At 37.5% G+C, this 569862-nt stretch overlaps 2 protein-coding genes across 2 annotated transcripts; one reads left to right on the top strand and one right to left on the bottom strand.

The window, feature by feature from the left end:
* The first annotated feature begins 84022 nt into the window (after positions 1–84022).
* On the top strand, positions 84023–562767 carry CACNA2D3 (calcium voltage-gated channel auxiliary subunit alpha2delta 3). Its single transcript, XM_072876518.1, has 38 exons — positions 84023–85535; positions 86155–86236; positions 187949–188065; positions 231118–231177; positions 269720–269882; positions 292912–293043; positions 294463–294523; positions 294615–294765; positions 304105–304179; positions 320186–320275; positions 327775–327888; positions 390862–390940; positions 398352–398485; positions 424026–424043; positions 437130–437201; positions 437996–438076; positions 442258–442332; positions 456341–456424; positions 462570–462641; positions 462873–462934; positions 464830–464897; positions 466729–466774; positions 466928–467025; positions 467842–467935; positions 469642–469737; positions 471047–471168; positions 471741–471821; positions 514799–514860; positions 515823–515867; positions 521920–521982; positions 525300–525370; positions 534438–534513; positions 538232–538284; positions 539889–539944; positions 543818–543929; positions 560583–560698; positions 561512–561591; positions 562437–562767. The coding sequence occupies exons 1-38, from the start codon at positions 85417–85419 to the stop codon at positions 562524–562526; spliced, it is 3270 nt and encodes a 1089-aa protein (XP_072732619.1). The 5' UTR covers positions 84023–85416; the 3' UTR covers positions 562527–562767.
* On the bottom strand, positions 485073–491926 carry LRTM1 (leucine rich repeats and transmembrane domains 1). The gene is made up of 4 exons (XM_072876379.1): positions 491864–491926; positions 489677–489695; positions 488471–489067; positions 485073–485506 (listed from the first exon to the last, which is right to left on the bottom strand). Exons 1-4 carry the CDS (start codon positions 491924–491926, stop codon positions 485073–485075), a joined length of 1113 nt encoding a protein of 370 aa, XP_072732480.1.
* Positions 562768–569862: the final 7095 nt, after the last annotated feature.

Raw genomic sequence — 569862 nt, 5'->3', positions numbered from 1 at the left:
CCTATTTCTCAATTTCAAAAAAGACGCATTCACAGAGTCTTCTCCATCCTTTATGTTACGAGATTTTCTTCCAGACTGTCAGCCAGGTACATGAATCACTGTAGTCCTGATCAGAGAAATGAAAACTAAAATGGTATGAGGGAAGCTTCCAAATAATTTAACTCACAATAGATTACACTGGCTAATAGACTTTAGAAAGTGCTTGTTTACAGAGTCTCCTCTTAAAGCTGTTCAAAACATGCTCCTGAGAGCAAGTTTTGTTTTTTTTAAAGTCAATAGAGTGGTTTTGGCCATCACCTGCTCTTCTGCTGCAATGTGACTGGTCTCATCAGGCTTCACTTGTTTAATGCTGAGAGGCAGAATCTAAGTTCTGGAACCAGGGCGCTGTATTTTGTCAGGTTGCTTTCTTTTGTCAATTACAGCTGTTCTGAAGAGACAGAAACTTCATTAATAGCTTCTTAAAGTTTCTTCTGTTACTTTGGGTTAGTAGCTTCCCATGCATAGAAAAGTGACACTGTTGCCTTCAAATTTCACATATGTTTCATTGCCTGACAGCTTCACGTGTTGATTTTGCATTTTTTGCCTACAGCTTGTTTTCTACAGCTGTTTTGCAGATGACACCTGACTACACTAATAAATTTTTAAAAATAAAAATTTAATAGTAGCTTACGCAATCTATGTTTTTGCATGGAAATGGCATAATTTTGTAGTAAGTTACCTAATTTGCATAGCCAATAGTAGATTCCTGATATGCTAATGAAAAGCATGTGTCCTTTGGGGACGCAAATGTAGAGGTCTCTTCTGAGTGTTTTCTTACCAACAATATAAAATCTGAGGGTCTCTTTCTTTGGGTAAATTGCTGTTATGGTTGTGTATCTTTCTTGAACCTTAGCTTCAGCAGATTCTGATACATTTACAAATACTACAATGATAACATATCCGGTGTCTGAATATATATAGTATTTGGGTACCCACAAAGTAATGTTTCCGCAAAGAGGAATTAAACACAGAAGAGTAATTTATTATTAGACTGATATAAAAGAAAAACTGGAAGACAGCTTATTCCTTTCACTCTCTGAAGCCATTATTTGAATCTCTTAGTGTTGAATATATCCGTCTTTTTCTAGCCATTCTTCCTTTTGATGGTCTTGAGGCAACTCTTAACATTTTTACAGACAGAAGCAGTGACAGTGTATGGATTATCAGCATTTAAAGATCTGAGGTTTTGAGCACAGCATCCTTCCCTCTTTTTCCATTAATTTTCTAATTAAGTTAATATTGTATTTTTCATTATTGCTATCATTGAAATACTTATAGTCAGCACAAGCTATGTATAAAATAAAGACAGAATATTTAACTACACTGCATATTTCATTTTAAGGATGAAACTGAATAAACTTGATACTTCTGGCAAAACCAGTTTCCTTAATAAGAATAATCAATTACATTTTCCTCTCTGCCACATGACCAGGCATGCAGAGCATATCTTTCCACCTGGATTCCTCATGTCATTTGAAAAGCCAGAATTAAAAGGGACAGAACAGGGATTGCAGTCCTCTCCATTTCATCACATAAGCTTTCCCTCTGTGCAGCTGGTACACTGAAAACATAACTGCTTCAGAACAGACTCAATAAATATTAACTGTGAGAACAAAAGAACTTTAATTCTATAGTGTGATTTTTGTCGTAGAGAATTTTGTATTAATGATATTGTGAGGATCCATAATCGTCTCAGTACTTCAACATAAAATCATAAAATGAGCTTCCTTATGTCTTTCTGTAAGTTTTGTTTCCTCCACCTTGCTGGCCTTCCTAAAACTTCTGTCCCCTGACTGTGAAGTATAGATCTCCTTTGCAATATGTCATCTGTAGTAATGGATACCCTTCACCTCAGCAGTTAATTCCTTCAGTATTTTATGGCATCTGTGTATAGCCACTGGCAAGTACAAAATAGTTGGGATAAGCAGAAACTAGAGGAAGCACATAAATAAGAAATAAAATATAGAAACAAGGGAGAAGAAAAGTGTTTTCTGTGCAAGTGGTTATTTATCTATGTGCTGCAGCTACTTATGTCTCCTTGCTGGTATGGATGGCGCTGAAAACTCAGGTCATCTTCAGAGTTATTTCTCTGAAGTCTGCAGACCCTCTGTTTGAACTACCTGTCTTTGTGGCTCTTTGAGGCTCCATCAGTAACTGAATTTGTTTCTATAAGACTATGTTGTGGCTTCTACTGGCTAATACAAGTCAAAAGTATATCTCTCTTGGCTGAAGAGGTTACTGCATGTGTTATATAGAGACAATTTTCGCAACCTGTATTGTGAAGTCCGAACTGATTTTTCTAATTCATAATTCTTCAGATAGGGTCTTCACGGGGTCTTTACAGAGTTCTTAAGCTTGATCACTGCTTCATCAGAATATATTAGTATGGGAAATCATAAGGGTCTTTGAGCTCCTAGGCCTGCTGTGACTCTGTGGAACTCCTATAAATCGTGGCTAATATTTTTGCAGGAGCTTTCCTACTCTTTGCATATTGATATATTGTGCTCAACTCTCATATAACTAGTGCAGCATTTTGTTGTAAAATGTTGTTGTAAATCACTTTTATGTTTTCAAATGTCTTTGCAAGGTGGTGGAATGACTTAGCAGAAAATACTGCAGTTGCTGACAGCAGATTCTTTCCCTTAAGAGATAATGCTTGCAAAAAGAAAACATAATATGATAGTGTAAGCAGAAAAAAATCTGGAAGACACGTTGCCCACTTCAGTTCCATGACCTTGGATGTAATTAAAAGACATCCGATCTTTGTTGCTCAAGCAATGTGTAGATAGTCCTATACACAAACTTGACTGATTTTATGAAGAAAGAGGAAAAATGAGCTAAAGTCTAGGAACTTGACATGAAAGGTAACTATATGTTTTTTTTTCCTAAGATAATTTTATTAGAAATTGTGCTCTCTGAGATCTGAACAAATACAGATTTTTCTACTTTTTTATATCTGTTAGTTCCATCTAATGCAGCAAATCTACAAAGGAAAAAGAAAATTAAATAAGCTTTTTGGTTTTATTTTTGTTTTCCATGCAAACCTTTATGTATTTAAAAAGGCATGAGTATTGACTTTGTTCTACAAAGTTATCTGACTAATTATATTATCTATTTCATTAGTGAGTATGTGTCCTTAGACCCACTTTAATGAAAATAGGACTTTTAAATCTGACCATGTTCATTCTATCATGGGAAATCCTATTCCAATTATTTCCTCTTTTTCTTTTGTCAAGGATCCTATTTTAAACATCTGACGGTTGTGATAGCAGTCAATTTATGTGAAGTCTGATTCATACTCTCCTAGCACATATCCTGTTTTACATATCTTTATTTTATTATTGTTAACCAAATCAGATCTAAGTGCCATCAGCCATGATGTGTTTTTGTTTTACAGCATTCTGACTTAGTTCAGTGCTACCATGTCTTTCTTTTCCTGTGATTGCACAGAGGTTAGCAAGACAGTGCTATTTATCTTTTTTTTTCTTTAGTCTACTCATTGTTTCTGGGCCTCTGATGGAATTATGGGAACTCTCATGCATTGCTTGAGCTCCCAGGAGAGCTAGATAGTCTTGGGGGAGGAATGTCTGAGGGTCAGTGAATTTACTGAGACTGTAGGGAGAAAAAAAACCAACCCAAAAACCAAACCACCACAGGCTTTTCAGATGGCTATGGGTAGCATGAGACTGCAGTGGTACTCAGTGATAGGCTGCTCTAGGACCACAGTGCAACTACTCTAAATCATCTTGAAACTTCACATTAAAAAAGACTCTGTAAACTTCCCAGACTGTCTTGACCATGGCAGGACTGAGGTATGTGTGGTTACTTTTGGGGGAATGGCTGCTGGTGCTTTCTGTCAAAGCTAGTTCCTTCATGATGAAATTTTTTTAAAAAGGGAAGAGTTCATACATTTTAAGATGAGTGCCAGTAATCTTAGGGCAGTAGCACTAGATGACATCTCTCTCTCTCCTGTTCTTACCATCTTATCCCAAAATCAGTAATAGTCTTTGACCAGTATTGCTATGATTAAGAAAAGAGACAGATTGCCTTGTTAAAGGTACTTCACAGAGTATGAAAAAAATAATTTGAGGACTGCTTAGGTTAATAATTCATGATGTAGCTGGACAAACAAAGTACACTCAAAGTTCCAGTTACCTGAAGATCATCAATGTCACTGCATCCTTAAGATAATGGACAACATGCTGCTTCAGGACTTTCAGGGACAATGTATTCATTCTTCTTCAGTTTGTCCAATGTAGCAATTAATGTGATTAAGCTAGTGCCAAATCTGTTTTAAATACTATTGCACTGGGTCGTTAACTTCAACACTGTCATCACGTTCTCCCTACTGCATTAACCTTATTTAGGGAAGATACTAATGCTTAGCATTCACTTGGATCAAGAATATATTAATGCTTCTCTGGTTCTCAAGATATTACTCAAACTGTTCGTGTATTAGGAATTATATTGGACCAATAGGAGAAAAAAATTCAGCCTTATATCCCTTAGCCTCTTGAAACTCCCACTGAAACAACAGCAAGTGTCTCTAGATCCATAATTTGCAAACCTATTGGTGTTTAGCCAGTTGTGTGTGTGGTTTTTATCTTGATGGATGCTCTGTTAGGTTACCTTCAAGGTTGCCTAGAATAAAAAAAAGATAGAGCTGTTCATAGGTCCTGTAAAGGATATGATGCAAAGTAGTTCAGAAGAAATCATCAGATAATTCTGAAGCAGTTCTTTTTATTCAAAAGATACGTCAAGGCATGCTGGATTTTCTAGTGAGAACTATTGGGACTGGATGGAGGCAGCTATAAGGGGTACCTGAAGGTGAGTCAGCAGTGTGTAGTAGGTCTAGACACAGGTGAAATGCTTTTTAGAAATAATTTAAATAGTGGCAAAAAGTGCAGAGAAAGGTGGTTTGCTTTGAAAAATTACTCTTGTTTAAAAGCATCCTGATGATCCATGTAACTGAAGTTTGTTCTACAGAGACTTGGGGAAAGGTTCTGATCTCAGTTATGCAGCCATGAACCTACAGAAACAGTTATTCAGGTAGAAGTTGATGCAGGTGGCTTCTAGTCTTTATCAAATATACCTCATATACTTGAAACAAGGAAGTGAATTAGTATCATGTATAAAAATATCTATGCTAGAAACTTACATGTAAGAAAATAAGAAAAAAGGATGTGTTGATTTTTGTTGTTACAGACGTCAATCTGGCACCGCTCTCATTTTTTGCATGTGGGAACAAGAGTAAGAAAAATGTCTAAAATAAATTAATAGTTTAGAATTTGCATATATTTGATCTTAGGGGAGCAAGTCCTTGGACTTGAACTTAAGATGAAGAGGAAATATACTCATGTGGCTCCATATCTGAAGAAATTCCTAGAAAAGCATTGAGTAAGCACATATATCTTCTAGTGGATTTCAGGCATGAGCTTCAAATGTTCATGTTAGTTTACTTCTAAAACTCTCCCAACTAAAGACAGGTACTAAAAGCTCAAGGATGTTTGGTCCACCCACCATGACAGGTGAAAAAGTCTGTTAGGAACTAGTGTGGAAACTAATCTGTGAACTCATTTCCACTAAGATTAGAATACATTCACAGCTCTGAGATGGGAGATGGGAGTTCTTGACCAAATGATGCAAGAGTGCAAGCTCAAAAAAAACCCCACGGTATCAGTCTCATCTGAAAGAAATAGAGAAATTAAGAATAGTGTCTGGTAGATAAGCAGAAGTTTATCATGCAGATTATAGGGTGCCCTTGCAATGTGAAGAGGAGAGGAAAAAAGAGTAGTAGAAGTCAACAGGAATATGGGAAAGGACACACAAAGCTTCTAGCATATGGGGGCACAGACCGTTTCCAGCCTAGGGAGATTGTGCGTAGGGACTTTGTGGGTGAAAAAGGACATATGTAAATATGCCACCATGTGTGCAATCTGCCGTGCCTATGGAACAACAAAATGTATAACCTGAGTAACTGGGGGATTGGTCAGATGTGCCTGGAATGATTTTCGGGGGGAGATAATAGAAAAGAATTTTGGTTGTGAAGTTACAGTCTGTTGACTTTCCATTAAATCCTTATAAATACTCTTACAGAAATCAGAGTAGGCTGTTTTGTGCATAGTGAATGGTAAAAGAGTGCCCAAAAAGGGAGTTAGGATGGACTGGTGAGTGCACTGTGAAGTCCTCCCTAGCTTTTAGTGTACTGTTCCATGTGTAGAAAAGCATGTAGATGTCTAAGGGCTTGTATACATAGGAACAGTCATCACAGTTAAAGTAGCTTTACTGAAGAAAGGTAAGACCTCAATAAGTGAGATTTGTACCATATTAAAGACAATGAGAGGGGCTTTCATCAAAATGTAAAGTGATTGTGAAAACATTTATTTTTACTTTTGATACTTTTTTAAAAAAATGTGTACCTTCTACGAAGCGCATAAAGCAATTGGATCTCTTTCTGGAACAGACAGTGTTGTATTTTTATGTACTAGTCTATATGAAAATCTACATGTCAATAATTATGCTTGCTTTCAACCTCTTCCTGCTCCCCCCATCCCCCAAAGTTCTCGTAGTTTTCAAAGAAATTCCCTATGTTTTGCAATTGGACCTGGAGGGTCGGAATGAAATGTATACAAAACTGTTCCTATAGAGCTGGTGAAGACTATAGTGGATTCTATCTTCCTGGTGTAGAGCAGGAGACATGTTGTGTTAATTAACTTTTTTCATAGCTGCATCATTCCTTAAAATACATTCTGGAGAAATGGTTGTAGTTCTGGATAGAGGTTAGCTTTTTCACTTTCAGCCTTGGTGCATACCATAAACTGAATTACTTCTAATAGCCCTTCTGTTCTAAAATTGTTGCATTTTTTGTCTAGGCAGCCTTTGAAAGCATATGTCTGCATTACTTTGTGTCTTGAAAAAAAGTGAGAGAACTTTCACATTTCTGTAGAATCATCTGACTTGATAAGTACCAAAGAAGATGGAGTTTTTCTTGTGCACTAGCCAGATGGATTCGAAAGATTCCATATTGCAGTCTGTTCTATAGTCTTGGCAATAGTTAGTTTCTAATGTACAGCTTAGCTTCAGTTTTTAATTTGTGATGACCTTCAGTTCATTAGTTAGTGATTTTAAAGTGTGCAATCCATCAGCTGTTTGTTTGATCCAGTAGCCCTGTAGTTCTAGAAATTGCTTCCCAATAGATTCTCTTAGCGTTTTATGTTTTTGGAGGGAGGGTGGGAAGGAGGAGAATTTCTTACTTCTTGGACATTTCCAACCTTTTACAAAATTGGGATCAAGAATATATAATGCTTAAGAAAATTTACTTTTAATGAGCTAGTCCACTTCCTTGTGAGAAAATTGGACCTCTTCTGGGCAAAATCCTCCACAAAATAAACTTGGCAGAGAAGGTATATCTTCTTTTCTATCCTTTGCATCTTCCTCAAATACTAACAAAATTTTCTATATTTAAAATGATGAAACATAGTGAATGTTCTTTGGAGATTCCCTTTTCCAGGTACTTGGGAAAATATGCACTTGTTTATCAGAAATTCTAAGTGTCTATCGCTCCTGCAAAACTTAATGAGAACTGCAGATGTTTGGCCCCTTTCACTGTAGTGTTCACTGTATAACGGGCTGGGGAATCAATACTGGTGACTGTCAAAATCACACCTTTGTTTTAAAACTGACTCAGGTGCATAGCAAACTGGTTGATTCAGACAATTAGTATTTTAATCTTTTTGAAACAGTATGATGCCTTTTAAGGAAACAAAGGCTTTCCCATGCAGCAGTCAACTGAAAGAAGTTAGAAATGCCTCACAGTTCCTCAGAGGACTCTCTTTTTCTGTGAACCTGAAATTTTCTTTATGGCGTGTGTCTGTCATGAGTAATGTAGAGGGCAGGTGGGAAGTGAGAAGATACTTGTCTAAATAAGGGACCCTATGAAATCCTCATCTGAGACAAGAAGAGAAAGAAAGACTTGTGTGAAGGTACCATGCACTTCATTTATGGATAAAAAGAGACAAATGATTTTATGATGTATCCCTCCAAGATAAAGTGGTAGCAGCCTGCTTTGATTTAATTCCAAAGGATCTGTGGCACATAAAACAAATTCAGGGAGGTAGGAAGCATTATGCAGTGATCCCAAGACCTTTAGATGTTCTTTTCTGTAGGTTCAGGAAAAAAGTATCCACATTTTGTGTATATATTTTTTTCATATATGATGAACTCACTAGTTCCTCAGAGAACACAGAGCTATCTGAGGATAAGAAACTTCAGGTCCCAGACTAGTGAGAAATTATCCCCAGGATCAATTTTGCAAATATTTCAGATGGAAATCATGCAAACTGAAAAAAAGGCACATTTCAGAGTTAAAAGAGATTATTGTAATGAGATAAATATACAAAAAATGCATAAATTATGTTTTACAGACGAAGCCTTTTAAACTATTATTCTTACTAGTGTTGCATTCCGTATTTATAATATAGAATCTAGGGAGTTCTGTCTGTTGTTAACCTAGACATTTGGAAGAACAGTTAACTCTATTTGCAGACAACCACTGTTATTTAATAATATTAAGGTCAGTGTGGCATAGCAAGGAGTTTGTGGGCATCTCTTGGCTGATATCCTGGTGCTAATTCATTACTGATGCACTAGTTTCACTCACTGCACCAACTTTAAGAACCTCTGTAATCAGCAGCATAGGTCAAAGAGACTGTTCTGCATTGACTGATGTATTCATCATTAATATGTAGCCACTTTATGATAGATTTTTCCTTGGGGTAAAAATAAATAAATTACAGATGTATCCAATTAAAAATATGACACTAAAGGAAAACCTAAGTTTTATAAATTAAGTGACAGTGCTTTGGTTCTTGTTTCTATAAATTGCTTTTATTGGCTCCTTAGAAAAAATGACTTGAAGCAGCTGTATTTAAATTAAGGTGGAGTAATTTATAAGCAGAATAAAATGGTCATAATGTTTCAAATTAACAACAAGTAAAATAAAATAACTGTACCATAAAAGTGAACAAAAGAGACATAAAATCTACATTGTGTGCATTGTCCCTTCATTGTGAAGACCATCTCTTCTTAGGGAATTTGCTTAGTTCACAAGTATTGCTAGCACTTCAAACTGCGTTTTGACTTTGGTTCTAAATATATTGGAATGTTTGGAGCTTAGTGGCCATGTCATGTAAAACCTACATTCAGTAAATGGCATGCAAGAACAGTATAAATATCAGTGCATATGTATAGATAATGAACAGATAATTACCAGTAGCTGTCATCATGCATGCAAAGTTATGGTGATTCTGGGTACAGAAAATAACTACCTTTGTGCCTCTCTTTTTAATGCTAGTACTTATTCTCATGTGAAAACCACAAGTTCTTTTCCAGGTCACTTCTGCATGTGCAGTTCCTTTCTGTGAAAAACTTGGGGAAAAAAAGTCTGAAAAATGGAGACTTTTCAGGCCCTCATAGACAATCCATATTTGACCTTTTCCAGCAAGTTAATCTCCTTTGCAAAGCAAGTTCATTATAGATCAGATAGTTTTAGGCATAAAAACCAATAAAGCCAGTGCAGTGTCTGCAATAGGTTTCTAGCAAATTAGCAAGAGTGGGGTAGCATGAAACAAATCAAGTATCACAAGTATACCTTGTGATAGTTTGTTGCTTTTCCAATTAAGAAATAGATCTTTTTCATGCAGTAATGGAAACTTCTCCCATGGCATGGCTTGCCCAGTATGTGTTTCCAGTGGGTGTCATTACAAATAATGGACTTCGGTTTGCATCTTGGGATTTCAGAATTTTGCAGAGCAACAAAATTTGATTGTCATGTTCTTGCTGCATCATTGCAAACTCAATGGCAGAAGCAATATGAAAACTGTCAAAAGACCCAAGCAAACAAAACCTGGCAACAACTGTTAAAAGGCAAAGCATATATTCATGTAAGTAATACTGAACTTCAAGAGTACATCTACGAAAGACCCTGCTATTTGTGGGCTCTATTGTAAAATAACAATTATGGAGAAAATTATAGAATGAATAGTCAATAAGGTAAGGTAAAAATGTTTAGCCCTTAGTGTTATTTGAAGAGGTCCATTGTAGCGATGCTCTTTCATGAAAGCATTTTAGATGTAGTGTGAGGCACTTATAAGATGTTAGATATACATTTCAAACATGAATATCCTCTTTCTTCACTGAAATGACCTTTCACACTATCCTCCTCTCATCAGTCTCTTTGCCAAAAAAAATTGCAGCTTGCACCTCTCTGTTCATTTCAGTCTGTGGTTAATGCATATGCATTCACTGATTTGGCAGGTGCAGATGCACTTCATTTCATAATCTCAAGGATAGTGATCCAGTTGTTCACTAAATGTGCAGAGTGTCTGTGGCATTTATCTAACTGTATCCTGGTGGATTCTGTACAACAGGTTTTCATTGCAGGGATCATCTCCAAATTACTGACTGATAATTTGTATGTAGTGCATGCTGTAATAGTACCATTAATAGTTCCATTACTGGAAGTAACTCCAGTCAGTTTCATCCACTTTGGCACAGAAGAGAGGCAAGTGGCAGGTTTACAAAAAACTGTGTGGTTCTCACCATACAATTAGGCTGTGGAACCCTTCTATCATGTTGTGGATTTTATGTGAATTCAAAAAGTGGCTATGCAAATTTGTGAAAGAAGAATTCTTGAAGGATGGGGAAGCACAAAGATATCACCTCTGGGTCAAGAAGTCTGATCTGCAAACTGGTGGAGGTTGCTTCCAACGAAAGTATACTTTGGAATTATCATTCCAAGTTATTTTTCAGTTTTTTTCCTTTACATCCACTCTTGGTATCTCTTGGAGGTGGGGTCCTGAGTTGGCTGGCTGGCTTAATGCAGAGATTCTTATGCTAAGTTCTTGCAATACTTTAAGGATTTTCACTAGAAAATTTAAAATTGTTCAGTATCGAATTCTTTTTCAAATGTTGTATGGGTGCTTCAGCACTTAGGACCAAGCCCGCCTTATCTGCTAGCCTCTGAACTGAGGGTAAATATGTTTGTATCTTCTTGAATCTAAGTATCTTTGTTGCTCTCTCCTTGATTGCTGGACCTACTGGAGTTCTACCAGCAAGCTTACTCTACCTGATTACAACTGACATTCCCCTCTTTTCAAGAAGGTCAGTGGTGGCTGAGTTGCTAACCTGGTGGGGAATGGGGAGTAATGTTAATAATTTAGTTTATGATGTGGAAAAGCCAAATAATTGTAGCACAGATGGAATTCAACTGTATCATTCCATCTCCTTCGCTATAGGTGCTTGGACTTGTCTCAGCATATTGCCTGGTTTCAACAGTGTAACAAATCCAAAAAACTGTCAGGTTTCCATTACCACCATCTCTTTGGCACATAAAGTAGGTTTTAAGTAGATGATTCATGAGAATGTGTTGTTGGAAAGGACTGCGCTGAAATGTGTGTGACAGATGTAAAAGAAATATTGCTGATATATTTTAAGTGCTGCTTCCAATCGGGGCATCCTTGGAAGTGTAAATATCCTATAGCAACAAGGAAAAAATTCCTTCTGTGCTCATCAAGAAATGTTTTGTATATAGTTTGGAGCTAGGCTGAACATTTATGAGACTGACAATAGACATTCTTCTGATAATAGACAGGTAGAATAACAATATTAATGTCATCCTTCTGGGTAGCATTCTGAAATACATTGCTGTGCTTCTATGCTACTTTGCAGCTTTTGTGTAAAGGTAATATCCTCTTCACTGCCTTTTGTCATTACTTAGCACTGTAAATGGGATGCTTATTTTTCAGCTTGCAAAAAGGTTTGTGTAAAATGCACAAAAATTCACAAGCGTCTTGTAAATGACAGTTATAATAGCAGATATGCAGGTGGAACTCCTGTTGTGTCAGCCAAATTTCCTTGTATATATGCGTGTGAGTGGGACCAGCTTGTAAAAGTTCATCAGATGGAAAAGTTGTCACAGATACAAGACTCAATTAAACCATACGTATCACTATGATGGAGGTTCTTCAAAAATATGGTAAAACAATAAACAAAGCCCAAACCCCAAAAATATTTTAGAAATTCCAGATGGAGTAGTAGGATAGCAAGGAGTAAAACCAGTTCACGTAGATGAGAGTAAAGGGATATGCATGCCAAGCCTAGGACGAGGACCCTTTTGCTCTTGTGGCTGTTCTGTAAGAACCATGAAAGGAAACAGGTGAAATGAATGAGTTTGACCAGAAAGAGAAACTTGTGAATGGCTGTGAGACCACTGTGTGTGGCAAGGATGTTGCCAGGAAATGGAACAGTACCTAAGGATAGTGGCAATAGAAGGGAGAGAGCTACTGAAACTCTGCCAAGACTGCATGATTTAGTAGGTGACTGAGTATGTTCAGTTTCTGTTTTTATTGAAGAAATTCTTGCAAGATAACAGATCTGAGATGTCTTTATACTTAACAATGTTTAACAATTAATATGGCTGTAAATGGCACTGAAATTAACTTTTTTGGTTTTCTGAGCCCAATAAATTTTTTTTTTTCCCTGCAAAATACTGAGGGAGTTTAGTGGACCAAAATAGAATACAGTATTTACAATTGCAGTGATACTGAAGAGCAAATATGAATAAAGATATGTGTTAAAGTGAAAATAAACAAAATATCCAGTTATTGAAAAAATGACTAAATATACAGTTAAAACACACTTTAAATTTTAAAAAGTATTTTTCCTGATCATAATTTCATGTTAACAGCTTGATAGCTTTAGTCCTTGCTACAGGATCAGATTTGTTTCAGGACAACAAGCAAAAGAAAAGTCTCTGTAGATCAGGTGTGTAAGTCCCCTTCCTAAGGTAACAAGCAAATCTTTGGGATTTTTCTCTTGTGGAGGCCAGAAGGATACTAGTGGTATTCTTCCAAACATTGGCATAAAGATTTTCTGCTAGTATAAAATTTGTCAGTATAAATATGACAGATGATTATTTGCATAAGCTGCTCAGCCTTTTTGTTTCAAGTGTCTCTTTGGATTCCAGTGGGGAAAAATCAGTTTGTATTATCAGTCCATAAAAATTAAAACTCCATTTACTACTCCAACTGGTATAGAGTGTGCTCATGAGCAGATCGTAAGTGGTAGAGTTGGAGATATGACTGCAGTCAAGGCTAGTTATAGCAGCAGCAGAGATAGAGTAGACCAAGTATCTATTTGCCTTGGGTCCAACCTACATCTGCTGAAGGCAGTGGCAAAGCTTCCAATCAAGTCTCTTACTTCTGGCTTTAACCAGAGAAATACACTTAAAAAAATGTTTAGAAAATGCAAGAAATTATCTGTAGCTGAGATGTACTAGTTGCCAGCTTTGGGCACATTTTGTAGTTAGGTTACATACATCGCTATAAAGGGTTTCAGTGGAAATGCTGACATCTGTAACTGTAGGAAAAAAACGCACTGCTTATTGTAGTTTAATTAAAGCAAAAGATTTTACTTACTGGTCTTTGGCATGGAACATACACTTGTGGCTGCAATAGCAGCAATTTTCTCCTTGCAATAAACCACACATACATTAAAAAGTGAAATATTTTTGTTTTTCTGTAATTAGGAATCAACTTTTGTAAGAAATCAGGTAAACACTGTTTCAGATTCCTCTCATTCATCAGAATGGTCCCAAATGCTGATCACAATAAAGCCTGATGCATTCAAATTTGGTGAAATATTCACTGGCAAGTTTACTGAGTCAAGGCATTCATTTTTAAATGTATGTTCCCTCTCAGAGTCTTGTCCTGGGAGTTGAAGAAATGTGTTCTCAATAGTATAACTCCAATGGTAATTTCTATATTATGTTTTCTTCAGGAACAGACTTTTTAAAATTATTTTTATTTACAGATAAGATTGTCTGGTCCATCTCTGTACATAAATAAGACAAGTATACCAGGTCCAAATGTGCATAGGGAATTCAGAAAGGTGGCTTTGTCATCTAAAGTTTCCACCTTACGAAGAAAATTATAAAAGATATAAAGAAATATATGCTAGGAACTTAAGCATATAATAAAGTCAGAATCAATTATTTCTGTCTAGAGAAGTGACCTTTTATGTAGCAGCCAGTGTTTTGTTTTGTAAATGTTTGATGAAACACGTAGACTGAGCTGTTTTTTAACAGACTGGATAAATGAGTATAAGTATACTGTGCTTGCCTGAGGCTTACTGAGCATTGTTGTCCATACCAGCTGCTGTGTCTTTTAGAAGGCTGTGTGGAGAGTTGCCATTGTGAATTTTGTTTAGGCACCTTCCTGTTTGCAGTGAAATGAAATTTTAGAGAAGTCAGGATCATGATTTATGATACCGTACATATATATGTATATATATGAGTGTGTGTGTGTGTTTTTTGTGTGTGTGTATGTATTTCTATTTAAAAGGCTTAATTTTTGCTTTGTGTCTGATTATATAATTATGGAGTTAAAAATCTGTTTCTGTGTTTTTATACTGTATAGGCCATGCTCCAAGCAATGGCCATATAAATAATCTTTCCTCTTGGTTTCTGTCTGCAAGTTAAAATGAATTCCATGATGTGACACTGTCAGCTACTTTGGCGCTTTCATGTATTTGCTCAAAAAGAAGCGCACTTTTGATGTTGTTCTACTTATGTCTCATCAAAGGTTTTGTAGCAGCTGCATTTCATGGTTCTCTGCAAAACCACCTGGAAAACATCCATCATCTGAAAGTGATATTCTTAAGAGTGCCTTGCAGACTCAGATTTGCAGGTTGCTGAATGCTGCTAAATTGAAAACGACCTTATTTGAAAGGAAATGGATGCCGTCAATCCTTTAAGAATATCAAAAGCTACAGTACAAACAGCTCACAAAATGTAATGGGTGTCTAGAGATCCAGCTGTAAAGCTGCAGTGCTAGTGTAATCTGTTGAATTTTAGTCATATAGAGTAAGTTTTTGCATATCTCTCTTAAAATGATTTTATATTGAATGGCTATTTTAAAAGTTTACTGAATATGTGATTACCTGTGCTAATTGAAAGAGACAAGACCTGTATTTAATGGAATTGTAGTTAAATACTCCTGTTACCTTTGTGTTTTCCCCTATCAAGTTGTCAAAGAGAAAACCATATGCATTAAGATTTAGATCTGCTTTTTCCAAATGTACATACATTTAAAGGATCATTGAAAAAGAGTCATTGCTGCTGTTCAACAATGGTTAGAAGAGTATTTGAAATAGTTTGTTTTTTTTTTTTAAGAGAGATAAGGAATAAATTATTCGTGTTCATGATGAAGTTACTCATGAAGTCTCACAAGGATCTGTTCATAGACCTGTGCTGTTCTATATAATTCTATACATTCATAAATTATTAACAAAAAGGGTAAATAATATGTATCAACAACAAATTTTGTTTCCTCAATTATTTTAAACAGCGAAAACTTAATTTGACTGCAGAGAGTTTGAGAAGGATCTTTTAGTACTGTATGATGCAGTAATATAATAAGAAATTTTTAAAAAGTGCCAGGTAATATGAAGAGGAAAACCAAATATAATTCTACGCAGTGATCTCTAAATTGGCTATTGTTATTCAGGAAAAAAAAAAAGATCTCTGAACTATCCTGGATGGTTGTCCAAAGATGTCAGCTGAAGGTTTACACTGGATTATTCCAAGTGGCTTTAGAAAATACTCATTTTGATGAAATGTGTATGCTTTTTTAACAAATATGTCCATCTTGTTCCTTTAAAGTAAGTCAAAGAAAGTTAAGATAGTTATATATCCAAAATTAACAGAAAATATCAAGTAAAATGAGAAGCTCTATTGTCTTTGTTTGTTTGTGTTGTTTTATATTAATCTGCTATTCCTTTCCATCAATCATTTCTAGTGGCACTTAATGCTGTGATTCATACCATTAATTTATTCAAAGAGTTACATAGATAGTATGTAATAATTAACTGCTACATCCTGTAGCATTGGTTTCACTAACTACTACATGAAAGGACAGATATCTCCACACTGATCTGACATCTTTTACTGTTCAGGTGATATAAAGGAGCCAGATGCTGTCTGTAATTAATCAGTAGAGAATTGTTCTGTTGATGGAAAGCTCTCAGCTGGAATAAAGTACACAGAACTGACTTCTGCTCCAAACACTTCTGCCTCTCTGACATCAGAAGAGGGACAAAATTTTGATCTGTTAATCCAGCTGATGTGTAATGTCTTACAAAAAACATGTGTTGCCAGGACATTAGGTTGGTGTTGGATTGCCCACGGAATTGTGGAGCTGTTCCTTGTTTTTCATCTGCTGCACTGATCAGATGAAGAATGCAGGGGATAACATAATGCACGAAGAATTTGGACTCTCCCATTTTTCTGAGTAATTGTTGTCCAATTAAAAAAAAATTCTAAAAAGTATTAGGGAGGTGTGAAACTAATTCTTTTAAACTACTTCTCCTGCTACATCTACAAAGATTTGTGAGGATCTCATTAGTCACAAGACGTACAATAAAGGAGTACTTACTTTAAGCAAAATTTTCTTTAAATAGGAAATTTGTTGTTTTGATTTCTACACAGAAGAGCAGCTAGTAAGTTGCCCTTCTCTCTGGGTCACCCAAGTAAGTAGCATGCATATGTTTTCTGTTAAACTATTTCCCCTGTTTCTGCATTATAGTACATTTTAAGGAGAGGAAGATAAAATCAGATCAGAAAATAGAATGAAAAATGAAATCTTTATTCAAAATATAAAACTAAAATATTTTGTGGGTATTTTTAAGATTGTTAAAAAAGGAAAAGTATGAGGTTTAATTCTTCTGTAGTTTTATATAATCTTCTATTCCTTCCAAGTCACCAAAAAAAAAAAAGAAATCTCAAAGCAGAAATTGCTGTTGGGAAGGTTAAAATGTATTGTTTATTTCAGGTATTCATTGTGGAGGTTTTTAAATGAGAACTTCTTAGTCTCACAATTGATAGCCAAGAAACGACACTCAAATTGTTGGAAATCGCAGCATAAGTAGGAGATACAGATGATTTTTCGTAGCAGCTTGAGTTACCAGTCATTTAATTCCTGTGCTGCTTTGTTTTTTCCACTGGGTGTCTCCACACTACATAGGAAGGACACGCAGTGTTTCTTTTCAAAGCAAATACACGAAAGCAGAGGGAAAGTGTGAATACTAAAAAGCATGTTTTGAAATACAGTTCAACAGTAGATTACAGAAAATGGGCGTGTCTAAACGAACCCTGTCTTCCAGATCTGAAGCCTTGAGTCGCAGCTGACTTTTCTTCCATTCAGCAAAGAATTTAGAAATGCATGCTGATAAAGTTATTCTTTCTATGTTTATCTAACTTTGAGGAATTCCTGTCCCAGTGTAGTATCAAAGTGGAAATGGGTGTCCAATGGAAAGAGAAATTCCCAAATCCTGCTATCTTCCTTTTTTTTTGTTCTCTGTACATTACTTACAGAACTCTGATCCAGACCTTTCTTTTGAGTTAGACATTTGCTAGGACTTTCTAAATTTGTTTCACCTTTGGCTGCAGACAGCCCTTCCTATTTCACACTGTAATGACAACGACTGATAGCTTTGAAATGAACTAACCACCACGTAAAACCTGGAGCCCATTTCTCCTAGGTGTGGGTTCTCAGCCACACTCTTAACTGCAGTCATAATGGCCATATCTGCATTGCTCTTTAGTGTGCTCCAGAGTGCCATGACAGAGACACTCTTCTGTGCTGATGTTTTTCTCTCAGCATCCGCACCGCCAGGCTTTACAGCATCCTTATGCTGGCTATAGAGATGTGCAAAAGCACCTACCAGGTTATCCATCCACTTTTGCTTTTGGTTTGGGATTACAAAAAGTTGGCATTGCTGCTTTCTGGAGATGTGATGAAACCAAAGTGCGTCTGCATGGTAGACAGGATACACGTTGCAATCCAGTTTCTGTCTGGGGTGATCAATAATTCTGATAGTCAGAAGAGGTATCATTTCATCATAGTAGCTAAACTTTGTGCAATTCTTACAGGCCTTTGAGGTAGGTTTGGGTCCAGCATCAGCCATACCATTTGGATTACTGTTGATATAATGCATTTCACAGTTAGTGAAATACTTCATACCTGGGAGTCCCTCCAGCCATGTGACTGAAGGGGGAAGCTGTACCCTGGAAGGCCTCTTAATGCAATGTCAATCCTAAGTGCACCTTGAGAACCTCACCTGTGTATGATTTCTGGGCAAAAGAACCCATGCAAGACACCAGTATGGCTAAGAAGCTTATGAAAAACATCTCCAAGGGAAGTAAAGCTTTCCATGTCTTGATGTCTTCATGTTAATACTGGATGCTTTTTTGGGATTTCTTTTTAGCCTGAGCTATACTTGACTTAGAGCTCATTAAAGAGCTAACTGGATGAAAATCTATGGCATATGATACAGTAAAAGACCATTTTTGTGGTAGCCTAAGAGTCCATATTCAGTCCTTGACAATGCAGATTCCTGGCAGTTTCTGTGCTTTCACTCCCACTTGCTATAAATATACAATGGAAAAATCTAGGTGTTAAAAATTTCAAAGTGTTTCCTAGGCCGCTGTTGTGATGAACTGAATGGGCCAAAGTGAGTCATAGGTGAGCGGGCAGAATGGGATCTGCTGTTCCATAATCTTATTACCTTGTAGTAATATTAATGGTAAATTGCTGTGATAGTGATATTGTACATCCTGACAGGTCAACTAAGTGAGACCAGTGTAAAGAAAAAAAATATGTAAAATAATTGAGATTAAAAAATTATTAAATCTAGGTTTTTTTTCTGAATGTAAAGTGAAACATTTTTGAACTGCCTCTGTAGATCTTTCAGTTTTGTTTTATACATTTAACTAGCTGTTAAGCAGCTCATAGATGTAGGGGCACAGCTGGGTAGCATGGTTAGTTTTACGTCTGAGGAAAGTCTGTCTTAGGGCTGGTAAACTAGTAAGTCCTTGAATGGATATTGAACATCTTGAACTTCTAATGCTGAGCAAAGGAATCTTTCAGTTCAGCAGGAACCATTAGCTTCTTCATTCATAGTTTTTCTCTGGATTTTCATGTTTAAAAAAAAAAAAAGTCTACAAGGAAGTGGATATTATTTCTAAATTCTAACATGAACCCATGTAGGAAGAACACCAGATTGCTGATGTAGGCATTTTCCTCATCCCTCATAGACCGGTTTTCATCAGTTTCTTTTCTAATAAAAATACAATCTACTGCCTGTTTACTTCCCTTCAGGGTCTGCCATCTTTTTCCCTCTCTATTGCAAGTACAAACCTAATGTATAGAGGTATTGCTGCAGTTCAATGGAAGTTGCAACAGAGTTAGTATTAAGAAATGTGGAACTCTCTCTTTTACAAGTGTACATCATGTGTTTTTAATTATATATTTTTGCAAGGATAGTAAAATACAGCTTATAAATCACTTGCTCAGTTCAAAGTCACATCCCTATTGATTTGGTTACCTTCTTGCTGCTTTTGCCATGCAGGCCAGCAAGCAGTGTTGTTTCCTTTTGTAAACTTTATCAATTAGGAGAGAGAGAACATGGAAGAAAATATGGTTGTTTATATCAAAACATTTCTCCATGTGTTTCAGCAACGTTCATACCAAAACAATTACTCTTGTGTTTCATTAATATTCCTGTAAGAAAAAACAGTTTTCAACTAAGCATCGTTATTCATTTTCCCCAGGAGAGCATGGAATGCACTCATTAAAAATATACAGACAGATGCAACTGGTGGTACTTTTGTGTACCATTGGGAAGCCTTTAATGATGGGTTCCTGAGACATTCTTCTCTCTATGTGCTATGAATTGGCATGTGTGAGAATAATTATTAGTTTCAGTACAATCTGTACCAGTGCCCTTTTTAACAGAAAGTTCAGGCTGCAGTGTCTAATTGCTAGATAGATGGATTTATAGTAAGTTGTGGTCTACAGGGCATAACCTTCAGTGGATACACCATGCCTGCTTCTGCACAGTTCTGCAGCTGCGTGCTTCCAACTTTATTTTTACAGATGGACACTGTCATTTGTGGTCTCCCCGAATGAATCAATAAGGAAACAAAATCTTGCCATTAGTACCATCATTCGCTTATAGTTTCTGGCCCTTGTATTCAACTACACTGGAATTAATTGAAGCATATTTTTTTGCAAATGCTTTTGTGCCCGTATTCCATTGGGTATCCCACGAGACACATTGAATGCAAAAACTCAGTTGTAACCTACCTTCTTGTATTAGTTATACTAAATATGGCTGTATTTATTAAACTTAGTGTATAATTTTGTTATCTCACCAACAGTGTGTTATGGCATTTCATATGTCCGGTATTTTCTAAAAATGTGGAAATATATCTGAAGAACATTTTTTATTCCCATTTTATAGATAGGAAAGCTGAAGCATAAAAACTGAAAGGTTCACTCAGAGTCCACAAAAAGTCTGTCATATAGCTAGAAATAACCTGAAGTCTGGACTCTTATGCTCCTACTTTAGTATTCATAACTGTATTCATATCATCTCCTCTTTGAAATATAAGGGAATCGAGATTTTATTTTCCCCTACATTTGTTTAAATAGAAAATGTTCCTGCTAATAGAGGACCCTGTGCTAAATACAAATGAGTGTAAGTTACTGAATCCACAATATGAAGATTGAGTTCTCTCCTTGTTTGGAAGAAATTGCTCATTTTTTTGTGCCTTGAAGTTACAACGAGAAAGATGTATTATTTTTACTCAGTGCTGATTTTGCTCTTGTGCAAAATCTCCAATTCCCATTCCCTCTGCTGAGAAGCTTAGAGCACAGAGGAGAGAGAGACTGTACATAAGAAACTTTTTGATTGGATGATGATTTCATCATAGCAGGACTACAAGTGTTTTTCCTCTGTTTCCCATGTATTATTAAATGGTAAATACAAATAATTGTCTTTTTTTTTAATTGGATGGAATGTATTTTCCTGATACTCAGCAAACGACACTGTATCAATGAAACTAATTCAGCCACAGAAAATAATACCTGGATTCAGACAAAGAAATGCTCTTTTTTCTTTATTTTCTTTATGTCCCTGTTACTTTATTCTGAGTACTATTTGTAGTACTAGAAAGGATGAAGAAAAATTTTGTTTTAGTGTGTCCATGTCTAAGTGATATATTTTGGGAAATGATCAAAAGAATGAAATGAATATGCTGTAAGAATCCATGATATTTGCATCAGAAGGCAACCTCCTGGGAGCTGCTATCTGTTACAGAAGCACATTGTTTTTAAAGGAATACATACTGCTTTACTCTACAAGGTATCTTAGCTCATTAACATTTATTTCTATGAGCAATCATAGAAATAAATCATGGCAATCATAAATCATTCTTTCAATATACCCCTTGCCTGGGTTATTAAGATATGAGACATTTATGCCTAGGAGTCCGCTTGTATAGAGGAATACTGTCCATTTCCATTCAAGAAAGGACACTATCAAAAGTAAATGTGGACGCATGCAGACTTGTCTGCCTTTCAGTGTTTGCTCTCTTCTCAAGGCAAATAGATGATCTGGGTTGGAATTCCACAGTCCTGGTGCTATTAAGCTTCTTGAATTAGTCCGCTTCTGATATTCTCTCCTTTTGACTTTGCCTCTTCTTACCATAAGGATATGACCAAAAATGAATGTATATTAGGCATACAAAAACGTCACCAACATGTAGTGTGTTAAAGAAATTAATTTTAGTTTTAATAAATACACCCAATCATTTTTAATAAAAGCCAGGCCATGATTTGAGGCAAAGAAAGTATAAAATAAGAGTCAAGGAAAGATCCTTCAGTTGTGAAATTGGTACAGGACTAATAAGTATGTCTGGTAAAGTATAGTTCTAACATTTCAAAGGACTGGTGGTCCACAGGAATGTGTTGGTATTAAGATGTGTACCACAACATGAAACATTGTTGTGCAACGTGTGTTAAAAATATGCTTCAAAGAAAATCTCTGCAATTTGATTTAATTAAATTCATTAATAGACATTCACACAGCTTCCTGATTGTAACTGGTTAGCCAACACAGAGCCTGAGCACATTCTTACTAAAGCCATGGAAAGCTGTGCCTTATATATGCACGTGCATAGGAAATATGCAATTATACTCTGTGGTGCAAATAGCTTTGCTTCAGCTCAAAAAATGACCTTACCAAAAAGGCTTTGCATTTAAATATGTATATACACACATGCATACACATAGATGGATATATACATATATATTCATAAAAAAGAATTCTGCATAAAATAATTCTTGCTTGTATTTCACTATTAATTAATGTGAAATGCTTGTGTTACTATTTAAACAGCTGCTTCCTCCAGTCTTTTTAGTGTATTTCCAAATTTTCATAATGTTCTTAAAAGGTTCTTGAGGTTACAGGTGACTATGGTATTAGGTTTTGAATCTTCAATTTCTGAAAGCACTGTGAAGTCAGCTGCCAGTTTTTATTCATTGTTTCCATTTACTCTTCCCTTAATATTTCAGCTTTCTCAGTTTGCAGTTCAAACTTCTGAAAAAGGTTGGTTTGCAACTCCAGCAAGTTCTTCAACAGCTGCTGCTGGTTAGTCAGCATTTTATAGATGATTGTCATTGTATAGTATGGCAGTAAAAACACTGTACTGAATAATGTCATATATATTTAATAAACGTAGAACTTTTGCAAGCAACATAAACCTTAAAATGCTTCCTAAAATAAAGAGCTTTCTAAATATCTTTTCATCTGTTATACCTACAAAAGATAGACATGATATTTTCTGAGGCTTCTTTCAGAAATTTCTGTAGTCAACAGCCATAACCTTGATGTTTTCCAGTCCTGCTTTGCTTTGCTGAGGTGAGAATGCTTTCATTTGCAGCTTTTATCATGGGGAAGGGTTTTATTTTATGAGAAGGTTATGTACGTGGTGCTTTTGCAATGAGCTGTGAAAGTAACTCTAAAATTTATCTAATAGAGCATTCCCCAACCTTAGGATCAGAACTGACAACACCTTGGCCCTAGTCCTCAGCTGCACTGCAGGCTCTTTGCACCATGCCAAAAGTGCAAGGTGACTCTAAAGCCAGTTTAATTGGCCATGGAGGGATGTGCTCAACATAAGGATTCTCCCTGGAGGCTGTACAGTGTGTGGTTGGGCCTTCCTTATAGAACTGCCAAGCTGGCTAGTGCAGAAGCCTTTGGGAACATTGGCAGCCAGTGTAAATCCGATTAGACTTTGGACAGCTATGATTTATGTGAAAAGACTAGACCAATGAATGTGCAGCCAGCCCACTCCTCAGCCAGTGTTTGTGGAGAAGTATTTACAGTCTACTCATGGTACATAGATTGGTTTGCATTTTTATTGTATATGCAATCTGTACGATATTAAATGCATGATAGTTTCAGCTAAAATTCTAGGAAAAATAATTTACTCAATGTATTTCTGGTTTTTTGCTGCATAATTATAATTGTGATAGAAATATCCCAGTCTGTGAATTTAACTTCAAGGCTATTCATGCCTAGGGTTATATACAACCCAGTGTAGAGAGCTCCTCATTCCACTGGAAAGGGTTAACAGGAGATGAAGAACAAGGGATGTGCAGTTAAGATATTTGCATGAAATTGTTAGGGGAGTTGTGGGAAGCATTTTAATTTTATAATTTTTCATAAATTATTCATTCTTTAAACAACGTCACAAATTTGAACACAGCTAAAAGATACCAGGCTTTACAGTATATCACAGCTTTTGCAATCACAATGGAAAATGTGCCCTTTCAGATTCTTATGTTTTCTTCAGCCATTTCTTCACTGAGAAAGAGACTAAAGGGAAAAAATATTCAAGCTTTTCTCTTTTCTTTCTCCTCCTCCTACCTAGAAAATTATGGCACTGAGTCAGGTGGCTAACTCAGAATAAAAAGAATAGCTTTTGTTTACATTCTTTTATCTAGTTTTCGGAGCTCTTTTTATATTTCAAAATTATTTTCTCTGGTGGTTCTGAGTGTATATTTTACAGACTGCTCACACTGCATTTATTGATGATTCAATACCATTTGTTCTTCTCTGAGAAGGTAGTAATGATTTTTTTCCTGTTTTTCTTTCTTTCCTTCTTTCTTTCGTGGTGTTTTGTTTTTGTTTTTTTTTTTAAGGCTCAGATCCTGGCAATAATTGACTCATTCCTCCACTAAATTTTGAAAAATACTCATTAACATAAGGGTACTATAGTTTAGAATCCCTTTGTGAGTCTTTATATTAGAAGTGTACAAAAACAATAGGGCTACACACACATGGGAAAGACTATGTACATGCTTTTTATGTGTCCTAGAGTTTGAACAGATGGAGTATCAGAACTGAATGGATTGTTAGCTTCCCCACTACTGTGTCAAAATGGTGACAATGGAATTGTTGGAGTGGCAATAGGATAAAGAGCTTGCCACTAATTCAACTGCTTTTACTTCGGCCTGAGTTGGACACTGGTTCACCGGACTGTCACATAATAACTGAGTTGGTGGTATTGATCCACACTGTGGCAAACAGATCAAATCCTTGGGATTACCAAACCCTCTTCAGAATAGGCAAATTACATGTTTGTTTCAGCAGAAAGACCAAGGGCTAAATAGGCACAGAGGGAGAGTTACCCTAGGATAGGTACATCCAGACAATGACTGAGGTATATTGGCAGGTCAGTGTTAAAGCCTCTAGGGCTATTTACTTATGTTGGACCTGTCCTCTCAAACGTAACTTTAAATTTCCAATGGTACCCAAAAAGTACTTCTAGTAGCATTTAAATTATGTTTATATTTTAAAAAACATATTTTTAATTGAGAAAAAGAAAATTGTTATACATAGCATATTTATAAAAATAAAGCCATAACCTAGCTGGAATATTTGCTAATCATCAAGTGGTCAGCATTTTACATTCCTTCTCAAATAAAGACGTGAAATACTCTTCCAACAAGAGGTGCAAAGGCAGACATGAGGTGGAGATGCAGGTCATATTTAAAAAAGCAAGTTCTTAAAGAGGGGACTGAGAATAGCCTATTTGCATAATAAGATATCTAAAATTTCAGAGCAAAGTGATATAGGTCTTTGCTTTGTAATTTTATGAAGAGCCCTGTCAAAAACTTTGTTTCAGAACTCTGTGTTTCAGCTATGTGTTTGTGTTTGTATTTTGCAATTTTACAATTTGAATGACACAACATGAAAGATTATTTCTGTAATTGCATTCATGGCACTACATCCCTTTGGTATTTCTGCTGTCGCTGTAACTTTTTAAAGCAGTCTTTTCTGTATGTTTTGTCATTTGTATATGAAAACATAACATATTACTGGAAATTTTGATAATATGTGTTAAACCACATATTTTGTTGATTTCTGTGTATTGAATATATAGCATATTTTACCATTTTATTTTGTTTTCGACTTCTGCCAAAAATAGTTTTGTAGAGGTTTCTATCATGCATCTACCATGTGCCTTCTTTTATAGTCCAGTTCAGAAAAAACATTTATCTCCTGGACATAAAATGAACCATGGTAGCAATGGTGCTTAGCATTATGAGAGGATAAAAAACAATCTCCAGTTAAAGTTTACCATTCAAACAGCTTGGCTAACATTTTCCCTCTAATCTCAAATGCTAATTGTGACTTTAAATTGGAGCAAATAGTCCAGCAAAACAATGTAACGTCACCTGAAAAATATGCCCCTGCAACATCTCACAGTGGGGGATGCAGCTATGTATGGCATGTGAAATTAAAGGTATGTCACACACTGGCATATCAGTTGTGTCATTTTACCCACGCTGTAGCATTGCAGACTTTAGGTGACATGCCACAGTTGAAAAGCCAGCATATGACAAGCTCTTAATTTAACTGAGTATGCCAGATGCTAGGAAATTCTGCAGTCTCCACTCATGTTTTGTATAATCAGTTTCCATGCTGTTGTGCTCTCTCAAATGTGGTGTTTTGAAACACCAGTTAGGCAGAACAATGATTATCTATACTTAAGGTATGCATCTGGAATAAAAAATGAAACTAACCCTCTCCCCCACTATCCTACCCCTACATCTGTAAATCGTTTAAATCTAGCCATTTATTTCAGGACCCTACATTTGCCAAGGAATATCAGAAATCCACATGATGTCCCAAGTGCTAGATTTTGTATTTGGATCTCTGATTTAGATGAATAATGTGTAAAAGTTCATGAGGTGTGAAACTGCATATAGATAGCTCCTCACTGGTTTATGCACATGAGGACATGAAAGTTTCTTCCAAGGTCAGTTCAATTTATGCTCACCAAATACTATTAGAAATGTCACTTGCCTTCAGAGATAGCAAATGACGAAGCATTTTGTTAATATTAATTTACTATCCCACTATGCTCATTTTTTAAACCCCCATATTAAAATACAAAGGATGTGAAGGCTCATACTTTCTTGAAGATGTCATGATATATTGTTATTGTAATTTAAAAATAAGGACTGCTAGCTACTGTGGCAGTCTTGATCTTCCATATGCTTAAGAGTTATTAACTAGATTTAATATTAAGTTTGGTTCTAAGATTGGTTTAAAAAATAATCACAATGGCTGAAGATATACCTCTGCAGTTTTTTTATGGTTGTTTCAAATGTACTCATCCATTCTTTATTTGGACTCACCCATCCCATTACTGTAAATCATGTTTATAACAAAAATGTATTTTATTTTCCTGTTCAAAACAATGAGTTGACCACGTAAATTGGCAAGTGACATTTTTCACGAAAAAACTATATCGCAATTAATAGTACTGTCAGTCTTTGTAACTGTGAATAGTTGATAACTGCAGGCTATTGCAAATGCTGCAACCAAGAGTTGTTTTTAAAGCATGCAACTATATAATAAAGAACTTACTGAATGGATTTGATTAAATTGGTTTGGATAAAAGTGTTGGCTCACACAAAGTGAAAGTTGACCAAAGGATGCAAAGAAAATGAAGTGGTTGTGAATAACACAAGATAAAGGAAACTATCTCTTGGAGGAGTCCAAGGAGAGTCTCATACCCTTTATTTAATTTTAGTTTATTATTTATTATACTTAATTTTATACTTCACTGGTTTGAATATGTTCCAGAAACAGAAGCTTATTGACATTTGAAAAATTTTGAGCTATTCAATGCAAAATTATGCCTATGTTCAGTGCTTTGTGTCATAATAGCTTGCACATTTAAGTTTTAGATCCCTCACTGATGACTCATCAAAAAGTGTAAGGATTAGCATGAATAATAAAGATTTATGTCTACCTTGATCCAGGAGTGTTCTTTTGTGGAAGAGGATAAGACGCGTTATGTCCTGCCTTCCAGCAAAGCTGTGTAGGGAAGCTTTTCTCTGTAACCAATCAGGTGTGTGTGTCACTGAGTCTGAATACTACCAAGGATTCTGCAATGATACTCTTAACATTTAGTCGGCGTTCTTCTTTGTGACTGCTAGTAAGTTGCAAAAGTAAATGTTGGTCTTCACTGGTTTTCCATATTTTTTTTTTCATAATCTCTGGGAAGCTGTTGATGAGAACAAATGCTTCTGAAATTGTGTTTATGAATTTTTTACTATATCGTATTTTGGAGACTAGGACTTGAGGATTAAATCAGTAGCTAGTATAACATAAAGAATGACTAAATGTGGCATTCTTTCTGTCTCATGTTGTCTAGAAGATAAGCTGCTGCATACTGTACTAATTCTGCACTGGAGTTTCTGCAGGCATTTACTTTCAAACCTACACTAAAATGAGTAGCCATAGTTAGATACAATTCTGCAAGAATGTTTTCTTTTAAGTCCAAACTCTATCCATGATGTGATAATGAGTACTGCTGCAGTGTTTCAACTTTAGAGTAAGACAAAAAATAATCATCAGGGTGGAGAGACAAATATTCTTCAGTTCTAGTGCTATTTGGATAGCCAAGGAATACTAAGTTGCATAAATTCCTAATAGTCAGAAGGCAAAATTGGTTTGAGAGAACTTTCCTCCAGATTTGGCATTTTGACATGATATTCATTGTCATGGCCCATCACTTATATGCAATAGTTTTGAGCGAGGTACGTATGTCAGGCACACTTAAAGAAAAACAGGAACTTCTTCACATATCAATGATCCTGATTTTTCAGATTTACCTATATATTTGTATAGATATAGTATCTCCTTTCACTTCCATTATTTGCTTTAGAACATTTGATCTTCAATCACTCTGTCTTCAGGTATGCTCCTACCGATGGGGATATTGATACTTAGCTTTCCTTAGGCACTGTGAGGCTAAATTTATAAATGCCTGGGGCTCTGTTAAGCTCTTCATATTGTAGCTGATATATTACTGTGGTAGCTAAACCCAAAGGAAACACAGAGGTAGTGAGGCACAGCAAAATAGATACAGGTTTGCAGAACTGTGTGCAGCAAGAGCAAAAACCCCTCCAGATATGTAGAGCCTGAGCCAGATGATGATAGAAGATCACATCACTAAGCTACATAGTACATATTCTTAAAATAATTTTCTGGTCAGGCATTGATCCTACCTCATACTATCCCTGTTTTGTTTACTGAATAGTAAAAGATGTATTATGAGAATTGCATAATTTCTGAACTGTTAGTGCTTGAAAATGTATGTAAGAAAATTAGGGATAGTTACATGGCCGTTATTTATAACAAAGTTGAACAGCTTTATATTCACTTCAGTGCTTGCAACTGTTCCACGCTTGTTTGCTTTCTCCTTACTCTCTCTATGGTATGGATGGTTTAAGTGGAAGTACTGAAGAACTTTGTTTTTCACTGGAGCAACAGAAGGTCCAGCATTTTTGCCCAACTGCATTCTTTAGTCCAGCCTTAGTAAAGGATCAGATCTTGAAAAATGCTTTACATTCATGATTGCACTGCCTTCAGCACTTTCTCAGGTAAAAAGCTACCTTCATTACCTGCAGCCATTCTTTGGCATCTTCTCCTAGCATCTTTTAGAATAAGATCCTAATCTATTGATGATTCTTGAGAAAGGTACCTACATCATTATCCTGAAATAGAATGTTTATTGAATTTAAAGTCACAGCCTATTAAAAATTTGGTCTAGATTATTTTGGTCATGAAGCTGCGATATATTTTGCATAATTTTAATACCTAGACATACAGAACTCACCTCTGTCACTTAGTTTTACTAGTTATTCAATCTGATGTTAATGCCTTTTTTAATAGATGATGCTGATGACATATAACACACATATACATGTATTTCTCAATTTTTGAAAAAGTGAAGTACTGGATTATATCTTATAATTATACTCCCAAGACACTGATTAATTTAAAATAAATTATAATAAACACTTTGAAATGCTTTCATGCATGGAGAATTCCATAGAAATTTCAAATAGTAAGCAATCAAGATAGCCGATTCCTTCCATGTAAACAAAGTAATTGGAAAACATTTGTAGTCTTGTAACTATTTACACATTTACAATTATTTTAATATAAACTACTGTAGTTAAATTAAAAATAGTGGGGGGGGTCAGCATTGGTTTGCACACCATTACTATTTTTCCAACTGCTTTTTTCCTAAAAACTCTTCACTACTATATTGGTCAGAGGTCAGGTTAAAGTATGACCCATGTTCAGCTTTTGATGGTCTTGGCGATTTTAGTGAGGGTGCCATACCACTGACTATGAGCAGAAGAGGGATTCTTTCTTGGACTTTTTTTTTTTTCATGAAAGTGTGTTTGTATTTGCTAAGCACAAAGATACTATATTTCTAGTGAGGAGATTAAAAATGTAAATATGTTGTTCCCTGAAATTTTCACATCCTTTTGTGGGTTTACTGGAGGGGAGAAAAGTTGGCTAGAGTTTTAAGAAATATTTATGTATGTAGGTTGGAATGTTGTGAACTGCACAAGGAAAGACTCTGTGTCCAGCTTACAAGAGGCATTTTCAATGCCAGCTTTAATTAAGGTTTGCAAATCATGCTACAAGACTAAGGACCATGAGGTTCCAATAAGAAGAAAAATTTTTGTAATACTAGAATTATTCCTTAAACTCTTTGTTCAGTATTCAAATAATTAGTGAAACATATTACAAAACAAGTATCAGTGTTGTCCCTTTGAAAATCGCAAAAAGAAATGTCTTCAAATTCCTGCAGAAGTAAAACACATTTTTTTTTGCATGACAGAAAACACGTATGTTGACTTTGTTTAAGAAATAATACCTGAAGTCATGTATAAAGTTGCTGTTGCTGATGGTTTAATCCTTATGTGCTAACTACAGTGCATTTAAAACTGTATCAGAATTTTTGCAAAAAAGAATAAATGATTGCTTCACTTGCTTGGCCATCTGAATAGAATTTCAGTTACATATTTCCTGTTATAGTTGTATAGGATGTAAACTTTTTCTGGTTTGCCTTTTTAACTCAGTCAAATTATACAAGAGTGAGCTTTGCATGTCTAATGAAGAACAGCTCAAAAGATTAGGAACAAAGCATTTTTGTAGAACTAACATGCACTTCAGATATGTGAGTGCAGAAACTGTTGCTTAGCCACAAATGGTTTCTGTCAGATTCAGCTTTTATCTTGGATGTTCCTGATGGAATCTGGATTAACATAATGAGAATGTTCCTGAACCATCTCATTATAATTTTAGAAATTTCAGTGCTGAATAATACACTAGGCTTTATTATCAAGCTTCATGACTGAGCCTTTTTATTTAGTAAAATATATTTGCCATATATAGTTTTGTTTGCATGCACTTTTTTAGTCTGAAATTTGAAAAAAAGGAGATAAAATATCAGTAAAATTCTGAGCATCATCATATCATCCAAAATATCAGGCAACTACAGGTTCCCTATATTTTCTAGTGCCCTTTGTACTGGCCATGGCTAAGGGGATGTTCATTATATATTGCTGTGAATTCCAAGTAATTACAATTAATTCCAAATTAACCCAGACTTGAAAATATATAATCCTTCATCTGGATTTTATGGTAGGATGAGGCATTGCATGTCACTTCTAAAACAAATTTGACATTCAAGAGAGATGAATCATAAAGGAGTAAGTATGTATAATATGGTTGTTATGCTGCATTAGTCTTGCATGAAACTATCTGGATGGAAAATTTTTTGAAATATAAAATATTTGCAGTAATACCAAAGAATTTGCAAAGATTTTTCTTAAACAGGGTTTTCTTCTTTCCCACATCACAAACATAGAGCAAATGTGATATAGTGGAAGAACTGATGATGAAGGGGGTTTTCTGTTTCACTCAAGTTATTGACAGCTTTTATTACAGCTTTATATCACTACATGAGTGTGTAGCATTTTTTTTCTTTCTTCTTGCTACTGTTCCAGCTTTTAAGCTATTTTCCTTCATGAAGTGGATGATTCCACTACTCTTTTATTAAAGATGGAGAGTTCTTTACAAGGGAAGCAGGGTTGCCATCAGGGATGACACCACAATTTCTTTAAATGCTTCTGCCCATAATATGAAAAATATTTGGTATAAAAAAGTTTATTTTGGAAAAGAGCTATCTTGGAAGTTCAGCTGCTCTCCAGTCCAAATATATTCTTACCTCCTTTTCTTATTTATAGATGAAGCATAATCAACCTTTCTCTAGACCTAACATGAAGTGGACAAAAGTAGCATTACTTGTTGTGGATGGTGTAGATTTAAAAAAAAGTCTGCCTGAAATCTTTAAGAGTCTATAGAGCATGGAGAATTTTTAACTCTTACCTTGATTTGTATATCTCAGACCCAATAATATATTTAATGAAGTCTTGCACCTGCTTTGCACAGGTGACTGTGAAGTGAACAGAGATTCTTCCCATTGTGAAATTGATAGCAAGTATGTCCTCCTTCCTGTCCCCTGCAAATTACTCCCCATGCCTAAACCCTTGCTTCAGGAAGTCCTCCCTGCTGTAAGAAATTTATCAGGTTAGTTACCTGATACTTCTTATTTAGTGAAATGGATAAAAGCTGCATGGAAGTCAGGAGGAGGTGTAGGTGAGTTCACCTATCACAGACATGGCAGGAAGAGACAGGGAGCCTCTGGGAAAGTAGAGTATGCTGTAAGGCAGACATCTTTTAGTGTTCACTGCTTAGAAGCATCTCAGGACAATCCAGAGTGCTGTAAGCTTTTTTTTAATTTTTTTTGACCTGTGCTCTCATTTGGGTTTGCCAAAGCTTTCTGACAGCAAAAAACATGAGCCATGACTAGACCTATGGGAAGTTAATTTGGGGCCATTCTCAGCAATTGTACATTCAATGACATTCTCAGTCTCTGCCAGGGAGTTATGACTGCCTGTTGCGTTAAAAGTTACTGTTGCGTAGGAGTCTGAGGAGTGGCGGGGGCGGGGGGGAATCCTCTCCTTGAGTCACGAGGTTCAGACAGGACCCCCTTGCTTTCTAAACTTCTCAGACAGGAGTCTAGGTGCTGCTAAGTCCAGTCTTAGTCTCAGACTTGGTCAATGGTTTATTTTCTAAGGACTGTATATGTAGCCACTCATTAGAGTCAATGTTTGCCTGTCAGAGCCCTCTCAGGGCTTTCAGTGAAACAGCTTTGCAAAGTTGATTAACGCGACAGCATTAATTTACAATGTTGTAAGTCTGGTCGTGTTCAGCCTACTGAACTTCACGATTACGGATTCACAAGTAACGCGATGCACCCCTAGTCTAATCGTGTTGCATGAGCTATCACAGCCACACTTAAAGAGTCTGGTCGTGTTCAATGAGAACTACCACGGCTAGATTAATGAAGAGTGCGGTTTATTTGAGCAAGAGACACACAGATTCTTTGGATTACCGATGATAAATTTACTGTCTGCAAAGCACGTGCAAATACCAAGAGTATGAGTGACACTGCCAGCTACAAACGCGTTAAAAGATAATAAAGCAACTCGAGAGAGATTTCTAAGTTTCCCGGGGAGGCACTTGGAATAACCAAGTGTTCAAATCTTACCCAAAGGCGTCCCGATGGGGAGGAAGAGAGGCTCAGCCCATCAACTGATCCCAGAGGTCAGAGTGGTACGCGATGGTGTCTTCCCTAACATTCTCTTTCTCTTAAGCCATTTTATACTATCTTTCAACTTTTGGGTGGAGCTTGAGTGACTCTAGTCATACATACCTTTGTTTAGGATTGGTGTAAAGTTTTCTCGCTTCGTTTTTAAAGGTATAGGCTAGGAAAAATTCAAAGCGCAGGCTCAGTGAGGGGTGGTCGCACCTTGGAGGCGGGTAGCTTTTGGGATGGAGGTGTGTTTTGGTATAATAATGATGTTATAATGAGCAAAGTTCACCAAAAGGACAGCATTTTGTCAAAAACATGACAGACTGTTGGCCCAGGGTAGCAAATATGCAGCTTATCAGTTCTACAATACCTTTAAGTTCCCATTTAATCGCAGAGCATGGCCGCGGTATCTCCACACTGCTTCACCCTCCGAGCAGTACCTCTTAGAGTCAGTACACCAAGCTCCCCTGGCGTTACCGACATCTAAGGTTACAGGCCTGGGGAACTTCCATGGAATGGCCTTGCATGTCAGCTGCATTCCACCTGGGAAGCTTCTTCAATGCTGTACCTTACCTAAAAGTGTGAATATAAGTTTAATTTCTAAGTCACCTCCAGCAATTATCCCACACTGCCTTCTCTGCAAATACTCATAGACTGTGGTACTTAAATTTTGGAGGGCGGGTTAGTACAGAGAATGATACTTATATTAACTCCTCATATATAGTTTTTGCATGCTGTCAACAATATGCCATATATATATTGCCAGACACATAGCATTACTAGCAGGGCTAGCTTTTAATTTGATTGGTCCTAACTGTAGTAAAATCATATATTTAAACATATTAGTATATAAGCATATGGTCCATCTTATACTAAGCCTACTGTGTTCATAATAGTGTACTTGTGGAAAACAGAACTGTTGGCTTTCTGTGCAATTTCATTTTTGGATTTATTAAGTTAATAGCATCTGCTGAGGAAGCTGTGCCATGTTAATATTCTTATCATTCTGTATTCTGAAAGACTTATATTTGAGCTACGGTGACGTGAGCATGATTTGATGATTCAGTGAAGCATTCAGATGCATGTTTCTGTAAAGACAGAGCACATTCTTTATTGCTTGGTTTTCTTTTGGTTTTCTTGTGCATGTTTTTTATCTCTTACCATAATCTTTATTGTCAAAATGACTAAACCTGTATATTTCAAAGCATACGGTAAAATGAATAAAATATCCATATGGTCAATGCTAGAAGGGAAGCCAAAGTCCTATTATGTGCATTACATATTTGTTATACCTCTGGTTGAAAATATGTCCTTAGGATATTGAAAGTATATGTAGACTGAAATTTCAAATTTCTCTAGTCATCTTATTAGTTGCCAAGAATATCGAGTGGATTTCTGTGAATGTTGAGGTAAATTTTCAATTTGGAAGTCTGAAATCAGATTCCAAGTCCATGGTTTGGTGCCTAAGTATAACTGGCCTGATTTTCAGAAGGTTGAATATCAGTCAGTCATACTGAAGCAATGGAAACTATTTCCATAGTATAGACACCAGAGATTGGTTTTAGGTGTCAGAGTTTGGAAAACTTGGACTTTTGGCTTTAAATTCTATAATGTATTCAAATTTTTTTTTTTTTCTTTTTGGCACATCTGCATTTTTCTGTTGATCTTTGTTAAACATTGTGAATGAAAAGTTGTTTATGAACTTCTTACATAGTTTTGAATTTTGTAACTGAAATTCATGTACTCAGATGACTAGGTGTTTAAATCCAGATGCTCTGTAAGTGCCCCTTTACTGAATATTCATGAACTTTTCGATTGTAAACTGAACTAAATGGAATAAATGTCAGTTTGAGTTAACATAGAAGTAGACCTGGACAGGAATTATCTCATAAAACACTGTTCTGTTGGAAAATGGTACATTTAATGAAAACTTTTGCTGTAGTCCATTTTCCTCTGATCGGTCAGGTTTGTCACAGAGGTGGAGACTGAACAGATCCAAGACTTGTCCTCATCTGTATGTTCCCACTGTTGCCCTCGCGCCAGCACTAATGATCACGTGGCCAGAGTGGTAGCATTTGTGAAAATGGCAGGTTGAGCTGACATGTCACAGGGACATATAATATCTAATGTCTGCACCAGGTAAGGAGACAGAATCATGTGGTGGTGAATAGTAGCAAGGACTGGACTTGCACTTTTGGCTGTAATGTGCTTAATCCAATAGTGAAATGAGAGTTTAGACTCCATAATTTACTGCTTTAATATTATTACTGTTATTGTGCAAACAGTTAAAATGTTAACCATTGTTGTGGTTCCATATTTTAGTAACAGAACATTAAACACAGTAATGCTACACTAGTTTGTATCCATCTATTTGCATCTAGACTCTTTTCTAGGTTTTTTAACCAAGATTTTGGAATCAAAGAAAAGATGATACACAGAAAATCCTTTCTGAATTTTAAGTTAGTTTAATGGATCTTGAAAGAAAGCTTTGAGAGGTTAGTGAGGGTCCTGTGAGCATTCACAGAGCGATGGCCATTAAAAAGATGACAACTGATGTGGTAATTATATCTTTTGGTGGAAAAAATCTCTCTGCTTATCTGATCATTACAGAATTCATAGTGAGTTTCTGAGCCACAACTCAAGGAGGTTTTAGAAACCGAGGACCCATTGCTTAGGACCAGATTGTGAATGCCATACTCCTGTTGTTGACTGTTTAAGCCTATTGTCTTCAATGCTTACATTTTTCAGTGAGTAACTGCACAGCAATGGAAAAGATATTACTGTTTTAGTCACCGAATCACAGAATCACAGAATCGTATAGGTTGGAAAAGACCTTTAAGATCATCAAGTCCAACTGTAAACCTAACACTACCAAGACCACCACTACACCATGTCCCTAAGCACCTCATCCGAATGTCTTTTAAATCCCTCCAGGGATGGTGACTCAACCACTTCCCTGGGCAGGCTGTCCCAATGCTTGACAACCCCTTCAGTGAAGTAAAATTTCCTCATATCCAGTCTAAACCTCCCCTGGCACAACTTGAGGCCATTTCCTCTCGTCCCATCACTTATTACCTAGGAGAAGAAGAGCCTGACCCCCACCACTCTACAACCTCCTTTCAGGTAGTTGTAGAGAGCGAGAAGGTCTCCCCTCAGCCTCCTTTTCTCCAGGCTAAACAACCCCAGTTCCCTCAGCTGCTCCTCATCAGACTTGTGCTCTAGACCCTTCACCAGCTTTGTTGCCCTTCTTTGGATGCGCTCCAGCCCCTCAATGTCTTTCTTGTAGTGAGGGGCCCAACACTGAACACAGTAGTCAAGGTGTGGCCTCACCTGTGCCGAGTACAGGGGGACGATCACTTGCCCTAGTCCTGCTGGCCACACTATTTCTGATACAAGCCAGGATGCTATTGGCCTTCTTGACCACCTGGCCACACTGCCGGCTCATATTCAGGTGGCTGTCAACCAACACCCCTGGTCCTTTTCAGCTGGGCAGCTTTCCAGCCACTCTTCCCCAGGCCTGCAGCATTGCCTGGGGTTGTTGTGACCCAATTGCAGCATCCGGCCCTGAGCATTGTTGAAACTCATACAGTTGGCCTCGGCCCATCGATCCAGCCTGTCCAGATCCTTCTGTAGAGCCTTCCTACCCTCCAGCAGATCAACACTCCCGCACAGCTTGGTGTGGTCTGCAAACTTACTGAGGGTGCACTCGATATACTCTTTAATAGTTGTTTCCTCAGCAATTTGTGTGAGCTGGGAGGATACTAATTTGATGTATATTTAGGCATATGCAAGGCAGCTCTGTGTAAGTTTGTGAGGCTATGGGAAAATAGAAACAATGGAAAACAAGAGATTTAAAAATACTGTGAGTACAACACATGGAGATTTTCCCCCCTTTTGTTTTTTTTTTTTCCCAAAATATGTTTTCCTGTACAAGTTTTAAAATACCTGAATGCATATTCTGTAAATCACCTCTTCAGTATATGGCTGCATTTTTCTCCTTGCAGTTGTGAAACAGCCACGTATACTGAAACCTTGCCAAACAGCATAGGGAATTTGTTAGAAAATGGAGGTTCTTTACATAAGTAACATATGTAGATGAATATATAATTAATTATAATTGTATGAGAGGGAACTTCTTTTTGGTGGGTACATCCTCTGTAAACCTACAATGTATTATTCATGTTTCTTTGCCTTTTCAGTAGTTAACCTATGATTGTAATTATCACTCATCTTTTGTGGCAAGCTTTTTTGATCCGAAATAATTGCTCTTAAACTAATGCACTCCCCTAAAATATTCAGATCATCTAAGATGAATTCTTTTGTGGTGATGCAACCTGATATACCTTGGTGAAAATTTGTAGATGCAGCATTTTATACATTAGGGAAAAACAGGCTGACTGCATGAGAAAAGGAGTGGTGAGTCAGGAGAGGGAGAGATGAGTGACCTTTTCCTTTTTTGTTCTTTATGTTCATCTTCTACTTGTGATACATTGTCATCATTTTCAGAGGAGATAAAACCCTCAGCTAATTAATTCAGTATAATGTATAAATGCTTTCTGAAGTGAATAAACAGTATTAGATTATTTTTAAAGTAATTGGGATGTAAGATCTCTAATGATAACTGTATGCACATTATCAACAAATAATGTTTGTAAGTCAGGTAAGCATTACTCTTAGGGTCTGTCAATCAGTCATCTCAGGTTTTCAGCCAAAAAGTTGTCTGATGTTCTTCGACATGAGAGTTTATGCATTACCCGAATATTAAGAACAAAACCTAAGTGAATGCAGAGTGTGCTCTGAAATTTCTTCTCAAATGTCTTTGTAAAGGTATAATTTTGTGCCCCCAACCACAAGTTAGAGTAATTATGACATCCCAGAATGGATTTAGAGGTGAAAAAGCAAATCCAGTCAAACTAATTATAACAAGGGACTGAAGAGTCTCTATCACTTTCTTTTGTGTTAACGGCTTCAGAAACTGGTATGTGTGAATCTGAGCCGTAGCTTGAGAGATCAACTTTGCAATATTCACACCATCATTTGCAAACACCCGGAGTACTTGTGACGACAGAAATAGTTTACATGGAAAAATATTAGAAGGAAATTATTTTGAACCATACAAAGTGATATCTTTATGCATGATGAATAATCCTGGCGAGCGGGGTGTCATCCAAGCGTCCTTTTCCATTGCTGAAGCTTCAGACAAAGGAAAGACTGTGACAGGGCTCACATTAGGTGTAGCCTCCAGAAATATTCTTTAAGATTGGTTTTCCAGCCGTTTTCCCTGTGGGAGGTAACGTTATCTAAGTCCCTCATTCAATAATGAAATGTTATGTGAGACTGGGTCAAAATCTTTGATAAATGAAGATCTATCACATTTACAACTCTCAAATCCAACAGATGGCAGTTTCCCTGCAGAGGAAGAAGCATGGCCAACCTCTGGTCTTGTATCAAAGGTGCCATCAACAAGCTAATTGTCTAATTCTGAGATTAATATTTTCATCATGTTTGTTCGTGCTAGCTTTTATGTTTAGCCAGAAATAAGACACTTGTCCTTTTTCAAGTTTCTCTGAAAAGATCAGCAGTTAACAATGTCTGATTGCAGCTCCTGTTGCATTTAGTCTTATTTTTAAGAATAGGGCAGGACATTTCCCATATGTCTTGCCACAGTAGCTCCCAGTCTGTTGGCCTGCAGACACAAACGCTATATAAAAGTATAAGTAATGAATGCAAATAGTGAAAATGGCTCTCTGATTTGCCTTTATATCAATCATTCAAAGATCAAACACCTCAATGAAAATTGCAAAGTGACAGATTTTTTTAAATTCCTCTGTGTGATGACTAACATGTTAGAAGAATTTATTTAGTTTCAGAGATTGAATTCCCTGGTAGTTTCAGTGGTACTTGCCTTGGTAAATCTTGCATATTCAACATTAGGAATAACTTAGAGAAAGTATTTGGTATGAGCAAGTCAATCTGTAGGAAAAAATGCAAGACATTTGGGGTATCAGACAGCTCAAGGTAAATTAATGAAGCCTTTCATCTGTCTATGTTTCAGTAGGAATCCAGAGTGGTAGATTTTCAGTAGTATGCATTAAATGAATTTTTGGCCTTAGTGCAATGCAGGATTGTTATTCAAATCATTGCTAATAAAACCTCTGTCCCTGTCTATCTGTAAATATTTTGGTCATGGAATCTTTTGCCATATCATCTGGTGCTTGCAATATCATCTTGCTGCATTGTTTGATGATCATGACAGAACTCCTGTCTTCACTCATGCTTCTGGTCTCTTTGGCACTACTTTGTATCCAAATTCATCATCAAAATATGTCTGTCCTGTGTCTCTCATTGACCTAATCAATCTGACTGATTTTGACCATGGAAGGCAGGCTATTTCTTCTTAATATTTGTGAACATCCTTTTTCCTAGAAGAGAATGTAGCTACCTGATACTAGTTTTGCTTTAAATGGATATATGAGGAGTATAGTTCAGACATATGGCCCCTGGAAGTTTTGACTTATTTTAAAATCACATGGACTTCCAAAATGGAATTTCTTCCCATTCAGACACATCTTCCAGCATAAGAGATGAAATAAAAAACTACGTGAGAAAGAGCAAATGTTGATAGGGGATTTGATGTACTCTGTCCCTTGCTTAGGGACAAAAAGCAAAAGGAAGGAAATAAAAGTTATCATTTATGATGTCTCAGGAAAAGGAAGCATTTCATATTCACCTATTCACAGACTCATCTACAGTACTATTTTTCAGTGTGTGAAAGGTGCTTGGAGACCTATTTCTATGAAGTGCGCTTGCTTTTACTACATGCTAGTGAAGAGGCAGGTAATGAGAAGAGAAGAAAGTTTGGAACAATTAAATGAACTGCAGCCCCTTGTTCCCTTATCCATTAAGGAAAGAGCATTACAGGAAGCAGCTATGGTGAATAATAACTCTGGAAAACTATAAAGAGAGCTGACATTAGTGATAATGCACTTTCTGCCTCTGGAAGGTAATACATCTGCAAAGCAAACAATTTGAAATACACTCAAAAGCAGAGAATAAATACTAAGAGTGAAAATGCTGGGTAGCAGGCTGAAGCAAAATACAAGTTTGAAATGCAGTGATTGACAGTAGGAAAAGACATTAATTGGTATATAAGTGCTACTGGGATTTACATATAACATTTAAAAGTTTGGGAAAAGCAAATCAATGTAGCTCATACATCAAAATCATTGGAAACAATTTACAGAAGAAATCAACATAGGTATTGATGCGCCAAAATGCCTCATAAAAGTTGAGAGTATTGGAAATTGAATCAGGGCATGTGATTATGTATGCTGGATTTTAGCTTGCATTCAGTTACTTGGGGTTTATAGTCAATCCTAAGCTTACATATAGGTTAGGTTAAATCTTGCTACAGTTCTGACATTCGCTTATGTAAAATTAAAGTTACAAGTGAGGAATGACAGAATGGCTGCATGCAAATGACCGAAATGCCACACTTGAATGGTCTACTGAAGGAAAGCAGGTTCTGCTGAATATATTTATGTTCCGATCATGAAGATTAGATTATTTTCCCCTTAACTTTTTTTTTTTTTTGAGTGATGTGGATTTTTGATTTTATATTCATTTAATACACCAGGAATACAAAGATGACCAAAACAAACCTTAGAAAATAAAACTTAGATACTTCAAAGAAGTATTTTTGCTTAATAGTTGCATGCTCTAATTAATTATAAATCTAGCTTAAAAACAATTCACATTGATACTCTCTGCATGGTAATTTATTCCTATTGATTTTACAGTTTTTCAAAAGACTCCAAATGGAGAAAGGAAATGGCTATCACAATGTTGCCTATATTCTGTTAGTATTATTTCTCAAGCTACCATAAGACTATATTGTTTAAATAACTCGTGGAATTCTGAATTCCTGGAGATGCAGCCGATATAGATTCATAGAATCATTAAGGTTGGAAAAGACCTCTAGGATCATCTAGTCCAACAGTCAATGCAACACCTCCATGCCTACTAAGTATATATACATATATAAGTATACATAAGTGTGTGTACATAACTGTATATACATAAGTATATATATATATATGATATATACATAAGTGTGTGTGTGTTTATGTACACCTATACACGCCCACACAGTACACACTGAGACATCCAAAGTGGCATCTGAAATATGTCTGAATAAGTTATTAGATCTTTCAAACAGTATAGCTGCTTTATTCTGACTAGCTTGAATGTTTCATTTAGAAACAACTGATGAATTTGTCATATTGATAAAGGCGTTCTCCTTTTAAGTGGATGTTCTGTATCCATAGGGAAATACATGAAGTTGCCAGGGTAACCGTGAATTTTCTTGAAGTCCTAGGATGATTAAATACCTACAGTTCAATAGGTATGTGCTCTGTATGGGGTGAAAAGGATTGGTCGTTTTGACAAAGTCCAGGATAAATGGCATCCAGTATCCCATGGAAGCCTGTAGCTAGATATATACTGACTAGCTCATAGGATCTCATCAGACAGGTGAAGGTGTTACGAGGAAAGTGCTTAACATAGTCATCTGATGGAGTCTGCCTGGATTTGCTTTCCCTCAACTAATCTAATTTGCTCGTACTTCATTCTACTGCAGCCAGGACAAATGTGATCGTCTTTGCAAGGTAGAGCAGCCCCAAGAACTGCTATTGTGCTTTGCAAGGGTGCAGATTTGCTGTGATGAGCACCTTGTGATTTCTTTTGCAAGCTTGTATTACACACATAGAAACCACTTTCATATATTGTAGTATTCTGTTGCTTCTAGGCAAAAAGTAAAGACAACACTGAAGGTGCCTAGGTGGTGAAGACTGAAAGCCAGAAATTGTGAACCTTAAATGTGTCTTGTCATGGGAGCAGTAAGTCAGTCTCACAACTCTCCCTGAGTGGGAGTTAATGGGAAAGCTGTTGCTGTGCAAACATGTTTGTGAATTCAGGGAGTAGCTGCTACCAATAAATACAAGCTCAACTGCTGCAGTAGATCTTACTAAGATACTTAATTCCACAGAGATGATGAGACTTTCCAGATTTCAAAAGATTTTGTTTCTCAAAACCATATAAAGATTAGCCTTGCAACATTTACATATGGACATACGAAGGAAGACTGGGCGTAACTGCACTCACACTTTCAGTCTAAAAAACATAGACCTAGCAATTTTAAAGTTAAATGTTATGACATATAATCACGAAAAATGTTCCACAGTAGTGAAAATTCAGGCTAAGAAAAATCATATTTAATATATTATAAAAATTTGCCTTAATTTTTTGTGGTTTTAACACAAACTACTGTTGCAGGGCCATTGCCTAAATATACATCACAATAGTCACTCACATGTACTCTCAATAGCTTTATGCTAATGAGAGTACATGTGAGTGACTGTGTGTTCTCATTACCTTTCTCTTTGATGCAATAATATTGCAAGTTGGAGGTATAGACCCAAGCTCACTTTTTAAATAGTAATATCAGTTACTTAAAAAAATGTGGTTAGACTCAAGTAAGATGAGATTCAAGGATCTAGGCAAAGTTAAGTATTTTGTTTTAGTGAAAAATTTAGAAGGCTCTCTTGAGCTGAAGTGAATTCTATTTAAGTTGGCAGAGACTTTTGTCTAATTTTCTTCAAATAGCTTAGTTCTGCACAGGTTAGAAACTAATGTACTGTTCTGTCCAAACCTAAAACTGCAATGGTGCTGTTTCCTATGTTCTTTTCCTTGCTGTTTTTCTCTCTTCTTTCTTTTGAGGGATGGAAATCTTTTTGGCTGCTGCAAAGCAATGAATGACACTGATAAAACTTGGCCATTTTCAATGAAACAGAACAAGGTCAATTTGAATAAGGAATATCTTATGCTAGTCAAAATGCTTAGGGACAGAGGAGAAGAAGGAGAAAGGAGAGAGAGACTGGGTGTTGGAAGGACTTCAGATATTTTGTTTTCAGGGGAAGTTCAATAGCTCTGTAAGTCTAAAATTAGAAATGTGTGCTATATTGAGAAATTAGCAGTAAGGAAGGTGGGCAATCTTTCTGAGACATCTAACAAAACTATAGTAAAATGATTTGCCAAGGTCAAATGCCTCAATTTAATGCTATTTGAAATATCTCTAAAATACTCTAGTGAAGCTGTGTGCAAATCTGAAATCACTTCAGTCCTATAGTGAAGGTTTTACAGTGAAATAGAAGATGATAAATCAGTAGGAGAAAGCACATCACAAAGAATGTCTATAGATCCTAGTAATGGATTTTTAAGGCTGGAACATCTAGTAAGTACTAGAAGGACTTGATGAAAAGGAACCTTGTCAATAAATGTTCACAGTTTCCGAGCTGGTTTTGCATGATTAGCTCCAATGGCTATTACTTTCAAATGATTTAAAATGTTTTGGACTGAACCTGAAATACACTGATGCAGCACTTAACTGAATTCTGTTGTGGGTGTTCATGCGTTTAAATGCAGGCTTCTACCAAATAGCTTCCACCTGTATTCACTCCTGGGTCAGACATTCTCTTGCTGTCTTTCTGTTTGTACAAAAGCTTAATGCTGTTTATGTGTGTTTTACTGTAATATAAATATGAAATAGTAAGTATTTTGCACTGTCATAGGATCTTGCTCCCAAGAAACTTCATAATAATGTATTAATATCGGTGTAAAGGTATGTCTACACTCAGCAGGGAACCCCAAACAGGCTGATAACTCTTCATAGAGCAGGACAGAGTCAAGGTTTAGCTTCCATTAATAAGGTAATAATCTGAACTCTTTATCAAGAGCAATTAACTTGCAGGATGTCGATATAACTGTGCTGCTTGAAAGACCTAGGAGAGAAGATCTTAGATGGTACGTTTGTGAGTTGTTTCTCTCCCTGTCTGGCACTGAGCATCAGTCCCGTAGGCTTACTCTGAGTATGCTTTGGACATGTGTGTCTCTCTTGAGCAGTCCAGTCATTAAAGCACAGTTGTGATGTGAGTAAGTAGATGCAAATTCCTATTTTGCCTAATTTGATGACAAGAAGTTGAAATGAGGTCTTGACACCCCAGTGCAGAAATGGTAGACTGCAGTGTGTGCATTTTCCTTCAGGATTTCTTTGCAAACAGAGGTAAGCTGTGTAAGTGAAAGGGAGGTTTTGTGGCTTTGTATCCGAGGTAGAGGAAGGTGTTTGTCTTTGGATACCTCAGTGCATAAACCTCATATGGATTCCTTTGCTTTAGTTTAGGGAGCTCACAACAATGATACTTGTGGTCATCAGAAGCCAAGGGAAATTTCTCCGCCACTTGCTCCTGGCTGGAGAGATGCTAGTTTGCTCACAGTACAAAAAGCTTCTTTCCCCAGGCTGGCGCCTGTTACCACGACCATGTTTGGAAACCAGCTGAAGACATCTGTGCTAAATGTATCCTAGTCCTCAGGTCCTTCAAGACCATCTAAGCAATTTTATTTGGATTCATTACTTCAGTGAAGACAGTGCCCTATAACTTTGCTAATGTAATCTTGGTTTGCAACAGCATGGGAGATTAGTAGTAAAACATAGCAATGTCCATTTAGCTGTGTTTTAGTACAGGGTTTTAGTTAGAAGTGTGAAAAAAGAAAAGTGAAATAAGTATAAAATATACTTCTGTTATCTATTTAACAAACATTACCAGTTGTTCTGTGTCACTCACCTGGAGTACCTTTGGCATATCTTAGCTTCAGAGTCTAGAGTTTGTAGAAATAATGAAATGGAAGCTGAAATGACTCTAAAGATCTGGTTGAGTCTATTCCCATTTATGTTATCATTTATTCCTCAAGGAGTTAGGTTTTGAATACAAATGTGCTTGCTACTATGCCTGGCCAGATGCAGAAGGCAAACTAGAATTAGAACTCATTAAAAAAGAATGAAGGATTTCCAGGATCTTCCCCCAAAAAAGGATTTACTGGGGAGAAGGAGAAGAAACATGGGGCACTTACTTCTTCATCAACTTCTGTCTCTGCCTTCTCTCCTATGACATTTGGTAGGTGTAGGCTTCTAATACTACAGTCTGTGTTATCTCCTGAGGAACCAAACACTACATAACCTTGTGTAAGAGAGTGATCTAGTGTAGCGTGTGCACCCCTTTCATCTGGCTCAGATCAATCCCTCACTCATCTCAGAGTGTGTCTACCTCTGCCTTGGTCAAATCTTTTATCAGTGTTTATATCAAAGTACCTGAATATCATAATCTTTTTATAAATATTTTCCAAGGATAGGTTTAAATTACAACCACTGATATTATAGGTCTGTTGTGTTTCAAGTGAGTGAGACTAACTGTGATTAATCAGATTTTCCTTTCCTAATGCATCAGTTTGCACAGAGATAGTTCCCATCTGTGCATCTTTTCTTTTTGCCTTGAGGAATTTAGCAGGAAACCTAGTACATGTTGAAACAGTACTAGAGCTGAATAGTTTAGTGATTTCTATTCTGGTCACGTCATAAATAATCCTCTGAATGCTTGTTCCAATATATAGTAAAGGCGTTTGGGAAAAATACACACAAGCTGTGTTGAGTGGAGTTGATTTGGGATCACTAAAGTACTATTAAACCAGCATGTTTGTAGTTCCTTCTTATTCTTAAAAATTTGCCATTAGCTATAACCATGTGGGAGAGGGAGGTTTCTAAAACTGACGTGTAATAATGAACACTCATATTTCTTTGCATTGAATAGCCATTTGCTTTTCTGGATCTTACAGACATAAATTAATTTTATCTCTTACCTCTGTGCCTTGCAAGCACATACAGAAGCCATAAACTGAAACACCAAAGGAGAATTAAATGCTTGAATACATTGAGAAAAGACAAACACCTTGTTCATAAGGAGAGCCAGAACCAAAGAGCAGAACAATGAAAGTCTGAGTACCTTTGAAAGGCGAGGGTGTCAACAATGAATTTAAAATTTGTTTTCAGTGGGATTATTTAGAGGTAGTATTCTTTTTATGTCAAACACATTAGCAGCTGTTCCATGAGTTGAGCCAAGAGGAAAGTAAGTCAAAGGTGGTAAAGTTTGTAGCAAAGATTCCTTATGCTATCATGGACCCAGCCAGCTAAATGGCTGAAGTGTCCATACCTGAACATCTTGAGAGAAACGTGAAAGCCACTGTAACCTCAAATTCCTTTGTGTCTTTCACGTCCTGCTCCAGATACAAAACTTATTTCTGTATTTCCAATACTATTTACTTTTTACCAGTACAATGTGGCTTCCAGTCTACTCACTTGTGCTGGACATTGTTTTACAATTTTTCCTCTGAATATCTCGATTAATGAGGAATTTGCAAGGGTGTGAAATCCCTGAACTGCCAAAGGTGTTTTTCAATTGCTGAAGGCTGATTAGGCTCTTAGAAAGTAACTTCTTGCTTTAGTTACATTAAAAAAAGATGGAAAAAAGTCCATTACCTCAAATAGATGTTACAATTATTTGTCATATATGGTGAGTATTTTAATGCTTAATAAAACATAGAACATGTAAGTTAATGTGTGAAGAAAACTAGACAGCATTGGGCAGACAGCAAGGCAGCTGCTAGAACAAGCAGTCCTGAATTCAAATAGAGAGTGGCTTGAACCTCATCATTGTATAGACAAAACTCATTTTTTGAGTCAGAACCTTACAAAAAGTCTCATCTATAGATCTGTTCAGTAAATGAACAGTGTTTTTGCACAGTCATTTTTAATATTTAAACTGCATTGGAAGTACTTCAGTGCAGATTAGGTCTGTTGTAAAGTCCACGTCGAAATTGTTGAAAAAGCCCCCAAAGAATCTTTAGAGCAAATATATGTTGTTCTAAAACCAGACATCCAGAGATATGTTCCATTTCTGATTAACTGACTTTTCATTAATGAAAGTTCCTCTAGCCTCTTTTACTGTTTTTACATGTTTAATTATTTGTTTGCAGAATTATTTCATTTCTTCATTGTGCTACTTTAGCTTTGGTGAAAAGTTCTGAACTGACCATTACCTATGGAGTCCGAAGTCCCTTTATTTATCCTTCCAGCAGATAACGCACAACCAATACTCATGCAAGTTTCCTATAAATTGTTCTTTGAAATGTCTCAGCCTGGAGAAACACTGACTTGGTATTAGAGTTTACATTTCTACTGAGAGTGTAAGGATAGGAACAGTGATTTTGATGTGAAAACCTATCCTACAGGACTCGGATTGGGATAAACAGTCACATCACACAGAGCCATGAACAAGAGCCAGGGATAACAACTGCATCGAGTCTCTGCTTGCTTAGCTGCATTTAAACTGCAAATGCCAGCCTTTTTCCCCAAGCAGCTCCATAGCTTCAGTTAAGGCTTTTCTCTATAGAATTGTCTGCTTATGTGGAGCAGATTCCAGGGATGAGTTTTCAGACTACATATTCAGGTAACCTCACTAACCCATCTTATCTGCCTAGTTTGCCCCACAGAATTATTTTTCTGATGTGAAATTTAAAAATTACTGAAGAGCTCTTTGTTCAGGCACTCTGTTAAGAACATATATGATTTCTTTTTCTGGGTCTTACCAAGGACTAAGCTGTAAACAATAATATATACTCATTTTAAGATGGCCATTACTGCTATGAAAGTTGACATAATTTTGAATTTTATTTGGTTGGTTGGGAAAATAAAAGGAGAACAAGGAAGAAGAAGCAAAGAATCTCAGACTTGAATAACTCCAAATACCTCTTGGGGATGCCAGCTGAAATATTCAAGCATATAATAGAGTCATAGAATGGTTTGGGTTGGAAGGGACCTTTAAAGATCACCTAGTCCAACACCCCTGCCATGGGCAGGGACAGCTTTCAGTAGATCAGGTTGATAGATGCAAATACTTTTTGATGTTTAAGCTCTTGCTTTAATGATTCTGGCAGTTGCATTTGGGAGACTGAGCCTTGTTTTATTAAGGGTCATAGCAGTGGCTTTGGTTAGGTGCTTGTTCTCTGACTTTTTCCTCATAGGCATGCATCTTGCTAGATCTAAATATAAACTAGATAACTCCTGCATTTTCTTTTACAGTAAGCCTCAGAACAAAATAAAACATTTATGCTTTAAGGAGACCAGCATTCACTAATACAATAAGGAAAGCTTGTTTTAATGCGGTAATACTAAGGATAGAATTATGGAAGATTTAGGGTAATGCACCCATGTAAGCTTGTACTTAGGCAACTTGTAAAGTTGCTTAATTTGCACATGTTGTTCACCAAGGTTTTTTATTCAAGTCAGGAGACCTGAACACAGCTGAAATATTAGGATACGTGTATTGGGCGTTTAGACATGGGGTTCAGTGCTGCCATACAGCAATAATGGCTTCAGATATTTTAATTAGAACACTTGCATCTGAAAAATACTTTTAATTTATTCAGTTTATTTGGCCCCAAATTATATCTATTATGCATTTTTAGCACATCCTATTATCAGCAGCACATGTCGAGATAATCCACATTCTTGAGCTCAGATTACTCATGTTCATTACAGTAGTGCCTAGGGACCAACACAAATCAGTGATAATGGTAGAGATAATGTATTTTGATATTTTATCACACATAACAGTTGTCTCTCTCTGCCGCCACAGTGCCTCAGCTGGCTCTTCTGTTAGAGGTAAAGATTTTTTCTGCCTGTAAAGAAATAGGAATCCTCTAATTCTTCAGTACATTCAAATTGCACCTCTCTAGAGTAGTAAAATAAATTACTATTACAAACAAAATCTTCATCTAAAGAAAACATCATAATAAAAAGTGTTTTCAACAATAAAATTTCTTCATTGTTATAGATCACGGATCCAGTAATTCCTGAACGTTAATGGGGTATTTCTAAAGCATTCACAATAGCACGTTCACTTGATAAGGAGAAACTTAAATTAAGTTCAAATTCACCCTACAGGATGAATTGCAGAGATAAAATTTGTAGTAAATAACTCTAGAAAGGTATAAGCTAGTAAAGATCTTTAAACAAATTCTGTGTGGTTGCTTTAAAAAATACCACCACACACATGTGGACCTCATTGAGTGCCTCATTAGCTTCCCCGGTTGGGACCAATCAATCCATTAGATTGAGGTGCTCTAGAAACAACAGCCGGGGTAATCAGAGATGATGTTGGTTGTAGAGAAAGAGGTGTAGTGAAGAAAAAGCTGGAAAGTAGAGTGTAACGCTACGGGATGGTTGAAGTTTGTCCTGTTGAGTCTTCTTATTGTAAGAAGAATGTATTCTTGTGATTTGTGTAGAGGGCATATGTGAGGCCTGCATGTGGGTGAGTATGGGTTCCTATCCTCATCTACTGTGTGGGTGTACAGAATGCCTGACTTCTGTTAATCCTGGTTTTGGTGGGTCTGTTTGTGAAGTTAAGTATGTGCAGTTTGCAGTCTTCTAGTAGCCTTCATAGTACATGTATGCAGTTAGCAGTATTTCTAGTATTAGACCTGCTTGTTGAAGTACTGCTTTTTATTTAAAAATAAAATGTAGTAAGATGATGTAGAACTCCTAGTTTTGCAACAAAACAATAGTGGTTGTGACTTTTCTACCTTGGGTGGGGGGAAAATGACAATGTGTGATTATATTGTGAGAGAGCTCTCTGACAAACTGTAAGTCTTCTCAGTAGGCTCTCCTTCTCTATTCTGACTCTGGGTTATCTAACTTCTCTTGTTTTCTTCTTCTAATACTTAAAAGACCTTCAAAGCTTCTGTTACAGTCTTTAATACCCTTTATCCCCTCCCCCCTTTTTTTAAACTTCCAAATCTTTGGGGCTCATAATTTTAAACTGAAAATGGGTAGACCCATTGGTCATCCTTCAAGGCATCTTGATTTTGCTTCATTAAATGTCAATTCTAAGTGAATAAACTTTGTTGTAAAAATAAGAAATTTTCATGTAGTAACTAGTGAAAAACACAACAGTATGTCTTTTCTTCATATTTGCATAAAGCCTCCAGTTGCCCCTTCAAGCTAACTTGGTATATCAAGCTGTAGCTTTAACTTATTCTTGGGCAAGGTATGCTTAAACTGAATGTTAAAGACTGTATATAGCTCACTTCCAAATGTTTTCACTTGAATGCTATGGGTCAAAGCCGTTGCATCATCTTCTGTCCACGGTGTCAGGAGGCAAGTTTTTTAGTACATCATATCTCAACCTGCAGTATCCTGGCAATATAAGCATGACTGGATAGCCAGCTTGTGTTTTCATGTTTGGACATACTATCAAGAACTGAAAGCTATTTGAATTATTAGCATAATTCTTTAAAATACTTCTCTGAAGTAGCTACTGCTGTGTCAATTTTTCTAGTAAAACAACTTTTCTTAGGGTTTATTTGTCTTTCTCACGTGTGCCCTGATGTTCTTTACTATCTCTAATATGTTTTGGAACAGCATAGATATGTGTCGTACCCGTCATTTCCCCACAAAGCTGTACAAAAAATCGTGTTTCTTGCTTATACCATTATCATGCATAACAGAAATGTCTGAGGTCCATTTGGCTCACAAAACTTGTCTGAGTTATCATGCAGCCCTCAGTAGTTTCTGTTTATAATGGTGCAACATGGTAGTATCGCCGGCTGTTCATATTGCTCTGAGTTTTAAGGGTCTGCTTAACACTGCCTAGTAATTAAGGCATAGAGCACTAATGTTTCAAGATGTGCTGCTTCTAGACCATAAGTATCATACTATGAAGAGCAAATATGCTTTCTGTGGGGTTTTTGTGTCCCTATAAAATTAAAGCTCAGCAGTGTAAAAAAAAAAAAAAAAAAAAAAAACACCAAACAAAACACCAACAATAAAATGTGATCCCGTGGTAGAGGAAGGTGTACTGTAGTGTGAGCAAGTTAGAAGAGAGGTTAATAATCTTTATCCCCTAATATTTCCTTTCTGGTACAGAAATTAATCTTTCTAAGTTGAGCAGACTGGATGTTACTGTGTGCTATGAGAAATTTCCAGTAATGCATCATTGCCTTCCTAAGTGCTGCTTATAATGATTTGCATTTAAGCAGAACAGAAGTGTAAAACTAGTGACAAGATCAGGCATGGAAAAACATTCTGAGATTTCATAAGTACATGGAAATGGAGGCTTGTCACTTTGGCCACAAGTCAGACGTTACCCCACAGACTACTTCTCCTCTTTCTCCTCCCCCCCCCAATATTTTTTGCTTGTGGCTAGATATCGTGTTCAACTGCTCATGTGCTTGTCCTGCAGGGAACTGTAACTTGAAAGGCACTTATTCCAAACTATCAGTGTAAGGGGAGGACTATGCTGCATGAATGAAGTAGTGTTGAGTGTCCCAATCTGCTGTTACTCAAATTTTTATAGGGAGCAATGGTCTCAAGAGCTAGGTCTCGGCTAACCAATTTTTAGCTCTTGGGCTGGTGGTGAGATGTTGCTCACACTGGTACAAATGCTGTGCCTGTCTGGACGGGCTATCTTGAGAGTTTCTATGTTGTGCTCAATGCCTTATTATTCTCTAACTGTGGACACATGCTGCACATCAGACTTTCTCAAAGGTTGTTAGAGGAGCATTAAGGCTGATGATACAACCCTTCTCACTTTTTGCATCTTTTATTAACCATACTAGATTTTCCATCCACATCACGTATCTCTGTGTACTGGCACTGCGTGGGAACTGCACCTAATTACTTAGTTGCCCCTTAGACCTCATGTCATAAAGCACTAGAATTATGCATAGACTGGTGATGTTGGGGGTGTGTGGGCTACTTTTTAACGGGTGATTGAAAGGTAACTGAGGAAAAAGTAGCTACTGTAAGTAGACTTGTTTTTGCCATATGGGGAGTCAGCTGAAAACAGCTGAAAATGACTTATCTAGACAATAAGGCACCTGCATGAACTTCCTTGTTGCAGTTTCTTTGTAACTCCTCAAAAGCTGTTTGGCTTAGATCAGAATCCCCTGGGGGTATCTTGTCCTTCCTCTCCTGCCTCTAATTTTCCTGCTGAATCATGTAAGGGCTTATTCTCTGACTTAGCAGTCAATGCCCTTCTGCTCTCTAAAATGACCCGAGAGACCTTTTTGCTCTTACAAGTGATAGTTTCCTTCCCAAAGCTTTCATACAGTATGTTTGCTCTGAAGATCTAAGTCCCCATCCAGGTGGTTATGTAGTTACTCCCTTGGAGTTCTGATATGAAAAGCTTGTCTTGCAATTAGTAGTAATTACTTTTGCACAGTGGCATCTTGTTGGAATCCATAACCGTTAAGATTTAAGAACTGAAATTAGCCTTCTGTTGTTTACAGGAATCTCTCTTGTGTCAGTATGGACATAAGTGTTTTTCACTCACTTTTGTGATGTTTCTTAAGTTTACAGTCTGACATAGACATATCTGAATTGTAAGTGTTAGAAAATTTTAATGGTATAACGTTAATTTCAAGTTCATCACAAGCCATCCAGTTTAGTTGGTGCAGTAAGCTTCTTTCTTCACCCCTGCTAATTATGTCTCCTCCTAGAAAGATCTATTATGGTTTGGGTCCTACTGAGGTGGCAATTCAGCCTGGATTCCTGCATAATTGTTCAGTTGTTATTCTCTAACTCCTTGTACTGCTGAATCATCCCGTCTCATCTACTGGTGTCTTTGCTTGTGATCAGGTGGTCCAGTGACCTTGGTATCTATGAGAATTTTGCTTCAGGTTGCTGTAGGAAATATGAAGTTAAAGCTTCTTTAGAACAAAGCTGTGATTTGCTTACTGAGCAATACAGACTGGACAAAGAAAAGGATTTGAAAACAAAGAAGATCTAACGATACCTTGCTTATGCCTGGCATTTCACTTCAGTCCTTAGATAAATATGACTTAACTTCAGCATCCCTTGCCCTGTTCTCTTGGGGACCAAATGACAATCTGCTTGCTGCAGACTCTGACTCTTAGATTGCTGCAGTTGACAGCTGCAGAACTCGGGACTGGCCATCAAGCCAACAGCAGTGAGTTTGCAGACATGCTTATGCTCTGTATGTCTTATGCAATCTTAAAATCTGTGGGCAGATGACACTGGTGGTGACTGAGTTTACATGTAGCTGCTTTTAGTACATCAGCTAACCTGTATGCACTTTATTAATCTATTTAAAAAAAAAAAAAAGTGGTGCTGGTTTTGTCTTGTTTTCCCTAGCCCTTGCAGTGTCATCTTTTTATTTCCTATTAAATGAAAGAACGACTTGGGGTGTGGGGGGGGAAGGCAAACATGAAAAGCATGATTTTTTTTTAAATTATGAAAATTACTTTAGGAGTACATGCCAACATATGTCACTGTCTTAACATCAACAAAGGAAATGCCATCTACTGGCACTTCTGCCAGGACAGTAATTTATGGTACAGAGAGGACTGTACCATACACTAAATTGTAAGAATAAAAATAAAACTATGAATATTTTTAATTCATTAATGAAACTGTCCAGTTCTGTTCAACAATTAGGAAGTTACTGATGAAAGATCATCTTTATGACTTTTCAAGTACACAAACTTCATGGCTACTATGTACAAGTGCTTATAAACATCTGTGCTAGTAAAAACATAATTTCATAATATAACTTGTGCTTTTTCATAAATGTCATCATATCACTAGCAATTTGGGGAAAAAAGCATTAGTCTAGGATATGGTAAGGTGAAACTACCAGTGGGACTCTAGTTTGTATTTAGAACAGTTGCTTCCAGTTCTGGCTAAAACTGAGAAGGAAGCTGGTACGTGAAGAATTTATAGAAACAAAAATGAGCAAGTTTCGATGTATACAACTTGTAGATTTGCTTTGATAACTTTGAACATTCCAGTTAGATTCTCCCTCTCTAAAGCCTGTAGGCTTTCTCCCTTGAATGTAGCAGGGTAATAAATTCATGTTCTGCTACCTGGAACACTATGGTGCAGGTACTCGCTATATGAAGAACAATAGTAGCAGCAGTAGGTCATTTCCAGTGAACGTGTTGTCACTTACTAGCTTCAATAGCCACTTCATTAAGCAGCTGATATAATAGCAATATTGAGCCACAATATTGCCTGGGGCAGTAACAATACTCTGTATGCCCATGTAGAAGGTCCTTGAAGGGTCGTGGGTAGGTTTCTGGAACCAGAGAATATCTACTGCTTTACAGAGCAAGGAAAAGCTGATTTCCATGTGACTTGGAAACCAGCACTTAAACTTTGCAGATAATGTGCTTCTGTATCTACTTACCTCTCCTTTTAATATGTATACTTCAAATCTGCTTACTTTCTTTTTTCTAAAACATAATTGTTTTTTCCTTTCTAATGTACCTTAATTTTTTTGCTTTCTATGCAAACTGTAGAGACAACATGATTGAAGATAGTTTAAGTGAATATGTTTTGATGAAATTTCATTTCTTAGAATGAAAGATCCCTTTAAAAACAGGATTGGTTTAAGGAAGCCTTTCAGTGGTGCCAAAATATGCATAAACTATATTTAAATATTGAAAGTCAAGGCTTACTCATCTTCTTCTACCCCTCTTCATCACTGTAGTATTTTCACCTAAAATGAGAAATGGATGTGTGTCTCTTGATCTGATAGCTTTGTAGGTATTAGATTAGAAGAATACCTGTTCAAATACTTACTTTTATCTTTGGTGAATCTGGCTGTATATTCCTCAAAGCTTTGTTCGTTATTCTTCTAAATTACTCAGTAGTGTGTTATTTCTTTGTTTAGCATAGCTTGTAGTAAAATGTCTATTAATTTCAGTCTAGAGTCTGTTTTTGACCCTGTTTATTCTAACTTTGAAAGCTCTATGCATTTTGTATGATACCGACTCTTCTTTGGTGTACTGACTCCTGTCCTACTTGCAGCTTTTCCTTTCCTCTGTTGGTTAGACAAGCTATACTGATGAATGGTTTCAATCTTTCATTTAAAAATAAGTAATTTCCTGTCTATTGCCTGTGTTTGGGTTTTTCTGGACTGTCTATGTAATTTGTGGATATATTTCTATTATATTGGAATTCTGTACTCAGTTCTAGTTAAGTACAGAAAAACATAAAGTATAAAACAATTGAGTTTGAAAGAAAAACATTCTTCACAGTGATCAGTAAAGCACAAAGGTGATGCTTATCTGTAGGAACACCAGATGCATGTGTAGTACTCATCAGCTTTCAGGATCTTTCATGCTTTTTTGAAATATCATCACCTTTTTATAAACATTTTACTACTCAGGAAAGAAAATTTGAATATTTAGCCAGAAGTCAACTGTGACATCGTACATATCTAAAACAGTAGATAAAAGCCCATTTGGAGCACAACCAGCCATTCCAATTGGATTTAATAATATGTTTCAAACCCATGGATTTTCTTGGATGACTGTCATGGAGAATTTATCAAGTCCCTCTTTTCTAAGGGTGATCTCCAGTGCCTGTGATTCTGGAAACCTGTAAACCACAGGTATCACTGACTTTTCAATTATGAAGTAGTAAGATACTTTTGTTCTGCTTCAGGGCTTGAGTAGTTGTGTGTGTGCTTAAAGTATGGTGAGCTGTCTCATTGAAGGGATTTTTTTGTTTGTTTGTCTGAAAAGAAAACAGGAAATACCAATGATGGATTGTAACTTGACAGGCTGAACCTTTATATTTAAAAATAACACAGTAAGTCCTGTAGTAGTGGAACCATTAGCTAGCCTTTTCATGAAACAACACATATCGTGGAGAAGGATAATGCTTTTCCAGGTGCAGAAATGATTTGCTGGTTTTGTTCCATTGCTTCCATTTTTCTGCTACCTATAAAACACACTTCAATCTTTTTTTCCTTTTTTGATAAGTGAAGGTCTATGGACCAACACTAACCAGAGCTGAAAAAACAAGATTTTTTTTTCTTAAAGTGCAAGAGGGAAAAAGTGTTATGGGCTGTAATTTTCTTTGAAAAGAAAGTAGGTTAAAAAGGTTACAATGTGCTCTTCTATTGTCACCCATAAAAGCTAAGCTGTTACTGGGAGTTATGTGGAAAATCATGTTTTAGTTTGGCAAACAGCATTATCAATTTGCCTAGGTATTGCAGGTTTTTTTCCTGTATCATAATTAACATCTTGGAGACCTTACATATAGCTAGCTTAATTTTTATTTACATGCATATTTAAAAAAAAAGAAGTCCTCTGCAATGCTAGTAGCTTGCATAGCTTTAATATACCTGGGAGAGACACACACACATATATCCATATGCTTCATTGGTGGGTAGGCATCTTTGTTCTACAGTACTCATGAGAAATCTTGGCTTGTTAGAATTCTGTGAATAAAAATTGGGGTTTAATTCCTTAGCAAGGACATGTAAAAAAGAATTAAGACAAAGAAAGACTGGAAAAAAATTAAGGTATGTCATCAAATACATTCTGGCATTTTCTTAAGACTGATATGTGAAGATCAAATATAATAAATAGTAGCTTTTGTAAAGCTGTATGCTCTTGGACCTGCAAGTATCAGCGTGGGCATGTTTTCCACTTAGTTAAGCAACCTGTGTACTTGAAACCATTTTTAATGTAAGGAAGGGAGCAATGGCCAATAACTGTAATACATTACTTCAAAGGTCCCACAGCTGCTGATATTGATAACTTTTAAAAATTCTGTTATGTATGCAACATTAAATTATTAACATCAAGTCTACTCAATATTCCTATTTATAGTTTGCATACTATATGGTGTGATAGGTAATAATAGGCCTGTGTCTCCTCACAGAAAGAACTGTGGGTTTTGGGGGTGTTTTTTGTGGGTTGGGTGGTTTTTTGTTTTGTTTTTTTTTTTTTGGAGTTCCACATAATTTCTGTGATTGGTTAATGTATGGAAACTACAATCTTATATCAAGTTGAGTTTGATATAAGTTGAATTATGCAAGACCTGTGATAGTTAAAGAAGATAGAGTCAGAAGATCTAAACGTTAAATGGCTAGTATAAAACAAACAAAAATCCGCAAACAACAAGTGTTGTAGTATTCTATGCTAACTCCTTGGAAATGATGACAGTGAAAACAGAGTTTGCAGATGGTGCTGGAATAGAAAGAACAAATATTGAGCAATGCAGCTAGACCTGGGGAGGTTTCAGTTTGTAAGTACCATGTGTGAAGTGGACTGTTCATTTGACACAAATGCAATAGCAGATGCTGAAAATGTCTCTCTATTATGGCCTTATCACAATGAACTCATAGTTTTATTCTTGGTGTGTGCAACTGACTTGCATTTAAAAATTGTTATAACCATAATTTATATCATGGTGAGGTATTAGAATACGCAATCCTCAAGTTCTTGCAGTACCCACAAGCTTTCAATTTAATTGATATAAATATATTAATAATGCTTGAACTCTTACAGCAGAGCAATAAACCCCTTACTGTCATCCTGAAAAAATATTCTAATTTGCACATATTCTGTTCCTTGGTTCCACATGTTACTCGTCAGTATTTTGAACTTGTGTTCCTCAAAAGCATAAAGACAAAGAAATGATGGAACATCATTTCAGCCAACCATAATTGTTTTTTGTATGTTTTGTTTTTAATGCAGTAAACAGTCTAATTTGTGGTTAAGTGACTGGTGATGTTGTGTTTGTGACTGGTGATAAGAAAATCCTTGACCCACACTAAGTATTTTCATGTGTTTTATTTCAGTAGCATCATGCAGATCTTCTGTTTGGTGGCTTTTTTGTTTAACTGCCTGATATAAGATACCCATTTCTAGACTAACAGCTTCTGGAGCTGTTGCTTGCTCACGTCTGACTTCTTGAAGCTTGCCTATGTTTAAGTCCTTGTCTTCCTGTAACTCACAAAAATAACAACAGAACAAATGTTATCTATAAATGTTCTATTTTATATATACTATTACATATAATATAAATATTATATATACATTTTCCATTGTTTATAGGACAAGTGTTCTATAAATAGCTTTTTGTTCTTTGACTGGAATAGGTGCTGTTCCAAACTTTGCCAGTTCATTTGAGGTATACAGCAGAGCTTTAAGGGAAACTGGATGACATTTTGAAATGCATTACTGATTTCTATCTTAAATGTGCAGGCAATATTAAAACAAGAGCCGGGACCTTCTGACCTCCCTTATGCAGCTGAATTAACAGTTTAAATGAAATAGATTTGCCATTAGCATCAGCCTTTGAGCTGGAGGCACTGGCTCATGGTACCCTGTATCTGCCCTGAGGAAAGAGAGAGAGGAAAAACATTGATATTGAAGAACTGCTTTTAAATTCCTGCATCTTGATGGAGGCAGTCTGAAAAGAAATCTAAAATAACCAAACACAGGTATAAGAGCTATGGGACTAAGATTACTGAAGTGATATATTTTGTCCATTACTTACACAGAAAATGAAGCCAAGGGAATTGGATCCTTGCCTTGTTTTTCTCTTCCAATAGCAGTTTCTAGTTCCTCTTATCCCGGCCTTTGTCTTGTGCTCTGTGGAGATTCTTCCCAGATGAAATGGGTCCGAGTTTTGAATAGGTCTTGTTTTTTCTTCTGTCCAAACCAAGTACAGTTCAGAAATGAATGCACATGGTAATTTTTATCAGGGCTCTCTCTAATTTGAACTCAAAGGTAACTGCTCTGTAATATTGCACTTAAATTAGTAATGCCACTGCAAACTTGAAGAGTCTTTTTGAAGATGTGAATAAGTGAAAATAGGAGGAAATCAAGTGTGGGTTTGTTTTTATGAGAGCAGCACTAGCTGTATTTCTTGTGCTTCCAGGTTTTCAGGTCCTTGCTCATAAAACCTAAGTTTCTATTTTGTGCAAATTGCTATACCTCAGTTTTGAGGTATACAAAGCTGATGATAAAAATTTCTGCCTGAATAAGGAATCACGGTATTTTAAAGATTCCCCCCCCCCCGAGTGCTATATGAATGTAAATAAGTGCTATTAAAATAAATTAGATCATATTTTTGATTGAAGTTTCTGTTTTGAAAACCCATATACTCAACAACTCCAATGTCCCTTTGAATGATTACAGAAGCTGCATATTTTGATGTTCCAAAATGTGTGGTTCTTCATTCAGATGTTTTTTCAGTGGTATCAGCTGTGGGGAACAAATCAAGATTAATCTCAACCAACTCTCCTTGATCTAGAAAGGGGCACTAAGCCACCGTTTGGATGGAGAAATGGAGGTTGTTCAGTTATGCAGCTGTTCTGTAACAACTAGAAGCACGTGCTACTTCAGATATTACTTAGGTGTGAAGGGCTGTGACTTCTGCTGCCTGTCTGTGCCTCTCCCTCCTCGCTTCTTTTGATTTCCTCTTGACTGTTATGGGCATGCACTAGTTCTTGGTTTAGTGTCCTCTAGTAGCTTTTTGGTTTAGTGGTCCTATTTAAAATTAAGAAACCAAGTTTCAAAATATGGTCAGATTACAAATGGAAAGTAGTGAGTTGTTTCTATCTCTTCTCAATGTTCTTTGTAATAAGAGTGCTGAAATACGTTAAAAAATCTTCAGTGACAAGCACATGTTAACAATACAGCGACTCACTAAGCTTTTTCTAATGGTACAGATTGTCAGTGAGTGACTGAATTTTCTGGCTCCTGCTGCTTTGGATGATTCCTGCTTTCTCTGTGTTATCAAGGGTTAGGAGAAAATTATAGTGTCTTTTCTTGTGTTGCTGAATAGAATGCCATGATCCTTGACTTCTGAAATTAAACCATTTTGAATTTGGTTTCCATTTTTGGATTTGGGGGGGAGAAAAATAAGAAAAACAAAAAATTGCTTCAGAGAGTTCCTTGCTTGATTGAGTTGGGGTGAAAAAGTGACTTCAGGCTTTGATCCTTCCATCAAATGAAACAACATGAAGGTGAGGGAAATGTGTGGCTTTGCAGAGTAATGCTATGCTGTCTGCAAGTACCACTGAAGATGTTTATTGGCTCCAGCAGACTGTATCATAATACACAAGAGTTTTCAGTCACTGGAGGGCTACCCATTTTTTTGTATTAAATTTTTGGTGGTAGAATGTTAATAAATAAGTAGTAGTTATCTAACCAACGCTCACTAGGTGAGTGGTGATGGATTTGGCATTACTTTGCAAAGAATCAGGACTGTCAACTATGCAATGCTTATTCCCAGTATAAGCAAACATAAACATGTTTGCCTAAATATGCTGTAAATTTCTTATGCATAGCTCTTACTGGGGAGGGACAAGAATCAATCGAACAGACCTACAGTCTGTGAACTTCATCAAAGAAAAATGCTTCCATTTCCGTATCTGTCTCCGCGTTTGAACTTTGCTTTAGGGTGAATAAATGGGGGGAAAGGGTTGGACTTGAGCATCTCGGACTGATGTTTTAGATCCTCTACTTATCATTCATGATGTGCATAAAAACAATTGAGGACTTTGAGGAAGGACAGGGCGTAGAAAGAACAGCAATATATATTGGTTGGTAGAGGAACCCATTTCTGATGAGTGGCATTAGAGGCCTGCACCTGTTAGGGGAGAGGAGTCAGTGCAGAGTGCGCAAATGCGCAGAGCTGTCAGGAAAGAAGCATGGGCAACGAGCGAGGAAACCGCTTCCTGTTGCTTAGTTCTTGCTGTGTTCAGGGAAATGGGACTCTGTACTGTCTCACTAAAGATGGGCAGGATTGCATCAAGCAATATTTGGCTCTGTCTTCAGTTTTGCCTAAAAACAATCATCTCCAGGATCCTGTACTCCTTCTCTGGCTCAGGAAGAGTTATTTCTGTTCTCTGGTGGTGTGATTGTGAATTGCTTTTGAAGCCAAGCTTTGCAGCTGACCTTTCAAATTTGAAGTGCTATCTCTTGTAGCAGAATACAACACTCCATTTTCCAAGTAATACTAGAGCATTCAAGGTCTGCTTTTTTTTATTTTGAGACTTCATTTTTCTAACCTTCTTTTAGTCTTCCATAAAGAGGATAGAAAAGGAGGAAAAACAGAATAGTAGCAAATGCCTGTAAAGATCCAAATAAACAGCGATGCAAAACTATTTTTAATGTTTAGTCAACTCTAGTCACAATTGCTTTCTTGTCATCTTTATTGTAAGCCTGTAATAAATAATTAACCTGTATTAAATAATAAATAATTAGGTGCACTACTTCTGTACACGTTGGTGTTATGTATAAACAGCTGCTGTCTGGTATTTGGATCTCATTTGACTTACTCCCTTTAGTGAAAATGCTAACCTAGAAACTGTCATCTCTGACTGGAGCAGTGGTGGTTCTGCTCCACTACCTGCATCTGACAGTGATCAGTGGCAGCTGTTTTGGAAAACAGTAGCATAAAAAAAAGTCTATAGTGGGAATATATAGAATAACTCTCACATTTGGGGAGCATTTCTAGTATATATGATGGTGTGGTAGAAAACAAAAGATGACCCTAGGGAGTTCAGTAGCAAAGATGTGTTCTCTTGCCAAACAATAAAGCATTGATTAAAAAAGTAAAACAATAGAATTTGTAAAAGATAAGCTTCTTGGATCATAATAAACTTCTTTTTACAAACAAGTTAATTTTCAACTAAAACTAATTCTGTAATTGGTAAAACTTCCAATTAAAATTACAGTATAAAATCAAGAACAGAATCTCCAGCACTTTCTCAGAGGTAGGTCCTGTTAACGTACAAATTTGACTCGCTGTAAAGTAAGCTAATAGTTCTGTCATTACATGCTCTGGAAACAGTTCACTAACTCAAAGTTACTTGTCTAAAAGACACAAGACACAAATGTGTTTTTCTGGGTTATGTGGGTGCAGGATGTGTGCCTGTCAGTGTTGGCTAGTACAGTTTGTGGTTAGTGCTATTCAGATGTGTTTTGAACATACACTGGTATTAATGAAAGCGGTTTGTATTGCTTTGAAAATGTATGTCGATGTTGCAGCCTGTTAGTGTTTTTGTGTAACACTTAAGATGAATAAGAATTATTACCCTGGGTGGGAAATGCTGGCTGCTGTTTTTGAGTGGAAAGCGATTGTAGTCAATTCTCACCAAGTAAGGCATCAGAAGTGCTAGATGCTTTTGAAAATTCTAGCAGATGTCTAACTCTCTATTTTTAGGTGCTTGAACAACATTTCAGAATCTGGTCTGAAAAAGCTAAAAACCCCCTGAAGATACCATTAGAATTTTCATGGTAAATTAATGCAGGTAGACAGATTATCTGTTTTATTAACTTGTTTTCTGTAAATGCTGTGAGTGTTTTGCAAGACTTGCAGGATCTGTTACTTTGAAACAATGCAATATCACCAGAAACTTACTCTTCACTGAAAGTGTAACAAAGGTGCTTCTTCGTGGTATTATTTGAATACAAACGCTCATAAAAGTGATTTCTGATTTTACTCTTAGTTTTACTTATGGTACCACCATCAACAGCTCTTGCTCCTTCTGTATGTTTCCTGTCTAGGCTATGTGTACCTTCTTTGAGTGAGGAGTAGATCTCTGTTGTGGTCATGACAGGAGTGCGTACCTTAAAGCCTGAGGCTATTTTGTTCTGTTGTCGTCTCTTCCCAGAAGCCTTCTTTCTGTGAGGCTATTTGCATTCTTCTTTCTTCAAGGAAAAGAATTAGATAAACCTTTCTGAATATACCCTATTTTTTAAATTTAGGTAAAACACACTTAAATCTAGGTTTCCTTAATTTCCTGGAAATTTCAGATAGATCATCCAGTCTTCTTTGTCCAGTACCAGAAAGGGTGTGATCAGGTGGGCTTATTCAGTGAGCATGTCCGCTATCTGTATTTTGGTTTGCGGAGATTGGAATAGAAATTCTGGAATGAGGGTAGAAGCATCAAGCATCCACAATGTAATCTAAATATAAAGTAATGAGTATTTTAAACTGTAGCTGATGAAGATGTAAGTCCTAAGCCTTTTTACTTACCTCTATTCTCCTTTCTCCTATTGAGGGTTTCTCAAATGATTCTGTATTTGATATTCCCATAGATGGCATCAGTTATATTTGATGAGGACTAAGAGTCGGTTAGGTGGCTGCTGTGAGATTCTGGTGCTGGGGTGTTTTTTTCCCTAAATACACCCAGAGATTGGTAAGCAATATAGCTGGGGGATACTTAAATTGTAATTTGAGATGGTGGTTTGGCGGATACCTTCTCTTTTGCCTCCTTTGGTTGAAACTCCTTTTTGGGATGTAAAAGAAGGCTCATCAGTGACATGGAAAATTTCTGGGTCTTGGTACGTGGTGCCTCTGACCTTTATGATGACATTGACTGATGTTCTGGATGACACTGTCCAGAACTCCCTGCCAAGCAACCTTGGCTATTGTTCCCCAGGGGGAAAAAAAAAAAGTAAAGCATGGGGATGGGGTTGAAGCAGCAGGCTTGCTAACCTAAGAGAAAATCCTGAAGCTACTGCTTGCCTGACCATTGTGGGCTCAAAGCTTTGGGACCTCAGTGATGTCTGTACTAGAATAAGTATTCTTTGTTTTAAGCTCTTTTGCTGAGAGAATAACAAAATAATCATCTATGTAACTAGACAGATAAATTGGGCATCCTTTGGGGGATGATGCCTTCAAGCAAGCTGCTGTTAAACATCTGTTGCCATCTCATTGGCCCTACACCATTCACTTGTGAAGTTGTTCAACAGAAATGGTGGGATAGAATTTAGCCATTCAGATGCTGTACTGCCACCTGGCCTGCTGGTTCTTAGTAGAATAAGTGGTTTACCCATGAGGAATAAAGTCTATCTGATAATTTTATTCTTAATGGCTATGAATGGGTGGGAAGCAACAGCTGCTTAACAGTGAAACAAAATTCTGATGGATGTGAGAAGAAGTCATTAAAATTACCATGAAAGTGGTAGAAATTAGGGAACCTTGAAGGCTTTAAAGGGTGCTATTAATGTATTCAAGATCTACTTTGCAAGGTGAATTACTACAGAGAAATTGTTCTCGTATCTCATTTTTACGTGGCAGCAGGCATCCAGAATAATTGTGTGTATGGGTTTTGTTCAAATGTGGCATAGGAGAATGGAAGTATTCCTTAACTTGTCTCTGAGAATGGACATAAAACTTGCAGTGTTATGATGTGCTGTTGCTAGCACCACATGCCATGATACTGAAACAGTTACTCCCAGAAGAACCTGATGGGCTGAGGAAATAAATGTTTAAAACTTGCATGAATTTGCATGCAATGAAGTATAATTATTATACATATTGGGCCTTCAAGAAGGAAACTGTTCTTAATTACAATTACATTCATGGTAGCAGAAAAGAAGTGATATATATTTATTATTTTTCACAGATCTATTATTTTATCTTATAACTTAGAATTGTCTTTATCTGCTAGATGTTTCTCCCTTTTTTGCAAAATTTTCAACAAAGACAGAGTCTGCTTCTTGTGTGGAGTAGTACACGAGAGGTCTTAGTTGTCAAATAACACAGCGAGGAGAAAACAGAAATTGTGGAGCAACGTATGAAATGACCAGATGAGAGACTTGTCCAATTAGCTTGTTTTTCTGTGTATACTAAGTAAAATAAGATCTTTTAGTAAGTTTATTGTATACTCTGTGAAAAATATATTATAAGAGAGTACTTTTGAAGATTATACTGCAAGCTACTAGTCACATGACAGAAGTACTGCTTGTCATCAGCACTTGAACAGTTTTCCTCTGAGCAAATTTTACAGAATTTGATCAGTCTAAGAGTCTGTAAAGTCTAAATCTAAATGAAACATGCCATAATCAGAGTTGAAAGCTGTAACTGACCTTTGGTGAAAGGATGGTATCGTTCTTCACTAACCATCTGTTTGTAGCTATTGTTGGACATAGACCATGGGATTACAGAAACTCTCAGCCTGAACCAGAACAGCCAGATTTACATTGTTATGGATGATGCAATGTATATAGATGGGCTACAATTTTCTTCAGAAATACATGTATGTGTGAAAGATCTCAAATCTCAAAGGATAGTTCCTGGTTTAGCATGAAACTGAGCTTCCTCTGCTGCTGCTGGAGGATACCAAGTCCCCCTAGATCCTCTCTAGGACTGTAGCAGGCAGGGATAGTCCTAGCTCTGCAGATCCGTCTGTGGGCTTCTTTTCTCCAAAGCTGAAGATTTCCCAAGTCCCCCCAATACTCAGTTTTCTCTGTCATTTGGTAGAATAGCTTGTGGGATTTTTTTTGTTTGTTTTAAATTTCTCTTGCTTCTAAGGGATGATATTTGTCCAATTAAATATTCTGGGCTATGTCACCAGATGCATGTATGTACACTATAGCTAAATCTCATCGTATGCTTCATCTGACCGGTCATGAATCCAGCCTTCTAACTCATTTAGCCACTTTAACGGCTCCAACTAACTTTTTTGTTGCCATCCATATATTATAACTATGCTGCTCCACATACCAGGCAGCAAAAACGGTGGCTTTTAAGTAGGTTTTTTTAATGACAATATAAAATTTGAAGATACAGCATCATGCTTGCCTAGCAGCAATGCTAGCCAGATGGAATGGATTTCTGACTAGCAAGTATAGGGTAACCAGTCACCTTTTGATATTGATTCTAGAACACGGAAATCTCAGAGCTATTTTTTCCAGGTGAGAACAGGATTTGAAGTAGTGCAACTTGTCTTCAGACCGCAGGAATGGCATGAGCTGGTTGCTGCCATGCTGCTCTTACCACATCACCATCAAACCACGCTTCTAGTAGTATGCCTAGCTGCCATTCCCCTCGGGTATCCTGCAAACCTGATGCACAATTGCATGGCCGGAAGTTTGATGCCTTCCTCAAAAGGAAGAGCAGAGTTATTTGTGTGGTGTGGAAAAGGCGTAGGGATAAAAATAAGGCAAATTACTTAGCTGATATTTATTTCAATGTTGAACTGCTGACAGATGCCAGCCTGTTGTTCTTTAGCAGAAGTGGAGAGTTGGTGATTGCATTGCGCACAGGTCTGTGCTATAAAGGCCTAAAAATAAATCTAGAACTCTGTTAGGAAGATATTTCCTTAACTGTAAAAGATTCTTTATTAAAAGTAGCACAGATTCTTGTTGTGTTTTGTTCTCCATTTCTTCTGGGTTTCTGTGTGGTGTTTGAAGCATTGCCTTGCTTAACTTCACTGTGGAGACAGTTTAATGATTAAATTGTATTTCGGTTCTGTGAAAATGTGGGAGGCTGGGGAATGGAAAAGTCATTTCGTCCTGTTAAAAGTGCGTTTTCAATAAATATGTACCTTCTTGTACAAAGGTTACCTCATCTAGTATGAGACTAAGGCTTTCCTCTTCCTTTATTACTAATAAAGCAAGGGGCATGTTGAGGCAGGTGTCATAAATACAAATGGATTATGTGATACAGTAGAGGCTCGAGTATCCTTTGGTCAGCACCTTCTAATAATGTGGAGGACATAGTTTATAGTTCTGGTTTTGGGGTTTTCATAGAACTTCTGTCATTATATAGGTTAATAAAGCTAAATTAGAGTCCACAAAACGCTAAGTTTTGGAATGAACACTGTATGTAGAATTGTATGTATAAACCCCTTAAAACCCAAACTGGCTATATATCCTTAAAACCAAACCAAGCTGGTTTGCTTTGATTTTAAGGATATATAGCTTGTACTATAGTCCTGTACTCCCCCTACTGCTGCTCAACCCCCACCCCCGGTTTGCTCATTATGTAGGAAGAATGGGATGAACAAGCTACACTTACATGTAGCTGATTTGTAAATGTCTTTAAGTGTAATGACTTATGCTTGCGATTGCGACCGTTTGCAAGAATCTCCAAACTTACAGTGAATGAGAATCTTCACAGGATGTTAAAAGCATATAATGGATTTTGTAAGTGTTTTATATTTTAGGAGGAATTTTTGCAATATGGCACATGAAACTAACAGCTTGTTAGTTTAAAATTCTGTAAGGAACTTGGTGTGTGGTGTGTGGTGGTTTGGGGGGGGGAGTTGTAGCTATAGTAAACAAAAAAGATCTGAAACAAATTGAAGTGGGGAGGAGCATGCAAATGATAATAGATCAAAGCTTTTGCAAAATACTGTTTTATTTTCCAAATGGATTCTCTGCATACATCATCTAAGCAGAAAAAGGAAAAATGTATGGAACACTTACAGCAGAAAAGGTGAACAGAGATGGAGGTAAGGGGCAGATTATTTGGTGAAGAAGTAAAGTAGCACATGGGAAAGGCACAGAAGAATCTTGGGCCAAAAGATCAATGATGGATCCAGGGGTTAAAAAAACCAACCTGGTTCTGTAAAGTGGGAAGTCGGATAGGAACAATGTAGTTAGCTTAGTTAAAAACAAGGCTTTGAGCATGTCTTGTGTGGTACGCTGGGCCAGAAGATGATATGGGCTTAACCTGACAGAGAACACAAACGAAGTTTAGCTGTTGATACTTGATCTTCAGAACTGCTGTCGCTCTGGGTATCAATAAATTTCCCTTGATATTGACAGTTTTGGTTCTCTGCACACTAGGAATTGTGCTGGTGAAGGGTTGAACTATGAACCTCTTCCATGCCCACAGTGGTGGGAATTTTGTTTGGGGAACCAGTCTAGTGAGTGTTTCTTAATCTGCCCAGTATACACTAGCAGGAAAGACTTCCATGAAAACAGGCCACACCTACCTCCTTTAAAATAAACAAACCAGCCTATAGCACAGGTGGACACTTGGCATGGAGGCAGTGATGTTTGATTGCGAAATGGTTTAGAGAGCAAATTCAAAACCTGGACACCTGAATGCCCTTTCTCAAAAGGTTTGTATGGTAAAATTTTCTCCCCCCCCCACCCCGCCATGGGTGAGGAGTGGTCAGGGACTAGGCTGTGGTGACTCCTTGAGGGACTGCATGCTGCTGTTTCTCCTGATGCATTACTAGATCTACTGTGCAGTAGGATGGGTGCTTTCCTGAAGATGTATGTGCATAGATGCGATTGCACTGTTTCTGTGTTTAACAGGATTGTCCTACTTGTATATACTTTGTATAGCATTTCCTTTTTCTAATCCACTCCCAGACTAGGTGTGAAAACATATACTAAAAAGCATATGTGTTCTTTCTCTTTTGAGTCTTCAGGCTCGAAAGAATTTGAAATAAAAGACAGGTAATGTGAGGAAAGAACAAGTTGTCTTTCTTGAACAAGTTGTCAAGTCCAGAGTGGCTGTACTAATGTCTCTGTAATTGTTACAGAAAAAGCATAGTGATAGGGGACAAAATAAAAGCTGAAATCGGTGAAAAGAATCAGAAATCTTTTTAGTGTGCTGTTTTGCTTGGATTGGTACCTTGTAATGGCAAGTTTTTCAGAAGTAAAGATCTTTTCAGTTGGTGGGTTCAAAGCCTTGCAAATTTTAACTAATATTTCCTTTTTATTGATACTGTGAACTCCTGCTTAAGCAATAATAATTTACCCTAACTATGTCTGTATTGATCTGGCACTGTTACTCCTTCTACATCCTGGTTCACATATTTAACTGGTATGTTATTCTGTGTTTTCTATAGTTTCATTCTAGAATAATTCCCTGTCCTGATTTCAGCTGAGATAAGAGTTAATTTTCTTTATAGTGGCTGGTATGGGGCTACGTTTTGGATTTGTGCTGAACACAGTGTTGATAATACAGAGATGTTTTAGTTGTTGCTGCACCAGTCAAGGACTCTTCAGCTTCCCATGCTCTGCCAGGAGCAGAAGAAGCTGGGAGGGGCACAGCCAGGACAGTTGATCCAAACTGCCCAAAGGGACATTCCACACCATATGGCGTCATGCTCAGCATATAAAGCTGGGGAAGAAGAAGGAAGGGGGGGGGGGGACGCTGGGAGTGATGGCGTTTGTCTTCCCAAGTCACCGTTACGCGTGATTGAGCCCTGCTGTCCTGGAGATGGCTGCACACCTGCCTGCCCGTGGGAAGGAGTGAATGAATTCCTTGCTTTGCTTTGCTTGCGTGCGCGGCTTTTGCTTTCCCTATGAAACTGTCTTTATCTCAGCCCAGGAGTTTTCTCACTTTTACTCTTCTGATTCTCTCCCCCATCCCACTGGGGCGGAGTGAGTGAGCGGCTGGGGGGGCTGAGTTGCTGGCTGGGGCTAAACCACAACATTCCCTCCTGAAGGGAATCTGCTGTCAGAAGTAGAAAGTACTGTGTATTTCCCGCTAATAAGTAATAGCCTTTTCTCGATCTGAAGCTTTACCAGCCTGTTTCTTAGAGAATGACACATTTGATTCACCTCCTGTGGGTATATAACTATTACTAGTATCACCGTTTGCCACTTTACAATTTAATTAACGCAAAGTCACCAAGTTTTTTTGAAGTAGCCTAAGGCTTCAGCTAAGAAGAATCATCTTAAATATGCTCTGCTAATGCCACCTGCTGATGCTGAGAGTACATATCTGCCTGCAGTTTTGTCTTATGCAAAGTTTTTATATGCAATCCTGTATCCATTCAATGAATAACTTTTCACATGCTTTGTCCTAGTGTCATTTTAGATCTGTAGTAATGAATTAGTTCCAGCTCTTATTCCAGTGTGTAGTAATTTCATTTTAGCTGTAGTCCAATTCTTAAAGTGTAATTCTGGTTGTTAAAAATAAATCCAACTTAGTCCTTGTTCTCACTGTTGTGTACTAGTTCCATGCATTGTTAAACAGCAGACTTACAATTGCTTACAGTTTTATAAAACCTGTTTATTGTATCTTACTGTCTCATAAAACCTTACTTTGTGTGTCTGTAAGCATGAAAACCTGTGTGTAAACTCTTGGACTTGCATGTGACACAGTGCAGTTAAACTCAGTTTCATCTTTGTGACCCAACATTTCGCTTTCTTTCTCAGTTGCAGAGTACCCATGTACAACATGTCCCTGGTGATCAGGATCACAGAGGTGGTAATAAATTCTAATTTTTTTACTGGGAGTAGTCTTAACTTTACCGACTGATGGCAGGCATGCCTGCCAATAGCACTGTAAGTCATGATGCAGTTGCACTTTTTTTTTTTTTTCCTCTTCTTTAGGATGTATTCAGCAGTGGATTGTTTTTGTTTTAAACCTTGTGTTTGAGTTTCTCTGCTTGCACAGTTCAATGTGATGTAAACAGCCAAAATAGTCAAGTCCTAGAATTACATTGTATCAACCTGTAGATGAACAGTAATTGAGTGGGTCTGAAGGAGACTGTACAGAATGGGGGGAACATTTTGGAAGTTTTGTTACCGAAAGTCTGCTTTTCAAATTAGCCTCCACTAAAGGCATAGTTTGCGGGGTGGGAAGGGAGAATAGTGATAGACCAGAACATGTCAGGCATGAGCTTAAACTGCTGAAAAAGAACTAATACCATTTTGGGGAGGGGAAGCTGAGCTATTAGCACTGTTAATTTACTCATACAGTAGCATCTCCTCATGCTTGACAGAGCTGGCCCCTTAAGGGGTGAGGATTCTGTTTGTCTTTCACATCTGCCTGTCTCAGCCAGGATCATATCCTTCACCTTTATGGTTAAGGACATAGTAGCTGAAACAAGAGCTGCTTCTTGGCTTTGGTGGGTTTTTTAAAGTATTTAATTGCTATTTATGACAAAGCTTTTCATTGGTCACTCTTAAATGTGTACTTTGCTGTTCCTCTCATAGGACCCCTATCTTTAGCTCATCTGATTCAAATAGCCGCTGTCAAAATACTCCAGAAGTTTTATGTTTATATACCTTATTCAAATCAATTTTATTTCTTTTTCACTCTGTGTTTTTACGCTGACTTAGTTGCAAATGTCCCAAAGTAACCATATTTCCCTTTACTCATAAGGGAAGAACTGATCTCTCTCTCTCTGTTCCTCTTGTGGATGTTGGGGCAGATATCTTTCGTCTGCCCTCAGGCACTGTGCTTCATTCTTGCGTGGTAGTGCGTTTGTTTTAGCATCCTACCGCCTATTTCCCACAACTGTGACTGAATTCTGTTCTTGTAGAATATAATTCTTTTCTGTTGCCCTTCATTGTTCTTGCTCTATGTTGTTTTTCACTAATTTACAGTAAGAGGAAAATATTTGGACTCCTGACTTTTCTTATGCTTTATCTCAGAAATACTTATCTTGTGGTTTAAAGTACGAAACAGTCACGGCCTCTGCTGACTGGCACAGTGCAAACCCCTTTGTCAAATGCAATAGTCTCTCACTGTGTTGGTCTTCCTATGTGGGAAGATGAGTTTAACAGGGATGTTGAATTTGCTTTAGAGTATTCTTGGAGTACTTATTATGAAAGTGAAAAATATTGTTGACAAAAAATGCAATATGAGCTTGATATTTTTTTTCTTATATAGAATTGCAATTTACCTTTGGTTTTTGAGGAAAATGGATTTTTTTAAACTGAAGGTATTAAGATGAAAAATTAACTTTTATTTCAGTAGGTAATTGCTTATCCATAAGTTTAAATTTTAGTAATCTCTTAATCCTTGAAAGAGGAGTGGCTGAGGGAAGGAAGAGACAACTGAATAGTTTTATTTCTTTTAAGCACCTTGAAGCTGTTTCTGTTGTGTTTGCAGATCCTGGATTTGAGAAGGTGATTCTGCTGCGCTTTAATTTTTTGAAGCCATAGGTAAAATTAGAATGGCTTTTGCTTGCCAGTTCCCAACTGTCGTCCTCTTTTCTGCTTGACCACTTCTCTGCTGTCTAAATGTCTGCTGCCAGTCAATACTTATAGAATGCAGAAATTTACTGTGAAGACAAACTCTCACACTGAAAATTTAGGACTGTTGGGGGAACGAAATATGTCACTAATTTGAAATCTTGTATTGTATTTCAGTAGAGTATGGGGTCTGTGGTACAGTAAACTGGCATTCCTATTAATATCAAGTGGATGTTACATAGGTAATTTCAATACATTTTAATTAATCTTTTAAATTCTCAAATTGAGGTAGCTGAAGATACATAATCATAGAGAAAAGAGATGGGTAAGGCATAGCTGAAAGTGGAGTTCCTGCCCTTGCTGATGAGAAGGTATCTGAGAACCCTATTGTTGGGGAAAGGACCTGCTTGACATGTCACATGCTGATGAGAGCCAACCCACTGAATTTTCTCAGCTGTGGTGTGGAGTGTGGAAAGAGAAACTAAAGACCACTGAAAAGGGAAAAGGTGCTTGCTGTAGTAATATTTTTCTATTTTAGTTTTGGTTTTGGCTGATATATGGATATACATGCATTTTGGCTGATATGTGCATAGAACTAACAGTATGAGTTTCTGAATTTAAAGACTCCTGGTTACAGCTGCTTGAACTGCACTTTGCTTTGGACTAGAACATGTGCTTAACTTGTATATCTGCCTCTTCTCCCCTCTTCCATCCCACAGCATGCCTCTCTGGAAGTGGACTGTGCCTAAATGCTGTAATAGGAGTTCAATATAGTTGTTAAAGGAAATGTGAGGAGAGAAACTCTCACTTTAACAAGGTGTGAGAGTCTTTATATGTGTGGAGACCTGCTGCACCCACACAGGTACCATGCAAAGATCATGTCATTTTAAAACACCATCACAGAAGAAAATTAGTGCTAAATGATGGTCTTTGTTAGTACTTAAGAACAGAATTAAGAAATGCTACAGAAGGTCTAAACATACCTGGTTCTTGCTTTTCACTCTAACAGTGGCTTGATTATTGTTGTATCGAAGCACTTAAGTGCAGTCTCGTTCTGACAAGTAAAATGAAGGGGTTTCATAGTCTCCTAATATTCTCTTTTGAGGAGAAAGGCTCAAAGATGTGGTACAGAGGAAACTGCATCTGATCTGCATGTACTCCCTAGTGAATGATACTTTATGAATGTACTATTAGAAGTCCAAGGTAGAGTAAAAATGTGCATACCTAACTGACAATGTTTAGATGCATGCAAAAATTGATGAAAATCCTTCTAATCCAGAAATCAAGATCCAGCTTGCTGGTAGATTTTGTATGGATTTTTGAATGTTGCATGCACACTAACAAAAGGCTCACCCAACTTACTTAGTCTGTGAACTTTGAACTAAGTAAGAAGAGCAGACTTTTTCACTGTCAAGTTTTCATTAAATTTTAAAATACATATGCAGGTTTTTGGTGTCGGAAAAAAAAAGAGTTTCTCCTGGAAGGATTCAGATTCAGGACTTTAGTATCTGCGTTGGTGGATCGCTGCTCCAACTATCACTGTGGTGCTATTCATGTATCATAATACCTATTAGCCAGGAGCTGAGGGCTCTGCTCTGGTGGAGGCATATTTACAGTGCGTGCATAGTCTTTACAGCTTATGATGATCATTGTTACAGCGCTTTCAATAGAAAGAGTTTCCCTGCTCACAACAAACAACTCGCAAGCTCACTGCACATCTCTTCCTAACCTCTTGCTGAGCCTTGACAGTCTGGCACAACTGCAGATTCTGCAGCTGTTTTTCTTTAATGAACTGGAAATGGCATTATACGGGTGCACGCTTAGTGTTAACCTGTGATTGATGTGCTATTTCACTAGGTAACTTACTATGTGCGCGTATTAGTGCAGAACAGATATGTTTCACTGCACACAATAGGTTCATTCTTCACCAGATAAATATAATGTGAGTAATTGCAGTTCATTATGTAAATATCTCTGTATGAGACTTTTATGGAGTAGTAATGGATTTTGCAGAATATTTTTTTTCTCCTACATAGAATACTGTTTTTTAAAGCAAGGTAACAGTGTCCATGAGGAGGAGGGCTTCTAAGCCTGCAACTTAGAATGTTTTATTATAACTTGGTCTGACTTGATTTGAATTGGAGAGAACAATCTTGACTATTCAAACATCTAACCATCTGCTACTGGGGAGAGAGGGGGGAAGGGTCCTTTCATCATAGGCTTCCCAATTTTTTTCAAGCAGCTCAGTGGTTCAATAGAAAAATTCTTAGACACTGAAAGGAGATGATGCTTTTAAATATTTGGAAATGCTGATTCAGCAGTGATGGCAGGCCAGAAGACCAAGTGAAAGGCTATTTGTTGTGATAGGCTGTATTGTTGTTTTTCTCTTTTTTTTTTTTTTTAATTTTTTTAAATCATCTAGATCATGGAAGGTGAACAGGGGTGGAATTTAAAAGAAGAGAAGCATACTCCCCTAAACAAAGGGAAAGAGAAAGGAAGGTTAAGAGGATGTGATGGAGAAGAGGAGAAATTAAGGTCTAAAGGCACAATAGTTTGTGGTAGTACCAGAAAAATGTCTAAAACATAGGAAGCCTCCTCCTAAATCCTAAACTTTATAGGGTTTATTTCAAGTATTTCTTTCCTTATCTGTGTATATGTTAGTATCGCTACAGAGATAAGAACAAATATTTCAATATAATAATAGAAGTGCATTCCAGTTTGAAAAATATGAGGAGGTCTTCTGTTGGTGAAGGGATCACTAAGAATGAAATATTAAAGAACTAAAAAGATATCCCTGTTAACCTCAGATTTTTTTTTTTTGTCTGACAACATGGTTTTAAATCCCATCTTCTCATATTTAACTGCATCTTTCTGCCTAAGTTTTGCATGCTGGCACGCAGAAAAACCCTAGCCAAATGAAAAAACACCTGGCAACACTTATTCCTCAGATTGCAGTGTTTTCATGAAGCTTTTCTACTTGGATAATGTAGCATGCCCCTTGTTTCTGGGCGCTAAAAACTAAATGTGTGAATTTGCTTTTTCATTACTGTTGGATTATTCTGCTTTGCAAATAAAGGATAGTGTCTTTCCTCCTTACATTGTCCGATAATGCCAAGATGCACAACGAAGTAATGTTAGTCAGCTCTGTGAAAAGGGAGATTGCAAGTGTTTGCAAAGACAGATCTTTCTGTTGTGTCGTGGTGAATTCCAGCCAATACTGTAATGTATCTGGAGAACCCTAACAGGCTTCCCATTTAACAATGTCTCTAAAATATTGACATATACAGAATGGAAGCCTTTGTTTTTTTGCTATAGCTAAGTTCCTTGCATATTGAACAAAAACCTGTAATGAGGAAAATAGTTTCAACTGACTTAAAAAAAACAGCTCAAGTCTATAAACGAATGAAAGAAAAAGCCAGATAACACAGCTGCTTTATGTAATGGCTAGCCAGTCTTCAAACAACTCGGCTGTGAAATCACGCAAGCCTTGAGATTATTACTTTTCCCCATTGGCAATATGTATTCTTGAAGACTGTGTGCGCTACTGTATTTCAGTCTCATGGTGGAGGTGGCAGTATGCTGGGTGGTGCATGTTGTGCCAGTTGTGGTAAATAAGGTCAATTAGGACACTAGTTTTTCTAAATAAATCCCCAGTCACTTCATCTACAATTCTTAAAAATGTGAAAAGCCAGTTCTCTTGGTAATACAGTTAAGGCAAGATGCCCAGAAAGATGACGTGTTGTTTTCAACTACTACAGTTCTCTGGTCTTACATATTTCTTGAAGCAGTAACTGATGCTCTAAGAAGTGCTGCTTGAAGTGTCTGCTGTTGTGGAGTGCTGCCTTTCCCTGACAACGCAACTGTGTTATCAGATGCTACCCCAGGGTAGTATGAAAGAGTTGTTCAGCTTTGCTGAAGGATTGTATTGACTGTATGCATCAGTAGGTTAAAGGCTGGGCATGTACTGATTATATCCAGAATAACTTTAAACATTGTATCAGGAAAGTGTTAGAAGCTTTTTGTTTACTTGATTTTTGGAGAACTTACCTCTTCAGAGATCTGCAGCTTCTCAGCTGTGTGTTATGGCTACCTTTCTTTGCCTAGGAGTAATTAGTTTGGTTAAGCAATAGAGACCAGACTAGGTCCACTAGCTTTACAACAAATGCAATACCATAATTTCCAGTTATGGTTTTATTGATGTGAGTAACTTGTGTTGCACAAAAGTAAATGTCCAGAAAAGGCGTTTAGTCATAACTTTTTATTCTCCCCAGTCTCTTACAGTCGGTGCTGTGTGGATGTACACAGATATACAGACAGGTCAGTCGGTCTGTGTCTGTCTGTCTCTCTCTGTATTTCTAACCTTTCCTAAAACTTGGGTTTAGTCACTTCTTGTGCAGGGTAGGTGCAAGAATAGGGGAGCTAGCAATTCCAACTATTACTCACTCTTACATGTAGCAAGCACAGTTTGGATGGGGGGAAGCTGTCTTAGGAGTGCAGTGTTTGCATTGGGACTGAGTAGTTTGGAAACTCATTATCTGGAAGTGAGAGAATGGCACCAGCTTCGCAGGGCATGGTGCAGCATCCTGATAAAACACACCAGCAAGAATGCTTGACTGATCAATGATTTCTAATGTTCAACCATTATATAAACTTGTATAGAACATGGATGTCTTGTGCTTCTTTAATCTCCTTATGGGTTTTCTTTTTCTGAATCTAGGAAGCAATAAACAATCAAATCATTACTGTGATTACAAAAGTATCTGCAATATAAATGCACTGAAGTATGCGTATTGGCTAACACATTCACTGAAAATATGGAGATAGCTGCATTTCTGGAGATGCTTCCTATCTTCTATGTCTGATTACTACCACAAACCTGTTAACAAGAAGTGCTATTGAAGTCTTGCAGTGATAATTACAAATTATTTTCCTTAATAACAAAAGGCTCACAGTATTTTCTTTGGCAACTAAAAAGATCTGACTTTAGATCTTAAAGCTTGAAACGAAGTAAGGAGTTTCCTAGAACAGCTGCTTGGGAGGAGAATTTTAAATGGTGTCAGTAGATGACACCTCGGGTGGAGATTCCCCGATGAGAAATAAAACCAAGGTGAATTAGCAGTGCGCTGATGAGTGGGTCAGTGATCTCGATCGGTCATGGATGATAATAGGTACTCTTATGAGCTTGCAGCTTTAACACTTGATTACCAGGCAAGTGTCACATGAGCACAGTGCATCTTAGAAGGAAGGCTCTTCGTGAATTTCTGATGCCTCCTGTTCTGGAGGCTGAGCAGCTCCTGCAGTTTGGATTTATGGTAATTTTAGATAGGCTTGAGCATAGGCTGTGATTTCAATGGCTTTCTCTTCTCCCATAGCAAGACTATGGGCAGCAGTCTGTATGACTCAGAAGGGTATGTAGGATGAAACAGCCTTTATTACATTTATAAAGAAGGACGGGAGTATTGAATTTAGGGATCAAAGAAGTCAGAAAACTGTTTAGGGAATCTTATGTGCTTTTGTGAGAAAATGGGCAGTACCATTCTTGCTTGGAAGAGTGAGACTTGCAATAGGCAAAGGTGCGAACTGAAAGTAGAGACACATAGCAATGGGTTTGCAGGAAAAAAAAGATGGTGGGGGGATAAATGTATTAGAGGAAAAGTAGGGAGCCTTAGTTTTCAAGGACCAAATTATGTATCAGGTGTCATAATGCTCAGGAGAAGCTCTTGGGGTCTGATATCTTTCTTAAGCTTTTCTGTGAAACATTGACAAGATGTCCTGTTGCTTTTTTCCAGCAGCCCTCAGCTAATTCAAAAAATACCAGTTTGGGGAAAGTTAAGTTCATTCTCCATTAAAATGGAGACAGTTATTTCTAGTAATGTCTGAGAGATGGAGGGCTGAGAACTGTCCAAACCTTTTTTTACGCTTATTTGAGAGGTCCTTGATAAATGGCATATATTATTTATTAACAAAACATCACCTTTGGGTTAAGGGGTGGTGTCACTGCCCTTTGATCAAATACCATATTGAATCCATTATCTAAATTTAGTGTATTAGTCCCCATTTTATTAACAAATTGAAGAGTAAGCAAAAGTGTTTTCATGACACAAAAAAAAACCAAACTGAAAAAAAACCTAACCCAAGACATTGGGGTGGGATAACGCCCAATAATCAACTTTGGCTCAGAATTTTGCTGCTTTTTCTGTATTTTCTACAGTTTATCTAATATTGGTTGCTTATAAGTAGAATCATAGTGTAAACTGGCATTTGTGGGTGGGTTTTTTTGTTGTTGGTTTGTTGGGTTTGGGTTTTGGTTTTGTTTTTTGGGGGGTTTTTTGTGTTGTGTTTTTGGTGTGTTTTTTTTTTTTTACAGTCATAGGAAGGATGGCTATATTATGGCCTGAACTTGTTAGTCTTATTGTTTAAAATGCAGTGATACATTAAAAAGTAATGAGCATAGCAGTCTGAGTGTGTCTCTTGCAATGTTAGTGACACTATGATGGATTAACAGCCTGTAAAATAGAAATGCATGCTCTGGCAAATATTTTACCTAACACTTATTAGTATATTTATGGGTATCAATTTTGCTTTTACTTTGCATCTTTTAAGCGTAATTGTGCTTTAATGTATTTTAAAAAAACACAACAACCTAATAAATCTGCTGTTCTTCAGCAGGTGAAGCCTGAGCTTTTCATGGCATGTAATGTCAAGCTATATTTTTAAAATAGAAGTAGAATTGGACCACTATAGACAAGTCAGAATTTGAAACCCCAGACTAAGAGACTATCTTGTATTTTTTCTGTGATAGGGTATCATTCTGTGTGATGCCTGAATTACTCATTATGCCCAAATCCACTTTTTCCACTGACAGGGTATTATAGGAGTGCCCTAATAATAGATTGTTTCATCTGCTTACAGGCAGCAAGGTTTCAACTAATGTTCACTAGAACAAGTAGCTACTTGTGTTGGTGCTAAAAAATGCAATCTTAAATTTAGTTCTTACCCAGAGTAACAGTAACTGCTGAAGAAGAGAAACTTGATTTGCATAAAGCAGCAAGTCTTAAATAGGTTTTATCAGGTTGCTATTGTGACCTTAAGACAATTATGAATTGCCTACGGTCTTTTTGAAGTTAAATCAATTTTAAACTCTGAAAAGTTAAGAAATGTATTTAATGCTTCCTAGTATTATTTTAGTCTTATTGAAACCTGTTTGCCTTTTGATAATCCTTGGTGGTCTTACTCTGCAATTGTGATCATATATTTAAGACAGTCTAATATCCTTACGCTTCAAGACTTTTTCTTATGTTGATGTATATTTTTTTATGTAACAAGTTACTCGAATTCATTACCATAATGTGCTTACTTTTTAATACATGCTATTTCCAGTAGCCTTTTGAGATAACTTTGATTTTCAGGATCAGTCAATGTTCATGATAAATAAGACTCACCAAAGTGATAAAGCAGAAGTAGATCACAGGTTAGCAACTGCTGCCATAGAATTATACAAAATTCATTTTCTGTAACATCTCATAAGAGCACTGTATTGACTAAACTACCAGTTTCTTGATCTGATATTCAAGACTTCAGAAAAGCCACATTTCCACCTCAAAATTCATACTTGTGATGCAGGAATTAATTGGAGAGTGACAGAATTATAGGCCTCCAAAGTACCTAATGGCTTTACGTAATTACTTGACATAGCACTGTTTCTTGGATCAAAAGCTGTGTTACATTTTCAACTTTGCAATAAGGACAGTATTTTGAAAATAATTAAATGTTAGACTAAAAGTTTGCAGGTTGGTTTCAGCTGAGTGGTGAGAAACTTAACCTCACTGATGACAATGGGTCAATAGATGACACATCATCCGTTGGTGCCAAAAGAGGTCTGTTTTGAAAGAGTCTGCTCAGTACCACTTCCCCTCTTTCTCCCCCCTCGAATACATCATTTGTGGTACCCAGTGTTTATGTGTCACTAATCCTGCCAAGATCTGAAGTGAAAGCAATGCTTTTCCTAACCTTTGAAGTCCGTATTTTGGGCTTCAACAAGGGTCCCTTAAAGTGGCTCTGAGGAATTTGCACGGTTTGGGTGAACTGTTCAGACCACCATAGATATGACTAGGGGTTTCATTCTGGTGTGTAGACAGTAATAGATTAGCACTTAAGTATGTTGTGACCTTTGGTCTTCACTTGTATCATCAGAGAAAGAATGCTAGGTTTGTTTGTTTCCATAGTATTCTGTCCATTAGAGCTCTCAATTACAGTTTTTCATTTTTAAGTCCTATCTTCGGTTTTCAAGTGTTTTGAATGCATTGAAAGCATTAACATTTACAATCTAGCACTAGCCTTGGGAGTAAAAAGGTAATTTATGTTACAGAAGAGTTCATTTCCTAGCGTGACACTTGAAAGAAACCAAATGCGGACTTTGTCTTAATAGTTGAAAATTCAAAATAAATGAAGCTTATGTACAATGGCACTAACAGACTAGAGCTACAGTGGACTGCTGAAATTAGATTTGGTTAGCTATAAACATCATTAGCTTAAAGCATTCTAGCTTATCATGCAGTGTGAGCTCTCATAGGCTGGGATGTGATAATGCTTTGCTCTTTTACATTTTAACTCCTTGTGGAGATGCTAAAGCCAGCTGAACATAGGCTTTGTAGAAGCTAAATTAACCATGCGTTCCTTGGAGGTTTATGGCAAACTGTGAGGTTTATTTGGTGTTGAAGTGTGCTAAAGATAATGTGACAGTAACCTAAAATGCTGTACTTGCAACATATTGTGAGTGTATATTAATACTTTTAAAAATCTTTAGAGATTGTATTTATTCTCGGGTAACTGATTTTGAGTATATGTAAACATAGGTTGCATATACCCTTAATATACTCAAGAACTGAAATACTAGTGTTTGATTTGACCTGAACAGTGTACACAAACAAGATGATAGTATTACAAAATTGCATACAAATACTGACATGGTTTAGAATTCTTGCAGTATTTTTATTTCTACAAGTCACTAGCTCATGCCCATTATGTGAAATTGTGTTCATTTAATCCAATGAGTAATGTTACTTGACCTCAATCTTCGTTGTAAGTGGGTTGGAATAACTAGGCATTCTCGTACCAATGAAACACTTAGATTTATACACATGGGACCTTCATAAAATTCAAAGAATACATGTATGTATGTTAAGTCTCTACAGAATAGGTCTAATGTGCAGTCTCTTGCTCTTTCTCAGATGTACAGCTCACTTGAAACAAGTAAGCCTGTGTTCTCACAGCATGCAAACACTACTTGATGAATCCTTCCACCATTGGGTTGTTTCCAAATAATAAATCCCGAAAGTTCAGATTTTGCCTTTCATCTGGCAATCTCAGTGCTTTGTGAAGCTGAGATGACTTGTTATCCCTCTGCTTCTCCTGTGTTCATTTCCCATGTGTAAGTGTATGTGAAACATACTTGCAGAGAAGTAAGGGAAAAGTTGCATACAGTTGTTAAAGGCTAGTACAGGACATTAAATATAATTGGTTATTGCATGAGGTGGCTATAGCCCTTCACTTCCTCCCTTTTTTTCCCCCTCCCACTGCCTTTATTTAAGGGATCACTTCTTAAGAGAAGTATCTCGGAGAAGGGAAAAGGGGAGGAAGGGACATCTTAATCTCTTGAATCAAACAAAAAAATGCAATGTAGAGAACACATCTGAGTATTATAATCTCAGTATTTAGAACTGCTGAGGAATATACTACAAAGCAAGTATTAACATCACATCATGCCGTGTAGTTAGGACTTGTCTATTTTTGAAGTATCTGAATCTTCTAATATATGTGGAATATAGATAAACTGATGTATTTCCTTTTTTGTGGGTTTTTTTTTTTTTATTAATTTGCAGTGGAGGTGGCTTGCATCTTCGGCAAGGCTTTTAGCACTTTAGCCTTCTGCATTTATTCCTCTCTGTTTAGAACTCATTGTAGATAAGCATCTGAAAAAAGAAATACAATAAGCATTTGTGTTAATTATATCATTTCCTCCTACTCTTCTCCCCTGCACCGTATGTTCTCTTTTCTCCATGCCTCTCAATTTTTTTATTTTTTTTTTTTTTAATTAGGGCTTGATACGTGTCTAATCAGAAGACCTCAAAGTATGCTCTGATGATGCAAATGTGACCCTGTTCCTGCACCTTTTATAAGTGTAAATATATCTGGAGGTAGACAGAAGAAAGAACAATGGGATTAATTTGTCAGGTAAAGTTGCTATACATATTTATGTACAGGACTTTCCCTTAGTCTGTGTTCTCTACTTCAGCCTTTGTGTCAAATCTCCTATTACCCTTTGCCCTCAACCTGGTTGGGTTTTTTTTTTGGTTAGTTGTTTTTTTGGGGTGTTTTGTTTTTCCCCCAATCCCTCAGTTATTTTCCTGAATGTGGTCCACTGCAAAAGCTTTGGGGATTCATCAGCTTTCTCTGACTGTGCCTGTGACTTTCTGTTACAACACTTGATGATTTACATGTCCAAATTTTATTTCTGCTTTCATGGGGAAAACAGCTTCTTTCATTTTCTGTGGGATACTAAAATGTGCCATTTGTACTTGATCATCAAAGACACAGCAGATTAGATGCCATTTTTATCCCTTAAAAATCGGGGGCTGGGAGCAGGGCGATCCAACTTAATACACTTGTATGGGGAGCTCTGCTTCTGAGACCACTGGCATGTAAGTAACTTACCTGCACTTACTGCTGAGATGCCCTTTGGTTTTAGAACGTAAATTTGCTAAGCGCATAAACATCCTCCTTCTCTGATCAGTTATCTGTACATACATTTTCCTAGTGGGACCAGCGCTTAAAGATTCTTCCAGATTCGGCAGTTATAGATAACAGCATAAGGACTGATGAAATGCCACATTACTTCCAAAATACAAATTCATTACTATGCTGCTTTGAAACTTGGCTTTCTTCTGACTTTGCTCCAGGACATCACAAGGCTGTACCAAATAATGAAGCACACTGCTATATCCCCAGTAGAACAGACTCAAACCTTTCAGCAGAACTTACTACTTTTTTTTTTTTTTTCCTATTTTATTTTCCTTGGTCCTTTTGCAAACCCACTTAGGGAAAGTTTCTGCATCCTCCTCATGAGGACAACGACGGGGGAAATGGTAATGTTAGTTTTGAACCTGGTGTCTTGACTGCAGTAACCTGCATACCAGCAATAGTCAGTAGTGGTCAGGCCAGGGTACAATAGCTTGACAAAGTATTGTTATTTCCAGTGGTTTATATGTATGGTTTGTATGTGTTAAATCACTGTTACAGCATAGGTTTGCTTTCTGTTCACTGAATTATCGAGAGGAACTAACTGCCTGAACATAACCCGTGTGCATTAATGAAAGATGTTGAAAGCGCTCTATGGTATAATGCATACAAACGTTTGTTAACACGAAAGGAGGTGGCCATGCTTGTACTGTCAAGTATAAGTTTCTTTCTCAAGTGAATCTTTTTCTGAGACTAGCAATAGTAGAAATAGGATTTCTATACTAAACAAGTGCGAGTGTCCAGTTACACATGCGAAATGCATAAAGTGTAGATCTGACATGGTATTGAACATATAAATGTAAATAAAGTCAAGGTTTGACAAGTTACTTTATCATCTTCTCTTGACAATAATTAGTGGTAGATTTAATACATGTTAAATTTCTCAGGCCTATTGAACACCGGCACGTTGTATATGCTTTCAGAAAGTTTCTAGGGCTTCCAGTAATTCTCTGAAGAATTGAAGCTAGCTGTTACTTGTCACCCGTGCACTGTGTTGACTTAAAGCAGATAAGGATCTGTGTTAATGTAAAAACAAAATCTGAGTCCCACAAATTAGCCTTATGAATTTCCTTCCTGACACTGTTTAGCATGCAAAAAGCTAAACAGCACAAGTAGTGAGGCAGTCCACCATTCCTGTTTCATTCCTAGTTTTGAAAAGATGCTATTGTTTATATAATATGTTCAAAGGGGCACATAATTCATTATATACGGTTAGTCAGCCATGTGCATTTTTACATCTCTGCCTGTAGGTAGGCTGAACACCTGGTGTCATGGCAGCATATTTAAAATGCTGCTTAGAAAATCCACAGTGACAGCACAGATAATGGGACTTTCAAAATGGTTGATTAATACACAAAACAAGTGTCCCTTTTGACAAAACTTTCATTATTCCCTTCATATGACGGTAATAGCACAGACAGAAGTATGATCTATTTACTGTTCCTGGTGGGGATGGCCAGCGGGTGGTGAAAGTGGCAGTGTACCATGCTACTCTCTTCTCTACAGTTTCCCTAAGGTAGTCTTTCTATCTTTAAACTTCTCGTTTCTTCTGAGAAAGCAGAAAGCTGTTATCAGCCAGGTGTTGAATAGAGGTTTTGATATTTAAACCAAGCTGTTCAGTGCTCTTAGAAATGTTAATGTGGAAAAAAATACAGGTACGACATATCTAGCTTCAAGACAGAAAGTGTTAAACAAGACAAGAACAGTACACAAAAGCAGAGTGAGTACTTTGGGATGTTAATTCTAACTCCAGAGGGAAGAAACGAGAGTTCTGGAGTGGACACTGGAGCTGTATGGTATGATGCAAGGATGACTCAGCCCACGCACAGACCATCTCCAGGTCTTGCCGTGGTTATTTACATTAAAGTTCAATTGCTATTTTAAGTCTGTGCATTTAGTGGAGAAGAAGGTGGGAAACGAGGAGGGAGAGGAAGAAAAGCGAAAGGAGGGAGGGTGGATTTTAAAATGCAACAACAACAAGAATACCTGGACCAATCCCTCCTGCTCCCCGCGCTGCTCTCTCCGTGGAGGAGCCTGCAATCCTGTGTTTGCTACACCGAGGGGGTTCTTCTAGAGCGCGAATTAGTCATTTATTCATAGGCTCGAGCCGGTTAGCCCGCACCGACCTACTCGTGCTGCGTGGCTTTTCGGTGGCGGGCCTGTGCTATCCCGCTCTCCCGGGGAGCGGCTCGCCGCCGCGCTCGGCCGCGGCAGGAACCAGCGGACGCGCCTCCGCGCCGGGCCGCGCTCCCCTGAGGGCCGAAGCCGGGGCTCGCTCCGGGAAGCGGCGGCTCCGGGAAGCCGCCGCCCGCTCCGGCTCGCCGGCGATGCTCCCTCGGCGGCGACCGCTCCTCTCCTCCCGCCGCCTGCCGGGGCGGCTCCGCGGCCGCGCTGCCGGGCGCTCTCGGCGCAAAGGGCTGAGCTCCCTCCATCCGTCGCCTCTCCGGGCTGTGCGACAGATGCTTGTCATGCGGCCGTGCCCTGCCTGAATTGGCCGGGCCTCCGGTGGGTGTGCACGGCCCGCCGCCCCCGCCCTCCCTGGCTCAGCCCCCGGCAGCGTGCAGCGCTCTCGGCGCCTTCCTGCAAGGGCTCAACTGCACTTTCGGCTCCTCCAGACTTTCTCTGCTTTTGCCGCCCAGAGGCACCCTCCCTCTGGTCCAGCTCCTCCTGCGCCTGCCTCTCTGTCTCCGCGCTATCCCGTTAAAAGGCTGCCGCTCCTGCTCCGCTGAACCAGTGCATTGGCTGACTTGAGCTGGGATGAAGGCTGGAGGCTACCGGCGAGGAAAAGGAGAACTCTAGGCAGCTTTCCATTTGCAAAGTGAGCAGTAATTGCAAGAAGACAGCCTCCCCACTTGGAATCAATAGTCTGCTTTCTTGCTGCTAAGGGCACTTTGGAGCAGCAGTAGGTCACTGAAGTAACTCCAGCACACTGCTGTCTGCGGAGTTGTAAAGAACTACATGCAAGTGGCTGCAGTAGTGCTGGAAAACGCTTTGCTGTTACCAGGGACACAATAGTTTTCAAGTCATTAGAGCTTCGCTTTTGGTCCCCTCCTTCCGTTACACAGAGAAGGGTCATTCTTTGGAGGGATGAGGATGGAGCTGTGACTTCTTCCAGTGCTGTTCTAGTGGAGGGGGTAAGGGTGGGGAAAGAGGCTTTAGAAGCAAAACCCCACTGCTGCTGAATTCACCTCTACTTGAATTTCCGCAAATCTTTCCGGGCACAGAGAGGCACAATGCCAGAGAATCTGAATCTTCTTCGGGCTTTTTGGGGGTTTTTCTTTATCTTCTGGACAGCTTTTAACACAGCCTTAGTGGATGTGGTTGGATCGGAGCAGCAGATCCCCTTGTCTGTGTAAGTGCTTTCATGCTATTGCTCTCAGGACTATGCTCAAGGATGAGAACTTGACTGCTCAAGTTCTTATCTTTTTATATTGCAGATATTTAACTGTTCGAGGTACCTTTGCTCTTCCATCAGCTGTGTTTAAAGTGGTAGTCTCTAATGTGCTCAGCACTACTTTAATTTTATTGTAGGAGCGTGTGTTGGTGGAGTATGTGGCCGCAGTCTTAACTTAAGCGCTTGTATTTACTGAAGTTGATGCTGTTATGTTAACTCCTTCTCATGTGAGAATTTATCATTTAGAACTGTTCTGCTATTTTATCTGCTTCTTTCCTTTCAATGGATATATGTTATATTGTGCCAAAGCATGTTTCTGTACAAGGTGATTCTTTAAATTTAAACAGTGCAGATTGGGTAGTTTCATATCAGAGGCCTTACTTTAGCACAGCCTCTAGTTTGTGCTAATACTCAAACAGCTTCACTAATCTTTTGCTGTGCTTAGGTTCCTTAGTGAGCTCTTTAATGCAAAATTGCTAGGATCCTTCTGAGTGCAGCTGAAGCTGTTACAGTCTGTGTTGCTTGCTATGACATATATATTACATTTCTTCCTGTCTCTCATTTTTTTTCTTCACAGTGTAAAGCTCTGGGCCTCGGCGTTTGGTGGGGAGATCAAATCTATTGCAGCCAAGTACTCAGGTTCCCAGCTCCTGCAGAAGGTAAGGATCTCTTCAGTTGCAATAAGGAAGGTCTTAACAGAGAAAATGGAGGCAGATTTAATTTTTTTAATGAATAGGAAAGCAGTGCTGTACATGCTTTGGTCTAAGATCTATTTTTGTATTGTATACTAGTCCCTGATGACTCTTTGCATTGCACTGCACTGTTTGGAGAGTCCTTGATTAAACTGATATTTTTCTTTTTGGATGATTTTTTTGTTGTCATTAGAAAGTAAACTCCAACACTTTTATTTCTTGAAGTCTAGGCTTCAGCCTCAATTGCGGGTATTTAATCTGGTTCTGCATTGTGATGATGATGTTTCTGTGTAGAAACAGCTGCTGCTTATGAAAAATGTTAACTTCATTCAAGGAGCAGAATTAGTGCATATTGTATTATTTTCACCCTGTGCTGTATGTACGCGATTCACTGTATCAGGAGAAGGCGGCTGCACTGTTGTTTGTCATCTCTGCAGTTTTTACAATCCCATTATTCCCCCAATCATCTCAACCCAGTGCTGGGATGTATTACATCATTACAGATAAGAGGAATGAATGTGGTTATCTTCTTGCTCAGCTGCACAGCTGGGTAATAAGCTAGTGAAGTATTGCAAAAACTTGAGAAATTGGTATAAGTCTCCATAATTGGGGCAGAGGGTAATGAGAAAGCGGATTTGAGTATTAGGTATATCGAGGACTGTCTACTCTAATTTAAATATGCAACCTATAGTAAAGTTCTGTATTGTAGACAATTTATTTTTACAGCAGTTGCTGAAAAAAATATAATAAGAGACTAAGAGGAATATGTTAAAGAGTTTAAGACTGTGATTTTGTGGTATTTAATATGTGATCCTCAAAATGCAATATGGAAATGGAAAAATATTGAGATATTAACTGACTACAGAGACACTCATTCAACCCAGATGATAAATTTCTGCTGTTTTTTTAGACATGATTTTTAGTTCCGAGTAACGCATTAATTTTTTTTGCCTGGTTATGAAGGAAATTATTCCTTGAGCTTGTAGCACTTGTTTTGAAAGGCTTGTATATATGTGAAATTATGTAACAGGCAGTACACGTAACAGTTCAAATAAAAAGCTTATACTATCCATGTAAAATGAAAGCAACTGACCTAATGATTACTGAAGGCATATGAGTTCCTTAGCAGTCTTTTTTGTGTTGTGTATCTGTCTTTTCAGTGTTGTATACCCAGGACTGCAAAAGATGAACTTCACTAAGCTAAAATACAGAACTATTAAGAACAAAAACATTTGACGTCTCTTACTCTTTTGAGGCCATTTAAATGGCTTCATTTCAATATATTGGGCAAACTTTTAATCTGAAAGTCTGGACATTCAGTATTTATTATACTTCTGGCTCACATTCTTTAAAGTCTGTGTCTTATCACATTTTTGTATGAACTCCTTAAATTTATAAAGCAGATGGACCTTTCAGTTTTGATTAGTATATAATGAAGTATTATTAAAAGGCTTTAATTTTTTTTATTGGACCATAACAAACAGGTATCTTTATTTAACTTTGGAACCGTTCCATGCGCAGCCATTTTTGTGCTAAAATGGCTTTAAAAATTAAATCTACCAAATGCAGGTATTCCAACATTTCCTAGAAAAATACGGAATATACTGTGTTTCGCAACCGTGCTGAAATCCACAAAGAATCAGTATGAGATCCTTAGTCATTCTTTTCTTCCTCCATAGTAGATACTGCTGTCATCCCATCTGTAATGTATCTTTTCCCTCTGAAGTGGCAAGATTTCTTCCTATTGGTTGTTATAATTGTAGGTAATTGGAAGCTATTCATTTTACCTTTTCATCATCATCCTTTCTATTTCACTAACAAATGTGTGCTCCTGTTTTTGAAGGTGGACAGTGTATGTTCATTCCAAGCTATTTTGGTTTTGTTTCTTGCTTTTGTTATATTTCTTTATAGAATGAAAGAGGAAAGACAAAATGCAGATTTGACAGGTATTTAGAACATTTTTATTCCTTTACCACATCCCCTATTCCTTTTTTTTTTTTTTCTTTTCATGTTAGGGTAGTTTTAGGAAACCTCTGGTGCTTTTTATTTTTATTTAAAATTCCAAGTGTCTCTGTACTTTTAAGCTTGCTATTCCTTGCTGTTGATCGTGGCAAATGAGCCTGGATGACAGAGTTTAACATGTATATTTTTGTATTGTTATAAGGTATATTAAGCTTGTGTGAATAAAAGCATACACACTTCAAGATCTGCAAGTATTTTCAGCATGCAAAGTCAGTGGCAGAAGTTGTCATAACAATTAAGGAAGCGACAGCGCAGTAGGGCTCTAAATGCAAACGCTTCCCCCCCCCCCCCCCCGTCCCCCCCCCTCGGCATCATGAATCCATTTGGTATTTCCTGTGAGCTCTGGGTGATCAGAGTCAATCTCTTTTTAAAGTCAAGATTCCACTTCTAGAAGCAGTGCATCTTCTAATATTCTAATATTACTGGAGGAATCCACATTTTCTGATGATTAATTAAGCATTCTTAAACAAATGTATCTGGGCAGTATAGATTTCTCAATTACCAACTGCTTTGTAGTGCCGTTAGTTTAATAAAGGCTTACTGAATGAAAAATTAATGTAAAGGTTACTTGACTCATTTTGTTAGCATATATAGTGAGCACTACTTTCAAAGGAATGAGTTTGAAATCAAGGCATGATTGACACTCTCTACTGCCTAAATGTTTTACATATTAAGAGTCATTTGACCCATACTAAAATTTCATTGAGCAAATGAGGTTATGCGAGATACTCAGTAAAGCAGAACTTTACCAGGTTATAGCTGTGAATATTGATTCAGTTATTACAATTCTTAAGTCTTGCTGTACTGTGAACATCAAATGACTAACCAGCATTGCTGTCCTCTTGAGTTTCAAAAAGGTGCGCAAGAATTTTTGAAACCATTTTTTTGAAAAAACACTGCTTACCTTATCTTAATTGAATGTTTTATTATTTTATTGCATTATGATAATCTTATCCAAGTACGTTGTTATGCATCCTAAGAGTATATGGGATGTGTGGTTTTTCCTGAAATTGACTTTAGATGAAATACACTGTAAATAGCTCAGAAAATAATAATAATAGTTCAGTAAATAATTTAAGAAATGATGATGAGCTTTTAAGCAAAATTAGCACTTAAAAATGTAGCATTTTAATGTTCTACTACTTGCTTTCAAAGTGAAGGCAGACCATTCAGTGTTCAAAAAACCATACAGAAGAAAATAGGACAATATTATTCCTAAGTTATCTGATTTATGGCGGTTTTACAGTTGTCATACAGATTTGGCAGCATACGAGAAGCTGCTTGGTGCTGTAGAGACATGCACCCTTCACCTAGGTAGCAAATACTGCTGGGGCCTAAGAATTGATTGAAATGTTAATTGTCTCTTAAGTGCTTATATTTTTTCCTTAGACTTTCAAAAGACATCTGCCTTGTTTGAATCTTGATACTTCTCTAAACTTTTTTTTTAAATACTCTGATTATGTTTAGTGACTACTTTAGTAAATACAGTAGCCCACTGGCAAAGCCAGACTTTAAGAAGTATAGGATGCAAAGCAAGGGTTAGGTGCCAGGAAGATACCTGCTTCAGCTGCTATGATTAGAATTTTGGAGGAACAGACTTTGGGGAACGCTACTGTTCACATACAGTGTCCATGACAGTAATGTGTTTTCAGTTCCATGCTGTTGCAAAATAATAGTAGTAATAAAATGGAAGCAAAAAATGCAGGTAATGTGCTTTCTGTTAATGTTAAATATAGTTGTTATTACACAGTAAAGCTTTTCTAATATCAACGAGTGTCTGATTCTCTAAAAATGCAGTGTGGTCTATGCTTTCTCAGATTTCTTTTGGAGAGACTTTTTTTTTTTAAAAAAAAAAAAAACCTCTGAGCTCTGATAATTCTCGATTTGGTCCTAAATAGTTGATATTATTTTATTGTAAATGTAGGAACAGTTTCTAACTGAAAAGAAACTTTTATTTATCAGTTCTGCCATAAAGGTTTCTTACTGAAGACAAGCTTGTTTTAAGGCTATCTCAGATTTTCTTACATAAGTCGTCTAACGGAGTCTTCCCTGTTATGTAAGCGCTGAGTGCCATGGTCTCAAGCAGTCTGTAGTCTGCATCTGCCTACTCCTTTCAATAAATTCTTCATTGTGTTAGGAGTTCTCAAATCATTGTGTTTTCTCAAAGCAGGTTTTTCAATCAGTATAGCATTCCTATTTTTAAAGGTCCAGAATTACATTTTGTGTTACTGACTAGATTTGGTGCTGTATCTCGTTAGTTTCTTACAACTATGGAAACATCAGTGCAAAACTAATATAACCGGGTGATTTAGATCAATTAGCATTCAGCTGGTATATCTGATTCATGCAGTACATCTATCTTTAGTTTTAAATTGTATAATAGTGACTTCAATTCTTAGAGAAGTTTAGTCCAATCATCTTGACATTAATTGCTTTTCTTTTATTCAGCCATATGTTGGTTTTGGTTTTTGTAGGCTGTTTCTTTTTTGCTCGAGACACTGCAACTACTGCTTTGAAGGAAGGGTCAGTAAGACTGAGACGTGCAGTTTAAGATATAGATGTGGATCGGCTTCTTGGATATCAATTTAAACTTTTGCAAGCTGAGCAATTTTAAAACTGCAAAAATAATACTATTTTTTTTTCCTATCAAAAATAGGAGAAAAAATGATCAAAAAACTGTAGACACGTGACTGATTTTTAAAAAAAACCCACCACCACCGCCTGCAAAAACCCCAAACCAGCAGCACCCCCCCAAAAAAAACCCCAACAACAACAACAAAAAAACCAAAAAAAAAACCAAACCCCAAAACCCAACCACCAGCCAGGTAAATGGTATAGAGCTTACCAAAAGCTCTACTCAGAGTTAATTCATTATAATTCAAACTCCTGAAGTCTGGATTATGTAAAATGTGTCTCCTAGCACTGAATTAAAATCAAGCATTAGAAAATAAAAGAAATATGCATCTAAGAATCTTAAATCACTTTAATTCTGATGATTAATGCAAATGATGTTTTGGAACTTGCAGAGCTCCAACCTCCATTCCCTTTAAATCTTATGGATCTTTGGGCTATGTGGATTACAAGGTTGTTTTCTGTGCCAAACTAGTTACAGAGCATTTCAGAGTGTTTGGTGAAGTATTTAATGTTGTTATCTGCAGGCAAAAAGGTAAATTCTTTTGGATAGATATTGTAATTTTTCTTTGTTCAAGAAAAAAATAATCAAACACATTCATATGCTACTAATGTGTTAGGTGGAAAAACCTGCTGGGTCCAGTACTAATTTTCAGGTAGCATATTGATCTGTAGAGGAAAATGACAGTGCTATCAAACTTCCAATAGCGTGGTCTCTTTTTCTCTGTAACAGAGAATAATTTTTCGTTCTTTCTTGTAATGAAGTTCTGCCTTCTCTGAAGGTATTGGAAAATTTTCTTTGCCTTCAGTGAAGTTAGAACTGCATCTTGAATCATCTATGGTCTTACTCTCATCTCCTGTTTGAATGTTATGGCAGGAGTAATAATTTCTTGGTGTTGGTAATGTTTTTAAAATGTAGTCTAAACCAGCCTGAATATCAATCATTATGTTTTATATTTCTCTCTATCTAAAAGGAAAGCCCTGTTTTAAGCCACAGTGAATTCATGCTCTTCTGCTATCAGCACTCTATTTTGCGGTATTTTCTGTGTCTTTCTGGGTTTTGCGAGCACAGCATGATCCTCTACTTGTGTTACTGAAAGCAAATATGTTCTATTGTTAATACGTAACAGAAATATGAGATGGCTTCAGTAAGTTTGATACGTGGATTACACTTTCAATAATGTCTTTTAATATGGCAATTATTGAGTGGACAATCCAACTGGAAAACATCAGATCTTCAACGGAAATGAATGCTAATTTCCTTGCTTAATGCATTTATGGCTGTTTGTTTTCACATCCTGTATTGGAAAATGCTTACATTTCAAGGTTAAAAGAGCCAGTCTCCATGCAAATTATCTTGACAGTGAAGGTATGTAGAGCCATGAATAGATGCTGCATTGTAGTGGTGATTCACTTTTAAGCAACTGCTAATCAATACTCTACACTTCCAAATGTCATTACTGTTCTGTAGAGTACAATTTTTTGTTGCTGATAATAAGTGGTTACACGTTGTACAATGCAAATCATATATTGATAGGATAGACTGTATTTTAGGTTGTAGAAGCTTCAACAAAAGGTCTTCATGAAATACTTTGATTAATATGTTGTTCTCATGATGTTCTATTTTGCTTTTTCTACATATAATGATTTTGCAAAATTGCATGTAGGTTTTTGTGAGCCTATTTAACATCTGCCCAGTTAATTTGTAAAGCTTAAGTACTTTTTTAGAGTGAATGACAAAATCATTGCAAGATTTGTATTTAAAAAGGAAGTCTGTGCAAAAATGCCCCCCCCCTTTTTTCCCCTTTTTTTTTTTTTTTTTTTTTTTAAATCATAGTTGGAGAGAAGTTGGGAAGGGTCTTGGAAGCCTTTCCAGAGCTGATGCATTCCAGGGACAGGTACTTGCTGGAAGTATCCTGCCCTCAGATCTCCTAGGATTTTACAGATGGAGTTACCCATCTTTTATAGTTGATAACGACTATGCTGTTTCTGAGGGTGATGATATAAGACGTGAGGAGATTGTGATTGGTCAAGAGAGACAGACTTGTTGACATAGAATTGTACAAATATTACAACCAGCATATTGAATTTAATCTGGGAATAAAATATTAGACAGTAGAATACAGAGCACAGGAATTAAGCTGTCATAAATCCCTCCTGCATAAGAGAGTTGGCTTCATGCAGTCTTGGCAGTAGCTAGGGCATCTTGAATTGCTTTAACGAGCTAGAGTTGAGTTCACAGTAGATAAGTCAAGTTTAGAAGAAAATAATTTGTTTAGCTAGACAAAGGTAAAATGAGGCCATTTCATCAATGGTGCTCTTTGAGAATGAAGGGAGGAAGAGACTTGAATTTATAGTGAAGTTAGTGTTAGGTGCATAACTGTATGTTTGAAATGATCTGGATTCAAAGCTTGGACAAGCCTATTGGTGGGGTGTGTGTTTTAATTGTATCTTCAAAGTAGGAATGCCTTAACAACACCCAGTGCAAGGCAGTTTTCAGGAAGGAGATGGCAGTTGAGGAGGCGAAGATGACTGCTGTAGTGGAAGACAGAAATACTTAATATGCTTTGCTGGGTGCTTTGTCTAGGAATATGATTTTCATTTCATGCACATGAGGTTCAAGTTTATTTCCTGGAAGATCCCTAACACAGGAAAAATGCATTTTTTCCAGAAGACTTTTTCCAAACCCTATGAGAAAGCACATTACTTTAGCAAGAGTTTTGGGGGCAGAGATGGGCAGAATTGTTGCTTCTGCTCCTAAACTAATTTATGTAAGTAGGCATTCGTAATCTTGTATAGATGCCCTCAGAGAGACTGAACTCTTGCACTAGCTTCCTGCTATACTTGAGGTTTCCTGTTTGCTAGGAGCACAAATTAGTTTTCTCTTGTGTTGCTTTTCACACTGATTCCTTTTGCACTTATTACAAGCAAGGGTTATTCTCTCTCCTCTCTCTATTGACTCTCTTTCCCCCCCATCCACTCCACCCATCGTAACCCATTATGGATGTGTCAAGGCACTGATTTACAGAAGTTGTCAGCAGAAGTCACAGACTCCAGGTGTTCTTGCTGCTTTTGTTATCTGTGGCTGTTGTGAATATATTGAGGGGATGAGGAATGTTTTACCCTCAAAGATTCATCTGATCTGATACATTTTACCTGCTCCCCATTTCTGCCATTTTTTCTGGTAAAATGGCTGATGTGGCTATCTTCAGTCTCTGTAGAGAGCCGAGAATTGACTGGGAACCTCATGTATGATAAAGCATATGTCAAATCCGTATTTATGAGACTAGAAATGTTCTAAACTGTAGAAACTCTTAAAGGCAAGATACTTGTGTTGCATAAACAGAGGGGGAGAACCAGTCCTGAATTCCAAAAAACCTTTCAATGTCTGATGCAGACCGGTATGCTGTGTGAAAGAGACAATAACATTCAAATAAGCTAGAAAACTGGAGGGGGAAAAACCCCCTAAATTAAAAAAAGTGTATTTCCTTTTGTACTGAGGAAGAGAGTATGGAGAAATGTAAATGGGGACGGGGAGAGGGAAGGGAGGAAGAACTAGGTCTATTTGACTAGGCAGTGATTTAGTGCCATGGGCCAAGCTGTGCCTGAGCAAAACTTGAGAGGAAATATGGCAACAGTCTTCACATGCAGAAAACCAGAAAAAAGAATAAATGTGTTCTCTATACCCAGGGTAGATGAACAAGAACTGGTCTTCAAACACAAGAATTAGTTTTTACTACTCTCAAAAACTTTTTTTTTTTTACTGAAAGAAAACACTGGAATACTGTGGAACTCTTGCAGAGTGGCTTTTTCAGAACAGGTTACCTGCCATTATGTAGATCGCATTGAACTGCCTTATGTTAGGAAGATGAGCTACATAATCCTTTCTTTTGGAGTGTTTTTTAAATTTTGGACTATAAGCAATGAAAGTAATTGTATTTCTTCTTTGATGTCCATATCTATGCACTTAAGCTTTGTGCCTTTATCTCCTTAAGAAACAGCTGGGGAGTCCTTCAACTTTCAGAGCAGAAACAGGTTATAAAACACTGTCTTTTTTGCTGTACAGGTTGGCTGAACACTTGCTTTTTTTCCCCCTCCCCTTTATAAGCATACAATCAAATGATCTTATTAAAATATATGGCTTTTTACTACAGAAGGGTAAATATATTAAGTATAACAGATTAAACTTGTGAGCAGTCTTCATCTATTTGACTTGAAGTCCAACAACCACATGGTAAGACTTCAGCAGGGTTAGCTTTTCAAGATGTCACAACATGTTCTTGTGTTAGGTGTGACTATGAACTACGTAGGTAATAGAGCTTCACTAGGACTTATTAGAACATCACACTGTCTTACGAGAGAGAAGGAAATGGTTGATTAGATGTAAACACCTGGTGTTTATTCCTTATGAACCTCCCACATGTTCTAGTGCTTTGCTATCAGCAATTGTTGGTATTCAGTAAAGTTTGTTCTTAACTCTTCTTACTCTTGAGAAGAATTCTTCCTAAGCACTACTTATGCTGAATTTTTGCTTTTTTAGGTAGAGCCTGTTTGGTTGGTTTGATAGGTCATCAAGGCATATAAGTTCTGGCAATGACTCTTAATCAGAAAAGTGTTTGACAGGTGGTTGTTTCTAGCCATTTGTTCTATCTGTCAAGATTCCTGAAAGAACCATAAAGAGTTAAACCAATGCATTTCATTAAGGTGACCAAGGCAATTTCTAAAATACTGGAAGGCATTATCTTTGTCAGAGCACTTGATCCTACTCCTGTGTCTTGCTTTTGCCTTCCTTAATTTGACATGTTTTTTTAAATTGTTGTCTTTGTCTCTCTCTCCCTGTCCTCCTCTTTCTGAACCACCTTATTTATCTTATATTTGAATTTTTCTGTTTTAAAATGGGCAGATGTTCTAGAGAGAAATGCTTTCTTCTGAGACTGGTGCCAAATGTTTTGCATAAATCCGTTTGCAGTACAGGAGGCAGTTAAAAAGATAGCTATTACTATTTATCCTTCAAACTAGATTATGAGATCTTAGAGCACCCAAGTTAAGGAAGTAAAAGATGCAAGAAGTTGTTCTCGGGTCCATTAACAAAAGAAATCATATGGGGACCTAATCTAGTTCGCAAGATTGGGGATATAATGTGAGAAGTATGTGTGTATAATTCATTCAGTGTATCAGGGCTTAACATGTGGATCCTGTCAATTGTTCATTAGTTAGCTTGCTTTGTATGTATGACTGACAGTAGTTTCCTTATTTAAGCTTTGTTCTTAGTTTTTAGGAAAGGGTGGAAATTACTTCTGAGCTTCTAATAGCCTCATGAAATGTTTTCCTTTGTTGTACTCAAAATGGGGAGTTGACAGGCTTCCCTGAATTTTGTGCAGGTGGCGGATTATATATAATGTTAACACTGTTCCTCTATAATGTGCAAGTTGAGATCTCCTCTGATTACTGTTCTTCTGAATACAGTGATACTGAATTTAAAAATTCTAATTGTAGTCATATAACTGAGAGTTTTGTGTTTGGCACTTAATGACTCAGCAGAACTGGTTCTGGATAAAACCCCTCATCTTCCCCCTTTGCACAACTGTCTTACTCTCTTCCACTATGGAACTCTGTTTTTAATAATTTCTGGAATCATAGAATAATTCATTCTGGAAGAAGATTTAGAAGGTCTTTTAACTCAACTTCATGCTCAAAGTGAGGTCAATGCTGAAATCAGCCCAGACTTCTTGGGACTTTATTGAGTCTGATCTTCAGAACCTTCAAGGACAGAGATACCACAACCTCTTTTGTTCCAATGCTTGACTCTACTCTGGATGAAAAGTTTCTTACTTAAGCTGGAACTTCCCATTTCAATTTATGACTGCTGTCTGTCACTTCTCCTGCTGTGCGCCTCCATAAATAGCCTTGGTTCATCTTCTCCGTAACCTCCTCGGAGGTATTGAAAGGCATGACACTTTGTCATGGCAGGCCTCTCTTAGGCCCCAGTCATAGGCAATATTATGCCATCTTTTAGTTGCTTCGTCAGGTCTCAACACTTTCCTTTTTGACCCATTCTTTTCAAATAGTTTGCACTAACATTACAGGCTCTTGAACTGAACTCTCTGCTGTTTAACATTCAGGTGGGCTTTTTTCCACAAACACTCCTGTTCTCACAATAGGCGTATGTAACTGTTCCCATAATTACGAAGTCTCAAGTGTAATTTCCACTAAGTTGATTGCATGATTTGGAGAAGTTTTTTTAATTTGTCGTGGAAACACAGGAATTTCCCTTCTAATTTAGGGATAAACCAAACCCTTTAGCTCCCAGTTGCTTCACTAGCCATTTTATTTTACTCTCTTTATCAGCCACAGTATCTTAAGTGAACTTAGTGTTGTACAGAAATAATTTGTCAGCTGGTAAAGGTTTTATGTCTTATCATCTGTTTTTACTTTGAATTATTCTACAGTAGCAGGCAAGGAGCTTCTTCATGCTTTTATACACAAAGAAGGATTTGACTTGCTTTCCTAAAAAGCAGGAGTCAAAATTATGCAGTCATAGTATCTCTAGCCTGTTAGATAAAAGCACTGTGAAAATGCTGTTCGGAAGGCATTATGAAAACTTTGGTCAGGGCCACAGCATATAGTGTTCCTATTGTTCCTCTAGGTCATATTTTAATGTTTGGCTATTCAATATACTCCCAAGATTTTGTGTCAAGCTATCTAAGTCGCTAACTTTCAAGACACAAAAAAAGGATCCACATACTATGGGTATTAAAATTTGATGTGTTGGGAACACATCATTGGTCACAAAATTAGATAATTATCTTCTAAAGTGACAAACTTCAAAGATGAAAAGCAGGAATATTCAAACTTCAGCTTTACCTTGAAGCTAAATGACTATCATTTTGACAGCTGTGCAAAATGTATGACTGCCGAGCTGTTTGTACATGATGCTATCGTATTACATTAATAGAAATTTTCACTGATAATGAAAACTGGTAGGAGGCTAAGAGTAAAGCTTTATGTTATGACTTGCAGCCATTGACTATCTGCATCCAACAGATTTATTACCCCCTACACATATTGTGCCTTTTACAATATCTTCTGCTATTTCTTCAACAAAGTACAACAAGAAAGATGATGATATAGATGGCATGATACAAAAAAAAAAAAATAAAAAATCTGAGTACTCACTTCACACTTCAGACTTCCACCTATCGTTACCAACTGCAATGCAATTTCATAGTAAAAGTAGAGATGAGTTCTGACATCCCCCTGTAACTTTCCATGAAAAACATTGCGGGGGGAGGAGAGGGGAGGAATATGAAAGAAAACTGGAGGATTTCTCTTGTCCAACTCAGATTTTAATTTTCCTATTAAAATCAAGGCAGCAGACTGAGACTCAGATATATCTGGCAGCTTATCCTAGGTCTGTGATAACTTTCTTGATGGTCTGCTTAGGCCACGTAATCTTGGTGGCCAAAATTCAGTGAAACCCTTAAGCGTGATATTAACTTAACCCGTACTGTCACACATACAAATCTGGCACAGGATTTCATCCAGAATGCCAGAAGCCTTGAATTGAAAGTTAAAACCGTGAGCAGGATTCCCACCCCTGCCCCCCCCAAACAGAGGCATCTTTGCCTAACTTTTCCATGTAAAATGGGCCTAGCAATACTGCTTTTTTCCTTACATTTCTAAACTTTGAAATTGTTTGGATCAGGAGCAACACTTTTTGTAGAGTGTTTAGCATATGGAGAGGATGAGGTGGTGAAGAACAGCACTAGCATATGGATATGGAGGTAAAGCAAAGTACATGAAATGGATCAGCTCCGAGAGCTACAAAGCATTAATTTTAACACACTTTTGAAATAAAACTTCTTTCACTACGGAAAAGATAAATGGTTTCCTCTAACAGTCCTGAATAACTCCAAAATTGATAGAAACCCTCTTATTTCTGCTGTTGATATTTGGTATCTGTTGTCGGCAATAAATCTCCATATGGCATTGTGCTGGCAAGTGAAATTGAACCCTTTCTTGTCAGAGGATTAATTCTTCCTATGCTTTGAATACTAAGTGATATGCTATGCTGATACTAGAAAGTAATTTGCAACTTTGCAAACATTTTCTTCTTATACGTTTGTTTTTTTCCTACCCTGGTACTTCTTTCTTATTATCTATTTTCCACATAACTACAGTTCAGCGCTATTTTTTTTTTATCTAGATCCTTCAGACTGACCTTTTCTGATTTTTTCTTCCAAGTGAGATCCAACCAGTAAGACTAGTTACAGAGTCAAATTCACAAATGTCAAATGCAGTTAAAATGAGAATCAAACAACTTTCTTTATCCTTTTATGGGTAGCTGATTATTTCTGTCTGTATTATGATTACTGTAGAAACTTATTTTCTATGTGTACTTTCTCACTCCGTCCTTCTCTATGCTCCTACTTGTTTATAGCCATTGATTTTTTCCTCTGGAAATTTTTGCCATTAATTTATTTTTTCAGTGCCCTGAGCGGATGTGGTCATAATGCTGCAGTGAGGATCTGGTCAGCTGGAGAAAAATATGCAGAAATAAAATGAGTAGTAGCTTAATAACACTTTAATACATAAGAATGGGGGAAGGTTATGCAAATACAAGTGTTGTTCTCAAAATTATCTTTTCATTAAGTTATGATGTTTGAACCTTTAAAAGGAAGAATAAATACTTTAGGATCTACTGGTGCACCTTACATGTTGTGGATGTTATTGGAAAGAGAAGGTCGTTATTTCCCCAGTAACAGCCGATATACTTGTACCTTGGATGGTGTGTTCAGGAGTGGGGTGGGGGGAAGGGAGACAGGATTCCTTCCAAAATTAAATGGAAATCTTCTGTCATAGCAGGGGAGGCAAGTTTACAGCATCTTTCTGACAATACAATTTGCAGGGAGGAGTCAGTATCAGGAAGCTACTGCAGTCTGTTTATAAACAGCTAAAGGTGAGAACAGGGACAGGTAAAGGTAGTAAGATGAAGAGGAATGGAATGCACTGGGAGCAAAGAAGCAGAATGACTGAAGAAAGTGTTATTTTTTTTCTCTGTGGTTTAATACAAGTGGAGAATACATTTGCATGGAATTCAGTCAATATCTGTATTCTGGTGATTATTTTTGACAAATCTATTAAATGAATAATTTTCATATTGAAAATATACAAGCCACAGTCAAAGTCAAGTTTGCTACTTTTGAAATGCATGAGTACCACATGATTTCAAAACATTTGCCAAGAACTAAAATTAAGAGGAAATTATATGCTAAGAAATGTAACTTTCAAATCAGGAAAGGCATGTGAAATTAAACTGAGTATTAGTAATGAGATAATTCTGACTTTTGTATTTGGCTTCTCAGATGCTTAAAATCTGAATGCTTTAACACTTTTTAAAATTTGATGTTTGCTCTGCTGAAGTCCTTTATTGTCTACAGCCCCAGTGTAATGGGAATAGAGTTCAACTACATTCATAACTTGGCACTAATCCTGTCCGGTCCACCTTAAGCATGTTATTAATGTAAATATATGTTCGCTCAGTAGAACTTCCTCAGCATTACAAGTTGTCTGGGGAACTTTGTCTGAAAAAGGATGGTGGAGAATGGCTTTATATGTGGGATTGGGACCTATACTTATGTGTTGGAATAATTCAAATGTTAGTGTGTAGAATTATTCATGTATGGCCATATTTATCTGATTGCACACTGTTTGTTTATCTTGGTTTATAAATACACAGGAGTCATATAACTGAAAACTCAAATTATTCTGAACATAATTTTCAGACAAAACCAGCTGCTAACTCAGCTTTTCTCAAGAATCTTCAGTAAAATGCACAACCTAAAAAATAATGTCTTGGAAAGTACAAAATTCCCATTCTTCAAACAAATCCTCTGTGCTTATCGGATATCTTCCTCTCAAGAGTCTAGTAAAAACCTATGGCTTTCTGGTGTGACTAGAAGGACTACAAATCTGGGCAGACTGTACTGTGGCTTGCATTGCTTGACCTTCACTTACTTAAAGTTTTTGGTATTACAGGACAACTCTGTAATTAGGCAGAGATGATCCTTTCACATCTTAGTTACTGGTTGAAATGTCAATATGTTTGTTGGCTAGTCGGTGCAATCATTACATTGAATGAAATAATGCTCCTTCTGCTTTAGAGGCCTCCAAAAAAACCTATAGTCCTGGTTTTGCCCCTGACCTGTTGATTGACCTTCTGCAGATCAATTCTGATATATGTCTGATTCCATATTTGTAAAGATGTGGAAAATTATGCTTACTGTCTGCAGTTTAAAAAAGAAGTTTTGATGACAGCTTGTGTCTAAAATTTGCTTTTGTGGGGTGGTTTATTTGGTGTGGTGTTTTTAGTTTTGTGGTTTTGTTGTTGTGGTTTTGGTTGTGGTTTTTTTTTTTAAATAAAATGATATCAAATATCACTTACTAGTATGTATTGATGAATGATTGATCTAGTTGACTGAACAGCTCAATTTTCTGTAACTTCTCATATAGTAGCAGTGCTGTCAAAAAAGAACAGTCTTGGAGCCTGGGTAATATAGCATCTGTTTCCAAAGGCTTAGGAACTTGAATGGAAACAAGGTGCATGCAGGATTAATGTTATTATTTCAATCTCATTTAAGAGTAAACTAATTACCACAGCATTCGAATTCACATCAGTTCAGCAGTTGAGGCAGTTGAGCAGTTGAGGCAAATGCAGATGGGAGTTACTTTGTTTGTTGATATGAATAGCACCTTTGTAATAGTCTTGTACCTGAAATAAGGTCATTTTTGGTAACAGTATGCATGCTTTTAATGAAAAGTACTTGCTTCAAGTGTCGATTAGCTCAAACATTGTAAAAGAATAGGTGATTCTGCATTGACTGTCTAGGGCTAAAATCATGACTGCTGATGAGAAATGATGTAAAGAAGAAAACCGAGGAAAATAATTGCTGCTGGACTGGCAGCTAGTTAAGGTACATGCAAGTAAAAGAATAATTTCCACATATATCTAGGATATATGAGTAGGTCTGTGTCTACTATGATTGTATGCCACCTTGCAAGCCTTTAAACCAGTACTTAGAATGCTGACTACTGTATAAATTGCAAAAGGATTGGATCTGCAATCTGGAAGTTTTCTTTTATATTCACAATAGTCATGCACAGTAATGAGACTGTTATCTGTAATGAGACTGTATTCTGTTGGAAAAGAGGTGTAGAATGTTTGAAGGTGCAATGTTCTTTAGACTGGGAAAATGTTACAGTTTAAATATGAAGAGTAATTATAAATCTCCTTGATGGCTTCACATTAAGTCAAGCTGTAATTTATTTTAACTGCAAAAGTGTATGTACTTTGCCGATTTTCACTTTTTCTCCTTGGTGAGTAGGAGATTAGAATTGAAAGATGGCTTTTGTTTCCTTGTTTAATTGCCTAAAAAGAGAAGTAACTGGCATAGAATCCCACTTCTTGTAGGTGAACAATAAAATAAGATTCTGTCACCTAGTGATTTCAACATACGCACTCCCTAATTCTTCATTCATTCCCTTCCAGAGGAGCTGGCAATCCTGTGGCACTAGCTCTTCTCCTTCATTATGTCATGTATGAGGAATTGTTTTTTTCCTTTTGAATATGAGTGGCTTGATATACAGCATATCTTCTGCCTTAAGCATTTATTTTTCTTCTCCCCCCACCCCTGCCCCATTCTCACTTCAGATTTCTGGTATTACTTGATAATTGGCTTTTTCAGAATACAGTTTCCTTAATTCTGATTTCAGATTTACTCCTATGTATGAACTTAAAAAAAATTATATATACATACATATGTGTAGTAAAGCCATATTGATGAGTTCTGTTCCATTAGTACCTTCTCAGCTCTGTGAAATATCCCAATATCTATCTCTTAAGAAATATAATATCTAACCTTGATGTACATGGACCTCTCTATCTCTACCAGTCTTATTCCACTTCTTAAATGTCTCTTGCTTTTGACTACATTTAATCTAGAACAACTCCTTGGTTGTAGAATGTGATCTCGCTTGCAAAGTGTAAATGATTCTCTGTTTGTTCATAGTGAATCTTTTTCTGCGCTGTTGCCCTAAATTCATTCTATAATCTCTAGTGCTCCACTGATACTTCCAGACAAAGGAAATTGTGGAAAAAGTAGTAAAACATGAGAATGTGTTTTTCATTTACCACTCTTTAAGCTTTCCAAAGCTGGAAGAATTGTTCAGGATAAAGGAGGGTGGGCAGGGGGGAGCAGGAAGAGAAGAAACATTTAATTAAAAGAAAATTCTGAAAACCTTCATAACATTCTTTATTTCTCATACTGTTTCTCTCACTACCAGCTTCTTAGTGGTGGCTTCTTTAACTTGATGATAAGGAAATGGGATGCCAGAGACCTGAGTCCTGTTACTATGTGTGTCATCAGGGCTGCTGGGTGATCTTGAGCAAATGATTCTGTCCTTCATACATTCTGTCTGGTAGCAATGTCTTTGAGTCAGTCTATCTTATGTTTTAATAGCTATCTGGTACTCTACATCTACTGAACAGTAGCAAAGGTGCTATCTGAAATTTGTTCTTGACTTGCCATTGTACCTACAGCTCTGTTACCAGGAGGATTGCAGCCCAGTCCTCCAGCATGATTCATTCAGAATATTCCTGGCACCTGTTGCCACTTGCTGAAAACCCACAATTACACTGCACTAGTTTCAGGTTACTCCAGGTAGTTCAGAGACCAGTTCAAAATATATTTTCTTTTTCTAATTCAATTTGCTTTTCTCAAGAGTTCTTCATAGGCCTTGCTTTGTTTTATTCTTACTCCTCTCTATGCATATAGGTCGTATTGTGTGACCACACACTTGGTTAAGCATAGAAGTATTTGCATGTATAGTAGTGTGATTTTGGAGATTTAAATAAAGCAATTTGTTATATGTAGGAAAGATGGGTTTCTTACTAAAATAATTTTATTTTTTCTCCCATTTTATAATTTCATCTATTCCCTCCCCTGCCCCCACAAGAACCAGTTTTTCTGGATCTCATCTGCAATAGTTATGCTTGTGTTTGGATAAAACTTTGAAGTGAGAAAGGGTAACCATCATTATTTATTCAGGATGAGTGTTAAAAGCAATTAAAATACCCTTACACAACAGAAGCAGAATAGGATTGTCACGTTACAATATCATTTTTCAGGATCAGTTAAGAACCTAGGTTGTGCTTGTGGAAGGGTTTTCTGGGTTTTCTTTCTGCTATTTGAAATAGCATTATTGAAATAGCATGTATGTGTTTGGGTAAGAAACAACACAGAATTCCATGGAAAAGGGAAGAGAGGATGCATGAAACAGCCTGCAACTGTAAAGCCCTATAACAAGTGTCTCTTTCTTTAAATGAACATGGTTGCCATTAAAAAAACAGGTAATTTGATTGGTTTCTTTATGCAACTATAACAAATCATATGACCGTGAGCTAACTACTGTGCTTAAAAAGGGCTAAATAGCTTTTGTATAGTTTTATGCCTTTTCTTATTCCATGTTTAAAATTCAATTTTTGAAACTATTTACATGTCCCGTGTACATCTTAAATTTTCTCTCATTTGTACTGACTGAAAGATTTTACAAGATATGTCATATGGTGGCCTTATGCCATCCTTAAAAAAAACCACAACCAAACTGTATTATTGTCTGTATTATGTAACTGGATAAAGCATTATGAGGTTAGATAAAAGAAGATATAAAAAGTTATAGAGGCATTTTAATGCACCTTATTGTCTGAGATGGTGAAATTTATCACTAATGAGTGTTGCCTACTGTGTTGTCTATACTTTGTTTCCTCCATCTAAATAGTCCTTAAAAATCAAATAATAGAACTGTGATATGATTCCAACTTTGGCTAAGGATTACAGGACAAACTTTTTATTTATTTTTGTAGCCTGGATAACCATGTTATTGGAGAACAAGTAAAAAGCTGATAGAAAAAAAACCTGTACAGATTCCCCACCCTCCTATGTATTCATTGTACATTGAAGGATAGCTCTACCTCTGCAGGGATAAAAAGACCCAAGTACTGTAGCAAGATGTTGTATTGCAGGTGGTGTTTGTCCAGGCATGAAAAAAAATCTCCCTTACTCTGGTCTTTCTGGAATGTGGAGAAATTGTGAAGAAAGATTGCTCTGTTGTGCTGTATAAGTATTAACGTAGTCCATTATGAAACATAGAAGTAAAGGAAAAGGCAGTAGGTGAAACTGGATACTATGGTTCACTGTACTAGACAAGCCAAGGCTCTTGTTGTCTGACCTTCTCAGAGCAGGATTTTTGGCTTTTATAAGGTATCTTCTGTATCCTTTGTTGACCTTTTGAAGGAAAATTCCTTTGCATATAAAAAATATCCTTTGCAACTCCCTTACCAAAAAGGTGTTGCATACTTGTAAAAAAAAACAAAAACAAAAAACAAACGAAACAAACAAACGATTCTTGAGTTAAGCTGTTTGAAAAATTGTTTTCCAAACAGCTGGAAAAATTTTCTTTTTGTTTCTGTTTCTTGACACTGAAATTTTGTAAGGTTTTTCAGCAAAAGTAGCAATGATACAAGAAAAAAAATCATAAACCAAGAAACATTCTAGGTATTAAAATAGACTGAAAAGGTTTTAATCAGATGGATATAAGTATTTTGACTTCCTTTTAAAAGAAAAATATTGAATCAATTATTTAGAACTCAGTCTACCCTTTAGCTCATTCAAGGTGTTCCATTTGGGAGATAAAGTTAATTTGTTTTAATATGTATTATTTTAAACTAATAACAATGGCTATTTAGCTTTATTTTCTTGAATGGCCCTATTAGCTTAAAATGTGTTGAGCCAGGCTTCCATTTTTTAAAATGTAGATACTCAATATTAATATGGTTTCAAAACTAGAATTTGAAATTTGTTGAGCTGAAGGAGAAGACAAAATCCATAATGTCTGACTTCTGTAAGCAAAGTTGCTCAGAGAAGCGTTTTGAGGTTTGATATGACTTGTCATGGTTTGTAGAGGTAGTGTTACCAATACAGTGTCATGTTATCAATACAGTGTCATCTGACCTTTTTTCTTGCCTGGAGACAGTGGAAGAATATTAGAGCGCTTTAACTATATATGCTTTTCTAATCCGTATGCTTTCTGATGAAAGGTCTCAAGCCTGCATGATTTGCCACACCAGCATTGTTGAAAGTACGTAGATAACAGCAGGTGAAGGAATGGTGTGGTCAGTGCCACGTTTGGCTGACACTGACTCCCTGGCCAGAGTGATGATTTGACCAGTCTGGGGATGAGCCTGGAGCATGGCTTAGCTTCACGGTGGCCTTGCTGTCTGGTGAAGGTTACCTCTAGAGTTCCCTTCCAACCTATGTGATTCTGTATTCTCTGCTGAGCTGCTGTGGCTCATGTATAAAACACTTACTCAATGACAATTAAAATTAAAATGAACTATGCTAAATCATAAAAGTTTAAAAAAAACAAACAAAAAAACCCCTGGGGCAACTTATTTCCCCAGAGCACGCTGTGAAAGAGATCTTAGTTTTACTTAGTTGTTTTTGTTGTTTGTTTTTTTTTTTTCCCCAAAGTTTTTTAAGCTGTTGAACATAGTAGCAATTAGGTACTTAAAACATGCGCATTAAGTACTATGTAGAAGTGGTATTTTGGTAGTGCCTGGCTGCTGTCTAGGGAATTGCATAGCCTGGAGCTGCTACTATGTCACATGTTCAGGAGTAAATAGTACTAAAAAACCTAAATGCTAAAAATACTAAAAAATGTGTGAGGGAGGTGAGAGGGCTCCCTTAGTCTACCCCTCACCAGTATATTTTTGTGGGGTATAGGTATATAAAGTTTTCATTTTGCTTGGTACACAGTTTAAACAAATTCAAACTAAAACAGAAAATTGTAAAGAAAACTTGACTTGTGGAATTGTCTTCTTACTAAGGTTTGCTGTGTAGCTGACCTCGGAGAGAAAACACTGGAAAAGGAAACAGTTATAAACTAAGGAGTTTTCAGGTTGTAAGGTTGGCATTGTAGCCAAGTGCAGAGGCAGATGTATCGTGGGTGGCCATGTGTGTCTCTCGGTGAGTCTACTGGGATTGCTTCTGAGGAGTCTTTTTGCCCCAAATGCTATTGAATCAGAATGTACAGCAAAAGCTCAAAGGGAAACAATTTTTTTGATTGAAACTTTAATCAAATTAAGATTAAAGTTTTAATCAAAGGCTGATTATTAAAGACTTATCACATATTTTTTGATGTACGCTGTGCGTCAGACATATAGGCAAATGTGTTTCTGGAGATCAGAGTGTTGCTTGGGTACTCATTTCTCATTCCCTCAGCTTTCCTGTTCTGAAACTGGGAATGGCAGCACAGTAACGCTTAAGCTGTGGTGTTACCACATTTCTGTACAGGTTTGGAGTCAAACCGTGTGAGAAAAGACTGTCTCGTGGAATTGCCAGACTAGTTGAAAGCTATAACGTGTTGAGTTATTTTGATTTCTTTCAGATAAGCCGAAACCTTTGGACACTTTATGTTCTTGACTCTGCGTCCTTAGCTCTTGAAGTTGACCTAGTTGTAGGTCATTTTGTGATCCTTGTTAAGTTAATTTTGTTCCTACTCTGAAAAATTGTAGCACAGTTTTTTTTGTGTGCTACAAAAAACTGTCACTTCTTTTTTTGTGTGTCTGTGTTGCTTGTGGTTGTTTTTTCATTTCCACCCCCCACCCTCACTTTCACGTCATTACATCTCTGTAAGAGGAACCCTGTGTGTGTTATAATAATCAATTAGTAGCTGGACTGTTCATGCCTATCTCAGTAGGCCTCTTCTAAGATTTGTTTTCAGTACCAAAATATTCTGAAGAGAAATGACCACAAGAGGAATAGGTAAAAGAAATAAAAATTCATAATATTTTTAGCCTTCAAACACTTTTGTTCTGGGTAGGTGAAAACCAGGTAAATGTAAGTTTTGGAGAAACTGGATTAATATAAAATACTGTACTAATATATGGCTTAAGAAATTTACGGATCTTTTGCTGCTAAAAATGCAAATCACATTTTTCTGTGGCTAGCCCATCCACTTAATGATACTTGTCAATATCTACCTATATACAGGTATCTGAATAAAAAAACATTATATTTTGTATGAAACACCTTTTTACTTGTCAGGTGGTTTTTTTCCTCTCAAATTACTTGTCTTCATTACGAATTTGAGGCTTTAATTTTAGAACTTTGTGGGGAGTGTGGAGAATTTTCTCTAACAGTAGGTGTTTGTCTAGGTGTGGTTCTTTCCCTTTTTTTTCCTCTCTCCAAAGGAAAATGTATTCCTCTTGTAAATGGTTGGCTTTTAGTTAATCGGCTGATACGAAAAGATAAACTGTGGAAGTGCCAGGACTTAAGTCACCCTGGGAATCTTAGTTGCACTGACTGTGGTAAGACTAATAGCCTCAGCAATGAATCATTGGTGTACAGCTCTCAATCCAGCCCACACTTTGTCTATGAGCAGGTTCTTACCTGGACATGATTAAGTTTAAGCCTTCATACCTGGAATCAAATTAATGACAAAAAAAAAAAGCTTCAGCCCTTCTTCTTTCTGGGTGAACTGCTCACAAAGTTCCTGTATTCAGATTCCACTGTCTTACGTGTTTTTATACTGAACCTTTTTCACCTGGGTGGAGTAATAAGCAGTAGATAGTTAATGAACATGCAAATTACAACATTTGCGAACACGCAAAATATCTTTTTGTGTAAAATGATCAATATTCAATTTTCTAACATTTTATTAATCTATTTTGGTTACTCAAGATAATTCACCCTCCTCCTCCTGCTAAGAGGATGCAAATTTTCAGGCAGATGATTCTATCTTTCAGGAGGTTCTACTTAACCAGTGCCATGTGCAAGCCAGACTTTTTAGCTAATCGATCTTGTCTCAACTTTTAAAAATAAACTGTTCAGCATTTCTGCAGTTGCCTGAGCATCTTCTGTCTATAATCTGTGCTTCCCCCCCCCGCTTCTTTTTTTAGTCCTGGCTAGTGGCTGCAGAATTTGACAATTTCTATCTTCAGTACAAGTGAAAATACCTACAGACTGTTTCAGTCTGCTTTGACTCCACTAGGCTAACTGCCAATCTTTCTTCTCAAATAAGGCTGTACCAGCCTTATGACAGGCAGCCATAAGAGCGGCTGTGAGAACAGCATGGTCTGCGATCTGTTCGTTTTCCATTGGTGTGACCGCTTTGGAAAGCGGACTGCCTGCAGCCTGCCAGTCTGAAAATCCTGGGCAGCGTATTAAGCTACTGAACTGTGCTGTGTATGGAGCTGCCAGGCACTCTCAGGCAGGTGACATCCTCTGTGGTCCCAAAGGCACTCTCCAGCTGTGTTTTCAGGTTGCCTGTCTAGAGCTCTGGTCCGAAGGCTTGTCACCTCCCAAGAGAACATGCTCAGCAAGTGTCTGGCATCATGACCTCCGTAAGACAAGGTGGGTGCTTGTCACTTTTTGTCCAGATGTTCCCCAAAAAATTGTTGCCTGTATTTTTTTTTTTTTCTCTAAGCCCAGATCCCCTTTCAGCCACTGAAGATTCTGATGACTTTGTAGGGTGTAGACAAAACCTGATACACAGTTTGAGTCTCTTATACCACTTGTCCCTTTCCTTCTGTTTTAGTATCACTGTGAATGTGCTGATACCTGAAGGTAACCTGCATTGCTATCGAGTCGTGTTTCAGACGATAAACTTGGTACTTTGTCAACACAGGAAAAAAATCTAAATCCTGTGAAACTCTCTTACCTTTCTAGGATTTATCACCATTAGGAATAATTAAAACACCTTAAGAATATTCAGTTAAACTCTGACTTGAAGTAACTGCTTGTATGCTTCTCTCTTCAGGAGTGCTCAGCTTAATGTGTAGATTTTCCTTAGAGCTCAGTTCCATCTCATCTCATGTGTTATGGGTACTTTATTTCACCAAGTCAGGAGAAGCATTTTAATCTTCTGACACTCCGCCACAAGGCAAAGTATTTCAAGAAAATGTTACCTGTTACACTGTTATAGCAGACAAAAAAAAAAAAAAAAGAAATCACACTGGATCCATAATAAGCTTTTATTAGCTTGACCTATTTAGTAGTTTTTCTTCCTTTTGTGACAATTTCTGTAATACAGATTAGGAGAAGTGTCAGTTTATCACTGTGAAAATAATAAAGCAATTACAATACCTTAAAGGGCTGTGTATTTTGAAGTTTTATGTTTAATGCAAGACTTCCTTCTAAGCCTAAAAAATGGGAAGGAATTTCAGAAGTATTTTGATAATGGTTTGGGGTTTTTCTGTGGAACTTTTTTCTTGCATTTACTGTGTTTTGTCACAGGATGGCAGCATGAGTAAGACCCTAAGATGGTATAGCGGTGAGTCCTCTGACATGTTTTAAAGATTTGTATAGGGTTAGCTTTGCTCTTCAAGGGGGGTCAGATACAATTTTGCATCCTAAAGACTGTGAATATCTAAGTTTCCAATGCTTGTACATCGTCATATAATCTGAATAGTAAATTATGAAGGGATGAAGTAATTTGAAAGATGAGGTTTCCATTCAGTTCAGGCTTTTTAAATAGTATTAACTTAATTTTCATATATTGGCCTTTTATTTTCCTGATTAGAATCCAGGGTTCATTTTGAGCATGCTTCTACATTATTTGGAAATCTTTCTTTTGTAACCAGGGTTATAAACTTCTGGCTCGTGAGTGTATTTTGTAAAACCTATACCTGAACCTGAACCAAATGTCCGGATCCCTAAACTCTGGGGAAGCTCAGCTCTTCTTAGAACTTTGTAGGCCAAACCCATTTTTTAAATGAGTTATTTGATCATTGGTTTAACCAGGTCCTGGGGAAGAGCTCTCACAGAATCACTAGTTTGTGTAGGATAGCTACTACTGCTAGACATCCCCATGTCAGGTGCAGTGATTGTATGTCAAAAATACACCATCTTTCTAAAAATATACATGAGCCTGTAAATCTTCTCAGCTGAAAAAGCACCAGTTTTTCAAATTAAGTTGTTCTTGAACATGTACATATGTGTTCTGATTCGTACAAAATTATGGATCAGCTTTTCTTGCCACCCATTGCCTTAATCCTTGAAACTGTTGGCTTAAGGTAGAATACGAATGGAGGGAAGCCACTTTCTCTTCATGACCTAATACTTCTAGATTTTACTTCTGTTACTTAGATCTAAACTCTCCAAGTTTGACAGCCTTAGTTTCCTCTGAATTGTATTCTCTGCTGTTTTTGTGTCCTGCTTGACCGTTATATTTAGGAGCTTTGTAACTGAAGATTCAGACTCTCCACACTTGTTCCAGCTTTGACAGATATGAAGAAAAATCTTTTCCTCCTGCCTCCTGAAAACTCTCTGCACTGTGGACTGAATTCTTCTCCCTGTTTCCATAGGTGAATTCAATACAAAGATCCTAGGACGCATCTTCATGGCACAATGCTATGCCTTATGGAGGTTCATGGCTTGGGTATAGAGAGCGGTCTGGGTTCATCAGTGCCTGCAGGAAGCAATTTCAGTCTGAAATAAAAACAGCATTTGCCATCGTAGTTATACAACTTCTAGAATAGCTGTGGCAGTTACCAATTAAGCAAGTGAGTGTTTTCAATGTTATGTCCACAAATAGGAAAAACAGACTTGTCTTCTTGTGCAATCTTTTCCCTTCCCATGATGTTTTTAATCAGAGGTGAACGAAGCAGATCTCCCTCTTTTTCTGAGAAGCTTGGAGGCATCTTTTAAAAAAAACAAACAAACCAACAACTTATTTTATTCCTTTCTGCTTTGGGTTGGGGGCAAAACCTGTTGTTATAACTTTGGAATGGGGTTACTGTAAGCAAAACAAAGAGTCAATTGTGCAGAATTTTGGTGCATGATATGAACAAGCAACTCTGTTCATGTAGTTCCTAGTATTTATTTATTTATGCAAAATAACTGTTTTCCCAGGTAGCTATTAGTAAAAGGAGAACGGTGTGATGCAATAGATGGAGATCTATTTCTTTTCTTTTTCGTAGGAATAAGAGTTGTTATTATAGTGCATTGTCAACAGAAGGGGGGAATTGGTGAGGGGATGTTAGACTTCCCATGAGTTTTGGGTGATTCATGTGCTAATGTATCACCTAGTGTGATTCTGACTGTGATCTCTCTTTCCTTACAGACTTCTTTCATATCAGATCTTCATTTGCCCCTGCAGATAACTCTGCTATAAACCACTTAGAGTTGTCATATCCTCTCGCATAAAGCTACATTAACCACAAAGCTAACAATGTCTTTGATTGATTCTGTGATGTTTATTAGTCGCTTTCCTTTTGGGCGTTGCTCGGCCCTTTTGAAAGCATCAAAGAATTCTACGATAATCTCCAGTCCTGCATCAAACCAAGACACCCCTCAGCTGAAGAGGGCTCTGCATTATCCCTCCAGATGCCATCGGTGCTGGTTCTGAGTCTACTGGAGAGTTCATCAAACAGCAGTATAGTGCTTTTCTGCTACTGCTAGGGATCTAAGGAGACTTGCTCTGCAGTGCTCCCAGCTGCCAGTAATTTTTGGAGGCTTTAACTGTATTGCTCACTATGCAGATTTACATTTACAAACTCTATTACTTTGTCCATTTTATTCTGGGAGTGGTTCATGTCCTTCCTATTCATTTTCTGTGTAGCGAGTGTTATTTCAGCTCTACTAGCAAGAACGTCAAACAAATTAGTATATTTGTATTCACAGAAAAACATGTGAACAATTTCATCTATTGATGCCGTACAATGTGCCTATTAGATATACAAGTAGCAGTTGAGTATATCCCCCAACCATTGTTAGGCCTCTTCAAATGATAATGTGGCCATGTTCCTCTGTGAGGCTGATACAGCATAAAAATGAGTCTACAGTCTTCAAGGACCTGTATGTTGTGCTAGCAGTGACCAGAAATTGAAAGTAATTACTTCCATTACTTACGCAGTGAATAGCAGAGAATATGTGTGGTTTCATTATGTTCATTAGTTTTACTTGTAGATCACAGCCATTAGCAAATCACACCATTGCAGTTCAACAGGCTATGTTGGGGAGCTCATCCCTTTTCCCCATGATGGTATCATGAGCAGAAACAGAGCGAAAAGTATTTGGCCATTCTCCAGACATTTCTATGTGAAGAAGTGTGGAATCAACCAGAGAGTGAGTTTTAAAATCTCTAGTTATTCTATACCAGCTCCTTCACTAAAAATGGCTTTGTACAGTGCAACTTATTATGCAATGATAAAAATACATACACACATCTTCTTACTGGCCTCTTTTTTTACAGAGCTATTTCTGCATATTTGAAAGAAGTACGAGCACAAGGAGACTTGCTTTCAATATCCCAGGAATGAGAAATTATGCTTATTTTTGTCCTTTTTGGTTAAAGGTTCTAACAGTAATAAGTGATATTACATAAAAGGATCTCAGTGTAGCATAACTAGAGAGCTGCAAAGTCCATGTTCTAAGATCCCCTTGAAGGCAAGAACTAAGAATGACAACTTGTTAACGTTTATTTCCTGAGCTGAATTTTAGGCAAGTCTGCGTCTTTTACAGAAGCAACTGTATGGAACAGCGAGCATGTGGGAGTCCTCGGCAGGATCACAGTGTGCTGCTACCAGTAATATCACTAAAAAATAGTAATGAAACAAGAAGGAAAACAAGTATCTGCTAGTAACGTGTACGCTAGTGAATGAGCTACTTGATATAAATAGTTCAAATACATCACAGCTGCAAAATGGAACAAGATCAACTTAAGTGGAATATTAATTGGGCATCTTCTTTAGGCTTGTGCAGCTTCTCACTCTTCAGAGAGAACTGGGGAAATTTATGATGCAGAGTTCTGGAAATGTTTGCCTTGATGTGATTCTGGCTCAGTGAAGTCAATTCAATTATTGCACAAACTCCTGAAGGCACTTAAATTTTAAATTTACAAGGTTAAAAATAGTAACACATTAAGTAGAGAAGATAAACTTATGGGTGGCTGAATATTGAACTTCATCACGCTATTTTGACTACAAACAAAAATTAAAATTGGTATTGCAAAACATCTGAATATTGCATTTTTTCACATCAGCTGACAACTGTAAAAGTCTGCTTGAGTTGCTTAGTTCTTTGCCTTAGAGTGGGATGTTGAGCTGTAAAGTGGACTGTGCAGGAGAGCAGTAGAACTGACAGCTTTTGTCTTTTCAACAAAAAGCTACCAAACGTTGTCTTCAACAGTCTGCTCCAGGCAGCTTCCATCCACAAGTACTTTGACTAGAATATGTAATTTTAAACATTCTATAGGATTCCAAAGAAAATTATTGACTTTGAACTTGGAGTACAGCGTTTTCATTTCAGTTAATGGAGATGAATTCCGTAATATCTGCTCTGTAGTCGGTGGTGTCTGAGACGCATACTGTTGCTGGTTGGCACATAGAGAGAGCAAGGCTTTACTCCAGGTTAGCAATTAATATCTAACTGCAGCGTGACTACCAGGTTTATCCTTGCTTTGGCCCATAGCTCTTTGCTTCTTTACTTTCCTCCATTGACATGTTGAGGTTTTGTTTTTCTGATGTCCTTGTGTACTGAATACCCAGATAATGCGTACCCTATGCTCTTTTTAGAAATAGATCCCTCTGTAAGAAAGTAACTTAAAACATTTGAAATACTTTCCACTGTGGGAAGGGACATGAAAATTATTTGTGTGAGTAATTCAGCATTTTGCAGTAGTGGGAACTGGATGGGGAAGGGGATGGAGAAGGAAAAGAATGGATTTTTAAAAACACTTAAGCTGCTGGGGGATGGAAACCACAACAGTATCTCCTCTGCTTTGAGACTTACGATTGAGAAGCAAGACTTACTTGCAAATTCCCAACTACATCTAGACCTGTTATTCTGGCATTCCTACTGGGGACAGTTATTAGTGAATAAGGAGACATGTAGTATTCTAGCAGAAAATCAGTGGCAGACAATTTTACAGTCAGTTTAACTTATGGAAAAGGTGAGGAAGAGTTCCTTCTTGTACAGAGAGAAACAGTGGACTCTTGCTAGTTGACAGTCCAGTGAAGGTGAATTACTGTTGCTGATTTAAGAACTGATATTTCATAATGAACCTGAAAAGGAAGCAAACAAAGGACATAAAGTGGCAAGTTGTGACAGACTTATGCAGGGGATTATAAAAACAACAACAAAAAAACAAAACAAGGAAAAGGGGACTCAGAAGGAAGAAATGAGAAAGTCAAACGAAGAGAGGACATATACATGGACTAAAAACCACGGCAGTGTTCGGGTGGCAAAAGTGGGTGTATGTAAGAACAAATCGTATTTGGGAGGCCAGTTCTTTGATCCCCTGACTTTTAAGCCCCAGAAGTCTCCGCTGCTCTCCTTCCTCTGCAAACTAAGTTCCGTATGAAGATGAGTATACATTTCTTCCTGCAGTTTCCAAACTCGAGAAACAGTCCAGTACCAATAGCTGAGCATTTATCAGTGTGGATAAATGACAACGCAGAGGAGGGGGGTGTTGCAGCTTGTTCACAGGTGAGGTTGTGACCAGCTGGTGAATGCTCTTTAAGTGTTCTTGCTGCTGTTTCCCCAAATAGCTTTACAAGCCCTAAAGCTGAAATGAGTAAAAGGTACTTGTTACCTATTACCTCTTATTTTTACTTTTTAAAAGAAAAAAATGAAAATTGGCTCCCTGGAGGACAGAGGAAAATGAAGCTCAATACCTAGTGGAATTTATGTTCAGGTTAACCTTAAAAAGTAAATGAAATACCTTAGAAGTGCTATCGTGTCTTTCCAGCAGCAGTTAGCTGCTACAAATAAGGGATTCTCTTTTGATATGTATGTATCTCTCTTCCAGGGCTGCATTGATTTCTGCACTCCAGTTAAAGATGTCTTGAACATTCTTCCTGAAATATATGAAAAAATATTTCATGTTAGAGAGTATTCATATCTGTTATAAAGTGGAAAATAGGATCATCTGTTCAAAGAGAATTATTAGTGAAAATGCTGTGAAAAATGTATGCAAAGCAGATTTAATGTGTCATTATGCCAAGTTTTTTCATATTGAAAAATATTGGAGGTGAGAAATGACACAGTGAAAATTCCAAAATTTCTTTGCAAATTTCTAAAAAAAAAAAATTATGTTGAAATGTATAGTAGAAATTTAAATCTTTGGTATGAAGTAATCTGAAAACTATGAATGCTGCTTCTAATACTTATATTCCTAAATGGAGTTTTGTTTTATTAATATCTATGATGATGTTTATCGGTGACTGGCTTTTTGTTTGCCTAAGATTATCTCCTTATTTTACCAGATTTTTTTTTATGTAATCTCATTAGAGAGATAAATGAATTTCATAAATTTAGAAATACAGAATTCAAATATTCTTGAATTTCAATTTGAAGAATATTTTAAAAGGATAGAATTCTAGTTCTGTATATACTGGAGTAGCTGAATGCAAATCAAGTGTTTAAACTTGCTGGAGTTTATTGCTGAACATCAAAAAAAAGATTAACATTCTGCAGATTTTAGATACAAGGACATTATATTTATTTTGTCTGTAATTTGTGTACAGCTTTGTTTAACCTTTCACAGTCAAACACAGCATTTTTGTTGTATATGACTTGATGTATGAGAACACTTATACAGGCTGAAAAAGAGTATGTTTCACTTTTTTCTTTCAATATTAGAAGTGCTGTAAGGTGGGCTATTACTGTGCAGTAGGGTAGATTACATGAAGTGGGATACTTGGCACAAATTCTAGTGCTTGCTGTTCCTTCTACACCAGGTCCAGACACAACGATGACTTTCATGAATAGTAAATTTTTTGCAAATGAGACTTTAGAGGATGCAGAATGCTAATGATGCCATTAAAGCATTTATGGACTTCATCCAAGGATCCTGAAGTCAGTAAAAATCACGTGATTTCACTGGACTTTGCATGAAATTCTTTAATTTTCTGTCAAGTTCAAAATTTGCTTGATCAAAACGTCATTTGATTTGAATTACTGAAATAGCATGCTCAGCTTGTCATAAAAAAAAATAATTATAATTAAGAATGGTGGTATTTAGGGTAGTAGCACTGAATTGCCATCTCTGGATGGATATGGTCCACAGCTGTTAACTACTAGATAGGTGATCTAAAGCGCAGAAGCGAATGCAAGTTCTGTGTGTGAATATATTCTGTACTGACATCTTTTATTCCAAAGACCAAGCCCAAGGTTGAAAAAGTAACTTCTTGGTACCATGTGTGTCTGTGTGTCCCAAGGACCATTGGCAGGTTTCTTTTATCTTGTTCATTCACCCATATATCCTATGAAGGATTACAGCACTAAGTTGTTATACTCTACACTCAATACCATTAAACTTTAGTGGGTAATTTAACTTATTGTAGGTTATTAGCTGTTCACATTGAAAACCTGTGAATAAAAATGAAAAGTATTCTAATGTGTAGCATTATATATTAAAAATGCAGTGGCTAAATTCAGTAATTGTCATTAACAACAGAAAGGAGACAATGCTAGTTGAAGTATTATTTTAGATTAGCTGTTACATAGTAACTGAAGTAAATCATAAAATCATACACTTTGGTAGCTTGAAGATCTTCCCCACTTTTTTTTCTTCTTCACCCCACACACCAAGACATTTTAGGGTTTGTTTAGCATGTGGACAGCACCCCTGCGTCCCCCATTCTCTTTAGTTTATCATAGTACTGTATGTTGGATTCTAGAAAGTAAAATGCTTACTGAATTCATCAGGCTGCTAGGAAAAGACTTACTGACTCTTATGTGTATTGCTTTGTTGTGGGTACTGGAAGAATTTAGCGTCATCATTATCAACCTTCAAAATTTTCTTAGGAAAGAGTAAATTAGGATTATGTACAGCTGATATGCCTATTGATTCAAAGCATGAAGAGGGCATTCTGATAATTTGTTAATATGACTGATAATTAAAAAAGGGAACTCTTCTGAGAAAGATGGCCTTTGTATTTAAAAAAAAAAAAGTATTTTACAATCTATATTTTTAATTATTTTACAGTTAAATCTTTTCAAACTCAATTTTTTTTGAGGTATTTATTAGGATCTAGAAGTTGCTTTTTTTTAAAGATAATTTAAATTTGGAGTTATAATTCTTTTGGTTCTAAATTAAAATCTTGAATTAACTGGTCTCTCTTTCTCTTTTTGCAGTTTAATTTCTGTCAAACCATGTAACGTCTTTCACATAATTTAAATTAATGAGTTCTGATACTCATGATTGTACAATGTCTTTCATGTACATGTAGGGTATGGTGTTTTATTGTACTGGAATAACTCCATAATGGAATAGCAACTCTGAGTTTACAGTCATTTTTTCAATATGTAAGGGAAAAGTAATGTTTGCTTTGAAGGGTGGGGGTTTTTGTTTTGGTGTTTGTTTTCTTTTGTGGAGGAGGGGGAAAGGTGGTACCTATGAAGGAGGTATGGCCTGGTGTTACCCCCTCTCCGTGATTTCTCTCTCTCCCCTCCTAGGCATGCACTTTCTTGACTGCTTCTTGTCATGAAGTATTCTGTCTTGATACAGAAAAACAGCAAATCTCTTGGCTGATGTTATGGCAATGATTGCAGTTAGTGGATACCAGCTTCAACCAGAAGGATTTTGTAAAAGTTATTTATTTTGGGTTATTAAATTTTTTCCTTGTCTTGTGGATATGGGCACATTAATATTTGTAAAGTACTTTCTGAAAATTGAGGGAAGGCGTTTGAAATGTATAAAGCATAGCCATTCTCGCATTCTCTGCCATAGTCTTAGAAAGGGATTAAACTTAAAAGTGGTCTGTTAGGATCAGTTCTGAGAAAGTAGCAAAGGGTTTCAGCTCATTTCACATGGTTCAAAATTTGGAAGAGGCTTTTCAAATCAATTGTATTTGCAAAGCTAGACTTAGCCATATTTGTTTGCTGTCTTTTGTACTAGGCCATAAAGTTTTTTTTTCACCATAGATAGTTGACATACCATTTCATATTTTGGAGTGTACGGAAGGGTCTGTTATCACTAATAACTAAAACTCAACTTCTTGCAAAATGTTGTTATTCTGAAAAGCTGTTGTCTCTAACGGATACCATTCTATTTCTGTAAAGGTTTTGTTGTTTGGGGTTTTTTGTTTATTTTTGGGTTGGTTTTTTTTTTTACGATTCTGAATACATTCTGACCTTTCCCCACTGAAACGCCTCACTAGGGGAGGATGAGAAGCACCCCAGGTTTGCCTGGGAGTTATTGCTGTTTTGCCCTCTTTGGAAATAAGTTAGTGGTTATTAGAGACAGGCAGTGATTTTGGTGTGCTCCAAGCCTAGTCTTGAGTACATTATAGATCAAGATAGTGTTTTAAGTTTTTTCAAGAAACATAGTGGGACTAAATTTAGAGAACATTTTATGTAGAATATTATGGGAAGAAAACTGATTTTGCAGCACAGTGTTGGGATTTCCAAAATAATTGCCCCCATTCAGTGAGTGTTATGGGTCCACTGTAAGGTGGCTTCTGTTGTAAGGTGGGGACTACTAATGCTCAGAAAAACTTTACCCTTCAGAATTCGTACTTGCTGTGAAATCAGAGCCCTTACAGAACAGATGCTACAGGATGAAAAGCCGTTTTTACTTAACAGGTATTGGAGAACCCAAGGAAACATGACTGTGCTGTTGGCATTGACGATGGGTAGTTGCAGAATATAGGAAATGTAACTTGAAATTGCAGGGCAGAATACAGACTCTTCATTTGGATTATTTCATTTGTTAGTGTTCATCACTTGCTAATGGAATTTTAGTCTTTCTGAAAATAAATATTTATGTATTTCTAAGAAAGGCCCGTGATACGGTGGTTGAGCTAAGTTGTTATAGCAACTGAAATAGCTGGGACATCTGAGGATAGCGTTGTTACATTAGAGATATATTAGAGATCATGTTGAGCAAACTTCAATGGAAACAATCTTTTGTAAGGTACAGACAGCTCTGCCAGGGGTAACAGTTCTCAAAATGGTATTTCCATGGTTCCAGGATGATTCAAGTTGGAAAGAGCTTCTAAGGCTGCTCTTTAGTAGGACTTCCTAAAACTCATCTTGACTCAATTAGTAATTTCCGCCTAAATATCATTCTTCTCCAAAATGTATTTACACCATTTTATCCTATTTTTTTTCTCTGTGTTGTGTATCAGAAACTGATAAAGCTTGCAGTGTTTGTTTTAAAATTAACAAATCTTTGCTAGGGCAAAAGCTTTTTAAACATTTAATGCTACACGTGCAGAGAATGCCGCTGAAAAATCTGAGGACTCAGTCCTCTTCTTTTAGAAGTCTAGCACAATTTTAATAGTTCCTAGGACAATCAGTGATTACTTTGTTCTTGCCCTTAAAACTCAAACCAAACTGTTTTCCTTTAAAAAAGAAAATATGTTTGTGTATATGAATCCCCCCCCCCTGCAATTGCTTGATTTAATATTACTATTGTTTCTTCCTAAATTTTAACATCCAATCTCTGGAAAAAGGCAGGGAAGTGTACATGCTATTGTAACAGCAATACAACTTAAAGCGGCACTTACCAAGAACTACTGTCTGTTTTCAGACTTTCTCACTTATCTCTTGTTGTATCAGCCCTTGAATTTGAGTTGTAGCATGGAAGATACAGTACTGCTTGTGCATGTCAGATGTTCTGTATTTGGTCATAATGAGTGCTTTTTTTCCTGTTCCAGTCTTGGGTTAATATTTTCTGTTGTCCTTATTTCTTCTTTACTGTCCATTTTAGAAGTGGGATCCATTCAGATGTTGACCACGTGCAGAAAAAGAATTATGCTTATTTTATGTAATATTTTAAATTCTTTGCTATTTGTTTCTGGATTCAAGATACGCCTCTATAGAAATGGAAATAAGTCTTAGACACTCAGTTGTATTGTGGACTGAGTTTCATCAGCTGCATGAGTTAGTGAATGAAAAGATGAAAGAATTTCAAATGAGCTTAAAAATATCTCTTCATATTACTTCTGCCCTTCTAATTTTTGAAATCTGTCATATTTTATATTTAAAAATTAAATTGAAACAGTACTCTTCCTTAGGATGGCATATTTTAGTACATTCTTAAATTTGAAAGGTTTAAAAAGCAGATGGTTTTCTTTTGTGAGCTTAAGATTACTGCTGAAAGCAGTAACTCCTTCAAGGCATATGGTTAAATGGGATAATATTCATGTGACCAAGAGCAATTTTAAATGTGCAGTTGGCTATATACAGAAATTGTGCAATCCACCAGTATATCCTAATATATTCAGTGTGACCTAGTTCATGGATCTACTCCTTTAGACTTACAGAGCCCAGGAGTTTGATGAAAAACCAGAATGGTGAAGTGCTACACTACAGCTATGTTCTGCTAAATTGCAGTGTTTGCTTTATAACAGTGAATTGATGCTTGCAGGCTTTGTAATACAAACACTGGTCAGGTCAACAAATTACATGGTCTGTCTTGATCTCTGCCTTTTAATAAAAATTCCACACAGTTAGGTCTCAGGTGAGGAAAACTTCTGTCTCTGGGGAAATTGTCTCGTAAGGGGACCCACTACTACTAATGTCAGAAAGGGAGAAGGTACTATCTTCTCATCTCTCTTTGGTCGCTCTAATTCCCTTTGCTACCTATGATCGTACAGCAAAAGAGCAAGTTTGGTGCAACTGAGACCTATAGAATCATGCTTTATGCAGAGCGGAAGTCAGAGGTGGCAAAGAGAACAGTAGGAATTGCTGGGGACGGAACAGAGAACAAAAATTATTATGCTGTGCTATTAATCCATGTTGGACTCAAATCTTGAGTAAAATATGCAGTGTTGATTTTCTATCTCAATAAGGTTACAGTAGGAAGAGAAAAGGTAGAGGCAAGTCTTTAATATGATGAGATGAACAGGACACCTTTGCAGGGTGAAATTGAGTAGCATACAAAAGAAATGGGAGGAAAGGGTAGTCTGAAAGCTGTGTAAAATCACTGGTGACAGGAAAGAAGTGATCAAGAATTATTCACAGTTTCTCTTAACAGAAGAGTTGAAGAGCGTCATATGAATTTCATATAAAAGTTTTGGTATAAAGGAGATGCTGTTTCCATTAGACATAATTAATCTATGTAATTCATTGTCATGGGATATTACCAATGACAAAGTACAAGTAAGTTCAAAAAGCAATTAGACAAGTGCACAGAGGAAAGGTTTACCAAAGAGCATTAAAAATTAAATGGATGCAGATGCTAGTGAAGTTCTTAAATCCCAGATTATCGATGCCTAGGAGAATTGGGAGAATATTTAACACATCCTTCTTTCATCTTTATAGCATGTTATTTAAGCATCTGCTGCTGGACGCTATCGGTGACTACTGTGTTCATCCAGTATGACTATTGTGTTCATAGTGATTATTCATAGGCTATATAAAGAATACCTTGTTTGTTTATGCTAATTATGGGTAACAACATAAATCGTGGTTGCTTCAGGGCAATGAGCAATTCAGGAGTCTAGGCATAACTTCCTGTGCCGAACAGAAACAAATCCACTGTGCATCTTTATATCTCTTATTTATAACTTGACTGTTTTGCTTTTTGTTATAAGTGTCTTTTATGTGTGTGTTAGCTTGTCAAGTGTATGACTTAAGCATTGCATTGTAAGTTTTAGCAACATTCTAGTATAAGTAGTCTTTGATCGCTGCACCCTTGGCTAGAGGAATGATTTATTTGTGTTGCTTATCCCTTGAACTGTATGTGGCACCTGTAACACACATAAAAGGAAGAAACTGAAATAGGTATTGCTTTTTTGCTGTCAGCTATCAACTGCACCAAACTATTTCTTCTTCTGCTCCTACTTCAAGTAATTTGCCTTGTCGTTGTGGATTATATTTATTATTTCAATTACTTTTAAATTCCTTGATAAAATAATTTGTTAGTGTGACTACTTGGAAAGGTCAATTAAAATTACTTAGCCACAGAGAAATCAATTGACATCTGAAAAACTGTTTCAAGACAGCATTAAGCACCTGATCACCAACAAAACTGGTTATGCAGTTAGACTTGGAACTCCATCTGCAAGAGCCTCCATCTACAATGAACTTGCATGGGAAACCTGCACTTGTCAGTTATGTATGCTGAAGCACTGTGAAAGGCATGATGAGTTGAGTTCCATGTCTGAATGTTTCTTCTTGTGTCATTTCCCATCAGTTCCTTACTATATATTGTTTGCAATTATTTTTTTGGTTGTAGAACAACAAAAAAGAAAATCAGAAATATAAGCCGACATGGTAAATCTTTGATACATAGTCAACGTAGTTTGTAGTCTGTTGCTCTAAATGGACTATTTAAAGCCATACCATTTTACTGGTTAGATATCAGTAGCTTCTTTATGTTTTTTCTTTATAGCTAAAATAGCAGAACTGGGTACAGCTAAAATTAATTTTAAAGGAACACTTTACAGTATGTACACCTCTTTCACCTCTTTTACCCTTTGTTAATGGTGAAGAGCAGTAAATCGACTTGAAACTGGGCAGAACAACTGACACTTACAATACTTACACCATTGTGTGAGTTGTGCTTATTGTGTGAGAAACTAACTGTGTAGCATCATTAATCAAGCTGTCAGGTACAATGTGAAGGTCCCATATTTACTACATAAAGAGGAACTCCATGAAGAAATGGAACCCCTATGATGAATAGACACTGGACACCAATTACTGTGATGCTATTAATCATTATAACCATAGTTAACATAGGCTAGGGTCTGTGAACTTAAACTTCTGTGGCAAAGAAATGCGCGTATGTTCACATTCATATATATGATTTTGTGAACTTTATAATCTTAAACATTCATTTGATGAGATGACAACTAGAAGCAAATGTTGCCAAGTTAACTTAGAAACACTTATAATGGAAAGTATGATGGATGAGAAATTTTTTTGCCATGCATGCTCTGGGAACACATGCATCACACTGACTTTCACTGTCTCTTGCTGTCTTCCTTGGGAGTTCTAATGTTATATTTTAAAGAGAGATTTCTAGTATTTGTTCTTAAGATGATTCTCTTGTTTCTGGAGTTGGAAAACTTCTCATTGTGTACTATCAATATGAAAAGGATATACTTGCAAATGACAAGAGTGGGGTGTAATATGTAAAGAATGTATGTTCTAACTGATTAAGGAAGTCTTTGCAGATCTATTTAATGATATAATATAAATTTATATAAACATTTATATTAATATAAATGATATAAATGTAATATAAATTTGTAACAAATTGTTTTCCTTGTATGGTAGGCATCATCATGACTTGCAGTTTTTCAACATAAGTTTACAGAATTTTTCTGTAAATAGTTCTGTGGCAGATACTTTTTTTGGGTCTTATTCATATTTTCTGTAATTCCTGGAGCTTTCTATACGAAATCTGAGTGGCTTAATGAATTTGACAACGGTAAAAAAAAAAAAAGGCAGTGGATCTCAGAGTACTTTATTGCTGTGTAGCACCACTGCAAGGCAGTCACTATTGTCCAAATGATGTGCAACATGAAAAGTGTACTTTCCACTTGAGACTGCAAAAAATAATGCACAGGTAAATTGCAGATTTTTCAGAAAATGCTGTGAAATCATTAATGTTTGTGGAAAAGAAAACTTTCCTCTTGCATAGGAACTGTACAAAATGGTTTAGATCTTATACCCATTTGAAAGATCTGCATAACATTATTTAATCTCCAAAATAATATGTATTTTAGCCTTACATCTTTTGCTCCAACATTAACTTTTGAAAGCCATTCTCTTGTGTTAATTTATCTGTCTGAATTAATTCTCATTCATTTCACGTATTTTGAATATTACACAAATATAGTTATTTGGATGACCATAAACCAAATATAGCGAGATTTAAACTCTCTCCAGTTTGGTTGCTTCATACTTCTCTAGTATTTTCATAGATAACTCTCTGAGCTGTGGCAGAAATCTAAAGTTCAATCTTACCCTGATATATACAGAACTGTATTCTACTATCCTCTTTTTTTTTTAACAGGATTTGAGTAGAAACCCTGTCTGCTGCTTTGCTTGTGCTTTTCAAGTTATCACTTGCAATCCTAAAGAGTGTTCAGGATTTCTTGTCCTTTTTTCAGGCTGCTGAAAGCAAACGTTGCCATCTGAATGTTTCACTGCAGAGAGGAAACGAATCACACGAGGCCACTTTCTGAACAATCAACCATGGAACATTCAGTCAGAGCTGAGCAAAGCCCCAGTCAGAATTAATTGCTAAAACTATATAATTACACCTGCACTGAATGAGATGAGACCACAGCATCTGTTCCAGCCTCAACTGCATTTATTCTTGCTTTTGGGGAAAAAGTACAAAGCAGGATATATTATTTTCTGTGCCATTTTATGAATTGCTGAATGAAATAGTGGTTTATTTAACAGGGTGTTCTCAAGTGATATAGATATTTTAAAAACACCATATGGTGTTAACGTTACCAAAGGAAGAGAAGAATTATCAGTTAAATTATCACTTAAATCCTGAAGAGTTTTTAGGTTGGTTTTATTTTCTTGTGTAACAGTAAGTTATCTGAAGATTGAGCTTACTTTTATGCAATCATCATAAAAGAAAGCAGTAATTTAAAAATGAAAGTTCCCTGCATCCTGAGTCCAAACAAATTAATATTGTTTTTATGCATGCATGAGAAACAGTAAGTTTTCCTCTAAATAGCAAGTGAAATAGAGCGGAGTAGAATGCTTTGAATCTACAAAGAGAGCATGAAGAAACAACTAATACTACCAATAGCAAAACTCTAATTTTCTCAGTGGCTGCATTTTCGTAATCTACAATTGGATTATTTTCATGCGATTAAAGTGTATGAAGGGCAGTTTATAGTTATAACATCAACATCGGTAAGTAAGTAGGCTGAGCCCTCTCTCCTAGGATGTAAATGCCAAACTGCAAGATATTGATGTGCTCTGCTCATCAGTTATCTAATGGTTTTGCTTGCCTGGAACCAAGTCATGGCAGAATTGGCACTCTGAAAACTACCATGGATCGTGTGCTCAGGAGGGAGAGATTTACTGTTTTTGAAAAAGCAGCAAGAGGAATTGAAGCTTCAAAATACAGTGAGAAAGGCAAAAGCTGCATTTGAGTTCATTGTTTGTGTGATCAGTCTTGCTGTCCTACCCATTGGACCTATTTCTATGCTATCAAGCAAGCAATAAGGAAATACGTCCTTCTTGCCTAATATTACCAGTCCTAAGCAATCAAAAATTGTGAGACAGTCCCCTTAACACAAGAGATGAGCTTGAGTACTAGAGACAGAACTGGTACATCACACCTACTCGCTCTGCTAGTTTTTAATCTTGAGGTTGACCAGTTTTCAGGATTTACTCTAAAATCATGAAATTGGTATATATACTTTTCAATTAGAACTCAATTTATATGTAATATAAATTATTTCTTTTCCCCCAGAAAATGAGCCTTTAAAAAGGCTTCAAACAGCTTAAGATTTGCCATGATGAATAAGAAAACTTGGCAGATACTGTTCTGCTATGGAAGCTCTAAGCGTTCAGTGTTATAACACAACATTTATTAAAGCTAATTTACTGTCAAACATTTCTGAAAACTTAGCTATATCAAACATAATGAATATAAGAGTTATGTTCCAAACTAAAAAGTATCTGTCGGCGTATTTCATGAACATTTAATTCATAAATTGTGTTCCTTGAAATCCTGTTCTAAGATATTTAGTAGCATGTCTCTACTGAATCCTTGTTGCTCCCCTTGTTTGTTATGTTAACATCACTAGTTTTGAGCGTGTTTTTTTGCACCTATTAGATTTGTTAATACAGTCCGATTTAAATGCTGTCTTTCCTAAAACAAGCAGGCAGAATGCATGAGGCTCTCGTTTAATGCAAAATATCAACTAAGAACTGCAGCATCCGTTCTGTAATTTCATTTACTGCCCTGTCTTGGTAAGAAGGCAGTTTTTTATTTCACATGTATAATAAATGTTAACAATATTTGTCAAAAACTTGTCATTAAATGGGACAAAGAGATAAAATTGGATTTCCTAATAAAAAGAGCACTTAGACAATCTCATTTAGAATGTATAGTCTTTCTTGCAGTGCCACTATGCAGAGCTGTTTGAATGGTGATGCGTTCTGGTTACATGAACGAGGTATTTTACTGACTGAATTGGTAATATGCTTAATTTTCAGCAGCCTTTGTAGATGCATGGAGGCATATTGTGGGTTATAGCTAAGATCTTATGCATTTATGATAGTTGCTAAAATTGCATTTTAACATACTTTCTTGTTCCAAAACTCTCTTTATATTCAAGTGTTAACTTCTCTCTCCACACTAAGTTGTGTGAGACCACATTTATTTATGACCTGCTGCTGTTATACAATGGTTAACAGAATTTTAACTGAAGTCAGAAAACAGTAATTATGATTAAGAATAAACAATAGTTTTAATATAGTAATAATACTCCTACAGATTTCCCTCCTTTCATGTCCTAACAAGTATATGTATGCATGGTTTGCATGTGAGGGGTAAAATGAGAGGTTATCAGTCCATTAGTTACAAGCATTTACCTCCTTACTATAGTTTACTTCATGTTTTAGAAACTCTGCATATTTGTTATGAGGCAAAAGACCACATGGTCTTACGATTTTCTTTCTGCTCCTATCTGACACTTACTGTTTGTATTGCAAGATCGTAATCTAAGACAGAACTTCGTGAGTAGCTCACGGAGAACTGATAAAAGGTGAAGGCACGTATGTGACAGACTTGAGATTAAACCTTTAGGGCATTTCCATTTTCTTCAGAGTGTTTGTATGTATCTGTGTGTGTAACTTGTCACTTACATGTTCCATGAAAGAGATCTTCAGTTCATGCTTCAATCTAGTTGTATAGCACTTTGCAATTCTGGATTAATAAAATGAAATATACTCCTTGCTTTCCAGCTGTAATTATTTACAGTGGAGTACTCAAATTACTCTGATATTTTGGCAGATAGAGAACATTTTTTTTGGCCTCAATTCTAATTCTGATATTACTATTTGTTTTAAGGTGGCTGAAGACAGATTGGCAAATGTGGCTTGGTGCCCAGGATATACAGGGGACAATAAAGGAGTTATGGTGCTGCAGGAGACCTTAGTTTAGGAAAAGGGAAGTCCAGAGATGACATAAACATTGTTTGACCTTTGAATGTCACTTCAGTTTTCAAGATGCATACTTCTCATTGAAGGAGGTTAAACAGCCGTGAACTACGTTTTGGCAATGTGTGGCATGTGTATGATGCTGAAAAGCAGCAGTGCAATCAGTGTCTTGGAGAGTTATGAGGATTAAACAAAAGGTGGTTTTTTTCAGTCTTCAGGACCTAACAGTCTTACAACTCACAGATTTTAGGATGCTATTTTTTTTCCCAAATGTTTTCTGTTGCTGTTGTCTTATGTCTGTAACTGTGTTCTCAACTTTTGAATTAGTGACTTCATCTCTCTTTAATGTAGTTTGCATAAATGAATATCATTAGGTTTTTATATTTTGAATCTATTGGTTTTTGTTGCACTGTACTTTTTATTATAAATCAATATTTAAGCATAAAAGCTTTCAGAATAGTAAAATAGGCATATTTTTAAAAAATTACATGATACTATGTGAGCTCAATCAAGAGTCTGCGTTAGAGTTGCAATTATTTTCAAAATAGAATCTTTTTCCTAAAAATTTAATTCAGAGAAACCAGTATTTTTCCTAAAAAGGAAGAAAGGTCTTAGAAATACAATGAGGAACTTTGGGTTTGAGTTTAGTCTTTTATGGTATAGGTGGACTGTTATTTTATAGTAGCTGTATGAATTGATTCTGATATGGACCATATTATTATAGGTGAGCTGGGGGGGCATTCCTGCTTTTCTTTAGTTTGGATTGTCTTTTAAAATAAATTTTTACTGTACAGTAACTTCCATATAAGTATCGGTGTGACTACCCTGGCAGAGACTATTTCAGGAGCGTGTTCCTATCTAAAGGAAGATGCAAATAGATTTGACAAATAGGTAGCAAGTATCTGGAATTTGGAGGAAGCAGCTGCTGTGTGTGAATTAGCTATTAAGTAATTTGATGGTTTACACACTGGAGGAAAAAAATCCCCAACTGTTTGAAGACTCCAGTTCTAAATCTTCTACTGATCTGCCTGCCCTCATAAGGATTTGAAGGACGATCACAGCTCCTTCAAGTCTTTGCGCCTTTCCGTGCAGGCGTACATAGAGGGTTGTCTTAGATTTACTCTGTTCCTGTGAGTGTGAGGGTACAAAGGATGTTTTAGAGGTGTTGTAGTGTTGCATGAATAGGTATGCTCTTTGTGCAATATGGGATAAAGATCAGTTGTAATACAATGATAAGAATCTAAAAATAATCTGTAATTATAAAACTACAAAATAAGCTGTCTACCATGCATCTGTTGTCTAAAATTAAAGTATTTAAAGACAACTATAAGGATGACAACTGACTATTCAAGTGGATTTCTTGCCTGACTTTTATTTTACTTTTCTTGTCCACCAAAATGGTGCTATTGATGATCAATCCTACATCCTACTGTTTCTGGCTTTCAGAGGCTTCAGCACCCATTTATTTACTAGTTGAGTCTTACTGACAGAATGCCATGGTGGTGGGAAGTCTATCAGTGAAAGGACCCTCTCATCACTAATTCCTTTATGGCCTGTTTAGACAGCAGAATAGTTGGCTGCTGTCTTTCTGTTTGCAAATATGGCAATAGCTCAGACATATCAGCAGTCTACATCATGAAGTTTTCATGGACACGCTTATTTAGTGCCTGACATTTGTCCTGATAGTATAGTTTTCTGTTGTTAGGTTCCTGCTTTGTTTTTCCTTTTCTTCATGGATTATGAAATTAGGTTTTATTTGGACTTGACAAATTGACAGTAGGCATTTCTACTGTGAAAGGGATTCCTTTTTTGATCAGAAGGCTGAAGCTGGAGATAGGTCTTAGTTTGACTTTATAAAATGCCATGATGAACAAATGTAATTTGGATTCTATTCTACATGTAGTAATTTAGGTGTTTGCAGTTTTACTTGGTTCATACATAGCAGCTTCAGATGAAATACATATATATGTATTACAGGAAGTATTTTCTGCACTGTTAATATTTAGTAGTTGAGCTCTGTATGGAGCTTCTCAATCATCATTGACAATTAAAAGAGAAATTAAATAAGTAAGGGTTAAGAAACTTCTTGGAACTAACTGGGATTTTTGTGCTGGTTGAGATTAATGACTGAAAGATATTTTGACAGAAGCCTTGTTATGGCCTTATGTGTGATTGAATTATATAGTGTCATCCAAACTGTACTGGCTTCGATAATGTCTCTGTAAATTATCCTTATGCTTTTTGCTCTTTGACTGAGTCTTTGGAGCATGTGTATTTATATGTTTCTGTCTGTTCTCAAGGGCCCTTCTTTCATAACGAGGGTGCATCTCTCCCCACATGGTATTTAATGCAGGTGTGATTGCAGACAAGATGCAGAAAGTTTCACCTAATTACCTCTATTTATTCTACTGCTGAAGATACTTATTTCCATTTTTAAAAATATCCTTCTGTGATTTCTTTATGGAGACCTAAAGATTTCAGTAAGCAAGTGTAATTAGAATTTCTTCCCAATTTAAACAGTGGTTTTCGTGTCGGTGGGAGGCTTCATTCAACAGGTGTCTGTCTGGTGGTTATTACATGCCAACATTCTGATGTTTCTATTTGACCTAGTTGAATTCAGTTCTCACTGATCTCGTGTGTTAGCCCACTGGAGACATTGGCTTTGGTCCTACAAAACTTTACTACCTTGGTGTCAAAAAGACAATTTATGATGTTAATGTTGAGCAGCAGAAAAAATAGCGTGGGATTGTAAGGATAACTAGCAGGCTGTCTTCTTTCATGCATACTTTTTGTAAGTCAAACAGGCCGAGTAATGCAGGCTGCCTCTATCCTGCTGAGCTGTCACTGAGACTTTGCCTTCCATTGAGTTGCTGGGGTGTTTCATGAGGTGGTGAGCTGAGCAACGCCCTGGCGCTCTGCTCCTTGCGGTCCGAGTCATGTTAACGTGACCTGTTTCCACCTAAGCTTTAAAGAAACTGAGACAGGTGGAAATCACAGGTATTCCACTTTTTCCTGGTCTCTCAGTATGCATATGAAAAGAAAAGGTTATTCTGCCAATTTGTACTTGCTTTTTAAACTAATTTCAGTGGTCTAGTCATGTAAAATAACGTGAAAGAAACAACAGTTCTTGAAATATTTCAATGTTTTCTATCTTTTGGAATGCCTTTTATGTAATTCACTATCATAGGCTGGTTCATTTCATAGGAGATATGTAAAGTGCTACTATTTGGAAAATGAGTCTCAACAAAAGGATCGTACAAGAATGTATGCTGTAATTAAAGTGAAACATTCTAACTACTTCTTACAACTAAACCCTTTCTTTTAATGGCAAAATAAGCCTAGGAGATGAGTGGGCAAATACATGGCTGTGGTGTGTATTGGTCTTTATTATATATGCATAAGGAGTAAAGGTAATCGAAACACATTAACATAAATGTGCTTGAAAAATACAGAAAATCCTGCTGAAGGTACTCCATGGCATGCTTAATGTAGGCTTCTCAGAGATCTCAAGGATAGCGCTTGTTAATGTCTGTGAAATTTTATTAGGCTACTTAATTTAGCTGCCTGGTTTCCTCGATTTACGTGAGAAAGTATGCTCTTGATTTCACTTGAGTCATTAACATAAAACTCTATACTTGGGCACATATTTTCCAGAATGTGAGAAATGTATTACAGAGTCCTGGGTATGTACGACACAATCACGTGAAGAGTTTTGGAAGCTTCTGCTTACATTATATTGAATATCTGTTAGACACATTGCAAAAAGCTGGAAAAAATTAATAAAACAGGGAAGTGAGCTTTTAACAGAACGGTAATCCTTGGTTTATGTGCAGATTGTATACTGTGTTCTGTATTCTTACCAATAGGTAAGGCACAAACTAAAGATGTGGCTGATCAATTTGAGTGTAGTTGCATTAGAGGATTCCTTTATTCTGGGGAGATGTATTTGTGATGAATTCAAGTTCTCTGATATTTTAAAATGTGTAAATTCCAGAAGAGATTAAGTAAATTGCAGACTTAACAGGAAAAAATAGGAAATAATAAAAAACTAAGAGGAAAACCTTAAACCCTGGTTGTGGTTGCGTGTATGCTATCATTTATTAGGAATTGGGACCTGCCAATGTAGAGGGAAGGAGCTGGAACAGTGGTGCTTTAAGCAAACAAAAGCACCCTGAGTCTGGACGACACTAGAACTCACATTTCTGTTGTGCCAAGGTAGCTGCAGTGGTTTCAGTGTAATGGTGGGTGATTTCTTGAAAATGCTAGCAAAGACAAGGCTTTTGAGATGTTAATTTGCTCTTATGCAAATGAACCTGTCAGTGGCACAGTGAATGTGGAAGACCCAACTCTTTTCCTAGAGTGGTTCCTATGGTTTCTGAGGTATGCTTTGTCAATTTGGAAGCTATGAATATTTATGGTATACAGAAAACCTCATCTGTGTTGCAGTTTCTATAATTTTTATTTAATTTTACATTAAAAGATGTCATTTCTATCCATTGCGTAGGTAAATGGCTTCATCAGCAATCATTTTATGCATGCAAGAGCTGGCCTGATTTACAGAATGCTACACACAGATGCGTTTGTTCCTAATGCTCTCTAGTAGTTACTGTAGGAAATAGTGCACAGTATATGCCTAATACATTATTTACTGAAGATAAATGCCAGACGTGATTATGGTAAATTAGACCCTTTGAATTATTTATGAGAGTCAGTGCTAAATGTTTTTCTCCTACTTGTGTTACTATAAAAGCTGTTATATAATTGTTGGTAAACACTTTTTTTGTTAATTATTCAAGATACAGGAAATAAAACGTTTGGTTAAGTGAATCTGTTATTCACTTGGAGCCATCTGGGTTTTTTAAAATGTATTTCAACATATTTCTCTGCTTTCTGAGGTAAAAAATTAGTGCATTATTAGATAACATTCCTCATAGTCTGGTCATCACCTAGATGGAGAAACTGAAAAGCAGAGTGCTATATGGGAAAACCTTTTTCTTTTTTTTTTTTTTTGAACCATCACACTCTCTTTCTAATACTTCCATAATACATGAGTGGAAATATTTCCCATGTATGCATGACTATTCTTCATTGAGTGGATTTGTGGCCAAAATTCGGTACTTTAGCCTGTGCCCTGACTTGCACAATGATTGCCCTCATTTCCATTGAAATACTTGAGGTTTTGAGGAGAACAGGTCTGTGCGGTACTGGCATAATATTTTGTATGTTCCAGTCTCTAGCTGCCTCACTGGTTTCCAGTAAAATACCAAATAAAAATTCCATTCCTGAATTAAGTATTCTATACAAGGTATGCCTCCTCCAGCCATTTTAATGTTTCTGGTTTTTTTTTTTTCTTTTTCTAATTATGTTTTGAAATTGAAATTCTAAGATTCCACCATTCCCAAAGGCCAAATGAACATAATCTATTTGACGGCAGACTGGCTTTTGGCAGCAAGGAACATGCTGACAATGTGGGCATATACATCTTTTGTCAGTTTTTATTTAGCATGCAAAATATATTTCCCATGCTGTGATAGTACTTCTGCACCAGTTTTAAAGCTATGCTAGCAATTATGTGTTAAAGTCTCACTCCGCATTTTTCACAGAGAGCATGCCCGCTTATTTATTCAAACTGAAGCATCTTTAAAGCTCTACATAACCAATCACATTTATTTCCATACATTTTCCATATTCCTTTTTTCACTCGGTTGGGATAGCAAAGTTGACGTGTTCGTCGTGGTTTGGGCATCACATTTGAATCTACTGTAAAACCCTTGCAGTGCCGAGATGCACACATGACATGTGGCTTTGGGAGAATCAAGTCCAGGAAAATTCTCTCCACACTTAGTTGAACAAGGTATTTCATAAAGCACACAAAAAGAGGTATGAATGGAGAACTGCTGTAAGCATATTCAAGATTGTTTTGTAATATTCGCCCAGCTCACGGTCACCATGTTTCTGAGTGATGTCTAGAAGAAAAAAAAAATAAAATTGGTGAAAGGTGGAAAAAGTTTAGGTAGAAAATTTTAGGGATAACACGTCTGCCACCAGATATTTATGATCAGTCTTTCTTGCCAAATTAAGAATTAGACAACTTTCTTATCAGCTAGGCTATTTTGGAAGGCTGTTACTCTTTCTTCTTTCAGTTGATTAACTTTCTTTTTCCCCCCTTCTGTTTCCTGGATTCAGCAAGAAAAAGGAAGTGTTTGAAAACCCTTTCATGTATTCTTTCTCTGACAAGTATTTTTGGAAGGGTTTTATTTTTCCATATTTATAAAGCATTATGAAAACTGGTGTTTTTTCTGGGAAGTTTTTTCTTTAGTTCTGTAAAAGATGAATATACAATTCAGGTCCAGATCCAAGCTATGTATTTATTTCAGGAAAGCTTTTGTAAGTAATGTTAATATATGCATTTTATTCAATTAAAGTAGTAGAGGGCTAAATGCTTAGCACTTAAATCTGCGAGGAAAAATGAAAAAGAGCAGCCTTAATTTAAATTCAATTTTAAGATAAGTTTCTGCATAGGTCCAACGTCTGGTTTTCTTACCCTTTAAACTGACAAGTTAAATGAAACAGCCATAGTATGGTTTGGTGTGTAATAGTCTAATTTCTGTACGCACACTTGTTCAGACAGTGGTGTTCTGTTACTCTGAGTAGGAGTCAAGAGGAGCTAGCTGAATATACACTGAGCAATGATTTATGTTTCTCCTCTACCCACTTACCAAAAGAATAAGAGAAGACCAGATAATGATTTGTCCATGCATATTCACATCACTTGGCCTATTCAAATTTTTTCATTCCGTGTTCTTTTCATAAATGCAGGAACTTGGCTGGCTTGAATTTCAGATGTGATTAAAAAGAATAGTTATGAAACCTGAACTAATATACACTAGAGAACAAAATACCTGCTAGACTATAGAAAGCATTTCATATCAATCCCAAAAAGCAAATTCAGCCAGCCAGGGTTAAAAGTTGGTGCTACCGAGGTGCTAATCAGTGTTAGTATAAAAATGAATACACTGTAATGGATAGTATGCTGAATTTCAGTTTCAAATGGTGTGACGGCCTGTTAATCATCACTTATACTACTGGTTTAGGTATTAAAGTGTGAAGTATTTTGTGCCAGTCATTAGTTTTTTACAGCATTGTATTTAAGCCCATTTTTGGAGCTTGATTACAGAAGAAAGAAGTGGAGCAGTGCTTTAGAGGACACTAGTTATCTTTTTCCTAGTTAGTCATTTTGTTCATGCAATTTATTAAGTTCTTTTTTCAAAGTACGTGTAATTGGGGGGTGGGGGGTGGGGGGGGAAGTGGTGAAGTGGGTGTTAGCTTTATAGATTTGCAATGATGACCGTTGAAGTAGGTGTACTAAAATGTTGCTATAGTATAAAAAATGCTGTAGAATACTATTGCCACAAGTTTCTCTGAATTTCATGTCAGACATGCTAAATTTACTGGGGAAAAAAAAACCAAGGGGGTGGGGTTGTTTACTTTCCTCAGTTTGTGGCCTGCCTTTCTCCTTTGGAAGTCATAACAATCAAGTAAGACATCCTCATCAGTAAAAGTCACTGTGGTTATAATTTTATTAATAGTTTCATAAAAGCTATGAATTCAAATGATTTCTAGATCTTCACTCCAGTTAGCTGCAGGAAAAAGCAAAAAAACCCTTTCTGTTGTAAACTGAATATTCTGAGCATAAGTCAGTTTTGTATCCATACTGTATTTTAAGGGAATTGGTTACATTTCACACTTTGCTTATTAGGCTTTGTATTTTGTCAAGAAAATTATTTTAGAAAGTGTCCGTATTTATTCTGTTTAAATTTGATCCTGTGAAGAGAATGTAACTTCTAGTCTTGAATCTTTAAATTTTTTTCCCCTTTGAGTTCTATCAGATAGAATTAAATATGGCCCCTCCATTTTCTCCTAATACAGTGGCAGCCTGCAGTTTTCTGATAAACAATTAGTGTAATGATTTATCTAGGGGGAAAACGAAAATGTTCAGAAGGTACTTTATCTGGAAAATTATTTTAAAACTAAATGGTGAAGTAATGGACCCAGGGGGCATGGTGATTTAAAACAGCACCAAGTAATAATTACAGTAAGGTTTGTAAACTAAACAGCCATCAATATTTACAGGTTCAGACAAATGGTGATTTATCGTGCATGGTTAATTTGTGCTTTAACAGAAGCCCAGTTGCAAAGACAAAAAGTAATTGCACGCGCTGTTTGTTTGAAATAGGACAAATGAGATTTTTGTGGCTGAAAATAACAGAAATGTCTGCAAGGGGTGTGATATGTTGTTCTTCCTTTTCTGTTAAAAAAAAAAACAAACCCAAAAACAAACCACATGCCAGAAAACAAAAAATAAAACAAAACAAAAGCCAACCAATTAGCCAAAAAACCAACAACCCCAAAACACCAAAACCCAGGAACTGCATGTGGTGAGATACTGAGGATCACTTATGAGATGCTGATTATGCTCAACTTTCATTTACTTAAAAAGATATTGAAGGCACCCAGCATCATGTGTGTTTGGAAACATGCATGTTAATGGCCAGCAATGAAAAATATGTTAAATGGAAAAAATCATCATAGCTTAGTGGTATACTAATCACTTGGTATTACACTTGTGCTTACCACAAAGGGTTAACTTCTCTCTACACCCCCCCACCCCCCCCAAGAGTACATCAATAATGCATTTAAAATTCCTTACTGGTAATTTTATCATTGGTAGCCGTTTACTGTGCTTTAATGGAAGTGTTGATAAGAGTCTGTCTGGAGACGATAACAGCCTTTTCCCTTCCCTGTTCCCATGGCCATAATCACGGATGTGTTTGTTTACTCTCATTGCTCAAGGAATCTTAGCTGTATTAAGGGGATGGCTGTGGCGTGCTCCTGCAGCCAGGGAGTGGGTCTCGCCTGCATCCCAAATATAGCTGCAATCTAACCAACTCCCATATTCCCTATGCCTTGGTGACTGTAGGAAATAAGACTAAGTTCTCAGTGTTCCCCAAATCCCAGGAAAAAAAAGGCTTTAGAAGCATCCTATTGTAACAATGAACAGAAATGATTAGGAGATGAATGGGTTAGGTATTTAACTTTCCAAAAAAAACTTTTCCAAGGGTATATTGCCTGTAGAGGAGCATCAAGCTAACATTATGAAAGAAGCTACATTATGTCACTACATATTTAATTTCTTCCTAACATTGTGATTTCCACCCTTGCTGGCTCAGGCAGGTATCCTACAGTGTCACCAAAATGCCAAGTATTTCTCCACTGTCTCCAGGTGTGGGTTGCCACTGGCCTCGGTAAAGGCGGAATGGCGAGGGCTGCTGGAAGGGCAGGCAGCAGTGGCTCTTTGTTTCCCTGGTGCTCCATTCATCGTTTCCAAAGGCAGGAATGGGCTGCTTACTTCACTTGAAGTCCATGTGCCTTTCTTTCGTGGATTGGATCGTTCCTTGGGAAACAAATGGCCTGCTTCTGCCTTTGCTGTATATAGTAGAAAAGGTATTTAAGCAGGAGATGAGTTAGACGTATAGTTCTGCTTCTGAATACTGGCTGGGCACTCGCTTCTGCTATCTGTTGCAGGAAAAAATTGTTCTGAATTTTTTTGTTTATACTTTGCGTCCTTAATTCCTCAACTTTTTAAACAAGTGCTACTGGTTAGTTGACGCTGTTTGTTTAACTCTGACAAGTAGTGAATTTTCCAGATCTATCCGATACCAGTGTAGTATTATTCAAGCAAAAGTTGGTAACTAGCATCAAGTAGCATAACCTAACACTTTCTATGAAAGTCATCTTCACTGTGTTTTATGCAGGTGACCAAAGCTCAGATATTGAATAGATTTATAAAGGCAAGTGTCTATTTCCCGTGTGGTTTGAATGCTGATATTGCACATAAAGTTGCTCCTACCACATTCAGTAATAAAGTTCTTTGATTTCAATAGTTTCATTATAAGGAGAAACAGATGTCCATTCTTCTGCATATTATATAAAGTGAGGAAGCTTATGTTCAGCAATTCCAGTACTGTTAGAAAAATAGGAAACTTAAGATCGTTACATAATTTTCAATCCTTTTCTAACTTGCATCTGTTCAATTGTTTGATGGATTTTAATTGAAACATTATTATAGTGGAGAATGACCAACAATATTTTGTAGTTGCTTTTGGCAATTATGTATTGGAATAATTCCAATATTTTACATTTTTTAAATGTAGATTTTTAAGATTTGGGGCTATATTTTTCCTGTTACGTGCTGTTCTGATTGTACTGAAATATTTGAAAGAATATGGACAAATAACCCTTTCTGATGAGTAAGTTGAAAACATAACAGATTTCTGCTTTCTCCCACAGAATGCAGGCTATAATCTGCTTTCTCAAAATTATTTTTAATTCTTTATCTGAGTAGATGTATAGATAATAGAGAAATTCTAAAGGAGATAAATAATTGCAGTTATAGTCACTGGCATATTATAATTAAATTGACAGACAAAAGACTATTCCTAATGACTATGAGGATTGCCTTGCATGCAGTGCTAGATGAAACTGAGATTGCTAAATGTTTATTGCCCCCCTGCCCTTAGCTTTTCTTAGAAATTGCAGCTTCTGCAAGATGGTAGAGAGGAGATGGAGCAACACCTAATATCCTCTGCGCAGCTTGATTTACAGCCTGTATTAAAATCCTGAGCTGTAAGCTGTGGCATTGAAGAGTATTTAAATGTCTTGTCTAGCATCCCTTTAGTGGAACTGAGTGGACAGCTGGAAGCAAGAATCACTTCAATCCTCTCTCTTCTTTAAAGTCTTGTTTGCAGTGCCAATCTAAATGAATGTTGGGATTGGGTGATACTATGGAGGCACTGTCTGTTTAAGGTTGTTCTCTTGCAGAAACCTGAGAACCCAGCAGAACTGAGGGTAGCCTGGCTTTAACTGTACTAAGTCAGTGTTTCATGACTGTTGTCTTTTAGCTGCTTTCAGTATATTTTGTAGGGTGACAAAGGTTGCCTTTGGCTCTTTTTAAGGGCTGAATGGCTTTTGGCTATATCCTAATATAAAGTGCATGTCGATGAAATAATTGCATATATCTTGATTAGCTACATTTAGTGTGTCTAGAGTTCTAGTGTAAGCAAATCTTTAGATGTATTCTGAATCATTGCTGCTTTAAATGAGAGGAAGATTGGGACTTCTATGTGTTAAATTCTGTTCTGTAAACAGTAATGGAAATTCACAATTTTCTGAACCTAAACAGTCCCATTGGTCCCACCAGAAATGTTGTGCTGGTTGTGGCTGGGATAGAGTTAATTTTCTCCATGGTAGCTAGCATGGGGCCACGTTTTGGATTTGTGCTGGAGACAGTGTTGATAACACAGGGATGTTTTCGTTCTTGCTGAGCAGTGCTGACACAGAGTCAAGGCCTTTGCTGCTCCTCACCCCCCACCCCCCCCCCACCAGGGAGGAGGCTGGGGGGGCACAAGGAGCTGGGAGGGGACACGGCTGGGACAGCTGACCCCAAGTGACCAAAGGGACATTCCATACCGTATGACATCATGCTCAGCATATAAAGCTGGGGAAGAAGGAAGGGGGGACGTTCGGAGTGATGGCGTTTGTCTTCCCAAGTCACTGTTACGCGAGATGGAGCCCTGCTGTCCTGGAGATGGCTGAACACCTGCCTGCCCACGGGAAGGAGTGAATGAATTCCCTGTTGTGCTTTGCTTGCGTGCGCGGCTTTTGCTTTCCCTATGAAACTGTCTTCATCTCAGCCCAGGAGTTTTCTCACTTTTACCCTTCTGATTCTCTCTCCCATCCCACTGGGGGGGAGTGAGCGAGCGACTGGGGGGGGCTTTGTCCTGGTTTCGGCTGGGATAGAGATAACTTTCTTCCTAGTAGCTGGTATAGTGCTGTGTTTTGGATTTTAGTATGAGAATAATGTTGATAACACACTGATGTTTTAATTGTTGCTGAGTAATGCTTGCACTGGTCAAGGACTCTTCAGCTTTCCGTGCTCTGTCGGGCACACAAGAAACTGGGAGGGGGCACAGCCAGGATAGTTGACCCAAACTGGCCAAAGGGCTATCCCATACCATATGGCGTCATGCTCAGTATAGAAACTGGGGGGAATTGGCTGGGGAGCAGCGATCGCTGCTCGGGGACTGGCTGGGCATCGGTCGGTGGGTGGTGAGCGGTTGTATCACTTTTTTTTTTTCCCCTTGGGTTTTGTTCCTCTTGCTCTCTTGTTGTTTTCCTTCTCATTACAATTTTTGTTGTTGTTGTTCCGATTATTAAACTGTTCTTATCTCAACCCACAAGTTTTCTTTCTTTTGCTCTTCCGATTCTCTCCCCCGTCCCGCTGGGGGGGCGGAGGGTGAGCGAGCGGCTGGGTGGTACTTAATTGCTGACTGGGGCTAAACCACAACAGTCCTTTTTGGCGCCCAGTGTGGGGCACGAAGGGTTTGAGATAATAACAGATTAACCAGAGCGTGTTAAGGAATTTAGATCTGTTAGTAGTTGTGGGCCGTGATTTTGAATTATTGATTCATCTGTTCTCAGTATTGGTTTGTGATCCACACCATGCTCATTTTTTTTGCTGTACATGTTAAAGGTCGGTGTTGGTTTTTGCAGTTTGCTGTGCTCTGCTTTAATTGGTGATGTTTTGCCTGTGAGATTTGTTATTAAAACAGTGACCTTGGGTTTATTTTGGTATCTAAGTGCTGTACTGAAACCGTTACGGTATGTTGGGTACCACCTTATGGAGACAATTAGCAATTATACCTCTTCCTCTGAGAGGTTTTTTATGGAGGAAATGCAGAATTGTACCTTCACTACTTTCTCCTACAATGTTTCCTCCTTCATTACAATAATTTTTCAGTATCTTGAACATCCTTGGGTAGTTAAGATACATCTATTGGTATTGCTTGGGAATACTGTTTCGATTTTGTCCAAGGTTAGTAAGCAATTTAAGAATATCATCCAGAGATCTGCCCCAAGGCCGGATAGTTATGAGTGGCAGGGTGTGTGGGATAGCATGGGCAAATGCCTAGGATGGTGGGCACCTCCAGTGTTTTGGAACTTCACCCCTGAACAAGTGTAGAATCCTGAAAAATTAGTAAAATATTTGGAAAAAGTATGCTGTCACCCTGACAATTCTAAGGAGATACAAATCACTGTAATGTTCTGGGGCCTGGCCCACGCCTCCCGAGCCCTGATCAATGCTATTCAGAACGCTCAAGGATCTGGTGGCAAAATGACAGGCACTGCGGCTGCTCCGGTCTGCCCTGCGACAGATGATGTGGTTCAACCAGGCAACCAACCCATATCGGTATCAGTCGCCCCTATACATAAGAAATACTGGAAGCAAAAGTCAGCTCATTTAGAAAGGGAAGATGAAAAACCAGGGCCATCGCAAGAAGAGGAAGAACTTGTGGATGAGATGGAAACTACCCGATCCCTATCCCTGAGTGAGCTGCGAGATATGCGAAAAGATTTCAGCCATCGTCCGGGTGAGCACATTGTCACCTGTCTGCTCCAATGCTGGGACAGTGGGGCCAGTAGCCTGGTTAAGGCTAATTAGAGGGTAGGGAAGCCAAGCAGCTGGGATCCCTTTCTAGGGAAGTGGGCATTGGGGTATTGACAAAGCAATTGGAAAAGGGGCACAAGCCCTCAGACTCTGGAGGCGACTCCTGTCAGCTGTGAAGGAAAGATATCCCTTCAAGGGAGATGATGTATATCGCACCAGGAAATGGGCCATCATGGAGAGAGGTATCCAGTACCTGAGGGAATTAGCTGTGTTGGAGGGTGATTTATGGTGACCTGGATGATGAGCTGTCACCCAAAGATCCAGATGAGGTCCAGTGCACACGACCCATGTGGCAGAAGATTGTACAGAATGCACCATCATCATGTGCCAACTCATTGGCAATACTGATCTGGAAAGATGGAGACGGTCCAACAGTGGATGAAGCGGCTAGTAACCTGTGGGAATATGAAGAAAGTATCTCTTCCTCCCTTGTCTCAGCTGTGGAGAAACTATCCCGGGAGTTCCAACGATTCAAAGAGGATATGTCCTATTCCCCACCTGTACAGACAAGTGTCTCAGCCATTAGGAGTCAGCATCCCTCTGCTCAAGAGAGAGGATATAGTGGATACACACCACAGGCCACCCTGTGGTTTTACCTGCGTGACCACGGAGAGGACACGAGGAAGTGGGATGGAAAATTGACCTCGACCCTAGAGGCACAGGTACGTGAGTTGCAAGGAAAAACAATCACAAAAGGGGGTTCTTCCAGGAAAATTGCTGCTCCCGTTTCCAGTGAGCAGTTCCCCAGACAGAGCGGAAGGGCTGATCTTACTTCTGATCTTAATAAAGGGACTTTTGATTTGCATTTACAAGAAGTGAGTAACAAGTAGCATGACCAGGACTAGAGGGGCCCTGCCTCCAGCCAGGTGGAGGAAAGGGACAACTGGGTTTACTGGGCTGTGTGGATTCGATGGCCTGGCACATCAGACCCATGGGAGTATAAGGCTCTAGTGGACACGGGTGCACAGTGCGCCCTAATGCCATCAAGCTATAAGGAGGCAGAACCCATCTGTATTTCTGGAGTGACATGGGGATGCCAACAGCTGACTGTATTGGAGGCCGAAGTGAGCCTAACTGGGAACGAGTGGCAAAAGCACCCCATTGTGACAAGCCCAGAGGCTCCGTGCATCCTTGGCATAGACTACCTCAGGAGAGGGTATTTCAAGGACCCAAAAGGGTACCGGTGGGCTTTTGGTATAGCTGCCTTGGAGACAGAGGGAATTAAACAGCTGTCCACCCTGCCCGGTCTCTCAGAGGACCCTTCCGTTGTGAGGTTGCGGAGGGTCGAAGAACAACAGGTGCCCATTGCCACCACAACGGTGCACCGGCGGCAATATCGCACCAACCGAGACGCCCTGATTCCCATCCGTAAGCTGATTTGTCGACTGGAGAGCCAAGGAGTGATCAGCAAGATTCGCTCACCCTTTAACAGTCCCGTCTGGCCAGTGCAAAAGTCTAATGGAGAGTGGAGACTGACAGCCGACTATTGTGGCCTGAATGAAGTCACGCTGTCGCCGAGTGCTGCTCTGCCGGGCATGCTAGAATTTCAATACGACTTGGAGTCAAAGGCAGCCAAGTGGTATGCCACAACTGGTACTGCTAATGCGTTTTTCTCAATCCCTTTGGCAGCAGAGTGCAGGCCACAGTTTGCTTTCACTTGGAGGGGCGTCCAGTACACCCGGAATCGATTGGCCCAGGGGTGGAAACACAGCCCCGCCATTTGCCATGGACTGATCCAGACGGCACGGGAACAGGGTGAGGCTCCGGAAGATGTGCAATATGGTGATGATGATATCGTGTGGGGCAAGACAGCAGAAGTTGTTTTTAAGAAAGGGAAGAAAATAGTCCAGATCCTCCTGAAAGCCAGTTTTGCCATAAAACGAAGTAAGGTCAAGGGACCTGCGCAGGAGATCCAGTTTTTAGGAATAAAATGGCAAGATGGACGTCATCAGATCCCAATGGATGTGATCAACAAAATAACAGCCATGGCTCCACCAACTAGCAAATTTTGGAGAATGCATATTCCAAATTGGAGTCTGATTGTAAGCCTTCTCTATCAAGTGACCCAGAAGAAGAACGATTTCAAACCCCAAAATCTAAGATCTCTGAAAAAATAATTGTGTTACAGACATAGGGCTCACTCCAAGACAACACATCAGACACTCTGTAGTTCAATATAGATGAGAATATATGTGGAAAACATGCAGGCACTATCATGAGGAATAGCAACATAAATAACAAGAGACAAGATCTTTCCTATGATGTCTTGAATTGATTTCAACAAAACGAACCTATTACACAATTGCCTTTAGTCTTTATTAATTGTGTGTTGTATTTCCTATGTAAATATGGAAATGCAAAAAGTGGAAAAAGGAAAAACGGGCTATAAACTGGCTCTTGTTAGAAAGATCCATCTCAGACTGCCTAGCTTTCCCCAGGGCGCTCAGCTTTTAGTAACTGATCAGTGGCGCCCGTGTGAAATTTGCTCTACCTGCAGTTGCAGTATACTGCCAGACAGAACCCGGTCCCAGTGCCTGTGCCAGTAGGTAGTCCTGTATCTTTAACATAGACAGCTCTTTGATGTGTGATTACGGAACAGTTTGAAACCTGCAGAAAGAAGCTGCTGGTGATAAAACATTAACTGCATGGAGGCACGTAAGACAGTAGGATGGATGAGATATGCTATAAAGTCCATGTAAAATGTATGTTCAAACTGAAACACAACTCTCTCTCTAATTTTTTTAAAACTTTTTTTTTGCTAAAATATTATCAGTGTAATGGAATGGTAACATTTGAAGAATTTTTAAATTATGCTTGATATTTTTAGCAATATACAGTGTTTCCCTTAATCCGTTTTAATAGGATTTACAATCCTTTTTTGATCAGAAGCTTCAAGCCTTTCTGAGTCTTCACTAAAGCTACAGCTGTAGTAAAGCCAAAAAGGGTTGTATGAATTTAACTTACAGTCTCTTTATGCAATTTATGTACATTCCTACCAAGGGAAATATCCCAACACAGTATTTCTAGCGTGGATCACGCTTTTTGTAAATAAGTGGTCTATAACTATAAACCATTGCAATGGTTTATAGTTAACTAATTTTCTATAAATTTGTCTTACTTCATTGGAGATTTTTTTGTTTAAGACAACATTTTGGAGATTCATAGGTATATTAAAATTCATTTCCAGGGCTAAAACGTCAAAAGTGGGTCATGTTCAGAGCATTTTACATTGACTCTCACACATAATGAAGTGGTGCCTCACAATAGGATATGCTGCTTTTGCCAAATATTTTCTTTAAGAATTAGCTTCATTTTAATCTTCATAATTAGGTGTGAGCACACAGTCCCCTTTCAAGCAGGCTTTTCCCATCAGTGAAATCAGATGCAATGGGACCAATTTAGAAAGAAGGCATAGATGCATCTGTCCTGATGATCAGATTTGATCACAGTACATAGACTTTCAGTAGCAACATAGATGTATTAGCAAAAACGTGCTCTCAGGATGATGTAAAAGTACCCTTACCACCCGGTTATATGACTTGTCCTCAATGCGTTCCTTTTATAAAGTTTGATTGGGGTAGAAAGTAGCTTTTAAAAAATTTTCTTAGAACAGATATTTGAAAAATTGGACCAGAATCAGACTGAAAAGCTTCCTATTGCAATTATGAAGAGAAATCAGATAATTAATGCATGGAAAGTCTAAAGGTCATAAAATTAGTGTAATGTGAAATTTCACCCCTTTTGACCACATAAATTCTGCTCTTTCTTTTATTTCAGGCAAATTTTTAAAAGTTACTTTAAAACTATAAGATCACTTCTAGGTTCCTTCCATATAATAACCCTGAGACATCCTGCAAAGCATGGAAGCAATGCCAATTCATACAGAGTGCAATGGGCAAGAAAAATAGTCTATCAAACGCTCTGCTTCTCTGAACACGGAGGGGAGAAAAATCTTCTGGAATCTTGGATCAGTCCTCTGCAGATGGTTGGTGACAAAATGAGCCTTGTATCCTAAGACACTCACAGATCCCAGTTCACGTATAAGAGTCAGGCCTAGGGTGGTGCGAATGCCCTGAGAATGTCCAGTGTTCAAAATGTTTATATCCTATCAAACGGTGTTAGCAACATTTTGCCTGTTTCAAGTTGCTGTAGTTACGCTGAGCATGGTTCAGTTTGTAAGCCTATCTATTGCGATAGGTCTCACTGAGAAGATTTAGGCTAATGGTAAGAAGTAGTTGGGGACAAGATGCTGAAGCATGTTGTCCCTGAACTCCAGAGTTAAATTGTGGGTGGAGAGCTTCACTGGCTGGTGTTTTTGAGGAGAATGTTTGTGACGTTGGCATGTTAGAGGAGGAGAGGAGAGATGGCAGGTTCTGAAAGAAAGCTTAGAAGATAGATTCTGTCTGATGTTTGGAGAAGGTATCAAGGAGTGGTCAGCAAGGATAACAGTTTCTGTTGGTTGACTCTTTCTGTGGTCAAACAAAGGATTTTGCACCTTCTTTGCTCAATGAAGAGCATTATATTTAAGATACCTGACTTGACCTGATTTTCCCATGTGGGAAAAATTAGCATTCTTTTCCTGAAATGTTGGGAGTGTGTCTTTGGCCCTTCGTCTGTATAGGACACCCTTGGGTGAAATGGTAAGTTCTATAGAGCTTTGTATAGGGGATGCTGGAGTTATGTTCAGAATCTTGAAAAGCGTTCTATTTGTATGCTTATTTCTCCTCATCCCCTTTAATATTTTTACCCTGTTCTATCTGAGATAAATACAAGGTGTACCGCAACCAAACTTTCATTATTAGCTGATTAAAATCTTAGGGGTTTTTTTAATGAAGTCTATAGAGTTGCTCATTGACTTCAGAACAGAAAAAGCAAAGGATTTTATTATGACTGTCTTCTTCCTCTGAAATGCCTGAAGTAGCAGAGAGAGAGGCCTTGAAACAGCAGTAGTGCAAGAAAAAGATATGGTAATTACAGTGGTGGTGTTTTTTTTAAAACTACTTTCTGCTATTATTATCTGCATATCCTTGGGCCCAAAAAGCACTGAGATGAATGTCATTAAAGACTGTGTATTCCCAGCTGCACCAAGCACAATATTCTAGAAATTCTTCCTCCTGTGCGTTTGGAAAAGTGTTTCAACTGGTATTGGATCTATTTACAGAAAGGATCAACCAGAGGAGTGAGTAGGGAAAACACTTTGAAAAAATGATTGTAAACTGAGATGAATACATATTTTCCCCAAGAATTTTGTAATAAATACAAGGTTATTACAATAATTTGAATAGAAAAGGTTTTAGTGCCTAATCTGAAATAGGGCTCTAGTCTATCCCCCCCACCTTATTTATCCCTTTTAGGGGTCAAGTAAATAGGTTATCGCTGGGAGAGGTTTTTTGGAATCTGAAATCTGCCAAGTGGATTCTTGTATCGTATTGCTGTAGCCTCTGTCATTCACTAATGAGTTCTCATCACACGAACGCTGTGTATGCTAGATATTTTCTTAGTTTAAGCTGTGAGTTCCATGGTTGCCAGGATTCTGATACAAATGAATTTGATTGCATATTTAGATAGGTTCAGTCACAGTATACTGTGAGGGTGCCGTAAATGTCCTCCTAACTGACTGTAGGAGAGACTACAAATGTGCGGCCTCATTAAGCATGTGTTAGTTGAGAAAAGCCTGTGTGAGAGAATACACTGGCATCATATTGTCTCAATAGACTTCTCCTTTTGCAAAGGAAGGAGTTCTAGATTATCACTGTACTCAAATTTCTAGTTTTTACATTTATAATAATGTATATCAATTATTTTTTAATGTGCAATTTATCCACTCTGTAGAATTCTATAATTGAATGATTTAGTTTGCCATCCTCTTTTAAAAATCATAAGTTGAGTAATTGCAGAATATAAACCAGTGTTGAATTGGATAAACTTGGTTTAAAAGGTTTCTCTCTATTTCATACTGCCCATGATTACTGAAAAGCATTTAAGAACATGAAAAGGTAAGTGCTGAGAAATCCCCAATTCTGAAACAATAGAACTGCAGTCAAGGAACTGCCCATCCCCACCCCCATCCCAGAGCCAGAATAAACCTGCTTAAATGGGATTGTGTGATTCTATTGGGAAGGCAATTAATCCCGAGAGAGAGAGAGATCTATTAATATGCAAATGAACTTCATGACATGGTCAGCATATTTTAAAGGGTTGTGTGTCACTAGCAGACATTTCCATCAGAACAAAGCAATTTTCAAGAATTTGCAGAAAAATGAAGTTCTGAGAAAAGGAGTTTTATTAAGTAGAAGACGATACTTTCAAGAAGTGCCCATTTGCTGCTTGTTTCAGACCGTAAGCTGTAGCAATGTAAGCATTAAAGCAGTCTGCCCTCCCGGTGCGAGTGCTGTCAGGCTGATATAACTTGTTCTTCTGGACATTTTGGCACCAAGGCATTGAATCTTAAACTTTTTCTCCACGTGTCATTTCTCTGTCCCGCACAGCCAGAGAACCGTTAAGTAAAAGGCACAGACCATGCACTTTTTTAAGGGCTAGTGCATTTCTAGTTAGCTGCGGGAAGGAGGCGTATGGATACATCTGGGTGGAGGTGGTCAAAGCTTATGGAGACAGGGCAGGCAGCTGCTGAGGGTTTCAGCTGCCATTGGCACTGCCTCATCCCTCTGCTCTCTGCTGTCCTCTCTGTGCTTTCCTTTGCCCTGGGCTTCTCTAGCTCCTTCTCCTAGATGATTCCTGCCCCAGCCACCCACTCTTTAGCTGTCTTTGCTGCTCAGCTCCCAGTGGCTCCTTGGCAAAGTGCGTTTCCTCTGCATCGCGTGTCCTGCCCCTTATATGTCCACCCCCCCTGAGGTGAACACCCCTCCTCTCCCAAACAACGATGTGAGCCAGAACAGGGGCATCAGCTGCCTCTAAATAATTTTTCATCCCACAACTCTCAATAACAGTGACATTCCCAAGTTAGTCAGATGTGCTCTGAAGTCACCAAGATGTTCTTAATACTTTTATCTAGATTGTTATGATGGGTCTCTGTCATGTATTCTGATGGCTTAATCTTCCCCTTATGAATTTCACTAAAGGATTTATAAACTAAAGAAGTGTGACCTCCTCTCAGCAGTGTCTTTGGTTAAGCCGGAGACCACCAGCTCCATGCTGAGACCATCTCACACCTCCACTCAACCACTCGCTACCTCTTGAGCTGCTTACCCCCGGGCTTTCTAAAGAAAGGAGCCATCTCCCTTCACCTCCCCAGTCTCTCTTCCAGCCATTAGCAGGTTACACCAGACTCAGTTGTGCTTTTTGTAAATGAATATTGCACACAGCCTGTGAGCCAGCCTACTCAAAGCAGCGCTGCCTGTCTTAGCAGTAAACTCTGGCCCTCGATGACAAAATGATGCTGATGGGCATCGCTGAGTGAAGAGTGTTGGTCGGAGAGGCTGGAATTTAGAGGCAGAGTGCGCAAGGGGAGTGCTGAGCTGCAGATCTCTTGTCCTCTACAGACTCTTTGAGGAAGCATTGAAAATTATTTTGAAGTGCTGGATCTTGTACTACTGACCAAGACTTAGGCCAGATCCTGTCTTGCCCAGACAAATTTTCATGGGTAGACTGGGACTTCGATGGATAAGCACACACAGGGACTCTAAGGATGGAAGAAAATTGTCTGAGCTGTTTTGACTCATGTAGAAGGTTTTGACCTACTTTAAAAAATCTGTGTGAAAGCAAACACGTAGTTGTGAGAAATTGTATTTTGTTTCCTTTGTAAATTTGTTTTTATATTTATGGCTCAAAAACACTTTCTGAAAAGCAAGAGGAAAAACTACTGTATACAGTTGAAGAGGTATGAAAGACATTACTTTCATACAGAAAATCCCAGAGCTTCCAGTAAGCATGCTAAAGTGAGGAGCGATAGGGTTTGAAGGACTTTTAGTTAAGAGATTGAAGACAATAGTCATTCCGTGGTGCAATACAGAAATTGTTTTGCCTGTAATGAAACACTTGTGTTTTCAGTAGCACCAGAAGAAACTTGGTACCTTTACATTCTTCACATAAGATGTCAAGAGACTGGGAGTGAACTGCTGAGATTGTGCAAATTGGTATAGGAAAATAGTTTGTCAACCTAATTTTATGGTTATAGTAATTAGGCTAATATTTTTGTGATAAACTGCAGCCTACATGGAAGACTAAGGTCTCCAGAGAGAAAAGACACCAAGACTTAAACCATCTCTTTGGTTTCAGAACAGCAGCAAAACTGACTTTTTACCAAGAAAATAAGGAGGGTGCTGAGTAACTATCGGGTATCCAGCAGTGCTTGGTCCAGTATGATGGTCTGTGAATTTGTGTAAAATGTAGTGGGTAGTGGGCTAATTTTTACTAGTGGCTTACAAAAAGCTGGAGTGTGACTTCATGTACTGAATGTGCTTACTTAGTAGGTAAGGCTTGAGGATTTGAAAATAAATATTACAAGTTGGAGAGTGTCTTTGAAATGCTTTTTATAAATATCAATTTTTAAAACAGTGCACGACTAATATAAAAGGTTTGCTTTTTCTTCCCCTTAAAAGAACACTTGCCTCTCTAGTTTTTCTTTGCCTTGCTATAAGTCATGTTTTGATATGAAATGACAATTTTGTAGCATAATATAGTTCAATAATATTCAGCCATATGTAGTTGTTGAATATTACTTATTTAATACATTATTTGATGAACATTGATGCTATTCCTATGCTTTATAAAAGGAGCAGAGGTATTTTAGTATATCAAACAATGAAAATGTAAGGAGGAAGAAAAAGTCATTTGAATTATAATGAAGTGGTATAAAATTCACAGTACATTAGTTTTCATCTGTGGGATCTTATAATGAGTATTATTCTGCCAGGCTAAAAATTAATGTTGTGAGGAACTCCCCTCAAGTGCTTTGTGATGTTTCATATTTTTTCACTGTGTTAACCGTCATAGGGTTTGACCCCAAGTTCCCAAATGTATCTCATTAACACAGAGACTTTTGCTTTAGTTTAAATAATAAAATCACTGTAGCTGATTGTCAGTTTGTCAGTGGGATGTAAATCTGGAAACCTCTAATTTTTTTACAAAAGTACCTTGAGAGCATCAATACTTGCCAGAGTAGCTTTGGTGACATCTCCTGTGGTACTGTCCAAGTATAAAATTTTAAAGTTGCATTTTCTGCAGTTCTACCAGTACAGAGCTATTTCACAGAACTGGGAGAGAGCATCCAGAAACTAGGTCACCGTCAGTTTACACCTTGAGCGTTGGATTTGAAGAGCACAAAGCCACTTTTCGATCATCTTTACATTCTCAGATTAGTTGTGCACGTTGTCTTCCGAAATCAAAGATTCAACCCATTTACCTTCATACAGATCGGAGAAAGTTCTTTCTGTGAAAGTCACGTTAAATTGTGGAAGATGATCTCAGTGGGTAGAATCAAAACACTAAGCATTTCTTTTTCAAACCAAAGATGCAAAGGCAAGTCTTTTTAGGGCTATGTTTTCTTAAGAGGTTTATAGGAGGATGCGGCTTTCATTTTTATTCACAGTCATTTTCAGCTGTTGGAATTAGTGTCTGGTTTTCTGAGGTTCTGTTAATGATTCAGATCTACATCTGGAGTTATAAAATGTTGCTGCATCCATAGAAATGTCTCCTTGATGCAAAACATTAGAACTGAATAGAAATAAAATAGAAATTAAATATAATAATTTTGCATTAAAAGCATCATTACAATTGCAAAATTGCACATTTGAAACCTTAGTTTGTGAGATTGCAAGACCATCCTATGCGCTGAGAGTCAGTGATCTCATGAAGAAAGTTAGACAAGCAGAGTTAAGCTTACATCTTAAAGTGTTTGTATACGCAAGCTCAAATGCTTTTGCTTTTGCAACTGTAAATCGAGCTTTTCTTAGTTTACAAATGCTTGAGTTTTTCAGCTAAACTGTTTTTTTTAGCGTAGCTTGTTCATTTGTTATTTCCCTAAGGGTTTTTGTTTGCTCATTTTTAAAGATAAAGCCTCAAACAGATTCTTGTGTTTCCAGTTGTAAACATCCTTTGTGATGGGTGGATCTAACCGGCTGCTTTGGTTGCAAGTGCTTAATCTTTAGGACTGATGTAGTGGCCCATGGCTTGAGAAGATGATTAGCCTAGAAAAACAGACGGATGGGGATGGCACCTGGGGCGTTGAGCTACTGTGGCCCTGTGCTGCTTCCACTGGGTGACTCTAGCCTTGGGTCTCTGCCCTTCTCGCAGCTGCCCTGGTTGCTCCCAAGTGTTTCCAACCCTTTGTGCTAGTGCTGTTGCCATTGGTAGTGATCTTAGTAGCCACTACCTAGGAAATCTGCAGTTTTCATCTTCCAGTGTTAACTTTGACAAGGCGACAAAGTAAAATGCTTCTGACAAATCCAAGCAAGAGAAAGGAGGAGCTCTTCCCATATTACTCGCACGCAGTATCTCAGCGAAAACTAGCACAACACTGTAGCCTGTTTTCTTGTCCTTGGAGAATACCAACAGCTTTTGCAGCAAACAGTAGCAGTGCTAATAGGAAAGATCACAAGAGTTTTTTTTATTTCGGCAACCTAACATAGGGGTTGCTGTCCTTTCCTCTTACACAGAGTTGTATTTTGTTTCCTCTTTGTCCCTGGGAGATTATTAATTCAGTGGTAGGATGGTGTCCTTAAAAATGTAAAGCATTTAATGCTTGCATTTTCAGAATGTTTTGGAAAAGTCAAAATTCAACCTTCAAACTGTGTCTCCAAACTCCACTTCTGTTTCAAAATTGATATCTGTATTTCCTTTTCAAAATGAAAGGACAAGGAGGAGATAACTCATCTTGACCCAAGCTGAAGTAATTTATTTAGCCACTGAGCTGAGAAGTCTATTGTTTGTATAACTTCTGTAATATGAATAACAATACTGGCAACAAATCTGAGATGGAATGAAAATCATAAACTTTTCATACTGTGTATGTTTTATCAAATGATTTTAACATGTTTGTTTTAGAGCATCTCAGAGTTCAGTTGTGTAGAGTTACATATGGGCAATGAAAAGACAATTCTAGCCCCAGAAGTCTACAGTCTAAATATAACGTGAGAGAGAACAGCTGGACACTGCAGCAGCACAGGCGCTCTCGGAAAGAGTGAAATGATTGTGATTAGCGTAATAAGCGGTGGTCACAGCACACCAGCTGTCTCACCAACACGAAGCAAAGTTTAAAGTGGATTAGATATTCATGAGTTCAGCTTCTCTGGTTTACTGTCCTAAAGCTTACAAGTGAATTTATTACTTGTCAGATGGGTAAATGAGAAATTATTAGTGGCTGAAATAACATGAGAATGTATCTTGGCAACGTGGTTGAGAAGAGTCCGAAGATAAGAGGATGACAATAAACAAAACTGTTTATGTGTCTTTGGAGGAAGATGGATCTTTGAACTAGCTGAGTTAATCTGCATTTATGTGAGCTTCATAGTAACACACATGGTAAAACCTGGAATTGAAGACACTTATAAGAGTAGGCTTAAATGTAATGGAACAGCTTATTTAACGTAATGCTCGGGGTATGGAAGGAGGAGAAATAATTTGTAGGTGAAGCTTTGCTGTCATGCATGGTATGCTGCAGTTTGCAGCACAATGCTTATAGGTGCCTAGGTTGGCCATGTCCTGTACTATTGATGTTGGAAAAAAGTGTATTTGTCTGTGTCAGGTGAAGGCTAAATTTAGTCCTGAATTAGTCTAATTCTGTCTCTCCCCTGTCCGATCTGCAAACATCCATATGTAATCACGAGTAAATGCATTGTAGAGCCATGTCTTATGTGTCACTGCAAGCAATTATTAGTTTTCTCTTCCACATAGGTAATTTTTGTATAGAAGATGAATAAGACTTGTACTCCCAGAGTATAGCACGGGTACATAAATGACACTTGCTAACTATTCCTGTTAGTTTTTACCTTAAGCATGTTATTTTAATTACTATTAGTTTAGTAGTTTACCAACTAAAATGTCTTAAATAGTATGCTTGCATGTCTAATTAGGCATTTAGACAAGCAAGTCTTGTAGTTTTCTGGAAGCATGGAATCTTCCATCTCGCATGTCTGCAAATAGTATTGCATACACAGTCTTACTTACAGAAGTAACAATTTCTTGCCTTTCAAAATTCTTTGATTCAACATACACATAGCAAGAAATATTTTGTGGCAAGTGCATACTAGTTACACAAATGGAATGTTCTCGATTAGTTTTTTTTTTTTCCTTTCCATTTACAGCAGTTTAACGCAAGATATGTCAGCCTCAAACTAACTCTTGAATTTGTTCAGATATATTATGGTGCCCTGAAAATGAGCACTGAAAATTATTTTACAAAAATAAGTAGATTATTTGTTTATTGCAATGTCACATAGGGAAAAGTGTAAGACATTAACATGAGTATTCACAATATATATTTTAAATTAAAATTTTTGCTTCTCTCAGACTAAAAATTGTAAAGACTTAATGCGGCTGTAGGGATGATAAAAAGCAGAGCAGTTAAATGCTAAAAACTATTTCTACTGAAGACTCTAATTTTACCCATTGTAACTCAAAGCAAGCGGGACTGTAGATATCAGTGAAGTCTGAATTCCAGAGAACTACAGGTTCCTTATGTGTCTCTCCTTTTCCCAAAAGGAGGAAACTGGGAACGCCATGGTAAAGGACAAGGTCTTGACGGACAGAGATTTTGCATGTTGTTGTGGCTAGCTTTGGAGAGTAACCTGTTTTGTTCCAAACAAGTTTCATAAAAAAGCCATTAATGTTAATATGGAATATGAGGCTATGACTGGTCGAGTAGAAATTACCACTACCCTGAATTCTAAAATTTTTGTACTGATTGTGGTAAGAAAATGAGTGAAGATTATGAAAGTCTTGCGCTGTAAACTTTTAGGCATTTTCAATTTTAGCTTCAGTGGGTTTTCTACTGTGTATTTTTAAAGAATTTCAAAATGCTGAGGCATTTGAGAACAGTTGGAGGAGAAAAGTATGTTGCCCTTTAGTGCAAAACAGTAATTCTACACTTTTGCTTAGATTCACAGGTTCATATTTCCATTAAAAGAAATTTTGATGCTTGCATTAAAAGCTGGTCCATTCTGAAGCTGCTATTGCACTGTAAGCAGCAGTGAAAGGTCGTAGATAAGCTAACTTAAAGTTATTTTTCAGAATCTTTCTGCTTAGATTGGATTTTATAACCCCCTTGTTCATAAACATAAACAGCTGCCTTAATAACTGGCGAGTAATTAATGGAATGGCCGTATCTGCCCAAACATACGTACTTCAATACTTCTAGTGAAATTGTATGATTTGAACCTATAGTCTTTACTAGATGTTTGACTGATGACAAAAAAAAAAATCATCCCAGCAGGCAGTTTAAGAAAAACAAAAATGTGTGTTTTATAGTAATCCATGTATTAAAAAAACTAAAAGTAATTTTCTTGACACTCTTTATTGGTTCAGAAAAAGATGTTTCTCTTGTAGTTTTATGTGCCATCCTTAAAAAGGTAGAGGTTTCTGTAAGGAAGTGAAACAGGGGAATCTAGAAGATGGTATTTAACAAATTTCAGGGCATAATGAAATATGATACAACTCAATCACTTTTCTGCGTAAAAACTTTTAATAGGTTTTAGTCTTTTGTAGCTCTGAGCAATATCTGACAACTGTATTTACTGCACCTGCTTCTAGTTAATTTTCATATGGGGTAGGGAATAAAATCTGCTTATCTCCTACATTCAGCAGATTTTGTCAACAAGGCTTGCCCCAAGTGTATGAAGCAAGAATCCTCAAAGAACAAGTATTTCTTAACAACATTACTTGCTTTGCACTTGTTAGTATAAATATAGTTTTTAAAAAATGTAGGCTCATCTTAAAATCTACGGTAAGTCTTCCAAAAGTGCATTAACCAGACCAGAAGGAACATGATAAAATGCTACAGAACTTAACACTAGTTCCAATGGTTGGCTAATCAGGTCTGCAAGCTCAGCTCTTGCAAGTAGTTGAGAGAGCTAACACAGTGGTTTGTATTTCAAACGCAATTATAAGTAGGTTTCTATGCGTGTACCCACAATCTATGTGTTTACACACAGAGCATGCTGCTGTGCCTTTGATCTCACCCTTTTTGATGGAGAGAAGGCTAGTTGCAATAATTAATGTTTATGTAAAAACACCTATCTGTTGTTTATATACAGTATATTTTGCTGACTTTAGTGGTGACTATACCAAAAAATGCTGGTGGCTTTGCATTTTAGCATTTGGGTATATTTGAGAAATAAGTTATTTTTTACTATTCAATTTTTTCTTTCTTTCCTGTTTTCTTGGAGGTATTGGTCATCCATTCAATCTCTCTTTTGCCTCCTTGTCATCGTCCGATATACCTTGACACGTGAAACAAGGCCAGGGAAGATATTCTTACTCCGCTATGATGGTGTCATATCTGCTGTGCCAAGTGTTTAAGCTTTTACCACAGCTTAGTTCTCATATAAGTGGTATTTTATGCCCATTTACAACTGATTAATTTTGCTCTTGTTGTTTTCAGAGGACAGTCAGGTCCCACAGTGCTCGCAGTCGTAGTGCTGGCAAATTTCTCAGTTTTGAAGGTTGCTTATGCCATGGCTGAGCAGAGATGTGTCAGACGTGCTGTCTTGCTGTAAGAACATGACGTGTTTATTACAAGACAGAATTTTGTTGTATGTCTCAAGCCTCAAGGAAGCAAGCGGTTTCTACCAACTTCTTTCATGCAGCGATGTCGATTTTCTTCTGTATGTAATAAGCTGCTGTTTAGTCAGCTTTAAATCCAAATCAGCAGTCAGCATAAGTGTGCATGCCTCTACTGGAACTGTGTCATTAAACAGAGGTTAAATCGACCAAATGCTGTGGGAAGATAAAATTGTAATTATTAAACCATGTCTGTTTTGTCTGAAGAGGTAATATGAAATCTGTAGAACCAAGACAATTAATGTCAATAATAATCTGTCCAAAAAAATCGAAGAATCCTTAAATGTTTTTCTGATTATTTGTCACAAATTCTGCATAGCTTTGCATAGGCTGTAGGTGGGAGCTTCTCAGAGCAAATACTTTAGTGTGTTACAGGAGACTTCAAGGAGCTTCTGTAGCCTCTGTTGCTTTGGATTGCTCTCTGTTGCTAAAACGCTCAGGTAGGAAAATGTGAATAGGTGGCTTATAACCTGCTTGCAGACCTTGGTCTAAGCTGGCTCTTGTGAAATGCAATCTAGCGGAAGGTAGTAACATTATGACTAAGCATTAATTACCTACGAAGAATTCTGGCCCTTTGAGCAGAAACTGAAAACGCTCTGGCAGAAAGAGCTGCTTCAAGTCTGTTGAAACTGAATTCTTTTGGTACTTTTTAGTGAAGGTGGCTTATAATCATAGTGAAATTTTAGGATAATTGCAAATTACTAGAAGTACATCTCCTTGCTTCATAACTTTATGTGTCTTTGTCAATAATAAATGCAACTGTCAGCATTATTATTATGGTTTTTTAATATGTAGTTTTAAATGATAGTGATATAAACAATGTAGGAAAGTAGTACCTTTTTTTTTTTCCTAGAGCATAGCAAGCAAACAATGTCTCACTGGCATTTTAATTTTTTTTTTTAAAGCATGATTTGTTGAAATAGAATGGACTAATTCTGTGTTAACGGTGGCACACAGACACCTCAGGCACCATTACCTGTTTGTCAGCTATTTTGAGAGGGCAAGGATTTCATGACATTCATTCACCAGCTGTGCATAGCTTTTGCTCAAGGAAGGTTTTTAAGAGATAACGTTATGATGAACTAAAAGTATAAATTATAAAGACATAAGGATGTATATCCTGACTGCAGTCCATGCATTTGGTTTGGAGACGACCTGCCTCTGCAGGAGTTTCCCTGTAGATTCTAAGTGTCCTATAATTTACAGCTATCTCACAAACACTCTTTATTGTTATATTTTGAAAACATAGTGTCATAAAATTTCACCTGCATTTACAGAGTAAACGTTTTGTTTAGGCTGTTTTTCTTCCTCTATCTGGAGTCTGGGCTTGTAAAAGCTAGTCCTGCTATACTGAGCCACACTCTGCATCCTTAACACAGAATAAATATGTGTGTATGGGGAGCACGAAAGAAAAATACCTGTTCTCCAAAGAAGACATGGCATCTGTTTTGTCTGGTTTTGTATTCTGGGTTTCTGTGGGATATTTTTTAAACTTAATTTTGTAAATTTTAGGCATTTCATTTGGAGAAGCTTTTCCCAAGCTTTCCTTTTCTGAAGGAAGCGAGATGAATGGGAACAGTACACACTGCTAGTCATTCATCCTTGTGATTTTAGGGTTAAAAATATATATTGGTGCTTATTAAAAGGTCAGTATTTATCAGAAGTGGTTTGGTAGCATCTGAACTATTGTAGTTCTTTCCTGATTAAACTTTACAAAACTGTGACAGTAGTAGTGTCAGGTGGCTTATCTACTAAGATTCCTAGGCTTTTTTAATACTGCATTTGACAGACTTTGCCAGCTGTTAGATGCAGGAAATGATTAAAGCATCTTGGATGAGCATAGATTAACTTTCTGATGATATCATTAGGGTGGAAATGTAATCCCCTTGAGGGGAAAAAAACAAGGCAACGTTAGTAACATGGAATTAAGTGGAGCACAACCTAGAGGGTATAAATAGAACAATATGGAGAAAAATGTTTAGGTATCTAAATAATTAAAATATTTTATGTTCTCACTGTGTTGGTGTTTATAAAGAACTCTGTATTATAAGACCTGATCCTAAACACACGGGGGTGTAAAAGAAGATTCTTCTCTTCTTTGGTGGGGTGTGAAACAGGTCCTATATAAGCTCATGGAGTTTCCTCATTACCATCAATGACAGACTAAATGGAGGCTGTTATTTAATATAATTGTTCCTTGTTGTTCTTAGGTTGCAAAATTCCATTTATTTTGCCCTAAGCATCCTTACTTCAGAATGTTCCATGTTATTAAGTCCAGTCCTAAGACCTTCAATGATTTGCAAAAGATACTCTTAGCAATTGAAACCAAATTGAAGCAATCCTAGTTCTTTTCACCCTGCAGTTGGAACTTAAACATGCTGTTTGCATTGGTGCCTTTCCACATTTCAGCTTACCTTGTCATCTATTGAGATACCCAGATATTTATGCTAACCTTATCAACAAAATATTTTTTTAAAAAGGCTTCCAGATTGCTGTTATTTACCATTGAGGATACTGTAGTATTGAACTCAACCTCTATGTTTAGCCATAGCAAAACTGGAATGCTTAAAGTCGACTGCTGTATGAGGTTCTGGGAAATCTATTATCAGGCAGAACATTTCATACTTCAGTAAACTCCAGATTAATTATGTTGATGGTACATGAATACCAAAAGAAAGTGAGCATAATTAATGCTACTTCAGCAAACATCAGAGACAATATTAGTGATTTCCAATTGATGATAATGCTAATGTGTTATATAAAAGTATTTTATTAGAAATGGTATAATACTGTCTCTTGCAGTGCCTGTGTAATGTGCCAGTTTATTAATTTAAATATGTTTTTATTGGCAATTTAAGATTACGTCAGCATGCAAATGTATTTTAATATAGTCTTAATTACGTGCAGTTCACTAGTAGGACAGTTTAGGTGTGAGGACAGACAAATCTGAAATGAAACAGGAACATGTTATGAAGATATCTTCTGGGTTTCTAGTGCAGCATTAAGAGCTGATGCTATCTCAACACCATCTGTAATTCAGTGAGTGACACTTACACAAAAATATCCCATTAATTGTACTATGCTTTCTGTTGTTTACAATCTGAGCTGTAATGCATTCCACCCTGCCTATTGTAGAGTACTGTAAGAGCAGCCACTGTAAAATGAGCTGTCGGCATCCAGAATGCAGTTTCTCACCCAGAAACAACGTAATAAGAAATATAATTAGATTCTCTGATTAGCAGAACACAGTGAAATTATATAAGGCGTTTTTGAATTATTTTGCAGATGTTAGCACCTTATACATTTGCATTGGAATCTTATTTCAACCACTAAGACTGACTTTCAAGCAACAGTAAGCAGGGTATAGTTAACCACTGAAGCAGAAACCTAGAGTCAATGAGTAATTATGAAGAGCTTTCCAGAATATTAGCTGTTTCAGTTGCTGCAGTGATGGAATAGTCTATTAGATATTTCTGTTTCTGGCAACTCCTGAGAATTGATTCTGATACGAAACAACGAGCCATTTTGATCAATACTGTAATTACTCTTATTGATGGATTGTTTTACAATGATAGCCGTCATTGCAATATGTCTGCTCAGGAGGCATCGAGACTGTCCGCTCCATGCAGTAATGCGCCACAAATATCTGATTCAAATCAACACACTATTGAGACTGGGCTGACAAGCGTGAAATTAATTGTTCCACTTCATGTAAGACCTGCATTCTTCTTTTGAGAGAGTAATTTGTTGCTGTGTGTAGCCTGGGAACAGTACAGCCCCAGTGCCGTGTTAGGTGTGGCTTTTTTGGTCTTTGTCTTTTCCCCACAAGATCAGTTCTTTCACCCTTTTAAGCACAAGCAAAGGAATTCATGACTGAAGGGCTGTGACAAAATTCATATCCTTTCAGGTTTTTGAGGAAGGAATTGCGTATCTTGGTAAGAGAAAAATAGGATTTATGATCCAAGCTGTTGAAAGGTTTTAAAATATAGGAGTAACACTGAGGCAAGAAAATCCCAAATCCTTGTATATGAAAGTATAGCAGAGTGAGATAATGTTTGGAAGCTTTTTTTTTTTTATCTGAAATGTTGCATCATTGCTACTTTATTTTTTTAATGGATGTTTATACTGAAAATGCTTTCTTCAAATTGCCTTGGTGGAAAAATAGGGACTACATTCAGTGAAAGAAAATATTTAGAAATGTAAATATTGATGTACTGTGCCATACCGCTGTAGTCTATTGATGATTGGTTGGACAAATGGCTTATTAAGTAATGGAAGCTAAGTAATACAACATTTATTGTGATATTGTAGTGATGGTTATTAGTACAGTTCACAAAATTGTGTTCCCCTTAATCCTTTGTATGCTTCTACTTTAAGGATGTTATGTTTCAGCTTTAGGTTTAGTTAAAGAATACTCATGCTATTAAAATATTTGAACTTAAAGGCTTTTAACTTTATCCTGTTCTGTCATTTTCTTCTCTTCTATCTGAGCTTTTCTCTCTCGATGGAAAGGCCAGGGTTGTTTATAATAAACTGGCATGGCGTGAATGCACCCATGCATAAGTAAGTTTACTGCATCTGTTTAAAATCTAACAAAATAAAGTCATAACTGGGTATGAGTAAACTGGTTTGAGTATGGAAAATATAGAAACAGCAGTGGAAATCACTGGCCATTTCTCAATCTACCATCCTGTCTATCAGTGTTGGACTTAAAAGTTTATGAGGATGATGCTAATATTTCTGTTGTGAACAGCTGGGAACAACCTTCTTGCAGAAGTCAGGAGCCCAGCACAGAGTCCCTGATTTATTTTCATAAATAAATGGTTCATGTGTCTTCTGCTTATTGGAAAAAAAAAAAAAAAGTCCTGTCTTAAAGCCACTATTCTCTCATCAGCACAGGAGACGGTCAACCTTTTTAAATACTGCTTATCTAGTTGACCTCAGTGGGTTTTTTGTGATGGTAATTTCAGTGCTTTAAAGATATGTTGTATAAAATGGTGGTGGTGGGGAGGTTATGCTTCTAAAGTGGCTTGTTCATCGTGTTTCGATGTTACAACTGCGTTGCTTTCTTATGGTCTTCCTAGGGGATCTTCCAGTGATGGAACACTACCAAGTTTTTAGTGTACCCTAAGCAGATGCACAGATGGTTTATTTTTCAAGAATACCACTTAACAGACAAACCTTTGCTTCTTGCCCAACAAAGCTCTTCAAGGACTTGAGCTGTACTCTGACAGCTTTTATCATACCCATCCCATGAGGCCTCGTCTTCCTCATCAATGCCCCGTGCCACGTGTTCCACGCTTGTGTCATGCCTTATGCTTTACTGATGAGCAGTAGCATAGTAACACGTAATGCTGTTCTAATGTATTAAGTACCAAAATTATTAGGCACGGATAATCTCAATAGTATCTATCAAGAAACATCACAGATACTGTGTCTCACTGAACCGTCCAGTCTGGCCTCACCTTGTACCATTCAGCTCTGCTCTTTGTCTTTCATAGTAAGTATTCGCGTGTGCACATGCCTCCCTTGCTTTTGTAGCGACTGAGTTGTTGCCTGTGATGCCTGTCTGACACCGTAACTCAGGTTAGGCTGGGCGGTGCTGAGTAGTGGGGGAAAGGCAGTGGTGGACACCAGCGGGATCGCACCAGCGTGCTCCTGGGAACGGTGCGAGGGAACTGCTGGCCTGAGACTGGTAGAAGTCTCCTTATGGGGGGTTTTGAGGCCTGGCCTCCAAATTTGAACTGTAATGTCAATGGAAGGACCTCTAATGAAAATAAAAGCAAAGAGTCTGTCCCTAAACAAAGAGTGGGTGATGTAGTGGTGTTGGTAGTGCTATGTTGCTGAATTTTGAATTTTTTTTTAACTTAACTGTATATGGCTGAAAGTAATGACAGAGAGGAAATAATTGTAAATATTGTGTAATACTCAGGAAAATTCAATAAGAGGAAATAATATCTAGTAGTTCTGATCCTCGTCTAAACCTACCTTCTAGTTAACATCTTGAGCCTTTTTTTTCTCTGATGCTCTAAATTAGCATTTCTCAATTATCCCTGTTGATGTTAAAGGCACCTCTGTTAACGAGGATTCATTAAAGGAAAATGATCCAGTGTAAAATGACTGGAAAGATGGGTGTTGCTTGTGACTGGAAATCTCTGCTTTTGCTGAGAAGGCGTTTCCTGAGTAAGCATTTACAAAATATTGATGGAACACTTGTCTAACGACAAAGCTGGTATTCGTAGTCATTAATAGTACTTCATGTTAGAAGATATGAAAGGAATAAAAAATAGACTGAGGATGCATAGCTATCCCATGAAATATGGGGTGGGCTTCCGCTTGACTTACACTGTGTGTAGTTGCATTGCATTACATGCATTGACTTGCTGTACGTTTTTTTATCTTTGTAACTAATAAAATGCAAAGAATTTAATGCCAGATATTGAATTTGCTACCTATGTGCAACTGAGTGAACTTTGCAGAAGACTGATTATCTGAAAAAAAAGTTCAGAACTTTTAACTGATCCATGAACAGAGTTAATTTGCATCATTTCCCTGCCACTGCCTTTTGACTGCTTATCACTTTCAACAGAAGAGCTCCTTTAGAATGATTTTATAATAAGGATATTGTATACAATATTGAAATAGTATTAAAGTAAATAAATAATTGAAAGTACATTTAATTAAGACTTTATTCCATATTTATTTTTAAATCCACCAAAAACTTTTTAAAGATGTTTTACAAGTGTTCAGGGACTATTTCTAGAACATAATACTGCTGTGAGTGAGCCTAGAGACACCTTCTAAGGTCTGAGGTTAGTAGTGTGCATCAGCAGGTCCAGCAAATCAAATAGAATTAAGAAGTGTTACACCCTGGAAAAAGCGGTTTGGTTAAATCAACTTACCTATGTGGAAAGCAAAAAATATTTTGAGTTGTATAACTGAAAAAAAATCCAAATCTTTTATGAACGTTTGGCTCAAAATTTGGCTCAAAAATCCTGTGTTAATTGAGAGGATATTTTTTTTTTTCCTTGTTTGGATTTTTGGTTGCTTTCTGCCTGAACCAGTTTAAATTTATACTGCCATCTGAAGTTTAAATTGGATTTCCAGGATGTAGGCATGAATCAAAAACAAATGAAGTAAGTCCAGGGCCAGTTGTGGCTCAACTCTAGCAAGTATAAAAAAACTGTCAGGGATATTTTCCTTTGCTCTCTCTCTTTCTCCCATACTTGTGCTGCAACAGTCAGTGGGGATCTTATTCTTTCAGTTATATCTTGAGACAAAACTTTTGAAATTAAATTGATTTTTGTGTTTTGATATACAATTTAAGGTGTATATATCTATTAAAAATCATGCTTTCTCCTAATGAAGCACGCGCACAAATTAATCAACTGCTGTTGTGCTTCTGTGAATTAAAAAGAAAAAAAAAATTAAAAAAAAAGAAAAAACCACCACACCCTTCCCCCAAACACCCAGCTCTTTTTTTGAAGTTCATTATTTTTTATCGAGCTTTGACTGATTCCTTGAAATTGTTTTTTTGCAATGAACTCACTGAAATCTAACATTTATCTTTAATTCATCCCTAGGCTAAATACACAGCAAAGCTCTTTCCTGAAGATAGATTATGCCAGGGCAACAAAAAAATGTATCTGACTGTTCCCTAGGTCAGAAACTCAAAGAACTGCTACTTGCTGACTTTCCAAAATATAACAGATATTCTATTGATCTGTCTACTTCTTAATTACCATAATCCTGTCTGCTTTGTTGCTATTATGGTATGTGATCTGTGATCACTCAAGTTTTATTTTATCTACGGCATCAAATATAATACACCCTCAGTCACTTAGTTCTAAGATTGTTTCTACATTTATTGATTTTTAGTTTGTTTTATTAAATTGTAAGGAGAAGAATTTCAAAAGCTTGCTTGCTTGATAAATGTCTTACCAGTCTAGCTTCTCGTAGGAAAGAAATATCAGCTACGTGCAGCAGAAAAAGAAAATCAAAGTACATGCTTTGCCTTTAGAGATCAAAGGAGGGAGGGTTGCAGGGCAGAATAATAGGTTTGTAGGACCAAGCATGCTGAAGTATGTTGTTGTTGCCCCAAAGATACAGATCACAGCTATCTATCGTCAGTCTGGACAGCTTCGCTTGAGATGAAAATTTTCTGGGCAGAGAACATATCCCCCTGCTTGAATTTCAAGTAATGCTTTCAATTTCTGAATGGCAGAAATAAGTTTTCTTGTTGAAATTCTTTGAGATGCTCACTTTTGGTGGGTCTTGTATTTGAACAGTGTTGCACAGCTAGTTTACTACTTCTAGTTTCTCTTTTATATAGGGTTTTGTGCCTGTTGGTGTTTGTAGCAGTATGCATCTGGGGTTTTTTCAGTATTCTTTTTAAAACAAAAAAATTGTATTAGTTTACTACTAAATGTTGATATGTATTGTCTTAACAAAAACTGGCTATGACTTTTTAAGAATTTAAAATAAAAAATTTAGACATGATAAAAACAGAGCTTGCTATTTTCTGAGCCTCGACAGGCTAATCTATTTACCTTCGTACTTTTTTTTTTTCTTGAAATCAGCATTAAAACTTCCATTTCTTTAATGGCTCTTTGCTATGTAAAAATTCTATTATCGTTCATAGCTAGTGTTAATGCAATTACTATGAGGAAAACATTTATGTAAATTTTCATGTGAGAAATCTCCCAACTTTTTGTAGTCATTGATTCTTACTTTTACTTTTCATAGCTCTTCTATAGTGAAGGCTACATATTTATCTGTTTAAAATATGATCTTAATGAAAATATAACATGAAACTGAAATAGTGAGATATGTTGTTTTATTTCTGTACTGTCCGGAGCAAATTGATAAATCAAAGAAGAAAGAAAAAAAGAGTCTCTCTTTTTTTCCCCCGAGAGCTTTGCCAGGTGTATCTTGGCTTCTTTTTCTCTCATACGGTAATACTACATCTGAAGTCCATTTTGCACTTTGATACACAGTGGAAATTCACCCTTCTTGTGTAACAGGCGGCCTGCTCGGAGCAAGATGCTTTAAAAAAATAAAGGAAGGAAACAGCTACAAAGGAAAGCGCACAGCTGAATACTACTACGTGTGAAATGCTTGGGCAGAGGGGGTTTGTGGCTCTTTGACACTCTGGATCTGGTACAGTTATGGAACTTGTGTGTGTTATTGAAACTGAACCTAATGCTGCCTTTAAAACCAGAAATTTGTCTCCATTCCCAACAGCCATATTTGAAGTAGCAAGTGCTCAGTATATAACTGTTTTGATCGGATTAGCAGATTTGAGGATTATGTTTGTCTGTTTTGGAATTGGAAAACACTTTCTCTAAAAAACCCACATGCCTGCACGTGTATGCTACTTTTCAGAAGTTGTAGTTTCTTTCCTTATTTGTGCTTTAATCCTGGATAATATAAATGTAGGCACATATAATGCATTGCACAATTAAAACTTGTTAGAAAAATGGATCAAAATTCTGCTTTCATTCAGTTGAGTCAACCATCATAAATCTGTCTCACACAAGTACTGGTTATTCATCTGAATTGGCCACGAAACACCCACTGTCACCTGAGAATTGCCTGTCTGCCTAAAGCTTAGTATATAAGTAGGAATTACTCTTTTTCTTTCTCTATACCTCTCTTCTTGGAGCGTTTGGGGAATAAAGCTAAAGTGACTTAATTTTGAAAAACGGACAAGCTGGAGTGCTTGCTGAAGTAATTGAAATAGTGTAAAATTTGGTGGGCACTGGTGTTTTCTGCTGTCTACACTAGGAATTTGTTTTGCTCCCTGTTTTGTACCAGGACTTTATTTTTGGGTTGTCTTTGAGAGCAACCAGCTTGTTCTCTGCAAGATGAATTGTGGGCACTAGTTTGCTGTATGCTGTGTGTACTGTGCTGAGGCCGAGTCCCTCTGCTTAGGAGGTCCTCCAAGGTGTCACAGCAGGTCATGTGTGCCCAGATGTTCCCATATGCTCAAAGGCATTCAGGACACACCCTCAGCTTTATGCTAGAAAATTCCTGTCTTGTTTTCCTGAGTCAGAGCTAATAGATAGTAATAACGTGTCAGGAGCAAAGGAGCTGAGAGCAGAAGTAGCACAAATGCAGGAGGGACTCAGCACCTGCTGGGGCACACTGGCCGGGCAGGAGCAGGGGTGACGATCCAGGGGTGAGGGCTGCTCGCCCTGGTCTGATCCATCAAGGCAGCAGGGACATAGCTGTCCTGCTACCACAAGTTCTCCCCAGCAGACCTGTTGAAGTGCTGTCAGCGCTTCCGTTGGATGCGAGATGGACCCACGCAGGTGGAGCAGCTACTGAGGCAGCCAGGGCGCAGGTACGGTGACGTGGAGCCCAGTCAGCGGCTGTGGGAGTCTGGATAGAATGGAAAAGCTCTGTGCCACACAAGTATCTTGGGGTTGTTTTTTTTTTTCCCCCCTCCTAATCCAGTTTACCGTTGAATATTCCTGGATTCAGTTGATTTGTATGTGTATAGCTGAAGGTAGTGTGTATAGCCCAGTGTTCTGCTCTACATAAAGTTGAAAATTTTTAATTCTTTCATGTACTTGGTACCAGAGCTGAAAATAACAGTGCAGCAGGTTCTAGTCCAGTAATGTATTTTGTATCTGTAATTTTAAAAATGGTTTTAAACCGAGACTTTACCACTTCTCCTTTTGTGGAGTGGAAAACATGAAGACAGTGCATGATATGGACAGTTTACACTGGAAATTTGAGGAAATATATAAACAAACTATATGTGGAAATGAACCTGGTTGTTATGATTTGAAAAGTGGCTATCATGCCTGTGCATGAACTAGTTTCCAACAAAAAAATTTCAGTGGCAGATTTATTAAGCAGGCACGGTCGCCAAATTGTCACGGTAAAATGTAGTCACTTCTATGGATCTAGATCAGTACTCCATATAGTAAATATAGATGAGCGTCTGTATACAGATGACTGAATTTTCAAGCTAGAACTTTAGGAATCTGTATTTTCAGTGGTTTTTCAAGGAGAAGACTGGTTTGGTACACTTTCAGACCCTCAGTCCTCAAACAAAATTGCCAGTCAGAGTATTGGAGCCACTGTAGGAATGGGAAGTACAGTAGCAGTTCCTGAAAAAGAATATGTTCTTCAGTACTGATTTGTAATTGTTGGATGAGCTCTTAAAATAATAAAACTGATTTTTATGTTTCGATTAAATAGAACACAAATGCAAAATACATAATGCAGTGAGGGATTCTTACAGTGCTGTATTTTTAGATTAATAGAAATTGATGATGACAATCACGTCAAGGCACTGTTTGGTACACCTTCAGTCTTAGCAGAAATATTGAATTGTCCTCTGGTTATAGGATATTATAGGATAACTGTATTTTGAAACCTCTCACCTTTTCCATAAGCTGCAGTGAGTAAAAGCTTCAGATGGAGTAGATAAAATATAAATATGTTTGTCAAATAAAAGCAATACCAAATATTCCTGTTATCCCTCTGTAAGGTGCTATAAAGTACTGTTTTGCTGCAGTGCCTCTGCAGGTTTTGGGGCTTCATGTTAGACCACTCACAGCATTTATTTAGTTGTAGTATTTTGCTCTTCGTATTACATTGCATTTGTATCATACGTAAGTCTGATTCTTGCTGCTGCTTAAATTATAGATTCTTACATTTCATACTACTTTTACAGTGTTTTGGACTCTTTATTTCATGCTGTCTGTATATGCTTTTAAATTTAAGATCTCAGACTGGCAGTTGCACTGATGTCAGTTTGATCAAGTAGGTGAAGGAGGGTTTGCAGGAATGTATCATATGCTGTATGCAAATTTCTTTGAGTTTAAAATTATTTAGAACACTTGCATCTAATGCATTAAGCAATTCCCTCCAGCTTTATGAAAAAAGAAAAAAAAAAAAAACACCCTAAAAAAAGATTCATCCACTCCTGCCTGTGAAATTTTTTTTGGGCTAATGAAATATATTTTTTTTCTTGTTCCTTCCCCTCTCCCCCCATGTTAGCATTACGAAACAGGTTAGTAAAGTCATTGTTTCTTTCAAGCTGTTTTAGTAATATTAGCTTTACCTTTGTACCTCATTTTCACAGAGATTTTTACCTGTGGTTAATAAAAAAAGTTTGATCTGTTAACATTGTGGTTTGTTTTGGTAGAATATGTGAATCTTTTGTCCCCATTTGGCTTATTTATTATAATTTCCAAGAAACTGGGTATAGCTAGACATTTTGTATTTCTGAGTGGGAACTTGTAGGAGAAGCAAATAGTTTGTGTAGAACTCTCTCGGTATTATTTTTGGACTAGAGAAATCTGACATACAAGAAAATTGCTTATGCAGTTAGATTTTTGTTGCTTCTCCATCGGGATGGATCGCACACTCTGCTTTAGAAGAAAAGAAATGATGATTTATGCAAGTACATAATGGTCCAGGGGTAATGAGTGCGTGAGTGCATGCTTTGTGTAAATGAAATTCAGGCAACCATAACATATAGAATAAATAGTGACGACTGTGAATTACAGACTCATAATTCCACTGAGGAGTTCTGCTGATGACATAAACTTTAAATGCGAAGCTCGGGTGGTTTGTAATGCTCCATCACTGGAGCCCAGAAGAGGAATTAATTCCAGTTCAAGCTCAATAATTCCAAATTCATGTGATTTTCTTTTGTTGCTCAACACATGCACCTGACCTCCTTTCCTATTTTAAATAGTGTCTCTCTACATCTTCCTAGATGAGCGCTCTCATGTGTTCTCTTTTTCTTGCAAGCTTATAGGAACAGTAATAGCTTTTGTTTCCAAACTACTGCAAACTAACATCTCAGCTGTAGTTGGAAGGTTTTTAGTGTTGTCTTTTTTAAATGCCCAAAGTTTGATTGCTCCTCAGTCAGCTTAAGTTCCTTGTCGTTGTGTTTGATAAAAGCTTTTAGCTTGATATGTGTATGATTTTATGGAATCTAAATAGAGAATAAGTGCTTTGTGATTCTAACTGCAATTATTTGAACCTCTATTTCTTGTGGAGTTGTGCAGTTTTGAACTAAGTCGTGGTTGGAAAATATTTTTATGCAATGCATTTCTTAAGAGTTCCTTGCTGATGGGGGAAATCAAAATAGAGCATTTACAGTGAAAACTATTGTGTTTATTTTTGAGTGATATAAAGTCCTTGTGATGCTTCGTGATAGTTATTTACTATATGCTCAAGAAGTGGATAACTATTTTTACAAACAGAGTAACAGATTATATGCATAAACATTTCATGGTAGATAAACACAGAAAGAATTTTTTATGTTTGAATGTATCACAGTACTTCAGAATGACAGGTATTTTGTGCTCTTGCTACATAAGGAGTATTGCTTCTTTGTATATATCTTCCTTGCGTGTGAATTATGCAAAGTACGTTTTATTCCATCAGATTCAAGTTTTACTCACAATTCTGTATTATTTTCACTTTTTAAACATGTACACACACAGAGTGTGTGTACTGAAAATACAGTAATATATTAAAAAACCAAATATTTATTTGTCTTTTTATATTAGGTTTGAAGTTAGCTAGCTAGAATTTTTTTATCAATTGATGTAATAAGCATTTGCCTTTTATGCAGATACAGTATATGTGATACAAATATTTTTGCTGGAATGCTATTATTATTGACTGTTTTATTACTGTAGTTCCTAGGATTTTTGATGGTGTTTGGGAATGCACCATGCAAACTGAGACTACGGCCAAGTCTTCAGAACAGAAATTCTCAGTCCTGGAACAAATTCTTCTTGGGGCTAGGCTACTGAGGGCTTTCCACAGATTTTGTTTTCTGCCTAATTTGCAAGACTAAGCCTAAGAGCAAGGTGAAGCTGACTATGGAAATATTATCCTTGTTTAACACCTTGAGAAGAGAAGCACTGAGGAATTAAGTGACTAATTCAAGGTTATACAAAACTCTGTGGCAGAGTTTTGTATAACTGGGACCTGTATAACTGGGACCTGAGCCCAGTTCTTTTGAGTCCAAGGTTAATATCTCAACCACCAGACCATTCTTCCTCTAAGAGTATAGCCTTCATTGTAACCCCAAATTTCACTTATGCTAATTTTACTGCAAAACCAAAATCCCTTTGACTTAAATTTTCCATAGTTGCTCTCAAATAACAAGGGAGTTAGAAACTGCTTCTGTGAAGTCTGTTTGACTATTATTAAGTTGTATTTATTGGTAAAATAACTGATTTTTCAAAATGTCTTAAATAGTAAGACTTTTAATGCGGTCTGTGAGATTTCCTTTCCTCTGTCCCCTAATATTACAGATCATTTTATTATTTCCTGTAGCCATTGCCTGAAACTAGACAGATCACGTTTATCTCAGCAGTATTTGAACTACAAAGCATAGTTTTGATATATTTATTCTCTCAGTATATATTTTTATGTAAAATGAAAGCTGATTTCTAAAGAAATTATTAGTAATGTGACAATTCAGCGTTCTAAAATTTACAGCCTCTTTAGAGGGACAGTTGACATCAGACAATTTGTATCATAGCTCTCATTTTAAAGAAGTAGAAGTATCATATTCGAGACAAAAAATGAAGCATGAGTATATGCTGCCTGTCTAGAAGATGTTATTATAGAGCAAAATGACGATTTCTTCAAACGCAACTTGTGAAACTAAAGCTGGAATAATATGGGATTTTTTTGGCAATTCAGCCATAGTAAAGGGTGACAAGCCAGGACCAGTAACTGGAAGAACAATAAATAATTAGGAGTCTAAACATGCTTACTAGAAGTTATGTTATTGGGAAATAAATAGAAATATTAAGTAAGTCTTAAATATTGTATATCTAATGTGCGTGTGCTGTTTTAGGAAAAAAGCTAGTCTTTTATTTACCAAAATATTTTCAAGGGAACTCAATTCTCAGATACAGCTTCAAAGATCTGGTTTGTTAAGGTATCCTACTGGGGTAGAAATAAATTTAACAGTACTTTTGGATATTTATTCATTCTTATTCAGTTTGCTCTGTGATATATGCTAATACCTGGTCCTCTTAAACTATTTCAGAAGATCTTAAGTTCAAACATCTTCAGGAGATCTTTGTAAATATTTTTGTGAATGAATGAATAACATATTTTAAATGTTTATACATCCTCTCTATCCAAGGATATTGAAGAATGATAGCAATTTCAGCATCAAACTATTCCTGTAAGATATGTTTAATTTGTTTTATGTATGAGGAAATGAAGACACAGAAAAGTTAAAATAATTTCATCAGAAGACTGCTGCAGTGCTGGGAAGACAGCTGCAGTGCTTAGGAGGTTTGTGCTGTCTTCCCAATTGCCGTTTAGCAAGTGCTTTGTGTTGACTCTTAGTGTACTGTGCAAAAGAGAGGACCTATTTATCCTTTCTTTTTGTCCACATGTGACCTTTAAGCCCACTTCCGACTTCTTAAACCAGAAGAGATCTACTACATTTTAATGGACAATATATGAAAGTTAAGCTCTAAGAGTCACAGAATAGGATATCTTTTCTAAATTTATTGATCCTTTTGTATGCTGTTAGTAGTTAACTGATATAATTTAGAAATTGGATTACTGAAGAGTTCCAAGGAAAGCCAAAAATGACCAGCTGATTATGACCTTGACTCATTTGTTGTTATAAAATTTGTAAAATGTTTCTGCTTGTTAGTGAAATTATTATCTAGGAACAAAGACTTTTTCTGGGCAGGATTATAGCCGCTGCATGCTAATTAACGAAACAAAGAGATGAGCATTACAGAAGCAATAACAGTAAAATATCCAGGAACAGTTGCATCGGGACATTATCTTCCTGTCAGCTGTGCTGTTGTGTGTTTTGGCACTTGTCCTCTTGTCATCCCACAGTAACCAGAGACTTTTATGAGGGCCTCACGGAAACATGCCTCATTCTGTCCCTGTGGCTTTTCTTTTCCAGAGAGTAATACACACTGGGTCAGCAGAACCAGATGGGGAGAAGAAAATAATCTAGCGCTGGTATTCTTAGTGGGACGTTAATGGTTCACCAAAAGTGACAGAGGATGGGTGATTTCTTTAACCACTAATTGTGAAATAAACAGTTTACGGTGAAGTGAGTCACTCTTCAAAAATACATAGTGGTAACTTGGGCATCCTCTGCCCGTTTTGGCAGGAGATCCTAACGTATAGTGCAGGATATTTGCCCAGCTGTCAGGGTCATGAGAGAGTTCTAAATCTGGTAACTGATCATTACTTTTTACTGGAAAGCATGAATATATGATAAAAGGTTAGTTTGCTAGAAGCATGCATTCACTGCTAGTACTAAGTACCAGAGATTAGAAAGAGCGCGTTTAGATATCCTGCATCTTCTTCAATTTCTGCTCCGCTGTTTTATTTAGTAATGTCATCTTGTCGGGGCACCTAGTGGCTTTTTGTGTAGTGTATACTATTACTTCACACCTGGTGGCACCTAAGCTCTGATTTTTAGTTACTTAAGCAAGTGGGTTCATGCAATTTTTCTATTCATTGTTTTGGGAATGAGCTTCTATCAACCACACATCTCTTCTAAAGCTATCACCAAAACTTCTTCATTTAAAGCAAGGATATAAAAGGGCTGGAGTGTGATTGGAATATTTGCATGCTTATTCCTTGACTTTTTTTCAAATGCAGTATTGACAGAAAGCTGTAAAAGCGACAGGAATCAAATTAACATTCTTTAATGTAAGCTGTTATTGCAAAATTATCTAATTTACTGCAATAAATGTTCCCTCTCTCTTTCTCTCTCTCTCTCTCTCTCTTATAAATGTGTAATTTTATTTTTCTGACTTGCAAGGAGCTAATGATGCAGTGTTTGGCAGTATTCTTGTGCTTTGACTTTTAATCTCCAGTTTGAACAGGAAAATTTTGAAGAATGAGCCAAAAGCAACTTGCTGATTATGAACAGCGTGGTGTTTTGTTTGTTTTAAAGGCTGGAAAACATTCCCATTTCAGCTAAGGCATCTCTCAACGTAGGCCTGATTAGGGTGTTCTAGAGACATTTAGAGATGTAAGATGGCACCATCGGTACTTTTAAAGCATAAATAATGCTCAGGAGTCCTTACAGGCTCTGTAGATATGAATTAGTGAAGTGTTGCATGCAGGCTTGGGCTGTTCCTGCATTTTTAAAATCCCTTGAGGTGAGTTTTGGTGCAGGTGATACGCGATCTGATCAGAATGCTGCTGCGTTGTTTGTACAGGGCTATGCGGGGATAAACAACATGCTGCTTGTGTATTCCAGCACCGCAGAGACTGAACGCAACTGTAATAGCTCTGTTCCCTGCTTGTGGTTGATAGCTGTCAGTGACATTGGGTCTGGAATGGCATCAGTGTCTCCTCATGTCCATCTCAACAGTACTTGTACACCTGTAACAGTAATCTGGAAGATGGGTTAAACCAGAAGGAGATGTGGTGGGCAGGTCTTGCTCACGAGCCTCATCAAACTGGCTTGCTTGTCCTTCTGACATAGTTGGGGGACAGAGGAAGAGTCTCCTTCAGTTGGTGACTAGGAACCTTGGAGGTTAGTCCATCTCAGTCCCCTGGCTCCAGAAAGGGCTTAGAAAGAGAAGTCCCTTGTGGTCAAACCTCTCGCCAAGAGACTCAGATGCTCCCGAAACAGCAGAATGACTCGGATCCGAGGGCAAGTCTTCTACCTAGCTCAGAGTACTTCACCAGAGGCCACTTCAAGATTTTGCTGCCAAGTGGTTAGGATATCTTGTGGGTGCAGTTGCTCATATGTAAAGTTTTGGACCTTATTCTGGAATAAAAATCCATAAAGTGTCATGATCTTGAAAGCAGAGTTGTGTTACTAAAAACAAATGGTTAAAAGGGAACTTTATTTTGAATGAATTAAAGGCAACCTTTTTTGATGCCTTTTTTTTAAAGCCACTGAAGAATAATCCTTATTTTGTGACTGAAACAAAACTCTGTTGATTTGCTCACCCAAAAAGAATGGTTGAGTACAAACTTGTTTTTATTATGCCATAAGATTTTCAATTACCAGAACCCTTCCCAACTGTTATACTGTGATAGGAATACAGCCTTTTTCAGAGTTAGGAATTTCTATGCAAACATTGAAAGCTAATGTAAAGTGAATGAACGGCTTTATTGTAACAGGTGATGTTGTGATAGCACTAGGCAGAATGCTAGTGTGAGAAAAAATGCAGGCAGTGCAACCTATGATTAAAACGGTGCTTGTGAATTGTTTTAGTTTGCATTTAAAAACAAAATGTAGGTGGTGTTCTTGTGAAGTCTTAAAGATATCTTGTATCTTTCGCTAGTGGCTGTTACGCATTCGGGCACCTCAGGAACAAAGAAATGACAGAGAAATGGATGGCCTGGGCTTAACTAAGTAGGCGATGGTACAGATGAGGCCTGATAAGCTTAACACTTCATCTCTGTGCTGCCTCTGTGGTTTGCAAGGAGATTAGAACTGTCTGACTGTGAGGAGGGCAAGCTCCACAAATTCACTCATACATGGCAGTTCTGTAATGAGGTGATACTTCATTCCTTAAACTACTGAACTAGAACTGCGCAAACAGATGTATGCCTCTGGCAGTCCTGTGCATGCAGCACAGGCTCTGCCGTACCTCCAAATGCAAACAGAATGTCCAGTTGCCACAATTACATTGTTATTGATGTACGCTGTTCTTTGTACATTCGTAATAATAGGGGATAAATTGTATTTTTGTGAAAGGAGGAAACCTGCAAGTAAATTCGGGGTGTTTACATCGCAGGGTAGAGTTTGACAAGAATCTAAATAATTATTATAATTTTTCAGTAGGTTAACATGACAAAATCTGGTGTGGGAAATTAAGAGAGTATTCTGCCCTTGGTTATGTGCATTATGTTCTTTCACAGCAAAACTTTCTTAGCTCACAAGATGGAGATGCGGTCCTACATTAAGAATCTGTTACACAGTTGCTGGTAAACAACTGAAGGTAGGCCAAACTCAGTCTCAGAAGTTAGCTTTTTTGAGCTTGATGACATGAGTTTAGCAAAACCACGCAAGGACGCGTTGAGAGTCAGAGATGACCACTGGGACCCTAATTCACACGTAGATAGCTTTAAGTGCTGACTTGTTCTGCCTGCTTCAATAGGACCACTTGTGGTTTTAACTTAAATCTATGTTAATTACTCTGCTGTCTTAGAGACTTGAATGCAAGGAGGTCATTGCTTTGTGGTGAGCAGAGAGGGATTTATCACTAGATTGACTAGCAGTAACCTGCGATTCAGGAGGCTTTGTTTGATGTTCTGAGGTTTAGCGCAATTGAGTAATTTTATTAAGCAATGAAGTAGTAGCAGTCTGCTGATGGCAGTTTGCTGAACATTAGCATGAAGAATATATTTTAAAAATTGAAACTTTACAGTCAATGTCTCTGGGAAAATGTACTGTTAATTGTAGCAATTTAAAGTTTACTTTGTGAAAAAAATAGTACTTAAAAGAATTCAAACACAACGAATATTACAATGCTGTACACTCTTTAAAAAGAGTGATGGCACTCTCTTTAAAACCAGAGAACCAGTAGCTTTATCTTGTTTCCTCTTCTAGAGGCTTGCTGGTCTAGGGCCAGTCCCTCAAAGTAACAGGACCACCAAATCTCTTTTACTTCCTAAGAAGGGGATGCCTCCATTAGATGCTGATCACTTAAACCTGGTCTTTTTTTTTAACTGCAAAAAAGGCATTATTTAAGTAACTAGTGGAGTTGAAGCAAATAAACTAAGCCTCAACATAAGCAAACATAATTTTTCAGTGCTAAGGCTTTCCATTATGGTATAATGAACCACATAAGGGTTAAAATATTTCTATACATATATTGCCTAGTATTCCTGTTGCAGAAATGTGATTTTAGACATCGGCTGTCTATACTGACAAACATCCCAACTAGAAAAAGATCTTTTATTTAAGAAGCAAACTTCCACACTGTAGTACTTGAAAATATCAGCCAGTATATGCATATGCTCCTAAAACAAGCTGTTTTCTCTAGATGTGTGAAAATAAAGTAATATTTTTTAAGTGCTGTAAGCATATGAACAGAAGAGATACAGTAAGGAGATAACAGTGTGTGTTCTTTTTCTAATTAACAACTTTTATGTGATTAAAGTGTTCTTCTACTAGCTTCCTCTCATGTGTGAAGGGAGCAAAGTAAATTAATTACCATTAGCCTGAAGGAGAGCACACTGTATTCTTTACGACTTCATAGTATTGATTTGGCTATTATTCATGGCTTCTATTCTCTGCTGTGCAGATTGACGCATCTTTAATTCATAGATACATTATCATTAATAGCGGGTTATTGACCAAGCAAAACAAAGCTGTTTGAGTCCTTTCTAGTGTAAAAGCTCCGAACATTTTCTGATAAATGTATTAGTTTATGCATTCTATTATAGACTCTTTAGTTTGATGGTTTATTTCTATACACTATGGCGATGACCTATTGTGCTGCTATATGTAATATGCTTTATTTTTTTGGCGAGACAAACTCTGTCGTAATGAATTCCTAAATTACAAAAACTTTCTAGCCCTTTGAGACTCAGACAAAAGCTGCATAAGCATCTCTGTGTTTGTGTACGTATGAGACTACTAACTGCATGTAGAAACCTCTGTAAATAATAGAAAATGAATCTGCCCTACACTTTACCTTGAGATAGGTTTGGTTCAGATTTAATTTGGTTAAATTTGGGCAAAGTTTTTTAATTTTGCAAAAACACCACTAAACTGATGATTTGTTGAAATGTTTCCAATCTGATCAAATACTGATGTGGAAGTACACAAAAAATAAATCTACCCTATCTTGGTAGTCAACTTATTTTCTTGTTTGGTCTTTATTTGTGTGTGTGAGAGGAAAAAAAGACAAGACTGTAATACAGGCACAAGACTATACACTTTTCTAAGTGGAGGGTCTGAATCTGGTTGGTTTTTGACATACGTTTTGATGAAGGCAATACCGTTAGGGAGCTATGTACACTTTAATAAAATGTCTTGTGTTTTCAGTTTCAGGGGAAAGTAAGGACTGAGATTGAGGCTGATATTATTCACCCTCCTGTCTGCAAAATTGTAAATTGCTCAGTGTATTTATTTACTCTTTGCAGTGATGTTTTGGAATACCTGCTTATGGTATAGCATGGATGTGATATGATACAAAGGCTGTTATTCTGTAGATTATTCATCCAATTTCCATTTAAGAAAACAAAGCAAGAGCTACAAACAGAGCTCTGGCTGTGGTTTTGATGTGTGTGTTGTTTTATGCACAGGGCTTTTTCTTAACTAGGTTTCAAGCTTCATCTTTAAAAGGGCGAGAGAGAAAAACTCTGTTGAGGGGAAAAAACATATTGGGAGCTAGCAGCATGCCAGTATTTCAGATGCCAGTCTAAGAACATAGGCATTATAGCTAAATGGTCCAAAGAGAAAAAGATCTGGGCAAGTTCTGTTGTACAAGGCATTAGTTTATATCATATTACAGTCTTTCAAAGGCAGTTATTAAATATTGGATTGAATGTGGTTTGGCAATCAAACTTTAACCCTTTGTTTTTCCTTGTGTGTTTACCAGTTTGATTTATGAGACTTTGAAAGAAATCATGGTGAATATACTACTCTATGTAAATTTTATAGAAAGGCTAGTCTTTCTATACTGTTTCTTGTGAAGTTTTATAAGTGACTGAGAATGACACATGAAAGTGAAAAGCATTAGCTTGTGTGGCAAAAACACAAATGTGTTTTCACGCTTCCAGGCAGTGCCAAATACTATAGTTTGGTTTCCGAATCTTCTTTTTTTTTTTATAGTTAACCTGCTGAATTCTTCTCAAGACATCTGCACGTAGACCACGTGCAGGTGGTCTGATTTTCAGAGATGCCGAGAACATACTGACATTGCTGGCTTTGATGTGACTGAGGGGAGTTTAGATTTTTGAAAATAAAGTCATTTTTTGTGTTCAGCGATGAAATGAAGAATTGGAAGCCTAAATTTAGGCGCCTGAGTTCAGATATTCAGATGTTATGCTTTTTCTTGTTATTACAAGTCCACTTTGATACATAGTGTTCTGACACCTATCTAAAACCTTAAATCAATATAAATACTTTTATCAGGTGGATACAGAAAAGTGCAATGATGAGATATAGCAGCAGGGATCAATGCCGTGCCCTTCATAGTGACGAACAATGAAATAAAGCCCGTTTAAGAGTTAATGTTGAATGTCCCACACAATGCAAAGGGTAAAGGTTTAGAAGTATTATCCAAGCAGGTGGATGTTAGTTATAGAGAACATTGCAAATTGCAAGCAGAGTTTGTATCCCAACGAGATGAGATTACGTGTTTCTTTTTGAGGAACAATAACCATTAGCTATTCTAAATGAGCAGTGCTTTTAAATCTTGTCACAAGACATGGGTATTGCTAAGCAACGGTTTGTCTTCAGAATGCACTTCAGTTTTTGTGTCTGTACTCCACTTTGTCTTCAGCTTTCTTTGACGCTCATTTTATTTTATTGCTCATTTAGGGGCAACCATGGAAGGTGGGGCCACAATTGTGTAGTTTTTCTGGGATGGAAAATAAGCATTGTCTAATAAAAGTATATAGAAATACTGAAACCCAGAACAACAGCTGTAAGGCAGGCATAGGTCAGCAGAAATGGAACAATAAGGAGAGAGACAGACAGTGATAAAAGGAAGTGTAATGAGAAAAAACATTATAAAGTCTGATTGAAAGAATTAGTTTGTGGATGTATCCTGTGACCTTACAGCACAAAGCAAGCTGTCTCTCTTGGTTGTCCTTGTTTCCAGTAACCATAAAGGCTTTCAGAGAAGACCAATGCAGTTTGGCATACAAAAGAAAATGTACATCCCAGCTGAGAAACTGGTGAAAATAGTGAGTTGTCAGGTTGCCTGCTTCTGAATCTCCAGTGACTGAGAATAACTATCCAGGATGAAAGGAGTGCATTCTCGCATTTCTTCAGACTTTTGTGAGGAGCAGGTTAGATGTACATGCTTCTAATATACTTGCTTTCACCTGAAAATATAGTGATGGCTTTGCCTTGGATGAATATGCCCTCTGGGTCATATTGTGATTCTGCAGATTTATACTTATGGGTTTTCTATTCATTGTTTAAAGCAGTTCATGTGAAATACTGTAGTGAGTTTTCAAGAGTATCGAGTACGTCTTTATGGAAAAAGGTGTCTCCAGGGCAGTTCCAGAATGTTCTTTTTTGGTTTAAATGAGGGTTTTATGTTCTCTTCTAAAATAGAAGCAAAGGTATGTATAATTACATAGATTCTGTAAAATATATTTCTAAAGCAGTTTTTAATAGTCTTGGTTAACTGGCTCTTAAAACACCCATGCTGGCTTGTAAAGATGTTTCAGATGTCTAAAAGGATTTACAAGACAGTAATTTGCTTTTTTCAACCATTTTAAATATGATTGCGTTTATAGTCAGGACAGATGGTGAGCTGGCACGCTTTTGCAAAAGAGTCCGAAGACCCCTCCACCTCTGTCACTGGGCGCTGGAGGCAGCAGCAAGGCAAACCTTCTCAAACTTGTTTTGCTACTCGGGTTAGCCCTGACCCAAAGCAGCTCTGTTAAAGGGAAAGATGGGGGTGTATTCTTGACATCTGTTCAACTGCTTAGAATTAGATCTCCTAACTCGATTATTGTTTGGATCACCCATTTTGGTGATGGTTGTTTAAGCAGAGGCTTGTTAACTACTTCAAGTAAAAACTGAACTACTGAATTAGTCTTCGAGAGCAAGCATTTGAAACTCCTGGAGTGTGTTTCCTTATATTTTTATTTATTAGAGAATATTATGATTTATGCATCACCAATGTGACTGCTGCTTTTAAATTTTATTTGGGATGAGAAATACTCTGTATTGTAGAGTAGCTTTTATCTTTCTACACTAGCTCAGCTGTTTTAAGCAGGTATCTATTCAAGACTCTTCCTGTTATTGCTGTTTACATGGTATGCCTACACATATCTAGTTGTGCAAAGGTTTGAGGAGATATCTTGTGTGGACATGTTTCACAGACAGGGCAGAGGAATATTGATAAATCAGGAATTGGGTTGGTTGGTTTAGTTGGTTTTGATTACCATTCAGCTTAATGCTTTAATTGATTTGGTTTTATAGCGCTTGCATGTAGCAATGAGGTAAAAATAGGGCAGAAGTAAATATCTTTGTCAAGATTAAATATGCTGGGGATATAGTGCCCTTGTAATGACTGTAAGATACTTACATTGTGTGTAAATTATTTTGCAAGGAAAGCAGTAACTATCCTTGTCAAGTCTGCTGATGATAACAAATTTCCCAGGATAGCTGATCTTTGGCTATAACGTACTAGGTACTGCTTTGAGTAGCTAATCATAGCAAAATAGTGTGCAACAAATATTTCAATATTTTGCATTTCAAAGTGTATTTTATGAAGTAACTAAATGGGAGTTTGAGGCAACAGGAGTTCCTCAGACACCGGTGTGTGGCAAGAGTCAGATGTGACAGGCTAATGTAGAGCTCCTTGGAGTCTTTTGATGAATAAAAATTTCTCTGCAGCAAAGAAAATGAGTGTGCCATCACACTGGTCCATTGCTGATGGATTTCATCAACACAAAGAGGTTCAATAAAGGTTAATAGGAGTGTGTAATGTGGTGTAACACAAACTCCCAATTATCAAGGAGTTCTCTAATGTCAAGGTGAGGAGAAATATGCCATTGTGACTTTTCTTTCCATACAGCTCAAGCTGAACTTAACAAAATTATCTGTGATCTGTTGGGCAGGGCACTGGAAGAGTAACCAAGAGACCCTGTTCTCTTTGTAGTTATGAACTGTTGTGTGACATTGGGCATATCACTGAATTTATCTATTTCTCAATATCCTCATCTACAGAATGGAGATTATCACAGATACTCCTTTTATGAAGTCTTTGGACCTCCATGGATGAAAAATTCTATAACAGCTCTGAACTAGAATAATTTTGTTTATAAATGCTCAGCAGCCATCATCGACAAAATAAAAACAACTCTTAATATAGCTTATTTTGTTAAGGCCTTTAAAGTTGCTCCACTGAATGCATTTTAGCGTAAGGAGGACCAGATAATAACAACATAACACTGGCGCTCTAGTTTAAAAAAAAACACACCACCATAGGGTCAATGGGATAATGGGAAAATACGAGATCTTTTACTAAGGAGACATTCACAGATGAGTCTATCGGAGGACTGCACCATCTGTATTTGATATCTCTGCTGTGGTAGTGCCATCTGAGTACACTTCTGCTCAATGGAAAAGCTCAGATTCCCACTCACATGCACATGTAACCCTGGAGACTGCTTTTTATTTGGCTTAAAATTCAGGTTTATTCCAACAGTGCATATGTCATTAGAGACCCCTCACTTCTGATGAAGCGTTTAGAGGCTGTGCTGTATATTTTTAAATCTTCCGCTGGGAATTGCTCTACCATCTCTCACATGCAGAAGGGATGTGTGCTGGTGTGGTAGAGCACCACAAGAGCTTGAGCCACGTAAGGTTTGAACTTTCACAGTTTGTGTCCCATCAATGTGAACACGGATATTGTTTTAAAATAATATTGGCTTATAAAATGCTGTGGTAGATTTTCCACATCAAGAGCAATTTATATTCTTAGTTTTGATTCAAAAGCTCAGAGCCATGTTTTGATAATAGTGGAAAGCCTTGCACTACACATAGTTCCTTTAATTTCAGCAGAACTGTTAATGGTGTAAGTCAGCACCTAATGTGACTACGTTGTCAGTTTGCTGCATGTAAATTGTAGGTTTGGGGTTTTATAATTTAAAACAAAACAAAAACAAAAAACCAAAACCAAACCCCACAAAGTGTAAAAAGGACTAGGTGTTTTTAAAGCAGCCTGAATAAATGCTATTTGTTTTAAATTTTGTGCAGTAGTGTTAATAACATATAAATAAAAAATATTATACAATGTGAAGAGCATAAAAAATGAATGTGAGCTTTATTTTTCAGTTGCGATGAGGAATAGATTAGTGAAAGAAAAAACATTTTTCTTGATGCATAAAAATGTAGTATATTATCAACCTTCTGATCCCTACACTGTAGAAGAACTTGACCTAAAAATCTAAGGTTACTTTGGGTAGGAAAGTCGACATTAGTGAAGAAATCCATGAGTTTAGGGCTTAAGAATTAACTGAGACAGAACTCTGTTTAAGACTGATGTAACTTTTGACTCTCTAACTAAAGAAACCACATTAAGAGCAGCAAATTGTATTAGCTGTAAGCTTTTTGCAGCCTTTCAGACTCATTCATTTATTACATTGGATTGTCAGGACATCTCAAATATAGAATTAAAATAGTTCCAATAAGCCAATTAACTCATGTGGCACTTCAGACCAGCACTTCTGTGCCAAAGGGAGTCACTGTTAGGACTTACATGGCAGTGTCTGAAGCAAGTTTAGACAGTTCAAGCAATGCATAGCATAGCCTTTCTACTGGGCAATAGATATTAATTGAAATCAAAAGTTGATGATTTAATCAAAAGTGTGGTAATCTCATTGTAATCTCACTTTACATTTGCAGTGTTGAGACTTGAACATCTGAAAGTGGTTTTGGTGTGGGGTTTTTGGTGGTTTTTTTTTTTTTTTTTTTTGCAAATGACATGGAGTAAACATACTTTTATTTGCAGAAACAATGGATAGATTGAATGGATAGTTGATCTTTCATTTGCATGCTGGTTCTGCTTTTTCATTATAAAACAAAAATGTATACATGCATATGTATATTTAACATGTATATGACAAAAACACTCTCAAATAGCAACATTTGTAAAGTATGTACAACTGTGCAAGCTATAGCTATGAATACACCTCAGAGGCATATATCGGTTCCTAATATGCAACACAAACTGACAGATTACTTTTAAAGGATTATTACAATATTCCTGTTGAGTAAATGAATTTCTTTAATCAGGACTGTAGTGATATTTACTGGCTCTGAAAGTCCTGGGGGGTGGGAAGAATTTTCATCGTCAACGGTTGTATTGTTCTGCGCATGTACAAAGCACCCACAGACTTGTTGAAAGACTGATACTAAGGACTGTTTACACGCTTGTAAGTAACTTGAAATATTTTTCTATGCGGCATAAAGGCCGCAATTACCTTGATTTTTATAAGAGTTGATAGAAGTCGATACAAATAGGAACACAAAAATCATGTTTCTCTTTGGAGGAATAACAAGGAGTAAAAATTCAAGCTGTAGCTGACGTATGGCATCTTTCTGAAGTTGTCTTGTGTCAAGAGAGTGTTTCTTCTCCTGCCTTGGTCACTCAAGCTGCATGGGTTTTGGTGTGGTGGTTTTGTTTGTTTGTTCTTTTTGTTGTTGTTTTTTGTTTTTATTTGTTGGGTTTGTTAGGGGTTTCGTTGGTCTTGATGTTTCCGTGTCAAATACTTAGATTGCATTAAATGCTTTAGACCTGAGTTTTGTATGGATTGCTTTTTGGTGTGCTCTTCCTAGATGATCATTTGCTATGCAAGAAAAAAGCCCCACGCCTAAATCCATGAACAGCATTAAAAGTTCTGACAGTGAAGTACTGTCTGTCTTTCCCTGGCGCTTATGTGAAATGATCTGGCAAAACAGATACTGAAGAAATAATATATTTTTTTGTGTGCTTTCTCAAATGATATATGTTCTTGTCTCTCTGGATAATTTCTTGCCAAATGCTGATTTTTTGTAAGCAGAAGGAATCAGCATTTCAAGTATTTTTTTTATAATGCAGCAGATCTGAAGTTATATCTGCTTGATCTTCTAGACAATTAGAAATCCACTTCTCTAAAGAAATGTCCAACTGTGACTCCAGCTTTTCATACCCTTTTGTTATGCAAGTCAATTATTTATAGCAAAGTTAAGGCTGTTTTCTCTCCTCTTAATAACAGTACAAATGTATTACTGGATATGTTACAAAAGTTGATGAGAATTTTTCAAAATCTCTTAGTGGAATAAAATTATAGAATATTGAAAAAAATCGAGGGTTTCATCTTTTAAAAACAAAACAAAACCAAACAAACAAAAAACCAAAAAACTTTGTCATCAACTTTGTATTTTTTACAGTGGAGGGAAATAGCTATTTAAGGCATTTGCTTGAGTGGGCCATTCAGGGTAGCAGTACTGCAAGGTAGCTTGCAAGTCTGGAATAAAAAGGACAGCCTGGCCCAGAAGCTAGTTTTTTTTCACCGCTGTCTGTGATAGCATTTTGCTTAATTGCAACCCTGGTGGCACACTGCTGTTTTCTCAAGACTACATTAAAGGAAAATAAATAATTTCATTTAAAACCGATTTCAAATTTATTTCAAAGGAACTATGTCTTTGCTGTTTTAGCTAATTTATTTAAATTAAAAGCAAATTTAATATGTAAAATCTAGTGGTAGGGAAATGATGAGAGGCTGGAGGTCAGACAGCCTCTGCAGTGAAAGGAAGAGAATCCATTATTAGTGATGCCCTTTGTTACAGTTTTATTGTGTTTTTGTTTTCTCACTATCTGCTGTGATTCACGTTTCTTGCATTGAGAGGTATTATAAAATCAACTGCTTTCTAGATGGAACCTAAATTCCCAGCCTCACGCACATTGAGTACTGAGAGGAGGCGCAGACACACGTGCAGATTAAGCTGGCACCTCTTCCCTCCAGACACAATCACTAGAGCACAAGGATACTACAAACAGCTGGTGTTTTTTCCAACCACATAATTTCTCCTGTTTTGGAACCTTCCACTTACGGCTGAAAAAATAATAGAAGTATTTTTATGGCAATGAAATACTGAATGTAAAATACATATTGTGTAAACCTCTTATTATATAAACCTCTTGGTTGCCAAGGTCTTGCAGATCAAGTAAACGCTCCCAGTTTGTTGCAAATGTTCTTGAAGGTTTCCAACAATTGACTAGACATGCACTGTGCAAGATGTGTGGTCTTTTCAAATAGAACTTAAATAATATCTTCTATTTCCTCCAATTTTGTTTTATGTTGGAACTTTAGCATTTAATTTATGAAAAGATGAATTTATGTATTATGAACTAGCATAATTATAAAATCATAAACTATCAGTTAATAAATCGTTCCCATCTATTTTGAGTGCAAGTTAATATTAATTTTCAAAAGCACCAGTTACTCAAAATTGAGAAGGGTGCCCTTTTAATATGGTCTCACAATAGCCCAATAGACTATATGGTATGATTCTCTGTGCCTAGAAAATTTGTTGACTTCAACTGTACCATTCAGTTTTCAGACAAATGCAGTGAATGATCTCCTGGTTTTCTTCACTTGATGGCAACGCTTAAATCAATAAATCTGATGACCTGAAAAAAGTCTCTTGAAGTGATGCATTTTAGAATACTTTCTAAGAACTCAAAGATCAAGTCTGAAGGAAACCATTTTTATCAGAACTTGGTATGTTGAACATGATCTGTGCAGCTTGACATAAGTGATTCAAATTTGTACTTGATCTATTGACATAATAAATACAAGTTGTTCATGACACAGCATTTTGTTTCATTTATTTTAAATTTTCCAAAGCTTCAAATCCTGTGGGATGTGAACAGACTTTGATATCATTAATTAACTGGGGATGTTTTCAATTGACTTTTAATTTTCTATGTTTTATCACAGTTAGTATTTGTTACAATAACATTTACCTCTCTGTTCTGAACCCTACTGAACCTCTGAACCCTACTGTGTTCTTGCATTTTGTCCAGTAAATAAAAAACCCAATATTTTTCTATTTTAGACAAATCACTGTGCTATCCTAAATTAATTTTTTCGGAGTGGAGAGTAGTGAGTTTGGTAATGGCATAAATGGACTTGCAGACTTGAAATCAGACTCTGCTTATGGCATTTAAATGCAGACCAAGACGGGGAAAACAAATCTCCCCTCCTGCCTCCAGGGAGCAAAATGCAGGTGGTCTGCTTGAGGTTTCTTAGATTACTTGGACTAATATTAAAATCTCAGCTAGAATAGAGCCTCATAACTGGAAACAGTGTGGAAAAAAATGAAATTATTACTGAAATGGGAAAATTACAGAATAGAAAACATTTAGCGTCCTACATATTTACTGGCAACTTTGTATATTTTAACCTTATGAAATTGTTGGCAAATGATGTTTTATCAAATATTATTTGCCTATCAAAACATTCACACAAGTTTTTACAGAAAAGTATAAAGATTAAAGCAAGTCCAAAGTGCCACTTTGCCTTGAAAATTGGTTTTGTCAGAAGAAATGGGTACAAAATGTGCAGGCATTCGCTTATGATAGAGTCTGTCCTTCCATCGCCAGCCGGGACATGACTGGTCCTGACTTATTCACGGGTTTTATCATTTTAGTGTTCATCCAGGTGCTTTGAGCCACTGTTTTTGATGCTGTTATTCTTTCTTCTCCCTCCAGAGTTATATAAGGTTTGGAGATAATTGTAATTCTATAGGCAAGTTTTACTGATAAATCTTTTTAATAATACCAGCTCATTTTGTTGACTTAGGTGTTGTGCTGTGGGTTGCATTAAAGAGTCTGCTTTGGAGGTTTGGAAGATATTTTTTGCACATAGGGCTAAAGCTGGCGGAAGCCAGGTATACTTTTCATCTTCCTCGCAGTATCATGGAGGTACAATTATGTGAATAGGTTAAGGGTTCACTAATGGGCAGTGATTAGTTCATCACGACTCCTACATGTTTTAAATAGAGATAAGCAAGCAATAACAAGACTGAAAGCCATCACTTCTTAGAGTACAGGCTATAGTGGAATGACATGGGAAAGAGGAATGTTCTCAGTACTAAATGTTTGGAAGATTGACTCCAACGAATATTATGCTTTTTTTGTATGTTATATTCTTAGAAGCTTCATTGTAAACACTGATAAAGTGTTGATATGCAGAAAATAGAGGATAAAAATTGTTTTGAATATATTTTTAGTGCTCAGTCTGAGAGTTCTTCACACTGTGAAAAGAGACCGTGAGCTAATGCTCATTCATATTGTATAAAGGATACTTTTAGGCTTGCATTTGCATGAAGACTCATGTTTATGTGGCTTATTTAGGGTTTTCTTTGCATGGAAAGTTAAGAATGCCTAGATAAGCTTGTAGTGTAAGTGTTCATAAAGTAAGTATTGTATAAAGCTCGTGAAATAGGCATCTACAAGTTCAGCTGAGGAGGATTCTAGGTTGCTAAGGCGCAGTGGAGTGCCAAGCATATCGCTGGTTTTAAATGATTTTTGGATGGGATATGAGGATTTTTTACTACTTTTTTTGGCTGTTGTTCAGTTGCAGGGAGGGGTAATTTAGACGTTGTGAGGGGGAATTATCGTTTTCCTACAGTGCACGAGATAAATATTTCTATTATTTTTTTCTTAACAGAGTTCTGGTTCTAACCCAGTCCTTCTATCCCTGTGACAGCATCTTGGCACAAAGCAGCCTTCTGTCACACAAAAACGCATCAAATAAATGAAGAATGTCAGCAAAAGTGTAATATGAAACTAATAATTAGTTGTCAAAATTTCAGCTGGTTCACTGTGAATAACTTTTCCCTAATTCTTTTTTCATTTTTTTTTTTCCTTCCAGAAATACAAAGAATATGAGAAGGATGTTGCAATAGAAGAAATTGATGGCCTTCAGCTTGTGAAAAAGTTAGCAAAGAATATGGAAGAAATGTTTCATAAAAAGTCTGAAGCTGTACGGGTAAGCAGCAGATCAATCTGCTATTTCATTCTATGATGTAAAACTAAGTATATAACTTAGGCTCTGCTCTGAAGGCTGTACTGGCAGTTGAAGGTCCTGAAGTAGAAATGCTAAAGTGTTCAGAAGTATTTTAGGATCAGTGCTCAAGAGAATAGATATAAATTATTTATACCATCAATAGATAAATGCAAGAGAGTGTAACTAGGTTTGGATTACCAGTTTCCCATATGGGTTTGTAAGGTATCAGTTGTGTTCACTAAAACAAAACTATGTAAGGTTGTGCATTAAAATGTCAGATTGCAAAATATCAAACCAAAGCAACTTAATTTCACTGCTCACTACTATAAAAATAACATTGCAGGGAATCTTCTGAGTTCAAAAACTGTCCTTTAGTTCAAATCTAGAAGAAGATGCAGATGCCTCAAATGGGGCTAAATCCAAAATTCCTCTAATTGTGGTAAGTACTACATCACTAAAGGCAACTTATTAATGATCATTAAGTAGCTACATTGAGCTTTCTGTACATCTGTGGGTTTGGGGTTTGCTTTTTGTTTTGGGGTTGTTGTTTTTTTCCTTTTTCCTCTCCATTCTGATCGTTCTTTTGTAGTAGCTTTGGCATCCTATTAGATTAGATTTACCACAAAAAAAGAAAAAGTTCTGACTTCTGTGTTTTACTATATCGAATAGGAGTTCATTGTAACATGCATGTCCTAAAGAGTAACAGGTCTTCCTGTTGTAGTTTTCATTTTGCATTATTCTTTGCTAGAAATTTAGGTGACTGCCTGTAACAGTAGTTCCTGTTACATTACCTATATCAATAGAATAACAGGACATTATGGTGATGCCGTTTACCACCAGCTACTCTATTTCAGCCAGATTTGTCTGCTCAATTGAGTTGAAGGTCTTTGTGTCTCAACTCTGGAGCAACAAGACATCACCCAAGGACAGGGATTCCATTTGTGTAACTGTAGATACAATTTTGCCTTCAGCCTTTTATTTTTTGTTGTGGTGCAAAAGGGAGGAAGGAATTTGGCTATGTTTTAGAGGTTGAATTTTCTGGGCTGGCAGTGAAGTAAAACATATTTCAGCTTGTAAACTGAGCACACTTGGCAGGGAAGCAGAGAAAGACAATAAACATGGAACCCCGCAAAGCTATTTTTACAGTCTGTTTTTCAGAGAGAAACTGCACTTTAAGATGTGTGCAACAGCTTCCAGAAGCCTGCAGGATATTGACTCGGAGGGGGTTGTTTTCCCTGTTCCTTAGCAGAGAAAACTTCTGTCTTGACATCAGAACGATGTGAAAAAAAAATTCTTGGAGCGGCACTCATTTAGAGTGAGAAGTGACCACCAAGCTGCACACAAGGAAAGCGGAGCTCTATTCCATCGGTATGGAGTGCTCTTGGGGAAGAGCAGGTTATCTCTCAATTAGAGCTTTGTAGTGAATGTTTTCTAACGTTTGTGAGTGTTTAGAACTGGTTTGGCCTCTTCATACAGATGGTGTTTTTGTCTAAGGAGGAAAAAAATATAGGACCAATATAGGCCACTGTATTGAAGTGCTGGAAAAACTGACTGAAATCCAGAGCCTTCTTTGGAAGGTTTCCATCTTTGGCAAGGAAGCTAGAAGCTTGGTTTGGACAGGGTCACTTATTTTAAAAAATGATCTGTTTAGTGTACCTCCCAATAAAGTTATGCTTTTTTGCATAATTACATAATGTGGTCCATCTTGGTTGGTAGAGATGTAGTGAGTGACCTTTTATGTTCTGGTAGTAAGTAGTGCTTAGTATTTTATGTCCTGATAAGTACAAAATCTTTTGCTACAGTGCAGGTTTTGCATGAGTTCCATCATTGGTACACCATAGCTACTTTTCTCCTCATATCTGGAGAGGTGAGATAGGTCCATACGAGCCTTGTAACTCCTAAGACCTCTGCTCCATGCTGAGGCAAAGTAATATTGCATCACCTTGCTGCTAAAATAATAGAATTTTGACATAAGCTTTTGTACAAAGAGCACTGAAACCTAGAATTCAGAGTAATATTTTAGATACGCTGGTGGTAATATTGAGGTAAGTATTAAATGAAGAGTACCTTACAAACTATCCCTCAGGCCCAGAAATAATGGGGCGACCATTGCAAGGGTTCAAATCCAAGTGCTCGGAAAACGCGTTCCAATGTTACCCCAAGTTGTTACCTGGCACTGCTCATTGAATTAGCTTCAAGTAGACATCAAAATCCATGGTTTAATTTAAAATACTTTCTAGATAAAACATTTTAATCAACATACTCTTTCAGGTTCTAGCAGATGTAGCAATCTGTGACAACTATTCAGAAAGCCACAGTATATAAAATGTTTAATTTGTAGAAAAGGCCAAGAAGAAAGACCTGGAAATACAGAAATAGGATGGCTTGGAAAGGCCCTCAGGTTTTTTTGTTTTGCTTTATGCTTTCAAACACATTAACTTGTTCAAAGCTACTAATCACATTTGAACTCTCTTCTCCCTCCTCCCCCTTTATATTATAGTTGAATTTTTATCTTTCTGTCTCATTGCTTTTCACAGTGATTAGTTGGTTCAGTGTGATTTTTATCATATTCATCGCCTGTTTGAATTACCCTTCAGTATGCAATTATCCTATCACAGAATGTCCTATTTTTGTGCTGTCAGATACATAAAATAAATGGAAAACTGAAAGTGCTAAACCAATTATATAACCTTTTGTCATCTACTTACTGACGGAAACCCTTGCAAACAACTTTCTTTTTTCTTTTTTTTTTCTCCTCCCACTCCCCAGTGTTCACTATTTACCTTAGATTTATGTGAGTTCAGGATATTCCTGTTAACCATTTCCTTCCTAATACTGCCCTACTTGATCGAATTTCAGAGAGTCAACTTCAGATTTTATTTTGAAATATTTGTGACATGATTTAAGTTAAAACTGCCGAAGAGTGGTTTTGATTCAATGTCGCTAATGCTTTGTTTCTAGCTGTGACAAATATAGATGCATCCATTTACCTTTAAGACTATGACATTTGAGTTGGGAAAAATCTTACTGCCTATAAGGTGGGATAAGTGGAAATGTTTCCTGCATTGTTCAGCAGTGGGTTTAATTTTACAGCCAAACCCAAATAATCCGTTGAGAGCCTTGCGTAGTCGGCTGTCACTTGTGGTATTGCTTCAGTTGCTTTTCCTGGACTGTTAGTGATTTCACTCATAGGAAATGTGCTTGATCAGTCTTAATTTAAAGTTAGCTGTGATTTTTTTTTTTGAAATCTTTTAGAAGGTTTTATGATACTTTAGTGACTCCACTCATTTGAAACTGAAGCGAATAGAGCACGGTGACATGATGCTTAGTGACAAGTGACTACTGCAACAAACTTGATAGTGAAAAAGAGGTGGAATTAAAACTATTCATTTGGTGCTTTTACTTTTCCTAGTTATTGGTGTAATAGGAAAAAGAAAATCAAAGGAAGATAGAGGGAAGTGAAGAAGAAACCAAAATGAAAGATAAATAAGTTATTAGGGAATATTCAAAAAGCTATTATTAAAACTTTAGCTATGCAGTTAAATTTCCATTTTCATTAGCATTTCTTTGCAAGTAAAGAGAGTCCTGCAAAAACGTTTGTTGATTTACTTGTAAGATGGCAAATCAAGTGTTAAGGATTATTTTTCTTTAAGGCAACTACTGTTGCTGCAGCAGAAAATGCAAATAAAAGAGATTTCTTTTTATTAACTTTTCCTACTGTAGCTACCTGGTGTTCATTGTGAAGCTGATTCTTATTATAACTGTACTGTGAAAAGTAATTGCTGTTGTACAGTAATTCAATTTCAGTGCATTCATGCATCAGTAAGCCGGGGGGTTTATCTAGAGAAACCTGGGACTTTAAAGCTTTTTATCATGAAATTCCACATGCAGACAAATGTTCTTCCAAGGAGTAGAATATCACCATTTACATTTAACAAACATTTGCAAATAAGAGAAATGGATTTTTTTTCCACCAATGATTTTTACACCAGTCTTCAAACTGCTTTTGGATACTATTAGGATGATATTGTTTATGCACAGTTAAAAAAGTGTTATGTACATTTGAAATGTTTGTGCTTATGCATATGCATGTCTGTGTTTGCACATTTTAGTATGTGGGTGCATATGCGTATGGGTATGTATCTTTACACACAAGCATATTAAGGCTTATATATGTAATATTGACAGATTAAATTTGCTATTGATTTTTTGCATATATATGTAAGCAAAGTATTAAACTACAGGTACTTCATCTGCATATTTCCAAGCAAATACTGGTAAATTCATGTCCTGATCAATAAATTAATTTTTATTTAAAATAAATAAAGTGATATGTTGGTGAGTGCATGTGGTCAAATGAACTTGATTGGATGAGCACAGAGATCATGGCAAGTAATCCAAAGCTGAGAGTGAAAGGTCCTAAACAGAGGAAGTTTCTTTCTCCATAGGAATATTTTGCAGTGCTCTGAATAGACTTATTTATGAAAGCCCAGTAAAGAATTCATACTGAGTATTGTAGTCAATGAATGTAGCTTTTATTTACAAGCAAGTACTTTACTGTTTTCTTGGATGTATTTGGCATTTAACTGATTCTTGGTGTGTAACTTAATGGTAAGTTCTTCCCCATTTGATCAGACACACTGGTACAGAAAGTAGGTTTTGTTTTCTGGTTGGTTGAGGGCGGCATTTAGAACTGAATTTTGAAAGTAGACGCTTAAGTGGACTGATTTCTTACCCACTGTTCAATACCTTTCTGTTCCAGGAGTTACTTCAGTCATTCACTTTAAGATTGCTGCTTCCAGTTGATGTCACTGAACTTGTACAAAAGTGTAATCACAGCAAACAAACTAAACAAACCTAAAGTTTTAGAAAGGTATCATTATTTCACATGTTCTCATTGATAAGGAAGTTTTAATATAATTTGGGGGGGCGGCTTTTCTTCTTAGAGTGGATAATTTTTGTCATGTTCTTCAGCTGAGGTTGTCAACTGCTTTTCTTCCCCCCATTTACATTTGAACCTATTGTCACTTTTGCCAGTGGTTAAATCCCTACAAGTGTCATCAGAATCAGGGAATGGTTACAGGGCAGAGTCTGTGTCCTCACTGAGGAAAGGCAGAGAAAACTCCGTCCTAAGAAAGGACTGGAGAACATAGTGCAGTGGAAGGGCACTAGGGGTGATATAGAAGGCACCTGAATAAATTATGGGAGGTTTGTTTAATAGATGAGGGGTAGAAGCAAAAAAAATATTGTGGTAAGATGTTATATGGAAAATAGGAACCCGATGAAGGATGAAAAACAAAACAATCAAACAGCAAAGAAAGGCACCTTTCTGTTCAGTAGTCTTGGATCTGTGTTCTTAATACCATTGAGCTGTTTTTTGGTTTTGTGCATGCACGTCTGTGACCAAAGCAGATGTAGTTCTGAATGTAGGGGAGTATATCTGTTGAATTAGATAAAATAGCATTTTTACGCCATTAAATTTAAAAGAAGTCTGGCTTGAATGAATATGTTGTATTGAAAGTACACTTAACACATACATTATCTTGAAGGAGCATTTAACTCCAAGTGGAAGTACTAATCTTCAGCATTGTCTAAGTAGGTTATTGGCTGATCAAGGGTAACCACATTATTGTCTAGACATTCACAGGACCTGCAAAGCTTTGGATCTTTTGTGCACCCTACAGCTCAGAACACTTCCCAGCAGTATTATTATCTTACTTTTATATCAAAGATCAAATATATCAAAATGTAACATACTACAAGACATTGCCAATGTCCTAGGCCCATTGTGTATTATGTTTTTGTACAGCCAGGTGTCTCTGGTGCAGACATCATTATGTAGAAAATAATCTGTTTGATATTCCTTCCTTCCACTATCGTTTTAAATGGGATATTAAAATAACAGCCATCTGCATAATTTTCTACCTTTTATTTCTTCATATATAATCTGTGAATTAAGAACTGCTGGAATGTAATCTCCAGTTTACATTCCTGCATGCTGGAGAATTTTTGTAAAACCTGTTAAATCAGGGAAGTTGAGGTTGTCACTGCTGTGTCATTATGAGACAATGCCAATTAAGAGCATTTACCGAGGACAGAACATTTTGCATGGTACAATCTAAATACTAAAATTTTGCATTTTAGTATTTAGATTGTACTTTGTTAACTTGGAAGTTGAAAAATAGTGGCTTCCCGCTAAAGAAAAATTGAGGCAACAGTGAGGAATACTCCAGGTGAATTTTGAACTGATTTTTTTTGAGACTGTCTTAAATGTACGCTGTCTTCACTGCCCACCATATATTTTATTACACTGTATTTTCATCCTGATTTTCTATCGCTTTGATCAAGGCCAGATTGGGAATGGCATTCTTGAGAAGAGATGCAAATAATCATTCACATTTCATATTCATGTAATATAATAGAAGATAGAAAGGTCTTAAACGTCAAAACTTATTACTTGGCTAGGCTCACAGTTTCTAAATGTATAATAAACATGTTTTCACTATCCACACAGTTCCCTCATTGAGCTAATTTGCATCTGCAGAATTAGAAGGAAGGAAAATGAATATCAACATGCACTCTTTAAAATTGTGCTGCTCAATGGGTGCTATTCTGGCTCTCTGGATTTTTTTTCTTATACAGTAAGACAGGTTGTTTTTTTGTCAGCAGGTGGAAATGAAAAAAAAATACCATTAAGTTTATAAAATTGCTGGAGGAAAAAATTATAAATGGTTGTGCGTGGAAGGAAATTATGGTGAACCAATCCAGTGTCACTATAAATAGTTTTAAATGACAGAATAAAGACAGAATGAATAAAGGAGAGATGGCTACAATTGTGTTAATTACTGCCAACAAATTAAAGGTTTTCAGCAATATTTTTGTATTCACATCTAGTATTTTAACTGTAATTGTTGCTAGTTACTTTTGGTATCATTTGAATTTTGCTCACAGTTCTACTGGTCTTCATATGTGAGTGATGAGTTTCTGTTCTGAAAGCATTAAGAGCTTTATTTACTTTTTGGCAAATTAGAGTATGCTGGAAAATGAAAAGATGGTTAGTAATCCACTGACAGTCAGTGGAGTATTCAGGAGCAGAATACATAACCTTGATAGTCATAGTTTGAAGAATATTTAGAGGCACAGCAAATATTTCTCTTGTTTATTGCCGTTGGACTTAAGGGTTGCTTTTGCCAAAGGTGTAGAAGTTAGGATCTTCGACAAATGAAGCATTAGCTAAAACTATTCTAGTGCAGATCAGCTCGATCACATATTGCTCCTTTGCTTTTTACTTCTTTGAGTTTCCCAAGAAATGTGTGTATTTCTAAACAGATACTGCTATGAATTCTGAAAGGCAAAAAAGTTTCTTTTTATTGGAGCGTAAGTAGGCTTCTCTTCTCCTTAGCCTTCATTCCCATCACATAGCTGCAATATGAGTGCTCAGGCTGTCCTCAGGTGCGTTGCTGGTGAACAAAAGAAATGAAGGGAAAAGCTACAATCAGTTTCTCATACCTGTACTACCTGTGTAATGGAATAGATAGGTTTATTAGAAGTTAGGGATTTTGTCTATAGACCTCTCTGAATCATAGCAGGGAGCCCAAGTGCGTTAATTAAATCTTTGTCTAACTCTTGCATGTCCTAAAATCCAGGTTAGCTGAGTCTATAGAAAGCTATTCTTTAAATGAGGGGGGAGGCAAAACCTGAAAAACTCAGCTGCTTTTTCTCATGCATTGAATTTCTCAGTGTTTAACTTCCACAGAATGAAAAGAAAACCAGCAAAAACTTCAGGGAGATCTTTGCTGCTTAATCATTTATTTTTTAACAGTTCAGGAATGCCTTCATTGCAAAGACTTTAATTAGATCAAAAGGATTTTGTAAATCAACCTTTTTTTCTGCTCAGAATGAATTTTCTGTTTTCAGTCTCTGAGTACTTATACGTATTAAAGAAAACTTTAATACAGAAAGTGAAAAGGTACATTTTTTGAGGAAGGAGCAGTTGTTACTGTTGATCATGTTTAGGAGATTCAGGGATATGTATTTGTCAAGATTTCCAGGGAGTTATGTACATAACCTGGTACATGTAGTATCTAGGAACTACTGTTTCCTAAATGCATGCTTTTAAGGCTCTGCAAATTTGGAGCTTTCATTGTCTTGGTACAGCTTGAAATAAGTATCTACAAAAAGTGAAGCAACTTGAACTATGCTTTGAATTTTGGCTGGCTTTAAAACTCTGCCATGTTTGCATGTTAAAAAAAAAAAAAAAAAAAGGTCCACACAGTCTAGCCAGTCTTAGGAAATTTAGTGACTTTCTTTTGGAAGTTCAAATTTAGAAAAAAATAAAAATACTCTTAAGAAACAAGGGGGAAAAATAGACTTGTACAGAAAACCTAAAAGCATTTGCTGCTGGAGATGATTATGATGGTTTCATCTTCAGTGCTGAGAAAAGAAGTGAAAAGTATTTAAAGATAGCTCATTCAAATATGGAACACTTATCTGAAAATACAGGCAGAGAGAAAAATCAAGCAGCCACTTCACAGAATAATTCTTGTATTAGACTTCATTGCAAAAGTACATAACATTTAGTCTTTGCCATCAACAACATAAAATAGCTTTCCACACAGCAGGAAGAAAACAATAAAGTAGTTTTGGAAGAATGAAGTAGGATAAATTAGCCTCATGTATCCTTCTTTCTTATCACTGTTTTAGGCTCTTAGCATATTTTAGTATTTTACATTAACTTTATTTTAACAAAAATAGTTATATTGTCCAACTTTGCTGTTCAATGTATGATTTAAACTAGTCACTTCAAACAGTAATGTATTATAATTAAAATTTAATTGCACTTGCACGACTGTCACCTGTTTGATTTTCAATTATAATTCTTATATTGTAAATTCATGTCATTAAATCTATTTTCAGAATGATAAGAGTGATTCTCAAATTTTACAAATACTGGTACTCTTATGTCATTAAAAAATTAATGAAAAAAGTTCAGAGTCAGCTCACTTTTAGAGTACTTATTATTAATTGACTACTTTAAATATTCTCTTGAGAAGATGCACTATAGCTTGCTTGCTGTTTATGTAACATTAGCCTGTTTTCCGAAACCTTACATACATTCAATTTAATGCTTAGATAATGAAAAAAGGTATCTTCTTAAAGAGAATGCTCAATTTGGTGTAACCTGCATTGGTACAGAGCGGGTTTTCAAGCTGCTGCCTCCTTTTCTCATTGCCGAATGACGCCAACCTCCCGATTCGGTCTGGGGGGCACGAGGGAACGCTGGAGCAGCGGCAAGAGCTCTCCTGGAGTGATTCAATGGGTGGTCGTTTCTCAGTATTTTGAGCAGGAGAGAGACTATCATCTCTGTGTGATTCTTCATTTTGAGAAGTGAACAAAATGGTATAGCCCTGACTCTGCAAAGTTTTTGAAGTGTGCTCCTTGGCTTGTGGTGCTGTGCCGTGGGGAACTACTGCGTTCTACAGCCGCTTGTCGTGTGTCGCTTGCCTCCCAAACGCGCCTAGCTAACCGATTGTACTGCCTCGCCCCGTAGTTGGGTCAGGAGGTACGTCAGGTCCCAAGCGCTGGATTGGAAACTCTTTGCACAACGGGTGACTGTGCTGAGCTGGTAATAAACTGGTGGAAAACCAGTCTGGGAGTTGTTTGCAGTTTCAGTCTTGCGTCCACCTAAAACCGCTGCAAGTCTTCCTCCATAGTAGCTCTTAAAGCACTCAGAAGCATTTCAATGAAAAGAACTGTTAAGAGAGTTCATTAATATTTTTTAAGAACTTTAACTCTTCGCTCTGCTCTTTGTGCTAGAGCTTCCAGCGGGCATTGCGTTAGGTATGTTAGCTTGGCCTCAACTGCCACTGAGCACCATGGTGCGAGAAGAGCCTCCTACACAGATAACTGAAGGCAAATACCCCATTTATCCTCTTCACTCCCACCTTTCTTGAGTTTGACTTCAGTGTAATTAGGTAGGAAGATGCCTGCTTAATCTAAAATACTTTCAGCTTAGTTCGTTTGTTACATCATCCGTAACAGCTGATTATGTATTCCAAATGTACACGGCGCTGGTCAGCATGCTTACTTTATCTTTCACCTTTTGGATTTTTAACACTTACTGGTTCAAAAGTTATTCTGCCTCATCTCATTTTTTCTGAACACTATAGTTACTTTTATCTTCTTATTTGAATAGATTTGTGCTTTACAGATTTATACAATCAACCCATCATGCTCCTTCCCCCAGCTGAACAGTTTCTTTAAGACTGGAAAAGCAAGTGGACTCCAGCAGTGTGCTTTTTAAGCGCACAGGCTCTCATCTTTCTAGGCAGCTTCTGAGGAGGGTGGGGGTACAGAAACTCTTCACAACAGCATTGACTTTCAGGTGGTCACAATTTCTGATGGAGTAAATCAGGAGCGCAGGACTGTCATGACTGGCCTAGTGCTATGTGAAACGCTTTCGGGAGACAAAAGCAGATTGAAAGTGAGGCGAGACGCTGCTTTTTTTCCTGGAAAAGCAGGGGGTTTTGACAGCGAGTTAACTGAAGCATTTAATTAATATTCTTGGTTTGAAATGTTTTTTAACAGCTGTGGGAAACGCAACTGTACTAAAACATCAGACTTGATGCTGTAGCTAGAACTTCAGATGTTTAAAGCTAATCTTAATTCTGATGAATACCAAGAAAAAGGCTCAAGTTTTGTTTGTTAGCCTGTACTTCGATGTGCTTGCAGGTTGGCACTGGCTCTTCAAGAAGTCTTCTCCCCATCAGCTTCCACTGGTGCTTGCTCCTCTCTCCTTTCTCCATTGCCTTTCCTTGCCCTCCACTGTGCTGTGGCAAATGTTTGTGTGCCTGTGCAGGGTAAGGTCTGAGAATTATAAGACTGAAGAATTATCCAGGCCAGAAACCCCAAACCAAAAACCTAAGAGAGGCTTGCTTTCCCTTAGATTAATTAAGATTTTGTTCATTGCATGAGATGAAAAATACTTGTAACAGCAAAGCACAGGAAGGCGATAGGAGACAGGAATGAATTGGACAATATGATGGAGACTGCTTTTTTTTTTTTCTTGTGGGGGTGGCAGTGATGGCTTCAAAACCATATTGAACCATCTTCCTATTTGTTTGGATGTTTTTTAAGCTCTGTGGTGACTGCGCAGCTGCTTAGGGAAATTATCTAATCACTTGTGTGTAAATGAGATGCTTCAGGTCCGACGATGTACGTGTTACTGTGCTAAATCTTTTTTGCTGTTGCATTCCATACTGTTACAGGTGAGCATCTCCTCCTCCAAACCATTTGTAGATAATCGATTTCTTATATATGTTAGCTGCAGAAAGCTGGGCTCTTGAGCTCAAACTGTAGATGTCTGATCAAAAGTGTTTCAAATTAGTAACCTGAATCTCTAGAGCTTCAGAAAAAAAGAAACAAGATTTGGAACGTTCAGGTTTTGAGGGAATAAGGCAAACTGGCTCACACACAGCACGTATCGATTGTTAGATTTGAGGCTTTTGCTAGGCAGAAGAGCAACATCCCAGGAACAACATAAACCCACTGAAGCCTGATCTCATAGTGCTCAGATTCTGACGGTGCTTCAGTCCTTGACACTGGAGATCAACCAGCTTGAGGGAGGGGTGATAGAAGGGGCGGAAGGAACTCTGCTAAAAACATAGCCTTGCTGTCGATCGATTTTACTGATTGATTAAAATGTGCTTAAAAATAACATGTTAAGGGATTTCAAATCACTTCCAAAGATGGACTCTGAATGTGGGGTTTCATGAAAATGTCCAGGCAGTCCTTTCCAAGTACACAGACAAAAGGATCTTCAAACATTGATGTTGCAGAATTAGGATTTGTGGACAGAACAGCTGAGGACTGCAGTACTGCAGTGCACTCATGTAAGAGCAGGTACAGAGCATGACGTGTGTGCTTGAGATCGATTCGTCTCAAAACAGAAAAGCAAAGTTAAAAATCCCTGGGGGTGGGGAAGCAGAAGTGTGATTTTTGGTTTTGTGGTATTTTAAGTTTGGAAGGAAGAGCTACTGTGTAGCTCATGTTCATACTTCCAAGTCTCTCTCTCAAGCATTGTGTCATTTTGTGCTTTGTCTTTGGTGCTGTAGCAATAGTAAGAACAGTGTAGGCATTTATTTCAGGTAGCATCTTGATTTCAATACCATGTAATTATGCCACATTAACTTTGATATATGTTTTAAAATCAGTTACACTGAAGGGAACAAACAATAAATTATAGAGAACGCTTTATAAATTATTTTACTGTCCATGTAAGTAGATACAGCTATGTATTCTTGGATCAAACATGTTTCTCCGTCCTTTAAGCTAGCACAGCAGATCTTGGATGATTGCTTCTGGCAGTGCTGCGCAACTACTCCAGGAGGACAAACTGTTTGTGTAAATCATAACAAAAAAGGTGTTTCATGGAAGAAATAAACAGTTCCAAACTAATACTATAAATTAAAGTTTTATTGATGAATCTGTTTTTTATTATAAAGGTTAAATTACAGCAATCATTGTGGCACAAAGCACTAGAGAAATACTACATTATAGAAAAATCTTGTGCCCTGTATTTCTCATGGGCCATTTCAGTGAGATGAAAAAAATGCAACAAAAACATTATATGCAAGAAAAAAAGGAAATAACTGCTCTGTACCTGTGAGTCTTTGTTTAAAAAACAAGCTGGAATTGGAGAAGCAAGCTATGCTGCAGAAAAATGCACTGAGAGATTTCGACTGCACTTAGAGATTTCATGGATCTTCATGTTACCCTTCCCAGATTTATCGTGGCATGGGCTATACACTCCAACCTCCCCAAAAGGATTACAGGACAACTTTTTATACACATCAGAAAAAAATTGTGGGATATCTGAGGTTAATTCTTTAATTCTCATGTGTAAGGGTAAGACAGTATTTAAAACCGCTTTAACTGGTAAATCTTTGGCACAGGCAGGGGACACTCTAAGGGAGAACACTGGTAAACATTTTTATTTGCTCGTTTATACCTCACTTTGTTTCAACAGTGGGGTTTTTGGTTTTGGTACCTTTTGGGGCTAGCACGATGAGGGGATTTTGTCCTCCTTAACACAGTGAGCAGACTACAATAAAATCTGTAATTAAAAAATATTGGCTTATATTGTAAATTTCATTATATTGAAAAAACTGAGTTTTGTCAGGAAAATCATATTTTTATTACTGGTTTCCCATATCTGGTGGTGAGATGGTAATTTAGCACTTTCTAAATGTGCCAGTAAATTAGTAATTCTAGAGTCATTAATTTTGCATTTATCTTAATTGTGTTACATTTATGGATATTTATGGAGTTTTACTTTTTTACACTTGAAAAATATTACTACAGTGTTATTTCTGAGATGGGTCTAAGAAGACTAAATTATCTTATTTTAATGCAAATATTTTTGACATATAAAAATGGAAATACTGCCTTGATTTGTGAATTAAGCAATTTTCATTTAAATGTCACTATGAACCATTATAGAAATGGGAATAGTTATTTTCCTTTTGCATTTAGATAATTCCATGCTCACAATCTAGAAATTAAATCACTAACCTCTTGATCTTTTTTTTTGACTGAAGTTCAATAAGGGATTGGATAAATTCATAAAAGATGAGTCCACAGGTGGCTAATTAATATACTGATGGACAACCTTTAACTCAAGAAGCCCATAAAACACTGATTGTCATAAGCTGGAATGGTTTACTGGAAAAAAAAAAAAAAAAAGGATTTTGTCCTGTTTCCGAAGTTCTTTTCTTCAGCGTGCACTGCTGACCACTGCTGGAGAGAGGTTTGGAGCTGTCTGTCTTGTCTCTTACGTGCTGACGTTATATGAAGTGATAACATAGACTCATAGCTGTGATTCTGTAAAGTTATTAGATGAATGCTATGCTTTTGAAAGACTAAGTAGTTTGCTGCGCTTACGCTACAGTTCTTTGGGAGCTGGTATAAGCTTTAACTAAAAAGTTATATTTTATTTTACAAAATGCTGCATGTTCCTGTCTTTTGTCTTCTCCCCCTTATCATCTTGTTTTCTGAGCTCATATCAGTGTGATACGGCATCAGACACAACCACGTGCTGAACCTTCAGCTTTTACTTTTCTGCCCAGAGAGAGAAGTGAACCACGCAGATGACGCTGGCCTCGCTCCTTTCTGCAAACCCAAAGCAACTCAGGAGAAACTCAGAATATTGCATGATAAGAGTGAAGCAAAATTTCCTCAGAACTAGATCAACACAACCCCAAAGTATAAAAACAGTAGCATAAAAACAGAGAGCTGCCTTTGGTTTAAAATAGTCTGAGATCTTCCCCCCACCCCCCTCCCCCCCGCCTTCTCTTTGGATGTTGAAACTCAGCTTTGTTACATATAGTACCATGAATGTTGATGGATGTGAGCAGATGAGAGAGAGGTATATTTTTACTGTAATTATAATAAAATATTGTTCACCTATTTCAACCATATCTACATCTCCGTGCGAATACGGGCAGTATCTTACATTCTGTTCCTGGCGGCAGGTGACCGTTTTGATCTTTTCCCCAGTACCCTTGTTCTCCACTGAGGACACAATTAAATGGTGGAAATACATTTCATTACTCCATTTCTCTCCTAGTTACCATAATGCAATATATCCCATAAACACTTCACAGAATCACTTGCCATTTTTCATGACTAAGGAGATGGTGTATGTAGTTGGGAAGGTGTAGGAATGGAGATTTGCTAATTATTTTAGGCTATGCCAAGTGACAGTCTGCACCAAAGGAATTATCAGTGCCTTGGTAGACTTCCTTCCTTAAGGCAGCAGCTATTGTAACTCTTGGTTTTGGAGTTTCATAGAAATAATTTAATTACCTGGATTCTTCCCTTTCTTTTTTTTAAGTGTATGTTCTCATTAAAAAAGAAAAGAAAAAAATTCCTGATCACTGTTTTGCGGCTTTTGTACTGAACTCTGGGCCAATTCATTCTCTTGTTCCATGCTATATCAATACTGTCTGCCGCTTTCTTCCCAGATCCTTTGTGGTCTGGCTGCTTCCCTGCCAACATGCTTCCTGCTTTTTAAATAACTTCTCTTGCTCTTCTAATATTTTATTGGATGCTTTAATTTTGGACTACTTGTTGATTTTCTTCCTCATTTACCTTCAATCCTCTAAACTATTTTTTCTTAATCATGCTTATGTCTACTTTGCACTGCTGGGTTACTCATCATGTGATGCTTCATCTTACATTCTAATCTGCTTACCCACTGCCTTGCTCCTTTAGATATTTTAAAACTATGATGGTGTACTTCCTCCTTTCTCCTAATTAAACCAGTTATTTATCTTTGCCATTGTAAACCTAATGAAATCAGCATTGCCTTTCTTATTTCATCTTTCAGATGTACGTTATATTTATGAATATAACATATTCTTTTAGAATTCTATGTTCGTTGTGAACAGATAAGGAAGACACAAAGTGATTATTTTGTGATTACCCTGAGGTGAAATTACAGGAATAATTTTCATTTCTCTTTTGATACTTCATGTCTGCATGTACTGAAGAAGCAATGGCTGTAAGCCTTTATGGGGCACATTGCTTTCAGTGCATGAGTTTGCAGGACAGGTACTTTTCCTATGAAGAAATAAAGACAACTGGAACTTTACAACTCTCAATAACAATGAAAGAGATGAAAAAGTCACAAGACACGTTTTATGTTTAAATGAGGAATTTATTTTGAAGGGAAGGGTTTGAAAAGAAGGCTTCTGCCCTTTCAGAATGCTAGAAATGATGATTGAAATGAAACTAGTTAAGCTAATTGATTGTAGCTGAAGCTACTTGGATTTTCAGTATTTCTTATACAAAATACTCAAGACTAAGGCATAGTGGTTTGGTTTAGTTTGGTAGAATTAGCTTTTATAATTAGTCTATCCCCTAAGAAAGCCATCATGAATTTGGGAATGGTTCCAGCCACTCCCTGTGTCTATAACTGGGTTATCTCAGTTTGGTTTTGTACTCTGAGTATATCGATACACATTTTTAAACATCAGTTACTTAACAAATGTGCTGCCACATGTGTGAAAGTCTTAGTGAAACAAGTCACTTTTTATGAAAAAAGATTAAGATTTATTATGGTCTAGGAACTGAAGGAGGAATAGAGGAGTTTATTAGAATATTTTTAAAGATTAATGTGCTAATGACTAGATTTGAAAGTCTGTTTTTTGTCATGCAGGTATCATGCAGACTGACTTTTGCAAGACTTCTTTCTGCATATGTATGGGAGCACTAGAGTGGGACAGGTGGAAAAGATGGAGTTGTGTCAGCATGATCCCTGATGATGCAATCAGATGATGGCACAGAAAAGAATATGTTTTTACTACAAGATCAACAAAGAAATAGAGCATACTTTTAAATTGTTTAAAAAGTAAAGTAATACAAAATAATAGCTTCTATATTACATGTTCTTAAAACATTTTAATGTCACGTATTATTGTGTAAATCTGTAGGCATATATGTTTTTACTGCTAGTATCTTGTTAGACTGCGTGACAGGTATTGGAGAAACATTATCTTATGCAGTTGCAAAATCATTGCAGTCCAGCTGCTCCTGCTGAGGATTCCCTGTGTTAAAGGGATACAGGATGTAGTCAACACAAAATCTAGGTTTTCTGTATGACATAACTGAAATATTACGTCTAAAATGACAGAGCTAAGTAAAAATTAGATGCCTTTCATAAATGCCTTCATGCATGATTAAATGCAGTCTTAAATAGCTTCGTTCCACAGCAGCAAAGTTGAGAATCATGGTATAATGTAGTGCTTTGTGTCATAAAGACAATTGATGCTACATTATTCTGATTATGTTGTAGAGCACAGACTCAGGAGGATGCACAACATTCCAGGTGTAAATATAAACTCTGCAATGTTCCAGAATGCAGACAAAGACATGGAATTTATAAGTAGCCATAAACATTGTGCATTTCTTCAAGGAGAATTTAGTGCCGGTCCTGTGACAGAAGCTCCATGCAGCATACCCCTACATTTGTTTTGCTCCCATACAAGAAAAATCCATGCTGTTCATGCAAATCTTACAAGGCTGGAATCCATGTGGGTACCGGTGTAGATGATATACTTTATTTCTTCTTGAATGGCATATAAATGTCCAGCGTGAAGAGGTAAGTGCATGGGATAATAAATATCGTAAGTGCTAAGCTTCAAGTTAATTTTAATCGTTGGAGTAAAAGTCTTCCAAGGCAGTTAAAAGGTAAGATAAACTCACAGACATTCGCTGATTGCCATCCTGCAAAAGCAGGTTTAAAGCTCCAGTGTGGAAAAACCTGTCATGCCATATATAAAATTTATCATTCAGATGGCCCCATTAGTATTAACATCTGCCAAAAAAAAAAAAAAATAAAAAATTCAAGTGTTTTTCTTTAAGTCATGCAAAATATTTTGCATGTTATTCTTAATGCCAGTATCAAGCAAAACATCTTTTCAGACTGTAAATATGAGTGGATTTAGTTATGATCTTTATGGTGACAAGGATAATTTAGTATCAAAGCCTAGTTAATCCTCTGCATTCAGTCTGTCAAAGGTAATGTATTTACCAAGTCATACTGATTGTGATATGGACGTTTGTCCAGTCAGAAATCATTAGGACCAGCAACTCATTCCACAGAGGGTTTTGACCAACCTGCAATGGTAACTTGGAATTATTGCTAATGGGACTGAATTTAAGAAAGTGTTTTGGAGGAGAAAGGGCTTCGTTATCTGTTATAAATGTCTGTTATTTGGTTTCTCTTATTTGTGTTACAAAGCACTAATGCTTTAAAAAGTGAAATGAGAAAGTGGTATGGTGATTTGTTACTCCAGAAATTAATTGCACTGCAATCTAAAGTGGGCTGAAAATTTAATTTCAGTCTAAACTAAAAGAACATAAAATTTTATCCAGGGTGAAATTTAATTCAGTCTGATTTCATTATTGGTTCCCTATAATGCTTCTTGGGAGACAAGCAAGTATAACCTACTGGCACAAAAACAGCCTATAAAATTTAATAAAAACACAAAGCTATTAACTACCAACTTTGTAAGCTTTCTTTTTGTTGTTTTATTTATTTCCATTTTCTTTTAAAAAGGGCATATCAACCTCAGTATTTCTTCCCACACAATTCTGCTTCTTTTGAAAATCCAACCTTCCTTTTCTACTAGTTAATTATTTCTCATGCTATTTATTTATGAAGAGTTGAGAATAGACAAATTATGCATGAATTTTATTCCTTTCTGTAGGTGCTATTGTGTTAGCTAACTGTTTTAGTTTTCTGGTGTGGCATGATACATGAAGTAGACGATGCAAATAATTTTAATGTATTGTTTTGGTGCAGTAATCATAATAACATTAAAATAACTAGGAAAATGAATCATTCTTTGCGCTATAATAAATAAAGAAAAATCTAACAAAACACTATTAATTTGCAACATTGTATATGACTTTCACTTTTATGTAGCTCCCAATATCTCAAATGTTTTACATGTTATCACATTTGTGGTTAAAAGCTGCTAAATTGTTCCCCTTTGCCTTTCTCTCATTGGGGAATTCGAGTACTCTGAGCCAAAATTAGCGTTCAGGTCATTACAAAGACACTGCTGATATTGTATTTCATACTTAATGAATCTTTATTGGCATCTGGGTCTAACCTTGACTGCTTAGTGAATCATAACTTAGCAGTCTCTGAGTAGGTGCTCCATTGTCCTATCAAATTCTAGTGTAAATAAACTTGGTCTTTCCCAGGTATTGGCAATTTCATAATAAGATGCAGTTTTGTGATTCTTAAAAGAAAAAAAATAAATAAATCTGTGCTCCACTAAGACCTCATACCACAGGCAGTTGGGCAATGTTTATGGTCTTGAGGAAAAGCTCTGTAACTGTCAAAAGTTACATTAGATTTAAACTTTGTAAACTTAATATAATCTCATTGTTAATAAAGATGATATTCTCAGCTTTCATAATGCCCTCAGTCATTCTGCTAAATCATGCTTCTTTATCTCTTCGTCACTAAAGATCTCAAGGCCTGGTGTGAACCTCAGAGTTTTCAATCTATTCAATTGTTTAGGAGAAGAGAGTAGAGAAATGATATTTTTATTTTATAAGCTGTAAGCGGGAATAAATTAAAATGTCCCGTATCACACAGTAAATGTGTGACAACTGAAAAGGAACTCAATTCCATGTCTTAACTTTCAGTATCTTAATGCAGCGCTGGAGAGCTCCCGTCCCTTTTATGGGCTGTGGGAAGCCTTTCCAGTGCTTCAGTTGTCTCAAACAGTACTCTCTCCAGGTGCTGCTTCTCCTCCTTGCCCATCAATGCTAAACGGCACTCTCAATATTTCTGTTCTCTCTAATTCCTTTTGATGTCAAAATAGGTAGCACAGAAGAGAAAGCAACCATTTTATTTAAAAAATGGTGGGATTCTGAGATGTTAGATAATAGAAAGCTAGATATGTTTTTAAAACGTGAAAAATACTGGGAAAATCCCACCTTCAAAGTAACAAGGAACTCATTTTGCCTTAGAGGTGGTCAAACTTGACATTTATTCACGGTGGGGGGGAATGAAATAAAAACAAACTATTTGTATACAAACTTTAGGTTTTCAATCTCTCATTTAAGTAGAAGCTCAAGGGAAGACATTTGAAATCCTAGAAACATGATTATTATTTTTTTCAAAAATATAAATGTTTCTAGTAGGTGAGTACAAATGGTATTGTGATGTAGTGAATGGCATCATGATGCAAGAGTGATGTAACAGAAAAAGATCATAAGCTTTCACCTCATGGTGGCCAAAGTCTTATGGTCCTAGCAAGAGATGTAGGTTGGGCAGCCAGCTGGCTCAAGTCTTGAACCTTCAGGCTTCATCAGATCAGTCTATATGATCTTGTTTTAGACCTCAAAGCCTCACTCAGGATTTGGTAGCTGTGTTCTGGTTCATGCTGAGGCTTTTCACCTCATGCTTCCGAGTGTGATAAAGGCCACTGTGAACTCCTGAATTTCTGTGTAAGCTGTCTGCTAAGGAAGACCATAATTTACAGCGCAGTTGCACCTTCAGCAGTGTGTGGTTCGGGTCTTTCTGTCTTAGGAAGGCAGTAATGACCTTAAAAAGTTCAGAGAAGGTAAGCAAAGACAATTGCAGGTTCGAATGACTTTATTGCAAGTGGATTACATACATGTGGATTCCTCACTCTGGAAAAAAGAGAACTGAGGGATGGGGTACATGGAAGGCGTCCGTAACATCATAAATGGTAGGGAGGATTGGAGAGCAAGCAGCTGCTCTGTTTTCCAGTGCAATGCCTAAGGGGGGTGCTCAGTTCTTGCGAAGTCCCAGAGCTGCAGACTGGAAGCTTGGCAGGGTGCTCTGGAGCATTATCATGTATAATGACATTGTTATTTGGTGCTTCCTTGGACGACTTCTTTTGGACACTTCTCAGACTGAATGCTGGTCTAGATGGATTCCATGATCTGAGTGCACATACCTGCTTTCAAGTGTAGGAGGGCAAGTGTATAGTCTAGCTCTGGAGTAGTTACAGCCTGAAAAGCCCAGACTCAGAAGCTTGCTAGCAAGGAGATAGACTTCTATACAGAAAGCTAATGAAACTAGAATGAAGTAAGAAGAAATTCAGAGCTCATAAATTTCTGTTGCAAGGAGGGTGTTTTTTAAGGTCATCTCCGATCTAGAATCCATAACGCCCAAATATAAGTATATGAACACAGTTTCCCAGGTCTTTGGAATGAGAACCCCCACTGGTTGGCTGCCATGTATTCAGAGGTCTCTCTCGTTTTTGCTAGAAATGCCATTCTCTTCTTGCACACGCAGAGAAGCCTGACAAGTTTTTTATTGAGTTTAGTTTTTGCCAAAAGTCAGCTTTGTGCTCTTTGTTTTTATTTTAAATCACGCTCTATTTTTAAACCTGAGGGCTCTTTCCCTTTCTGTGGGTTTGATGTATGTGCAGCTCTTGTACTAATAGTTTCAAGGGTTCATAAAGGACCTTTTTTTCCCCAGAAACCTACCTTTGGCAATTGCAAGAGATACTGTTGCAAAGTGATCCCCAGGCAGTGTTTTGGATCTTTTTCTCATTTTAGCAATTAATCGGACTTTTGCCGTAGAGCATACCTAGTATTTCTGCTCTGTGCATGTTCCTTACAATTCAGAATGTGTTGTGATAGGTACCGTGTGATATAGCAGGGAAATGTTGACAGCAAAGGATTTTGTGGGACTTAGGTGAAATATGGAATACTGCAATCAAGAGAGAATATTTAAATGTCTCACTTAAACTGTCAAGCAAAGTAGATATGCAATGATGCATATGTTCTGAGAATATAAAATCTGCTGCATGTACTACCTTCAAAGAGGTACTTTCAAATAGGAATTGCAGCTGAAATTAATTCTGCATAGCACTTTCCCCATCTTCTGGAATTGGTATCAAGTTTGACTCAGAACAAGACAAAAACTAAGCAGAAATATAGAGAGCTTCTAGAAATGGTAACATTCTCACTGGAGTTGCAGAACAGCAAAACTGGTAATAAGATTTGGTCCATCCTTTAATTTTAATACTCTGATCTACTCTATCTGGAAATCACTTAATTAAAAAAGAAAGAAAGGAATACCACCAAGGCATGTATTAATTTTGGGGTAAGCTGTGTGAAATCTGTCAGTCTGAATTCACAGTATCCCTGAGCTTCATTTCCTTTGGATTTGAAAATAAACCTTAAACCTCAAGGACGAAATGCCACCCTGGCTCATTTCATTACTTCAAGCAGATAATAAACCAGCCCAGAATTAGCATTCCCTCCCATAGCCATGCTGCTTTCCTGAGGTAGCTGCCTTCTGCGAGGAGAGGCTTGTGAGCAGCTGTCTCTTCCATCTCTGTAGCTCTCCTCTGGCTGATATTAGCCCTCTTACACCCAGGAAGGGTCTACAGATCTCTGCACTCGCTCTTCAGGTGATCGCTGGTAATTCCATGAATACAGCTACAGAAGATGTACTTGGGATATTAATCTTCCTACGTTTTAATGAGCAAGGCATACTATTCCTAAACCTTCCCCCTCCACAGTGCACCGTCTCTGCTACCTGATGGAACAGCTTGTTTGGTTTTGTTTTGTTTGCCTATATCCATAGTCAGGCTGTAGAGACAGTAAGCTTTGTGATTTTTCTCTCAGACTAAAGGACAGAATTAATTGGCTTTGAAGTCCCCAAACCTGTATTCTGAATAAGAGATTTACAATGGGTGACTGTGAAAGGAAGCCTCCGTGGAAGGCAAATCGCTCTGAAACCAGAGCAGTGCTGGCTGGATCACAGACGCCTGCTCTGAAGTCCTCCGTTAGCACTTGCTGTGAAATTGAAATTGGAATGATTTCCATGTCTCTGACAGAACTGGCTCCTCTCAGTGTTGTTAAAGCATCTGTGCAGATGATTATTTTATCCTGGTAGCTCATAGAAAATAGTCTGAAATCTTTATGTATTTATTTACTTATTACCTCCTTAGGGAACCGAAAGGAAGGAAGGAAAACAACCCCAACAACACAGAATTCTCCAAAAAGACTTAGCAGCAGTCTGCATACTCGGGCAACTGTGTGCTGGCTCCCTCGTGCCCAGGAGCTGCACGACCCTGGTGGTACCCAGCTGACTGCTGACAAGTCAGGCAAATTCCTTTGCTGTAACCCTACGTGAGTTTGGAGCTTTTAAAAACCAGAAGATTCACAATCGTTTTTTAGAAAGTGATTTTATGTTTGGCTTTCCCGAGTGGACTTTTGATTGGTAGGCAATGTGAACGATGTGAAGGAGTTTGTCCTGGGAACTCGACTGAAACAGATTGAGTTTTCAGACAGGAAAGCTCATGCTCTTGAACCCAGAGCTAGTGGGGTTCTTGGTGGTGTTTTGTCTGGTGTTCCCAAACGTCTAAATCCTGATTTGGACAAAGGTACAATGAGAACTTTTTGAATGAGCATGTATGGTAGCTGATACTGACCACTTTATTTGCCTTCTGAACTCTGGGGATGGAGAAATCTGGGTTCAGCCAGATACCGTTCTGGAGAGATCCCTAAGGGAATTCCACACTCACGGACTCTGGAAAAATAGCTTTCAAATTGCCATTGGAGATTTGCAAATGGATGTGAGCGAATATGCAATTCCAGTGTGAAAAGCATCGTTAATGGCTTCATTTCTGTGGGGCCGTGGAACTTTCCACAATAAAAGCCGGTGGGAGGTATGTTTACCTTTCACAAGAGTAGAATGAACTCTAACGGGAACACATGGCAAATGGCCTCAGATTTGCCTTTTGTCCACTCCAAGTGCAAAGCACGTTTCTTTGTCCTTGCTGTCTCCACTGTACGCAATGTTAACGTGCAGGCTGAGAAAAGCATACGAATGACTGAAAAGTAACAGCTAAAAAGCAACACCAACTCAAGTAACATTTCTAAAATTAAAAAGAAACTGTTGCATATGTATCCTCTTTTGGAAGAAGAAAAGGGCGTATTTGTGACAAGGGGAGGCTTGTGTGCTGCTGGAACTCAACAGCTGACCCTCCTGTATGGTGTCAGAGGTAGTATAATATCCTGATTCGGGTCTGAAATGTGCAATTTGAGCCTATTCATGTTTGAAATTCAGCTATTTTGTTCCCTATTAACATCTCTTGTAGGTGTTGGGTTTTTTTTAACACATTGGTCAGTATATGTAAACAACTTCTTCTTGCAGTCGTTCAAAAATTTGTGCTGTAATAATACGTGGCTTGAAAACACAGGGCTCCTCTGCATTTGAATTTTTAGAGAAAAGCCTTTTAAAACATTTGCCTACAATAACGTGCAAAGACAAAATAGACTGAATAAAGTACTCTTTCTGCTTGCAAAATGTGACGTGAAGAGTGTGTAGTGTTTCATGTTATAATGTAAAGGTGATAGTTGTTAGATGCAGGTTGGTTGGAAATGTTTCTAATCTTTGTTTTCTCTTTAATGTGAAAGAATTTCACAATTTGTAATGTTTTAGGCAATATTAATTGAGGTGGAAGAAATCTGTGTAAAATCTGTTAAATGAGCTGAGAAGTGAATGACTCCAAACTACTTTGGGGATGTAAATAGTTAGACATCTCAGCAGAGCAAACCACATAATTTTTCAAGGTTTGATCTTTATGCATAAACAATATTTGAATATAGCAATTGCCACGCAAAACTCAAGAATTTAATACTGCAATTTAAGGTGGCTGAACAGATATTTTTGTGCAGCTTTACCAGTATACCTGCAGAAAACACTTAGCTGTCTTACAGTGTTAAAGGTATCTGTTTTATCCTTTTAACGGTTGAACCTGAAACAAAATACTATCCATTTTGACAAAGCAACTCTTCCAAATAAGTTTTAGCTCTAGATGTATTAAAACCAAAACAGAAAAAAGACCAAAACCCGGGGTTTATTTCTTAATTTCTGAGGCTGAGTAATGTGATGCAAAAACAGTGGCTTTGCACTTTGTGTTTCAGGGAAGGTGACTATGCTACCAAGGTTATTAGAAAATTATGCATTTCACCTTTAAAGTGTTATCTGTCACTGCCACTATGGCTTATCATTAGCATATCCTTTGATACTTCCATGGCATCAGAAAAAACGCAAATGTAAAGCGAAATAGAGATGGGAGTCATAAACAAAACAATATTGTTACCATGTTGGCTCACTTAGTCTGGTAAATTTTTCTTTAGTTTTTCTGCAGTCTTTTAAAATGGAGATAAAATTATTTTAAAAACAGTACAAACCTGTATCACAATGTAAATGATTTGGGAAACTAGCCCAAACCAGTATGGTCTGCATAAATGGAATTATTATCTGTGAAACTGCTTATAAGAATGGGACTGAAAATGTACAAAATTATCATATTGGGACTTTGTTAGGTTGTATCCGAGCTATCTTCCTCAAAATCATTCTTTTAAGATTGTTTTGTTGCATCGATTCACTTTATCAGAACAAGAAAGTAGAATTAAAGACAAAGTACCTGTGTGGTAAAATACTTTGGGACATAACTTTCTTTCTTTGGAGGTCACCGAGCAGATCTCTGTATGATGCCTGCATAAACAGGGTAGGGGGCAAACGGGTTGGAGTTGCAATTTCCCGTGACTGTGTTTTTTGCAGATGTTAAAAGTTAATATATACAACACATGTATATAAAGCATAATTAAGACATTATGCTGTTCTTCCACATCAGATAGTTAAGCATGATGGTGGTCAGTGCAACCTTTGTATCAAAATGTGATCTGAATTAATATGTCAACACCCATGTTTATACATGGGAGTGTTGCATTGCTGCCCTTACCAGTACTGTACTATTATACTACTGTATCAGGGCTTATCCTTTGTCTTTATGCTGTTTCACTGTGTTAAAGAGGAACTGAAATATTTTCCTAGATACATCAGTGGAGATCTCTGGGTTTCAGTGTCTGCTTTTGGAAATCCTTACTGAATGTCTGAAGAAGAAAGCAATATCACAACTTCCAAAAATTAAGGACTTAATTACACGGCCTGTTACATGTTTGTGTAATAAAATTGACCTTTGCAACTTTTATTGGTTTATGACTTAGCCATCATTCATACTTCTTAAAGATTCATGGGAAACATCTTACATACATGTTTTTATTTGAATATCATTTTCCAAACAGTCCAAACACCCATTGGAAAACAAGAGGCTTAAATAACTCAGGAGAATCAGACTAAGCAGCATGTGCAAGAAAACCCCAAAACACTAACAAAAAACCCCCAACCAAAAAACCCACAACCCCAAAAACTCAACACCAGCAGAAATTCAGAGGCTGCCAAGAAAATGATACTGTTCTACACCCCTATGCCTAGCCTGTATATCTAAGAGTCCTAAACAATGTTTTTCTTTACCGCATCAGTCAGCTGAAAACTATCAAGGGAAAGATATTGAAGACATTAAGCTTGACCACCAGGACATGATTTTGGAAAGACTGTAAATGGCGCATTCTTCAGCAAGTGGTGTAATACATGCATTGGGAACTCAGCAGTCCCCATCTGGAAGTCCTGCTGACAGTAGCAAAATACTTTTTAAGCGGCATGTACTGTCATACTGCTCCAAAGAGCTGTGAATTGTGATGTGGAAGCCTGTACCATATCCCTCTTCCATCTGTGTGCGGTGGTTATGGTGCCAGACAGGTAGCAGGCTCTGCTGTGCTCTGCTACCCTTCATCTGCTTTCATAACTCCCACTAGTAAAAGCAGAATTATACTGCTGAAATTCCATTAAATCAATGAAATTCCATATGGCATGAGGTTAGTCACTTGTTTTCAATACAGCTAGCCTTTAAAGGGGGTGAGCTATTCATTCTGAAGGTATTTAGGTTCTTAAAATCTGAAGTAGAGTTCTATTTAAGTTCCTGGTTTAATAGGTTATTTGTGTTTAATACAATTCAAAACAACAGCAACAACAACAAAAAACAACCAAAAAACCCTCCAATATTTGTAGAAGATATATACATATTTAACGTGCTGGTGTAATGTAACTGATTTTCAAAATAGCATTTTAAGCTAAAGCTTCCGAATGCTATTTTCCAATATCAGATTAGTTTTCTGTAAAAGGAGTAGATTTTTTTTTTAAATGTTTTAAGACTGGAATACAGCATATGTCTCTCTTTTTATGCATGAAAATTTTCCCCAAACTCAAACCAACCAAATAGCCCTATAAAGCGTTTGACTTCCTTTTCCCCTCTTGTTCTTGATAATTCAGCAGCAAGATTACTCACACCTGGTGCTTTTGTTACTCCTCAGTATTCTGATTGCCTCTTGAAGCTCTTCACTATTTCATTCTTCCTCAAATGGCTCAGCTGTCTGGAAAAAGGCCGATTGTTGTTTGCTTTTGTGAATTTCAGCATTGAGGAGCTCAGTAAGATACTCTTTTGATCTGTCTATAATTGCCTTTGTTTTAACAAAAGTATGTCTGCTTTTCTGTGTTCATTCTTTAACTTATTGATACTATTTCTTCACATATTGATATCCTTACAAATTAGTCTTGCTTTATTAGTACTAGCTTAGTTCATCTTCTCTGCTGTTCTGTGCAAGTTATGGCTTTTACATTATCTTGTGAAAATAAAAATAACAACAATGTTGGGTTTTTTTCCATGCTGCTGACTTACAAACTTTCAAAAAGTTTCCTCAGGCCCTCTCTTGTCCTTTTTTGGCCCTTCCTTTGTCCTCTGTATTTCTTATCTCTTTTGGATCTCTAAGCATATTTCATACAGGTGGGATGGTTTGTTCATTTGCTGTCAGTATTTTCTGAGACCTCTATATGCTCTTCTAAAGCCTCAAACTGTTTCCTAATTATTCTGCACGAATTTCTGTCCATGTTTTAGGTTGCCTGTAAAGGAGAATTCTACCTGTATTTTTTTGCATTTCGCAGAAGGAATCCAAAGGCTTACCCATTCTGTTAATTTCTTTATTACAGTAAGTCTTTCACCTTGCTCTATCAAGATGGTAGTTGTGAGCTAGGCTGGTCACCTGAAGCTCTTCTGGTCCCAGATAATAACTTTTGGGAATTTTCTTTGGCAATAAGCATATGCCTAGCTGTGGTACTAATGTCATTTCAGGGTACATCTGTACATTCATGTGCACGTCTTAAAGTATGATGAAACAATTCTAGTGAGAATACAGTGTAACTCCTGATCATTCCTCTGCCATCAGCAAATGACAAGGAAATCCATAAACTAGGAAATCCATTTTGCCCTTTCCTTTTCTGATGCTGGCCCGGACTTTTACAGTTACTTTGCTCCAATGGCAAAATACCAATGTAGAATCATAGAATCATTTAGGTTGGAAAAGACCTTTAAGATAGAGTCCAACTGTTTAACCTAACACTACCAAGTCCACCACTAAACCATGTCCCTAAGTGCCATGCCTACACGTCTTTTAAATATCTCCAGGGATTGGTGGTTTTTTTCCACCAGATATGTTACCAGATGTAAAGGTCTTTCTGTTGAACCCGTGCCAGTGTAACTGTCATGCTGTATAATGGAATTTGGTTTTACCCCTTTTTATTGCAGCTATTAAAATAAAAAAATCACTCAAATACCCAAATGAAAATCATTGTTTCCAAGGTCAAGCACAGAAAATGTAGGAAATACCAGAGTTAGGGTTGGCAATGTATTATTTGTATGATACAATTATTAATTGTTTAATAATTTCTGTTTACGTCTTCTGACTTAATGCTTAGAGCAGACCTACTCAAAGGTTAAATCCGTGCTGCATAGAAAAGAAAATTGTACATTAAAGAATTCCTATGTGCCTTCCTTCATCTTTTTATCGTTAAACAAATGAGTTTTCCTGTGTAATAGTCAACATTGTGTGCCAGGGCTATCTACTCATAGTGTCCTCCAGGAAAAAAAAACCCTAGCTCTGATTCCTCTGATTCATGCTAAGAAACCTTATATATAGCAATCCTAAAGGTAGGGGTTTTTTTCAGATTGGCTTGAGTTGAACCCTATGTTTTGTTCTTCAGTTTGTTTGCTAGATACAAGTTGCTCAAAATAATACAATAAAAATGCTTACTAGAACAGTATTAATTTGCATAAGAAAACAGGCATTTTTCTGTTTTAGACTATTGCCAAAAGGTGGCAGTCTTTGTCTCCAATATTCTGTGCTATCTACAAAATGTTATGTACGGCAACCATAATTTATTCCTAGCTATGCTAGATAATAAAAATTAGTTGTTCAGTAGACATAGAGGGAAAAACCCCTATATGTGAAAGTTTAAGGGTGACATAGCTATAGTTGTATTTTATTTTGACAGTGGAATGTTAAATAACAAGGCTTGGAAGAGAGCAGTGATGGGGAAAGAGCACTTCAGAAGTAGACTGCTAATGAGCAAGAACTACTTACGTTTCAGATTCAGTTAGTGCATTAAGTATTTCAGGTTTTGGAGATGTTATTAGGATCTGGCACATTAGATTAGCAGGTTGCTGTATTCATCAATCAACACGATTAAATGCATAGAAATAATCCACTTACATAAAAATCCATGGTACAGTAGTTGATTTTCCTTTCCAAGAGTTCAGGTAGATCCCAGCAAAGCACAACTCGTTTCCTTACAAATTAGTGTAAAAAAAGTATCTGGTGATAGATGATAGCCTTTGCTAAAGACCTGCAAAAAATTTGGCTATATATTTTGTATTTTAAATAGTAGTTCTTTTGAGGGTTTTTTTTATGATTGGAGAGGGTATCAAGCAAAAAGATTTTATTAATTTTAGGAAGACTCCAACCTTGCAATCATATTTAACTACCTTTATTCGTATCTATACAGACACTTAAAATTCTGTATTAAACCATTGACTAGAAAGTAATCAAAATTTGTTATGAAACTATTATTGTCCTTATGGTTACGGGTAAAACTGGCAGCAGGTTTTTGGGGAGCGTTCAGGGCAGCGATATCATAAACAGCTGGCCGCCGCTGGGGACACGTGCCTGTATCCCGTGCTGCCTGGTCGAGGCCCCAGGCAGCAAGGCTGCCCCTCACCCCGCGGCAGCATCCGCATCCAGCCCGGCTCCTTCCGGACCGCTCGCAGCAGCCCTGCAGTGACGCCGTGACCACGGGTGGGCTTCGAAGGCAAAAAACCTGTCTCTTCAAGAACTGATCAAGGACGAGCGAAACTTGGAAAAATCCTCTGTGTTCAGGTAATGTTGTACTGGAACCTCCTCGCAGAGCATAAAATGCTGAAAAGGTGCCTGTCTGCTCTCTGGGCAAGCAGGTTGTGCGAAGAGGATGGGCTTTTTGGTAGGGCTCTGTCAGACCTGTACTAAAGCAAGGGTTTCTTCTAGTTAGTTCAGGAAATATCAGAAGTCGTCTAGAAAGCTTGGGAAAGTTAGTAGCATGCCAACATTTGTTAATGACCTTATGTTGTTTAGTTCTCGTCCCTTTTAACTCAGAAATCTTAGGAGAACTTACCAGTGTAATACTTTGAATTCAAAAGTGTGGTAGGCAAATTGCTTGTAAGCAACTGAAGATTGTGCAGAACCACGGAAAGAAGAGTGTAAACTGAGCTGTAATTTATTTTATGATTATTTGTGTTTATTATATATGCAATATCTCTGTATACTCTCTCTATAATTACACTCAATATTTCTCCTAAGGCTTTTCAGTCAATTCTTATTTCAGATCTTCTACCAATAGTTACAGCAGACCACTAAGAAATTTTCTGATGTAAGAAATCATTGCTCTGTATTTTTTGGTAATTTTTATTACTATTTATTGCTACCTATATGATTGAGGTCTTATATAGTTTATATGGACTGTGTCATGTATCAGAAATGGAAAAAATCCGGTTTGTGAGAACTCATTCTGAACCATTTTAGTGTTACTCAGAAGTGTTCTTCATTTTAATTCGGTGTTTATTTTTTCAAGGGTCTATGATGAAGGCCTAATTACTGAGCATGTTTGACTCATCTTTGTATCCTGGTGTAGTAAAAACAATAATTATAATGTTTTTGTTGTAGAAAATATATTTCATTTAATCTTTTCAATAGTATTACATATTTTTCATGACAGATACTGCAAATCACTTTATTCAGTTTATTACTCTGCAATGGGTTGTAACTGCTGAAAGGGCATGAAAGATGCTATTTAAAAGCCAAGTCTAATACATAAGTCTTTAAGAGAGATTGCCCAACAGATTTAATAACCAATGGATGAGAAATTTCAGAATCTAACATTGCATAAATACACCAGGTCTATCATAAACCCCTTCCACTGGCGTCAGTGGGGTTACACGAAGGTAATGTCTAAGGCTGGCCCTACGTGTTTGCGTAAGGCAGTCTCCTGCTATCGCCCCACAAACCCTGAGCTGGAGGAACCCTCACCCATTCTCATACCTGGCTTTGGCCATGCTATTGCCAGCGCTGGGTATAGATTTATTGGAGTGTACAAAGTCAAGGTGTTCACAGAGGCTTCAGCCTGCAAAGCATAGGCAGCTGCACGGAATAAGGATTTAACAATAGGGAAATCTACCTCCATATGGAACCAGAGAGCTAGCTTAGATCTTTCCTTTCCCCTTTGCAGGTCTCATTTTTGTGATTCTCCTACACTAGTGTGTGGGTTTTAGATTGGAAAAACAGAGAAGGTAAGGAGCATCAGCAGTTACAGGTCCTTAGGCATTCATGGTTTGTTAGAAAAAAAAGTTTTTTTGCAGGTGTTTCTTAGGATCAGAGTTGACTGCGAGTTAAAACTGCCTGTAGCAACGTTAATGACCTTGGTGGTTTTGTCCTTGTTAGGACTTTGAAGGTTGGAGCACGCTTGCTGGTCGTAGATGAATGTATGGCTGAAGAGCCTGTGGTGGTCGGTGAGGGAGTCATTCAGCCAATAGAGGAAGCCTTGCCAGCAGCATGGGGTGGTTCACTATTCTCCTATAATCCAAACTAAGTGGAAAACTATTGTTATAATTTACTCACTGCCTCTGCAAACATAAGGTATTAGTTTTTGTCGGCTTGGTCACAGTCTTCGGTTGTCACTTTTTGAACCTGCAGGTGTTAGTTAGCTATGTGAAGGCTGATACTGCTCCCCAAGTGCATTTTAGAAGTACTTTGAGAGTCAAGAGGAAAAATTATTAGGAAAAATGGGGGTATTCTAGGAAATGAGTTCCCTAGGTCCTAGCAAAATCTAGAGGTGTGTCAAACTTAATGGAAATGAGGTGCTGTGTTGCATATTTTACTTCATTTTCCAAATAAACCTAGATACGATAATTAAATGCTGAATGTTTCAGTTGATAAAAACTAATTAAGAGGTGGAAGTATAGCAATCTTTTAGTTACTAGGAGAATACAAGTTACAGGAGGTTTTTTTAATAAAAAACAAAACACCCACTGGATTTGAACTCATTACCTTTACAAAGTAAAGCAGGTAAGGTTTTGACTATGCAATGCAGCCTTTCCTTTGGGTTTGGGAATTTGCAAATGTTCCTTTAATTACAAGGACCATTTAATATTGTTCCTGAGATAGAGCAAAAAAGCACTGACTATTATTACAACAAGATTTATTTTTAAAAATAATAAATTAATAGATGGGATGGAGTCTGTACCTATATATAGGCTTGTAAGTCTGTATATAAGCATGATTTTGGAAAAGTGATGTCCCTATATTATTCTTTGACTTCAGCATTAATTCATAGTGTACCAGAAAATCCTTCTAGGCACATGGAACCAAGGTCTTGTTACTAAGTGCGGACATAAGATCCTAGGATTAATCAGCTAGTTAAAAGTGTGACCAGAGAATTTCAGTGTAGCCTTTTTTCTTTTTCTTACCGGACCTGCCAGAATATACAAAATTATGAAAAGACTAAATTATCACTTAGTCTGAAAGTTGCTTCTGTAATTAATTCCAGCATCTTCAACAGCAATCAAGTCTTCAGAATGATAAAGTACAGTCCAGGAGACCAAAAAAGCTTGGAATTTTATCTTTGAACTTCAGCTGCTTCCAAGAAAGAAACTAGGGGAAAATGCATTGGCTTACTCTTTTAAAAATAATACTGATGTTATTTTCATTAAGACTTTATTAGCACTCCTGTGCTTGGGAACCAGCTCTTGAAACTGGCAGGGATGTGGCCTTGACACAAGGTTTTCTTTGAAAATCTGTTCCAGCTGGATCAAGTTGTTATCATTTGGAAAGTCCACACATAGAGGCATATGGCCATTAGATAAGTATCAGAGCAAAACTCTCTGTAAGTGAAATCTTTGAAAATTCTTCTCACTGTGATTTTTCAGTACGTGGTTGAACAAGACTTTCCTGCAATTGCACCATGAGTCTCTTATGGCTTGAGCCAGCAGCAGGCAGGGGAAACAAAGTCTTTCTCTCCTGAGGCACTGTCAGTGCATCCACGTGCCTTCTAGACCCAGGAGAGAGATTTCTTGTCTCATCTCTCTCTGTGTTCATGTTAGGGCACTGGAAAATGGAAGGGTCAGTGGCTAGGGGAGTCTGTTGATGGGTTTAGGAGAGGCTGAGGAAGGTACTGGCACAAGGAGAACAGAGAATGGAGAATAATGAGTGGTTTAGGGAGACAAAGGGAACAGGATTGGACTGTGCTAGGATTTAGAAATATAAATGGTACAAGATATTCTAGGTGGGGTCAATGAGATTGTACAGGGAATAGGGAAAATTGGAAATATAGGTTGGCAGAGTGAAGAATGAGGTATTAGTAGGGGCCTGGAAAAGACTGGTCATGAACATGGTTGGCAGCGTGGACGCCAAGGCTGATATGAAGAAGGAGGAAGAATAATTGGTAGGTGCTAGAGAAGAGGTGGAGAGTAGTATGAAAAACCTTAGCATTGGAGTTTGGGACAGACAATGTGAGCTTAATGAGTGCAGGATGTGGAGAAAGGGATAGGAAAGAAATAGGAGCGGGTCTAGGGCTGTGGTCAGATAGGAAAGGAACAGGAGTAAGCCATGGTTATGTTTGAAGGCAGAAGCAGGTACATTGCAGCATTCAGGTGGGCCAAAGAATCCACACCTGTATAACCTGAGATGTAACAGCGGATTTCTAAGTCTCAGGTGAATGCTTGCAAAATCCATTACAGATACAGATAGAAATGGATACCAACTGCCATCGCTCTGTTAGTGAGGACTGCAAAGGTCTTGGATGGTATTTTTCAGGGTTCTAACCAAGCAAAATTGTATGGACAAAATAATACTATGATACTGGGGATTGAAGTTAGAGGCAACTTCATTCTGGCATTTCCTAGCTTAGTTTGGCTTTGCATCCATAATAGTGTTCGAACTTCTTAGCGTGATGTTTTTGTTACAAAATTACAGAAATATAACAATGCTAATACTGATGTGTTTAAATTCTCAGGACAGTTATTGTGAAAGATGGAATATTTGCTACAGTATCTTCACTGTATCCCCGTTTTGAACTGGCTTCATATATTGAAGAGATGGCACCCCCTTACTTCATGAAGTACTTCTTTCTTCACATCTTCGCAATGTCTTGCCTCAACGTCCAGCTTAGAGAATTCCACTTGCAATAGGGAGTTGGGAAGGTTTTGGTAGAAAACTCAGAGTCCGATTTTCTTTCTTTTTTTTTTTTTTTTTTTTTTTAAGTTTCTCTTTTATTTAGTCTATCGGCAACTGAAATCCTGACCCTGTAGGAAGTAAAAAACAATGGTGCAATTGACTTCACTTGAGAGAGAGTAATACCTACTGTATTCATGGCTTGGCTTGAAAGCAAAGACAAGGCTCAGTGTCTTCTGATTGAGCGCTGGGCTCGGCAACAGAAATAAGTCCCTGCAAACTCTGGAACTGACCTTTGTTTTGAGTAATAAATCTTGATGTTTTTTAGCTGTTGCTGTGTGATAGTAATCTGGTTGGAAACTGGAAGAAGGACAGTATATCATAGCTGATTTTGTTGAACTGGACCACAAATTGCAAGCTGAATTTGAATTAACTTGGGGGATTGTGCCTTAGTGCAGAGGTGAGGAAAAAGCTGAGGGAGGGAACAAAGCAGACAATTGGTTTCACTTGGTGCTTCTAAATGTAAACAGAACAGAAACACCTCGACTAGTCCCAGGACTGCTGTCAGGACAAAGTGTTGCCTCAAGACTCCTTTCCCCTATTGAGTGAGCATGGGAATATTTCCATTTCTCTTTAGCTCATTTATGTTGCACATATGGTGTGGGATTCATCTCCCTTAACTTCATTCATGTAAAGTTAAACATCTAATGAAGAAAAGAGTGAAGGAAAAGCTCCAAAGTTCTTCCCCATATCTTATGAGCTATTTTAGAATGGGAAAAGCAGCACCTTTGGAGTTTTCTGTCTCTACGTATGAAGGATGTTTAGTTAACTTGTGTAGAGAGATGGTTAATGTTGAACTAGCTGAGGTTAGGTGAGAGAAATCCTACCAGTGGAGAATTTTGCGTTAAGTGAACTTACATGAACATAGTTATCCCAAATCTTTCTTCAGCAATATCTGCCAAGCATCCAGCAACGGTGTTGAGAGCTGTCAGCTGAGGGCAAACTATTTTTACTCAGACATTGTGTAAGTCCTCACTATACTCAAATGCAGAAAGACAGTCTGGCGTTATCCAAACAGGATAGCGATTGTGACAGTCAGGTAAAGAGTGTGACCTGTGGTAGCTTAAATGTGTGAAAAAGATTAATAGATCAGATGTTTTAGTCTAGTGATTTCAGTACAGGGGACAGGAAGAAGGATCATAATGATACTTACAGATTAGTATTGAATAAATATATATAAATGCATGTGTACACAGGTGGATATTTAGACGCATACACAGGCCAGCTTCCCTTGATTTTGGAAGTGTTTTACAAAGTAACATTGTAAATAGATTTTTAAATTTATGTGCAAGAGAGCAACGTACCAGTTGTGAATTATTCATTGAAAGCAAATCTTGACAAATTGTGTTGCCGTGTTGCAAGTGGAATTAAAAAGATACATACAGGTATTTCCAGAGAATTACCCAACCTTGGATGAATATATGATTGGTGTGAAATGCTGAAGAACCTTCCCCATGGCCCTGAGGTAAGAGGGGTGGCTGAAGGAGCTGGTTGCCGCTGTACCCTAGGCAGGCAAATCACATTTTAAGTAGCCCTGAAACAGCTTTAAGCTGTGTTTGCAGTTGAACCGATTCCTTGATGGCTGGGACATACGGAATTAAAAGTATGGAATAAAACCTTATTTAGCATGTCATTCCTTTCTGCTCTGTGGTAGGCATAACAACATGGTAGGAGCACATTTGATAATCTGCATATTTTGTATCTGATATATTGGCTTTGCACAGCCTTGAGGACAGCAGAACTCAGTACAAGACAAATGTGTTACCTTCTTCATCTGCAGTCTTCCTTCCATGCCATGGCAATCTCCAGATGCCATAACTAAATATGTTGTTGGGCTAGTTAAGTTAGAAATGCATCTAATGCCTCTACTCCAGGATTGTCTTAGCCAGTGTTATGCAATGTGCGAGTTTCACGTACTTCAATCCATTTACAGTTTCATTTCTGTTTGTCCAGCTCTTTGCCAAGCTGAACTCTTTATGTTGCTTCAGAAAAACAGCTAGCAGTCTAACAACGATCAACCTGAAAATCTGCCAGTCATGAATGAATATAAGTGGATAATTGAAGTTATTTACAATAATTGCTAGGCTTTTAATTTATTTTTATCTTTTATTTATAATTTGTACTTTGATTGTGCTTTGATGCAGCACTTGCTGTGACTGAGCATTGTCTAGTGAGTTGTAGTGGAATTTGATAGTAGTCATAGAGCAGTCATTTTTTTTGTATGGCATTAGTTGCAAGATTAGTATCTGTCTTAAGCTACAAGCACTAGGAACTCTAATATCAAGATAACAGGAGCTAAATAACTTTCAGTGCATATTAGCCACAGCAACAGCAATTTTAGTAATAGAATTTCCTAGAAAATAGCTCGTAGCTGGGGAGAACAGAGAGGGAAATAAAATATGCTGCTGGGCTTTCTGAAAAAACTGTCCGTGTTCCCCCCCACCTCCTGCCCCGGTCTCAAGGATAAAACCAGCCAAATTGCAAGTCTGTCGTCATTGGCCTAAAAACTCATGTGTTTCTGATGGCAGCAAATATTCCTCCAAGGTCAGCATCAGTCTCTGATATCTGCCCTGCTTCTCTGCTGGTTACGGCAAACATGTGCAAAGCTATTTGCAATAAAATAGTGATACTGAGAGGCCTGTTTGCACATCGGTGCATTCATTGCCATGTTATATGATCCTGTTTTCAAGCATAGAAGTAATGGGAATACTGATGAACAACATCAAATATTCTCTGTTGGCTTCTTTACCTTCTCCACTAAATGAACTGTGAAAAAAGCAAACCCCAGAACTCTGATGGAAGTAAGGAGGACTTGCAGCAGAATTACCACCCATGCCAGGATATTACCTAAGCTCACTTAATGCTAATAAATCTTGTTCTTTCCCAAAACAGCCCAACCTTTTCAGAAGTTTTCAAAGCACCTGCAGCCTTACAGGTTTCCTGAAAAGGAAATCCCTTTTTCATTCTGAAATGAACCCCAAAATGGGGAAGTCATAGGAAGGTACCTGGGTAATGTTTTTAAAGTTTGGTAATCTATTCCTGAGTGCTCCCACATGCACAGCATAGCCTTCTCACGAAGAAGCCAGTGAAGAAAATTGCTCTGATGATTGAAACACAAGTTCTGGTTTCTCTCCCAGGAATATACTCAACTGCTGAACTATGTTTTAAATAGTTATATGGCTGCACTTTAGGAAATATTTTTGGCATGTTCACAGCTCAATTACTATAAATTTTAATTGGCAATTAGATGTTCAAATCAATAGTAAGGTTATTAAAATTGCACCGAGTATTTCACCTGAGGAAGGGTAACTACTGGTAGTTAAAAGTATGAAAGAAATAAGTTCTTAAAAACAGGGATTAGTTTTCCTTTGTTTTGCTACCTGCTGTCTTTATTGACAAAGTTTGTTTATGTTTGATTAAGATAGAAATCCCTGTTACAATTCCATATGTAGGAGTCTGGGAGACAGGCTTTTAAAGTTACATCAGTTCCTGGGGTTTTTCCTACATATTGTTGTTTTTCAGGATAAACTTTCAGTGCAGTATATTAATAGGATTTTTGGGGTTTAGACTTTGCCATGTTTTAATAAGAATGGCTTTTCATTATTTTTTATTTCCAAAACACATCTCAAATCAACCTTGAAGACATATACAAAGTTTGTATAGGAGGTGAACCTCAAACAGATCTGATGCCATGGGAAAACGATGAGAAAGTGTGTTAAGGTTCAGGGCTATTTTTTGCTGTTGGCTGAATGCATTCAGATGCTAGGATATAAGAGCCTCCTACAGGTTTATCTACACTTTTTTTAATGACTATGATATCCCACTGCTCAGAGCAGGGTCAGAATTGGTGGCCCTTGTCGGGCATATTCTGGATGAAATTCTCATAGGCCTAAAATGATAATTCTGCATTGTGCAGGACAATACGGAGGTAACAGCTCAAACTGGGAAGATTCACATAATGTACTGAAAGAAATGTTAAGGCAGAGTCCAGTGAGTTTGGGAAGAATATGTTAGCAGAAGGGCTGCTGACAAGCTCACATTTTTTAACCGATAGGACTGAAGTTGTGCTTGGTTATTTTTGTAGCAGTGAGGCATAAGCCTGGGACTGAGTAAAAAAGGAGCATCTACAATTGAGAGGGTAGATCTTTAATTTTCTGTTTAAGTACCTCACAATATAGCATTTTTTTTGCTATTTTGAAATTAGAGTTTATCGTCTTGATCTTATGCAATATAAACTATCAATGTTATGGGCTGAGTACCCAGTTGGTACTAGTTATAATTAAGGTAGAGCAGTCTTCTATCCTTTTTTGAAATTTGCAGCAGTTTGGTTTGGAGAAGAGCAATTTCTAGCAGCATTTCTGGTTTTATGTGTAGCAGTTGGTTTATCTTAGAAAAATAGAAAGGAAACAATGAAATATAAATGTGTTGCTTCTCAGATTTGATAGCTGAAGAGAGAGAGGAACATAACTTCAGTCAGCATTTATGGATAAAGGTTAGTGACCCTCTGCAGTTCCAGAGTTCAGAAACTGTTTCAAACTTTGTTATGCTTATGAATGTATTTAATCTAACTTCAAAATGGGATTCTAATGAAGAAGAATCATTGAAAAGTAAACTGAAACCCTTACAAGGCACATGGAAAGAGTAAAGATCTTCTCAGAAGGAAAATGGGTACCCTATGCTCTGGATGTTTGCATGAAGTTTTTCCTTGAAATTTTTATTTTCTTTTTCATGTATTTTCACCTTTCTGCCCATCTGCTCCACTTTCCCCTTACTTTCTGTTGGATTCTGCTTTTCCCTCATCCATTCTGTTTCATTCACCTTTCCATTGCTATCTCTGTAACAACCTAACTTGAATGATAATTTATCTGGGAATATCAGTTCACTGAAATTAAAATACCATTTGTCAAGAAAATTATCCTATTCAGAGATAGCTCAGTGATTTATTTTTTCTTTAAATGTTATTGAGAGGAAACAAACATTTCTTTTTCTTCTCTCAGCCTTCTCTACATTATCTGCGATACTAGTACTACTAAAAATATCAAACATTGACATTGTGTTTTGGTGATCATTTGGGGTTTTTTTGGGTGTGATATTTGTTCCATCTCCTGGTTAATGTCCTGTTTTTATCCATGCTGCATTGTGATATGCTGGATAAGTCAGTTAATCTTTCTCATATTTACACGTGTTGGGAAAGTTATAAGGATTAGTTCCTTAACCGGGGGGACCTCAGTTGAACTGTGCCATAGAGTGTGAAAATTGTTCTTTATCTCAAGATTATATGCTGCCCTTGACTTGTCTGTGCATGCACATGCAAACACCTTTCCACATGTAGAGCTAAATACTCCTAAAATACAGACCCTTAAGTGGTGTAACTCTTAACAGTGCTCACTCAGCGTTCATAGTTCATTCCATGTAAATGCATATAGATAACTCACAATTCCCTTCAGGATAACCACATCTTGGTAAGCATTTACTTCCTACAGCAATGATTTTAGAGCATGTTTACTCAAATGAAAATATATTGGCATTTGTATTAAGAGTATAATTATAAACTATGACGTTAAAATTGCTAATCATGCTAATGTTGAGAATCATTGCTAGATAACTGTTCAGTCATTACGATATTTTAAAAGGGATTTTTATCCTCAGTATAAAAATATTGCAGTATTACATGTGGTTTTTATATTTGTGCCTCCAGAGTGTTGAGGAATTTCTTCCATCATGCTTCATCCCTTTGGGGACTTCTTTTAAAAAAACAAAACAAACACCACCACCCCTTCCCCCCTCCCCCCCCACCCCAACCAACCAAACCCCAAACATTTGTATACAATTTCTTCATTCTGATATCATCTCTGTATATCCACTAATATGTAATTTTGTGGATTTAGGCTTATTACTAGCTTACCTTTTCTGTAGCTCTCCCAGATGTCTCATGGTCTCCTTCATAACGGTGTTGAGATATTTAAAGCAAACTGTGGTTAAGGACTATTATATAGAATACGCAGCATATGCTTGTGTTGTCTACACTCAGTGTACCAAAATTTTAATTTTTTTGTTAGATTTGTGAGGGTGAAGCATGTAGTGTGCGTGCGTATTTGTGTTTATTTCTTCAAGGAAAAGTACGTGTTGGTAGATTGTTTGCTTTTTTGTTGTGCTGTTTCCTGTAGAGAATGTTGCTGGAATATATGTAACTTTTTTTTTTAAAGAACAAATGTAACAACTGAAATCCTAATGAATAAATGAGTAAAGTACTTGTCAGTACTTTTCATTTCTGAGCTACCCTCCTTACCAGATGTTTCTACTATTACCCATCTTATGCTTCTCTAGCTATTTCTTACATGGGGGGATAAACCTGAGTTTAAATTTATTTCACTGAGGCAAAAATGTAATTGAAACACATTGAGATCAATACAAACTACATAAGAAGCCATGAATTATTTTTCTAGCCCACTAGGTACTAATATTTAGGCACTGGTATCTCATGAAATGCTATAATATTTTTTCTTCTGGTGAGTAAGTAAATATTTAAGCACAGAAAGAAAAACATATTTCTCTTTTCCCTGTATTCTTTTTTGTATTAAGAATTTTTTTGACCCTTCTTTCACTTTTTTCCCTCTCAGACTCATCAGAGTCATGATCTTTTGTATTAGATATGCACAGAATAGTAATGCAACTATGTTTTCAATATAAAGGAGTGCACACCTGCAGAAATGCATTGAATTAGAGTAGTTATTTTACATAAAATGCCTTTTTCATACTTAAAAAATGAGGGCTAGATTTGTAAAATACCTTCAGCAGGTCACTAACATGCTGGACCTCTGGGACCATTCAAATGTTTAAGAGTCCATTTCAGTTGCTGTGAGGCTTCCCCCGCAGAATAGTTAGTTTGTGCTACTTCTCTCTTTAAATTCTAAATGCAAAAAAAATTGTAGGTCAAACTGATGTTTGATAACCTTTGAAATTGCAAGGTCTGTTTTTACTACTATTCATACAGGACAGGAGCAGTAGGAACAATTCCATAGAACTTCACTGTTTTATTTGAAATGTTTTTTCACGGCTTCCCCTTGCGTAGCCCGTTGCAATGCATCGTTATTTGTTGGGTTCTTTTGCCCGTGTCCCGTGTATGTGGGAAGGTGAGCTGGTACATTCTTCAGTTCAGTTCTGGTTTGACTTACCCAGAGTTGGAACCATTTCAGTTCCATTCCAGTTTAGGTCAAAAGGGTTTGCTAAGACCAGCTGGGTTTACATGGGACAAGATTTTTAAAGGTGGAAACAGTCAAATGACGGGGATATACCCACAGCACAGGGCTCTGGGAAGGCAGACTTCATCTGCTATCTCTTGCTCTTCTGTATCAACCTAGGCATCGGTAGCATTTCCAGTTTTTCATCAAACCTTTGAGATATGTAATGCTGCACCAAGGAAAAAGGTACGAAAACCCTTCCCATGGGGTCTGCAGGGAAGGTGCAGAAGCCCAGCAGAGGACTGAGGGTTCAGCGAGGCTTCTGCTCACCCCGGGCAGGCGATGCGATGAGACCGAGATGTGGACGGAAAGGCTGTGACGTGCTGCTGCTTTGCAGACCTTGGTGAACACAAATGCTCCCTGTAACCAACGAGTCTTTGCCTTGAACCGTTAGGTTTTTGTTGAACCATTTACTCTGAATTGGCAACCAGAAATATTTTTCTTGGTTAATTTTCCATTATAGCTCAAATTGTATAGCAATCGATATGAATTCTGATTCCATTTTGATTTATATCCAAAGACTTGACAGAAGTGCTTACAGTTCTGAAAAGGGAAGCAAAATTGCGCATGGCTGTCCGCTCTGTGTGTTGTTAGTGAGTGCCTGTAGCTCACGTGCTTCATGACGCAAAATATTTGAAAATATACATGTGTACCAGTGTCTGATAGATCAAAGAAAATAAAAGTAATATATTGAATATTCTGTGACAGATCATTCTTTGATTAATTTTGGGTTGTACATGTATGAATGTTCAGGCAGATTAAATAAAAACTAGAAAGTTACTTCCTTAGTTAAAATATTCAGAACTGTAAAGAACCCTGAATAAAACCTTAGAAAGGATATAATGTCTTTTCACAAGAGAATGTCTGCAGCAAACCGCTATATGAATTAAATTTTTCAAGTAGCTGTGTTTTAGTACAACTCCTTTTTTCCTTCAGATGATAGTGGTAAGGTAACAATAAGGTAACAATAACTACTATGGGGAGTTCTGAATATTATTAAGAGGAAAAAAAATACTACTGAATTGCTGTCATTCGGTAAATATTACTTCTGTAATAGCAGAAAAATCTTCTTGTAGTTGTGCACCATGCTAAGGTAGTACGCACAACACTCCAAATCTGCTAAGTAAACAAACCTAATCTCTATTTTTCTAATCTTTTATATTTGATGTGTTATTTAGAAATTCCTTTTTGTTTCAGTTGCTTGCAATCAAGCGCATTATTAGGAAATACCTCCTATTTTAGTTTTAAGAAAGATTTTAAAAGGGCTCCTGTGTGCAAAATAAGGTCCAGTGTGAAAGCAACTTTTATTTTGTGTTCTTTCAGAAGTCAGTATTGGAGTGGGAGCTGCAGGGTGCTAAACACTAGTGAAAAAAATGACCTTTATATTTTTTAATTTATTTATTAGTAGTTAGGCTGTTTTGAGAGTTCTGTACCACCAATCATGGATGCTGAGGGTTTAAAAAACTTGTGTTTTGTGGGGGTTTTGGGGTTTTTTTGGTTTGGTGATTTTTTGTGGTGTGGTTTTTTGGTTTTTTTTTTTTTTGTTTTTTTTTCTTTTTTTTTATCTGGATCATTTATTACTATCCTATGAAGTATCATAGCAGGTATCATGTGGTGACAATGAATTACACAATTCTCAAAAAATCCCTGTTGTTATACTGGAAGAAACACTTGGATTTAAAGTTGTTATCTATTATTTTAAAAATACACCTTCTTTTCTTTTTTCAGCGTCTTGTTGAAGCTGCAGAAGATGCTTACCTGAAACATGAGTTTGATGCTGACTTACAGGTAATTAATGATTATTTTCCTCAGCATTTATCATCAGACTATACTATAACAGTTTATACAATAGCTTACTTGAAGAACTGCTGTAGAAAGCCAAGCATGTGAGTAATAGAAGGATGCTGATTACAGAAAACAGAATTGATGAAGGCTGGCTCAGTATTTGGCAGGTTACGCATTTAGTGTTTGTGTGTTGGGAGACCAAGCAGGTGGATTTTACTCTTTTAGAGATTTCATTTAAATTCCCTGCATGTCTGCTTAGGTCAAGATTTTTAAACGCAGTAATTAGCAGCATGTTTCATCGTTGCAGTGTACTGGCAAGGAATTGTTCTATAGAGAGTTGAATTTGCAGATGGGGTGGGACCCACAGGGATGGGATTAGTCTGACCTTGATTTGTGCAAATGGTTTGCGTTTGGATCTGAGTCTAGAGCAGACACCATTTTTTCTCTTACCTAGAAGCCCTTAGAGCCATACCATTATTGTCTCAAAATGTTGCCGTTAGGAATAACACGGGAGGGAGAAGCACTGTGGCAGCTCACAGTTAAAAATTTTTAAAAGAAAAATCTTTGCTTGAATAAGACACATAATTAAAAAAAACCAGGTTAATTTAGAAACCAAGTAATCTAAGCTAAAATGGAAAGTTTAATAGAAAGTGTTACTCAATACTTAAATGAGTAAATACCTCCTTACCTTTTAATGAATTCCTATATCCTTGGTTTCTTGAATGCCACGTAAGGTGGAGTTTGTTTACTTTGTCTCTAGCTATCTAGATTTAATTTTAAAACCTTCTGTGAATATTTGCCATATGTCCATTTACATTTTGAGCTTAAGCATTAAGGGAAACAGAGGCTTTTTCCGCAGAATTTTTCCCATACATGTATCTAAGAAATACACAGATCTGTAAGTTCTATTTTCAGATTTTACCATGGTTACTTCCAGTAATCACAAAACATTTTATTTTAATGAAAATATGATGCAAATTACTGATTTCTGTGCAGAAAGGAAAAAAAAACCCACAGAGTGAACTTTTCAGAGCTAAGGATAAAAAAACTGAGTTTAGAAGGCTGTGATACTGAGATCTGTCAGCCCATGTTGGAGTAAAGATAAAATGAGCGTCTTGAAAGTGAAAATTCATATTATTGTTGTATTCAATGAATGTTGGCTTCTGTATTCAAATACTTCAGAGTTCTATTACATTCCAGTCTTGCAGAGGTGTGCTGCATTTTATTTTTTTCAATTTCAAGCCTTGGAGAAATAGGAACTATTGTCTGAATAAATCAGAAACACACTCTATAGAAGATTTTTTAGAGGTCTACTGTAAGTGCTTCTTCACTGCAGGATAGTTCTCACTTTGATAAAGTGATTTTTTCCTTCATTTTTTCCTTCATTTGCTGCGGCTTTGAAGATATTAACACTTTCAGGAAGCCAGTTAAATGCCATTTGTGCCAGCAGCATTAACAGGACAATCAAATCTTTGTGTAGAGCTCTGTTGTTTATTGCTGTCACGGTCCATTAAAGCTAATCAATTGTTAATCTTGGTTTCAGCGACCCCTTTGCAACCCTTGCTGGGTGATTGTTGTTCTTTATCAAAAATCTCATCATACCATCTGCTCAATATAAAATAACGGCCAGAATGATTTGATAGTGTACATTCAAGTGGAGGGCGACAGAAGGCTTATATAATATACAGTGTATATAATTCTGCTATCAAAGAGGAATTTTTTGGCATTTGTATTGCCTTGGCTGACATGTGGAAGACAGGATTAAATGCTTTGACTTAGTGGTATGTGATACAGCACCAATCTGCGCTCTTTGTGCTCAGATATTCTGGAAATTCAGAAAGCACATAAAGAAAGTGCTTTTGTGCTTTTTATTGGTCCAACGTCACCTTCTATGTCTTGAGGACAGTATAGGTAATATCGTGTCAGTACATAAAAATGATACAAGGGAGAAATAAAATTATATTAATATTTTTATTGACTGTGAAAAAACACCAATTTAAAGAAAATAATAACTGGAAGAGTTCATCTTTTAGACTGCTGGTATTCTCTTCAGCAATGCTGAAACTATATTATTTGGTTAGGCTAGACCTGATCCCTTCTGGGCATTTATCTTAGTAACATTATTAGTTTCGTCCTTAGTAATTCTATAGGTATTCTAATCAATATACTGTAATGCTGTATAATGGTCTAAGCACTCAACTGTCTGTCCCTGGACTGAATCTATTGGCACCACCAGTAAAAACCTTGTAGTTATAAACATAAATAAAATTCCCAGGGAATTGAAATAAATAAATCAAAATGGGTGATATGATTTTAACTCATCAGTATTATATATTGCATATTTGAGTAATGGCCAAACTAAGAATCGTTGAGAGCTGACTTTAAAGATTTACCCTGCAGTATTTGGGCTTTGGGAGATTCTTTTTTCTGTTAGGGATGTGAACCGAGAGCTGCAGTTTTAGCAAGTTAGAGCAAATGACCTTCTAAATGTTACTTAACACTGGAACCTTTAACCCAATCCAGGGTTTTCTCGCCTGGTGGGTATGGTTTCAAGTTATTCTGTGTTATTAAAGACTCTTTTCAAATTGTTGCTATGTGAAATTACTTTAATCATGCCTTATAATGTATTTGGGGAGATAAGATAAATTACCATTTGTATTGCTACAGCAAGTTGCCTTGTCACAATATTTCTGTAAAGGATCGCTCATCTTGCTTTATACGCGACACTGTCTCTGTCCTTGCCTCTGTTTAAAATGAAGTAATTCCTCCTGATTTTTGTGGCTTTAACACGATAAAAAAAACAATACGAGGCCAACTGCCAAGCACAGACCCAGGAAGAGTATTGGATGTTAAAGGTTTTGGAGTGATTCTACAACTATCTTTTAGTTTTGTTGGCTTCATTGTTTGCCAGAGAAAAATTTTTGGGAAAAGATGAAAAAGAGGGTAACATCTTCTGTTAGGAGGCGATCTATTAAAAAGAAATTTCAAATCATTTATAATAATTGTTGTTAACTGAAATTTGGCCTCCTGATCATTTACTTCCTTTGTGCTTGGGTATGTGTTTCCTGAGATATAAACTGCCTTGTTACGGTTCACAGAAACACTGTGGTGGAGTTTGTGTTCGGACCCCTGGAAGAGGCTCTGAAGTGGAACACTCTTCCCTGGAGCTGTCATATATCTACGGATTTGTTGCATACGCAGCTGATACAACCACATAGGTTTAGGGGCTTTCTCCTCCCACCACATTTCCTTAAACCACTAGAAACGGGACAGATTTTGTTGTGTAAAAATACACCGATGTGATACCCAGCTGCTCTTCTTACGCAGTTATTAGCGAGGGGGTAAAGCATGCTTAAACTGCAGTTGTGCTCTTTGTTGGCACCTGAGTCCTCTACGGTAGCGTACTATTTATGTGATTGCATCTGAGCTCTTCGGATAGAAATGCATAGAGTATTGCTACCATCTGAACAGGGTGAGGACAAGATCTATTATAATGTTGCATTATTTCTGGTTTTCAATAATCTCAGGAGGTGGATGCTTAGCAGTGGAACTGATGCTGGAGTTCTCAATGGAGCAGTAAAAGTAACTTGCACTTTGTTTCTTACAAACTTTAAAAAAAAAATAATTTTAGGATCAATAAAGATTTATAATGCTTGGTTCCTACCCAGTTTTCATACCTCTGACCCCAATGACAAGAGGAAGTCATACGAAATTTCATTATGACTACTGGTTCATTTGCTGAACAGTTTCATTATACACACACATTTGCAGGGTAGTTCTTTTATTTTCTGTGTGTTAATTAAGTTCATCAGTTCACTCGCCTTCGATTCCAGCTGAGTTTTCTCTGCGTGTGTGTGATGTGATAATAAAAAAGCAAGGTCACTTCTTTTTAATAGAATCAAGGCTAGTGCATAGTTAATGTCACCTGAATTACTAGATGTTTTCTTTTCGGATTGTTGCAGTTTCACTTTCTATATAAGATAGGAGAGGTTCAAGTGCCGATACTTTAAGATGGTTGACCTTATTTCAGTTTCATGTCACAAGACGAGAAGAGAATTAATCAAATAGTTTTTAGGAAAGGATTACTGTCTTTTAAGAATAATCTTAATTTAGTGGGATAAAAAGGAATAATGGTATAAGGCTGCTTTTCATTATTCATTTTTTTTAGATCTATAACATATGGCTGAGTCTTAAGGAAGAGGTTTTCAAAACTATACCAGAGTTAGGTACCTGTCTGCCAGATTTTGCTGGCTGTTAACTCCTGATTGCATTTCGTGTCCTTGAAAATCTCATCCTTACTCCTAGAGTATATATGTTGGCTATAGAAAAGATCTGGTCAAATCAGCAGTCGGATAGTTAAGGATTTTCCAATGGTTTACACAGGTGAACAATGTACTTTTTTACACATATTTAACGATTTTTGAAAGTCTACAAAAGGTGAGACTTCAAAGGTTTAAGGAGAAAGCACAAAAAGCAAAAGAGGGCTGGGGAACAGAATTAGTCCAGTTCATAAACTCTATAGCTTCTGGGTCTAATCCTTCGACTGTTAATATTACTAGATAGTTTATTGTTGTCTTTCAAGGGGAGCTACCTGACCTGTAGTAAGTTTGAAATTCAACTGCTAGATATAGAGCTTAAATATAGACATAAAAGCATAACTTAAATTGCTGTGACTTTTTAAAACTTCTGACCTAAATGTTTGTTTAGTATAATGATACCATGCAAAAATTTATAATGATGGATTGTTAAATGCTTAGGTATTTAATTACAATTTAATCAAATAGATGGTAATTACGTTGATATCAGTTACTGGAAAATACAAGGATAAAAGATAATTGAGAATAGCTATTCTACATAATCTTATTAAACTCCTATTATAGCACGTGCATTACTTTCATGTGAGTATTTCAGAAAAGTCTGTTTGCATATTTATTATCTCACTAAGTTTGAGTGAGGCACATAATAACTAGATTTACAGTCTATTGGTATTCATATTTTTCGGGCTGTTAGAATAATGTCCACAAGACTGACGTCAGCTCTTGAAGGGTCCTGAACATCCACAAGGGAAAGGGAAGTCTGTTGGACTTCAAGCACTCAGAACCAATGGTTGAAATGACTTTCTGAAAAGTGCATTTAAAATAGCAGTGGAGCATCTGAAGTTTGATGTGCTTCATGGATTATTTATCCAAGCTACTTACTTTCTAAATCAGAAATCAATCTTTCTAAACTCCAAGCCTGGAAACGTAATATGAGATCTGACAGCCTAAATTCCTTTTTAGACTTTCTTTGGAATATTTTGCAGACCAAAGTGCTCTCAGCTATATTTGAATGGGATATGGACAGTGTACCTGTAGCTTGTAAGAAGGCACGAGGAAAAGATCCTTAACTAGCACCAGTCTAAACTGTTAACTTCTCATGGCCCTGTGCAATTCTTGCAGAAGTAGCTAGAAACCCTGGAAACATTGTAGTTTATTCAGTTGTAAAATCTGCCTCGGAAGCTCTTTCCTGAAGTGCCTCACGCAGGACCTGTTCTCAGGGGGTTCGTCTTTGTGTTCCTCCAACGCTTGTGGGACTGCAGCAGGTTCTGCTATATGGTAATGGGCATCCAGCTGAAGGCATAATTTGGATACAGCTATGATGTAGAAATGCTGCCAGGACCTGCAGAGGTCTTGTCGTTACTGAGTTTTCTGAACAGTTCGAAGTTTTCAGTAATGATCAAAAGACAAGGGAGGGCAAGGAAAGACAGTAAGTGTAGAATTCAGAATACATTAAAAACCAATAGCAACAACAAAGCCCCAAACTCTTAAGATTTACACTGCAGTTTGAGGGCTAAAAGGAAGGAAAAGGGGAATAACAGCATGAGCATCTAGTCAGTTAGTGAACTACGAGGCACAACAGAATACATTTAAATTATAAAAGCATCTGTTAGAGTCTGTATTCGGTTTTAGTTTTTCCTTTGTTAATTTTTTTTTCTTTCAGAAAAGACTTCTGTACTTTTTTCTGAAAGAAAAAAAAGCTTCAGCTTTGCAATTCTTACTTTATTATTATTCGTGTTCATTTCTGTGAGCTCAAATTAAGGACTTCTCAACTGCTCTAATACCAAAACTGCAACAAATTTTCCAGATTTTTAGCTCTAAGGATAAGCCCTTTCAGTGGAGAGCACTTTAAAAGCTTGTCTACTCTTTCCTATTTATTTGCTGAGGTTGGGTAGAGGAAAACTGAAATGACTGTGGAACTATCGAGACATCGGTGAATTCAAATGTTACTGGTTAAGAATTCTCTAGAATTGATGCACATGTAAGGTAACCTTCAGAGGAAGACTTTCACATCGCTTTCACTGTGCGTGCCTGGCAGGGATTGAACATCAGCAAGAGAGCGTACAGAGAAAGAGGGGCCGTGCACCTTTTGGCTTATTTTAATCTCCAAGTTGTTATCTGTTTTCTGCCTCTGTGGTAAGTGTACAGAAAAAAAGAACAAGATTTTATGAAGCCAGAAAAAAAAATGGCTAGTGATATTTTAATTCCTCTTCTGATGATGAAGATTAACTTCTCCATTGGTTCTTTTCACTTTGGAGTTTTGTAGAATTTCTTTGAGAATTGAGGGAAATTTTTGGCTTTTTAAAACAATTATGATAAGTAGATAATTTTCATTACTTTTCCCCCTTCCACACAAGTATCTTTCTAAGAGTTCCTAAGTTCTCTTACTGCAAACAAATCGAATGTAAATTACTAGAACTATTTTATTTTTATGTGTGTTCATAACTTCTGTTGACAGGGAGTGAGTTTGATAGTTAAGGACAGAAATGCGTGGAGTTTAACTGTCTCAGAAGCAGAGATGCAGGAGTTGATTTTTCAGCTAATTCATAATTTCTCTGCTGTAAATAATTGTTTGGCATTTTGGTGCCATTCTGCTCTATATACGGGAGCCATCAAAAAAGAATGGTAATTCTCTTGCTGTTCAGTTGACTAGCTATTCTGTCTACACGGGGCTCGACAGCAAAGGAACCGGCAGCTACAGTCTGGATTCGCTATTGCAAATAACATGCTCTGCTTCTGGGAAAGTCTGGCATGGCATTCTGGAGATTCATTCTTCTGACTCCAGTTGTAGGACTCATCTTTTTGGTACCCTTAACAGGTTAGACTCATTAAAGAGCTACCAGAATTAGTTTTCCGACAGTTGTGGATTTATTCCTGCCTACCTCTCTTGTGATAGCAATTGCTATCTGAAGCGTGTGAATTGTGTACTGAAGAATACGCTATAAATTCAGTTCTACCCATCTAATGTGGACACTGTGCTTTTTGCCTGGTGATATCTGCTGTAAATAATTACAGAAATCTGAAACCTAGAATTGTCAAAGAACTGTATCACTGAGCAGATAATTTTGACTTCACGAGATTTTTCCTTTTATATTTATTTGTCCCTTTATTGTGTTTGCTTGCTACCAGAAATGAGAGGGAAATACCTTTCTCATCCCATGAGGGTTTTGAAAATTTCAAGTTCTCCGATTAAACATTGAGATACCCCAAAGCTTTTCCTGAGCAAGAGAAACCTCCACTTCAGAGCAACTCGTAATCAGATAGGCAGGGCTCTCAGTGAGGATATGAGAAGCCTGTTCAAGTTGCTTCTCTAGTGAATATTAAATTATTTCTATGATGTGAAACAACCGCAGCAGAAGAGTTTGTGAGACACTCAGCTCAGAAAAGCCTGATGGATGGGGCAGTGGCTTTGGATCTCAGAGGCCCTAGTCTGAGTGTCTGTTCTGCTTGATTCAGAGGATGGATTTGAACTGCAGTATAAGGCTTTTCCTCTCTGGCACAATTCTGCAAAAAAAGAAATGTATTTTCCAAAACTAAGAAGAGCCACAGGTCAGGTCTAACAGCAATAACAAGATGGAACAGAAAGTATTTACATACGTATAATACATATATACAGTTTTTCCCTTCCCATGCTCAAATCATTAAGTATTTCCAGGTTGCTTTTTTTATGCTCTTTGTGAGCATCTTATAAGAATTAGAGACATGCTTAAAAGCTGAGATTCTTGCATATTCACATAAATTCACAGGTTAAGGTTATAAGTAAAACAGAATTTCCCATTAAAATAGTGATAAAACTCAGTGTTTGCAACATGGAATTCTTTCTTGTTTTTCTGAGGCAATTCTTTAACTTATTCCAATAGAACAGGTAGAGGAATAAGCTAGTGTTGTTCAGACAAAGGAATAATGATGTACCAGGAGCCAGTCAAATGAAAACAGATATGTTCACTTTCAAGATGGAAAAAAAAGAAAAAAAAACCAAGAGACATTACAAAATTAACTTTTAGCAGAAAATCAATAACAATACTTAATGCTGCAGCCTTAAAATTAGATTGAAATTTGTCATTTCAAGCTGGTAGTTAGTGTAAGCTTGCAAGAACTTCACTTGAGGCTTCAAAAAAATTTCCTCTTTCAAAATGCCTAGCATTCCTTCCAAAAATGCCCAAACCAGAATAGCTTCTGCCAATGCGATTGCCTTTCCATACAGTCAAAACAGCATGTGATCCAAGCATGCCACAATTTATACTTGGGAAGTTGCTGACTTTCCCTGCATTTCCAAGCAGACGGTTGTTTGGGAAGATGAGCACCTCCTGGACGGCAGGTCCACTGGTCTGGGCAGGGATGTAAGAGTAGGCAGAAGAAGTTAAACAAAGCAAGGGAAACCGAGGTTTGTGAAAGGAAGGCTGTGGAGGATGCAGAAGAAAGCAGAAACAGTGCGGTAAAAAGTTAGGTGTCAGACGACTGTAAAGGGCAGGAAAGAAGGCTGGAGAAGGAGAAATAACTAAGTAATGTGTAAGGGCAAAGCTGTTAAGTGTTAATATCTTTGTGTTTCAAGAGTACTGACAGTAATCTTGCAAGTCTCTCTAAAACCATTATCTTTGCTTATAGTGAAGCTAAAATGGAGAAACCATTTTCAGCTACTTTAAAAAAAAAAAAGGCAAAACCCTCTTTCCTCCATCCTCTTCTGTGTCAGGTTAGGTAATTATATAAACAGTAAGAAGCTGCCTGACATAAGCTTCATTATAAAACAAAAGAAACCTTCAGAGAGAATAAGAGTAGGTAACATTCAAATACCATTTAAAAATGGGTTTCAGAGAAGTTTGGCAAAACAAGTACGCTCAGGGAGTGAGGGAGGAATACTGCATAGGAGATGAGGAAAAATACTACAATGTTATTGAAAAACATATGCTCCTTGAGATTGCCATAAACCTCAGAGAAACTCGTCTTATCATTGTCAGAACAGACAGAGATGATGTGTTTAAAAATGTGTCTCTAGTAGACGTTTATGAGGCTATCAATTTCCCACTCTAACCAACCAAGAAAGCAGCTAAAAAGCCAGAGAAAAGGAGAAATGACCATGCAGGATGAAGTTAGGGTTGCCAGCGCTTAATGTTTGGCATACTGGTGGTGGCAGACAGGAACCTGGGATCAAAAATCACTTCATAGCGGGCAGGTGACTTGCTTGTCAAGGCTTGGGGCCCAGAAATTAGTGATCATCGCGCTCTCAGAAAAAGAGCTTGTCCCTGTCTGAAAACGCTTTCCAATTCGCTTTTAACTTACTGCTGCAGAGCAGGTCAGCCGCTGAGCAGCGTGAACGCTGAGCCCCGTGCCTTTCACCTGGCTAGAGCAGCCCTACCCTCAGCACTGAGCGGTCTCACACCGGGAGTCACGTTTACTTGTGTGCTCCTTTAGTCCTGCCAAGATCCCGGTGAATTTGTTAACAAAACGACTCTCCTTGGTTTAAGCGATGCCAAAGGAAGGTGACAGTTCTGAGGCTTTTGATCCTATCAAGATTCATTTTGAAAAATGCTGCTCTGGCTTAGCTTTCCTTTATCCGTGGATAGTCAGTACGTATCAGACAGCATGAGGAGGTGATGGAGAGAGGTGGTTGTTTTCTGATTTAAGACTTCTACACCAAAGATACACAGCACAGCGTGTTCGAGGTGTGCGTTTTGCCAGCATCACCTGCTTTCTGAACTGTGTGGAAAGTATATTTTAAAGAATCTATTTGAAACATCTACTTAATTCTGTATGTCCTTGTACGTATTTTGTATCTGCATTTAGTTTCTGATACATTGAAGGGACGTGATGCTAAGGTGCTTCGAGGAGCAGGCAGTACTGGAGTGAATGTTTTTATTTATAAGGCTCATTGGTCAATGATAACTGAGCTCTCCTCCAGGAAAAAAAGATCCTTAATTTACTCTTGCAAAATTCAATGCCCTTTTGTTCTCACTTTTCTGAAGTCACTGTTTATAACATTGCTCTCCTTTCCCCTCTGAGGAATAATATAATTTATTGGCGCAGTTCATTCATAGTCTGTGTGATATCTATCTTTTGGGACAGAGATACCTTTTGCATGATGTACACACTGTTAGCTTCAAACTCTTCCTGTTTGCTTTATGTGAAAGGGTTTGTAATCAGGAATATTTATGCATCCTGGTACCCAGTTGTGCTGTGCTTGCTGTTTTCTTCTCTTCGTAGAAAATTAAACTTTTTTTTCTTTTTGGCTCACACCTACCTGAAAAGCAAAAGATTTTAGAATATTACCCTATGGATTTATGATTACTAGGCAGATAGCCAGTAATAAGCAGTGATATCTGATACTACAGCCCAGACATTCTCTGCTTTTTTCCACCTTTTTCCTATTATCTTTAGGTTTAATAAACTATAAATGGAAGAAATAAATGGCAGACCATCTTTTCTCTTTTTGTGCCCTTTTTTTTTTTTTTTTGGGAGGTGCTTCATGATGAGATTAAGTTAAAGGTCATATATGCTTCCAATCTGGTATTTAGGAATAGGCAAATTATTGAAAAGGGTGCAAGTAATTGAGGTTTATTAATTTTTGTGGGAGAGCAGCTTTTTTGCTACACAACAATCATTTTAAATGGAAATAACAGTATTATAGATAAAGATTTAATGAATATGTATGAGAAAGGCAAGATAGAAGTCACTAAGCAGTTCATAGCTTTAGATGAGGTCACAGTTCTGACTTGTGTAGTATGAAAGTGAATAAATCTTAGAAGATCATAGTGGAAATATTTCCAGGGTATTGTACATACTGCTTATGGTAGGAAAAAAGTTACTTTCTTGCCTTTGGCTCATAAGAAAGATACTGAGTGAAAACCAGCTGCATTCCTACCTTAACATTTCAACTGCATGTATTGTTTCTTTGTTTCTGAATCTCACATAATTGCTGACTACAAAATTAAAATACCAAGCTCATTATTTCAATCCTAAGGTACAACTTGCTTTAGACTTATGTTTTGTCTCTAATTGTAGTGTCTGTGTGTTGAGCTTCATTAACTTGAAACAGAAGGAGCCCCCGCTTTTGTGTTGAAGTTAATTAAAGCTGGTAATGATTATTGTCTGAAAATTTTCTGGGTTCAAGTAGGTTATTTTGCCTCTGCCTCTATTTTCATGCATCATTTCATTAATCATGTGGTTGGTCGATTCATAATATACAGGATTTGTCTGAATTCAGTGAGCTATGGGGTTTTTTTAATCATAGAAATACACTTGCATGTTTGTTTAACGGTTAGTTGAAAGCTCCTGCTTGTGAAATAGTCACTGGTGACTTTTAAACTCAGATTTTTTTTAAAACTATTTGTGAAAATAAAAGCAATTATTTTTCCATGAATAATAGGTAATAGCACAAACCACAATAGATAGATCAATGTCAAGGGCCACAGTTAATGGCTTTCGGGTCTTTTGAATATAAAAATTGACAATTTGAAAATATGACGATTCTATGATGTGTAAAAACGTCAGACTTGGAAGTACAGTCTGCTAAGCTGTACTCTACACACTAGTACAGTTTTGACCATGAGTGATAGTATGAAATAATTATGCATATTTATATGCACGTATAGTTTAATATTTATGTTTTAATAAGTTTTGTTCAAAGCTCTGCATTTCAACCTTATGTATATTGCCTGATGTGCACATCTTTATCACTGGTTTTGTGGGTCATGCTGTGGGAGATGTCCTGCCTTAAACAAACAAACAAAAAAAACCCCAAAACCGCCTCGGTGAAGGACCATGTCTGAGGTCAGGCCCAGGGGTATTGCAACAAAGTGCAACGGGTAAATAGATAAACGGATGAATTAGAAAGCGGAGGATCTACTTGCCTGTGGGAAAAGCTTGGAAAAAGTGATGGTATGTTCCTTGAAAAATCATAGAGGCCAAGTTTAAATAAGTGTTTTGTTTGTGGTTCATTAAAAAAACCCACAACATTAAATCCAGTTACTGTTACTGTAATGTTACATTTTATGTGTTTCATATTTCAGATCTGAACTAACAGCTATATAGCTAAAGCTTTTGGACTATTCAATTTAGATGGAAAAAAAGGACTTGAAATCTTATTCTGCATCCAGTTAGCTTTTTGAAATGAGGAGCATGTGTTCAGAGAAGTATTACTGTGGATCCAAAATGTGCCCATCAAAGACATTAGTGAAAGGTTTAATGGATATTCTGTGCCTGTGAGAAGCTCCTGCTGACAGAGTCAGCTCAAGAGCTTTCAGCATCATATGCAAAACTGAATTTGGCAGCAAAGAAGGGTGGAGCTGGGGGAGGTGTGTCGTGTTGGCAGGGCCAGTGGAGGTTTTGGGTATAGGGCTGGCGAAGGCCAGCTGGTTGGCAGCAAGCTGAGGAGATCTGGTACAATTCGTAGGGCTTGTGGGGGCTTATGCTGGGTTTGTGATGTTTTTGAATGGGTGTATGGAATTGTGATGAGGTAAAATGATCTGGAAGGAGGTCACCTGAGGTTGTGAAAGGCTGTGGGAGGTCTTGGAGGCTCCAAGGGCTTTCTGAGACTTTCTGCCCAGCCCACCGGTAGACCTTGCTGCCCTAGTGCAGTTCTGAACTGTTCTCCATGTTCTCCTCTCCTTTCTGTCATGCTTCCCTTTTCACCAGGGTGCCCATCTCAGTTCCCCTCTCTCCTGCTTCAAATTCCGCCCCCATGGAAGCAGCAGCAGAGGGCTGTGGAGGCAGGTTGGGGATCTGCTCTGTGGAAGTGTTTGCTACCCTAACTCATCTTCACTCTTTTGCCATTGGCAGTGTAGACAGTCTCTGCCCTGGACATTTTTGCCTGTATTTGGCACAGTGCCTGGCTGTTGGTTGATCATATCTTAGATGAAGATCTTTCATAGCAAGCTGTGTACTGTTTTTCATAAGACCATGTACCACTTCAGATCCCTGTAAATCTTTCCCCAATGCAAGCGTCGTGTCTTCTAGTGCATTTGTGTAGTAGCTGGGGATCCAGCTGTTTCCTGCTGACACTCAGGAAATTAATAGTCCCATGAAGTATCACAGTGTTAGTGTCACTAATTAATGATGGCAGTAGGGATGTTCAACGTTAAGTGCACACCTCTCAGTGAAGGGGTAAATCCTGTGTTGCCTTTTGAAAATTGTCCCCATTTTTACTGAAATTCCTGTAGAGGTAAATGGCTATTGAAGTAGCTCTCTAGAGGTCAAGTGATTATTGTTCTCTTAGAAAGACCCAAATTTCCAGGCTTTAACTACCTGTAAAATGTCAATGATATGAAAAGGCATAGTAAAGAGGTGAAATATAAGATGGTGGTGTTATGAAAAATTACTCAATTTCTATACCTGCTCCCCTTCCCTACTGCATTCCATCTCTCAGAATTGCAATTTCCTGCAGATTTTATGAGATCTATATTCATTCGGATCTATTACAGGTTATAGAATGGGAAATCTCTTAAAGATTAATTGACATTCAGAAAATAAGAATGTGTAGTATGTACTATAAAAATACTTGAATCCCAAAATATTCGTCATTTTTGGCCCAAGTTCTGTACCTAATTCCATAAAATAGCAGCCCAATTAACATCCGCAATTATCCCCATAGATAAATAATTATTTATTTTTTTTTTTAAATTCCTTGTGGTATCTTGGTAAATACTTGCTATATTTCCTCCAAATAATGTCCCAGTCCTTGGCCTGTCTACATACTGGCAGCACCAGCTGCCACTCTTGAGCGGGAGTTGCTGGGCTTGTGGAGAAATGAAATGGTAATTAGGGAGATTCTGCTGAAAGAAGGCAGGGAATGATACGAGGGGGAGGCAGAGCAGTTTTAAACAAGGACCCCTTGCAATCCTGGTAATGCAGGTTATACACGTTGCTTGCTTTCACTTGAATCAAAAGATAATACTTTTCAGTAGCACTTGGGACTGGTTGGAGTGAAAGCTATTCAGCCTTCGTAGCTTTTTTACCATCCGTTGGTGAGCTTTTTTTCCTCCCACCCCTAACATTTCGAGAGTTGTTCCTTCCCTTCATCCTATCCCAACACAGGTTTTCACCTCATCTTCCTGTTTTCCCTTTGTGTGTGAGAAGACAAAACTGGGGAGCAGGATTGTTGTCAAGTCCAAAGTGTTTCAGCTGATTCAGTTTTGTCTTGCAGGGGTGACTCGTACCCAGGGTACTTGTGTAAACCACGAGCGATCCTGGTGTATCAGGGTAAATCTGGACAGAGGCACGAGGAGAGAATTTACAGGATACAAAACTGTTTCATTTGTTGTCTTGCCCTTTCTCTTCAGACTGCAGTTCAGCTCTGCTTTTGACTGACAAAGCATTTCTGCAGTGACAAATCGTCTGGTGCACGGCCGAGGATGAGTCTGACGGGTTCATTAGCTCTTACCACGGTTGCCTACCCCCGCGAGTGCACGCGCCTGCTCGCCCCTCTGGACAGGCACCTCTGTGCTCCTGTTTCCAGACGAGCCCTGACATTAACTTGTGCCTTTGGTGAGCGCTGCACCTCAGCCTGTGTGCAAGCGAGCTCCAGGACAGTATAGAAACTGTGTTTTTTGAATTGGACTTTATATTGCCATAAACAGTGACATCATTGTATATACACACAAATATATAATGATGAATACAGCAAATGCAATCTCGGATGTTGGCTGGAAAATGCATGCTCCAGGCTCAGATTTAATAGGAACTTTCATATTCCATTCTTGGAATATAAAGCCAGCATTTTTGTCTATTTTGACTTTTGCATTAATAAAATGAGGTCAGGAAATCTGTTAAAGTTTATCTTTAAAAATGTTTTCAACCCAATCACCTTGTTTTAAAAATCATTTCCGTTTGTTATCTGCACATTTAAGTAGATTGTGTTTCCTCATGATTGATTCTCTGAAGGAAAGCACTAACAGATTCCTGTAATTGATTATACTTTAATGATACATAATGGCAAGTTCTGTTTTCCATTATTGTTACCCTACACGCTGAACTGCCGCGATACCAGAATGTATATTGATATACAATTGATTTAGTAACATTTTACCAGTTGAACTGTCTTGCATTAACTAAAACCATGCCTCCATGTCTTCAACAAAAGCGGTCATTCGCACGTTCAGGGCAGGTATCGTACACGTCTCTGCAGATGGTCAGTTCCTTCAGCTTATTGGAGTTGGCCAAAGACAACGCTGCTGGAGATCGGTGCAATCATTGTTTCTGGGTTTCACGGGTGATTACAGATGGGAGTTGGCTGTTTTTACATTTCAAATGTTTCATTTTAATTACATTTTTTCTTTCTTTTTGATCGTCCTTTTTCAACAAATGATCCTCTGCTTCTCCTTCCCGCCCCCACCCCCCCAAATCGTTGATGGCGAATAAGGTGGTTGATGATCTTCATGTGTTGCTTATCTTCATGATCAGTACTACTTAGTTATTTACTGAGGTCCCCTGCCTATCTGTATAAATCTCTTCGTTTGTGTTTAGATGGAAAACTACAGCAGGGCTTACTTTGCATGCATGCCTGTGATCGCATGTGCATTTATAACAGCGGTTAGCACATCCGAGTCCTGCTCCGTGACTCAAACTCCTGCATGCTCTTTACTTACACAAATAAATACTGCAATTCAGTTGCCACTTAGCTGTACTTTAACTCTTGGACATAGGACCTGTCCTAACCAAAAGGTTACAGGGAAGGTCTGATGAGTGATCTAGCATATATAGCTGGCCTACATGGGAAAAATAAATAAATTTTAAAAAGCTAATTTAAATTGTGAGTTTTGCGGGTGTTTCAAAAAGGCATACAGCTGTTGTGTTCTGAATACTCAAAGGACAGATACAGGAAACTTAATAGCTAGGTCATTATAACGATGTAAAATTGGTGATGTATGTCAGAAATACTGGACAGAAGAGATACACAATATAGAGAGATAATGTACTGACTAAGGCTTTGCGTTTGCCTGTATTTTAAACTTTCTTTACTGAGAATAGGATTGTACTTAAAGCTTACAATTCCACCAAGTTGTGCCAACAAATCTCATTTGTTGTATTGTACTGTAAGCAGCTATATTATTGAAACGATAGAAAATGGATAAGGGTTACACTCTCCTCACTTTCAAAATCCTTTACTTTCCAGGGATTTAAATTCAAGCTTTCACATTATCAGCCATATTAAGCCAATGTGAGCTTTCCTAACCAAAAGTTTAGGGGGAAAAAAAACCCCAAAACCAAAATCAAAACTGCTGTTTGGACGTGGGGAATGTCAATGTTTGGCAGAATCAAAGTACTTTCTAAAAATCTGCAATAATTTTGTGTTTCAGTTTTAAAACTGAAATTTTAGCTTTAAATTTCAGTTTATAATCTGAAAACTGAAAATAAAAAGAATCACTTCCAAAGTATGTAGACACTTTGGTAAGTTGAACTCTAAAGCAATGAATTACCAACACACACAGATTTTGTATTTTATTCCAGGTTACATAAATGTTTAAATGTTTTAAATTATGTCATTGTTTGTAGCTGTATTAACAGTCAACACTTCAATTCTGTTAAATATAGGTTAAATATAAATATTAGTTTAATGGCTTTGTGCATGACACTGATGGCAATTCAAATCTTCCTTGCATGCTGTTCTGACTGCTGGTAGTAACAGCAGCGTTTGTAACGTTCACGTTCGTTGCCGCCTTAGTCATACACAGTAATACCAATTAATACGTGCTTATGCTTGTGTGGTTGCTGTGTGCAGGGATTGTTAGAGAAAGTATTTTTACTGTGAGAGAACAGTTTCAAAAGGATAAGAACTGCAAATACAAAGCAGATTAGGTTACTTAAATGGCCTTTTTAGTGTTGATATTTGAGGAATCAGGAGTGTCTGTAGTATCTGACACTAATTTTGGAATATAATACACAATTTAATTTCCTGTTTGTTTGCTGTTCTAGAGGAACAAATTTTGAACTGTGAAGTAAAATTTATGCTCTAGTGCTATGTATTCTCAACTCAACCCCACACTGCAAAAGAAACCTCTACGTGTTTCTTTAATTTAAAAAACATGAGTTCCTAATTAGCTACACATAGAGAGTGTTAGATTGTTCCAACTGCAAAATGATTAATAATACGTAATTAAAATGGAACCTGGATCAAGAACTCATCAAATCTCCCTAATACCATAATACTGTACCCTTTCCTCGGCAAACAAACTGATCTTGCCCCAGGGGATCTGAGTGACTCTCAGGAAATCTGTTCCTGCAAATACATTGTCTCCTCTCATAAGAAATTTCCAGAATTCCCAATTGGGGAACTTCTTTCCAATATTTTCACAGTAAAAATATGCAACTCATAAAAGAGTATTAAGTACATTTTGGAAAATGTCACCAAATGTCTATATGATATATGAAAGTGCTCTGTTAATATTCTTTCTAGTTGGAAGCCAGTGGTAACTGAACATGTGCATACATAAAGAACAGATCGCTATTAGTCCTATAGCTATACTAAATATCTTCTTAAAAACACTGCAATTTCTTCTTGCCAGCTTTAAAAAAGAAAATTGCCACCTACTGGCTTCTAAGCTAAGTCTCTAACAAAGCGCAGATAAACAGCGAATAATACCTCTTTCCTTGTTCCTTTAATGTTAGCCTTTCTTCCCCCCCGGTTTTGCTAGCAAGATGCTCGCCAGGTACGGAGTTAGAGCCCAGGCGATGGTCACGGGCACTGTGGAACAGCAGCTCTGGATCGTGTCCAGCCGGGCCATGGCGATCAGTGCCGCAGCCCTGCTAGCCACTAGGTGCCACTCTTGCCTCATCCCAGTGCAAGCCAGCGAGCGGTTACGACTGCTTGAAAGCCCAGCTGCGCCCTCCCGCCCCCGAAGCCCCTTTAAAGGTGTTCCTTTGGTATTTGGCATTTTCTTTAATTCAAGTTACAATACGACCCTGCTGTTTATAGTATTGCTTCCCTCCTCAGTAATGTTACACTTGTTTAGAAATATTTCAAAGCTATCCCTGGACAATTTTTTTTGTCACGGGCCTCTTGCATAGCTGTGTTGTGCTGTGTCTCATTTTTCTCTTTGGGTGGAATTTACAAACTTCTGGCATGTGTATTCATCTGTGTTTCTGATTGATTTCACAGCCACTTATGGTGCAAGAAGCTCTAAATCTATTTTTTTAAAATTCTATAAAGAACTTCAGCTCTGCATTTTTTCTATACCAGATACAGTAGGAAGCTCTTGAACTTCTTGTATATTCAGACTCTACCATGGTGATCTCTCTACTATGGCTGTCACGACATTTCCATGTGAGTCGCCTGTCTGTAGATGCCTATCCCCTAGTTTGCATCTTTCAGGATTTTCTTAGCGAGGTGGATGATGAAGAATGAGTGTAAAAATGCTTGTTATTTGAGACAATACAGGAAAAGTTTTTTTAAAAAAAGTGGTCCCTACAACCTTCAACATAACAAAATTGTAATGTTTTCTCTGCACAAGGTATAATGCAGACCTGGGCCTCAATATAGTACACTTGAATTTCTTTGTTTAATCTCATAAAAGGAAGTGTTGCACCCCAAATGGATACACAGTTAAAATATTAAGCTTTTCTTCCAAATTCATCTACATCTTCTAAAGAAAATACAGTGGAGTTCTGAATATTTGTATAAGTATCACTCCTTTCTGCATCTTGCAAACTATGTGGAATATAGTGGTCACTTGTTTCCAGAGAAATGTTTCCATATTCTGGAATTTCTTTTAAAATGATCAGTCAAAATTCAATAAGAAAATGTCTCACAAACTTGCCTGTCTCACAAGAAAAAGAAAACCAAAATAAATTTGTTATGATGTCAGTAACACTGGACACGTAAGCCCTCAGATGTTGAAAACATCACGGTAGAGATAAAGATATCCGCTTTTGTTGGTAAGACTGAATCTGTTCTCTTTTGTTTGTGTGAATTTGATACAGCCTTTAATTATGTGAGTTTAATACTGTTTTCCATATAGCATCAAATATTTTTACTGCAGCTTTAAATGTATATGTGAGATAGCTTCTACGTACTGTAAACTACTTGTATACCGGCAGAGTCAATGGAAGTCACTTGCTTGAAAAATAGACAGTATATATTTTGTAAGCAACCTGCAGCAGTCTGTGAATAACAAGACTGAGTAACGATGAAAAATTATAGGCATATAAAGACCTCCTGCACATTCAATTAAGTTAGATTTAGATTTATCTGAGTACTTTCCGGGATATGTGGAATGCTGTGAATTGATAGAAAAACACAGAGGGACACGTCCATTGAGAAAGCCCTTTGTACCCTGGTTAGGTTCTTAGAGACGAGGATCGTCAGTGGGGCTCTGTGTAGAGAAATGTGATTGGAACGTCAAAACGTGTAAATACAGGAAAAAGATCTTAATGCATAAAAATGTGTCAGTAAAGAGGAGACTGGATTATTTAAATAAAAGTAGAGCTGTCTTTCTAGAGAGTTTGTAGACTGTATGCAGATAAAAAGTATTATTCTGTTCTTTTTAGGGAAAAAAACCAACCTATTAGTGGTTTATGGAATTAGCAACCACACTACATGTAGACCAAAGCACAGAGCTGAGGATGCATGTGGAACCTTAACTTTATTGCTTCCATATCTCTGAATAATAACTGCACAACTTGAAAGTTCCCTTTTTGTCATTTGCAATGGAATGATTTAATTTATTTAAGTTTTTGTGATGAACACTTAATGTCTTACACGTGTATGGAAGGGTATAGTCCGTGACTCAGCGCTCATGTCTCGTAACTACAGTCTGTCTGCAATAGTGCAGCGAGGAAGCTTTTTATGGTCATTAGCAAATGCTGACCTCTCTGTTTGTATACTTTGTCTTGACCATGCAGTTGTTGAAGGGCAAGTTAAGGGGATGTGGTTAAATTAGTCTGCAATTTTATTAACTCATTTGGGACTATAGCAGTTATTTATTAAAGTTCACTCTGTAGATCTGTTCTCCAGTACTATCAGATCTTCCCTTTATCATCTCTTCCCAATAACCTCCCCATTACTTCCCCATTCTATGAATATTTAAGTGGTGGTGGTGAAAAGAGAGTCTTTGTACCAGCTTCTCTAAGGCATGTCTTCACGTAGTGTACCTGGAGAAAATAAATCTCTTACAAAGCTATATTGGCTCACACAAATGTGAGGAAGCATTTAGTTTGCTTCTCCCCAAGGGGCAATGGCTGGCAGTTCCCTTTGTCAGGAGTAATTCTGCGCCCTGGGTTGGAGAGCTGCCGGTCAAGGGTTTGCAGATGCCGGTTTTGCTCCAGAGCCCCCATCTGCGGAAGGAGCGGCTGCTCCTGGGCAGCGTGCACACACCCTCTCTTCTCCCACAGCAGGGCCTCGCGCCGTACCCATCGCAACCCCGTCCAGCTCCGGCAAGGAGCCGCTCGCCCCTCGTGCTCCCCAGGAAGCATCTCTCCCCGAGCTGAGCCCCTGCTCCCCCTGTATCCCTCCTTGCCGCTCCCAGCCGCCGGAGCACGAGTGCAGCACGCGTGGGCGTGGGATGGTGCGGCTGTGCCGTGGGCGGGTGGAGCGGCTCCGGCTGTGCCCGCGGACAGCGCGGCAGGGATGGCCGAAGCCTTGGCTCCTTGTCCAGGTAAGACAGAGCGCTGCCGCTCTGCTTGCGGCAACCCCTTACTGCTCCAGAATGCTTTGTGGACTACGGTTTGAAAACCTCTTATGTCTGCTGTTGTCACTACAAGAAAAAAAGAAATCTGAGTATGCGGTACAGTTTTCTGCTCTGTGGTGAAGGAGGATCTTATCTGAGTAATGTCTCCCCACCTTGAACCACGGGCAAGTTGCCCATGTCAGGAAACTTCTAGTCTGGCAACAAACTACCTTGGCGATGCCACTTTTGCAGCAACTAAAAGGGAGAGGGGACAGACCTCGGTACAGGGGTCTCCAATCCTGTGATTGCATACGAGCCCCGCAACGTTTCTTGCAGTCTGGAGAAGCGCAAGTGTAACGGCTGCGGCTGGTAAGGCAGAATGAGGTGGGGGATCGCTTGCAGCATGTGGCTTGCTCCGTGGTGTTGCACCGGGACCCGCAGGGGCAGCGGGGCCAGGCCAGCGCCGGGGCGTTCCTCGTGGGAAACCTCGCGCGGAGCTTGCAGGGAGCACCGGGGCGGCGGAAGACGGTGCTGTACAGGGACGGAGGTACGCCTGTTGTCAGAGGGGGTGGGTGTGCATATTTTTCCCCCTAATTAACTATTTTTCCCCCCTCCCCTCAAAATATTAAGTCAGAGCGTTCTCCTCAGATGTAAAAGGGCAGACATTTTGAAGGAAATTAATTTTAATCTAATAAAGTCTGTTCCAAGACTTAGAATTTGCAGTAAGCATAACGTTTTATAAATAAAGCCGCATACAGTACAATATACTGAGTTTAAGAGAAGAAGGGAGAGTACATGACCAAATGTTTTTTTAAGTAAATACTGGGGCAAGGAGGTTTACTCCCCCGTTAGTGCAGGCACATAACTCAGAGGCCAGTAAGTGCCAGATAAACACGAGCTAAAAATACAAACAAATATGGTTAAGAACCAGATTTTATTTTCAGAGTTTTTACACACCCCTTAATATGTTGAACCTGGTTAAAAATAGTTACTACAGTATGACAGCAATATGATAATTGATGAACTTATGAATATAATCAATGATCTGTATGTTTTTAGCTAACACAAGCCATAACCTAGATAGTAAAGAATTAGGGATTATTTTATATTAAAATCAACACAATTATTATCAGAGTAGGAAGTTGTGATTAGAATTAGGAACGTGTTACAAAATAACTTTTAGCATTATGATATGCCATTTATAATATTATAATTTGTTTTTCCATATTTTTTTCTGTTTCCAATGTACAGAATGCTTCTTTTTAGGGAATCATACAGCAATAGACTGCAGAAGAAAATGGCAGCTCAGGACAGTTTAAAGGTAGCCTTATAACTAACCGTTGGGTAAGAGGATTAGAAACCCCTGAGTCCAGTTCTTCTGTGGCATCCTGTGTGACGCCCGCAGCCTGAGAGCCTGGTCGATGGGCACAGCCACGCGCAGGCTCTCAGCTGTGGTCTCGAAAGCAGAAGGTCTGCGCAGTGCGAGGCTGCCTCTGATGTCATAGGCTCGTCTTTTAGTAATGCTAACTAACTAGGGCATAGCACTGGGTAGGCAAGGTAGTACAGCCTCCAGCTCACTCTTTTTAGTCTCTGAATTAAGAGTGTTTCTGCCCTGGGCTGTGTTGTACAGCATAGTTATCCTTAAACACAGCAGAGGTTGCACCAAATTTAAAGCCAAATGCAAGATTTGAGAATGAAACTTAAATATTTAAGTCACTCAGGCATTTATTTTTTCCATTTCACTTCTCATCTTTTCAGGAGGCACGTGCAATTTTGGGCAGAGTAGGACCAAAGTCTTAATTTCTTTTCCCATGCTTTACTCCATATCTCACTTGTTTCTCTGTCGTCTTGTTTTCACTTAATTTTAGCATGGTGAAATACACACCAAATTCAGAAACTGAGTATACACAGGAAGGTGTTACTCTTGCGTATTGCAGGTAAGGAAACACTAGTGAAAGTATGTGTTTGCCAAAGCTTTGCAAACCTTATGTTAAAACTTGTGGAACCGTGCCAACCATTGACGGACTTCAGCTATCATTAAAAGCTAAATTTCCATGAGATTTTTGCTAAGGTTCACAGAAGTCTTCAAGCAAATTTGAACCCCATTGCAGTAATCTGAGGACTAATTTGTTGTTCTGTATCAAACTCTAAAAAGGTTTGGGTTTCATGTTTTCGGCATTACAACAAGTAAACTTTGAAGATTTTTAGATCTGATCCTGACGCATAGTTCAGAGCAAAATCCAGAGTGAACCAGAGTAGAAATCAAAACTGATTCTTCTCAAACCAAGCAGATGAAACCTGCAGCTTTTTTCCTAGAATTCTGTATTATGTGCCTTTCAAAGGACTGATAATAGTTTGTTCTTATTTTACAAATATAGGAAAATAAGACTTGGCAAACAGCCTTGTGAAAAAGAAATGAGAAAGAGAACGAAGGAAAATAGGTACAAAGAAGCCGTGAGCCAACCAGTCCCAGAACCACACTGTGAAATGATATGACTAAAGTATGTGCCTGGTAAACAGTGTGACATTGAAAAATGAAACATTCAGTGTTACAGCCAAAGGAGAAAAAAGCCAGCTCCCAGAATTGAGTTCTGGCAGTATGTTCAGAGAGTCAAATAGGCATGTGCTTGATTGCAGTTTGGGTGGAGAGAAAGGAGATCCACAGAGCTCTATTTCAGTTTTTTCTGTATTTTCCCACAGTGTGAATTAATCACGTCTAATACTAATTATATAGTTGCAACATTCTAAATTCCTGCATAAACTGTGGAAAAATGTGAAGACGTTTCCAAGGCTGGAGCAGCTTTAACAATGAATCCCTATATGTGCTTTTGCAATTGTTTGCTGTGCGTCATATTCAAACCCAGTTATGCTCTGCAGATTTACTCTTCTGTACTTTGATGGTGATTTACACTCCTAAGGAAGCAGTTGGGTGAAACCCTGTCTCAGAAATGTGGAAGCTTAATATAAATAAATTAAACACAGGCGCTTGATTTAAGTGAATCACAGCCTTTTGACGTTTATAATTTCAACACATGATTGTCACCAGCTAGTCAACCTCTGTGACTCATGGTGATGCTTAAGCTATTGGCTTGGTAGAAAATGTAAGAAGTTTGTTTTTTTTTTTTTAGCTATTCTAGGATGTCTTCTGGCCTGCATCCACACAAGCGAGACAGGTTCATAGATACTAACAACATACTGGGAAGCTGTCTTATGACTTATCATTCTGAATGAATGATGCCCTGATTAGCTTGTCTGTAAACATTAGGTCAAATGAAGGCTTTCAGATACAGACGGGTAGTTATGTTGTTGCTGCTAAAAATAGAACCATAGCCTGACTACAGTGGTGAAATTATTTCAGTCGGTAAATCTGAGAAAGAGCTAAATTATTTCTGTTGCTAGTGTTGCTCTTGCCTGGAATTAGACAGTGTTATGCAAGCTACTGAGTGAAGATTTCATCTAAAGGCAACCTGTTAGGAAGTTGAATTGGCGTGATCACGGTGTGCAGGTGCTGCATTCCGAAATGGCAAGTTTGAACAGGACTTTTTCAGTGCGGTCAGTTAAGTGCTCAGGTAGGGAATCTGGAGTACCACTCTCTTGCTGTTGGCGGTCTGTATTAGACAGAGGATCTGTTGATGTGGAAGTACCAGTAATGCTTTGGGGGGCTAGTAATGCTATGGAGCATTTTTCGTCAGGCAGTTTCAGTCCTGCAAGAATGACAAATGTGGTAACTCCCATCTTACAGCTAGGCAATCAAGATTGATCTCTCCCCCGAGATATACAAAATGTTGATTTGGGGTATTTTTCTGCATTTTTTTAACAAAGTGGTTAAAGATCAGTATCTATTGAAAAATCAAATAATTTCCAGCAAGATGTCGTTGTGGAAATATATAGATATGCTTGACTTTTCTAATTTGAAGTAAAAGAAATTGCTGTCTTCTTGAAATGGGACAGAAAACTTTGAGTTTCAGAAACTGCTTTTAGAATTTCACAATTCTTGCTTGAACTTCATTAACCTACCAATTTGTAGTTAGTAGCAGAGCCTCAAATAGTAAGAGTCTTACTAAGAGACTTACAGTGAGGCTGGTGTAAAGTAAGAAGTTTCTCATTTTATGTGATTTGCTCAAGTTTTTACTTCTAGCAGCCTAGTGATAGATATGTTTGCTGCTTCAGTTTCATCTGCATTTCATATAAGCTAGTTCTAGGAAGAACAGAAAGAAACAAAGAATGAATAGAATAAGAGAGAAACAAAGGGTGAAGCTCTTCAACTGTTATCATCTTACAGTTCTTCAGCAGGTCTGCTGAAACATTGGGCAGCAGTATGATGGGATGTACAAATACTGCCATTGGAAATACTCTGAAGGTTTGAGAAACATGAATATTGGAGCTAACCAGGAAAAATATTGGTGAGCTAATCTTGCTGCTTTCCATGGAGAACTGTAGAGGGCTGGCTGTATTTTGAGGGCTGTCTTCTCTTTTCCCATTCGTTAATATTTGCCTGACAAAGTCCTGGCCTTCAGTAATTTACTGTGAGGCTCAGCTAGGAGAAAACCCAACTTAACACTTGAACGTTGTCTGGAAGATGCCAGTGTTGTGCATTAATACTTTGAGCTGGGAGCACAGGAAAATGTATGGAATGTGTGGGTCTTGAACTATCAGCACCGCTGATCTCTTTCTAAATGTCCTTAGTGAAGACCAGGAAGGCCATTTGCTCTTTGGCCACTGCTGACTGTATGAATGCCTGGGAGCTGTTAAGAACTACTGCCACAAAGAAGCACTAAAAGTCAAAATTATTTCACCTTCTCAGACACACTAATACAGAGGATTTGGGGAGTGGGTATTAAAATGTGCAGTTGGAAACCCTCTTAATTCTTCTGTACGTAAAAGTGGTATCGTGTCAGATCAGCTCCTTAGTCACGTATGCACTTCAAGATACAGGGACAGCTATTGTTTTCAGCTGCAGCAACCACCATTCACATTGAGTTCAAAGTTTCTGCATAGCCGTAACAGAGAAGAGAAGCTTTTTTAAATTGAATATGTCTCATTTCCTTGCAGTATTTAGGGCTTGTCACTGTCTAACTGAACCCAAGATGCTGACAAATACGCAAGTCTTTTGTAAAGCAGTTAAAGTACAGGATATGTATAAGCAGAGACATTCTTCTGATTAGAAAATAATCTTGTATTAATAATAAGTCTTCCTGTTGTAAACCTCTTTCCAAATACAGTAATATTCAGAAAGGGAATTGGAGAGATTTCAGGGATGCCATTTCACTATTCCCAATCAGCTTTACTATAAACAAACTCTGCAAATTTTCAGTGTCAGCATATAGCTCAGGTAAACCTCAGCTCATATTTGTACTCTAAGTACCTGAATGTTTGCTGAGGAATTATCCATGGCACATTTCTGTTTTAAGATAATGTGTGTTACGTTAGGCATTTTGAATGGTATCCATTAGCATAAGCCCTTCTGTCTTTGAAAATACTTTTTGTCACTACAGTTTGTAAGTCTGGTTTAGGTCTCTCTGTTTGTTTAAACTACAGATCAGTAAATGGCTGAGATGTTTATTGCATTTCAGGGTTTCTTCATGATATGTTGTGTGTATTGTTGTCCAGATTCTTGTGTGGTCTAGTCACTCTATATATTATTTCAACGAAATAGCTAATGACAAGCTCGTTGCTTAATGAATTGCTTTCATGGCACCTTATTTAGGAAGGAGGATCTTTTTCTGGCAGTTGAAGGCTAGCACAATATCTAGTGTAGTTTCTCCCTTGGAATCTACGTATAGCAAGTCATCTGTGTGCTAAACTTATGTCTAGGAAGCCTCAATTAATAACTTCTGGGTCAGCCTCACACATTTTTCATTATTTCAAATACTTACTCCTGTTGGTTAAGCCTTTTGTTCAAGCAACATTGAATTGCAGTGGTTATGACCTGTATTTTCCAGGGAAGGCTATTGGCACTACACGTCATTTTTGTCACAGACTTTAAATGAAGCAAGCACGGAAGTAAGATACATTAAATATAGTAATTATCCATTAGAATAACCATTTAAAAACATTCAATATGATTATACTTTGATGAATATTGTTTTAGCTGTGGCAATAAGCTCAGAGCCAACATATTCAAAACTGATAAATCTTTTCTATAAGGAAGTACCTTATATTTGCACTAATCTTTGTTTCTACAATAAATGGTTAAAGGCAATGTAGGATTTTCCTGCAAATCATAATTAACAACTTATATAATCTTTTTACATTCAGCTCTTCTCCTTCAATATAGACACATGCAGAGGAATTTATATATCTGTATAGCATGTTTTCCATTAAGAAAATAGTAACAATTAAGAAAAAAAAACCCCTACGCATGTGTCCTTAAAAATGTCGTTCTTCATATGATGTTCTGGTAACAAAAGAGGCAGAATCTTAGATAAACATCTGGTAGGAATGAAGGGTTCTTAATTTTTTTTTCCTAGATGAGCATTTGTGACTGAACGATACTGTATTCCTGCTCATGTCTTGTTGTTTTCAATTTATTCTTTACCAGAGACAGGAAGGGAGCAGTGAAATAGGAAATTAGGATGTTTAGAGAGAGTAACTAAAGAGAGCTGCAAAATGGATTTTATTTTGTTTAGATGGCTGAGAGGCCTCTATGTGTGTGATCTTTCCCGCTGAGCTGAGGGGAACGCGTAAAGACACCGTGTACCCAGTCTGGACTGCCATTGTCCGCTGGTGGCTTCCTTCGTTCTCAGCAGAGGCTTCACGCGAGGCCCTTCCTAGGGACGTTTCTTGGATTCTTCAGAGTCTTTGGAAGATGTTATCTCTCCCACCTCTTTAGCCTGCACTTCTAATGCTTGTAAACAAGACTGGGAAGCAAGCTGGATTGTGGGGTGGATGATTCATAAAACTGCCAGTTATCCCATCACCCAGATGGGTTTCAGACTAGATGTGTATGTCTTTGGTTGCCTTGATTTGCCTGATCATCTTTTCTGAAAGTGTTTATCTGTTTTAATTCAGAATAGATAAAAGTGCCATGCAAATTACAGCTGGAACATGGAAAATGGTAATGTTTCTGAAAATCTGAATAGCTTCTTCAGTTGCTTTCACAGAGCCTTACGCTATGCTATGGTTTGACCATAACTCTGAAGTTATGTGTAGGAGTACAATAGCAACACAGTCTACAGCTCAGTAAGCATACTAGTAAATTGTTCCGTGAGTATCTGAGATTTTAATATAGTGAAGAAATAATCGTGCAGACGCCAAATAGTTTCATGATGTTGCACTGACGAGTTCAGTTTATATAATGTGTTCCTTTATTGCTGCTGTTATCAGTTAGCTTGTCCTTGCTTGATGTGAAAAATGGTTAAAAGTTGAAAACATAAAGGGACCGTTTTTATATTTCATAGTCCTAACTCTTGGACTGTACCACTCACTTATTCTCACAAGTTCAGGAAGTGAATAGGGTGCAGGTGTTCATTTTACCCAGGCAGATATTTTGCAATATCCAAGTTCTTACCCTGCCCCTCCCCCCCCCCCAGCCTAGCTCCCAGGCCAAGTATAAACTAGTATTTGAGGCAAATCTGCCTCAGCTGGTTTATGTGGATTCTGAGTTTCTATATCTAGGACTCATGCTTGTTGAATGAAGTCAAGAAAAGACTTAGAGTATGACATACAAAAGTATTTTCTTCGTGTATTTTTTTAAACTTTATTCATACAATCAATGCAAAGCAGCTCTATAAAGAATCAGAGAAGCGATACTTGCCATTTCAGCAATAATCCCATCAGAAGGCATGCTGTTCTTAGCATGATCTACAGGTTTGAAGAGTTCTCTCATAGTGTAACTTGGAAGTTAGAATACTCCAATATATTAGCACATAACTACAGTTTGCAAAATATCCTCTTAAGTTTAGGGTTCCCGCCCCCCCCCCCCCCCCCCTTCATAGAATAATTATTCTCATGACCAACTTTTTTCTTTGTGAGATTTTTTTAAACACTTCAAATTTGTTTTATGAATAAAATAGATGCCATTGTCCTTCCCCCCCCAAACTGTGTGACTCTGGAGACATGTGTTTCTTTTATTAAATTAACTCATCATCGTGGTCTTGTTATTTCAACTGTGGGCTTAGCTGACCAGATTTCTATATTGCATGGGAGAGTCATTAATCATTTGAAGAGGATTTGTATACATTCTGTTGCTCACCATCTCATCTCTCACTTTACTCCCAAATAAATTCAATAATGTTGCACATGTTCTTTTGCTTTCCTTTGTGTAGTCAATAATGTTAACTTAACCTCCTGTGTGTATGGTGGGTGGTTGGGAGTAACAAAACAAACCTTGTATTGCAGTGAGCACCATGAAATTTTGTTCAGTTCTAGTTCTTCAGTATTTAATTATTTTGATTATCCCCCATTGGTATGAAAAGAAATATCTGGTGAAGTACATGTTTAATTCATCACTCAGAGCCACAGTTAGTGTTCAAATGTTGTTGACTGCTGGATATGAACTGCCTGTTATTTTGTGTTTTATTAGGGATAGATATTAACCCCCAACCAGCAAAACACTACCTATAGGTTGTCTACTGTCCCTAAGCGTATCTCATTGAGGAGACAGCACAGCTCTTGCTGAGTACAGAGCAGCAGTATATGCATGCCTTAGACTGTGAAGAGTCTGGGTTAAAGTTGCTGCTCATGGGAGACAGAGTAGATGCAGAGCTTGAGAAATATTTTTTCTTCCTGCTTGGAAGTAGGAATGAGGCACTTAGGGCATGTGATTGTAAAAAGGCACAAAGAAGTCAGATACATCTCCACTGATAATTAGAAGCAGCCTTGAGGTTGTCATCAACCTGAATGTGTCAGATGAGCTGAACATGCATGGAACTACACTGATTTAACTTCAAAACTTTTCCGCTTATCCATTTGTGAAATAGTTTGCTTTTCTATTTCTATAGCACATTTTAAACCGTATGGAGAGTTTTTTTAATGTTCTGTATTGAACGACTTTCATCAGTTACCTTGTGGGAAGATGGAAAACTTCAGAAAATATTGCTGCATTGCTTTTGAAGCAAGTCTCTAATTTTGCTATTTTCTTTTACAGCATTATTTTATAGAAGTTGTTGATCCTGCCTGTTCACTAGCTTGATATGATCTACAGGGGTTTGAAGATAAATGAAGTCCCATTGTTCTAGCTAGTAATGAAAATGGTATTAAATATGAGGCAAAGTCTTGCAGATTTTTTGCATCTATAAAGATACAAAAATGTTATAATTTGTTTTAAAAGGTCAGCCCCATAAAACTGGTTTTGGGAATATTTGAGTTAGTGGACTTTAAAGGGAAGAAATCCATTGATTGTTGGCTTGAGAGACACAACTTTTTTCAGAAATGAACTGTGAGGGTAAATACAACAAACTTTAAATTGCACTTGATGCACCTTTTAAATGTGACAAGTACCTCCAAAATACTGTTCAAGTTTAAAATATGCCTAACCTTATGCCCAGAGCTGGCCAGTAGAAGTCAGTAGTTAATCCCGTAAAAATCACACACACTTGATTTTTGCTGCTTTTCCCAGTTGCTGAAAAAGAATGATCCCTCCCCATTTTAAATAAGTGTTTAAAAAAAAAAAAAGCAGATATTTTAAAGACAGGGTGCTATTTCTGTTATGTATCAAGCTGCATTTCTATTTCTGTCTTTAGACTTAAAAGAGAAGGGTAGCTGAAAGCCTTCTGCAGTGTGTGTCTGTGCGTCTTAACTGCTCAACAAAGCTGCAGAGATTTCATAGCCCTCCCACCCCAGGCATCCCAACAACCTGTCGGCATGTGTTTTGCTAGAAGCATTTTGCATCTGCATTTTGGCCACACCCACATCAGTGGGATACTGCTTCTAATCTCAAAATAAAATGAGGCATAGTGAGGGTTTTTAATGCTCTGAAAATAATGTTAATCTAGTCAAGGCTTACTGTGTAATGTTGAATCTCTGTTTTCCTAGTCTGAAAAGGCAGGGTCACCACTACTATAGTATGGAAGTAATGGCAAGTTTGAAACAAATGTGTTCAAAAATGTTTTAACATCCTCAAGTGTTCAGAAGTGCTTATTAGTCTTCCCTTGTTTTCTTTGCTCTTGCACAGAGCTTGTCCTTTTGGAGTGAAAAGTTTTAGGCTAATTACTTCTTCTTCCAAAGTGTGGTTTAAATAAAGCCCAACAGACCACTCATGTTTATTAGCAAGAAAAACGAGCCTCTTCTATTAGTAGATTTCTGAATTGGAAGCATGAAGTGTAGAGTTCTCTACTGTGTCCATCAGGAGCGAGCTGGGAAGATGCCTCCTCCGCAGAAGCACAGGGCCAAGGGAGCTCTGCCTGTGCTAAGGCCAGGGTGGAAGTGCAAGAGGAAGCATTTCGGGGGCAGCTGAGAAGGGGCTGCCCCAGCCCCAGAAGTATTCCTGTCATGCTCGCTCAGCAATGTGTGCAAGAGATGATAAGCCTTATCAAAGGGCCCCACTACTGGTAGATTTTCCAGGTTGGGGATTTTTGCCTTTTTATTGTTTCACGGTATTAGAGTGTAAGCTTATTGACTGGGATGCAGGCTTTCTGGTATTTGTGGTAATTATGTGGCTTTGAAACACTCAACCTCCACAGACACACAGACTCTACCATTATTGTATTCTGGTTACAAGATGATTCATTTAAGTAATCCTTGATGAACGTTGCTCTAGAAATTTTCAGCAAATTGTCTTCACGGTTTACTCCAGCTCTGTAGGAGCATGATAACTGGCTCTGAACTTACTCATCCATGTAACTGGTATCTTTTTAACTTACGTCTGTTGGGAGAAGGGAGAAATTACGGTGCCACCGGAGTAGGGATTGTTTTGCTCTTTAGCAGAAGGTATTCCCTGGAGGTTTTTATGTGTGTGAAAACGAACACACTGAACACTTGCATTTCTAGACCCAGCAAAGACATTACATCTCCAGTTAGGCTTGTCATACAGGTGTCCGAAATGTCAAACTTAGTAGGCGTGGAGGTGTTGGGTTGACGGTTGGACTAGATGATCCTAGGGGTCTTTTCCAACCTTAATGATTCTATGATTCTATGAAACTGAAAGCCCGTTATGGAAGCCTTTTCTCCTTCCTTGTTGTGTTTACTAAATTAAAGAGTGACCAAAGAGTTTTTGTTCAGCCTTACAACGAAGAAAAGACTCCTGAGATCTTTTGTACGTAAAAATAGATATTTTTGAAGTTATTTATCTGTAAAGGAAAACGAGACTTCATCTGAAACTTGTAACCTAAAGTGACTCTTTTTAACTTTAGTGGATGATTTAAAATAGCCATCATAATTACTTACTACTTGCCGCTTTCAGCGAATCAGTTAATCCTTACAAGACCTCTGAGACCTTGATGTGTTATCAGTTTACACGCTGGTATAATTGATTTTATACTATAATAAAGTATTATTTATTTATCATGTTTTAAGACAATTTTAATAGGGTAATCATATTGGGAGGGAATGGATAGCCTGGGGAAAGGTCATCTTAATCTGTTTGTGTAGAAAACAGATCAGTTGTTTTTGCAAGGATGCAAGTAACATTTCTGTACTAATTCCATAATTAGAGAGGGACTGATCACAACATTTCAAATCCCAGGTGTTTTCTGAGCCTTGCTGTTGCATAAAGACATGAAAAAAGAGGGGGAAAAAAAGCATTGGAAGTTCCTACAGAGGAGCAAGTAAGAACTTTCAGAGGATAATCAGACATTATTAGGACGGTATCTTACAACAAGAGATGCCAGTTTTCTCAAATTTAAAAGCTTTTTAAAATTCAGAACAGTTTTTATTGAATGAGGCAGTTTGCTTTTATGACCTTTTATACTTGCTCACTAAACATCAGACTAAGATCTTGAATACAAGAGCTTTAATCATATGCTTCAAAACATAAATTCTCCTTACTGGACAACTGTCAGAAGAGACTTTTTTGAGCCCTAGAAACTGATACGCATTCAGGCATCTGCCTCTTCGTTAACACGTGAATACCAGAGTGGAGACTGTTGTCAATGTGTTTTGAAGTAGGAAAGCCTCCCTCAGAGTAGATAACTTTTCTCATTTTGTTTTTTACATATCATGAACATTTCTGCCCTCTCAGAGATGTGTCCTACTTGTCAGAGTATTGAGAAAAGAAACTTTTCCTCTTTTTTTTAAAAAAAAAAAACAACACCTCACTGATGGTAATAGCTATTTTGCTGAAACTGTCATAGATATTCAAATTATTGTTCATTTCTAGCTGTCTGTGCTATTTAATGCTAGGTTTTGCTTTCCCCTTCATTTTCCATGCTATTTGTTACTTTTTCGTTTTCTCTCTGATGCTCTGGCATTTTGCGGTTCAATGCAAATGCCATAAACTTTCCTTGGTTTAGTGTCTTCCAGAGACGTCCAGCTTTGTCTTTAGATGAGCTGTATGGTTGCAGAAACACTGTGAAAATGCTTCTTGCATAGTTAAAAATGATCAGTGTAATCCCAATATTGCTAGAGTGCTGACCCGTTAGTGCAAATTATTCCCGGTTGTGCTCTTACACCTTCCTAGTCCTTATAACTCTGTGAATGTGACTTTTTCATGCGTTCTTGGTAAAAATAATTTCTGTACTATAGAAAAAGTATATCAAACTGAAATTGTGGCTTGTGTTGTTTCATACCATTAAAACAAAATACTTCATTTTAAAATATGATGAAACCAACTGATACATGTTTACTCTTATGTGCCAAGTACTCTCTAAGTTGCAGAGGCAATTTGCATTAGAATGTATCTTTTAAATTAAACAGTAAATATTTATATTTAAATAAATATGCTGTTTACAATGTTAACAAATATTTGAGAAATAATTTAAGCATCACAAGATATCTGTTTACAATAAGATGAATGGAAATGGAAATAGAGAATGTCACTCATCTACCACAGTTTGTACAATACTGCAATTATGCAAGACATGCGCAATACTTTTCAGTATTATATCTAAATTACTGATGTCTTGTCTCGGCAAAGTACCCATTGTAATCAAGGTGCTTGTTTAGTTGAGACATTATGCCAAAATAAGTGGCTAAACTGGAACAGATAGCTTCAAAGTTTCCTTCTTGCCTTGCAGATCCGTTCTCCCCTGCAACCTGCCCCTGTGGTTCTCATTGCATACCACAGTCCTTGCACTTCCCCACAATTTTTCTGTGATACCTTTTGAATGAATTAATTTTTATCGTCATTAACATATGTCTGTGGCAGCCATCCTAAGAGATGATACAGCATACACTTTTGTATTGTGGCTGAGGCTATCTTATGGTGTTTTAAAACAAAGCTCGCCTTTGCTAGTCAGCCTGAATGAACCTGTAAAACAACTTTGTGATCAATCTCCTAACAGCCCCGTAAGTCTCTCTCTGCTATGATTATACCAGTGTGTTAGAGCAGCCCAGGGTTCTGCAGACTATTAGCAATACGATTCTTTGGGATGTCTCAAATATGGTCAGCTTCTTGCTGAGGCAGAATGGTCCAGTGCTTGTTCCCTTGAGCACTACTGGTCAGTTTGTATTGGCTTGCATTGGGAAGCTTCCTTCACAAGGGTAAAATATTAGTATCACATGAAAGCTGAGATTCCTATTTGTCCCCAGTTTTTATGGCCTTGCTCTAAGTCTTTTTCATTATGATACCATGGGGGCTTTCAAAATGGTTGATCAAACATTCAGAATGATGCTGTTAAGGAATGTACAAGCAAGAAACCCCAATGTGTTTACTTGAGCAAATGTAAATGCACAAAAGTAGAGAAGTTCATGTTTAGATCTTGAGATGCATATAATAGATTACATGAATGAGATTTCCTTTGAATGCTTTTTCTCCAGTTCATTGCTCACCATGCAAGTCTATATGCAAGGTTAGTGTAAACTCACCTGTTGGCCAAGTCACGGTAGAGCCTGGCTGTGCTCCCAACCTGGATAATTATTTTGTTATTTATTAGACTAATAACTTTTTGGCATGTTATATTGTGCGCACTCAGAAGTCACCTAGTTAAGGTTACATCAAAGATTGACCTCCATTGACAAGATTAAATTGAAGTCATTTTCTCTTAGAGCTTAGCAGGTAGAGTATTTGTGTTGTCAGCAAACAGGCCTTTATCCTCTTTCCCTTGGGCATTATCTTGAATGCAGTGTCAGAATGCCAGATGGATTTACTGTAATATTTTTTTTCTCCGATTTTTATTTTTAATTTTCCTTGTATCACCTTTCAGCTGTCACACTCAATAATTTCCTTGGAAAGAAAGTGCCCAAAAGAAGCTTCTGTATAACAGTTCTGCTTAAATGCTGATCTTTTTCAGTAGTATTTTTGAACTGTATATATTACCTGATGTTTAATCCTTGGAACTTGCAGGACTGTCTTAAACATGGGGTTTTTGTAGGCTTCTCACTTGCAAAAAAACCCCAACAAACCAAACCCAAAACTCCCTAAATCAAACAGAAAAAAACCCCAGGAAAATATTAATTATCTGTAATACCATAAGGACTATTTTATGCTTTAAAAATTTGCTACAATTTGCTTTAAAAACCCCCACATAAATCATATTATTGTGTATACACTTGTAGAACTGAAAAGAGAAAATACAGACTCAGACCAATAAATCAGTGAATACTAAATCAAGCAAAGAAACAATCAGTCCTGAATACCCTTAATTGTGAAATGAGTGGTTTCATTTATTTAGAATATAGCAGATTTTAATACTTGGCTAGCCTTGCCACTTACAGAACATGATGGAGGAGGATGTCTACTAATTAACTCCTTTGGAAAAGGAAATAACCCACTGAATGAAAGGAAGTAATATTCTTTTAGAGGTGATTTCCATGTATATTCTGACATTCTTATTTGAAATTTGTCCATTTTTCCTACCATTTCCGAAGCATTATAAAGCCCATGGGCAAGGTAAATATACATCCTTGAAATCACTAAGTCTGTATGTGAATTACTGTAGAAATTATTCCATGATACATAACTTAAATTCAGTTAAAGGAGAACAGTATATTTCTATGTATTTTAGTACAGAATCTTTTATCCCCAAACGTATTCACCTTTTGCTTGAAGTGTAATATTTAAATACAATTTTTGTGTTCAAATTTGGAGTTAGGTGTTGTGAATGCTTTCAGTGGTGGTCTTTAATAAGAAAACAAAAAACCAAAACGCCTTTGATTTCTCTGTGACAATCCTGATAAGACTTACGAAGCCAAGAAGCGTCATGAAAGCAACACAGTGGCTTATCTGTAGCACCAGCAGTTGTGGAGGTGATGTCATGTTCAACAGAGAAAAAGGAAAACAAAACCATGTCTTTAAGGACAAGAAAACAAGTGGTTTGGAAACAAGATGAAGCAATCATCCTCACCCTGCTGGAACTTAGCTGTCCAGGGGGTGTGAAGAGGGAGGTGGTTGGCAAGAAAGAAGCATGAAATATATCATTTTGTTTATCACTGTACTCCCAGGGGATGGAATATCAGCCTTTCTTCCAGACTTAGATACTATCTAATACATCATGGAAAAGCTACCCAACTTACTTCTTCCTTGCTTGGAATTGGAGTAGAATTGCATTTTACAACAGTCATTAGTGCATGGCTTAATGTTGGAAGGAATAGTCTATTTCTTACTAAGATGGGAGATACGAGTTGGGCTTTCAAGGCTTCTGCCAACTGTCTCTGGCTTTTGCAGAAAGGGTAAACTGAAAAAGCTGCTGCCACATGTGGGTGGCAGGCATGCAGTGCAGTTAATGATTGTGATAAACCTGGATAACAAGCAGAGATGGAGAAGGGTTCTCCCAAATAGAATGAGATTGGTGTTTCTTGGAAATGATCATGTTTCTTCATCCTTTTGGTTTTGGTATGAGGAGAATAAAATCTATAACAGTGACAATCCCCCAAACGGTATAGAGAAGGGTAGCATCTGTGGGGATGTTGGATAATTCTAGTAACTTTTGGAATTAATTAATTAATGAAACTGCAACTTTAGGCAAATTATATCTCTACTCTTTTCTTTACCTGTGGCTCCTGGAGAGGAAAAAAAAAAAAAAAAAAAAGACTACTGTGTTTTTTTCCAGAACTTTAGGATCCAATAGCTGTGTATATTCATGAGATGTATGCAGCAGATTATTTGGCTCATCTCAGCATAAACCAATTACACTAAAATAACTTCAAGGTCAAATGTTTAATCATGTCAGATTAATTTCTGTTAAATTGATCTTCAAATACTGATGTGTCTCAGTCTTTGTTATATGTGATTAATGGTTTGTGGAACACTGAGTTTGTCTGAATATTTCTGTCATACACAAGAAGGTCCTCAAAATCTAGCTAATATACAGTTACTTCTTTTGTATTCTACTTTCATCTAAAATCCAGCTACGGGTTGGCCATTTTGAAAGCGAAAAGCTAAAAGAGCAGGATATGGAAAGCTGCTTTCCAAGTAAGCCTCCATTTAAGATACTCGTTAAATTATCAAGCCTTTTAATGGAAGCGTAAGATATTAAGATTTTAGCTAATTCTTCTTTAGTAGAACGAGTTGCCTATCACACTGAGAGTGCTTGTGAAGAGCCTTTTAAGTTTTTGTACTTGCTGGTCTGTTTTACCTTTGTAAATGTTATATATGTTTATCCTTGTACAGGTTGTATAGATATATATGATCTATGAATGCATAGATTTATTTCTAAATATTATTTATATTGATTTACTCTCAAATGGATAGTTAGGGCAGAGACTCAAATTAATGAGATTCTTCAAAGACAGTAAACTTTTGTCTCTTTCAATTAAGAAACACATCACAAGTTGTTGCCAAGGGTTAGGGTTATTTAAGAGGTTAAAAAGTAGTCTTTAGTGTTTGTTGCCTTCAAAGCTTGATAGAATTCCTGGTTAAACTAGGTTGTAAAGAAATCAATAATTTTATCTAAATTGCTTTTGCTTATCTGATTATAGTTCTGTACAAAATAGGCCAAATACTCTTCAGGAATCTGTAACAGGCAGACAATAATTTCTTGTTCAAAATAAGCCACTGCTAAGTTTATATGTCCATATTAAAGTATGCATAATTTTACAAAACCTGCTATGATGGGCATTTGTAAAATTCAGCATAAAGCAAGTATTTTTCTTTAGGAAATGTCAGTCAGTACGCACTGGGTAAGCAACAACAGCTGTAGTTAATATTCCTGTGAAGAAAAAACACTTTCAGTTTGTCAAGACCTAAGTTCAGCACTGATAGCAGTTCTTGAACTGATGGAAATAAGCTAAACAGAGAGATCATAATTAAATAATTATCCAGGGAATTATTTAAATCTGGAGAGCTTTGTATTAAAAATAGTGCATACATTGTTTATGTTCACGGTGTTTGTTGGGCTGCCCTCAACATTTTCAGGGCAGCCAGAGATCTGAGGTAATATGGCGTTTTCTTGAGATGTATTGATAAATCTGATTTCAGAAATGTACCTGTACTAGCAGCATAGAGGGAATCTGAGAGGTGATAAAAATATCTTGTTCTTCTATGCTAGATGGAGATAGATGTAAATGTAAGTCAATGGATTGATACATATGTTAAAATATTCAAACCTCATATTTTTATGCTGAATGTGAATTCTGAATACTGAATGTGGGTTTCTGTTGCAGTATGAGTACTTCAATGCTGTTCTCATTAATGAACGAGATGAAGAAGGAAACTATCTGGAGCTGGGGAAGGAGTTCATTCTAGTGCCAAATGACCACTTCAATAACTTGCCTGTGAACATCAGTCTCAGTGATGTCCAAGTACCAACCAATATGTACAATAAGGGTAAGACAAGGAACTTCCTTGCTTTTAAAATGAAGCTGTTGATTACCTATATATTGTGTGTGTTTTCCAGTTTGCAATTAAACTGAAATTTCAGCGGAAGAATGCTTAAAGTATGACAGTTTTGTAATATCTTTTGTTCTGTGGCAATTTAGCAATTTAGTATTGTCAATGATTTGCAGATTAGACTTGCATGAATTCTACCATAGAATATGGCAGAATATGTTTATTCTTATGAATTATTTTCTGGAATGTCCAAATCACTTGACCAGATCTTACGTTGTCACTTACAAGTTACAGTCTGTCTTTGCTGAGAGCTAGAAGTGTCTTTGAAAGATACAAGGTAGATGGGAGGGGAATATTTTATTAGATTTATGCTCTCAAGCTCCTGGGAATAATTCTAGCTGTATATGACTGTTTACACAGCTGCTGTGAGTTTTCAGATAATATTTAGGAGGAGTAAACTACATTAAAATTTCTACTCCCCTGACTATTTGTCATAGGTGCTGGATAGCACATAGCACTAACAAATAGCTGCATTAGACATTAGGAGTGATGGACTTGGGTCTAAGCATTGGGAATGCAAACTGAACTCAGGTACACGCTTACTCATTTTCCTTTTGCCACTTCCCTTTGATCAGACAGCAGAATTTTGTAATTTTACTCTGCTTATGCAGCACCCATCTATTTATTTTTCTCAAGCCAGTAACAAAAGAAAAATTAAGAAGGAAAGCGCCAAAGTTTCCGAACAGTGTCTACAGTATATTTGACATTGCTCTGTAGAGAGCTGCCTAATCTCATTATCTGGTTCCTCTTCCTTGTTTTAACTATACTAAAAGACAGCCAAAAATACATTAAATGCTTTCCTCGTAATACATTCCAGGCTAGCAATTGTGGTAATTAATGCACGGATATTGTGTAATCACAAATGGAAGGAGAATTAGTTCGGATGGGTTGGGCTGGTAAGAGAAGCAGTTGATGTGACAGCTTCTCTTCAAAGTTATGATTCAGACTTGAGAATCTTGAGAAGCCAAAAATGATACAGTAATGTCTTAAATTAGGGATTACAAAATAACAAAGCTTCCTAGAGAGTATTTGAAAGGTTGTGAAATTATTAATATGGGATACTTTGAAAAGATTTGGAAAATGCTTAAAGCTTCTAAAGCTACCAAACCATTTTTTTTTTTGTGCAAGTACTAATATTTATTTAACTGAGCCTGTCTGTGAATTAATTCATTGCAGAATTGCTAAGGAGGAAAAAAAAAAAGGAAAAAAAATATGGTTGCAAAGGGATATAGAGGTCAGGCAGTCGTGTTTTTCTGGAGAAGCAAACTGACCTGAGTAGTTAGTGAGAGCAGCAGAACTAAAGGACCTTCAGTTACATGATACATAGTACTGCTATGTATAGAATACGTTTTTATATGCTGATTAATTACAGTTAAAGGCCAAAGTGAAAGGGCTTGTTGCGTCTTGTTTTGGCCTCTAATACAGGGATTGCCTGTAGAGATGGGGAAGATAGAGCTCTGTGATGACTCCTGTTTCCACTTTGTCTAACTCAAACCAGCCAAAACATCACTTTATGCAGCTGCAGAAAAACATTTTTTTATCATTTAATTGTATTCCAGCTGCTGAAATCTGGTTTGTTGCTGACATTTTCTTTACACATGGACGTGATAGTCTCAGCTTGGAGACTGACAATGTCTGGAAGCATTACTCTTACCAAGAAGAGGCCTGTATACTTATATTTTTTTGTTGCCCATTTCTTCAGCTCTGTAATGTGGGGGGGTGATAACAAGTTAATTAAATCCCAGCCTGAGGGTACAGGCAGTAGATATTGATAGGTTTACAACCAAGTGTCTGCACACCACCATTTCTCTAGAAACTGCCTGTTGTTCGTTTCCAGGTTATGTTTTATTTTATTGAATTACTAGGCAAAACCACAGCCCAAACTCACAGTTGAAAACAGACAAGTGTGATCATTGAATATTTAAACACAGGACTCTCAAGTCAGCATAGAAAAATGAACTTTTTATTTGTAAGCTAATGCTAAGGTTTTTCCTTCATTTTGGGTTTTTTAGTTGTAGAGATATTGATAATTTGCAATGGGTTCAGAGGAGAGTCACAGGACTCATCAAAGGGTTGGAAAATGTACCTTAGATTGAAGGACTCCAGGAGCTCAGTCCATTTAGAATCATAGAATAGAATAGAATCATAGAATCATTTAGGAAAAGACCTTTAAGATCATCAAGTCCAACCGTTAACCTAACACTGCCAAGTCCACCACTACACCATGTCCCTAAGCACCTCATCTACACATCTTTTAAATACCTTCAGGGATGGTGACTCAACCACTTCCCTGGGCAGCCTGTTCCAATGCTTGACAACCCTTTCAGTGAAGAAATTCTTCCTAGTATCCAGTCTAAACCTCCCCTGGTGCAACCTGAGGCCATTTCCTCTTGTCCTGTGGCTTATTACTTGGGGAAGAGACTGACCCCCACCTCGCTACAACCTCCTTTCAGGTTGTTGTAGAGAGCGAGGAGGTCTCCCCTCAGCCTCCTTTTCTCCAGGCTGTCGTGGTTTAGCCCCAGCCGGCAACTAAGCACCACGCAGCCGCTCGCTCACTCCGCCCCAGTGGGATGGGGGAGAGAATCAGAAGAGTAAAAGTGAGAAAACTCCTGGGCTGAGATAAAGACAGTTTCATAGGGAAAGCAAAAGCCGCGCACGCAAGCAAAGCAAAGCAAAGCAAGGCATTCCTTCACTCCTTCCCATGGGCAGGCAGGTGCTCAGCCATCTCCAGGACAGCAGGGCTCCATCTCATGTAACGGTGACTTGGGAAGACAAACGCCATCGCTCCCAATGTCCCCCCTTCCTCCTTCTTCCCCAGCTTTATATGCTGAGCATGATGCCATACAGTATGGAATAGCCCTTGGTCAGCTTGGATCAACTGTCCTGGCTGTGCCCCTCCCAGCTTCTTCTGCTCCTGGCAGAGCATGGGAAGCTGAAGAGTCCTTGACTGGTGCAGCAACAACTAAAACATCTCTGTATTATCAACACTGTGTTCAGCACAAATCCAAAACATAGCCCCATACCAGCCACTATAAAGAAAATTAACCCCCACCTCAGCTGAAACCAGGACACAGGCTAAACAACCCCAGGTCCCTCAGCCACTCCTCATCAGACTTGTGCTCTAGACCCTTAGCTTAAAGGAGCTTTAGCTTAAAGGAGATGATTAAAGGATTAATTAGTTGATCTCTAGTTAATTACTAATACTAGGTTCTATAATCTGGTTGCCAAAGGTTTAAAAAGATCCAATGGCTGAAATTGGGTTCCATTATTTTGCAAATTGCACAAATGTGGGCTCAGTTAAGGCATGGGGGAGTGGTGTTTGTGGTGGTTTGGGGGTCTTTTTTGTTTGGTTGGTTGGTTTTGTTTTTTTTTTTAAATGAAGATACTCAGTGGGCTATTACAAGAGTGTCGTCCTATGTCTGTCCCCCCAAGCCCTTAATCAAGACCAGCTTCTTTTCTGTTCGTTTTTGAAATAATACATAGTCTAGAATTAGTTTGGGGAAAAACTTTGGCCTGGTCAGCTTGCATGATCATAGTGATCCCTCCCAGCTGTAGAATCGCTAAAGTGAATGTTCACAGTCCCTAACTAGGCTCTAAATGAGATTGGCTTAAAAATCATGGGACATAAATACATTGCTATGCTTTATATATCTTCTGTCTCTTTCAGCCTCTGCATAGAAAAGCTTAAAAATATTGATGGTAATAACAGGACTAAATAATTCCCATTCTAAGGAAACCATCAAGTTTAGAATCTGAAAATAAAAAGAAAAAGCAAACTTCATGACATTTATGATGAAATCAAGCAAGCTGAAATACCATAAATATCAAAACTATGATATTAACATTTAACATGGAACCTTTTGAAAAGGAAAACGAGAGCCAATAGAAAAGGCTGCCAGCTTGATTTGTAAGCATACACGTAACTCTAGTGCCATCTTTGAGTACCGATTGCGTGCAGCTAATATAAACGTAGAAGGAAAAGTAAACTAGTGAATTTAATAAAGAATCACAGTTTTGCATTTAGAGTACTCTTGATTATCATTGTAAAATATAAAGAGCTGGTCTTGTTATCGATGTACTCTTATACTTTCCATTTCCCTCTTCTGCACACCCTCATCCTCCGGTTTCTCCATATCTTACAGTGCACATCAACTAATGTTAAAAATAGAAAAGTTACTGATCTTTGGAATATAAAGCCTATGGGGCTTGGAAAACACTATTTTGGCATTCCTATCATGTTCATATACTGAAGGAATTCAGAAAAAAAGAAGAGGGGTGATTGTGCTTTACAGATGTGTGCTTATCTGTCTGTCAATACGGAGACCTCTCAGCTCTCGGCTGTTTCACAGCAAGGCTGGCGGTCCATTTAAACTGCAGAACATTCTGATGGAATTGGCCTCCTTCATTTTTCCTGAAAATGACTGCTTATGATAATGTTTTGCTTTTGAAATGTTTAAGCACACATTGGGATTCTGAATCTGTTAGTGCATTCTATGTCTTCTCTTTAAGCACAAAGTGTATTCATTGCCTATGGCCACAGGATTTGCAAGGCAGTATCCTTTTAAACAGTGAGTAAATAATTAAGATTAAGTAAGAAATTCTGTGATAACTCTCTTAGCAAGCGGTAGCTCTTTCTTCCATCCACAAATTTGGTAACTGGCAATTATCAACTGTGTACAGATTTCTGACAGGAAGTAGGGAAAAGGGTTCTTAGTGAATTAATCATATAGGTATATTCATAGATGACAAAGGAGGGGAGGAAGAAAGTTACTTTTCTCGTATTAGAAGGAAAGTTTAGTTTTGGAAAGTACAGAATCAATCTGAATCCAGTTTGGACAATGCAGTACCAAGGCAGAAGTCCAGGTGTGAGAACAAGTGTGTATAAGGCACTGTCTAATTCAGCTGCTGTTGTTTTTTTTAATAAAGTTTATTTACATGGGTTATATATCAGCACCAAAGTGAGTTTTCATATCTCTTATTTTTCATCTCTCTCCTAGTATTTTAGAATGTAAGTGATTTGGGACACACTACTGTCTCAGACATATCTTGCATATATACTTCCATAGGTATACCTTCCAAAGATACTCAGGTATACCTTTCTATGTATCCGTTGGGATATTTTAAACAGCTGTTGTGGAAGAGATTAATAATAATGAAAAATGATTAATGATTTAAAGTTTACATAGGTTTAACATTTGCTTTATTACTTTCTGAGATACTAGTAGTATATTTAGAAGAACCTAGGAATGGGACATATAATTAAAAAGTAGGCAGCTGGAACGTGGGCTAGTCTTTCTGGCAACCATCCATGGAGAACATGGTTTCTGGCAATAGGACTGCCACTGGGAAAAAGTAGGATTCTGTAATGGATTTATGTACACGAGATGATAAAAGAAGGCTTCAGAACACTCAAATCTGATCTTGCAGATGTTGACAGCATATAAAAGTAAAAGAAAAATAGAGTAGCATTTTACCTTTTGTTAGTATGAGAATGTAGGTAGTCTTAACTTCTTAAAATCCTACTTTATTTGCCCAAAGTATGTGCTGTATCTGAGCTGAAGAACCTATTCCAGTTTTATTTTTCCAAGTCTATGTCACCTCATATTTACCTATAGTTGTGGACAGTAATGACATGTTTTCTGCTATTGAGTTTACACTCAGCATTTTTTCAAGTTACTGGAAGAGACTTATGAATACTTGGTTAAATGTGGATTTCAGAGGAATGTAGATGAAAACCAAAGCCAGGGTGAGGGTGAATGTGTCTTGGTGCCATGCACTCAGACAATTCTAAAATGTGGCACCTGTTGAAAAGTGAAGAATAGCATAGTACAGTACCAGAAGTGACACAGAGCAGGATCTCATCTGCTTATGTTAGTGTTGCATAAAATCTAGGAAATTCAAGAGGATGTTGCTAAATACATTATCTCGGTATCAACTGAAAACAACTCCTGTTTTTCAGCTTTTGCAGTCAGTGTTTGTTTATATGATATGGTAAACTTTACATCTGTAGTTTGTAGAAAGGGGAAGAGCCCAGGTTCTCTTCTTCTCAATACTTCAGAAATTTCTAGACGCAAGCACTTCTCCTTGCCTTTTAAACTGTCTATTGTACCTTTCTGTTTGTCCCTTAGGTCCTCAGAATTGTGGGCTTTTGTATTTTGCAGATTTTACTCTCTCATTCACCTAGTGTTGCTAGTTGTTAAAAAGAGACTTATTCACTAACTAACATAATTGACTAACTAATTTAGCTGGTACTAAATTCTCCTTTATCAAGTACTGGTGCAAACTGGGGGGGCTGGACTCCTTGAAGTCAATGACGTTATTGTTGCGAAATCAGTATTAGACTGCAGTTGTCTCATCCATCCCTCGGAATGCAAACAGGGAGCTACTTAGATACATCACAGCAGGCACCTGCCCATCTGGAAGACTTTTTAATCCTTTTCAATTTCTGGGGAACTACTCCAGTGTTTCTTGAACATTTCTGGGAGTTGAACATTTCCAGAATAACTGTAAAGTGTAAGAATTTGTAGTGATTTATAAGGACAGTTGATGCACTATATGTTTTCTCAAAAAGTGTCAAGTCTTTTGTTTAACTACCTTTTATTGTTACCAAAACATTAAGTAGTTAGAATTTTGGATTTTAAGAAGTTCGGTGTCTACAGCCTCTGGTTGGGAATCAAGGGTAGAGAGTAAGATTCTTAGGTCCATACCTCTATAATTTGATTGCCTTGAATAATTTTTTTTTTTGCATGGGTAAACACCATCTCACTCAGACCTCTAGATACAAATGAATACAATGAAAAGTGAAGTGATGCAGGCCTTTTACAGTAGAAACAGAATAACAAAACTAAATGTGTTCTAATCACAGCTGGATACAAAAACCCACTGTCTTTACTGAATCTTTGTTTAGAGTAAATGTGCTCAGTGTAATAATTTCTTCACTGTAAGAAATTTAGGTTTAAGAGAGACTTCTGTGCCTGAGAGCTTTTTCTAGTATAAAAATATTATTTATTTCTAAAAACCTTATGTCTCATAAAATCTTCACTGTAGCTCTGCCTCCAGATTTGGTCTGGACTAAAATATTACACACACAATGAAAAACCTTTCTAGATGTTCTTAAAAAATAAAAATGCCTTTTGGAATGAGGTCAGTTTTGCTTTCCTAGTTGGGTATCTGCTACCTCCCTTTTCTTTCTTTGTCTTCCCAAGCCGACACAAAGAATTAATGTGGTTATTTGGGCCTAGTTTTGTACTAACTCTTAGGTGAACTTGCATAGTTTTATCCTCGCACCGACTATTTCATTTGTTCCCATTTAGGCTTGTACTAACACTTTGACAACTGCACATTGTATTCCTTTTTGCATGACATTTTTTTCCCCCTGCTTACCAAAAAACACTTTCTCCTACTTTCAACCGTGAACTTAAATCTCCATTTTCTGTATGAGCTAGTTCTTGCTTGATCTCCTCTGTGATCTCCTTATGATTATGACAAGGCTTTCTGTAAGTTTTTTGGAGATGAATTACCTGTAAAGAAGTTGTGAAGTATCTCAAGGCACAGTTGGATGTATGATGTCAGCTGCAGGTTTTTGGGGGATAAGAAATTACTGCTCTCTGCCACTTGTGCTTGCTGGGTATTACTGTCCCATTCAAACCAGCTGTCGTAAGCTGTTCTGTAAGCTCTTCCTGAAACGGGTTTGGTAAAAGGAATCAGATCACCATTTTTTCCTAGCAGAGTGTTTGAAAATAGAATCATTTTGACAGAACTAGGGTGGGGGTGACTGTATGGGAATTTATCTACCAGCTCTGGACAGTAGTCTCTGGGAGATGGTGGAGGAGGTAGACGTGCCAATAGAGCTAGATTGGGGAAAGAGGATAATCTCTTTACTGGGATGAGATCAGATGCAGCTTGAGCAAAATGTCTGATTTTTGCCTTAAAAAAAAAAAGAGACAGAGAAGAAAAATAATTTATCTTGGCAATAGAAAGGAACTAGGCTTACATAAGTTGATTTAAACTAATGGGAGTTTTTTCCTTTGTTGTCATTTCTAGTTTACTATATATAAAATCTTGGTTTACTTGCTGAGTTTTATAATGGAGGAATATTTCCTAGAGGATAAACGTTCATCCTATTAACACAGCTGTCAGTGGAATTAAATGCCTTCTACAGCTTTGCAAGACTTAGTTATCCATTGAGTTTTTTGTATTTATTAAGAGTCATTGAGGAAAGAGTCCAAACTTACTACCAGATAAACAACAGATTTTCGAATTCTAAATGCTCTTAATCATTTTAAATGTATTTTTGTTTTCATCACTAGTCAATGTCAGAGGAAAAGACATATAGGCACATCTATGCTACATGGTGGAGAGTTGTGCAGTCTGTTCTTACCCCAAAGGATGTTGACATATATGCATGATTCACTGGAGTATTGTATGGAAATACTATGGATGCAAGATAGTTTTGTGACCATTGTTCTGCAACTCAGTTGTCAAGTCCTGGATCAGAAGAATTTTAATTTATTAAGGTGCAGCACAAGGTTAATGTCTCTATTTTGCTTCCCATCCAGCGATAGCTAGATTGCAGCTCTGCACTGTCTTCCATTTATACAGCATACAACACAGAGCTTTTGAGAGACGGGATATTTTTGTACGCCAGTATTTTAGTGCTTGCTTGTTTTCCCATAGTTTGTTTCCAGTGGGATTCCATTGTATAGCCTGAAGCACAGTTCCTCACTTTAACCTCTGTGACTATTCGAGAGCTTTAGATCTGGCTCAGCAATCTGGTGCTCTTCAGCACAGCACCAAGTGCATACCACCTCCCCACAAACAGTTATGTTCCATTGATTTTCATCGTCTTAAAATTTAGTGCTTGCTGAACTACTGTACTCTGTGTGGGGAGATTGAAGCCTATGCTTCAAAGTTCTATGAAACTGGCATCTACATCTTTTAGCTTGGGCTTTTTGCGCTTTACTCCTAGTAAAGTTCTGGGGTGAATATAGCATAAATACTTAAATGTCAGTCATTCTAGGTGCACACAAGCAGAAGCACCATGCTGGTACAAATGAATAGGCTTGTTCTGAACAGACTCAGTTTTGGAAATTTTTCTTCCTAGTTTGATTTACAATGATGTCTGTTCACGTTAGTTTAAAAAGGGAAATGTCTACTCTCGGCTTGGAAGGATTCTTAGACTTTGTGAAAAGAATTGATTGCTCTTTGAAGTGCCCAAGGTGAAATGTTGATTGGTATGTGGCAAAGCAGGATGTAGTGGGTAATGCACAAAAGGAGCATATTAACATCACTACCTACAGTAAAGTCTACAATAATAACTGTCTTCCATAAATGGCTTTCTGGTTCAGGAAGGCATTTTGAAGCACCTTCCTGCTTTCCTACTTGTTGCTCATCTGAATTAAAATACCAGTGTCTGGGCATGTGCAGATAGTTATGCAAATGCATTTTCCCTTTTTAGAAACTTGATATCAATAACCGCTCCATCTAAAAGGTGATGGACTCTGCTTCAGGGAGGAAGTATGCTCTGTGCAGGGAGAAGAAAATATATGAGAATCAATTACCAATTTTAATAATGATATGTCAAAATAAAGCATAAAATTTCCTCAAAAGTGTTGGGTCTGGAAAGTTACTCTCCAGCTTTCATTTATAATGGAGAATGGGACTTACACTATTGAACCGTGTTTCAACTTTTTCATTATATGAGTACATTTTAAATTAAGGAAGTTACATGAACTTTTAGCACAGTGCTTTCGCTGATTTCTTTTTAATGTTGACATTATTTATACCAAATAATTTTCTCTTAGCATTTTCCTACAACTTTGACATTTCATAATGTCTACCAGTATAAAAGACTGAATTTTCCCATCCTTTGTTACTTCAAGCAAGTTATATTTCATAGTACTGCCACGTGATTTGGAAATACTTTTTGGGGTCACAGTCATGTTTTTGTGAATTTTGTAATTGACTAAGTCTTCGTTCCCTACTATAATGTATTTGAGAGGGACAATATAGTTTAAATCAAATGATCATAACTGACTTTTAAAAATCTCTCCTTAATAACAGTTCCCTCTTTCCTACCCCTGACATTAGACTGCGATATGTGCATTCTGCTAGTTGCTGTTCTGGCACTAGGAAGGATTTTTTTCTTATTGTCGGATTGGCTGGTCTTTGGCAAATACCTATCAGCAGGCCAGAGACTGGTTAGCTTATAAAATCTCTGCTATCATAAATTGGCAGGTGCCTTAATAAATTACTTTTACATTTTTACTTCATCAGGCCTGGTCCTCTGTTAAATTATGAAATACAGGTATGTTACGGGGAAGATCTTTTTTAAGGAAGCTGGAGAATAGTGTGGGCACGGGCAGGTGAAAAATTAATTTCTCCAAATCCTTTTTGTTTGAGATGTTAAAAAAAAGATAAAAAAATAAAAATATGACATTGGATTGCAGATTGTCAGATATCTATCGAGGTATATTTAGATAATGAAGTAGTAGCCTTAGTGCAAGATGTTGCTGTGTCTTTACTCACAGAGCAGAAGAACCAACGTAGAAAATAAAATTTGATGATCAGTGTTATACAGTCCAAGACTTAATCTGCAGCTTCGACAAATAAAAGCAATAATATAAATTTTAACTTAGAGAAGCCTGTCTGACCGTCTTCCGTCTGTTCTTTCCATCCCCATACTGTGGTATCGCTGCTGGTCTGGTGTTTTTGAAGTACAGGAAGGGATTTTATCAGTGCTTCCCATAACTGCAGAGTTTTTCTGTGATGGATCCTGAAGTCCATGAATATTTTCAAGCATTTCTGTCAAAAGGAGATATGTTTTATGTCAACTCAACTATCAAACATAAGGCACACAATATGTTGCTGAGAGTCTCAAGCTGTCTCATCAGCATTTTTTAAAAATGGTACATGAATGTAAAATACAATTAAAAGTTCAATAATATGTAAAAAGATAAAGTGGTCTTAATTAATAATAGTCGAAATTCATTTGTCCTTAAATTAATACCACACTGAGACTAATTCCACGCCATTGTATTTGAAAGACATTCAAGTATTAGCAACCATTTTGACTCTGTAACAGTGATCGCTCTGATCACTGTAAATACGGATTTTTAAAAGAAGTGATTAAAAAGTATCTTACAAGTCTTGAAGTATATTTGGACTTCACTCATTTCAGAGACAAGGTGACTATAAATATCCTATATTTTACTACAGATTTCAATTCATTTTTTATTATTGCTCTCGTATTCACAACTCAGTTGCTTTCCATGTGGAGAGCCCATATTTAGCATTCTTCCATGACTTAGTATATTTGATTTGGTCTTTTTTTACAAGCTTGTGATACTCTTCAGCAGAAATAGGCTTTATCTCTTTCTCTTATACCTTTGCTCATGACACGATTATTTGTAACACGTGTACTGTCTTTTGTGCCTCTCTTAGTCTTGCTTGTCACCTGTCATTTACTGGCCGTGGAAAGTATAGATTTTATCATGTGGCTTAAACCTTTGTTTAAAAGCTTTGTGTTACGATTGTTATTATTGCTATGGAAAGTTGGCAATCAATTATTTGTGTGTTCTCATTATTTTCTGGGTTGTAGATCACAGAATCATAGAATGGTTTGGGTTGGAAGAGACCTTTCAAGGTCATCTAGTCTAACCCCCCTGCCATGAGCAGGGACATCTTCAAGTAGGTCAGGTTGCTCAGAGCCCCGTCCAACCCGACCTTGGATGTTTCCAGGGATGGGGCATCGACCACCTCTCTGGGCAACCTCTGCCAGTGTTTCACCACCCTCAGTGTAAAAAATGTCTTCCTTATGTCTAGTCTGAATCTACCCTCTTTTAGTTTAAAACCTTTACCCCTTGTCCTATCGCAAGATGTTTTCTTTCTTTTCTCGCAGTTGTTTCCTTCCTTCCTATCTTTCTATCTTCATAGTCACTAATACTTTAAGAAATTATTTACAAACACTATGAATGCAATACAGCATTGAATAATTCTGTACTCAGTGTCTTTCGTAACAAAAGCATCAGGTCTAGTCTGTGCTTTTCTGCTTACCATGTTTACTTCTTGAATGCTGGAAGCATTGCAAAAGTAGATCTTAGACTTAGACTTCACAAATTATCTTTAAGTTTTGCTTGACCAATTTAGAGACTGGTAAAGAATATCACCTGTGTCAAATGGCATATCCATTGCATGATTTCCACTGCATGTTAAAGATGAGTTTATGCACTACAAGTCAATAAATGCAACTCTAATCAAAAGTTGTGCTTGCATACGAAAAAAAATCTGCTGCATGTAATAGAGCCTTCTTTAAAAGATATTGAAATGTGATGAACCACAACCATTTTTTGATTATGTGAGGTTTTTTCAATTTGATACTTAAAAAGAGCCATGAATATCATTCAGTCATACTTTCCTATCAGTGCCTTCCAAGTGGCTGTCAAAATCGAGATTACCTATTTTCTAGAATATTAGAACCAAAAAAATTCATTTCTCAAGTGATGCAGAAAGATTATAATCTGCAGCTAGCAGATATGTAAAACCCTTTTCCTGCAAGGTGTGAAATTAAGAAATAAAATCTTGTCTGTCACTGTCGTATATGATTTTATGGACTATGCTTCTGAAATTTCAACATCCTGGAGTTGTTATTTAAATAGTCATGGCTACATATTATCCTGGACCACTATATTTATATTTTGAAATCCTTCCCCTGACTTGTTTTTCTTCATATTTTAAGATCTCTAGGACAGTGTTTGCACTGTCTTCCTAACTTTGGTCATTGTTTAATTTAAAAGGAACTTTCTTAGTCTAACTGATTTAGTCAAGGTTTCAGAGAATTTCCTATCTTCCCATATTTCTTTGTTTTAACTCTAACTGGCTATTAGACAAAGATGCACAGACTTCTCCACTTGTTCCATCTGGTTTTGCTCAAATTCCGCCTCAGATCCGATTCCCAGAGTCTACTCAGGCTGCTGCTTTGTTCTTGCAAAGGGCTTTAGCTTCACAGTTGTTTTTTTTTTTCTTTTTCAATTCTCTCTCTTTAACAGCAAGCCTTTTGGAAATGTTGGCATCACCACACAAGATGTGTACTGTGCTTTATCTTTCTTGTATCCTAGTCTGCCTGTCTCTGGCTGTGGATCTAATCTGTATGTTTCTAATACATCCACATCACCATGGCAACCAGATGTCCGATACAGGCTGCACGGTAACATTAAGTTTTTCCTCTCAAAAGCCCTCCTCTCTGCCACTCCTTATTCAGCGGCTGTTGCTTAGTTACTTGGGGTTGGGCTTTGCCTTTTGACAAATGTGAGCCAGTGAAGGCTTGTTAATGCACACTATCTCGGGTATAATATTAAGAGGCTTTTTGACCTGAGACACCTCTGTTAATCATGATGCCTCCCCTACTTCCTTGTTGCTTCCAGGGGCAAGAAAGTGACAATAATTTACCATTGGCCTATAATAGTAGAAAAGTACTTTGTCTCCTCTTTTGTCTTTCCTTTTTCTGTATTATTGTCTCTGATGAGTATTAACTTCTCTGGTGACTGATTAGAAGCTGTGGAGCCACCGTTTTGGGTCCCATTGTGAAGGGTTGGAAGCAGCAGCTGTTTAATGCTGTTATTCCTGTCCACTTGGACCTGGGTACTAGGTAACCCATACAGGAATGTATAAAGGCCTATCCACAGTACACATTGGAGCTCAACTGAGAGCATTAAAAGGCTACTGCAGAGTGCAGAATTGTGGTTAATGAATCCTGCTACAAGGCTCCTCATGAGCTCACGCTTGCTGCCATGCTAGCTCAGCTCTGTGACTTCCAGCACTGGAATCGGCATCTCAGTATGGTCCTGCACTGCACTGACCTGCATATATGCGTAAGCGGGCTCAGTGTGAACACAAGGAGGTCTGTTGCCTCAAGTTCCATGAGCATAAGTTCACACTGGGTCCCACTGACTACCTCTGTAGAAAATGTCTCAGGTTTGTATGTTCAAACTGAATTTTGTCTGCACTTGCTGCAACTCACCTTTTCTCTTTGAGGGATGCTATATTGGAATGGCCAGTGAGAGAAACGGCATGTGAACCCGTTGAACTGTAGGGGAAGAGCGTGGACTACAAAGACAACCTTTTCAAGAATAAAGTAAATGAAACACAAAAGCAAAAGTATCACTAGACTGACAATACGAATAAGAAGCAAGGCAATGGCAACCTTTCTTTGAATCAGAGTGAACTTCCTGAACTTGAAGAGAGTACATTTTAATCTACAGTTAACTGAGACTTTTAAACTAGTTTTAACCCAAGCACTATTACTCTGATTTGGAGGCATGTTGTGTTTGGGGTGCTTACTTGAATAGAAGCCCAATTAAGTTATTTCGGCTTCATTTTTATTTATCCTGGGGATTACCTGCTTTACCCAAGCATTCCTTAAGGTGAAGCAAGTTCCCTTCTCACCTGTTTACAATTAGCATCACTGAATGAAAAAGAAACTTTAAGCATGTCAGCACTGAAATTATGGAATCTGTCCCCAGACAGTCACAACTGCAGAACCAGTAAGGAGACAGTTAAACATGTTGGACTAGCTTAATCAGTGTTGCCGCATCCTGCTCCATTTGGCTTTTAAAGATGTGTTGGTATCATGTTGCTTGTTTGAAAGGTCAGTCTGGAATGCAATGGTGAAAAGTTTTTACATGAAATATACGTTATATAGCAAGATTAAAAGGGAATTGTATGAACTATCCTTTTTTAAATTTAAGAAAAGTTTGAAATTCACTTTCTGCAAAAATAATTTATAAACATAATTCCTCCTTTTTGTGAGACTGAAGTGGTTTTTTGTTGCCTTGTGGATCAGTTTCCTACCTGGAGAAGAAGTTAGTGCCCAAAGGCAGGCATTATTTATTTAATGTGTGTGTCTGCAAAAAGATTCATGATTCTTTTTCCTTCAGCAGCAACAGGAATAAATTCCACCCATGCAGGTTTAAGAAACATCAATTAGGGCATCATTATCCTGTCCCAAAAGCAGTTGACTTTGTCTTGCACCAAGTGCAAAGAAATTTAGTTGCTTTAAACATACAAGGTGTCCTCCTCCTTTCCTTTATTGGCTGCATTTTGAGTCTGGAAAAACATTGTTTTTGAGGTTTTCTTGGTGCTCTCTTCCCTTTTTGTGTAATCACTGTGTATCAGAAAACCCCAAACCAACAACAAACAAAAATCCCACTGTACATCTATTGTCTACAGCTATATACAGGGTGTGTGTGTGTAAATATATATATATTATACACTGAACATGTTATTGGTGTTATATGCCTAATTATTCTTCGAGAGCAGTTATTTCCACTTTCTGTCTGTCTGTGGAGAATTTCTTGGAGGCTTTTGCTCATCATTAGCCTCTGGTGTGCAAACTGTTTCCCTCTTTTCCCATAGTAGTGTACCTTTAAAAAATAATGAAAATTAATTATAATTGGTTTGTTCTCTTTTAAAGTGCTAACTTTCCTTACTTGTGTTTATTTAATTATTTTAATGAGAAAAAGCAATCAAGGAATCAGGGTATGTTCTGTTATTGACTTAAAATAACAAACAGGGGAAAGTACTCAGGGTATCTTTTAGTGTGGAATATATTAATGAAAATATCTCATTATTTAATACAAGATTATTTTTAATGGACTGAGTTTATATGCTAGGAATGCATTGGGGATTTTTATTTGTTTTTCAGTTTATTTTTCTTTATTTAAAGACTTTTCAAGATTTTATTTTCTCCATGAACTATGTTGGAAAAGCATTCTTAATCTGTAAACTTAGCAGTAATCAACATAATAGTTCTGGGTTTCTAAAAACCTTTAGAATTGAATATGCAAAAACATTTGATTAAATAGTTGTATGGCTAATGTAAAAATTGTAGCTTTTGTTTAGTATGGAGTGGGGAAGACTTACATTTGACAAAGAATTGTAGAAGTTTATCTAAAGATTTTATTCATTTTGTCTGCTATTTTAGAATACAGTAATAATTTGTCTCTCCATCCTGCTACATAACACAGACCCTTCTTTGATTTTTCTTGGATCTGTGTTGTGTGAAGAGGAGAAAAGAAGGGTTGCTCTTCTGGTCAAGTATTAGTATGCTTGGCTAGAATATAAACTGTTTCAAAATATTGTTTGGCTACAAACTTACAAAGACATTTTTACACCATACTTTGTTTATCTAGGTGTCTTTCTTGCAGCTTTTATTTGGCACATTCTTGAAGAAGCAAATAGTGTTTAAGAACCCATAACTGATTTTGTAGTGTATTCATCCCAAGATGCATTTGTGCATCTGCTCAGTGTTTTCAGTATGTTTTAATACTAGCTTCAGAGGTTTTGAACCAGCTGAACATTTTCGTATCTGCGAGGCTTTTTCCAACTATTTTTTGTTAGAGTAAAACTTCCATTCTGCTCCAATTGTGCAAACAGTCTTTTGTGCAAGGAAGAAGTGCTACACCAGGATTATAAAGCACTACAGCAGTAAGGGACCGTTGATTTGAGAGGATGAGAGACTGACTTGTCACACTAATATATAAGTGTGCTGTCATATCTGATAACTTGCACGTTCATACTATGTTGATACTCCCAGGAATGTAGCAGTAGAGGTTTAGTTTATTATAGCCCAGACCGACTGCAATGCATTTTACGTGCTAAGACATCTCTCCCTAAAGGTTCTCATGCCTCTGTTTGTTGTATGCAAGAGGCATGATGTGTTGATAAAACTAGGAGGTCTTTAACATCTCCTGTTCAAAGCATTATTTGTTGGTCCTTACTGCACTGTGTCGTGTAACTAAGTTGGTCTGCTTCTGTAATTCCGTGTCTCTCTCAGAATATCTGAGCAATAGGAATCAGACATTTATTGTGAAGTGTTAGTTTACAGGTTTGCATGGTCTTGTGTTTTAAAAGGCTTTTGTAAAGATTTGTGAACAGGTCTGTCCTTGAGAAATTTCTGTAAGGATGACTTTTATTTCCAAGGCTGTGCCTTGCCTTTGTCATGTATCACTTTGACAACAGCTCTGCTAAAATGGTCCCTTTTGGTATGTTGTGCATTAAATATTTTACAGCACAGTTGGCTTCATTCAGCAGCAGTCACGTTTGCTTTCTTTTCCTCTAATTTGCATTGTGTTCCACTGGCTTCCTGTATTGTTTGTCATGACACTTTTTCCTGCCCTGCCGCTTGCAGAGATTTAGATTTCCTGGTTGCTGATAGTCACTGTTCCATCAGCCTGTGCAGAGATTTCTTCTTGCCATGTGTCAGAACTGGCTCTTTTTTCAGTATTCAAGACTAATTTTGCTTCTGTGATGAAATTGCAGTGCATGTAGGGTTAATTCCTATGTTCTGAGCATTTGTTTTCTCTTTCATCCTTGGGAAACTGTTTCTAGCAGTGTGTTTTCATGTTGTTTGCCCTGTCTCTCAGTCAAACCCTGGCATCCTAGAGTTCTGTGGTGTGGTATTTTCTTACCGATCTTTCAGGTTTCATAGTCTTCAATTTGTATCCTGTAAAACTGTGGAAATGAGTGTGTTTTTCTGAAAATACAGAAATATCCTGGTATCTGTGGTCACATTTATTTATGGAGTGATCATCTGTCAGGATTACTGGGTTTTGACTTTAGTTCTCCTCAGCTAAAGGCCTCTTAACAATTGCTGGGTAGGCCACCCTGTTTTGTTAGGCTGTGGTGTGTTAGTAATGGGTGTAACTGCTCCATGTGCCTGGCTCCTGTGACAGCAGCTCTATTAAGGCAGCATCTTTCTAGTTTTTCCTGGGATGGACAGTAAGTGAAGCCTTTGACTTTTGCTCCAAGTTCCTCCTTTAATTTTAAAAATAAAAGTAACACTCTGTGTTCATAGATCCTGCTTATGTACTGTTTCCAGAGCTTTGCTCTAACCGATTCACAGATCTGCCCACATACTGGTTGCTTTTAGCTGTTACATCTGATAAGTTAAGCAGGGTCAAACCAGGTCAGTAGCTGAATGGGTGACCTCAAAGGTAGACTGATTTGCTGCAGGACATTTTTTATAATTCATTAGGTGGCAAGCTCTTAGCAGAGTCAGAGCAGAATCTCTATCCCAGAATGGTGTTAGTGAGGAGTTCACAGCTGTAATTCTGGCTTTCAAATGAACTAAAGTTGAATCTCAGACCACCTTGTTCACCAAAAAAAAATAAATAAATAAATAAATAAACAAAAAAAAGAAAAAAACCCACAAAAAACCACAAAAAAACTCCAAACCCACTCATGAAACTCAGCATTAAAACACATCTGGCCATACTCCAGTTCTTCTGCTGCCACTTCAAAGGAGAAGGGGAGTGTTATTAGGGCAATGTTGGAAGCTGAAACAACTAAATACCTACTACTATGCTTCTCTACAGTCACGCACTTGAAGTCTTTACCACCCCATATACTTGTGAGGAAGGAATATGACTTCTGACACTGGTGAATGGTTCTCAGCACATGAAACAAAATGGACAAACACCTTCTTTTGTGTCTACAGATGGCCAGATGCTTTGATCTGTGAGCCGGCGCATCCACATTACCCAGTGGAGGCAGAGGGAGGGGAAGAGAGAGAAAAAAGCAAAGGTAGTTGCCAAAACTGGCATCCAGCCCCAGCTCTTGAATATGTTGGACCACCCTGAAAAGCACTCATATTAGTGTTGAGTAGTATAATTATTAGATTGTTGGTGTATGTCCCAGCAAGTATGTGATTTTGTTATTCTTTAGAATATGACCAGACTAAATATGTTGTCAGTGTCATCAAAACTAAGCTAATATTGTTGCCATCTTTGAGCCAAAAGGGTGCTGGATTTTGCATTCCTTTTCCAGTGCCTGGTCCTGTAGGCTGTGCTCGTACTGCTTTGTTGTATGACAGTACTGCTCTGCAATGTTAGGGGCTGCCATTGAGGTCGTCAGATACTACAGGAAGGAACACTATTTTGGATGCCAACATCTTTGACAGCTTTCCAGGAGAAATTAATGATTATATTACAATGGCAACATAGTAGGGGAAAAAAACCTAAGGATCATTGGTAACATTTTTTCTTGGTAATAAAGCAGAGTATGGCAAGAAAGAGAAGTATTCTGCATTTTCTTCATAGTCACTGAATTCCTCAGTGGTCTCCCTTATTTTCTATAAAGACTGCTGGAATAGTTAGAAAGCAAAATGCATCGTGTATGTATTAGTTTTGTTCCATAGACTTATTCTACTCTAGATATTTTTATGGATTTTGTGAATTAAAATACATTTCATTATAGTGCTAACCTTTGGCATGCTGTTGCACATCTTTCAGCCTGCACACCTTGGTTGCCTTTGTTGAGAGTTCAGACCTATTTCTTCGGGTCAGCAGTATCTATGACAGCAACTTAATTGCTACATGCATTTGTACTGTTCTTTGGCAATTATGTTTCAGATGCGTGTCAGTGTACCTATTTGCCTGGGGGTTGGTTTTATATTAAATCTCAGTAAGAAACAGGTAACAGCTACACAAACAGCCGTGGAGCAAAATCCCATATAATTGCAAGCCGGCCCATCTAAAAGGTGATGGAAAGGGAATATTTTAATTATATTTTAGCTGTTACTGCCAGGAAGCAAAAGCAGAAATTATGTTTTAAGAATTGTGGCAGAAGCTATTTACACTTATTGTCTTTGAGCCCCATAACATCACGCTAATGATTTTGCATTTATATTAAGCTTTATCTTTTATTCTTTTTCTCCCTCCCCAAATTTCTGAATATTCACAAACATTAATTTACCCCTATTGACGTATAGCTATTTTGGGGTTACTGGACATTCACCAATAATATAAAAACTTAAGAACTGTTTCTAAATGAAGTACTGGGTGCAATTTAAGCAATTTGGTGCAATTTCTAAAATTGGAAGTTGCCCAGAACTACAAGCTTAACATATAGGTTATTAGAAGATGAGACTGTAAAATTTTAATGAGGATATATGGTCAGGAACTCAGTTGTATTTAGGATGGTGCATGCGGACGGAGATGCATCCACATAACAGTCATGATCAAATTCAGAACAAGGAGCTCGGGTTTGAAATCCTTCTGCCTGAAGATACAGCAGCCAGTAAAGACACGTGATTTCTGCATGAAGTCTGTAGGTCTGCAGTCTTGTACTGTAACTACATTTTTTCCCCACTTCTCTTTTCTTTGTGTCCTAACGATTAAACTGAGAGTGGCCTTATTTGCTTTTTTATAAAAATAGTTGATGCATAAAATGTAACTTGGTATCTTGTCAAAAGAATAACAAGCATAACAGATATGCAGGGTGTAGGAAGGTAGTGGATTGTCACCAGGTTTCATTTTGAAGGAACCCAGTCATCATAGATCACATTTTAATTGTGCCCTCTTATTTCAAATGCCTGCTTAATGCTCCTTTCAGCTAAAAAATTCCTATTAGTTTCAGAGTCACTGGATTGTTTATGGTGATCAGCATTTGGGTGATTAGTGATTAGCATTGTCAACCTCATGCAGAATATAGACTCAACCAATCACACTCAAGGAAAAATTCCTGATTGTATTTTCATGGAGTTCTCTAATGGGTAGTACAGATGTATAAACATGTTAAGTGGCTCTCCATAGATGAGCTAAAGAAAGTAATCCACTACTGTGGTGGCATGGATATTTTAATATGGAATTTTTTAAAGTAGCTTTATATATGTATTTTTTTATATAAATATATTTTTTCAAATGCCACTGGAAGGATTTCACATTCAGTTTAGAGCTCAATAGGTGGACAACTAAAGTTGTCCCATGACCTTATGGAGCTGGAGCTCCATAAAATAGAATTTAAAGGAAATTATCATTGGGTTGGGAGGCAGAGTGAAGGTTCTGCTTAGATGAGTGGCACTATAACACAGATTCATTAGGAAAGGGCATTAAAAATTAGCCTCTGAGGAGCCCAGGACAGAAGACATCTGATGAACTGATGATATCATAAAATACAAAGCTACAATATCCAGTCTTGGAATGAGATCCGACTGTGAGTTGCTAAGAACCACTACGGTTTATTTTAAATATAAATTAAGATAGAATTATTATATTTGATTGGTTTGGCTTTTCACTAATCCTGATGATTGAAGGGTGTATGAAGAGCTTATTGTCCTCTAGAGGCTGAGGAAATGTTCCTTTTTTTCCTCTAAACAGGCTTTTCTAGCAACACTTCCAAGAAGAAAAACCCCTAACCCTCTGAACTATGTTGCTCTTTTCAAAGATGACTTAAACTTATCACCTTATCTCAATATTGTAATGCTGAGTCAATAGTGCCACTCTGCTTTTTAGTGGTTGAGATGCTCCACCAGAACTTGTGTATGGGAGCAGAACCAGAATAGCAATATTTGAACTAGTACTGGGAAGTTTCAGTGGGCTGAGACTAGGATTCTCATTGTGGTGCTTCACTTCTCATGTAATGACTAAATGCTGAACAACGGATCAAAATTTTGGGGTGCTGAAATAGGAGCATATTTTTACAAACTGATGATAGATCCCAGGATAGGCAGTCTTGACAGTTAATTAGCGATGTCTTAATCACAGCTTGTTATTGGAGTAACTGCAGACTTGGAACAACCGGACAATGGACTTTGCCAGATAGGCAAAACTAAAGTAGTACTGTTGGACTAGTGCCGTTGGTTTGTTTGAGATGTGTCTGGTTGGACAGATTTTAAATGTATATTTCATCTTCTAGAGAAATAAGTAACTATACCAGACATGTTTTAAAAACAACATCTGTTTTGTTGACCTTGCTTTTTCAGCAGTCCATCTATGTAAACCTAAATATTTAGATGAAAGCAACATTCAAAGATTTGTTGCTGAGACATTTCCCTTTTTCTGCTGTTTTTCTTGATGAATGTAAGGAAAGATAACAATTCACCTTTTTTCCACTCCATTAAAATCACATTCTAAGCAGTCTTCTGAAATCAGTACAGCGACATTATTTTGCAAGCTAATGGAAGCATTATTTCAAATGCTTGAGCAAATGTTACTGTGTATTCATGTATGCACGCTTTTACAAATGAAACAATACATCTGTGATTTTAGTTCCATTTTTTCCTTTCTATACTGCTGACTTCACATACAGATTGAATTTGGAATATAGTATATCTTAATTGTTTCTTATCTTTCAAAATTCACAGATTGAAATTGAGTAACTTTTCAAGATATGTTCATTTATTTCTGATTTCCCACTATCTCACCAAATCTGCAGCTTACAAACATACTTGGGCAGCCTGGGTTTTTAGGAATTGACAGATGGGGATGTTTTAAACAGAAATAGTTTATTTTCAACATCAAGGATTTGCTTTCTATTTCTCTTTCTATGGGAATCAAAAATAATGAGGTAGTTGTTGTGAAATCTGGGTCCAGTGTTTCCCAAATAACAATTAGTGTTATTTGTCATGAGATTTTGTTTTTGTATGTATATCATAATTAATTCAAGTGTGAAATAAAAGGTAGTTCACTTTCTGTTCCACACGTAAACTTTCAGATATAGTGAGAATGCTCTTACCAAGTTGAAGATTAAAAAAAAATTGTGTAAAGTGTTGCCATGAGACATTCCATGCGTTTAGGGAAAGTAAATTGAGTAAATAATCTATTATTAGATTGACTCATTTATGTTCTCCAGAACAAGCAATACAGTAGTTCCAGATAGATGGTCTAATGAGCAATTTTAACTCATCTAAAAACTGTACCTGAAGGTGTCTCTTCTGTATTTTAACCATACTTTCATTATTTAAGTGTATCATTTATTTTGAATCACTTAATTGACAAAGGAAACCAAAAGATGTTCTGCAGTAGTTTGCAGCCACTAGAGTTTTGGGTACTGAACAAGCTGAAGATGATAGAGTTCAAGGGATTCTACTTAGGGAAAATCACTTTTCTCGTGTTTTTTTTTTTGTTTTTGTTTTTTTTTGTTGGTGGTTTTTTTTTGTTTGTTTGTTTGTTTTTGTTTTTTTTCCCCCCAGATCCAGCCATTGTAAATGGAGTTTATTGGTCAGAATCTTTAAATAAGGTGTTTGTTGATAATTTTGATCGTGACCCTTCTCTCATCTGGCAGTACTTTGGAAGTGCAAAAGGATTTTTCAGACAATATCCAGGTAAGAAGAATACAAGTTCTTGCTTAAAATACAATAAAGAATGCTATGGCTGCAAATTTCCACTGAGTATTGTCACAAATCATGACTTTCACAGATACTTGCAGGTTTGATTTCACTTTATCTAGTTTTCAGAGAGGGATATTTCTAATCAACTTTTACAATGTTCTGAGTTTTTTCTACCAATTTCCATTCAGAGGTGAAGCCCCCAAGATAACTCATGTACTCGTATATATTCCTATTCAGATATACATATACACATATATGAAAAATAACTTCTAAACAGACTGTGGAGAAGGCAGGCAAAAGGAGTAGAACCTTCCTATACTACTGAACTTAGATAATGTGCTCTATCGATGCATACGGTAAGACTTAATTGTAATTTATTGTTCAGTTTTTAGACTTCCACTTAACCTGTCATCTTTACATTTAAAGATTTCAAAAAGATGTTTTAAAGTTTACTTTCACACCAGTTGTAATAAAATGCAATTAGATCACTTATATTATTTCTATAGAAAATAGGTTAAAATACATAGTTACCTATTAAGTTTTATGTTTAATCACATACCAAATTTACTACGTATTAAATAAACTAAAAAGTTAAATAAACTGATCCTCAGCTTCTGTAACTTTGGATCAGGCCCAGAGTAGGAACTCTTCCTTTAGCTGACATGGTTTAGCAATCCATGTTTTTTGAAGTCTGAAGTCTTGAGTTTAATGTGAGCAAGTTTACTGTAAGCCTGTATGTCTGAAAGTGACTGAAAGTAATGGCTACTACATCTGTGTTAGTTTTAGATTATAGTTCAGTTCTCAAGCTCCATGATATTTCAAGGGTAGAAAAAATAGGTTAGTCCCTATTTTAAAGGCTGTTTCTTGTTTTGTGCTAGAAAACAAGTGTAAAAAGCAGGAAGGTTTGCCCTGTCCATTTTTGGTTTTTTGCTTGGAGATGTTTTTATCATATTTCTTTTGACCCACAACCAGGAGATATTACCTTTCCTGTGAGCAAAACATCAGGTGTATGACCTGTGAGTGAAGCAGTTAGTATTAACAGGACCTGTTGAGATCAGCCATGGGTAGTAAGTGCTCATGGTTTGGAAGGGACTTGGCAAGCATGTGATAAAGCTTGCCAGCACCCATGACCACGTAGGACAATACTTTAGTGACAGCAGTATGATGAACATAGTAGGCTTGAAGAGGTTTTCACCTTACAGTAGGCTAGAAAGGAGTGAGAAAAAAATATTGTTTCTGGTGGTCCTATTTTATTAAATTATTTTGCAGCACTTCCTATGTTATAACACCATTGCCTGTTAAAGTTTGAAACTCCATTAAGTGCTACTTTGCCCCAATACCACAGATACATTTTGAACAGGTACTGTGAAAATGTTGTAATTTAATCTTTTTATCTCTTTTTTTTTTAAACAGGAATTAAATGGGAACCTGATGAGAACGGAGTCATTGCATTTGACTGCAGAAATAGAAAATGGTAGGCAACAGATGACTACCAGTGTTTAAGAAATTTGAAAGGAAGAAAAGTTCAGTATTTAAAAGAACAAGATGTTTTGTCTTTGTCTTAGGTACATCCAGGCAGCAACTTCTCCAAAAGATGTGGTAATTTTAGTAGATGTCAGTGGCAGCATGAAAGGGCTTCGCCTGACTATTGCAAAACAGACAGTTTCATCTATTTTGGATACCCTTGGAGATGATGACTTCTTCAATATAATTGCTGTGAGTGTCTCAGGATTTTTCTTCCTTTTTTGTCTTCCATCATTTGTTGCTATCTGTCATGTTTTACATCACACAATACACTTGAAAAATGTTGCAGGCAGGTGATGGATATGAGATGACATCTGAACCAACTGGACAGACACTGTGATTTTCCAATGCAAACTTCTTCAGGTGTGACAGTGTTTTCAAACTGTTTTTCTGTGAGTTGCAATCTGAAACCCCTTAAACAAGTTGTCTTGAGTTTGGGAGTTGGAAAGAATAATAATCTGTTTTGTAGTTTGCCTGAACTTTCTACTTTCTACATTACCTTAATTTTTAACTTTGGGGTGTGTCCCTGTGTCGTCGTCATCCCTCCCCCCCCCGCTCTGCCTTTTTTTTTCCCCTCACAGCTTCTTCCGTACAGTGCAACTTGCAAAATGTTTAATATGTAAGAATTAATAGAGCCAGATCTTAGCTTTTGCTGAAGCTTGTATGGTGTGATAAAATGCCAGCATAGCCCCTCATTGTTCATGCTTTCCTCAGTGCGAATCTGAAACGTATGTATGTACGTGTAAGTCACGCAGAGGTACTACTGGTGCTCTCTAACAGTGATAAATTAGATTATCGGTAGTTCTTGTTATTTGTGTATGGTAGTTAGTTTTCCAAGGTACAGGTATGTGTTTTAAATCTATGACAAGAGGACAGTTTTACAGTATTTAAGAGTAATGGGATTAATCATGTAGGTAAGGTAGGTAAAAAGTCCAAAACTGACAGCAAAACTACGATTTGGCTGGGGGATGGGGAGGGGAGAGCGGCAGGAGAAAGTGGTGTTTTTATAAATTCTGCTTTGCTGATATTCTTTTGCTAATACTTTATAAATATGTGGGTTTATCATATGCATAAATAGTAAAAATGTCTTCAAACTCTTGAATGTTAAGGAGGATTTTGGCCTTATTTTGCTACAAGGGAAGTGCCCTTTGTGTACTAAAATAAATGACCCCAGTGACACCCGTGCAAATCATTGAGATTGTATGGAGAATAAAGCATGTATGCCTGAAGTATATGTGCATTCACTGTATTTTTAACAGCAAGCAGTTAGTTCAGAATATCTTTCATATTAATCTCCTTGCGTGATAATTGCATAATTAGCAGAAACTTATGTAGTAGAAAGACATAATTACATACTGTATCAAAAAAAGGTTTACTGTCCTTCAAAGAAATTGTGATCAACTGTAATCTAAATAACTTTTGCAAGTTGAAATAATGTTTCAACTAAGTAATTATTAAGATACTTGACCAGCCATTTTTGGTGTATAATCTCTGTGTTTTTCAGTACTTGTGATAGTTACTGTGAATGACGTAGGAATAAAAAAGAAGTGGTTTTTTAGATGAAGTTTTTTACTCTGGGAAAACCAAAAGGCTCATCTATAACAAAAAACCATAAAAATGTATGTAGCTAGAATATAAAGTAACGATTTTGCCTAAGTAGCACAGCAGAAATACTGTGTAAATACTTCCAAAAAAGCAAGTATGAAATAACTAAATGTCATTTTTTTCAATTTAAACTTCAGTTGAAAATGGACTGAGCTTGTGTGTAAAACAGCACGGAGTCACAGAATTTTCACGTGATTTATTGGCAGTTAACACAAACTTCTGATCACTGATTTGGGTATTGAGAAAAGGAAAGGAACACCCAACTGAGCCTTTCCTCCCCCTTGCCCAGGCTCAGCTTCCGTCCAGCACCTCCCCTCCCCGCACCCTGGCCTCAGCACCCCTTACCTTGGCTGCCAGTCTCAGTCCCCTCTCCTGGGCGAGGTGCTGGGCAGTGCGGGAGGTCGAGGTGCTGTGTAGGCTTCTGTCAGCAGCTCTGTGCTTATTAGCTTCTTACTGCCGCTCTTCGCTGCTCACAGGTTTTCCTCTGCTGCTCTTCAGTGTGGGTGTCCCATGGGCTGCAGTTCCTCAGGGGTGTCCCCGCCTCAGCCCAGGTCGCCCACAGCCGCAGTCCCTCAGGGGTGTCCCTGCCCCGGTGCGGGTCACCTGCAGACCACAGCGTCCAGGAGCGCGCCCCTTTCAGCATGACACTTTTCCAGCTGTGCTTCCAAATGTTTCCAGCCCCCAATGGCTGCTTCCTTACCCCTGCCTGCGGGAGGACGCTGCGGCCTCCTCAGGCTTCTGCTGCAGGCTTGGCGCCTCACAGGCCGCTCAGAGCGGCGCTGGTGTCAGCTGGAACCGCCGTTCACGGCCCTCCCCCACACAGCCCGCCGCTGCAGTGCGCTCCTGCGTACACCTAATGGGTAGTTCGGTTAGTATCAGAAATTCTCAATATTTAGAAAGATATGTAATTACTGTGGTAATTATAGCATTTGTCTGAGGTAATTTTTTCATCTGAAGGTTCTTTCCTCTCTGTAACCTGTTGTAGAATGAATCTGTGTTTATTTGCTAAAATAAGTAGAAAGAGCAACAGAGAATGCAATTTTACTCTTACCAGCTCAGCTGTTTCATTAGTTTCATCAGGACACTTGAAGGTTTAGTTACTGTGCAAATATGAACCTGAAATTATTCCCTGCATTGAAAGAGGTATGGCAGAAATGCAGCGGAAAACAAGGAGACCAGGAGAGGAGTGACAACGAGTGGGTAAAGTGCTGTCCTGTCACCTTGAAGGTATCTTGGAAGAAGAGTTTTTAAGGAGTTGTTTTGGACTAAGTGTCACAATGTAATCCTTGCTGTCTCACAAGGCAAAAAAATAATGATGTAAAAAAACCCACGAAATTTGTTTGCTTGAAAATGTAACAAACTGGTAACAGAGACTGGTGCTGTGGAGAAGGGAGTGGATGTTTCGATGAGGAATGGTATTGGTAGGCTGGGGCTGGATTATGAACTCCTTTTAAAATTTGGCATGTTAGAGGAAGACATAGCGAGGGTACACAGTAAAGCCAGGGTTACTGTGATCTAAATGATCAGCAAAAATTACTCCTGAGGCGCTCCTCTGAATAAGTGCCAGCAGGGTAAATCTTTGTCAAGACCGGAGAGGATGTTTCAGTGATCAAAACATGAGACAACAAAGCCCACGTGAAAGGCTTCTTGGTGTGAAAGCGCTGAAAATCCCATATAGCTTTTATCTGTAGGCAAATGCTTGAGTGAGATTGTATCTTACTCTATAATTTAGACATAGCCTGGTGATGTGAAAGCGGTTTCATTTCAAGGTAAGATACGCATACGTCCATATGAGAAATCCCCTTTGTAACATAGATCTGTGCATATATAGCAAGTCTCTGTGTCTAGAACTGGCCAGCTGTGCAGCATGTGCAAAAACAGATCCACGGTGCCTAAATGTTGAAGACTTACTCTTCACATAGCACACAGCTGATAGTTGCTCACACTGATTTTTCTTCTGAAAGGCTTGTCCAAACTGTTGCTCTCTGAGGACTGCTGGACATCTGGAAATCTGAGACAAATGACCAAGTACCTCTTTCTCTTCCCGGACCAAAATTTGAGGTGGAATGAGAGCTTTATGTGGGAAATCTGGACAAACAATACACTTATTAGATAAAGCAAAGGTTTTGAGCCTGAGTGATTGTCAGGATGGCTTTATTATGCACAGTGATTAATGGAACAAATACTTGCAACAGACTTCTATGAGGAATTGGGTCAGGAATTAGGAGTCAAATAGGTTAAGGAGTTCTCTTTCTCTCCCTGCCCCCCCCCCCCCCCCCCCCATTCTCACAAGAGGGGAGAACCCTGAAGCATGCCTGCATTTTGAGGCAAAAGAAGGAAATGCAAGGAAAATAGTGATGAAAGATGTGAGAGGACTTACAGATGAGCAACAGCCAGAATGAAGCAGTGGAAGGGCTACGCAAGCAGATGAGAAACTTTTGTATTTATTACAGTAAGAAGGAAGAGCACTTTAAAGTTAGCCAAAGGAGAACGAGGTTAGAGAAGCTGGACTAGTGTAAGACAGGGCTCTGTTGACAGTGGGGGTCAAGGATTGAAAGGAATTGAGCATTGAGAAAATCAGTATCTCTGTCAGTGAATGAAGAGGAAACGGAACTTAGCAGATGAAAAAGTGAAGTCTGAAAAGCATTTGTGCAAAATTAGTGGTTATCAACTCTGGTAGTTTTTTATTCTCCGTTTACAGTATTTCACTGTACAAAAAGTTTTAAGAGCTTTTCAATTTGCTTTTCAGGTTGTCATTATACATTTCAGTATTCCATACACAGAAAGACATTTAGATTTCTCATTAACTGTAATGGGAGTTACGGTCACTACATACTAACATCGTTAAAAACTCAATTAACACTTATAAATATGCAGTAAGATAGCAAAAAAACCCCAAACAAACCCAGGCAAGAACAAAACCCAAAAGCCACTAGCAGTACATTAGCTGGGTTGTTTCATATCCATTTGATTTTTCACTAAATATACTTTTAACTTTATATGTATATATAGCAGAAAGCAGAATTCAGTACAGGTCTTTCCAGAGAATAAACGTAAAAGGATAATGTTAAAAATCATTTTAGCTTTCATGGGTAGGTTGTTGCAAAATCTATCTGAAATTGATGGACTACATGATTGAATTGCAAAAATTTATTGAAATACACGAGTGATTCTGTGCTGCCTATTTTAAAGTTTAAGGTCAGTTCCCTGGTGCATGAACAGAGATGCCTGCAACAAGAGAAAAGGCATATTTTTCCAATTCACTTGGAAGTATAATTCCAAGTCATGCATTAAGTTAACAATATTATCATAAAATGAGTGCTAATTTTGCCAAATGCTGAAATTTTTAAAATGCTTTTATAAAAATGTAAACTCTACATTAAATTAACAAAATATTAACTAAGCCAAGAATGTTATATTCATTTTAATGCTTTAGTCACACCATTTAAGCAAAATTGATTAGAATAAAAGTATTTGTTAATTCAAAGCACAGCAGTATAGTTCGCTGTTTTTAATTTGTAGAATTTTCCATTATAAATGGTTTCCGTGTAGTCTCTTCTTTGGAGTCCTTGTAGGCATACAGAGTAGATTATGGGTAAACTTACTTTTCAGCCTGCCTGAATAATCAGATTCTGTACAGCTAATGTGTGAGCAGGCCACGAAAGAGAAAGGCAGCCAATTGCTAACCTCCATATGACTGCTCCAAGCAGTGAGCTGCGCTTGCGTGCCACTTGTTGCACATGGTAACTCTAGTGGAACTTTGGAAATACCAATTCCTTTGGTTCCTTTTTTGGATTGGCTTTACTGTTGGCTCTTAGGTTGGGCTGCATTGCATATCTGAGTATGCCTAATATAGTGTGAAAACTTTTATCTGTGTACTGTTGCACAAGAAAATGTGAATTTAATTTGTTTCTGTGGACCTTGCTCCAGAAAGGTTAAATATGACAAAGGATAAATATGAAAAATGCTAAGATAAATGTAAACTACTTGTATAGGCGTGCTAGAACCACATATAGCTCACATTTTCAGAATACGAATAGTATTTGATTATACAGTGTAGGTCAGCAGCTGTCTAACTAGCTACATAGTTCCTCTTAGTTCAGACTTTAGGCCACTCATTTTATTTTATGCCTGTTGTATAAAGAAATAACTAGAGTGACAAAATAATGTGAACTAATAAAACAGATAAATGTAACTAAGCAAATAAAACCATAATAAAAATCGATGTCATCAAATGTTTAAATTACAAGAGAGATTAAAGTAGAGTGAGGTTTTAGAAGAGGAGCTCAGAAAGGAAGTTAATTGTTTTTTACTTCTCTCCCTCCCTCCTTCAGCAAAACACAGGCTATTGCCTTCTCAGCTATTGCATCACAGCTATTCCAACTACAACATGCAAAGATGACATATGCAGAGTATAGGGGCATGGGACTGTGTAACAGTAGGAAATCTAAGAAAACAGTCTAATTCAAGACTCTTGAAAAGCAAAATGCAGGCTTTTACTGAGGTAAATTAACAAGAGATTTATACTGGGTATTGCAGGCAAAGTCAGCAGTTACTAATCAGCCTTTTGATTCCAGATCAGGAAGCTATTTCACTAAATACACAATCTTAAATGTCATAGAAAAGCTGCAGAACTGAGTTCAAATTGCTGTAAGTCTGTGGGGAAGGAGGGGGAATTTTTTCCCTTTTCCACTTTAAAGGTTTGGCACAGTTAAAAGAAAGGCATCACCAATAACACTGCAAAACATCCTATGACAAGGACAAAGAAATGGAATATATGCTATGAAGCACAAGTTGGGTATTTTAGTAGAAGCTGACAGTTGTACTAAAGATATTATCGAGTGGATATGCTAGTTTAAGCAGCAAACGCTGCTTGAATGCTTTCACATGTTGCATCAGAATTCTATAGTTTTCATGGACTTAGAGAGGCAGATGTTTGCTGTTTGGGGAATTTCTTTTGGAACTGAAATAATTTTGTCCAGTGAATTCTTCCATCTCTTCATATCTGAGTTTTTTAAAAAGGAAAAGAAAGTGTATACAATTAGCAGAGTATAAAAATTAAAACAGATCATAAAAATGCACCCTTGCAAGAATTCAAACCATTAGAAGCTGCTCTAGCTTTTTATATAAAGGTTTTTCTTACTATGCTTTCATTTATATCCGTACAGTAGAGGAAGAACTGCTAACAAACAGGACACTTCCAGGTTATGCTTGTTATCCATAGAACACCATTATGTAAAATACTCATTTACACACCTTGACATAATCCAGTTTCTTCCGCCATACATAGCAGATTACTTAAAATATTTTTGATAGTAATAATCTCAAGGTGCATTAGATGCCACAAATGCAAATAGTGTCACAATTTGGCTGGGTTTCAGAAGGATTAATATTTACATTTTCTTATGTTCATAGTGACAATGAAAGTGCTTTGTCCACGTGCCATCTATGTAATTGTGCTCTTTATGTGAGAATGAACATTTTTACTCATCCTTTTTTGAAGTAGGTTGATTCTGTAAAATAGGGCTGCTTGAGGACTTAAAGCATGTTCTCTGTGAAAGTGTGGGCAGCCTTTATACTGTGCAACTGAAAAACAGTAAAGGCGTAGTGGGAAGCTACTGGGAATCTATCTGGGTTATGGTGCAGCTAGCAGACGTGCAAGCTACATGTCTGTGGGAATAGCCTGATGATATGAGTTATTCAAAATAATAGTTAATATAAATCTTATAGAAATCTAATGGACTGAAATTATGCTACGTAGATGCAAGGTCTGATAGAGTAGGAAGTGGTTTCATCTATTTGATGGTGGTGATAGGCCTGGGAAAAAAAATTGTGGTACTACTACAGCATTAGGAAATTCTGAGTTTGCTTGCAGATGTTTGAAACTGAGACGATGACTGAGAGACAGGTAGACTTTAGTATTTTCTTGCATGTTGGCCAATTACAGACACTGTGTTTGGTATCATATAAAGAAAAGTATGTATGTTAGTATAATTTCCAATGGCAGCAACAGAAATCAAGCTAATAACAGGCTTAACCGGAAAGTATATTGATTAAAGAGCATGCTGAAAAAAATTGTGTGAAGACAGGAAAAAGCTCGGGAGTAGGGGCTGGTGTACCAGTGTCTGTTACAGATTTTCAATATTTTTTTACAATAGAATGGAATATGGTCTTGACTTTGGCCTATAATAAGAGATGCTGTGTAGATTTGGCATTATTATTTTGCAATGACTGTCAGGAGATAGATTGGAAAGCAGTCTGAAGAGAGAAACTACAGGGGAAAGTACATCATTTATCAGATCAATAAACTGTTATGACACTGAGATGCACATGGGACACTCCCAGTGACTCTGAAGTGTTCTATTGCATTTGGAGCAATAGATATGTCCACAGGCTCTCACGTATTGGAATAACATTGATGGGAATAAAATAATGAGGGAAGCATACAAGTCTGCTGCAGAAATTATGTGTAAATATCTTTTGAGCATTTTTGTTCGTTTCGATACAATCAACCAATTACTATGTTGATGCTGATGTGAATAGTCTGTATAACCAGCAATAGTAATTGGAGTTACTCTGGGTTTGTATTTCCTTAGAGCTGAGGACTGAGTCTAGCACAGTGCCTCAAGAATAACTTGATGCAGTTCAAATTAAACACTCTTCCCTGTGCAGCAGTAATTATGAGTGTGGTGAGCAGTGACTGTTGAAATGACAATGGTGACAGGTGTCCAAAGTGGAGCCGGTTGCAGGGGTCTGTGGTTAGACTTACATGTAGGGAAAGGAGTGGTGTTAAACTGAAGAGAGTAGAACAAATTCAGAGCTACAGGCAGGCAGAGACAGTGAGAACTTGCAGTGACAGAGAACCTTGTCTAAGCAGCATTCTGTAACGAGTCATTGTAAGGCTTTTTTTTATTCCCACAGAGGTGGAGGAAAAAGGGAGTAAATGCATATAGTAATCTAATGAAATGTTTTTCCTGATTATTTTTGATTTGCCTTAACGTGTCGTCTTTCATTGTTTAATATGGATGTTCTGATTCACGTAACGCCTATGAAAGGGTAAAGCAGCTTAAAGCCTAAATGCAAAGGCCTTACAGTTTGATCTGTGATAACTTCCAGAGTAGCTTAAATTAATGAGAGGAGGAATTCAGTTAAAACTCTATCTATACAACTAATGTAGAATTTTTGAAGGTAATTATTTATTAATTTGACCTGTGTTGAAACGTTTAAAAGATTTAAATAATGTAGTCCAATTTTCAATCAAGTGACTTAAGCATCCACGAGTCTGCAAGATCTATTGACTACAGATAAGAGTTTCTTTTAATGCTTAAGGTGCTTCTGAAAATAGGACTGGGCTATCTAAGTTACTTAGACTTGCAAGATAAGCAGATAATTCCTTAAAGATCTGTCACAGCTTCATGACTTAGTGTATAATAAGCTACTCTGCTTGACTGAAATTCTATTGTCAGACATGTCCAGGATTGATTCAAGCTTACAGACTTTTTGGCGTAGTTGTTCCGCTATTAACCTTCCAAAATGTTAGCCAGTGCCTCAAATATTTGTCAGGGCTTTTTTTACGTGTAGCAAAGAATTGGGAGTTGTGACTGTGGTGTATCAAACATGACCTTTTAATACTATCCAGATTTCAACTTGAAGGATATTTATGCCAGCTAGTGTATATAGTACCCATTAACTCCACCTGAGTGTTGGCATCCATTCAATTAAATGCTCCTTTTTAAAAGTATAAACCTCTGAAACATTAAGAATCATGTAAAAGGAAAAATAATACCACAGCCAGTTTTTAAAAATGAACTGAATCCTTTTGTTCTTGCTTTATGTGCATGTTTCACTGCAGTTCTAAATCATTAAATTGTATCTTTCAAAGCTTTTAATTAAATTTTTCATCATACTTTTTATCTCTCTCTATAGTATAATGAAGAACTTCACTATGTAGAGCCGTGTCTGAATGGAACATTAGTTCAAGCAGACAGAGCCAACAAAGAGGTAAGGAATGAAAGTAACAAAACAGCAGAGAGATAGGATACAGTGCGTAACAATGTGCTATAATGATCTTTTCCAAGTACAATGCATTCCATTATTAGAATTTATTAATTATTCTCCTTATGCCATTTCAAAGGAGTCTTATGTGACTCAGTAGGAAGAAAAAGAAATAACCTCCTAGTCAATTTGATTGAATAAACTTAATGGAAAAACACAGACATTACTGCAAATATACTGTTAATAAAGTTTAGTCATTATTTTAGGTAAAATACTTCAGTTGCTTTAAATTGAACTATCATTCTGTTACCAAAAATTACTGAGGAAGAGATTGCATTCTTAAGTCAAACTAACACTCAAGTTGAAACAAAAATCTCAAAACACGTGAAAACAAATCTAATATTATGTGAATAAAAAAATATAACATTCTAAACAGGTGTGTCAAAATAATATTGCATTCATTCAAGAAAGTTCTGTGAAACTGTTCAAATTAATTACATTCTGCTGGCATTTTTCAGAAAAAAAATTACAGTGATTTCAGTGAAAGTTTTATTTGAAGGGAGATTGCAGTATGAATCTGCAGCTTGAAGTTTAGTTTATTGCCTGCCATCCAAATGCAGTTGCTCTGTGCAAGCATTACTCCATCACACTTCTTAGAAGGGTAAGGTAAGATTGTTCATGCCATGTAAAATTATGAAATAAGATAGTTGAAAAGTCCTGTGTTTCTTGTAGAGGGAAAGGCCTGTTAAAATAAGCCACTTGTGTTATTATAGACCTTCTTCCCTGCTAAAGCTTCTTCTCAAAGTGATTTGTCCACGTATACCGAGTCTTGCTTATGGCTGGAGAGGGCAGCAGTCTTGCCTCTTTCTTTAAATACTTCCCTCTCTTTTTTTACTAAAGGCAAATCAAGATTTTCAGCTCAGCACTGAATTGTGCTTAACATTCAGTGTGGTAGTTCATTTTTGCAGAAGAAGTCAATGAGATGTTACAGGAAGTAGAAAACATAGCTCTGAAAACACACTTCTATGTGCGTCAATGTTAGGTCTTTTCATGTATACCAAGGCAAAATGAATTTGATCTTGTTATGCTGAACTTTACTCCATTGTATTATTCACATCAGTTCTTTGCATTTTACCTACTTATACACCTACATTCTGCAGGAATTATTCTTCAAGGGCTGCTTCCTTAATATACTTGATGTTCTCCACTGTTGATTCTTAGGTTATCTAAATATCATTTGGTTACTGTGTGGAACGACACGAATTGTTTCTAATCATTTAGTGTTGAAGACCCTTATTTGTGAACTGTGATGCAGTTTTCTAAATGAGCACTTTATTGGGGGTGCATCTAATGAGCCATATGAAAGCTGTGCAAGTTCTGGACTTAAAACTAAAGATTCAAATATATTGCCCAGATGTACTGTCTGGAATTAATCCTACTGTTAACCTTTCCATCAGTCTGCAACTGATCAAAATGCAGATTACCATACACCCATATGTTACTTAATGTCAGATTTGTTTTAATTGAATTGATCAAAAAGGTTTTATGCCACCCAGATGATGCTCAGATTTTATGAACAGTGCTCAATTATTCAAAATAGCCAAGTACAATCTCATATTTTGTTCTTCAGAGTAAGCTTCAATATAATTTCTAGTTAGCTAATTTTTTTAATTATTATTTCTGGAATCACTTTTTGCTTTTATTTTGCCTGTAAATTGAATAATAATACATCAAAGGTTTCAGAGAATATCTAAATATGACGTTTTTTCCAGTTATTCGTATTAGTGAGCTAGTTATTGTTCTTTCCTTGAAAGGCCAGAACTGGAGAATAAACTTGAGATAGGTAGTATGTAATAGTTCTGTGTATTTTTATATACTATGACTTTGTCAATCTTCATTTGTTTCTTAACTTCTGTGAATTTATATGTTCTTACTATTTTTCTAGTTTGTGTAATGAAGTTAACAATTTATTTGCCTAAACACTGAGAGGCACAAAAGTGCCATTGTCCCAAGTATAGCTCAGAGCATAAAGTAAAGATTGTCAAGGAGATGGACAACCACTTAAACCTAAATGAGTAATTCAGTTATCATGCTCCTGAATGCATAGTTACAAACAGCTTTCTGAATTGTCTGATATTGTTGTAAGATCTGATACTGTGTGATTTGAATATACTGACCCACCAAAATTAGCTGGGGGCCTCATCAAAAACTCACTGAATTTCCTGGAAAAGTTTCTTTTAAGTTCATAGTCTTCTGGTCAGGTCCATAGAAAAAAAGATGTCTTAAAACATTGTTACTATGCACATTCCAAAACTGGTCAAGAGCTATCACAGAATCATAGAATCATAGAATAGTTTGGGTTGGAAGGGAATCTTTCAAGGTCATCCAGTCCAACCCCCTGCCATGAGCAGGGACATCTTCAAGTAGGTCAGGTTGCTCAGAGCCCCGTCCAACCCGACCTTGGATGTTTCCAGGGATGGGGCATCGACCACCTCTCTGGGCAACCTCTGCCAGTGTTTCACCACCCTCAGTGTAAAAAATGTCTTCCTTATGTCTAGTCTGAATCTACCCTCTTTTAGTTTAAAACCTTTACCCCTTGTCCTATCACAACAGGCCCTGCTAAAAAGTCTGTCCCCATCTTTCTTATAAGCCCCCTTTAAGTACTGAAAGGCCACAGTAAGGTCTCCCTGGAGCCTTCTCTTCTCCAGGCTGAACAACCCCAACACTCTCAGTCTTTCTTCATATAGGGGAGGTGTTCCATCCCTCAGATCATTTTTGTGGCCCTCCTCTGGACCTGCTCCAACAGGTCCATGTCAACAGGTTCCTGTGCTGAGGGCTCCAGAGCTGGATGCAGTACTCCAGGTGGGGTCTCACCAGAGCAGAGCAGAGTGGCAGAATCCCCTCCCTCGGCCTACTGGCCACGCTGCTTTTGATGCAGCCCAGGATATGGTTGGCTTTCTGGGCTGCGAGCGCACATTGCCAGCTCGTGTTCAGCTTTTCATCCACCAGTACCCCCAAGTCCTTCTTGGCAGGGCTGCTCTCAATCCCTTCATCCCCCAGCCCTGTATTGGTACCAGGGGTTGCCCCAACCCAGGTGCAGGACCTTGCACTTGGCCTTGTTGAACCTCATGAGGTTCACACAGGCCCACTTCTTGAGCTTGTCCAGGTCCCTCTGGATGGCATCTCATCCCTCAGGTGTGTCCACTGCACCACTCAGCTTGGTGTCATCTGCAGACTTGCTGAGGGTGCACTCTATCCCACTGTCTATGTCATTGATGAGGATATTAAACAGTACTGGTCCCAGTATGGACCTCTGAGGGACACCACTTGTCACCCATCTCCATCTGGACATTGAGCTGTTGACCACTACCCTCTGGATGCAACCATCCAACCAATTCCTCATCCACTGAACAGTCCACCCATCAGATCCATATCTCTCCAATTTAGAGAGAAGGATGTTGTGGAGGACCATGTCAAAGGCCTTACAGAAGTCCAGATAGATGACATCCGTAGCTCTTCCCTTGTCCACTGATGTAGTCACTCCATTATACCAGAGTATTTAGCTGTGTTTTGGAACTCATTGTAGGAATTCAATCATTTGGGCTGTTACTTTCATTTCTGTGAGTCTGACAGATATACCAGGCTTCTCCTGTAGTTTTTTCTGTGTAATTCCCAAGTGCCCATTGTAATATCAGATGAAAGCAGATGAAATTACACTTTCTCAACCAGTCTTACAAGGTAAATACTCCTTTGCACGTTCACTGGTAATAATAGTGCTTTCTTTTGTTTATTAAATGATAAAACAGAAAGAAGAAAAGTATCACGACAAACACTGTAGTATGCATTTTTTTCAAACAGCCATTATCCACATATAACTGTAAGTTTCTGGGTTGGCAAAGTAAAGCAGATGGTTGACAGGCAATGTTTTTAAATATATGTTATTGTTTTGTTTTATACATGTATGCATATGCCTGATTTTTTGGAAGTCCAACATAGGTCTGAAGATGTAACTACATATTCCTTCCAGAAATTTCTATTCTTTATCTTTTAATGTCAGATATTCTCCTCAGTTGAATGGGAGCAAGGATGACCACATCTGTTACTACCAGTATAAGCTCCATTAGCACCAAAATAAATACAAGCATTTTAAAATACGTTAGAATGGTTTTTTTTTAGCTAGCAACTATCTATTCCCATATGCTAACTTTAAACAGAAACAATTAGAAATTGCTGTAATTTCATATTGCTATAGTTTTCCCTTATGTGGAAAGAGGAGATGTATGTTGCTGATGATTGCAGGGACTGAATTTTTAACAGTTCACTCTACCACTCTTTTATGTTGCTTTATATCCACCTGACCTTAACTAAGGACAGATATTTCTTAATGCAGCATTTGTTGCTGGAAGCATGCATAAAACCAGTTTTACCAAACTATTAATTTATGCTGAGTAAACTTTAATTCCTGCCATTTTGGCAGTATGTCTTTTTTTTTTTTTCCTAAACCATAATACATGAGTGCCAATATAAAAAATTTCCATTAAATGACCCTTAAAAAAAAATCCCCCCCAACATACACAGACACACACCCCAGTTCTTGCTAACTGCATCTTGCTAGGTTCTGACTTCACATGTAGCAAATAAACACAGCTCTTAGAAGCAAAGATAAGAAATTACTTTGAGATGTTTGACTGGAGCTTTTTATCTCATGAGGAAAGCAGCTGTTTCAATAACTCCAAATAAAAATTGCTTTCACAAGATCAGTACTGCAGTCTACATTTGTCTTGAAAGTATTTATTGAAGAACTGCTTTCCTGTCTTTATATAAGGCTCAGATGTTTTCAAATGGAATCCTTCTACTCTGAGGATGTCACTTACACATGCTGAATGTCTTTCTTTGAATCGAGTTTTCTTTAATCTCTAAACTTTAACAAAACCAAGAAATAGAAAATCTAGAAGATTAGGCTATCCTTATCACTTGCACTTCATTTGTAGTGAGCTGAAGGGCAAACCAGCTTCTTAGCAGAATAAATAGGGTAAAATTATACTAACTTGGGGCAGATGGGCCAGGGCTGGACCTGGGGAGAGATCAGGTCCTCTTTTTTGGGGAGAGCTGAGTGTGGTGTTTGCTTCTGCTTAGAGGGTTCCCTTCTGCCAGCACAGACAGTGCCCCGCTCATCCTGACCTCTTGCGCAGCTGCGGCTGCAGCTGGCCTGGCTTTCCAAGACGTAGGCGTAAGTCAAACAGTTTGGTTTGCCACCCGCAGCAGTCTGCTGCCTCAGGCAGCTGGGCTACAGCCAGAGCCTATTTTGTTCCCATGCACAGCCTGTCTAGGTAAGACGAAACCTGGGAGCATCTTCAGGGAATGGAGCATAAGGATTTTTTTTTTAAAAGGCTACAGGAAACTGCTTCAGCCTCAGGGCTTATAGCAGCCTGGGAAATGAATGCTGCTTAATGGTGTTGGTGCTGAATATTCAGTGGGATTACAGGTAGCAAATGAACATGCTCTTTCACATTCAGGGATGGGTTACAGAAATTCTTCTCCATAATGCTCAGGGAATGTAACAGGCTTCCAAGGAACCTGTTGGTTCTCCAATTCTTCTCCATAATGTGCAGGGAATGTAACAGGCTTCCAAAGAACTGGTTTGGAATTGGATTTTTTCAGAAAATCCAATTAGTCGGGGGGGGGGCTGTCTGGTGTCTGGTTTACACATTTTCTCAGTGAAACAGTGTGACTCTTGCTCCCCCCCCAACATCTCATCTCTTTTGGGGAGGGAAATGGTATTGTAAACACAGTGTTAGTTCCACACATTGGCTCGAGACCTCTTAGTATTATTTTCTGGACCACAGTGTGGGAACTACTTACCTAAAAGAAAAAAATCCACTCTCCTTAAAGTATGAAAAAGCATTTAAAGGCTTGTAAGCCTCTTATACCCACTCTCTGATGACACTCTCCATTGAGTAATGTGGCTCAGTTTTCTGTTCCAAATGTCAGGAAAGATATCATAAAGACCACATTCCCCCCCCCCCGCCCTTTTTCTCTTTGTCTTTCAGGTAGGGACGTGAGCCTGACACTAGAGTACATCTGTACAAAGTGCATACAGAGCAAGAAGGTGCATTTCTCTTTGAGTGACAACCCAGTTATTATTGATGAAGCTGAGTTTGTTTCCTCTACAATGTGCAATATGTATTCCGGTTGCATCTTTACTTAAATTATTACTTCCCTACCCCTGTAGTTAATGTTTTAGGTCTCTCTTCTCACAGGCATTTTACTAAGGGTGACAAGTTAGATTTACTTGTTAATTTATATGATACAGGAGCCCAAGTTAGGCAAAGATTCTGGATCCTGCAGTTTTGTTAAGTAAGTAAAGAGAACAGTTAGACAGAAAAGAAAACATAGCATGAGTACTTTTACCTTTGCAACTTTCAACTTAGCCAAATATGTGTTTTGAAGATTGGTACAGATTTCCTAGTGATTGGCATAGTGAAGGCAGGATTTTTTTTTTTTTTTTTTTTTTTTTTTTCCCAAATAAGCTTCATCATACCTGTAGGGGTTACTTGATCAAGATCACTCCTTGATTAAAGCACTAGTAAATATCTGTCTGGGCCATTACAATAGATTTTTTTAGGGACATCAGATAAGTTTAATATAATTAAGCATTTAAACATTTAATATATTCATGCATTTTTTTTATGGGAAAGGAATGAAGGTTGGAGAAAACAGGTTTTCAGCCCTGAATCTCCAGCATGTTGATCAAGTAACATGCTTTTCTTTAAGAAAGAGTGAGGATACATTGAAAGAAGTGATGATTCTAAGCATCTAGACCTGTTTCCTACTAGCTTCAAGGACAGCTAAGTAATGCAGTCTTGGGTTGTAAATCTTCATTTAACTTTATTTTTTTACTGCTAGCAACAACCTACAAGGAAGAGATGCTAGTACAATATGTTTAGAAATTTCCACAGGTTTTGATCAAGTGTTTTTTTTTTTCTGCAAAATTGTTGGTTCTGTAAAAGCTTATGTTATGTGTAGCTTTCAGAGCAATGAGGATCTAATTGCACCTTGACTTTCTGTCAGATACAACTTCAGAAAGCATACTCCTTTTCAGAAACCTTATTGAATCAACTCTGGTTTATGTATTTATAAAGGACAATCTTACAACTTCAAATATGACAGAGTGATGTGAGTGGTGGTAATATATGTGCCACCAGTTTTACTAAGATACAAAGTAGGCACCCCCGTACTAGATTTCTTCCAACATACAGCGTTTCTGCTTTTATTTTTACAATAGGAGAATATAGTGATTTGTTTTAAGAATAATTATAATTTCGGGTGATATGGCAGGCATCAAGTTGCATCCACTTATTTCTAAAATTTTTCATAGCCTAGCGTTTGTCATAAAATTTTTGTGTTGGCACATACCTGCATTGAAGGTTCAGCTTAGATATGTGGATACATATTCTCAGAATGTTGTAAGCTATCCCTAATTTGCAAAACTTGCTTCAGGTTTCATTTATCACAACGATTAAATCTATAATTACACTGGGTAGCATAAATGAGGTTGAAATTAATCTGTGATCCTAAATGTGGTTTAGTAATATAAAATATGTAACATATATTTGAATTTTACCAGACTAATTTATAATTTGGCATTAGCATTAAACAGCTGCTACCTTGAAGTATATCAATTTGCTACACACAAATTTAAAAAAGAGTGGGAAATAGTTCAGACACTATTCTGTCACCGTCTGCACTTTCTCCACAAATTACAAACATGTGGAACTGCCTACTTTAATACTAGTTTTCTTGGGCCAAGAGGTTTTCATCTTTGAGAAACTCCATGTTACAATTTACCTACCCCAAAGGAATCGGATGACAATCTGATTTAATGAAACTCCAGATTTAAAGTAACAATATTATAATATACATTCCTCTTGTATACGTTGTTTTAATGTACTATATATGGGTTGAGGACATTTCTCTGTAAACGTTTCCAGATGAAATATATCATCTTCTAGATGCACCGATAGGCACAGTAACTCCAAACTAAATCAAGAACTTACCCCCGTGTAAATTAGAATGACAAAAATAGACAGATGTAGCGTATAACTTCCAATGAGCTTTATTTTTGTGTGCAATTACCAGAAATTAAATAACCAGAAGACTGATTCAGCAACAAAGCTGAGTGAAATTGCCAATAAGAGGTTGGTAAATACAAATTTTGCATATTGAATTTTATTTAAGCAAATTACTTAGGTGTATGTTTATCTATTCATCTCTGTCAGATCTCAAAAAAAGATTGTTGACTGCATTGCTTAGCTGTTAAAAAAACAAAAATGTAAAGTCTCACTGAAATCTACTTTTATAAAAACTGGCTAGCCATTATAGACCTCCAAAACTTTCAGCTAGCCCCAGACCACTGAAATTTGGTCTGAAGTTTTCTATTGCAGCCCCAGGCAACTAATTTACTTAACAAGAATTTGTTTTTAATCTGAGTATATTGAATCTTGATCTATTTGTTCAGCATTGTTTTTCAGGATTGTTTTCCTGAAAAAAATCCAGTCTACCAACACAACATGCTAGGGAACACAAGTGGCTGGATAATCATCACCTGCAAGCTACCCTGTGATTGCCCTGGCAATGGATTTTAAATGGGATGATGCTTAAATGCATTTTACAGATGTGAACGCTCATTTATCAACTGTTAGTACATGTGGGTAAACTTCCCTGTGACGCATCAGTAAACATCATTCTCCCACCTCACACTTATGCCTCCTGATTGTTTTGGTTTTTTTTTTTTTTACTGGTTTATATGCTGATGTAGTTCATCTTCACAAATCTGACAAATCTTTGCCAAGTATGTCTCAGGAACATTTGGAGTTACAGCATGCATGGATGGGTATGGGAACTAATACTAGAAGTAGCAAAGACTTGCACTAAAACTGACAGAGAAATCTGGAGGAATGTTGAACCCATTAACAATGCTGTTCTGTAGGAAGATCACCCTCATCAAACAATTAATGGCAAATATCATAGTTTTCCAGTGGAACTGTAGAAACTCTGGTGCATATATCAGTTGTGAACTGTTACTTCCCTTTTTGGAATCAGTGGAAAACGTTTTATTCATGAATGCTTAGACTTGAATGCATGGTCCTGTAACCCCTTGGATATTCCTACTCATCATAAATGGTACCTTACTTATGGTAATCGCAAGTAAGCTGTAATAAAATGTATCTGTACAGGGTACTGGAACTACTGTGTAGCATATCGCCTTAACAAGAAGGAAATCAAAACTTTGTTGGTTGGAATAAAAATGTCAAAAACTGTATAAATGGGAAGTTGGGCATAACTCAATGAACTAATTCAGAAGCCCTAAAGCAGAAAAAAAAGAGGCTGGTTTAGCTAGGTAAGTAGGAAGATAAGAGATGGGGACTTGATTTGGTCAGAATTTTACAACAGTAAACTTGTCACCAGGGTACTTCCATCTTGTCAGTGGTAGAGACACATAATATAAAGGCAAACGGGTTTTCAGGTCTTCCAGAAAAAGGATCTGCTATAAGCCATAGCAAGCTGAACTTATTGGGTGATATATCTCTATTTGTGAGGCTTTAGGTGGTGTCCTCATGTTAAGATGCATTAAAACAGCCTGTGAATCTTTTAGACTGTGTGCCAATTAAAACTTGAGCCAAGCATGCCACTATTGTGACTAGCTTTGTCACGATGTTATGGAAAAATCCATCAGTGCAATTCTGCAAATGTTTGCTATGGTAAAAAGAAGCTATACCAAAACATGAATGCCAGACATTAGGGATTATGTTAGCTGACACCTTGTCTGCTCTTTTTTGGTATATGTCTGAGATGGCATGGTTGTTAGGGCACTTACCTGGCATTTGAGAATTGGAACTCAGTTCTCTGCTTTAATGTATCATTACTTGTTTTCAGAGGTGTTTGTTTCCTCAGATGTCAAATGAAGTTGACTGTACTTTTTTCTTCTCCTTTCTTTTTCTGGTTGAAAAAGGGTAAAACCTTGAAGGTTATGGAGTATCCTCATATTACCATAATGGAGGCCAAAAAATTTCCCTGACTGTTGCGCAGACACGGGACTCTCTCTCGTTTGTTAGGAGTGTGACCAGGTTCTGTTCACTTCCAGAATGTAAAAATTTGTTGCCTTGTTGTGATTATAGATACCAGTCAGCTTTCATAATCTCAGAGAGTAAACCTTGTGAAGCCATTAGAACAGCCTGTAAGATAAGAGACCAATAAAAAGAGACACCTCAGAATTTCTTCAGAATTGCCTCTAAATCAGTAAATTATTCTTCAGCTTTACTATGGGCTAGGTAAACCAGTGTGTCATTTTAGCTACAAAGTTGGGAGCTTCTGCCATGAAAGAAAAATTCAGTCTTCACAGTTTTCTGGCCTTCATCTCAGAAGAGTTTTTAAATTGCCTGCAATGACCTGAAATTAGGAAAGGAACATCAGATTCTCACCTGTATTCAGATAGCTCCCTCTACCTCCCTAAATTCTTCTGTGTTCTGAATAATGAAAAAGTGCTCTGAATCTTTGCAAAATCATCCATGTCATCTCCCAAGCACAGATTTGTTGATCTGAATTACTTCACTTGAATTATTTAAATTTATTAACTATTAAACCCTAAGATCTCAAAAGTAGGAAACTGAAAAAAGAAGTAACAGAAATGTGTCTTGCTATCATATTTTGCCAGACAATTTTACCCTAATCCCTGAAGTCTGGAAATTTAATGTAATCATCTAACCAAGTGTGGTCCAAAATCCCTACAATTGTTGATTAAGTTGTGAGGCTAGAGAAGGTGAATATAGCTGGGTGTACCAAAAAACGCTTTCAATAATCTCATTATAAGAGAAACTCCAAGTTCAATCATGATAAATGATTTTATATAAATTTATAAATTTAGAGGTTATAAATCTATCCTCTTGTTCAGTTATGCCAAAGCCATATGCAACATTGTTGTGATTTTAATGTTCTGTATAGCTGTCCCATGAAGCATAGAATATGAAGACCATTAAAAATCTTTCTATGTTCCTCCTCATTTAAGTTCTGAAATAGTCCAAGTCAAGTTGGGCCACCTGATTTTTAAGCAGAAATAGGCGTGTGATTATTATTTTTCATCTTTGGAAAAACAGTGTCAGTATACCCCATTCAGTATACCCCACTGTTCTTCAAATAGGCGTATTTGTAACTATACCTGGGACAAGAACCCATTTCCTGATTCTAGGTCCATCAAATGTATTTGTTGGTTTGTTTCTGACTTAGAGGGTCCTTACAAACTTTGCGTAGTTTAAAAAGGAAAGGAGAGAACCTTTTCAATTTGCATACACAGATTATTATCAGATGTTAGGATCACTGGGACTTTCTGGTTTTGAGAGTGGATAGTGTTTATAAACAAGCAAAATCAGCAGCATGCAAGGGTACAAGACCAAGTGTTTGCATTGCTGATGTTCTGGTTTGAACCCTTGTAGATCTATGCAAAGACCTTGTCCTGGCTGACATGCACAAGTGGATTTGTATCCTCACTCTCTTCAGCTCATGTTTTTCAGCCACTTGTAAATGGATCGAAGATACCTCCACAGCTGAACATATCTATTCTTCCTCACTGTAATAAGACACAACTTCTCCTGTTGAGCTCTAGCCCTATAATTGTGTAATCAGACATCAGAGTCTGATTGTCATAATTGTGTGCCTAATTTGTATTCAGAATTATCAAGATTATGCATGACAATTAGGTATTTGAGTCCACAATTAGATATTGCACATTCTGGTAATTGCAGATGGAAATTAGGCATACAGTTGCATGCGAATGTTTGTGCACACAGTTGAACAGATATCCAATTCAAACTCTAGGAAATTCAGATATTAATCTGCAAGGGCTCCAATAGGACAGTAAAGAGAAGCTGAGATGAACCAATATTATTTCTTGTGCAGTTTATTACTAAAAGGAGCTATTTAAGATGTAAAGATTAAAAGATGCTTTTTGACTCATTAAGAGCAGGAGACTCCTGCTTTCTGGGATCTGTTTGATGAAAGTTGTTGAAAGTGGAATTGAGGCGTTTGTTACCTCATTCCAAAATCACTTTTTCTTTTTCTTTAAATTGATGTTCCAGTGGTTCATGTCCTGCCTTGACATTTTTTCACTACTAGTAGGGTTGAAATATACTTTTCTGGTTTGCAGTGCTTTTGTAAGGGACAAAATTACTGTGTGGCAGCTGGAATCACGCGTGGGCAAATTGTAGAGAAATGTTGAGAGGCGTACTAGTTTGAAACTGTGGTTTTCTCATACACAAAGAATACAATGCTTTTAAAGATGCCTTTTCCAGTAACAAAGGGGGCACTATAGCATGACTGGCAGGGTGTTGCTGTACTGACTGGACATGTGAAATAGGAAAAAATGAGTGTTTGGAGATTTGGATTTTTTTCTTATAAATTTTCCTTAAACCAACAGCCTGACAGATAATAGTGGTGTCAATAATATGCCCTTTGAAGCCAGAATAAGGTGCCACTCTTTAAGAGGGTAAAAACCCAGTCTCTATGAAAGTACAACAGTACAATTTGATTGTGTAATAATAAACAGCCTCAGCTAGATGTAGAGTGAACAATCTGAGGAAGCTATTCTTTGTGCTGCCTGTAAAATGAAACATGATTTCTTTTGGCATGGATCCAATTAATGCCACACATCCAGGGCATCTGGTGTGATAAAAAGGGAAATGAATAAATGTTAATTTGCATGTTGTTGTGTGATTTTTCCAGTGGACATACAAAGTGCTGAAATTCTCAAAAAGCCAAAGACAAGACAGAGGATGGAGTTGGTTTAAAAGACAAATCAAAAAACCCCATAAACCCCCTCCAGACAAAGGCCAAACCACACACGCATTTTTGTTATTTAATCCTTTTGCAGAATCACCTTGCAGCATCTGTTCACTCTGAAGCCTGGAGGCAGAAAACATTGATTTGTTAAAATTCATAGTGCATGAAATAGATTTTTAACATTTTTACTATTTTGTATCAAACGTCACTATTATATTTCTTCATATATCAACAGTGTATTTTTCAGAACCTGTATATATATACACGTAACTATGGCAAGAGAAAATATTTGTTCTCCTGACAGATCACGTGAACCGAATTATACACTAGAGATTACAACATTGACTAGTAATTTTTGGCAATCTGTTTATGCTGTATGTTCATACTTGATAATGCATATGCATTGTAATAAAGATGCCACAGTATTTATCTCTGAAATGTTCAGAGATTTTATAAACTATTTTGTTTTTTTAATACCAAAATAATTCTAGTTTAATTATGAAGCAGTAATGTATTCCAAAGAGAAGTATGATTTGTAATAAATACTTATTTTAACATATCTGATTTATGAAAAGGTAAGATTAGAAACTTATTTCCAATACAAAAGTTTGGCTTTACTGATTTTCAGGGAACTCCTCTGTTTCGGGGTGAATCCCTGTGTTAGTAGGGAAGCACCTGTGGTAACTGTGAACTAACCTTAGTTCCATGCATCTGGGAGAGACGGGCTGTGAGCATCGGGCTGCTTCAGCAGCTTGGAAACATCTGGTCAACACATAACTTTGATGTTATGAAATTGTTTTTGACATTGATGAAACAATCATAAACTGCTTGTTTTCCGTATTTTTTAACTGTTAACACCACTTTCTGTTTAAAAATATCTATAGCTATATGTAAAACTGGTTTTGCCAAGACGTTTCTGGATAATTTTATAAACGTGATATATTTTAGTTTTTGAAGAATTCCAATGAACAATTTTAAATTCGTATGAACTTTACATATCTCATGAAAAACGGTTGCATTTTCTGAGTTTCTGAAAAGCTTTAATGACTGTAACAGTCCTGTGCTGTAGTGAATCCTTTTGTATGTGGACTGATGGCCATATGTATTAAAGACACCCTGAGTACTGAAGTCAGTAGTCTCGGAATCTGACTGTTGGTCAGTTATTGTGTTTTGAAATAGCTATGGAAAAGACACTGCGTTGTGCTGCTGACAGTTGAAGTAGCTCTTGTCTGGGAAACTGCCATCTTTGCATTGCTGCTCTCAATTTCCTGGCCATGTTAGTTGAAGTCAAGAATATGCTGATGTGGCTTTTGATCAATTTAGACCTAAATTTCAGAGCTACTTGGAAATGACAAGTTGGATACAGAATAACAAGAGATTGATGCGTTTATTGAATATTTGGGTATTTTGTATTAATTCTTCTTTTCATTATTACTTCTAAAAAATATGAAAGGCACAATTCAAGGGATAGTAGTATTTTAATTCTTCTACAAAGATAATTAGTTTGATTTGGTTTTCTTGCCTATAATAATGCTTTAAGACCGATGGACTGATAAATAAGAATTTTCCTCTTACTAACCTGTTGAGGTAACTTTTTTATCCAGTTGTGGAGACTGAAATAATGTTTCACAAAAGCCTTGCCTCCCCTGCTATTTCCCACCACATATGTCTTCATTTTCTTCTTACAAATTAATTATTATATTTTAAAATGTATTTAAAACAGTAATTAGTAGTACTATGGAGATACTGACTCGTATTTACTTAAGTTAGCTATGTTTAAGTTGGGGAAAAAAGAACCATTTTGCAGCGTAGCCATATGGGCGTTTACGCTATCCCTGCTTATTTAGGCAAACAAGACTGTGCCTTTCGGCTGTTCAGAGTATTGAGCTGCAATGAACCACATTTACTAGGTCACTATGAAGTAATTGTTTCGAAACAGAAGCCCTTTTTTGTGGCTTCAGAACTGCCTAGAGGCTAGGATGTAAATTTTCCTTTTTCAACCTCCTGAAATTTAATAATGAAATAGGAAGTTCTCTGCCTTCCAATATACTGCCATAATATATTTTTATTTTACGAAATTAAAAAAAAAAAGTTTCCATCATAGAAAATCAGGGGAGTGAAATACTTGTTTGTTGATGTTGCATATAGTGTCCCTTTATGATAGCATGGTTCATGATACTGTTTTTAATGATATATTGCTCCTTCTTATAAACCTAAGAGAATTTGTTTCTCCTCTGAACATTTTATTTTCAGAAAGTAGTGCTAACATTGTTTTGAAAATGTGCTACTTAGTATTTCATAGTTTACATATTCTCTAAAAAATTACAATTTAATGTACATTTATAGAGTAGTCATATTTTTGTTGAGTGCAAAATTTGTGAAATTTGTCAAACTTCTGACATATCTGGAGAAATATCGTATGTTTAGAAAGAGGAAAATATAGGATTAATTCTGACCTGTCAGCCTCTAAGAACTGCTTGTTATAAGATTTTACCCATGCTTATGGCAAGCAAGTATGGCAGTGCATAATTGATGAGCCATTTAAAACTGCAAAAATTGGGTTTAAATGTGACTATGCAACATAATACTGAAGATAGTCACATATAGCTAGCAAGCGGCTAGCCCTGTCTTTCTTCTTGTGTAGAGTAGTTCTTTATCAATCTAAATATTATGTTGACATTGATAAACTGCATTTAAACTGCAATGGCCTAATGATTAGGGTCTACTATCTTTTCGGGAGGGTTCATAACAAAAAATAGAATCTCAAAGCTAAATTTCAGAAAGAATTATTTTTATTAAGTAGCAGATCCCGAAAACCTAGAAGCTGAAGAGTTAGAAATAATATAAAAATTACCATATGAAGTGAAAAGAAGATATGGATATCCCTGAATAGAAACCCAAACAAAAAAAACCAAAGGAAAACGATTGATTGAATAACTAGCCAAAAACCTATCTTGTGATACCTTTGCATTATTATTGTTCTAACACATGCTTAGTTTAGTGTGACTTCAAGAGTCAAAAGGATTAACCAGGAATTACTTTGGTTTATGAATTAGTGTATGCAGTCATTTAAGCTTAAGAAGTAGGTCTAAAGAAGAATTCAGAAATCCTTAATCATTGGTATCAACATGTATGTTGTAACAATATACTGACAAATAAAACCTTCTTGTTCATGTTTCAGCATTTCAGGGAACACCTTGACAAACTTTTTGCAAAAGGAATTGGAATGCTGGACATTGCTTTAAATGAAGCTTTCAACATGCTCAATGAAGTAAGTTAACGCTTTTCAGATTTATGCTGCTGACACCTTTCTTGCTATTTATCAATTGCTGTCAATTTTAAGATAATAAATTAGAACTCAAAAATGTGGGGATAGTAAAATATTACCTATAAAACATGAATTCTCTGTAATCTATATGTGGTGAAAGATATAAAGAGTTTTACATTTTTGTAGGTATACATTTTATATCAATGTATTTTGTGTCTATATATACAGTATACACCTATGCATACATGTGTATATTAAATAAGGTTTGTTTCAGTAGCTGTTCTAGGTGTTAAAAAATACTAGGGTAACATGCAAATTGCACAGTTTCGATTGTTCTTTTTTTCTTTGGAATGGCTAACGTTTTAGGAATGACAGGAATTTGTATATTTATAAAAACTTTGAGAATACACTCTGTTGTTAGAGTTGTGAAATGATTGTTCATTGGTTTGACTTCTGGCATGACAATATCTCTTACAGCTTATCTAAAAGATGTTATTTGAACACTTTTGTACTTACTTCTGTAATACTCTAAGACAGAGGGAGAAATGTAAAGCTTTGTCCAACCAGCTTAGAGGTATTAATATTATTTTAACTATTTGTCTGCCAAAACATGAGGCCAACCTTCTGATAACATTCCTGTGAATAATGTCTATAAACAGGAATGCAGTCTCTAGAAGATGAACATCATGATCTTGGAGATAATCTAGTGCAGGGCATCTAGTTTCCCTCCCAAACTCCACATAAAAATAAGTGTAGTGTTCTTAGTTATCCAGGAAATTGTCCTCCAGAGGATATTTTAATTAAAATCAGGCCCATTGTCTTTGCCTGAAATGCTTTTCCTCACAAGGTGCACATCAGTCTTAGTGGCTATCATGAAATGATTTTATGTAGTTTATTTCAGAGAGATTTTTTTGTCGTTTCTGGCAAAGGTAAAATATATTGTCATGCTATGTATTCCAGCAAAGAACAATTTTAGCAATATTTTGATTCAGCTGACTATATGCTTTCCTGGGAACGTATATTGGAAAAAGCAAAGAAATAAAGGAGAAAAGTGGTAGTTGTAATGAACAGTAGTAGTAATGAAAGAGAATTAGTACAAGGGAGCAAACCAATGAAAATAAAATGCACCATCAAATATTTCTTATGATATTATGAATGAAAACCTTAGGTAGCGTGGTAGGACTAAAGCCATTGCTTACAACCTCTGTTAATATCAGTTTAGATATAGGGTTTCTGTAAAGGACAGCATTCACTTTTTTTTTGGTAACTAATTACAAGCAGATCTCTTCTCCAGGATCTCTGAACTAATGAGCACTTGCAAAATTGTAAACTGCTGTATCGCAAAGCTACAGTGAAGTTCATTAAGCAAGATATATGGAGCAAATGCCATTGTGAAGGGTTAAATCACCAAATATGTCAAAGGCCAGAGCAGATACTGAGGGGGAAAGCATGAGGTATTTCAGTTAGCCTCAAGACTGAGGAAAGAAGGAAATGGATTAAAAAACCCTAAACACTCATTTGTGTCCAAGTGCCCAGAGCCCCAAGGTGAAATACTAGCAATCAGTGTTCAATGAGTCCTAAAGAAAACTTAGACTCTTATCCCAGAACATTCCTGTTCTAAGACCTGGAATATTAGCTGCAAAGTTATTTCAAAATGGTGCTACATGTAATCTCCACCTAGCATTTTCTAAGGCAAGAAAATGGAACTTTCCATTTCTGTGGATTCTTTCAGAATACTCCATCTTGCCCAAAGTTCACTCTTTTTAACAGGAGGCCAAACCCTTGTTCTTTGCACCTTGTTGGTAAGCTTTGAACTGCATTAGTGAGTCAGCAGAAGTGGCTAAACACCTTCCAGCAGGACCAACTCCTGCTCAGTGGTTGGATGTTACAAGTAAGCATCATCACCCTATTAAAACATTGCCTATAGCTGTCTTTTGAAGTTAATATTAGCAGCTTAAGATATGATTGAAAATACTTTGGTGTTTCCAGAAAAGCTTTCTCTTTATTAAAAAAAGAAAAGAAAATATTTAAAGATTATGCATGTATTCTTTTTAATAATCTAAATCAATTAAGAGGTGAGTTGATCCTGATTGAGAACCCTTATGTGTAGCGGAATATTTTTTTTTATTTTTTTTTTTTTAGTGAAGAGGGAGGCATCATCTAGAAAGGCAGAGCAACATCAAATTCCTGGCAGGTGAATTAAAATCATATGGACTTTTAACTGCTAAGCAACCTTTAAAATAGATTATGCAAGATCTTCAGTTGCTTTTAGTTTTTCAAACCAGATTACTTAAAGGCTTTTAAAAGCTTTTCCAAAGCAAGAAAAAAGGGAGATTACAATGCGATTCAAACGCGAGATAGTGATTTGACGCTCAAATTATTGGGTTGAAATGTATGGAGTATGTTTTTTAGATGATCACTTTCTCCTACTAAATGTCTGATGATGTTATGATGAGAATGTAGTTCCTTGTGTATTTAGGCATCCTAGTTTGTCTACAGGTAGAAATTAATCTCTTCTGATATGGTTATCATGGTGGCACTCCAGCTGTTGGTAGGTAATATTGTATAATGTTAATGTTAGTGATGGCTACTTCCAAGTAAATCCACTATGTGTTTCTTTCTAAGAACAGCTTGTCCTTAAAGAGAATCACACTTTATATCCAGAAATGTAAATATATATTTGTGTGTGTATAAATATCAGCTTTAAAGATAAAAAGAAATTCACAATGTTTAGAGGCAAGCTTTCAAAAATAGACAAATCAATGCCTTGTTCATACTACTTGAACCTGTGTAACACGTTCAGGATATCTCTTCTCAGTGAGCCAAACTGGCCTCCTGACATCCTTCCATGATAGCCTGTTTCCAAGAAATCTATAAACTCTGTGTCTATGGGCTCCAAATAACTGCTATCAGTGTGATCTGTAGGTGTGTATTACAGAAGAGCCTAAGTTTAGGGCTGACAATTTAGACCCCCTATCTTGCTGCTTGATAGTTCAGTTTGCTTTATCGTTCTTGGTTTGAACAATGCCTTGGAGTGTTGACTGGGATACATTCATTAGAAATCAAGTCACCCTTCCTCTCTAGTATGGCTCTGAAAAGAGGCACCATTTTAAAAACGACAGTGTTTCTCCTTTAAACTGAGATACATTTCTTTCAGTGTAAAAGTTGCAGGGACTTAATTCCTGTCTCACAAATTAAATTCAGTAAAACTCGCTATACTACAACTAAGCTTAGTAAGGATTAGTAAAGAAAGCTGGAAAAACATTTTTATAGTACATTTTTACTTTTAATAAAGATGCAATTGAGGCATATTCTGACTTGACTTTTCTTCATGTCATGAAAACTGTTTTGTTTCTCTTTTTGCCTAACATTGCCCAGGGCACCTGTTTTTCAGTTTATCTAGCCTTAGTAGATCCAATGTCTTAAAAATCATGTACCTTTAGAATTAATGGGCATCCTAACTAACCTCAATTGCATTTTAAGAATAAAAACCAGTCTCAACTCATGAATTAACAGATGATGGACTAAAGATTGAGCTATAGCAACTGATGTTTTTAGAAACTTTATTATTGTCACTCACATTTACCAGGGGTGTTTTGGAAAGAAATATTTCAGGCACAAATTCAACAAGCAAATTCCTTTTTTTGCCCTTTTTTTTTTTTTTCCCCTCTGGTCCTTTTCCTTTTCCGCCTCTTGTTTTCCCTTTTTTCAACTGAGCTTATATTCATGAAAATGTTTTAAAGTGTTTCCTTAAGTATAGTCCTTTTTTGAGGGGAAAAAAAATTAAAATCTGTTAGTCCGCTGGAAGAGGAAAATCTCATCTAAAATAAGGAGCAAACTATCTTTTGATTGAAGGATGTACCTTGCAAATGAGACCTCAAAACAAAACATTTGCCAAAGGGTTTGACTTGACAAGTGTGCCTGCCTTTATACTGTAGGATCATAGATTAACTAATGGTTCCAATTCCTTTGTATGCATCTGGAAGCACAATATTGATCAGTTCTTTTCTGGGCATAAAATCCTAAGATGAAAAGATGAGGATCTTCCTCCACCCACTGCCCACATGTTCAACCAGACAGTGTGGAACTAGTTCCTTCGTGTGGTACATGCCAAAAATGACAATGGGAAAAGCTGCATGAACTAAAGAACACTCTAGGTTGGTTGTAGAGGGTTTATTAAGAATCCCATTATGGGCACTGAATATAGTCTTAGGAAACAGATACACAACAGTAAATAGCAACCAGCCTCAATACAAGAGATGTTCTATACTAGTCTTCCAAATCTGTGTAAACTGAAGAAAAAACATTACAGATAGTGATCAAGAAGACCCGAGATGAGATTTTTTTGTTTTTTTGTTTTTGCTTTAAAATCTGTGAGGCAACTGAAGTTATAATGATGAATGTGGTATAAAAATCTCATTAGATAAACTGATAGTTTTGAGAATAAAGGGAACTGACATCCCATGTATTGAATTGTACCTATGATGAGTGAGAGTCTTTTGATCTGTAAGGTCATGATGGATCATGCTACATGTATGTTCAGATCTATTCAAGGTGGAGTAATGACTGTTTCTATTTATACTATAAAAGGGAGTATAATAGCTTCAAGCCTTCTTGCATATATACTTCCAGAACTGACAGCAAAAAAATCTCTTCCATTATATACAGGCTTATCAGCAAAGTCTCTGGGAGCTTCTATTAAGCAGCCTAGGCCAGAGAAAAAGCTACTTAATCTCTCCTTAAGAGAGTACAGCTAACCATTTTCCACTTTGTCTACAGGATGTGACTTTATGTGCCAGAAATCTATTCTTGTGAATTATAGGCTAGCTAAGCATGTCTCATCTACATTAAAAAAAAAGAAGGGGGGGGGAGGGGAAAAAAAAAGCGGGGGGGGGGGGGGAAGAAAAAGCTTTGTTTTACACAAATAGTCTATTAAGATTCTGGTTGGATTTTAGAATGGTTCAGGGCTTAAACTAATTAAACTCAGTTAATTTTGTGTTGCAGTTACCTTTAGTATTTGCCTGGGTTGTTAAGACTTGGAGATGGTTGATACTGATGTCTTTGAAAAGCACATTTAAAAATCAATTTCCAAATTCTTTCCAATCATCAATTTATGTAGTGTTCATTACACAGTGTAAGAATATAGAAGTGCTTAGTACAGTAGTTAGGCACCTACGATATCATGTGACAAGTGCAATTATCTCTTTTGGTGACAAATGCAGTCTTTGCAGTGATTACCTTTAAAAAAATCATAGCCAATTAAATAAAATTCTGTGACATTTCAAAGACTGTTAATCACAACCAAATGCTGTAAATGTCAGGATGCATTGAAATTTTTGCTGCTAAGTGATGAATCACTGAGTTAATTGTAGTTCATCATAAGGCCTTTGTCATTGTTATTATTATGGAAAACACTTTCATCACTCTTGCTATTCAATAAAATTAAAGTTCTAGACAAATATGAGAAGATATTACTCATCAAAGCATTTGAATTTAATCTCATTCTTCAAAATATTCGAACAGATAACTACGTAGAATAATGCAGATGCATACAGAGTGATGTTTTAAAATAAATATATGAAGGCATTCCCCCTTTGTTAATGTCCCTTTTAATGTACCTTGTCTCTTGGAAAATGTGTTGCCCATATGAAGAATATGTCCCTCGACAAAGCAACTTCATCTTTATGAGAAAATATTGGCTCTAAGATCATACTAATGAAGGAATCCCACTTTAATAATTCTGGTTCTGGTTAAGACTGGAAAAACTGTAATGACTGAAGAATTTCAAGGATAGACTGCCTTGCAGGTATCACAGATAAGAGTTTTCACACAGGCAGTGACCAGAATATAGCTAACGCTGTAAACCTACATTAGTTTCCCTTTAAGTAACATGTTGCTATTACTGTTCGCTGAGGTTCCTGTTTGATCAAAAGGAAACTGATCTGAAGGAGAGCTGCAGATGGTATAAATGATTGTTGAATGATATTTGTGGATGTGATTACTCAGATATAGAAACGTGAAGGCGGAAGAAAAGAGGACAGAGCACTGCTGGAACCCATCATCCACTCTCTTTCCTACTGTAGGCAGTCTACAAAGGTTACATTTTTAGAAGTTAAGAACTTTTTCTAGAAAAAGGGTTTTTAGAGTTTTGGAAAGAACAGCAAATATATAAGGGTGAGTATATGGCATAAAGCTTAAAGACAGAGCAGTTGCTGGCCCAAATCAAGCTAGAATACTCTGAATAAATTTTGTTGAATCCAGAAGCAGTCAGAGTCCCTGCAAGGTAATTCACCTTTAAATTTAAATACTACTTCTCAAATGGGACCACCCTTTTTTGGGCACTTCATCACAGATAGGCTGGTGAGGTGGGACAAGGTAATTATTACTTGGCTTTCTCAGTACCAAGAAAAAGGTGGTAGGATGAGGCCTTGTCTGACCTCAAAGTTGGTAATGTACCTGAAAACCACATAGGAAGAGAACAAAAGGAGACTGTTCATTCATTAGCATGTATTCAAATGGTAGCCCAATCTATAAAGAGTTGTGTGTAATGCCCCAGTTTATTGATCTTTTCACAGATTTTTTTAGTGTTCGTACAGAGTAATTAAAATAATTTTCCAACTTTGCACTTTTTTGCTAAAAGCCGGATGTTTCATCTAAGTTCCTTGAATATATAAAATAATACACAGACAAATAAGAACCTATTTTGCAATAAGAGCAAATGGAGACACATGAATTCAAAATTAAGGCACCAACTCCAGAATCAAGAGATCAAAGCATATGTTATGATTTAGTCCAATTTACTTGCTCTTTGACCAGGAGAATATCCCGTTTGTGAAACAATGAAACTTCCTTTGTATACTCCAAAGGATACGTTGATTGCTAAGTACCTGTGCTCAAGTACTGCTGTTCAGCAGCTTGAATTACTTATATGTATTCATTTAGAGTAATAGGAGAATCTGAGAATGTATAAATATTAACTTGGTTCTCCCAGATAAACATTTCATAAAAAATAACATATGGAATGTAATCCTGAGTGAATATGAATGCCATATGAATAGTCGTATGTCTCTCTAAGTGGTGTATCTTCCGTACTTTGCAGTAAAATCATTAGCCATTCATTTCTTCTTCTTTTTGTGTAGCTTGTTCTTTTAAAATTATATTTAAATCAAAGCAAACCCTATGTAGATGCATCAGTACATATCATCTATCTCAAACAAGGGAATACGCTTTTAATTTGGGGAAGTGCTATATTTACATGTATGGTTCTTATTTTTCAAGCTGATATAATGGGGATATATAATGAATCCTGATTCTGTTACACAACTGAAGTTACAATTCAGTAAGGACGTAATATCTATGATAAAATGTTTTCAACCTGAGACTTTTTCACCTACTTCTAGGCATGCTAGAGATTTGACAAGATCCATGTTTATCCAGTGCGATCCTATCTATCTTCATCGAACAGGAATGTGCTGTAACTAAATGATTGTTTCCTTTCACAGTTCAATCACACAGGACAAGGAAGTATTTGCAGCCAAGCCATAATGTTGATTACTGATGGAGCTGTGGACACATACGATACAATATTTGCAAAATATAATTGGCCAGACAGAAAAGTAAGTATGTTATCACCTTTATTTGATGGAAAACCCAAAGCTTCATATCCCATATAAAGTGTATGCCTATTGAAAAGTCAGTAACAATCTTTCTAATGATCTAAAAATGATTTTGCATAACTGGATGTTTCACTAATGACAAAAATGATGCTTATGTGATATTGCTCAAGGTTAGAGATGGACTTTTACTGTAGTAATGAATTTAGGATAATAAGATCCTAAGGAAATATTTCCCTCCAGGGTACATTTTTGACCATTATATAATGCTTCCCCTGTGAGACATCATTAAACATGAAAAAACTTTTCTCTTCTTTCTCCCAAAATACTCATTAATAATTCAATGCTTTTTGAAGCTAAAGAGGGGTGGGGTAGCTTCTGGGAAAGCTACAGGGGGCTTCAGGGGTAGCTTCTGGGAAAAGCTGCTAGAAGCGTCCCCTGTGTCCGATGGAGCCGATGCCAGCCAGCTCCAAGATGGACCTGCTGCTGGCCAAGGCCAAGCCCATCAGTGACAGTGGCAGCGCCTCTGGGATAACATATTTAAGAAGGGGAAAAAATTGCTGTGTGACAGCAATTGCAGACGGAGAGAGGATTGAGAATATGTGAAAGAAACAGCCCTGCAGACAACAAGGTCAGTGAAGGAGGGCAGGAGGTGCTCCAGTCACCGGAGCAGAGATTCCCCTGCAGCCCGTGGTACAGGCCACGGTGAGGCAGGCTGTCCCCGGCAGCCCGTGGAGGTCCACGGTGGAGCAGATATCCACTGCAGCCCATGCAGGTCCACGGTGGAGCAGATATCCACCTGCACGCTGTGGAGGACCCCACGCTGGAGCAGGTGGATGCCTGAAGGAGGCTGTGACCCCATGGGAAGCCTGTGCTGGAGCAGGCTCCTGGCAGGACCTGTGGACCCGTGGAGAGAGGAGCCCATGCTGGAGCAGGTTTGCTGGCAGGACTTGTGACCCTGTGGGGGACCCACACGGGAGAAGTCTGTTCCTGAAGGACTGCACCCCGTGGAAGGGACCCATGTTGGAGCAGTTCGTGAAGAACTGCAGCTCATGGGAAGGACCCAAGTTGGACAAGTTCGTGGAGGATTGTCTCCCATGGGATAGACCCCACGCTGGAGCAGGGGAAGAGTGTGAGGAGCCCTCCCCCTGAGGAGGAAGGAGCGGCAGAGACAAGGAGCGATGAACTGACTGCAGCCCCCATTCCCCGTCCCCCTGCGCTGCTGCGGGGGAGGAAGTGGAGAACTTGGGAGTGAAGTTGAGCCTGGGAAGAAGGAAGGGGTGGGGGGAAGGTGTTTTAAGATTTGTTTTTTATTTCTCATTGTCCTACACTGATTTGACTGGTAATAAATTAAACTAATTTACCTGAGTCGAGTCTTGTTTGGCCCGTGACAGTAATTGCTGAGTGATCTCTCCCTGTCCTTATCTCGACCCACGAGCCTTTCGTTATATTTTTCTCTCCCCTGTCCAGCTGAGGAGGGGAGTGATAGAGCAGCTGGGTGGGCACCTGGCGTCCAGCCAGGGTCAACCCACCACAAGTTGCAGCAGAAACATCTTATTCTCTTATGGAAAGGAACAGATTCTTCATATAACTGTGACGGCTTTGCCAGTTTGTCAGTGACAATCTCTGAAAATAGAGAGTGAAAACATACTGTCACCATGTAAATAACAATTCATATTTTCTTCTTTTTTCCGAGCCATCTGTATCTTTGCAAAAGATAGTCTTTTTTAAAAAAAGATACTGTGTAAATAGGGATAAGAGCACTTTATTACATATCATTGTAGATGTATTCTGCCTGACAACTGATTAAAAAGCTGCTTCTTTCTGGTAATGTATTAAATAAAAATTGTGTTGCAGTAATTTTGAAATGGAATAGCGTGGCTCCAACCGAATCCCCAAAGTAGCTTAAATTAATGAATAGAGGTTTTTTGGGGGGCATCAGCCTGATTTTGTGTAGAAGCTAGAGAATTATAACCACCAAAAGACTATTTAAAGTTGTCTTATGGACTGTTTCCTTGAAAGAAGGAACACTTTCATTTTACTGTTTATTTTATGAGTCCCTATCTCCTTCACCAAAAATCCCACTTCCCCATGTTTTATTAATATCTTCTGCTACTTAAAATGTAAATCTATGAGATGCTGTTTTTATAACACACTATGTTTTATTTGTATGACTAAGGCTCTAAGTTGTTAATGTCTATTTCCTTTTTTTTATGAGTCCATACACGCAATCTTGCACCTTAAGGAGCTAGGCTCTCACACATTATAAATGAGTTTATGCTACGTACATAATTTTTCTCATTCATGAAACTTACATTCAGTATTTTCAAGTTTCTGTAATTCATTCATGACAGCTCTGTGATATGAAGTACTAAAAAGAGAATAATTAATCTGCAGGAGTAAATCCATCTACACTGTCATATAAAAGCCCAGGTTTTCACCATGCAGTGGAAATAAGTATTTTAAAAGAATAGTACCAAGAAAGTGATTGTTCACAATTACAACTATGATATAGTTGCAATACTTTTTTTTTAAGATGTCCTATTTCAGGAGAAAGCCTTTAAGCCTCAAAATATCTTTTTGATGTTGGTTGGAATGGAGAGAGTCATGCTTTTACTGTATATTATTGCTTCTGCTATTATATCCAAATGCACTATTAGAAACCAAGCAAAATACTGTACTTACCTATTTCACTAGGTACCTTATTCTAATTTCAAAGCATGAAAAGACGTTGTTGTGGGGCGGGGTGGAGGGGCAGCAGGCAAATGGACATGACTACAGGAAAAGATAGCCCTTCAGGTTTGCTCCCAGAAAGTAGTACCACTACTTGTCTCTTCTTAAGCAACACAATCCCACTTCCTCTCTATTGGAAAATTCCAGGAAGTAACTCACAGAACATTCCAGGAAGATTAACCTTGTAAATGTTGCTGAAATGCTATAGCACATCTAAAAATGAAATTACAATGAGATCAGAGGTATTATCAGAGCTTCAAGCCCTGTCAAGCTCTCTGTTGAAAGCCATTTTACTCACTAATTGAAAATTAATAAACTTGGAACAGAAAGTATCTACTTAAATAATATTTAACCTATTTTGACATTTTAAATATAGCAAGACTGTTCTCAGTATGTTGTGACATTGCAAAGGAAAATAATATGGTAAATCGTTTTGTATAAATGCATGAGGAAACACTTCAAAACCCTAGGGACTCACCACCAACTCCATGAAGTCTCATGATCCTTTTTCTCCACTGGCTAAAGTGACCAAGTGCCTGCATATTTTGCAGCATGGGTCTTTTTCTCTGCTCCTTTCCCCCATTGTTTTCCGTGGCTATCAAGTTCTATATTTCTATAAAGCCCATCTCCTCATTGTTTTGGAGAAGCCCAAAAACATTTCTTCCATGGCCATGATGCAGGGCAGAGTCTAAAATCCCACTGAGATCAAGGGGAAATAGGTACATAATTGAAGTATATAAGCAAATATTTTTGTGAAATTTCAGTTTGGATACAGTCTTCTAGTATTCCTTTTTCATATGGGTTGATGCAGCACTCGCAGTGGTCAAGGAAGACACCATCTTTGTGAGCTGTTGTGACATGCAACATCCAGAAATGGATGTTCCGCTCCCTTAGCCTCAGAGCTCTTCACTTGGTGATATTGTACCACATGCAAAATCTGGAAAAGAAAGCAAAAGAATCATTGAATCAGTTGAACTATATCCTTCCCTTTGGATTTGTCCTTTGATCCTGAAAAGCATTTGCTTTCATAATTGTCTGAAATAGCTATATGCTATGGTAGATATATGCAAAACCAGAATCAATAATCCCTCTCTACTTAGTAAAGTGAAATGGAAACCAAAATCCCACCTAAAATTTCCTCATATTCTAGAATCAAATCCAGCTAGACAGGCCAGAAGTATGTCCTGAATTTTGTGTCTCTTGATAAGAAGGAAGGATGTATGTACTCTAGAATTCATGCTTGCTTTTTTTTTTTTTTTTAAAATCTGAGTTAAAGTACCCCACATTCAGTTACCTTATTCGTTATTCTGCAGCCTTTGACTTAGTGGGCAAGTAACAGGGAATAGAACGTCATCTCTCTGGCTCTGGGGAGAGTTCATTTTGTATGGGAGAGAAATATTTTCTTTCTGCTTATGAACCATTACAACAAGGCAGAGAGTTAAGATGGTTTCTGTCAGTGCTAAGACTTCAAGTGGGGTGAATATAAAGAATAACTGCAGTAACATCTTTATTCCTACTGCTAAATGATTATGATGCAGAAAGACCTAACAGCTAATGCTGCCTATGTCTGAACAGAACTGTTGAAATTACAAGATAAATAGTTCCATGACTTTTAAGTATTTATACCTGCTTTTGCATCCGCTTTGTATGAAAAATTTCACAATCCGGAAGGTCTCTGGGTCTATATACAATACTTAAAATTATAATTGAATCGAGAGATTAGCACCTCAAAATTTGATGGATTTAGATTTGATTTCATAATAATAATAATCTGTATTTGCAGACAATAATAATCAGTTGATAACTCCTTAGCTATGTGGGACTTCAATGCATATTTTACAGGATCAATAGTTATAGTACAGTTAGTAATATACTTAAGACAATACATGGCCATTGCTGGTGACTACTGGTCACTTGATCACTAAAGACCTTTATTTCAATCCAGTCATTTATATTGGAGATCTGTGAAATGAATATTTAACTTTAATAATTCTGCATTATTTTTTTTTTTTAACTAAAAACCTATTTGGTGAGTTTAAAGACCAGCAATCTATTGGCTTCAACTGCTGTGTCTGAAATGAAAGTCTGAGCTTTGGGTATATGTAAAATTCCCCAAACATTTAGATTCTGCCATAGGACAGGAAAGAATGCTTTCCTTACCCTCCTTTAACAAAGGAAGATGAAAACATGACACGTTTTTGTTTCCTTTGTCTGAAAACTATCCTGAAGACAAACATGAAATCAAGTGGATGCTGTAAAAACAGGAAGAAAATGGGTAGCTGTGTGGGGCATTGCGTTGGTGACAAATCATCTTTTTCTTCATATCTGCTATCCACAAGGTTACAAACGTTTCCGCAGATTTTTAACCAAGTCTGTGTAGCTTAGGAACCTGCTGATGTTGGCAACATGGAACATTAGTACAGCAAATTGAATGTCTCATGTACAATATTGTCTGGATGTTATTAAATTGATTTTTTTTTTTTCTAAAAAGACTGAAGTACTTTAGAGGCGGATGTTATTACTGCTACACAAACCGTATGCTTTATTACTGGTTATCTGAAGAACAAAAGAAGGTCCAGACACTTTATAGGCCTTTCAAGCTATGACATAACTTACATTAATTGGCTATCTTTTTAGGCACCCCTGCAGTACGATGAAAGATGGGGTATGAGATCAAACAAAAGTTCTTGATTTGGGGGATAAAGAGAAACAACTCCTCACAGAAATGCCATAGGCCTAGTTTCCTGCCCCATCTGCAATTTTTTTGGGAGAAAAAAAAGTTTAAAAAAAGATTATTTTCTTCTGCATTATTACTTCTCCCTTTTAAAAAGAAAAAGAGGCAGGTAGGTTTCTGTTGCAGTGAATGCTTTTTCTTTTTCCTTTTTTTTTCTTTTTTTTTTTTTTTTTGTCAGAACTACCAGAATGCTGTCTACGAATTGCTCACTAGTATTTCTACTTGTATTCTTTAATATGACATTCAAAGTCGTTAAGAATTCTTTTCTAGGCCAGTGTCAATTTAATTTGCCATGAAGAAACTTTTCCTGCAGTGCTTAAAACCAAAAAGTGGGGAGATGTTTTTTGTGAAGATAAGGGTAATTTAATCTTATCCTCAGGGTATATGTGGATTGCCAGAGGAAGGATTACTGCCTCTCATATAGAGAGTTACATGGTTGGCTAGAATCATATAGTGGCTAATGCTTTCTGAATGTTTTAAGAATTTTAGTTGGGATGATCATTTATACACAATGTAAATGTATATCCAAAGTGCCATTACCCTGTTAATGTTTGTCATGTAATCAGAAATAGATACAAAAGTAAATTAACTATGAGTCATACAGAGTACCTTATAAACAATGGGCAGTCAAAATGGAGAATAATCCTGGTATAGATTGTCCAAAGTACTTTTCCGGAACCCATGAATATCAATAACAGAAAAAGCATTACTTTTGCTTGTAAAAAAGCAGTTAATTTTTATGTAGTGTATGTAGACAGAGTTCCAAAATTTAAGATAAAATATGTGTACATAAAACATGCCTAGATGACCGCAAGTAATCACTGTTTGCATCTGGCATAAACTCCGTATCACTGAAATGTGTGGGTGAAAGCCATTATGAACAAGAGAGACCAAAGTATTGTAAGTAAATATCGTAATAAGAACCTGATATCTTATGGATTCTGTTTACTAATCCACAAAATGAATATAATAAAACCTGACCTGGTATTTGAAGTGTTGTAAGGTCTTAATTTTTAAAAAAATTATTTTTGTGGAGTTATTATGCCAGAAGCAAGACAGTTAAAGTAGGCATAGTAATTGCACAAATACGCCCTTTTCAGTCTGTGGACTATGTCTATTCTTGAGGTAGTGTTTTTTGCGAAGAATTATGTCATCCACTTAAGGAAATAGTGAGATTGTTTATTTCTTGAAGTTCTTCAACAGCATGATAAAAACTGTATTTTAGTTTGTGTGGTTTAAACTGAACAATACTGCAATTATACTAAAAGCCAGGATACAGTTCATAGTCTGCTTGGTTTTAATTACTTCTCTTTGTAACGTATGCATCTTCTTACTTAAACACGACAGGCAGAAAAGAGATGTTGAAGGCTGTCAGAGCTGTTCTATTTTAAATGAGTATCTATAGTCTCTGTAAGATATCAAGAATGTATATTGCTAATTGTGAGTAACCCACCGCCAAAACGGTGACCATAGCTGCATATAGGAAACCCATTTGGTTGCATTTGGCAATTAAGAGATAACACAGTCTTCCAATCAATTAATTTGGATTAATAATAAAAAAAACCCTACAGATAGTAAAAAACCTGAAGATGATGTTGGACTGAATGTCTTCCTAAATTACCTGTTTAAAGTTTGGCTTCTGGAAGCAGATGAAATTATCTGAATCTGTATTAAAGGTTACGTTACAGAGGAGAGCCTTGGTCAAAAATAAGTTGGTGAAAGAGACAAAACAAGGGTTATACTTAGTCATCTCTGCTTCCTTCACCTATAGCCTGAAATAAGAAGGATATGATAGATCTACAAGCCTGCTCACTTTATAGGTACTTTCTGTTCTATAGAGCGCAAGATACTAAGTGAAAACTTTTCACTGATTGTACAGACGGGGAAGAATGAAAACTTCATATGTCTTTTGGAGTAAGTTTTAAAGAGCTGTCCTTATGATTCTTTAGGCCTCTGTTACAGCTTTTAGAATATGCTGCAATAAAATTTTGATTTTCTGATTTTTTTTTTAAATGCAAGGTTAAGCTTGAATCAAACAACATTATGTATTGGACAAGCATTAACAGGATTAAAGATATTTTTGTGACTAACAAGAATGTTCACAGTTACATGCGGTAATACAAGTAGAGGAGACAGTGCAATGGTGAGGATTAAGTAGGAAAATGGATTATTGCATCTTCACCTAACCAATAGGTCGGATTCATTGCTATTCCAATGAGGTATGGCAATTCCAGTAGCCTGTAATTAATTGGTAAGTACCCTGGAAAACTATAGACCAGCACAGAGAATAACTGTTTTCAGACATTTTCATCTGAGTACTGAACTGTATTTCTATGTAGTTTGTATGATCCATTCTTAGCTTGTTCCTGTATCACTTTTCCTTTAACGACATCTTCATATACTTCTATTTTCTGTCACTCTCACTGAATTAAAATAAGCCATAGTGTGTTGTTTCGTTACATACTGAGGCTTTAAGTTAACTTCTGTTGGATATTTATGTTAAGTTGAGAAGGTTGGTAAATTGCATGTTTAAATATCAAATCTCAAGAGATGTTTGGAAAAAAGGGAATGTTACAAAGGGAGGAAGTTAAATGTTTGGTATAGTATTCTCTTGCTGGCATCCCATTACATATAGTAAATGGTATTTCTTGCTCATTTTGCTCTGAGAGGCCAAATTCTGCTGGTTTGGAAGTATAACAGACATTGTTTATATGAAATTATTATTCATATATACCATTTTCCCAGAGTACCTCTGTTATCCTTCGCGGTGTCTGGCTATAGAACAATCCCGCAATACACGCACATATATCAAGACGGTACGCAAGATTCATTACATGCAGGGGATCATAAATGTGTAGTTTAGTATTCATTTCAGCAAAGCGCTTACATATGTGAATTATTACATCTCTGCTAACCAAAGCAATGGATCCAGGCATACATTAAAGTGCTTTACTGAATTAAGAACTAAACAAGTTATCCAAACAATCCCATCTTTAGAACTCTGTTGTGGGTCTGCTGATTCTTTCTGAGTGGTTGAATCTTTAACTGTGTTAGTGGTTCTGCATTTTACAGAATACCCATTTAGAGCACACTGTTTGTTTATCTCACTATATTTATGCCTTCTTTTTCTAAACTGGCATAACAGCATTAACTACATTCTGAGACTTCTGAAAAACATGGCAGTCTCTGTAGATTTAGCTTTTGTGTTCTGTTCCCATGTGCAGACATCTGCTGCAAAATTGATAAAAACCTGTTCTTCTCTATGAGGTTCTAAATGGCATCATCTCATAATCCTCTCTACTACCCTTACCGTAATTGTGTCTGTGCAAAACTGACAGAATGAGATTTGCACATCTAAATAAATATGTTCTGTTTCTGTGGGATAACACTTGTGCACTGACTTCTGTTAAGATTTAAGCTCAGGCACAGAGGTTTCCCCTTACGAGTTCTTGAAACCTTTTTGCTGGATTTTAACATTGAAGCTGAGTTTAGCGCATTGTTAGAAAACAGAAGTCCTTATTCCGCCGTCTTATGTCATTAGACATTCATATCTTGAAAAAACATGTAGGATTTTGAATCATCCGGGACTTGTTATTGAAGAAGGCTTTAAAATGCCTTGTAGTAGTGAAGTGTCTATCTGAATGGCTGCTGTTCAGCATGTCATTATGAAAATAGAAGCAGCTATAAATACTTACGTACAAAACATTTTGAAATTTGTGTTACATGGAGGTTCATAAAATAGAACACCTACAGAGCCTATGACACCTGGAACAGGCCTTTTTTTGAGGAAGAGATATTGGAAGCATACCTTTGTTTAACCCAATCATTTTATGTATTTTTATGTATATAGAGAGATAATGAGAGAGCGAGCGAGAAGTCTACTGGATACAAAATCGGAATTTGGTTTTTAATTCTGGCTTTTCTGGACAATTCAAGACAGAAGCCACTTTGGGTTTGTTTTTGTGGAAAATTGTATGTCTCACAAATTGTACAGTCAACTTCCATATCTCTTATGCTTCAATAGGATCTGGAAATATTCAGCAACTTCTGGTTACATTTTTATGCTCATTTCACCTATTTTAAAAACAAATAGAAACAGGTTATCCTTGTTTGAGGAAAAACATTGCCACAAACACCCTCAGAAAGATGACTGCTCTCTGTTGTCAAGAAGCCTAAAGGAAATTTTGGAAGTGTGCATGAATGGAGACAACAGACATATCTGCTAGGCAAGCTCATGGGCATTCCTCTTGGTAAGAACAAAATATGATGAAATTGTGAAATACAGTAGTCATTCCAAGAATCTTCTATCACATGGTTCTGTTTTTCAGCCTCTGATGAAGGCAAATTTTTCATTTTTTAATAATATCCAAGGTAGTATCAGTTATGGTCTGTCTCTGTGGTTTTTAGTTGATTTAGTAATACAAGATATTAGTAAAACCATGAAGAATGTTTCCTAAGTATAAAGGCAAAAGATAGAATAATACTAGTCTTTCAATTAATCATTTATATTTCAGTCACTTTGGATCAGTCTAAATCTTTAACTCTTACTAAACAAATATGTGTTTTCAATAAATAAACTGAAATATATATTCAGTATGTCAGGTAGAAAGCTGGGAGCAAGTCTTCAACTCCTGTTCTCGTAGTCTTTTTCTGCCCCAAATAATAAACAAACTCATGCAAAAAAGGAATAGGTGCAACATATTGTAAATTATGGAAGACCATCTGAAAGTTAACTTCTGTTACTTTCTAGATCCATCTGCCTAGTAGACTTTCCAAGAGTAAAAAAATCATGCCCACAATTACAAGGAAAAGGGATAATGGAAAGAATAGGAAAGGGAAGGAAGGAAGAGGAAGTAAATGAAATGGGAATCAAAAAGGGATTTCTCAGATTGTCTTACACAGATTTCTTTCCTTCTGGGAAAAAGCCTGCTGTGGTACTGCACGGAAGGCTGGCTACAGAGAGCGGTGAACTACCAATATGTGCAAGCCTGGAAAAAGAGAGTTGCCAGGCTGTGGACTGGTGTTGCCATTGAATATGATTTCCAACAAACTGATTATAAAATTTGGGGCTGCAGCTGACCTCCCCTTCCAATATGCGTTATGCTCCCAGATACATGAAGTACTCATCATATAATGCTGGGTTATATGTTAGCTGCAGCATGTCTCTTATTCAAGATTCCAGTCTGCCTCTTTTGAGGTGCCTACTTTCCCCAGATTTTGAAGTTTCTACAAACATCCACCAGCCTGAAAATTACTCTTGCAGTTGCTCTGCAGTAGGTGTGCAGTTGTTTTCAATTCTTTTTACAAATGAGGGGAAAAAGTCCCTAGGCGGTTCATCTACTCTATTAACTTAATCTCCAAGAGTGAAATTAACTGAGTATACACTTATTAGTTTTGCTCTCGCTGTGAAAAAGAAATGGCTGAATTTTCCATAAAATGAGTTTTGTCTAAATACTGAAATATCGGTGGTAGAGATGGGTGAAAACTGGAAACATTTGCTTTGGCTGAGTTTACATCACATTTACGGGGTGAGTTTTCATCAAATATTCACACTATCAAGTTTTATAGGCACAGAAATTCATGGAAGATTAATTTCATCCTGTGTGCAAAACTGGCTATGGTTAGATTATCTTTCTATCCATCCATTTCTTGTCACCTGCAATTGAAAAAGAGTCCCTCATCAGTCACCAGTGTGTGGGAGCATCACCAGTGCAGCATTTTTGCAGTCATACTGCTAGCAGTTTTGAGTGGGGACCACAGAATCTGGCGAGGGAGTACAGATGGTCTGAGATTCCCATTGTTTTCTTGCGTTAAATTTGAGTCTGATCCTATGATTTAAATTGTATTGAAAAGGCATAATGGGCCTACCATTCAGGAATTAATATGGATTTTCACTGAGACCAAGTTATTTTCCCCTCCTTCCCCCACTTCTCCTGTTCCTGTGCTGTAGTGTCAGTAGTACGTGCATTTGTTCTGCGCAGTGCTGGGAACATAGCCAGTGGCGGCATCATGCCGTTGTGTGGCAGGTGGGGATTAACAAGGATCTAAAAATCTGTCTTCATAGCTTTGATGGGGACTACTCATCAGAGGAGTTCAGACTTTTTTAGTACAGTGTTTCTGTCTCTGCTGGGTCTATATTTGGGACATCCAGTATCCTAGCTGGGTTTACCTTGCTTTACCAGAAAACCTGCGCTTTCAGCTGTGCTGTCCCTGGAGGTCTGGCATGTGGGCAGCACACACTGCCCGAGGTGCGAGGAGTATAACAATACTGTCGTGTTCCTCTCTGCTAGAAGAATTTCTTTAGAAAATAGCTCTACTTAAGAGACCTATAGGAGTTTCCTTCTCTCTTTGTCTCCTACACAGGGGGGAATATTTGCCAAGACAAAGGGACCTGTTAGCTGCCTTGTGAAATAAGTTTTCCTTTTGTTAGCTAGAGGTAGTTTATGGCACCTTCCTGTGTGTTACTCACTACAATCTGGTCAAAATGGGAGTTATCTCCTCTTCTGGGACTACCTCCCTGACTTATCATGGATTTCATGATGAGTAGTATATATACTACTCAGTATACACAATACTCGATATACACAATATCTATATAGCAAATTGAACTGTTTAGAATTTTGAAAAAAGGGTGACAGAACTTAGTCCATAAAAAGCATAATGGAAACTTAGCAGGATTACTTACTAATGATTTTAACAAACAATGATATCAGTATGGTTCTAATAACTATGATACTATTTTTTTAATATTTTGATTCATTTAAGCAACCAAAACCAAATTTGTGCAAAATATTCAAATGTGTACACAAACAGCATGAGAAAATTGTGAGTACAGAGATTTTAGCACCGTATCTGATAATACTGAATTTTTGGCTAAAAATTATACTGGCTGACTAAGTACATTTTGACATATGGCACCACATTTTGAAGCAAACTGTTTTATTTAGGCTGACCTAAATTCTCCTTAAAAGGTCATGTATGGAAACTAGCGATGAGCCAGACATCTGAGGACGCCTTTGTGGTACATCATGTTTGTGCAATTTCAGCCAGAAAAATGCACTTGGCTCTACACTTGTGTGCAGCAAGAGTGACATCTAATAAGCTATTAGATCAATATGATTGGTGGGTTTTTCCCGTGGTTATAACAGTGTTATATACAATACTCAGTTGTATTCAAAGGTGAAAGTCAAAACGAAGTCTTTGACTGTGCTCTGCCTGTATTAGCAATAGGAAATAATAAACGTAATTTTCAAAATCTTAGTTTGGGTCATAATAAAATCCTCACATACTTTCCCCACGTTAGTAGACATGACTAGACTGAGGTCAGTCCATTTTTGGTCACATAGCAGCAAGGATGTAGGGAATGTCTCCCCCCCCCCCCCAGCCTTCACAGAGGTTGCTCAGAATGGTGTCTCTTCTCCCAGGCAAGGAGATGAAAGTCATTAGTCATTGCCAACCAGCCAGAACAAATTTCTCAGTTGACAAATACTGAACCTTTACAGGAATTAGCAAATTCCTTTCTTAAAAATGTGAATCCCTCCATCAGTCTCCTCAATCCATCTAGGGAACTCTGGTGACTATTGTGCCCCTCTGCACCAGAGCAACTTTTAGATATGCTCTTCTGTGCCAGATACTCACTTCCATAACTACGAAGTGTTACCTTTAAGACTAACTGCTTAGCAGGGGTGGCCAGGATCTCTACATGATGTAAACCACCAGGGACTCTCAGGAAAAGCAGAGGAATACAGCAGGCAAGTGCTTGTATTGTGTAAATAACCACAGCTGCTTTTGCTGAGGAGGGGGAAAAAAAATGTAGAACTTGACCTCAGCCTCTATGGGATGGTAATGTTGCCATCTTGCATGCATTTTTAAAGTTTTGTTTTGGGGTTGCTTTGTTTTATTTCTGAGAGGGTTTTCCTGGTAGATGTGAGTGGTCGAAGGTGGCAATATAGTCTTGCTTGAACTATACTTGTGTAGAGACAGGAGGAGGAAAATGGCAGATGGGCTTCACATCCTGGTGAGGTTAAGATCTTTTACTGCATTCATACAAGCCTAATATTATTGGTCCTTTCTGTATACATTCTGCACAAGATTGATACAGCAACTACTCCATCGCTAATTATACAGGTGCACAGTACTCTGGAATGTCCTGGGAAGGGGAGTAGTTGACTATAAATTTTGGAGGAGTTTCATGGCAATTGTTCCTTCTCTGCTGCAAGGGGCACTGGAAGGCTTTGGTATCTCTGAAGCTAAATGCTCACTAGTGTTCCCTCTGGGAAGCCATGACCCTGAAATAGGGCTGAACTTCAGTATAAAACCGAGTTGAAAACTAAAAGGATGATTCTTAAATTTTCTTTTCACCTTGTGGAGAAGAGACTCAATTAAGGTTATTTTTAGCTTTTAAAAACAAATTATTTCTTTTTACTTATAAGGCAAATTGGTAATTTTCTCGCATTTGCACTGAACTGTTGATGCCATATTATATGTCCAAGAAACATGTATGGTGCAGTGTATCAGTGAAAAAGCATTTTGAAAAGGCATATTCTCTATTAAGTCACTAGAAATGAGCAGAAAGTCGAGTCAGAAGGAAATTTAATAACTATTTCAGCATTCAATGTTACTATGTTCTGTATTTTTTATATTAAGATCATTTTTTATAGGATACACCTTTAAACAGTAAACTGTGAAATAACATACAGATTTTCAGAAAACAATCTAGATAACTTTCCATCATTTAGGGAGAAATAGATGAGTAAACACCTTGTTTAGTTATGGTTTAGTTTGCTGCTTTCTAAATGTCAGAACATTTAATAGCCATAAAGGAACAGTAATGTAAAGCAAGCCATATAGGTATGTTAAAAACACTACTAATGAACTATTTTTTTTCTCAAACAGAAAGTGTTCCCAAAAGAAAGTGGCTCAACAAAACATGTGTCTTTTCGTCCTTTCTCCAGAGTGACTTATTAAAGGGTTGTTGAGTGGCAAAAGAACCGCGTGTTCATTCCCACATTAATATTTAATCAAGTGCTAATAGCACTACAGTATCTACAAGACCCAGAACTACTCACAGGAGCTGTGTCAGTACAAAGTGTGCTTGCCCTCTGAGTGAGACTGGATTATTAAATTAGAAGCATAGGCAAGATTACCATACCATTATAAGCAGATATCTTTGTACTTTTAATTTGCTTAATTAATTTTGCTGATATTTTAAGAGCAAAAAGTGCTATGCAGGTTTAATTGTCTGTGTCTGACTGCTCAGATTGTGACATATTTCCCACTAGGGAAGTTGCTTTCAAGGCATAACTTCTGAGAAGTTTTCTGAAACAACATTTTGAAAAGATATTCTTAAAAATTGATTTATACTGTGCGTGCATGTCTCTCAATTTTGGAAGAGGTACATGAAAAATTAATGAGATTTCAGTAAGGAACTTTTTAACAATTCTTTCTGTAAACACTGTGAATTTATAGTTAGACGTTTATATTCATCCTAGAATGTGTTAATTGAGTGGAAACATCATTTGGTACATTCTTTCTGAAAGTGCAGAAGAGGCTTGACTATGGTTGCGGATTTGGACTCAGCTTTAAATTGTGCTGTGCAAACTTTGTGTGGATTTTTTGTTTGGTTGGTTTGGTTTGTGTTGGGTTTTCGCTGTTGTTGTTGTTTGGGTTTTTTGCTGTTGCTTGGTTGGTTGTTTTTTTAACTAAGGAACCGGTGACTGATAGAAACATAGAATCCTAAGGGCTGCGCGGTAAAGGATAGTTTCAATCACGGTCGGGAGTGGATCTTGCACCGGAGCTGTCTGCGTGATCTTGTAGCTTGATGCAACTGCCACCATGTTGCTGGCTCCAGCACTTACTGGCCGAGAGAAAGCCATGCCATTTCTAGTAGTTATCCAGGAACTCTTGCATAAGGTCACTCAGTGACAACGCCAGAAGCAGCACCTCTGGTGACTGTAGTCCAACCTTCACCACAGCCTCTGAACCATTTTGAATGCTAGCAACCAAAACTGTGAGCGGTGCTAGCAAAGCCATACGTGCAGCCTTGCTAGCATCTTTGTGGCCACACTAGAAGCCCTTTGTCAATGTAGTATTACATTATTCCTGTGTTGCTGCAGTGCTCTTTACGTGCTCTCAATGTGGATGAAGTAGCTGATGTATTCTGTTCAAATAATGCATATACTTCATGGCAGACACAAATAAGTAGTTTTAGTGTTTCTTTGGCACTTGTTTGTCATCATAAATAGTTGTAATATTTTAGGAGCATTGTACTGCATTAATTACAAAAGTAGGCAAGACCCATGATACAAATAACGTAGGGAAATCTGGACTGCTTAAAAAAATGTAGGGCTTAAAAAATCTAGAATATTCTGAAACTGGACAGGGAATTGTCTCCCTGCAAGATAACTTGAGACTTAATTTGTCTTATCCTATGATTCATCAGTCTGGATCATAATTTCAACATTAATTACATAGAATCTGAGAGATGCTAATATTTTAATATATGTAGCAATTCCATTGCACTTCACCTGTCTGCACTGTACAAATTTCAGAAAAATGAAAGAAATTATTTTATGTAAACATGTCATTGGCTAATCTGTTACATTTTTTCCTACAACTGCTGCAGTCCGTGCTGCTTGTATGATTTTCTGTGTCAGTGCTGGCACAAGCTGTTAATAAATTAGGCCCATAGCCTCTTGATGGCAGTGTATTTCCTTCTTGAGTTCATAGGCCTTACCGAACATTTATGTCTCATTACAGCCAGTACAGCAGTTTATGCCCTAATAAATCAGAGGCGCTTTGCAGAGATGATCTTGACAGTAATGAATCTTTCTGTTGGCATTTCCACTTCACAGGCACAAATAATGAAGCAAAACTGCCCCATCTGGCCACTCAGTAAGAGTCAAATCACAGTGGGAAGCTGTTTTCTCAAGCATGACAAAGGTCATTGTGTGCAGCAGGAGTGAGCGATAGCAGGTTGTGCTGCGAGTGACAGTGTAGAATGAAGCCATTTGTGAACCTTTATCATTATAATTACATTTATTAGCTGTCCTGCCAAGGTTCTCCCCGCCCTTCTACCAAGTCTGTGTGCTCTTACATCAAAAGCTACCTTAACTGATTTCTGCAGATTATTTGGAGAGCTGTTGGTTAGTTATTGCACAGAAATTGATTTAATCAGCTCAATCAGCTGTCGAAGTAGTATTATTAAGGTCTGTCACAGTAATTAAAAAAAAATAAATTCTGCAAGTTTACTGCCTTGAAAGAGCAAAAACCGAGAAAAGATGCTGTGTACTAGTTATAAGCAAACAGATAGAACAGGTTCACTCTCCTTTAGGAACATATGGCAGAAATACAGGATATGTCATCTCAGATTGGCCCGTGGGTCCGCTGAGCCTGCTGTCTAGCCTTTGGCAGCATGTCAGCAGGTGATCTTTCCACCTGTTCTGAAACCCTCAGTTCTTAAGTCTGACTTTGTTGTTATACTATTCACTTGTTAATAAAGTCCTTGCAGCACAGAACTTGGATACACACCAAGCATCCTTGAAGGTTTTTCCAGGGCCCTTCGCAGAGCACCTTCCATGATCTCGAGTTCCGCAGCTCTACATTCAACAGTACCACAGCATCTCTCTTTGAAAGCCCATTTCTTCTGTTCTGATTTGTTCCTTTTGTAAGATAAAGTACTTTCTCCTGGCTTAGTTTGGGGTTTTTACACTGCATCAAAAACCAGAATTGAATAGAGGTTTTCTTCTGTTGGGGAGGAGTGCAGGGCTGCTTCAATTTATTAATTTTCTTTCATATTTTTTCATCTATTTCGTGCCCTCTTCCTTCCTTTTCAGTAGTATGCTAGTCCTGCAAAAATGGCGTGGTAAGGAAAAGTTGTAACAGGGTAGACAGCCTGGCTGGCTGACGTTCCTGGCAGTGCCACCAAGTGACACCAAGTAGATGCCACCCAAATCGCCCTTGTGGCTCGTTGCTCTTCGTGTTTGGTTTTTGCACACAACTTATTTTAGATGTCTGTTGGTGCATACATTCACTATTCTGCTCTGACTTTTTTTTCTAATTCTGAAATGCCGTCGTTTCTGTAGGCATAACTCAGCAGGAAATTGAAAAACTCTCAGAGGAGAAAGCACATAAGTTAATAGTAATTTAAATGCGGCAAGCTTTGTACTAATTCTCCCTTCACCTACAGTACAAGTTTGTACTTCACAGGCTGTATAGTTAGGGATCACTCGTCCATCTCAGGAATGCAGGTCGATTCTGCATCAACAACACGACCCAACAGGTTTTTTTAGGGCAAAAGTCTAAAACCTATTTTTTCCAGTTGATATTTTACAAGGGTTATGTCGCACAGTGAGAATGTAATTGCCTGAGTACAAATCTGCCCAGAATGTGGACACAGTAACATGCTTGTGGGAAGTACCATGTGTTCTGTAATAACCACAGGTAAGTAGAGACTCAGTTTTATTTTTGTAACCTTTATAATTTTACGTAATTGTATTATTATTAACAACCGGAAAGCTCCATGCTAATGCTATCAAATTTGTACTCATAAATTATATTTTCTACCCTTACAAAAGTTATTTCTACCTTTTATTATCTGTGGTATTCCCTTTTTTTTCCCAAATTGCAAGCATGGAAAAGTACATAATGAAAACTCTACTTGATCCTAAAACAGGAATGTAGATCTAGAAGAAACAGCTTGGGCCAAATGCTGCTCAAATTAAAAAATTCTTCTGGGCTTACTGGACTGAATTCCCTGCTGGAGCCACTAAAGGAAGGGAAAGGGACAAAGAGTGATTTGGCCAATAAAGGCAAGGATAGCTATAGGGAGGGGAAAGGAGCCAGAAGGAGCAGTTTTGAGTAAGATGAAGTGTGGGAATGGTGGGAAGGAACAGTCAGTGAGGGTCTGGCTGCAAAAAGGTGGTCAGAAGAATTGACAAGAATATGTACTTTGATACTCCCCCCACACACATCTGCAGGCTAGGTAGTCCTGTGACAAATGCAAGGTTTAGCCATGAAGTACCAGAATGCTTTGAAATGCTTGTGTGCCACAGGGAGAGGGCAAGAGAGAGAGGAGACAGCTTTATTCTAGAGTCTTAGCTGTAGCACAGGACTGTTAGGTGAAAGTGTCTAAATGATCCGAGGGAACAGCGTGGTGTGCTGCAGAGGAAAGCAGCGATTCCCTGCTGGTCCTGACAAATCTGATGGGAGAAGAATCTAATGTTTGGTTAAGAGTAAAACCTACTGGACAGACCTTCTGGTGGGGTTTTTTTGTCCTGTCAGCAGGACCACTGTACTCTATTCCAGTCTGTCACTGATAGCCATGGGCTGCCACTAAAGCTTGAGAGAAAAGTGATAAGGGTAGGAGTCATCCTTTCTTTCTCAGTAAGTGACCGGCAGAAGCCCCAAATGTGACATTAACTGTCATTTTTTCCTATTAAAAGAAACACATGTAGTTGTTTTTCATTTGGCTAGTGTTGGGATATCTCTCCTTTTTTAAAACTAAATTATCATTCATCTGGCTGTTAATATTAATTGTATTGTTAATAGGTCACAGTTTTATGCCTTACCAAAAACGATGAAGAAGTTTTAATGGTGTTGAGGCAATAATGTGCACACATGAATTTTACTGAATGAGGAAGCAAAATATAATAGTTAAAGCGTAGGCTGGAACAAGGAGGTTCATTATTTCTATGAGTGCTTTTGCTGTGGATATCTCTCAGCTTAGTCTTCCCTCTTATCAATAGCCTAGTCAGCAACAAAATCATAGGCCAGCTCAGCAATAGTTGAACCAGACAGGCTGAGGAAACTAAATACCACAAAAAGGCCATGTTCCTTTAGAGAATTATTCTATATGGAAAGATGAGAAACAACAAAAAAACCCCCAACAAATCAAATCCATCACAGTACCAAAAGATATGAGAGACTGAGAAGACTCTGAGTACTAACTAATTGCTTAGTGTAGAAAGCTTATAACAAAATAGCTTAAAGGAGAAAATTGTAAAATTTGGCTGTGAAATGCCCCTGGAGATTACTTATGTAGTGCTGCAAGCCTCTTGCTGATTGTTCTTTTTGAACAAATGCTATTCCAGTGGGCTATTTTGATGAAGAAAAGAAAAAATTAAACTATTGAATGGAAAATGTAACCCAGGAAATGTTAATGCTGAAGAATATTAGTAATTAAGTTGAAGGAAGAAGTACATTTCAATGAGGTTGAGGTGCAGGTGGATGACATCTATGAAAAGTAACATCTAAGAATGAGGAGGTTAGGTGTATATTTACAGTTCAGAGAGGAAATGATGAATTTAATTACAAAAGAAAATTAAACTTTAAAAGGAAAGATATTTTTATTCAGTTGAGAGTAAAGGTAGATGTGAATGAACCTGATGAGTGGAAGTGTTATGTACAGCAAGCGCTGTAATACTTTTGTTATATGTGGTGAAACTCCTGATCTGGATGGTGAAATAAGTAATCTCTTTTGTAAAAGATGAGCTAGTGTTCCAAGAAAGTAATAGAGGTGGCATAGTTAGTATTATAGACTGAATAAGGTGCTGCAGCAGTAATAGTGTTAGAGATCTTGTTCCTTTCCACCTTTGGTTGCAAACTTTTCTTTGCCTTCGTCTTCTCTGTCCTGTGCTCAGTTCACCGATTGCCCTCTCATCCCATTCTGCCCCTGCATTGAACTCCCCAGTGCTTAAAATTCTTCTCTTCTTGCTGCTTTCTGTTGGAATCTTGTTTCTACCTAGCACAACTGCACACTGATTCCTAATCTCTTATATGTTTTTTCCTGTCTCCCTTGCTACTGTCTCTGTTTGGGAAGTCCTTTCTGATTCAGTTCCTCACCAAAATTCCCTCTTCTTTCTGTTTTGCCTCAAAAAATCTGCTTTTTCAAAGACCTCCACAATCACATTTGTATTCAAATTTATTCCAAAGCAAAATACTTTTTTTGCAGGACAGAAGGAGAATTAAGTGCTGAAGTTCTCTTTCAGTAGCAGCATACAAATTTTCCCAGTTTATACAAGAAGTGAAAAGCTTCAGGCAATCTTCTTGCTCTTTAAGAACAAGAATCAAATGTACAAATCCTAGGCTATTTGTATGCTTTTTGTGTTTTATCCTTTTTTTTTTCTTTCCATCCTTGAACACTGACAAGTTGAAAGATTACACCTTTCAACTGCTGTCTTGACAGATATTTATCTGTGGGTTTTATTTTGTCTGTCTTGTGATGGGAGTCACTACAAACTTGCACTAGCTTTGTGCCAGCATCTGTGAAATGCAGGGAAGGAAAAATACTTCTACAGTTCTTGTGCCATGACAACAATTTTGATTGCTGATACACAAGCTACCTTTCATAGTGCCTTATCACTTGAATCTGCTTTTTCTTACATTCATGTGTTTTTATACATTGAGTGATAACGTGCTGGCCTTTGTGAAATGTGTAGAATTGGTGGTGCTTATTTCATCAGCTGTGAAATAAGCTGGTTACAAAGTTTCTATGTAAATTCAGTTATTCTTTTTCTTAGTTCTTTCAGTTACAAAGTTGAAAGGAAGGATCAAACAAAGTAAGTAAAATTAGTATTGTGTCACTTCCTTTGGCTTATATCTTTTCTGGCTTTCACCAAAGTATTGCTATTTGTTGACTCCAGTTCTGAGTGAGAAATGCGTTTATTTTGAAAAATTATGCACCAATGCTTTAGCAAAAGAGTGTATTGTTAATTATAGCTCTTAAATGTTAGTGTCCTAAAAAGTATCTTAAATCAAAACAGTTCTCCTTTTTATCCTTTTCCTGGTCACATATTGTATCTTATCGTCAGCATAATTTAACTCAGCTGATCTTTCTCCTAGAAGTCACTGCTCCTGGATCAGAGGTGAACATATTTTGCTTTCTCTCTGGTATGATGTAGCAAGAATAAATTTGAGCTCTGCAGATTTAGCGGTTTTAAGTTTGCACTTTCTATGCTTAGAAGGTTTGCCAACGTGCCTGTGTCTCTCTCAGATGTAATAAAGAAAGATCTCTTTAGCTACCATTTCATTAGCAGCTTAAACCACTCTAAGACTATGGTGCCACTATAATACGTGGTACCACCTGCAGTCACAGTCACTGTAATGTGGTCAGTACCATTGCATGGTCATATCATCTCCATTTTACTGTCACTAGTGTTGTGTGCCTACGACAGTAAAAAAACCTACCTAAAAAAAAAAAGTGTACTCAGACTGATCAGATGAAAGATGAAGCAATAGAAGGTGAATGAAACCACGTGGTTGATGGCAAGAACATAAGAACGTAGCAGCGTGGTTTGAAGTTGTGTTGAGCTTATTGAGACATCCTTCCGGCTGAGGTTTCATGAGACAACTGAGCCGATTTAAAATTGTCAATGATACGTGGGGCTTGAGAGAGCAGGGAAGGAGCAAGGTGGTGCTGGGGAAGGAGAAGCAGCCTGTGGGCGAGTGGGGGGAGCTGTGCCCCCAGGAGCTGTGTGCTAGCAGCCGGAGCAGGTTGGTGGCACTGCAGCCCCCTGGTCACCTGCTCAGGCCCCAGCATTCTCCACCCCAAAAGAGTCTGGAGTCAGGAAGGAGCAGAGAGGGCCGGGGCCAGTGGAGGGAAGCGGGCTTGATCCCCATTCCCTCCCCTGTCCTGTTTGCACATTCTGTCCTGCTCTAGCAGCGCAGGGGAAGCGGTGACCAGCCACAGGTGCCCCTGGACCGGGGCAAGCAGTGACACCATTTGCGGGGAGTGGCGATACGACAAACAGGAGGTTGCAGCTGCCTGTGCATCCTAATGCAGATATTTCTGCTGCTGCTGAAGGGACCTCCCCTCCTTTGCCTTCGTCCCGCTCCCCCTTCAAGTGCACACTCCTGAGCTGGCTCTGGCAGCTCAGAGAGCAAGTTCAGATGAGTGAGCAGGCTCATAATTAACCCAGCAAAAAGAAGCGGGTACTGTAGAGAGCTGAACTTGTCTCACTGAGGGGGGCAGAGGAGAGCCGGAGTCAGTATAACGTAGACAGAAGGTAGCAGCCAGGTTGTTGGACTGGCTTAGTCCTCGCTGACAAACTAAGCTGAACTAATGGATTCGGGTCAGCAGAATTTCTAGGGTAGACACCACTAAAACAGGGGGAAAAAAGGTGGGGGTAGCGCTCATCATTGTAGAGTTTTTTTGTTCAGTAGCAAAAACTACTGTACATTCTGGTAGAACCACTGCTGTCTGTTCTACCAGTAACATCCTTCCTGTTAAAAGCCGTAGTGCTCACTGGAAAGTTTTTGTTGATATATAGGCAAACGCCTTTCTAATGCAGAGATAAATATACACATTCCACTCAGTATTACAAAAAAATGTTTAGGGGAAACTTTCTGAGAATTTTTGCTTTAAAATAATACTTAAAGGAGGAAGGAGAATTTCTTAATTTAGAAAAAGAATGGCAGCAAAAAAAAAAAGGAAAGAGGGTGGGGCAGCATATTTTAGGTTGTGTAATGATAAAACAAAATGCTTTCAGTTTAAATAACTTGATTCATTACCACGTATTTTTCATGTTTGCTTCTTTCTGTGTTGATTACTTATATTATTTTTAGTTTCTTGAATAAAGTACATGTGTGAGGAAATATACAGCTTGGCAACATTGAAACAAGAAAATCGAAGCCATGTCATTGTATGGTGCTATTAGTTGGGTGAAGATTCTTCTACTGGAAATGACATTGATTCTAACTTGATCTTCCTCTCACTGGACTTAAGTCACATCTCTTTGCAGTCACATTTGGGACCCAAATTTACCCATTCATAAACTTGGATTAATTCGTATACTTGCATTTTAAGAAAGAGTACGTTTTTTAAATAAAATATGGCATAAAAGTTTGAAGAAAGAATAGCAGCTGAAGAGCATCTTCGTCTCATGTACGAATGATGCATAATAATTTGGGAGTCCATTTAAGGTATAACAGATGCCCTTTAGCTTGAGCGTGTTGTTACTCCTGGCAGTCTATGGTTTTGAAAAGAAAAATTGTCTGCTCACAAGGTTAATAATGCCGGCGTTGACTTAAGAAAACGTTATGTGTGGCTGTTGCGTTAAATTGTTTTATGCTGTAAGACCTGAAAGTAAAAATAGAATCCTTACATTTTTTTGATACTGAGAGATATATTTTCAGCTACCTTAAAAGACCTGTTTGGGAATTACCTAATGAAGTAATTATGAAATGGTAAAGTAAAATTTGTCAAAGCTGCAACTGTTTGCGGGAATATATGAAAGTGACGTGTGGGAGAGAAACTCACTTAATGCAGATTATTTACTATTCTTGTGATCGGTTTTTATCCTGGGTGTTTTAAACCGAAAGTCTCTGATTTAAAGCAGGTATGGTACGGACTAGACACCACACAAGTATAGTGTTTGCTAAATCTTCCCTGCTAGAGCTGTTTTGTTTTTATATGGTTAATAATTCATTAGTTTACAGCGAGAGAAAAAGAGAGGGAACATGAGGAAGTGTGTGTCTGGATATACTTTTATGATATGACATATGCCTGGAAAGTGGGAGACGAAGACGTATGCTCTTCAAGAAGTATTTTCATCATTTACAGAAAGTGAAGAAACAGTACCCATAGGAGTGATTAAGGCATCCTCCTCAGGTTGCAGTTGTCTGTCAATTAGTGCACTTGGCATGTGAATAGCTGCATTTCTCTGGTCTAAATCAAGCAGAGTAGAAATGTGAAACTATAGAATGCTATAGAGCATTAAAGCTTTATTTCTCTCCAATTTGTGTTCCATTCGTAAGTGTTTTAACCACGGATTGTGCACTTGCACTTCATATATCTTGATTAACTCCTGTTTACCCATACCCTGTAAAAGCTAATTTAACTTGATAAGCTCCTTAAAAGTAGTACAGAGCTTGCAGAGTCATTAAAAATGTATTTTAAAAACTAAAATGAAAGCATGATCCTTTAATACTAACCCATCAGACTTCCACAGCTCTGACTGTTTCTACCCTCTGCGTGGTCTTTGTCTAAGGATAGCCTTCCAGGTAACTTCCTTAGCTGCTTTTCATTCCTGATTTCCATCCTATTAACAACACATATAATTGGTCATGATTTTAGCATATTTGGGTTCCAGGGCCCATCCCCTCTTCCTAGACTGAGATGCAGAACCTTCTGGTTTAGGATGTGAATTCAGCCTGGGTTGAAGGTAGCCAGCTTCTCAGGGAAGTTAGATACTAAATCGTCCCCAGATACAGTGACTTTACAAAATTCCTACTGGCAAACAAGCAAGCTTTTCCACAGCTGAGTTGGAGTCACCACATTCCTTAGAAGAGATAGATGAGGTGTATCCCTAGGCATACCCAGGTGAGTTAAGAAACAACTGTCAGTGTGCAAGTATGATGCTCTCAGACATTAGGCTGATGAGGCACCCAAACCTGATTTTTCTGGGCTGTATCTATATGGTAACGTGCCTCAAAACATATGCTGAGCATTAGTAGTAAATGCTATACTAAATGTACATACTAACTGGAGCGTATTCTGGTTTCACAAGCCAAATTGTTTCTCAGTTCAAAGATAACATTTCCATTTAAATTAGTAGGATTTATACAATATGACCTTCTGAAAGAGGTTTATACCGTACTAATCTCTGTTATGAAATGTTAGTCCTAGTGTTTTAGTTGTTTCAAATATGCATTGGTTTAAGTATGTCTTTATTAGAGATATTTATTCCAAATTAGAAAGTAGATGTCTAACAAAACTCTCACTGTAAGAATGTTTGGAAATGTATGCAAAGATTTTGACAACAGCAGTGTATTTTTGTATACCCTATTTAAAGTGCCTGCTGGCAGGAAAGCCTTTCCACTCATCTTCAGGAGATCAGGATGTCAGTATTCACTTAGAATATTCATTCAGAAAACCCTGTCAAAAAGTGCAATTAAAACATGCATCGGTATAACACAAGGCCTAAATGCGGTTTGAGGGCATTAGGTTAACCATGCTAGATCATGGAGAAATTTCTGTGTTCAGAGCTGCGTGTTGGCAAGAGCTCTTTTTAGTATATATTTGCAATGTCCTTTACATTACGGTATACTTAAGAAATCTAAAAAAACCCAGTAGCTTCAATCAATTGTACTTTCCAGCTGGCAGGAAAATTAGTAGTAGGTAAAGCAGTAATTGCAATAAAGCTAAGATCAAATGATGATTAATTTGAAATATTGGCAACCTAAAAATATTTGTCCTTTTCTCTGTTTAATTCTCATGATAACTACGTTGTTTGCTATGCTTACAGTTCAATAACTTGTATTTGCTCGCAAAAAAGCTAAACTTGTTTGCCTCTACTTCTTCTAGGATAGAACAAATACAAAGTTCCTTTCACTGTTTCTTAATATGTGCTCTCTGATGAAAGCATTCAGAATCCTTGAGATGTGTGTAGATTTGGCAGCCTTTAAATGCACAAATGTTCCATTAAATTTGTAAATTGAATTTTGGGCTTTGGAAATACTGTCCGAATCATTAGGTATTAGTATATGATGCTACTACTATACATTTCTCTGAAGTGTGATTTAGATTGTTTTAGGTTTTTTTCTCTTTTTACTGCATGATTTTTCTGGATTTCTTTTATATATACAGTCAAGTTGGAGAGATGTTTTATGACTTTTTAAAATGCTTTTATCCCAAGACAAATCTTTAAAAAATGCTGAAAACATCTCTAAATACATGGAAGATTAAATAAATCCCTTGGTAATACAGTTTATCAACAACTGAGTAAGACTTTACAGGTAGGAGTCTTTTGCTTCTTTTATGCCAGACTGGAGACCAAAAAGGCTCCAAAATGGGGCAAAAAAGCAGAATCTCTTTTGCAGTGAAAGACTGTGCCCCTATTGCAAAGACAATGTGTGTCCCCTCTCTCATGCCTTCTTTGAAGTACTGGTGATGGAATTGTGTGGATGGGGGCAGAAGTCAACTAAATTGCAGTGTGCTTTGATTTAGTTTTTTTTTAAAAAAGGGGCTGTGACCAGCAGCTGAAACAATGTGAAGATGCTAGTGGATGTGGGCAGCAGATGGAAGCTGACTTCCAGCTCAGGAAAGCCACACTACAAGATCTTGTTCAGAGTGCTGCTTAGTACTGAAAACTGTTTTTACATGATGAGGTATCACAAAGGTTTACATCATCGGGTCCACCCACTATCTGTGGCTGTTTCAGGTCTTACGCTTGCTAGCTGTAGCAGGTTTGATACTCTGCGTGGCCTGCTATTTTAGGTTTTGATCCTACAGCCCTACTTTACCAAATTTCTGAAAGCATCCGGGTCTTTTATTTCCAATTTCTGACTAGCCACGTATTCTCTGCGCTGTCACTTGAATATGACCTCAGGCAGGTGAAGGGTTTCTTGGATAAGTTACCTGGTCAGTAGAGCAATTCTACAAAAACGCCTGGAATAAAAAGGAAGACGATGCATGTCTTGTACTGTAGTATTCAGCTAAAAAAGCTTCCTTGGCGATTACCGTTATACAAAAATAGGAAGCTAGAAACATATTCCTGAAAGAAAGCTTTCTGCAGAAGCAATGCTCATAATCTCTAGTTCAAAGCATATATTCAAATAACATTAATAGAAGTTAAAACACTAAGGCAGATGCAATGCTTGCATATCAGAGGGCTTACTGCTGCATCTAATTAAACAGCTTTTTAAAATTTTAATCTATTAATAAATGACTTTGCATGCACATTAAGATGTTAATGTTCATATTTGATTTGATTTTCTACTGGGTAACCCTCACAAAGCTTTTTTTTTTTTTAATTGCTTGGAGGAGATGACTGTGTCTGCATCTCACCATTATTTAATTAAAGCATTGGTTTAACTTTAATTAAGTAAATTTAATTTAAGAAGTACAATTACTCTTGTGTTACCTATAGGTACATACTTTAAATTGTGCTTTTGTACATCTGTTCTCTTGCATGTTTTTTCAGAGCCAACAACATTTTTGTTCCAGACTTTTTTTAGATGAGTTTAGTTTGCTTTTTGTTTATAGACCTTCGTGATCATCATGAGTGATGCATGCTAAAGTGAAAAATTAAATTGAGCAATAAATAAGGCAGTACGTACATAAAAAGATCATGCTAGTGTATAAACGTCATTAGCCTTTCTTTTTTGTGACCTTTAAATGGGTAATGTTTCCCTTGGGACAGAAGTGCAAATACTCAGGGATGGAGCCAAGGCAGGTCCTCTCAAGAATGTGAAAATATCTGTCATAACAGATGTACAAGTTCTGTCATTTCCCCTCCCATGTCAGAATATGTTGGAAACATTAGCAGATTACTTCATATTAAATGAAGGGGGAGACTTGCCATCTCCTTTTCTTGTTAGCTCAGGTGAGCATTTGTAAAGTCATTGCACTTTGTAGAGAGCGAGCCTCTTAAAGCATTCTGTTGGTACTTCTCTTTTTAAGTGGTACCCTCTCTTATTGTACAAGTTTGGGGAAAGTTTTATGCACAAAAAGTCTTGCACTTTAGTCAGTTTTTGTTATAAATCAGTGATTTGGCTCCCATTTCTTTTGGATTACATCCTCTGTGAGAAACAGACATTTAATTCAATGCTGGGACTAGCCGCAGTCATAAAACAAAATGGAGTAGGAACCAGTGCCAGGGGTTTCAAATATAGGACACTGGCTGTGAAATAATACACATGAATGCAGCATCATAGTTATATTAGATCTCTTCACATAAGAGCATTATCTTTCATCTTCCATCTGTAAGACTTATGAAGAATTGCCTAAATAGGGAAGTCCTCGATCTCTTTGCATTTTCCTCAGTTTTTGGAACCAAGGATGCCTACAGAAGTGGTAACAGACTCAGAGATGTCAGCATGCTGAAGTGCCACTGTGCAGCATGAGAATCTTAAATAAGGCTGTCGAGCACATTTCTGTAAGAGCACTGCTATGCAGTACATATCTGGAAGTCTAGGAAATTAGATGACAGGTTGCTGGTTCTAAGTGTGTATCTTACACTGATGTGCAAGATATCTTACATTTTGAACTGATTTCTATTGTGCTTGGCAAGTGCTTTGTTTTTGAATATAGAGCAGAGACTTAACCATAAAGTGTGTTTCCAATGTGCAAGGAAGGGCCTTGAGGGAAAGCGAATAATAGAATTTTTGTGTATTTTTTATTGAGTACATGAAGCTTCACTCCAAGCTGTAGAATGCTTTGTGATACCACTGTAATATAATGGAGATGTCAACAGCTGCATCCTACTGCTTTAAGTTTTGATGAGATTTTTAACACGGTTCAGGCATCTTAGTGTCCATTTAGGTACTAGAAGCCAAAAGTACACCAAATAAAGCTGTGACACAGTGCTGAGTTACCCCTATTCCTTTTTCCTAATTAAGCTCGCTTCCCTCTGGTGCATCAGAAAGGGCGACAGTGACAGAGGGATTCCTCACTGACCTGTCGCAACTGTGGGCTAACCTGCCTGGGGTAGTTAGCCCATGGACAGTCTTTCCCAGCAGTACTATGCAGAACAGTTATGCTGGTGCAGAGAATGCAGTTTTTAGGAATTATGAATGCTTAACATGTTCACGGTTCTGTACAGTGACTAATTAGTCCTCTAATGTGTATTTAGTGGCATTTTCAAAAGCTCCGAGGAGTTTTACACAGTGGATGATGGTTTTGAGAGTCACAATGTCACTTATTTGTACCTCTAGGTACCTTTAAAAAGCGGTTCTTAATTCAGAGTGGGAAATCTTAACAGTCTTGCATCTTTCTCTTGTAAGTCAAATGAAAAAAATCTTTCTTTTCCTATCGTAGGATTAAGACACTGACGTGTTTTTAACTGCAAATGTTTTGAGTTTCTGCAACTTTAGAATTTCTGCATACTTTAGAATTTTTAGAACATAATGTATTAATTGACAGCGGTGTATTTCTATTCGTTTTGCAAAAGCATCACACTATAGAGAAAAATCCCGTACCTCATCACATGCTGTTTTAATAATATGCATGTGTTTGAATATTCAGAGTTTCTTTGACTTGTGGTCTGGCTTGGGGTTTATCTCAATCTCCTGTGTAGGAAGCTAGGTATTAAAATTAATAGTAAATATATGCATGCCATTAGACATGCTAGAAATTGACTGGGGTAGCTATCCAAAAGTTGAAAGAGAAGTGTTGAAATGGGAAGAGGAGAGCAGAATCCAAAAAAGGGAATAAGAGAGTCATCATGACTGTAAGGGAAGAAGGATTGAACACAGTCATCACTTTGTTGACGATGAGAGACCCAGGAAGGAATTCCACTCAGGCTGTCACATCTGTGCAGTATTAACAAGAGAAAAAGCAAGAAACCTAGAGGAAGATGCATTAAGAAAGGGGCTTTTATTTTTACTTAGACATGTGCGTGTTTCTCTGAAAAACAGTGCACTGTATCCCCCTGGACTGGGCTCTGTCGACTGCCACTGCACGGAGTCCAGGAGTGCAAACGTGGTGATTGAAAGTAACTTTTTTGTCACTTCCCAAGTGAAACAAAGTATGACCAGAAAAAATAGGAGACCATGTAAAGCTTTGAGAGTTTGGTGAGAGGGATGTGACAGAGTACAGCTCCTTTTCATATGCTTCTTAACAAGCATGAGGTTTTGCAACAGTAATATTATCAGTGCCAGCAGCTTAAAATAGCTCCCTTCTGTCTATTCTCCATTTTACTATGGCCAGACGTCATTTAGCCCTGATAGAAAAGCAAGCCATCGGTGTCTATTTTTTTCATCTGCAAACTAGAGAATTATTTAAAGAAAATGGCATTAGCTGGCCATTGCTACGTTACTATTTGTAGGAATTTGTTAGAAATTGCTAGTTAGTGATTATTAGTATTTGTTAATAATCAGTTGCTATTTTTAGAGAACTCTGAGCAGGTGAAGAATTGATAATGTGTAAAGGACTTATTCTATAGAGCAGCACAAATTCGTAGTTCTTCTAGGAAAATCTACTTGCATATTTGCCTTTACCTCACGGTTAGCCGGAGTGTCGGTGTGCCATAGAATTGAAAGAGATTTTCTTACAGCCCTCTTCCTCTTTTTGGCAATAGTAGAGAAAACTGGCCTTAGTTGATGTGGGAAAGATACAGGCGGTACAATCCTATGTTGCAACCATCAATGGGAAAGTTTTTTGTTCCATATATATGTACATATGAACATACCCAGTCTACATTATTCCTTTATGGCACTCTGATTTGAGCCTAGGGACTTATTTTAGAAACAGCAAGGATTAATACTACCTTTGCACAACCATATCTAAGCACCATTGTTTGTGTGTCAGCAGCATCTGAAGACCTGACTGTGTACCTTATCTTATCCTACTGACTTAAATTGAGATTTGAAAAGCCAAGGAAAATAGAAAACTTTTTAAGAATTCCCAGATTTGCTGACTTGAAACAATTAGATATATTTTGTTGAAGGGGGAATTTTTCTGATGTTATTTTTGTGACCACATGTAAAATTTAATAAGAATTTTCAGTCCACTAGCAAAGTAAGTTTGGTAGGGGATCATAGTGAACATTTGTCATTACCAGCTTTCACTGATGAGTAAGTCACCTAGCATAGAATTAAAATGGCTGGCTTTGCAGCATGAGTGATGCCTTTGACCTATTGTCTTGAGTACCTCCTGAAATAGTTTGTGTGTGCACCTGTGCATGCATGTGTTTACACTTGATTTCAAGCACAGAAATAGCACAGACTTTACTCATTTTTCATGCATTCCTAAGAACAAAGATGATTGGGTTAATAATTAAAAATTAATTTTGAATATGAGAACTATTCTCAGTTTGTTCAAGTGACGCATTTTAAAAGATACCAGAACTACTGCTGGAGGACAAGAAGGGGAGCGGGGGCAGTATTTTCTTAAATGCTCTGAAGTTGTAGCAGCAAACTTGTAGATTCACAGATTTTCATATTCTTAACTGCAATTTTTCTTAGTAGGAACAAAACTGAGCTTAAGTGAATAGGGGAAAAACATTTTCCTATGTTGGCAAATCATATTTCTTCATTGATAAAGTAAGCAAACATTTATGTAATACTATAGACTTGATAGTATTGTTTTCTATGCAATGCTGTACTGCAGCAATGAATCAGAATTCTGTAACCTGTAGTATTACATTTACTTTGACATTGTCATGTTGCATTGCTTAATTTCTATAGAAACAGTTACATCCGTAATGTATTACTATAACTTTGATCTGCCATCTACTGAAAATGAGAATTTATCAATCTGTTCATTCTAGCCTCACTGGAGACGGGGTAGGTATAAGCTAAACAAACAATAAGGTACCAGAAACTCAACAAATGGAGCACCAGAGGGAATATCTAAATTATTTTCAATAGCTTCTTATCTTACAAATTCATGAAGGGAGAAGTTAAATTTTGACACACAGGAGTTCTGGGGATTGGGGTAGATTTAAGGGTGAGTCACAACTCAGCTTGCCTTTGAAGATATTGAAGGGAATGGCTATCTTACAAAAAGAATAGAACGCAGCAGAATGTATCTGTTTTCATAATCTTTCTACTCACTTTGTTGCTATGTTTGCTGGTTAAAAGTTGGTTAAGAATCCCCAGCCCTTCTAGTAATATGTTCAGGATTCTGCTTAGAAGAATCTGATGTTCAGTGTGATAACATTCCCCACCCTCCTTCTAGATTTTGAACATGCACAAACAAAAGTTAGACTAGCTGTAGGAAATTCATGATTTAAAAATATAATCCATCTACTCATGAGAAACATTTTTAAAGAAAAGAAAACGTGCTAGTTGCAGGAAATCCCTATTATTCAGAATGAAAAGGAGGGGAAAAGATGAGGTAGTTGACAGAAAGTGTTTCCTGAAGAGAAATACCAAGGAAAATTGAGACATCTTTCTACACCAGTGCACATGCAGAGTTGTAATAACAAAGTCAATTCACCTTTTTAGATTTTGTAATTTAGAAATCCTACTTAAAATGAACAGACTGTAGTGAATACATGGACGGCCAAGGGAGGTGACAAATCATAGCTTGTCAAAATTTCTTGTCCGTTCTTTCTGAGTCGTAACTGGCTAGAAATCACCTGAGTTACACAAGCATTTAACTGGAATACTGTTCTGGTAAATCAGGCTGCAAGTCTGTAATATCCTGTAATTTACACGACGGAATGGTATATTTTACTCTTGTAAATTTTAAATACATAAAAATCTGTGTATATATATACATATTCAAAATATTTTTTATTTAGTAAATGCAAACCTTTTCTAGTTCTCTCCACAGGAGCAGAAAGCATTGATTTGTTTCTCTGATACCTTTGTGTTGTTCCTAAATTAAAATAATGTTTTTAATTCTTGTGGTACTTTTTGTTTTATTGTCGTATACAGCAAAAGGGTACAAGGAGGCCAAAAGAAGCATATCCTTGTCGGTAGCCTGGTTTGAAGTTTCACGTTGGAGCTGTTTCTGTATTAGCCTAAGTTGGTTCAGATTCACGAGGGAAGTGCGCACAGTTGTAGGGACAGGCTCCTCATTGCCTCTGGATGCATAATACCACTTTTCTGTACACCAGTTGGAACATTGCTCACTGTCAAAGAATTTTTCAATTCATATTTGTTCTTCATTAGTTCATAATGTTACAATTATATTCAGGACCAACACATGTTTTATTTGGCTCACCATCATTCTTTGTCATGTTTCCGATTTTGTCTGTTTGATATATATACACATTCATTAAAAGAGAAACACATTGTAAGAGGCATATCGATGGTAAAAGTCAAATGCTTCAAATTTTAATAGGGATGTCAAAATGAAAACTAAAATGAAATTCTTTGGTTCTGAATGCCACATAGAAAATTTTCTTTTTTAAAAGGGCACTGGAGTGGATCAATTAAAATTATATTCTGAGTACCACTAAAGTTTTGTGCATATTATACATTTTTATTGGAAACATTTTTCACTCTAGGCTTTTATGATAAACTTCATAAAATACATCTTCTAAATGTTTTGATTGCTTTAGAAATTTTCACAGTTTACCAGATGATAGTGATGATAATGAATAACAGTTCACTTTTATGGAATGCTTTGTATCCGAAGTCCTCAAAACACTTTATCATTCCTCGTTTGTGGATAGGGAAAATGCATGGCAGAGAGGTAGAATAATTTGTTCAAAATTCACGAACTGGTAATATAGCCAGGATCACATTCCATTTGTAATGACTATACAACAATAATACAGGTAAATATACGGCATAACTACAGTTTTAGTTATAGAACAAAGAAAACTATCCAGAAGACAGTATAGCTGTTTAAGTAAACACATTACTTATAAGTAACTTCTTGTTACTGTGTGTACTTATATGGTTTCGGTCTTACAGTTTGCTGAACCCTGCAGCCTAATGGAAACTCCATTATCACTGGCCATCTCTCTTAAGTACTAAGTGATTAAGCATATATACGCACAAAGATGTTTCTGTGGTGGCTAGAACAGGAATAGAGAGCAGAGAGAAGAATCGTGAGGTATGCCATTCCCTTGAAATAGCTGTGGTCATGGAGGAATCCTGCTTAGCTAATGGCTGTCCTACCTGAGCAAGGCAAGGACTCCTCCAGCGCTGGAGAGAACGTGGCACTGCCTGCTGCAGCTACGAGCAGGGCTTTCGCTTCAGCAGTCGCTTCCCTGTTGTGGCAATAGTGCCACTCTAAATCCTTGTGTCATGCCATGACATTTTTGATGTTTAGGAGAGGACTTGTGGTGCTTTGTGAGGACGCAAGCAATGGCAACGCTGCAGGCAGGCAGTGAAAGGCAGGTTAAGAGCCTCCTTTCCCTGGCAGAGCTGCCTGTGTGTTGCAGCAGGCCTTGAAGAGCTGAGCTAAGTGGGGTGGTACAGATCCCTTGGGGAGCCCGGGGTTGCCTCACACAGCCGGTCTGCGGTCATGCTTCTACCAGTGTCTTTGCTAGTATTGCGTGTCGACCTTGCTAGACTAAAAAGTACTTGAGTATTTATGTGAATGTGCAACTGCCTCTACTCTTCCTGAAGCATAAATATACTCTGGGAAAGTTTCACTTCCTTTCTTGATTGTTAGGTTGACTTTCTACTTTAGAAGAAGGTAGCTGTAGCAGGTAGACGGCAGAGGGGCAGGTGATTTTCTCTTTACTTCTGTTAAAAACACATAGGGTAGCTATAGCTGTAAATCTGATTGAGCCCAAAGGCTTTAAGAGTGTATTTCTGTCGGTTTCCAGTATTTTGAATTTTCTGCAAAGCTTGATTTATTTTTATTTCATTTTTAAGTTTTGAGGGTTTATGTATTTTATTTATTTATAGCAGTAACGGGGAATCCCAGAGCGGGCATATGTCTCACTACTTTTGCTTGCAGTGTGGCAGTGATTTAAACTGAGGCCTAAAGTTTTCTCTGCAGCAGCCAGGCAGCATGTTCTCTCTAACTGATTACAGTCCATTCCTATGCATTGCCTCAGTCCAATCTGAGTTGATGTCAGCGGACAGTGTAAACTCTAACAAGCAAGACTTGACAGGAGACTGTCATGCATTTGATGATCAATGAAGGAATACCTTTTAATGCTCTCTAGTCGGCACACTGTGTTCCCTGAGCAGCCTTCAGCATGCCAACTGTCAAGATATTGACTGGATAGTTTCCACTAGCTACTCTAAGTGCTATGAAATTGCACCATATAATTTCCAGCTTCTGTTTTTCTGTCATCATTTAGAAAACTGTATATAGTACAGATTGGGATTTTATGGTCTGCTGCCCCATTGGACAGTTTATTTCTTTTTTGGTGGAGAAAACCTTTGCAAACCTCTGTAATCTAGGAAGTATATATATGGTGTATGGCAATGACGCTATCACACTAGGTGAAAAATTGATAGGGGTCATTGCTCCCTTGATAATGAATGAGAATAACGCAGACTTGCATAGGGCAGAGGAAAAGCAAACACCCCAAACTGCATAGAATGAATTCATTTTTCACTGGTGTACTACTAAGGTAGACCTCAAGCTTTACGTTACATGTTTGGCACTTTGAAGGAGTAAGAGGGCAGAAGGAACTGCCTGGTTTAGTACTTAGCAGTCATTGATGGGAAGCTTTATCCTAGAAGAACTTCGTTCATAAAGGGTGGAGGGAGAACTGCATTTTTCTAGTGGCTCCCTAAAATAAATTAACAGGAGCCTCTCTGCCTAAAAGCTTTAATTACAGAAGATTTGTGTAATAATAAAAAACACAGTTATCAGGAGATTTTATAAAAATAATGTTCTTGTGATTGAATGCGAAGTGGTTTTGCTAATTGTTTGATCTGTAAATTGGTCATCAGGTAAATGCTGTCTATGGAACAAATAGGATTTTGTCACATTGTGAATGTGGGAGGAAGAAGTGGAGGGGATTTGCAGAGCAGTGAAAAGAGTTCTAGACTTTAAAGGCAGGTAATTTTTGACATTTGTGGATTGGATTCATACTGGTAGGTACTAAGTCTTTCCTCAACCTCCGGATTCTTTTTCTTTTTTATCGCTTACTTGAAAATTTTTCTTCTCTAGAGTGATCAAAAAAAAAAAAGAAAAAATAGTTAGTGGCTCTTTAACTTTCATGTAACTTTTACATGTTTGGTCTTTAAATTTTTTTTTCTTCATATTAGTTACTGGTTGTACTTAAGTAGTTATTAAATATTTACATATGCGTTTTGCTTTAAAGGCATTATTCAGAAATGTATTAGTCAAGAACTCTTTACAGTGGATGTTATTAAAAAAATCATGGTTCACTAATCCAAAATGATGTGAAGATATATCTTAAAAGATACTACTACATCGCTGCTGTCAGTGGAAGATTACCCAATGTTCAGGTATTAATGTCCACTGTAAATTCAATTAATTAGCAAGTAATTTGGAGAGAAATGCAATTACTGTTCATTAATTACTCATTATTATTAACAACCACTATGAGGCATATATTAAATACAAAACCAAGTACAACTGCTGGAGTTTCAACTTTCTTTTTAATTCTCTTATCTTTTGACATTGGTTTCTGTTTTATGTCAAGATGCAGCTATGATCCTGAAAAGGCTTAAGTACGTGCTTAGCTTTATGCACCCCAATACTTTTGCTGCAAAAACTAGTAACTCAATGGCCTTAGTCTATGCCTGAAAAACTTCCTCGATGGTCAGGTAGGAAGACTGGGTGGTGAATTTGGGTTTATATAGTGTATTTGTAGGCAGAGAAAAAATTCCAGGAGATAAAATGAAGTATTTGCCTGTATCTGTGCAAGACCTCAGGCCCTGAGTTTGTGAATTCAGGTATAAAGACCTTGTCCTACTGTCTCCAAAGCAAGCAGTGCTGCTGGTTGTTATTTGTAGTAATTATTTCACATAATATATGTAGTTGCCAACTAGAAAATTAGTTTCTACTTTTCAGAAAGCTTCCCAACTTTCTTAGTGTTTTAATAATCTGTGTTTCCTGCAAAATATTCTGCGGAGATTAATCTACTTAGTTTCATAAACTTTGTTCAGGAGCCAGGAACCACAACCTGTAGATTTTTAGAGGGAATTCTTGTTAAAGTTCCCCTGTGATACATCGTTACTGTGATCTGCCTTGTAAAGCTGAGGAAGAGTTACCAGGAGAGTTTGTTTTGAGGAACTTTTTTCATGAAAACCTTAACAGCGTTCACTTGTATGTGTCCTGCTCCCTGGCTTGGCCCGGGTGTTGTCTATTGTAGCCTAGATTTTCGCATGTGAATCCCTGTTTGCAAACACTGTATGCATGATATCTGCTCTCTGCTTAAAACACTGTGTATCTGAAGAAATAAAAGGCATTGAAGATCATGGCTCAAAAATGAGATCTTCTGAATTATATTCCTGCCTTGTTTTAAGGCCAACAGTTAGTCTGCTTAGGCCCCTGGAGCTTTTGCATATCTTGGCTTTTTTAAATGGAGGGATGAATAAACCCACCAAATTTCCACAGTTTTTGCAATTCTGTCTGCATTAGTTCCTTTTATTTAACTACTTCGTACCCCTCTTGAATGGGAAATATCTGGAGGGTCTGTCCTGTTATAAAGGAAATGGTATATGCAGTCTGTTTCAGTGCAGCCAAAGTTTTGCATACAAGGTTTAATATAATATGGAAATTTAGAAATAGTTGGCTGTAAAGTTTAGATTAGTGGGCCATTTGATTCTGGGGGCTCTACAGCTACTAAAGACAACAACGACCAAAAAAATAACAAAAATAAACCTGACACTGAATGGATAAAACTGAACAAAATCTCTTTGATTGGAGCATTTGGGATAACTGGCAGGCTGGACTTTGAGATGTTTATAATAGGTTATGTGTTGATTGAGGAGAGGAGCATGAAAGGTACAGTTTTAGCACCCCCAGCCTATGCCAAAGTATGCAAGAAAGTGGGGACTGCTGTTTGGACAAGGGAGAGATCAATTAAATCTTTTAGGACAGGATGCTTTAAAATGCATGTTTGTAAGTTAAGACATAACCTAAACATTTTAATCACAAGAGATTCTGAAGTTTTATCCACCCAGTGAGTTCTTGGTGTGGAATCAACATTGAAACAGACTCTCCTAGGTCTTCAGCAATTCATTTCTTTTCAACCATGTAGCTTTTGAATTGGTTGAGCATTTAAAATTCATTCTTCTCCCCTGCTAATTATAGACTGTAAGGAGATGTGGTGATGTAGCTTTTCTTTCAGTTTCAGATCAGACACAGTTTAAGTTCGATTTATTCAAATGCATTTTGAATCCTTTTAATATAATAAATAAAACATGGCAAAATGTCATGGTTGAACTGTAATCTTAACTAGAAATACAATTTTACCTTTCTGATTCCCAAACTCCTAAACAAAATTAAAGGTTAAAAAGGGCTTATTATTTAAAGAAAGAGACAAGACACCGACAAAGGAAAAACCAAGAGTAGTTACGATTATTTTCTCTAGCCTTTAGAGATAAACGATTCCCATGTTTTTGTAGTTTTATCAACAGTGAAACTTGGACTAAAAATCAGCTGTTACACATTTGGTTTGTTATGTGGCTCTGGACTTGGTAAGTTAAAGTTTTGACCAAGGGATGTTTTTAGTGTGGAAATAATGCATGGTTCACTAGATGGAAGAAGTTGGTTGTCTGGAGTAGTAGTGATGCTTTTAATCCAGAAGATATAAAGTAAAATTTGACATGAAAATGTACTCTTGAAAAATTATTGCTTGTTTTGCTTTACGCTATCAGCATTGTTTCACTTTTGATAATCTTGCTCTGGGTTATGTTTTGGAATCTAAAATATTTTTTGAGAATTGTAATTTTGACTGTGAATACTATTCCTAAAAGACGTTAGGACATTTGACCAGTTTTCTACTGTGAGACATATTGTACTGTTGTGATTTTCCTATTTAGAACCTGATTTTTGTGAAGTACTGTACTGTGCCATCCAGGTCAGCACAGCACGCACTTAAGCAGATAAGTAGTCCTACCGAGTGCTCATTGGCAGAAATATCATGAAAGCCAACAGAAAATTACCACCTCAGTGAAGAAAAAAAGGCTTTAGCACGGTGAAACAATAGAGCTAGTACAAAAACAAAGATGAAGAAAATGGTCTGTCCTGATAAAAGCAGCAACCAAATCAAGGAGTACAGTAATTGGTAAAGTCCTTCTTTGTTGGTAAAATTAGAGGTAATAGTTTATGTAGAACGGACTGGACAGAAGCAAAGTTGTAAAGAGATAGGCACGATGAGATTAAAAAATCTGCTTTGAGATTCTGGCAGTAAACAAAAGGCTGAAGAATGTAGGAAATGTAGAGTGAATTAAGGATCTCTTTTTAAGACTCTGGAATAAAAATACCAAAGATGCATACAATCAGACAGTAAGCTCAATTCTGCTTTATTAGATAGCTTAAAGTCTAAAGTAGCTCTATTAAATTCAATGGAAATAAAATTTACCAGATAAATTATTGGTACTGTAACAAATTTCAGTAAGAAAGTAACATGAATCCATGACACTTTACTTAGAATAGCTGGCAAAGTAATACAATATGTAAGAATTTGAATTTTTGTACAGCAAATTCACATATAGGTCTACTGGTCAGTACTGAGTTCTGTAACAGTATCTAGACATAAATTGTCAGACTAAAATTCAAACTCTAAAGTGCTTTAGTCCTTGGCTGTTGTCATTTGCTTAAATCTTTCAAGTGAAATTGTGTTCTTTAATTGTTCCACGAAGAATTTTAGCATCTTAATTTAAAAATAACAGTTATTTAAAAATCTCATTAGTTACTATTTTGGTTTTATGTAGTGTGCATGAAAGTGGAACAATGATAACATGGAGTAAGCCAGAAATAACACCAACTACTTCTTGTCATACATCTCTCTCTTGTAATGTCAAACTGGTGTATATTCGTTTTGATACTAACATGCTGCTCTGATGGTCACAAATGTTCCTGGTAGACACAAGCAAATTCTGTTTTTTCATGTTATTGTTTTTCCTGTGGTATTAGTGATGATGCGCATGCACACGAAAAATTGTCCTGAACTGGAAAATTTGCTCTTCAATTACTGCAGTCAGACTGCAAATATGATATTAGGCAGGCATGTAAAGACACTTTCTGTACATTACCGACAGAGAAAGGAACAGATTTCAGGTCTTTGAATCCCAGATCCCTGCATTATTCTTTATTGTCTGGGTGGCAGCCACAGTCAGTTTCCTGAGTGATGTAAAAGTTCAGCCAGTATCTCCTGAGGCAAAATATTAATGAGTTCACCTACCCAATTATTGGGCCTTCTATAAATTCATTATTACTTTTTTATTATTTAGGTAATAGTAAAATGCCTTGGGCATCCTTGCATAAAATAGGTAAAACAAAATTAAGTTACCAGCAGAACAACGAACTCTTTTCCTGTCTATGTGCATTTGTTGAGGGACTTGCTGTCTTGTCCCACTCGGTGGGTTGCGAGAGGGATGAATCTTTTTGATTCTCCGACGGTTTGTGTACCGACAAAGGCCGATCACTGCTCGGCAGAGCTGCGTGTTCGGTAGCGTCACGACAATGACCCAGAGGAACAGGCTGGCCAGCAACTTTATTAACTGGCGAATTCCACAAACGGACAAACTTAAGGAACTGGCAAGCTCAACGAACGAATAAAGGCAATTTGGCAATGGAGCTATTTTCCGGGCAACCCGTCACAATTTATCCCAAACTTGCATCTATTGGAAGAGTGGAGGGAGAGAGAAGCAAGAGAAGGAAAGGAAAAGAGAGGAGGAAGGAGAAAGAAAAAGTATCACCACCCTTGGATCCCGCGATGACGATGACAGACGTGGCAATCCTCCAGTGGTGGGCGCGCACGCGCTTCCCTGGGGGGGGCGTGTCTTTTATAAGCTAATCCCCGCCTCCAGGCACGCCCCTTCAGGACTTATATGGTTCTTGTTCTAGAAAGTTCTCAATCTTCTGCACAGGCGCTGGGGGAGGGGGGTGGTCACGAGGGGTCTCTCGGGCAGTTGCAAGCCCCCTTAAGGTCCGGCGGAACGCGGAACCGTGCGTCCTCCGACGCGCTCCCACGTCCCGCGCGTCCCGCTCTCGCTCTCGCTCTCCCCCGCCCCGTGCTCACGACCTGCCCTCGCTGTGCAAGTAGCGCCTCAAGTCGCCACAATGTTTGAGACATTAACTCTTTCAGCCTCTCACACTTGCTTTGCTCCAAGTCTCTGTAAAAAGATGGCTCTTGTATTACGATTTTATGAAGGTCATCGATTCTGGACAATTTCAGGCAGATGGTGGAACCTGTTCCCAAATGAAGAGTTTCTAATGGAAAGTGCTCTAATGCCATCCTCCTTTAAATTGAGGACAAGGCAGCTTCAATACTTTTACAAGTAGAGTAATCTAGATGAGACTCTCAAATAGACATTGTTCAAATTATTTGGGATTGACAGATTCAACCTTCATCTTGAAGTTAATGTAGAGATTATATGCTGTATTGGTTTGTATTTCTGAATTGACTCAAGATATGTTTCTGTCTGGAATATGTTGCCATAACCTGATTTTGAGAAAAAGTGTGATCGTGGAAAGGATGACATCTGAAATAAATGATTGCAATTCCCTGGCTAGTTGCCCATGTGGAAAGCTTTCTTGGGCTCAGCTGCTGGTTCCAGAGCAGCTGGGGAACTGGTGCAGCTCCTGTGTTAGTAATGTGCATAACAAATGGTAGGAATACATGCTGCATAAAAAGGGAAGATGTCCTTGTCAGTATATAAGCTGACTTCTTCCTTCAAGTATACTGGGATCATTTGAGTTTTCTCCTGATTCCACATCAGCCAGCTAACTGTGACCTTCTCCTGATCTCCCTCTGACAGTGGCCCTGAAAATCCATAGCACTGGCTGGATGAGGAGAGACTGAGACGGCTGACTGAAGCTAATGGCTTCATAGGCACAATAAATGAGAACAAGTAAAAGAAAGAGCACTTTAGAAGTCCATGTGCAGCTCCCCACATCTGAAATACTAACATCTTCTGGATGTTCAGAGACCTTCCGTACATCTCCTTGTCTAAGGAATACATTGAATTGTGTTTTACATTTATATATGTTATCTACTTCTAGTGATGCTTTAAAATAAAACCCTGTACAATTTAGCTTTCAGAAAAAGGTTGCTGAAGGAAGTACGCTATTATGGGAAATTACATAATTCTAAGAATATACCTCAGCTTAAAAAAGAAAATGCCTGGCAGTCAATAAAAGATACACCAAATATCATTGAAAGATGAAGGTCAGAGGTAGGAACAGGAATGCTGTAGGAGAAGTACATTTGGGAGTAAAAGCTCATAAATAGCTTTCCAGGAAAAAAAGGTTATGGAATGTGCTTGCAGATTGGTGTGTAGACTGTATTTGCAGTAGGTGTTGCTTAAATAGGGAGGGTTGTTTATGTCCATTCTAAACTGCATCTATAGGGCCATTGGGTTGATCTGAGAATGAAATCTGAAGTGTCAAAGTTGACAGCTAAAACTGAGAGATGATCGTGTCTGCGTGCTATTTGCTTCAAATGAATGCACTGTTATTTGAAAGTGGTATTTATTAATCTGTGAGATTCTGAACTAGAGCTAGCTGTAGATGTATTATGATTCTAAAAAACTCCATATCTGCATCTCGTTTATTGGATTTCAGCATGGTGGAGCTCTTGTAGGTAGTTTAAAGAAATATAAAGTTTTATTAAAGTGGATAATCTTCAAGTAAAACTTTTTTTTTTTTTTACTTTGAGTTAATGAAAATGAATTTTCCAGAAGAATCTGGGAAACCAAATTCTAATTTCAGTGACTCTAATAGTAACATAATTGTGAGCTTCACCTCAACGATATGGCTGATGTCAGAGTAAATGTTATAAAGGGAAAGGCTAAATAGGAAAGGTTCTTTTCTGCCCAGGGCCTCCTCTTCTCTTCCTTCCAGTGGACATTTGCAGGATTATACAAGCATATCTCATATCTATGTAGCACAGAGAGCACCATATATTACAGCCTATGCATGGCAATATTGAGAAGTATCAATTAAGAATTTGAATGAGTATTTCTGAACTCCACATGCAGGTATTCTTATCCTCATATCTTCCAAGCAGATTATACTGATAAGAACATCGGCATTTGTGCTCTGAATTAAGTGTCCACTCCTGGATTTATTCAGGAATAGATGTTGTTTCAGTTCACACATACCTTTATTTCAGATCAGCGTTTAAATATAGCAGTCCTTAAATGCTGTGTGTGATGGTGAGAGGAAATAGCACAGACACCAAATGTTCTTCCTGTGGAAGGGAAGGCAGTGGCTAACCCAAAGGGACTGTGGAGTCGGACACAGGAACAGGACGGGGATGATGGACAAGAGGCAAGCAATTTCAGTGGAGCTACATTTGTTTCCTTGCTCTCTGGCATCAGCCAGCATTCCTGGAGTTTCATTGCCCCCAGCTGGCCATTCCTTTTCCTCTGGTACCCCCCTGCGTTTCTTGCCTCCCTGGGTCAGAGGGAAGGATCAGTCCTGGGGACCGTACCCTCCCTCTGCGGCAGCTGTCCCTGCTGCGGGGCCCCGGGACTGCTGGGCCCCCAGGCTCAGCTGGGCAGGGATTTAATTCCATGTGTCAAATGCTGTCTGGCCTAATTAACCTACTTCTACCTTTGATTGAATAACCCCTTTTTGTCTTTTGGCTGTCTCATTAAAAGGTTGAGTAAAATCTGTCTTAATTTGTTGCACATTAGGTTTCCCTTTCCTGAGGCACACTTTTTAGAGAGAGAAATTGCAGACGCACATGTTCTCTTCCCTCTTCTGTATTTTTGTGTTTTCTGTTGTCTTCTTACTCTCATTTTATATGCGGTCATATATTGCCTTTTACTAGATCATAAGATACAATGTTAGGCTCTTATCTTGACATTCCCTCTGTGTCTCAGTTGGGCACTTTTTCCCTGTGTCACCTGGCATTGCATTAAGGATGCTTATTCTATTTCAGGACATTAAAAGCTCTCAATGTCTAGTTTTCAGTGCAGTTTGTTAGTTTGTTAAACTCCCTGTTTTCTGAAAACGCCTCATTTTGCTCTGCTGAGCAAACTCGGCCCTTCACAGTTCTCAAAAGTGCTGTCTTCCTTCTATTGTAAGCTATTTTCTTCTTTAATGCTGTCTTTGACTTTTCTTCCAACTTTCTTTCATTCTTGCTTCTCTTGTCTTCTATTTGACACCAAGGGCATTTACTTTGTTCTTTTGTCTTTACGTCTCTACTCCAATAGTCTCTTCTTTTTCTGTTCAATTTCTTTATTTTTAAATCTCCTTTTTTATTTCGAAAGTATCCTTTTTATATGATTGCAGTGATACTAAATGCTAAGCACTTATTTTATCCTTAACTCAAGATAATTGATGCTAGGGACAAATTTGTGATCTACAGGCAGCTGTCTCTCCAAAAAGGCACTCATAATTTCTCTGGAGACAGCAGAATTGTAGGTGGTTTGTTCTGGCTCATCTGTAATGATCAGCTGAAATTCACTTAATTAAGGAAATCATGCAAGATGTGATATGCCTGGGTTTTCATTTCGCGTATTGAAAGCTTATTTCAAATTCAGGAGTATTTCCTCCATCATTAGCTGATGTTACCCTGCAATGTAGAAGTGATATTAGCATACGTGGCAATTCACTGTTTCCCGAGAATTGTAATATTTTACTTCCCTTCTGCACTCTGGTGAAGAGGATGCCATTTCCTGCGATGTATTGCCGCGTAGGGAAGCTATCGCGTGAGAGTACCACGTCTCCTCTGCATCTCATCTCTCTTTGAAACACAGACCTGAATTCAGGCTGTCTTTTGGTCTAGCTGGATTAGGAAATCACCCCTCATAGACAGATTTATTACTGCTCATGTGTAGTGGGTATTGTTATGTGCTGAAGGGACAGTCACTTTCTGAAAATATTTTCTCTGTACAGGCCATTATCATTCTGCTTGTGGGTAAAATGTTTTTTATTTGTGTTTGGTCCCCAAAGGCAGCATCAAGCAACTGTATTAAAAAATTACTGAAGGTTTAGGAGTCTTTTAGATACTTAAGACAACTCTACGTGTTAAAAATGTCCTAGACTTCTGAATTACTGATCTGATTTTAGGTCTTGTAATTGGCATAGTGATGGAGACAGTAAAAAGCCAGAAAAGGTGCTCTTTGAATAGATTCAATTATTTTCTGAAAAAGATTGCCACAAGGAAAAAATGCATCCAGTGATGTAGTGTGTCAGGAAGCTTTTAAGAAATGAGTTGCTCAGTGTCAAAGCCCCTTCAGCAAAATGAATTATTTTTATCTCTTAACTTTGGAGTTCCCCATTTTTCACCACTAACTTAACTTTCCTGTATTTCTTCATGTCAAATGTAAGTCAAATGTGAGCGTGCTGATGCACAATGTCCTCATTTTGTTTCCCAGTCCTCATTCTTCCCATGTTTCTCTAAAAGGAGGAGGAAGCTCTTTGTTTAGGCTACATGTTCTAAGAGCGAGGAGTGTTTATAGAGCATTCAACTGTTTCTCTTGCCCATGATACATATGGTGACATCACTGCATACTTTTATATGGTTTGGACAATGCAAAACCAGCAGTGAAAACGGAGAGAGCAAACAGAGCATGTTTTTATAATTAACTACAGAACTTAGGGCATAACTTGTGAGTCACATTAAAAAAAAGGCAGCTCACTGTAGTTCTGAACTCAGAGGATGGACCTCCATAAGCTCTTTTTCATATTTAGTGTCCAAAGAAGTTCTGCTCTTCATTCTTTCTACTACCAGGTTTAAAATAGTCAAAACAGTTCTTTCCAAACACCTCAACTGCTGTTCTTGATATTTAACAAGTGTTGGAACATGAATGAATTCAAACTGACGGGTAAAAACCCCCAATGTTTTGTCAACGTTATACAAGGGTTAATAGGAAGACATATATATCTAGCTCAGTAACCACGGTACCTGGAGTCAGCCACAGGTAAAATCATTAAATGACTTGCTCAGGATGCAGTCAGAAAAGAATTAACAATGATGATGAAGCAAACCTGTTTTTTGTACTAAATGTATACTTAACTAGGATGACCATTATGTTACAACGTATGTAGGCTTATGTGAAATGTCTTACTGTTGGATGACATTTTAATTTATGGTGCTTATAAAATTAGCTAGGATAGGTAATGAGAAGTAAAAAAAAAAATCTTGTTGGACATGCAGGATTCCTACTTTATCACAGACCTTTCTAACAGTCTCCAGCCCAACACTGAACACAAAGTCTAGCTAAAGCTTTTTTCCGTTTTTCTTTCTCACAGGTAGAGCTGAATAACCATCTCCATTATTTTGCATTCATGTCAAGTATGTATTGCCATTTCTTTCAGCCACATGCAGCAAGTGTTTGATAGTTGCTTTTATTTCAGTAGTTTGCCGTTGTTGACCCACAATGAATTTGTGGTTCTTTCTAAAATCTAGATCTTTTTCTGGTACTCTACTAACATTTTCCTCATCTTTTGTCAATGCATTAGAACTTTCCCTCCTAATGATGTACTTATTTGAACTGAATTTAATCCTGTTCATTTCAGACTGTTTCTCTTGCTCAAAACCACTATTTTGAATTCTAATTCTGTAGTCCAAAGTGCTTGCAATGACTTCCAGCTTCGTGTCATTTGACAAATTTTTAAGTATTCTCTTTAGTCAGTCATCTAAATCCTGAATCAAATTATTAAATTGCACTCGATCCAGGCCAGATCATTCCCCCCTCCACCAAATCCTCTTCCTAATATGACAATAGTAAATACACTTTGAGAGCACAGCTGCCTGGAAAGTGCATTCTCCTTATGTTCATTTCATTAGGCTAGTAGTCCTTGGAGGTAGACAACATCACTGAGCAGGTAACACGCTGTGCCTTATTTTTCTGTCAGTCCCAATGGGAAGCTCTCATGGATGATATGCTGCCTATGAGTCCTAGATTGGTGTGGATGACCATATTTCTCCTAAAAATACTTACAGAGTTTAACCAAGATATCTTTCTCCTCCTCTTTTCTCCTATGTAGTACAAAAGATACTTCTCACAAAAGGAAATTAGACTGGTTTCACAGAATGGCTCTTAGATTGATGTTGGCTATTTCTTTCCATGTTATTATGTTGTATATGCTTGTGAACTGATGGTTTAATCACTTTTGCCAGTGTCTGTCTGGGTAGTAAAATCTAGGAAGTAATTCTACAGGTTTTTTCCTTTTTCTTGGTTTTGAAAATAAAATTTAAAAATATTTAAAAATATGTTTCCCTTTTCTTGTCCTTGGCACTTCCTTTGCCGCTCACAGATCTTCAAAAATATTCACTAATGGTTTAAAGATTCATTTGATTAGTTCCTTGAATACTCTATGGGAAATTTTATTAGGCTTCATTGATTTAAACACATCTTATTTATCTACCATTCTTTTCCAAATATGACCTCAGCTCCTAATCCTGTAGTTAAAAATACTTGTGTCATAGTGACTGCTCAAATTAAACTTTCTGTGAAGGCTAAAATAAATAAACCATTGACTACTTGAACCTTCTCTACATTATCTGCTGGTTTTTGTACACTTCTTGTTAGAGTTAGCTTGCATACACGCTTTCTTATGGCTTGGACCTCATACGTACTTACTGAATAAAGCAAACATTTTTGACTGTGAGAAACTGAAACTGGATTTTGGTGCTAGATCTAAGGTATCCTTTGGCCAAGTATTCCTGATTAAAGAGAAACATTGTATTGGCCCCTATTATTTGAATGGCTCTGCAAAATGGCGCGTTAATCTTCAAGTCAGTTGGATTACAATCATGTTTTATAAGACATTTAAAAAATGTGGTCTATGAATCACGGCATCATGAATTTGTTCAGAAGGTAGTTAACTCTTATGGAACAGACTTCCTATACTATTTAGCACTTTAAAGATAATACCTGGTATCCTCAATTTCATGTGGAAATGAGTTGGCAGCCTGTGTAGGTTAAGGCACAAAAATGTAATAGTCTCCTTTGGTCTGACTCTACAAGTCTGTGTGAATCCTCTGCAAGTATCATTTTCAGAAGTTCTGCTGTCTCAAAGATAACGCTTATCATCACACTGCACACGTTTGGAGAGCAGGGAATGGAGTTAAATTTTCTGTATTTTTCCCAAGTAGAGTTGTTTTGAAAAATCAACTGCCCTTTCTGACACGTGAACTGTACTATTTAATGTAAGTCCTCTGAATTTACCAGGTCTGCAAAAGAAAATCAGAAAATTTCCAAGATTAGGCAAATTAGAAGAAATAAATCATAAGGTGAAAAGGTCATGCTTTTACGTCTAGCCTATAAATGATGCTGCAAATTTTTGTGACCTGGTTTAATGAAAGGGTTAAACAAAGTGTTATACACTGTTTGCTGTCTTTAGGCATTTGTTCTGTATCCATGGACTCATTTTAATGTAAATAGGCACCTCAACAGCTGTGTCCCCTTAAGCACATTTTATTTAGCAGCTGGGTTATACACGTCACTTGGCAGCCATGGATTTTCAGTTTTTCCCCGTGCCAAGGGGGCAGCTGGAATAATTTGAGTGCTCATTAATGTGGGAGAAATATGAGCTGTGTAAGTCAGACAACATGAGTCTTCTGTATGGTGTTGTACAAGGATAAGCGGATCAGGGTAGAAGCAATTTGCCCTGTCCCAAGGGGGCCTTCGGTTTTTAATAAGCTGGTTATGAAAATTCTATTTCTTTGCAGTTTAAAGAGTCTAATTAGAGCCTGTAATTTCTCTCATATAACTGGAGCGGATGAAGGTTAACATTAGGCCTCCAGAGTCTTTTCACATTCATTTACAGACTTAAATCAGGTAATAGTTTGTAGCTAATTAGAATAGTGTATTAAATATTTAGTTTGACTTGACTTAACTGTGAGAACACATGGATGCTGTAGGGCTACAAAAATGATAAAAGTAGAGCTAAATTTAATTTTTAATCAAAGATAAACTTAAAGGCTGTATAGTAATTTTAATACTGACCGGTATACTATGATAGTCTGAGCAGCAATTGCCTTCAGTTGGTTGAAATGTCAAGATAAAAGAATATTATGTCTATTTAATGTCCTTGCTGTAACACTCTGATGGTTCAAACAATTCATGGTGTATATACACAGTGTCTGAAGGATTAAATGTTTTTCGGCATAGCAGACAGTTTTTGTGTAAAATCTCATTTATTTTTCTATCCCCTAACTCAGCATTTTCAGAAAGATTTTCTTAAAGAAATTGTAGTGCTTCTACTCACAGGAAGTCCAACAATAAACACACATTCCTACCAGGGTTTGCCAAATAGTGGGTCTGCTGTTCCATCAGAGCAGTATCTGCACTTGCAGCTTTTGCTTTGGCTGATTTTTGGTTTCTGTGAATTAGTAAAGTAATCTTAAAATTCCATGCGCAAACTTGTTTCCTGTTCTTGTAACTAAAGCCTTCAGTTTTATTCTGTTATGCTTGTAATTTGCAAAATTCTTTGCATTCTGTGAGTAGACCTCACTACAGTTTTCTGTGCTACATTATAAAACTCTTCCTGTTGCTGATTGTATTTCTAGAACTTGAACCTTTTGCCACTGAAGTTAGTACAAAAACTAACATAAAATTCAGTTGTACAGAACCAAACATGGGTTTACAAAGCTGAGCTCAGCACCACATTGATTTTTGCCTAAAACGGTTGGTTCAAAGCACAGGCAGGGATTTACATCTCCTTGTAGTGAAGGAAAGCTTGCTCAAGTCAAGTCTGCATGAAACAAGACAGGAAGATGATATCCTGAGTCATGAAATACAGAAGCTCACTTCAATTCCGTAAAGCTTCCATGAAACAGATCATATTTTATTCAAATGGACATTTTAGTAATGCCTCTCAGTCAGAGCAGGAGTGGCTATAGTTCAAAGATTTCTGGCTTTGTTTTACTGATTTGTTGTTGTTGTTATGCAAAATTTATATTTATAGCATCCAACTAATGCTACTATCCTGTATTATATAAAATGGCATTGCACAGATGTAGCTGGGTGGACCTACCAGAGAGCCCAGAAAGACCTTGCATCTGATATCTTTTTCAATTAACGTTCTACAGTTTGATGTCTACCAAATCATTTTGCCTTTGCTAACAGAATTTAGTGCTCAGACAACGATTACATTCTGTTAGACTTTAGCTGGTGAAATTTGTAAAGCCTTTTTACAAATCTGTAGAACTGATTCTTATTTCCAGTGAGAACTGAGCACACTAATTTGTTTGACTGTGAGTACCTTGGTACTATTTTCTGTTTGCTCATATGTTAATGCCATTGTAGTTTAGACTGGAGTCTCAACTGCTCATCTTCTTCCTAACCTTTCCCACAGTTTCAGTGAGCTGATTTCTTATCCCATAGACCGAGTACAGCTCCCCTTTGTCTGGCCTGAAGGCTCCCTTATATCCTCAGCAATTGGTCCTGATAGCAATGAAGTCCCTTGTTCATTTGTGAACAAGGCTGCGGATCTAAAACTGGAGTAATAACGGTGAAATACTTCAAAGTGAAAAGGGAAGAATTCTGATAAAGGGAAGAGGTGAGACAAAATAAAGAAGAAATATACTGTCTATTTGACAGGAAAAAAAAGACAAAAAAGCATCTGTAACCTCAAAATAGTCAAACTTTTCTGGCTATAAGCTTGTTCAGGCCTCAGATTTTTGGCTCGTGATCTGTACCTTTAATCTCAAGTTTCCTCTCCAGCATTTTTTTGATGCTAGAAACTCCATTACAGATTGGTAGAAAATCAGTGATAAAACTTCTAAATATCACCTTATTTTGTTACACTACTTTCCCAGTTGCCAATTTTTATAAAATGGTTTATGGCTGCAATAATCCTCTCAAAATCAGCTGTTATGGGAGATAATAGCCGGTTGTCAGAGCATTAACCACCCTTGACTTCACTTTGGGCCATTACGTAACAAAAGAATGAACTGGGCTAAGGTTGCCAGGTGTATTAAATTATACGATGAATTATAGAGATGCTGTAGTGGGGATTAGTGTCCAAAAGAGACTAGTGGAGATTGCCAAAGCCATTATCTGATAGGACTGCAGGCTGGACAAAATCCCGAGGGTGAAAGGCCAGTGCTTTATCCATTATGTCATCCTCTCATCTGTGTCTGCACCATGCACAGCGAGGTATGCTGCAAATGAGTTACCATTGTTCTATGTTACATCCTGGAACTATGTAATAACAGAAGTGGAGACGCTGGCAGTATTTGGTTACTTAGAGTTTAGTCTGATTTTGATCTTTTCTCATGGATTCTTGCAAAAAATATTAATTGATGTACAAGAAAGCTAAGTAGTGTAGTAGCAGAAATTGTATGAGCCTGCTTTTTCCACAGACGCTTCAGTTAGATCCAAGAAAGTTGGTTATGTCATGGTTTCTGCTCTAATCCCTTCCCCTCCTCTCCATTCAGATAAATTGTTTAGACTGCTATTTTGCATTTACGGAAGAAAATACCTGTCCTAAATTTCAGCAAATCCACCAGCATTTTGAAGAATGGCAGTAATAGGTATAGTTGAATTATCCTTAAGTAGTTCATCTAGGCTTGGCTGTTAATGGTTTGTAATGACTGATCTGGAATCTTGCATATCAGGACTGGAAAAAAAAATTCTTTAGCTTTTCAGATGAGAGCGCAGAACTTGTTCCTAGCTCCAATAAATAGTATCATATTTTACTTTGAAATAGTAACATTGTTATGATAGAAAACTGATGTCACATAATTTTTGAAAGTTATAAAAGTGCGAGTTAAAATTTTCCTCTCCCTCTATGCCCGATATAATTGAACTCATTGTACCATGGCTGGCTTTACCAGTGGAAGGATATAAAAAGTAGAATAAATAAAATTTTCTAAAACTCAGTAAAATATTTCTAAAATAGTTCTTCAGTAAAAGTGTGTAGTATATACACAATATTTGGAGGTGCTGTTTAAAGATTTTATTGGCACTCTATAGATATATCTGAAATATTTATAACACACTTAAACGATTGATCTCAAAGTAATTTGTAAAGGTGGGAGAAATGTTGTAGCTTGTGCTGAAAGTAAAAGTTACAGTGAAGGTAACAAGTTGGGTTTTGGTAATCTTGGGGTTTTTTTTTTCAAGTAATCATAACTTTTTGAAAAGGAGTCTCTGGGATGTCATTTTCTAGACATGGTCTCAGCCCAACAGTTTAATATTCTCAAAATCTGTGAAAATTTTCTTAGTTGAATTAACTGTTAAACTGCTAAGAAGAATTTAGTACATTCAAGATATATACTGTTTTATTACACTTTGTACATTATTGGTTGCTTATTTAGCATCATTAATACATGCTGCACACTAAGCAGGAAAGATAACCTAGAAAGTATTAGATGCTTCTCAGCCCTATATTTTGTTTTTGTTCGTTTGTTTTGCTGTTAAATATAAATACAAAATCTTAAATGGTTAAACACAACCTATTTGCTCTGCCAAATCTTTACATATAATTCTTTAGTGATAAGCTCTTGCTGTGCCATTTGAAGCTCATCTGCCTGCGAGGGAACTGATCTTGCTCAGTTCTCTGTGACCAATAATTCATATAAATTCATGTATGAAGCGGCTACAACTTGCGTCCCACGTAAAAGGCCCGAGTTGTCTTGTTCCTTTCAGAACCACGTCAACCATCAAACTCCTTTAGCGAAGCAATAAGCCTTGTGCTAATATGGTGTTGGACACTTTCTCATCACCTGCTCTATCCTTGCACAGTGCAAAATAGCATAATCTTGTCTTCCTCTGCTAACAATATTCCCAATGTATTGGGTGAATTTTGACAGTGGGAAATTATTCTTCATAAATCTTGAGTTGCATTATAATTTTCTGTAAATCAACAAAAGATGTCAACACAATTTCAGTGCTAGAAGAAATATCCTCACTCAATGGCTCATGCAAAACATGTAGCTTGCTTGAATTTTCTGAAAGCGACCCTCAGCGGCCCTAGACCGAGAGGGTGGGTCTAGAAATGCTCCTCGCAGGCGACTGTGACATAGTAATGCTGTCCTCGGAGCGCAAGGGATCAACTGCAGCATCAGTTCCCTTTTTTCCTGCACGTATTTTCTGAGGTAGGTCTATACAAAGAGCTGTTGGGGATGCGGATGTTTGGGAAAGCAGGGCTCAGCTGCTTGATGATCCCCAGACAGATTAAGTGTTTCTCTTTGTTACTGTTTTTGCTTACAACATCTTGTTTTCCAGTTAAATAGACCTATTAATTATTTGGGGTTTGTTTCCCTTAACTGTCCCATCAGTATTTAGGGTACAATGCACAGTGTTTTGGATATCACTATAATAGAAACACTGTTATAAAATTGTCTGGGTACAGTGCGCAATTGCAGGAAGGAGAAAACATGAGGAAATGTATAAATGCAACTTTTCCAAAAGAGGTATTTTAAATACTACAGGAGAAAAATTAACAATGAAGAACCTTTTACTGAGTAACTTAATGTTTAAGGATTCAGTTTCATGAGGTAATGGCTTCAGTTTCTTGGCTTCCTTGCACTGAGTGCAGCGTGAGTTGAGTCCTTCCGCACCTTACAGGGTAAGGGTCTCTAACAGGGCGGCAGACATCGTCGTCGTGCTGTCTTGCGTTGCGTCACAGGGCTTTGTAGCCCTCATCAGTAGAACTGTGTGTGCTCATTTAAAGCATTGGCTTCATGGAATTTCCTGCTAACTTATCAATGCGAATAGATCCTTAACTCATTTTTTCACCACTTCATAATAAGAAAATAACTAAAATTTAAAAAGCTACGAAGACATTCAGAGAGAAGGTGACGTTTCTAGAGTGACCTTGTATTTCTACTGCTCTTTCCCCATGCCTGTTCATTGCCCTGTATGTTATGCCCTTTGCAACAACCAGATACACTGGAGTACACTTGGAATTTGTGTGTTATTTTCAGATTGCTTCATGTGTGTAGGTTAAAGTTAGAAGCTATAACATGTCTCAGAAATCAATACATTTTACAAACTCAGTGTTTTTCCCTTTTCAGATTTGGAAAGGTTACTTGTGCAAAGACCTGTGGCCTGTTCAGATTTTTTTGCATGTGAATCTTGCTGATCTTGATGAATGCATCCACTATGACTCTCAAAAACCTTTATGACTGCATCCAGACTGTTCCTCACAGGAATGTGCGGCGGGGTAACGCCATCTCCTTAGCACAGGGACCAACTGCAGCATCTATTTCCCCTTTTCCCGTTGGTCTCTTCTGAGGTAGAGCTGTACAGAAGGATGCTGGAGAGAGAGGACAGGAGGATGCGATTATGTAAAGAGTGATACTGAAGACCAATCCTGAAGTGGCAACAGGCACAGTGTAATGCTGGGAGGGAAGCAGTGGAAGCATAAATAAAACCTCAAGCTTTTTCTAAATTTGGAAGTAAGTTTAGGTTACTTACTTTTGGAGTTTGAACCTAAAAAAGACATCAGAAAATTATAAAGCAGCAGGACCCCAAGGAAGATAAACCAGTTATTGAGGCTTAAAGGATGAAGAGTTTTTAAGTTTACCCTGGGTAACAAATTTTAAGAATATTTCCACTATAACAAATGGTAAGAAGAAATGGAGCATGAAAAATTCATAATCAACAGAAAGAGAAGCTGGCTTGTAGATACAAGTAATTTACAACATAAAACCGAAATAGCAAAAGAATAGAATCAGAAGTTAACCCTGGCAAATTAGAATGTGATGTAGTTGTCAATTCTGCCACCAAAAATTACAGCTTGTAAAGGTAACTTTTGGTGTCCCTCCCCACCCCCCATTTTATTTTTCTACCTCTTGGTAGACTTTCAAAGAATGGGGAACCTCCCTAATGCTATTTTTCTGAATAGAAAAACTGATCTGCCTGGAAGGGATGCACATGAGAATTTCAAAATGAACATTTTTCTTTTTACCTTAAGCTGTTAAGTTTCCCTGTATTCTTCCCATGTGCTCTCTTAGTCATATTCAAAGAAAGCGAACCTGAACTTTGCTTCTTGTCAGCAACAGACTTTGAGAATGTAGCTCTGGGGTTGTATTTAGAGGAGTGGCAGCAGCTCTTAATGAAAATTATTAATCATTCTGCTCTGCTTTTAATCAAAGATAAACAAACAATTCAATATGTTTTTATATATACTAACCTGTGTAAATGTTCAGTGCCTTTTAGATAACACATGAATATGTTTAGGCAGAGTAGGAAAAGAAATGTCAATACAGAAATGAGTAATCTTTTTCCTGCATGCCCATTTTCAGATGACAGTATGCAGCACAGGGTAAAATATGTTAAGGGATACCAGTGATTTTTATTTTTGAAAAGTTCTATTAACAAGTGCAAGAGACCTAAATAAATGGCAGCCTTTTTCATTATTAGGTTCACAAAATTCAGGCAATTAGAGAATTGCTTTTGTGAACCTTGAATTACAGCAGGTAAATCAAATCTGGACCAGCTCTGGTCTCCTCTGCTCCTACTGTCATTTTCTTAGCTGTTGATCAAATGAAAATGGAAGTGCTTTGATCAACACTTTGACCTGCACCATTGAGACTGTTGCAAAGACCAGAAGGTTAAAGCGTTTGTGGAGGGGTGTCTTTGGGTAGGGTAGTGCTCAGGTGGGGAATCAGGCATCTTGAACAGGACGGTCCCATGCTGTCTGGATGATAAGGGTCCTTGCAACAGTGTCTTCAGCTGTACTGGGTGAGATGCTCTGAAGTGCTGTTCTGCTGAATCTTTATTTCCGGCTGGCCTGCGGTTGTGTATCACTACTCCAGCACAGGAATGATTCATTGCTATTTATTATCTTAAATTATGTACAAAACATTTCCTAACTATCCTAAGTATGTTCAAAAAGCTCTCCTATGTGACTGTTCCTCAGGCTTTCTACTATGATACTATGCAAGTGTCTTTTCTCTATACAGTTTGGTCAATTCTACAGCAGGAATTGCCTGAAGAAGTCTCTGGGATGGCCAGATTCTCCAACCAGGTAGCTAACTAACACTCTGAAGTACACTAATAGTGCCCCTCAGGTGGTCTAGCCATAGCATAGGTTGCCTGGGAAAACCTCCAGGACTGTCCCAAATTCCCACCTTGAGAGCTCCTGTAACAATTAAGCCAAGTCTTTGTGCTGAGGCTACTTAGGAGTTCAGGCAATCACTTAGTCTCACGTTGATCCATTGTTGCCAATCAGTTCATTCGCTCATCTATGCAGAGACTAGCTGGGGCATTCCTGGACCACCATAAGTTATAACTATGGGAACTTGAATTTCATCCCTGTATCCCACTTATAACTTAAATTCCATAGCTCTTGCCACAGGACTCTTTTTATTTCTTGCTGAGCCAGAAAGGAAAGACTATTTTGCTGGAGGTGTCCGTGAAATAGTTTGCAGCTGCAAACAGAGGTCTGCACTGTCAGCTGCAAGCAGAAGTCCCATTTCCCCTCCCACACTGTATTTTAAGTTTCTGGAAATACTGTTGTACCAGCTGTTTGGCATGAAGATACAACTTCACAGTTCCAGTGTGTAGAATCTTGCAGATTGACTTGTCTTGCTTAACATTAATAGAAGGTGGTCCCTATTCTCTTCGCTATGCTGCTAGTTAAATGAAGTTTCAGAGGTGAGGACAGTTCAGGGACTGCAGATTAGTCCATGCATAATGGATGAAACTGTTAAGTGGATATTTCAGATGAAGTGGTTAGCGCTGAAATAGCTGTCATTTAAATCATCATTCTTGGGTTTCCTCACTAATGGTTGAGTGTATGCATCTCTGAGATTTTATATAAGCTGTCTGCCCAGAGTTTAAAGGTTCAAACTTCAGAATATTCCCTAGTTGTAAAAGCAAGAAACTTATTAACAGTACTCTCTTATTTTTCAAAATTTGAGGGGATGCGACAAAGAATAGAGAGCAAACCACCTGTGTAATCCAAATCATGATCTGTGCCTAGGTAAGGCAGCAAGAGTGCAAAACAAAGAGACTGGAAAACCAGAGAGAAAGCAAGTTAAAAATAATGATAATATATGCAGTTAAATATCTACTGTTGTTTTAAGTATTTTACTCAGTGTAAGATTTGTGTTCGTTTTTGTCTGAATTACTGAGCTTGGTGGTTCAATGCCTTACTATTTAATTCTGCTGTGTACATGGGAGTGGTTACCAGCCCAACTTGTGACAACTACTGACATCTTGTGCTGCTTCTCGCTAGCTCGCTATGGACTAGTGATTTGGACCAGAATCCACAATCTTGCACAAAGAAGCTGACCGTCACAGAATGCACTGTTGAAATTAGTCTGTTGCTTAATATGAATATGATTCTATAGTTCAGAATCATTTGAGCTTATGCAGCAATCTTTTAGTAAGAACAGTACCTGAATGGAGTGCTCTTTGCCAGAGGTGATCCTTCTAGGTCAGGAAGGAGACATAATAACAAGGTAATATATGGGAGGTTTCTACAGCTGCTGTTTTAAAGATAATTGAAATACATCAATCTCAAATGGTATTCTTTGCCATTCAACACCTGCCTTAGAAAAATGTAGAAAAATATGAAGTGAGAAAGCCACAAGCTTTATTAAAGATTCTAGTTCCATTGTCCTTTCATTTTCTGTAATGTTACTGTGGAGCTCTCACTCCCTTTTCTGTGAGCGTTGGCTTAAAAAAATAGTAGTCTACGGGACATGGGTCGGAGCTACATCCTGTGCAGGAATAGCAAGTATAATTCCAAAGATTAAAATTTTTGCTCTTGGAGTAGGCTTTGCTTTGCATTCAGTGAATCTGACAACATCTGCAATTTCCATTTTTGTAGATAGGATATAACAATTCAAAACTAATGCTTCTGCCTGAGAATATTTCCTTTCTCCACAGCTAACAGTTCATGTTAAGCCTTAATATAGTTGATATCACATTTTACAGGTCAGACATTGAAAATATTTTGATTCAGGTGTCTCTTTCAAATATCTTACAAAGCTTTCAAAATTATCCAGAACGGAAGGGTTCTCTTTGTCATATGTTTTTTTGCCAGAGAGGTACTTACACCCTCTGATGCAGATTCCTCCTCAGATGAAAATGGTCTCCTGATTCAGTCACAGCGTTTGGATACTGAAAGGTGTTTTTCTCATTTGACTTATACTCAGTTAGCCAGAGCATATGTAGACTATGTAAATGTTGTTGCTGGATCTTCTGGGACTGGCCTATAACAACTTTGAATTTATTCAGTCTGCCTTGAGTAAAATGTTCTCTTCATATGGATTCGAAAGAATTTTTAGTGTCCTAATGTTGTGTTATACCATAAGATACCGATATAGGTGTATCAGTGTGTATGTATGTATATAGTGTATATACTTATTAAAGCTCATAGTTTCCATTGTGTTATTTTCTTTAAGGTCCAATACAAACCACAGAATGAGACACACTTTATACTTCCTCATCTATTATAAATTATAGAGATTTCAATCATATGCCTCAGTACTATCTATACTTATCAGTAGACTATACAATATTAGTGCTATATCTGGATTGTTTGAATAAAATAGACATTTCATGCAATCATTTTGCAGAGCAGAACTGCTCTGACACACTTTCCATTCAGTTACTTCAGATATACAAAGAAAATGTGGTGGTCACTGTTAACAGATTTTACGTAACAACATTTATCTTACATGGTATCTGAGAATATGGAGGGATATTAAATCTGGTGCCTGATGTCTAGGCAATTTACAACGACCATTTCAGTGGGAACTATGATGCAACATGTCCTGTTTTGCAGCATACATAGCCCATGACTGCATAGGTCTTGTCCATGTGCAGAAGCTGAAGTAATTTGAGCTTATCCTGATAAATTAATGTAGTACTACTATAATATTGACTTAGTTATATTTTTATGTAGATGCAGACAACGGGTATATGACCACAGTAACTTTGTCCCTGTTTATTGGTATTATACCATGGATGGTACTACCACATCTAGAATTATTACATAAAATACCTATCCAGAAGAGTAAAACTAGTGTAAAAGGTATGTAGATCCAAGCTGGTTTTGAAAAATGGGATTTAGAACGCAGACTTATTCAGGCAAGTTTCAATTCTAATCATTTATTACCTAAGTCATTGCTGTGTCCTCTGAAAGCAGAAAATAATACGGCAAGCATTTGTTTTGTAAAATTACTTCTACAGTGAATGGTTAGGCGCTCATGAGTGTTTCCCACTGCAAGCTCCCAGTGAATTAAATTTACACTGGTGGGTTCAACTGAACCGATCAAATGAAACTTTTAGAAGTAGAGCTATAATCAGAATTGTTTGCCATCAGAGCTGATTTTGAGGATTTTTCTCACTATTCTGAACAGAGTATTAAACAATATTCATAATACCTATTAATGTATCTTTAAGGTCAATGTAAAAGAAAAACTTTAATGTATCAGTGGCATTATTTTTAACTAAAATACCTTCCTGTGACCTTACATGGTTATTGTCTTATGAAGCTACTATGAATAATAAATCATTCTATTAAGTAATGAGCAGTACAGAAATGGTATTTTAAAATTATAGTTTACCTTATATTTCATTTTATAAAAGATTTTGTATTTCATGTTGACACTGGTAAACATTATTTATATAACATGCACAGTGAAAACTGCATAGAGAAAAATACACAACTCATTGTGATAGGGAAGGAAAGCAGCACTTAATAAACTCTGATCACACATCTTCAGTGCTAGCTCTTGACTTTATAGCTTTTATTTTTTTCAAGTAATGCCAAAGAATTAGCAGTATTTTTTATGATGCTTAAAATATTTTCTAGTGACACTGCAGATACCCGGTAAACTGCATGTATAAAATGTACTGAGAGAAAAATCGTTAAAATCCTTGCAACAGGATCACAGAGGCAGCCCATTCCTCATGATGATCTATGATACCGATTTGTTGAAATTTTCTTTTTTGTAGGTTTAATGCAGTTAGTTTGCTGCCTACGCCTATTATCATCCTTACTGCTCATCCTTTTAGATAAGGCTGGTCTCTTTTTATTAGGAACACAGTGCAGTTTGATTCTTTATAGATTAAAGCAGATCATTAAATATAAATGTCTCGGATGTATTCAGTCTCATCATAGGCTATATTCGAGCATCTTTTTCAGGAAGATAAGCTGTGACAGTGATTTATGCTGTGTTTTGAGGATATAAATCTCACCGTGCCCTTTCACGTGCGTTTAGAGAATAAAGGTTTTCTTTATTAATGCTTTTCGTAGCCATCAACAAAGCATAAAAGTACCATTCTTTTGTTTCATGCTGTGTTCTTTAGCGTCTTAGAGTAGGATTATGCATACTGTTTGATTCGAACTGATTAACAACACTACACAATCAGTGTGTATACTTTTTAAACGATATAAATCATGATTGAGTTCTATGTACATTTTATGTTTGAAAGACTGGGAAAAGTTTTGTGACTGAAATCTGGTCTCTAGGCGTGGTAATAATGCAAAACACCGTGTATGCCTAGAAACCGGATCCGGCCATTAAGAAAATGGACAAAAGGGGCAGTGAGGGAATATGGTATCGCAACTGACAGTAAAGAAGGAAACTTTCAAAGCCATTTTAAAACTTCTTGTGTGAAAAAAACCTATGGGAATGTAATATAAAGTTGGTATATTCTACAAATAATTTCTTTTGTCTCACTGTGCTTGAGAAAAGAGCGCTAATTGAAAAAACTATAAGAAATTTAATTCTTTGATTATTTTTTAATTGCAAATGAATTAAATTAGAGGTCTTCATAAACTTCTCATATCATGACATTTCTTTCTGCATAATTTAAGCTTTCTGTATAATTTAAGCCTGTTTTGTGAAGGTGAGATCCAATTAGCTATTGAATAAAATGTTCTGGAGCATATTTTGTTGTGTACAGCTTTTTAATGATGATAGCAGAGCTCCTGTAAAAAAGCTTGGATAATGATGATTCTATTAAGTATACTGATAAAAAGATAAAAGAATCTGATGTGGGGTTTAGTTACAGTTTTTAGTGTTACAATATGGAATTCATAATTTTCTTTCTTCTTACACATAATGATAGCACCATGTTTGCAGCTACAAATTGTCAATTTCCAGGCCTAACTTAATCTATTTGTTTTATCTTCAAAACCAACAAAATGTAGAACAAGTTATTTCATTAGAAAACCAGTCAAATTTTTAATCTCTTGTGTAAACTATTACTAATTTCATGGACTCACTTAGATTGGAAGGGACCTCTGAAGATCATCTTGTCCTGCTCAGAGCAGGTGAAGTTAGATCAGGCTGCTCAGGAACTTGGCTGGTCAGATTTTGAATATCTCCCAGGATGCAGGTTCTGCAGCATCTTTGGGCAATGTTTTCTAATATTTTATCATCCTCATGATAAAAATGTTTTTCCTTATATCGAATCAGAATTGTTTAGGACCTCCTTCTGACTTTTGTCCCTTGCTGTGTTGTCCTCTTGGAGTCCACCTTCAGGAAGAGTCTGTCTTTTCCAACATGTCAGCGTCTGTCTTGTATGGGGGAATCCAAAACTGAGCTCAGTACTCCAGATGTGGTCTTACAGTGGAATAGAGGGGAATAATCACCTTGTATTCGTCTTGCTAATATGGCCCAGTATGCACTTGGCCTTTTTTGCCTGGACAAATCATTAGGGAATGGGAAAATGGTTGTGGAAGTTTAGGCACAGGGAATGAGAGGCATAAGCCTTAGCGTGGCAAGGGCTACGGTGGGCGGAATGTGGGCTTAACTGTAGCTGTCAGGTGCTATCCCCAATTCTCTTGCTGGGAGCTTAGCTGGATCAGGTGAGGCTCACTCTGCTCCATCTTACCCAGCTATATCAGATGGTAGATGAAGAAGGCGTGGAACTGTGTGGGATTTCTAGATGGAATATGCTGGGACCCAGGCAGTGATTTCTTTGCTCAGCACACGCCCATGGGTGGGTACAGACCCAGCCTGAACAGAGGGGCTGCGAGTGCCATGCAACCTTGTATTAGTGCGGCAGAGGAAGCTCTGGGCAACAGGCTCCTTTCCTGTTCCCTGTTTATCTAGCTAAAACCCACTCAATTATCTTTGCTGCCGTTTCCCATGTATACAGTAGGGTTCAGAGCAGGAGGTATGAGGTAGAAAATGCTGTCATCAGTCTACTGTGAGGACAAATTTGCAGCTGTTTTCAAGGCTTGTAACAGAACCCTGAACCTATCTCTATTTGATGAGAAAATGGTATAGTAAAGAGAGAAATATCTCACTGGAAGTTTTCCTTTGCTTTCCAAATGGCAGCTGTCTGAAGCTGCTCAAAACCGCAGTTTTGGATATAAGTATTATAACATGGAACTATGGAGTCCAGACAAACAAGTGTTGTTATTTACCATCTATCAAGGCCTATCCTGCATCCAACATTTCCAAAGCATGCCCTTCTTCTCTGCCAAGAAATTTTATCTGGGCAGAATTTTAAGGAAAACAGCAATTTTCTAGGATTTCTGGACGAAGGCCTCTGTGTACATCTGTGTGCGCACACATGCACAGAGCAGCTGCACAGCTTTTTGCACAGGTATTTCTGTGGGAAATGTGGCAACCCTGCACATGACGCTGCTGCTTATCACTTGATGGCACAAGTGCCACCTGGGGTACCTGTCTCTAAGTTGACAAAGATACTGTGTCATACGAACCTTGAAAACTGAGGGGAACATGCTTGCCTGGGGTTTCAGATCCTTTACCTACAGAAGTATTGCTAATTAAGTGCCTCTTCCTCCACACCACAGCAATTTTCTGAATTCGTAAGTGCAGAATAGGTTTGTCTGAAACATGCAGTTTTGCCTTGTACCCCAACGGTTTGTTTATTCTCAGTTACACTTCAACCATTTGACCATAACTTTAGTTAAATGTCAGATATTAAAAACATCCAGAGATCAGCCATTCTGTTACATAGAACAAAAGCCACATTTTGTCATGAAGACATTACTGGCAGAGATTTTTTTTTTTAACCTACTGTGCTTTTAACCAGTAATACTTTCTTAAAAATGGTCTATCCATATGAATTACACATCTGTACCTGAAGTTCCACTGTGTAAGTTTTAAATGCAGTATTAATCGACTCGATCTTTTGCATTGCACTTTCAGGTTCGTATTTTTACCTACCTGATCGGAAGAGAAGCTGCTTTTGCTGATAATCTGAAGTGGATGGCTTGTGCTAACAAAGGTTAGTTAACCTTCAACTGGGAAAGCCTTGTTTTCAAAACCCTATTGCTGAGCCTTCCTGCATATCTGACCTTCTACAGATCTGGTGTCACTGACAACTAATCCGAGAGGATGGGTTGGTTTTTTTCCAGGAAAGGAAAAGACTTATTTATCTTGTAGCATACAATTTTAAAAGCAAAAAACCAATTTGGGATGTGGTTTTTTCTTAAAATATGTATGAAGCTTTTAAACTATGTGATCTTAAATTTTTGTTCAGAGAACAAACTTTAATTTCAAAGCATTTGTTCTATTATAGCTGTTATTTCTCAGTCAGAGTTAGTCTGGTTCCTAAGAACATTGGGTACAAGTCCTGTTGAGTTAGGCACGGTATGTAAAACACCAGACATCCTGTCCCTTGAGGAACTGACAGTGTAATTGAAAAAACAGCTTTATAGTCTTTAAGGAAGGAGCATTAAAACATGTAAGATGCTGAGATGCTACAGTAAAAGGATTGACTAATATAAGTAAGAATGATTCAGAAAAATAAAACAAACCCCCTAATTAATCTTCAGGTTTTCCTTTCCTCTTGGAAAAAAAAAAAAAAAGTCCTTTTTTTCCATTGTGCTACATTACATTATGATGAATTGCATCAGGTGCTATCCATTTAGTCATTATTTCTTTAACTACTGTTATGTCCAGCTGATTGAAATTACTCAGTTTGAAGTCTTGTCTTAATCAGCTAATATTACACCATAATTTAGTTTAAATAATAGTATAAGAATCCTTTGAAGCATCTTTTTGAAGACAATTTAATCAACAAAATCTTAGCTTTTTAGCCCAGCTCTACAGATTCATAAAGATCTAAGTACAGCAACTCAGAAATTAGGACCAGGCAATAGCAACTGCCTTAGTAGATCATCTGGTCCATGTCTTCCTTGTTCCCGGAGGGGGAAAAGTGGTCACCTTTGCCATACTTCAGGACTACTTTGTTCTTTTCAGAGCCATGTTGCTCTGAGTCAGAATCTTACTCATATGAATCAACTAAACAGCTTAATGACTGTTTCTTCTATAAATGTTTTTCTCTCAGTTTAAGACTTACAATACCTGCTCTCTGATAGCTTACAATGCAAAAATCTTCTACCTCTAATCAGTAATTAAATACTTTTTTATAGCTTTGAAAATCACAGTGGAAACAGCATAAGTCATTATGTCAGACAGTATGGATTTAGATCTTTTTCTTGCAGTTTTTAGCTACAGCTCGTCCATTTTCTTTTAGTGAAATGAAGGATTACAGCACAACAGATGAGGAGTGTAGTAAAGCTGGTCTAAAGCCTGGCTGAACGGCTGGCCTGCAGTTTACTGCTTGCATGGGTGGGCCAAATTATGTTGTCGTCACTGAGGGTCAATGACCCTAAAATCAATTTTCCTTGCAGTGATTTTCCCCTTGGAAGCACAACATAGATGAAGGCTGTTTGCAGGGTTTCCAGTTGACTGGACTGTGGACAGCAGTCCTTTCCTTCAAAATGGGTCACAGGGGAAATGCATACCACCTTGCAAAACTTCTTCAGCTTCTAGGTTCTGATGGTGAAACCTTGAAAAACCCCAAGCATGTTTTTCTGTTACATTTGTATGTATAAGTAGGGCATATCTAGAGGGAGTTGGCTTAATGAAGCAAAACACCAAACCATTTTAAATACATTAAAACATTCAAGAACCCCAAAGTCCCTCTAGAGCGGTTTGTGAAATTTGCAGTGATTTACTCTTCTGTATCATAAGCAACTGCATGTAAAGGAAAAGAATAAAGATTTACTAAGATTCTGAAGTGAACAAAGGTAAAAGTTTCCTAGTGGTTAGCGTGCATGTGCCAGATTTTAAAGTAAGCGGGCACTACCTTTCCCTCAGCAGTCACTTCCAGCAGAAAGCTGTAAAGATAAAGATGGGAGTTAATGCATTACTTACTAACCAAACAGCCAGGATTAAACATTTTTTTCTAGTAAAATTCTCTATTGCATCAGTAATTTGACAGCCTCTGTTTTAATTCCTACTATTTTTAAAAATTTTCATTACGGATAATCACCGTGGTAGGCATATCGTAAAATGGACAAAGGGGAGGACGCATCAGTACAAAGGAGCAGAGGCTGAGAAAGCAATGTAGAGAAAAATGCTCTGCGTATCGGAGTCTGACGGCGATCTCTCCCCGCCAGCAGAGGACGGATCAGCCCCGAGGCAACCGGTGCCCCAGCCGCAGCAGCTCGTAGACCACTGTCTTAGCAGAGGAGAGGGGCGTACAGGCAGCCCCAGTCACGTCCGCTCCCATTCTGAGCGTGGCCCCAGCCCCTGGTGCACGTGCGGGGGCGGCCGGCAGCCGGTGGCCAGCGGCCAGCTCGGATACTGGTCACCGGTGGAGAGGCCTCGCAGGTGGGGGGCAGGGGGCTATTCACCATGAGAGCTTTATGGCTGCAGTGAAACAAGGAATTCCCTCCTTAGTCCCTACCCAGAGGGGATTTTTCAATTCTGATATTTTTTTAGTTGCAAAAATATCCTATCTATTTTGCACAGTGTCCAGAAAACAAAAAGTACTGTGCTCCATCTAAAAATCCATTGGAGGCATTCTGAAACGTTACAAGTCTAATGGTGGACACTTTAGAGGAAAACAAGGCATCCGAAAACATTGCTAGGACTGTGTAATACGGAAAGGCAGCCCACTCCCAGAGCATAAGTGTCTCTCTCTAACCATATTATTATACATATCTCACGCTTGTCATTACCAGATCTTACCCATTTCCTTCACGAATTTTTTCCTGCTGAGGAGGGGAAAAAAAAAGTAGCGCTGACTGGAAGAGGCTCTAAGGTGGCATAATTCACACACCAGGGAGCTGAGAAGCAGGTGTTAGAATGCAAAAATTTAAGCAGGGGTTTGCTGCTATTGCTTCCATGGCCCCAGCAGCTGTGCTCAGGAACTTCAGAGCATGTTTTTTATCTGGTGATTAAACCTTGGTATAGGAAGAGTAAGGTTTTGAAATCCATGGGGTACCTCTCATCTCTGGATAAGAGAGAGAAATTTAGCAGTGTAGGAGGGTAATTGTTGTGAGGTTTGGCATTAGTTACACATAGCTACAAACACATGAATCCTCAAGAAGTCTAAATATAGAGTGAAAATGAACTAAGAGAATGTTACCTAATGCTGTCCCTAGCTATAATATAGTAACTTTTGGTAGAATATTCCCATTAGGAGAAGAAGGAAAATAAATATTAGAACACGCATTAAAGATATGGGAAATATCATTCACGTAGCTTTCGCACTTCCTTTCACTTTGTTGTGAAGAAAGCCAAAACTTAAGGAAAACATCTTTTTGTAGAAACAAAGTAAACAGATGAACCATAAATTCACAGAAGATAGGTAATTGTTCATATCACATGAGCTATGGAAACTGTACAATCATTGTAGATTTTTTCTAACGTGAGCTACAAAAGCACAAACCATATTTATAAGGAGATGAAACAGGCAAAATCTTCAATGCAAGAAAGGAACTCTTCCCAGAAATTACAAATGAAACCCACCCCTGAGATCACACTATAAAAAACCTGGAGAGAATCCATGGTTGTGTCTTATGACACCATCTTCATCTAAGTCTTGTCTTTTACATATCTTTAGCAGCAATTTTTACATTTCACTAAACTCAGTTATTTGAAGCAACCTGATTAAAAGGAATAAAGTCTAACACACTCCTTCTTTCAACTCTTCATCTGTTGCAGCCTGATATATGAATAAATCTGTGAAACACAGATATGATTAAAAAAATGGGATTTTTTTCACGCTAATCCCTTTTTCTTCCACTTGCTAACCTTGACTTCTTTAGCTGTCATACTCAGTGGGCAAGGAGCACTGCCTGGCTAGCCTGCAACTACCTGCATGCCAGTATACCTGTGGCGATTTACCCCCTGGCTGCTTCCAAATCAGGATGCTCAATGTCACTTCTTGCTGTCTCGGGGTAGTGACAAATTTTCATTTGTCTTTGCGACCTTTATTTCTTTGCTAAGTTTATATGAAATGGATTCAGACCTACTCACTATCTCTTTTAGTCTTAGGAAATTAGGCTAAAACCTGTTTTTTCCATTGTGCAGGTTAGAGATATGGTTTGCAAGTACTACAACAAGAAATAAATACTTTGTCTGTAGCATGCTGCCCGGAGAGTTCTGTGTAAGTTGTGATGTGACAGCATGCATTCTCAGAAATACTAGAAAGAGAAATCCCGAATGTAATACACATCCATACGAAGAATAGTTACAAATAAGTGCTCAAGTAGGTGTCTCTGCTCATGTTGGCTGTACCTGGTCCAGATGGATCTCTTCTAAATGAAGGAAAAGAAGAAAAGAAAAGAAAAGAAAAGAAAATATTCAGCATTAGCAGTGTCTTGTAACATGTATAAGCCTGTATGGCACAGCACTGAAGTGTTTCAGATTGGGTTCTGTTTTCTGTTTCTTTTTTTTCCTTTTTGTTTGAGTAATCTAGCTAATTTTTTTCACTTGAAAAACTGACATAAAAATGTCTCAGGAGGCAATCAGAACACGTGCTCATTTTACAGCAAGGTATTCTTAATCTCAAAGGTAATTTATAGGCTGTGATTAAAGAATTTTCCAGGCATAGACATCCAGGAGCTTCTTAAATGATTCTTTAAATGAGTCTTTAAGGTTTTGATTTTAATGAAGTATGACATTAAAAAGTGTTAACTAATTGTGATCTCAACGTGTATGGGTAAGAAAATACTGCTTGATTAAAAAAGACTGGTCTATCACCTTAGATACAATACAATTTTTTTCAAGTAGTTAATCTCCTCTGACTTTTCAGGCATTATTTAATATGCTCATAGATATATGAAGTGTTTAAGTGCAGGTGTTGTCCTGTTGTTCACTGTACACTACTCAGCGCAAGTAGATCTCTGCTCCAACTGTAATTTTGCACACTGTTGTAAGAAAAGCGCAAGTACTGGCATAACATGCCCTGAAAAGTACATGAGCTCAACACAGCAGATTGTATTGGAGCGGTGATGTTAGATTGCATAGAAAACACTGAAACAAAACAGTGGCTAAGGCTGCTCTTTAAGGACAACAGAAAACTTGACCATGGGGACAAATGAAAGGATGTGTTTGGGAAAAGGAGAAAAGGAGGAGGTGGATGTACACGGAGGTCCCCTGCTTTAAATCTCCTACAGAGAAATAAGCAGAATTTTGTGTGCTCTTCCCTTTTAGTGTCTTAGTCCTCACTTATAGCCATTGTACACTAGTCCAAGATGGAGGAAGAAAGGCAAAAGGCTGATTAGTCTATTTGTGTTTCTGTTTAATTTTTTGGAACTTCTGACTGGCCTGTGCTTTTGAGTATGTGACTTGAAACGTGAACAGTGCTGAATATGGCCTCTGAATATCGGTTCTCTCTTAAGCTTTCTGAAACGAGGCATACCAAAATTCAAGCACTCTGAACTGCTTTAGGAAGAAGTAGGTCATCACCTGTAAAATGACTGATCCACACAGTTCTGAAGTATTTTGAATCCTTGATTAAAAGCATTGTAAACCACAGTGTGTATATATACATACATACATGTATATATATCATGTATGAGGTTCTCCATGTGAATAGCTTATATTGTCAAATAATCATATTTTGACTATGTATTGACATTTACACCAAATTAAAAGGACCAGGTAGTGAAGTGTCCCTTATTACTCACAGGAGGGAGAAACCCATGCTTTGACTTGGGATATTCAGCAGTCCCACAATTGGAGCAGGCAGCATTTCAGAAAGAGTTCTAAGCCAATAATTCATGAAAGTACACTATAATTTTCTTTTTTTTTCACCATACACATAGAATTCTGCTGTCTCAAGTACAGATTTCCTAATTAAACTTACGCCAATCATTTTACTCTATGGCTGAAAAAGCTTTCAGAACCTTAGACAAAAAATAGCCCTGTTCTGAAGCAAAAGTTAAACTTGATAGTATATGTAGTAGTCAGTTAACATCCTCACACAGTACTGGACGTAATAGAAAAAAAAAATCAAATAAATAGAATTCCTTAAGCAGAATATTGAATATTTGAACAGTATGAATACTATACTATAAGTATGAATACTATACTAGGAATATTTGAGATCACAGTATAATCAAACTAGTTTTGCAAAAAAACCCCTACCACCTCTGCTTTTTCTTATTAAGTTGAAAATATGCATTAAGCTACTGCTATGACTCATTTCATTTTATAGATGCCTGTTATAAAGTCTGTTCTTACACCGTGTCTTAAGTCATACATAGATGAAATGTATGTAGAAACATCAATTTTGTACTGCATGAATTATTGGCAGGTGTATTGAATCCGAAAGTTCAACCCTTCAGACTACAGAGCACCCTTGCAATCTTGCCAAAATCGGCCCTGTCCACAATAAACACAGCTCAAAAGTTCTTTGCAGCTGCCGTGTTTTCTGCTGAAGCTTAATATTCCAGCTCCACAGAAGTTGTGATCTTGTCAAAAGACTAAAATTGTAGCAAAAGACTAAAATTGTAGCATTTGTTACTAAAATGGTAACAAATGGTAAAATTGTATGAAAATTCCATATTGGTCTTTTCTCGTTAAAGAAAAAGAAAGTCTAGGAAGGGGAAGTGATGCATTTAAATAAGGCCTGATGAAACGATAGCCTTGAAATTTGCAGTCCTTGGTCACCGTTGCATGACGTGGGCTCCAGATGCCAACTTTGTGATGTATAAAGATACCTGACATCTAAGCACTGAAAAGGAAGTGGTGACAGCTCCAATAGCTGTGGCCTCTGCTGTTCTCAATGCTGTCAGGTTGCAGGAAATGTTTTAAAGGATTAACAAAGCTGTGATCACTAAGCCAAGCAATTCTAGTTGTAGTCTACATTTTCTGTGACCTGCCATTTGCCAATAACATGTTGCTATTATCGGATGTTTAGCCGCATTTCATAAGGATGAGCGTTTTGGAGCATTTGCAACTACTGTTTTGTTACTGTAGTTCTAATCTCTAATCTTTCTTGAAACTGGACAAACTGGATGAGACATTGTCGGACAAAATTAATACCAGTTTTGACTTTTAAAGTATGCAGTGTTTAAACAAAACCAACCAAACTTCTTTACCATTAAACAACAAAAGTTTTCTGGAAATAGAGCGTTTAGGACAGACAGTGCAGTGGTTCATAGCAATACTGGGAACCCAGTCCTTCAAGACTGGCCAAAGCTTTCGCAGACTTCTGTTTTCTCCAATTATTACTGTTTGAGGCTGCTTCTTATGAAACATTCCTTTTTTGCATTTCTTCTTTGGAAATAAACAAGCAGAAAACATGACAGACATAAAACACATCATACTCCTTGCAGTCTTCCTTAATTTGTTCTGTCTGCTTTATAACTTGGAATTGTGTGTTTCCACAGGGTTTTTTACTCAGATCTCTACCTTAGCTGATGTTCAAGAGAATGTCATGGAATATCTCCATGTTCTTAGCCGACCAAAGGTTATTGACCAAGAGCACGATGTAGTATGGACTGAAGCATATATTGACAGCACTGTAAGTCTGCATGATACAGCATTTCATATAGACTGACTACATATAATGAGGAATCAGGAGCAAAACTGTTGTGGTAGAAATGCTAGTTGTGCATCTGGTTTCTGTTGCTGGAATGTGCCAATTCAGTGTAAGAATCAGGACCTGATACCTTTATGTTACAAGTAAATCACTCGAGATTACTGAACTTTAGCAGATATTTATACATTGTAAATTACATAGAAAATAATGAAACAAACATGAGTAACAGCATGATTTTAAAATTTATGACCTCCAAGTGTACATTTCTTTTATTAATCAAAAACGGGCATTGAACAGAAATTGATTAGATTGAGTAACCATTTTTTCTGTATGTTTTAAAGCATGTCAGTGAGTATATATCAGTATAAAAGCATAGGCTGACAAGAATCAATATTTTTAGTATATAAAGGTGGATCAACATTTAGGGGACAACTGTGATGTCTTGGGGAAGAATAATGAGAAGATTCTGCCTTTTAAAGTGGATTGAATGGGTGATATACTAACAAAATTGTCATAAATGTCTAATTTTAATTTGACATCCTTGTGAAACATTAGAGTCGAAGCAGAACTTTCTGTTATGCAGTGACTGAGCACTCACGATACTTCTGTATCATTTGTGGCAAATCATCAGATTTGCAGATAAAGGTTGTTCATTTTCATGGATTTGTCTGAAATAGCTTTTTATCTATTTTCTTTTTCTTATTATGTTTTGATCCAATTAAAATATTTTGGTTTGTATATTATCCTTAGAACAAGAGTTTGTAGCAAATATCTGTCGTTTAATACAAGTGATGCCAAGTACTCAATATAATGAATAGAAGATCACAGATGACTAGTGGCAAAGCTGTTTCTTCTTTTTTATTTTAATGTTTTACTTTCATGAAGATGGGGCAAGGTGGGAGAATCTCATCAGCTTCACTTTTATATTTGGGGGGGTTTTGTTTGTTTGTTTTGTTTTGAGTCTGTAATGCTTCTAGAAGGTTTAGTTTTAAATCAATACAAAAATATTCTAGGAAAAAAACCCACTCTGGGAATAGAGTTTTGCTTCATTTTCACATTTGGTTAGGTCTTTTTTCAGTTGTGGCCATGCGTAGAGTAATGTAAAATAAACACTAAAACTGTAGTTATGAAGGAGAAACAAAAAGGTGCTTGGAAATATTGCTTTGGAGGGAATTTACTTATCTCTGTTTCATTTTTTTAAAGGACATATTAATCCAGTCTCCCCTTTGTTCCTTTTCTTTTATTGAAACAAGAGAATGAGACAAACAGAAACTACCTGTTATCGCTGTCCCTTCAGGGCATCCCATGAAATGGGGAGACAACTAGGAAAACCTAGTTCTTACTTCTTGCTTCTATATGCTTGAAGTAATCAGTGCGTGTGTATGTTGAAGGGAGTTTGTGTATTTGCTAGAGAGAGTAGCAGGAAGAGATCCATGTAAGTGGTGTTTTAGTGCAACTCTCCTCCTGGTCCTTTGCCTGTGAATCTTGTATTAAAGTGTCTCAACCAAAATCTTCCTCCTTTCTCAACACCAAGTCCTCCCCTTTCCCTGCCAACAAAGCACAAAATGCTGTTTCAGCTTTACCCTCTCTTTTGTCTGTTAATCTGTATTTCTTCGATCATTCCAGGGAGAAAAATATTCAGAAAAGTTAGTCTAACTTTCAGTGATTCTCCTGTAGGTTATAGAAAGGCTAAGGAAAATGAACAACTTAATGTTGTGTGAAATACAAAGTGAATACAGCAGGGGCGAGTAAATGCAAGTGAACTTAAGAACACTAGAGGGAGCGTAGAGAAGGAATCTTGAGAAAATGAAAATAAAAAACAATCGAGCTGTTATGTTCTTGAATAAAGGAACTGTTTAAATCCAAACAAAAGCTGTTTTAGTGCAGTCAAAATGAAATACTTCCAGGTTCTTCTTTTCTCTTCTTTTCTCACTCTCTTGACTAAGGCTCCTTAGTGTCACTATACACACTTTTTAAAATATATAAATACATATATATGTGTGTATGTGTATATATATATACACACGTATATACACAGGCACTCACATACATACTCACATGCACACACATATTTTTAAGTGTCTGAAACCTCCACTCAGGACCCTAATGGGTTGGATGCTATATGAAAAGATTTAAAAATAGAATACCGTGATCTGCTTAGTTGCAAACTACCTTTCTCCTCCCTCCTCCATCCTCCTCCCCTCAAAAAACCTCACAGACAAGGGAACAGGATAAATTAGGGCAGTCACATACAAAACTCTGGAAACAGCAATGAAGGGAACCTTGTAACAAACCAGACGTGCTTCTGCCTCAGCTAAAGCTGCCTGAGTGCTATTTTCAGAGACAGATTCCCCGGACATCTCTGGTGTCTTGGCATTGGACGTGCCATCTAAATACTCCTCTCCATCCCACAACTTGTTGATTTGCACAGACAGTTTGTGTCCCTGCTCCTCCGTGGCTGCTGCCTGGACCTTGCCAGGTTAGAAATAGTAGTGTATTTCCAGACAGCTTAAATGTTCTTACCATCCAGCTGTGTCAGAACAGCCGTGGCTAGATTCTCAGGGCGAGATATACGCGGTTGTGACCAGTGTCCCCGTGCCCTAACAGCATGGCATATGCCCTTCCCTTCTCACCAAGTACCAGAGCTAATTGGCCCGCTGTGCTGCTTCTGAGCAAGCAACATTAGGCTGGAACACACTAGGATCCAGACAGAAAGAAGCTGGACCGGAATAGTCTCAGGATACAAAACACTTCCCCTGATGCCCCAGCCTGTTCTCATCCAATATTTGTCCAGGACAGTCACCTGTGAAAGCCAGAAGTCAGGTCATTTAAGTGTTTGATACCATTTAGGAATATTCCCAGAAGAATTTTGCTACTAAAACAAGGCATCTAATTCCTGCGTCTGTTCACCTTGCCTGTAAGAGGATGTCTGCAAAATGTTCCTGCAGCTGCCTCTTCAGCCTAGCGTTGACACTCTGAGGTGCTTCACTTACTGTTAGGAAAAAGTTCGGCTTTTACAGAACTGGAAATCCCTGGCAAGATATCAGATGCAGAACATGTAACGTGGAGGAACCTGTATGTATGTCAGGCCTGTGTTGCCTTTGACGCTGCCAGGATCACAGCTCTGACAGCCGAGGGGATTATAAAGCTCCTGAGACGAGGCCTCTCTGGGCCACTCCTTGCTTGCAGGCAGCCACGCTGCCGCCTTTCTTCTGCCCCGGGCTCTGTTCTCTCCCCAGTGCTGCCTGCCTTTTCCAGGAGGTAACCCGCCAGCTCCTAGGGTCAGTTTTAGTGACCCTCCATCAGAAAGTTCTTTGTGTTTCTCCCCTTAAGCCCAGGATTTCATGTTGGAAACATTATTATCAGTGACTCAAAGCCTCATTTCTTTCAAAAAAAAGGTCTTTTGACATAGGAGTGATGTCATCTTAAGAGGTGTCACTGACTCAGAGAAACAACAGATTTCTGAAATCATTTGAACTTAGGTCTGTGGAGAACTGGGCTGATTCCTCATTGAACTTGGTTGAGTCATTCACTTGCGAAATAGTCTTTACAGGCTTATCTTGGGCTAATTCTGAAGTCAGCTTCACAACAGTTGGAGTGCTAGTCCTGTAATAGGACAGTAGCTTAAGTGCTGCCAATGCCTTTAGGCTAGAATGTTGGGACTGAGGTATGTGACATATGCCAGCCAGTGTACAGCCTTCTGATTCAGAGTCCTCTGATCCCACATTCCACACCTTTCCGTAGGCTTGGTCTCGTTTGCATTTGTACTTCTCTAGTCAGCAGTTCCACACGCACTAGAAGCGAGTAAGCTTTGTTGGATCTGTGCAGTTCTATGGGAAAGGGTGTTTGGGCTGCCAGGAGTGAGGGGCCAGGCAGATGATTCTTGATTGTGGAGCCTAACAGGAGGAGAGATCGTCTTGCTGCGCGTTTGTGTTCGGCTGCGCAGCCTGGAGGTGCTGCAAGAGCTGCCTTGGACGGCTGCAGATGGGACGCGTGCGCGGTGGGCCCTGGTCGGCGAGGCCTGGGCAGCGCTCCAACAGACCGGTCTCAACATCACTTTTCTGCCTCAAAAGTGGGTCACATTTGGATCTGATATCGCGGCTCCAACATCACTAAGGCCTACAAGTACACAATGCTTCAGAAAATAAAGTACCTTAATGGGCGCTTAAAAACAGAGTTGGATTTCTAATTGAAAGCTTCCAAAGGTACTCTTACCTGAGCAGAAGAGAGTTCTAGAAGTATGAACGTGTTTCAGGGACGGGACGATTTTAAAGTGGTCAATGACTTCTTTTAAGCATATGTGCATCTGTAGCGAGTCAATACAAGTGAGTATATTGGCGGAAAAAGGAAAATTGCCTGGGCATCAGAATATTCAAGTGAAGTAATGCATAGAGGTAGTCTCATGGGATTATGGGTAATCGTCTGTAAAGCACAGAAGCCCTTAACTCATTCTTATGGTAACATCTGGAATGTGGAGAAACATTACTTTTTGCTGCAGGAAATAAAGAAAAAAAGACTGGACTGGCCCCTGAGTTCCCACTGTTTAAAAGGTTGTGATTGAGAATTTGTTTATTGGGGCGTATAATTCGACCTACTTGGACCTTTGTTGACTCTTCCTGGTAAAATTTGTTTCTCATAAATGTACCTGACTATGTTCTCTGGATCTAATGCACCGCTGAGTTCATCTCCTTCAGGCTATTAGTTTCAAGCTGTGAGCAGATTCAGGCATATGTTACCATGTTGGCTCTGTTCAGTTTCCAATTGGAGGATTCCTTTGCGTAAAAAGAGCAAATTATTCATTTAATATTTTGAGATGACTGTCCAGTGCTTCAGAATTTAAGAGTTCATTTTAAAAGAAGTGTTCTGAGTCATTACAGGTCATGATTTGTCATAATATGAATGCTGAGTGGTTTCCACTCTTTATACCTTTCTTCAGTGTTGAAGTACTATATGTTGATTCTTCATTTGCATTATCCCCACCTTCTCATAGACATACATTAAATTACGGATTTTAGTTCAATTCTACAATTGCTCTTAAAAATATATATATATATCCCTCTTTTCTGTCTTTTTTTGAAGCAGGGATTTTTTTAAAGTATTTTCTGACCAAGAGGCTGATACTGTGCTAGTAAGACAACCTGTCCAAGAACCTTATTTTCCCTTATGGGGGCAGTAAATTGAGGTAGCTCTGCTAAGCTAAAGCCTAGACTAAGTATTTCCGAAATGCTTATGATGGATGTTACAATTACGTTATTACATATATGATCAAACCATTTCAATTTATTCATCTTCATCCTTGAAAAAAAAATCAAGTACTATGTAGGCATACTTTTTCCTCTGGTTCAGGTTCTTTGCAGAAATTCAGTAGGAAGCATAGGAAGCTCATGCTTCTCAGATAGCTGTCACATCAGAATCCAATGTTTTAAGTATGGAACTTTAGATTCTGGGATACAGTTCTTCGTCAAAGGATGAATTCTGAGCCAGTTCCAGAGAAGCAAGGGAAGCTGTATACGTCCAATCCTGTGTATAATGTACAGAGATATAACAGAAAGTCCTACAGACTGAAAGCTATCATGCTGGTATTTTTTTCCATTCAGGAGTTTCTGGTGAGGTATAAAAATGCTGTTTAGTGCTTCTTCCATTCACACAGTTTTATTTGTGTTCAATGCACGGAAGAGCTTTTATGAAGTAACAAAAATTAAATAGTACCCCGTTTCCGCTAGCTTCTACTCCCAGAGATGTCTTCAAATACTTTTGGTGGCGCAAGTTAACTGTGCTATTATAATAAGTGGGTATAATTAGCGTTTTTCTCACAGTAAAAGGTTCCCTGGGCCTCTGTTTCAAAACTAACTTCTAGATTGTCGTACTGGTATGTGTTAAAATGCATCAGAGTGTTCAGAATGCTCATGTATGTCTACAGCAAGTAAATATTGGTAATCACTGCAGAACTGAATGTCAGGAAATGTCATTAATCAGCAGCTGTGAAAGGAAAATTTACACACAGGCAGTAAATTTTTTTAATTGTTTTTAATGTTTTAAAAACTAGAAATCTGTGTTGCTTTTTTCCCAATCCCACTTTGGACTTGGTTACATGCTCTAACCCTCCCTTTGTGGCCGGCATCTCTTAATCTCTAATACTTTACAGCTCTTTATCAGAGAACGTCATCACCGCTGACTGACTCTGAGATTCCCATGAGAATGTCCTTTTCTTGCTTTGACATTTGAGTGAATTGGGTTAGGGAAGGAACATCCCATGCATGGATATGAGGCCTTCGATCAGGTAGGTTTGTTCTTAAAATAAGCTTCTTCAGGCTCTGCTTTGTCTCCTACAGATCTGCAGTGGTCTTTTGAAGACTCTGATATGGGAGAAAAAGTAGAAAGTACCCCAGGGAATGCCTTCTTATCAGCGCTTCAGTCTGGAGTAATTTTCCTGGAAAAATATAACAGTTCTGCCCATTTCATCTTTTTCGAAGCTTCTGTAAGAGCATGATTGCAGTTTGAAGCTGCAGACCATCTGGTCCAGCAATTATGGTCTGCTGTATCTGCACTGGGATCTTATAGATCTGGGACAGTGCTGGAAACATTAACAGTGGTGATCAATGCAGCTACTTGTACACACAATGAAAAAAGATTATGCACGTATTTGTATGTAGGTGCAACATCGCTTTACGCTGATGATTAGTGGGCTGTCTGTGGAAATCTTCATTGACAGTCCAATAAAAAAAACCTTTGAGCCATGACTTTTATGAGTTCTGTGGCCCAAATTTTCCAGTTGCCATAATTAAGTATTCTCGTTTTCTCCTAAACAGTTCTAATCTGTTTGTTTTACTGCTGGATCTAGAATAAATGAATTACCATTAACAACATTAACTGTTTCAAATTCAGTAAGATCTGTGTCAACTGTCAAAACATAATGAGTGCTCAAGATAGTAAATGAATAAACCTCTCAACTGAATAGAATTAACGCACTCATTATCCTTCAGATGCAGCTCAAAATAACAATGGATGTTGTTCTTTTTTGTTAGAAAAAGCACATCTGATTTACTTATGTTAGGCAGCAGGGTGCTAATCAGTGCAAGGAATGCTGTGCCACTTAAATCTGAGCTTAGAGCCCTCGCTCACACACCAGTACAAGAGTCATGGTGCAGTGTGTCCCGATAAAACACAGAAACTGAGACCCCTGAAATGAAAATTGGGATGCGCAAAGGAAAATAAAGTCCATAATGACCTAGTGGGAGAATGGATACTTTAAATAAGAATGATTTGCGCATTGTTCCATGCAAACACAGCATATACAAATAAGGCAGGCATAAGCATAGATAGCACCTATGCACATGTATATATGTATGTATATGTGTACCTTTCAGCTTTGAAGTAAACGACTTCATTTGATAAATTACATGTTTGCTTTACTCCACTGCTAGTGCTGGAACTTACACTATTAGGGCAATTTTCAGTGATTGCATTAAGCAAAGAATATTACTACAGAGAGCTAATTGCTGGTTGTCAAAGTCACTAGAAAAAATGTTGTCAGGAAATAGCAATATTTATTTTAATGAATTAACACTTTTCATGTGTATCGCTGTGTATGGTATTTACGCTATAAAATGCTATATGCGGATACATCAAAAAGATGTTTAAAACATCAAAAACAAAAACAAAAGTCCTGCACTTAAAGAGGAACATAAAATTTCCTGCTGGGGATGTGGAACATGGAATGCCATCTGTATTATATGGCACTGAGAAAACTGATTATGTTTGGACCTCTATTTCATAGCAGATGGGTTCATTAAATTTAATAGCCTCCAGAGCCTTTAGAAACAGTGTTAAAAACATGTGGAACATGCTGAGACACTTCACTTCTCGCCCCACAGTCATTATAACTCTGGCACAGACTATAAATATTACAGTACTTTATTTCCATTGAAACGGATTACTATTATAATTATTTTTCCTAGTGTATGTTTACATGAGAAATGCAGAATGCAAATTGTGCTTTTTCAAGCTTTGAGATATGCACTTGATTTCTTTAAATGCATTTTACAGTTCTTTGCACTTGGAGGCTTTGGTATATAATTTATTTTTATCTTCTTCCTGCGACATCAGCAAGCAGCTGTAATGCCACAGCAAAGCCAGGTCTTAAGCAGCTCTGCTCCCAGTGTGGTGCAAGTAAGACAAGCATTATGTTAAACCATAGAAGGGAAATCGGAGCAGTGTTACATCCTGGCTTTTAGCTGTATATTGATTCTCTTTTCCAGTATTTTATATGATAGGGTAACTACAGTTTGACCTTGGTCTCTGTTCGTCTTTCATCACTGGAGCACAGAGAGATTAAATATCTAATTTCAAATCAGAGTAGTTTCTGCAGAAGCATTGCTTTAAACAGAGTAAAAACTCACCTCTTTTAAAAATATTCTCAGAATTTGATAGCTAAAGGAATATTTTAGTGCTATTTACTTTTTGATTTTAAATGATGTTTCACATGAGAATAGGGAAGTTTTACCACGCTTAAGTGCTTTGACATCCGTCTAACATTCTTCCACCTCTTCATTGACAGAATCACAGAATCACAGAATTGTATAGGTTGGAAAAGACCTTTAAGATCATCAAGTCCAACCGTAAACCTAACACTACCAAGCCCACCACTAGACCCTGTCCCTAAGCACCTCATCCAAACGGCTTTTAAATCCCTCCAGGGATGGGGACTCCACCACTTCCCTGGGCAGCCTGTTCCAGTGCTGGACAACCCTTTCAGTGAAGTAAAATTTCCTCATATCCAGTCTAAACCTCCCCTGGCCCAACTGGAGGCCATTTCCTCTCGTCCTATCACTTGTTGCCTGGGAGAAGAGACCGACCCCCACCTCTCTAAAGCCTCCTCTCAGGTGGTTTTGGAGAGCGAGGAGGTCTCCCCTCAGCCTCCTTCTCTCCAGGCTGAACAACCCCAGGTCCCTCAGCCGCTCCCCATCAGCCTTGTGCTCCAGACCCTTCCCCAGCTCCGTTGCCCTTCTCTGGACACGCTCCAGCCCCTCCATGTCTCTCTGGGAGTGAGGGGCCCAACACTGAACACAGTAGTCAAGGTGCGGCCTCACCAGTGCCGAGTACAGGGGGAAATGTTCTGATGTTTAAACTAAATTACTTTTTTACAAACTTTGTCATATTTGATCACGATTTTTTTAAAAAAACCCCTAGTTTCCCAATAACTGTATCAGCTTGTTCTTGTACGATGTAATTCTCAGTAATGCTCTTCTCTTTCCATTTCCTTCCTACAAAATGCTGTGACTATCCACCCTATCTTTTACTCTTTTCTGAGGTCACTCTTGTTTTTAGGTTGTACTGACCATTTTAATGTGGATTTTCCCCTTCTCCACATCACTAACTTAAACTCCAATTTTGTCACTGACCGTTGCTGATATTATTATCAAGACCTGCAAATTTTAATAAACTGCTAAAGTCCTACTATGGTAGATGACGTATGACGACAGGATTAAATCACAGCACCTTCCTCGTATCGTTTACATTCAAAGTAACAGGTAAGAATCACCAGTTGCTTAGAAAGGGCAGAGAGTGTGAGGACACAGTAAGACCGTGCAGGTCAATGCAATAAGCAGTTATCAGCCTATGGGATCTCAGGTGTGAAGGGCAGTGTGTGAAAACACGCACAAATGCATGTTCAAGTCCTTCAGATTGTAGTGTCCACTCCTACAGGGTTCCCATGCAAGTGGTCTTTGTCCAGGTCTTAAGAATCATGGAGTCCTTGCTTGTGTTTGGTTAAACTTAATTTCATGGAAGTACCAGTATTTACAGCTCTAATAGTGTTTCAAAGCAGTTACATTCACAAAACACATTCTGTGATTAAATTTTGGAAATCAGGGAATTCAGTAAGGCTTGAACGTTAAAGGAACATGTTTTGCTGTTTTGAGAGCTGTCAAGCGCAATGAATACTATGTTAGGACATGGCCGTGAATCGTTAAGCTTTTCTTTGCTGCTTTTGCTGTAAACATGGTGTGTCTTGTGACGTGATTGCTTTGCACCAAATTTTTGTTTCTTCTTATATGAGAACGGATTGGATGTATGTGGAAAAGAATCCATAGAATTACAAATGTCTGTAGGTTTCGCCTCCTGGATGCTCTCCCACCAGTTACTATATACAAATTACAGAGAATTGCTCTGCTGTTGAATTTGATTAACAGGCATATTCATGCCAGAAGGGTCTTGGTCTCATCTGCAGACACCTGCACACTAGAGGCAGAGCAGCTTGGGACCGTTTCCAGCTGCAGTCTGCCGATGACACACAGCGCCTTTAGGTGAGGGGACGGAAAACGCTTTTCATTTCCAGCTTGTGTCACAGGGAATTTTCTGGTTTTGTTGTGACACAGAAATAAAATCAAAAGGTGACAAGTCACTACCTAGAGGGAGAATTTGCTTCTAGATCTCTACATGCTGTGGTGAATCCAACATTTAGGAGGATATGTCTATTCTTAGTGAAAATAACTACTTAAAGACATTCACAGCTGATAACTGTTTGTCTGTCTTTGATCTTATTGCCTCCATTCTGAGTGAAATTGAGTTAATTATAAGGAAATTGTAGCTATTTTGTCAGATATATTACCTTTTTTCTCTCTTTTTTGTCTTTAGTTTTCACATAACAGATTTTTTTAGGGTAAATTATAATGTAGGAAAGCAATGAATTTAGTATAATGTACTAAATCCCATCCTTTGATCTCATACATGTCATTCTTTGACTTTCTGGAAGAAAGAGGGCAGGAAGATGAAATATATTTTATCTGCACTGCTGGAGTAAAAACCTGAAATAATAAGAAAGACTTATTAAATTATTGGTGCCATTCGAGCTTTGCTGCAATGGCAGAATTCAGTGCAAAAAGGAAAAGAAGAAGAGACAATAAAAGGAAATAATCTTCTCTTTTGTCTATTGTTCTGCAGATATTGAAGTTGCTAGTTATTTATAGCTCTCCTTTTTCTATAATCAGGAGGTTTCACATACAACTCAGTCATGCACACAATACAGTACACACATTAAAGTTAATGTTTATCACAGTCATTACGACTAATATTTACTTTGAAGTTAGTCATTTCTGGATAAATTATTCAGAAATAAACCTTATTCTACAAGAAATAATAGGCTGTTTCCTCCTGATGTTCTTGCTGCTTGACAGCAAGGCATTGCACCTTTGTCCACACTGTTGTATTTTGTCCGATCAGATCTTCCCAAGCAAGCACTTCCCTCAATGATTTGTTGAAAGATCATCTAACCAGTTGGTAAATGCATGATCTTCAGCAACATCAGTATCAGCAGGAGAAAGCTTAGAACACTTGTAAGTGTTTTCTCTGGAATTCGTAAGAGCCATTTCACCTGCACTGATGTCAGATTTTTGGGAAGGAAAATGTAATCCCCCTAAATATTAGTTTACGTGGCCTAGTTCTAGGTAAATCATTAAAATCCCTAAGGACTCTACACTAAGGGTTGACACAAGGAGACTGCATGGCCATTCCATTTAAGGACTTCTTTTACAGAACATGATTTTTAATTTTTTTTACAATAGTGTTTCTTCAGTGGCACATAAATACTACAAGAGAATACGCATTAGAAACAGGATACTAATACCAAGGAACGGTACAGCTTACAGAGCTTTCTCATGTCTTTTTGTTCTGTTGCAGCAAATTACCTCAGTGTAATAACAAAGGCCTCGGTTTTCAATATCATTAGGTTTATTCCAGAAAACTGTCAAAAAAAAAAAAAGTAAACTACCTAAGTGAGCTATATGCTTGCATTCCATATGGGTTACATTTGTTGATTATTCTTCTTCTTTAATTTACTCTGCAGTAAATCAGTAGTATCTCCATTTATGTACCTGGAGTTACACTGATGTAAAACAGAAGACAGATCATTGTATTAAATCTCAGTTTTAGGGGCTTGGATTATACTTCTGTTGACTGATGGAACAATTCTAACATTTTCTTTCTTGGATTAAAGCCTTAAAGCCTCAAAAATTCAGGAGTTACAGTGAACAGCAAGTCGCCTTTATAGGAAATAAAAGTTTAATTTTTCTTCCCTCCTTCACCTTGTCCTTTTTGTGTTACAGTTCAGTTTAAGAAAACGGAGATACAGTGAAAGCTGATTTTGCAATAATCAAGTTTTTTATGTTCACGAAATTTTTGCTGTGTAGCCAACTACAAGATAATGGGATTTATCTCATTTTAGGTCCCAGCATGCCTAAAAATGACCTTAATGTCTGCAAACAGTTCTAGCTCTGAGATAGCTAAAGAATTTTGAGCCTTTTCTTGTGAGTCTTTACAGTGAAGGAGTGAAGTAGGGGTAAAATTTTCTTGACCTACTGGATAATGCAATAAGGGGAAAAGAGCAGAAGGTGATGAAGAAATTTGCCTCGGGCCAAAACCATTCTTTGAACTAGATTTCACAAGCATTGTATTAAATGAGAAACTGCATATTTGAAATTAACTTAGATCATCTAGAAATGCTCTCAAACTAGCAATCTTCCAACAAATCAGAGCCTTAGCTGTTGCCCATCAGGTCAAATTGGCTTTTAGGAAGCTTTGACCTTTCAAGTTGTGCAGAGTAACAACAGAAAGCTTCTTCCAAAATGAAAAAGGAAGGGAAATGTAGCTCTTTCTACAGAGTGAGTGAATCTTTATAGAGCCTGATGAATTCCACTTGCAGTGTGAAGAATCCATAAAATGCTCCATGGCTTTTTTGATAAAGCGTAGCTATAAAATCTCGGTGTAAAACTAGAATGGTGAGATACATTGGCTACATCCTTATTAGAAGGGTGTGAAGACAGAACTTGTTCCTCAAAACAGAGCTAATGAACAAGAAGCAGCACTGATTATGCCATTTTATAATTTATAATGGCTGCACTACCCAGATCTGTGGTAACAACCTACCCACAAACTGATATAAAAATATTCCAGAAAAAGAGAAGGAATGTATTGTTAGATTAGGAGTTTATCCAACTAAGAAGTTTCACAATGTTAAATGATGGAGCATTTTCTAAGCTTTTTAAAAAAATTGTTTTATCATATATTTTAAAAATAATGCTTGTAACAATTGGAGACTTAAACCTGCCCTCTGATCTCGTACATCTCTGTTAGCTAATAAAATCAGTTGCTTTGCTTATGCATGCAAACCTGAAACACACATGTTTCTAATTTGGAGACACATGATGGCCACCTTGCTACTAGAGCATAGGATTTTAGCATATTGCTAACTTATTTCCAAAATACACATTGGACATTTGATTCTCAAATGTTTCTACAAAGCCTGGACACAATTTGTATGGAGATTTGTTTTCTGGGTTTAGGGATTATGCCTCCTTCCCTCACAAAGCAAAACAGTACATTTACACATCTAGCTGAGCTCAGTTCCTGGGTTTCTGACTGTAGCTTTTATGCAGTATTTTCACACGCAATTTGTTCCTTCTTTTTCTTTATGCTTCGTCTGAACTTTTGCAGATGTGCCTTAAGATGGATCCATTGGTGGTTTGCCCTTTCAGAGGCAAATTGACAAACAAGAGAAAAGGTGATTCCCTTTGAAAAACTCTTTGAAGCTTTTCATTTAGTAGTTGTGCATAAGCTGCCTTTCCTGCTGCTTTCTAGTGCCCTTGTTCTGTTATCGTATCTGTGGATTGCTTCTTCTCGGTGAATGAAATTGTGCTAACACTTTTGTGCCTTCTTTCTTCCTTTAAAATGCATCCCCTATTGTTTATCAGCTCAAATAATCTTACAAGTGTATGGTATCTATCTCATTACACCCTCCAGCATGCCGCGCCATTCAGAGCAGTTCTGGGCCATTGGTTACTGCCATAACCTTCAAGGTATTTTGTGCTAGCTAAATACAAAATTTGTACAAGAGTTTTGCTCATTCAGAAGTGATAAACGGAACAAAAAGAATGAAATAGAATAATTTTTGTGAATGTATTTGTTAGGTAACTAACAAAGCAGATTGTTCCCTCTATAAAAAGTTCAATATTTTAATTCTAAAAGATAACTGGTTCCAGCACTTAGGAGCCTGCCTGTACTGGTTCCAGTCTTTGCATCGGACTTCTAGAATCAACTAGTTGATTTTAAAATATTTTTGGAAGGACTTGCTTCTAAGCAAGTAAGAAAGAGAAAGAGTAAGTCCAGTTAATTACAACCTCCACTCCCCTAAACCCAGCTCCATTTTTCTTTGCTTTGACGTTCCTGGAATCTTTTACATCACAGGTTCATGTTGTTACAAGATGAATTTAGTCCTCTAGTTATTAGAAGCAGATAGATTACTTTTATTGTGTGTGTCTTACTGATGAAATTCTCAATGCTGATTTTTTCCCTATGCCTGATTCTTCTTCTGGTCTTCTTCTTGCGTGCTGAACTTCAGTCATTTGAAGTCAATCCATACTTTCCCTATTTTTTCCCCTGTGTTCACGTGTTAAACATTCCACGGTAGTTTTGCAGGTGCCTTGCTTTGTCCTGGTATTAGCCAAAGCCTTCCTTTTTCAATTACAGGTTCATTGTTTTCATCATAAAGTAAAAAATCAACAACTGTAACAAAAAGCAGCTTAAATAAAGATAATGGAAAGCAAAATCATATTGAATTAAATATTGTAAATAGGTTCTGTCAGTCCACTGATGTCAGGGCAGGTTTTATACAGAATACAAATCTTTTTATTAGTAACCCTGTGACCTTGACACAAAATGATGTATAAACCTTTTAATAGGTCAGGTTTGCTTTCATACCTGTGAATAGTGTCCCCTGCAAATAAGAAAATGTTTACTTCTCCAGGAAACTGCTAGACATCAAGTAATTTACAATCTGTTTCTCCATTGCATGTTTTGTGGTCACAGTCCAAACTCCACTGATCTTGAAATGATGCTGTTTACATGTAATAGAGTAAACATCAGCAAAAGATTCTTCTTCCTTATTAAGTGCACGTTCCACAAGGTCAAACTGAACGTCTGGTATGAGTTGTGCTTAATACAGACTTTCAAAGCTAGGTCCTCAAAACCTTTCATCATGGTAGATTCCTTCATTCCTGTTAGGTTGTGAATATGAGCTACAGCAAGGGAGAAAGGACTCTCAGATTTCTGCGTTGTACCCCTAAAATGCATGGGTTGATTGTGAGAGTCAGGGAGAGGGACAGAGAGTAAGGGAACGGAAGCAGAGCCTTGCTACATCCTCCACTGCTGGCAGAGCAGCGCTCTGGACACACAGAAGAAATGGTACTCTGTGAAAAAAGACGGAGAAGAGAGTGGTTTGGGATAATTCAACTATACACGTCCTTACAGCCATTCCCTTTTTAGAGCATGTTGGATGATCACAAAATAGACTGTAGAAAAACACACCTGTTTCAGAAGTGCAGTCCCATTGAATACAATCAGAGTAACATGCTAAAAATCCCAAACACAAATAGTAAATCTAAGTTTTAGAAGAAATCCTGGCTTGCTTTACACATTCATTAAGTCAAACACACTTTCATCCCTCCCCAGAAAGTCGTTATCTTTAGATGTTGGTCTTACATTGATACGTAGAGCAAGTAATATTTAATATAGAGCAAGATCAAAAACCCTCTGAACTCGCTGCAAGATTCTCATTGACTCTAATAGGTATGGGGTAAGGCTCTGGTTCGGTTTTGCTTTGAGGCCAGTGTGGATTTTATTGTGGGAGAAAAAGGATGTGAGTCTAGCTCCTAAGAGGATTTATGATTAAGAAATGGTTTTTCATTTCTAGAAGGACTGTCAAAGAATTTGCCCTTTTTCCAGACGTGAAAGGGCATTTATGTGAGACCAGATGAATAAAGAATGAGTACGTATATATGCACCTGTCTCCTGAGGTTGATGCTTTTTTCCCTTCCTTCTCTTCCTTCCTTCCCTCTCTCCCACTCCTGGTAATTCAGAACAAGTCTTTACAGTACAAAGACCTTGCTTTTGTTTTTTTTCTTTGAAATACAAGTACAATTTTTTTTTCAGCTCTTGTTTTACTACAATGCATTTTTCTCTTACTAGAACTATTTCTCTGGGAAGGACTCTCATGCTATTATCTATCGCCTTCCTAACAGTCTTTCTAAAGGTCTCATTTAGAAATAATTAGCGTTAGTAATAATTAAAATGACACTATCTGTTCCTCTAGAGGTGGTACAAATGCTAATATAGACTAAAGAGTATATAAGGGTATGTAAGGAGAAAGAGCCTAACAATATAATTTGATGCCATTTTACATGGATGAGAGCCAGAATCTTTCAAGTACGTTGGATGTCATATTATGTGTAATGATGTTCAGTTTTAGAAATTTCTTTTCCTTTTGATCTTACGAGTAAGAGCAAGGCTGAAAAAAATGCTTGTTGTCTAGAATATAGGCGTATTGCTTTCAGATCTCTTGTGTATGTAGACAAAATGGACGTTGCATTGCTGTCGTATACAATGTGAAGCCTCTGCAGTGCTCTAAGGCTGACCAGTCCATGGTTAACTGGAGGGGAGCGCGAGGGGCTTTTTCGCCAGATTTGAGAGGTATGATCAGGAGCTCTTTCTCAGTTTCTGCACTGTTCACTTCTGCACCCTGTTCTGGCTTCCCTGGTTATTCTCTTTGCATGTCTAAAAGCTTTTTGAAGAGCCATTATTTAAAAGTTCAAGATAAATTTGCTTTTAAATTGGTGTTGAAAAATTCTGGTCCTACAAAAGGGATGAAGAACTGTTACCATTTGACAATCCATATCAAGTTCTCAATCCACTTACCTACACCTTTTTGGTATCCAGGGATTCCAATAACTTTTCATCTTTGGAATAAAAATTTATGATTTAAATTGTGAGATTTCTAAACTGTTTGCGGTGCTTTAGAAAATCAACTAATTCTAAAAGCAAACACAGTAAAAGAAGTTGCGTAGTAAATACTTTAAAAAATTAACAAAATTAAGAAAAAAATACTAAAATACTGTTTTTCTGTATCTTCAAAATTTTACTTAAATCAGATACTTCACTGTAGGTAAGCTGATATTCTCACCTGTGTACTAAACTCTGATCTGGCGGTATAAGGTAAGTTTAAATTGATCTTGATCTTAGACTGGTAAAAGAAAAGGGGACACATTCAAGACAGACAATTCTTATAGTTGTTATATAATTATCCCTATTACATAATTACATCCCTATTACTTATATGAAAGCAAAACTAAACACTAGTTCAAAACAAACAAGCAAAAATACCCAATGTGCAGTGTAAATAGAATAATTTTGAAGGCAGCAGAAGACATAATGGTTTTTCCCTGTAATAATATGATTGCTATACCATAAAACAGTAAAAAAAAAAGTAACAACAATAAAGATATAAATTTCTTTTAATTATTTTCATGATAACTTAGTGTGCAGTGTGAAATATGATCATCAATGAAATTTAATGTCATGTCTGGATATATCTATACATTTTCTCAGTAGCAACAGAAGTTAGAATAATACTTCCAAATGATTTACATTGCTGCGTTCACTTCTGTACCAGTAATATAAAGAGACAGACTGACCACTAACACTGATTAAAGCAAAACAAAACAAACCCGAAACCTACTATCTCAGTAAAATTTAAATAAACTATATTAATGGAAATATGGGAATTATCACCAGTCATGTCATTTAAGTTGTATTACAACTTCAGATTTTATAATAATATGTATTTAAGCAGTTTGGAAGTTTCTGATAATTTTCAGGGCCAGGAGCATTTAGGGACCTGTGCCTCTAGATCTAGCAATTAGTTTTGAAGCTCCGCTCAAAGATGGGAACATTTTGAGCACGGTATGAATTTTAAAAAACCTACAGGTAAGTCATTCACTGCCAGAATAACTATGCAGTCCAAGTGTTGGTAACCAGTAAAATGCAGGCACGAGGTTTAATTAGCATAGGAAATCATGCTGAAGGATAGCTCTTCACTGCTGGTGCTCGTCTGTTTATCCATCCTCTTAGAGTCAGTTGTAGAGCTCATGTTTAGTGATATTGCAGAAGATATTAATTAGCTTTATACCCTTTGTGTGTTTGTAACCAAAATATTTGCAACGACTTGAGAGCTGGAACTTGTAGAAATTTGAAGTCAGTGCACAGATCCCTCATGATACAACAAGGACGATCAAGACCACCAGCCCCTAAAATAAAGGGTATCCTACTTTATGCAAGGTGAGACTATGTGTCCCCCAATAGAACAACCCAATAGAACAAGTTTTAGAGAAAACTTGTCTACAGTCTCGCAAAAGAGCATTAAATTTCTTTATGGTGGAATGAAAATGTACTAAGCACGTTCAGTTCTCTTGTTCACGTTGTCCACAGTTAGAAGCACAATTGAACTAGTTGTCTCCATAACTTGAAGATCACCCTCAAAACATAAATTTAATAATCCAACAATCAAATAGCTGTTATCATTTTGAAAAGACTGTTCTTAATTATTCTGCAATTGGTAGCACTCTAATACTGATGGTCCCATTTTTGGAAACTTATTTTCAGTGTTTTCTGTATGAGATAAAAAGACTAAATATGCAGATTTCAATGTACATTGTGTCACTTAGTATTACATGATGTGTATCTTACAACCATTAGTTTTATTTGGAGTTGTCTATATTTAGAAAAATATTCCAATTCCGTGCATGAATGTTTGAACAGTTTTTGATTAGGAAGGAAATATCTACTATATAACAGATAAGAGAATAGTTATGTCAATAATTTATATAGGGAAATCTAAATATAGTAATGTTTATATAAAATATATGTTTGCGTATATAAACAGAATTAACCATGGACATCTGCTTTGCACTAACAAGTTTTCCTTTATTGATGTAATAAAGACAATAGAACTCACTCCCTTTAAACACACATGCACGAGGCCAAAATTTTGTTCACGGTGTGTGGAATGTTCATGGAGTGTCTGATTTAATGAATCAGTTCTGCTACATCGATCTTAGTCACGTGGCTTATCTGTAAAGTTAGCATAATTCTTTTAATTATTTATGACCAAGATTTCTAACCAAACTTTGCCCTTAAAGTAATCACTCTGGATAATTTAACTACAGTCTTTCCTGCAAATACTTTGTATTCATTAGAAAGAGAGAGCAGTCTGTGCCATGGGAAGAATCCCAGCCGCAGACGCACAGAACAGCCGGGTCTGGGAGGGACCTCGCGCAGCCCAGCCCCGCGCTCGGGCGGGAGCAGCTGGAGCCAGGGTGCCCAGGACCGCGGCCGGCGGGGTTCTGAGCAGCTCACAGACGCCCTGGGCAGCGTGCTCCAGGGCTCCATCAGTCACTCGTACAGTGAAAACCTAACAATATTCCTGCAAGTATGGGCTTCTTTTCCGTTAACCTCAACACAAACTTCAGAGAGCAGATGCAGACAGATATGACACAGTTAACCGTTGTAAACGTTGAGCATATTAGATTTTTTGTGTGTGTTAATGGTTCTCATTTTAAAAACAAGACTGCTAGACAGTACATTAGCAATTATTCAGTCATTTACATTAATAAACAGTTATGTATTTTAGAAAATGTGTGAAATCTTCAAAGGGTAAAGCCATTTTATTACAAAGATGTTTGGAGTGTATATGTAATTTTTTAGTGTGCTCTGCTATTTCTTACTTCCAATCGGATACCTTTGCACCTCCTGTGTTTTCTCTTTTGCATATTTCACAAGAGCTAACTTCTTTCCTTTCTGTCATCTCCATAGAATTCTTTTTAAAGAGAGAACTAGAATAGGAGTTTTCATCTATATTTTATGACTCTCTTCTCCATAGCAACATTTATATTTCCTCCGAATGGTATACTTTGCATGCAGTGCACAGTCTATCCTTGACTACGGTGCTGTAGCTACTGCAAAATATGTGGTAGCACAGTAAAACAATTATGTGAACAAAGAAGGATTTGGTATTGAATCCCTTGAAAAATCAAGTACATTTTCCTTGCAGATGTTGGCCCAGTAAGCTGCAGGTTAATGTCACTCTTCTAATATTTATACTGAAATCTTAACATCAGGAACATCCCAGTAGGAGGCTGAATTTTATTTCTTCCTCCATGTATGCATATAATTATCTATGATGCCTCTAGTACTTACATGGTTCTAGGAAGTGGAGAATAAGTGCATAGATTGTAAAAGAAAAATTGCCCAAATCGTAATACTTAAATGCTGTATCTTATAGCAACTGAGTAAGTAGATTTTAAAGCAGAAAATTTACATTTTCTGCTAAAAATTGAGAGTTTGAATGTTCTTTCCATCCCCTCCCAAGTTTTTGCCATATTTGGGAAGAGCTGTGGAAGCCTGCCTAGCAGTGGATGAAATGCTTTGCATTTCTTCATACGCGTAAATAAACCATTATCTACCCCTACATTTAATTATATTATATGATGCCATAAACTAACCACCTATATTATAGAGTACCTGGCACGTGGAGGCACTAAGTGTTCTATTCTTTTTTTGTCTCATTCTGTTCTGAGGAGCTTCACCGATGTGTGTGACATCTTCCTCCTTGCTGTGGCGTGAAGTACAGGACCTACATGCTTGCCACAATATTTCACAAATGGAAGTGTATTTCCAAAAAGGAGAACTTCTAATACATGCATCCAGTGCCAAGTTCAGAATCAGTATGTGACATGTGCAGGATGAGTCTGAACATTGCAAACCACCATACACGTAGCTACGCATAGATGGTAAATTTGGTGCAGCCCAGAAACTATTTACAGAAATGGCTGTACTATCGAAACTGTAGTTATACTTGTGGATTATTTACTGGCATGTTTGCACTTAATTTCGATTGATTTGTATTGTATCTGATTATGGAACAATCAAGTCAGTAGGGTTGTTAGCCCTTTTATGAGACTGGTGACGTTGAACTGCTTGGCAGGAGAATAGGACTGTGGAAATGAGGTCAGTGAATATAAAATAAGAGTTATTTCTTTATTTTTCAATGCTTTAACGTAAATACATTGCAATAGTATAATTTTTTGGACACAGATAATTTCATGCAATCATTATTAGAAAAACAGAAAACAGAAAATTAGTTTCATAGTGATTTATATTATTTTTGTTTCTCTAATAATAGAAATCATAGTTTTTTGGTATAACAAGAAACAGTTGAGTATAATTTAGTCTTGCAGATTTTTTTTTTTTGCTGTTCTTCAAACAAACATAAGGTTGAATTCTGATCCAACAGAACAATAACTTTACAGCTCTCGTACATTTTCCTTTAAGACTTCTAGACTTGGTTTCTTGGAAATCTAGGATGTACAGCTACATAATGTTTTGAATAAATTGTTGAAATGGCTATAAAATATTTTACAATGGTATGGCCTTTTTGTTTGGAATTATCATCAAGACATTTACAAAATGAGTCTTTATGAACTTCTTTTGCTAAGGGTCAAAGGAGACAGACTCCTGCGAGGTCTGGCGTGGGGTGCTCAGCAGGACTACTGGTCCTGTAACATATGCCTCCTGCTTCTGAGGACAGCGTTTCAGATCCGTCCATGGCCTCCTGCTTCTGAGGACAGCGTTTCAGATCTGTCCGCGGTTTTGCTTGGTTCACTCATGTTGGCCGCACAGTTATCTGATCCAAGAAATAGTGCAACATCCTGGATGTTGGACTCCTTTGCCTGTCTTGGTTTGTTTCACCACGTTAGCAGCATCTAATTTTTCTTTTTCTGATAATACCAAACGCATTTCCATGAAGGGCTCAAAACAATACTAGATTATTTGCAAATGTGGAAAGCATGACACTGTGTGCAATACCAGTATCGAAAAACCTCCTACAGTTATTTATTCTGTGTGACAGGACCCCAAGCTGACCTGAATTTGGAGATGGAATTCTCAGCATGTCTCACTGGAATCAAGCATACTGTGAACCTCAGGGGCCTTGCAGTCTCTGAAGGGTATTTTTTTTACCATACAAAATAGATAAGAAAATTTGTTTGGTAAAGAAAATTTGGGTTTTCTGGGAAAGACAAATTAAAAGAGTTTGAAAACAGCTCCCTTTTCTTCACTGTGCCCTTGCAAGGCCCTCCTCTCCAATCTTGCTCTTTAATCTATCCATTTTGTTTAGGTTGCAGCAAAATTGGCACAGTTCCGTCAAGATCCCTAAGTCCGCTTTTCCACAGCAGAAAACCCTCTGGGTTTCCCGTGGCGCTTACAGGTCCGCAGGCTCCCGTCCCTGCCGTGCCTGGCAGTACTGCAACAGCCTCTTCTTGCAGGCGGTCGTGCGGAGGAAGGTCCTGCTCCCTGCGGAGGGATCCTCCTGACCCGCCCGCGCGGCCGGGACAGCGGCCAGGACAGCGGCCGGGACAGTGGCCGGCCAACTCCCTCCCTGCGCCTCCGCCACGGCCACTGTAACACCGCCTGCAGTGCCCAGTTGGTAAAGGAGGAGCAAGTCGACCAGATCCATGCCCTATCACAAGGTGTCTGCTTTACAGAGAATCACCAGGGGGAGGAAGAGCCACTAATGGAAAACAAAGAGGAAGAGGAGGTTCTGCGGGACGGTTGGAGCGGAATAAGGGCACCCAAAGGGCATAGTTCACCGTGGGTGCCAGCAGAATAGAAAGATCTGCAGTGCTTTTGGAGGGCCGGGGAAGGATCACATAGTTTATGGCAAAACCGCCTCTTGGCAGCGTTTAAAGCGAACCACAGGAATCAGAGGTACCCGCTGGGTTTTGCGCGGAGACAGGCAGTTTTTAGACTATGCAATAAAGGGTCAGACCAGAGGACTATTACTGTTATTGTTAGGAAAATTATTTGTTTCCTATGGCCTCCCAGAAGGGGTAATGTCAGACAAACCTCCATAGTTTATTTCAAAGGAATTTGTAGCAATTATTAAACTGAATTGCTGACATACAGGATCTTGTAACAGCCAAGTTTCAAATCAGCAACAGAATGAAGATTTGTCTGGCTGTAATGAAGACAGATTTATTTTTAAGGAAAAGACTGTGAACCTGGATTTTGAAGTTTAGGTGAAAAGTGACAAGAATGCCAGCCCAGAAAAATGCATAATGGAATGTAAATCTCATCTGCTGACCCTATTATCCTTAATCAAGGCTTTGACTACTAATATTTCAGAGCAAGGAAATATTCTTGATTTTATAAAAGGCTATACATGGGACTGACAAACTGAATTCAGCAAGAGATAATATGGAACTCTGATTTGTAAACTCTTATTAATGTGCTCTTCAAAATAATCTCAGTAAAAGCTATAGGGATAGTTTCATATGTAAAAGTGTGTAGCATCTAGTTTGTGTGGTAATTTTTAATAGGAAATCCTCACTTGCATTCCATCTGACTGTAATTCCCTCACATGGCAAAACTTGACCAAACCATACGTATCTGAAGGGACGTGTTCACACCGGAGTAAACTCAAGTTCTGAAAACAAGCATTTGTGTGTGCGTGCATTTGTGTTTTGCGGTTTTGCGTTTGTTCAGGTTTTTAATGTGTCCCGTCCCCTCGCTTGAACCTATCTCCACTGTATGTGGACTATAAGCTTTCTAGTTTGGTTTGAATGATATCTGGCAGTAAGTATTTCTGCAATGGTACTTCTGTACCTAACTTTGCATGTGTTGCCTCGGATGCCTTGACTGTACTTGAAGTCCTGTTTTGTAGAATATGGCATACAAATTAGCTCATTATGAAAACATAAGAGTTTGCTATGTGTAGTGGGCTCGGCTGAACTGTAGAGGTCTTCAGTATTTATTCCCAAGGTGGAAAATTGCACATCATTCTTTACTGCACCTGTCTTTATCTGGGATACCAATGAAAGGATGCTGGTAATTTTTACATGTACTTAGCAAGAAGGTGGCATTAAAAAAAAAAACCAAACCCAAAAAAACGTTGTTAGAGAGAAAACCAGTTTCAGTGCTACAATAGGAAATTTAAAAATTCATATTGCAACTTTCTCCTTTTGTTTGAATGAAAAAAAGAAAAAGCTTCCACTTATCAGAGTCAAAGTAGTTAACCAAGTTGAAGACTAATAAGTAGATAAATGTTCAGAAAACCTTTAAACTGCTCGAGTAATGCTCTAACCTGTTATACAGGTTTTAGCTCATGTATTTACAGTTCATCAGGTATCTGCAATTTCTGCAGCAACCCTTGTATATCATTCTGTATAAGCAATTATTTAAACAACAGGCTTTTAAAGAAACACATATAGGTCATACTTTAATGTGATCATGGCTTGTATTTTGCTATTGGATCATTGAAGTTTTAGGATGAAAGAATTTTACCTACAGCAATTCTCCCTGCTGTGAATTTTGTTACATTTTATATTGTGAAAACAGAGAAATTGTGGCTGGTTGCTTTCAGTATTTGTGAATTAGAGATCATGTGACAATTCTCTTTCATGTCCTACACTAACGTGGACATTAGCTTTTAGCAGAGTACTCTGGAATTTGTTTTTTCTATCTGTTTTAATTCTGAGCAAGGACAAAAGGTCAGTCAGAAGCTCACTAGAGATCTTGAAGGTCCTTTTGCATTTGGTATTAATTCACCTGCGTGTTCCTGTGTTCAGCTGATGCCTGTAAAGAAAGAATTTGTATTGGAAAAAGACAGTTTCTGAGCAGGTGGATTTAGCACAAGGCTAAATTGCTGTGTATGGTGAGCTTCTCTACGAGTATGAAAGTAAGAGGCGAACTCAGAAGAAGGGAAAACTGTATTGTGCCTATAAGAGTTTATTTTTCTGAGTTCCTCTCTGTTACCTACAATGGGTTTTCTTTTTCCTAAAGGGAAAACAGAGCCCATTTTTCAACTCTAGATAAAGAAGGTATTTTATATGTAATGGAGTCTACTGCCTGCTCTCCATGCCTTTTTACGTGAGTTGTTGCTTACAGTGAATGCTGTGCATACAACCAGGTACGGCTGATCTTGTCTAAGAACATCTGTGCCGTATAAATATGCATATATGCATAAACACTTACCTTTTATTTGCATATATGTACATATAATCATACTTGTGTTTACAGTGCAGAAATGTATTGTTCTATGCATACCTTATTGTATATTATGCATAGATGATAATATGTTTGCATAAGCAGTAACTTTCTATTACCATTTTGTTTTTCTTTCCTCTGTCATAGAGAATACAACTTCTACTTTAATATGATAAACCTCTCCTAATGTCAATGTCATTCATAACAAGTGTAGGTTTAGATATTTACAGGCCAAGAATGGCTGGTTTTAAAACTAAAACTATCTTTATGTTGAATTATATTTGTGTACAGGAAGATGGAACTACTTCACAGTTCAAGTCTGATACCATATCTGATGAGAAAACAGTCCCTCTCTTAGTATCATGCTATTTAAAAAATTGCATGGTGCTTTTGTGATACCTAGTAGAGAAGCTGTCAAATAATAAAGTTAATAAGCCCTCAATAAGTTGAATCAATTGGCAATGTAAACCTAGTTTCTCTTGTTCCTTTCCTTTATACTTTGTTTTATATTATGTTTGTGATTTTACGAATACGACAGCTAAAGTAGCTGTTCAAATTAATGTATAATGATTGCTTGTTCTGTTTTGTTGTTTTACAGCTCCCTCAGGCTCAAAAGGTAAAATATTTTAATCAAATCTTAGTCATTCAAAGTAGTCACCACTTCTTCATGTTTCCATGGTGTTGTGAGCACGGTACAGTAGGGACCAGTGAAACACTTCACTGTACTGGGGGCTCTGGAGGTGAGCGGCGAGAAGGGTAGCTGACACCAAGGCCAGCTAAGGTACTTGCTGACAGCAGCTCTTCAAACATATGCGCTATTTTAACACGACAGGCGTATAGTAGCCTACAACTTTAAAACAACAGGGAGGCTATTTTATCAACAATTTGAAATAATAGTAAGGATAAAAAAAATCACCCCATTACTCCACGTGAAACATCTCTGGATCATTTTGTCTTTATTGTAGAGACTGCAGAACCCGTGGTATAGCTGGTTCCCTTTCACTGCTCCCCACTGTATCGGCCAACACACCTTTGAATACATCCAACATTTGACTTCTCTAATAGGTTGCATACAGTTTTCATATAATACGCTCTTGCCTTTAAACAACTCCTGCACTGATGTGGTATGTTCCCAGTCACCACTGCACATCACGATAGCGCAATGATGGTGGCGAACTCGAAGAATTGCCTGATGCCCGTTGCCTCATCCTTGTCCATTTCACAAATATAAGTAAATCTTCCAGACAATAGAAAATCTAGCTGCTGTTTTGTGGTTTGCGGTGAGAAATATTGAAATGACAAAATGGATGGGATACACTGGGAAATTGCAATACTCACTCGTCCAAGTCGTTCTTATTGTGCTAGGTAAAGCACCTCTAATAAGAAACGTCATAGCAATTAATCAGTTAAACGTCATTGTTATTAACAGTCTTGGATGATGATCAAATTTCAGTTTTTAATGAAAGCTATAGGTTGAGTGATCTTCAATGAATAGCTTTTGCAGAATGGTGAGGGCATCCACGGAACTCAGAACTTTAAAATGGTTAATTAATGTGTCTCATCCACTTTTTGGTTTAAAAAGCAAGAAATCTGAGCATGGGAGCTTTTATTTTTGTGATGCTACGTATGTTTGAAATTTCCTTGCTTGTGGAGCTCAGCAAATTCTATTTCAAATCCGCAGGCAATATGCTATTTTGTGACACTGGACTATGTCCATAGTTTGTTCTTGTGTTTTGATAGTTGCAGAGCCTACCAAATGTGACATGGTAACAAAAATTGTTGCTTTTTTTTCTTCTTCTGGAAATAGATGGTTTAAATAAATCTTCTGTTTACAGCTTCCTGGACTGTAGTCCTAGAAAGGCTAAAAGGACCTAGAAGGACTAAAAGACTGGCTAGACTGGCTACCTTTGGCTTTTTCATGTTCACCTGCTTGTCTATAAGTTTATGCCAAATCCTTCTCTTAACAGTTTGCAGAAAGAAGAGACAGAGTGAGGTTATAATATGCTGGTGCAGAAAGATATAACCAGTCAGATATAACCAGGCTGTGTCATGTGGTGCTGTATTATATGTTCTGATGTCCACAATTCTGAGCTATGAAGTAACGTTCTGGTACAAATTACTCAAGTTCGAGGTTAGCAAAAAAGCACAGTTTTCATGGAAGGTCAAAAATGCCAATTTTCAGTGGGTTTGCCCATTGAGCAAACTAGTGCAGAACTAAAGCCACATATTTTGTATATGTATGCGTAGTGTCTAGTGGACTGTATACTCCTTCCATGCAGGGAAAGAGGAGAGGGGTGGGAAGGAAGGAATGGGATAGGGAGGGAGGACAGATACAAGTAATCCACAAGGGCTTTTGATAACTTCAGGTAAGAAATAAGCCCTTCCATAAGCATGGCCTGATAGCTTATGAACAAAGCAAGGAACCTCTTGCTATCTACAAGGTGAAGGGAAGCAGCACGGGGCTGATGCATGCCTTTATGAATGGCTTAGTCACTAGTGTACTTGTTTTGCCATATGGTGTCTGAACTCGTACTGTATTTTTGTTGGAATCTATGTATCATCTTGCAAATGTTTTCTCTATAAACATTTCAAACAGTCCTGTCTCTCTAAACATGTTCACTTTAATCTTTGAGTGATCTGAAAGGAAAATGTGGCGTTCCAAGTTTACCTTTACTATTTTACATCCGTTATAAATACTTGGTCATCTTGATGAAATGCGTTATGTCTTTTATGTGAAACACTTTGGCTACAGTCTTCTCAGTCTTTAGTCAATGTTCTATGGTGATTAGCTATTGATTTCGAAGACCTGTAGGTTCTCAACTGTCTATGGCAGTTAAAGAACAATTAAAAGCTGTTACTGTTACGCCATCTGCTCTAAATCAAATCGTTGCAAATTCAGAATTGGAGTGCAGGTGAAATGAAGTACGAGGAGTTTAAGGTGGATGTCTGCTGCACCGTGATATTTGTCTTGAAAAGATCTTTGTGATATACCCTATACTGAAAATAGAAAATACAAAACCAAAAAAACCCCCACCATAATTTCAGGTGATAGGGATGCTGATTTAATATGGTTATGTAGCTTTCAGAAGAAAATATGTCCTCTGTGTTGCTTTTCTGCATGTTTTTAGGAAGCCATCCCCATCCCACAGGGCTGTGAAAATAGTAATAAAACAAACTAATAACTCAAATTTACCAATTTTCAGACTTTTTCAGTTTGGCTTCCAAAATGACCTTTATCTTTGAAACACTTTTGAAAAGCAGCTTTTGTATTCATCAATGAGCAAAAGCTATTGTTCCTTAACAGCCCAAAAAGGTGTTTCGTTTCCTAGTAGGAAAGCTTTACTTGCTTTCTTGAGCAAACACAGCAGGATTCAAAATCTGTTGTCCTGCTCCTGCTGTGATGTTTTGTTCTACTTAGCTTGTGTGAAGAGGTAGAAGTGAATAAATAAGGCACACAAATCAGAAGCAGATAGTTGTGTTTAGGAACATTTAGGAAAGTGTTTTTTAATGATTCTCTCATGAATGGAATCGTATTTCCTCCATATAGAAATGTTTTGATGATATTTGTTGCCCAAAAGTTCCTGACAGCTTTCTTCTCTCTTTCTGTGTTACCCCTTAACTTCTGTAAGTAGTGCTTTGCCCTCCTTTTATCTCGATGCTATCATCTTTCAGCCATTTGGGAGCATCATTTACCATTCCCTGCATCATTTACCTTCTTATACTTTGAACTGTTGAATTAACTGGCACTGGGAATAGAAGACATAAAATTTGCAAAGCTGCTATTTCGTTGAAGTGCATGACTAGTGATTTTAGCATTTTTATAAAATTATAGGAGTTAAATTGAATCTAATGAAGTACAAAATAATCACAAAGTAAACATGTTGACCCTGATTTAGCATTCCTTTGGATCTGCTTCCTGCTGATGAGAGGCTATTGTCTTCTAATTTCATAATGTATATAAAGTTGAGCGATCCATTCAGAAAACTGCATTAAAATTTTCGCTTACATGTTACTCGCAATCTCGAATTTAGTTTCCAAATTTCTCACTCCTCAACAAGCAAGCTGACTTTTAATAAAATTTTTGAGTCAGTAATTTGCAAACTCTAAGTAACTATATTACAGTATGAGGGGGGGTTGGTGTTTCATTTCTGTGTGCTAAACACGGAAATGTCTCTCTAACTTAATACACGCACACAGGCTCCTATGTTGTCCCAGGCCGTAATTTGAATCTAAGCCAAAATGATGGCTATTCCTTATTCTTGCAGTCTATATAGAACACAATTAAATGGTCAAATTCCAGTTCTCTGATGCTTCCAGCCTGCCTCATGACTCTACTCAGCACGTAGAAGCGCAGTGGTCACAGGAGAAGACACCACCTCGTGAACCAAGCCCATGCGGAGTGGGGAAGGGAAGAAGGGGGGTGGGTTGGGAAGGTGGCAGAGTTACAACAAGGTAGTGAAAAAAAACCAAAAGCTTCAGCATGAACCTCATACTTCAATTACATACCTACGGAACTGCTGTCTGCTGTGGGTAAAGTTTCAGCAGCAGCATTGTGGCAACCACTTTGAACACCGGTGCCTTGTCAGAGGGTTTGCAGTGTCCCCATGCCCCACAGTTTCACCCCGCTTTCAGTCCCCCTGAATATAGCAATGTTTTTCCCCTACTTCTCAATTGTTTTTTCACGAGGCTGTGTAGGCTATGCCAGCAGACCTTCACTTTGACCTGTTTCCTCACTCAGGCCCCTTAAGTCCTATTCCCTTCCAGGTCTCCAGCCCACGGGTTCCGACGTCAGCACAGCTGCGCAGCGCTCCTCAGACGGTTGCTGGAGTGCCTCTGGTTAGCCCCATCATCTCTCCTAACCTTGCTTCGTTTTGTGATTCAGAATGCTACCTCCAGTTTTAAGCTCTGTCCTCTAGATATAACGGCCTATGAACCTTTTCTGCATTTCAACCTATTGGTAATTTAATTAAATATTGTGGAAATAAAAGCTCCTGTTGTGGGATGGTGAAAAATCAACTAGGAACACTGCAGACCCAGAGAGATTAGAATTCAAAGGAATATTACTGGGCTAGAGATTAGTCTATGAGCAAATCTGGGCACTGTTGTGGGTATTTGATAGTTTCCATGAATCCGAATTGGTGGGAGATGGATCCGACTTTGCTTGACAATGTTTGCTGCAACAGATATCCCGTTCTGTGGAAACGCACTGCAGTTACTACAGTACAACGTAGGTGCAAAAATGAGGTATACGTCAAGCTACAAAAAAGTTAGCGTAAAAAAAGTCTTGTTTTGTTTTGCTAAGCATTGTTTAAATTGGGAAATGAAGACTGGATAGAATGAGCAGTACGGAAGTTAACTTCTGAGCTGAGCTGAACAGTCCTGCTAGTATTTCCTCATATATATCATAGACATAATAAATCTGTATTTTAAAAAAGATATTTTGTGGTTTCAGAGCTAATATTTTCTTGGATTAGTATCTTTTTAGTGTGGTGAAAGCTGGTGAAAAAATTCTAGAAACCCTGACATGAGTTGTGGTTGTCTAAAACACAAAGTCTAAACTCTGAAAGATACTGGGAAAAAATACGAGTTTTAGATCTCAAAATTTGTTTCCTTTCAGTGACTGATTATAGTTGAAAAGTTAGCAACAAAAAGTAGAATTGCACCATCAAATTTGCCTTTTATTTAAATTAATTTGTATATTGTTTATTTTGCTTTTTAAAATTAAATTAGGAACGTGTATATTTAACAAACTCTAAAAATACCACTTCATAGCCAGCTAAGGTCAACCAATATTGCACATCATCTTTGAAAAAAATCAGGAGCAGCAGCTGAAAAAGGATACAGGCTTTGTTACTGCCCTTACTTGTTCTTCCATCTCAGGAGACATCCACTGGTCCATCGCTGGCAGAGCCTGGCTTCATTACAATCATTGCAGAAAATATGCAGACAAGAATAACATTGTATGAACAGTAATAGATGCGGACACTACTAATTCTGTGTCAGAAATTCTGGACAACCTACTGTAGCTCTTCTGGGCTACACGCTCCTAAGGAAAATGTTTCAGGGATCCTTCTCAAACTCCTGTTGCCGTAATGAAATGGAAATGGATATTGTTTCCTGGATGTCTGTTTCTGGACTAATTCTGGAACCTGCCTTAAGCTTTGTCCTGGGAGACGGATGTTAGTGCTAGGTGAGGCTGAACTCCCTTTGGTTTATATGCTCCACGTGAGGAGTAAGCGGATGCTTGTTTATTTGTTGTTTCTGGGGATTTATTTGGGGTTGTTCTGAGGGGGCAGGGTAACCCAGCACAGCAAGATGGGGAAAGGGAAAACTGCAGCAGTTAAATCTATTTCTACAAGGAGTTTTTCTCCAATTATAAAACTATTACTGCTAGGCATTGCAGATCTGTGGCTTTCGCGGAGAGTAAGTTCTGTTTCTTTATTCTAAACAGCCAAGAGTCATTTAGCCTGGGAATGCGTTTCTCCTCATTCTTGAGATGATTTTTAAAGGTTGTTATTGTTTGCTAAGCATTTTATCAAACTGAGTGTCCATGGCCCTTGTATAGATTCCTGCCTAAAACTGTTACCACTAGGTCTTTTCAACAGAACAGCTTTCTGGGGCAAACCACTGATGCTGTGCCTTTCATTCATCATTTTAGACTGGAGATGATAACTTACAAAATCCTGGGATCTGGTTGAAAACTCTGTGTTTTCCTTTGGGGGTCTAGTTTTAGTTTTTCTTGCCAATGTCATCCAAAGCAGCCTAGCAATTCTGAGACAAAACATACTGGTGCGAGTTGGAGAAAGTACAAGAACTTACTTTTTTGCAATACTATTAGATGAACATGTTGAAAAATGAATATTCCATAGCATAATTCATCCAAACTTCAAATGAACTGAACTCAAGCATTGAAATACATGTATTTTTACTCTACCATTGTAATTCCATGTTTTAGAGAGCCATAGGAATAATAACAGTTTAAACTACTTGTGTTTATGTGAGGATATCTTTCCAGACTTGAAGGAATAAGAAACATCTGAGGGGCTGTACAGTTCAGTAGTCTCCCATAAGCATAGATACCCACACACATTTAATATTTCACTGAACCGAACTCCCATGAATTCGTATTGCACCAATTTGACATTTTTGTAGGTTCATTATCCAGTCAAGCACTGTCAAATCACTGGCATTTCATAGCTCTGCGAGGCTGAAGTTGCCTTGTATTTTTCTTGTAATGGTGGTTCCGCTTAAATGGTGGCAGAGTTCTGCTTAAATATTCCCAGAATCACCTGACAGAAGAGGTCTAGTAGTTTCACTCATGATGTAAATGAGATGGGAATACTTTCTGCTAAGGGCAAGAAGGGAAGAAAATGAATTAGTGAAGATCTTGAGTGGAAGCTAAGCTCAGAAGGAGATTAAATTGAGGCTGGTTTTGTTGCTTTTGGTTTATTAATAAACCCTGGAGGGAATTACGTTATTGTGAGTTGATATTCTTAGCAGAAGATGAAATTTGTAGTGTATTCAAATGTGGAACTAAGTCAGAAATTAACAGCTCAGCAGAAAGGTAGAAAATGGAAGAATTTTTGAAATGGCTGGTGGAACAACAGCTGCTGCAATATGAAAACTTGATTGTACACTGGCAATACTGAAAAAGAGATGCTCGTTCAGCATAGGGAGGAGTCCTTTTTTCTGGTTTTCAGAGGACAAACTTGAATATGAAAAAATACCTTACTGCAAGGAACTCTGCCTGCGTATACGTGGTTTGCCTGGGTTCAGGGGTTCCAGTATGTCGTGTGCCTTTGCCACAAGAAGGACTGTAAGGAGCCTTCACGTTACTTTCACATTGCTGTGGAGAATTTATTCAGGAGCAAACCACTGGTGTAGGCAGCAGAAGCCACCTGAGTCTCACACATTGCTGGGGCCTCCCAGACACATCCGCTGGTCCCATCCTGCCTGAGGAAACCGGCAGACAATACTGGTCAACAGAAGAGTCTGATCAGTAGAGTGGTGAAGACTACTGAGGCCTGAGAGAACTGAACTTAGGGAGGAAGCACAGACTGATTGTCTTTATGAAGGAAGATGCCTTCGTATGTGACCTGGCATAGACCATCTGGGTTTCCTCTCATGAGGGTATCTTCCTGATTCATTAAGGGAGATGCTGATTACAGCACCCATCAACTGCAGTCCTTACTCCAAATGAATCAGTCGGAGAACAACTTAATTGCATTGGAGCAGAAGAAACTGAACTAAACTTTAGGTCATTTCTTTTTTTTTTCTTTTTTTTTTTTTCCCCCTAGACACTGATGACTGTGTTTTATGGGGCAGCCTACTTCCCCATATTACATTCCATGCTTGCAAAAGAAAAAACTCCAATATTCAGATGGATAAACAGTTTCTTGAATAAAATGTCTTTGCAGAACTCCAGTGATAAGGTAAACTCAGGGTTTTGTTTTGAAATGCATAAGGCTCATGTAAACTCGCTAATTTGGCTTTTGGAAAAAGCAGGAACTTCTTGCTAATTCTGTGGAGAGTAAATATCTAACAGTGAGGAAAATCTGAAAGGACAGGCACTTAGTGCCATTCTGCATCTCATCAATGTCCTGTATGGGTGAGCACGAAGATGGCTTCCTCTGCAAGAGCGGAGGCTTGCTGATGTCAGACATTTAAGATGGTTAGTGCTTTTATAAATACAGATCTAAATAAATATCGGAATGTACATGTAAATATAAAGAAATATTTATTCTATAAATATAAATAAATAATACAGGCCTGGCCCCATTTGCGTTTTTAAAGAAATTACTTGCTAAGAAAGTGACTTTGGTACCTGTAATACCTTTTTAAAAAGCCATGAGTAATTTATCGCATGTTTTTCCATTTTTCTTTGTCTGTCCAACATTTTTGGATCCTTATATTTATTTTCTCGTTTCACTTTCATTTGACTAATTTTAATTTGCTGACTGAAGCATCTGACAATGCCTTAAGCATTCCTCTTGCCTTCTTATCTTTTATTTGTGTTAGTTTCCTTCTGTTTCCAGTAATCCAAACTCCAGAATCTGAAGAAACTGGAATTCACATCCACTTCTGAAACCAGGAATTAGTTTCTTCAAAAACTGCAAGGGACCTTAACAAGCTAGTCTGTGCAGATATGGTTAAGTAGAACAAAATTCTAAGGTAGTGCACAGATACCATCGCTGGCCTAAAACTGTTAAACTGTTTTTCAGTGATTATTTTATGGTTATATTTTGCCAATATTCCTAGAAAGGCAACAACAATTAATAGCTGTCTAAAATTTTCAGAGGCCTAATGAAATTAGATGCCCAAGTCCTGGGAGAGGTCAGTGGTATTTGGAAACTAAACTTCCTGAAGCATCTTTGAAAAATTCATCCCTAGGAAATGGCAGCAATATCCAACAAAACCATTATTTGAGACTATTTTTGTACTATTCCACCGATTTTGATTTGGTTCCATCTTATACCCTGCAGGATGCTGTACCGAATCTGGGAAGTGTTTAGATGCATTTGAATGCTGCTGCTTATATTGTTTAATTTTATAGCAAAAAACACTGAGCAATAGAATGTTTTGAAAAGCACTTCAAAGCACATACCTTTCCCTTAGTTCACATCTGTTGGTAGCCTCAAGCGCTGGAGCTTGCCAGTGGAATTTTTATTTTCCTGGAGGGCTGGGGATGAAGCAGCTTTTGTTTCCTTGCCTTTTTTCTTGATATTATCTAACCATTTGAAGGAAATAAAAATGCAGTAATTGATATGCTGCTAAATAGGGAAGAGACAGGACTTTAATGTCAGTCAGAGCCTATGCGGTAACTAATATGGTGCCCCAGGTAAAGAATTTGTTAACACTTAGACTGATGTGTAAAGAGACGTTATTAAGCATTGGGAAAAAAACAGTATAGTAGTAGAGGGGAAGAAAAGAAATAGAGGGTTTTCTCTGAGAACAGAACAAGAATTCAAAGCAGAGTGCTGGAGGAATTGAAAGTTATTAGTGGCTCTGCATATATACTTAGATGAGGTTCCAACATTTGGGTGAACTTTGGTCCAAATTAATCCTTATTTGTGAACACAACTGGTCTGCCAGCAACATTTTGTTTCTGCAGGAACTATATAGATAGCAAACATAATATTGTGTGCATACATTTTTGCCAAACCTTACTCTTTGTCTCCCATGAACCTTGCCAACCTCCAGAATATGTGGGGCTTAGTAAGGATGAACCAAGTAAGCTTAGCATTTAAACAATTCTGAATCATTAGACTGTGGGGAATTATTATGCCACATAAAGCATACCTTTGTAAAACTGGCAGTAACTATTAGTTTTAGTTACTCCTAACAGACTGGAAGGACAAAATTGGATAAGGTACAGCCTATTTAAAGACTGAGATTAAATTCATGGTGCTTCACGTTTCACTCATTCCCAGGGACCCTTCACTGTATGTACCTAGTAACCATCCATCTGGTGACGTTACTGCATTATATTAGGATAAGTATCATTCTCTGTATTTGCCAACAACACTAAAAAATCCCCGGAATCTATGTGTAACAAAGTTATTTGTTGCCTGCTTAGAAACACACATTTTTTGCTTATTAAAAACCAAAAATCATTCTTCAAGATGTAGTCAAAATGTTTGACTACAGTATTTTCTTTTTTACATGCCTACGTAATTCTTTTCTGAGCCTATGACTTTGTGATGTCCGGTTGATGAGTTTGGGAATCATAAGGATTGTCTAAATTTTCTTTTTTGGGAAAAAAAAAAAATAATTGAGTAGCCAAAGAGTTTATTATTAATTACACAATAACCTGAACTTAGTACAGTCTTAGTACTGAACCTGACTTAGTACTGAACCTGACTTAGTACAGTCATTCAGAGACTTTATCATTATATATTGATTCTGTTATTCTCAGTTTGTGATATTTAATATTTTTCATTAAGCATGAACTTCTAATTAAGTATTTGCTGATGATTTAAAAAACAAATCCTAGCCAGTCCTGAGGATATCAGTGATACGTATTCATTCCGAATGTAACTAATATAAGCTGAAGTTTTATCAGTGATTAGAGAGCATATTACTGGGGGTTTTTTCCTCAGAATCACTAAATTTTTCAAACACTTGCATGAGCTGTTACAGAGTTCGGCTATATGTAAGAAATTGTCAGACTTGCAAAGCAACAATGCAAAATACCTAGATCATGGCTTCCTTTGCCATTTATTAATGGACTCTAGCATTAATTGTCTTAGCAGAAATACCCAGTGGCTAACATTCTACTGTTTCAAAGTATTTCTCCCAAAATGTCATTGCCCAGGGAATAAAGCTGTGCTCCTCCCCAGCAGACAGTTCCTCGCAATCTCACGATTTTTGTGAAGCGAGTACTGCAGCTTGAGTTGGTGACTCAGTGAAACATCGCAGATACGAGTCATCTATCATCCCGTTATTTGCTGACTCCACTTTTGGAAGCGGCCAACAACCTGTTCATCTGCCAAACAAGCAAAACCCAAAGAGGCTGGACTGTAAGACTGCACTTCTGTAGAAGTGACTGCAGCAGCCAACCCTTGGTGGTACTTGTAGATATCATAATTACAGGACAATCATTCTCTGCATGCTTCCATAGTTAGTTTTGAGAGTTAATGACCTGTTCTCTCAGAATTTCCGAGGAACTCCACACGGTTTTTTCCTCCATTTAAATAATTTCAAACACCCTAAAACTTTACTGACAGTCCCTTGGCTGGCATCCTATCCAATAAATTGTTTCTAGTAATCTCTTGAGAGTGAGCAGACTCGTAAAGTAATACCGTACTGATACTTGACAAATGCATAATGTCAGAGAAGAACAACCCTGGGCAATCATATAAAATCTCTAAACGCTCCAAGATGTCACCCCGTAATCAGCAGAATGCTTTTTCACTTCCTGGCGTACATGTGTTTGGGACTATTGACTGTCATACCACCGAAGGCTGCTCTCCATACAAATCATGTCAGCGTGCTTGACTGTACTACTCTGGCCAAGGAGAGTAAATTCTTACGCTAGTTCAGCCGCATTTGACTTTCAAGTGCAACCTCTGAACTCCCAGTGTTTTGCTGAGGAGTTGGTTTTGGTTTGTTTGTTCGTTGTTTTGTTTAATAACTTACTATTGCTTAATAGATGCAGGAGTACACCAGGGCTGGAAATAGCTCTTATTAAAAAGGAAAACAAACAACAACAAAAAAAGCAAACGTGGTCATAAGTTGGTTCCACCTCATGTCCCTATTGATTCCTTATCAGATGTAAACCTCCTTCATCCTAAACCCCATTTGTGTTCCTGTCTGATGTCTGCAAACACTCCTCCTCACCGTGAGATAGTGCCATGCTCCAGGAAATATACTTGTTTGGGAAACTGAAACCTCCTGAAGCAGACTGGGAGCTGCAAGACATGTAATGTTCTAGATTTTGTCTGATTTGTTAAGGTGAAACATGCTTCATAAAATATCTTGGTCATAATATATGACTTCTGTTCTGGAAATCTGGGGAGCTGATAGCTGTCGCCTCATTAATAACAAAAGCTTGGTTAACAAAAAATCGAAATTGCAGCAATTCTCAAAAAAATGTATTAGGAATACTGCCTGAGTACAGAAAATGTGATACTGATGTAGGGGTAGTAGCAGAATATCACAGTTGCAATGACTGTCACCTACAGTATTTCTCAGGAAGATCGTCTCTATTGCCTCGTCCATTTGGCTAAACGCAGGTGCAACAAAGCAGACTTAACTGCGTTCTACAAAATCTCCAGTTGTGATTATAACTGGATATGTCACGCTTTTAAATGTTGGGTAAGCCTCTTCAACTTTAAGCACCTTCCCAAATTAGAGGGGCAGCAAGAGTTTAACAGTAACTCCCAGCTTCCTGCTTGAGTTCTCTGGCACAGGCAGACGGGGCAGGTCTACAGGCACCCCGAGCAGCGCTCGTCCTGAGCACCACGGTTAGCCTTTGCCTTACGGCAAGGATGTAGTCTGGCCAGCGGGCGTGAAGAGACGATAGTCTGAGCAATGGCACTCTCCTGGGGCCAATGATAAGCATTCTACATGTTTCTCTTGAATGGAACCAAGGTCAGGAGATCTGTTTTCTCCCTCAGTTGAAGAAATATGTTGAACCTGATGTGCAGACTCAGCTAATGCTTCATGCCACCTCTTTGTCCAGCAAACTGAAACCGGATGGAGCAAAGATGCTCCTGGGATCCTAACTGGCTGTCATCCTTTCTGCCGCTGTGTTAGCTGATGAGATCTCAGTCTGGACCGGGACAAAGTGCATGCGACTCATGACCTCTTGTTCCTTGCTGGGAGAAAATAGCCTGAGGCAATGTTGGCAGAGCTGACACTGGGAAAGATGTAGAACAGAGCTCCAGCTGCTTTGCTACCGCACATGCTGCTTCCACAATCCACATTTCAGCCCCTTCGTACCTCTCGTGGGACACTGCAGTAGGAATGGAGATGAGCCGTCCTTCCTGCCAGTGCAGATGGTGGGGTGGGCAGAGCTGGTAGAGCTGAGGGGGGCCGGGGCTGGGCTGGGCTGCACTGACTGCGAGTCTAACTGCACAAGCGCCATGTAGAGAAATTGCCTTATCTCATTTAAAACGAAGAGAATGTAACTGAAAAATGCAATCGCGTGTCTGTAATTGTTCCTTAGTTCTTAGACATAATGTTTCTTTTTCAAATATAGCTTGCTGATGATCAGGGATTGGTGTTGATGACAACTGTCGCCATGCCAGTATTCAGTAAGCAAAATGAGACTGTAAGTACTCGGACTATTTCTGTCGTGTGATAATGGGGTGACTGCAGCCAAGTGGCTTTCAGGGACCTACTAAGATTTTAGCCTACTCTAAAAATTCTTCTTCTCTTCTTCTTTTGTCTGCAGTTAGTATCCCTTTGTTAGCATAAAAATGTGGACAAATAATCCCAAATAACTATACTCTAGAAACCATAGTAAAATAAGGAAACCCGATGTCTAAGAGAAAATCTCCGGTGACGCTAGGCCTTAGGGTTTTCTTACTCCTATATTACCTTTTTTACAGCAAATAATCTATATCCTTTTCTTCTTGGCACTGATATGCCTCTATTTCATAGATGCAGAATTTAATTAGTCATATGTGTATTATGTATATATCTGTTTATCTTTACTAATTTAACAGGTTATTAAAAAAATTACATGTACTTTCCCCTTAATGCTTAATCTTCCTCTTTTGTTTATCAAACAGCAGGAGAAATTGGGAAAGAAGGGAGTAACATTTTCAACAGTAGTTTTGAATTCAAAAACTATTTTGCATGAGGAAGTTTTCTGTTGCGGGACTCAACAGCTATCAAGAGTTTGCATGCCTTTTCTATGTGAACTGCAGATAAAGTAGAAAAGAGCAATATTATTGCTTAAATGACTATTTGATCAGATGACTTGCACCAGTGTCTGCTTTCCCCACTTTTAAAATAATTGTCTGTAATCTCTTCACTTCTGCAGAGTAGCTGCAATGTGAAATGAGCGGTGAGAATGTTCATTATTGTGGTTCCAAGTGCATCTTTTATTGTTCTTTTCAGAGATCTAAAGGGATTCTTCTGGGAGTAGTTGGCACAGATGTTCCAGTTAAAGAGCTTTTAAAAACTATTCCAAAATACAAGGTAATAGACAAATGATAGTATGTCCTTTCCACTCAGTATAATATCTATACTATAACATCATTTATTTAGCACGTTAATATTGCTTATACTGATGTAGCTCCATTATTTCACTCATTTCCCTCAGGAATTTTAGCTCTGTAGTGTCTGATGGCTAAATGTCATTGGTGCTGAGATCAAGTGCAGTTTTTAATACCAAAATTAATATATGGCTTGATCTTCACATTTTTGCAGATCACAGTGTGCTCTAGAAGGTAATATTAAGTATTGTCCGTAATAAAATCAATGAAATGATTCAACCACACAATATAACCAGAATGAAATTCATGCTGAAAATTCGCATAACTTTGTATGAAAACCATATGAAAATCTATCCTTAACATGGCTTTAGGCTTCCTGCCCGTGTGTAGCACTTCCTGTCCCAATTCCACGTCCCAGATTAGTCGTCTCCATGAATTAAAGCAAGTGGCACATTTCAGGAACTTGAACAAGATCCTGCCTAACCAGACGAGTGGTTCCTTCTCTCCTACCCCGTATTTGCTAGATATTTCCCTCTACTTAGTTTTCCAAAGTCAGAGACATACTATACAATTCTTAAAAAATAATTATCATAAAAGTTTTCACAATTTCATGCACATCATCTATTGTGAAATGTTTGTAACTCAGTAAAAGTAGGCTTCAGGCAAATGCAAAGATATAATTACTTTTCATTTAAATTTGATGCAATACTTCAGTATTTCACTACTTCTCTATGTCTGAAATGCTTTACTGTAGTGCTGTTTTATTCACAAATTAAAATTAAATGAATGTTTTCCAGTTAATTCCTAGCGGAATTTTTTTGCAAGACAAATAAGCACGTAACACAGTACCGTAGACAGCCTTTACTAAAGAGGCCAGCTATTGCAATAGCTGCATTTTGACACGTACCTGTACTGAGCAGAAATTTGTACATCACACTTTCCTCTTAACTGGCTGCCGTGCTCTCATGTACTGACTTCTAAGAGGGTGGAGGAATAAGCTGACTTGTGAGTGCCTTTGAATGTTCCTCCGTGTTTTTGTAGATAATTCTAGTTAGGAGGAAAAAAAATCCTCCTCTCGATTTGAATTCTAATTTGAATACATGAGCAATTACCAAATGATTTTGTAGATCAATATGCAGTAACTGGAAAGTTTAAATTAAATGAGAATTTGATAAAAATAATGCATAAAATACTGGCAATAATGTTGATAAGGTGTATTGGAGTAATTTCCTGGGACGTGGGTTCCTCTAGGCTAGATGCTGGGCAAACAGAACAGAAAGGCTGTCCCAGCTGGAAAGAAGTTTGCAGACTATGGGAAGAGATACCAGAACAGACACCGATATCAGAACAGAGTGAACCGAGACGTTGCTGTCAGGGTAGACAACAGAGAACAGTCCCAGCGCACTAACCACCCAAGTTAGTTTACTGCAACTTCCATTACACTTTTTTGTATGCAGAAATGCAGAATCAGTAGAAGGTAGAAGAGAAAGGAGCAAAAATTTGCTCCTTTGCAAAATCGGGAGCAATGGAAACAATCTTTGGAGCAGCCTTCTAAGGAGCTATGGGTCGAGCAAGTTTCATTTGTAATGAGAAGGAAGAACAATCGTGTAGTAACTGCAGCAGCGAAAGCCTGGCTGTGCATGGCTGGACAGAAAAGGCCGTATCACAGCGATGTTGTTCAGAAGTCATCTGTAAGATCTGGACGTGGTCCGGATACAAGAACCTGGAGCGTGGGGCCTGAGTAGCAGGTATTGCAGCAGAGTTAGAGGGATTCAGAAAAGGAGAAGATAGGCAGGAAAATGAACATTTCTGGTTTTGTCATATGATACTGTATTTTTTAAGACTTAGTTTTCTGTGGAAGTAATATACGATCCTCTTTCTGAATATTAGGCTTTTTATTTAAAGGTACATTTTATATTGCAGGATGTAATGCAAGAGAGGATTATTACAGGAGGCACCAATATCATGCAATACAGTTAGGTTAGTGAAATCACTTGAGTTATAACTTCCAGTCTCACATACCATAAACATTTCTGAACAGTGAAAAGACCATGCAATTGCAAGACCATAATCACCCCTGGGACCCATTCCTGTAGAGGCAGCATGTGAAATAAAATTCACACAGGGATATAAAATGATTGGTTGGAAATAGAATTCTGCTGACCTGGAATTCTCACAGCTTGGATGAGGTGGATTTTATGCCGAGGAAGATGAATAATAACAATAAGCTATTTTCAGCAGTCATTATCTAGACTAAACTTCCCCAGATGTCAGTGGCAGTTTCTCCTGAATAAGGCAGGGTTGGATTTAGTAATACTTAGTTTTCATGTGGCATTTTACAGCAGTTAGAAGAAGTTTTTTCGTTTCTGAATCTGTAATTTAGACACAGAGTTCAAGGTTTAAAATGGCAATACTGCTGTAAGTGGTAGAGCTCTCAAACCAAAGCATTTTAAGTGCAGAGAGTGTGCAGTTTCACGTATTGCACAACACACAATAAAATACTACCCTTGGAGTCTGGGTATGCTTCAAACAGGCAAGTATTTTTTTCCTGTGAAGTGTACCACCCACATTTGTTTCCCTACCTGACTTCCATTGCTCGGATGTCATTCTGCAGTTATCAACACAGACAATTACACTTGAGATCTGATACTTAGCCAACAGCTAGTTCACTTGTCATACTATAATAGGTAAAATATGTCCACTGTTATTATTTTGGTTATCCCTCCTTTATGAAGAGATGCCAAGAACATATCACCTTCTATTACTTTCACTGAAGTTTATTGCTTTAGGAAAACCGCTAATTTATGAAACAATCTTCTATATGGCAGATACATTGGACCATACACAATCATTCACAGAGAGACGGTATAAATCTACCTGGTATGTTTTCTCTATGACCTTGCCATAATATCATACTCTGGTTTATATTTCCAGAAAATTACAGAAGCCAACAGACTTGCTGTCCTCCTTGCCTCCTAGAAATGATTCTGACTTGTCAACCTTGGTCACGTTGCTTTATGCCAGACAAATTCCTAAGGACCCACTTCAGCAAAGCATTTAAGAATGTACTGAAGTAAAATAAAAAGGTTTTTAGTAGTGAGAAATGTAAAGTAAATACCAAAGCAAGATAGTTCTGGAGTTTTGGGTTTGGTTTTTTTGTTTGGTTGGTTGGTTTTTAATACCTCAGTGCATCAAGATGCTTAAATAAAGATATATGGGTTGTTATATTACGTTACTTCAGAATTGAAAAAAAATGGTTGAGAAAGTATAGCGAGATGTACTCTTTGCACGGTAAACTTACATACTGAAGCTGCAGAAAGATTCTACGTTAGCAGCAAGTTTAAGCTAAGAAGGGATGTTTGAATGACCACGTGAATGATGTGAAGGTACATTTACTGCATAAAGTGGGTGCAATCAACTAGGCATATAATCAACAGGCACATTGTTAAAAGAGTAGCGTTGTTATTTAAGTAAGTGCAGTGCTAAATTTGATTGCATATACCGTTAGGCCTGAAAAAGCATTTCACTGCTCTCAAATGATCTCCCATAGTTCTACTCGGTACAAATATGTAAACTTACAGGAGTTTCTTTAGTAGAAATACGCCTTCTGGGGCTCCAGAAGAACTTGAATTAACAGAGAGGTAAAATGCCTTTCAGACTGGAAGATGTAAATATCAGATATGACAGGCCACCGCCTGCTGACTATACTGTACATTCAGTACCACTGATTTAAATGATTCTTTTACAACATGTCTTGAGCGAGTGAAGTAAGCTGGACCTAGCCGCTCCTGGGAACATGCGAATTGACTACATTCCAGTAGCCCTTTGCTTTGGCACGTGCTATGGCGTATGCCCCGTGCTCCGGTGTCTCCTATGTGTGTGTATCTAGTTCACTCCAAAGCACGTAGAAATAAGTGCCCTAGATAGCAAAGCGTGTGACATTTTAAAATTGTGCTATATGCTGAATTCATCACAATGACAGGTTCTCATTTTCACAAAATGTCAAGGATCAGAGCTTTGCATAGGCTCTAATGAAACACTATGTGGTTAAGGGTTATGAATGCCGGCTTTAAGCCCTGGATAACGAAATTCTTGCCTGATTTTTGTTTACGAATTTACTGGAGACCATGCTAATTAGTATTTCTTTCTCATTTACTCTTACAGTTAGGTATTCATGGATATGCTTTTGCAATTACAAACAACGGATATATTTTGACTCATCCAGAACTTAGGCCTTTGGTAAGAATACTATTTACTGATCTATTTTATTTAGCTATATATGTTGCACTTGTTTTTCTTTTAGTGTGAATAATGTAATATTCACTAAAAAATTAAATACAACAGACTGGTTACTTTATATTGCTTTATAACACATTATAATTCTTGGTAAATTTACCTCTGGAAACAAAGGTTAGCATGAAAAAAGTCAAGGAAAATAAATATACAAGTTGTGTCTGCAAAAGATGCAGGCCTCCCTTACTGCAAAATGGCAAAGCCAAAAATTGCTGTAATTATGTTCATTTTACATTGAAACGGAATGCCGGAATGCTCTATTGCTACATAATAACCCCTATTTGTCATGTTAAAGTGTTAAAGCTAATTTAATATATGCACAGAAATTTCAATAACGCATATTCTTAAGCAAAGTAGGGGCACAAGGGATTTTTGTACTAAGAGAGAAATTGCAGCAAATTTTACCTTCAGTTTCCCTTATCATCTTGTTTGCATTAATCACAGCAAGAAAAATAGAAGTGCCTGTTATGCAAATGTTTATCAACTTTACACCCCAGAGAACCGGTACATTCTTGATTGCATCATTGTTTAGGAACAGCACTTGCAAGTGTTCCATCACTATCAACTCTTAGCAAAGCATCGGTATGAATAATTCCACTGCTGTATGCACATGGATGCCATATGTATTTCTCAAGCAGGCGCTTCAAGTAATGTCTGATTTCAACAATATTTTAGTAGAAAGCAAATATTAATTGGATGGATCATTTCATATAAAATTATTGAAAAGCATGATTTATTAAGTCATTAGCATATCTGATGTTTCCATTCAGCAAAAGAATTTGTCTTTCTAAGATTTGGGCTAGGAATTACGCCCTTAATTAACATTTGTATTGGCACTTACTGTTTCCCCATTTATTTTTTAACTGGAGTAGAGCTTATGAAAAGTTCAACAGAGGGACTTCCATGGGGGAATGGAAAAACATTTTCTCAGTAACTTCACTGTAAAATGGACAGACAATCTAATGGCAAAGCAGACATTACAGTATCTTGGAAGGAATTTTGAAATAAACGGTTTAATTGTCATTTTTCTTCTAAGAATATCACCCGTGATTCTGGATGAATTTGTGGTAGATTGGTAGATTCTGGTAGAATTTTTCACAGCTGTGGAAAAGAAGACAATACCTGTAGAGACTTGGGCAAATGACTGACCAGTAAGCAGTACAGTTCTCAGAAATGGCTCTTGCAAATTATCCCATTGGCTTTTTTACCATTCCAGTGGTGAGTCACTAAAGCTATATATCCAGGTATAGACGGCTCAGACCCCAGTCAGTTAAATTAACATGCTCCAGTGACCTTTTTTTTTTCACCTCTACACTTCCCACAGATGATTTCTCATAATGATGAATTTGTATCTTGTTTTATGGGAATTAGGACCCCTGCTACCCAAATATATAAATATTAGGGAGCAAAAAACTTCCAGCCTCAGTAGAAGCAGTTTACTCTTCAGGAAGATAGAAAACTTTAAATCGATACTGGAGCATTTCACCCCTCAGTCACAATGTGTTTTGTCTCTACACGACATTGCATCCCTGAGAAGTACGGAAGTGTAGGCTTTATGAGATTGATGCACCAGACCCAGACCCACCTAGTCCAGAATCTCATTTCCAGCAGTGTCCTGAGACTGAGAGATTGTTCCTGAGGAAGATGCAGGAGCTGAGTAAGAGGATGTGAAAAATCTCGCAGCAGTCAGTGTAACTTCTAAGAGTTTCAGACAGGCTTCTGCTCATAAACATTTGGTTCTGACATTTTAACATTAAGCCTTATTAGAGTGGATACTTCTGTTATCCATAGTAACATACTCATTTTTGTCAGTCTGCTTGACTTCTCATAGCAGTGATTTTTCATATTGTAACCATTTTATGCACAGTTTTTATTTGGAGTTAGATTTTTAAATTTCATTAGAAGTAGTTCTTATATTGTGAATATGGAAAGCAGAAGCTCCTGATCTATTTTTTCTCTTCCATTTCTTACTTTGTGTAATCATTTGTGATTGTTATCTATCTCATTGAATCTTCCCATCACAATAAGCAACCAGTATTTTTAGTCTTGCTGTAATGTCTGCATTTCGGCATTTTCTTGTCATGTTCTCTGTATTTTTCTGACCTCTTGTTTATCCGTTCTCCCATGTTCTTTCCTTCTCTGACTGTGATTGCCCGCTGAGCTTTATTTGGTAACCGTAGCAGAGAAGAGGCAGTAATAGGGGCTGTCCAAAACCTCCTTAGAGCCGCTGGACTGTATACACAGATTTTTAATGCACCTTCAGGTCTCTTCTGCTGCATCTTCACTGCTTTGTTACCTCAGCTAGCCTGTCCGTGTCAAGGGACTATTTGTGTAATTTTCCTTTATCTCACATCCAGCTGCACCACAGACATAACCTAAAAATTGCTTAAGAGAACCAAAGTTACAAGCACACTGACTAGATCTAAAATTTGACTGTCATAGCATTCTGTATCTTTTCCTACAATTCGCTATTTGAAAATCTATATTAGACTAGTTATGTTAATTCACCTCAGTGGTTAAAATGCTGAAACAGATGTTGTGCTTTAATGTAAACTTTTTATATGAAACTTTTTTTGGGGGGGAAATGCCAGTGTGGGGAGACGTCTTCAAAATTTGTAGCTGTTGCAATGGAAAATGTGACAGGGGCTTGGTTTTAGTTTGTGACTGGCCACTACCTTCAGAATATTTTATCTCTGTATGTATTAAAGTCCATGTGGTTTTTTTTAATATCCCAGTCTAAATTGGATATAAATGCATTGTTTTTTTATAGCATTCCCCAATTTTCATAATACTAAAATCATGACTTTGCTCTTCATTCCTAAAAATGCCTTTGAAATCTTCAGGTAACAGGTACATCTGACAGCCTGTATTCGCAAGCCATAGGAATAGGTATTTGAAAGTTCCCCATCTACATCGGAAGAGTTTGACAACACATGCATTTGCTGTACTGGCCCTTTTTCTTCTGGCAAATTACCTCCTTCAAAAATATTAGTACTTATTCGTTAAAGAATAGACATTTTAATAAACAGAAGGTACTGAAATCCAGGAACAGTGGATAGCTTTAAGTTAGACTGACAAAGGGTGTTACCCTCTTTCCTTATTTCTGTGGTGGCAGCGTGTTTTAATGAGGCAAAAGGTGGGGTTTGGTTACTATCCCTCACCCCAGTATACATCCTGAAGGCACTTATTTCATTACCTTATATAACAGTTTCTCTTTTTAAAATCAAAATGTTGGGCAGTGGCCCATAAGTTGTCAACTACAGGGAGCTCGTTGTGATATATTCACGGTCTGTTCATTTCATTTTTTTGGAAGAGTCATTTCTACCTCTGGGTTCTGTCAGCAGTGCGTAATGGGAGTCTTCTGTTGACTTCAGTGGAGTTTTTGAGAGTGAAGTGATTGCTGGCCTGGGCCCTTAGATTGATATTGCAGGCCGAATCCTGATACCGTTGTAACTAGTGGCAAAACATTCCATGAAATGTGTGGCAGTAAGTATGCGAAAATAGGCACGTAGGGCTGGAATTAGACAGTTCACCAAAGATGCTATCTAAAATCCTTTGGGTGGGTTAGAGTTTACAGCCAGGTTACATTGATTACTGACTCGATCCACGCTGGTTTACATTGCCGTTGTATTTTCCTGTGGCGATGTAAAGCTAGACTATTACTCGACTCCCGAGTTACTAACCCCAGCGGCCGTATCTGTTAGTTCTGAAGCCGACATGCTGCTTTGTCAGGAATTGCCTTACGGGACCCTGCGCGGCAGACAGGATAGCAAACAGTCGCTGAGGAAGAGTGCTTCCTGTTGCACCAGATTCTTATCTTACGCTGACCGGTACATTTAATCATTAAGCTAGCTGCATTTTTGTGCTGATTATCCTATTGGGTTTATGTTTAAAAAATGTTGTTCTTGGAGATTTCCTCTCCTGTTTCTTCTGCTTTTTTTTTTAATAAACTTGGCTGTCAGTTCGGATGGCTGGTTGCGTGTGCATGGGCAGCTGGTGGGAGTAATTGAAGGACGAAGAGGAAAGAACTTTCCAGATACTCAGAAGGTACTTGCAGAGGGTTACGACAGTTGCTGGAGTAGCCCCCAGACTTCCAGCTCAGCGCTGGCGGGAAGTTTTCACGGGTGACACGGTTGCCACAGAGGGACCGGGAAGAGCTTTTCGTGACATTCCTCTCTAAAAGACACCACTAGAGCGACGAGTCTTGACAAACGACGTAATAAATCATTACATGCAAGGAATAAGGAATCCCTTGGAAATTCCTTTTGGAGAGTAAAAAGAGAGAGCTTGTGAGGCCTCGCCAATGGAACGTTTGAGCGTCCGTTCCCCGTATGTTTCCCCCACACAGAAACTCCCACTTCATCGCCCTTCCTTCTGCTGCCCCTTTCTTCCCCAAGCCGCCCTAGGCCGTGCCACCCCTTTCTCCCAGCCGTCACCGGCCGTCCTGTCCGCGGCCTTCCCAGCCCTGCCGAGGCCGCGCCCTCGGCGGCGTCCCCCGGGCCGGGCGGCCTCCCCGGCGGCGGGCGGCGTCCCCCGGGCCGGGCGGCCTCCCCGGCGGAGCGGGCGGAGCGGGCGGAGCGGGCGGAGCGGCGGGCGCGGCCGGCGGCTGCGCTGCGGAGCAGGCGCCATGCGGTGGCGCCCCAGCACCGCGCGGGCGGCTGCCCCGGCGGGCGGGGTGGCAGCGGCCCGCGGGCGGTCGGGAGCGCGGGCGGCCGTGGCGGCTGTGGCGGCTGTGGCGGCCGTGGCGGGTGGGCGCGGAGCTCCCCTCAGGCGGGAGGCGGGTGCAGAGGCGGCTCTGCCGCCTTCCTGCTCTGCCCCAGGGCCTGTTCTGCCTCAGTCGCCCGGCGGGGGGGCGCGTTCTGAACGTTTCCACGCCTTGCCCCTGTGTAGGGTGCCTCTCCCCCCCAAAGCACTCCAGCGGTAACTCACTGGAGCCGACGGTAATAATATTTAAATTTTTTTGGCGTTGTTGTATCAGGATGCTCCTATATGCTGCATTTTGATTAAAAGTCTGTATTTTTACAGAGTAGTGTTGTATTTTCCACAAGAGAATATTTTAAATTGTGTGGTATAATTTTGAATTTTACATTTAGTTTAAAGCCACGACTTACTGTTTAGAAAAAAATGAATAGTCTGGGAGTTCAAAAGTGAATTTTGAGATTTTCAAGGCAGTAACTTGGTTTCCCAGGCTCCTTACACGTGCTTGAAATGTGCGCGTGAGGACAGAGGTTTTCTCCGCAACAGCTACGTCGGATTTAATCGCTCGCTCCTCAGGATCCTGTCCGCGCTTGCAGCGTGCTAGGTGTCACTCCATGAAATTTTAAAATGCAAAATATGTCATGATGATGTTACGGTTTCCCAAAGGAAGGAGCCTACTGAATGTAAAGGAAGAGTAATAAACAAGCGATACATACTTTTTACATGCACTTAAAACCAACCACCATATTAATTGTGGCTGGTGACTCGTCGCTGTGACTGTCATTGTGTAGTCTGGTAAAGGCTGGTGCCAGAGGAAAACTGCTTTCGTAGGGAAGTGTGGTGGGTGCCGCTGAAAGTGTCTGCCATGGTCAGACCGGCACCTCCGTGAATCCCACCCCGTGTTAGGGTTTGTGCTGTTGCCTCTCAGTCCTAATATTTGTGTGGTTTTCAAGGAATAATAGCAAGATTGCTAGCAGATTTTGAGAATCTTTTCGGATTCGTAGTTGGCAATGGAATTTGTATTTTTGTCCAGGGAGTAAAGAGGGGGTTTGTTTTCAGTAATTATTAGGTTAATTTAGGGTAGAATACTCGAAGTTCCTGAACAAGGAGCTCAAGTTCCTTAGTTACAGAAAATATGCATTTAAAGACAAATGCATATGTTAGGGAATCAGATTGCATCTTTTATTCAGATTCTACCATTTTTTTGATAAATGCAAGATTAAGAATGTGTTATGACTTATGAATTAATCTCATGACATCCATGATGACTCAGGATTTTGTAATATTTCTGAGTTTAAATCAAAATCCTCTATCTCTGAGAAGATTGAGGCGTATATTCGTACTCTCAGTATAAGCTCTGGAAGGCTAGTAATGGTGATTTTTTGAATGGCTATATGTGAATGCTCTTTTTATCACTGCAAATCAATTCAGTTGACGCATTGCTTTCTCTAAAATAACGCACATCTTTATTTAATTTGATCAGTCTTAATAGGGAAAGTTACACATAGAAATCAAAGCCCGTGTCTATATCGCAGTACCCTCACCAAAATATATTGGTGCTAACTTACCACCATTGGTGGTAACTTACTAAAAGGCTGCCTAAGTTACCATTTTAAACTTAGAATGTTGACTGTCATGATATATCGTATTAAGCTAGAAGACCTGGAGTATTTGAAGATTGCTAGATCAGTATTAAGTCTTTTGTAGCTGTAAATTCTGGGAAAATTTGGTTCTCCTAATATAGAAAAACAGAGAAATCCAAGTCTCGGGGGAAACGTTAATGCCCCACTTAAGCAATGTTAGCCTTTCATAAGCAGCAAATCTCATTTCTCTCTGGGGAGTCCCGCCTGGAAAGTAAGATAACCTACACTTACCCTTGCTTTATTCAGCGACTCCATAAAACTCTACAGCTGTAGCTGACAGCAGAATATTTAAATGATTTGAACAGTGTAAATGCCTCACGTTCATTTAAATAACTGAAGAATTCAATCACTTGAATGCCAATGATTATTCCTATTGGAGTTTACATTTCAAAAAAGACAGCCCATCTGAATCCCTGTGAGAGCATTAAATTGCCATCTAATTAGAAGTGCAAAATTACATATATTTAAAAGATAATTAAAGGTTTGAAGGCTGTTGAATAACTGGTTGTACATATAAATGAATCACGGAAAATTTGTTAGCAATATGCGAAGCTTTCTTTTATTCTTTGCTTTCAGCTTTGAAGTTAGGTATAACCAAGCTCATGGGTTTAAGTCTGGTAGTATTAAGATAAAGGCAGATGTTTTTAATTATTTCTACTCAAACCCCAAATAATTATAAGCAGCTGCCAGTTTTACATAATCCCAAATGATAAGGTCCTGAGAATGCAAATAAAATCCTAAACAGAGAGGTTGGTTTTTTCAGTGGAGTAAATCACATACATGTCGCATTGCTAATCAACTGCAATCCACCTGAAAATGTGAGCTCAGCCGATGTACTCTTTGTCCGGTCTGTAGGTGTGTGACTTAAAGCTGGTTTTTGTATTTGCTTTTACCTCACCTTGGATATTTCCATATTTTGTTTCATCAGTTTAAACATTACTGCACCATTTGTAATGCAAACACATGTTATGAGTGTAAGTAGACAGAGTAATTTAAATACATATGGCATGAGAATGATTTTCTTCTATTACTTTGCTAGAGGGTTCTTCTGTGTACATGGTACATCTAATTGTTCCTGCTACTTTTTCTCTGCCTGGAAATGCAGAATTGCATTATTCTCTTTTCCCTAGCAAATGACATGGCTCCTGTTGTCAGCTTTTCTCTTCAGTATTTCTACAAATTTTATAGTGTGGCAGTTTTTCACTGCCATCTGGCATGAAAAATCAGTCCAAAATAATTGGTTTTTACTGCCAACCATAACCTAGGAACTTCTGGATTAATATCTTAAATAATAGGCTGTCATGAAAGTCTCTCTTTGGAAAGGGAAGTTGCTCTTCCTATTTTCCGAAGAAAATCAAGATGTTACCTTTTTTAATATTAAAATAAGGAGCTTTGTATAGAAAGCAACTTTGGTTTTGACTGGACACCTATGAGTGTTCTACAAATTCAAGATTAAGTGCAGGTCAATAAAAGACCATTTGAGGCTGCAAACTAGATGCAAATCATGAAATAAAAGTATCACAAAAGACAAATCGGGATCATGTGAGCAGGAAAAAAAAAATCCAGATGAAATAAAGACCTTAAAAGCCAAGCAGTAGTGATTTACATTGAGATAGGATGCTGCCTCACATGTATCCCCAGGCAGAATGTTTTGGAGCTGTGTAGCGCATGATGAACGAAAGCACAGTCACTGTGGGTGATGTTAGATAAACAGGTGAAGCAGAGAAGGGAATTTTTCACTATCGGGTTTTGTTTGGTTTTGGGGTTTTTTTAAATGTCAAAGTATGAATCAGTCTATTGAAGTGATCTCTTCCCTCGTCTTCTCACAACCTTCCTCTGTATTTTCCATTATCTTGTCTTTGTCCCATAGTCTTTAAACTCTAAGCATTTTATCATAGAAGTATTATTTTATTAATGGACTAATGTTGAAGGACTTAATATTTAAAGGAATTTGCAGTTTGGAATTACTACAATCCTTGCTGAAAAGTAGGAAGGAAGTGCCCCCTCCCCTTCCTTTCTGGGCATGTTTATATAGCAGAGTGGCACGGCTCTTCTTGGAGAAGTGCCTCACCCAGGGACGTACCCCCCTTTGCAGCCAGGAAAGGGAGCAGCAATATACTCTGCCTTGTTCTATGCGAAGAGCAAAGAAGACGCATTTGAAGGACTGCTCCTAAAGTGAGCGTAAACTGAGCTGTCCCCTTGCACGGTCACCTCAGTAAGGAACAGTGGGACTCGGCAGCAGTTTGTGCTGGTAGGGGTCTCGGTGTCAGCCATCGCAGTGCCCATGTAAAGTCAGGCTCAGTGCAGCTTCCATTCAAGCAGCTGCAGTCTTTGCATTGTGTCAGTCAGAGCTGCGCTAGACAATAACTAAGTGGTAACGTTAGTGTCCAGCGTCTTGGAGAAGAGGGAAGCTGAATAACTGGCTAGACCAGGGAATTGCAATAATGGCAGTGTATTCAGTCTGTGTCTGTTTATTTAAAACTACATGGAAAAGTGTGTGATTTTAGTTAATGATGCTTTTCCTCTGATATTTGTTCATTCAACCTTTCCTATCAAACTTTGTAGACAAGCATACCTTTACAGGATGGCTTAATGTAAGTTACAGTTACACACGCAATTGTATTGTGTATTTAATTATGTAGAATTCAAGCTCAGCAAAACATATTTGCATATGTTCAAGTTCGTCTCCTCTAAACAAAAAAATTTGGGACATTCTCAAATCCTGTTTAGATTAATACATTATCCTAATTTTGAAGTACTAATCCAAAAAGATGAAACTTGATTGATGCTACATCTTAAAAATGGAGGAGTGTTTTTTGTTCCTGATTCCTTACTTTTGTGCGTAGAATAGTAGTTTGGCAAGGAAGAGCTTTCCCGTGAAATTATTTTACCTCTCTAGCCTTTTGGTTGTTGTTCAGTAGACTTTCTTGCTATAATATTTTCTCACAGATGATTCCACAAGTGTGGCTAAGCAAGTTTGCTAAAATCTCTTGACAGTTCCAAGGCTGCTATCACAGCAACTTATTCTCTCCTACCTCCCCATTATCCAGATGGAGCACGTCTGAGAAAGTCCAGTCACCCTAGACCCAAGGCTTGCAGCTGTTAAGATGTAGCTTGCTCCCTCTGTGATCAGATTGCTACACTCTGACTTTATAAACACGTAGCAGGTCGTATTCAATGCAGATGGTTTGGGACTGCTCATGTTAAAAAAAAATAAAAAAAATAAAAAATCAAAGCAAAGAGTTTAATAATGGCACATGTAAATAGTTGTGTATGGGGTGGTGAAAAAATGTGATTCAGTCTTTAAACAGTACACGTCACATGTTGTGTGAATCATCCAGTGCTGTAAGAGTTTGGCCAAGCCTCAAATGAAAGATACTGAGTAAGATAAAGCTCGTTCTGATTACCAAACAAAATAATTTCCTGTGTTCTTTCCACAAACAAAAATATGTCGGAGCTATCATGTAGTTTTGAACAGACTAAAAGATTCTTGTATTGTAGTCTAGATATTTAAAAATTTTTGGTATCTTTTTTTTTTTCCAGGGGTTAACTACTATATAGTATTACAGAATCACAGAATCACAGAGTTGTATAGGTTGTAAAAGACCTTTAAGATCATCGAGTCCAACCGTAAACCTAACACTACCAAACTCACCACTGCACCCTGTCCCTAAGCACCTCATCCAAACGGCTTTTAAATCCCTCCAGGGATGGGGACTCCACCACTGCCCTGGGCAGCCTGTTCCAGTGCTTGATAACCCCTTCAGTGAAGTAAAATTTCCTCATATCCAGTCTAAACCTCCCCTGGCCCAGCTGGAGGCCATTTCCTCTCATCCTATCACTTGTTACCTGGGAGAAGAGACCGACCCCACCTCTCTAAAGCCTCCTCTCAGGTGGTTTTGGAGAGCGAGGAGGTCTCCCCTCAGCCTCCTTCTCTCCAGGCTGAACAACCCCAGGTCCCTCAGCCGCTCCCCATCAGCCTTGTGCTCCAGACCCTTCCCCAGCTCCGTTGCCCTTCTCTGGACACGCTCCAGCCCCTCCATGTCTCTCTGGGAGTGAGGGGCCCAACACTGAACACAGCATTCGAGGTGCGGCCTCACCAGTGCCGAGTACAGGGGACAATCACTGCCCCAGTCCTGCTGGCCACGCTATTGCTGATACAAGCCAGGATGCCATTGGCTTTCTTGGCCACCTGGGCACACTGCTGGCTCATATTCAGGCGGCTGTCAGCCAACGCCCCCACGTCCTTCTCTGCCTGGCAGCTTTCCAGCCACTCTTCCGCAAGCCTGCAGCGTTGCATGGGGTTGCTGTGGCCCAAGTAACCACAGTTACCAAGTAACCAAGTACCAAGTAACCAAGTTACCACACATTCTATACTGGCCAAAGTAGATTAACAGCACACCGTTTAAATCTAGCTCTTTTCCTCATGCACTTAAATCAGAGTAATTTGGTAGAGCTCCCAGTGTCTATCTTTCCCAGTGGGTCCCTTAATAATTTGTTTCAATGCTTTATAGTAATCTTGCAGATGGGTTTGGCTTCAGCCTTCAATCAGTATTTTATACTTCACTCGGGAGTCTCAGAGATAAAAAGTTAGATTAGGTTTGCTACTAGAGAAAAAGAAATAGATGAATGCCATTTTTAAAAGCTGGTGTTGCTTCTATATCCATGAATAACTTTTACTAAGAAATTAGTTGAGCAATAAAACCAGAAAGAAGCTAGAGAAGAATGGCCAATTGAACAGTAGCGTTATGAAGTATTTTATATTTGGTCTACTTGCATTTATGTTTTAGGCCCTAGTTACATAAGTATGAAGGTATGAAAATTTACTGCTGGGAATAATGTAATATCTTCAGGAAGATTAGATTTGTAAGCAACGTTACCCAGATGTACAAATAACTGCTATTTTTTAGTATCCCGTCCTTGCTGGAAGTTGGTTTTTGTTTTCTCTGCCATCCTTTTCTGAACTATTGAATTCCTGTGTAGGCAATTCAACAGTAGCCCCTAAAGTGTAAGAGCTGAATGAGGGGTTAGGCATCTCAATGCTGTATTAGTTCCTGTCCTAAATGTGTTTAAGAACTGCACTTCCAGTTCCTTCAAGTGCTTATAGAGCCTAACCCTTGCTTGAGCATTGGGATTTTGGCTTTGTTTCTGCTTATCTGAATTTTTAAGACGTGAATGCTTCCAATTCTGTCTTTGCTGCAGAACTTTGCATGTTTTATCCAGTTCTTCATTTGCTTGCTTTTGGATTTTGTTTTTGCTCTTTGAGTGCAAGGTGTGGAATCTATATGATTAAAATAAATACAAACCCCATAATCAATATGATGTAAATGGTTTGCCTTATGTTGGAAGCCTACTTCTGCTGGCAGACACACAAGATCAACTCCTATTGTCATAAGTAAGGATTTGCACATGTGTCTGAGAATGCAGTATAGCCCAGAAGCTCTTCAACATCTGTAAGGATGTAATTAAACATTGGAACCAGTACAGGAGCTGTTTGCTCTACTCAAATGATCCCAGCTAACTTCTGTGTAACACTTTTCAGCTCTCAGTATTTCAGAGCTTGACTGTAACCATTTCTATACTAGAATGACTAAATCAGATCAAAGATTTGCTTGGTTAATTGGTGCAGCCACAGAGAGTAGATATAGTTACTCCTTGTAAAGATTGAAGATAATACTGATATAGCTGCAGCCATAATGAAAGGCTTGCAAAACATAGCTACAAAAATCAAGCCCTGCTAATGAACTAGACGTTATCCTCTCATATTTTATTCTTGTGAAATCTCAGACTATATTGGCTGCAAATTTTGTACTTCAGTATTTGGGTATAGTTATCTCTTTGGCTATCAGAGCTGTCACGTAGCAAGAGTTAGTTGTAGCACTGAGCTGCTTGAATTCACAGTCTAGTGTATAAGCATGTGCTGAAAGCAGAAATTCTTTACATCTCTCTACCCATCTGTTGAATAGCATTAGCCCAGAAGTAGATAACCTTGTTGTTACAGGAATGGTGGCTTCTAGCAGACGGGCAAGAAAAGCACATGAAAGTACTTTTCAATCCTATCTGCGTGAATCCTCAGAACTTAGTCTAAGACTTACACCAACACAGTTGCTAGGATTTTTTGTTATTCAAAAGAGGAATGAGAATTGATTCAGGATTTTATCCCACATAGTTTCCCAAAAGAATCATCTGTAGAAATAATTGGAGTATCCAAGTTATTATGAGCAAGAATTAAGGAGGCTCAGTGAAGCCTGTGCTAGAAGAAACTTTACAGTGCTACTAATATCTCAAAATCTCTCTGTGATTGTGATCCACTAGTCAAGATTTTTAAAAGTTTGCTGTTCTTCAGGAAGATTTTGTCATGCCTATTTTTAAATACTGTGGTCTACAAAAGCGACTGTGGGATTCACATGAGAATCTTTTAATTTAGAGAGGAAAAAGTCAGGATGGGAATAACCTTCTTAAAGCTCAGAGAGCGAGTTTTTTCTTTGGCCTCTCTAGTCTGTCTGTAATCTGCAGGACATGATTGAAAGCTCCTGCACCGCTGGCCCCAGTGATGAATTGGCTGTCTTAAGCACTGACAGGTTTGGTTTATGGTATAGTTGGTCCTGCCCTGAGGGAGGAGAATCAACTATATACACTGCCTTACAGGTACATTTTCTGTCCTTCTATGATGCTATTGTTGGGGAGTCACAAAAGCAATTTGGGGATTTTTCACAGTATCCCAATGTCTCCTGTCATACTTAATAGAAAGACTTGTGGTTTTCCCTCCCACTTACATGCATCATAAAAGATAAAAGACCAGATTTCACATTATGCTGATCCTCTCCCCAATTTTTTTTTCCCCAAATATTTTCTCATAATTTTTCTTAACCCATGAGGTTCTTTATTCACAGATCTTCCTAAATACTTTTTTCTTCTTCCACCGAGCAAGGTTTTTGTTCTTACACTAGTAGGCTCTCTGATTTTGAATGTTCAGCAGAGGGCAGAATTTCCTACGTTATAAACACCTCGGTGTCAAATCAATTTGTCACTAGAATGTTTATTTTAAATGTGCGATTTACAGTGTAACAGTGACTAGTGATAAAAAACTATAAATTATCATTATTAGTATATTACTTTTTCCCCCATGAAGTTGTAGATAAAATGTAGTATCAGCAAATGTTAACACCATACTTCCCAAGACTTGCATATTATCTTGTTTAAAGAGAAATGGGTAAACATTTTGTTGATACAGTTGTAATAAAATAACTTCCTGTGCAGCTGAAAGAGCTAGTCTGAGACACTTGACATAAACTACAAGATCAAGGTCTCGTGTATTTTCCATGTGGGAAGAAGGTGGCACAACTGCCGACTTTGACTTCCCAGTGTGTCCATCAAGAAAAGCTTTGTACCGTGGCAAGAGGTGATGCAAATAATCATGCATGATGTAGGTTTTTAGTTCACAGACAACATTTATGCAGTAACATGGTGCACTTTGTATGAATTAAGCTACCTACTGTTACATGTATTGCATACGATCAGCATGCATCCAGCAAATTTTTAAAATCTTCTGATACAAAATCTTTGTGCAAATAAAACAGGATGTGCTAAATATTTCACCTTTTTTATGCCAGTATGAAGAGGGGAAGAAACGAAGAAAGCCCAACTACAGTAGTGTGGATCTTTCTGAGGTCGAGTGGGAAGACAGAGATGATGTGGTAAGCGATGAGTTTTAAAACCCTGTCAGAAGACATTGTTGCATCTCACTACTGTACCTGGAAACTGTTTAAGTAGAGAGGCCACCTGACTGCTCTCAGGAGGGGAAGGACAATAACCCCTTTTACTTCATTCAGAATTTTATAACTGTTTTGTATTGATTCTTCCTTACATGCATATACCACAAACGCAGACTCTGCATCTTTGGTAAAACTCATCGCCCTTGCATTCTCCATGCATCTCATTGCGTATTTTTGCTGGATAGCAAATACAGTGCTACAGAAGGGAATAGACTATCTCTTTAGGGCTGGCCCAGACAACTGCTGAAAGTCAGAAATGAAGGAATGAGTTTAACTCCATGAGATTCCTCTTCTCTTAAAGGAAGTAAGGAGAGCTGTTTTCCTTAACGTACAAAATCAAAACCCATCAGACTGGATTCTTTGACCTCTGTTCAGAGCACAGATTCACTCCAATTTCAGACATATGGGTAGCTGCAGAAGCATGCGTTCTCTGGCTGTCAGCTGTTATGCACACAATCCTTCCCCTTAAACTCATTTTTCAGTGCTCCATCTACTCTGTAGTTTACTCTTTGTCTTGTTCTTTCTTACCTTGCAGGCTTAGCCTTTTCTGCAGTTCTGTATCAAAAGCTTTCCTTATGTCCATGGCTTAACCTTTGCCTGGTCTTTCTGTTACTTCCTCAATAAATCTGATTTGTTAGGCATGATTCGTTTTGTGTGAATCTGTGCTGACTGTCCTTAATTAAATTGTAACTTTCCAGGTGTTCCCCTTTCTGTCCTGTAATTTAGTTTTTCCCATAAGTTCCCTACTGCCAAAGTCACGACTGCGTGTCTGTATTTTTCATAGATGTCTCCTCGATCCCTTCTCAAATATCAGTACTGTGTTACCTTCTCTCAAGTCCCTCATACCTCTACTTTTCCAGAGAGGTTTGGAATATATCCACTGAAGGTTCCCATATTTACTTTGTCATGTCCTTCCGAAATCTGGGATGGATCACGTACAACTGCCCCTGGAGTCTTGTCAGTCTTCAGATGTACTAATTTCTTGATCCCTGTTCTGACATAAGTCTATATTTTCTTTCTCCCTTACAAAATATATATCTTACATTCCTCCCTCTCTCCACCCCCTTTGTGAATAGTGAAACAGTTCATTTATGTTTTAGGCAATGTCTGTTTCATCAGGTGATAGATAGTCCTCATCCTCTCCTAGGAGGCCATCTTACTTCCTCATTTAAAGTTTTGTGTTGGAGTGCCCACTCAAACGTTTCTTGTATAGCCTTGTGCAGTTTTCTATGCATTACACTACTTAAGGCTTCCTCATTAGATTTTCATATACTGTAGCAGCCTTCTGCAATCTTGGCAATCGCACTGACTTCATATTTTATACCTTGCCTTTTCTCTTATCTTTGATCATGTATTACTCAACCAGTTCCTCTGCAAATGACCTTCTAAAATTTCCTCTCTCCTTTCAAGTGTTATTGCTGTAGTTAAGTACAGCTTTCAAACCTTCATGGTTTTTTTTCCTTATTATTTTCTTTAGTTTGTTTTTTTTTTTCTTTTTATTTCTTCCAATACTTTCTCTGCTTAATTTTTACAGTTTTAATCCCTCAAATTTAATCATATCTTAGCAGAAATGCAGTGGTTCAGTTAATGTAACATTGAACTATTTCTATGACATTGAAAATTAAGTTTTATTTATAATTGAGGTTCTGTCTGAATATACATGAAAGCAAAAACTTTCTACGTATTTCCTTTGTTTGAGACCCCTAAGCTCTGTCACTTTTTCTGAAAATTTCTAGCAAAAATCAAGTTTTGTCTATCTGTAGGCTGCAAAAAATTTTATTTCACCTTTTGATGAAAGATACATAGATACATTTTACCTGACTCTTTCCCTTTCACCTAAAAAAAAAAGTTTGTTAAAATGTATTTTTTAATTGTAACATAGAAATAAGCAGCCTTTCCAATTGTTTCATCTTTTGAAGGAGAAAAGTTAATCTACGTTACAAAGAGACTAAATTGAGCATTACATTTGTAGAAAAGATCCAGGACCATTGCCCAATATGTAAGAGTAAAAAAATAGATAAATCATAAGTTAAATTAATTTTGAGAAATATTTAATACATAATAGAAAAAACCTAGATATTATGTTGTAGCTTTGGAGCAGCAGTAAACACAATTTTCAGTACTCATGTATAATACAGGTGTGTTGTAGTGACTTCCTTGAATGATCCCCATCTAGCAATGCTAATAATTCACTAGTGCATGCCTGAAAAAGCAGGCATTCTTTGATAAATAATCCCCCAATAGACAGGTTTTGTAAAACAGCCCACACATCTACTGTTTGATGATTAGTGACCAACTGTTCTCTGAAAAAACAGCAGGTTAAATATTGTAGAAAAATGTATTAACATTCCAAATGTTGTCCTAATACTTCAACAATGCCACACACAAGTGGAGACCTTCAGTATCTTGATAGGAAAAAATGCAATGTCAAACCAATAATATTTTTACAGCTATTTTAAAAAGTAAACCTGGTATATCATTACAAGTTTTTTGTGTTTGTGTGAAATAATATGTAAGTCATTTATACCATGTTACTAAGAGCTTCAGAGGGGCTGATGGTCAGAAATACTAATAGAGGAATAAAAGAGAAGGAGATACAAAATAAAGTAATATCGGCGCTACAGGCAGAGTCATTATTAGCATTAGAGCTAGAATGAGAATGGAATTTGAAGGAAGTTCTGTAGATTATTGTAATGAAATCCATCCCTTTATGCAGCTTTTCTGATGTGAGGATCCAAATGAGTGTCCAAAACATGTGTGTTATTTTTGTTGATCTTTTGTAATAGGCAATGCCTTAATATTGTTAATTTTGAGTGAAAATGGTAAATATGTGTAGGAGACTTAAAAGTTTGTGAAGTAACTTACTGACTTGAGAGCTACGTGTGGCTCTGCTTCACCCAAGGCCTTGGATTTGACATTCTTCATTTTTTCCAAGCTTGGGTAGTAAAGCATTGTTTATTCAACTGTAGAGGGAAAGAATTAATGTATTCATATAGCTTCTTTTAATAACATAGACTACTGCTGGTATATTTTTCTCCCATGAAACACTTATGTGGAAGCTGATGAAGACATTTTCTTACTTTTTACCATATTAATGTAATGGTTACATAGTTTTCCAAGAATACGGAATGATCTCATACTATAGCGGTGAAACTGAGTTGTTAGCAATTGATTGGAAGATATTTAGTTGAAGGAGTAATAATGCATATTACTCTGAAGAGGTGAAGAATTAGGTTTTCTCTAGTCATCCAATAAGGAAAAGGTGGCAGAACTAAGGTTAGAATTTTTTTCCCCATGAAATAGAGTTGGTGTAAATATATATTCATCAGTTCATTTTCCAGGTTAACAGTACCTGCTATCTTGCTGTTACAGCATTTTATGAGAAACAGAAATCTTAGCATCACCTTATTAAACTAACAGTGTCTTCCAGCAAGGTTTGGGAATACGCAGTACCAAAGACAAGAAGTTTCAATTTGGACAGAAACCTTTTTCTCATTAACTCACTTCTTAAAATCCTTTTATTATAATTTCTAGCTGAATGAAATATTTATTTCCAAATAAAAAAGACCATGAATGAATGTTTTGGGGCTTGAAGCCAACTGAGGCAGTACTTATTTCATGCATTTGAGGAGGGAGATGAAACTGCAGAAGAGCCGAGAAACCAGATTACAAAGCCAAGAAATGTAATCACAGCAAGCAAAAAAAAAGAAGAAAAGTAAAACTCTAAATCCCACATGCAGACTTGATCTTAAACACTACTGAGAGTTTGGAGGCCCTTTTAGTAAATCTACGACTTGCCTGAGGCTTGTGGGAGGAATGGGTCTTAGACGACTGCAGGCACCAATAGGAGAAAAATGAAAACCATGTTAAAGATAAATGGAACTGTTCTGTAAATGTTAGGAAGTAGATGGTTAATTAAGACCAGCTCTCCAAGTCCAAAACCACAAAACTTAAAATGGGAAAATATTTCCAGAATTGACTATTATGTATTTTTTAAAAAAATCTACGGTAAAATATATGCTTTATTTTGTACATGCCTCCAGCTGAAAATTATTCTTTTACACTCACTGACAGAAGAGTAAGACTGTTAATTCAAATCTAGATGCCCCAGAATTAAATTTAAAGAGCTGCAAAGTTTGCAGTTTTTGATAGGTCAACCATGCTCAACTTGTTCATGAGAATAAAACCAGATATTTCACTGGCAAGTTTGGTCATTCTCTTTTCACTCTATACTAACTCAAAAAGCCTGCAGAGTGCGTTGATACAACTATCTTCACAATTTTTCATTAAAATCTGACTGAATTGCCCAATCTGGCATGAGGTGCTGGAGAACAGGAGATATTTATTCAGCAAGAACATGATGTCCAAAATTGTGTTCAGATAGATAAGCAATAGACATTAAAATGCTCCTTTTGTCAATATTATTCTGCATTTTGAACATCCCTGAAGAGGAAGCGTGAATTGATTAGTGATAGTGGAATTTTCCTATTGTAATGAAAATTACAGCTGCGAAAGATTTATAGGTGCTTCTGACCACAAAAAATCCCACAAGTATAGCAGTTTTGCTTTGTAATTGAAGACAGCCTGAAACAACCACCTTAAACTTTCTGCATCCGTGCCATTAATTAAAGATACAAGCAAAAGGAGTCGCTTCTTCCATTCGTAAATCTAAGAGCACTCCAGTAAAATACTTCCGCATATGGATGGTGTAACTGCTAAACAGTAACTTCGTTATTTCTTCCCTAAAGTCCTGAACTGATAAATAGGCAAATTCAAAACACTATGGCTGAGGATTTCTCAAAAGCCATGTCTCGACGCTCTTCAGTTTCAGCCCAGAGGCCCGGCGCTCAGACCAGCTGTGTCAGGGTAGCGTGTACTCGCGGTCAGGGACACTGCAGGTCATTTTGGCTTACAGACCTGGGGGACAGTCGCTGGGTTTTTTTACTCTTCTTTTCGTCATCGTGGCACGTTCACCTAAGAGAGAGGCTGTGTCAGCTGGTGTCCTCTTGGAGGAAGGCTCTTCTTTCCTAGGGAGCAAATACGTGTGCTAAGGGAAGAATTTTCAGAGGTCCCTTCATGGGTAAGGGACTTTGCAGCGCAGATTTGGGAGCCTGCAGCTCATGTACAGGCTAGAATAAAGCTACTGAAAAACAGTGTTTGTGGTAATCTAAAAAGTAACAGATTTAACTTGCAGAGCAGCAGGTAAATCATTGTTTATAAACCCTTTTTCATTTATTTTCTCTTTTCCCTAGCTGCTTTGAGTTTTTGGTTTATATAGTAATGAAACCTGGTTTTGAAGGGGATTTAAAAAGTCTTTTGGACGACTTTGAGAGGGAGAGGTACAGGCCAATTCTTAAATCTGTGACTGACCTAGGGCTTGCATTACAGAGAGAAAATTTATTACCTTGCAAGGGGTGCCTGGACGCCAATGGACAACCAGAGGGAACCACAGAGCACTGCAGCTGTGTGTTCCCATTGAAAGAGGTTACTGATCAAATGGGCTGTCATTCTTTTGCTAGTTCTAATTTCTGATGCAGTTAGGATGCAGTTTCTGGTGCTAGTTTAGGATGCAGCCCAATGTAGAGTATCAAGCAGAAGCAGAATGAATAGTTTAGGGTAAGTGGGGTTTTCTCTTTGTTTGCTTTGTTATTATACATATAATTTTTGATGTATTTAAACACTGAGCCCTGGTCTAACTTCAGCTAAACCCAGCTGGGAACATAGTCCTTTTCTTCCTACGCAGTATCTGGAAAATAGTAGTCAATGACACTGTTTATCCCGCATAAAATCCAGAGTACTACACAAAGAGCTATTTTACTATGAAGGACACTGAGAGCTGCTATCTTATGTACCTCAGCAACTTGCCTAAAGTTGTGCAGCAGGAGCCTTGGCCTCTACAGTCAATAATAAAGCCTGTAAGGGGGTTGTTCAGTGTGTAGTAGAACTACTGAAAATGAAGAAATGAAGAAAATTAAGTACTGCTTAGGCCAAATGTACCAGAGAGCTCAGTTGAAAGAATTACAGAAAATGCAGGTAAAGGAATTGACACACATTTCCTTCATTTCAGCTCCGAAATGCAATGGTGAATCGGAAAACAGGGAAATTCTCCATGGAAGTGAAGAAGACAGTGGACAAAGGGGTACAATGTATAAAATATTATTCCAACTAAGTATAAAGCAAGCAGTTCATTTTTTTAACAACTTTTAAGATTGCCATAAATATGATTCACTGCAGTATATTTTTTTCACTCACTGAATTTAAACATTGATTGTTATTTTATCAGTGACTAACCACTTGATCTTTTATACATTTCTTATAGCAAACTAACTTCTTCCCCCCTCCCCTTCTGACTTTCTTGTTCTGAATCTAGAAGCGGGTATTGGTGATGACAAATGACTACTATTATACAGACATCAAGGGTACTCCATTCAGGTAGAGCCGACCATAATAAATGGACGTTTCATCAGACTCATTGGATTTGCATTTGTACAGAGCTTGTGAACTCATTAAAAGCTCATCAGCAAAAGTTGACAATGAAATATCCCCGGACAATGCTGAAAATAGCAAGGAAAAGGAGCCTACCAGCATTCCTTTCAGCTTTTCCAGGGATGGAAAGTTTGTGCAAGCTCACACAGGCAAACTCACAGTGTTTGTCATGGCTTACGTTTCATTAAAAAAATATTCAGTTGAGGTTTACATTGAACGAAAGGCTTTCGCAAGTACTTGGAGAGCTATAAATGCTATAATCCATTTAAGTAACTACATCTTGAGCCCCATTTTGATTTTTTTCCACAACAAAAATGTAATGTAAAATGAGATAGTATTTCACTTCCAATTTGAGGTTTGGATATGTAGTTTCTCTGAACTACCTTCAGTGTATTTGTATAACTAAAACTGAGTAAGTCAGCCATGTTATTTTGGCATGCATCTTAGGAGGGGGGGGGAAAAAAAAGAAAAGAAAGACAGGAAGTCACTTTAAAAATGCTCATATTTTAATTAGAAATAATCCATTAATAAAAGAATACTAACTGTACCTTATGCTTAAAGCAGGTGGCTGATAGTTGCAATACTCAACTGAAATTTTCTTCAATGGAACCATTTCACAGAGCTTGAGCTACATTTCCACATGGAGAAAATATAGGCACATTTCTCTGATCTCTAATGCATGTGTTTATTCTTGTTAAAATTCACACATGGGTGGTAAAATTCAGTGGGTTTTTTTGCTTGTTTTTTTTATTTTGTGGGAGTTTTTGTTGGGTTTGGTTTTTTGGTTTTTGGTTTTTGTTTTTTTTTCTGTGGCACTGTCATTCTTACCCTATTTAGGAAACAGATATGGGGCTACATTTATGCATGCAGTGCAAGTTCTGATTCTTAGGACAGAAATATAGTAGGAAAACTGTCGTGCCTTTTTCAGCATGGTCTGTATCTAGTTTTGATGGGTAGGAGTATGGATTCAGGAGGACAGCAGGGGCAACATTTATTAAAATGTACACTGTAGTGTCAAAGATGGTTACTGTTCAGCCCATTTCCAGATTGAGCTGTTGATTGCAGCGTGTGTGCTCTTGGAGTTGGTGCCTCTATGTGTACTTAAAGTATCCGCCTATGCATTTTCAGTCTTACCGATTGCTGTCAGGTTCCTAGCCTGATATAATCCCCTTGAATGAATGACAGAAGGTATTCTGTCTATGTGTTCAATAGGAAGAAGCATGGGATCCCTCAGCCAGTTCATTAAACTTGAATAGTTTAAATGGTAGACTAAAAACCAAACCACGACTGGGTACGTAACTGTTGAGAGTTTATGAAGCTGAACTCAATGCAAAAAAGTTAAACTAGCTAAAAATATGAATCGCAGAAAAATTAGTCCAAGAGGTGTCATGATGCTGTTGTCACATAGGAAATTCTTTCCCTCTCAGTAGCTCCATTGATTCCCACGCTTATGTAGTTTCTCAACAGCTTAGTCTGATTTACAAAAAATTGTCTCCTTCGTTGTAAGGCCATGGGCATGTTCAAGGCTCAGCTGAAGAAATCTCATGCTGGGTGAACAGCAGCGAGCTTAGAGGGGCTCATTTATTAGTTTGCCACAGAATAATGGTTTACTGCACCTCTAAGCACACATAAATACAGCCAGTTGTTGCAGGCACATCAGAACTGAAACAGCATTGAAGCAGCTAGTTGAACAATAAATATGATCAGTGAGGATTTGGAAACAAACAGTTTTAAAGTTAATCATAGTACACTAGCTGGAAATGTTAGAAATGAAAGTAGTTCTGAATGTCTGCTATTGCCCGTCTCACAGATTTCAAGGTCTGCTTTATTTCTCTGCACAGTTTAGGTGTGGCTCTCTCTAGAGGACATGGAAAATATTTCTTCAGAGGGAATGTAACTGTAGAAGAAGGTAAGATACCTTCTCATGTTGCTTGCACAGTAGTTTTATTGTTGATTTGGTGGACCTAAAGCTTGTATGTTTGTCTGCAGATTTCATAAGGGAATTAGATTTTTTTTTTCTTTTTTTTTTCATTAAAGATCTTTTACTTCACGGGATTTTTTTCCCTCATTTATATTAAGCATAGTCAGACTGTTTGTGAATCTTCTTTAGATGGGGATCATCTTCCGTCCTCCTCTCTCAATGTTCCAGAGGATCACTCAGGGTCCAGTGTTAATTATTTGTGGTGTTTTCTGAATGCAGTAACCACTGAGAGCACTGTAATGGCTATGGCTTTTTTGTTCACAGTCTATACATTACGAAATCTTTCAGAGCTAGAACTACTTGGGGCATTGTCTACAGGGATTTACATTTTGCATTTTTATAATAACAGTAGAAGTAACCAGGGGAAGAACTCTTCTTTCTTTATGGTTTTACTGTTTGACAAGTCCACAATTAAGATCAGTGGAGGAGTCAGCTGTGAATGGTGATAAAGTTGTTTGGCAACAAGACCAAAAACAAAGGTTCTTGAAGGTGAAGGAAGAGCAGAGGCATTTCAGAAGAGTGAAGAGAGGACTGAGAAGTCTTAGCAGTTGCTGAGCAAAAAATATTTCAACAGAGGAATGGTTTCTGATTTTATGCTTAAGTCTCAATTTCCAATTCTGCTTCTTGTTTTGTCAGTGATGTTAAACAAGATCACTAATTTCTTCAGGTCTTTGTTCCTCAGCTGTATTTTGGGGCATGAATACGTTCCTGTACCCAGGAAAGATGTAAAAAGAAATGCTTTAAAGTTTGAGTCACTTGCACAGCAAATACAGGTCTAGATAGAAAGAGAGCACAGCATGAGACTTGGAGCTGCTTACTCTCCAAACTGTTCCCAACATGCCGCTTGCCTATTTTCTTTAATCCAGCCATACATCTCAGCCGGTCTGTCTGATATTTCCTCCCGGATGCATCACCAGAAATGTTAACACAGCCATAACTAACTGTTCCTTTTCTCCCACTCTTACCTTCACTGATTCTCTGTCACTGACACCTCACTGTCCTCCCCAAGGACTATAATTATGGTTCTGGTTTTGACTTCCCTGCTTTCCTTAATCACTGTAGCTCTGTCATTGTTTATTATGTACTCAGGGGGTTTAAACCCAGACCCTGCCTTCTGAACCCTGTTTGCTTATTGTCTATTGATAAGAGTTTTAAGAGTTCTTAAAATTGCCAAAGTACATTTTTATTGTGCTATATAACTAATGATATAGTTCTTATTTACAAGCATTTGCGTGACCTGGTAGTACAATAAACCTATTCTGAACGATCCCATAAATTGCTGTTTGTGTTCATGGGCTGTGTGCTTAGGATTTGAGGGAATTGTTCTTTTTAAAGAAATTTTTTTTTTAAAGAGAAAGAGAACAACTCTCATGAAATGAGAGGTATGTATTTTAGCATAAAGAACTTTACTAGCCAAATAGAACAAGGGAGTACAAATAGGAGTCTTTTACCATTGTGTATTTCTCTTTGCTCAAGTTTTCTTCTAAACTTCAAATACATCATGTGAGTAATTTGTGTAAGTTAAACTTATCAGCACAAAAAAAGTTTTTCCTACCTTTTCAGTTTTAGATCTGATTTAGTTGGCTTTTGCCAGTTTGTTAGACCCTAAAGTGTATTTGAACATAGTTTACTGTGATTTATTACATTGTGGTAATAATGCACTTTCCAAGAAGGAAGGGTTTATGTTATGGAGGGTATGTAAATAACCATCTGTTACCCAGACTGCTCCCTAAATAACCCACTATTATTCCTGTTACAGGTTTACATGATTTAGAACACCCTGATGTATCTTTAGCAGACGAATGGTAAGCCTTAAACAAAGCATGAAATTGGTGTCTGTTACCCTTCTTGGTTTCGTATTCTTTGTGCTTGCAGAGCCCAATTCTTTATGTTCAAAGACAAAGAGAGATCCTGCTTATACATATTAACATTTTAATGTTTTAACAACGTGTTCACAGGTCCTATTGCAACACTGACTTACATCCTGAACACCGTCAAATGACTCAGTTAGAAGCAATTAAACGCTACCTCACAGGAAAAGAGCCATTGCTCCAATGCAAGTATTTTGTTAAATATGCATGTAGTAGGCTTTACCCCAGCTAAAAACTGTTGTGCTGAACCTTCTACAAAATGCAACGCTACTTAGTTTAACCAGTGAGAAACTGAGATTGGGTTGCTTGGCTTTTGTCACTTTGGAATTTCATTTGGTTTTGAGCTTTTTCCAGGGTATCAATAAAGATATTGACGATACAAATTTCTGACTTTTACGGTAAAGAATATGCCTGAACCAAACATTCAAGCTTCTGTTAAGATGGTGTAGCTATACTGTGCAATATTATCGCTCCGTCTGGTTTCATAAGTTAAACAGGATTGGTCTGAATCAATCCTTGGATTATGCCTCTAAAGAATATGCCAGGTATTTCATGAGTATTTGAGGGAGAATGTGTATGCAATTAGCATTTCTGAACTGCAAAGCAGAATAAAAAAAAATTCAGCTGCATAAGTGCACATTTTGTCTATTTGCAGAAATGTAGAGCTTTTGTGACTGTTAGTAGACCTAATTGTTTTACCCTTATGTCATGTGCAAATGTGAGCATTAGATAATGTGTACCTGAATGTGTTACATGAAGTGGAGAATAATTTTTTAGTTTTTAATCTAAAATTGTTGTTAATGCAATGAAATGATATATGAAAAACTGCAGTGTGTTAAAATACCATGTAATATTACATGATAAATGCATAATAGTGCAAAAAGTTTGAATGCATATCACAGATAAAATACAGTACAGTGTAAAAAAATTATTGTTTAGTCATCTAAAAAGAATTCTCTCTGTATACACATATGTTTACTGGTTTTAATGTATTGTAATAGGTGATAAAGAATTGATCCAGGAAGTTCTGTTTGATGCAGTCGTGAGTGCACCGATTGAAGCTTATTGGACCAGTCTAGCATTAAATAAATCGGAGTAAGCAAGCTTTGTGTCAGTCATTATGTGTCAGTCATGGGTGAATTTTTAATAGTTATGTTAGTGAACTGGGGGAATACCTAATAAATCCTGATATGCATGCAAATATTATATTAACCATTTGATCCTAAATACCACCAATTCTGGGTTCAGTGTTAAGCGTCTGTGGTGCAGCATACATCATGATGATTGTAAGGCTTGTAAGGCTTCCCAATTTTCACAATATAACTAATGAAATTGTATACTGACTACAACTTACAGTTCTGAGTATTTCTAACAAAAGGTTTAGAGTACTTGAGAAATTTAATGCAAGATTTACCAAAATTGTTGATGGAGTTGGTATTTTGCCTCAGAACAAATTACATACAGAAAAAATTGCACTGGTAAAATAATTAATTTCGTTAATCCTTTTTTTTGTTTGTTTTCATTTTGTTTGTTTTCCAGAACTAACTGGGGTCTAGGTTCGTGTTACAGATAATCAGGAGATTAGCCAGTCCTTTTTAGAGTTTATATGTTTTACTTAATTCATTTACGTTATGATGTACTAAGCTGTTAAGTAACAAGATGTCACATATATTAGAGAAAACAGGTGTTAAGATTAGCAGTTTGCATGAAATACTGTGGTTGAAGGGCAATTCTGGAGATTATCCTGATTAGATTTTGCTAAATTTGAACCATTTTTTAAAAGTCGAATGAAAAAATATATTGCTGTAAAGCACATACTCATACTGAATGAGTAAAATCAATGTGATAAGATCTGATTCATCAAACTAAGGATTATCCAGTCTCCTCTTAGAAGATGAAGATAAGAAATGGTTGCATGCTAGTATACTGTAGACACTGATGAATTTATATAGAGGCAAAAGGTTTCTTGGAATCCTCCTACACAATGAAGTAACAGATCCAGTAAACAGGAAGACAGCTGTGGAGAGATGCTAGCAGGAGACTTTTGATCCCCTTTCATGTTTGGACTTACACTAATGAGACAGGCCATTTGTTGAAGAATGAAGTATGAGACAGCAAGATGGCTAAGGCTCTGGTCCCGGGTTTTGTGGTAATAGGACTGAAGCTCTTGTAGTCATGCGAGAACTAGTTTTAAAGTAGCTGGCTTGGTACTGACAACAATAAGTAGGTAGCTTGGTACTGATAATGGAATTCAGCCTGAGCTACCTGCCACATTTTTTTCCTAAGGTCTAGAGGCTAAAGCCTATCCTGATGGCAGCTATGCTTGAGCTAGCTTTTTAAAATCTAGCTTAGTTTTTGCTTGCTTAAGCAACAGTCACACCTTTGGCTTGAAGCAATGATGTAGCACAGAAGTGTTGAATGGACTGGCAGCAAGATCTGGAACTCCTGCCCATCCTGAATCACTGGGTGCCAGTGGTTATTAAATAGTTGGTGTATAGCTATGCCACACCTTTTTATTCTATGGCTTCCATATAATCCCTCCCACAAATCCTGCCAAATTTACTGTCTTTTACTTTTTAGTGACTCTTGGTCTAAATAGCACTTCTACATTGTATGTTTTCCAAAACTGACATGACTTTAATTTAAAAAACAGCATTTAAAAAATAAATAAATAAGGGAACTTTACTTAAAATAATCTTTCTCAAAAATGTGTACACTTGTACTTTCTGTGACCAGTGATATACCTTTATCTGTTTACTGTCGGGAAACTTTATCTGTGCTTGTGTTCTGCTCTATTTCAGAAACTCTGACAAGGGAGTGGAAGTTGCCTTCCTTGGAACAAGGACTGGACTATCTCGTATCAACCTGTTTGTGGGTCCGGAACAGCTTACTAATCAGTAAGTAACAAAGCTATGCTTGGCAGCCATATGAGAAAAGAAGAAAAATGTTTATTTTTAGGAAGCCTATCTACTGTTTCTTTCAGGGTTTTACGCTGGCACACTGAAATACATAGAACAAGTTAGAAAGATTTTATAGGATCCCTTAGATTCTTTCAGCAGCTGGAACACTGGGAACAATGAGCTATTTTACACCTGCAGCCCACACATTTACTGTCCCCCTACTCCCTTTGAGTTAGCCTCACATCTTTATTCTTCATAGCAGAATTATGAATATGCTACATCTGCAGATGATGTTTGTCTTTTTTTTTTACTATCCCATCTAAAAACAAATATCTGTAGGCTTTTTCGGGGATTTTGCATCATTGTTGTGGAAACTTTTTGGTGTTGAAATAAAGCCAAGTGACAGAAGTGGACTGGGTGAAAGAGTAATCAGGAGATGTCATCATTGAAGGGTTTCCTATTTTGCTTGGAGAAGATGTAATCTAGTGGAGGTACATGTTTCTTAAAATGGAGAGCTATACAATAAGGTCCCATAATTAATGACTTTTTCAGGCAGCAGTTTGATAGTGTCAGGCAAATCTATATGCATTATGCATGTGAAAGAAAATCTGCACTTGATGTTTATGATAAACTAAGTTTATTGAACATAAAATTACATGGTGCTTATCTGACCACAAAATATTGTTGTAGTGTGAGTAGCCTGACAGGTGAGATCAATAGCACTGCAATTTGTTACTATTGGACAGCAAAGCAGAACGATAGTGTGGAGACCATACTTGCTCTTTTCACTGACACAAACTTTCCTCTGTCAGCATTCCCCGAGATTATTGAAGAATAAGGTATGTAGCTGTCCACTACCACCCCTTACATATTATTTGGGAAGCAGGCTGTTAAATTACTTTTTTTCATTACTTAACAGTGAATGCCAGTGGCCACAAACTACTAAATCTCCAGTGCCTTTTCCACTTTGTACAGTTCACAGTTCTTGCACTGTGCTGAGAGGAAAAGGCTTTTTAGACTAAGCATTTTTATTTGTACACATCAGTACAAATGTTTTTAGTGGTACTTAGAGGCACTATTTTTTTTAGTACTTTTCCCACAACAAAAGTAATTGCAAGTGTGTCACAAATAATTATTAGAGGCTACAGTTAACCCTTTTGTTGAACAAATGGTATTAGAAAAATTGTCCAAAACCATTTTCTTTCCCAAAAGATTGCATTTTGTTTTTTCTTGTCTTTCAAAGCTAGAAACTATTGTGTGCCATGCAACAAACAACAAGTATTTTCTTTCTCTCTTCTTTCTCAAGAGATTTCCTGACAGCTGAAGATAAGGAGAACATTTTTAATGCTGACCATTTTCCACTCTGGTACAGAAGAGCTGCTGAGCAAATACCTGGGAGCTTTGTCTATTCAATCCCATTTAGCACAGGTCTATAATTTTGTCATTCTCTAAATGCTGAGCCATATATGATGCTGAAAGGATTCCAAGTACGTCAGTACCAAGTGGGCTCTGTAGCTAATCTCAAATGTTAATCTAAAGTATGCATTGAAATTTGCAGATAGTTTACTGGTCCTTTGACCAGGTGCATGTTTTACAGGGCTCCAAATAAAATCCCAAGACGTGGTGTAAGAGTTTTCATTTAATATTTGCACAGGTTGAACTTACAGCCTAGTATTTTAAGCAAGACAAGTCCAACAAAGCAAGTGTCCACATTAATGAGAAGCCCTACCAGTTGCCACCTCTGTTGCCACTTGTAGCAGAGAAGGCAAAAAATGATTACTCATTTCAGTGTTTTAAGCTTGTTGTTGGGATGCTGGGGAATTTTGAAATGGCAGTGCCTGTATGTTCTGTGGGTACATAGAACGTGATATTGGCTGTCTTATTTTCTGAGTACTAAATCCATATGGACTGTTATTTCAAACCAGGGGGAAAAAGTTCAATTTCCTCATTCTGCAATATGCTATTTCAATTTGATTTTTTTTTCTTAATACACCCTGCAGAAACCGCAAACAAAAGCAATGTAGTGACAGCCAGTACTGCTATTCAACTTTTGGATGACAGAAAATCTCCAGTTGTTGCAGGTAAAATTGTTGTAGTTTATTTGTTTTGTTCATTTTTTAAAGCAGTTTATGAGTTCCTCACTTTCTCTTTTGGGTTAGCAGGAATTTAATGTAGGAATATCATCTTTTAAGAAGAGAAGAGGAGGGAAAGATGCAGTTGCACCTGTAAGATATAATTGAATGACTTAGCGTAGAGAACACTTAATGCCTCCTCTCCCTAAGAACTTGATCCTTCATTAATTGAATATTCAAGCTCCCTGTGAGCTATGGAGTTTGAATTAATGGAAATAATCATTATCAGTGAAGCATTTTTAGTAGACACAATTCTATATAATCATAAATCAGAATATATGATTTTAAGGAAAAGGAAATCTAAGAAAGGACTATCTGATGTGTAAAGGTTCCACCCAGTCTTCAGGGTTGAAAATCCTGTCCTATAACAAATCATACAAAGTGGTCATTTTGTCTAGATTATCAGAGATGTGATTTGATCAGAGCGTGTAAATTGAATAACAAAGCTCTACAGTCTATCAGCCAAGAGTATAAAAGTACCTAAAGACTAAAAGATGAAGTTTGACAACTACAGATTAGAGAGAAAAAATACAGATTTAAAAATGAGAGTAATTAATTTTTAAATTGTTGGACGTTCCTCACTCAAGTTCAGATGCTTTTCTGAACAGTTTTCTCTAGTTCCCAATGGTTACCGAGTTTGAAGAAGGAATTAATGTAGAGAAATCTTATGGTTTATTATGCCAGAAACCAAGCTCTCTTATCTCAGGGAAAATTAGATACCTACCACACAAAGCAAGAACCATCATATTTTTCTCATATTTAAAATATGATTTAAAATGCAGTAAGATACAGTGAATACAATCCTGAAAGAGCAAGAATGTGCCAGATAATTGGGAAATGTCTAATCTGTTTCCTCAAACAGAGAGTATCTCCACTGATAATAGATTTTATAAGGTCAATAGGAAAGGACCCTTCTGACGCCAGTTTGTGTGAGTACATTCTTCACAACTTGTTGAACTCTTCCATAATATAACAGGAAATCCTAATTATGACTTCATACTCCTGTTAAAGCATAAAACAGCATTTGTAAACTAATGTCAATGCAGATTTCTGCAAATTGCTGAAGATGTAATTAAGAGTTTTCACTGTACAATGAAGAAGGTTGGCATGTTATTTCTAGAACGCTCCATCATTTGGAGTTAGCAAAAGCCTCATCGTGCAGTTTACCATAATCTATAAAATGTGTAGGGTCAATAGGCATCCTAAAATTTATTCTTTCCTCCCTAGTGTTTGCAATTTAGTGTTGACTTGAAGGAGGTATCGCACATAACCAACTCTAATAATGTGTCAGCAAGCTTTGGGGTTTTTTGGTAGTAATTGTAAGGCAGATGTTGCTTTCATTTCCCCAGTAATCATGTTTAATATTGAACATTCAAAATTACTTGGGTCCCATACTTTTTATCTCAAATAAAGACAGGGTCTTCAAAGCTTTTTAATACCAAAGCATGTAAAAGATTTCCATGATATCTGCAAATGCAGAATCCCATGAAAAATATGAGCATTCTGAAGCACATCAGTAGTTTTTTATTTCTATTTCTAGAAACTGTGCACTAGATTTTTTTTTTCAGTGTGAAGCATTTTAAAGAATTTGCTTTGTATAATATGGCTGCATGCTTTCAGGGTTTTTTTGGGGGGGCAGGGGGGAGGCCTCTTTGCATCTGTACAAACCATTTTCCATGAAAGTATCACTCAGCCAGCTACAGCCATTCAGAGACAAACAAGTAGATGAATTGTTCTTGTCCTCATTAAGTTGGAGATCATGAATGTGAGTTGTCAGTCCTACTTTTTCTGGCAGAAAACTTTCAAGAAAGTACCCAGCATCTAGTTCAATTTCTGAGGTTTATTATAAGGTTGACAATATTCTGTTTTAAGCAAAATGGATTTGGAGGCAGAAACTGGAGCAGTGGTAAATGGGAGAAGTTTGAAGTTTTTATTAGCCAGACTTGGGAGATTAAAGTAGGATTATGGGTAACATTTTCAAACACCTACATCGAAGTTCAAATTTGGCCAAAATGTCTCATTTTAATTTGTGTGAAGTAAGTATTCCTCATCCCCATTTGGTTTGAGTGGATTATAGAAAGCAGCAGGATGGGATACACGTTTCATGTAAAATCACTGCTCCCTAGAGGGATTTGGCTGAAAATAAAGCCGTGCCAGAATGTTGTTTATTACAGATCACTACAAGAGTTTAAAACTGGCAGAGAGAAACTAGAACATTATTATAAAATGGAAACCTGAGTTAGACCTGCCCACAAGGGGAAAAAAGGAACAAAACCAACTCTTACTACAACATCTGCAGTCTCTTCTATTTTCTTTGTAAAAAATTTTTTTATTCTGTTTTTGTAGAAAAACGTCAGTTATAACAGACTTCATATGCAAATCTACACTAAGGCTTACACTTCCCTACACTAAGTAGGGAAGACTCAACTCTTTAATATAGGCAGAAAATCCTAAAATCAATGAGTCTCCAGACTGTTACTACAGAGAACTTGAATGTCGCTGCTGCTGTTTCACCATCTGTATCTACTAATACCAGTTCACTGTCAGAATGTGTTTCCTTATTGGCAAAACCCCGCGTAATTTGTTTTTAAAATCCCTCCTCCCTCTTTCAATTGAGATTGTGATTTTTTTTTTTTTTGCTTAAATGAATGCAAATTTCTATAGAAAGAGTGGAAGAAGGAGATAAGTCTTTAATATATGTTTAGTAGCATCATATTTATTACTGTTTATACAGAGTTCAGTTTATTTGCAGGAGAGAAATGGACAATAGTACTGAATGCAGGGGTTTTTTTAGATTTAAACACATTTATGCTAAAAAATGCTTTGTCTTAGTGTTCTCTATGACCATGTCTCCTATATCAAGTTTACATTGAAATGTTAAGTTTCTTCCAACTGTCCATATTACAATATGAAGGAGAATAAAAGATGGTGGAATTTTATTTTTTATTCTTCTTAACATGATCTAAAAATTGTAGAATCACCCTGGTCTTGAAATGCCATGAGATTCATGTAAGATCAGTATTCCTTTTGGTGACCAAGATGAAGCCAGTCAGTATAGGATATCTGAATTTAGGTAGTAATCTAGCTATTAAAAATGAGGCAAATTAAGACTGAATTATCTTTTCCGATGCTCATGTGAAAGGCAGTACATTTCACACTAACTGTTGATAAAATTCAGCATTACAGTCTTGTATTCTTTGATATTGCATGATGAGTGAACTCATTTCAGGTCCTTTATTTGAATCTCTACTTCCAATTAGTGAATGTATGGGCATCTGGATAAAGGCAGCATAGGATTTGTATATGTTATGTACATGTTTCTTTTTATATCCAATTTTTTTGAGAAGGGTGATGGTTTCATCATCATGATTTTGTTTAAAATAAAATTTTAAAGATACTGCTCACCTAGACAGTTCTGAGCAAGAGATGGGGACAGAATTAAGCAAACGAAAGTCATCGTGGAGTAAAGCCGGGTCTAAACAATGAAAAATGTTTCTCTCTTGAGATTTTGAAAGAGTTGAGAGAGTACATGAACCTTCATATATGTAATTCCCTATAGATGCATTTTAGCTCAAAAGTTACAGTACAATATAAGCCCTTAAAAGCCCTTTGTGTTGAAAGAGACCATCGCTGTTCATGGGAAACATGAAAATTAGCCCCTTGGGATGTTTAATTAAAGATAACAGAACTGACATAATCTTCTTCAGGCAAAAATTTATTAAAGAACACTTAAGAAAATGTCTGATGAAAATTGTCAAGATCTCTTAACTTTTCTTCATAGAACAAGCAGAACCTGCAATTTCAAGCCTCATCGAAAAAGTCCATAGCAGTGCTTAGTAAAAAGCTCTGGACACCTAGTCAGAAGAATGAAGGATTAAATCATACACAGGCACAGTCTGAAATTTAGAGTTTGAAGGAGATGAGGAGAAATAGTCGTTTTTGTTTAATACAAGGCTGCTTAAAAATTCTGAAATTAAGTACAAATTTTCCTTAATTCTTTTGTGCCTATTTTTGTGCAGACTAGTTATATACATGAATGGCTGAGGTTGGAACTGACCTCTTGAGATCATCTAGTCTAATCCCGGCAGACTAGGTCTTGAGCAGAATCCTGAGCTAGAGCAGTGTCCTGGTTTCAGCTGAGGTGGGGTTAATTTTCTTTATAGTGGCTGGTATGGGGCTATGTTTTGGATTTGTGCTGAACACAGTGTTGATAATACAGAGATGTTTTAGTTGTTGCTGCACCAGTCAAGGACTCTTCAGCTTCCCATGCTCTGCCAGGAGCAGAAGAAGCTGGGAGGGGCACAGCCAGGACAGTTGATCCAAACTGCCCAAAGGGACATTCCACACCATATGGCGTCATGCTCAGTATATAAAGCTGGGAAGAAGGAGGAAGGGGGGACATTGGGAGCGATGGCGTTTCTCTTCCCAAGTCACCGTTACGTGTGATTGAGCCCTGCTCTCCTGGAGATGGCTGCACACCTGCCTGCCCATGGGAAGGAGTAAATGAATTCCTTGCTTTGCTTTGCTTGCGTGCGCGGCTTTTGCTTTCCCTATGAAACTGTCTTTATCTCAGCCCAGGAGTTTTCTCACTTTTACTCTTCTGATTCTCTCCCCCATCCCACCGGGGGGGAGCGAGCGAGCGGCTGGGGGGGCTGAGTTGCTGGCTGGGGTTAAACCGCGACAAGCGGGTTACCCAGAACTGTGTCCAGTCAGGTCCTGAATGTCTCCACAGATGGAGAGGCCACACCCTCTCTGGGAAACCTCTTCCAGGGTTTGACCACCCTCACAGTAAAAAAAAGTGTTTTCTCTTTCTTTTGAAACCAGGTCCATGTTGCAAAGAGGTATGCAAATTTGTCACAGAAAGACCATGAAATGTACCTGCATTTCTAGTACTGCAGGACATAGAACAGCAGTATGATACCATGTGGACATGAGTCATCTTGAAGATTAATAAGATTACTGAGTGTCTGTATATCACAGTGTGCTGGTTGTGGCTGGGGTAGAGTTAATTTTCTCCATAGTAGCTAGTATGGGGCTGTGTTTTGGATTTGTGCTGGAAACAGGGTTGAGAATGTAGAGGTGTTTAACAGTCTTTTCATTTTAACAAATGGCTATGCTGTCAGTTGCAAAGGACCTAAGTACGTAGATTTGAAAAATAAGCATATAAAAAGATGGTACGACTCTGAAACCTATTGGAATGTCATCAGCGTGTTCTTTCCATGATGGAAGGGTTGCAGTAGAAAATGGTTTAAAATTATTATTTATAAAAAGCTATAATAACTGGATAGGAAGAACAGGTGGGTTTTGATTACTATTGCCACCTAGCGATAAAAATGTAGAATTGCAAAGAAGTTTTGTTTCTATGGTACCAAAGTACAAGGAAGGAATATCTAAAGCGGCTTTCTATTTATTTTCTGCCAAAAAATATTATATATGATCAGTTTTGTATTGGACTTCCTCTTTATCAAAGTTGAAATTAAGACATAGAAAACACTAAATGAGTCGTCCCTGCACACATGCTTTTCCGTGGTCTCTCAATCCAAACCAAGTAATATTTTAATTTGTTCATTTTAAACACATAAAAAGCTTTAGCAATACAGTCAGACCTGTAGTTTCTGAAAAGAAGCAAGCCCTCGTTGCTCTATGTCAACTTAACTGGAATAGCAGATGAATGGAAGCTCAGTGTAGCTAAATTAGAGAGAAATGAAAGTACTCCAGTAATCTGAAGATTCCTCTTATTCAGCGTAATTCTGGAAAGAAAAGAAATCCATGTTGTTCTTATGTACAGGCATCTTTACAGTCATTTTCTCTCAAAGAAGAGTGATTGCCTGGGATGTGCATTCAAGCGTTGCCGTAGCTCTGTGAATCTGCCCTGACTCATTCTTTTCTGCTGAAGCTACATAAAAAGAATGCTTGCAGTAATTCCTGTTTGGACAGAAGAGAAAAATCAGTGCAGAAGGAACCCTGTTTTTCTTCACAATTGCAAGCTTCTTGATCGGTGTTTTTGGTTTTCTTCTGTGTGTTAAGCATTCCTCATACAGATGGCCTGAAGATCAGCCACTCTCAGAATCTTCTGTGGCGAAGGTTACCAAAAAGTCTGTAGCTCTTGTGAGAACACTAGACCCGTAAGGGGCAGATTCTGCCATTCATGAACATGTTCAATAACAGTTACACTTTGCATGTAGTCCTTTCAAGAGAATAGATTTACTGTTAATTTCAGAATGATTAAGGATGGCCAGATTTTTCTCACAGCCATTATTTTCTGCTGCCAAGTAGTAAAAGCTGAAAAGAAAATGGGAGATACTTTCTACCACCCACGATTCATATCTTTATATAGTGTCTTGTCTATATAGGTATGACACACGGAAGGTTCTGGGGAATCTGTCCTTAAATGCATGTCAGGAGCATTTAGTTCCGTAGTGGATGGTGCCATAATACAAGGGCTCGATAAGTGTTAGGTTACTCCCTGCTCCCTGCCACACAGCAATGCTGTGAGATTAATAGAAATTATCTATGATGTAAGAGATTTCTTAAAAAGAAACGTCCATATGGTTTAGCAGAATAAAAGAAACACCTTTTAAAATAGTACTGTTGATTTCTGCTAAAACTGTAGATCATGCTTAAGTGTTATTTTATGTATATATTATTTATATTTAAATATACACTAAAATATGTATTTATAATAAGCAGACCTTTGTAGTCAGATGTAGGTGTTACTGAATCTGAAGAAAAGGCAGCCTAACCCACTCCTATTCACTGACAGTTTGATTTTAAATGCTTTTACTAATAATCCTTATTATGCAAACAAGGAATATTATGTTTTATACTGGCAAACAAATTGTCCCAAGTAAAGCTAGGATCTTTTCCCTTTCCAGTATTTAACTTTTCAAACCTGATCCTTTATTTTTATAACCAGCCCATATACAAGTTCAAGGGTTTTTTCTCCAAACCCTGATTAGAGAGATTTTTTACAAGTGCCCTCATCCACCACCTTCATTGTTCTCCTTTTTATATCATTTTAAGAACAAACATTAGTGTAAGAATAAATTCAGTTATTCCATGTTAAATATTCCTAGTCAAGACGCTAAAAGCCCTCAGGTACTTTAAATGACACAATTTGAAGATTTAGGTTCTCCTTTTTGTTTCCCATCCGTAAGCTAAAGAAGATATGGTAAAGATTGCATTTCATCACTAATTTGACAAAAATGGCATGCAATTTTGAATGCCTCTATTCTGGCCGGAGGAGAGTGACCCTGATGATCCTGCTGTTTAAGATATTTCAAACTATGCCTTGAAGACAGGAAAGATCCAAAATCTCATATTTCTTCTAAAATACAAACCTGTCTTATTGAGGCTGGTCAGACTTCAGTTTTTTAACCTTCCCGTTCGAATCAGCCTCTACAGAACAGCCATTTGAGAGGAAAATTTGTGAGTATACCAGTTTTCCAGTAACTGAGGCTTCTGGTGATAAGTAAGGAAGATTCTTTTATAATTTAATGGAGGAAAATGTGCACGGTATATCTGAAAATAAATGCCTTTACAATACAAAAATTTTGTTCTTCACTGCCTTTTTTCCTTTTTTTTTTTTTTTGTGTGTGTTAATAATCGTGTATGTGCGACATCAACAATCCATTCAAGGTTTTTTGAGTGAATTCAAATGGAGTTTGCATGCACATCTCTCTTTGAACAAGATCCCAGAACATGCTTTGAAAAAGTGACTCCCAACAATTTAATCAAAAGTAGTTTGAACTACTGATATTTCTAGGAGTGGCAGATATTGTACATGTTTCACAGACAGTTAAATCTGCTATTGTTACAACAGCATATGGAGTAAATACATCTGCTCCGTACTGCTTATACTTCTTTTTTTTCCTTTTTTTTCTCACATGTATTGCTGTGGTATTACTATATTATTAAAAGCATTCAAGCAAATGTCAGTCATACACAGTCCTTAAAATTTATGATATCATCTATAAAATTGCTTTTTAGTATGAAGGCCTAAGGGAAAATGTATATGTCATCATAATGACACACCAACCAAATTTTTGAAGCGTTCTAAAATAGATGTTTTCCTTGTCAGGCAAGACAGTGATTTACTTAATCTTTACTCCACATTATAAGCCACAGAAGATTATATTCAGCAGTAGCGTTTAGTAAATCCCTCAAAATGCTTTTCATGCTTTGGTGGAAAACCACTAGCTTATGTTTTTCCAGAGTTTCTTGTTCATTTTGAGTATTATCTTTGTATTCATAAATCTAATATTAGTATATAGACTAATGTTTTCAGTTTCAGGAAAATTGAAATGTGTATTTGTACAGTCTAACATTAAAGAACTCACAGACTTAGGTGAGGAGCCGTGACTCAGGAAACACGGTTTGTAGGTAATGCATGGAGAGAGGTAAGCTCCTCCGCAGAATGCTTCGGAGCACGTGGTAAAATCCTGCCTCTCCCCATTGACCAGACAGGGGATCTGATGGTAGAGGGCGTATTCACAACCATTCACGCATTTGTATTCATTTGTATTTGTTCTCAATTCGTTTTGCCGTACAGAATTAGCGTGTGGAATAATTGAATAACAGGGCTTTTTAAGATAGTTCTCTGCTAGTGTTGGCTTGAGAATTTAACCGCTATTTATCTAATTCTTGGGCTTTCCTCACCACTTGCTCTCAGAGAATCTGGGGCTCTGATGGATGAATTAGGAAGTATCCCAACATCTATAGTATTAACACGTACAGTAAATTGCATAGAGCATTCTGCTCTTTGCTTCTGCACTTCTGCTTTGCTGTTGGGATTTTTTCTTTGGTTGGTTGGGTCTTAGTACTATGTAATTTGGATAGGAGGAAGATCCTTGTGATCCGATAGCAATCAGATTCTAGGGGCATTTTGCTAAATAAATCTGCTGCTAGCAAAATAAATCCCTGATTGCAGAACAAGGCAGCAGATAAGCTGTCAGGTCCTTTTGAAAACTTCAAATAATGCTGTGCAAGTATGAAGCTTCAATTATGTAGTATATGAATGCATTAATACCAGTTTAAGTACTGTGGATTACCTAATTTATTTTCCCCCCAGTAGACTGTATTTCCAAATATTAACAGCGTTTTCTCATGTGTTTGTCATGTCTTGAGATGAGGATGGCAGCCGTATGCAAAAAGGTCAACATATAGCGTACGTAGCCCTAAACATTGGGGATCCCTCTGTAATCAGCAAGAGAGAGCAACGGCAGCTTTCATTGGAGATAGTTATGAAGTACGTAGTTGTTGGTTTGTGTATTATGGGGTTCTAATTCCTACTCCTTCTCCCCTGTGGTAGCTTACTGCCACATCCAGATGATTGATGTTGCTGCCTGTCTTATCATACATACAGTCACATTTCAGGTAATACAAACCTGAACTCTTAGGATTATTATTACTATGCCACTTTCAGCCAAGTTCAAAGATCAAAGTTGTAAAAGTAGGCATACTTTCTGGATGCTTAACTAAAGCCTGTGTGTCTTTGTCTGCTGGCCAGCAAAGATAAATGGTTATTAGTAGGCAACAGTTGGTATTTTTTTGTTAATGCTGTTAACGATAGATAAGCTGTGTATAATGTCACTAAATGTTCTACTTTGATATTCAAGAAGAGGGATCCTGATTTTGTTTGGACATTGTATTACTAGGGAATAATGAAGCTAAATTTTGATTGACTTTTTGCAAGCAAGGAGAGATACATATGGCAAGCAAGTATGTTTCAGTTTAAGCTTTGTTTCTTTCAATATAGATACTAAGGACATTTTCTGTAAAGAACATTGCTGTATTGTAGTTTTTAATCTCTATTCTAAACTGAAATTTTAGAAAGCCTCTTTTACTGAAAGCAAAGTAATATGGTGAGCGTCTATATGAAAGACAGGAATACAACAATATGTGTACTTTCTCTGTCTTTGCAAATACCTTGCAGAGTAGCATGTCCTGATATTTTGTTGACTTTGGGGGGAAGAGTGTTTTTCACAGAGATTAGGAAAAAATACTGTGCTCGCTATAATACCTCTCATGAGATTGCTGGAAAAACAACAAAGCTTTCTCAGGAGCCTTTATCTGCAAAATAAATCTGTGCAGACAACTTATTTCAGCGGCAGATGTCCATTGCTAAGCTTTACAAATTAAGGGCAGTTCTGTGGGGAATCCCTAGTTCCAGTCTTCCACTTGTTGTAGTCAATAATTGTTATGGACAATAAATTGTGCCTTTCATCTCTATTTTTCAGTAGTCGAACATTCTGTTTCCTCTACTGAAAAATAAATAATTTTGCATTTATTAATTTAAGCAATTGGATCAATACTTTTCTCTGTTGAATGTCTGCTCTTAGCTTATAGTCATAAATAACTGCAATTCATTAATTGCAAACACATTTGTAAATATTATATATAGTCTCGTAAACCTTAAATGAAAAATTTATCTGGGATTTTTTGTTGGGATTTTTGTTGGGTTGGTTTATTTTCTTTCTTTAGCAAACAGCAAGTTAGAAAGTCTAAATCAGATTTTGCATGGATTGGCTTGCTCTACTCCCATGGCAGAGTGAACTAATGGAAATATGAAATACTTTGCTTTCTGGCAGAACTCCATATCACTTTACAGCCTTATGTGTGCATGAAAATCCCCAAAGCATCTTAAATGTAACTTGGAAGGAGTTTCTTTAAATGCTGTTGTGCCCTTCATTGCCTCTTCCTCACTTTTTTTTTTTTTTTTTTTTTGAACAGTGTTACAGTAAGGAAGGCCTGAAAGTTTTTTGTTGATAGGACTGTTTTTTAAGGACGAGGTAGATATTCTGGTTATTCCTGACTAGGAAATATCAAGTCAGTTCTTGCTTTTCCTTTGCTTGAAGATATCAGATGTGTGAACTTATTTGTGATGGAAGCTGCATTGCTGTATCTGAGCCTATTAGAAACACTGTGGGTGAAGTCTCTCCAGAGGTCAGAGGTTTATTAGCTTTCATCTTAGGATCTGCAGTTTGAGTGCAAGTGTGCTTATTTTAGGTTGTCACCATAGAAAAGCACTGATTTGGCATGGCTCTGAACTCTTTGGCCCATGGGCAATAAGATCCTATCCTGTATTACTTCGGTCTTCTCTATCTGAAAAACTATGTTTCGCTTTGTAAAATGTTATTGCAATAAATGGATAAAAGAGTAGAAAATATAGATCTACATGCTCAAAGACTTAGCTCTGAAAATAGATTATTCATTAAGCTTTACTGAATATTTAAAAGGGAAAAAAGCAAACTTGCTTCTGAGGTACATCATCAAGGGATCAGATTTAAAGAGCCCGAATATAAATATTCTAAAAATTCTGCGCTGATGATGTCTCAGCTGAAGTAATGTGCCCAATCTAGGGTACCGCATGTTAAACAAAATATAGAAGAACCAAAAAGGTTCCAGGGAATGCAGGGAAAAAAAAGTTTGGAGAATGTGGCCTTACAGGAAAATTTGAAACAGCTTGGTTTGTTTAGTTCAGGGGAGAGAAGGATGAAGGGAGCCTAATAATAATATGAAGTACTTAGCAGTTAAAAAAAAAAAAAAGGACAGACAGTAATTGATTGTTTTCAAAGTCTGCTAGATTTAGATTAAGACTGAGATGCTTAATTTTCTCTGGAAATGAAAGTAACTGCAGATGCAGGAATGAGCTTTAATATCTAGGTTGCAATTATGCCTAAGTAGATAAGAGCAAGGGTTACATGACTCCTGCCATATAGCCCATTACTCAGTTGAGGCTGTTATTAGAATAGCTGCAGAACTCGGTCTTGGAATCCATCTGTTGGAAAGAGAGTGGAGGTCTCTGAATGCCACGGCACAGCTTTTGCCCTTATTGCAGACTTACTCAGCCATCGTCCTCAAGTCTTCTGCCCACTGGAATAAACCGGCAAGATTTTCACCAAAGGTTTAGGGTAGATGCTAAGAAAAGCTCTTAGACTGTAAGCATAGTTGACTTCTGCACTAGCTACCTAGACAGGTCTTTAACCCTGTCACTGGAGAGATTTAGAAAACACATTAGACATCTGTCACAAATAGCCTAGATGTATTTTATCTGGTCTTAGAAAAGGTAGTGGAGTTGCTGATATCTGTTGATTGCCGCAAAATAATTTCTAAGAATTATTTTTAAAATACTTCTCTACATTCAAAATATTCTTTCTGTTCTAAACTTATATGACTCAAATGGTTTTGACTCTGATTTCCCCTGATGGCGAAACTGCACTGCAGAAAGTTAGGGTGGACCCTTGAATGAATTCAGCTGAATGTTCTCTCTGTGAGAGAGAACGTGTAAACATGCAACTATATTATCCTCCGTACTGAAGGGCAGCACTGTGATGGGAGCTGCATCTGCAGTCATGACGTTTGCAAAATGGAACACTTGTGTGTGGATTTGGGAATAAGAAGCTTCAGAAATATCTGCAGGGAGCATGTATGCCAGCAGGATAAAGGGTCGTGTCTCTTCATATATGCTGTATGTGCTCATTTCAGTGCTTGTATCTGAAAGAGTGTAGCATTTCTTCTTTCTTCAGCATTTTCTCAGCTCTCTTCCTTCTTCCCTACTCAGTAATTTAAAAATGATATGTGGTAGTTAACAAGGCACTTCCTATTTTCTAAGTTAGATAACGGATGTAGTGTTTAATTGTTGTCTTCTAGGGCAGATTGGGAGGTGGAAAAAATATATTTGGAAATGTTTTCAACACATTTAAGTTATCATTGGCAGTGTATAGACTGGCCAGTTCTAAAACTGATTGTGAATTGTATTTCTGGATACATACCAGGTATTCTAAGATCTTAAAATATAGTTAGTAATTTGTAGCTATTTTGTATTTTTCTTTGCAGAAAGCTCACTCATGTCGGCTTACTGACTGTAGCTGCACCATAACTCGTATGTTGTACTAGTGGTACATCAAGAGCTAGTAATGGAGAATGGAGTACTTCAAAGCGGCTACACTGAGATTTCACTATCTCAAACACTCAGCCTTAAACAGTGGCTTCAGAATACACATACACAACATATAAATAAACTTACATTCTTCTACATAAAGTCTTAATATATATTCCAAAGAATATACATATTTACATTAAAAGTGAAAAAGAAAAACAAAAAAAGCAGTAATTACTATTAAATCAATCCTATTTAGATTCCAGGCTTTTTAACTGAAGTGAGGGCTTTATTGTCAAGAAACCAAAGACAGAAGTAACTCAAGCCAAGGAACTATCAAATGGCTCTTTTTCCTCAGGAGTCCCATGCTGTCTGACCGGAGCCAAATGTTCTCTGTGGTATTTAGCAGTAATTGCAGCATAGGCACAACCATAAACAGCAGCTGCCAACATCATTAGACACACAATTCCACAGACAACTCCGGTGATTACTACAGTGGCAATCGCATGACGCAAACTAACAGGCCTGGGCTTTGGTTTGGGTTCACAGTTTGAACGGCTGTTTTCCCCGTGTTCGTTGTGATGAGCCTGCTTCAGAGAACTTCTGTGCTCAAAGCTATGGTGGTGACTGCTAGCCAGATGAACGTGAGCTGTCGTTAGAGGGCATGCCCCAAACAGCTCATAGGGAACTTTGAGGAGGTCCTTTCCCTTCCGAATGCCTGGCGTTGAGCAGATAATGCCATCACTTATTCCTCCTGAAAAAAAAAGATGTATGGTCTTAAGATTTGGTGGTTTCTGAATTATCTTAATGCAAAATTAACAGAAACCTGAAGTAAATTTATCATCAGCTTTGACTTTATACTTTTAAAGATTTATAACTATATCTCTAAGATCTTTTTCCAGTTAGATCAGCGGTGAGATTATTACAATTTAACACTCATATTAGAGAGTATTTGCAAGAAGCAATTCATCAGGAATTAAGTTCTCTGTGATTTTATGGATGTAAAAGTAAAAACCAACGGTGGTATAAAAGTAAGAACTAAGTCATAGAGGAAAACAAAGAGGTATTGTTAACAGCAAATTCATTCCATTCAAATTCATACCATTACTTCTTTTTATAAAGAGAAATGGAAACAATATATTTAGTAAAGATTTCCCACTTGATTGAAATATTCTGTGAAATAGTCATTGTTCTGACATCATATGCTAACTGTAATGAAGCAAAAAGAAAGTTCAGTAAGTTGTATGTATACATGAGCAGTTTTTTTAAGCAAGGCTCATGGTAAGAAAATATACAGATATCTAAAGGAGTTAAGATTAATCAATCTATTACCCTGCTGAAATGGTAAATTTCATGATTGCTTAGAGCCAGCTTCTGCTCTCTCCCAAAGGATGTTTTTAGTGTAACGGGAAGTGAAGTAGGAAGCCTCAGTCCTGGTAAATCACGCGTGTAGAGGAACACACACCGAGCGTAGCCTTCGGGTTTGTAATTAGTCCATACACCACGGCTTTAGGGGTGTAGTGTATCAAGGAGTCAACAAGGCCAAAAACAATGTTTACATATTTTAAAAAATTAACTAATCAAATCAGCTGAATTTTCTTCCTCTTCTCTGTCCAAAATAATACACCTTTCAGCTAAAGCCAGGCATAGAAATTTTCATCCTGAAAAGACTTTGTCTGAGAAAGTAGTGAATACAAATGGACCCAAACAGACATCTGGAGACTGCTCCACAAATATTGATGGTATTCCAAGACAGATATGAGCACAGGAGCTTGTATCTTGGTCTTTAATAGCCAAACCCAAAGCGTGGTTCCAGACACCTCTGGTGTGTTAGTTTGAATGTGGATATAGACGAAACTCCAAATCCTGCAACTGTGATCCTGGTGTGGTTTTAAGTAACTAAATATGTGTGCTTGGAAGGGAAGACTGGAGTCCCACCTTAACTGAAGCATTCTCTATAATTGTTTACGAGTATGTATCAAATGTCAATCGCCTGAGCTGGATTCAGCTAAAAATACTGAAATCTTTGAGAGTTATATTGGACACAACAGTCAATACTTTTAGATTCAGACAATGTTCCATTTCTAGCAATGTTTTGTTAGGACTTGCAGGAAATATCTGTAGAGCCATAGTACTATTTTATCATAAGTATACAATATAAGTAATGGGAAAGGTTGATGTGCAGTGTAACTAATTTTTCTTCATGTGATTCACACAAGTAATTTTAGGGAAATATAAACGTAGAAGAGAACATAGTATTTAGGCTTCCTTTGAAACTTGTTGCTAAAATGAATGTGTAAGTTCCATATCGCTTCATTTAAGTAATCTGTGCAATGTTCGGAAAGATAGAAGAGCATCACTGAATTTCTAAACCACATTGGTTTTCGAAATAAATTACAATACTTATGCTGCTGGCAGAGTAATTAAGATAATCTGGTATGTTTATCTTGGATCGTTACATTCTTCTGCACAGAGAAGTCAGAAGCCCTGCTGAAATTTGTTGTAGGGAATGTTTCCAGCACAATACAACTAAAGCCCTGGGGTAATGTAATATTTTACCAATCCAAAATATTAAGATTTTAACTCTGAGAGGAGTTTAGCCTTTTGTCTTTTCTAAAAGGTTGCTTCTGGCAGTGGCTTTACCTCACCCAGAGACTATTCCCCCTGCGTAGCCAGTACAGTTTTCCAGCTGGCCGGTGGAGTTCTGATGCCTGACAATGGCAGTCCATTCAGTCGCCGGCAACATGGACCGTCTTCACATACGCTGTGTTGCAACACGCTCCCTGTCACTTCCATATACAGATAGGTAATCAGTAGTCTGATCACACGCAAGCATCAAAGCCTGATTTAGAGAAAAGCAAATTGCCCTGCTGTTCTGAATTCTCAGAGTCTGACCATACCTCCTGGGAGAAAGAAATTAATTTCTTTTAATACTTAATTCCTTTAGAATTAAATCATATTCTCTTTTCTACAGCATAACTCATGAATATGTTTAAAGGCAGATGTGACCAAAATATGAGGCTACTTTTATTTATAAAATTCAGTTTTCCCCATGTGATGGCATTACACGTTTCTGTCAGGAAATTGTCAATGGATTTAGTACCTCTTCTGGTGACCAACAAATTAGGAAGCAATACTAGGCAAGAGTAAACCTGTCCAAGGTGTAACGTACATTGTTAGGTGAAGTATTCTTAAAATATTAAAGAGCTACTAAGTGATAATTGATAGAGGAATTAGCATCCTGAGTTCTCTAAAGTTAAATTGGTATTGATATCTGTCTTGATGTTTACCCTCATGCATCAGCTTTTAAAAAGCTTTTAAACAGTAGGTTGGTTTCTAGCAAAAATCTATTGGTAGAATTAAAGGAAGGGTATGTGCACAAGTACACTTGTTATAGATATACAGATATGGATATATATGCATACACACACTACACATGTATTTCCAGAATGTATCTGTACATACTATATGATTGGGTGTGTATACTTTCTCTCTTTCTCTTTGTGGTAATATAAAGTTTCTCTATGATTCTAGTTTGCCACCTGTATTTATGAAAGCACCTATATTCTGACCTATGCATAAGAATATATTTTAGTGTGCTTATTTGAGGGGACGATCTCAGGTGTGGGGTAAATTGTTAAGCCATAGTAGTGAAGATCAGTCAGATGCTGGTTAAGTGTTCTCATGTGCAATGTATGTAAAGAGAAGAATTCCTTACCTCTGTATAAAAAGCTCTCCAGCCACAGTTTCAGGCCAAAGACATTACAATTGCATTGCCAGGGATTATCTTTGAAAAGAACCACTTTCAGGTTTGGAAGCGACTCCAGCAGAACTCTTTCCATTTTCTGAAGTTTGTTATGCTTCACAGACAGCAATGTTATATTCCCTGTGCTGTTTCCAAAAGTCTCAGGCAAACGGATAATGCTGTTGGATGACAAGTCCAGTTCTTTTAGGTGTGGGAGGAAACTGAAAGTCTTGTTTTCTATATAATGAATCAAATTTCTGGTTAGGTTTAGAACCTGTAGATACCGTAATTTTTGGAAAGCACCTGGTGCCAAACTTGAGAGAGAATTATTAGACAAGTCTAAGATTTTGAGCAACGGTGTTCCAGTGAATGCATTTTGGTTGATTCTCCAAATACGGTTATTCTGCAACTGTAGTATCTGAATTTCAGGAGGTAAACGGACAGGAATTTCAGTAAATCCTCTATTCTTGCAGTCTGCAGTCTTTGAAGCTGGATAGCATAGGCATTTGTCGGGACATCCATGAGCTGCATATATTAACAAGATGACACTCAAAACCAAAAGCCAGTTACCTGTATCACAAGTGAAAGAATATTTAAAAGTAGTTTAAAATGTTTGTCTTTTGGCAATATACAGCTCATTAACATGGGCAAAGGATGTACAGCTCCATAATAAACATGAATGTAGATAGCATAAAGAGAGCTCATTTCTTTTACAGTACATTAGTAAATTACAGATAGTATTGAAGTACTTTTATGATGCAGAATGAAGTTAGTGCTTCCATGGTCTTAAAATGAAGTACTTCCCATGGCTTTATCTTAAGTACAAATGGTTTTCAGGAGCAATTCCCTTCAGCAGAGCAGCGATGTTTGAAGGGAATGCGACAGAGTTTCTAAAATTATTATGTTGGAATGTTTCTCTTTCTGTGGTACTAACAACTTTGAGCCATCTTGTGTCAGAAGAATTGCAAGTAGAACTTTTCTTTTTCATGTTTTTACTAATTGTACTACCTAAAAAGAATTAAGTTAATGTGCCATCAAAAGAATAACAAGCTTCAAAGACATTGCTATAAAAACAGTTAACAGTGCTTTTTCAGCAATGCAGATTCTGCAAGTCTGTTCTTTGAAATATCAATGTTTATTCTTATTGCTTTAATTTCCTTATCTGAATGCCAGCTGTACCTCCCATAGATACAAGTTTCTACACAATCAGCAAACATTTGTCAAGAAACTGTTAAAAAGATGAATGAGTTGACAGGAGTACTTAGTAATATTTAGTATTTATAATTATATTCTGCTCCCTGATGTTCAGGTCAGTTTTAACTGAAAAAATAATAGTTTTTACCTTTCATATCTTGCTAATGGTATTACTTTGAAAACAAGGTGCCAGTTAAAGCTATGTTCCTATGCACAGCATGAAATAATAATAAAAAATTATCAGATTATGTTGAATAATTAGATTTTCTTTGACTAAAGGAAGTCAGAATGATAAATCCTTTTGTAACATTGTTTTTGAGATGCCTCAAATAATTTTTACTATTTACTATTTCAAAATGAAAAGTATTTTAGTTAGTTACTACTCAAGACCTTTGGAAATTAAAGGACACACTGCTTATTGACTTACAGAGATCAAATATTAATTAGTAACAGGGAATACCATATTAAAGGAATAACTGTATGGTTATAACATTGAATATGACAAATGTATAAATGAAGGTTTTATTTTGAGACTACAGTTTAAGTCACAAACTACTCATTAATTTTCACTCAAAAAGGAAATAGTATTAAAATTATACATAATCTTCTGCAATACTGAATTCTACATTGTAGAATTCACTTGAAAGAATTCAGCATTCTTGCAAGCAAGGTAAGCAATACTTTCAGTTCATTACATTGTTCTGCAACAGTTGGCTTCAGAAACTGAGACACAGCTTCCGATGTAGAGTTAAAATAAACACTGCTTGGCAAGGAAATGCTTAGAGAACAGAAAATTTTCATTATTAATCAGAATGCCTCAATATCTCACCTTTCATTCTGCTTTGCTTGGTCTTCACCTTGCAGAAGAGTCAGTCCAGCTTTCTGATGTAGAACAGTAACGAACACTTTGTTCTGATTCCCACTTCAAATCTGTAATCTGCTCATCCGGTTTCCTTTCTGTGGTTTTTTTGGTGGTGGTTTGTTGGTTTGGGTTTTTTTTGGATGGTATCTGTGGCTTGTGTAGAAGTGCAACTATTTCTAGTGAGTTACTCCATCAGCCTTTGGTTTTGTCTTTATCACAGTCTTCCCCCCACCCCCTCCCCGTCCATTTGTGGCTCTGAGACTTACTCTGCCTCTTAATCAGTCAACAGGCCATGCAAAGAGTGTCTGTCAACTCTAACTGGACAGCTGTAACATACAAACACTGACCTGATAGCCTTGCCTTTTCGATTTATTTAATCTGCCTCAAATGCAAGGCACAAAAATAAAGCTGCCTTTTTAAATCCAGTACAGTTTCTGAATTCTGGTGGATTATTAGCTATGCTGTGTCAATTTCTGCAAGATCAGATGACTCTCAGCATGGATTCTGATTATCCCGGGCTGCGACTGGAGGCAGTGGAGTGTACAGTATCACTACGAACAGGCCTGTGGGTTGATGACATGGTTTTGACAGTGCACTTGCTCTTCTAAGCTTATTCATCTGACATCCATTAGTTGTGCTGACAGGATTTTCCTGCATGGGAACACAGGACTGGTGGCTCCTTCCGTAAAAATGGCATACATACTGGTATGGTCACCAAGAATACTGAACAAATTTATTTATTTTCAAAGATATTGGAAAGAAATGGCAGATGATATTAAAATTGTACTTCATGTGGTCATCTGGTACCTTGCCTTGTTTCTTTGTTACTTCTTCAGTATAACTCATTCATACTGTGCCATCTACAACAATAAAAGGATTAATGACTTGTGACTGTGAAGGAACTCAGGTGTTTAAAGGAATGAGGGATCTGGTATATAATAGAGTCTTTCAAGGCCATATGATCACTCCATGTTAGCTGTCCTATGGCGAGGGAAGTTGTGCAATCAAAAGCTTTCAGACCTATTCTTATATGTAACATAGAAATTCTGCTTTTAGGTGCTTTTGAAAAGATCACACAAAGTTCACTTTCTAGGGCAAAATTTATATGCTATAGGCAATGCTATGGAAGGAATCATAGAAAAGTGAGATCATCGGGTCCAAACTGCTGTTGAAAGCAGGGTCTTACAAGAGGTTATCCAGGGTCCTGTCCAGCTGAGACTTGGATATTTCCAGCAAGGGAGATTCCATCACTTCTCTGGGCAGCCTACTCCAATGTGCAACTGTTCGCAGTGTTAACAATTTTGTCTTACGTCCAGACAGAGTTTTCCTTGAAGCGACTTGTGTCCATCACCTCTTGTCCTGTCACCATGCATCCTCGCGAAGGAAGCAACCCCATCTTCTCCATAGCTGCCTTTTGGGTGCTGAAAGTCTGTGTTCAGCTCTCTGCCACCATCGCCCACAGGAGAGAGCTCTAACTGTTGTTATTGTTTGCTTTGCTGAATTGTTTCTGATGCCAGTCAAGACACCCAGTGAATACTGCTGAGCAGTGAAGGAGAACGTAGAACAACTGACATTCTGTAAAGGAAACACGATTGTTCATCTCGAGAATACTAGGATTGTTGCCACCAATGGCAGACCGTACTGTCCTTGACACTCGATGAATGACACATCATCCTGATACAGGATGAAAGTCTGCGATGTAGTGTAGAGGAATACTGTAAATGTAGATTACCTGGTACCACAGTCATACTAAATAACTCCAACTTTACAAAGGGAGAGGGAGATAAGCTTAAAGATCAGCTGTAATGTACTTTGAATGAATGCCAGGTTAAAGTGAAAAGCTCCTCTAACCTTTGTTGCACAATGCATTTATTTGCTGTTTCCTTTCCCAACCCACGTATGTGCACACATATACAAACATATAAACAGACCTATCTTAAATAGTACCGGTGAATCATTTTGATGAAGACAGAAATAAATGTAACAAGGGCTATTATAAAATATCATCATGACTTTTGATTATATTGCAGGAGGTACTAGCTATTATGTTTTTGTTTTCTGGTATGATAAGACTTTTTCACACTTCTAAATTCTCTTTGGTATCTAAAATTTTATTTCGGCTCATGAATTCAAAGGATTTCTTTTTGAAGTTGTTTTTCCTTCTTAACTAATGTTTGCTGACCAGGTGGGCTTCCCACAGCAGTTTGTGTCATCTAACAGAGGGCTTAAAGAATGTCTCTTAACTGCCTCTCTTATTTTAGGTAAGTCTTCGCTACTATAATTGTATTATTTTTAGCATGCGCCATATTAAAGAGATGTTCATAGGGCAAGGTCACTGAAAGTTAAGCAGTGTGGGAGGTTCAGTTCCAACAATAATGCAGAGGTTGTTTTATGTACTCTGAATTGTGGTATAAGAAGTTATTACTTTTTTTTAAATCTTCATGCCAAGTTCAGATTTGGAAACATATGATTAAATCTGTCGATTTGCTTTTTGTGTAGATGTGGCTATTTTTTCCTTATATTGAGAACTCTGAATGCACATGTTTTGTAAACAGAAGTTTCCCCAACGTATAATCCTTGTCCTATTCCCATTTATTAGTAATAATACTTTGGTTATGACAGAGAACTCTGATGTGGTGAAAATTATAGTTGTCACACAGGTAGAGATTTGCCAGGAACAGAATAACCATGAAATCTACTCTACTTCAGGCCTTTTGAACAACCAGCAGGATTCTTTTCAGTTGTCTGATGTGGTGCAGCGACTGTGTTATTGCGACTGCTTAAATTAACTTGTGCCTTGTTGTAACAAGAGATGTTTCCCCTTGCAAATAGCAAGACTGCCCAGTGAACGAATATCCTGTCCCTCTTGGCTGGCGGGGCAGTTCAGTGTTTGCTTTGCCAGCAAACACTTTGTTGCACCAGTTACTGCCATCTGCTTTAAAGGAGTAGTATGTGTAAGAACCATCTCTTTTACAGAAGAACACTACGTTAGTTAAACTCCAGCAGAAAGGAAACAATTTAAATATTTCAAATATTTAAAAGCTACAGCATTCAGATTCCACTGCATCGTATATCGAGTCCAGGCAGACATGATTATGTAAAAAAATGTCTCTAAGACCACAGCAGACAATTTCTATACATTCTCTTTATTAGATTTATTTTCCTTATGCTTTTGAGTGGGAAGGTATTGAAACTGCGACACCGAGAGGGAATGGCATGCGCTTTCTCCATACTAGCGAGTGTCTCCAGATTGGTAAAACAGCTAGGGCCTTGCTGAAGACCCTAAATGCAACTCTGGGCAATGCAGACTCCTCTTCATTTTGTTCAGGACAAAAAATAATTCATATTTGTTACTGAAACAGCCCATACCTCTGTTGTTAAAAGTCACTCCCTTTAACTGGCTCTTAAAAAAATACAGTCCTGCATCATGGAGAAAGATCTTACCCTTTCCCAGCTTTGAGTCAGACTGCTGTGCAAACAAAGATGACAGAACGTAAGAAACCCTTGAATCCCTCATGCTTTTCTTTCTACAAAGGCAGTCCTTGTGCTCTAAGACCTCAGGACCCTCTCGACTTTTGCCTGGCAGGGTACTAGGTTTTCAAAAGTTGATAAAAATTAGAGGAAGGCCCTGGATCCTACTTCTGCCTACCTTTCACAAGAGAAGTATAAGCCGATGGATCAAACCAAATTTGGCTTAAGGAAGATTTGTACCTTAAAAAGCTGGCCATATTTTCCAGAAGAGGTGGGTGTGTGGATTTCTTCAGACGTCCTATTGCTTAGGTAGGATAAGGGGAGAGTAATACCAACTGGAGTTTAGTAATATCGAATCTTGGTTATCACGCAGCATAAGGAGACACCGTGATGTCTAAAAAGTTGTTCGTGTCTGTCCTTGGCAGTTGTTATAGATTGTTTGGTGGTATCCCTTTAAGGTGAGAAACAATATTTTGTAACTCCAGAAATGAGGAAACAGGCAGCCAGTTGTGATTTTGTATTTTGGATCACGGACTTTGAGGGGAAGAGCCCAGTTTTCTTCTTTTCAGTGGCTTGTTTTGCCTTACTTAGATACATCTGGTACTTGTTTATGCAGTGCATAATTAATCTATGAAGCGCATTGTTGGAAGTTATCCTTGGGCCGAAAGATTAGTAGGATTCATATATAATCTGGAGCTATAGTTACCTCATGGGGCAAAAAATCATTTAGAAGGGGTATAAACTTTCACTCTTAAGGGCTTTAATCAACCACTAATGACACGATTTATGGAGAAAAACCCTTCCCTGTGGGCAGTTTTTTTCCATAATTATTATTTATGGGGATTTTTACACCTTCCTCTGGCACCTCTAGAAGAGGCCAGTGTACAGATGTAACGGTGGGCGGGATGAACTGGAACACGCTACGTTCCAGGTGGAAATGTACTGTGGGGGCAGGCATCGCCGGGCAGACTCCGCCTGCCAGCTGCGGCACGCTGCGGGCCGGTGGGCTGCGTGCGGCCCGGGCCGTGCTACCCCCGGGCTGCCCGCCCGAGCACCTTCTCCGTGGAGGTCGGAACTCTGGTTGTCCCCAGAGCACTCTTCTGGTTTGGACTGGAAACGTTTGTTGACGTTCGTATCCCGGTCTTTGCTGGTGATCTGTGGACAACTGTTTGGGTCAGTCCTTTGTCTGCAGGTTCTTTTCATTTTTTTTCTCCACTCAAGTGCCGCAAGGCTTTCGCTCCGTTAGGTAGGTCAGTCAGCAGTTTGTTGTGATAGTGTAACTCTGATACAACGTCGTCAGGAGTTGGTTTGGCTTGTGCTCCTTTTCCTATAACTAAATGAGCAGAAATCTGTGAAGGTGAGAAGGGGTTACTCGGAAAACGCCCAAGCACCAGCCGTACAGTATGCTCGGGTAGGTAGAAAATTTATTAGAAGGGATGCAAGGCCTTCAGAATGCGGAGAAGCAAGGGGAACAGAGGTGCTGGGCTGCTTTACCTTCAGTGCAAGTTAGACGGTGTTGCAGCCGGGGCAGGTTATGTGTCAGCAGAATATTTGTTCCATCACAAATAGCGGCGGGGGATGCAGATTCAGTTGTCAATCACTTTCTGACTAATGACAACCGCCTGTTATACATGCCGAGCATCCACAGATAGATACATCCACTGTATCTCCAGTATGATTAGAATTCATTAATGAATTCATTTTGCCGTTATTGTAAATAGAAAAATATACTGCTTGACATAAAGCTAACAGAAATGAAAGGAAAAAAACCAGGAGCTAGAAAAATACATGTAGAAATAAGGGCAGGTGTACATCTTGTTTTATCTTGACATTTTAGATGCTTTTTGTCCACTCTTAAACATGTTAAAATTGAGATCACTCACTATCATTCTACACTGAAGACAAAGATCTTTTCTAAGCTTTTACTTAGTGTTCTTGTTTTCTTATATTTTATATTTAATAAGAATTTCTATTCATGGTCTTAGCTCACCCTGGACTCAAACTTAAGAACGAAATATAAATTTCCTGTGCATTCTGAATGGTTGATTTACTAGGCCAGTTCTTGTAAGAATTGGAAGGATTTTTCTTGAACAACTTCCTGTAAGAGGGTTTTGAAATGTTCTCAGTGTATGAATAAAGATTGTAAAGCACAGTAAATGTTTCTTAAACTGCTGCTCACCAATTGTGCTACAAAACAGAACTCATACTTCATTAATTCCTTTTGTGCTTTTAAGACAAATCACAGTAGTTAAGCAAAACTCACTGTTAAATGTTGGGAACTCCTGTATTTACGGGCTCAAAAGGACTCTTTTTCTCTTTGCCCTAGTAGGCACTTGAACACGAGAACTTGCAGAAACAGGGATGACATTTGCTGCAGTAAAAAGTCAAATAATTAAACTTCTGTAATTCTTGCAACAGTTTGGAAATAGCCATGGGAATTTTTTTCATTACTTTAAGCAAGGTACTAAATAGCCTGACATTAAAATTATGCAGCTGATAAACATTAAATACGTAATTTTCATGGATTTAAATGTCAGCATATACTTAAGTATTCTATTGGATCAGGACCAATGTGCTCAGTAGCTTTGGATTCAAGCTCTGATGGAGTATTTCCCTTTGATGAAGTTTCTCTACAAGGGAAAAGCTTGAAGCCTATAATTCCTGAAAGAATCTTCATTGTCTTGCAGCAAGTAAAGTATGATGTACCATCTGCCAACTACATTATAACGTGCATGGTACCAGACTATAACCCTCTTCAATACTGGTATGTAGCAGTTGTAACGAGCAGACCTCTGACCATGATAGATGAGTAGAACCTGGAACGTCAGTGTTCATTGCTTATGGGACCATTTCACAAGTGGAGTAAGGATATTGTAACCTTTTCCATATGACTCCAATGAACAAGAATGAGCCAGATACCTATACTTGCTGCTGATGTTCTTCATTTCAATAGCAGATAAGTTTTACAAGGCAGTACATAGTTTGCTGCTTTTCTTCTTTCTTTGTTCTCTCTGGATTTCTGTGTCGTCCCTACTGCTTTAACCGCTACAGCAGCAGGCACCAAAAGTCTACGACAACACCCTAGAGATCACATGACATGCTGTTATCCTGTTTTTTTTCCCCCCCCTCTCCTATTTTTAACCTGTAAGCAGGTTTTAAACACCACGTGTGTTTTTAAAATACATTTTTCTCCACAGACTGTTTTAAATGAAGTGACAGGGTAAGTCAGGTATATAGATAGACTTCTCATCCCTCAAGTTTAGCTAGTTGTGCTATTTTCAGACATGATAAATCCTTGGGAAACTTAGCTAGTATAAAGGATAATGATGTTTCTGTTCAGAATTTGTAAAATAGGCCACTGAGAGGTCTTTTTTCTTTAAAAAAAAAAACAAAGCTCTTTCAGAGGGCATTTTATTAATGAGAATTACAATACTGGAAAATCTGGTATAGATTAGCAAAGAACAGTAACAGTGTATCCAAATGGAACTGGTTGGATAATTAAATTCCTTTAATAGGTACTGAAATTTAAACCTCTTGATCCCTCTGACGTAAGCATAACTCTTAAAAGTCATGGAACTTGATTCTAAAAGTGTAATGTGGGAGAGAAATATTGGGATGATGATTAAGGATTTCAGATACCCTGGGAGAAAATTTATGTAGGAGTAAAACAATAGGCATTTAAATAAAGAAGAAAAAAAGGCAAAAAAACCCAAACCCCAAACCTGTACCTATGAAATATAGAAAGAAGCTGTAATAAAACCCTGTTCATATAGGTGTGTAGTTTATAGCAGCAGTAATGAAGCAACTAGCCTGGGATAACCTAATGGCAAGTAAAGGACACTAAAGATTGAAATCTTGAAGGAGCATCATGTTCTCAGTATTCTTACACTCTTTTTTACCTGTTCATTATCATCTTGTCTGTTTTGACTATATGTTCTGTATGTCTGGTTTGGTTTCCTATTTTCATGCCGAGAATCACAAAAGGCCCTCATTCTATGGTTTCTTTTCTCATTAATAGAATATGTTTTTTTCAATATTGATTACAATTTATGAAGTATCTGCAGTGTATAATATTTGCCTTTTCTTGACTTAGTAAAAAGGGAAGTTGTTTACTGAGATTTAATACAACTGTTAGGAGGATCATACCAAATGTCTGACATGCTGTCTGCTGAGTAAGAAGGAAAATATTTTAGTGAGATTGGCATAAATGATGAAGTCCTGACAGTCATAATACTGAGCTATGCCTAGTTTTTGTTTGTACTAACCAAAGTTATCTGCAAGCTTTTAACTGTGGTTTCTGTTTTACTGTCCCCTAAGATGCTGAAGGATGAGCTTTCTGGGTCGAGCACGTGCATTAGTTGAGAGGATAACAAATTTATAACAACAGTTGGAATGCCTGTGGGCAAGTATAAAGAAAAAATACAGAAGTGGATTATTAGCTCTAAAGTTCAGGCAACATTTAAATGTTGATCTCATCTTTTTGTCTTCAGTGTTTATATCTGACTTCTGCTTCATCACCACTGAGTGATACTAAAGTATACAGGTAATACATATTACTATTTAATACAATTCCTTTTTATCCAAAGGCACTTCTATTTTAATACTGTTTAATTTAGGGCATGGTCTCAAAAGTTCCCAACCTAGGTGAGCTTCCTCTCTCCATATAGCTATAGCTGTCTTGGTCAAAAAGGGTGTATTTTGATCGTCCTTATTTGCTTTCAGTCCCTCCTGCAGTATGTTATTTTGGAGCATAATGGCAGGGCTGACCTTGGTTACTCATGTTTTGGCTGAGACTTTTTATACTTTTCCCTTTTCAAAATGACAGTACATTGCTCAGTGTCCATTTTCTCTCCATCTCTGTGTTTCAGCACAGTTAGAATAGATGAGTTCAAAGAACAGCACTACTGGCTTCTCTGTTTCTTAAAGTACTCATTGAGAGAAGCAGGCTAACTGCTTTTAGAAGTTGAAGTTATGCAGCATGTGCCTAGTTCAGTGAACTAATAATTTCCATACCTCTGTTTTTTAGTGTCAGTAAGATCTTAAATAGGTTTTCATTAGTTACTGCTGCAAACTTCCTTTCTATAAGCTCTTTAGAAAGAAGAAAGAGCCGAGAGCTCTCTCTGTAGTTTGTAGTTCATGATGATTTGGAGATGTCATGTTCCAAACCTAGGCACTTAAGGGAGCATTTGTATTTCGTGCAACTGAAAGGAGCTGTAATGAAGGCTTTTCCATGGAAAAGCTTTGTCTACTCTACTGTATGCCATCAGCTGGTCATACTTTTACGTATTGTTGCTTCCTTAGCTTTGGAGTTAAGGGATACCTATTTCAGAAGAACAGTTCTGCAGACTTTCTTAAATTGACAATGTGAAAACAGTTTTGAGAAAGAAGTAGACACCCATTCATCTGAAGGAGTCGCATAATGCTTGATTCTCTGCAGTACTTCGTCTGGATGGAACCTGGCTGAAGTCAGTCATGCAGAACAGCATTGCAGTTGCATCATCGTACAGTGCAGATTTAGACTACAAGAGTCAAAAAATGATCTCCAGTCCTCATTGTAATGTCACAGTACTTTTGCCAAGGCATGTCTGGCAGCTTTAAATATTCCTAATTAAGACTATAGGCCTGGTTCTTGTCCTAAAATCTTTGGGAAATCTTTCATTGAACTCAGAGATAGGATTAAGTGTAATTTGTAGTTTCATCAACGTACCATTTGAAGTGCAAGTGTGAGTATGGTACAGCCTTTCTGTTTTTCCAAATCAGGGTATTATGAAACCGTGAACAAAATTGACCACTCAAAGATTCAAAACATTCTGGATCTTTTTGGACAGATGATGGCACCTGTCAGACCTAAGTTTCTAGAGTTTTTGTGAGGCTAATGATGTAAAAAAAAAAAAAAATTCTGAAAGAGAGTAGCTGTTTGATTTTTATTGCTATTCATATAGTATCTTTAAGATTGATTATTAGGGTAAATTAAGATGAAAAAATAATTGTGGTGGACAAAAATAAGTCTTTTAATCAATATGCTGCTTCTCCACTGAAGGTAAGAGACAACAAAACAGAAGACTCAAGTAGGCAATGTTAGCCTTTAGAAGAAGGAAAACATTTATGATTGGACTTCCTTTATTTCTACCGGTGTTGTGAGCAAAGGTGTAAATCTCTAAATTTGAACTTAAAGTAATAATGTTCTGAAAAAAAAGTATTTGTTGTGTTGTCTCTTTTTTCAGACTTTTAGGATTCAGACTTTGAAGCTTTTCTCTGGAACCACAAATAAGAAACCACCCTCTTTTGTTTGTGGTCACCGTCTGTTAGAGTTAGTATACACCCACCATGTGATTTTAGAAAGTACACTATTTGGGAGATTAAAAAAAATGCTACAGGCTATTTCTGCTATTTGCAGTTGTAGACTAAAAATTGATGAGGATATGCTTTGAAAAGATTCTTATTTTCTAACTTTTTATAAAGCAGTAGGTCCAGTGTTTTTGGAAGAGTGACCTTTGCTTCTGGATAAAAGGTTTCCCATTCTGTCTTACAGTTTTAAAGATCAAATCCTGCCATATTTTTCTCACCCAAGATGGCTTCATGCAAGTTGGCATGCCTGTTTCCGGGTTGCACCCTAATCTATAACATATGATTGTAAGAACACTTAACTATTATTGCTTTCATTCATAAAATTCAAATTACTTTTCATAGAATGTGAAGTATCCTTCCTCCCATTTCTCCAACGGGGAAATGGAGCACAGAGAAGTAAGGTGATTTGGTCACAGTTGCACAACAGGTAAACAGCAGAGCAAGGAACAGACCCTAAGCCTTCTAACTCCAGTTCAGTGCTTTAGCCACTGGACCACCCTGTCTTCATAGGCAGATGTTCTCTGATGGAAGTTTCACAGAAATCCAGATGTCGTGGGATAATGTCCTTACATATGAAGATTGTAAAACAAGACTAATGTTGTCATTTAATAAAAGAGATTATTTTATAGATGTAAGACCAGTTAACACATTTTAAGCAATGGCAATGCTGATGTTTCCTGTTTTTCAGAGATTAAGATGGGCTGAACGATGGAGGGTTTCCCATGGTAAAAGTACTGCTGTAAATGTTTCTTCTGGTAATGTAATTAGGAAGTATTGGCTCCAGTTAATGTAACTTAAACAAAACATGTTGTCCTCGGCAAACTTGTTAAACAGGCATAGCCTTGTCTAAAAAGAAAACAGGGGCATATAGTGATTCCATGGAAACTTGGTTAAAATGCTGATTTGTGGATATTATCATAATCAGTACCACAATCTAATCTGATTGAATTAAATGAAAAAGAGTCTTAGTTATGAAGTCAGCACGGTATAAAAGTATCTCTACACATGCAGAAGTCATGGTCTTCCATCCTTATAGATGCTTTCTAACTGCACGTAAAAGCAGGGAATAAAGCAGGGAAACTTGTGGGAGGGGAAAAAGGGGAAGGAAAAAGCAGGGAAACAAAAATCAAGATCAGCATTTAAAATAAATCTGTTTAAATATACTTTATTGAAGTTGGTTATAGCTTACTGCATCTCTAATGTGTGTGTTTGATTTTCTTTTTTTAATGAAAGGGAGAAGGGCTTTTCCCTTAGGGTAGGGCATATCAGCTCTGTACTCTGAAAGAATGGAGAAGATAATCTTTGCTTCCCTTGTAGACATGCTGAGAAGATTTATTAATTCTGACAAAGATGCTGGCGTCCTTGGTTGTAAAATAGCAGTAAAATGCAGAGTTGATTGAATTGACCCTACTAGAAAATTAAATATGTTTTATAAAATGTATTATAGCAACAGTTCCAAGAGAACCTTTGTCATTTAGAAATGTCTACATTTTGGAAAGTGGTATTTCAAAGTTATTTTGATGCCTAGGAATACAGTAGAGACTTCAGAATAACGACCTATTGTTTACCGATTGCAGTGTGAAATAAGTGCTTCTGGAAATCCCATCAGTATCAGTCTACCTTTGGTGTGTGCCTTAACAGCTATAAAAATCTGGCCTTTGGAAGGCTAACTTTCTTTGAAAGTCAATAACAGGTTTGTCTTTATACGACAACATAATTTCTGAAAATTCTTGCTGAAAGTCCTTTTTTGAGTGGAGATTTGAGGACTTTCTGCATTCTCCAGAGCTGCATTCTGGAAGGTGCTAAGTATTCTTATCATATGCTGGGCATCCCTTAACTCTCTCAGACTTCAGTGAGCACTAGCGGTGCTCAACACCTTTCAGGCAGAAGCCCCAGCTGAATTTGCACCTACCTTGCAACTTAGTAGAAATCGAAGCTGTTTAATATGTTAAATCCTTAGTTTAACAGAATATCAAAGACAGCTACCTTTCAGCAAACCTTCCTGATTTATTTCAAAGCTATTCCATTAGAGGATTACAGCTGGTATCCATGATACTGATTTTCCTCAAAAATTATTAATTTATACTTCTAAAATATGCTTTACTGCTGTATTGACAGCTAAATCCTACTAATCATTAGGCTATAAATTGTAATATACTACTTGTTGAAGCATCTGGATAATGGTTTATGTGATGTAAGTGTAGTGCATTTGTACTTCTGTTGTGGAAGTCATGTCAGCACTTACACTATTTCCAGAAGTTAATAACTCGCCTAGAGAAGTTCACTTACGATCATAACTTGGCACACATATCTCAGGCAATGATGACATTTTATTAGGAAATTTTAAAAATCTGTCAATGCCTTTTAATTTTATCAGTCTCAATGTTTTTAAAAAGCCTTCTTTCTTCGTTGTTTTCTTGGAGTATCCATTCAAAACATTTATTAATTATTTATTTGTCCATAAATTAGTCAATAGATTGTATTTCGTGGCATTAAGGAGGTAATTTCAACTTTGTCTAATGAGCAAATAAGCTCTTGGCTAATTTTCAGCAATATGAAGACCTCTCTCAATTCATGACCGTTCCCAAGATCAGACCTAAGCAAACATTTCTGCTGAAGAGTATGTAGGCTTATGTAGCAATTCTGAAGATGTTAATTTGTTATTTTTCCTGAAATGCAGTAAGTAGAGAAGTAAAATAGAAAGTTGTCATTGCCTGACCTGTTGGATGCACATTAGCTATTATCCAGTTCACACACTTGAGCTTCTTCAGGATAGATAAAGCAAAAGATAAATTATTTTCCCCAATATAGTTTATTCCTAGGAAGTATAATTAACATTTCTTGACAGGGTTTCAAAATGGTGGCAACAAAATGTTCTCATGAAATAAAGTCAAGTAAATGTGAAGATGTTCAGATTATGGCCAATGTTAATCCATGGTTTTAGAAACTGAATAAACTTTCAAGTGAGGTGTTTGTATGTAATATACTGAACACATCTTGAAAGATGGTATTTCTTTTCTTTTACCCATACAAAGTAGGAGAATATGAAAAAGAAGTAAACTTACATTTCAGCATACTGGAAAATCTTTCAGTGTTATTAATCTAAGGTGACTTTCTGTTCCTGACATGGTTTAAATCTCTACTCTAATGCTAGTTTATAGCTCAAATACTAGCTCCTATTTTTGTTGAGCAAATAGGCAGGTGTGTTCTTTTCTACACAGAGATTCAATAAAGATGCATTTTTGATCAAAAAATGAAAAACAGGTAAACAAAGCTGCTTTTGCAGCTAATACCATTCATGGAAAAGTATAACGTCTGTATCTTTTGCTGTTACTGTCTTTTAAAATTGTCACTACAAGACACAAATCAGGAGGGTTGCAAATCCACCAGCGCTATTTTCTTTGCATTTGCAACTACAGAATACTATGGAACTACTCAAATCTATTTCAAACACATAAAAAAGTGTGCACTGAGTCTTTTGGGCACGTACATTTTATGTACCTTTCTAAAACTATAGATTAACACCATGTGGTTAAACAGCAAAAACATGGTTAAATAAAGCAGTGATCTTAGAAAAATAAAAATATGAAAACTATTCTGGAACATTACAGTAAAGATTTGTCTTATAAAACATCCAATAGGTATGGTGTTGAAAGGCTGGAGATTTGCGTTCATGATGAGGTATTTCTGATGTATTACTCGACTTCAAATAACATTACTCATTTTTAGTAATTCAAAGTAATTTGCTAATCACAGTATAGCACAAACAGTTTGTAGAGAATGTCACTATAATTATAACTCAGTCAATAAGAGATCCAAGACTTATTTCCAAGTGATGTGATTTGATGAAATGTTGGTGTTTTCTCACTCGGGGTCCTAAGTCTAGTTTGACTCATGAGATTTCATATATTCACAGCTCTTGCATGCATGCAAGTACCCATGGTGATAACTGGATAGAGCAAGCAGTTGGTAGTCAGTGTGTTCTGGAGGCAGGAGGAGTTGAATTCTGTAAGCCTCTCCCCTCCGTGCTAAGATTGGTAGCAGCAGAATCTCCATGTCTTGGCTTCTAGGTCAACAGAAGGCATTGAACTGACATGGGAGAAACTGGACAGAGACCTCATGAGTTCCTTTTGCAGTGGATGCTATAACATTTATCTTTAACGCCTCATCCAAACTATTCTGTGCCTGGCAATAGGACAACTTGTAGCCATTCTGCTAGGATAGGATTTCAGTTTGGAGGGATAAACCTCTTTGGAAATAACAACAATAGACGCTTTGCCCATTTCTGAAATCAGCCTTTCTCACAATGCTGAGATACGTAGATACGGACTTTTTTGGTAACATATCTACTACTACGATTAGGTAGTAGCCAGGATCAAGTCTGAAAAAAATAAAATACTAGAAAGGTTTGAACGTGTTGTATTTTAGTTACAAGTGGAAGCAGAAAGCCTGGCATCTCCTAAGAGAATCTGATCGCAGTCTCCAAGAGTTCAGATAAGTATCCTAATTTCTGGATGTTTGTCTGAACTTTGCGCCTCTTAGGGTTCATTAATTGCAAACTTGAAACCACAGCCTTTTGGCGGAGATGTGAAAGGTATACTGGCTAAGCTACTCTAAACTAGGACCTCAGCTGTAAGAAGTAAACCTTTTTTTGAGAACTTCACAAGTCATGGATCCTCCCTTAAGATTTATAAATGAGCTTGCAAATATATACTGTTCTTATTTTTCGTTTCAGTCATGGGATGTACTTGAATATTGCCAAAAAATGAACAAGAAAACCCTATAAAACTAAAAAGTGGTTGGGGAGTTATTAAAATACCATCACTGCTTCATTATTTTATTGTTACTGTGGTCAGATTTCAGTCTTCACATGCTTCCTGTACCGCCAGAATTCAGAAATATTTGTCAGACCAGTGGCTATGCAGGGGGATGTTGGAAGAAAGCTGAAGGCTCATAGGAACTCCTTATAAAAATTCTGCCACCAGCAGTTTTCTTTATGATGGCACTTGCATTCTCTCCGCACGCTACTGAAGCATTCCTGAGGGTAATAATACTACCCAACCCACTTTTTTGTTCTTTCAGTCTTTCGGTCTTTGTAATGGAATGAACCAGGTGTCAGTAGGTGTCAGGTATTTTCTAAAAGTCACAGGGAGGATAATCCAGACACCAGACAGGGCTTAACCGTGCTCCACCTCACCCCCTTCAAATTGTGCAAACCACTATGTTATACTATCAATGTACTCCTTGTATTTCTCAGGAACAAGGTATATATCTTTCCAGCAAAGTGCACTTAGTGTAATTCTGCATGCCAAGTGGTTACCTCCCTCCAGGCTTATGGGAGGGGGGGAGTTTCTTGGGTTTTTGTGTGGTTTTGGTTTTCTTTGGGTTTGCTTTTTTTTTTTTTTTTTTTTTTTTTTTAAAAATTACAAATGGATTCCCAAGTAGCTCCCTTGAGCTATGCTCCTGGTACACAAAGTTTATCACGGGGTAAATGAGTAGATTTCTGTGGGAGCCCTTTGTTTGAGTGTTGGCAGCACATCAGCTACGATCTTGTAAAGTTTGAAATACAGCATAACTGTCTGCATGATAATTTACAGATAACCTGTTTCCCTCCAAGCTCCTCAGTGAAGCCTCCTGAAAAGGCAATGGACTTTCAGTCAACAGCATCTATATTTTTTTATGTTTTCACTCAATTTATATCCTTTTTGTGTTTCCTCTTGCTCCTGCTGCTACTTCATTAGTCCTCCAGAAGGAAGATATGTGTCAGGGAGTCAAAGGGAGTCTGGTTTGTGATGATGTTCACAGACTGCCCTCCGCAGTTCAGTTTGTCAGGGGTTGGCTGCAAACCAAGCCCTTCAGCTTTCCCTGGTGGTTTGAGTTTGGATGAACTTCGGCCTCCCAGCAATCATCATCCTGCTCCCCTTTCAGCTTGGCCTCACATCAAGTTCCCAATATCTCCTCCCTTTCTGCTTGAGCTTGGCCTCCAGGAAATACCAGTTGCCATTGCCTTCCCCGTATCTTGGGAGTTCCCATCCAGACTACTGCTTCCACCACTAATTCTAAAAATCTTCTGGAAGAAAATAGCAGGTTTGAGGTCCACGAGTAAAGAGGCAGAACTTCAACTTTCCCTTGTCCACTTAAGAGGAATGCACTCATTTACACGTTGCATCCCGCTAGCTCTGATGAAGGAGGTATTCTTTGTGTTGCTAAAATCCGATGACATATTACGACATATGAAAACTGTATCCCATAACAAACTGATAATTATATAGGACTTACAAATCTATGTGTATGTCATTCCACTTATTTGATGATAGAAAGATAAAGGTAAGATACCAGTAATAATACAGGCTTTTTTTCCTGAATATTGTTTAGAATCCAAAACTATGTGATAATTTGCACTTTGAGATTTTTTATATTTTACATTGTTATCTAGGTTAATAAAAGACTCATTTTTGGAAAAATCAGTCTGTAAATGTTAATGAGGCACTGTAGCTCAAATTTAGGTGGAAAGGGTAGGTGCACATTTACATGGATTTCAAATTGATTTAATATTAAAGTAATTGTAAAATATTAAAATAATTTAAGGGTACCTAAATATGCAGTAGACACATTGCGGAGTTAGGCAAGAAGGTTTCATGTCGGAGAAGCTACAAGAAAAGTTGTAAAGAACATTAGAAATCTTCACTGAGTTAAATAATAAAGTATATATATTAAAAAACCCAACAAAACAACACATTGCAGAGGACAGTTTGTGAATTATAGTAGTATCTTATCCAAATGCATAACTGGTATTTTAGTTTTGCTGGGGTAGGAACTATGCTTTATTATAAGAAAAACAGAAGAAAGTGCACAACTACTCAATAGTTTGGCCCCGCTTTTTGACAATTTTACTCTCTTATCACAGGCTACTCATAACAGTTCATTATGAAGATGGCTGGTGTCACCACCAAGTATTGAGGTTGCGCAACACTTCCAATGATAAGCTCATGTTTTCAGTATATTAAAAAATAGCCAGACTTAAACTGTTAGGCTGAAATTTTTTGTGTTTGGTGTCTGAATCAGGTTCAGACATTCCGGATAATAAAACTAATACTTTTTCATGTTAAAAGGAAATTCTGGGGATCTTCTGTTTGAAGAGAGGAACTGAAGAAAATGGGCTGGGGTGAGAAGAGGAAGGTATGGGTAGAGTGGAAAAGATCACTGAGATCAAGAAGGAAACTGAATGAAGTGTGAAGCTTGGAAGGGTGAAACTGCATTTTACTGTGCAAGTAAACAGAACCTGGGATTAGAAGCAGTCTGGGAAGTGCACATTTGATGAATGCTCATTCATGTTTTTTATATATCCTGCATGTGATGAAAGAATGACTATCACTGGGAATATAGCTATGGTGGATGATACAGGAGCATAACTGTACTGCTGTAAGAGAGTGCCTGTTGGGATACCTCTAATTTATTAGCTAAGATGTCTTGGAATTGAGGGGACAAAAATCTATACGTTTTCGTTTTAATTACAGTACATAACACATGTTTTATAAGCATTTTTAAGGGTATCATCTTTGGTGGTGGGAGTCTTCCATTAATCTGTACTAGAGGTACTTTTTGGCAGTTATGGTGTTTATTTCTCAATATTATGCATTGGGGTGTAATATTCAGCGTCTCATTCTTTGGCTGAGCTAAAAACTGAAGACAGATTTTGGACTGAAACAGATTTAGAGCATAAACAAAAGAAGTGCAATCAACTTTTTGTAAGTAGTTAAAGGTGTTCTGGAATATTTCACATTTAGTTATTAGATATTTTAAAAGACAGTAATAAGAGGTAATATGAGTAGGCAGAAAGAAGGGAATCTTAAGGAGTCTAAACTTAACACACAAAGGTGACATAGATTAAAAAACTAATCCTGCTACAAATCTCTCTCCAAGATTTCTTATTTTGAAGCCAAGTTAAACCTCATTTAAGATAATTCCATCAGAAATAGGAGGCCCAAATGTCCTCAAAATGTTGAGCGTCTTTTATGTATGAAAAAGAATCTTAGTCTATACTGTATTCTGTGGGAAAAGGGAATGGAGACCTTAAGATATTTTTCTAACCTTGCTGATCTAGTGCTTTTATATAGTGTAACGTTCTATAGATATTTCACAGAATGGAAATCCTTTTAGTTTTTACTACTTTTTCCTTAATTATGTATTTGCAATCCCTCTGCCAGGCTTATAGGGAGATTCAGCTCCTCTCTTGCCTGGAATAAATCAGTCTAATCTATTTTCCTCTCTTATTTTAAGTAGGAGATGATTCTTTTTACTTAGAGCCTAAGAGCTCTTGTAATTCTGTGCACAGAAGTAATTTGTTGAGGAAGGCTTTCCTTATCTTTCTGTCCGTTTGCTTAACCATGGAGATCTTGAAATGAACACAACCAATCCCGATCTATTCTGAGTAGCTATTTGTTTTTCTTTATGTTTGCCTTGATACTAAGCAGCCCTGAGCTCTGTAGCAGTTAAGCACTTCCCAATACTTCTATCCTTAAAGCATCCCACTAAAAGAGTGAAATACTACCCTCAGCCACGGAATCAATGCATAAGGAAATTACTTATTTGAGAATAATTATCACTGAGCCAAGAATCTAACTTTTCAGTTCTCAACTATCTGTTATTTCACAAGGTATGCACTACAGAATAGCAGCCACTTTATTAAACAAAGGACAGAAATCTCAGGGAGTTAATAACTGTTTTCCATAGGCAGCATTAAAGGTATTTGTTGGAATCACTGAAGTAAATTGCTAATATGATTGAACAAAAAATTGGGTTTGCAATATTCATTTGAAATGACACATTTTGTGTTACATGGAGAAAGAGCCTTAATACCCCTCCGTCAGCTCACATTAGTTGATCTCCTGTATACCTCTAGCTCCAGCCCACCCTCCCCAGTGACATTGCAAAGGAAAGGCAGCAGTGGAGACAAAACCTTTTCTCCTCATCTTTACTCATTTTTTTCCTGGCTGAAGGAAAACAATTTGTATCCCTTGGCCATTTTGATTGATCCAAGCCTACAAATGTTGAAGAATACTTTATAATATACTTTAAAATGTATATTCCATGTAAAGATCAGTTATAGTTTTTGTTGCTTGTGTTTTGTTCTTTAATTAAAAATGTGGGTGTTATCTGGATAACTTGCTGAACAATATTTAGAAAAATTTCAGTGCAATTACACTTTTTTTCTCTAACCTCTGTGGTAGCTGTTACACCCAGGAGGCTAAACAAGGAATTGGTGACATGGGAGATATAATTCTGATGTTTCCCTTTTTCCCCACATGTAGCCAGTTTGTAAAACATAGATTTAAATATAAAGTAGCTTGGAGCACAGATATTTCATTCTGAAGTTCTGAAATGCTGAAGGACTAGGGATTGCTCAGAAGAATGTATTGGCTCTAAAACCTTTTGAAGTATATTTGAATAGTTCTTCAGGCATTAGATGACCTGACCAAAAAATATCCTGTGCTAGTTGCAATGTTCCCAAAAAGCTCAGGGGAAAAAAGCCTGCAAAAATGCTTTAGTATCACCTCAGGGGTTGAAAAGAAAATTATTTTCCCATAGGCTAACACTGTTAATTCCTTTGAATGTAAAGGCATTCAAATAATTATTAGCTGAATTGTAGGAAACAGTCATAATTGTAATTTATTATGTATTACATAGGATACAGAATATTTAGAAGTTACTCATTCAGTGACAGGGAAATTCCTATGTGGAATTGTGCAAGGAGCAAAATGTAAAGAAACTAAAATGGCGAGATTAAAATCTCACATTAAGATACACCTCTTCAAAGAAAATTTCTATTGCTGCTTTCACCATACCATGTTTATGGGAGCTGTGTTTTCTCCTCCTATCCTGCAACATAGGTCCAGATCATAGCATCCTTTAGGTTGGAAAAGACCCTTAAGATCATCAAGTCCAACCGTAGATCGAGTCCAACCGTCATGTAGCACTTCATTATTTAATAACAAGTAAAAGGATTATAAAACTCTAATTGAGGAAATACTTCACAAAGGAAATACGTAATCTGTTGTGTGTTATGCTTAAAATGTTGCCGTTATAACATCGTATTACCTTGACCAGAGTAGACTAAGTTTAAGATGCATTTCTGTTTTACCTCCTTCAATGGTATTGTACCTCAGAGATTAGTGATACAGCTCATTTAAAAGTTAGGTAGACAAATAAACTGAATCTCTTTTGCAAAAGCAAGGAGGACGGTAACTAAATTGAGAACGCCTGGGCCTTCAGTTTCTGCACAAACTACGCTGCTGCTGAAATCATGGGAGTCTGCTCAAGTGGGAGCAAGTCCAGTATTTCTCACTATCTTTTATTTCCCCTCACAGTCTGTCCAAGAAAGCATCAAAATTCATAGAGCTAATACTATGGAAACAAAACTGCAGCTGCCTGCCTCCTCTCATCTTCATGAAGAGGGATACTCTACGTTTCATAGAAATTAGTCCCCGTATTTCAATTGTCGTTGTACTACAGCATTCTGTTGTGCAGCTCATTAAAACATGCACATGGGATCTTTTACAGATGAGCTTTGTCGTAATTATCTTGTTACTGTTTCAGATTCTCTCTCATGTGGTAAGTAATTTATACCGGACACTAGAAAACCTTCAGTACATATTCACTTTCTTTTTATTTAAGGAAGATTCTAGGCTATATATTTAGCACTTCTCTACAAAACATTTACACTTGCAATCTTAGAATCCTAAGATAACTTAGATTGGGAGGGATCTTCTGAGGTCATCTAGTCCAACGTCCTGCTGAAATTTGTATATACATACAACTTCGTTATGGGAGAACAATAGTTTTAATTGTTCCTTAATGTTTATTACACTTTCATTAATAGTTTACAAGAACAAAAATGATATTTAATCAAAAGTTGCTTTGCCAGGTATTTTAAACAGGCCAGCCACGGCAGATCAAATAATCTCTCAATTATGGAGACTTATCACTGACATGCAATGGAATATTTTGTATTCTAATATCACTGTTATTGATCTGTACTGGTATTTTGCAGTTTAGATATACTATAGGTCTCGGATAGATGCTATATGTGTTGGATATATAAGCACAAAGGGATGAACTTCCATAAACATAGCGGAGTAGATCTTTGTCTTCATCCTTTAAAGCTTAATAAATGTTTCTTACAGGTTTAAACCTTAAACTGATGTTTGATAACAACTCTTTTCTTTTACATCATCAGCACGTTCTTTTACATACTTGATAATTTTCTCAATTTTGGCAGCGGCTTCTCTGCTCTGGGCGCTGGTATCTCTAATAAGAGTGCGAGCTCCAAAGGGTCGACCTTACCAGGACCTTAAATAAACAATATCTAACCGCAGTCCACTCATCTGTGCCTGTTAAGAGCAGCAGTATTTCTAACTGATAGAACAAGGCTTTGGAGAGCACAGATCTGTCTTTTATTCTAAACCCCACTGTTGTGGCTCTCCGTATCAGATCTTTGTGTGAACTCTGGTACTCATTTCCTTTATGCATCATTTTCCCAGCAATAAAATAAGAATATTAAGACTTAACCACATTTAGTGAGTATTTTGAGATTCTTTGTTGAGAGGTACTCTATAGTAAGTACAGGTGGTTGAAGTTGTTAGTGTTTATGAATGAGTGAGAAACAGAATTTGTAAGGCGCCTGAGTCCAGAGGTGGAGACAAGCATTTTGGAGGGTTTATAGAAATAGTTAAACAGATGGGAACCTGCTTGGTTATGGAACCGTGGAAATCAGAAGGAGTTAATAGCAACTCTGCGTAAACACTTCTGAAAATCTGCATCTTTAAAAATCTAAACACTTTTGAAAATCCATTTTTTCAGGAACTCAGCCATTCAAAACAGATTAGCCAGAAGATGCTGTTACAAAATCACTTGGGGAAAGATCAGCTCCATGGGTCTATGTAGCTGAATTCTTTTGTTCCCCAGAGAAAAACGCCTACTAGCTTACAGCTATGACCCAGCTGAGAAGTGGCTGACTCCACTAGGTCCTGTCAGGTTTCCTTTAAACTGAGAGCTCAGAAACATTTAAAGATTTGCAACACAGATTTAAGAATTTACATTTTTCCAATGTGGAGTAAAGCCAACCATTTCTCACTCCAGTTACCCTTAGGTATCATGCTTTATTGCTCAGAAAGCTTGGTCATTCTGTACCTTTTGGAAAAGAAGTCTGATCCTCCATGATCAGAAAGCTATTGATTCCACCTAAACTCTGCAAAAGATGACCTTCTTTGCAGGGTGTTAGTCAAATCTAGGCCTTGATTCAGCAAGGTACCTATTTGTGTATCTAGTGTCGATCGAGTGGCTTGGTTCAGGGGATTCAACAGGAATATTCACATGCAGAAAACAAGGCATAAACTTTGCTTGCAGAAATCAAGAGGACTTTTACTGATACAAACGGTTTTACATTAATTCTTACATGATTAAATGGAGTGGTAGAAATATAGTATGAGACTGACATTTCAAATACTGATATAGCATCCAGAAGCAATATGTTTTCCTTGTGGTAAGTTCCTGAAAACGTGTGTGTTTTGCCTCCATTTCAGAAAAAGCGGGTAGGATGTGCAGATCACCTGCATGCTAGGAATGAACCTAAAGGCGAACAACAGATGAAGAAAACGTGTGCTGCGTGGCTGTCAGATAGCATCTTCCCATTCACCATAAAATAAATTACTAGATAATAAAATGTAGCTGGAGAGAGTCTCCCCTGGAGTTTATTCAAAAGGAGAACTGGATTTCTCTACTTACTCTCTTAAGCAAAAATGTCCATGAGTTACAGATAGCAGAAAACTATTTATAACCTGCTATAATAAGAACATTCCTTATGTAATTTCACATCCCATTGTATCAGTTCATTACAGATTTCATTTCACATCCTTTTTCCTACCTGCTAACACAAAATAAAATATATGCATGACATCAGCATGTGTACATTTGCAAAAGCAAGTACCAGTAATGTAAATATGTTTTTAAATGATCCCTGCTGTGGATCCTAGAGGAGGAATGAATAAATGGAGTTTTCTTCCATTTTCCAAAACAACTACATTTTCTTGAAGTTTTGTTTGTTTTTAAACAAAACCTTGTAGCAATGAATTTGCTAGAAGTTAGGTCTTCAGACTTCCGAGGCTTTAAAAACTGTAGGGTTTGTGAAGAAAATAGTATACTAAGGTTATAGATTAGTCATTAGGGCCCAGTTCATTCTTTTTACCCTAGCGATTATGTATCCTCTAAGCTGACGTGAAAGAGCCGTAGGGCATTGAACTAGAACCCGATGATAAAGTGTCCTGACCAACTAGCGTATGACTTGGCGGAGGGCCAGCGCTGAAAGGCTCTTGCAGAAGAGCCTCGCGCACGGTGTGCTCTGTGAGTGAGTGCGAGCGCAGAAGGTGCGGTCCGGGGATGCAGCAGCGGCTGGTCAGAGCAACCAAAGCAGACGTCTGTAGCCCCTCTGTCCCCGTCTTCCTGCCGTGTTCTTCATCGTATTAACTTCTTTTAAATAAAAAGAAGCTAATTCAGAAATTTTCAGCACAGCTAGATGGATACATTATCATTCTCTTAGTTTAGGCAGGTGAAACCAGGAGAATCCGGGAGAAGCCTTCGGAGCTCATGCAAACCACAATGCATTATATTGTTTTTCAGTAGAAACAACGTAGTGCTAGGTCTGATAGGGACATCTGACTAGGCGGGAAGAAAGGTTCGCTGATACTGGGAAAAACATAGCCCCACCTGAGGTTATGAGAAATATGATTTAAATCAGTAGTATCGTGAATCATTATTAAAAAAATTACAAGCTATTATCATTACTATGCTTTTTTTTTTTTTATTTGAAAAGCAGTAATGTCTGTCAGATACTTTCATTTGCCAGAATTGCAGATAATGCTCTTCATTTCAATTTTTTTAAGGAGGTTTTTGATGTTTGAAATAGGCTTCTTGTGTTCCACTGATAATTCATCGATTAAACGACCCCAAAACAAATGGTCACTTAAAATGTTAACCAGGCTTTTCATGTTGTTTCAGCACAAAACACAGTGTGTGTTCCTACAGCTGTTATACTGGTATCAGTGAAATATAAAGTTGAGATAGATGTGAACATAAATATGTTCAGCTTGTGGTTCTTTTCTGTTAATTATGGAGACATATGCAATTTAAATGATGTTTGCCTTGTCTATTCTTCACATTATATTAGCAATACCTTCATGTTTAACCAAACTCTAAAAGGTTTAAAATATGACTGTGCGGTCTCTTCAATTTATGTTTTTTTTAATTTTAGGGCTTACTTTCCATTTTATTATAAGACTGTTTTACCTTCTGATTAATTTTAAATAATCATTTTGAAGGAATTAACATGCTGGTTTTATTTTATTTATTTATTTTATTTATGTCTTTCCCAGCTGTAGGTATCCAGATGAAGCTTGAATTTTTCCAGCGGAAATTTTGGACTGCAAGCAGACAGGTATATTTTAAATTGAAATTGTCTTTGTCCTTGAATCCACAACAGCTTTCTAACTGTGCAGATGATGAACTGCAATTTTTTGTCACAAGCAAAACTATTGTAAAGAAACAATGTATTTGAAATATATAATGGCTAACTCTTCTGATTTACATTCCAGTTCATCATTACAAAAAAGAGAATTCAGGGGTCAAAACCAGTTGCTTGATCCCATATTTATGATTGGGATGAAAGATTTTAATGAAAGTTTATTAATTTTAGGCCCCCATACATAAGGAGGTACTTTGTTGGCCTGACACATGTTGATTTTCTCCCTCAGAAAAAGTGGAAACTGTAAACCAAACTGTGATATTTATTAATTTTCGGTTCTAGCAGAATGATGCCTTCTCACTTACTTAGGACCTATCTTCTAACATTCAGTGACTGAAGTATCACATAGATTAATTAACTAAACTAGATTACCAAATCATGGTTGGCATTCATGGTCTTTAATAAATGATACCTAAAATGTTCAGGATATGGAATTTGTACTCATTGAAGAGGATAATCCTGTACTTTCTAAAGATTAGGAGATGCCACCCCTGTTTGGAGACTAGATTGGAACTGTACTGTTTCAGAAGATAACCCCTAAAATGCAGGTCCTGCCCCACCCCCATTGGAAAATCCTGTATTCTTGTCTACGAATGGTCTCCAAGCTTCTAACACATGGAGGAGATGACGGTGTTTAAAACAGTTGAAATTGTTACGGTGAGAACGCACCCTTTCTCCACAGACAGGAACAGAACAGGATTGGTGAACAGATTTAAAACTTTCATAGTCATTTTTAGAAAAATTGCTGTCAGATAAAAATGTAATCAATATCAACTTCTTTATAATGGTGCTCATATGGATTTTTAAAATGTGTTTTTTTGTAATCATCAAATGAGAAATGAAAATATGTTATTGATTTTTGGTATCATCTCTAGTGTGCATCTCTCGATGGCAGATGTGCTATAAGTTGTGATGATGAAGTAAGTATTTAACAGATTTTTTTTTTCCATTTACACCTCTACTGCAGTAGTACATAAAGTTGATGAATTTAGTCTGAACATCTCATTGTACATTATAACCTCCTGGTGTAGTTTGGAATCACCTTCTAAATATTTTACTATTTAGATAGTGAGACTTTATGACTGCTTACAAACATCCATTTAATTACAAGGTTGACACCGATACCTCAAATATGCATTGTAATAACTTCTGCTTTGGGAATGCAGTTTTGGCAATAATTTGAAGCTGTTCTAAGGCATTTTTTTACTACTTTATTGTTCATCTTCGAAGCTAATCTCTGATGTTCACACTAGAATTAGACATGAATTCAGAGTTGAATCTATGCAGAACTAATACATTAATAGCACTTCAGAAATAACAAAAGAAGTAACCTTAGTCAGTTTGGTTTAATGAACTCACCAAAGTACCTTTTTACGTAGTTTAATTTGTTAGATAAAAATAGTATTTTTAATATCTTATCCATAGATTTTTGCAAAGCATTTGACATCAATAACATATGATGTTTTGGTTAAGCAACCTATGTATCACAGGTTAAATGAATTAAAAAGTGGTTAATAAAGCACAGACTGTATTGATATACGGGGAGGAATTAGGCATACGAGATTCTAGAAAATCAGAGTTGGGTTTGAGATATTGTATCATATATAGTTAGTGATTTGGAAGAAAACAAAGCAATTACTGATAAGATCAGTCTGTTACCTGTAAACTGAGTGAATGGTGTGAGGAGATCTGGATCACCTGATTAACTGTGCTTGAACAAGCTATATGAATTTAAATATGATAAAATGTAAATTCATACATCTGGAAATAAAAACTGCAGGTTGTTTTGTATGATACTTTTCATACAGTGGCTAAAAACTATTGCAAAACATACATAAAAGGCAAGAGCCTGTTTGGCTCTGTAATTCATGCTAATGCAATGCTTTTGCAATCTTTTTTTAAGTAGGATAACATTTTTTATACAGTTTTATTTAGGTTTTTTTACATGCTTAGTTGTTTTCAGGAAAGCTGCTATCTCTACGGCCAAGAGTCAGCAGTCAGCGCAGCACTAGTTCTTACACTCTGTTCAACAAAGCGTAACATACGGTGCTCCCAGCAAACCATGAAAATCTGAGCAGTTATCCCCCCCATTGCAAGCACTGGTGTTTAAGCAATGCCTTCTCGTCTCTTTTCTCTGAAGCCATTTCTTCCCAATATCTTCAAGTTCTCACAAGTTCGTGTCACTACTTTTTACAGTAGGAACCCACATACATTATTTGTGGTATCCCGTAAGTCTCTCTTTTCCCTTTCTCTGCTGTCTCTTCTTATCTTTCTTATAGTCTCACCTTACAGGTCTCTTTCTGACTGTCCCAGCATTTGAACTAGACTCCCACTTCCTGTCCCAGAGGTGCTGCTTGCCCTGTGTTAATGTATTTCCATTGAAATCTCCGCGTCTTCCACCACCTGAACCGCTGCCCTGACTGTATTCCTGCCTATACAATAGTTAATTCGCTTGGAGTGTGCTCTGCGTTGTGTAGCACTGAATTTGTTCAGGGCTGTTCAGGACATAAAAAAATTAACAAGAATGGTTACATCAAGTACTGTGTGATGTTTCCTGTAGTGAAAGTTAGCAGAGCTGGGCTTTCCTGAGGATAGGTAATTCAAAACTTTAAATAACCATGGTAAAAAAAAGTTCACAAATGTGTTTGCAGAGTGCTTTCTAACATGTGCCATTATTGTACTGGATCTTTAGTTGTGTAAGACAAAAAAGGGTTATTTTAATTTTTTAATTACTTTTGTGTAAATTAATTTATAAAACGTTGAAAAGGTACGTCATCAATCCTAGCAATCTCACTTCTAGCACGCTACTTTACAGCCTCATACTGTGACACTGAAATGTGTTTTATTGAAAAGTGAGTCCAGGACATAGGTGCAGTGATAGATTTTTTTTAAATACATGTCTGCTCAATATGAGATTCAGATCACAAAAACCGTTATAGAGAGAAAGGCAGAACTTAAAACATCAGCAGTTATAAGAGTGGAACGCTAACTTCTTCAGCATACCAAATCAGCAAAACTTAAAACGAACTATAATTCATCTCCTAGGACCCTGGGATCTAACAGTTGGAGGCTAGAGATAGCAATAAATAATAGAAAATAAAGTTTGCAGTAAGCCAAACCAAAAGGCCTGATGATCATGCCATCTTTGGCACTGCAATGGACCGTATAAGTCAACATATCGTTTGCATTTCTAGCCATAACAACTTACAGACTCTTCCATTTAAAGCTTGTTTCATTTTAATCATTAGGTAAACTTTTCCAAATATGAAATAATGAAAAACAAAGCAGATTCCACCCAGGTGTGGGTGAAAGTGCTTACTTAGCCCAAATTCCAGGCAGTCATTTGCATATTAACCAATTTTAAGGTGAGCTCATAATGTTTATTACCCCATTCTCCTGAGAGTGATCAGACATCTATTGAAAAAGAAGGTCTGTAGAACTGTTAATTACCTAAATTTTGTGGCCTTGCTTTACTGTAGCTTGCTATAGACTTAATGTGCAAGCTTTACCTTGAATTGTTTCCAGCATCTTTAAAGAGTTTCATCAGTGGGTTTCCAGTCATAGCCAACCAGCTTGAGAAGTATAACTGCAGGTAGTCTGGGTAAAGTTAGAGTGCTGTATAAAATCTCCTCCTTGTTTAGCCTAAACCACCATGCTTTTGGGATTAAAAACTGGGCAGAGATTACTCCCTTCATTTGTGATAGCCTTTGTGATAGAGGAGTAATATTACATAATTTCTTGTGTAAAACATGCTCCCGCTGCAAAGTGTCCAGCTACTTCACCAAAACAAGCACGTTCTCCTTACTGCAAAAATGTTTTTGGTCTGCCCTTGCTAAGAAGCAAGTATACACTGATAAACATTCCAAGAGGGCACAGCCGGAAACAATCTACTCTTTTCTTTTTTATTGCCTTGGCAGTTAATAAGAATAGTCGTATACTTTGCTAAATATTCACGCAGAACTTCTTTTGCTATTCCATCCGTACGCAAAGAAAACACAAGCAGTTTAAAGTCTTTTCCGCTACTTTCACTTGACACCAGCAGGAGCCATGTAAGCATACGGAGAAATTTAGTAATAGTGTGAACCTTGGTGATTTAGAGATCGCAAACTTTTTTTTTAATGACAAAATATACTGTTGATAGGACTCAATCACATATCACAGCTCCTCTGTTGAGTCTGTTAACTTTCACAGCTGTCTCTTCTCAATGGCAAGAAAATATCTGCTGGACAGTTATGGTATCAATTAAAACATTTCAAAGTATTAAGACATCAGTGCAGAGTGGCACAATAGTCCCACAGAGAATGAGTTGATGAGTTTGTGTGATCCTTTTGATTCTAAAATACAGACATCCAATTAATTAGAAGTCCTTTTTTTGTTCTTTTTTTTTCTTTTTTTGAGAGCTTTGAATTTGCTCATCTCTTCTTCTTTTCCTGATGTCTCACATTTTATTTTAATGTTCTGTTTTCTTTCTTTTTCGTTTTTGGTTTCTTAACCCATATTACATTCCATTACTGTTATTGTATATTGGAGCTGTGAAAAATACCCAGCGGACTTGAACTTGATCAAAGTTACTGTAATTCAAATGTGTTCTCAGACCCCAGTCAACATTCTTGCTGTGTTTATTCTGGACTTCATGCCTACTCTGTTTTACAAGCTCAGGGACTCTCCACCTATGGAACGTTCCCCTTGAAATCTGAAGTTCACTGAACTTGAACCTTTGAGCAAACCTGTGCATAGTTCACTTCCAGTACCTGTGACACATTGTGAATTAAACCTCTTTCATATGGCTCTAGTCTATGCAAATGCTATTTGATGCATTAATCTCGTATCTGAAATCTTCTGTTTGAGATTTGCTAATGTATTGGACAAGTAAATGCACGTCACTGTCCTTTGTTAGTGATAAATTTTAGTTACAAGCTGTTTCTTTAATGTAGTGCAGAATATTGAAAGTTACTTATCTTGCTGGCGAGCAGGTGAATGAATGGTCCTGGATGAGTATTTTTCCCTTGTTAATGTTTCTAAAATGGATTGAAGTAGAAACCCTCGTATCTTCACATTCCTCCAAAAGGATACAGATTCCACGTATTGTGTTATGCCTGTTGCCAGTAATAATGCTAAAACGTTAGTATCTTTTTAAATTCTGAACAATGCTAGTGAGTGACGGTGGCTTAGAGATTTGAGACATGGCCACTAATTCTTGAATTGAGCCCATGTTTTCGCAACTGTGTATAATCCACAAACTACGAAATTAAGCCTACGCTCTCTCTTGTCCAGCATAACTACTTTCATTTATTTTCTATACTGTGGAGAAATATTGTTTCTAAAGCACTATCTTCAGATTAAGCCTTCATGCATGAGGACTGCAAATATGTACCCTCAAAAGAGCTCTCTGTTGACTTAGCTCCTCTCCCAATAAAGTTAGCGGGAGGTTTATGATTGACTTTGGGGAGAGCGGTGTTCTGGTGTTCCAGTCTGCTTCTGAAGTTCCACCCTTCACACACCATTGAGGTTAAGTAGCTGCCTCTTCTGAACGCATTAGCTCTACTCGATTCTTTGCCAGCATCATCAGCTTTTCACATTGCATTTGCCAATTTTTGGCTTTCTAGCAGATCAAAGGCTGGAAATGCCTTGTTTCAACTTCTTTTTTGACAGGGTTTCTGTCACTGGGGGTGTCTGTAGCTTAGGTTCCCCTCTTAGAATGAATATCCTGCATTTGTGTTAGGGAATGACATTCATTCCAAACTTTTACCTGATTTGGGCTTCTTTGCTTTTTTAAAAACTAAACTTCAAGCCAACGTTTCTGCAAATCTCTCGTCTTCTTCAGCCCCACAGAACAGTACTAATATGTGGCCAGAATGAGAATCAGACACATCTAGGCATCTCTTGAAAAATCAGACTGCATTTTCACAACGTCTTGCACAACTGTGGAACTGCTTTCCTCTCTAAAACAGCGGAGAGATTTTGCTGGATGTGCAGAGTGTGGCAGAAAGCATATTTTATCATGTCTCTGTGCAGCCCATTTGCAGCAGGAAAGGTTTTGAATTAAAAGCAAAGCCATGATGATTCCTATACTTGAAGCCATCCTACTTTGTTTTTTACACAAATGTCACTGAAAATTCAAGAAACAATGACAAAATGTTTGCTGATTTATACCAACAGTAGAAATACGTTAAAGATTTAACGCTGAGGTAGGTATTTGGCAATACTGAAGAGAAACTGAGTTAAATCAAGGTTTGAGTTGAACCTTATGTTTAAACTCTGAAGCGCAGTAATTAAAACTTTGCCTGTAGCAATTCACTTGAGGTTAAAATAGTGCATGCATGTATGGAGGGAAGCACTGATTTGGGTTTACCTTGTTTTATACAGTTCATACGTCTGACCTACGAAAAGCTAACAGTCCTACCTCTAAATCCAGTTCCCAATTAAAAACACAATTTGAAAAGCTTTAGGAGACCTGTGGGGCCTCTTTTACGGAAGTTTCTGGTCCCATCCCCCAATGAACAAATTAAAAAATATTACCTGGTCCCCTGTTGGTCCTCCGGGCTGACACTGTGTTTTCATTAGTACATCATTAGGGTAATGACATTGTGCTGATGTTTTTCTCCAAACACAGGAGAAGCCATCAGGAGCAACAAAGTTCTATACCTTTGCAAGCTTACTTATAAGGAAAACTTTTAAGAATGGATTATAAAAACACTGACCTTGTTCTTCTTATGCTTGTTTATAATTAACTTATATCCTCCCTTTCTGTACACATCTTTGTTTTGTTTTGCATGAAACAAATGCATAAAAATTAAATCAGATAACATCCCGTAAGTTGAGACTACATTCACTTAGAAGTTGTGTAAGCCATTATAACAACCCGAAGGCTTTACACATTTAGAAGTCACTTGGAATTAGCATAAAGTAAGTAATTAACTTCTTGCGGTATCCTAAAATAAAAAATTAAAATTGTATTTTATTATTTTTCAGGCGATCAGCTGTTACCTAATAGATAACAATGGATTTATTTTAGTGTCTGAAGACTACAGACAGGTAAGTGAAAGATTTTTCTTCAATCTTCTCATGTAACACATTCATATAAAATTACTTGTTTTTTAAATAGGCCACTATTTTAACATGTTAGGAATTAGTAACATAAAATTAAAGAAAATCCTTTAACAAAGAATGTAAGTTGTTTCTCACAGGAGCTCAGTTTCTGTCTCCCATTGGGGCAGGGTCTGCTCTTAAATTCATAAACGTTCTCTTAAAGGGCTTTTTTGCTGCAGAAGTGCCTGTCTTCCGTAAGACGTTTTTACCCCAAGAAAGAAAGATTCTCTGTGGCATTTTTGCCACATGGAAAGGCTGGGGAGGGAGGGAGAATGCTGGGAACGCAGAGCTTTTACATTCAGACTTGAGATAATGAAATCTTACAGAGCTGTTAGCTGAGGACTTTGTTGTCTGAAGTGGGTTACAGTCATTGAAGGATTAAAATGAGGCACTCAGCATCACAACAGAGAGGACAAGGATCCTGATTAATGAGAAGATCATTCAGAACATTAATTTGCTTTGTCTTCATGGAAAATTATTGAAAAATGAATGTATAATCGCTCAATCCTGCAAACCTTATGAAAGAACCATCACCATTCTCATTAACTTTTGCCTGAAAACTGCTGGGATAGTGCCCCAGTTATGCCAGAATTGTCTGAAGTTGTATTTCTTTTATGTGTTGGGATTGTGGATAGGAATATCCACACTCCTACTTAGCCCTCAGGTGAATTAAATTTGTTATGACTAGGTTGGTTACTGAGAAACAGTTATGGGAAAGAGCTCTGGGTGACTCGGAGGAGTGACTGGAGAGGAGGTAAAAACTGAAGTGAATGGCAAAAAGGAAGCCAAACCGAGCATTTTGCTTTTAAATTAAAAGCTTGAACTATTCCAACCTTAAGTCTGACACTTCTGAAAGTAAAAAGATACAGATGTTTTTCACCTTTGCATAGCACAGAAGTAATTGCATGTTTCCTCGTGATCCCTCTCTCCCTTGCTCCTTTTTGGTTGAGACTTTGAAAAGTCTATTAGCACATAATAAACAAGGGAAATACAATTTTTCTGAAATTATTATCCTTCCAATGTGTACTAGAGCATTAACTGTTAAGCATGCTGTACGGTGTCATGCAATAGTTATTCTTCATGATATGTCTTCTTATATGCAAAACGGAGGACCAAAATTGATTATTTTGTTTTACTTCATTAAATCTATTGCTTCCATCCCTTTAGAATGTCAAGCATGTTCTGAATATAATTCTAGGATGTACCCAAAAAATAATATGAACTAAAAATGTAACATTGCTTAAATATTAACTGCATTATGTTAGAAGCAGCTGTTTGGGTTTTTTTCCCTTGTATCTATCTATCAAATCTGTATTTTCTACTTAGCTGAGCAATGACCTGAGAAGAACACTCATTGTAGAATAATCTTGAATCATTGTTGAATGAATCTTGATTTCAAACATTTTTGTCTCATTATATTCCCATTGTTGTTGTTGTTATTATTCACAGGTACTTAATTGTGACTTGTGTAACTGATTTGCTGGTTGATAGCTGGCTACAGCCAATAAATATGATTAGGAAGAGATTTTTCCTTTGGTAGGTTACTGATAGTAGCCGTTACAGATTCCCATGAAGAATATAGTGTGGACAACTGTTGGACCAGAACTAGGCTGAAAATGTGTTACGACCTAGTTTTTTGGTTACGACGGATCTAAGCCTTAGATGGAGAGTAAAGTTGTCTCTATGTTTGTATAATGCTATAGTAGGATTATGATAATTACAATAGTGTATGTTTATTTTTATACATGTATGTATGTATACACTCTATATTTATTGTGGATAGAGAAGGCGTAGGGAAGTGGGATGACGCATTATCAATTACTCACCTGTCTGGGGTTGCTTCAGCACTGGTTTTCTATGGATTTTCCAAAAATGGCCTGAACTGCTCTAAGAATCTTGTTCAGAGGCAGTGTAATTCTTCATCTGAATTGCAACTAAATCCTAATGTATTGAAAAATAATGATAATCTGGGTGTTACTGCTTTGGGGGAGAACTAGCATTTACAAATGGAGCTTTTGTGGAGAGAACTGTCACTGAAATGTCTTTATAAGACTGAAGCACAACTTGATAAATCAGGTTTATTACTATCTAAGGTTATACTAGTCATTTATGGTTTGGGCTTTTTGACATTGACTGCCTCTCCAATAGTTAGGATAATCTTTCTTCATCAGTCAGCTAGGGCTATTGAAGCTAGTATTTTCAGTCATATAAGCTACAAATGTTCCTCTTGTTTCTAGGAGACTTTACACACCCGCATGTTTTGGAAAATGTTCCAAGTTTCCCCTGAGTTAAAAAAAAAAAGGCAATACTTGCTTTTTAGGTAGAGGAATGCCTTTTTTTGGCTAGGGCTGTAACTTTTCTGCCTGCGAACTCCCAGGTGCATACTTGAGGTCAGCTAAGTTCCTTGTAATGGAATTGGGGTTTAGTTCATACAAAACCTATGGAATCCATGCAATTTGAGAGTGTAGTGCCCTTTCCCCCCCATAAATTGTGGGATTTCTCCCTTTAAACAATGCAGAGAACATACCCAATCCTTCTGGGAGTTGAGGCTCTAAAATAAAAAATGTCTTCCCAAACTAGAAAAATGCTGTACATGCAAGATTTTCCACTGTCATATGAATGGCTGCGGATGATGGAGTCACTTCCATATTGCATACCAAATTCATAACAGGAATGTTAGTTTTCTCAACAGAGATTTATTTTTGCTAGTCCACATCTACTGAACAAGGACAAAATGAGTAATTCATCAGGCTGAGTGGTTTTAAGTATGAAATGACTCTGGAGTTAACATTTATAGGATTGATGAAATGTACTGTTCCAGCTCCTTAAACAGGTCATGCAGGAATTATAAACAATGCTTTTTAATGACTGTTTATGAAATCCTCTCACAACCTGTTTATATCTTTTCTGAGTAACATTTTAATCACAAGGGTTTGTGATCAGATTAGTGTGTTTTCTTTACGAGCTTTAGGTTTGGATGGCTTTTATTTCTGATATTAGATGTTACATAAGGTACCTCTTACCTCTTACTTACATAGTGCTTAAGCTCTCACATCTGCTCAGGGGTAACAATGGAATCCCTGTAACTTGCCATGACTGTGAAGTCCTCTTCAGTTTTTATGTAGCAGTAGTCCTGAAAACCTATCTATGTAACTGTCACAGCCACTCTTGTCAGATCCTAGAATATGCCAGTTTAAATTGCATCCAGTGTTGTTTCGCATTTATCTACACTTCTGCTAATTTCTTGCCTTTTCCCTTTACAGACTGGTTACTTTTTTGGGGAGGTTGAAGGGGCCGTGATGAACAAGTTACTAACAATGGGCTCCTTTAAGAGGTAAGAATTAACTCAACTTTCTATCTCTTAAAAAATGTTGTAAGAACAAAATGAAATGAAACAAACCCAAAGTCGTATAAAAGAAGGCCAAGACTGGCAGTGTGGCTGGATTCTCATGTATACCTCTTTTCCATATGATCTGAGTGTAACTCGATGCCATGCACATTGAATGTTAAGAGCATTGGAGACAGCCTACAGTGAGTTTCTTGTTAAAAGAACAGTTTATTTGACTACAATGCTAAGACTGTGTGCCTCTCCTGTTCCCGCTGTGCTCAAGTGGAAAAGGGATTGGGCCATATCTACTACTGCAGTTTTAAATGGCTCTGAAGCAAATCGTTGATACAACGTTAAACATTTTGACCTGTAAAAAGTTGGAGGTTGCTCCAACTAGGCAGTGCAAAATGCCCTCCTGTGAAAGGGAAAGAGTGTTCTGCCAATAATTCATTTTCATTCACATGCTAACTCACCTTTGAACGTCGTTGTGACTATTGACCTGGTCTTACTATCATGTTGACAATAAAAACTGATAGTGATTTTATGTGTTGTCCTTTGAAATAAATTATGCATCCTGGGGAAGTAAGAAAGAACTTTTCCCTTTAACCTGTAACTCAACACTGGAGCCTTCATGGTCTAAGAACTGTTCCTTAGCCCTTTGTCCTCTTACAGCATGAGAGAAGTGCTGACCATATATATTACACTTTTCCCTTTTACTTTCCTGTGCATTTCTAGTATAAAAAAAGACACATCACTGATCCCATCAACCACTGAATTTAGTTATTACGTCTGAGGGCGTACACAGAGGCTCTCAGAACAGATGGTTTGTGTGCTTCCTTGGTAAACCAGCTCTCGTAAAGGCAGAAAGCTTTCCATGCTGCCTCTGCGCATCACAGCTGGATACCACTCCCCGTAAATGACTGACCCAAAATGGAAAGATCTAGCACTCACTGAATCATCCCAAATCCTAGTTTTCTAAGGGTGGCAACCTTTTTGTGTTTAGCACTACATTCTTAACATATGCTGTAAAAGGAAGTGAAGTAATACATATTTATAGACTGGGTTCTATGATGAAAAGATCTGTTTATACAAGAGATGAAGCATTTTATTTAAAGCAAACAAAACCATACAGTCAAAATCAAGGGATAATGCTTTAATTTGTCCCAATTTATTTTGTCCTGCCTAGCAAAGCATTTCAAACAGAATATCTACTGAACAATTGATGGCAGTAGGTACCACTATTGAGAAAACAAAGACTGCCTGGCTCAAGTATTCCAGCTAAACTGCGGTGGGCACCAGTTTGGCGCGGATCATTGGCTTATGATTTTGCTGGTCTTGAGCTCCAAGGGAGTTACAGATAATGAAGCCACTGGCTCAGTGCAACTGAGCTGCATGCTAAAGAAAATGTAAACACAAGCTGATTATTTAAACGCAATAAACTGGCCATTGCCAATCAATTAACAATGGGAGAGAATCAAAGTGGTGTAATTGCACTAAATGAGCCACCTGCTTTTCCTGCTGTACAGCAGATAGCTCTGTGCAACAATATAAAAACCACCCCAAACTGTCTTTGAGCTGTGCTAGATGAGGCCTTTAATTCCAGCAATATGAAGAAGAAATCTTTGCTGGCTCTCATGAAAAACAGTCAGACACGTTTACCATGTTTTTAAGATTACTAATTTGTTTGGGTGGGGCTTTGTGTTTTGCTTTTCCAAAATGTATTTCATATGGAATAAGAAGTAAAGAAAAAAAAGCACTGAATAATGCAGTGGCAAAATCTATTTCCAGTACCATTTCCCTGAGACCACAACAATATAGATATTGCATGCGTTATACTTGTCATTGCTGCTCCTACCACAAAGACAAAATCAGAGAGCAAGCTCTGTTCTTCAGCCTTTTATTCTGATTGATAATATCCAGAGCCATCCTTTCTTGCAATTTGCTGCTTGTATGGCATTTACCGTCCAGCAGGTGAATGACATCGTTTTGCCCTGTTCGATCTGGTCTTGCTCCTTTTTTGTTTAGTTGAGAAGGAGAAGGTTCTACAGTGGGGAAGGGTTTCCCGACATCCGCAGTAGCCCCCGGGGACCCTGGGGATGGGAGTCCTTTCCTCCTTTTGCACCAGCCGCCTGAGCGGCACTGCAGATACGTGCTACCGCCTTGCTGATTCATGCCAGCTTTCAGGCTCTCCGTCCACAAAAGGAATGAAATAACCCTTTGTGCGTTCTTTCAGCTACCGCTCATTTGGAGTGATATAGAAGTTCTTTTTAGGATTGAGCTGGAAGTGTTAAACAAAAGGGGGTTGTTTGCTGATGACTGTATTTCTTTTCAACCTGCAGCTAGATGAAATTCAATTTTTGTGTTCGCTGTTTATTTTCTGAAGTGAACTTAAATACCTCCTTCCCTCCTCAATTTCTTTAAACTCAGTACTTCTTTTGAATATTATGTACATACGTATGTATGTATATTTTCTTAGTTTATGGGTTTTATATTTAGGGAGAAAAATTATATCAGTGCCTCCACAGCAACGTGACATGTTCTATGATTTCATTTAGCAAAATGATGTTTATCTTATACCCTGAATATTCCGCACAGTTAAATAATTTAAATATAATTTAAATTTATTATTAAATAAATTAGGATGTGCTTATGGAAAAGTATCTGCTTCACATAACTTAGAAACAAGTTTCTTTATAGTTTCCTCAGCACTTTGTTTACATAAAAACAGTGAAAAAATAGATTCAACTGCTCGAAGCATGAAAATCTAAAATATCCCACATTAACATCAGAAAAATTAAGGGGTATCGGAGCAATGAAATCCCCAAAGAAATGAACTTAATAAATCTGTAAGAGAAAACTAAATAGCTCTTGACTTCAAAGCGCTTTCATGCTTTCCAGTAGGAGGAAAGCTAAGCAATTCTATAAGGCAAATATGGACGCAGCATCATTTCCTCGTAACAGTTCTGTTTCCACCAGGCATCCTCTTGGCCTCTGAAGAAGAATCCATGCTTTGGTATTTAATCATGTCAGGATATATGACTGAAATGGTGCACCCCTGAATTCCAGCTTTCCCAGGTCCTAAGGCTCACTCTAAGCAGTTCTTGTTGCTTTGAGAGCTTCTCTTGTGTCTCAGTTTTTCTTGCTCTGTTCCTTTATCGTTACTCACATGCTTCTTAGTGAACAATGCACACTGTCCGTGCCCTTTCGGCATGGTCCACTTCAGATCCTTCACCTGTATTCTCCAAACGCATGCACACAGAGGCAGACTTTCATCTCCCTGTCTTGATTTGCTTTATAAGCAAAACCTACCAAGCGTTTTGCCTCCAGGGTACAAGATTATAAGAAAATTCAGAACTCTTTACTAATCTACTTGCAAAGAGCAGAACATTCTTAAAGCCAAATCATGAAAACAGTAACTAGTTGCTCACCAACAGGATACTAATTTCCACTGAGACAGCACAGCCTCCAAAGAAAGGATATTTTTCTGTTTAGTTTAGGCCACTCTTTCTTATTTAAGCCTTCATTTTAATATGATATTCTTGAATTTTTGGTGAAGGTGTTAAATGGACACCTTCATAAAAAATGTGTCTGTTTTCTTGTGGATTTTTACAGTCATTGATTTGACCTTCTATTAATTTGGCAGTGTTTCTGAATGTGGATGTATACTTTGGAGATCAGTGATAGACTGAAGGAACAATTCAAATTGGAGTTGGTGGATTTGGTATTGGACAAATGCAACTCTGATGTAGCAGTTCTGCAATGTAGCAGTTCTTATATTATGAAAAATTTCCCAATCTTTAGTGATGATTTATTCAGTAAAAGAAAAAGTAAGCTCAAAATATACCCTATGTTTACGGCATAAATACCACAAAAAGTAGTCAGGTAGAAGAATAGGCATTTGTTGTACGGGCGGGCAGAAGACATTCAAGGTAGGAGAATGAGCAGACTGTTTCCAATCATCATCTTCATTATTAGCTGTCATGTGCACTGCAGAGCATGTATGAGGCCTGCACCCTTATTCTTCAATTTCTAAATGAATAATACGGAGTTGTACTGCCCTGAATAATGGCATTCCAAAGGCAACAGTACAGCAGACTGTCCAGTACCGGTTTACAAGTAGGTACAAAAGAACCAAATAATATCTGTCACTTCCCTCTCGTCATTACCAACAAGAAGAGCCCTGTTCCGATTTTTTTTTTTTTTTTTTTTTTTGCATTTACCAGATGCGCATCTGGTACCTGTGCTCTACAACTCCCGCGCTGCTGTGTGGTGTTTTCTGCTCATATTTTGTCCATGTGACATCTAAAATTAATGTCTTAAAGCTGAGTTTGGGCATAGTTACAGTTTATATCTCTGTAAATATTACCACTAATTTAGTGCAGTGTATTAGTGTATGGGAATCGTTTTACCCACTGAAGGAGAAACCCAGGCATGTGTGCTATAGAGATGAGTTGTCATTCTGTATCCTGGAAATACAGGTTGAGTTGTAGTTTTTATATATGTTCTGCTTTGGAGCACCTTGGCAATTGGGAATTGCTGAACAATACAGGCAAAGAGATGTGATGACAAGCTTGTTTTGTCGAAATGCTGTAATTTATTTTTATGCTTTTCGTTGATTTTCTTGGTGGTGAAAGGTATTAGTCTGACAGCTTCTGGACACTAATAATCTGTCTGTCAGTGAGGGTGGGAGAGCCAGAGCAGCAACAGTACGGGATTTCTTACAGTGTCCTGCTGCCTTCCCGCAAGGACCCTCTCTAGACTTGAGAAAGTAGTTTAGTCTTCACACCATTCAACGCTGTCCCTCCTTCCCCTCTCTGTGAGAACGCCAGGCAGGCTGCGTACCTTGTGTCTGAGTTAACGAACGTCTTCCCACCAGAGGTGAGCTGTAGGCACCATTAATTCTTACATAGACTACTGAGTAAAGCATAGCGTCAATAATCAGGGCTTCCTATATTATTGGCTTCCTATGCTTGGTTTTTTGGAGCACTTCTTCCTTTTTTTTTTTATGGACTTGACATTTACTTCCATGGCACGAAGCTTATTATTCCTACACATTATACTAAAATCCCCAAATGTTGAACTGGTGACAAAACATTTGAAACTGTATGTACTGAAAATCTTTCAGCTGTTATAACTGTCAGTGATGGTATTTTACACTACCAAGTAGAAATCCATAGGCATGCTGAAAATCTAGCTGAAAGCAATAGAGTACATTTGTTAATATAGCCTGTGCTGCTGGTGGGTCTTAGAAGTTTAATTTTCTTGAACCAGATTCGTACTCAATTGTAAGTACGTTGCAAAGTACAAGACTGGAATTTACTGTATCAGGAAATTGACAATAAAAAGGTTTTCACTAAAATGTATTTGGCCCCTGAAGTTATATGCAACGGAGGTACACATTTAGGTTTTGGTAAGTTATTTTCTATTAGCTAAAGATCATTGCACATAGTCTGTATTCGTCCTATGACATGTTGAAAACAATTTCTCTGTGACTTCAGTGACCAGGTGTGGAAATACGGGCAGTTAACAGCGTGGTGATACCAGAAAGTCTCAAGCATGTTATCTGTAGCAGCAGCAAAGCTCTCCTGTGAGATGCTGTAATACATAGCATGGACTTGGGCATCTAGATGGACTTAAAATTAGACTGTGGGAAGCAGGCAATTATGTTCACTAACTATAGTCAGTTGGAGATGATACGGTTAGCTGCAAACAGTTATTTAAAACTGAAATACAATCACTTCAGAAAGGGTAATCTGGAAGCCTTTCTTTCTGAAAGAGTGAGTTAAGTCTGTCTGAGTGAGAAGAAAGCTGATTTTCTAACATCTTTTTTTAGAAAATGAGACATTAGCAATAAAGTAACACTCTGGAATGACACCTGAACACAGAAGCACCTCCGTGTCTTAGGCCACTGTTTTGACTACAAGTACTACAGTAGCCTGTATAAGGAATAGGGCTGGAAGGCTTTTACCTTCCTATTAGATTTGCAAGAACAGAAACAAAACCAAACTGGATTTGAATTTGTGAATGCCTTGGAACCCATTTATACTGAGCTTTAATACCATTCATAGTGACAGAGCGTCCAGAATTCATTCAATATGTGGCAGCGTTCAGATTTCAACGTGGTTATAGGCTTCATCCACTGATCTTTGAAGTGTATTGCAAAATTCCTATTTGTTTTTAGTGCGGAAGAATCAGGTCTTTTAAGATCGTTTGGCAATGATGCTTTCGCTGGTATATTTGCACATCCTGTGTTACAGTTGTTTGAATCGTCTTTAGAAACTTTCAGATAGGTGTTGAACCTGCCCACTTTGAAATTTAATGAGATGGGAATACATTGTTCAAAAACCAGAACTCATTCCAGGCTTTTGTTAAGAAACCCATGTCTGCCATGTACCTTTCTAAGGATTTGCTCCTTTTTTTTTTTTTTAACCTGGACACACTATCTGTTTTCTAGTTTGTTCCTGAACCAGAATCTTCACACTAGAAACACCTTCAAATATATTTACTAAAACTAAAGTCATTACAATGTCATCCACAAATGATATTCAAGCATTTCCAAACAATTTTGCAGTGTTCCACGATGATTTTGAGGTTATTACAACCCTTCCCCTCTGCCATCACTGTAAAGTTTAGTATTTCCTTCCCTGTTAAATGAAGTTTTCTTTAACTACATACATTTTAACATTTTTGTTCCTCTTGCTTATAATACAATCTTAGATTGTTGTATACTCCCTACGATACAATAAGAGAATCTACAAAAAATATAATCTAGCATGTTGGGGTGCGATATTAATTATACGTCTGATTATTTGTGTGAGTACATATTTCAATCTTTTAATGACTTTTTATCTTTGAGCATTTAAAGAAACTATTACATCTATTACAATGTAATAATTACATAAGAAATGTAATACAAGTACAAATATTGAGGGGGGAATGGCTTTTTCCAATATTTGAAGTGAAGTTCAAATTATGACAGATGTTCCACATGGCACACTGCAGTAGTATTTGATTAACACGTCTTAGCAGAATGATGAAGTCCACAGATTGACCAAGCAGTTCTGGTGTAGGAAATTGGAAGTAGAGAAATTGATGGCACTTCCAAACACCAGACAAAGGTCACCAAACTTATTATACTGAAAAACCATTTACAAAGAACAAAGGCAATCTGAACGCTATTCTGCTTGTAACACTAGGTGTTGAATGAAGCAGGATGGGGCCATTTCGTCCGTATAGAATTCCTTGGCTACTCTGCAGAGAGCACATTAACATCTGAGAGCTGCCCTCGTCTAGGCTTATCGCTTGCCACCATCACTAGGAGGTCCAAAGGGACATGCCACACAGTCCTTGGATCTAGAGGAATAAAATAGGCAAGCCAACCAAGACTGGAAAGGCTGAGCTGTAGAGATTACCTCACAGGGGCTGGATTCTGACCATGGTTAAAGGGGGGAAAAAACAAAGGAAAAAAAAGAAAAGCTAGGGAAAGCGGTGTATTACTGCATGCCACACAGGCAGCACAGCTTACACCATGTACTGCTCTGTTTGTCTTGGCAGATCTGTGTGCGCGGATCTGGCTGTGGGCGTGATTCTGCCAAATATGGTCAGTGTTCAACTTACACCCATGTTTAGGTCTCTAGTTATGCGTTTGTCTACCATGTGCCTCTCTCTGCCAGTCCACAAAACAATGGCTTCCTAGCCATTTCTATTCTGAATATAAGATAAAATTACTGATGTAAGCAGTATGACCATGTACCAAATGTTTAGTTGAAGCTGCGAGATCCAATATATTAGATATTTTCCCTGTAAGCCAAAAAGAAAATATAGGCATAATAAAGAAGCTTTTAGTGATGGTTGCTGTCACAAAATGAGATCAGAAAAATTATGTACAGTTTCTACCACAATGGATTACGGCATTCTGTTGGTACAGGTTGCAACGTTTCATGGCATGCAGTGCAGAATGCTGAATGCATTTCATGACCTGTTTTTGGCAGCTTCTGGGACATCCTTTCCGTAGCTGAATTTGTGTGCTCTCCTTTCCTTTTCCCTTAGAAGCAAGGCACACATTGCAAAACGTTGAAGTCCCATCTCATACATCTATAAACCATCTATGTCCAATTGTGTTCCTTTGTCCCTCTGATGATGCAAAAGTCAAATGGATATGTATAAATAACACTAGTAGCTTTTATATATTTACACTTGTTGCAACTTATCAGCTAAAGATTCTTTACATCTGCTATAGATGTTAAATGCTTTTTATGTGGATGGATATAGTTAATTAATTGTTCTATGGACAGACAGATTTAGAGAAATAATCACAATTCCATATACTATCTCTGAGTTCTGGATTTTACATTTAGATCTCTGAAGTGTATCAATGATGAGTAAAATCTCAAGCAGAAAGAAATTTCCCTGTTTACTATGCATCTGAGGAGGCTTCTAGCATACGTTGATTACAGCAGGTACTTGACATGGAACATTTTGCCTTCATGAAAAGAAGCAAAAGTAAACCCATCCTGCTTCAATTATCCGTCCCGTTTACTGAACACCCTGAAATTTCACCTCTCTCTTCTTTGGAAGCAACACCATGTTTTTACAAATTCCTTGTGTGCTGAGAACTGTAGAAGCGTCTTTTTGCCTTTACTGGAGTTCAGGAGTGGTCTGTTGTGAGAAGCCCCTCAAATGCATAGGTCCTTTCACTTTCTGGGGCTAAATGTGCTGATCTCAGTCCAGAACCAATTGTTTGAGCATCGTGTTGAATGTGTATTCTCCTCCTCCTCCTCGCATTGTTTATATCATTGTGTGTTACACTGTATGTGTATCTTCCCTGGTTTCTCCCAGTTATGCTTTTGCTTTGTTCTGTAGTCTGATAAAATCCTTACAAAGTTTTCACAGTGTTTCTTACCTTTATTCTCCTTTGTGTAACCTGTATTTTAATGATCCCTTTCCCTCTTTTCCCTGCTGCTGTTACAGTTTTTATTTTCCTGTCTACTTTGTGGGCAGACTGTTCCATATCACCATTTTTATTCCGCTGTTTTCTTCTTTTAGTCAAGCAGTTTTCTGTTCTTCTCTGTAGAATTACACTTTATGACTACCAGGCCATGTGTAGAACAAACAAAGAGAGTAGCGACAGTGCCCATAGCTTACTGGACGTAAGTATAGTAAATTTTCTGAGCACATTTCCATGCAATCATCAAAGAAAATTGTTGCAAATATCTCATGGCCATTGTAAGCCCATTATTTTGATTTGGAATGCTTGCAGCTCTTGCGTTTATCCTAGTGCATACAAGGAATGGTTCATTATAAACAAATGCAAAGTGTTAAACATTTTCAAGTTCAAATACTTGCACAATCATTTTTAATGCTGGGCCACCATTTCTGAGGTTCTGTCAGAATGTTCTTTGCACCGATGAATCCTCCTTCTTAGGACTTTGTAAATTTGGCAACAGATTGTGCTTTGTTTGGGAGACTGGAATCACATATGCCTTTTCTGTATGTAAAGACGTACATGCATGCAGAAATGTAATTCAAATTAAAAATTGAGATTTGTTTTTTTATAGGAAAGGATTGGTTCATTGGCAAGGCACACAAGTCAGTGATTTTTATCACTTTTTTTTTTCCTTAGTAATTAAAGAAGATGTCTTTTAAAGTAGAATTTCAATGCATTTAAACCCTTGTCTTGCAATCCGATCTGGATACAAACCCTGCCCCTCTGCAAGGCCTGATGAGAGTCAAGGTGGGTCTTGCAAGGGCAACAATTCCTTGTTGCTAAATCGTATGTCTAGGTAATAACCCCAAGGCTATTTTATAATCATAGATATGTTTTACTGATCACTATAGTAATCTATTAGAACTGATAAGGTATTAGATAAAGTATAGCTTTTGCATATTAAAAAGGAACCATTTTAACAAATATATGACAGTATTAGCATGAAAAATTCTTATGGAAAGACAGCAGCAAAACACTCGAGCAATTTCACCAGTGTGGAAAAGCTATCTGATAGTATTTTTAAAAGCACAGGGATCTAGCTAGAAAAAGTAAGCCTACATATAGTTAAACTGCTGAGTAAATATCAAAGTTCTGGCAACTTCCAAATCTCTATATATGGCTTCTATGGTTTAATAATCATATGCAGTTTGGGATGTTTTCATTTACATATTTACATGACTCTATGTTTTTCAAATAACTGCAAATTTGGATTTACTGCACTTATCAGTCTGTTATCCGCTCAAGCCTGAACTGAAAAAAGACTATCTTGACATAATGATAAGTGCCAGGCTGTGCAATGAGACTTAAGTTATCAGTGAAATAGAACGGGGTGCTGTGAATCACATTTGCATGAAAAATTTTAAAATATATTACAACTCTTAGCAACAACCTTCCATCCCAAGGCTTGGGGCTTCAGCTCAGTTTGCATAAGCACCCAGCACGAAGAGCTGAAGTATTTCTCTCTTACTTTAACAGCTTGGGGCTTGAATCCAAGAGATTTTCACTATTCCAATTTTTGTCCAGGCTGTGTTTATGGAGAAAAAACCCTGCAACTGTTGTGGGATACACTGAGACATGGCGAGCATGTTCTTTCTTTATTTTCTTAAAGATAGCCAAACTCTTCTTTAAACCTCAAGAGAGTTTTTTGTGATGTTCAACATGAAAGATGGGCAGAGCTTTGGTTATTTTATTATTTTCCTGTTGATTCAGTCACATCTAATAACCATGACTACAGAGAAAGTATCAAGAGATCTTGCATTAAAAACAGGTAGGGCTAGATTCCTCAAAAGTATTTTTTTCGTGGTTTTATGCCCAGTTTTGCACATATAGATCAGGTTATTAGGCAGTATTCAGTACAGTTTCTACATAAGCAAAATGCTTGTTCACAAATGTTTATCCTTCCTCTTCACAATTATGGTTTTACAAATACCGGAATAGATATAGGGACAAGACTGAGACTCTTTAAAAAGTTCGTATTTTCAGCAGCATAGAAGTGGAGCATAGGCATCGAAGACTGTATGACTACTAAGGATCTATCGCAACATTCTGACAAAATTGTGGAAAATAGGTGTCAGGGCTGGATCCCTCTTTCTATCGTAGCTTTTTAGGCTGTGGGACTAAAATGATAAATTAGGGATGGACTAGATTTATAGATCATCTGGTCCATTTCTTTACCAGTACAGGATTGCTTCTGAAAAGATATCCAGATACTTTGTTATTTAGCAATTTTTTTGTTTTAATTTATTCAAGTCCCAGATAACTCTCCATAGAACCACTTTGTTGCAAATGTATCGGTGCCATAGAGTCACCGATTCAGCCAATTCCTTTGGCTCTCAATGATGGTTTAGATACACAGAGAGAATAAAACTCCTGCAGTTTTTGCTGGAGTTTCTGAAGGAACAGCCTTTGAGTGGAAAAGGCTGTCTTAGTAACATCTCCTTTCATGAGAATGCATTTATATCAATGTAATGAAATGTTTTTCTGCTAACATTTCAAAACAAATTATTTTTCTCATTTTCTGTTCATATTATTGAAGTTTTTTTCCAGATATATTGTTTAAAAATATTCTTTTAGTTCTCATATTAAAATACTTTTATAATACATAGTATATTTTACATTAAATATGTCTGTTCGTAAGTAATAATAAATGTATTATTTTACACTAAATCATTTGGCATTGTGAAAACAAAAGTATGCAACAAAGTTAATGACTTGGGTGTGAAATTTCAGGTTTCCTGATTTAGAATGCAAATGAATAAGATGTCCCACAAGGCTGAAATTTTGTTTTCTTTTCGTCTCTAGGAAAGTCTCGTAGCTTTTAATCTTTTTCTATAAGATAGTCCGTAATAGGTGAAAATCTTTACTGTCTCGGGCATTATGCATGCTGCTGGCTTGCTGTTTCAGCCTTTCGTGCCACTGACTGACACTAGCTCGTTGGCTCTGTGAGTTATCAGCCCTGTGCAGAAATACTCTTTGCGGCCTCTGAAAACTTTAAATGGCCAATTCCTGCTGTGCAAAATGGCACCGCTGCAGTACGGTGCTGATTCAGGATGGTTAAGCATGATTTTAGATATCTGAGTAGTTCTCTTAAAGTCAGTATGACTTCTTACATGTGCTAAAATGCTCTGTTGATATGGAATCTAAAAATCTGCAAAATTTTATGCAACTAGGAGACCCTAACACAAATGAGTGAGACAAGGATACATTCCTTTCCAGATTTCTGGAAACTGATTTTTCTGCCTGAGATTCTTTCATAAAAGAAGAATCCTATTGATATTCTTTTAAAAAATAAAATATTCAAAATGTAGTAGAAGTACTGTAAACACAGGATTTTCAAAGTATTTGCTGTATTCGTTATGATCCAGAAAAACAGAGGGAAGAATCTTAAAAACTCCTTGAAGAGCTTACAACTGGGCCTTCAATATGACACAGATAACTTCATTTAGGTAAATTCAAACTTCAGAAGCTGTTCCTAGCCTAATTAGACTGAGGTAATGAATAGAGATTTACATTACAGAGAGGCAAGTCTGTGAATTGCAGTCTAAGAAAAGCTCATATTATCTACCAGAGCTGTTCCTCCAGCAATAGCCTGGGAAATAGGAACCCCTAGAGGTTAAATATTTCAGAATCATTTGCAAAACTTTCCTTTTCCAACTGATAATCTGTGTATATGACCAACCACATTAAAAGAAAATTTCGTTACGATATCTTTGAATATTCAGTATAATAATATTTGCTTCTTCATAAGAAAAAGTTACTGTTTTTTTCTCATGCTACCCATGCATTTGAATATCCATAACATCGTCTTTATATGAAGAATTCAGTTAAGATATAAATACTGCATGTTTTGCCCTTCTATTAAATGAGTTGCTTCTCTTCAGCCTTATAATGCCTTCTTTGCTGCAGTAAAATGGATTATGACTGAGCTTGTCTTGTAAGTAAATTTTATCAAGAACTTAATGAATATTTGTATAAATTAATGAATAATTGTGCTTTTGAATACTTAATGAATATTTGTACTTTTTGCCTTTTACATACATTGTGCTGCTTCTATTATATGATTTTAAATGTAGTAATATTTGTTAATTTTTTGCTTTCCAATTTTGCATTGTTAAAATCTGAGAAAAATTTGGCTATATGAATGCACAATTGCACTTCTTGCATTATTTGTGGCCTTCACTTATATCCGTATGTCTTTGCTTAGTAAGTCTAGCAGATCGCAATATACAAACCACATTTATTATTGTGGTTACTGTTAAATTTTACATAGATGTCTGGCTGTTTGGAATGCTGCTTGGGTGGGCTGTTGTCAACAGAGCAAACTGTGGCAGTGATTCACTGTATTGTTCATCACTTCATGGACTTCTGTGAGATGGACCTTTTACAGTACATGCCAGATAAGGTGTACTCTGGATGTTGCTGAATTTTTTTACCTGGCCTAATTCTTCTAACATTTCAAGTTAATACATAATGAGCATTGCCTTTAAGAGAGGTTGCCTAAGAAATCACAGAGAAATATCATATGGAGAAGAGGAAGCCTTAAAATGTCTCTTGTATTATTAACCTATATGTTTTATTATTGTTCTTACCAGAGAGCAGAGTTGGAGACTTAAGTGAATTTTATCTTTATTGAAATAGAACTAATTTTTTCATGTAGTCATTTTGTTTTAATTGTAAATTATATGAGCTTTCATCAAAGTTTGGAATAAGAGTTAAGGAGAATTAACTGAATGGCTATTGCCAGAGGGCAGAGGTTGATCTTAAATGCAGCTTTCTAAGTAAATATCAGGGAAAGAAATCATGTTAAAATGAGACTTCAATGCTAACTATAACAGCTTCAAAAATTTCCAGAAATTTTCTGTGTTTATAAGTATTGTAGTTTCATGTGCATATGATAAACTGGATGCTGGTTCCACATTCTTTACACGTACAGTAACTGATAGACTGACACATTTCAGTCCAATCACAAAGTAAATCGCAGTATATTTTAGTGGGAAAATGCATTCTCTACGCGTCTAGTCAGAGTCGATTAGACACTGGTTAATCAATGTTTTTTGCTCCTAGAAATAAATCAGTTTTATTATTTTATTTCCAGAATTAATATAAGTATTTTATGTGTACTCCTGTACTGTAGCCAGGACAGTTATAATCCTATGGCACTTTACTAGAGAGTCAAAAAACCCTGCATAATGAAGAAATAATGTTCAGTAATGTTCAACAATAAAAACACGGTATGCTGCCACGCATTGAGAATTTTAATGGACACTTCAAATAAAATCAATAATTTAAATTAATAATAGGTAAATCTATTATGTATTGATGGGGTTAATTTCATAATAAATTCTCAGTGGTAAGATACAACCCAGTGAAAATATGAGAATAGCAGTAGTTGATAATTGCAGAGTTACGCTAGTAACAGGAATTTCAGTTCTGTGTTAGCTTTTATTTAAAATAGGATTCATGGTATCGAACCACTGCCAGTTTAGTGTTTTGAAAACATTCTGTGGGATAATATGAAAACTCTAATGATTTTTTTAGGTTCCTTGTGGAATTTAATCTATGCAGTTGGTGGCACTCTGATCTAACGGCAAAAGGTAAGTGTAATTTTTTTTCCTGGCCCTAATGACAGAAATGGCTAGATTAAATTGGATTTTTGAAATTCAGATGTGTGTAAAATGTTTTAGATTAAATAGCAGACGTCTGGTAACAATAGTTTGTCTCCCATGACACCATCCTCTTCTTTGTTAATGTTTCCCAAAACACAAGATAATTAAGATCTTCTATGAATAACCACAAAGTGCGTGTGTGTACTCTAGGAATACAGTACACTACTATAATGGAAAAGTTAAAGTAGTAGATAATGATTAATGTTTTTTAAAAATGTTTCCCTTCATTCCAAAACAGTCTTTGTGAATAAAACAATTACACTAGCCTTTTTCTGCTTATACTACACTTTTTCTAGAGCTGCTGTAATATGTAGGGGGTTATTGTGCTGGAAAATGCCATTTCAACAGAAGTCCACAGGAGCATGGTCATCTCAATATAATTTCATATGAAAATAGTTTTTAAGGCTTAAGATAGTAAATTTTATGCTTTTCTTTTTAAACAAGACTGGTTAAAACTGTATTTTGTTTTATCATTCCATTCAAAATAGACATTTTAAAGTAATAAAATCTAGATGAACTAAAATTCAATTTACTCAATTTTTAAAAATGTGTAGGCTTCATTTGAAATAATAATGACACTTTAACAGTTCCCACAAGAATTGTAAGATTTCAATGTCAACTCTCTCTTATATTTTAGCAGACTTTTTACGGCATTTCAGAAGCGTTGCTCAAAACTAAAGGGCTAATTTACAAGAGCAGCGCTCTTCAACTGGCTATTTCATAAGCACATTATGCTGCATGCCATTTCCTGGTATAATAATTTACACCGCATTCTTCAGCCTCGTATTTGCAGATTTGCATATTCCTCAGCAAGGCAAGGGATAAAATTGCTACTTTAGTCTTCAGTTTATATTTGCATTGCCTGGGTACTAGGCTGTCTTTATGCCAAAATAATATCCTGTCTGAAGTTAAGGTATCGGGAAAATGGAACATAGTGATGCCCTGGAATATTCCAGTATCCCCTGTAGTAATAAGATGCTGGAGCTCTTCTAGCAGAAAGACCTATCCTGGCGCAGCCGGGAAGCAGGGCTGTCACGGGCAAAGCCCACGTCAGGCTACTGCCGGACGTGTCGCACATGCTGCGCAGGGAGAAGGGGAGGCTGAGATGGGTGTCTGCTGGAGGGGAAGCTTTGGTAAGAGCCTTCTGGAAATACAGGTGCATGAACATAGTACAGCCTGTCCCATACTGATGTAAACTTAGACTGCATTGCAACACTGGAGCCAATTCTTCTGTTACATGAGCAATGAGCCCGATGTAGGTTGGGTGCACGTACACAAATAGAGCTTCATGAGAACCAGCCAGACGCTATTTGCTTTTGGGGCTGCTTCGTAATCAGCAGTGCCTGGACAGGTCTCCTAAAAACCAAGACTAACTTTCCAGTGATTTCCCTAACCGTGATGAAAAATGTCTCTTACACTGATGGCTGTGAAGGACAGCAGGGTTTGCCGTGCTAGACCCAGAAAATGCAAAACTTCCTATATCTGACGAGGAATGGCAGGTATGCCAGTCAGTCCTTGGTGTTTGCAGAACAGCGCAAAGCAGCTAGTGTAGGGAACAGGTAACTTTTTTGGATGTTTTTTCAAGTGTACTGTACAAATATGCCTTACTATATCCTGACATGAAACATCCAATGGCACTTGCATTGCATGTTAGGGAAAATATCCTTTAAAGACAGTATCCCTCTTCATCTCATGAAAATGAATGTCTGTTTTGTATTTTAAGCATGTGCTAACTACAGAAGACAGGTACTAGTAACTTGCAACCTTTCTTTCCTTAAAGACAAAACTATCATTACAGCACTTTGACAGACAAGCATGATTGAGGGATATTCATTCACGTTTTAGTTGAAAGTGAAGTTTTAGCAACACAATTTACTCACTCCATTTCTTAGATGAGTAAGAGTATTGAAAATACCCCCTCGTCATGCTCATTGGAATGTCATCATTTTTATGATACTGCTTGCCCAGTTCAAATTTGGTTAGGTAGCAAGTGATAGTTGGTTAGAAACCAACACATGTCAGTAAAGCAAAAGCAAGAGAGATTTCACAAGAGAGAAGTCAGCAGGAGAGAAAAGCATCTGCTTAGGTTCTTCTGTAGATGCTATGTTACCAGTAAGAGTTGCAATAATTATGAATGCGCTTCATGAAATTAAAACTAATGAACTTGCACATTTTTTTACTTAACAATGCTTAACAAAGCTCAGAAAAAAAATCCGTTCCTCTAATGGGGAAATTGCTTCCTGCTCAAATTGTGACATTAATAGAGCATCACATATTACGAAGATCCTAGAGGGTCCCCACACACCTGCCAATTTACCAAACCCTAGTATGAAAAATACTTCTGCACAAGATCTTGTAATCTCAATCACATTTGTAAATGAGAGCGAAGAAACTGTTGCCCTAAACCTTGGGCAACACCATCATCTTCTGGACTCTCACGAGGTGCTGGAAATCCGAGACCCACGGATCTTTGGCAGTCTCTTTGTTACACAAGCCATACGTTGATACAAGTGAGCGTAGACCCAAAATACAGGCGATAAATTTCAGTCATTCTTGGCAACAGATAAGGAGAACAGAAAAGAAAGGGAGAAGGTGCAGTAGAGCTAGTCAGACAATTTTTTAAAAAATGCTAAATTGTTAAATATGTCACGATCATAGTGAAAACATCAGAAATTACAAAACTTTTCTGAGCAACTTTAGTACCTCCCTTGAGATCTGTGCATTTGGGGGAATATTTTTTTTTAATTATATACAAAAATTATGAACGGTTCAGAAATGCATGTCCTCATGTGTGATTGCAAATGCAATTTTGGTCATTCCCCTGGCACCGTGCAGTAGATACACCACCGGCTCTGAAACAGATTATCGTGAATGGAAGATCTGTCAAGTCCAAGAGCCTGTTTAGTGTAATCTATTTTTGTCATACCTCGTCTTGTTTTCTCACTTAGCAATTAGTTTAAGATAGGCTTAACATTTGTGCTGATGTGCAAGTGTATCTCTGTGTTCAGGAAGAATGAAGGGGTGGGGAGGAAAAAGAAAGGCAAAGAGGGAGAGACATTGTCCAACAAATACATCAGTGTGAGAGTCAGAAGAGCTGCCTTCAGTTCCCAGCTTTGCTGCTGTCCTGTAGTTTGACCTTGAGCCAGTCTCACTGCTTCCTGGTACCTCAATTTCCCAACCTTTAAGATGTAAATGGTGATGCTTTCTTTTTCCTTGCACTCCAAGGGCTTCAGATTAAAAGTGTTATGGAGTCTTAATTATTACTATTTTGGGAAGCAGATAACAAGCATTGGTTCTGGGCAAAATAGCACTTCTGCCCCCCACCCACAGAGTTATTCTAACTGATGAAACTCTGCAAAGATTCCCAACCTGTAATCCAAAACGTGTTTTGGCTTCAGTAAGACGTACCACAGTTTAGATATCAAATAAATGTAAAGCCCCATACATAATAGTTAGTGATGCACAGCATCACTGAAATAAGAATGACAGTAAGTCCCTCTGGAATCTACAGAGAAAGAATAAAAGCTTGTGCATAAACGTAAGGTAGGTTGGCAATGGCTAAACCGTGAATAACTACTTTAACAGTTATGTCTTACAAAATTACATTCCATGGATAAACTTTTTTTTTTTTTAATTGAAAAAATAGTGTTATGCACTGCCTAGGAAATCTCACAGGGTGGCAGAAGCTGAGTAACGTTTCCGTTCTCTGTGAGCTCTGTAATACAGCATCTCACGTTGTTCAGAATTTTGTGTGCTGTTCTTCCCATGTTAACATCAAGATATTTTTTCCTGTGCCTATAGCGCAGAGGTTGAAACAGACCCTAGAGCCCTGTGATACTGAATATCCAGCTTTTGTTTCTGAACGCACTATAAAGGAGACCACGGGGAATATTGCTTGCGATGACTGTTTCAAGTAAGCCCTTTCAGTTTTTTTTATACAACTGTTTGTGACAAAGCAGTAAAACTGAATTATTCAAGGTTATGCTGAAAAACGTACAAGTCTGTTATGTTTTATCTTACATAATGACTTCTGTCAGGGTGTCATTTCTCTTATTACAGGGGTCATTTAAAAGTTTGATACTCTTAAATTAAAGCAGCGCCTATTATTTTCTACCAAAAACTGTAAAACCAGCAGAGGCTTCTGCTAAGTTCAAAGAAGAGTGAATGTTTTAAGACTTTTCCTGGACACAGGCAGCATTCTAAGGACACATTCTGTAAAGATTTAGATACAAAAGGTTAGTGCTGTTAGCTCTCCTATACAGGAGTGAAACCCTGCTGGATAGGTTAGAAGTTCCCCTGTGGTACAGTGAGATCTGGTTGTTCTACTTGAATGCCAAACAGTGTTTCCTTCTTCGAATTGTTAGGCTGAAAGAGTGGGAGAGGATTAAATCCATCCTCCAAACTTTCAGCGCTGGGAAGCTGAGTTAGTAGTAACAAATCTCACGTCAGTGCTGCAACCTTGTCGGTTCTACCATTGCTACCGTAAAGCTGTCCTTTGTAGGGCTGAAAGAGAAAGACTTCGGTCTAGCTTTCCTCCTTTGTACTGAAAATGTCTTTCTCTGCATTTGGTGCCTATGTGCAGTGACGTTTTTACTGTAGTTATGGTACATTGTAATTGAAGAATTGCATCAGTATTGTTTATGCAAATTTCTCTACTTCAGTAAGTCTCTTAATTGGATTTCCTTTATGCTGAGAGGTAATCATTGCAAAGGACATCAGTATTTACAGCAATAATTTGTCTGTCAATATAAGAAGAAGTCCATCAATGTAAGTCAAGAAGAATTTATAAGTCAAACAAAAATGGTTACAACTCTTCCTTTCCAGACTAAATCAATATGCAATTAACAAATAAAGGTGAAAACTTCTTCTCTTTGAAGTCAATAGGTGTGCTTCTGGACTTGCTCCTAAATTTTCTCCTCGATATCTCCATTGTTTTAAAACAGGAAATAGGAGTCAGTACACTGGAGATATATTTTAAGTGGTGGTATTCACTTTTAATTTGCTGCTGACCAACTTTTAATTGTAAGGAAATTATTAATGTCTTGTGTGAATAATTGTTTTTGTATGGCTTTGTGGGATAGACGTACGAAAGTGCTTTGTAAGGCGATCCTCGGGAACCCGTTAAGTGTAACAATAGGTCCCACTCCCTGAAAAGTACAAACTCACCAAAATCAAGCTGTGACTTTTCCACTTGACATATCAAATACAATGTATGTTACACTGCTATGAGTGCTTCGTGCCAGCATTGTAGAATTCAAGCAGCCTTATTCTGTGATCATTTAGGAGAAGGTTACTGAGAATTTGTGCAACAAGTTATCATACATCTCTTATGTTTAAATATTGCGAATGGACATGATTCCATGAAAAGAAGATTAATTTAACAGGACCAGGTTTTCTCAAAGGAATGCAGATTTCAGTCTGTCTTCTTAGGTAACTTCAGGTCAAAGGAAATAACTTTCAAAAATAACAGAATTCTGCAATACTTGGACAGCATTGAGTTGGAAACTGAGTTTAGTGAAAATTATAGTATTTCAAAAATAATGCGCTAAGATCTTTTTCATAGAAAAACATTTTGTGTTCCACAGTGGAACAGAAAAATAAAAGAAAACCCTGTAAGTTACAAACTGATCTCAAGGCACCCATTATTTTTCTCCACAAGCAATGGCAAAACCTAAAGAAATAATCCAGAAGAACTATTAGATTCTCATGGGAAAGTTCTTCGTTATACCATTTACCCACTGTCATTAACAATCTACAAATTGCATCTAAGATTGCAGACTGCATTGGATTCCAAATATTTTTGTTATAACCCAGGACACTTTCCCGCAGAACAGCTAAGGAATTTGACCCAAAGTCCTTCGTAGACCTACATCTTCTGACCCAGTTTTCTGTTTCATGGCCTCAGTAACAATAAATATTTTTACAAGCAAGTGTATTGCTTAATGCTTGTAATTTAAGAATGATGGGCTCAATCAGTCAAAATTAGGGTTCAACCTTATATGCCATGAGTCTTGAACTGACACCGTACTCAGCGGTTAATCTGCATGGCATCTGATGCGTACTGGGTTCTCAATTCAGATTGCGTTGAGTCAGTGGGATTATTTTCTGTGTCCTCCTTGGATCGTGTTATAGATTAATCTGTTTGTGATATATACTTGCAAACCTTGATTACAAATAGAAAAAAATATTTTTAAATATTTAGCTGAATATATACCAACTCTAATATTGCAAACCTATTTGAAAGACACTGGAAAAGTCAGTATATTGTGAACAGGTCTGCAAACAGAAGTTGTGCAAATACTCTGCTGCAAGCAAGTTTGTGTCACAAGTTACTCATTCAAGCCACTGTCTTTTGTTCCTACAGCGTCAGGCACTACTACAGAGCCCTTGTCTGAAAAAGGAGACTAAAAGCAGTCCCTTAGTAGAAGTAAAAATGATGACTGATGTTAATTGAAACCATATAATGTTACTTAGATAAGAGATCTTGGAGCACAAATACTGTGTTACTGCTAACAGCGTCACAGTCACAGTTAACAAGGTCACACGGTGAGAATCAGAGGCTCGCTCTTATTCCGCCCCGGGTGTGCTGTTACTGATCTTACAGAAAAACGCCGCACTCCACAGTTACCAAGGGGAGCGGTTACCAACTGTAGTGATGACAACTAAGCCTTATTCTTATAAACGTTTCCAATCACAGTTTTTAATCATGGGTGCTTGGATTTAAATCAAAGTATCCTCACAAATCAGTCACACAGTAGAAAGGACTACATGCTAATTACTTTGGAAATAGCTGGCTCACCTTTTCAGCCGTCTCTGGAAACTTATTCAATCAATGGAAGGGCACCTCTACACGTAAGCAGACTTTGAGTCAGGCACTAAATGTATACAGGCACATAAAATACACTCTCTATATGTAAACTTATCTCTTACTAGCAAAAAATAAATGCTACTTTGGGATAATTTGCAATGTTTAAAAACAATTTTCAAAAATATAGGTTTTATTAAGAAAGCAGGAGCCTAAAAGAAAATAAGAATTAACATAAGAATGTCATTAGGGTCAGAGTTTGGCTGTCCCACCCCATAATTTGTTGTTATTCAATATCCCAACAATTATTAAATTAATCTGTTATTTAAACAGCAATCAAAAAACAAGTCAACCCACATTTTCTAAGCACTGTCAGCAAGACAGAAAAACTGGGATTTTTTAAAAATCTGAAATGCCTTCATATTTTCCAGTAAGCTATTCCCTTTTATAGCAAAAAAATTAAAAAAAAAAAAGAAAACAAAAAGCATTACTTCTGAAAACTCAGATGATAGACTGTTGAATGTTCTATGGCAGCTTCAGTATTGGAAATAGTTAATTGCTAGAGAGAAATGTTTTTTCTTTATCAATGTCGACTGGCACTCTTTCTGTTGAGTCAGAAGTACACTAATGCCAAACGCACTTGGTATGGGTTTTAAAGGCATTGTACTGCTCGGAGATGTGTTTTTGATTAGACATTAAATTTGAAGTCTTTGGCTAAATAAGCGTCTCAATGCTGCTTGCAGTTTTATGAGGTATTGCCCCAACGTGTTAGCCAATTTTTAATACAAGTAAGCATGTCAACCAAAGTTCTCCAGCAATTTTCACTGGTTACATTACCAGTTTTTGCTCTCTGGTGATCTCAGCATTGCAAAGTTTAATTGCTGATACTTAAAAAGCACTAAAAACGTCTAAGGGAAAGCATCCTTAGAAAGACAAAGTTGTTGTTATAAATTGGAAAGGATGATGGCTGTTATGACATTTGACCAGAGAAAGTCACCTGGTCCTTTTAGTATATCCACTCCTCTGTTTGTAGAACAAACAAAGAAAGTTTTCTCTAATTGCAAATCTCGTTTTTGCATGAAAATTCGTGTGTTTTCGTTTAGCTTCATTTAGGAAAATACCATTAATTTCAGCATTAACTCAGGGTGCTATGAGTGTGGGTATAGATCTTCTGTAGGCACAGCAACTTACTCATCTGACTATTTATACATTAAGTATATATTTTAAAATTTCAAAGTTGCAAGGAACTATTTGAGTCCATAGTTGCCAAATTTGCATGTTCAGCTGTAGAAACTATGGGTATACAAATGAGGCAGTAGTTGCACAGCCAAATGCTTAAAAATCTGCCCTTTTAACCTCTCCTGTTCATGTGTGATGACATACTGGACTTGGATGCAGATCAAAAATCTGGCCTTACTTCCAGTGACCCAGGGACCAAAGCCCCCTTCTCTTTTACTTGCAGCACTCACGGGTCCACAAGGTCAATACCAAAACCCCAAAGAAACTGCTTTATTCCCGGTTGATTCTTTGTGCACGGTCTTAAGACACAAAATAAAGAGAAAAGTAAATATGAGAAAGCCATATTTTCACTAGGAAAGCAAAGAAGTATGTAGCTACAATCATCCTAAGCCTGGGCAAGACACATGTGTGTGTTTTAATTATGCAAGATGAATGTAAGTGTTCCCTTTACTTTGTTGTATATCACATGTAAGTGGCCTGTTGAATTGATACTTATTTGATTAAATACTCTCCCCTGTGTCATATATTTGGCCCATTGGAGTGTTAGTAAGCAGACAATTATTTAACAGGGAAAATCATCAACAAACCAAATGCCTTCTCTTGCTTTCTTATAGACTGGGCGTTGCGTGCTGTTCATTGTCAATAAAAAGAGGTAAATGGCAGTGGAATTATAGTTCAGGATGACACTGAACTCTTCACGTGGATATATAATGGCAAATTTCAGAGTTGTCCACTGAATGTGCTTATTTGGCAGTAACAGATAAATAACAATACAAGTTAGATTCAGATTGTTCAGGGCATGAGTATATTCGTGTCAGGAATAGTGCAATCTGCAGACATTAAAATGGTAATGGTTTTTAAAAACCACTTCATCTTGAGACATATCACCATTTGCTAAAATATTTCTGCATTTCTTTCTCAGTAGAAGCTTGCCAAACTGCTGTACTTGATCGTGTTTAAAATGTGTAAATAAATACGCCGTTCAATTTCCCATGAAATAAATAATCATTTGCCTTTTCAGATGTAGTTAGTTTACTTCTAAATAAATCAGCTTGCCACATAAAACAAGCAAAGCATCAAGGGCCAATTTCTTCTCATTTGGAGCTCTATCTATGTACATCAGAATATCACTGTAGATTTCCTGGGGTAGTTTGAGCAGTAAATTATAGTCAGTCTTCTAGAAGAAACTTTGGGTTGTATTCATTTTACTGTATCCATCTTATAGGACCCTATAGAAGAAAACCAAATGTTCTCTGTATTTCACCACACTTTGTTTAGACTGTGCTTGCTTTTTCAGCAACTATGCCAAGTACACATGTGATACCATGCGCATAAATGGTTTTGACCTGTGCCCATGTTGAGTCACAGGTGTGCTATAGTCCAACTGCTCGCTGCTGATCTTGGCAACGTTGAACAGATCTTAATCTCTGAGAGCTTGCTTAGATGGGCATGGAAGTCAAGGAGTATCTTCAGGGGAAACTCAGTGTTTTGCATACCTCGGTAGTTAATTGTTGAAGTCTCAAGAATCAAAATCTTAGTCTACAGAGTCATCTTGCACCTCTGCTTTGAAAGTCAGATCTTCCAGACTTGCAGAATACTTATAAATGTTAAAAGTCTTTATATTTGCGGCAACAGCAATATTGGTAGAAACTTACGGTAGCCAAAACCCAAAAACTCTAGAAGATCCCCCAAAAATTTTTTTCCTGTTCTTTCCATGTAGAAAGTATCAAATTATGCAATTTAAACTGCTAGAATTGTTTACTAAAGGTCTTTATACTTAGTTTAAAATCCTATATTCTGTGTTACCCACACATCTCCAATTGTATGCTGAGTAACTTCCTCTTCACTCCAAAGGCAACAGTGATTATAATGTTTGTCATTCAGGTGCAATTTAAAGTCACTGTATGGGTAATTTAACTCTACCCTTTGATAATGTATATTTTGAATGACCAGTTCAGGAAGCACTGTAAATTACTATTTTCATTTAAGAAAATAGGTATATGAAATAATAGGGCAAGCCATATGTACGTTACCAGGCAGGTCTGTGCCTGCCACTCATTAGTTTAACAATCCTTTGGACAGTTTTCAAGGGGGTTTTTTTGTTTGCTTGGGTTTTTTGTTTTTAAATAGACAAAGATTTTCAATATTACTTTTTTGTTTCAGAATTTTTTTAGTGTGCTTGTTGAATTCAGGAGTATTGTAGCTGCTGATACACAGAATGCCACCTTACATTGAAAATAGTCTTTCATTACTGTTCTCAGTTTCTATGTCAGAGTGTGCCCCAAAAAATCAAAACCTTGGAGTTTGTTTATTTAGTCAACAAAACCAGGCAAATCTGTATTCAGATTCTCTCTCTCAATTTGCATGGCATCGTAATAATCATAAAAAAGCTAAAAAATCTTCATAAAAAATATGAAACAATCACTGTGGATCAAAGGAGAAAAAGTCTATTTCATGTAAAAAAAAATCTGACCATAGTAATCTTTTTCAAAGAGCATTTTGAATGGCAAGGAATATATATTGAATGAGAGGGGGACTCTACAGAAGGAAGAGAAAGATGAGGCAATGTACAGTGGTCTTTTCTTGCAGACGTGTGCAACTTTTTCATTAGGAGACTTCATAGCACTGACCATGTGGTCCGTCTGTCAGTACTGTAAAATCTTGGAGATACGTGGGTCAGCTTCCTAGCAATCAGATCTATTCGTGTTGTCAGTAGTTTCGCTGTAGGTTTTTTCTGAGGAGTAGGATGAGATGTGCTCTCTCTCTTAACTCCCCACTTCCCTACTGATGTCTTCCAAATCAGCCTAGACCTGAATTGCTCGAGGAGTTTATAAATAAAACTTCTGTGTGGGACGGTGGTGATCTCCACCCATTCACTGTTCACAGTTAAGCTCAGTAGTGCTATAAAATGTAAATATTACCACTACTTAAAAGTTAACATGATTTTACATTTTAAACAAGCAGTTATAAATATTAACCAAATGACAGATAGTAGCTGACACAATGAAAGGATGCTTTGTAATGACAAGAGATTTTAAAAGTTGTATGAATGCCACAATATATTGAGCTGATAGTAACATATACGTAGCAAAGGTGGCTTGGAATAGGAAAACTTATTAAAATTGGAAAACATTGCAGTGAATTTTTAAAGCCAGGCACGCTTGTGAAGAATTGCTATCACTAGGAAATTCATTTCAGTTTATAATATGTTCATATTATATTATAGTCTGATTGATGAAAAACAATGCAAACATGACTTAGGCATCTGTACATTTAGCACTTCTCTTCGTAAAGGATTTGAGAGCTTGATAGATATTTAATAGCCTTTAACTTGGAAAAACAACATGAATCTTAAGATTTGAGTGCCATGCAGGGAACATTTATATATTACCTAAAATATTATAGAGTTCTAACTAGCTATGGAGAAGATGACATGCAGTGTACTTAATTCTTTCAGATGTGGTTTTCTCAATCGTTGCTAAGGTTTGTATTTACAGAAATAAATTAACAACTTCCTTGCAAAGCACACCGGGGGTACATCCGATGAGCACTTCAGTTCTAGGATTTATTACACTTTTGATGTGAATCTCCTGACCATCCCGGCTTTTTATACTTCAGTTTGTGTTGCATAGCTCTTTGCTAGAGCCATATCAGCTTTGTAGATTAGACTAGACCTAAATCTGTGGAAAAGGGTAGTCACCAATTCATGCAATTCAAAAGTTACTTTTACAATGTCATGTGATATCTGTGAGCCTTCCTACATCAGAGGAAATCCACTGGCTTTTTAATCTTTAAATTATATTTAGAATCTAGCTTAGACGTCATCTAATATTTTAAAAACATTATCTGAGATGCCTCTCACTACAAACTGCAGCTACTTAAGCAGGGCTAAGAAAGCTGCTAAAAGCACGTTGGCTAACATGCTAGAGTAGAACTGCATTTTCCAGTCGATAACTTCTCGGACCTCCCTGTCATCGTCCTGCTAACCAGGTGCCACTGTCAAAAAGCAAAGTCCAAGCTTTAAGAGACCTCTGATACGGTTTGCTTTGTGCCAACTGCTGTATCTCCTCTGTTGTTCGTGGTGAGCAGCGTACCACAGAATCGGGTACCCGCTCTGCTCATGGAGACCCACTTATGCCGCACTCTCAGCTCAGGTTTGTTTAGGGGTATGAACCTTGACTCATATTTAAAGTTTGTGGGATTTCTGAGCTTGGTTTCTTTGCAAGAATTTTGCAGTCTGTTTTAAACCTAGTGATCCGAACCTCTCCGTTACCTCACATCCTCATAAGGGTGGGTGGCTGGACTAGAAAGCTTAGGAGCATTGTCAAATTCCTTATTACACAAAGTACTTTTTTCATCCTAAATTCTGTATACTCAAAGCTTTTGGATGTTTGTAACATTTCTAACATGCAGTTGGTAAGGTACTCTTATCTGAGCATCAGTTATTTGAGAAAGCATCCCCTGACTGATAATGAAGAGGAATGGCACTTCTGGGGTTTCCTGTCTGGAACAAAGTGGTTGCCAACCGTGCCACAGCCCTCCGGGCTTGCAAGCCTTCAGCAGGCACAGGAAGGGTGAGGATGCTATTGTTCATTTAAATCCTTGGTTCTAAACTTTGCTTTGAGTAGGTATGTTTATTCCGACACCAAATTGCGCTGAAGTCAGTCAGGCTATTCGTGGTAACGGTATTTTGCTAGCGTGGGGTCAGGTTGCAGGCCTGAGGCTGAGAGTTTATCTGTCTCTTTTTGTATGAGAGAACCACTAGCTACTTTTTTTCATATACTTTAACTGCTCCAGCTCTCAGAAATGTTGTTATTGGCATATATGTTGTTTTTATAAATTGCATTAAAGATATTCCATTCTCTATCATCATTTATTTGAAAAAGCCCAAGTAGCCCAATTTGACTGTGATATAAACATTTCATTCATTCATTTAAAAAATGTGATAAGTGAGAGAAATGTGGGTTGGAAATGGAGCCAGCAGCCTGGAAAGCGCATGATAGGAGCTGGGAAACAGCACAGCGGATATCTGCACTTCAGTTGAATGCTTAAAGTTTGTTCCAGACCATTAGGGTTGAACGTTTGCAACCAACAGTTATGTGAGTAACACATATTTGAGTGCAGAGTGCACAATATTTTCCATTTACTGTACCCTGGTGCTGGTATGTTTTTTCTTTCTCTAAAAAATAGGAAAGATCAAATTTGACAGATATGAAATGTAATCCCAAAGTAACGACTAATCTTAATCCAAAATACTCAAACTTCATTAATGCAGGTTTGCCCTCAAAAACTACGCTGAAAGGCCTGTAGGGAAACGGCTGAATTCACAGAGATGCACAAGCATCGGGGCGCCCAGTGGGGGCTATCTGGGTGGAGTACCATGGAAATTCAGACTACTTTTTCACATCTTTGTGCATGTGTTTAGGTTGCCAATTTGAAAATATTTCCCTCAGTTCAAACTACTCACAGTGAAATTCTTCCATGCTTTGTAGGGTTCATCTGCTTGGGCGAAACAACTGGTAGCTAAAAGATCTTTTCTATTGCCTCCTAAAATGATTGATGTGATTATGTAGCTACAGGAGCGACATATGCTAACACAAAAATGAGATATTCTTCTAGTCATAATTTGAGTGTAAGTCCCATAGTCATTACTGTAACATTAAACAGTAGTCTTAAAGTGTTCCTACAGTCATTACACAAACAAATGAAAAATACACATATGGGTTTCTTCCCCGCCTTGAATCAGGCTGCTAAAGCTCCTGAACACGAAATTAAAGATGAATCTGAACAGCCATTTAAATGTTTATAGGATTGAAATCCCACCTAAGCCATGTGTTTATCGTGACCACATACTCTATTGCATAGCATCTGTTGTCATGAATGCAGATATAATAGCAGCATATTTTTATAAAATTAAAATGTATATTGTTTGTAAAATACACCGTATAGATCAATAATTCTTACTTATAAAAAGCGTGGTTTAAAACAAAGCACAATAATGCAGTATTTCTGTGAGAAAACAAGAATTAAATTTTAACTAGAAACAGCATTGTTTTTAAACAAGTGGAATTGCTTTTAATGTTGGTGCTGTGTTCAAATCATCCTCAAATTACACAGAAATATCTTCCATTCTGCAGGATAATGGGAAGATATTTTCTCTACTTGTTTTGATTCCTCAAGTGTAGTCTTACCCTGTAAGTATCTTCTCAGTTCCGTGCTGCTTGGCATCCATTTTGTTTCCTCAAACACTTCGCAACCTTTGCGACTGTCTGAAGAAAGAAGGGGGAAATGGATCTGAAAATCAGAGATCTCTGAATGCTCTCAGGAGGTTTATTACCGTTCGTGGTGGTTGAAACAAGTCGTGCAGCAGTGTCACTGGCCACCGGCTAACAGCAGCGTGGTTGTAAGCCAGGAAAAGGAAACCAGTTCAGTGCAAGTGAGCAATAAATGATGGTATATGGGATCCTCAGGCTGAACTGACTGCGTCCTCTCTACAGCTGTCTGGCCCACCCTCGGTCCCATACAAAATACGCTGGGTTCAACACATTTCCGTAAGATTGGGTGTGCCTGGGGCTATGTAAGCGGCTGCTTATTAGTAGGGAAGCCTTAGGTCTGTGTTCAGTTTATACCCTGTCCAAAACTTAACATCAGTGGACAAGGAAATGGATTCTCTCTCCTGCATGGAAATACAGAGACTAAGCTGTTTAACAGTAATATCGATTTCCTTTAATAGCAGGTGTTATACTCAAATAGTAGAGAGTAAACAACTTAAAGGTTAAGTTTGCTTAGCTGGACAAGACACATCTCTTGCATGTTTGAAATTGAGTTACCTTAGCTTTGCCTGCTCTGGATCCAGCTATGTTAGGAAGGGAAAGTTGAAGCCAGCAGCATTTCAGAGACAAGATGTTAAGCCTACCACATACAGATTTTGCACCTTTTGATTCGGGTAGTTGTAGTGAAGGAATGACCTGCATTGAGCAAGGAAATAAGTGACTTACAGAAGGGTGTGATCTTCAGGTTGGCCGGTACACTAGTCTCCGTACTTCGGGAGGTATAGCAGCCTCATGATTACAGCAGCCAGGAAGAAAAAAGGGTCTAGCTCTGCCTCGCTGCTGCTGTGCCTGTTTTCATCAATGCGGGAGAGGCTCCGAAATCCCTACGGGGACGGACTGCAGAGGCCCCACAACAAAGCCGCCTGCTGCAGCAGCTAATAACCGTCTTCCATCTGCCCCTTTGCCCCAGGGCGCCGACCCTGCTTGTCCTATCACCCCTGCCCTTTCCTCCCTCTTGGAACATCTCCCTCCTTTCCAGGGAGGTTTGTCCCTCTCCCGCTTGCCTCAGTGATACTTTGCCACCCCAGAGGTTCAGAGGCTGGAAGACAAAAGGAAGAGAAAGAAGCACGCGGTGTGGAAAGAGGGCAGTGCAGCAAGGGTAGTGTCAGCTCAGTCCCTGCTCCCCTACGGCCCTGCGTATATCTTCTAATTATTCCTCCTTACAGGAGAAAGTAATTCTTACAATAAGAAAAAGAGCTGCCATTTTTGAAATTAGGGTGCTTTTTTTTTTAAACATAGTCTGTGGAAGAAATTATTATGATAACAATATAATATATATTATAACTGTATGAAAACTTTTATATATACAAGCAAAAGGAAGAGATTCAAACTGGAAAAAAAACAGGTTTGAATGAAGTGGCTCTTTTTGACCGGGTGTTGTAGCCTGCCCTTAGCTATAGGCATCCCATTGCACCCCATCCAGGAGGCATTTCTCTGCAGGATCACTATTCAGCCATTAAAGAAAGAGAAAGACCCTCCTGCAGAGGATGATCCAGATCACTGAAGCCAAGCTCCTGCTCTGAATTATCCTTGAATGGTCTGTGTCTCTGCGTGTGCTCTGTTCGGAGTTGGAGACGATTACCCTTCTCATGTGGGGACCTGAGTTACATGCGTAAAGGCAGCTGGTGTGACTGCCCTCCAAGATTTGCATTACGGTCCTATTAGCATGCTTTCCAAATTCTAGGCTATCTTAAGAAATTGGAAAGAACTGATTCTCTGTGGGAAGAATCATTTAGCCACCAGACACATGTTAAGTGTGCTTTCTTATCATGCCTTCATAAGCACAGCTTTAGCAAATATAATTATGAATGCAGCAGTACTTGAATTCCAAGTCTTTTCCTGTTTCATTCCACACCGAAAAATTAATTTTCAAGGAACAGATTATTAAATACTTGCATTTTTGAGCAAATATTTACTATCTCCAAGTAAACGTGAAGCAGGTTGTTTTTTTTTCCAAATCAATTTGTAAGATATTTGTGCAGATATTTTTATACGGGCCGATACAGAAGTAGGTTAGAAACAGATAAAGCATGTGCAACATGAGAAAAGTGTTGTGTAACGCTCTGACTCAAAATATAGACTTTCTTGCAGATTGACTCTCTGTTCTTATTTTTTTTTCATTAACAAAACAGTTTGGCATGACTAGATTTACTTCCTCCTCCTCTCTCTACCCCTTTCAAGTATTAAATTTCTTCCTTCCTCACCTTCCCCGCACAGGGAAGAAGCAGTTTGTGTTCAGGTCCGTTTTAAGCCTCTGAACCTGCACATCAAATAAACCGAACTAGTTCCTCAGTGGATGAAGGATGGAGGAGAAGTTATTAATGAGGTTCTTATTGACTCAATGTGGCTTCAGCGTAACAGGAACCCCAACAGCTTATTCCATTTTATGTATGGAGACATATGCAAGGCTTTTTCTGTGCTGTCACTATCAAATGATGGTGATGATACTGGTGCAAAGGAAAAAGGTTCAAATCAAAAGATTTACATTACTTAGCACAAAAAGGGCTTTACCCTTTAAACACGAAACATCCTCCATAAATATTAAACAGAGGCTAGTAAACATAGACTTCCTTTTGATTGTTGAACCAGCAATAAAGTTCAATAAAACCCTTACTCTGTCCCCGAGAGCTGGCTCCCGTCTTGCCAGCGACACAAATGCCAGCCTAAGCCAGCAGGTGTTCAGAAACGCTTGTGGTAACGTCAGCTTCAGAGACGCACCGTGGAGCTCTCTTACGAGACAAGACCACTTCCAGTACCTTGTCAGCAACTTCGTTTCCCACTGCAGTCATGGAAGCCGCTTTGCCAGAGGTTTTTCTCCTTCGCAACTGAATCTTGGTGTATGCAATGAAACATTTCGGTGGATTATTTCAGTATTTGAAAGACTTTGTTCTGACTGTGTCTATGCAGCTTTTGTTGTCTGTGAATGGTCAGTTCCTGAGACTTGCTGGCATGAACAGTCACTCAAAATGGGTTTCAGAGATGCAAGGGCACGTCACCGTGGAAACTGGGAGCTGCCCTCAAACAGCAGACCTGCTGCTGGGGGGCTGCGTGCTCTGCCCAGCGCGGGCAGGGAAGCTGTGCCACGTGAATTACGGGAATAGTCAGAGCGGCTGCGGTGGCTATGACTGGCAGAAACGCCTTTGCCACTCATCTAGTGAGGGCAAGGATACCTCGGGACTGCAAAATGGTCCTCAATTACAGCAGCTGAAGGAAGCAGAATTTGCTTGCGCACGTTCTGTTAATAGAAAAGAAAGCTAAATTGGACGTGAAATTTTTTTGCCCTTAATTATTTGCTCAACTCAATCTCTGTCTTCAGTCCTCTGTCTTCACTTGTTGATATGTTCATCCTTTGCCTGTGAGCTCACAAGTCAATGACTAGTGAGGACACGCGCTTGGCTTTGCAACTTCATTTCAAGATTACGTTTGACAATTGTGAAAGGGAAAACATTCATTTACTACTTGTGGAAGATAACATTTTCTTTTTAATGTACCTCTTGTATGGTGGATGAGAAGCTAGTTGTTCCCCTTTGCAAGATATTAGTTAAGATATTATTAAGCACTATGGAAAAAAATGCTGCAGTGAGCCAAAAGTTTCATCTTTTTATGGCTCTTTAGATGACAGTCATATGTTGTGTGGCAGTCACCGTAAGGTTAGACACTTCACAAACATCTGTAATAGATAAACAGACTGTAGATTTGTAAGAGTATACACTGTTTGGTAAACTGAACCAGCGTAATTAGCCGATATCTGTCATGTAATTCCTAAAGTAGAAAAGTTTTTTTGACTTAACCTAATATATTGCTCTTTGCAGTCCCTTTAATTCATAATTTCCATCAATGCATGCATATACTGCATTCCCCAAATTACCAGGTCTAGCAAAATTTTCTGTATCACTTAATTCCTACAAACCTTTGTAGTTTTGGACCATTTTGTCAGAGAAGCCATGTAGTAATTTACTCAGCATCATAGTTCTGTAGTGGAAACCTTCTGCCGGGTTAAAGTGCTTTCCTTTTTCATTCCAGCTAGGTGAAGTGATAGGAAAAGCTCCCAATTTTTTTTTTTACTTCTTTTTCCCCCCCCTCTCTTCTTTGGGGAAGCAATAGCCTGTACGGTACAGCCCTTATGCCACCCCGGGGAAGTGGGTGAAAGAAGAACCGCAATGGGAACTGCGCCCGCCTTTCAGGACCTGGCACCCTTCGGTACAGGCTTTCTCGCGGGCTTCCGTACTCACGTGGGGGCCACCGAAGGGGTCTGTCACAACAGGACTTGGTGCCAGGCACACCGCAAGGACAACGGCAGAGTGATGACTCCCTCCTCGTCAGGAAGAGAAAGGAACCATTTGGCGTCCAGTTAATTGCTACAACACTTTATCCCCTTCGGGTCCTTTTCTGAGCTAGTTTTAAAGATACAATAAATACAAGTTTCAGACTGCAAAAAATCCAAATTGTGCCAATTTCTGGGAATAAAATTATTTTTTTTCCCCTGTCCTTTAGGGTTTGATTTATTCATAACTGTTTTGAGAAATTCATGCAGTACAATTTTGGTGTTATTGTCTGTTAAAGATTTTCCCTCCTTTCCTTTTATTGGCCCCATTTCTCCCACACACAAATCCACAAAGCCACAGATGCTCCATTACAATGATGTCAGTCTTGCTACATGCTCCAGCTGTTTGGTAGGTATATTTATAAAGTTCAGCCTTTTACATTATGCCATAAATGTATATTTCATGTATAAACATAAAGCTAACATATTGCAGATCGCTCTAAGTGTAATTTTAATGGAGGTTCAGTAAGTTTAAAAAATACTGAAAAGTGTTTAATCTTTCCGTTGGCAACATTTTTATAGTAAGTTTTCCAAATTTTTTTTTCTGAAGCTAGGTTTGAATATTCCCTGCCCCCTCTGCTATTTCATCTTCTGTGATCTTTGGAAAAAGCAGGGAGTTATTTTAGTAAGACAATATGTATTTTAACGAAAGATGTCTGAGGAAAAATATGTTTCTGTCCACATCTTCTTGGTGCTCAAACCCTCACTTAACGTTCTGTACATTTACCAGCATACCACACTGAAAAACACCTCATTCCTGGAATTGCCGGATTTCAATGATACTTGATATGGCCGATATTCTGTTGATACAATATATAAATTCTGACAGATTGTTTTAAAAATTTATCAAGAATTGGGTCTGAGCCTTAAAGCCTTTCTTTGTATTGTGTCCTGAATTTCAAAAAAAAAGGCTAAACAGTGCCTGTCTGGCTCTGCCTCCTCCCCCTTTTCTCTCTGGTCTGTGCTTAAGAGCTCAGCTCATTGTAACTATGTGGATCACTGAATAGTGCCCACAGGATCCTTCCCTGGTCTCCCCTGGGTGCTTTCCTTCTTACAGGCAATGTCTTTATTCTTCACTCTTCTTTTGCTTTTGAGTTGCCTACTTTGTCTTAATTTGAATGTGGTGCTGAGTTATCACCGTATTTGTACCAGATAGTCATCATTATTCTAAAATAAATCTCCTCACTTAGGAAGATTTTGAGGCTTAATCTCTGTTTTGTTGGCTCAGTAATAAAATGACTCTCAAGAGGACAGATGAAAGGTAGTTCATGTAGTTCTCAGTAGTTCATGTTGCTCCAAGTTCATGTTCATGTTGCTCCAAGTTCATGTTCTCAGTAGTTCATGTTGCTCCAAGCAAGACCCAGAGTGAATAAAGGCTCTAATGTGATTGTAGAGGCTAAGGTTTGGGACCGTGAGTTATCACTATGTGGCTGCAGAAGAATCGTCATTGTTTTTGCAGATCGGTTCATGTGTACTTAAAAATTCCAGATCATAAAAACATAGCTAGGTATTCATAATAGAGCAGAGATTCAGTATTGAAATCTGATAAGCTCCTTGGTAATTCACTTGTGTCCCATTCTCCACATTAACGTATCAGCAGTACAAGCCTATCTGTTCTGCTTCACCTGTGTACCTTTCAGCATCATGTACATCTCAAAAGGGCCACCCATACTCTGTGAGCTGAGGGAACCATTGCCCAAGGCCCTCTACGTCTACAAGGTGTGGAGATACAGTATGGTATACAAAGTCAATGATATTTGTGACTATAATACAGGTGGTGTTGACAAGTTCAAAAAACCCTAACAAAACCTGTTGCTCAGAAATACAGATACTGTCACCATTATTTGATTTCTTTTTAATTTGCAGGTCTTTTGTTATCCAGCAAATCCCAAGCAGCAATCTCTTCATGGTGGTAGTAGATAATGAATGCTTCTGTGATTCTGTCCCACCAATTACCATGGCACCTATAGAAATAAGGTATATCCTTTTATTTGCAAAGTTGTCAGAAAGAGATTCAAGATGCAAATATTGAAAAATTTATTATTATGTAAAACTTGCATTGCATGACTTGAGAATGCATCATTTCCCATTTTAAAGTGCTGGGGCTGTTTGAAATTAAGCCAGCTGAGAATGCATTCTTACTTATTTTCAAGGAGAAGTCACTTTTTTTTTTTTTTTTTGGAACAGCCAATATAAATTAAGCAAACACACTTATGTGCATCTTTAAGTACTATGGTCATCTTTAGATAGCTAAACTTCTCTCAAATTAGGCCCTAAGTATGTAATTTCCTTATGAGAATGGAACTCCTGATATTAAAACTTATAGGACTCCTTACAATATAGGTATCTTTTTATTTTAGGGTTGGACTGGAGTATTGAAAATGTTTCAGAATCCTGCTTTCCCAAAATATAAAAATGAAGCAAAGTAAATATATCACTTGACTTTTAGCTGCCCCGCTTTTATTTTGTGCTGTTCTGTAGGTCAGGATTTGTTTTCTCACGTAAGTTGGAATTCATCAAAAGTAGGCTGCAGTGTGCTTTTATTGCAGATTTATTATGGAAAGACAGGTTAGCAGTGTAAGTGCGAATGATACTGTCTAAACCACGGATCACTGAGGAGAAAGCACTAGAATTACCTTCTTTTTCTTGTGTTGACCACACATATCACCTTGGGTTTCTGATGGAGAGGAAGGAAGGAGCTGAAAGATTTTCACTATATTCATTTCAAAACACTCCCATAAACTCAGGACATTAAAATGCAATGTTCAGATCTCTCCTTAACTACCTTGTACATAATGAATCCCTCAAATGTGAACGTTTAAAATCTCAGAAGATAAGAAGACGCCCAGAATCTTGTCATGGATTTCACCCTGAAGTAAGTTTCTACCTACTTTTCCTTTCTTTTAGACTCTGGTAGATGTTTTATTTCTTAAAAAAAAAAAATAGAAAAACTATCCTCTAAGATGAAACCAGGAAATATTCTGAACACTCAGAACACAGTAGTAGGGGAAGTGGGTGACATTGTAAGTGCTGAAAATCTTTTTAGTACTCCTGTAGACAATGACTTGACTTGCTGCTTTTGTAGACTGCTTTGTATCACATAAGAGAACGCGGTAGGATGTGAGCACAGACTGGCAGCCAGGAATATCTGAGAACTTGCTCTGGCTGAAGCACTGACCTCAAGATTCCTCATTAGAGATGGTTGGGAACTTTGTGCTGTTAATGTTGTTTTTCGGTAACTAGCTTCAGTATCTCAACGGTCATGCTATAGTCATTATGTTTACAGATAGTATTGCCTGGGAGGGATCACTAGACATATTTACGACTCTGTGTTCTGCATGGTACTCTTATTTGTATAGTGCCAAGGAGATCTGACAGAGACTGGGCCGTGATTACAGTGGCTTGTACAGCATATGTTCATAGACACCTGTTTTACTCTGGAGTAACATGCCTTCGATGGTGTAATGCAATGTAGAATGAGACCTAAAATATGGCATGGAGGGGATTGTGTAATGCTTGTGCATCATGCTCACTTTCAGTCTACAATCTAGACTTGTTCAAATGAAAATTTGTACCTGTATGACTTCCTGAGTGTATTTAGTTCATAGGTTTTGTTGTTTGCACCAATCCTCTTCTGCCTATGTAGTTTGGTAAATAATCACGTCTCATAATTGAGTGTAATGGCTTGTATTTATTTTCCTTTGTCTTTTTTTTCTTTAGGAAAATGCAAGAGAATGTGGTGGTGTCTCAGGCCTTAGTGCTAAACCTCCTCTTGTTCTTCCTCTGCTGTTGACGATTTTCTCAAGGTGACATTGACTGATGTGTTCAAATGGCATGCTAATACATGGATAAACTGTGATCTGGGAAATGGTGCAACATAGAGGACATGAAATATAGTCAGAGCATCAGCATTTCATGATTTTAAACTGTTGGTGATATAAATTCTTAAAGATATGTTGAAAAAAGATTTATCTTTTTACTTTGCGAGTCATGCAGATGTGAATTTGGCATATGGTAGTCATGATTCATCAAAAAAGGACTTCGTAGATAGAGGTGACCATTGCTTTGTCTCATTGAAACCAATTTAAAACTGTGTACTTTTTCAATAAAGTATATTAAAATCACAGTTTCAGAGTGTATTTTAAGTATGATAATATATTTGTTCCATTAATTAATGATGGGAAGAGAATAAAATAAGTGGAAGATGTTTTCTTATGCTTTTAGCCTATTTCTGAAAAGATTCAGAGAAGAAAATGTGGAGTTAGCTTTTATAATAAGGCAGAATAGCTTTTATTAACAAGTCAAGGAAACACATGTGCGTGTATGAAGCTGAGCAGGTAATATGCTGTGCTGATTTATAGCGAAGGTTTGGTTTCTGGAAACAGCCATAAAACATCTCAGCCACATTTAGAAAGTGAGTCAAAGCCTGATTAAAGCCTTTTCCCTAACTTGGGCAAGCTTTAGATCAAATTGGTTGATTTGGTTGCAGATGGCAAAATTAAATACTTTTCACCTGTTACAATTTGTGGGAAGATATGTAAAATAACCTGTATAAAAGGATGATACTGTTTTGTTAGTGTTCCGCCCTACAGACGTCATGTCAGCTAGGAGGAGCTTGTTATGAGGAAATTGATAATCAGCGGAAGTTTGACTTGCAACACATCTGCGTCAGCAGAACTCATTATGGTTTTCACTCTCATAATTCACATTATGAGAATTCACTGAGGCTCACCCTCAGTGGGCAAAGATCAAGACCAATATTTTTTTATTCTAGACCTTACGTTCTTCTTTGTAAGGGAAACAAGAAGATAAAATAAGATTTTTGAGTCTTTTAAAACCCTATACAAAGAGGGATATTTATGCTACCCCTAGTATAATGACTATATTCCTCTTGTAATTGGTAGTGATGTCCCTGTTGTGGATATGTTTGCTGAAGATCTTGGTCTCTGAAGTATGTTAATCTCTCAGTTTATCTTCAGAGTTTTATATGAAGTACAATGCTACCAAGAGAATAACATGACCTTCTAACAATATAATACATTAGGTGCAAAATAAAATGGCACTGTTCTAAATCTGGTGCTTGAAGATTGCACTTGCCTGATTGGGAGTAAGTATGCTTTTTGCATTAGATAAATGCTAAGCAGATTTGCTATGTATCCTAGGTGAGAATAGGGAGCTAAGCCACTGAGAGGGGCTTTGTTTTAAGGAATACTATCCAGCTTGTAAGAGGAAGGACTAGTAAAATAAAATTTCCACTTCAATGCTTTAATGGGTTCAAATGCACTGGTACTTCCTCTGGTTCTGAAACCATACAGATCTTTGTCTGGACTCACAATTTTCTTTTCCTCACCTTTTTCGGTTCGGAGTTTTTTCCTGCAGACTTCTCTGTCCTTCCTTGTTGGTCTCAAAATGACTCACTATGGGAATAATTTTCCAGCTGACATTCAGCCAATCTGTTGTCCTAGCGACATGCTCCGTTCACTAAGCTAATTGGGGATTCAAGGCATTTCTGACACTTGGACTGACACCGATATCCTGCAGTTCTTTGCTTCGTTTTTCTGTGAGCACCATTCCCCCTTACCGTCCTCCATCATTCTCTCCAAAATTAATCTCAATGCTTTATTTATAAAGTAATTTAGTTTCTGATTTTCCTTATGAGTTTCCAGAATGCATAACGCTACAGCCTCATAATGCTTTTGTACGTCTGATGCTTGTTCTTTCTCAGCGCAACTTAAATGGGAAATGTTTATAAACCAACACAGTCCAGGTGATTTTTCCTTGTTAGCAGAAAGTGAAAAGAAAAATCTTTCTCATTAGAGCCATTGAAAAGCTCTGCATACAAATGCCTATCCTGTCTGATGTATAAATCATCATTGCTCTTACAAAGAAAAGAAATACAGTAAAAGAGAAAATTTATTTCCACTGAACCAAGATGAAAATGCCTAATAATAATTCATTGTTAATTTTGGAAAGAGGTGGACAGTTTTGTAATTAGAAAGGAGCCAGGGAGTTAACAAGAGAGATTAAAATATGATGGTCTAAATTAATATTGTGAAAGAGATTAAAATATGGGTATGCAAATGAGTATTGCTCAGAGAAATGTGACGGTTCATTTTCACACATTAAGACAAAATTATAAAGCAGAATGTATTGGTGTACACAAACAAGTTACTATGCAAAACAGAATAATCCAAATAAGTTGCTAAGTGTAAAAACATTTCTTTTGAGTTGCCATTTCTTTGCTACCGAAGATGCTTTTTTACTTTTGTATTTATTCCTTTACAACTTTCTGATGCAGTGTGAATTCAGGTTCATAAAGCCAGTAGCTTAGGAGAAATGGAGATGTTGCCTTGGGTTCACATCTTGGCCTATGCAGGTCCTCATATTCAATGGAGTATGTTCAGTCATTGACATTCACGTTGCTTTTTCTGAATTTCAAACATCAATCACGAGTGCATGAAACAGATCACCAGTAGGCCAGTGATAATGCTGTGAGATGTCTATTTATTTGAACTAATTGGCTGCATCTATACCAGTAAAGTGAGTGTGTCTGGAAACATTTCTTGGCACTGAGGCCAGCTGGCTCAGAGCGGCGTGTGTATACGCCAGTAAGATCTCTTGGTCTCCAAAACGGAGTAGCTGCAATACGAACAGCCTATGTCCAAACAGAAACGATGATTATGGGTTTTATGGGACAGAGCTAGCTGACACAGGCTGAAAGCACGCCAAGGGCTATTCAAAACAATTTTACAGAAAAGCTGACCTCATTCTAATGCATAGGAATGCTCCTGGCTGTTGTTAAGTTTGCCAGTCTGTATGTCATCATTAGCTCTGAAACACTGAGAAGGTGTGAGGATACCGCGAAGTGGGTCTGTGCTGTCATACCATAACGTGTGGCAGGTCATAGAAGGTGTAATTAAATTTCATAACCTCACTAATCATAGGTGCTACTCCTCTCAAATCCCAAACCTAAAAGGTCTGATCCAAAGCCCAATGTAGTCATTAGAAAAACACAGGTGTACACATATGCATGCATACAGATGCATATATGTAAACTATATGCATTTTTAATAAACAGGAAATTCAGACGTCATCTATATTTTTTATCTCCCTACATCTGAGGTCAAACCCAAGGAGAACCAGGACGACTGTACAATCTGTTTCTACACAGCAAGAGGCATAGCTGAAAGTTTCAGCTTCTGCAGAGCTTGGATTTTTTTTCTTTTTTACTCTCTTTGTTAATGGCATTGATTTTCAACTTATTAGCCCCAGCTGCTTCGTCTTCCTTTAATCTTGATACAGCAAAAGCTGTCTGGGGGCTCAGGACTGGCTGTGGACACACCATTTCCTAATGGCTTTGTGTGGGAAAACTGCCTGCCCATAACTGTCAGTGCTGCAAACACTCCTTTAAAATCCTGTAAGCCAGAGAGCCTCAGGCAGGTTTCTGCAGCTGTGCTATCTCCTCTCATTGTTTTTGTGACCTACTGCATTTTGCTGCCAGGGCCAATTCTGCAATATATATGCTAGGCAAAACAGGTGGTTGCCTAGGGCAGGAAGATATTAAAAGCAGCGGTGATTGTTTCATTGCCTAAAAGGCTTCAAGAGGCTGTTTCAGTTTTCTTCTGATAGCAAGAGCCCCAGAACAAGGCACTGGCCTGTTCAGCCCTTTGGGCTCCGAAGGCAAGATAGAAGTTTGGCTCAGAAGGCTTGGGGCTAGAAGACGCCAGTTATTTCCATCTGTCTCCTGAGCCCTTTAAGGCCTCCAAGGACTTTCACATCTTGGGACTTTCTGTGCCTCAGAAATCCGACCCGTGCAACTTTAATGTAAATAGGCATTCACAACTGGAAAGTTTTCTGCAGAAGACTGCATCAAAATCTTGCAACTTTGGACAATATTAAGTTTATTTAATTTTCCTACTTAATTATTCTTTTCTCTGAGCTGTCCAAGATACTTCCATTAGTATGGTTTTTTCTTCTTGTCCAAGTTCTTCCCCATGGTTCTGAAGGTTTCAAGTATGTATTTAGCTGACTTGCTCTTTATCTGTTTTACAACAATGTACTCTCTCTGACAGGTCCAGCTCCCAAGTATCTACTGAGAGAGATATGGTTCCCATATACAGCATCTTCAGAAGATCTCACTGGAGTTTATCACAATGCAGTCTGAAGGCAATTTTCTTCTGTCTCGTCTTTAGCCTTTGGCCATTAGGCTCAGATCATATTTCTTCCAATATAATAATATTCTTGCTATAGCTCCCTGGGAGGATTTACCTCATCTTCACGAGTCAGTCCTGTTTCTTCACAAGAATCTCTTGGAGCTGGATGTTATAACTCGGATATACCAAGTCATAGTGTAATTCTTGTGATGCTCTGAGTGCAAGGATACGTTTCCAGCTCTTTCAGACTTTTTTTCTTTCTTCTTCCCATAGTAACTGTGGTCAACTTAGCAACTGTTATTTTATTGTTTGCAATTCCAGTACAAATTATTTTAAAAGTCCACAGTTCTGCCTGGGAGATGCCTTGAAGAATTTCGAAGCACGCTGTTAACCTAGGAAGAACCCATTGACTTTCACTGGATTAGAGTTGGAGGAAGAGGCACTTCTGCATTATAGTTGAGTTAGATCCAGGTTAAAGATGGTAAAACAAACCTATGTTACCCTTCAGTAACCCGTATTAACAAAATGTATGCAATACATTTTAAAACAAAAATTACACCTTACATAGCATTCGTTAAATGCCAGATGTCTGCTTAATGATCAGTTTTAAGAACATGAAACTTTCCTTGCAGCATTAGGTCTAATTGAAACTGAAATGAGTGTAAACAAGGCATGCTCTTTCATTGCGAAAGCATTGCGTTCCTGTGTATGGATATGTTAAATATCTAATTACTGAGGCTTCCTTCAGTTCTGTAGTTTAAAAAAAAAGGCACCCTTAATTAAACAGAAAAAAATAATTAAAGGGCGGTAACTAAATTTTTTTATGATTTTCTCCTAAGTCTGAAGGTGGCCTTACTTAAGAGTAGCCAGTAGAGCTGTGATTGATCCAGCCAAGTGATGAGATGCTGAAACCTTAAGAAGACAATTTCCATTTCGACATTTTTAACAGATTTGATTGCTCATTGTTGTGGCAGAAATAACCAGGTAATTGTGTTTATGTCAAGCTACCCTCTAACACCTCACCAGGTGTCAAAAGCTCACGTTTGTTCTCTGCTCTGCTGCCAACAGTTGCTGGCAGCATATGGGGCGCCTTGTCTATGCAGAGATTTGTAGGTAGTTTACCCAAAATTGACAAACTAGTATTGAAAAAAAAAAATCAATGCAGTATCAAGATAAGTGGCACAAAAGCTACTGCATTCTCTGTGGTATTTTCATTATTAATTGAAAGTCCTTTGTTATCTTTACGTTAAATGGAATTGAGGCTGAATTTCCAGTTTGTCATGTTAGAGTGCTGCAGAATCCAAGACGCTTGGTGAAGAGTTGAGCTCTAGTTCATTCAAGTAGTGCAGAGTTTGGTTATCTCTTACTTGAATTCTTTTATCAAAGGGTTATAAGGAGTTGACAGCTAGTAGGGCCTCTGTAAGATCAAACTCGAAAGCTGGCTTTTTTGTTCCAGATGCGGTCTTGAACTGCACTTATATGTGTTTAAAGCAGCTTTGTAAGAAAAGGTTACACTTGACAATTCTGAGTCAAATTTGAACCTTAACACCAGAAGTTCAAGTGGTTAATGCTGGGTTTGTTTGACTATGTTAGGATTTAGTTTGCAGCTTTAACATGCTGAGTATTTCACTTCCAGGAGAAAGGGAAGATCAGATTTCAGTTCATAGCAAGAAGTGTTTTGAATCAGCTATTTAACTGTCTCAGGAAGAGTGCTAAATGTTTAATAGAGAAAGCTAGTTGGGACTAGTTGGGATAGCTGAACTAATCGAAAATGCTTTTGGCAGACATGCAAATGTGCACATGGCTCCTGAGACAGGAAATAAAGAATTGTTTTGTTTCATTTCTTTGTTAGTGTTTTGGCACTGGTCAGTTGGGTTTAGCTGGAAAATGAAAGATTGTTTTTCATTTGCCCATGTCGTTTGTGGGGAAAAAAAATAGATAGAATTAATTTGTAAGCAGCCAGCTGCATTCCTGGATCTTGTAATACCGCCTCTGAGACGTTACTGTGATATGTGCAATAGTTACGACAGAATCCCAAGTTCCTGTCAATATTTTATTATCTGTTACAGTTAATGAAGCTGTTTAGGTACATCTGTTTCATGTCTACAGATGTGAGTGAAATATTTAGGGGGAAAAAATATCTACTTACATTGCTAGTTTCTAAGCATCAAAAACAAAACAAAGCCACAATTAATTTGTAATTTCATTATCTCTAACAGACTTTAAAAAGCAGGACACAAAACCTAGTGATAAAGACTCTAATGGAGACTTGTGATTTCCCACCATCAGATCTTTGTGGGTTTCAGAAAGGCATTTTGTTTAAAAGCAGACATTCTTCCTGCTTTTTCTCCTTCAGGCTTTCAAAATCCAAACCCAGATAATTTCAAGAACTCCCAGGAAATCTATCCTCTGGAGAAATGGTGAATAAAGGGTATTTTGAATTCAGCTTAAAACCTGAAGTGAATGTGATACAATTAAATTCATACAAGCATGGACTGAATAAGGGATAGCTAGTTAATATCCTTTAGGTCCACTAGTAATGATATAAGCAGAGATCTCTGTAGGAAGATAAATATTCTGTGAGATCTAGGAAGGTCAAGAATTGTTATTTTCCACTGATAAAACTTTTCTTGGCAGAAAACCTCCAGATTTTATTTAAAGAAAAAACTTCAAAAACTTGGGTTTATGAGAACTTAGAGAGGCATTGTTTAAGTCCATTTTTTAACCATGAAATCCTTTTGACATATGGCAGTCATTATGTGTTTGCATCTGTCTATCTTGGAAGATCTTTTTCTAATAGAAGATACTTAGAAGTTTCACATTTAACATATTTTTCAATAAACACTTGAAAACTTCTTAATGGTAAACAATGATCTTAAACTGCCTTGCAAAGCATGTAAATGATCTACAACTCCTAATGCACCAAAGATTGTTGCATATTTTCAGCGCTGCATTTGGGACCTCTAGGCAATGCTGTTTCAGATTAGGACAAA

This window comes from Ciconia boyciana, chromosome 11, assembly GCF_034638445.1.
Source record: "Ciconia boyciana chromosome 11, ASM3463844v1, whole genome shotgun sequence".
NCBI lineage: Eukaryota > Metazoa > Chordata > Aves > Ciconiiformes > Ciconiidae > Ciconia > Ciconia boyciana.
This window is presented reverse-complemented; position numbering and strand designations above follow the sequence as displayed.

Bases quoted from the DNA above. Each gene is read 5' to 3' on its own strand.
- CACNA2D3 (XM_072876518.1), top strand. From the start codon at position 85,417: ATGCCAGAGAATCTGAATCTTCTTCGGGCTTTTTGGGGGTTTTTCTTT. The intron at 294,766-304,104 runs GTGAGTGTCTCA...CTCTCTCTATAG, and splicing joins ACTTCTTCAATATAATTGCT to TATAATGAAGAACTTCACTA. The intron at 304,180-320,185 runs GTAAGGAATGAA...TTCATGTTTCAG, and splicing joins CAGACAGAGCCAACAAAGAG to CATTTCAGGGAACACCTTGA.
- LRTM1 (XM_072876379.1), bottom strand. From the start codon at position 491,926: ATGCATGGTGACAGGACAAGAGGTGATGGACACAAGTCGCTTCAAGGA. The intron at 485,507-488,470 runs GTAAGGAATTCT...TTTTTTTTTCAG, and splicing joins GGAGAGCTTTTTATACAGAG to GAGGAATAAGTGATGGCATT.